General features: G+C 43.8%; 2 protein-coding genes and 1 long non-coding RNA gene across 6 annotated transcripts; 1 reads left to right on the top strand and 2 right to left on the bottom strand.

The window, feature by feature from the left end:
• Positions 1-122671: 122671 nt before the first annotated feature.
• On the bottom strand, positions 122672-412585 carry FTO (FTO alpha-ketoglutarate dependent dioxygenase). Of its 3 annotated transcripts, none has more exons than XM_073659382.1 (9): positions 412435-412585; positions 383212-383289; positions 382236-382815; positions 375710-375844; positions 368155-368234; positions 361256-361399; positions 358272-358391; positions 291421-291545; positions 122672-123278 (listed from the first exon to the last, which is right to left on the bottom strand). In XM_073659382.1, exons 1-9 carry the CDS (start codon positions 412474-412476, stop codon positions 123131-123133), a joined length of 1452 nt encoding a protein of 483 aa, XP_073515483.1. In that variant the 5' UTR covers positions 412477-412585; the 3' UTR covers positions 122672-123130. The 3 variants fall into 3 exon arrangements, with proteins under 3 accessions (XP_073515483.1, XP_073515484.1, XP_073515485.1); XM_073659383.1 differs by lacking the exon at positions 122672-123278 and adding an exon at positions 174266-174320; XM_073659384.1 differs by lacking the exons at positions 122672-123278; positions 291421-291545 and adding an exon at positions 342443-342591.
• A 149-nt stretch (positions 412586-412734) lies between these two features.
• Positions 412735-561618, top strand: RPGRIP1L (RPGRIP1 like). Of its 2 annotated transcripts, none has more exons than XM_073659380.1 (26): positions 412735-412886; positions 429578-429651; positions 429969-430113; positions 438348-438646; positions 440808-440913; positions 443774-443917; positions 459096-459201; positions 471116-471262; positions 477585-477658; positions 493116-493261; positions 494552-494658; positions 498285-498335; positions 507200-507379; positions 509248-509365; positions 512174-512626; positions 512707-512858; positions 514723-515086; positions 517942-518153; positions 521801-521881; positions 522568-522645; positions 527528-527687; positions 529269-529360; positions 550613-550799; positions 551631-551715; positions 556912-557045; positions 561011-561618. In XM_073659380.1, the coding sequence occupies exons 2-26, from the start codon at positions 429585-429587 to the stop codon at positions 561100-561102; spliced, it is 3780 nt and encodes a 1259-aa protein (XP_073515481.1). In that variant the 5' UTR covers positions 412735-412886; positions 429578-429584; the 3' UTR covers positions 561103-561618. The 2 variants fall into 2 exon arrangements, with proteins under 2 accessions (XP_073515481.1, XP_073515482.1); XM_073659381.1 differs by having other exon boundaries at positions 429551-429651.
• LOC141174453 (uncharacterized) lies at positions 501542-506850 on the bottom strand. The gene is made up of 3 exons (XR_012252883.1): positions 506717-506850; positions 502545-502641; positions 501542-501594 (listed from the first exon to the last, which is right to left on the bottom strand). It is a non-coding gene; the product is annotated as an uncharacterized lncRNA (long non-coding RNA).
• Positions 561619-576716: the final 15098 nt, after the last annotated feature.

The raw sequence follows: 576716 nt of genomic DNA, 5'->3' as shown, positions 1-576716 counted from the left end.
TTCATGTAGTGAATCTTACAGTTCTAACTTGCCAACCGTGGTCTGTATGGAATTGTTCAATAAAGGGCCCAAAATTAAGATAACATAGATGGGAGAGGTCTCTATGAATAGGAATTCCTAAGTATTTGATACCCTGTGAGGGCCAGGCAAAGGGAAAGTTGGACTGGATGGAATCCTATATGGATTTGGGGAGGGAGACATCGAGGGCCTCAGACTTCGCTGCATTGATTTTAAAATTTTACCATGTAACAAAGTGATCTATTTCAGCCATAACAGCATGTATGGATATATGTGATTGAGTGATATATACTAGGACATCATCAGCAAATAGAGAGCACTTGTACTCGGTGCCTCCCACCTCAATCCACCTAATATTGGGGTTATGGCGAATTGATGAGAGCAGGTGCTCCGTCACTAGGATGTATAAGAGAGGGGACAGAGGACATCCCTGCCTTGTCCCATTGGTGATTGTGAAAGGTGATGAAAATGTTCTGACGCACCCCCTGGGCCTTGGGACACCCGGAGCCGGACCCTTTTTGGTGGATGCTGGTGGTTGTAGTCTTCGTGGTGGCGACCCGGTTCCGTGGCTCAGGGCGGTCAAACCAGTGGCGGAACTATTTATGTGGTTTTGATGTTTAAATGTCCGACTACGCCACCCGTGGATTGCGGTCAGAGTGAACCGCCGCTACAGGGCAGACCGCTGAGGCTGGTGTTGTGGGTGCAGCAGAGCGTAGCATAACTCCCCACGGGAGGAGTATAGCCTCAGGGCAGTGTATGCGGAGGATGGGGGTGATGGTGCAGGGCAGCAGCAGTAACGACACGGAGTCAGTGATGCAGTTCAGGGCCTTTACTCACAGTTCTTATTATCCAGACCACGTCTGCAGGTAACGGCTGCCCACGTCGTACTGTGCTCACCAGGTGAGGGGCTCAGACAACTCCCAGATAACTTTGGAGCACTTCACAGGACCCCCTTTGTGTGTCCTTTGTCTGGCCTTTCTTACCAACCCTTCTGTCCCGCTGCCTCGGGCCTCCTCTTGGTAAACTTGGCGCCAGTTTCCCTGACCCTATGTGGTGCCTTCCTAGCGGGTGTAGCGAGGGGCTGCGCCACATAAAATGTCAGAGCCTCCGGTTTCTAGCTGAGGGTCGTTTCCTGCCTCCACTAGTTCGGGGACTGGTCTCCCCCTTTGGCCTGACCCCTCCACGCAGGTGGATTCGGGCGTGCGGTGGCGGCTCGCCCGTCCGCACCCCTGGGATCCCTTCATTCCTCGTTCCTGGAGCCTTCTCCGCTCCTCTTCCTTCCTTCTCCCTCTTCCAGGCCTGGGCCTCTGTTACTAGGCCCGCCTCCGGAGCAGAGCTCATGCAGAGCCCCTGCTCCCTGCCACTTCTGCTCAGACTTCTCTGCACTGAACTAAGATGGTGCCCACCTTTTATACTCCCTTCTCAATGCACCCAGGAACTGCTTCCTCCCTGCTCCTGCACTACAGGGTTCCCCTTCCTCAGTGTTCCCTCCCCCCACTCCAGCCAGGGACAGGGACTGTCGTGCCCATCTCAGGGGCATATTGGTCGCCCTGCCCCACGGCAATGTGGTGTAATGCATGCAGGTGTCGGGTCCGGATCCACACTCCATCCTTACCTGAGAGTGAGATATCACACCTCTGGGTGAGGTGCAATACGTCTGTAGCAACCGAGCCCTCAGGGTGCTACAGTTCCATTTATCTTCAGCCTAGGTGACGTATTGCGATACAGGGCCGTGATTTTGGCTATAAAAGGGTCCCCTAGACCCCTACCCCAAGCTTTTTAAGAGAATCATATATGGCGTGCCAGGAGACTCTATGGAATGCTTTCTCAGCATCCAACGAGAGTATCTAATTACAAATTTTTAACTGCATCTAGCCCAGGAAATACTTTGTGCCTAGTAGCAGTGTCTGCTAGTCAGCGGATTATCCCGGCTGTTAAGCAAGCTACATCACCTGTAGTTTAGACACTTAATTTTTTCAAAGGAAATGCTTCGGGACCATGGGATACTCAGTGAAGAGCATCAGGAGGCACCCCAAGGCATAGGGGCTGGGACTGGCAGTAGGATGCCTTGCGGTGGACAGCCGAGCTCGATCCTTATAAAAGCTTTTTAACTGCAGCAGCTTTAGTGGACGCTACTGGAGCTGGAATTACGCGGCTGCTGGCATGAGACTTGCCCTCCAATAGATCCTTGTAAATGGATTTAAAGTGTATTCATTCAAATTAGAGAGACAATTTAAATTAAAAAGCTTAGAGCTGCCTCCACCACAGGGGGGCTCGCTCGACCCACCAGCGGACAGGCACCAGTATTGGGAGAGGGGGGCTGGCCATCAGGGTTCACCGCGGCTCTGGCACAAACCCGGCGACACGGAGGTGGCACGGGCAGGAGCGGACTGGCCGTGTCGGCTTCTCACTTTTTGGATTTTAGAAGGGCATGACATGCCTATATCTGTGTCTCCCCCTCCTTTTACTCCTCCACCTCTTTTATTTTCGCATGACTATATGTACTTGTCACTTTTCCATGTGTTAGTTGTGTCTTCTGAGCAGTTTGTCAGCTTTTGGACACCTTTGAAGGTGTTTTCTATGTGTTTCTATGTGTTTTTGTTTGCCTGCCATTGGTTTTAACGGTGTTCGAAGGTGTTTGACGAACAGTTCGACGAACAGTTCGGCGAACACACGGGTGTTCGACGAACCGAACCGAACTCGAACACTACGGGGGTGGCTCAACACTACTCTTTATACTCATTCCATTAGAAAGGCATTTTATTTCTAAAATAATTCAGCTTGTTGCAGCATGCCCTGGGTCTCCACTCCGGCAACTTGGTCAACAAGTGTAACTCTCCAACATGTCCTTTCTATTTCCAGGCCACGGAAGATCCTGCTTACTCTTATGCAGGACTCTGACCCCCACCCATCACTCTTAACGCTTGTTCCACTCCGTCCTGGAGTCGTGACAGGAATATGTCCAGTCCAATATCCATTAAGTGAACACCGTCGGGCCGTATGAGGCCTGCTTTATCTCCTTCCAGTTGTCGGTGTCGTACTACTACACCGCCTCTGTCTCTTCTAAATTTTGCCATCCGAATATTTATTACCCGCCTTGTCCGTTCGATGGCCGTGATGTCTCGCGCACCTTGCCATACCGCTATCGGCACAATCTCTGACCATACTATAGCTAGTTTTGTGAAAAATTCTCTGAAGCGCTCAGTGTCTAGTTTCATTATTGCCATTAGTTAAGCACTCTTGTGATGACCTAGGTTGTTTCACCCGGCCTGTATAACTAAGATGATCGGACATCTTGCCTCTCTCCCTACCTTGATTACCTCCATTAGTACCTGTGGCCATAGAAGGCCTCTAATACCTCTCCAGTTGAAATATGTGTTATGAAACTCTAATTTCCTCCCACCTGGGCGGACTTTCGCCCTTTTTTCTGCCCAATATATATACGAGTGGCCTATCACCCACACTGTTGGCTTAGCGTCACCTGTAAAAGAAACAAACCACGTTACGATAACAAGTCCGGTCATATGTATCTTGCCAAACACGTGGATCGCCATCTCCCTATCCTCTGAACTTCCGTTTCTGACAGTCCTGCTCTTGCTGCTTCCGTGGCCGCGCCTATGCGGAATGAGTGTGTCCCGTAATCTTTGGGGTGGTTCCCTGCCGATGTTATGCATTTATTAAATATAGCTTGGAACTGGTATCTTGATTATGGCGTTCCATCAATGTGTGATAGGAAGAAATTACTTTTTGATCTGATGGTTAGATATGTTTTTACTATTGTTACCCGACTCAGTGTACCGTTTGTGGGTTGTAGAAGTACCCAAGTGCCCCTGCCCGCTGGAACCGTTTTCGATTTGTGTATGCGTAGACGTATTGCATTATTGGCTATGACTACGTCCTGGTGTAATAAGCCTCCACTGGTGGTAATTTTGGATTGAGGGACTAATTCGCTTATGCATAGCGCCCCGAAGAAGGCGAACACAAATGCAGTAGACAGTAGTGTTGCTTCAAATTGTGAGTGTCACGTTAATGGTGTTAGGGATATGATGTGAGAAATCAGTTTTAGTGACACGGGACGGGACGTCTACACTCCTGACTTGGCTGACCCCTTTTCCACCCTTTTATGGATTGTCTGATGATGAATCTTTGTCACATCTCCCCAATTCAGTAGTTGGAAGTGAAATGCTACTCTGGTCAGACACCGCTGCGCTGATGCCCCTGATATGCCCCTCATCATTAGCTGGTGGAGAAATTCTATGGTGACTTGTGATCTGGCTTGTTCACATTGGTCAACCCGTCTGCCTGCTACTAGTCGTGTCCACTCTTCCCATGACTTACCGTATGCTTGCCACATCGACGGGGCAACTGACGCTCTGATTAATGGCATCAACTATTCGCCACTAGATCCCATAGGGAAGGTGGGCAACTGTTGCCCGATGGGTGGGCATTGTGGAAGAGCTCTGAGAAAATCTGCCAATTGAATTGTTATAAAGCGTTAGCAGCAGCTTTAGACCCCTCAGCATAGTGGCTAGCGCGGACCCATACATTGTGTTTTAGGCACAGGAATGCTAGCCTGTGTAGTAGGCCTAGCACTGGGAGAGACGATGATGCCATCTTATTAATGCAGTGTGCAAGGCTGGTGTTTTTTGTTATGAAGCGTATATTTTTGTAAGCCAGGAGCGCGCCCCATATTTCTATTGCTACCACTATTGGGAAGAAAAATTATTTTCAGGGCTAGATGCAGCTAAAAATTATTATTAATTTAAAAGCTGGAGGAGCTTGGTATAGATGGCCTAATACAATGAGTCCCACACACTGCTAGAAGGCCAAATATTTTTTCAGAGGTAGATGCAGAAAAAAATTATATTCAGTTTGCAACCTGATGGAGGTCAGTATAGAAGGACTAATAGAACAAGTCCCACACACTGCTAGAAGGCCAAATATTTTTTCAGAGCTAGATGCAGATAAAAATTATTTTTAATTTGCAACCTGATGGAGGTCAGTATAGATGGACTAATAGACCAAGTCCCACACACTGCTAGAAGGCCAAATTTTTTTTCAGAGCTAGATGCAGAAAAAAATTATATTCAATTTGCAACCTGATGGAGGTCAGTATGGATGGACTAATAGAACAAGTCCCACACACAGCTAGAAGCCCAAATATTTTTTCAGAGGTAGATGCAGAAAAAAATTATATTCAGTTTGCAACCTGATGGAGGTCAGTATAGATGGACTAATAGAACAAGTCCCACACACTGCTAGAAGGCCAAATATTTTTTCAGAGCTAGATGCAGAAAAATATTATATTGAATTTGCAACCTGATGGAGGTCAGTATAGATGGACTAATAGAACAAGTCCCACACACAGCTAGAAGCCCAAATATTTTTTCAGAGCTAGATGCAGAAAAAAATTATATTCAGTTTGCAACCTGATGGAGGTCAGTATAGATGGACTAATAGAACAAGTCCCACACACTGCTAGAAGGCCAAATATTTTTTCAGAGCTAGATGCAGATAAAAATTATTTTTAATTTGCAACCTGATGGAGGTCAGTATAGATGGACTAATAGAACAAGTCCCACACACTGCTAGAAGGCCAAATATTTTTTCAGAGCTAGATGCAGATAAAAATTATTTTAAATTTGCAACCTGATGGAGGTCAGTATAGATGGACTAATAGAACAAGTCCCACACACTGCTAGAAGGCCAATATTTTTTCAGAGCTAGATGCAGACAAAAAATGATTTTGAATTTGCAACCTGATGGAGGTCAGTATAGATGGACTAATAGAACAAGTCCCACACACAGCTAGAAGCCCAAATATTTTTTCAGAGGTAGATGCAGAAAAAAATTATATTCAGTTTGCAACCTGATGGAGGTCAGTATAGATGGACTAATAGAACAAGTCCCACACACTGCTAGAAGGCCAAATATTTTTTCAGAGCTAGATGCAGAAAAATATTATATTCAGTTTGCAACCTGATGGAGGTCAGTATAGATGGACTAATAGAACAAGTCCCACACACTGCTAGAAGGCCAAATATTTTTTCAGAGGTAGATGCAGATAAAAATTATATTCAGTTTGCAACCTGATGGAGGTCGGTATAGATGGACTAATAGACCAAGTCCCACACACTGCTAGAAGGCCAAATATTTTTTCAGAGCTAGATGCAGATAAAAATTATTTTTAATTTGCAACCTGATGGAGGTCAGTATAGATGGACTAATAGAACAAGTCCCACACACAGCTAGAAGCCCAAATATTTTTTCAGAGGTAGATGCAGAAAAAAATTATATTCAGTTTGCAACCTGATGGAGGTCAGTATAGATGGACTAATAGAACAAGTCCCACACACTGCTAGAAGGCCAAATATTTTTTCAGAGCTAGATGCAGAAAAATATTATATTCAATTTGAAACCTGATGGAAGTCAGTATAGATGGACTAATAGAATAAGTCCCACACACAGCTAGAAGCCCAAATATTTTTTCTGGGGTAGATGCAGAAAAAAATTATATTCAGTTTGCAACCTGATGGAGGTCAGTATAGATGGACTAATAGAACAAGTCACACACACTGCTAGAAGGCCAAATATTTTTTCAGAGCTAGATGCAGAAAAAAAATATTTTTAATTTGCAACCTGATGGAGGTCAGTATAGATGGACTAATAGAACAAGTCCCACACACAGCTAGAAGCCCAAATATTTTTTCAGAGGTAGATGCAGAAAAAAATTATATTCAGTTTGCAACCTGATGGAGGTCAGTATAGATGGACTAATAGAACAAGTCCCACACACTGCTAGAAGGACAAATATTTTTTCAGAGCTAGATGCAGAAAAAATATATATTCAATTTGCAACCTGATGGAGGTCAGTATAGATGGACTAATAGAGTGATGCTATGCCCAAAAGGTTTTACTTCACTAGGTGCAGTAAAAAAATTGGTATTCTATACTCAGGTGGTGTATCTTGCAACACAGATAGGCTACACCACTGGCTAACACACTCTGCAATAGGCCATAAAGGATTAGCTTTGCTAGATTTAGCCAAATGCTGTGAAAAAAACTTGCACAGCACTGGCACAGACCTGCCTGGCAAAAACTGATAGGAACTGATGTAACTTAGTCCTGAAAAGGACTGCAATTACAATTAGTCTTTACTCCCACAATCTATCTATTTAAGAGCACAGACCTGCCTGATAAAAGTCGTAGGAAATGCTGTAACCTAGTCCTTAAAAGGACTGCAATCACAACTATTCCCTACTCCCAAGCTATCTGTAGATTTGTGCGAAAATTGGCTTGAAATTAACAAGGTATAGCGCACACAGCAACAGCGGTGCCGTCTAACACGCAGCTGCAGCAGTGAGAAAATGGTGGCGACGGGGAAAATGGCTGGGTCTTATAGGGCAAGGACATGTGACATACACAGCCAATGACACATGCCCTTGCTTGTGTGAAAAAAAGCACTTCGCTCCGTGTGTGCGCTGCTGATAGGCTGACAGATTGCACCTCCCCACTGTAAATGCGGGAAAGAGAAAAAAAAATGGAGATCTTCATTATTCCTGCAGAGATCCATCCCCTGCCCCTCCCCCCGCCCCGCTGTACACTCAAACTGCGTATTAACATTAATTTTCATCATTACTGAGAAAAAATCACAGACGGAGGAGAAGACCCAGTGCACAATCTGGCCCCAGTGCACCGAAATCTAATTAGCAGAAAACTTCAAATGGTGATTAAAGAAGAATCACAAAGCGGATTTATTCACTAAATGTATCAATTTAATCAGTATTACAGCATCATTACTATGTCTTTAGTTTACATTTAGTTTAAAGAGGTTCTCTATAAAGGAGCATCTGTTGGGGGCTCCTTAGTTGGGGGTCTTCTTGCTAGGAGTCATGTGTACTCTGGTTAACTATGGCCCTGAGACAGTTGTGGGGTATTCTTAGTAGACATTATGTTCATTTTCATACAATCTGTGTCGAGAGATTGGTATCTGGTAAGAGAAAAATAAAAGTCGGTTCAAACTACATCTACATCTACTATATCTTTTTCAGCTAGTGCCCAAAAAACTGTAAAAAAAATTTTTAGAAAAAGTGCCCAGGAAATATGAAAGAAAGAGATTTCGGGTTTAAAAAAAAACTCTGGAGAAAAGCATATCCTAACAGAAAGTTTTGTGTTAAAAAATATAGGACATTATTAGCATGCCCAATCAGACTTAAAACAGTCCTAAGGTGATATAGCCACACAATGGATCTACAAATTTGACTCATTCATATCATGATTTCCAGTTGCAATTTCTCAAATTTAACTCTAAAATAAGTAACATAACATTAAGCAGCACTACTAAGAAACTCAGTCCATTCTCAGATACAATCTGTTTTCACTTCAAGTTTAAAAGTGGTTAGCTAATTCCTATGGAGGGATTACGCTGAAACATCATATGTGTGACATTGCCAGTCAGCTGTCTTATGCACTTAGAAATGCAGTCCAAACTTCTACGGGAAAAGATGTTGTGGCCTATACGGTACTGGAAGAGGTCAGAACCTTGAGTGTTACTCGGCTATAAATAATAGTGGCTTACCTAGTTACTAGACAGATTTTGTTGGACTGCACTCATTTATTTTAAGTTTTGGCTATGCCTTTTGTCTATGTGTTATTAAATTACTCAGTATAAAGAGTATTTTTTAAAACCTCATTTACCCCCTTCAAGAAGACAGATATCCTATTAACATGTATGAGTTATATGTACTTTTCAGAATTAGGTTGGAATAAATCAAAGGTCTTTTTAGTACGGGTCATGAGTGCTTTGATTATTCATGGTCCTGATACAGTTGTTGAGTATTCTTAGTAGGCAATGTGTGTGCTTGGATCCATGAGTGTGTGACAATTGTGGGGTATTCACACTAGGCATCATGGGTGCTTTATTCTCATGGCCCAAAGAAATTTGTGGAGGCTCTGTATTAAGAATGCTAGGTGGTTTGAATATTCTAGGTCCTAATACGATTGTGGAGCCTTCTTAACAGAGATCATGTGTGCTTTGGTTATCCATGACCCTTAATTAGTTGCTTGGGGTCTTCTTACTAGGAGTTGTGTATGCTCTAGTTAACCATGGCCCTGAGATAGCTTTGGAGTATTCTAAGTAGACATTATATTCACTTGGATTCTCCATGACCATGAAACAGTTCTGGAGTATTCGTAGTAGACATTATATTCACTTGGATTCTCCCTGACCATGAAACAGTTGTGGGATATTCTTAGTAGACATTATGTTCACTTGGATTCTCCATGACCATGAGACAGTTGTGGAGTATTCTTAGTAGACGTAATATCTACTAAGAATACCCCACAACTGCGTCATGGTCATGGAGAATCCATTTGGATTCTCCATGACTGTGAGACAGTTTTGGTGTATTCTTACTAGGAATCATGGGTCATTTATTTACCCATGGGCCTGAGACAGAGTAAGAATTGTGAGTGCTTCTATAATGCTAGGTCCTAATACAGTTATGGAGACATCTTGTTAAAGATCATGTGTGCTTTGGTTATGCATGACTGTGAGACAGTTGTTGGGGGTTTTCTAATTAGGAGTTATGTATACTTTGATTAACCAAGGTCGTGAGTCAGTTAGAGGTTTTTTTTACTGTGAATCATAGGTGCTTTGACTATGCATATTTTAAATTAAGTTGAGGGGTCTTCTCTACGTAGAAAGTTATAGGGTCTTCTTCCTCAGAATCATGGTTGATTTTATTATTATTGACCCTGAGATCATTTTGATGTGTTCTTGGAGTCATCATTAATTCTTTAGTTATTTGTGTGCCCTGAGACAGTTTGGGGGTCTTCTTATGGGTACTTTGGTTAAACATGGCCCTTAGATAGTTATAGGGTAATCTTATTAAGCATCATATGTATTTTAGTTAAATGTGGTCCTGAGTCAGTTGTGGGGTCTTGTCACTAGGAATCATAGGTGCTTTGACTATGTATGGTGCTATTTCAGTTAGAGGTCTTAGTAGCAATATTGTGTGATTTAGTTAACCATGGTCCTAAGAAAGTTGGAGGGTCTTCTTACTAAGAATCTTGGGTGTTTTGAATATTCATTAACATTGTTGAAGTGTTTTCTTGGTGGGCATCATTAGTTCTCTAGTTATCCATGGCCCTGAGACAGTTGTGGAGTCTACTTACTAGGTCTTATCTGTGCTTTGGTTAAACCTGTTCCTTACATAGTTGCGGGGTACTCATACTGGTGATCATAAGTGTTTTACCTAACCATGGTTCTGAGACAGTTGTGGGGTAGTCTTAGTAGTTTCCCATTTTTACTCAGTAGTTAGTCCAAACATGGAAAATAGTGTAAAGTTTTTGGGAATGAAGAAGAAATAAAAAGCAGACCTAGAGCAGGTTCATCGGTAGGCAACCAAACTCAAAAATGAAATAGGTGGACTATAGTAAAGAGTTCATGATGAAGACATAGCACTAGAGCTAATATATATGGGATTTATATGTTCTAACATGATTTAATATAATTTTGTTGCAGAGTTAAGGAGGATTTAACAACTGTCCTGACTGCTCTGTTTCCAATAAATACTTGTATTCTGCATGAAATACCAATTCTGGAGAATCTTCTCCTATACCTCTGTGCTGTGCAGGTCCACAGTTTTTCCTCTTAGAAATTTATGAACAAATTGAAAACTGGTTATTAACATGGGTGCTGATTGGTCAGTGTGCTGGGATACACTCATATAACCAGAATGGTGACACCCATTTGTCAATTTATTAATATATTTCAAGTAGAAATAATTGAGGAATGATACAAAGTAGAGATCAAAGAAAAGATGCTCCAGAATTGATATCTAAAGGGAAATACAACTATTTCCAAAAACGGACATGTCGGGAGTGGTGACAGGTCATCTTTAAATTCTCAAGACTTGCTACATTTGATATTTTAGATGCAATTTCTAGATATTTTAGGTTTCGAACTTTGTGCTTCTATTCTGTTTTTATTATGTAACTGGATTGAATGCTTTTGACACAAGATCTTCTTTATAGTAATGTTATCTGACTAGAATAGCCCCACAATCTTCATGTTATTAACTACTTGCTACTACATACAAATATACCCCACCCTCTCCGGCAGTATACATCACAGTGGTTGATTCACCCAAAATCCCATCTTCAAATCCCTTTGAGTGAGTTTAATAAAAATCCATTCTGAATCCCCAATAATGCTCTCAGTGTTATTCTTGGCGGTCCCTAGCCTTTCCATATCCTCCTATAGAAGAAGTCGTGCCATGAAGGAGGGGGCTGGGGGGGAGTGTAGCGATCCCCTTTCTGCTGCTCCTTGAAGTTCTGCCATAAGAGCTGGAGATGATTTGCTAAAACGCTCCAAAGGTATTCAGATTTCTTTTCAAGAAGGAATTCAATTTATGTGCATTTATATTACAGCGTCTGTTGGGAAGAGGACTGTCTAATCGCTGGCACGCTGGAGATTTCCATTTTCTCCTGAGCATGAGGTCATGGCGCTGGAAGTAAACAGTAGGGCTTGAAGTTGATATAATAGCATTAGTTCTGTTCCTTTTCATTGTTTTTTTTTTGTCTTCTGTTTTGAAGTGGGGAGCGTGGCATATGATAGCTGACGCTCCGTCTGAAGATCTACGATGTGGTTTCAAACATTAGAGCCTGCAAATAATAAGTCAGGAATTAATAGGGTTGCAGATGTGTTAAGTGATATAGTATAATAATCTTTATTTGCGGAGTTAATTTTTTTAGTAAAATGACTATGCACGTCAAACAGTTTTTGGATATTTTTTTTTTTGAAGAAATCAAGGCAAATCTAATTTCCAACAGATGAAAAACTGAAATAAGTAAGCTAGAAAAATTCCTGGAATTTAGGCTTCATTCACACATTCGTTGTACACGTCTGTTTTTTTCTAGCTTATATTTTTCCTGAACTCAGAAATGTGTAAAATGCAAATTCTGGGTATGTTAAAGGATACCTCTACTTATACAAACTCCCACAATCCCACCATGATATTTCAAACACAGACTAACCAGATCATTCAAGATGGGGGTTCTTACCAGAATCCAAGCTGGATTGGTAGAACATCCTATTTTACAGGCATTACGATAGATCCACAAAGCCATTGACCCTTCTCCCATGAGACCCATTGTCTCAGGGATAGGTTCTATCACGGAACATTTTAGTGAGTGGCTAGATTCATTGTTATAGGAACTAGCTCAAACAACTTCAGGTTTTCTTATAGATTTCTTACAGATTCACAAGACATTTTAGAACATTTTTCCCAAAAATTATGGTCGAAGGGTTATACCTGGCTAAGCAGTGATGTAATTTCATTATACACGTCAATACCTCATCAAGTTGCTATTAAGGCATTAGAGCTTCATTTGTCTAATATAGCGATTATTTATTTGACTTCCAAATGTATATAGTCCAAGTCACTTATTTTCTTATGACCCATAATTTTTCACTTTTGGCCATGAATTTTATTTGCAGTATAGAGGAGTTTCCATGGAGGCAAAATATTCTCCCACATTAGCAAACTTGGTATTGACACTTTGGGAAATGGAATTTTTTGTACTCCGCCACAAATCCATTTTCCTCTAGCCTGATATGGTATGGCAGATACATAGACGACCACCTCCTTATTTTTTTAAAGGGGTGGGGGCGTGTATCTGTCATACCCAAATTTGTAGGTAACCTCAATAATAATAAAAACAATCTAAAATTCACTTCATCATTTCATTGCACTCAAATTTCATTTTTAGATTTTTAACTTACTGGGACACATGATAATATTATTCTACAGCTACATTTGTCAAAATTAAAACGGAGAACACTATTTTACATGCATATAGTAGTCACCCCAAGCATATTGTTCAATCGATTCCAGCTGGTGAATTTGCTAGAATCAAGAGAAATTGCAATCAAACCACTTGTTTAGATAAGGAACTTGAGGAATCAGTAAAATATTGGCCAACAGGGGTGACCCTACATGGATATTAAATAGAGCCGATAAAATTGCTCAAAAGAAAAAATGCAGTGACCTAATAAAAGGGCTGGTCCAGAGGTGAAAGTACATTTTATCTAAATCCCTATCTATTTGATGCCATAATCTTTTTCTAATATACTTGCTTTAAAAATTCCCAACCATTCAAACTATTATTACTTTTTTCTTTTTACTTCCTGTCTGATGACGATTAATTTGACAGCCCCCAGTGCAAATGCATCCTAGGATACTCAAACAAAGTGTCATCAGAGTAGGGGGCAGAGGCTGCTGTCACTACCACAGCCTCTGCCCCTCCTTGAAATTAAGCGTCATCAGTGACGTCCATTTCAGGGGTGGGGCTAGTCCCTGCACTGTGCAATGTGCACAGTGACAGTGTGCGTTCTCTTGTCGCTTCAGATCTGCAGTAATGAGCCAGCAGCACAGCAATGTTTCAATACCTGGGCTACAACTTTAAGAATAAAAATAGTAATCTAAATCAAAACACCAAACCTGTTTTACCTGTACAATACAGTCCCCAATTTAGGAATGGTAGGAAAATTTTAGAAAACCAGAAAAGGGGTCCTTAAATTAACATGTTTTTGAAGATCCATTAAAAATCCAATGTGGAATAGGGAAAAACAGTCTGTTCAAGGATTAAAATCAAGCATGTGTTTGTTTTTTCATTGGACCACTCGGTCTGAGGAAAAAAATCGGACATGTGCATAGCCCCATAGAATATCCTAGGTACAGTATGAGTGCAATGTGTCAAAACCATGGATGGCACTCGTTGTAGAAAATCGGTAGTGTGCATAAGCCCTTACTCAGCTATAAAATTAGCCATGGATGTCATCAGTCACTATAACAAGCAGGTAGACTGTTTTAAAATAAATCATTTACATGTTTTACTATCATAGGAAAGGTATCCCAGGAATCAGACCCCAAATGGGGGTCCCAAAAATCTCATGTTAATGGACAGGTAGTGCATATGTGTGACTCTATTCACTGTCTATAGTAACAGTGGTCAGGCACGAGAACTTCTGCTCCTAAAGACTCAAGTAGCAGTGGTCGCATTTCATCTCGAGATGTAAAGAATAATGAATTATTGGCATTTTATACTTTCAGAATATTTTTCTAAGTGATTTGATAGTAAAAAATGACAGGTACATTTTTGCCAATGTTCTACATTCTAATAATTTTACTATCCCCAGCACTTTCGAGCTTCTTTCCTCTCCATCTTCCAAGGCTCATAATTTTTTTTATTTTTATTTTTGAGTCAACCTAGTCAAATTAAGACTTTTTTTTTCCAGAATATGTTGTAGATTTGATTGATACCATTCACTTTACCATATAATGTACTGAAAAATGGGAGAAAAAATCCACATGGGATGAAATTGTGAAAAAACACACAATTCCAACATTGTTTTTTGAGTTTTTAATGTGTGGTAAAAATTGCCTGGCGCCATGATTCTCCAGGCTTAAAAAAAAACTCTTAATTTTCATATTGGAAAATAGGAATGATTTAAAAAAAAAAAAAAACATTTTTTAATTACTTTATATATTCAAGTTTGAAAGAAGCACCAAAATGGCATTGATGAGTGCCTTCAAAATCCCCTGTTTGACATAGTAACACTCTGGTATGCCACCCTATGATGGGCACCGGGAGCGCCTGTGTTATAAAACCATTTAAATGATGCCGACAACAGTATTTAAATAGTTACACAATAACAATCAAAGTTAGAGGCAGTTGCCAGCTGTATGACACAGCTGGCACCTTCCTTACATAGAGCGAGCTCAGCTCCTGAGCCTGCTCCATATACAGTACAGACCAAAAGTTTGGACACACCTTCTCATTTAAAGATTTTTCTGTATTTTCATGACTTTGAAAATTGTACATTCACACTGAAGGCATCAAAACTATGAATTAAAACATGTGGAATTATATACTTAACAAAAAAGTGTGAAACAACTGAAAATATGTCTTATATTGTAGGTTCTTCAAAGTAGCCACCTTTTGCTTTGATGACTGCTTTGCACACTCTTGGCATTCTCTTGATGAGCTTCAAGAGGTAGTCACCGGAAATGGTTTTCACTTCACAGGTGTGCCCTGTCAGGTTTAATAAGTGGGATTTCTTGCCTTATAAATGGGGTTGGGACCATCAGTTGTGTTGTGCAGAAATCTGGTGGATACACAGCTGATAGTCCTACTGAATAGACTGTTAGAATTTGTATTATGGCAAGAAAAAAGCAACTAAGTAAAGAAAAATGAGTGGCCATCATTACTTTTAAGAAATGAAGGTCAGTCAGTCCGAAAAATTGGGCAAACTTTGAATGTGTCCCCAAGTGCAGTTGCAAAAACCATCAAGCGCTACAAAGAAACTGGCTCACATGAGGACCACCCCAGGAAAGGAAGACCAAGAGTCACCTCTGCTTCTGAGGATAAGTTTATCCGAGTCACCAGCCTCAGAAATCGCAGGTTAACAGCAGCACAGATTAGAGACCAGGTCAATGCAACACAGAGTTCTAGCAGCAGAGACATCTCTTCAACAACTGTTAAGAGGAGACTTTGTGCAGCAGGCCTTCATAGTAAAATAGCTGCTAGGAAACCACTGCTAAGGACAGGCAACAAGCAGAAAATACTTTTTTGGGCTAAAGAATACAAGGAATGGACATTAGACCAGTGGAAATCTGTGCTTTGGTCTGATGAGTCCAAATTTGATATCTTTGGTTCCAACCACCGTGTCTTTGTGCAACGCAGAGAAGGAGAACGGATGGACTCTACATGCCTGGTTCCCACCGTGAAGCATGGAGGAGGAGGTGTGATGGTGTTGCGGTGCTTTGCTGGTGACACTGTTGGGGATTTATTCAAAATTGAAGGCATACTGAACCAGAATGGCTACCACAGCATCTTGCAGTGGCATGCTATTCCATACGGTTTGCATTTAGTTGGACCATCATTTATTTTTCAACAGGACAATGACCCCAAACACACCTCCAGGCTGTGTAAGGGCTATTTGACCAAGAAGTAGAGTGATGTAGATCACCTGGCCTCCACAGTCTCCAGACCTGAACCCAATTGAGATGGTTTGGGGTGAGCTGGACCGCAGAGTGAAGGCAAAATGGCCAACAAGTGCTAAGCATCTCTGGGAACTCCTTCAAGATTGTTGGAAGACCATTTCCGGTGACTACCTCTTGAAGCTCATCAACAGAATGCCAAGAGTGTGCAAAGCAGTCATCAAAGCAAAAGGTGGCTGTTAGAACTCTCCTGTTGGTTTTTTTCTAGTTTGCTGGTCACATGACCTTTTTTGCCTATTTAATCCGGCTCCGCCCTCCTGGCCTTGCTGGACTTCGCTGTATTTCTACTCTTGAGCTAGCTTGGTGCTCTATTACCTTTCTCTGTTAGTTTTGCTAGGTCTTCTGACCTCTATGTTCTATGTTGTGTGTTTGTCTTTTACTGCTACAATTTCTGCTAGGAGGTGTCCAACTTTATCCCAGTCCCTAGATCTTGCAGGGATCCCTCCCTTGCTCCCTTGCATCTATAGGTCTTCGTACAGACTAGCTGAGGACTTTAGCGGGTCTGATCGCAGGATCAGGTTCCCCATTACATCGTAGGGATCCAGTTTAGTTCTATTGTAGGGACAGATCTCCTGTCTTTCCTTAGTGCTTGCAGCAGATCATAACAGTAAGTCCAGCCTAAAAAAAAAATTTCTCTAAGGAAAGACCTCCAGTTTCGATCATGGTCTCGGTTCAAGATTTGGCTCAACGCTTGCAGGGACTCTCTCTGGAGGTGGCCGAGCTCCAACAACACGTGAGTAGCTGTTCTGGAGCACATTTTGTGGAGCCAAAGGTACGTCTGCCTGATCTATTTTTTGGTGAACAACAAGATTTTTTTTCTTTTAAAAATGCTTGTTTATTGTATTTTCGTTTAAGACCCAGATCCTCTGGTGATGAATCACAGCGCATAGGGTTCATAATGTCACTTTTGCGCAAAGATCCTCAGGGATGGGCCTTTTCTCTCCAACCTAGTGATATGTGCTTTAGATCAGTGGATAGTTTTTTTTCTGCTTTGGGTTTGTTGTACGATGATCCTGATTGTGTCTCATCTGCTGAGTCTGAATTGAGACATCTGAGGCAGGGATCAGGTAATGTGGAAAAATATTGTTCTCACTTCCGTCGGTGGTCTGCCCAGGTGGGGTGGAACGATTCAGCTTTGAAAAGCTTGTTTCTTGCATGGCTAGGTGAAAGGGTTAAGGATTTGCTGATTGCTTATCCCACACCTGGAAACTTGCAGGAGGCGATGCAATTAGCTATACGGGTGGACAGGAGACTGCGTGCAAGGGTTAATGAGAGTAAATCCTCTGCCATGTCAGCTCCGAGTCTTGAGAGGGTCTGTGCTGACAAAGGAGAGCCGATGGAGATTGGGGCGATGGCACCCCGCTCTCAGGAAAAAGACCGCAGGCTTTCCGGAGGTTTGTGCTTCTATTGCGGAAATTCTGGTCATTTCATTAAGAACTGTGTGCTTCGTATGAACAAAGAAAAAAAAATGGTCAGTCATGCACGTATAGCCTGTTTAAATATTAAGGGAGTATTCCTATCTGCTACTACCGCTGCTCAGGAAGAATTAATTGAATTTCGGGTATTTGTGGATTGTGGTTCTACTCTGAATGTGATTGATGGGGGATTCTTGGAAAAACTTAAATTAAAACCTAAACCTTTGTCATCCCCTATTGCTGTGGCTTCTGTTGATGGCTCTCCCTTGAAGAGTGTTACTCACAAGGTCTGTGAATTTCCCCTCACTATTAATGGTATTCATCAAGAGAATTTGGATTTGGTAGTATTAAATAATTTGCCTTCTCCAGTAATTTTGGGGTTGCCCTGGTAAAAATTGCACAATCCTGTACTGGATTGGTCTACAAATGAAATTAAGTCCTGGAGCCCTAAATGTTATGACAAGTGTTGTAACGGACGTATTGCTGCGGTGGAAAAAGGGGAATTACCTGTACCTATTCAGGATTTTTGGAGAGTTTTTTCTGAGGAGGAGTCACAAATTTTGCCTCCCCATAGAGACTATGATTGTACCATTGAATTTGTCCCTGGAGCGACTCTTCCTAAAAGTTGTTTATTTAATCTTACTATTCCTGAGAGAAAGGCTTTGGAGGAATACATACAGACAAGCTTGGCCGCCGGTCACATTAGGCCTTCCAAGTCTCCTGTGGCTGTTGGATTTTTTTTTGTAAAAAAAAAAGATGGCGGTTTACGTCCTTGTCTGGACTTTCGTGAGATTAATAAAATTATTGTACGCAATCCTTACCCACTGCCATTGATTCCTGATTTGTTTAACCAGTTAGTGGGGGCCAAGTGGTTCTCTAAAATTGATCTCCGGGGGGCATACAATTTGTTGCGCATGAAGGAGGGTGATGAATGGAAGACTGCTTTTAACACTCCTGTGGGTCATTTTGAGAATCTGGTTATGCCTTTTGGTCTTACCAATGCTCCAGCAATTTTTCAAAATCTTATTAATGACATCCTTAGACCTTTGATCGGCAAAAATGTGGTTGTGTATTTGGATGACATTCTGATTTATTCGCCTGATCTGGAGTCTCATTGGCGGAGCGTACGTGAGGTTTTACAGTTATTAATGGACAATTCGCTTTTTGCTAAGCTAGAGAAATGTGAGTTCGCTGTACAGAGAATTAGTTTTTTGGGTTACATTATCTCCAGTGAAGGTTTTGAGATGGACCCGGTTAAAGTTCAAGCTGTGTAGGAATGCCCTCGGCCTATTGGTTTGAAATTGATACAGAGGTTTTTGGGTTTTGCCAATTATTACAGAAAATTCATAAAAAAAAATTCTATTATTGTCAAACCGCTGACCGATCTCAACAGGAAAGGTGCTAATGCGGTTCAGTGGACTTCTGAGGCCATTCAAGCTTTTGTGTTTCTAAAGGAGAGGTTCACCTCTGCTCCCATCCTTATGCAGCCTGATGTGACTAAGCCGTTTTTGGTTGAGGTTGATGCTTCTTCTGTGGGGGTCGGTGCGGTGTTGTCTCAGGAAAGCAAGGATGGAGTACATCCCTGTGCCTATTTTTCCAAAAAATTTTCTGAGACTGAACTTAATTACGATATTGGTAATCGGGAATTGCTGGCTATTAAACTCGCACTTGAACACTGGCGTCATCTCTTGGAAGGTGCTGAATTTCCAATTCAGGTTTTCACTGATCATAAAAATCTGATCTATCTTGATGCTGCCAAGCGCTTGAATGCCCGTCAGGCTAGGTGGGCACTTTTTTTCTCGCGGTTTAATTTTTCCGTTACTTACATCCCGGGTACCAAGAATGTTAAAGCGGATGCTTTGTCTCGCAGCTTTTCTCCCATGGTCAGTGCTGAGGAGGAGGAGGAGAGCATTTTACAAGAAGGTGTTGTGATTGCTGCTTTGGACTCCTTTTTGAGGGTGAGATTTTTAAAGCTCAGGAGAATGCCCCATCTAACACTCCCCATGGGAGGTTGTTTGTGCCTAGGACTTTTAGGAGAGATTTGTTTGTTGAGTGTCATGAGTCTCGGTTGGCAGGTCATCCAGGAATTTCTGAGACCAAGAGACTTGTGGGTCTCAGTTTTTGGTGGCCTGGATGGCAGAAGGAAGTCATTAAGTGGGTGCGTCAATGTACTGTGTGTGCTAGATATACAGTACAGACCAAAAGTTTGGACACACCTTCTCATTTAAAGACTTTTCTTTATTTTCATGACTATGAAAATTGTACATTCACACTGAAGGCATCAAAACTATGAATTAACACATGTGGAATTATATAATTAACAAAAAAGTGTGAAACACTGAAAAAATTTCTTATATTCTAGGTTCTTCAAAGTAGCCACCTTTAGCTTTGATGACTGCTTTGCACACTCTTGGCATTCTCTTGATGAGCTTCAAGAGGTAGTCACTGGAAATGGTTTTCACTTCACAGGTGTGCCCTGTCAGGTTTAATAAGTGGGATTTCTTGCCTTATAAATGGGGTCGGGACCATCAGTTGTGTTGTGCAGAAATCTGGTGGATACACAGCTGATAGTCCTACTGAATAGACTGTCAGAATTTGTATTATGGCAAGAAAAAAGCAGCTAAGTAAAGAAAAACTAGTGGCCATCATTACTTTAAAAAATGAAGGTCAGTCAGTGCAAAAAATTTGAAAGTGTCCCCAAGTGCAGTTGCAAAAACCATCAAGCGCTACAAAGAAACTGGCTCACATGAGGACCGCCCCAGGAAAGGAAGACCAAGAGTCACCTCTGCTTCTGAGGATAAGTTTATCCGAGTCACCAGCCTCAGAAATCGCAGGTTAACAGCAGCTCAGATTAGAGACCAGGTCAATGCCACACAGAGTTCTAGCAGCAGACACATCTCTACAACAACTGTTAAGAGGAGACTTTGTGCAGCGGGCCTTCATGGTAAAATAGCTGCTAGGAAACCACTGCTAAGGACAGGCAACAAGCAGAAGAGTCTTGTTTGGGCTAAAGAGCACAAGGAATGGACATTAGACCAGTGGAAATCTGTGCTTTGGTCTGATGAGTCCAAACTTGAGATCTTTGGTTCCAACCACCGTGTCTTTGTGCGACGCAGAAAAGGTGAACGGATGGACTCTACATGCCTGGTTCCCACCGTGAAGCATGGAGGAGGAGGTGTGATGGTGTGGGGGTGCTTTGCTGGTGACACTGTTGGGGATTTATTCAAAATTGAAGGCATACTGAACCAGCATGGCTACCACAGCATCTTGCAGCAGCATGCTATTCCATCCGGTTTGCGTTTAGTTGGACCATCATTTATTTTTCCAACAGGACAATGACCCCAAACACACCTCCAGGCTGTGTAAGGGCTATTTGACCAAGAAGGAGAGTGATGGGGTGCTACGCCAGATGACCTGGCCTCCACAGTCACCAGACCTGAACCCAATCGAGATGGTTTGGGGTGAGCTGGACCGCAGAGTGAAGGCAAAAGGGCCAACAAGTGCTAAGCATCTCTGGGAACTCCTTCAAGATTGTTGAAAGATAATTTCTGGTTACTACCTCTTGAAGCTCGTCAAGAGAATGCCAAGAGTGTGCAAAGCAGTCATCAAAGCAAAAGGCGGCTACTTTGAAGAACCTAGAATATAAGACATATTTTCAGCTGTTTCACACTTTTTTGTTAAGTATATAATTCCACACGTGTTAATTCATAGTTTTGATGCCTTCAGTGTGAATGTACAATTTTCATAGTTATGATAATGCAGAAAAATCTTTAAATGAGAAGGTGTGTTCAAACTTTTGGTCTGTACTGTAAGTCTTCGCATGCTCCTGCTGCAGGGCTGCTTTGCCCTCTGGAGGTTCCTAGTGCACCTTGGACACATCTGGCTATGGACTTTATTACTGACCTTCCCCCCTCTGAAGGTTTCACGGTCATCTGGGTGGTCGTGGACCGTTTTAGCAAGATGTGTCACTTGGTTCCCTTCATCAAACTGCCTTGCGCTAAGACACTCGCTAAGGCCTTTGTCAAGGAAATTGTCAGACTACATGGTGTTCCTACTGACATTGTTTCTGATAGGGGACCTCAGTTCGTGGCTCGTTTTTGGCGTGCCTTTTGTGACAGGTTGGGAATTCATTTGTCGTTTTCATCCGGATATCATCCTGAGTCTAATGGCCAGACAGAAAGAAAGAACCAGGATGTTGAGCAGTTCTTGCGTTGCTTTGTGGCAGACAATCAAGAGGGGTGGTCTGAGTTTCTGCCACTTGCTGAATTTGCTCTTAACAACCATACATCCTCTTCTGCTGGGTGTTCGCCTTTTTTTTGTTGTTCTGGGAGACATCCGTCTTTTGGGTCATTCTCCAAATTGGTATCGGCTGTGCCTGAGGAGGAGAGTTTTTCCGGTGATTTGGAGAGAGTTTGGACGGATGTGTGTGATAATCTTCAGGAGGCAAACAAAAAATCTAAGAGGTACTTTGATAGGAAACGGCAAGAGGTTTCGTTTGCTATTGGTGACATGGTTTGGTTGTCCTCTAAGAATCTGCGATTGAGGATTCCTTCTAAAAAATCGGGTCCCAAGTTTGTAGGGCCCTTTAAGGTGCTTCAGATAGTTAACCAATCTGCTGTTAGGTTGGAGGTTCCTACCTCCTGGAAGATTAATCCGGTGTTTCATGTTTCTCTGTTGAAAAGAGCTGATGTGTCGGTTGGTGACGCCTCTGCCACTGTTCCTCCGGTGGTGGAGGACGGGGAATATGAAATTTCCCGCATCCTAAATTCTAGACGGTATAGAGGGAGTTTGCAGTATCTCGTCGCTTGGAAGGGTTTCGTACCCGAGGATAACTCATGGGTGAGGGCGGATGATGTTTCTGCTTCCAGACTTGTCAGAGCGTGTCACAGGAGGTTTCCTGATAAGCCCGGGCCTAGGGGATCCGGAGGATCCTCTTAGAAGAGGTGGTACTGTTAGAACTCTCCTGTTGGTTTTTTTCTAGCTTGCTGGTCACATGACCTTTTTTGCCTATTTAATCCGACTCCGCCCTCCTGGCCTTGCTGGACTTCATAGTATTTCTACTCTTCAGCTAGCTTGGTGCTCTGTTACCTTTCTCTGTTAGTTTTGCTAGGTCTTCTGACCTCTATGTTCTATGTTGTGTGTTTGTCTTTTACTGCTACAATTTCTGCTAGGAGGTGTCCAACTTTATCCCAGTCCCTAGATCTTGTAGGGATCCCTCCCTTGCATCTATAGGTCTTCGTACAGACTAGCTGAGGACTTTAGCGGGTCTGATCGCAGGATCAGGTTCCCCGTTACATCGTAGGGATCCAGTTTAGTTCTATTGTAGGGACAGATCTCCTGTCTTTCCTTAGTGCTTGTAGCAGATCATAACAGTGGCTACTTTGAAGAACCAAGAATATAATACATATTTTCAGTTGTTTCACACTTTTTTGTTAAGTATATAATTCCACATGTGTTAATTCATAGTTTTGATGCCTTCAGTGTGAATGTACGATTTTCATAGTCATGAAAATACAGAAAAATCTTTAAATGAGGTGTGTCCAAACTTTTGGTCTGTACTGTACCTGCATCCAAGGTGTGATGTACAGGAACATCGTGTGTTGGAAAGAGGTTAAAATGGTTGTCCGCTTCATATTTATTTTAATAAATATGTTTGGGACATGATTTTGTGCAGCTCCTGTTCTCAAATTGGCAGTTAATGGAAGCACATGCTCCTCCATCAAGGGCCATTTTGTGGACAGGAAAGCTGTAAGGAAGGAGGAAGAGAACCTTTAATACTTCTGTGTTAGTAAGTGCTACAAAATCACATACACACATTTAATAAAATAAAATAAAGTGGACAACCCCTTTAACTTTCTCTACATGTTTTGCCTCTATATCGCCAAACTTTTCAGAAAGTGGATTTGGGGTTGTTATGATGGAATGTGTAATATTAACCATTTTAAGGACGGTGCTGTGATAGTCTAACGTCAGCAATGCCAGTTATTTCTTGGCTAGCTGTCCACCATTGAAGATCATAAATGTCAAGATATACAGTTATATGAAAAAGTTTGGGCACCCCTATTAATCTTAAGCTTAATGTTTTTTAAAAATTTGTGTTTTTGCAACAGCTATTTCAGTTTGATATACAGTACAGACCAAAAGTTTGGACACACCTTCTCATTTAAAGATTTTTCTGTATTTTCATGACTATGAAAATTGTACATTCACACTGAAGGCATCAAAACTGTGAATTAACACATGCAGAATTATATACTTAACAAAAAAGTGTGAAACAACTGAAAATATGTCTTATATTCTAGGTTCTTCAAAGTAGCCACCTTTTGCTTTGATGACTGCTTTGCACACTCTTGGCATTCTCTTGATGAGCTTCAAGAGGTAGTCACCGGAAATGGTTTTCACTTCACATGTGTGCCCTGTCAGGTTTAATAAGTGGGATTTTTTGCCCTATAAATGGGGTTGGGACCATCAGTTGTGTTGTGCAGAAGTCTGGTGGATACACAGCTGATAGTCCTACTGAATAGACTGTTAGAATTTGTATTATGGCAAGAAAAAAGCAGCTAAGTAAAGAAAAACGAGTGGCCATCGTTACTTTAAGAAATGAAGGTCATTCAGTGCGAAAAATTGGGAAAACTTTGAAAGTGTCCCCAAGTGCAGTTGCAAAAACCATCAAGCCCTACAAAAAAACTGGCTCACATGAGGAATGCCCCAGGAAAGGAAGACCAAGAGTCACCTCTGCTTCTGAGGATAAGTTTATCCGAGTCAGCAGCCTCAGAAATCGCAGGTTAACAGCAGCTCAGATTAGAGACCAGGTCAATGCCACATAGAGTTCTAGCAGCAGACACATCTCTTCAACAACTGTTAAGAGGAGACTTTGTGCAGCAGGCCTTCATGGTAAAATAGCTGCTAGGAAACCACTGCTAAGGACAGGCAACAAGCAGAAGAGACTTGTTTGGGCTAAAGAACACAAGGAATGGACATTAGACCAGTGGAAATCTGTGCTTTGGTCTGGTGAGTCCAAATTTGAGATCTTTGGTTCCAACCACCGTGTCTTTGTGTGACGCAGAAAAGGTGAACGGATGGACTCTATATGCATGGTTCCCACTGTGAAGCATGGAGGAGGAGGTGTGATGGTGTGGGGGTGCTTTGCTGGTGACACTGTTGGGGATTTATTCAAAATTGAAGGCATACTGAACCAGCATGGCTACCACAGCATCTTGCAGCGGCATGCTATTCCATCCGGTTTGCGTTTAGTTGGACCATCATTTATTTTTCAACAGGACAATGACCATATACACACCTCCAGGCTGTGTAAGGGCTATTTTATCAAGAAGGAGAGTGATGAGGTGCTACGCCAGATGACCTGGCCTCCACAGTCACCAGACCTGAACCCAATCGAGATGGTTTGGGGTGAGCTGGACCGCAGAGTGAAGGCAAAAGGGCCAACAAGTGCTAAGCATCTCTGGGAACTCCTTCAAAATTGTTGGAAGACCATTTCCGGTGACTACCTCTTGAAGCTCATCAAGAGAATGCCAAGAGTGTGCAAAGCAGTCTTCAAAGCAAAAGGTGGCTACTTTGAAGAACCTAGAATATAAGACATATTTTCAGTTGTCTCACACTTTTTTGTTAACCATATAATTCCACATGTGTTAATTCATAGTTTTGATGCCTTCAGTGTGAATGTACATTCGTCATAGTCTTGAAAATACAGAAAATCTTTAAATGAGAAGGTGTGTCCAAACTTTTGGTCTGTACTGTATGTAATTACTGTTGGACACCGTAATGTTTCTGCCTTGAAATGAGGTTTATTGTACTAACAGAAAATGTGCAATCTGCATTCAAACAAAATTTGACAGGTGCATAAGTATGGGCACCCTTATCATTTTCTTGCTTTAAATACTCCTACCTACTTTTTACTGACGTACTAAAGCACTTTTTTTGGTTATGTAACCTCATTGAGCTTTGAACTTCATAGCTAGGTGTATGCAATCATGAGAAAAGCTACTTAAAGTGGCTGACGTGCCCCCTGGGCCTGTGCTGTGCAGCGGCATACCCGGAGCCGGATCACTGGGGGTTGTAGTCCTCCGTGGCGGTGACCCGGTCCGTGCCCAGGGCGGTCAAACCAGTGGCAGTCTATTGGTGTTATAATAAGTGTCCGACTACGCCACCCGTGGATTGCGGTCAGTGGGGACCGCCGCTGCGCTGCCGACCGCTGAGGCTGATGTAGTTTGCGCAGCGGAGTATGGAATAACTCCCCACGGGAGAAGTATTGCCTCAGGGCAGCTAGTGTGGATGATGGGAGTGATGGTGTGAGCATCCCAGTAGTAATGGTGCTGGTGCGGCGATGAAACACAGAGACGTGTGGTGCAGTTCAGGGTCTTTACTGATGGTATAAAGCAGACCCTCCCGGGAGTAATGGTTAGCAGTAGGGGCCTGGTCAGTCTGTGAGCAAGCAGGATCTCCCCTGGCCAGGTGGAGTTGTAGGCTTCCCAGACTATCTGCACTCTTTCCTGGCTACCTTGCTCAATGCGGGTAGAAGTAGCCCACGTCCCTGAGTATACCGTGTGGTGCTCACCCGTATGGCCGGTGACTTGGGGCCTTCCGTTAGCCTCCGCTTCACGATGGCGGTGCTGGTCCCTTGCTTGTGACCGTGCCTCCGGGCTTCTAAGGCCAGAGGACATGGAATCCCCTGCCGGTTGGATTCTGCTGCTGGACCTGGATGTCCTCACAGCCTCGGACTCCGTGTCCGGGTTTAGTGTCTTCAGCCAAGGCGAGCTTTCTAGCTTCCAGCCTCTGGCACTCGCTCCTGCTCCTACAGAGCTCCTGTTGTAACTCTCCCTGTGTCTGGAACTTCACTCCTAATCCCGCCCCAGACCCAGTTTATAAGGGCAGATTCCTCCCCTCCCAGGTCGGGGTGGGCCGTGTTGCATGCTTAGGGCTCCTGACCAGAGAAACCTCCCACTTGTTCTCAGACATAATATTTCTATTACTGTGGTAACCAGACCCCTGGGGTGCCACATTCCCCCCTAGTAAATTTTAGTACTCCGGGACCAAACACATTTTTAAAGAAACATAAATGCGGGGTATAACAATAATACAATAACAAATTTACAAGAAGCTTTAGTTCTTTAAAGGTCACGGCGTGTCCGCAACCGGGTGTCCATATCACCCAAGGTGAAGTTTTAAGCGAAGTAGGGGATCTGTCCAAAGCAAACCCCTTGCGTTGGCCCTGGGCGTGGCTGCAAGGCTGAAGCTAGCTACTTTGGGCCGCAAGTAGGCCACGCCATACAGGTTTTCTCTTCCGCGGCCGTCTTCGCAAGAGGCACAAAGGTGCAACTATCTACAAGAATTGTTCCGGTTATCCAGTGTCCATAACCTGTTAATCCAAAGAAATCTGCAGGTTAACTGAGAAACATAATAACAGGCAACAAACATAAACCATAAACAGTTAAACAGATAAATTCACAGTGCTTTAGTTTAGATTTTCCAGCGAGCGGGCATCTGACCTGTAGTGACTCTAGTGGACCTACGGAGCTCACTAACTGATCCTGCACTACAGGGTGTAGGAGGTGTTATGGGCAAGCTGAGCAGCTGTCTGCGCACTCTTTGGCTCACTAGGGGCACGGCAGGCTCACTACTAGCAGAGGGTTGATTCTCCTGGGCTGCTGGTGTGGACTCTTCTGCCTCCTGGGCCGGCTGCTCTTTCAGCTCTACCTGGTCTTCTGTAGGCACTTGAGGGGCTGGCTGAAGAAAGGTGAGGACGGGCACCACGATAGCGTTGTTTACTTGTGTCCAGGTCCGGGGAAAGTCTCCGAGTACGGTGGTGATCATTTCCTCCTTTTCCTCTACGGGTTGAGGGTCTTCCTGATCTTCTTCTGTGCTTTGCAACTTCTCGGGGCACTTTTTCAGGTGGTCTCTGGAGACAGTGGCTGTGGTCTCTCCTCCATCCTTGCTGATGACGTACACCTTTGGATTATTGTGGCTTGAGGGCAGTATGGTGTACGGGTCCTTTTCCCACTGGTCGTCCAACTTATGGAGCCGCCTTTTTCTTTTTAAGACCTGCTCTCCAGGTACCAGGGGAACAGCGGGAGCATGTTGGTTATAAGTCCTCTCCTGCCTTTCTCTTGATTGACAGAGACTTCGCTCGACGCTCTCCTGTACTTTCCGGTACTGTTGCTGCCGTTCTGTATCCCAGTCTGCTTCTGGTGAGGAGTCCTCGGGAATCAGGACTCCCATATCCAGGTCAACAGGCAGCTTACCAGGTCTTGCTCGCATTAGGTAAGCCGGGGTACAGTTGGTGGAACCTACCGGGATGTGGTTATACAGGTCCACCAGATCGGGCAGTTTCTCAGGCCACAGACTGCGTTCTTCCAGGGGCAATGTTTTTAGCAGATCTATCACCACCTGGTTCATCTTCTCGCAGAGTCCATTGGTTTGGGGGTGATAGGGTGTTGTTCTTATCTTCTTGCAGCCATACAGGTTGCAGAACTCCTGGAAGACCTCCGCTTCGAAGGCTGGTCCTTGGTCCGTCAGCACTTGGTCCGGGTACCCGTGTGGGCGGCAGAAGTGCAGCTGGAAGGCTCTAGCTGCTGTTTGTGCTGTTAAGTCTTTGATGGGGACCACCACTAGGAATCGGCAGTAGTGATCCACGATGATTAGGGCGTAGACATACCCGCTTCTGCTTGGAGCCAGTTTAACATGGTCCAGAGCGACCAGTTCCAGCGGCTGCCTGGTGATGATGGGCTGCAGGGGAGTCCTCTGGCTGGCATGGTCCCTTCTTCTTAGATTGCACGGGCCACAGTCTCTACACCACCTCTCAATGGCTCCTCTCATGCCTATCCAGTAGAACCGTTCACGCAGCAGGAACTCCAGCTTCTTCCATCCGAAGTGCCCTGCCCCATTGTGGTAGGCCTCCAGCACCATAGCTGCGTCCCGTCTCGGTACCACCACCTGCCAGATCAGCTCATGTGTCCGGGAATTGACCATTCTGCGGCACAACTTCTCCTTGTAGAGAAACAGTCTGCTTTTCTCCGTCCACAGTTGCTTGGTCTCTTCCGGAGCGTCTGGGTCCAGGCGGGCGTCAGCCTGGGTCAGCATTTCCTTCACCAGACGGACTGCGGGGTCACTGTCTTGCGTCTCCGCCCAGTTGTAGTGGGGTAAGGGGTTGAACGTAGCGTATCGCTGGCCCCTCACACGGTGGGAATAATGGGTAATCCCATGACGGTGAAACGCAGGGAGTTCGATCTCTTCCAATTCGTCTGGATCCTCCCCTTCGTCCGGTAGGTTTTGCATCCTGGACAGGGCGTCCGCGTTGGTATTGGAGCGTCCTGCCCGGTACTTGATCGTGAACTCAAAATTGGACAGGCGGGCCATCCATCTCTGCTCCAGGGCACCCAGTCTTGCAGTGTCCAGGTATGTCAACGGGTTGTTGTCCGTGTACACGGTGAACCTGGAAGAGGCAAGGTAATGCTTAAAACGTTCGGTTACTGCCCACACCACTGCCAGGAACTCGAGCTTGAACGAGCTGTAATTCTCAGGGTTTCTTTCCGTGGGTCGCAGTTTTCGGCTGGCGTAAGCAATTACCCATTCTCTCCCTTGCTGGATCCGGGACAGTACGGCTCCTAGCCCGATGTTGCTTGCGTCCGCGTGGAGGATAAAGGGCTGGCTGTAATCAGGGTACGCCAGGATTTCATCCCCCGTGAGGGCCATCTTCAGCTGGCGGAAGGACTCCTTTTCCAGCTTTTCCCATTTGAAGGGTGGCTTCTGGTTTTTGGCCTTCCTGGACTGGCCTATCAGGAGGTCCTGCATAGGAGCTGCCTTCTTGGTAAAACCGGGAATGAATCTTCGGTAGTAGCCTACCAACCCGAGGAACTGCCGCACTTCCTTTATGCTGGATGGTCTTGGCCAGTCCTTAATCACGGTGATCTTGTCAGGGTCGGGGGCTACTCCGTCAGCACTCACCACGTGTCCCAGGTACTGTACCTTTGGCTTCAGTAGATGACACTTTGAGGGTTTTACCTTTAGGCCATAGTTTGCCAGGGCTTCAAACACTTCTGCCAGGTGTTCCAAATGGTCCTCATAGGTCTTGGAATAGACGATGACGTCGTCCAGGTATAATAGGACCGTCTCGAAGTTCCGGTGTCCCAGACAGCACTCCATCAACCGTTGGAAGGTTCCTGGTGCATTGCAGAGCCCGAACGGCATACAGTTAAATTCGCTGAGTCCCATCGGGGTGGTGAATGCGGTCTTCTCCCGGTCCGCCTCTGCTACAGGAACCTGCCAGTACCCGCTAGTGAGATCCAAAGTAGAGAAGAAGTTAGCAGATTTTAATGCAGCTAAGGACTCTTCTATCCTTGGTAACGGGTACGCATCTTTGTGTGTGATACGGTTGACCTTCCTGTAGTCTACACACATTCTCATAGTGTTGTCTTTCTTTTTCACTAAGACTAGTGGAGCTGCCCAGGGGCTACAGCTGTCCCTAATTACCCCAGCCTCCTTCATGTCTTTTAGCATCCCTTTGGCGTGCTGGTAGTGTGCAGGGGGTACGGGTCGGTATCTCTCCTTTATGGGAGGATGGTCTCCCGTTGGGATGTGATGTTCTACCCCCTTTACTCGCCCGAAGACTAGCGGGTGTTTACTAAACACTCTCTCGTACTCTTGAACCACCCGATAGACTCCCTGTTTTTGGTGTGAGGGAGTGGAGTCAGTACCCAAATGCAGTTGCTGACACCAGTCCTCCAGTGGTTTCTTAGAGCCGTTACCTTCCTCTGGTTGAGATGGAGGCAAGGGTTCCACGGCCTGTACAGAGTTCTGGTTGATGGTGAACAATTTGGCTAGCGTGGCATACCGGGGCAGGTATAGTTCTCTCTCCTCGATATTGATGATGCGGACGGGCACCCTCCCATGGCGTACATCGACCACCCCCCGTGCTGTCAAAATGGTGGGCCTTCTGTCTGAGTAGATGGGTTCTACCATTGCTTGGTAGTCTCTACCTCTTAGACCAATAGCTGCCCGGCACCAAATCATCATCTCACTTTTTGGGGGCAAGGCAATAGGGAACGGGTCACACATTCTCACGCTACCTATCTCACCACCAGATAGTTCCACCTGTTGCCGTTTCATCAGTGCCCGGATCTCTTTTAGGAGGACACGCTGCTGGCTGGAACTGGCGTTCTTGGCAACCTGTTGCAAAATAAGAATCACCTCTGCAAGACAGTTTTCAATTACGTTAGTACCTAGGGTTATCTTTGGGTGACTCTCGCGACAGTCAATGTCCACAACGATCAGTCCTTGTGCCGGCAGTTCAACTTTACCGACCTTGATGGTCACTTCCTTAAATCCTATCTGTGGCATGGGCTGACCATTGCTGGGGATAATGCTCAGGTCGTCATCTGGGTAGCGGGGTTATGTCCGAGTCATTCCAGTACCGCTTGAAGAGCACGTACGGGATGGTGGTGACTAGTGTTGAGCGATACCTTCCGATATTGGGAAATATCGGATCGGATTGGATCGGACCGATACCGAAAAAGTATCGGATATCGCCGATTCCGATACCGGACACCAATGCAAGTCAATGGGACAGAAATATCGGAATGAAAATAAACCCTTTCTTTCCTTGTAGGTTAATTCTACATGAAGGAAAACAACTAAGAATAATGTAGAATGTATTGGGGGAGGTGGGGGAGACAATAAAGGCATAGAGGTTTAGCCCAATCAAATGGAATAGCAGGAATTAATAATAATAGATATTATCTTTTGCTCTGATTTTTAGTCTTATGCTTAATGTTCTTCCGCTTTTTGTTCTGCAGCTTCTTGTATTTCTGCTTCTTGGTTTTCTGTCTCTTGTTCTTCTGTATCTTGTTGCTTGTCTTCTCTTCTTTGTCCTCTTGGTCAACTTCTTCAGGGTCATCTTCTTGGTCTTCTTCGGGGTGGTCTTCAGGGTCTTCGTCTTCGGGGGTCCTCGTCTTCGGGGTCCTCGTCTTCTTTGGGTTGGTCTTCTGGGTCCTCGTCTTCGGGGTCCTCGTCTTCTTCGGGGTGGTCTTCAGGGTCCTTGTCTTCTTCGGGGTGGTCTTCAGGGTCCTCGTTTTCTTCGGGGTGGTCTTCAGGGTCCTCGTCTTCAGGGTCGTCGTCTTCGGGGTCCTCGTCTTCTTAGGATTGGTCTTCAGGGTCCTCGTCTTCAGGGTCCTCGTCAGGGAGATCTAGAGTGATTACCAAGAACCATTTCAAAAAGCTTGAACTTGGAAATGTAGCAGAAGGTACAAGAAAGCTGAGGAACTACCGAGGACCAGCTGACGGTACTGGAACCCGGATGGGTAGCAGAAGGTACAAGAGCCAATGGAACTGCCGAAGACCAGCTGACGGCACTGGAACTCGGTTACTAAGCAGGAGGTACCTGTGCCAGAAAGCACTACCAAGGACCAGCAGACGTTGGTGGAACTTGGATACCGAGAAGGAGGCACCTAATCCAAAGGCACTGCCGAGAACCAGCTGACGGTACTGGAACCCGGATGGGTAGCAGAAGGTACCCATGTAAAAAAAAGTTCAAGGCCGCGAGCCGGCCGCAGTTACCAAAACCCACAGTCCTACAGGGGGTGCTTGTCCTATTGGCACTATGGAACCAGCCTTCATTGCCAGATCCCGCAGCCCACATAGGAGTCACCTAAACTGCAGGCACCATAGAGTCGGCTAACCCGACCGCAACACGACAGGACAACGCATTGGAGGCAAAGTGACGTTGACACTACCCGGAAACAGCTGGCGTGCTGGAACCAGGCTGGGCAGGAGGGAGTACCCGTGCCAAAGTCACTGCCGAAAACCAGCTGACGGTACTGGAACCCGGATGGGTAGTAGAAGGTACAAGAGCAAATGGAACTACCGAGGACCAGCTGACGGTACTGGAACCCGGATGGGTAGCAGAAGGTACAAGAGCCAATGGAACTGCCGAAGACCAGCTGACGGTACTGGAACTCGGTTACTAAGCAGGAGGTACCTGTGCCAGAAATCACTACCAAGGACCAGCAGACGTTGGTGGAACTTGGATACCGAGAAGGAGGCACCTAATCCAAAGCCACTGCCGAGAACCAGCTGACGGTACTGGAACCCGGATGGGTAGCAGAAGGTACCCATGTAAAAAAAAGTTCAAGGCCGCGAGCCAGCCGCAGTTACCAAAACCCACAGTCCTACAGGGGGTGCTTGTCCTATTGGCACTATGGAACCAGCCTTCATTGCCAGATCCCGCAGCCCACATAGGAGTCACCTAAACTGCAGGCACCATAGAGTCGGCTAACCCGACCGCAACACGACAGGACAACGCATTGGAGGCAAAGTGACGTTGACACTACCCGGAAACAGCTGGCGTGCTGGAACCAGGCTGGGCAGGAGGGAGTACCCGTGCCAAAGTCACTGCCGAGAACCAGCTGACGGTACTGGAACCCGGATGGGTAGTAGAAGGTACAAGAGCAAATGGAACTACCGAGAACCAGCTGACGGTGCTGGAACCCAGGGTAAATACTAAAAACAGAGTGGAGCCAGAGGTGTAATTGGAGCAAGTTTTAAATCCGTAGTACAGTGGATGTGGACAAAGCAGGAGAATTTGCCGGACACACAGCTGGGGATCAGCTGACGTTACTGAACCCCAATAACACTGGAGCAAGCATTGACTGTGCAGACGGCACTTCTGAGCAGCAACTAGCGGTATTGGAGCTCAGGGTAAATACTAAAAACGGAGGAGCCAGAGGTGTATTTGGAGGAGGTTTTAAATCCGTAGTACAGTGGATGTGGACAAAGCAGGAGAATTTGCCGGACACACAGCTGGGGATCAGCTGATGTTACTGAACCCCAATAACACTGGAGCAAGCGTTGACTGTGCAGACGACACTCCTGAGCAGCAACTAGCGGTATTGGAGCCCAGGGTAAATACTAAAAACGGAGGAGCCAGAGGTGTATTTGGAGGAGGTTTTAAATCCGTAGTACAGTGGATGTGGACAAAGCAGGAGAATTTGCCGGACACACAGCTGGGGATCAGCTGACGTTACTGAACCCCAATAACACTGGAGCAAGCATTGACTGTGCAGACGGCACTTCTGAGCAGCAACTAGCGGTATTGAAGCCCAGGGTAAATACTAAAAACGGAGGAGCCAGAGGTGTATTTGGAGGAGGTTTTAAATCCGTAGTACAGTGGATGTGGACAAAGCAGGAGAATTTGCCGGACACACAGCTGGGGATCAGCTGACGTTACTGAACCCCAATAACACTGGAGCAAGCGTTGACTGTGCAGACGGCACTTCTGAGCAGCAACTAGCGGTATTGGAGCCCAGGGTAAATACTAAAAACGGAGGAGCCAGAGGTGTATTTGGAGGAGGTTTTAAATCCGTAGTACAGTGGATGTGGACAAAGCAGGAGAATTTGCCGGACACACAGCTGGGGATCAGCTGACGTTACTGAACCCCAATAACACTGGAGCAAGCGTTGACTGTGCAGACGGCACTTCTGAGCAGCAACTAGCGGTATTGGAGCCCAGGGTAAATACTAAAAACGGAGGAGCCAGAGGTGTATTTGGAGGAGGTTTTAAATCCGTAGTATAGTGGATGTGGACAAAGCAGGAGAATTTGCCGGACATACAGCTGGGGATCAGCTGACGTTACTGAACCCCAATAACACTGGAGCAAGCGTTGACTGTGCAGACGGCACTTCTGAGCAGCAACTAGCGGTATTGGAGCCCAGGGTAAATACTAAAAACGGAGGAGCCAGAGGTGTATTTGGAGGAGGTTTTAAATCCGTAGTACAGTGGATGTGGACAAAGCAGGAGAATTTGCCGGACACACAGCTGGGGATCAGCTGACTTTACTGAACCCCAATAACACGGCAGCAAGTGTTGACTGTGCAGACGGCACTTCCGAGCGCCAACTGGCGGTGTTGGAGCTCAGGGATAATACTGAAAACAGAGGAGCCAGAGGTGTAATTGGAGCAACTTTAAAATCTGTAGCAGTGAGAATGTGGACAGAGCAGGAGAAATTGCCGTCCGCACAGCAGGGGAACAGCTGACGTTAATGAACCCCAATAACACGGCAGCAAGTGTTGACTGTGCAGACGGCACTTCCGAGCGCCAACTGGCGGTGTTGGAGCTCAGGGATAATACTGAAAACAGAGGAGCCAGAGGTGTAATTGGAGCAACTTTAAAATCTGTAGTAGTGAGAATGTGGACAGAGCAGGAGAAATTGCCGTCCGCACAGCAGGGGAACAGCTGACGTTACTGAACCACAATAACACGGCAGCAAGTGTTGACTGTGCAGACGGCACTTCCGAGCGCCAACTGGCGGTGTTGGAGCTCAGGGATAATACTGAAAACAGAGGAGCCAGAGGTGTAATTGGAGCAACTTTAAAATCTGTAGTAGTGAGAATGTGGACAGAGCAGGAGAAATTGCCGTCCGCACAGCAGGGGAACAGCTGACGTTACTGAACCCCAATAACACGGCAGCAAGTGTTGACTGTGCAGACGGCACTTCCGAGCGCCAACTGGCGGTGTTGGAGCTCAGGGATAATACTGAAAACAGAGGAGCCAGAGGTGTAATTGGAGCAACTTTAAAATCTGTAGTAGTGAGAATGTGGACAGAGCAGGAGAAATTGCCGTCCGCACAGCAGGGGAACAGCTGACGTTACTGAACCCCAATAACACGGCAGCAAGTGTTGACTGTGCAGACGGCACTTCCGAGCGCCAACTGGCGGTGTTGGAGCTCAGGGATAATACTGAAAACAGAGGAGCCAGAGGTGTAATTGGAGCAACTTTAAAATCTGTAGTAGTGAGAATGTGGACAGAGCAGGAGAAATTGCCGTCCGCACAGCAGGGGAACAGCTGACGTTACTGAACCCCAATAACACGGCAGCAAGTGTTGACTGTGCAGACGGCACTTCCGAGCGCCAACTGGCGGTGTTGGAGCACAGGGATAATACTGAAAACAGAGGAGCCAGAGGTGTAATTGGATCAACTTTAAAATCTGTAGTAGTGAGAATGTGGACAGAGCAGGAGAAATTGCCGTCCGCACAGCAGGGGAACAGCTGACGTTACTGAACCCCAATAACACGGCAGCAAGTGTTGACTGTGCAGACGGCACTTCCGAGCGCCAACTGGCGGTGTTGGAGCTCAGGGATAATACTGAAAACAGAGGAGCCAGAGGTGTAATTGGAGCAACTTTAAAATCTGTAGTAGTGAGAATGTGGACAGAGCAGGAGAAATTGCCGTCCGCACAGCAGGGGAACAGCTGACGTTACTGAACCCCAATAACACGGCAGCAAGTGTTGACTGTGCAGACGGCACTTCTGAGCGCCAACTGGCGGTGTTGGAGCTCAGGGATTACAGTTCAGGTGGTAGAAACATGAACAGAACAGGAGACCTGGATACTGTTGCCAACCAATTATTTATTCTGGAAGAGGACTGGCAAATTCATAAGAGATCCAGGCCTTGTTCATTTTGAAAAAAAGAAGCAAGACAAAAATATATCTCATACCCTACCATAATTATATATAAATGTAAAGCAAAATTGCATAATAAATATAGGGTACTTAGTGAACTATTTTTGATCAAAAAAAGTATACAAGCCGTCCCACCAGCGGCAAGGTGACCCTAAATTGGGACGGTACCTATACTGCCTATATTAAAAACCTTACTGTATATCAAAGTTGAAGTAATGCATATAAAAGGGTAGACAAATAGGACCGGGTCCCAACTCAGTTCACATTGTCTGGTTTTTTGACTTGTTTGCATTCTGTGCAATTTAAGGGTGTGGCATGCCCTTTGTTGAGCTGATTGGTATATATGTAGCTTACCACGGGCCTAGGTGGTCTGGAGTTGGGACCCGGTCCTATTTGTCTACCCTTTTATATGCATTACTTCAACTTTGATATACAGTAAGGTTTTTAATATAGGCAGTATAGGTACCGTCCCAATTTAGGGTCACCTTGCCGCTGGTGGGACGGCTTGTATACTTTTTTTGATCAAAAATAGTTCACTAAGTACCCTATATTTATTATGCAATTTTGCTTTACATTTATATATAATTATGGTAGGGTATGAGATATATTTTTGTCTTGCTTCTTTTTTGCTAGTGTGAACATGCCTCTGTTTCTTGTATGTCTGCCATCTTAGACCTCAGTTCACATTGTCTGGTTTTTTGACTTGTTTGCATTCTGTGCAATTTAAGGGTGTGGCATGCCCTTTGTTGAGCTGATTGGTATATATGTAGCTTACCACGGGCCTAGGTGGTCTGGAGTTGGGACCCGGTCCTATTTGTCTACCCTTTTATATGCATTACTTCAACTTTGATATACAGTAAGGTTTTTAATATAGGCAGTATAGGTACCGTCCCAATTTAGGGTCACCTTGCCGCTGGTGGGACGGCTTGTATACTTTTTTTGATCAAAAATAGTTCACTAAGTACCCTATATTTATTATGCAATTTTGCTTTACATTTATATATAATTATGGTAGGGTATGAGATATATTTTTGTCTTGCTTCTTTTTTGCTAGTGTGAACATGCCTCTGTTTCTTGTATGTCTGCCATCTTAGACCTCAGTTCACATTGTCTGGTTTTTTGACTTGTTTGCATTCTGTGCAATTTAAGGGTGTGGCATGCCCTTTGTTGAGCTGATTGGTATATATGTAGCTTACCACGGGCCTAGGTGGTCTGGAGTTGGGACCCGGTCCTATTTGTCTACCCTTTTATATGCATTACTTCAACTTTGATATACAGTAAGGTTTTTAATATAGGCAGTATAGGTACCGTCCCAATTTAGGGTCACCTTGCCGCTGGTGGGACGGCTTGTATACTTTTTTTGATCAAAAATAGTTCACTAAGTACCCTATATTTATTATGCAATTTTGCTTTACATTTATATATAATTATGGTAGGGTATGAGATATATTTTTGTCTTGCTTCTTTTTTGCTAGTGTGAACATGCCTCTGTTTCTTGTATATCTGCCATCTTAGACCTCAGTTCACATTGTCTGGTTTTTTGACTTGTTTGCATTCTGTGCAATTTAAGGGTGTGGCATGCCCTTTGTTGAGCTGATTGGTATATATGTAGCTTACCACGGGCCTAGGTGGTCTGGAGTTGGGACCCGGTCCTATTTGTCTACCCTTTTATATGCATTACTTCAACTTTGATATACAGTAAGGTTTTTAATATAGGCAGTATAGGTACCGTCCCAATTTAGGGTCACCTTGCCGCTGGTGGGACGGCTTGTATACTTTTTTTGATCAAAAATAGTTCACTAAGTACCCTATATTTATTATGCAATTTTGCTTTACATTTATATATAATTATGGTAGGGTATGAGATATATTTTTGTCTTGCTTCTTTTTTGCTAGTGTGAACATGCCTCTGTTTCTTGTATGTCTGCCATCTTAGACCTCAGTTCACATTGTCTGGTTTTTTGACTTGTTTGCATTCTGTGCAATTTAAGGGTGTGGCATGCCCTTTGTTGAGCTGATTGGTATATATGTAGCTTACCACGGGCCTAGGTGGTCTGGAGTTGGGACCCGGTCCTATTTGTCTACCCTTTTATATGCATTACTTCAACTTTGATATACAGTAAGGTTTTTAATATAGGCAGTATAGGTACCGTCCCAATTTAGGGTCACCTTGCCGCTGGTGGGACGGCTTGTATACTTTTTTTGATCAAAAATAGTTCACTAAGTACCCTATATTTATTATGCAATTTTGCTTTACATTTATATATAATTATGGTAGGGTATGAGATATATTTTTGTCTTGCTTCTTTTTTGCTAGTGTGAACATGCCTCTGTTTCTTGTATGTCTGCCATCTTAGACCTCAGTTCACATTGTCTGGTTTTTTGACTTGTTTGCATTCTGTGCAATTTAAGGGTGTGGCATGCCCTTTGTTGAGCTGATTGGTATATATGTAGCTTACCACGGGCCTAGGTGGTCTGGAGTTGGGACCCGGTCCTATTTGTCTACCCTTTTATATGCATTACTTCAACTTTGATATACAGTAAGGTTTTTAATATAGGCAGTATAGGTACCGTCCCAATTTAGGGTCACCTTGCCGCTGGTGGGACGGCTTGTATACTTTTTTTTGATCAAAAATAGTTCACTAAGTACCCTATATTTATTATGCAATTTTGCTTTACATTTATATATAATTATGGTAGGGTATGAGATATATTTTTGTCTTGCTTCTTTTTTGCTAGTGTGAACATGCCTCTGTTTCTTGTATGTCTGCCATCTTAGACCTCAGTTTACATTGTCTGGTTTTTTGACTTGTTTGCATTCTGTGCAATTTAAGGGTGTGGCATGCCCTTTGTTGAGCTGATTGGTATATATGTAGCTTACCACGGGCCTAGGTGGTCTGGAGTTGGGACCCGGTCCTATTTGTCTACCCTTTTATATGCATTACTTCAACTTTGATATACAGTAAGGTTTTTAATATAGGCAGTATAGGTACCGTCCCAATTTAGGGTCACCTTGCCGCTGGTGGGACGGCTTGTATACTTTTTTTGATCAAAAATAGTTCACTAAGTACCCTATATTTATTATGCAATTTTGCTTTACATTTATATATAATTATGGTAGGGTATGAGATATATTTTTGTCTTGCTTCTTTTTTGCTAGTGTGAACATGCCTCTGTTTCTTGCATGTCTGCCATCTTAGACCTCAGTTCACATTGTCTGGTTTTTTGACTTGTTTGCATTCTGTGCAATTTAAGGGTGTGGCATGCCCTTTGTTGAGCTGATTGGTATATATGTAGCTTACCACGGGCCTAGGTGGTCTGGAGTTGGGACCCGGTCCTATTTGTCTACCCTTTTATATGCATTACTTCAACTTTGATATACAGTAAGGTTTTTAATATAGGCAGTATAGGTACCGTCCCAATTTAGGGTCACCTTGCCGCTGGTGGGACGGCTTGTATACTTTTTTTGATCAAAAATAGTTCACTAAGTACCCTATATTTATTATGCAATTTTGCTTTACATTTATATATAATTATGGTAGGGTATGAGATATATTTTTGTCTTGCTTCTTTTTTGCTAGTGTGAACATGCCTCTGTTTCTTGTATGTCTGCCATCTTAGACCTCAGTTCACATTGTCTGGTTTTTTGACTTGTTTGCATTCTGTGCAATTTAAGGGTGTGGCATGCCCTTTGTTGAGCTGATTGGTATATATGTAGCTTACCACGGGCCTAGGTGGTCTGGAGTTGGGACCCGGTCCTATTTGTCTACCCTTTTATATGCATTACTTCAACTTTGATATACAGTAAGGTTTTTAATATAGGCAGTATAGGTACCGTCCCAATTTAGGGTCACCTTGCCGCTGGTGGGACGGCTTGTATACTTTTTTTGATCAAAAATAGTTCACTAAGTACCCTATATTTATTATGCAATTTTGCTTTACATTTATATATAATTATGGTAGGGTATGAGATATATTTTTGTCTTGCTTCTTTTTTGCTAGTGTGAACATGCCTCTGTTTCTTGTATGTCTGCCATCTTAGACCTCAGTTCACATTGTCTGGTTTCTTGTTCATTTTGAGAAAAGTAAGCCGGTCAACGTTATCGGAGGATAGTCGCATGCGACGGTCTGTTAGTACACCACCTGCGGCACTAAAGACGCGTTCCGATAATACACTAGCAGCAGGGCAAGCTAGCACCTCCAATGCATACTGACTAAGCTCTGGCCATGTATCCAGCTTACAGACCCAAAACTTGAAGGGAGAAGAGCCGTCTGGGAGTACACTAAGAGGGCAAGACATGTAGTCTGTCACCATCTGACGGAAACGTTGCCTCCTGCTGACTGGAGCCGTCTGTGATGGTGTAGACATTTGTGGCGGCGGGGACACAAAACTTTGCCACATTTCGGCCATACTGGTCTTGCCTTGTGCTGAGGCGCTGCTTCTGCTCCCTCTTTGTGCAGAGCTTCCTCCACTGCCTCGACGCACTGAGCTGCTTTGTAAAGCACTAGCAGCACTGCTCTCGGTTGGAATGGAGAACATGATGGAATGCACCAGTGCGTCTTGGTACTCCCGCATTTTACGCTCCCGGTTCAACGGTGTTATGAGGCTTTGTAAGTTGTCCCGGTAGCGAGGATCTAGGAGGGTGGACACCCAATAATCAGCCGTGTTGAGAATGTGGGCGATGCGGCGGTCGTTTCTCAGGCACTGCAGCATGAAATCAACCATGTGCTGCAGACTGCCAACTGGCCAAGAAACGCTGTCCCCTGCTTGAGGCGTGATCTCTGCCTGCTCTGCATCACCCCACCCCCGCTCTAGATACTGACTACTAGAGCATTGTGTACCTCCCTCCTCTGGACAGATGTCTTCCTCATCCATTGACTCCTCCTCATCCTCCTCACAAAGTGTCCCCTGCCTAGGCCTTTGTGAGGAACCACGTTGCGCAGACTGTAGAGAAGCAGATGGCATTTGTGACTCCTCATCCTCCACCTCTTCCAAAACCTCGTCCCTTAGTGCTTGCAGTGTTTTTTCAAGCAGGCAGATAAGGGGGATAGTCATGCTGACTAGTGCATCATCTGCACTCGCCATGCGCATGGAATAATTGAAGGCACGCAAAACGTGGCAAATGTCCTTCATAGAGGCCCACTCAGTGGTGGTGAAGTGTGAACGGCGCGCACTGCGACTTGTTTGCGCCTGCTGCAGCTGGTACTCCATTACTGCTGCCTGCTGCTCACACAACCTCTCCAACATATGTAACGTGGAATTCCACCTGGTGGGTAGGTCACATATGATGCGATGTTCCGGAAGACGTAATCGGCGCTGCAGAGCTGCAATGCGTGATCTTGCATTGCTGGAACGCCGCAAGTGAGCGCACTCTATGCGGACCTTGTGAAGCAGTGCATCAAGATCCGGATAGTCCCTCAAAAAACTCTGCACGACCAAGTTGAGCACATGTGCCAGACATGGGATGTGAGTGAGGTTGCCTAGGCCCAGAGCTGCCACCAGATTTCGGCCATTGTCACACACTACCATGCCTGGCTGGAGATTCGCTGGCACAAACCACACGTCGCTCTGCTGCTTGATGGCATTCCAGAGCTCCTGCGCTGTGTGGCTTCGATTCCCCAAAGAAATTAATTTTAATACGGCCTGTTGACGTTTGGCCACGGCTGTGCTCATATTGGTCACCATAACAGGTAACCGTTCACGGGTCGATGTGGAGGTAGACCGTGACGGCTCCTGCAGCGCTGATTCAGAGGAACTGGAGTATGAGGAGGAGTCAATGTGTACAGACTGGATTCCTGCAATCCTTGGAGTTGGCAGAACACGTACAGCGCCACTCTCAAGATTTTTACCTGGCTCCACAACATTTACCCAATGGGCAGTGAGGGAAAGGTATCGTCCCTGTCCATGCTTACTGGTCCACGCATCGGTGGTCAGGTGGACCTTGGTACTGACGGCGTTTTGTAGCGCATGTTTAATTTTTCCCTCCACATGATGTTGCAGGGCAGGGACGGCTTGCCTGCTGAAATAAAAGCGGCTGGGCACGTTGTATTGTGGGACTGCCAATGCCATAAAGTTACGGAATGTGTCAGTATCCACCAGCCTGAATGATAGCATTTCAAGGGCCAGTAGTTTAGCAATGCCAGCATTCAGAGCCTGTGCTCGGGGGTGGTTTGCCGAGTATGGGCGCCTTTTCTCCCATGCCTGTGCTAACGATGGCTGTAGACTGGCCTGGGAGTGTGAGGATGACTGGGAAAGTGGTGCTGTGGGTGGAATTACACTGTGTCTCTGTACAACAGTGCCAGAGATTCTTCCATGGCGATCCTGTGAGGAAGCCGAACCAGCTGTGTGTGAGCTGGAGGAAGAGGCTACAACACGAGCTGAAGAGGTGGTAGGTGGCGCTGTAGGTTGGCCTAGGTCTTCAGTGTGTTTTTGTAACTCCACCACGTGCTTGGTCCGCACATGTTTCCACATATTTGTGGTATTGAGGTTGCTGACACTTTTCCCTCTTTTCACCTTCTGATTACACAGCTTGCATTTGACAAAGCAAATGTCATCTGCAACTGTGTCAAAAAAGGACCAGGCACTGCAAGTCTTGGGAGCGCCCGCTTTGGATTTTGGAAGAGCCATGCTCCTAATGGGTGCCGAAGTGGAGGCTACAGGCAACCAAGTCTGCCCCCTCCCTCTCCCTCCTTTTTGGGCCGTTCGGGGAATCTCTTCCTCAGAGCTGCTCCCACCACCTTCCTGTCCCTCACGCCATGATGGGTCAAGGACCTCATCATCAACACCACCCTCTTCAAACAACTGCTTCTCCTGGGTAGTCTCGACAGCACAGTACGCACCAGAAAGTGGCACCTGAGTCTCATCATCAGATGCGTACTAAGGTGTGCTGCTGACCATAGGCACTGGCCCACCCGCCTCTTCAGATTCAGAGAGACAAAACGGTTGCGCATCACTGCATACTACCTCTTCTTCAAATTCTCGAATTCTGCTTGGCTGGCCCCCTCTTTCCAAGCCAAGAGATTCAGAGAACAGAAGTAGAGATGGCTCCTGTCCAGGGCTCTCTGACTGCCTGGGCAATTTGGCAGGTGGTGAAGAGACAGATGGGTGCTCTTCAGTGCTCAGGACCTGAGAGGATCTGGAACTAATTGAAGTCGATGCGTTAGCTGCCATCCATCCGACAACGGATTCAATTTGGTCCTCGCGCAGCAGTGGGGTACGGCTAGCTCCTACAAAGCTGCGCATAAAGGACTGTTCCCTGGTAAAACTGGGGGATGCTGAGTCACTGGTGCCCGCAGCAGGCACAGAATCCCCACGTCCTCTCCCTGCAGGCACAGAATCCTCACATCCTCTCCCTGCAGAAACTCCACGCCCACGACCACATGCCTTACTCCCTGCCTTCTTCATCTTGGTAGACTGATAAAGATAGGCAGAAAAGTACTAAGGGCTTAGTGTGCTTATTCCTGAACAGCTGCTAACAGGTATAAGAAACACTAATTTTATAAAGTGTGGGCTAGACTTTAATATGAGCTAATGTGGCCTACACAACTGTAAAGTGAAGTGTTTGGTGAACTTTATTTAGTTTTTTTTTGTCACAAAAAGACACTGGATGTGCCTAAAGATGTAATAACGATAGTATCACAAACTTTTTGTAGCTATTACAATGTAGGAAGGTAACCTACAATGCAATAGATGAGGCTGCAAAAAATAGGCTAATACTAATCTGGCTGGGGCTGCAGGGCCCAATGCTGCAGAAAGGCTCCTCTAACTACTCCTATATAGTGTGTTTGGAACCAATTTAGCTGAATACGGATGGAACCACCACACTAATAGGAGAAATCAGGAAAAATTATGAATTGGCAAAAAAGGACAATGTATGAGGCAGTGACACACACTGAGTGCACTACAACCAGACGTGGTTGAAGCACACACTACAGGGTGAGCTGCACTCACACACCAGACCTTGCAGACAGCGGTGAACAGTACAGATGCAGAGCACTGTGCACTAGCGCTGCAAGACCAAAAAAATTTCTCTATCTACTCCTATATAGTGTGTTTGGAACCAATTTAGCTGAATACGGATGGAACCACCACACTAATAGGAGATATCAGGAAAAATTATGAATTGGCAAAAAAGGACAATATATGAGGCAGTGACACACACTGAGTGCACTACAACCAGACGTGGTTGAAGCACACACTACAGGGTGAGCTGCACTCACACACAGAGACCTTGCAGACAGCGGTGAACAGTACAGATGCAGAGCACTGTGCACTAGCGCTGCAAGACCAAAAAAATTTCTCTATCTACTCCTATATAGTGTGTTTGGAACCAATTTAGCTGAATACGGATGGAACCACCACACTAATAGGAGATATCAGGAAAAATTGTGAATTGGCAAAAAAGGACAATGTATGAGGCAGTGACACACACTGAGTGCACTACAACCAGACGTGGTTGAAGCACACACTACAGGGTGAGCTGCACTCACACACAGAGACCTTGCAGAAAGCGGTGAACAGCAGAGAACTGTGCACTAGCACTGCAAGGCACAGCGATTTATAAAGTAGCTTGGGTAAAGCAGAATAGACCAAATAGGTAGCTAAAACTGTCCCTCAGAACAACAGCGTCCTATCCCTAACTGAATTCACAGCAGAGTGAGCTCAAAATGGCGGCGGCGGCTTTTATAGTGCATCATGACATCATTTCAGCAGCCAATCACAACCATGCCATTAGTTAAGATGCCTACATGCCTAACAGGATGTGCCCACACTTCTTAGGATCCTCATTGGCTGAATAAAATGAAAATGGCTCATTGCATTATGGGAACTTCCGATTCCGGTATACGATATTGCAAAAGTATCGGAATTAAGTATCGGAATTCCGATACCGCGAATATCGGCCGATACCCGATATTTCAGTATCGGAATGCTCAACACTAGTGGTGACCTGTGACCCGGTGTCTAGTAGGGCACTCATAGGAATGCCATCCAGGACCACAGGCAAGACCGGACGTCCCCCTACGTATTTTTCACGCCAGTTTGATGGGCCTGAGGATCTTAAGCCTGGGGGTTGGCCCTCTACCCCAGGTTGTGCCCGTTTAAATGACAGTACCTTGCCATATGTCCGGGTTGATTGCAGCGGCGGCAGATGGGTCGTCCGTCCTCATTGTATCTGTCGCTGGGTCTTCCTCTGGCCGGTGGGGTCCTCCTCAGTCGGCGCCACGGGACATCCTCCGGTCCGGATGCCAGCTGGATCTTTCCTGGAGAAGAGACCTGTAAAGACTGCACAGTTCTGGTTAGCGCGGCAACGCTCTTAGTCAGCTCTTGGACCTGATGGTGCAGGTCTGTAGCCGGGTCATTGTTCAAAGCCGGCGCATCAGCTCCCACAGGCCCTGCAGACAAGGGCGCCGTCTCCTGGTGATAAGTGATAGCAGGGCGCCTGTGGGTCACAGCGCCACCTGGTGCTGGTTCTCGGAGCACCCGGATGGCTCTGTCCTTGAACTGTGCAAAGTCCAGGTCAGGGTCCTGTAAGGCCATTGCCCGCAACTGGGTTCGGTGGGCATTGCACAGTAGACCCTCAATAAATTGTTCGGTCAACAGCTTGTCTTCATTTCCCACGCTGTCAGGGTCTGCCTGCTTAATGGCTCTCAGGGCCTCTTGTAGGTTTAGAGCATAGTCTCTTATACTTTCATGTGCCCGCTGTTTGCACCCGTAAAATCTTAGTTTTATCTCGGCTGAGGTTCGGGTATCAAATGTGTCTTTCAGCCGGGCTAGTATTTCTCTGACAGTCCTCTTCTTCCCAGGTGACCAGGACTTTACCTCCCTTTGGGCTGCCCCGATTAACTGGGCCACCAGGATGCTTACTTTTTGCTCTTCCGTGAGGGGGTATACCTGGAAGAGGCTATCCAGTCTTTCCCTAAAGTCGCTTAGGGTATGTGACTCCCCTGAGTACTGGGGTAGCCAGGTTGCCCCCGGGATATAGGGCATGGTGAAAGGCATGACCGCAGCAGCGGTTGCGCTGGCGGCCGGTGTGGCAGTGGAGCTCCCCTCGGTGTCCGACATCCTCCTTCCCCCCTAGTGGACCGTGGCCTACCTTGCGATGCTCTTCTTCCATAGGCTGCGGCTCCACAGTCGATCGTCGGGGTCGAGGACCTTGCGTCGCGCTCCTGTGACGTCAGCGTCGCTCTTCCTCCCTTCCAGGACCTTACGCAGCGTCGGAGCGTGGGGCGGAGCTTCATCGCGCGCTTTCGGCGTCCACGCCCCTCTTCTTCCCGCGCGGCGTCCCGAAGATGGCGTCCGATGGCGGGAAGCGGCTGCGGAAGGTGGGAAGACGGCAGAAGATGGCGGGAAACGACCCAAGATGGCGTCCGATGGTGGGAAACGACTCCGGACGGCGGGAAACTTCGCCACAGGTAAGTACAAAAGTCTTTTTCAGGCACGCAGTACCCGGTGGTGGCGGGCACGAAATCCTGCCAACTAAGCCAAAGTTGACGCGCCCCCTGGGCCTGTGCTGTGCAGGGGGATACCCAGAGCCGGATCGCTGGGGGTTGTAGTCCTCCGTGGCGGTGACCCGGTCTGTGCCCAGGGCGGTCAAACCAGTGGCAGTCTATTGGTGTTATAATAAGTGTCCGACTACGCCACCCGTGGATTGCGGTCAGTGGGGACTGCCGCTGCGCTGCCGACCGCTGAGGCTGATGTAGTTTGCGCAGCCGAGCATGGAATAACTCCCCACGGGAGAAGTATTGCCTCAGGGCAGCTAGTGTGGATGATGGGAGTGATGGTGTGAGCATCCCAGTAGTAATGGTGCTGGTGCGGCGATGAAACACAGAGACGTGTGGTGCAGTTCAGGGTCTTTACTGATGGTATAAAGCAGACCCTCCCGGGAGTACTGGTTAGCAGTAGGGGCCTGGTCAGTCTGTGAGCAAGCAGGATCTCCCCTGGCCAGGTGGAGTTGTAGGCCTCCCCGACTATCTGCACTCTTTCCTGGCTACCTTGCTCTATGCGGGTAGAAGTAGCCCACGTCCCTGAGTATACCGTGTGGTGCTCACCCGTATGGCCGGTGACTTGGGGCCTTCCGTTAGACTCCGCTTCACGATGGTGGTGCTGGTCCCTTGCTTGTGACCGTGCCTCCGGGCTTCTAAGGCCAGAGGACATGGAATCCCCTGCCGGTTGGATTCTGCTGCTGGACCTGGATGTCCCCACAGCCTCGGACTCCGTGTCCGGGTTTAGTGTCTTCAGCCAAGGCGAGCTTTCTAGCTTCCAGCCTCTGGCACTCGCTCTTGCTCCTACAGAGCTCCTGTTGTAACTCTCCCTGTGTCTGGAACTTCACTCCTAATCCCGCCCCAGACCCAGTTTATAAGGGCAGATTCCTCCCCTCCCAGGTAGGGGTGGGCCGTGTTGCATGCTTAGGGCTCCTGACCAGAGAAACCTCCCACTTGCTCTCAGACATAATATTTCTATTACTGTGGTAACCAGACCCCTGGGGTGCCACATGGCCACTTGCAAGTTGTTCTCCTGTTTGAATCTCCTCTGAAGAGTGGCATCATGGGCTCCTCAAAACAACTGTCAAATGATCTGAAAACAAAGATTATTCAACATAGTTGTTCAGGGGAAGGATACAAAAAGCTGTCTCAGAGATTTAACCTGTCAGTTTCCACTGTGAGGAACATAGTAAGGAAATGAAAGAACACAGGTACAGTTCTTGTTAAGGCCAGAAGTGGCAGGCCAAGAAAAACATCAGAAAGGCAGAGAAGAAGAATGGTGAGATCAGTCAAGGACAATCCTCAGACCACCTCCAGAGAGCTGCAGCATCAACTTGCTGCAGACGGTGTCACTGTGCATCGGTCAACTATACAACGCACTTTGCACAAGGAGAAGCTGTATGGGAGAGTGATGCGAAAGAAGCTGTTTCTGCAAGCACGCCAGAAACAGAGTTGGCTGAGGTATGCAAAAGCACATTTGGAGAAGCCAATTTCTTTTTGGAAGAAGGTCCTGTGGACTGATGAAACCAAGATTGAGTTGTTTGGTCATACAAAAAGGCGTTATGCATGGCGGCCAAAAAACACAGCATTCCAAGAAAAACACTTGCTACCCACAGTAAAATTTGGTGGAGGTTTCATCATGCTTTGGGGCTGTGTGGCCAATGCCGGCACCGGGAATCTTGTTAAAGTTGAGGGATGCATGGATTCCACTCAGTATCAGCAGATTCTTGACAATAATGTTCAAGAATCAGTGATAAAGTTGAAGTTATGCAGGGGATGGATCTTTCAGCAAGACAATGATCCAAAACACCGCTCCAAATCTACTCAGGCATTCATGCAGAGGAAAAATTACAATGTTCTGGAATGGCCATCCCAGTCCCCAGACCTGAATATCATTGAACATCTATGGGATCATTTGAAGAGGGCTGTCCATGCTCGGCGACCATCAAACTTAACTGAACTGGAATTGTTTTGTAAAGAGGAATGGTCAAAAATACCTTCATCCAGGATCCAGGAACTCATTAAAAGCTACAGGAAGCGACTAGAGGCTGTTATTTTTGCAAAAGGAGGATCTACTAAATATTAATGTCACTTTTCTGGTGAGGTGCCCATACTTATGCACCTGTCAAAGTTTGTTTGAATGCAGATTGCACGTTTTCTGTTAGTACAATAAACCTCATTTCAAGGCAGAAACATTACTGTGTCCAACAGTTATTACATATATCAAACTGAAATAGCTGTTGCAAAAACACCAATTTTTTAAAAAAACATTAAGCTTAAGATTAATAGGGTGCCCAAACTTTTTCATATAACTGTACCTGTGTATACAGCAGCTCCTCAGTCATCCAAACAACAGATAATAATCCCATTCTATCAAATTTACATCTTTTTGGTTTTACTACTTTTTACATGTGTTATTCTTTGCAGCTAGTCTATCTGCTTGGTTACTTACTAATGTAATTTCCAGACATTTCTGTAAATTCAACATTCCTTATTCATGACATAAAGGATTGCCCAATAAATAGTCCATGTTTGATTCAATAAAACTAGCTACTAAGGGGGAAGGTCCGACATACAAAGTAATTTTAATCCTAAATCCCTGTCTATTTAATGCCATAATCAAAATTATTTTCTAATACACTGCAATTAAAAATTCCCTATCCTTCCCTGACTACACTATTTAACTGCTTCTATTTTTTTTACCACTTCCTTTTTTGATGACGCATGGTTTGAGAATCACAGTGCATGCTTGATACTCAAACGAAGCGTCATTAGGGGGCAGAGGCACTGCCTACCCACTCCCGGAAATGAAGCGTTATCAGTGACGCTCGTTTCAGGGGCTGGGCAAGTCCCTGCTCTTTCACTGTGCGATGTGCACAATGACAGTGAACTCTCTGTCACCGGCTCAAATCAGCAGTACTTAGCTAGCAAAAGAGCGCACTTTTAATGTGTGTTCTAAGACTATCCGGTGTACAGTGACCACCGCCGCCCCCACAAGTCACATCACTTGTGGGGGTGGCGCTGGTCTCTGCATGCCGGATAGTCTTAGAACACACACTAACAGTGCACTATGATGTCGGCTCATTACTGCTGATCTGAGCCGGCAACGAAGAGTGCACTGTCATTGTGCACATTGCACAGTGAAAGAGCAGGGACTCGCCCAGCCCCTGAAACGAGTGTCACTCATGATGCTTCGTTTCAGGAAGGGGACAGATAATAATGATAATAATTTTTATTTCTATAGCGTCAACATGTTAAGCAGCACTTTACATTTCTGACCGGACTTGTACAGACAATAAAGACATTACAAAGTAACACTTAATTCAACAGATACCAAGAGGAGCGACGGCCGTCTTGGTATCTGTTGAGTATCCCAGCATGCACTTGGATCCTCAAACGAAGTGTCATCAAAAAGGGAAATAGGGGGAAAAAAAGAGAAGCAGTTAAATAGTGTAGTTAGGGAAGGTTAATGAATTTTTAATTGAAGAGTATTACAAAATAGTTTACATTATGGTATTAAAACGATAGGAATATAGTATGAAAAATATTTTGCATGTCGGACCATCCCTTTAGAGTGGTTCTTCACCCTGGTTCTGAAAAGTGACTGTACATTTCTCATGTATCGTCACTCTATCTGGTGTCCTCTGTTTGCCTCATCTCCTTAGGTAAGCGTTCTGTTCCTCCTGCTCCCAAGATGGCCGCCATAACGACATAAGGGTGGTGCAATGGAAAGTATAAACTATGCATTCCGTGCATTTTTTTGTGCAGTAAGATTGGAATGGCAGAGGAGACATTTTTTAGATTTACCACTGCACTCCACAAGCCGCTACTGCAGCCATCTTGTAAGCAAGAGGAAAGGCACACTCATCTGGATAGAGGAGGCAAAAGGAGGCAGCAGGTAGAGTAACTATGCATAAGTATTGTATAATCACTTTTCATATCCAGGGTGGAGGGTGACTTTAATGTGTCTTAAAATTAAGCAATTGATCCAATAACTATATGTGATAAAAAAAGTTGTATGCTAGGTATGAATATATAACAGATTTATCAAAACGGTCAGTAAAAATGTCCATAGCAACCAATCACAGCAAAGCTTTCATTTTTCCACAGCAGCATATGAAAAGGAAGCTGGGCTGTGATTGGTTGCTTTGGGCCACTGACGCGCCCCCTGGGCCGTGGGGTACTCGGTAGCCGGGCCAGTCGTTGCTAGGGGAGATGTCACAGTGGCGGTGAACCGGTCCGTGACCCAGGGCGGTCAATAAAAGTGGATTTTATAGTAAGGGATTATAGTTTTTATGAAATGTTTGTGATGCCACCTGTGGTATGCGGCTAAAGGGAGCCGCCGCTGCGGAGCAGGTCCTCTGGAGCTGTTGTTAATGCAGCAGAGTTGGTTCAGCTCTCCACAGGTAGAGCTTAGCTCCAGGGCAGAGTAGTGGGGATGTAATAGAGGTTGCTGTTGTGCAGGGTGGTGCAGGGGATGATGGCGCAGTAATAATTCGCAGAGACAGTGGGGTGCAGTCTTCAGGGTTTTACTCACGATTTTTAGACTCCAAGTTACTAGGGCCAGGTAACTCCCCACGCCGTCCTGTGCTTACTCAGGGAGGGGTTCAGCAAACTCCCAGGTACCTCCGGAGGACATAACGGGACCCCGTTCTGTGTGCCTTTTCTGGTCGTCTTCCTGCGCTGGCTCTCACCCTCCTGCCCTGCGCCTCACACCCAGTGTCCCAAGCCAGTGACCGCGGACTTTGTCGGGCGACGTCTTCTCTGTCTCCTGGGTCCTCTATGGCCTCCTTTTTGGTGATTTAGATGTGGCTGCTGGCTGCAGCACCTGAAATGCTGCACCCTCTGGTTATCTAGCTGAGTCTTGAAGAACTCTGCTAGTTTAGGGGCCTGTCCCCTCTCTGCGGCCTGATCCTTCCTTCCAATCCTGGTGGGTTTGGGCGCACGGGTGGCATCTGCACTGCCCATGCCCCTGGGATCCTTTATGTTCTGGAGCCTTCCTTCTGTCCTGGGCCTCTCTCACTACGCCCTCCTTCTGAGCAGAGCTCCTGCAGAGCTCCTGCTCCACACACTCTCTCCTCACTGTTCCCTCAGACTGTTCTCTCTACTCCCAAGATGGCTTCCCCTTTTTATATCCTCCTTCTCAAGTCCTCCACTGATCAGCTTCCTCCACCGACACCCACTACATGGTTCCCCCTCTCTTGGTTCCCCCCACTCAAGCCAGAGACAGGGCTCAGCAGCGCAGCAACGCATCTTGCCCCTCCTGCTGGTCTGGAGTAGTGTAGTGTTGGATGCAGGTGTTTGGGTCCCAGGCAGTACTCCATCCTTACTTGAGAGTGAGATACCACATCTCTGAGTGAGATGCAGTACCTCTGTGGCGACTGAACCTGCAGGGGCACCACACCACAAGCCCATAATTGTTTATTAAGGTTTTGCAGACATATAAATACATGAAATACATATGACCAGTAAGACTCTGTTCTCGCCGCTGTGGCGGCTCTGTTAAAAGTTTGCATTGCAGATTTTGTCAAAATTACTAGACAAAATACTGTATTATGTTCAGCTACATTGTACTCTAACATGCTGGGCTCATGAAGTGCGATGGATTCCATTGTAGTCAGTGAGGTCTACCAAGCGCTGCCAAGCGCTGTTTGTATCCATCATGTCATCCTTTATTGGTGAGGTGTAAGACATCAAGCTGCAGGATCCAGGTCAGCAGCTATGACAGTAATCTGTGGGCGTTGTACAGGAGCCCTTACAACCACTTCTTACCTGAGGGTATTCGCGGCTTTTCTTTTGATTATGTAAGAGGATGCGATGGTACCATTGAAGAGTTCTTGCGTGATGTGATATTAGTGAGGAAAGTCCGCCATCTACTGGTTAGACGGAACCGTGTGGAACCAACTGGCATCAGAAAAGTTTTAGGGGAAATGGTCTCACGTGCGGGACCCGGTCAGGTGTCCTGGTTGACGAAGTTTCTGGATATAATGGTCCTGAGCACCAAACCGCGGGAGGAATTGGAGCCAAGGAGAGGAGCGGTGCAGTTGTGGGGCAGGGATGACACTAAAGCCAGTGTGAAAGGCATCAGCGAAGAGAATGCGCCTGCAGAATACTGGCCGCTCTCAAACGGAATTCAGACAATGCCCAGCGAGATCCAGAGACCTGAGGACCAGATCCACACCTGTCAAGACCCAGAGCCCAGACTGCGCCGATCAAAGCCTGAACCCCCGATCTACGCCAGTCAAGTTTCAGAGACCAGACAATGCCAGACGAGAGATGAAGTCCAGCCCTCTGTCCACTAGGAGACACCTGCCGTCGGTCAAGCACCAATGATCAAAGAGGAGACTTAGACTGAGGGAGAATGCTTGTGGAGAAATGAGGGAGACCCGAGTGAGGTGGGCAATCACTTCCTACACCAACATACAGTACAGGGGTCAGCCTGGGTTAGGACAACAGGTGGGATGGGGATCAGTTGTAGAGAAGGAAGCTCAGCGTTCCTTGACCAACTTTGTTAGGAGGACTTGCGGCCTAGCAGAAATACCAGTTGACCCCCACTGGGGCCTTTGTGCCAAGAAGAGCAGCATATCAGCTCTCCCAGGAACGGGTGTATCAACCCTGGCCAAAGAGACACTAGTATAATCTTTTAAGAGACTTCTCTGATTATTTTGATTGAACTGTAAAACTTATTCTGTGTTTTTCATTATATAACCCATTCTTGTTTGCACTGTTTCCTATTGTTAAACTGCTTCCTCAGTTGCACAAATTCCCACCATACCAGAAGTAATGGTAGTAGTAGTTTTCTTGACTGTTCTGCCTTGTGCAAACCTATGAGTGGCATACGGTCACCTGCTTACAATTAGCCGACCTGGCACATTGACTTAATTTCGGTGTGAAGCAGACGATGTCACACCAGGCCGGCTACTCAAGAGAAGAGATGCGGATGCTTGGAGATAGAAAGTGGGTAACAGCCAGCAATGCTCCAGTCCGACAGCCACAGATTACTGGTAATGAGGCCACTGGACTGGTCCAGTCCAGCAAATCAATTCCCACCTACTTCAGTAACAACTAAGCAGTGCTCTTGTTCCACCTGGGACATTGCCAAAAGGTCTCCAAATACCAACTACCGCATTAGTGTTAACAGCAGATTAATCTCTCTGCAGTCCAGCCGTTCAACAGTGTATACAGCACAGACCAAAAGTTTGGACACACCTTCTCATTTAAAGATTTTTCTGTATTTTCATGACTATGAAAATTGTACATTCACACTGAAGGCATCAAAACTATGAATTAACACATGTGGAATTATATACTTAACAAAAAAGTGTGAAACAACTGAAAATATGTCTTATATTCTAGGTTCTTCAAAGTAGCCACCTTTTGCTTGGATGAATGCTTTGCACACTCTAGGCAATCTCTTGATGAGCTTCAAGAGGTAGTCACCGGAAATGGTCTTCCAACAATCTTGAAGGAGTTCCCAGAGATGCTTAGCACTTGTTGGCCCTTTTGCCTTCACTCTGCGGTCCAGTTCACCCCAAACTATCTCGATTGGGTTCAGGTCTGGTGACTGTGGAGGCCAGGTAATCTGGCGTATCACCCCATCACTCGCCTTCTTGGGCAAATATCCCTTACACAGTCTGGAGGTGTGTTCGGGGTCATTGTCCTGTTGAAAAATAAATGATGGTCCAACTAAACGCAAACTGGATGGAATAGCATGCCGATGTAAGATGCTGTGGTAGCCATGCTGGATCAGTACGCCTTCAATTTTGAATAAATCCCCAACAGTGTCACCAGCAAAGCACCCCCACACCATCACACCTCCTCCTCCATGCTTCACGGTGGGAACCAGGCATGTAGAGTCCATCCGTTCACCTTTTCTGCGTCGCACAAAGACACGGTGGTTGGAACCAAAGATCTCAAATTTGGACTTATCAGACCAAAGCACAGATTTCCACTGGTCTAATGTCCATTCCTTGTGTTCTTTAGCCCAAACAAGTCTCTTTTGCTTGTTGCCTGTCCTTAGCAGTGGTTTCCTAGCAGCTATTTTACCATGAAGGCCTGCTGCACAAAGTCTCCTCTTAACAGTTGTTGAAGAGTTGTGTCTGCTGCTAGAACTTTGTGTGGGATTGACCTGGTCTCTAATCTGAGCTGCTGTTAACCTGCGATTTCTGAGGCTGGTGACTCGGATAAACTTATCCTCAGAAGCAGAGGTGACTCTTGGTCTTCCTTTCCTGGGGTGGTCCTCATGTGAGCCAGTTTCTTTGTAGCGCTTGATGGTTTTTGCAACTGCACTTGGGGACACTTTCAAAGTTTTCCCAGTTTTTCGCACTGACTGACCTTCATTTCTTAAAGTAATGATGGTCACTCGTTTTTCTTTACTTGGCTGCTTTTTTCTTGCCATAATGCAAATTCTAACAGTCTATTCAGTAGGACTATCAGCTGTTTATCCACCAGACTTCTGCACAACACAACTGATGGTCCCAACCCCATTTATAAGGCAAGAAATCCCACTTATTAAACCTGACAGGGCACACCTGTGAAGTGAAAACCATTTCCGGCGACTACCTCTTGAAGAGAATGCCAAGAGTGTGCAAAGCAGTCATCAAAGTAAAAGGTGGCTACTTTGAAGAACCTACAATATAAGACATATTTTCAGTTGTTTCACACTTTTTGTTAAGTATATAATTCCACGTGTGTTAATTCATAGTTTTGATACCTTCAGGGTGAATGTACAATTTTCATAGTCATGAAAATACAGAAAAATCTTTAAATGAGAAGGTGTGTCCAAACTTTTGGTCTGTACTGTATATAGTTTAAAAAACAAACCTTTTAATAGTTTTGGAGAAAACTTGAGGTGCTCAGAGTACCATGGACAATGTGGCCTTTGCTGTTTACAGCACTTTTCCTTTAACATTTTCACCTGTTAGATCCACCCCTACCTCTCAGTTAATTGATTGACAGGGCTGAGCTTTCCAGTGCAGCTATCAGAGGAAGAGTGCTCCAGAGTGCACCGTCCACAGTACTCTGAGCACCTCATCTGCATATGAACATGAAGAATATTTTCTCCTCTTTACAAATCACATAGTTATGGTCAAATGACTGCCTGCTCTCACTGGCAATACCGCAGAATCTTAACAGCATTCGCACCGCCCAATGTCAGGATTCAAAAGTCTGCAGTCACATAGACTGACTGCAGACTTGTATCATAAGACTGGACAACCCCTTTAGAACAAAAAAATATGTTGACTGAAGTCAAATGGTGGAGGTCTGAAATTCAATATCAGAAACATTTATAGCTATTAGTATAGCAATAAAAATTATTCTGATGGAATGTGTAGCTTTATGTTTCTGGGTTCCATTGCAAAATCTTTAGCAGGGCCACACACATCCCATGTGCCACACCTAACATATAATGCTGGCAAGAATGATGGTGTTTCCTTATATGGCTCCCTACTGAGGTTCCTCTGAAACCACAAGATTTCATTGCTGACAATATTCTTAAAACAACCTTGAAGATCTGATACTAAGTTTTCAATACTGTGAGACACAGTGTGCATATGAGCAAGATGAGATAGAGTGAGATGAATGGAATCTAAGAAAACTTTGGGTTTATTTTCAGGCTGTTTAGAAGTTTCTCTTATGACCCTGAATTTCTATGGAATAATAGTTAGGATGTAAAGATGAGTAAATTGATTCGATGCAAATCAAATTGGTGCTGAATGTTAGGAAATTTACTTGTCCTAATGAAGGGGGGGAGGCACAGGGCCGGTAACAATACGCTGTGGGCCAGAACTAAGTTCTCTTCGCCTTGTGTCCCCTCTTCTATAAAGGATTGAGAGTGGAGTTTATTGTGTGATGGAGCATTTTCTTTACTCACTGTTTCATTGTCCATGGGACCAGAACCGGCTTCAAACAAGACAGGAGATCTTAGATGCAGATTAAAGAGTCACTTTTACTGTGCAATTCTTCTATACACGGCTGCAGCATACAGATTATGACATGGTCTTTTGTTAGTGAAGTACCCTTGGTTATGTGCCTTTTCAGTGTTCATTCTCATCCTGTCCTGAGACCCACCATCTTCCTTTTCCTCTGCGACCCAGCTGAAATTCTCCCCATGAAGGGTACAGAGGCCTGCTTCTCAGTATCTCCTGTAGGCTTTAAGCCCATGACTGTGCCTACCTATTGTATGGTTCCCCTAGTGGACAGACCTCCCGCATTCCCAGGGATGGCCTTAGCAAAGCCTGTAAGAGAACCGGCATACAATAACCGCCATAGGGATAAAACACAGCAACACTATCACACAACTTATAAAGTACACAGCACACACATTTAACATCTTATTCAATTCTGTCAACCCATTTGTTGCCATGGCGTGTTCGTCAGCCCCCCCACTCTCCTACACTGACAAATTTGCAATTTAATTTGCGTGAGTCGGAGGGCGTCATGGAATACATGCCACATCACTTGTTTCAGTCACAGCAGGATGATGTTACCTCTGACAGCAACACTGTCAGTTTGAGTCTTTGTTCTGCAAAATCTTCCTCCTCTTCCTTTGCCGTAACAGTTAAAAATTTCAGACTTTCAATTCTGACTATGACATTTGTATCTTTTATGCCTTTAGTCCCATGCCACAGCACTCTGGGGGCTAAGGAAGATATTTCCCAACAACCTCTTTTAGTTGATTTATTTGATGAGATAAACAGTCAGCCTTTGTACTCAGATTACATGGCTCCATAGGAGATTGAAGACAGTATTCAAATGCCTAGTTCTATCAGCCTTAGTAGCAGGGGTATACTAAATCAGGGCAAATCTAGAAGAGGGAACAAGGAAGGGGGGTCAAGGATCTTTTCCCACATTGAGACAACTGTCAGCCGAGTCAGGGATGGTGATGATGTGTGGCGGACAGGACCTGGGAACCAGTATCGGTGTGACAAGGAGGTGATCTCAGCAGAAGTGTAGGGTGGTAGTGTGGGCGATAAAGAACATAGATGATGTCTAGCCAAAATATCTTCAAGGGCAGATCAGTTTCTTCTGCAGTCAGCCCGGGAGCAGATGATGCCGCAACTGAAGTTGGTGGAAGAGGCTCAACAGCACCTGAAAGCTCTGGTCATGGTGAGTTCTACCTGAAGGGATCTCAGATATAGGAAATATTTTCCACAGAGGACTAATCTATTGGCGTAGGTAGGTTCTGTAGTAAGAAAATAACACAAATCAACTAGGAACTTTGGCTCTATGTCTGATGACTGCCATTACTATAGCCCTGAGTAGTGCACCATATATAGAGAGGGCTTCTTACATACATTTCCCTGTGAACTGGGCCTAAGGTACTTACAACTAAACCCCAATGTAAACAAAGTATTTTTAAAGCAAAAAAAAGTGCAGTCTTCATTGGACCCACCAGACCAAATGATTACTAGCCTCCTCCCTTCATCTATAGAGAACATGTAATTTCCATTGGTATTTGCTTCCTAATCTTAGTTGTTTTATATTATATGTAGACCTGTGCAGAAATATTTTCCCAATAGACTCACTTCAATCTGCAGGCAGATACCATATGGATTGAATAAATTCTCACCAAATTGAAAGTACCCTGACTGCTATGAATAGATATGTGTTTTACACTGAGGTCTCTCCAGTCCCCAATGCATGATAAACGGAGTTGAGGGAAGGGGTTAACAAATAAAAAAGCACATTATAATCACCTGTTCTAAGCCCTGATCTGAATCTTTATGCTGCTCCCCAATAATCATGGTGACAATTCATGTCACTGACATCAAAGAATTGTGTCTCCTCACACGAGATCACGTGTGCCAAAGCGTCAGAACAACCAAAGAGACCTATTTGGAGGACGAGGACACATTGGTGGAGGCGGCGTAAGGCGTCAATAGAGTATAATGTGTTTTTTTTATTTCAACACCTTCCCGGCTATCAAGATAATCCAACTCAATGGTGGCCTGTTGGCTGCAATCTTGCTTGATTTGTGCATATCAAATCTTGAAAATTTCAGATTCTCCAGAATCTAAAATTTTTGTGAAATTCATAGCTAATTCGAATTGTTATGGATCATCTATCATCTTTAGACTTTGAACATACAGGACATTTAATCAATAGTGAGTCATCCCATAAGAAGTAGACCCTGGTGGTAATAATAATAGCATAAATCATTGGTTCCAAAGTCATGGGGTTGTCTTCTGCTGAACCTTTGGGCCTCGGAGAAAGGCAAAAAATTGTTCAGAAACAAATGATTTACTCTAATGCTTCTGAGCACAGAGTTGCTACTTTTGTGAAGCTGGTTTCATGCTTGATGTGTTTGCTTTGGACTGACAAGATGGTTACAAGTAAGCCTAAACCACAGCCACAGCCTGCGAGTAGCTGGGGACAAGCAATTTTGAAAATGCACTGAAGTCTGCGTCTATAATTGTTGTGCTTGCATTGTGAATCCTGGTTCCAAAGCACGTAAAAAAACGATGGGAAAACTGCCTGTTATTATGCATATAGTCATCCCGAGGTCTGAGATGCTGGAAACAATTATACCATAATATGAAATGAATCTGACATGATTGACGAGGTTAACCAGAAATGGCCATTGTAGTAATGTTTCTAAGGTCTACTATTGCAGATGGCTTCCAGAGATGGCTGGCATTATTAACTCTCCGTGCTTATTGTGCTTACTTCATCACTCTCGGATACAGTCATTGTTATAAATTAGTTTCTTTCTGGCACTGATACAGTTAATACGCTGTATGCTGATTAGTTTACAAGAATTGGTCCTCCATTCACATTCTTGCATATCAGACATTTTTGGTTTCTACATAGAAAATTCTACAAATCTTATTAACAGCTACTTGAAGTCCAATCATTTTTGCCAATTTTTGCAAAGGGCTTTCTGAGTTGGTATTTGAGGATCCTTGCTGAAAATTTCCCCCAAAGCTACAACCCTCTGCACCCTTTTCAAATCCTACCACACCCCGTTCTGGCCCCTTGAATGTACAATTGGATGCTATAGTATAAGAGGGTGCAACATAAAGGATGAAAATTCCCAACATTGTGCAGCATTTGTGCAAGAAGACTGTAATCTACTGTCCAAACGGGACCCTTTGGAACTGACCTCAAGAGGGAGAGTTTCAGGAGAGTCGAGTTTGGATAGAGCACCAGATCAGGTGACCTTGATGATGCAGAACCCCGGTATAAAAAGCCAGCTCACCAAAACGGGGTGCCAGGCTGTGACATGAAGCATGAACCAGTGGCTTGTGGCTCGCCTGGAACCAAAACCCAGGAAGCGCCAGATGCGCCCCAGAATCCAGACGACACCGGTCAAGGTCCAAAGACTAGACCTGCGCCAAGTAAGTTCAGGAGTCCAAACTACACAGGTCAAGGTCCGAGGACCAGACCCACGCTGGTCAAGACCAATAGCCCAGACGATGGCAGTCAAGAGCCAAGGCCCAGCCTTCATGCCACCGGGTACGAGAGACATCCATCGTTGGTCAAGCACTGAAGATCCTTGAGGAAACTACGCTCACGGGTGGACATCTGCAGTGATGAATGGTAGGCGCAAGTGAGCCGGACCACTGCTTCCAGCACTGACATATGGTACAGATGTTGGCCTGGGTTAGTACTACAGACAGAGCGGGGGCCAGTTGAAGTGACGCGACCCATTAAGCCTTGTTAGACTTTGTAAGGAAGACTTGCAGCCTAGTGGAAAGAACTGGAGACCCAAGCTAGGGCCTGAGGATGAAACAGTATAGTATAGTGGCTCTCATGTTACCGGGATCACCATCCATGTTAGAAAGTTATAAAAATATATAACAAGAGCCCGATCTAGTATTTAGATTGAACCTGAGGATTCATTATATATCTGATATTGTATATTTCATGCTGTAATTACCCCGTTCTGCATTATTCACTGTTGCTATTGACGCACCCCCTAGGACTGTGGGGTACTCGCCACCGGGTCGGTCGGTTCCTTGGGATTGTCACGGGGGCTTGACCCGGTCCGGGGCCCTAGGCGGTCAATAAAAAGGACAGTTTATTTAGGGGAAAAGTTTTGTGATGCCACCAGTGGTATGCAGCTATAGGTGGCCGCCGCTGCTGAAAGAGACCGCTGGGGCTGTTGGTGACGCAGCAGGGATGGATTTGCTCCCCACTGGTAGAGCGGGGCCCCAGGGCTACCGGTACAGTTTATGTAGGGGGGCTGTGGATGTTGGGGTGCAGGACTGAGGGTGCAGATAATGACCAGAAGGTCTCCCCTACTTTTACTTGAGGTTTAATGGAGTAGACCGAGGCACTGGTAACAGAAGGTAATGGAGATCCGGGCAGCCTAGAAGCAATTTGAGATCCACCTCGCCAGGTGGGGTTGTAGGCCTTCCTTCTGCGCTGTCCCCTTTGGCCCTGCTGCCTAAAGCTATGCTGCGGCCCTCTTTCCTGAGCAATCGTTTAATCCTCGCCCGCATGGTAGGCAGCTCGAGCCCCTTTCAAGTGTTGCTCCTTCGTGGCGGCGCCGGACTCTAGTATGCTGCTGAGCTGCAGTCTCCTGCCCTCCGGATTTAGCTGCCGGGACTTCAGTACCCGAACAACCACGGACTCCGGTGTCCGGTTTCTGGCACTTTTCTCTGGGGCGAGCTTGGTCACAGCTCCCATCCCCAGGTTCTCCCTCATCGCTCTCCCGTCTCCAACTGACTTTTCTCACTCCAACCGACTTTTCTAAACCCCGCCTCCAGGCTCCAATTTAAAGGGGAAGCTCCCCTGAAACCGGGTTAGAGCTCCCCATTCTGGTCTGGAGCCAGGAAATGTGTTGGATGCTGGTGTTACCTGATAAGGGGGCCCCTTCTTGCTTCTAGGCATGGCATCACCCCATGTGAGGGAGGCAATGCCAATGTGGCAACCGGACTCCAGGAGGTGCCACATTATAGTTACCGCAATTTCCCGCTACATTAGTGAAATTAACAGCTTCATTGGTTACTTCCACCTTGTCCCTGTCTGCGAGTTGCATCTGGTCACCTGCTTACAATGGCACCATCTAAAGATGGAACACAGTGGCATCATTTGAAGTCCATGAGTCCCATTGCAAAATCTCCTATAGGGCTCCCAACTATTAAGGATACTTAGTAGTATTTGTCTTCTTATATGAACCAACAGGACTTTTGTGTGACTGCATCCCCTGCACCCATTATAGCTAAAGAGGTTGTCCACTACCCTAACTCAGTTACTGTTTTTGCCATTGATGCTTAAGGGTAATGCCCCTAGATAACCACACATATCCTTTTTTTCCAGTTTTGCATTGCTTCATGCCTTTCGGCTTCCTGTTCTCTTCCATCAGCTCTGCTATCACAACCATCACTTCCTCTTCAGAATCATCTACTCCTTTTTTTACTACATTCCCATCATCCTTTGTACTGGGCTGCAAGTCAGAAGTGACCACATCTCCTATTCATAATTATAGATTCATAATTTAAAGGTAATACAGCAGGATGTAAATACATTACACAGGATATACAGCAGGGTGTGTACATATACAGTACAGACCAAAAGTTTGGACACACCTTCTCATTTAAAGATTTTTCTGTATTTTCATGACTATGAAAATTGTACATTCACACTGAAGGCATCAAACCTATGAATTAACACATGTGGAATTATATACTTAACAAAAAAGTGTGAAACAACTGAAAATATGTCTTATATTCTAGGTTCTTCAAAGTAGCCACCTTTTGCTTTGATGACTGCTTTGCACACTCTTGGCATTCTCTTGATGAGCTTCAAGAGGTAGTCACCGGAAATGGTTTTCACTTCACAGGTGTGCCCTGTCAGGTTTAATAAGTGGGATTTCTTGCCTTATAAATGGGGTTGGGACCATCAGTTGTGTTGTGCAGAAATCTGGTGGATACACAGCTAATAGTCCTACTGAATAGACTGTTAGAATTTGTATTATGGCAAGAAAAAAGCAGCTAAGTAAAGAAAAACAAGTGGCCATCATTACTTTAAGAAATTAAGGTCAGTCAGTGTGAAAAATTGGGAAAACTTGGAAAGTGTCCCCAAGTGCAGTTGCAAAAACCATCAAGCGCTACAAAGAAACTGGCTCACATGGGGACCGACCCAGGAAAGGAAGACCAAGAGTCACCTCTGCTTCTGAGGATAAGTTTATCCGAGTCACCAGCCTCAGAAATCGCAGGTTAACAGCAGCTCAGATTAGAGACCAGGTCAATGCCACACATCTCTACAACAACTGTTAAGAGGAGACTTTGTGCAGCAGGCCTTCATGGAAAAATAGCTGCTAGGAAACCACTGCTAAGGACAGGAAACAAGCAGAAGAGACTTGTTTGGGCTAAAGAACACAAGGAATGGACATTAGACCAGTGGAAATCTGTGCTTTGGTCTGATGAGTCCAAATTTGAGATCGCTGGTTCCAACCACCGTGTCTTTGTGCGACGCAGAAAAGGTGAACGGATGGACTCTACATGCCTGGTTCCCACCGTGAAGCATGGAGGAGGAGGTGTGATGGTGCTTTGCTGGTGACACTGTTGGGGATTTATTCAAAATTAAAGGCATACTGAACCAGGATGGCTACCACAGCATCTTGCAGCGGCATGCTATTCCATCCGGTTTGCGTTTAGTTGGGCCATCATTTATTTTTCAACAGGACAATGACCCCAAACACACCTCCAGGCTGTGTAAGGGCTATTTGACCAAGAAGGAGAGTGATGGGGTGCTACGCCAGATGACCTGGCCTTCACAGTCACCAGACCTGAACCCAATCGTGATGATTTGGGGTGAGCTGGACCGCAGAGTGAAGGCAAAAGGGCCAACAAGTGCTAAGCATCTCTGGGAACTCCTTCAAGATTGTTGGAAGACCATTTCCGGTGAAGCTCATCAAGAGAATGCCAAGAGTGTGCAAAGCAGTCATCAAAGCAAAAGGTGGCTACTTTGAAGAACCTAGAATATAAGACATATTTTCAGTTGTTTCACACTTTTTTGTTAAGTATATAATTCCACGTGTGTTAATTCATAGTTTTGATGCCTTCAGTGTGAATGTACAATTTTCATAGTCATGAAAATACAGAAAAATCTTTAAATGAGAAGGTGTGTCCAAACTTTTGGTCTGTACTGTATATATACACCCTGCTGTATACATGCAGATACAATGGAAAGCTGTGTCTGCTGGGAGAGCCGTGTCTGCAGCAGCATGCACAGGAACAATGTATAGTCACTACTCTGAGCATACAGAGCAGCGGTTGTAACCGCATCCCCGGCCCTGACTGACAGTCAACCCCAATGCAGACCCATGCCACCGACGCCCGCCGTTACTGAAAGCAGACAGCTGCCTGCCAGGAGGAACAAAGTTCATTTTTTCCCCTCTCGTTGAGCTAATTGCTGGCAACCATCAGGTCAATAATGCTATTAACCAGCAGATTAACCCCATATATGCAGAGCACCATCATGCAAGCACCATCATGAAGTTGGCCAGATTGCTGGATCCAGCCAGGTACAGGGCTAGCAGCTTTAGAGAGTGGTGCGGTCATGTCGGTGGTTTGGACTGTCAATCTCAAGAAAGCACCGTCCCAGCCCCCAGGCAAACAGGAAGCTTGGAGGCAGAGGGTCGGTGCGCTTCTGAAGACAGAAGATTAGAAAAACCTTTCCACGATCCTGTCATGCAATGTTTCAGTTATAGCTACTGGCCTACAGAATATCTATCTTGAAATGCATTATTTTCACCGGATGATGAATGTCACCAGATAAAAGTATCTTCATTGCTGACCTGTTTGCACCTATGTGAAGTAGATCAAAATGTAGATAATGCTGAATATATGCTGGTTTGTGGAGTGTGCTGATCCATCTGAGTTCAAAATCATGAAGGAAACATGCTCTCCAGATCTTTATACCATTCAAATATTTTGGCCTTGAAAAAGTACATTTCATTTTTGCATTTTTATGTCGAGTCACAGCCGCAACGATTTATCATTCAACACCAGCGCTCATCGAGCACATGAAATGCAAATGCTCGAGGCATATCGTGCTACATAAACAGAAATACTTGAGTACACAGAGCTTCAAACCACAGAAACTACACTCTACTATTACTACTACTACTAAATAGTGGTGCTAGAGTGCCTCCACACACAAAAGAGCACCGTTTCTGAGGAACTTTTGGATCCAGGTTTTTGAGACAAAGCTACTAGGATTAGGAATGATAAATATAAAATAAGCGCTTATATTTCTTCTTCCTACTGCTTCCACCTTAAGCTTTGGCTCAAAAAAATGCTTAAAAAAACTGTGCCTTTTTCTTGCATGTAAAGCCACTCTCAACAATCTGGGTCCTGCTTGGCCTTCATCTATTTTGAGGTCTGCTGACGCATAGATTGGTTTAATACTAGAGATAGGACCGTCCTGATTGGGTCACCTTGTCATGGTGGGATGGCTTTTATGCTTTTTTGATCAAAATAGTGTTAACTAAGTACCCTATGTTATTTACTTGTGCTATTACTATTTATTTAGTTACGTACTAGAAGGTATTTGCTCATCTTGTTTTATTCATAGATTTTAGAGTACAATTATGTTATCCAGAAATGTCTTTCTCACAAAGGGCATACATGGATATTTTTTAGTTGGATTCTGTCTGATTGTAATTGTCATGGTCTCAAACTCGGGACATGTATAATAAATTACCATTGGACACCATATTAAAATTTACTGCAGACCTATTTACCACTGTAAGTGTAAAAGGGAAGTGTCAAAACCATTGGGATATTTCTGGCACGTAGCTGCAGTTGACACTTTCCAGGCGGTACCATAAAATATTACCTGGAAGAAACCTATGATTTATATAAAGGAGAGGAGTGTGGGGTTCATTTATACTGTACGTCTGGCAGGACATTATTACAAACATTATGGTTTATACAGGTATAAAAGAACCCTTCAGTCAAATACAGATCAATTTCCTACTGATTATAATGTGGTATTTCTAACAATGTGGCAATCTGCATGGCTGAAAACAGAGCGCCAAACCACCTGCAATTAGTCACCTAGCAAGTCCTCGTGAAGAGCATAAAAGTCATATGCTTCACTTGTTCTCTTCATGAATCTGAATGTTTTACCCAGCAAATGCCACAAGAAAACCAGACAATCACATATGTGATCATCATATGACCATATGGATCACATTTTAGCCATAGAATGCCCCTCTATACGCCAGACTGGAAAGCCATTGACAAGCAATTCTTCTGACTCTGGTGAACATAGGCCAACAAACTGGTCAAAGATTCCTGTTACGGATTCAGCTGTTGTTGGGTGTCTTGGGAGCCAGACTTGTTGATACCAAACAAAAGCAAAGCCTAGGTGGCCAGCACCCAGGGGCAAAGAAAATATTGAGCCCCCTACTCCAGAAATAATATCCCTTGAGTGGCCTCTTAAAACAAAATACCCCAAGTGCCACTAAAAGCAATTCCCTCTGATGCCCACTTTAGAAAGTGTTAATGCCCCCTTCAAAAGTAATGATGCCCTCTAAGTGCATCCTCTTATACAAATAATGCCACTTTTGTTCCACACACCATTCACCTAATCTAGTCTTCTTCCCAGCTCACATAGTGGGCTGGCACAATGCAGTGACACCATTGCACTGTCTTTGCTGCATCGCTGATGTCTTGTAGGTCGCAAGCCTACAGGATAAAGAGTGGTGGGGCAGCCTATGGCTCCCTACTCACCCGAGATCCACCAGTATCCAACTATCCCAGGGATCTGGCCCAGAGATCCAAGGCAGCCACCTAGAAGTTTGGGGCATGTGCACTGCACCGGACCTTCGGAGCTAGCAATGCCAGATTTTTGGGACGCAAAATTTCAACCAAAAAAAGTCAGTAGTATTTTATATTTAATTTTGCACCCCTAAAAATGTTGTCCCCAGGGCAAACTCTTTGGTGCCTCTGTGTCACTTGCTACACCATTGATCCCTTGTTGAAGAATTTTCCAAGTTAAAAAAAGTTTTACAAATGGCAAGGAAAAGGCTTAGATAAAAAAAAAACAAAAAAAAAAACGTCTACTCTGCTTCCTAACTCTCTGCCAGCCTTTCAGTGATAACATGCCAAACATAAACATGTGATCCTCTCACTGACACAGCAGGGATGGTAATGTGGCACCCCAGGGGTCTGGTCTCCACAATAATAGCAATATTATGTCTGAGAGCAGGTGGGAGGTCTCTTGGTCAGGGATCTTATGCATGCCACACCTCCTGCCCAGTCCTGGGAGGGGAAGAACTTCCCCTATAAAAACCTGGGGCTGAGGCAGGGTGGAGAGAGAGAGAGAGAGAACAAGAGTAGAGAAGAGAAGCAGCATAGGAAGAAACAACAGGAGCTCTGTGGGAGCAGTGCTACAAGGAGTCAGGGGCTGGCAGCTGCAGAGCTCGCCCTGACTGAGAAGTTATCACCGGACCCGGAGTCCGAGGCTGTGGGGACTAATCCTTACCCAGCAGCAGAAACCGACCGGCAGGGGATTGCAGGTCCTCTGGCCCAGAAACCCGAAGGCACGGTCGCACGCGTGGGACCAGCACCGCCATCGTGGAGCGGAAGCCATTAGAAGGCCCCGAGTCACTGGCCATACGGGTGAGCACCACACGGTACACTCAGGGACGTGGGCTACTTTTACCCGCCTCTAGCAAGGTAGCCAGAAGAGTACAGTTAGCTGGGAAGGCCTACAACTCCGCCTGGCCAGGGGAGATCCCATCTGCTCAATGACTGACCAGGCCCCGATCACTAGCAAGTACTCCGGGAGGGTCTATCTTTGTCACCAGTAAAGACCCTGAACTACACGCATCGTCTCTGAGTGGTTCCTGCTACCCCCATCATCCACTTCGGCTGCCCCGAGGCCATACCCCTCCCGTTGGGGATTATACCATCCCCGCTGCACCATCCTTCCACCGGCCTCAGCGGTCTGCCCTGCAGCGGCAGCTCCAAAGCTGCATTCAACGGGTGGCGTAGTCATCCAACATCTACTGCTAATAGACTCGCCACTTAGTTTGACTCCCTGGGCACGGACCGGGTCACCGCCACGAGACTACTACCCCCATCTGATCCGGCTCCGGGTAAGCCCCCGTGCACGCGATGCCGCACGACACAGAAGGCCCAGGGGCGCGTCAACTTTTGGCGTAGTCGGCAGGATTTCGTGCCCGCAACCACCGGGTACTGCGTGCCTGAAAAAGACTGTTCAAACTTACCAGTGGTGAAGATTCCCGCCATCCGGCGCCATCTTTTGCCTTCTTCCCGCCATCCGCGAAGTTTTCCCGCCATCAGGCGCCATCTTCTGCCTTCTTCCCGCCATCCGTGGAGTTTTCCCGCCGTTGGACGCCATCTTGAAGACGCCGCGCGGGAAGAAGAGGGGCGTGGACTCCGAAGGCGCGCGAGAACTGAAGCCCCGCCTCACGTCCGGACGTTGCGTAAGGTCCGGAAGGAGCCCAGCAGACGCCGACGTCACAGGAGCGCGACGGAAGGTCCTCGACCCTGACGATCCACTGCGGAGCCGCGGCCTACGGAAGAGGATCATCGCAAGGTAGGCCACGGTCCACCGGGGGGGAGGAAGATGTCGGATACGGAGGAGAGCTTCACTGCCTCAACCCCCGCCAGCGCCAGCGCTGCTGCAGTCATGCCTTTCACCATGCCCTATATCCCGGGAGCAGCCTGGCTACCCCAATACTCAGGGGAGTCACATACCCTGAATGACTTTAGAGAAAAGCTGGATAGCCTCTTCCAGGTGTACCCCCTCACAGAAGAGCAAAAAGTGAGCATCCTGGTGGCCCAACTAACCGGGGCAGCCCAAAGGGAGGTAAAGTCCTGGCCACCTGGGAGGAGGACTGTCGCAGGGATACTAACCCGGCTGAGGGACACCTTTGATACCCGCACCTCAGCCGAGATTAAGCTTAAATTCTATGGGTGCAAGCAGCGAGCACATGAGAGTATAAGGGACTATGCACTAAACCTACAAGAGGCCCTGAGAGCCATTAAGCAGACTGACCCCGACAGCGTGGGAAACGAGGACAGGCTGTTGACCGAACAATTTATAGAGGGACTATATTGCAATGTCCACCGAACCCAGTTGCGGGCCATAGCCTTACAGGATCCTCATCTGGACTTTGCACAGTTCAAGGACAGAGCCATCCGGGTGCTCCGAGAACCGGCACCGGGTGGCGTTGTGACCCACAGGCGCCCAGCTATCACTTACCACCAGGAGGCGGCGCCCTTGTCGGAAGGGCCTGTGGGGGCTGATGCGCAGGCTTTGAACAATGACCCGGCTCCAGACCTGCACCATCAGGTCCAAGAGCTAGCTAAAAGCGTTGCTGCGCTAACCTGAACTGTGCAGTCTTTACAGGTTTCCACTCCAGGGAAGATCCAGCTGGCACCCGGACCGGAGGACATCCCGTGGCGCCGACCAAGGAGGACCCCACCGGCCAGAGGAAGACCCAGCGACCGATACAACGAGGACGGACAACCCATCTGCCGCCGCTGCAATCAACCCGGACATATGGCAAGGTACTGTCCTTTAAACTGGCACAACCTGGGGTAGAGGGCCAACCCCCAGGAAAAAGATCACCAGGCCCATCGAACTGGCGCGACAGATATGTGGGAGGACGTCCAGTCTTGCCTGTGGTACTGGATGGCATTCCTATGAGTGCCCTACTGGACACCGGGTCACAGGTCACCACCATCCCGTACGTGCTCTTCAAGCAGTACTGGAATGACTCGGATATAACCCGCTACCCTGACGACGACTTGAGTATCATTGCCAGCAATGGTCAACCCGTGCCACAGATCGGATTCAAAGAGGTGACCATTAAAATCGGTAGAGTCGAACTGGCAGCACAGGGACTGATCATTGTGGACATTGACAAGCGCGAGAGTCACCCAAAGATAACTCTAGGAACTAATGTGATTGAAAATTGTCTTGCAGAGGTGATTTTCATTTTACAGCAGGTTGCCAAGAACGCCAGCTCCGGCCAGCAGCGAGTGCTCCAGAAAGAGATCCGGGCACTGATGCGACGGCAACAAGTGGAACTCTCCGGCGGTGAGATTGGTAGCGTAAGAATGTGTGACCCTTTCCCTATTGCCATGCCCCCGAAAAGTGAAATGATGATTTGGTGTCGGGCAGCTATTGGTCTGAGAGGTAGAGATTACCAAGCAATGGTAGAACCAGCCTATTCAGACAGTAGGCCCACCATTTTGACAGCCCGGGGGGTGGTTGATGTACGCCATGGGAGGGTGCCCGTTCGCATAATAAATATCGGGAAGAGGGAAGTGTACCTACCCCGGTATGCCACGCTAGCCAAATTATACACCATCAACCAAAATTCTATACAGTCTGTGGAACCCTTGCCTCCATCTCACCCGGAGGAAGGTAACGGCTCTAAGAAAATAATGGAGGATTGGTGTCAGCAACTACATTTGGGTACTGACTCCACTCCCTCCCATCAGAAACAGGGAGTCTATCGGGTGGTTCAAGAGTACGAGAGAGTGTTTAGTAAACACCCGTTAGACTTCGGGCGAGTCAAGGGGGTGGAACACCACATCCCCACGGGAGACCATCCTCCCATAAAAGAGAGGTATCGACCCGTACCCCCTGCACACTACCAACACGCCAAGGGGATGCTTAGAGACATGAAGGAGGCTGGGGTAATCAAGGATAGCTGTAGCCCCTGGGCAGCCCCACTAGTCTTAGTCAAAAAGAAAGACAACACCATGAGAATGTGTGTAGATTACCGGAAAATCAACCGAATCACACACAAGGATGCGTACCCCTTACCAAGGATAGAGGAGTCTTTGGCTGCTTTAAAATCTGCTAACTTCTTCTCTACCTTGGATCTCACTAGCGGGTACTGGCAGGTTCCTGTAGCAGAGGCGGACCGGGAGAAGACCGCATTCACCACCCCGATGGGACTTAGCGAGTTTACTTGTATGCCGTTCGGACTCTGCAATGCACCAGGAACCTTCCAACGATTAATGGAGTGCTGTCTGGGACACAGAAACTTCGAGACGGTCCTGCTGTACCTGGACGATGTCATCATATATTCCAAGACTTATGAGGACCACCTGAAACACCTGGCGGAAGTGTTCGAAGCCCTGGCAAGTTATGGCCTGAAGGTGAAACCCTCTAAGTGTCACCTCCTGAAGCCAAAGGTGCAGTACCTGGGACACGTGGTGAGTGCTGACGGAGTGGCTCCCGACCCTGATAAGATCACCGCAATTAAGGAATGGCCAAGCCCCTCCAGCGTAAAGGAAGTGAGGCAGTTCCTCGGGTTGGTAGGCTACTACCGAAGGTTTATTCCTGGTTTCACCAGAAAGGCAGCTCCTATGCAGGACCTCCTGATAGGCCAGTCCAGGAAGGCCAAGAACCAGAAGCCACCCTTCAGATGGGAGAAGCTGGAAGAAGAGTCCTTCCGCCAGCTGAAGATGGCCCTCACGGGGGATGAAATCCTGGCATACCCTGATTATAGCCAGCCCTTTATCCTCTACACCGACGCCAGTAACATCGGGCTAGGAGCCGTACTGTCCCAGATTCAGCAGGGGAAAGAACGGGTAATTGCTTACGCCAGCCGAAAACTGCGACCCACCGAAAGAAACCCTGAAAATTACAGCTCATTTAAGCTAGAGTTCCTGGCAGTGGTGTGGGCAGTCACCGAACGCTTTAAGCACTACCTCGCTTCTTCCCGTTTCACCGTGTACACGGATAACAACCCGTTGACACACCTGGACACAGCAAGACTCGGTGCCCTAGAGCAGAGATGGATGGCCCGTTTGTCCAACTATGAGTTTACAATCAAATACCGGGTAGGACGCTCCAATACCAACGCGGACGCCCTGTCCAGGATGCCAAATCTACCGGACGTAGGGGAAGACTCAGAGGGACTGGAAGAAGTTGAACTCCCCGCATTCCACCGTCATGGGACTATCCAGTATTCCCACCGTGTAAGGAGTAAATCCGCTACGTTCAACCCTTTACCTCATTACAACTGGGCGGAGACGCAAGACAGTGACCCTGCCGTCCGACTGGTAAAGGAGATGCTGACTCGGCCAGATGCACGCCTTGACCCAGACGCTCTGGAGGAAGCCAAGCAACTGTGGGCTGAGAAGAGTTGACTGTTCCTTTACAAGGGGAAGTTGTGCCGCAGAATGGTTAACTCCCGGACGCATGAATTAATCTGGCAAGTAGTGGTGCCAACAAGAGACGCAGCTATGGTGATGGAGGCATACCACGACGGAGCTGGGCACTTCGGATGGAAGAAGCTGGAGTTCTTGCTGCGCGGGCGGTTCCATTGGGTGGGCATGAGAGGAACCATCGAGAGGTGGTGCAGAGACTGTGGCCCGTGCAACCTAAGAAGGAAGGACCGTGCCAGCCAGAAGACTCCCCTGCAGTCCATCGTCACCCGGCAGCCGTTGGAACTGGTAGCCTTGGATCATGTAAAACTGACCCCAAGCAGAAGTGGCTACGTCTACGCACTAACCATCGTGGATCACTACTCCCGGTTCTTGGTTGTCGTCCCCGTCAAGGACTTAACAGCTCGAACAGCAGCTAGAGCCTTCCAGCAGCATTTCTGCCGTCCACACGGGTACCCGGACCAAGTGTTGACGGATCAGGGACCTGCCTTTGAAGCGGAGGTCTTCCAAGAATTCTGCACTCTGTATGGCTGCCGGAAGATAAGGACGACACCCTATCATCCGCAAACTAATGGACTTTGTGAGAAAATGAACCAGGTGGTGATAGATCTTCTAAAAACATTGCCCCTGGAAGAACGCAGTCTGTGGCCCGAGAGGTTGCCCGACCTAGTGGACCTATACAACCACATCCCGGTAGGTTCCACTAACTGTACCCCAGCTTACCTGATGAGGGCAAGACCTGGTAAGCTACCTGTTGACCTGGAGATGGGAGTCCTGACACCCGAGGACACTTCACCAGAAGCAGACTGGGACACAGAGAGGCAGCAGCAGTACCGGAAAGTACAGGAGAGCGTGGAGTGTAGTCTCTGTCAAGCTAGGGAAAGACAAGAGAAAACTTACAACCAGTATGCTCCCGCTGTTCCCCTGGTGCCCGGAGAGCAGGTCTTGAAGAGGAAAAGACGGCTCCATAAGTTGGACGACCAGTGGGAGAAGGACCCGTACACCGTACTGCCCTCAAGCCACGACAACCCGAAGGTCTGTACCATCAGCAAAGACGGAGGGGAAACCACAACCATTGTATCCCGGGATCACCTGAAGAAGTGTCCCGAACAGCTACGGAACCCTGAAGAGGAACAAGAAGACCCTCGACCCGTAGAGGAAGGGAAAGATATGGTTAGTACTGTGCTCGGAGACTTCCCTCGGTCCTGGACTCAAGTCAATGGTGCAGTTGTGGTACCCGTCCTCACGTTCCTCCAACCAGAATCCCAAGTACTTACAGAGCAACCGGTAGAGCTGGAAGAACAGCCGGTCCAGGAGGCAGAAGACTCCACACAAGCAGACCAGGAGGATCAACCCTCTGCTTATAGTGAGCCTGCCATACCCCTAGTGAGCCAAAGGGTCCGTAGACGGCTGCCCAGTTTACCCTTGACAGCTCCTATACCCTGTAGCTCAGGACCAGTCAACCAGCTTCGTAGGTCCACTAGGGTCACTAGAGGCCAGCTGCCCGTACGGTGGAGGATCTAAGTGTTTAAGTTATTTTATTAATGTTTATCTGTTATTGTTGCTTGTGTATAATTTTGTGTTTCTAGTTATTTACAGGAGTCTTTGGTGGATTTACCGGGAATCCTTTGTGTATAGTTGGAGCGTAACCCAGGACGGACTAAAGACTGTTAAGGACTCGGGGCAGGACAGACCCCTACCTGGTTACGTCTCCCTGTTTTGGTGAAATGGACACCTTTGTTTTCTTCAAAGACTGCACCCGGTTGCGGACACACCGTGACCATCTTTATGTGTTTCCTTATTGTATTTTATTGTTGTTGTTATACCCTGTTATGTTTTTGTAAAATATGTTTAGTCCCGGAGTACTAAATTTCACTAGGGGGGAATGTGGCACCCCAGGGGTCTGGTCTCCACAATAATAGCAATATTATGTCTGAGAGCAGGTGGGAGGTCTCTTGGTCAGGGATCTTATGCATGCCACACCTCCTGCCCAGTCCTGGGAGGGGAAGAACTTCCCCTATAAAAACCTGGGGCTGAGGCAGGGTGGAGAGAGAGAGAGAGAGAACAAGAGTAGAGAAGAGAAGCAGCATAGGAAGAAACAACAGGAGCTCTGTGGGAGCAGTGCTACAAGGAGTCAGGGGCTGGCACCTGCAGAGCTCGCCCTGACTGAGAAGTTATCACCGGACCCGGAGTCCGAGGCTGTGGGGACTAATCCTTACCCAGCAGCAGAAACCGACCGGCAGGGGATTGCAGGTCCTCTGGCCCAGAAACCCGAAGGCACGGTCGCACGCGTGGGACCAGCACCGCCATCGTGGAGCGGAAGCCATTAGAAGGCCCCGAGTCACCGGCCATACGGGTGAGCACCACACGGTACACTCAGGGACGTGGGCTACTTTTACCCGCCTCTAGCAAGGTAGCCAGAAGAGTACAGTTAGCTGGGAAGGCCTACAACTCCGCCTGGCCAGGGGAGATCCCATCTGCTCAAGGACTGACCAGGCCCCGATCGCTAGCAAGTACTCCGGGAGGGTCTATCTTTGTCACCAGTAAAGACCCTGAAATACACGCATCGTCTCTGAGTGGTTCCTGCTACCCTCATCATCCACTTCGGCTGCCCTGAGGCCATACCCCTCCCGTTGGGGGTTATACCATCCCCGCTGCACCATCCTTCCACCGGCCTCAGCGGTCTGCCCTGCAGCGGCAGCTCCAAAGCTGCATTCAACGGGTGGCGTAGTCATCCAACATCTACTGCTAATAGACTCGCCACTTAGTTTGACTCCCTGGGCACGGACCGGGTCACCGCCACGAGACTACTACCCCCATCTGATCCGGCTCCGGGTAAGCCCCCGTGCACGCGATGCCGCACGACACAGAAGGCCCAGGGGCGCGTCAGTAGCATGGTAGCAGGGATGGTAGTATGGTTGGCAGGAGACCGGTGTGACCAGTGTTCACATGTGCATGGTCAACACATCATCACTGGAGGAGAAGTGAAAGACCAATGGAGACCATAAAAGAAGTATAACTGGGAAGGACCTGTGAGTCATTTTTTTTAGCAAATTTTCTAATTTGTAATATCCTAGAAAACCCCATTTAAAGCTTATTTTTAACTTTTAGGCTATTAAACTGAATTCTATAAAATTGCTAGAAGTTAGGCCATTTTCACAAATCTGTGTTAGCAAGGACTGGCTGCAGGTCTGTTGACCCAAACTCAATACCCTCATATATGACTATGAGGCCTTGAAGTGGGGCCATCGCGAGGCTCTGCTCAACTGGTCAATATGCAGCGTTGCTCTAACATCATTTATAATCCTGAACTTTCTGCTTGTAAATGTAGAGGAATCATGTTTTGCTTTTTAATTTGTCGTTATTATTAATTTACAAAGGCTAAATACGCTTCACTATAAAATACGGCTTGGCTACAGCTTCATTTCCCATAATTCAAGGCCTTCAGCTGTCAGCCATTCATTCCTCTATGATTTAGTTCCTTCGTGAGCCACACTGACATCTGATCCTTCTCTGTTGCCAAGTGGCAATATCCTTAAAAATAACAGAGCAAGATGTTAGTGATACAGCTACAGGGCTGAGAGCAATAAATCTCCATGATTGGGAGCGTGCTCTGTTTGGTTTCTGTTCCTGCCTTCTGCCCCTTAGATCAAACAACTACAAGTAGGTGGATGGAAAAGGAACAGCCAAACCCGTGAGCTGGATCTAGTAGCAGAACGGCCAGCGAAGCAATGGGATCAACAAACAAAAAACCACTGAAATGTCCAAAGAACTTTGCTGTTAAGTAACCTAAAAACGAAACAAGAATTGTGTGATCCTCACGGTGATCTGTGAAGCCTGTAGGACAATTGGTTTGATGCATTTTTCAAACTTTGCAGAATTTTTGGGCCAAACTAGAAAAACAGTGACTTTATCACTTGGGATTAGAGTTGGCGCAAATCAATTCACACCACCCGGTTTATTGGCCACGTCAATAATCTATGGCCACTGGAGAGGAGCCGTGAGAACCACCTCTTATCTAATGTCATCCGCGGCTCTTTGTTTGATTAGCAGCGTGACATGTACATCAAGCCGCAATTATGACGTCATGCCAGACCAGCTAATCAAAAGAAGAGCCACGGATGAGGTAGGAGGCAGTTTTCATGGCTCCTGTCCAGCGGCCACAGATTACTGACGTGGCCAATGGACTGGGTCTTGCAAATTCATTCCCTACGTGAGATACATCCACAAATGACTTCTGCAGCTTTTTGGCAGTAAAATCCGCAAAATTTGGTACAGATTTCCCCACATTGTTAAAGCAAATCTGCAGCGGCATAATTTGAAAGGAATCTTGTGCATTTTAATGCAGAAATGCTGAACAGAAAGGGCAAAATCCACCGTTAAAATCCATGACATGAATTGATATTCTATGGGTGACAAATCCACAGCACTAGTCATTGACCACCGCAGCACTTGGATAAGATTTTGTAAAATCTGATTCATGATGCTGGTAATATAATAGTATGATGCACGTGTAATATACAGATATTCCCCATTCCAATCTATGAAAATCTGTTGCGTATGCTACCCAAAAGGACATACCCTACACAGGTGAAAAGGGAGCACCATGCCACCCTCCGGAAATCTGTTGCGTATATGACTCGCCCCCTGGGCCGTGGGGCACTCGGATCCGGGCAATAGGGGAACGATGGGGGTAGTAGTGGCGACCCGGTCCATGGCTCAGGGTGGTCAGACCAGTGGTAGTCCCTTTATAAGTTTTAAGTGATGTCCGACTACGCCACCCGTGGATTTGCGGTCATTAGGAACCGCCGCTGCAGGGCAGACCGTTGGGGCTGATGGTGGGTGCAGCTGAGGTGGTGTGACTCCCCACGGGAAGAGTGCAGCCCCAGGGCAGTGTAGTGAATGGTGGGAGTGATGGTGGTGAGAGTCCCAGTACCGGTAGTGCTGGAGGCGCAAAGGAGCACACAGACAACAAGTTACAGTCCAGGGTCTTTACTCACAGTTCATTTGTTCCGGGTCACTTCTGTCAGCAGTGACCGCCCGAGCCGTGCTGCGTCCACCAGGTGTGGGGCTCGGTCAACTCCCAGGCAGCTCAGAAGTATGGCTCAGGACCCCCTTCAATCCTTCCTCTGGCCTGCCTTACCAGTGACCCACTTTTGTCCAGCTACCGCGGATCTGCGCGGGTAAACGTGGGCCCCGTTCCCCGCTGTCCTTTATGGTGCCTTCCTAGCAGGTTTGATGAGGTGCTGCACCAATAAATGGTCACAGCCTCCGGTCTTTGGCTGAGGGTTGTTTCTCCTCCACCAACTTGGGATCCGGTACCCTTAATCTGCCTGACCCTTCACCCGGTATTGTCGTGGGTTCTTAGGGTCCCTTCCACCTTCTTGTTCCTGAGCCCCTCTGTTCCTCTGTCTCTTCTTCTCCTCTTTTCTGTTCCTCCTTCTTCTTCTTTCTCGTGGAGCTGGGCTGAGAAGGAACCACAGCTCCCCTTCACCTCCTCTCTCTCTCCACTCTCCTCCTCGGCCTTTCTCTAGGCCCACTCTGGAGTAGAGCTCCTACAGAGCCTCTACTCCCTGTCTTCTCCTCTCTCTGCACAGACTGAACGTCTGACCTAAGATGGTGCCCATCTTTTATACCTCCCTCTAGCCATGAGCCCAGGTGACTAGCAACCAATGGGCTCCTACCTACACTCAGGAACCAACCCCTATCTGCTCCTACATCACTGGGTTTTCCTTCCCCCTCCCCACTCCAGCCAGGGACATGGTCTGTCGTACCTGCATTTCTGTCTAATGGGAGTACCGTTGAGCTGTCCCTCGGAAATGGGGTGAGTGTGCTGTATGAAGCTAACTGAGCCCTGGTCCATACTCCATCCTTACCTGGGAGTGGAATACCACACCTCTGGCAGAGGTGCAATACCCCTGTAGCGGCCGAACCCTCGGGGCGCTACATATACAGCCCAAAAGGACATACCCTACACAGGTGCAAAGGGAGCACCATCCCACCCTACAAAAATCTGTTGCATATGTTACCCAAAAACATATACCCTACACAGGTGAAAAGGGAGCACCATTCCACCCTATGAAAATCTGTTGCGTATGTTACCCAAAAGGACATACCCTACACAGGTGCAAAGGGAGCACTATCCCACCTTACAAAAATCTGTTGAGTATGTTACCCAAAAACATATATTCTACACAGATAAAAAGGGAGCACCATCCCATACTGCGAAAATTTGTTGCATATGCTACCCAAAAGGACATAACCTACACAGGTGAAAAGGGAGCACCATCCCACCCTATGAAAATCTGTTGTGTATGCTACCCGAAAGGACAGTTGTGCTCAAAAGTTTACATACCCCAGCAGAATTTTTGCTTTCTTGGCCTTGTTTCAGAGTATATAATTGATAACAAAAAAACTTTTTCTCCACTCATGGTTATTGGTTGGGTGAAGCCATTTATTGTCAAACTACTGTGTTTTCTATTTTAAAATCTTAATGACAACCAAAAACATCCAAATGACCCTGATCAAAAGTTCACATGCCCTGGTGATTTTGGCCTGATAACATGCACAGAATTTGACACAAATGGGTTTGAATGGTTACTAAAGGTAACATCCTCACCTGTGACCTGTTTGCTTGTAATCAGAGTGTGTGCATAAAAGCTGAGTGAGTTTCTGGGATCCAGACAGACTCTTGCATCTTTCATACAGCTACTGACTTTTGTGGATTGTGAGTCCTGGGGAAAGTAAAAGAATTGTCAACGAATCTACGGGAAAAGGTAGTTGAACTGTACAACACAGGAAAGGGATACAAAAAGATATCCAAGGAATTTATAATGCCAGTCAGCAGCGTTCAAACTGTGATTAACAAATGGAAAATCAGGGGCTCTGTAAAAACCAAACCACGCTCAGGTAGACCAACAAAAATGTTGGCCACAACTGCCAGGAAAATTTTTCGGCATGCAAAGTAAAACCCACGAATAACATCAGCTGAAATTCAGGACTCTCTGAAAACTAGCGGTGTGGCTGTTTCAAGATGCACAATAAGGAGGCACTTGAAGGAAAATGGACTGCATGGTTGAGTCGCCATAAGAAAGCCATTACTGTGCAAATGCCACAAAGCATCCCGCCTACAATAAGCCAAACAGCACAGAGACAAGCCTCAAAACTTCTGGAACAAGGTAATTTGGTGTGATGAGACCAAAATTGAACTTTTTGGCCACAGCCATAAACATTACATTTGGAGAGAGGTCAACAAGGCCTATGATGAAAGGAACACCATTCCTACAGTAAAGCACGGAGGTGGATCGCTGATGTTTTGGGGATGTGTAAGCTACAAAGGCACAGGAAACTTGATAAAAGTTGAAGGAAAGATGAATGCAGCACATTATCAGCAAAAACCAGAGACAACTTTGCACTCATCAGCCCGGAAGCAGCGCATGGGACGTACTTGGACGTTCCAACATGACAACAATCCAAAACACAAGGCCAAGTCGACCTATCATTGGCTACAGCAGAACAAAGTGAAGATTCTGGAGTGGCCATCTCAGTCTCCTGATCTCAATATCATTGAGCCACTCAGGAGATCTCAAGTGCATTGTTCATGCTAAACGGCCCAGGAATTTACAGGAACTGGAGGCTTTTTACCAAGAAAAATCGGCAGCTTTACCATCTGAGAAAATAAAGAACCTCATCCACAACTACCACAAAAGACTTCAAGCTGTCATTGATGTTAGAGGGGGCAATACACGGTATTAAGAACTGGGGTATGTGAACTTTTGATCTGGGTCATTTGGATGTTTTTGGCTGTTATTAAGATTTAAAAAGAGAAAACACAGTACTTTGACAATAAATGGCTTCACCATTTTCAACTATGAGTGGAGAAAAAGTTTTTTGTTATCACTCATATTCTCTGAAACAAGGCCTCCCATCCCATTCTGTGGGAGGGAGCTATAGGTGGACCTCAGTGAGCTTGCCACCACAAAATATAACCATTAAGCCTTCTCTCTACTCACTCTACCACAAAGTAACCACATGGACTGGACCATCTGTCACTGTCTCCACCAAAGCATCTCCAAAGCCAAATGCGGTAATTTTAATTGATTCCATTGCAAAATAACTTTACTCATATTACAAAACATGCAGTATACTAGGAGAACAGTCCGGATTTACTACTTTTATCTCAGAAATTCTGCTCCAAATCTTTTAAAACCTATATATCACAGAGCTCAATAACAATATTCCGACCCCGCTTGTCCAATTGTTTTATCCTCTTCTCATTGTCATCTACTGACTATAATGGGGTCTGTTGGGTTTTCGTTATTTTGTCCATTATTTACATAACGGAGTCCCCAAAGCCTTATCCAAATTCTAGCCTAAGAAAATAATGTCTACATAATTTAATTGCTGCAACTCATGTTACATAGAAAAAAAATCAAAGTAAAACTCTGCATTTTTATGGGCATCAGCACTGTTAGCTATTGGCTAAAGTGGATCTGAAGGTAGTCGAGCAATTAATATGACTCACTACCTACAATATATGGACACAAGTATTGTGCCCCCTCCACATTACACCTACAGGAGCTTTTACGACATCCCATTCTACAACGTAAATCCATAGACATTAATATGGAGTTATCTCCTATGTGCCCACAACATCTTCCACCCTTCTGAGACGAATTTCCAAAATATTTTGGAGGTGTCTGGAAATTTTTGTCCCTTCATCCAAAAAAGTATATTTGGTATTCAGACACTGATGTTGGGGAGATGTCGGGATCATAATCTCTGTTCTTGTTTATCCCAAAGGTATTGGATGGGGTTGAAGTTAGGACTCTGCGGGGCCGGTCATATTTTTCCCACCAAACTCTCCAAATCATTTGTTTATGGACCTTTTTTTGTGCACAGTTATGCTTGAATGGAAAAGAGCCTTTCCCAAACTGTTCCAACAAAGTTGGAAGCTACAATTGTCCAATGTCTTGTATGCTGAAGCATTAAAGAAGTTGTCCACTACTTTGACATTGATGCCCTATCCATATGGATAGGGCATCAATGTATGATCGGCCGGGGTCCCGCATGCGGCACTCCCACCAATCAGCTGTCATTGGTGGCGGCAGCCGCCGGCCGGAAGTCCTTGCCTGCGGTGCTTGGCCGTCCATCTGTAGTGGCCACCGCGGAGTAGTGCACATCCGCCTCCCATTCAATTGAATAGGAGGCGGATGTGAAGTAACAAGCGCCGGCCACAACAACTTGACGGCCAAGCACTGCAGGTAAGGACTTCCAGCCGCCACCAGCTCTGATCATACGGGTAGGGCATCAATGTCAAAGTAGTGGACAACCCCTTTAAGATTTCCCTTCTTTCAAATAACCTCATGGCATTATCCCTTCTGCACTAAACATTACAGCTGGCCTAAGCAGTCAGGTGGGTAACGTTCTCCTGGCATTCACTAAACCCAGACTCGTTCATTAGATGCCAGATCTGTCACTCCACAGAACACGTTTCCACTGCTCCAGCTTTACATCACTCCATCCAACCCTCGGCATTGTGCTTGGAGATGTAAGGCTGCATGCAGCTGCTCGACCATGAAGTTCCCAATATACAGTTTTTGCTCTTATGCAGTTATTGAGTCAGCAGAGTGTTGGTGGCTTTTCTGCCCCCTGATCCTCATCACTTGATGACCCCACTTTGTAACTTTGCGTGGTCTCCACTTTGTGGTTGAGTTGCTGCGATTCCTTCTACTTGTTAATAATATCACTCACAGGTTATGGAAGAAGATTTAGGAGGAAGAAATGTCAAGAACTTACTTGTCATACCGGTGTTTTCTATTACAGGACCGCTCTGGTATGAGTGAGATCTTTACCACCAGCCATTCTTTCATAAATGCTTGTAAAGGCAGACGGCATGGTGGGGGACCGGATGTTATACACCTGTAGCAATGGCCTGAATGAAAAACCCGAATGATTAAGACGCACGTCCCAATACTTTGTCCGTATATTGTATATGTCCTCAATATCAAGAGAATCTCCAATGTTTCTAATTTCTAAATTGCTTTACCACAAGTCCATATTACAGCATATTTGGTCATATTTGCCATCCAAAAGTTCAGAAGAACCGGGTAACAATCCCTTTTGGATCTGTAATAACATATATGTCATATTGGTTATCATCTAGACTTTCCAGAAATATCCATAACCAGGAAATTGTTAAATAGAAGTGTTAGCAAATGTGCATGAAACTTCCAAAATCTGATTCCTCACCCATGGAACTTTGTTAGTTCCACTGCGAAAAAAAACCAAAAATCCCAGAATTGCTCATGCCTTCAGACCCAGACATTGAGAGGCATGTAGATTGGACAGGACCGCTTAAGGAATTGTTGTTTTCTTTTGTTTTTTACGGAACAGGAAACAAAATGTTTTTCATTCCAGCAGGTGACATTCTTGCTATTCCCCATAATAGGGATTCCTTTCTAATCACTGTTACTGGACGACTATCATAGAGATCAAGTTGATCAGATCAATGTTATGTAGGTCACATAATGACACGATGGACGAACTCATTACTGCCAATTAGTGATCAACAACATTCCTGGTCAGATCCTAGAGAAAAATTTTCTTAGCGCAATAAGGAACGCGCCATCTGCAGCCAAGTGTTTCATTTCTGCTTAGACACATGAAAAGTTGTCAGAGTCTATAAAGAATCTGTGTTGTAAAATCCTCTGCTTACGCAGTTTTCTAGGAGTGAGCCCCGGGTGATGTCGACAGCTGACACAATGACTTTTATAATAGCGAAGCATTTAAGGTAGGAGAAATAAAGAAAAGATGTAATGACAAGAGCCCCGAAGGCTCGAGCAACCGAGCACGGACGGCAAAAGCTGCTCGTGTTCTGAAGCAGCTCTCCCCATCTCCTACTGAAAAGAAATGCTGAGGCTACATTTCAGATGCTACAGTCACAGCGAGGATTTTACAAGGAATTTTATTTGGTGTGTAATCTGTGTGTGGTTTGTCCAGCTGTGCAAAGGATTTAGCTGGAGAGACATGAAAAATTATTTACGAGTGGCGTACACGCAGAATGCACTGTTCAAGTGAAGTACGAGCGCACCCTCAGCAGCAACAGTTTTGTATCGGAGGTGTAAAAAAAAGTGTATAATACTGTAAATATTTATACATATCTATAATAATATACTTGTAATAACAGTCATAACATTATATTATGTACTGAAGGTCTCACTAGTGCTTCCAAAACAGCTCTGACCCATCGAGGCATAGGACTGCAGAAGACCTCCAAAGGTGTGATGTGTTGTCTGGTATCAAGATGTTAGCAATCAATCCTTTAAAGGGGCTAACTGGGACTATTTTTTTTTACTATGGTCTAAGAACTAATAGGCAGGTAATTGCTAACTATCTGCCTGTTCTACCTGGCTCTGGCACAGCGTGATCACCGACCACTCTTCCTCTTCCCGGCTGCTCTGTCGAAATGGCGTGACTGCTGACACCATGCTGACTGACAGCCAGCTCAGGGTGCTGACTGTCAGTCAGCATGACATCATCAGTCACACCCTGTTAACAGAACAGAGAGGAAGAAAAGCCTCTGTGCTGTTGATGCTAGCACAGATCGGCACCGGGCAGAACAGGCAGATAGTTAGCAAATACCTGCCTTTAAATACTTGCGGACCTAAAAACACGCACCAAACCAGCACAGACATATATTAAAATAAATTATTGTCTTCATATAATACACCAATCTAAAGCCCCCCATATACAAAAGACTAACATTGGCCACAACCACCAATATCGACAGGTTCAGCCAACACTCTATTGTGTATGGAGGCGCCGGCCTACTGTTTGCCAAGGGAGATGTCGATCAGGTATGGCTGCCGATCGCTTTGTTCTCCTGAAGATAAGCTGCCGGCAGGGATGCCTGGCAGCGACTCTCATAGAGAACACAGGAGCGCTTGGCTGATTGAGCACTCCTGAGTATGGTAGAGATGGCCGAGATGGCTGTCAGCCCAAACAAATGTGGCGCCCCTGAGGGTTCGACCGCCACAGGAATGCTGCACTTCTTCAATGGAGGGTGGTGTTCCTCCTCTGAGGTAAGGCCAGTGTGATGGTAGTGACCTACCCTTTTGCATCCAACACCACATTTCCACCAGAGGGAGCTACTATGCACTAGGTGCTGCTCCCCTGGTTACGGGGAGACTGGGGAACACAAAGTAGTAGGAACCAGTTAGTGGGTGTGGGTGGAGGAACAACTAGATAGTGACACTTTAGATTTCATATTTAATAGAATGCCATCTTTGATCTTGGTCTTTTTCGGTCTTCTGCTGGTTCTTTTCGTTCTAGCCTTTGCTAGTCTGTCGGCTGTCACTGTGCTGTCAAAATACTGTGTGTAATGTGACTTCCCTCCGGGAGCGCAGATCCTGTGTGGGCCTGCACCGGCATGGGACACAGCCCTCGTACCCCGATGTTTGGGACGAGAGGTAGGTTGCAGACGAGGAATGTATCAACCCGGCCGAGGACCAGGATCAAGAAGGCCCGGGAGCTTTAGAGTGTGGCTCCCTAGCAAATGGGTCCCGGGGAGGATGCAGACGGAGCGGAGTACGCCACCTGTCCTCGCCTACCTGATCTATTCAGAGGGATTCCGGCTGCAAGAGGGGTACCGGCCCCCGACACCCGACCTCGTACTCTACGTCCAGGACGGGAAAGCCCGGTTAGGCCCTGAGGATCCCACCGGGCGTCGGATGGAGAGGAATTGCCACCCGACCCCTACACCTGAGAGGAGCTCAGAGGGAGACCCAGCCTATCTACACACGCACAGACGGGAAAGGGTGAAGTCTGTAGTGCAGGAACACTCTGGTGCAGGGTCGCTACCAGACACTGGACTTCCTCGGAGGTAGTCAGACCCCCGTCTCTGGTGGCCGCAGGACTCCGAGGGGAGCAGGGAGTCGCCTTCCCGCTAACATCTCTGAGTAAAGCTTTGGAAGTTCACCCCTATGGCCTCCGGACTGTTCATTACGCGCCATACCATGCGACGTGGTGCCCGTACTCCCCGCGCTACTGCTACCCCCCTTTCTTCCTGTTTGCCTGCCCTGAGGCCTTGCTCCGCCTGTGGGGAGCAGTGAGAACTTTAGCCGCCACAATACCAGGCCTCGGCGGACTGTAGCGGCGCTGGTGGCCCTTCACCAGACACCACAGGTGGCGTAGTCGTTAATCAGCCACTCAACCCGGAATAGCCCACACCATCTCTTTCTAATGTGACGGCCCTGAGCACGGGTCGGGCCTGGGCCACGGCTGCATCCCATCTCTTCAACGCAGGGCCCGACACCGAGTCCCCCAACACCCAGGGTAAAACACGGGCTTTCTGAGTAGAGGCGTCACACAAACAGCTGAAGCTTTATTCGGCCCCTTCAAGTACTAAGGACCCCGAGTGTCCCCTTAAAATAACAATGACCCCAAAAAAAGGAATAATGCCCCAAATGTCCCCTTAAAAATTAATAAGGCCCTATGTTCACTCTTGAAAGTAATAATGGTCCCGGCATGTCCCAATAAAAACTAATAATGTCTCTATTTGAAACAAATAAGTGCCCCACGCAGAACTAGTAATGCGCCTGAGCAGGGGTGTATATAGAAATCATAGGGCCCTATAGAAACAGTCCTAATTGGGCCCCCTCATCCCACAAAAAAATAAGTTCAGTGCATTAGGTAGTTTTGGCAAATAGGTAGTGTCACAGAGCATAACTCCCAACTGGTAAAAACAGGGAGTGGGATACGAAAACAGTAATTGTGGCCCTTAGTGTCTCTGTTGAGTATAGCACTCATTAAAATGCTCCCCAAACTCAGTATGATTCCCCACAGTACTACCACATGCACAGTATAATGGCCTCACAGTGCTCATCAAGTGCTTGGTTTGAACAGTCATTTTGTGCTGACAGACTCCCTTGAAGGAGTCCCTTGCATCTCCACATTAAAGAAGTTAACCCCACAAACAGAATATATCACCTATGCACCTATATGTATTATTGCTGGCAACTAATCATTGTGACCATCACCAGTCCCGTGAACACCGGTCTTGGGTACCCTGTTAGTGGAGCAGTAGAGTACATGCATGACCTCAGCTCCATTTGCTGTCTATGGGAGCAGTGGGATCTAGGACACCAAAAGACCCATAGAAGAGAATTGAACCCTTCAGATGGGGACAAGGAACCCTTGTTTTCAAGATCATGGTCCCTGTTGGCCCCTTTAATCAGCTGATCAACTGGGGTGCCGAAAGTAGGGTTCCCACTGATCTGATCCCAAAGATCGGCCATCAGTTTTGAAGATCTTGAAAATCCCTTTAAGTGGAAATAAACTTGTAATGAAATCAGTAACACAATGTAGAGGCTCAAAACTTTGTTTGCCATCTTACTACACTCCTATAATTTGCAGAATGATAAGTATAAAATCATCCAGTGCAAGTTACGGTCATTATAATGGCAGCAGACATTTCCGGTCTCTAGAGCCCAATTATCTTAGCTATGCAAATTTTTAAAAGCTCAGTCAAAGATATCAATACAACCCTGTTAATTTATCGCCGTGTAAAAGATCCACATTGGCGGAGTGCGGTATTGATTTCTTGTGCCCTTTAAAAACATAGAGACACGAGAGATTAAATGGGACAAGTACAAGAGAAGACACAGCATGGGGAATTGTAAAGGTTTAATATTGGGATTTTCACCATCAAGGACAAGGTAGAGAAAAGAGAGGAGCACGGCCATCTGGAGAAGTCATGTGTGATCGTTGCCTTTGCTGTCAGAGATGTTAATAGGTCCAGTGGACAATGCCTGACAGTAAGGATCCAATGAATATGAGGATGTCATAGATCACCTCAGTCATCTGCTGTAAATCTTATTATCTAAATATACCTTAATATGCAGCCGCGCCCTGTAGCCATATTCAGCCATAGTCAAACATTAGTTGCCACTTTTTCAGATGTAATACATTAAAGTATTCCCATATATATCCCCCAGTAGAAGCTACAAATGTCTGACAAATGTAGGTTCCACCTGTGGTATCTGCACCCATTCCAAGAATGGGACCACATTTTGAACCACCATGAAAATAGACGATTCAATGTTTGGACAAGTGTGCTTTGCTGGTTAAGATTCCTACTTCCGATGGGGGCAGTAGAGTTCCTGTCCTCTTTCTCAGAAAAGCATTGCATACGCTATAAGTCTCTCCACGCCAACTTCACAAGAAGAAAGTCTACCTCTTAGATCATGTCAGAAGCCTCTCATACAGCCAAAACAGTTCTCCTGCTTTGCACTAATGAGGAGCAAACACCCCGAAACACGTGTTTGCAAATGGAGTTTCTAGTTCGGCGTCTTATTCTAAGTCACGTCGCAAGGCTCGTTAAAGGGTTGATCATGACTTTTAGGTTTGCTACTGAAGTGGATATTTATATATTGTTATTTTTTTAAATCCCATAGATTTGCACATGCCCACCCAACTCTTCATTTACAGAGAAGCATTACAGAGCCCTGTTCTCTGGATAGATGGGTGCAATCAATATTGGTTCACCATTACAACCATCAAAGATTAGGCTGCCACATGGGGATATACTATAAATCTGCATAATTAGATATATTTGCCAATTTTAGAATCTTACATTGGATGTCACAGCACTTTCCTAGAAACAGCAAAGCAAGAGTGGCACGATTTCTGGAGAAGAGGAGAATTTTCTTTGTTATCCTGCACTACTATTCAAGTTCCCTCACTTTGCTATGGGCTTTGGTGAGTATCCACGCTAAGGGAACCTATAGACATCTTAAAGCAGTAATACCCAACACACTGCTTTGCCATTAAATGATTTGGCCTTGACCAGTGGCAAGTCAGCGACTAAAGCCCCCGTCTCACATAGCGAGATCGCTAGCGAGATCGCTGCTGTGTCACGGTTTTGGTGACGCAACAGCGACCTCACCAGCGATGTCGCTATGTGTGACACTTTGCAACGATCAGGCCCCTGCTGTGAGGTCGCAGATAGCTGCAAAGTGTCCTGGACCATTTTTTGGTCGTTGCCCTCCTGCTGGTCAGCACACATCGCTGTGTGTGACCAGCGGGAGCAGCGATCAGGCTGGTAACTATGGTAAACATCGGGTTACTAGGGGCACACGCGCTCCTAGTAACCCGTTGTTTATCATGGTTACGAGCCTGCTAAAGTGAGCGGTAACCTCCCGCTCACTGTAGCAGAGTGGTAACCATGATAAACAACGGCTTACTAGGAGCCCGTGTGCCCCTAGTAACCCAATGTTTACCATAGTTACCAGCCTGCTCCTGCTTCAGCAGGCTCGTAACCAGGAGCAGGACATCGTGGAAAGATTCTTTCCACGATGTCGCTGCTCCCCTGATCGTTGGTGAGCCTGCCTGTTTGACAGCTCACCAGCGACCACATAGTGACGCAGCAACGATCCCTGACAGGTCGTATCGTTGTCGGGATCGTTGCAGCGTCGCTAAGTGTGACGGGGCCTTAAAGCTGTGTCCAAAATAAGGGGAAAGGCACAACAAATCGCAAGTCATAAGAACTATGGCTAAAGGGGGTACAAAATAATTACAAAGACATCAGGCCATGACCTCAAAGGAAGAAATATCTCCTGAAGCAAACTACCATTGGTGCTGCTGGAGTATGGTATTGGGCATACTGTATGTCCCACATCCTGGTATATATGTCCCCCATCCTCTGTACATCCTGGTATACTGTATGTCCCCCTTCTGGGCCCTTCCTGGTATACTGCATGTCCCCCATCCTGGCATATATGTTCCCCATCCTGGTATACATGTCCTCCAGTCTGGGCCCTGCCTTGTATACTGTATGTCCCCCATCCTGGTATATATGTCCCCCATCCTAGTATATATGTCCTCCATCATGGGCCCTTCCTGGTATACTGTATATGTCCCCCATCCTGGTATATATGTTCCCCATCCTGGGTCCATCCTGGTATATATGTCCTCCATCCTGGGCCCTGCCTGTTATACTGTATGCCCCCCATCCTGGTATATATGTCCTCCTTCCTGAGCCATTCCTGGTATATATGTCCCCTATCCTGGTATATATGTTCCCCATCATGGGCCCATCCTGGTATATATGTCCCCCATCCTGGGCCCATCCTGGTATATATGTCCTCCATCCTGGGTTCTTCCTGGTATACTATATGTCCCCTTTCCTGGTATATATGTCCTCCATCCTGGGCCCTTCCTGGTATACTGTATGTTCCCAATCCTGGTAATACAGTTGTGCTTAAAAGTATACATACCCCGGCAGAATTTTTTGCTTTCTTGGCCTTGTTTCAGAGAATATGAATGATAACAAAAAAACTTTTTCTCCACTCATGGTTATTGGTTGGGTGAAGCCATTTATTGTCAAACTACTGTGTTTTCTCTTTTTAAATCTTATTGACAACCAAAAACATCCAAATGACCCTGATGAAAAGTTCACATACCCTGGTGATTTTGGCCTGATAACATGCTCAGAATTTGACACAAATGGGTTTGAATGGCTACTAAAGGTAACATCCTCACCTGTGAGCTGTTTGCTTGTAATCAGTGTGTGTGCATAAAAGTTGAGTTTGCACGTCAGCTTCCGGCCTCTGATTGGCCTGTAACATGTATTGTAGTACAGCACCTGGCAGGTCTATTAGCCGCAAAGCATTTCAGCTGAATGTGTGTCCTTGGACACACATCCAGCTGAAGTATGAGCTAGCACCACTGGACCCCCTCCCGCATGGGCCTGGTCACGGTTGTACCTTCTGCGACCGCGATTTTTATGCCCCTGTCTGCCTGACTGCATTGTGCTAGCTTTGTAGGTTGGTAGAGGAGGAATAATGCCACGGCGTTGTCTTTCAGGGATCAGCCTAGGCCCTTTAGTTAGCGTGAAGGAAAATTTTAGATCTTCAGCATACCAAGACATTTTGGACAATTTGTAGCTTCCAACTTTGTGGGAACAGTTTAACGGAGGCGGTTTTCAGTTCCCAATAATGTGCCCCAGTGCACAAAGCGAGTCTATAAAGATGGAGTCTATATTGGGGGAGTTTGGTGTGGAAGAACAAGACTGACGGCACAGAGTACTAACCTCAAACCCATCCAACAACCACGAACTAGAATGGAGATTGTGATCCCGGCCTCTCCCCAACATCAGTGTCTGATCTCACAAATGCTCTTCTGCATGAATGGTAAAAAATTCCCACAGACCCCTACAAAAACTTTTAAAAAGCCTTCCCAGAAGAGTGAAAACTGTTTTATCTGCAGAATGGGGACCAACTCCGTATCAACGGCTATGGATGTAGAGTGGGAAGACATGAAATCTCCTATAAGTGTAATTTGTAGATGGCTGAATACTTTTATCCATAGGGTTTACATTATAAAGTCCACATATAATTATCCATCATCTTTGGTTTGGGGTTGGGCTCGGGGATCCACATAAGCAGGAAAAACCTTTATTATTGATAAATGATCTATGTGAATAAAAAGTCGTCACGCATTTAGTATCGATCACTATAGCGCCATACGGTGTCCCCCCTTACATAATACACCCTTACAGATAAGCATATATGGCTCAAGTCTAGATGTTCACTTTGATATAGTAACAACAGTGCCATAAAGGTAACCATGTAAGACAAGCGGCAATAATGCACCGGGAAAATATAACTGAAAGGCAATTATAAAAATGAAGGTAATTTCAAGCAATGGAAACAGATGGAGGAATAAATTCACACAGGTATTGTCATTTTTTCCATGGCTATAAAGATTTGGAGGATTTATTAGAGATGATTACCGTGAACAATTAATGTCGCCTAAAGCCGGCTGCCATTAATTGATTAAGATCTTAAAAAGGGAAGCCTGAAATCAAAGTGGCAGGCCATTCACACCATGCAGGAAAAGTAGCAGTAATGCCAATATGGGCATCAGACAGCCCTACCCACCAATGTCCACAATGGGCTCAGTTCTGCTTCACTTACATCTAAGAATTATATTGCTGCTTCAATAGTTGGATATCTAGATGATAAGTGGGATGACAAATCGTTAATGGGGCAGAAAAGTGAGTTCACAGGGTTTCCTTACACTGGGTATCCCATCAGAATCAGTAGTTCAACAATACGGGAAAGTCCAATATGGAAGTGAATATTAGCTAAGCTGCACCATCTACAACAGCCACTATACAGCGTATGGTGCTCTGCTGTTCTGGCTCCGTACCAGAGCTGGGAACAGCTGATTGTTGGGTACGCAGGTGTTGGCCCCCCACCTGTCACGCAAGGTGTGGGAAAGACTTAGTGCAACACAAAGGGAAGAGGGAAAGGGAGCCCAGATTCTAGGGAAAGGTGGGGAAGTGGAGACCTCCTCGGTTGATCTAGCGTCACCGGTCTCCCCTAACATCCCTGTATTGGCTCTTCACCAATCGCCGCATGCGTACCTCGCCCTATCTTTTCCTGGCGTTCGGCTCAGGCTAGGGAAGGGAGGAGATGAGAACTAGTTGATCTTCGCTAAACACTATAGACAACAAGGAAGGACAAACAGGGGGAAATAGCTTAGCTTTAGATGACTCCAGACAAATGTGCACACATCCTCAAGTTCAGAGAGGACAAAGTACTGCTCTTGCTAAAGCCTTCACAAGGAGTAATGAATATCGCCGGCATCTCCCTCTAGAACACAACAGGTATTTATACACCCAGGCCAGGGAGTTAATTAGCCAGAGGGAGCTAGCCGCTGGGTCCTAGAGACAGCCTCTAAGAAGATGTCTGTAATGCCAAATGTAGAGATCTCCTGCAACCAACTGCAGGGCGACTGTCTGTCACTTCTGACACACCCGTGACACCACCTATGCGATATTGATGACCTTTCCAATGCAAATGGAAATCCCTGCTCCAGCGTCATCCACTTGCATCCTCTCAGCTAGTACCCCATGTTGCTATCTACAGTAGATATAAAAAGTCTACACACCCCTGTTGAAATGCCAGGTTTTTGCAATGTAAAAAAAATCATACCAAGGAGAATAATTTTCAGAACTTTTTCCATCATAATCAAATCCATTGAAAAATAAACTGAAATCTTTTAGGGTGGAAAAAGAAGAAGAAAGAATTCAAACAATGTAGTTGCATAAATATGCACGCCCTTAAACTAATACTATATTGAAGTCCATTTTGAATTTATGACGGCATTCAGTCTTTTTGGGTAGGAGTCTATCAGGTTGACACATCTAGAATCGACAATCTTGGCCTCTTCTTCCTTGCAGTAGCAAAGAATTTCCGAAAACGGAGGCGAGAAAGTCTTGTGAGGGCCAGAGATTACGTGTTGGTAGATTAATTCAGAGATGTATGGAGGAGACAGATTATGGATGGCCTTGTATGTTATTGTTAGTAGGTTACTGGACTGGTTGGGGAATTGGAACCCACCGAAAGGATTAGCAGAGGCAGATACCAAATGGCGGGTGAGGTGGATTAATTGGGCAGCAAAGTTAAAGGGGTTATCAGGGTTATTTTATTTTTGTACTATGGGCCTAAGAACTGTACTATGGGCTTGTCTGTTGTACCCGGCGCCAATTTCTGCTGGCACGAGCAGTCACAGACCGTTCGTGAGGACGATTCTGTGGCTTCTGCTGATTTTGTGTTGACAGAAAAGCTCTTCCTCTTCCGCTCTGCTCTGTTGACAGGGCAAGGCTGCTGATGTCATGCTGATTGACAGCTGTCTCCCCGCTGTCTAACTGCGGGGAGCCCGAGGTCAATCAGCATGATGTTGGCAGTCACGTCCCATCAACAGAGCAGAGCAGAAGAGAAAGAGCTGCTCTATTGATGTGAAGCAGCAGAATCGCTGGCAGGAACGATCAATGATCACTCTGAGCCAATGTCAGGTAGAACTGGCAGGTAGTTAGCAGCTACCTGCCTTTTAGTTTTCAAGTCCATAGTAAAAAAAATAATAGTCCAGGATAAAACCTTTAAGGATGGACTGTATAGGTGAGTATCCATAGTAAAAAAAAAAAAAATAGTTCTGGATAAACCCTTAAAGGACTGATGTGATGTGCGTGAGTGTTAATTGGGAAGCCACAGAGGAGGATGTTGCAGTAATCAAGGTGGGAGATGATGAGGGCATGCACTAACATCTCTCTGTAGTATGGATCAATCTATCTCATATCTATATATTTCATTATCTAATATCAATGTATTTCATATCTTTCTATGTTATCTATACGTCTATATTATATATTTCTATGGGATCTATCTATCTACACAATACCTTAGCTTATAAAAATTATTTTCCTTTGCCACAAGACTGTTCCACCAAATCCCAGCTTGGGTTTGCCTACAGAACGTAGACCAGACCTTTCTTCTATTTTAATGCCACCTTTATAAAGGGTTAAGCTTCCTATGAGAAATGATTTTCATTATAACTCCCATTTGATCTGCCTGTCAGGGGGAAAGTAGGCTCCATGTCTGACATGCTCTTTTATTGTGTGCGTGTGGCGGCTGATCTCTCCGGCGCTGAACGGGTTAAAAAGCAATAACGTAGATTCATAATGGTGCATATGGATGTGCAAAAGCATCTTAGAAGAGGTAATAACCAGGGCATCAGAAATTTCCCGATTAATATTAAAGAGATGTGTGGGGAAGCATTGTCCTTAATACCATGGAGAGATTTCTGAATTGGGAAGAGTCCTGGCTGAGATCTCTAAGCCACAAAATGAGCGCCATGGATTAGGTTATATTCACACTCAGTATGAGGCGACGATGCTTATGCAAAGCCCGTTATCATCAGGGTGGAATCCAAAAGGTCAGAAGATATTGACACATGTTATGGAGAAAAGACTATTAACCTGTTTGTGACCATACAGCCCTTTGCATATCCTGACATAAGGCTGGCGAAGAAAAGCATAGCCCGCATCAATGGGGTATTGAATGCAGAATAGCTGTCTTCTGCCATATGACTATGAATAGGACCGGTTATTAGTTATTATGGGATGTGTCTGGCTACTATTCAGTCTATTGTTAAAAGTTTTGGTAAGAGATTAAAGACCAGGTTGGCATTTCTTACATGATTTGGGTCATCAACTTTACCTAAATTTGCTTTTTGAGGTCCCTAAAAACTAAAGGATCGTAGGTTGTCTTTGGAGATGGACCGGCCACGGCTCTCCTGACCCAAGGGTGAAGCTGTCACTCTCAGGTCAGGCGACCCACGGCCAGTCCATGCATTAGTCCTCCATGCTCGGACCGACTTGCACGGACATCTGCATGAGCCCTAACCAAGATGACCTGAAAACCTGGAAGTAAATCCACATATTTAAGAATTTTAGATTTGCATATATTTTTATTTTATTTTTTTAGATATGTATCTTTATGCTTTTACTTTTATTTCATTATTATGTATTTACTTTCATTATTTGTTTATTTTTTTTTTTTAATTTCCTTTAGTGCTTATTACTTTTTTTTTAATCCTAAACTTATACAGATGCAGGCTGTGTGTATACTTTTTTATTTATTATATTTTTTTAGATATTAATTTTTATGTATTTGCTTTTATTATTTTATATTTACTTGCATCATTTGTTTATTTTATTTTTTGCATTTTATTTTATTAATTATTACATTTTAATTGCATACTTATACAGATGTAGGCTGTGTGTATACGTCATTATTATAATTTTTAGATATTTTTATGTATTTACTTTTATTATATATTTACTTGTATTATTTGTTTGTTTTTTACATTTTTTTATTACTTATTACTTTTTTTTAATCACATACATATACAGATGTAGGCTGTGTGTATACTTTATAATTTATTATATTGTTTTTAGATATTTATTTTTTATGTATTTGCTTTTATTATTTTATATTTACTTGCATCATTTATTTTATTTTTTGCATTTTATTATTAATTTTTTAATTGCATACTTATACAGATGTAGGCTGTGCGTATACTTTATAATTTATTATATTGTTTTTAGATATTTATTTTTGTGTGTTTACTTTTATTTTATGATTATTCATTTACTTTATCATTTGTTTATTTCATGTTTTTGCATTTTCTTTTATTACTTATTACTTTTTTTTAATTGCATACTTATACAGATGTAGGCTGCGTGTATACTTTTTATTTATTATATATTTTTTAGATATTTATTTTTATGTATTTACTTTTAATTTATTATTATGTATTTACTTGTATCATGTGTATTATTTTCGCATTTTCTTTTGTTACTTATTACTTTTCTTTTAATCACATACGTATACAGATTTTTTTTTGCATTTTCTTTTATTACATATTACTTTTTTCTTTAAACACATACGTATACAGATGGAATATGTGAACAAAGCCTACATTTGGGATCTATTTGTAAGGGATTCAGTTGAAAAAAAAAAAGAAAAACAGAAATGTAAAGCATGAAGGGGTTTGATCTGATATACTGATTGCACTTGGCCATGAAAGTCATTGAGTCTATGGAAATCATCTGACTGCACTCGGATGACATCTGAGTGCAGTCTGATTTCCATGTACTGACAGAATGGACATCATAACAATGGAAAGGCCTTTTGACAAGCTTTTGCGTGCATTTTTAAGAATCTTTTGATGGTTGAAATCTGTAAGGAAAAAAATAAGCAGCGTGTGTAAGAGATTTCAGAAATCTCATTTGTTTTGCTGATGCGTTTTACAATAGCAGCAAAATGAATGAGATTTCTAAAATATCATTCACACATTGTTTTTTTTTCTCAGTTTTTTTACTTCATTCAGTGTTGTATTGCATTTGGGTAACAAAAGCAAAACAAACATTCATTAAAACGACGTAAAAAACAGGGATGTGGAGTCGGTAAACCAAACCTCCCACTCCAACTGACTCTTCAATTTCCCTAACTCCGACTCCCTCATACATGGCTCATGTTTAAGTGATAAATTTACTGTAGTAAAATGGTAACATCAGGCTTTTCATTATTATTATCATACAATAATCAAGCTATTTACTAGCCTTAATGCTGTTTTCCTGTTCACTCTAGCAGTTCTGAGATGAGGGCAATCTTTCCTTCCCAGCTCCTTTTTCCTCTGATCTGTAGAGGAAGAGCCTCATTACTGAGCATGTACATAAAGTGCAGCACAGATTCATCTCAACTAAAGGCCGAGATCCTTAGATCAGGAACAGAACAGACATTTATAGGACATTTCATAACTTTCCCAAATTCTTATGAAAACATTTACAGCGCATCCTGCATTGAGCTACTGTACCCAATTTATTTTAGGAGTTGGAGTTGGTCCATTTTAAACCGACTCCAACTCATTCAAAATGGACACCGACTCCATGACTCGGAAGCACTGATAATAAATCAGATGTTCCACTAAAACAGAGCAGCTCTTCTTTTTCTGCTTTGCTCTGTTGGTGGGGCATGACTGCCGGCGTCATGCTGATTGACAGTCAGCTCCCCGCAGGTACAAAGCTAAACTTTTGAGCCAGGCAATGGAAATTCTATTTACAACTTTGCATTCGGGGGACAAGACAACCCAGTATTAAAGTGAATCTGTCGCCAGATTTTTACAATGCAAACTTCAAAGATGATTAAAGAAATGTGTTAGACCTGATCAGGCTGTTGTACTTGCTTTGATAATCTGTGTAAGAAAGGCTGTACAATCCTCAAATGAAAAATGAGCGTTTTATAAATCTGACTAAAAGCAGGGTTCATAAGATGAGGATTTTAATATTAGGCAGGGGTTGCTTTCACAATACAGTCATTCTGACATAGATTCTACAAATGAGTATACCAGCTTCATCAGGTCTTGGAGATCTATCTAGAAATGTTAAAGTTGGCCAATTCGGATGCCCATCTAGTGTGAATGTGGGACTCCTAACTAGTCCATCCTCCCCAGATGATGTCAGAGGAGGGAAAAAAAGGAAAAGTAGAATTACTACACCTGAACTTCTGACCAAAGGTAAGCTGCACTGAGTCTGTACTTGTTCAGTCGGGTCATGGGAGTTGGCTGATGACAAACCGCTCTTATATTTAAGGTGGATGGGCATCTTTACAGCCCATGTGGTCTTTCTGTGCACCCAAACCACCATGAAGCAGAGCTAGGCTGCACGATCACTATAGAAGAGATCTGTCAATTACAGGAAGAGGCCGGCATAGTCTTCTCTCAAGCTATGATCCCCGGCCATCTCTTCTAACTATATATTTCTCGAAAACACCAGAGTGAAAAATAGACCATGGCTCTGATTCATGGTGCACATGGTCGAATCGTGCAACAGGTTCCCTTTAAACAGTTGCCCTTTAGTGAAGGGCTACACAGCAAAACCTGTTGCGCGACCAAGGTTTGCTCGGTGTCGCTGCTACACAATAGCGCAATACTAGTGAATGGAGTTCTCATTGTGACCCTGTGATCCCCATTGTAAGCCCATTGTGTCAAGTGAATGGGACCCCATTGTGATCCTAAGTAGCGTTGAGCGAATTTGTTCGGCATTTTCAAATTCGGGTTCGGGGTTCCGGCTTGTTCGCGCCAAAAATTCTGTGTGACAGCGTGGCAAATCAGAGGCGGAGCAGATTCTTTGGCGCGAACAAGTCGAAACCCCGAACACGAACCCGAATTTGAAATACCGAACAAATTCGCTCAACACTAATCCTAAGGGTACTGCAACTGTGACAAGCAAGTCGCTAGAAGTTCAACCTCTTTGGATTTTTTGCAACTTGCTCCTTGCAGTCGCAGTACCCCCGAGGCCGCAATGCGATCCCATTCACTTGTATTGCTTTGCGATGCAGCACCGGCACCATTCAAACTTCGGTCGCCTAACAGGTCACCCTGTAGACCCAACCTTATGATATTTCAAACGCTGCCATTCAACTCCATGGATATGAACGGTTTAGGTGCATCCTGTTCTTTGTCCAAAAACTTTGGGGATCGCCCAGTAATAAAAGAAAAGAAAATCTACTGCAGGGAAATGCTTCTGAAGATGACCTTAAAGTCATTTATATTTGAAGCATCTTAAATATACCACTCCTCGATTGCAATCATGCAGAATTAATAAATGCACTGAAATTTTAAAGACGCTCTGCATATATATGATAACAATCTGAGCTTTGCCATCTGAACTCTCCACAGCACAACTGCAATATTCCTCGTCGAGCCGTCCAATTTAGACTTTTCCTGTTCAGCTTTCAATAACTCAGAGTTAAATTGCTTTTAGACAGGGAACACACAACACAATCATTACAAGTGCCGCAAGCACTGCCCTGCTAGACAAAATGCCGCTTTATGATCACCCACCCAATTTTCTTCACGTACGCCAATTATATCTTCGCTTGGTTGTGCACCTGTTACTTTACTTATTGAGCAGTCGCGCTCTTATCGTTGGCTACAAAAAGTAATAAACATATCAGCTGAGATGTCAAGTACCAAGGTCCCCGATGAGCGAGCTCTGGAAGGTCTGAACACAAAAATGGGATATTTTAATGGAAAAATCCTCTGGTTTATAAGTGTTGGATCCCACTGTAACATAAAAATATGAGGATGGATAATAAAACAAAAATAATAAAACAACTAGCTGTCTTTTCATCAACTTTGGGAAGGAACTACTTAGTTCACTTTGTTGAGTTCAGTCCATTACAGCCTCATCATGACAAAAAGTTGTACCATGTGGCAATGAAATCTTGGAATTTTTTATTAAAGATTCTACATTATATCACGAGTTTAGGACCCAATTCACCATTTGCGTTTTTTTTAGTCACTTGTTTTTGCCTTGCGGCATCGATTGCAGTTTTTGTGCCAAATTGTTCAAAATGTCCAAAAATTGTCCAAAATGAATGTCCAAAAATTGGCCAAAATTAAAAACGCTCTTTTTCTGTCTTGTACTTTTTATTTTTGCATTTATTTAGAGAAAAGTCAAATAATATTTTAAAATGTCAAACATTAGTCTTCAACTCCACCAATATAACAATTCAACATAAACATTTCTCTAGCCAGGAATTGGAGTGAGATGCTCCCCAAAAAAATAGACAATTTGAAAAGTCACATTTCATAAATCTGTCTAAATTATCTGAATAAATAAAGTTGTCAAGAAAAAATAAGATGAAAAAGGAAGACAATTTTAAAAAAATTGCGCAAATTGTATAGAGAATAAGGCGCAAATATTAAAGCCACTAAAAAGGAGACATTTACTCCAGAACAGTAGAGAAACAGCAATGATGAATCGAGGACGTACTATTTGTATATAACCTTTATAAAATAAGATTTAGAGTGCATGACATGCAAGGTTCATTTGCAATTATACATTTTTGGTCTCTTGAGAATGAAAACACAAAATGTATCAATGTGTTTTTGTCAGATTTCTGGCATAAAACACTTTGAAAAATTGCACATTTTTTTGCACAACTTGAAGTTGCGCAAACCTTTGCAGCTTTTGGTGGTTTTACGTCAGCCTCGGCCAGATCAACCAAAGTGAAGGGAGAAAGAGCAGGATGGGGTGTGGTGAAACTCGCACAACAAATTCTGCTAATTTTTATGGTCTTTAAAAGGAGGCTTGGCTGATAGGGTAACAATGAGGAGTAGCCTAAATACATGCCCTAGAGGATCCTGTGAGTCACACCCCTTTGTAAAAACCATAATGATTAGTCCTAAATAAAAAAAACTCTATCTCTGGTACCATATAGAAGATTTTGAAAAAGACAAAACATTACACTTGAAGAGCAGTACGAATAGAATAAAAGCAGAAAACACAACTTTTAACCTGGGGACAGGTCCACTTTAAAGGGTGCTTTCAGCCAAATAAAAATATACATAAAAGAGGTGTAAATAGTGAGTTATATAATTTAGTTCAGTTAAGCCTTGTCCACCATTACATAAGGTAAGCCAGCCCCTTTTCTGCCTACACTATGGCTGAGCCAACTCCTTGGTCTGTCTATACTATTAGCATTGACAGAAAAGGAGCTGTTTTAGACATTAAAGGAGCTGTGAAGGCTTGAAGTACAAGTCTGCAGTCACTGTACGTACACTGCACGCTGTCAGGATTCTTCGATACTGGCATTGGGACCAGGAGCCTGACTGCAAGTATACGATTTAATATACACAATTCATGGAAAAAAGGTAGTGTATACACCCTTAACGGGTGTACATTCTAAATTAATATCCCATTTATTACCATACTAGACACTACCATTAATGGACTAAATAGACCCCATCGTCAAATAAGCAAGTATACGATTTGCACACATGTGGTCATGTGCCGACTAGATGTGTGCGGCCTCTTTCAATACAAGTGATTTGAAGTGACGCCAGATCAGTCTAGTCAGAAAGTTTCCGGGCATATGTAAATTGCATACTTGCGGTTACAAGACTGCCCGCTCCCGTTGCCGGCACCAAAGAATCCTCATATCAGGCTTAACCCTTAACGTTTGTTTATGTATATATTGGTTTGGCTGGACAACCCGTGCATTTACATTGAATTAGACTCTTAGAGGGAATCTGTCAGAAAGTGTTTGCTATGTAATCTAAGAGCTGCATGATGTAGGGTCAAAGACCCTGATTCCAGCGATGTGTCACTTACTGGGCTGCTTGGTACAGTTTTGATAGAATCCCTGTTTTCTCTGCTGTAAATGTAGCAATGGTTAAAATGTTGAGTGGTGTATTACCCCGCCCACACAACTGATTGGTAGCTTCATGTCTACATTGTCAGTAAGTCGCCAATCAGTCGTGGGGGCGGGGTTACAGTTTAGCCTGACTGGCCTGCATGTGAGACCTAGTCAGGCAATGATAATCTCCTGCTGATAAAACACTGATTGTATTGAAACTAAAGTGAATAGCTTAATAATTGACACATCCCTGTAATCAAGCTCTCTTGCTCTATATTATGCAGCTCTCAGATTAAACAGCAAAAACCTGCTGACAGAGTCCCTTTAATTTCCCGACTCTAGGCAACACTGGACTCCATACTTGCTGTTGGAGATTTGAGGACTCACAAACCATTAGATTTTGTTTTAGTTTTAAAGCAAATTTTGATGCCGTTTACCGGTAAAAGACAGCAAATGTTAACATATAGTTGAGACAACAACAACAACGGTAGAGCAAGAATAAGAGGGAAAAAAAAGCAGACAAATGTTTAACTTTTGCATGAAGAAACCTCTAAAGAGGTTAAACAAGAAGGAAATTGCTGCAGGTCCTCTCTTAGAACCTTATTCTGTGTATCCCTAAAGGATGACTCTGTCAATTGTACATACAAGGATATGAAAAATTCATTAGACAAATCTTTGTATTGACCTTGAATATATTTGTACTTGTTAATTAAGTCCCCTCTAAGGGACCTTTTCTTTCCAGTGTAAACAAACGCAATCTGTTAGGACTTTATTTGTAGCTTTATTCCTCTAATTAATAAAGTAGCGCGTCCCTCAGTCCCCACTACTTTTCATACAGTCTAATAGGAGACCCCAAAACCAACTCCATTATTATATAGAAATATGATATGGAACAAAATGTTTCTAGATTTAGACAATATATTAATACATTATTTAGGACGCCCAGTCTGCCACCTATACCCCATGCATAACAGAGCTGGCAGTGCAACCTCTGTGCCACGAAGGACCATTGCCAGAGGTATGGGAAGAGTTGGGCTGACAATATTGCCGGCTGTGGAGCTACAGAGATTTATCCAGGATTGCAACCATAGTTGGCCACAGAAGAGCCAAGATAAAAACTGTGAGCAAATTTGTGATTAGCCAATATTGGGAACCAAGGAAAAAAACTGATACAAATGGGTTAACCTGCGCTGCTGTCCAAAGATGAGAAGAAAGGAATCCAAGTAGTGCGCTTTTTTTTTTTTTGTCAACGCGTTTCGAACTTAAAAATATTCAGAAGATGTTGATGTGGTTTCTCCTCATGTAGTTGTTTTAAATTTCGAAACGTGTTGACAAATAAACCGTTTCCAAGTTTAAGAAGTCAGAAGATGTTGATGTGGTTTGTCCTGATGAAGAAGTTTTAAACTTCGAAATGCGTTGACAAATAAACCGCATTACTTGGATTCCTGTCTTCTCATCTTTCGACGGCAGCACAGGACAACCCATTTGTTTCCGTTTTTTCCTTGATTTCTCCTTGTGGGTCTGCAGTAGCCATAAGCCTCTTTAATGGTTGTGTGAACACAACCCGACCAGGTGAGTATGGTTGTGCAATTTTATCTATACAATTTACCCAGACAAGATTTTTGGCAATTCTCTAGTTTTACAATATTGGGAACCAAACACACAACAGTTTGCACCTGTTCACGTTTGCTTCATTCTGTTAGGAGGTTCCGGTCAACTTTTGTTTCTTCGTAGTACACATGGAGGTGGTGACTGCTTCTTTAGTTGGCTGAAATATCCTCCTAGTAGTCAGACTGTTTTTAATTAGTGCTGGAACCTATCTGCCCCATAAATGTGTAGGTTTTTGGTCTGGGAGAGATAAGTCTGATAGAGTTCGGGTCCCATCAGAGAAAGGTACACCTTGTCATGGCTGATGGGCACACACAAACTGGCCAGTCTGTTCATTAAGTACCTTCATTTTATACATATAGTCTATAAAGAAGTAATACGGTTTACACTTCATGTATTAGATATTGGCATACATCTTGGCATGCAGTGTGCTGCTGCACTCTTTGCTATGTACTATATGTCGTGGGAGGTACACTGACCTCAGTTTGAAATGTCTAAGATGGATACAGTAAGGGTGCATTTATATGAATTTCAACACATAGCCTGGAAATACAGAAAATACGGTAAGTTTGCATGTGTATGAGGCAAATGGGTCAGTTCAAATGTAACCTATCAGCTGTCCTAGCCCCCTTAAACTGCCACAATTCCTCTACTAAATGTTATTTCTGCATTCTAGCAACCCCCTTCTTGTGTCATTGCGATATCTACATACTTTGAAAATCTATTTTTTTTCTGTACTCACATTATGTAAATGACTCAAGACTAGAAACCAAAAAAAAAAAAAATAGCCAGCACCTCCGAACACAATAAAGCAAGTGTGAACAAGTACAACAGGTGATATGTCTGAAAAATATACAAACAAAAAAAGTTTCTCCATCTTATTTCTTCTGACAGTTCGCGAAAACCAGACCACACTCGAATGTCATCCAAGTGTAGTCCGACTTTTTTTACAGACCCATTGATGATTTTGATCCGACCCTTAGATCAAAATGTCTCCGCGATTTTACGTAGACCACTCGGGCCACTATAAATCATGGATATGTGAATGACCCCATAGACTATCACATGTGCAAGTGCTATCCATGTAAACCATGTTTGATAAATATTAGGTATGCACCTTCATGAATTAAGAGCATGCCCCCTTATCAAGACGAGCATGAACAACTCCGGTCTTGATGAATATGGCTCATAGAGTTTTTTGAAGTGAATATACAAGGAGCTAAGATTTTGCTGCATGGTCCAGTCCTAGAAAGCAGATCTACTGGGCCCCAACTTCATTACCATGGACATCGTTCTATGTCCCAGGACTGATTCTGTACATAGAGAATGTCTCAAAGAGTAAGAACTAAGCCCACTTAGTTCTTTGAGGTGATCACCCACAATTACAGTGAAAATGGTCTTCTAGATGGGTCTCTAGAAGTCCATAAAGAAAAATTATGCGGAAACTCTTAACAAATTAGGTCCAAAAAAAAAGTATCTTATCTGTCTTAATATTATCTTATTAATGTATAGTTTTTCAAATCGATACCATCCAGAACACTATTTCATACTAACTGGGTCATAGTTCCATCCCATGAGCTTGCTGCTTGGACACTTTCTGTTCCAGTCTCCTGATCAGTGCAGCCAATCGCAGGTGTCAGTGATATTGTGGTCAAAGAAAATGTCACCATCACTTCCTATACCAGGGGAGACAATTGGAGTGGCCAGTGCTGGGATTAGAGTCAATGAGTATACAGTGAAGGAAATAATTATTTGATCCCTTGCTGTTTTTGTAAGTTTGCCCACTGACAAAGACATGAACAGTCTAGAATTTTAAGGGTAGGTTAATTTTAACATTGAGAGATAGAATATCCCCCAAAAAATCAAGAAAATCACATTGTATGAATTAGATAATTTTTTTTTTATTTTGCAGTGAGAAAAAAGTATTTGATTCCTCTGGCAAACAATACTTAATACTTGGTGGCAAAACCCTTGTTGGCAAGCACAGCAGTGAGACATTTTTTGTAGTTGATGATGAGGTTTGCGCACATGTCAGGAGGAGTTTTGGTCCACTCCTCTTTGCAGATCATCTCTAAATCATTAAGATTTTGAGGCTGTCGCTTGGCAACTCGGAGCTTCAACTCCCTCCATAAGTTTTCTATGGGATTAAGGTCTGGAGACTGGCTAGCCCACTCCATGACCTTACTGTTAGAACCTTGCTGTTAGGTTTTTTTTCCTTTGCTGGTCACATGACCTTGTTGGCCTATTTAATCCTGCTCCGCCCTTCTGGCTTTGCTGGACTTCATTGTATATCTACTTTCTAGCTAGCCTGTGCTCTGTATCTAACTCTGTTAGTTTGCTTGGTCTACGGACCTCTATGTTCTATCTATTTTGTTTGTTCGTCTGTCTGCTACTATTTCTGTTAGCAGGTGTCCCATATTCCTCCCAGTCCTTAGTACTTGTAGGGATTCCCTCCTCACATCTATAGGTCTCCGTACAGACTAGATTAGGACTTTAGCAGGTCCATCATGGTGTCGGTTCAGGATTTGGCTAAACACCTGCAGGGACTCTCTCTGGAAGTGGCCGAGCTCCGTCAGCACGTGAGTAACTGTCCTGGAGCATATTTCTTGGAGCCTAAGGTATGTTTGCCGGATTTATTTTTTGGTGAACATCGAGAATTTTTTTCATTTAAAAATGCTTGCTTATTGTATTTTCGTTTGAGACCCAAGTCCTCTGGGGATGAATCCCAGCGCGTAGGGTTCATAATGTCACTTTTGCGCAAAGAGCCTCAGGAGTGGGCCTTTTCTTTGCAACCTAGTGATACATGCTTCAGATCAGTGGATAGTTTTTTTTCTGCTTTAGGACTATTATATGATGATCCTGACCGTGTGGCATCAGCTGAGACTGAGTTGAGACGTTTAAAACAAGGATCAGGTAATGTCGAAAAATATTGTACTCATTTTCGTCGTTGGTCCACTCAAACAGGGTGGAACGATTCTGCTCTGAAAAGTCTATTTCTTGCTGGGCTCAGTGAAAGGGTTAAAGACCTGCTAATTGCTTATCCTACACCTGAGGATTTGCAACAGGCTATGCAATTAGCTATACGGGTGGATAGAAGACTGCGTGCTAGGGTTAATGAGAGCAAATCCTCTGCTATGTCAGTTTCTGGTTATGATAATGTGTGTACTAACAGTGGTGAACCGATGGAGATTGGATCGGTGGCACCTCGCTCTCAAGAAAAAGACCGTCGTTTTTCAGAAGGCTTGTGTTTCTATTGCGGAAAATCTGGTCATTTGATTAAAGGCTGTGAGCTTCGTATGAAGAAAGAAAAAAAAATGGTCAGTCACGCCCGTATTGCCTGTTTAAATTCCAAGGGTATATTTTTAGCTGCTTCCACGATTGCTCAGGAAAAATTAATGGAATTTCGGGTGTTTGTTGATTGCGGGTCTACACTGAATGTAATTGATGGGGGATTCGTGGAAAAACTCAATTTAAAACCTGAACCTTTATCATCCCCCATTGCTGTGGTTTCTGTGGATGGCTCCCCTTTGAAGAATATTACTCTCAAGGTCAGTGAATTTCCTCTCACTATTAATGGTGTTCACCATGAGAAATTGGATTTGGTAGTGTTGAATAACTTGCCTTCTCCAGTAATATTGGGTTTACCCTGGTTAAAATTTCACAATCCTGTACTGGATTGGTCTACCAGTGAAATTAAATCCTGGAGCCATAAATGTTATGACAAGTGTTGTAACGGGCGTATTGCAGCTTTGGATAGGGGAGAATTGCCTGTTCCTATTCAGGATTTTTGGAGAGTTTTTTCTGAGAAGGAATCGCAGGTTTTGCCTCCCCATAGAGACTATGATTGTTCTATTGAATTTGTCCCTGGAGCGACTCTTCCTAAAAGTCGTTTATTTAACCTTACCATTCCTGAGAGGAAGGCTTTGGAGGAATACATACAGACAAGTTTGGCCGCCGGTCACATTAGGCCCTCTAAGTCTCCTGTGGCGGTTGGATTTTTTTTTGTAAAAAAAAAGGACGGCGGTTTACGTCCTTGTCTGGATTTTCGTGAGATTAACAAAATTACTGTACGCAATCCTTACCCACTGCCATTGATTCCTGATCTGTTTAACCAGTTATTGGGGGCCAAGTGGTTCTCTAAAATTGACCTTAAGGGGGCATACAATCTGTTGCGCATGAAGGAGGGTGATGAATGGAAGACTGCTTTTAACACTCCTGTGGGTCATTTTGAGAATCTGGTTATGCCTTTTGGTCTTACTAATGCTCCTGCATTTTTTCAGAATCTGATTAATGACATCCTTAGACCTTTGATCGGTAAAAATGTGGTTGTGTATTTGGATGACATTTTGATTTATTCGCCAGATCTGGAGTCTCATTGGCGGAGCGTGCGTGAGGTATTACAGTTATTAATGGACAATTCGCTTTTTGCTAAGCTGGAGAAATGTGAGTTCGCTATACAGAAAATTAGTTTTTTGGGCTACATTATCTCCAGCAAAGGTTTTGAGATGGATCCGGTTAAGGTTCAGGCTGTGCAGGAATGGCCTAGGCCTATTGGTTTGAAATCGATACAGAGGTTTTTGGGTTTCGCCAATTACTACAGAAAATTCATAAAAAATTTTTCTAGTATTGTCAAACCTCTGACTGATCTCACCAGGAAAGGTGCTGATGCGGTTCAGTGGTCTTCTGAGGCCATTGAAGCTTTTGTGTATCTCAAGGAGAGGTTCACCTCTGCTCCCATCCTTATGCAGCCTGATGTTACTAGGCCGTTTTTGGTTGAGGTTGATGCTTCCTCTGTGGGGGTTGGCGCAGTATTGTCTCAGGATAACGGGGATGGATTACATCCCTGTGCCTTTTTTTCAAAAAAAATTTCGGAGACTGAACTGAATTACGATATTGGTAATCGGGAATTATTGGCTATTAAACTCGCATTTGAACACTGGCGCCACTTCTTGGAAGGTGCGGAATTTCCCGTTCAGGTTCTTACGGATCATAAAAATCTGATATATCTTGATGCTGCCAAGCGCCTGAATGCCCGTCAGGCTAGGTGGGCACTGTTTTTCTCGCGGTTTAATTTCTCCGTTACTTACATCCCTGGTACTAAGAATGTTAAGGCGGATGCCTTGTCTCGCAGTTTTTCTCCCATAGTCGGTGCTGAGAAAGAGGAAAACATTTTACAAGAAGGTGTTGTGATAGCTGCTTTAGACTCCGTTTTGGAAGATGAGATTCTTAAAGCTCAGGAGAATGCCCCATCTAACACTCCTCATGGGAGGTTGTTTGTGCCTGGGACCTTTAGGAGAGATTTGTTTGTTGAGTGTCACGAATCTCGGTTGGCAGGTCATCCCGGAATCTCTGAGACCAAGAGACTGGTGGGTCGCAGTTTTTGGTGGCCTGGATGGCAGAAGGAAGTCATTAAGTGGGTGCGCCAATGTACTATATGTGCTAGATCTAAGTCCTCACATACTCCTGCTGCGGGGTTGCTTTGTCCTTTGGAGGTCCCCAGTGCTCCTTGGACACATTTGGCTATGGACTTTATAACTGACCTTCCCTCCTCTGAGGGTTTTACTGTCATCTGGGTGGTCGTGGACCGTTTTAGCAAGATGTGTCACTTGGTTCCCTTCGTCAAACTGCCCTGCGCTAAAACTCTCGCTAAGGCCTTTGTCAAGGAAATTGTCAGACTTCATGGCGTTCCTACTGACATTGTTTCTGATAGGGGTCCTCAGTTCGTGGCTCGTTTTTGGCGTGCCTTTTGTGACAGGTTGGGAGTTCATTTATCGTTCTCGTCCGGATATCATCCTGAATCTAATGGCCAGACAGAAAGGAAAAACCAGGATGTTGAGCAGTTCTTGCGTTGTTTTGTGGCAGACAATCAAGAGGGGTGGTCTGAGTTTCTGCCACTTGCCGAATTTGCTCTGAACAATCATACATCTTCTTCTGCTGGTTGTTCGCCTTTTTTTTGTTGTTCTGGGAGACATCCGTCGTTTGGGTCGTTCTCCAAGTTGGGATCTGCCGTGCCTGAGGAGGAGAATTTTTCCGGTGATTTGGAAAGAGTTTGGACGGATGTGCGTGGTAATCTTCAGGAGGCCAACAGAAAATCTAAAGACTACTTTGATAGGAAACGACAGGAGGTTTTGTTCGCTGTTGGTGACATGGTTTGGTTGTCCTCTAGGAATCTGCGGTTGAGGATTCCTTCTAAGAAATTGGGTCCCAAGTTTGTTGGGCCCTTTAAGGTGCTTCAGGTTGTCAACCAATCTGCTGTTAGGTTGGAGGTTCCTACCTCCTGGAGAATTAATCCGGTCTTTCATGTCTCTCTGTTAAAAAAAGCTGTTGTGTCGGATGGTGACGCCTCTGCCTCTGTTCCTCCGGTGGTGGAGGACGGGGAATATGAAATTTCTCGCATCCTTGACTCTAGACGGTATAGAGGTAGTTTGCAGTATCTTGTGGCCTGGAAAGGTTTCGGACCCGAGGATAACTCTTGGGTGAGGTCAGATGATGTTTCCGCGTCCAGACTTATCAGAGCGTTTCACAGGAGATTTCCTGATAAGCCTGGTCCTAGGGGATCCGGAGGATCCTCTTAGAAGGGGGGGTACTGTTAGAACCTTGCTGTTAGGTTTTTTTTCCTTTGCTGGTCACATGACCTTGTTGGCCTATTTAATCCTGCTCCGCCCTTCTGGCTTTGCTGGACTTCATTGTATATCTACTTTCTAGCTAGCCTGTGCTCTGTATCTAACTCTGTTAGTTTGCTTGGTCTACGGACCTCTATGTTCTATCTATTTTGTTTGTTCGTCTGTCTGCTACTATTTCTGTTAGGAGGTGTCCCATATTCCTCCCAGTCCTTAGTACTTGTAGGGATTCCTTCCTCACATCTATAGGTCTCCGTACAGACTAGATTAGGACTTTAGCAGGTCTGATCGCAGGATCAGGTTCCCTGTTACATCGTAGGGATTCAGCTGAGTCTTATAGTAGGGACAGATCTCCTCTCTTTCCTTAGCTTTGGTAGCAGATCATAACACTTACTGTGCTTCTTTTTGAGCCACTCCTTTGTTGCCTTGGCTGTATGTTTTGGGTCATTGTCTTGCTGGAAGACCCAGCCACGACCCATCTTCAATGCTCTTACTGAGGGAAACAGGTTGTTAGCCAAAATCTCGCGATACATGACCTCATCCATCTTCCCTTCAGAACGGTGCAGTCGTCATGTTCCCTTTGCAGAAAAGCACCCCCCAAAGTATGTTTCCCCCACCATGCTTCAAGGTTGGGACGATGTTCTTAGGGTTGTACTCATCCTTCTTCTTCCTCCAAACACGGCGAGTTGAGTTAATGCCAAAGAGCTCAATTTTTATCTCATCTGACCACCAGCACCTTCTCCCAATAACTCACAGAATCATCCAGCTGTTCATTGGCAAACTTCAGAGAGGCTTGCACATGTACCTTCTTGAACAGGGGGACCTTGCGGGCACTGCAGGATTTTAACCCCTTTACCCCCCGATGGTGGTTTGCACGTTAATGACAGGGCCAATTTTTACAATTCTGACCACTGCCACTTTATGAGGTAATTACTCTGGAACACTTCAATGGATCCCGCTGATTCTGAGATTGTTTTTCATGAAACATTGTACTTCATGATAATGGTAAAATCTCTTCTATATCACTTGCATTTATTTGTGAAAAAAAACAGAAATTTGGAGAAAATTTTGCAATTTTCAAAATTTTAATTTTTATGCCCTTAAATCAGAGAGATATGTCACACAAAATAGTTAATAAATAACATTTCCCACATGTCTACTTTATATCAGCACAATTTTGGAACCAAATTTTTTTTTTATTAGGGAGCTATAAGGGTTAAAAGATGACCAGCGATTTCTCATTTTTCAAACAAAATTTACAAAACCATTTTTTTAGGGACCACATCACATTTAAAGTCACTTTGAGGGGTCTTTATGACAGAAAATACCCAAAAGTGACACCATTCTAAAAACTGCACCCCTCAAGGTGCTCAAAACCACGTTCAAGAACTTTATTAACCCTTCTGGTGCTTCACAGGAATTTTTGGAATGTGGAAGAAAAAAATTAACATTTAACTTTTTTCACAAAAATGTTACTTTAGACCCAATTTTTTTTATTTTCGCAGGGGTAACAGGAAAAAAAATGGACCCCAAAATTTGTTGTGTAATTTCCCCTGAGAACGCAGATACCCCATACGTGGGGAAAAACACTGTTTGGGCGCACAGCAGAGCTCGGAAGAGAAGGAGCGCCATTTGACTTTTTGAATGCAAAATTTGCTTGAATAATTAGTGGACGCCATGTTGCGTTTGGAGAGCCCCTGATGTGCCTAAACAGTGGAAACCCCCCACAAATGACACCATTTTGAAACTAGACCCCCTGAGGGAACTTATCTAGATGTGTGGTGAGAACCTTGAACCCCCGGGTGCTTCACAGAAGTTTAGAACAATGAGCCGTAAAAATAAAATTTTCACATTTATCCCACATTAATGTTTTTCAGTCTCCAATTTTGCATTTTCATGAAGGTAACAGGAGAAATTGCACCATGCAATTTGTTGTGCAATTCCTTCTGAGCACGCCTATACCCCATATGTGGGGGAAAACCATTGTTTGGGCGCACGGCAGATCTCAGAAGAGAAGCGCCATTTGACTTTTGAATGTAAAATTTGCTTGAATAATTAGCAGACACCATGTTGCGTTTGGAGAGCCCCTGATGTGCCCAAACAGTGGAATCCCCCACAAGTGACACCATTTTGGAAACTAGACCCCTCAGGGAACTTATCTAGATGTGTGGTGAGCATCTTGAAACCCCAGGTGCTTCACAGGAGTTTAGAACATTGAGCCATAAAAATAAAGAAATTGCACCATGCAGTTTGTTTTGCAATTTCTCCTGAGTAAGCAGATACCCCATATGTGGGGGAAAACCACTGTTTGGGCGCACGGCAGGGTTCGGAAGGGAAGGACCACCATTTGACTTTTTGAATGTAAAATTTACTTGAATGCTTAGCGGATGTGCCCCTGATGTGCCTAAACAGTGGAAACCCCCCACAAGTGACACCATTTTGGAAACTAGACCCCTCAGGGAACTTATCTAAATGTGTGGTGAGCACCCTGAACCCCCAAGTGCTTTGCAGAAGTTTATACCATGGAGCCATGAATATAAAAAAATCTAACTTTTTCCACAAGAATAATGTTTCAGCCCCAATTTTTTATTTTCACAAGGGTAAGAGGAGAAAATGGACCCCAAAAACTGTTGTGCAATTTCTCCTGAGTACGCCAATACCCCATATGTGGGGAAAATACAGTGTTTGGGCTTTGGGCGCACGGCAGAGTTCAGAAGGGAAGGAGCATTGTGTGACTTTTTGAACGCAAAATTGGCTAGAATTGAGAGCGGATGCCATGTCGCGTTTGAAGAGCCCCTGATGTGCCTAAACAGTGGAAACCCCCCACAAGTGACCCCATTTTGGAAACTACACCCCTCAATGATTTTATCAAGGGGTATAGTGAACATTTTGAATCCAGAGGTACGACACAGAATTTGATAACATTAGGTCATCATATTGAATAAGTTGTCATTGAGCGCAAGTGCTCGCTACTTGAGTTTGCATCAGGTACTCGGGTATGCACCAACTATCACGGGTGCTCGAGTGACATGCTTGAGTCCCCGCCCACATGTTTCACGGTTATTAGACACCCAAAAAAAAACATGTGGGGATCGCTCGTGCATGGCAGGCAATGAGGTTTTTTTTGGCCACGAAGCATATGGAGCATGTCACTCGAGCACCCGCGATACTCAGTGCATACCCGAGCACCCAATGCAAACTCAAGTAGCGAGCACTTGCGCTCAACACAAGTCGCCATATCGTCATCTTTTTTTTTTTACGTTTTAAATAAATCCCTACCCTAACCCTAGCCCAGCCCTAACCCTAAGACAACCCTAACTCTAACCCTAGAGTTTATTTTTTACGCCGTTCCTCGTGCGGTATAAGTGATTAGACGACTTTATTCTTCGGGTTGGTGCGATTACAGCGATACCAGAATCATATCGGGTTTTTATGATTGACAGCTGTCACACACTAAAAGACGCGTTTTTTTGGAAAATCTAGTTTTTGCATCGCCATATTTTGAGAGCTATAATTTTTCCATATTTTGGCCAACAGAGTCATATGACGGCTTGTTTTTTGCGGGATGACTTGACGTTTTTTATTGGTGCCATTTTCAGGCACTTGACATTTTTTGATCGCTTTCTATTCCGATTTTTGAGAGGCAGAATAAACAAAAAACAGCAATTCCAGAATTTTTTTTATGTTTTTTTTTTTTTTTTATGCTGTTCCGCGCGTGGTAAAATTGATATGGCAGCGTTTTATTCTTCGGGTCAGTACGTTTACAGCGGTCCCACATTTATATAGTTTTTCTATGTTTTGGTGCTTTTACACAATAAAAGCTATTTTATAGAAAAAAATATTTTTTTGCATTGCTTTATTCTGAGAGCTATAACTTTTTTATTTTTTGGCTGATGGAGCTGTATGGCGGCTTGTTTTTTGCGGGACAAGATGATGTTTTCAGTAGTACCATTTTTATTTATATTCGTCTTTTTGATTGCGTGTTATTTCATTTTTTGTTTGGCGGTATGATGATAAAGCATTGTTTTTTGCGTTGTTTTTTTTACCGTGTTCACTAAAGGGGTTAACTAGTGGGACAGTTTTATAGGTCAGGTCGTTCCAGATGCGGTGATACCAAATATGTGTACTTTTATTGTTTTTTTTTTTTATAATATTTATTGATGGGTACATTATATTTTTATTTTTGGTGGATTATTATTATTATTATTTTTTTTATATTTTTACAATTTTTTTTTCCATTTTTTAACACTTTTTGGACTTTTATTCTGTGTCCCACTCTGGGACTTTCACTTTTTTTATTCTGATCGCCTGTATAGCACAGGAATGCAGCACCATTCCTGTGCTATACAGGCTGTCAGTGCTGCACAGGGAGAAGATAGTTTGGTCATGCACTGCGCATGACCAAAGAATCTTCCTGCTGACTGGTGACCCGGGTGTTGTCATGACGACACCCGGGAAGCCACGGCAGACAGCGTTGGAGGCCGGAAGAGGAGGTAAGTATCCCGATCACCTCCTCTTGCCACCGCAATGCTACAATCGCTTGTGTGAGGGCGCGATCGCGTAGGACCTAATAATATGTCATTGGTCCAATCGGCCCAGGTCACCATGACGTACTATTAGGTCATACGTCAGAAAGGGGTTAAACCTTTAAGGTATAATGTGTTACCAATGGTTTTCATAGTGACTATGTTCCCAGCTGCCTTGAGATCATTAACAAGTTCCCCCCGTGTAGTTTTAGGCTGATCTCTCACCTGTCTCATGATCAAGGATATCCCACGAGGTGAGATTTTGCATGGTGCCCCAGATCGATGTCGATTGACAGTCATTTTGTATTTCTTCCATTTTCTTACTGTTGCACCAACAGTTGTCTCCTTCTCATCCATCGTCTTACTCATGGTTTTATAGCCCATTCCAGCTTTGTGCAGGTCTATGATCTTGTCCCTGGCATCCTTAGAAAGCTCTTTGGTCTTGCCCATGTTATAGAGGTTAGAGTCTAAATGATTAATTGAGTCTGTGGACAGGAGTCTTTTATACAGGTGACTATGTAGCTGTCTTTACTGCAGGTAACGAGTTGATTAGAAGCATCTAACTGGTCTGTAGGAGCCAGAACTCATAATGGTTTGTAGGGGATCAAATACTTATTTATTCGTACTCCCATGACAGCACCACGAGAGAGGATCCGCCCATCAAGGACAGGAAACCTACAGGTTAAAAAGGGCGGCACCTCTCTCCCGCCTCAGTTTAGGTTTCCTGTCCTTGATGGGAGACATATCAGGCTTACCTGCAGGATGAAGAAAAAGGTCTCTTGCCCCAGATGGAATAGACAGGGTGCCTGGGGCGGTGAAGTTCCTGCCCTAGTCGGTCCTGAACTTCTGGAGACGCCACGGCAGGGCTCATTGGGGCACCTCCGTGTGCGTTGCGGTCAGCGTGACATCCCATCTTGCGGAGGTGGATGGTCCGCTATGTGTGGGTGGGTCCGTATGCGGGCAACCCCCCCGCTACACTATGCAGGAGATCTGGGCTGCGCTGGCGGGGAACATGACAGGCGCGGCCGTGACGTATTTCCGGTGCGCAGGAGCCTTCCGCCAGAAGTGGGCATGGTTCGCACGCAGCCAGGAAGTATGGGACCGCATGCGAGCGAGTGAGGAGCGGAAGCCTGTTCACCGCTGATGAGGGGCGTCCCGCCAGTGCTGCTGGGAGACAGTGATTAGCCCACCTGGGGAGGGGAGGTTCCTTCCGGGGACCCACCACACCGGTACCATGTATGGCCAGTATGAAAAGGACCTGGCAGCATACAGAGGTGCTTCCCAGCCCATTGTTTTCTTTTGGCAACATGGAAGATTCACAAGAGCAGCTATCACCTCAGCAAGAACAACTGCGTTCCCGGTCTGGGTCCAGTCGGTCGACTAGGAAGTTCACCGCAAAAAGCAGGAAGGAAGGTCCTGTTGTTCGGCGTGATCCTCCGCCAGTTAATAAGGATTCCTCTGCTTCTACGGTACCACATATTCCAGGGGGTAAGTGGAATCTTCGTGAAAGTTCTACTAATTCTTCCTCTATTTCTCTGTCTATAATTTTTTCAGAGCAAGAAATGTTCATTTAAATCAAAACATAAGGAATGTGCCCTATGCAGCAATCCGCTCCCTGATGAATATATTAAAAAATTGTGACAACCTTGTATTGACAAGGTGATGACGGAAGAAACCCCGGGGTTTTCCTTAGGTCTAAAAACTTTAATTAAATTAGAAATAGACAAGGCTTTGCGAGGGAATTCTGAGCCCAGGCATTCTCCTCAGGACCCTCAGCCAGGCTCAGACTCTGATATCTCAGACGTTTCCTCCTCTTCCCTCTCTTCCTCTAATAGCGAGTCTGATAGACAATGTTTTCCTCTGCATGAGGTTGATGCTTTGGTGAAAGCTGTCCAGACTACCATGGGCATTGTGGACACTAGACCAGAAAAATCTTTGGAGGATGTAATTTTTGGGGGATTAGGTCAGAAAAAGAAGAGATGTTTTATCATGAATACTAAAATTAAAGATCTCATTGATAGAGTGGCAAAAGCCAGAGAGGAAGGATAGCATCCCCCCCTCCTTCAAAAGGAGGCATCCGTTTGATGATGCCGCAAGTTCCTCTTGATCAAAGGCACCAAGGCTAGATGTTGCCATTGCTAAAGCATCAAAAAAGTCTTCTCTCCCCTTCGACCACATGGGTGCAGCGGCCTTTCTGGCTGACGCGTCTGCGGACTCGGTTAGACTAGCAGCGAAATCATCAGCTCTATCAAATGCTGCTAGGTGAGCCCTATGGCTTAAATGCTGGCCTGGAGATGTACAAACGAAGTCTAGACTTTGTACAATTCCTTGTGAGGGGGAATATCTTTTCGGCCGAATCAAGGATGAACTTTTGGAAAAAGCTGGAGATCCTAAGAAGGGGTTTCCGTCTGTATCTCTACCCTCTTTTAAGAAATCATTTCAGAAAAAGAAGTTGGTCCGAAGAAGATTTTTTAGAGAACAGGAGAAATTCGAAGAAAGAGGTCGCAAAGGTAGAGGCCTACTCTTTGGTTCTTCTTCCAGAGATGAGCAGAAGCCAAGGGAATCACAATCGGTCCAGGTGGGAGGGAGATTGTCATTGTTTTTCCCGGCTTGGGAACGTATTTCACATAGCAATTGGATTCTAAGCCTAATTAGATTTGGTCTTAAATTTCAATTGAAAGCCCTTCCTTACAGAAGATTCGTGATTATTCCCTCTAGTTCCTCCCCAGAGCGGCAGACTGCCCTTGTATCGGAGATTCAAGACCTAATAAAGAAAAACGTCCTGATTGAGGTTCCAAAAACAGAAGAGGGACACTGATTCTACTCCCCGCTCTTCCTGGTCCCCAAACCAGATGGGTGCTTCAGGACAATCATAAATTTAAGATCCTTAAATAGCCTTCTTAAAATAGATACCTTTAAAATGGAATCATTAAAAACGATAATAAAATTACTTTTCCCCCACTGTTATATGGTAGTCCTGGATCTTAGAGACGCATATTACCATGTTCCCATTCATAAGGATTATCAGAAGTATTTAAGGGTGGCCATTGAAATAAGAGGGGTTGTTAAACACTTCCAGTATACTGCCCTTCCCTTTGGGTTGGCTATAGCCCCGAGAGTTTTTACCAAACTAGTGGCAGAAGTTATGGCCCATATAAGAGAAAAAGACATCTTAATAATCCCTTACCTGGATGATTTCCTGATAATGGGGAACTCATTTGTACAATGCGAAGCCCACCTTCAAGTGACAATTTCGGTCCTAGAAGGCCTAGGTTGGTTTCTAAATCTGGAAAAATCTAGGTTGACCCCACAAAAGGCTCAACAGTTCCTGGGGTCATTTTAGATTCAGAAAGACTGTTATGCCATTTATCAGAAGAAAAGATTGCAAAAATCCAGGGCCTAGTAAAACATTGTATGGATAGACCCTATATGTCACTCCGTAAAGTCATGTCATTATTAGGGACCCTGACCTCAAGTTTTACCGCGGTGCGTTGGTCCAATTTCACTCAAGGGCTCTTCAATGGGATATATTATGTAACGACTCAATTCTAGATGGACATCTAGACCAGGAGTTTACCTTGGCCCCTCGCTCCTTACAATCTCTTCGTTGGTGGTTGGTATACACTAATCTTTCTAGGGGAGTCCCTTGGGAAAGTAAACCTACTGCAGTCTTGACTACGAATGCAAGTGCTACAGGTTGGGGAGCTCATTTTGAAGGTAACTTAATTCAGGGGACCTGGTCAGAGAATGAGGTACAGTTTTGCTCGAATGTTAAGGAACTTTTGGCAGTTGATCATGCGCTCAATGGGTTCCTTGTATATTTGCAGGGCCAGGATGTCCGTATACTCTCGGAAAATCAAATCACAGTAGAATATATAAATCATCAAGGGGAAACCCGTTCAAAAGACTTAATGAGAGTAGCAGACAGACTTCTTCAGAAAGCAGAAGATCATTTTCTCTCCCTTTCTGCTGTACATCTAAGAGGAAAAGAGAACGTCAGCGCAGATTTTCTCAGCCGCAATTCCCTAAGAGAAGGAGAATGGTCCTTGAACCCTCAGATATTCTCCAAGATTGTGGAAATGTGGGGTCTGCCAACAGTGGACTTGTTCACGACAAAATACAATCGGAAGGTGGCAATGTTTTGTTCTCTAAACCCCAGAGAAAGGCCCCTGGCAGTGGACGCCTTCTTGATTCCCTGGGAGTTTCCTTTGGCATATGCATTCCCTCCCATGGTCCTGCTTCCGTCAGTCATAAGGAAAATCAGGGCAGACAAAGCCAGAATGATCCTCATATGCCCATTTTGGCCCAAGAGGCCATGGTTCTCTTGTTTCCGGAGAATGGCAATATGAGACCCCTGGGTTCTTCCGGAGATTCCACACCTTCTCACTCAGGGTCCGGTTTCCCATCCTCCACCCTCAAATCTCCATTTAACAGCATGGAATTTGAAAGGGCACTGTTAACCAGCAAAGGGTTTTCCACAAATGTAGTAAACACTCTCCTATGTAGCAGAAAACCCGTTACTACCCACATCTATGCTAGAACTTGGAGGAGGTTCCTGTCCTTTTCAAAATTCAAACCAGAGGATGGAGTTCCTATTGGGAAGATACTAGAATTTCTACAGCGGGGTTTAGAACAGGGCCTTACCACTAGTACATTGAAAGTACAAGTTTCGGCTTTAGGAGCTTTATTTTCCTTCGATATAGCGGCTAATTATTGGATAGCACGGTTTATAAAAGCCTCTCTTAGGTGTAGACCTATTATTAAAACCAGATCCTCTCCCTGGGATTTAAACCTGGTCTTAAATGCCTTGACTAACCCTCCCTTCGAGCCCCTAGATTCGAGCCCCATAAAATTATTCTTCTTAAGACAGCCCTGTTAGTTGCCCTGACTTCAGCTAGAAGAGTGAGTGACATACAGGCGCTTTCTATATCCCCACCATTTACTCGAATTCTGGATGATAGAATTGTATTAAGGCTTGACCCAGCTTTTCTTCCAAAGGTAGTCTCACGATTTCATAGGACTCAAGAGATAAATCTTCCAACTTTCTGTTTTCCCCCTAAAAATCAGAAAGAGGAGAAACTACACACATTTGATGTTAGGAGGTATGTACTTAAATATCTGGAGGTCTCACAGAGTTTTAGGAAAGATAGTTCCCTATTTATATGCCATCAGGGGGCTAGGAAAGGTTGTAAATCTTCAAAAGCTACAATTGCGAGGTGGATTAGAGAGGCCATCTCCCTCGCCTACTCTTCGGGAGATAAGGAAGTACCGGAGGGGTTGAGGGCACACTCCACCAGAGCAGTGTCAACCTCCTGGGCCGAGAAGACGGGGGTTTCCATCGAAGACATATGTAAGGCTGCCACCTGGTCTTCTCCTTCCACCTTCTATAGGCATTATAGGTTAGATTTGGGAGATTCCTCTGATCTCACCTTTGGGAGAAGGGTGCTTCAGGCTGAGGTCCCTCCCTAATCTCCTTTCGTCTCTGTAATTCTCTCGTGGTGCTGTCATGGGAGTACGAATAAAGCCTTAGTTACTTACCGGTAAAGGGATTATTCGGAGCCCATGACAGCACCCTTATATTCCCTCCCTACACTGGTGTTTTGTTCCCCCGTAGCGTTATTTTCCTTTTTTGCACCCTCGGGGGAAGTTAAAGTCATTGGCTTAAAATGAATTTGTCTTGTTGTAATTAACCTTGGCGGTCCTCTCATGCTCTGTTAACTTAAACTGAGGCGGGAGAGAGGTGCCGCCCTTTTTAACCTGTAGGTTTCCTGTCCTTGATGGGCGGATCCTCTCTCGTGGTGCTGTCATCCCGTTACCGGTAAGTAACTAAGGCTTTCGCACTGCAAAATGCAAAAAAAATGTATCTAACTTATACAATGTGATTTTCTTGATTTTTTGGGGGGGGATATTCTCTCAATGTTAAAATTAACCTACCCTTAAAATCAAAGACTGTTCAGGTCTTTGTCAGTCGGCAAACTTACAAAAACAGCAAGGGATCAAATACTTATTTCCTTCACTGTATCTCATTTTAATGTTTTATAACCATCCCTGCCATTTCAAATTTTTGGGGAAGGTGGGACAACTGCATCAAGTTTTGAGTTTGCAGAGTTGGAAATCAAGAAATGTGATGGGGATATGTAGAGGTCCAAGAACAATAGATAATAGTCAAACTCTTTGACTGGATGAAGTCCCAAACTTACCTATGTCATGAAGAAGAGGAGGGCCAGATTGTAATTCAGCATCAAAAAGATGTCTTAAAAATCCAAATTTATTCAAGGAAATCCATTCAAAAATACATGCGATAAACAGGAAAACCAAAACCATCTTGAAACCTTACGCATTTCGGACTGTAACGTGTCCTTTCTCATAGGTTCTTCTATGTCATGAAGAGTGTACGTTTGGGCTCGATTTAGGAGCAACCCAAAATATGGGTTTGACAGACCATAATTGGTACTCATGTAAATCACAATTCTTTTGTGTGGAAATCTCAGATCTGTCTACTTACATTTATCTCATAGTAGTTGAGATCTTGCTACAACAAATAGGCGCCAAACAGAAAACTAGGACAACTCATGGTGTCAGCACCGTTAGACCTTGGTACAATACTAGAAGCATTGTATTCTTCCAAGTAACGAAGATGAGAGTTGGCATTTGTTAATTTGCACTTTATCTGCCCGCATCCTCCACCATTTTAATTATCTCCCTTAAAGGAAATCTAAATAACAATAATAATAAAAGAGAAGAGAATGTGAGTGGCTGTTTCCTAATTGGAGTGGCATGTCTCTTGTACAAATTGAATATGTGGATAAATGGTCAGTCATTTAGATCCAGCCATGTATAAAATATGTTTGATTCATTGCAATCAGTGTCCATTAGCATAAATGCATGCTGCATCTCTGCAGTTGGTAATGAAGTCCACCTGCTGATTGCTTGTTGGATATGGGACATGTTGCCTTGCTTCCTTTGTGACCCAAGGTTTCCTGTTACAGCTCGCTGCTAATTATTACAGTGTGTCAAACATACTGAATCTCCAAAAAAACAATTCTTCAGATAACTAGTCAAGAGCATTTACGGTGGGGGTTGAGAAATAGTGTGGATAATTGAGGGCATGTATTTGGGGGATGGGGCATTTTGTTTTTTCCATGGTCGGTTGGTGATCATATCTGCATTTACTCTATGATCTACATTGTCATTTGTATATTTGGACATTGCACAATAAAAAGTTATGAACATTTCCAATAAGCGTTGTGTTTTATTGCCTAAACTCTTGCCTCGGTCACTCCCATTTACTCTCGAGTCCTCTTTCATCCTGGTCCAAATCTCCGCAAAAGGGGAAGAAGATCACCGTCAGCCCTAAATTATACCTTAAAGGGGTTGTCCAGTTAAATTGAGTTATCATGTGAATAACTTGCTGATTGGTGGGTCCTACTGTAGGGACCAGCACTGATAGGTAAACTTTTGGTTACAAGATGGCGTGGCAGGTCACATGTCCGACCATTGATCCATTTATTACCTATGGGGCTGCTGGAGAAAACTGAGCGCAGCGCTCAACACCCCATAGGAAATTAGTGGATGGCAGGTTGCACATTCACACTGCATCTTCATTCTTAGGGCAGGTGCCCACGTTCGTCAACTATCACATCCAAGAGAATCGGGTCGATTATGCAAATGACACTCAGATCAGAATGTGAGCCAGTTGTCTCAGATGAGGAGAAGATGGAGAAAAAATCTCTCCATCTTCTCCATTCTATCAGTCCGTGGAATTCAGACTGCAATCAGATGATATCCAAGTGCATTGTGACATTTTCCACAAACTCATAGACTCGCAGTGCTGAGTGTGACCCGAATATCAGATCAAACTTGGGCATACAGCGATCTTTTCCTCAGTCAGTATCTGTCCAAGGAAAAAATTGGAGATGTTCACGGCCCCGTAGAATAACATTGGTCCAAGGGCGATCTGATGTTTTGTTGGATCACATTCGGACCCAAAATACGCTTGTTTGTACCTGCCTTTACAGGTATAAAAGTTCCCCATTCTGAGGTACCCAGCTGTTAGGTGATAACTTGATGATAAGTGAGGTCTATCTTCTTTATAGGTGACAACTTATTTTAACCGGACAACTACTTTAAATGGATTGTCCCCCAAGGTAGATGATAAGCTTCTCAACTCCAAGAGTCCCATCTTCTGATATGCCACCAAAGTCCAGTTGGAGTTGGAAGATAAAAGCTGTAAGAGTTCCAATGGCCAGATCGTATCAATGTGGACTCTCCGTAGACCAACTGGTTTTGCCTCCGAACCACAAAAAAAGGAACAAAGAAAAAATAGCCCATAAAGAAAACTACATCTAAAACTGAATTCTGATTTGTGAAGTTCAATATAACCCATTGCCTAAAGTTCCAGCCTTCATAGATACCATTCAAAGTCCTGAAACTGAACCCAAAAGTCAATGGTTTATGGGTTCAAACTTTATTAACAGTTACATCTGGATCTTTAAAGTATGTGATTATGACCATAAGGGCTCGTGTACGTGACTGATTATATCAGACAAGTGCTATCTGTGGTTTTCATGGATCGCATTTGTACCTATGATATTCTATTGAGCTGTGCACATGTCCGATTTTTTCCTTGAATCGAATGGTAAGAGGAAAAAAATCTGAGACATGTCCGATTTTGAACAAAATCGTCAATGCAAGTCTATCGTTCCGTGAAAACATCGGTCCGATTTTCACGGACTGACAGAATGGAAAGGGTCGAAAAAAAGTTTTTCTCTCCACCTCTAAGAAAAACTGATGCCACTCTGATCAAACTCTGATCAGAATAATCGGACAGTTTTCTCAGATGAAGAGAAAACCTTTGTGTGCACCTATCCTAAGACAGAGACTTGGAGTTTCTCACTAAAAAAATTACTATTCCAATTTGTTTTTTTTGTTTTTTTCTAAATTATCCCAGTGCCAAATTTCTTAATTTCTTACCATTTTTTATGCTACTTAACGACAACACTTTGGGGACCTGGTGGCTATTTGTGTCTTCTCCAGAGATAAACCATTGTCAATTGTGAATCATTAGCCCACCATACACCAACGATAGCATTTTCTTGTTTATGCCTCCCACAAACAACATATTTCTGATAGATTTATTGAGCTTCGGCATGGCATTTCACATCACCTTAAACCTTTCAGTGACAGAGATGCTCCAGGGATCACTGTATAAGCTATAGGCATGCATAGATACCAAATGACTTTGCTGTATCCTCACTTTTTTAGGAGATGTCAGAACACTGCTGAGCCTAAAGGCACATTCATCTGAATGGGCCATAGGGAGCCTTAAGGCTTAGCACTGTTTAGAACATATGCACTAAAAATATCTATTTTAGGTACATCAATTATGTCACAAGTTGTTTACTTAGATACCGAAGTGAGTTTTCTGTCCAAAATTATGGTTTAGTGCATCAGACGTACTTCGTGCCAAGAATTGGAGAGCAAAGAAACCTTCCCCTATAAAAAAAAAAGTTGGGAAAAGTTTTTACTTTTTGTCCTCATTGGATATATAAATATTTGGCTCCTGAAGAGTCTGACATTAGCTTCAAGTTCAAGGAACAGCCATGTGCACGGAGACTGTATGGAGATCTAAGAAGTCCTTATTGCTCTGTAGTATGGAGTCATAGGTGCACATGCCGATGCACATGCCGATTCACGGTGCACATGCTGATTTACGGTGCACATGCCGATGCATGGTGCTCTGTAAGGTACTCCGTTAAGTGAATATTTTTTCCTAGAAGTAATATCCTCAAAATACAGCATTTAATAAAAGGTTTATTTGAAGTCAAAAGCATAAAAAGGTAAAACAGGAAACAGTAAAAGTCTATGCGTACAAGTCCCATATTGCAGAAAACACTTATGTATGTGTTCTTTTTCAGATTTTATACTCATTATGTTTTTTTATTCTTTAATTAAAATGTTCAATGATTGAAATAATATTTTTTTCCGACATTAAAATATTTATGGCTTATCTGTAGGATAGGCTATCAGTGCTTAAGAAGTGAAGGCCTAGTCTGGATGTTGAGCCATTTGTATGGAAGAGCTGATGTGTGTGAGGTTGTGTTGAAGATCTGTTCTTCTGATGGTCAATCAATTCTAGTATCGGAATAAAATCTCATTTCTTGGCTCTAGCTATTATACTATACACCTTAGTGGTTGATAGGCCGATTGAGTGTTCCTCAGAGAAGCAATGCAGAAGATTTCTTCCTCTTCTTTAGTCCGCCTCTATTAGATATTCCAATTTCGTCAAAATTTTGCTGAGATCAAAAGGAAGAGGCATTGAAAAGTCATCGTCTTCCCAATACGGGTAGCAGCGAGGCCTCTGGTCCACAGGCAAAGACTTTGACAAACTGCATCTGCACCTAAAATGGAAGAAATACATACAAGATCAAACACAGTAATATCTATCAATGCTTTATGAACAATGTCCTAAAAAATGCTAATTTTAACCACATAAAAATAAACATCTGTTTTTCATCTCTTCATTAAAGGGGTATTCCCATCTCCAAGATCCTATCACAATATGTAGTAGGTGTAATAATAATCATATTAGCAAATACCTACAATTAGAAATATAGTATAGTTCTTCTGATTCGTTATGTCCCTTACCCAATGTGCAGGGCATTACAGTAGGTTAGGTATACATGGTTATGACCACTCATATAGTGACAGTAAGTTAGCCAGTTGTTAGAGCTACTGCAATGCCCTGCACATGGGGTAAGTGGCATAGCCAATCAGAAGAACTATACTATACTTCTAATTGGAGGTGTTTGCTAATATTAAACCTACTACATATTGGGATAGGACCTTGTAGATGGGAATACAGCTATAAGTTAAGTTCCAATGATGAGTTTTCTACCTATCGTCAGCTTAGGAGCTATTTCTTTATACAGGTAACAGAGTGGATTGTGGCCAAACTTTATATACTTGCTCGTAGGTAGGCTTGACATCACCTGGGGCAAAGATTCAGATGGGCCAATGCAGAGAGGCTTACCCCTTATCCAAGAAATATCTTGATACGGGGTAAGCCTCTCTGCATTGGCCCAGGTCTCATGTCCTTCATTTGCTGATCACGTTATGAACTAATCCAATATTATTCTTTTTCTTACTGACTCACCTAGTTTCCATGTTGAAGAGTCAGGGCTTTTAGTTTACATTCTAACTTCCTGTTTCAGGAAACAACACATGCACATGAGCAGCAACGATCAGACTCAAACCTTAACCTTTGAATTGAAGCATCTAATGAGCGCGTGCAAAGGTCATTGTGAAGAGGAGGGGGGCTATGACATTGCCTATTGTGATTAGCGGATCCCGTATTATCAGCTGTGTATAGACTGTTATCACTGTAATCCTGCCTCTGATGAGTCTGCTGAAAACTTTTCCTGAAAGAACAAAATGTATGAGTTTAAAGCAGCTCCAGTGGGAAAATTTCAGTAATTTTGTTTTTTTATGTGATATGAACCAGTACCAATTATTTTTTTTTAATACATGTAACACAAAAACCTGATTTAAATAATAGGTCATTTTCTGATTTCACATTTAAATTAAACTTTTATTTAGAATATGAGACTGTAATAAAAGCACTGGTGGAGCCGGTACCGATGTATCCTTGACCTGAAGAATTATCAGTTTTGCATTGTTTGAGTTGATCGCCAACCATGTAGAGCGCATGGATAAGCAATGGCATCCGAGAAGTAGCAGTATTAATATCATTGCCTTAATAGAAATAGTGACAAGCTATTAGTTTAATAGAACGGGTTCTCGTTTCCTCTCCATTGCCATCCTTCTTCACTGGCGTCCAGCCCAGTCGCTGTACATCTGTTGTCTTTGTAGAAGATTATCCCGGCTCACTGTTGGCAAGACGGTCACACTATTTAGGGAGTCTGAATAAGTAACGCTATTAATAAAGACAGATTTTGTCCGATTTTACTAATTTTTACAATTTAAAATACTAATAAGGGAAATATTAGGGCAAATGGTTTTCAATTTGTTTTTCCTTTTCCCTTAAATTCCCCCCAAAAAGCATACTTACAATACTCTAGTACCCTCTACTACTGTAATAGGTAAAGAACCATTTCCCTACAATAAACTAATCACCTATTGGGGTTGGCACCTTTGGGGACATTTTGTATTTTTTAGCTAAAAATAATTTTTGTAATTGGGTTTCACTAAAAATTTTGCACTGTTTGCCTTCTATAGCCTAGCTGTTGCACTGCTTGTTGTTGGCTGCAAAATGAGTTTACTGAGAATTCATCAGTGAGCTCATTCGGAGGGGACAGTTTCTAATCCTTTTGTCTTTTTTATGCTTCTCTCAGCTCACAGAACAAATCAAAGTTGAATATGCAAGGAAACAAAGACCCTGGAAAAAGGCAAAAGTTTTAATGAAAACAAATCATTTTTAGGCCGAAATACATGCATATATGTAACAAAGAAAAAAAAGTCCCCAGAGGTGAAAATCCCCTTTAAGACCCTTATGCTGGGACCTCAGCAATCAGCTATATTCTATTGGGAACACAGCAGCCACTACAGGAGAAACTGAGCATTACACAGCTCTCAGAGAAATAAAAAGGCTGTTGGTGTAATGAGGGTCCCCCACAGCGAGAGGTGCTGTTTGCAGATGCCTCACAAAAAGCAACGAAAACAGTAATGGTGCTGAAGGGAATGGATACCAAAACGGATGAGTGTAACGGTATATATTTTCTCGAGAAGGTTCGGGTTGCTCGTGATTTTCCTATCACAATGTCCTACTCCTCTACCCTGTTCCGGTACTCCCGAAGTGTGTCATGGACCATTATACATCATACCACCCTCATGACCACTCTGTGCCACAGAATTCACAGGCTGTCGATGATTAGCTCTCTCTTGGAAGCAAAGAAAACTACCCAAACTACCCGCTAGTGCCTTCTATGGAGGTGGCTACCTTGTAAGTCTATGTATGTACGAACCTTGCAACAAGACAAGAGATATTATCCAAGCCATACACTCATCTGAAGATAGGGACTTGCCTCTTATTGGTGGAGAGAGCAATTTATGACGTACAGGGTGGCTACCAATGCCAATAAGACCCCAAAACTCTCCTTAAAGGTGTTAGACTCATGTTATATCGACAAGATATACCATAAATGGCAGATAGATGTAGGTCAAAGTGGCGAGACCAGAATCTCTCTCATGAATGGAGCCATGTCAGGAATGAAGTGGTGGCAGTGGACAGGCGTCTCTCCATTAATTTCGCGCTTGATTGGCAGCCATACAAATGGACGGAGAGAGGCAAGCGTGCGCGAACATCTTTCCATTCCTGACAGAACGTTAAGGGGACTTCTCAAGATGAATGGTGGTCCAAGCGCTGGGACCGCCATCTGTAGAGCATTTATGGCACATCGTGTCAATATGTCAAAAATGTTCCAGATGGGACAACCTCTTTAAGGAGAGGCAGCCCTCCCCAAAATAAACTGTCTCACTCCAAGAATCATACCTTCAAATGGATCATCAGCTCTGATAGCACTTGTCAAGCAATGTCAAGACATTTTTGAGACATGGTTGTCTCATCATAGGTAATCCCTTTAATATGAAAGCTGCCAGGGTGATCACTAAGACCCAAGACCAAACAGCTGATCGGGGAAAGTGCAGCCAACTATACATGTAATACACTGACAACCCAAATCCACCAGATTTGGCTCTCTGGTCCGACTCATACTGGGGATCTGGCTCAACCTTGACCCAGGTAGATAACCTATTCTTCCATTGCTACTTGAGGCAACCACTCTCTCTATTACATTTTTCTGCCTTGGATCTAAATTAAGGAGAACCTGTTACCAGTTTTGTGCCTTATAACCCATGCCAATCACTTGCAAGATCATGTAAATGGGGTTCCTACAACCCCTTTATACCCTGAGAGGTGCCACTGCTCAGGAACAAGACTTTGAAAACTGTGTAGATGACGTAGGAGACGTCATCCAATTCCATGCAGATAGAAGAGGTGGTGCTTGAATGGACCAGGGCAGCGCTGAGCCCGATCTGGATTCGCCCATCGGACGACACAATTTGCATGCAGTGCAGGACATGAATAAAGCAATTTTTTCAGAGGTATGCAGGGGCACATTATTCTATCCCCAGATATGATGGGATCCAGGGACGATTTGTGAACATCCTTTGCTTCAATTCCAGCTTTCTTTGTTCATTATCTCCTTATTAGTCATGTGATATAAAACGAGGAACATTCCATAAAACATACATCAGGATCCGGAGTACATGGGTCCAAAAAAAAACAAAAACCTTTTGCTTCTTTAATTAAATGTAGAAAAAAAATAATGAATTGTTCCTAATGGTATCTCCCCCTTGGGATTTATAAATGGACTTATAACATGACTTCTGGCTCCTCCTGAGCCGGTGTCATGGTGTTCTTTATGGTCTCCTCGAGGTCTTCTACACTCACATGGTCGTACATAACGCGCCTGCCGCGGAATCACCGTATAACATTCTCATATATCTGCTGCGTTCACCATTCGGCTTGAGATAATAGCATCTGTTAACATGCACTAAGTACTATCACAGAGCACATCACTTCATAAATAATAAGATTAGCCGACCTGAAGGCCCCCGCAGAAAGAGTAATGAGTGTAAATGTTTCTCATTAGTTATTTAAAGCAAGGGGATTAAAGGGACGGGCAGTGGGTAACCGGCGACGGTGCCTTCTGGCGTGAAAGCTCTAACACTTGTACTAGGAGAGATTTGGGGAAAGTGTGACTCTTAACTTCTTCACTGCCAGTCGGCCATCTGATAAATGGTAGACTTCTCATAAATTAATTCCAATGCCCATAAAGACCACAAAAAGCTACAGGAAAATATCACATAGAAATGTAGTAATACAGACCCACCCATGACTGTCATTTTACCTATTTTACGAAATTTGGCAATCTAATCAATTAGATAAAGGATATTTTGTCCTCATTGGCCTTGTGCTATTCAGAAGGGTCTTCTTTGAAGATAGTAGAATAAAAGATGTGGTTTTATACTCAATGGGTTTCTAAGTGCACTCACTTGACTTATGGTTCTTCTGATGAAAAAGCAAATGCACGTGGAAACATGTTGAGAACAAAACTGCATTTTCTATTCTACTAGCTGAAGTGTTCAGACAAGCCTAAGCATCCGACACATGTTTCGCACGTTGCTTCCTCAGGGAGAAAGACTCCCTGATGAAGCAAAGTGCGAAACACACGTCGGGTGCATTCTCAAAGACGGGTGAGGTTCTCTTTATGCCACTGTGCATTTTCACTTTTATTTGTCATCTTCACTTGACTCATTTATGACATCTACTGTTTCCCTTTACTATATTATTAAATACTTACTATTCTTGGACCTATTGTAGTATCAGTTTTCAATACTGTTGACTACTTATATACTCTGTATGCATTTTTGCTTCCTTGTATTTATCAGTAGATGATGTCACTACTCCCTAGTTCGCAGTTCTTTTTATGTCATAACATTTTTTTTTAACCTTTCAATATTGGATTTAAATTAAGATTTTTTTGTAAATACTGTGCCTCGCACTACTTTCATGTAGTGTTTTCTGACATCTCTATCGGCTGAGAAGCCAGCAGACGCCCTATTTTGTGCTTCTTTGTTATTACAGTTTTTATTCAAAATTTGTTTTTTTTTTGTAATTAGATTTTTTTTTTGATTGAAAGTCTTGATAATGGTCCATTTGTGGTGGCATTCTAAAAAAAATTATTGCATTTTCTTAATTTTTCGGCAAAAACATTGAGATACGATTTGTTCTCCCTTGGCCAATAGATCAGTAATATTTCTAGGAGCAAAGAATGGACTTTATTTGTAGGTCAGTGAATAGATATTTTAATTTTTGAAATAAAAGTATTAGTTTATATATAATCGGACTACTTTTTCATGTTCGGTGTGCCATTTCTAGTTCGGGATTTTGTTGTTCTTTTGACATCATTTACTTTATTTAAATGTTTTTTTTTTACCATAAACTACTACCAAAATGCATTATTTGTATGGAACTAATCATAAAGAAAAAAAAATTCTTTATTCCTGTTCATGATCATATAAAACTTGATTACAAACCATACGGCTACCCAGACAAAACAAAATAAGACTGATGCAATAAAGCCATCAAACTGAATGGTAATGCATGCATATCAGACATATCGTAGGGCTGAAATACCCAAACAGCATAATTGGTATGACAAGTAAGCAAGATATAGATGGAAGAGGCAATGTCCTCTAAATATGTAAATGAGCTGTTAAGATCTATGGGCCGGACATACAGTACAGACCAAAAGTTTGGACACACCTTCTCACTTAAAGACTTTTCTGTATTTGATGACTGCTTTGCAGACTCTTGGTATTCTCTTGATGAGCTGCAAGAGGTAGTCACCGGAAATGGTCTTCCAACAAACTTGAAAAGTTCCCAGAGATGCTTAGCACTTGTTGGCTCTTTTGCCTTCACTCTGCAGTCCAGCTCACCCCAAACCATCTCGATTGGGGTCAGGTCTGGTGACTGTGGAGGCCAGGTCATCTGGCGTAGCACCCCATCACTCTCCTTCTTGGTCAAATAGCCCTTACACAGCCTGGGGTGTGTTTGAAGTCATTGTCCTGTTGAAAAATAAATGATGGTCCAACTAAACGCAAACCAGATGGAATAGCATGCCGCTGCAAGATGCTGTGGTAGCCATGCTGGTTCAGTATGCCTTCAATTTTGAATAAATCCCCAACAGTGTCACCAGCAAAGCACCCCCACACCATCACACCTCCTCCACCATGCTTCACGGTGGGAACCAGGCATGTAGAGTCCAACCGTTCACCTTTTTTGCGTCGCACAAAGACATGGTGGTTGGAACCAAAGATTTCAAATTTGGACTCATCAGACCAAAGCACAGATCTCCACTTGTCTAATGTCCATTCCTTGTGTTCTTTAGCCCAAAAAAGTCTCTTCTGCTTGTTGCCTTTCCTTATCAGTGGTTTCCTAGCAGCTATTTTACCGTGAAGGCCTGCTGCACAAAGTCGCCTCTTAACAGTTGTTGAAAAGATGTGTCTGCTGCTAGAACTCTGTGTGGCATTGACCTGGTCTCTAATTTAAGCTGCTGTTAACCTGCGATTTCTGAGGCTGGTGACTCAGATAAACTTATCCTCAGAAGCAGAGGTGACTCTTGGTCTTCCTTTCCTGGGGCAGTCCTCATGCGAGCCAGTTTCTTTGTAGCGCTTGATGGTTTTTGCAACTGCACTTCGGGACACTTTCAAATTTTTCCCAATTTTTCGGACTGACTGACCTTCATTTCTTAAAGTAATGATGACCACTTGTTTTTCTTTACTTAGCTGCTTTTATCTTGCCATAATACAAATTCTAACAGTCTATTCAGTAGGACTATCAGCTGTGTATCCACCAGTCTTCTGCACAACACAACTGATGGTCCCAACCCCATTTATAAGGCAAGAAATCCCACTTATTAAACCTGACAGGGCACACCTGTGAAGTGAAAACCATTTCCGGTGACTACCTCTTGAAGCTCATCAAGAGAATGCCAAGAGTGTGCAAAGCAGTCATCAAAGCAAAAGGTGGCTACTTTGAAGAACCTAGAATACAAGACATATTTTCAGTTGTTTCAAACTTTTTTGTTAAGTATATAATTCCACATGTGTTAATTCACAGTTTTGATGCCTTCAGTGTGAATGTACAATTTTCATAGTCATGAAAATACAGAAAAATCTTTAAATGAGAAGGTGTGTCCAAACTTTTGGTCTGTACTGTAGATCTCCCTGAGAATCTGCCTCCAGAGCTTATTGTAAATGAAAGGTGGAGTTACCAGTGTGAGAGATGAAATGACTGACAGCCTACTCTCCTGATCTACATGTCTCACACTGGTAACTCCTCCTTAAGCTCTGGAGACAGATTCTCGGGGAGATCTATGTCCAGCCCATAGATCTTAACAGCTGTTTTACACATTAAGAAAAATGTGAATTTCTCTGGAGTAAGACATTGGATCACAGATATCACGGTATCATTATATTCAGCTTTCTGTGACCTACATGTTCAATCAGACGGCTTAGGAGGGTTGATTCTACTCCCTTTAAAGTGGATCTGTCACCAGATTTCACAATATGAACTATATACATTACTAATTTAATCTCTTACTTTCTTTAACAATATCATTACAGTTTTCACAGATCGGGTTAATTCATTTTATATTTTGATAGATTGGACTTTTACGGATATGGCCATACCAAATATGTTTATTTTTAAATTTTTTTATTTTTAATGGGACAAAAGGGGTGTCACTCAAATTTTATTTTATTTTTTTTACTTTTTACTTTGTGAATGCAGCAGTTAAAATCAGAGCTTCTCTTATGAAGCACAGCCACAGGCTGGTCTTCATATGGGCACAGTCACGGCAGGCTTGGGGGTCTTCAGCAGACTGCCAGATATCATGGCAACCCGGTGGTGCCCCGCGATCATGTCTTGGGTCACCGGTGGGCCAGTAGAATGGCAACTCCCAGACTATGCGCATTAAATGCTGCTGTCAGAGATTGATGGTGCTATTTAACAGGTTATTAGCAGTGGGCGGAGCTCGGATCCACTTCCTGCTGTTAGAGGCAGATGATGACTGAATAACACAGCTATCATCTGCTGGGAATGAAAGTGGAAACCAAATGTTTTTATATATAAGTAACATAACAGAGCACATTCTCAGCCTCCCTGGTTCGAGGCCGACTCACCACTGCTACTCCGGCAGTGACGTCACATTGGCAGCACACATCACTGCTGCAGCCAATCACTTAGTACGGCAGCTTGTGCTGTCTAGGACAGCAGAATCACTAAGTTCGGTGATTTATTGAACAGTACTGCGAAGCACAGACACCGGAGAAGCAGCGGAGAACCGGCGACGGAACCGGGGAGGAAAAGTACCTGCTCCTGCTTGTTAAGTTACGTAAATAAAAATGTTCCTTAAAGTAGAAAACCACTTTAATGTGATAAATATATTTTTCGCGATCCTTTATGAGTCACGCCAGGAATTTTATAAGTATTGCTGAATTATTAGAAGAGTTTCAATAACTATCAGGATGGCAAAATATTCCTCCAAATCCATGCAAGCGACCACGTAGAGCGCTGCTCCCCAGCATGGGACGTCATCTGTATCTACAGACCCCGGACATAATATTAAGGGGGAAAAAACTACTTTAGCTAAAGTGAGTGTTAATTATAAGCCTGCAAGGGAGTCAATAAAAGGTTAATGCGAAGTCAGAGGATAAATTATCCCCCAGCATTGCCTCACTCCCCATTCTAAATGACCAACATTATACCTCCTGCTTTAATCAATAGATTTTACTGTAATGCTCTGAGCATTGATCTGGAAAATGCCAAGTGTTCTGATGACGTGTTTCTCAGCGCCGCGGCAGAGAAGGGACTGTATAACTCATCCCAATCTTTTTTTTTTTTTTTAATAGAGCGATACTTATGACCAAAAAGGTTAAATTTTAATTGTTGTAGCATTTTGGTGAACATAATGTATATTATGAGTCGGTAAACACAAATTCTGGGAAATAACTATTTAATGAGAAAGGGCAGCCTTTGTAGAGCGCTTCCCATACACTGCAATTAATGATATTCATGCTTCTTTTAGGTTTTTGTGTTATTTCTTTGTTTTATGCATTTGCTGACGGCAAACAGATTTTGAGAATAGTAAGGAAACATTTAAAGGGGTTGTCTATTACTATATTACCTATAAACTAGACCGCATATTTGTCCTTGTCAGAGACATGAAAGTGTCCACACTCCTTCTACTTCATTCAAGTGAATGGTTCTGTCTGGGTTCCTGACAGAATACGTTTTTTGGGGTATTTCAACGGAAACCCCAACGTAGTGCCCGGCGTAGTGTGAACCTAGCTTTTGTTTGTCACACAGGGTTTATGTAAAGCGCACCGCTTGGAGATTCCCAGGCTTCGCTCCCTTCTCCTGGGTCTACTGCCCTCTGTTGTGCTCCACGTCAGGTTCTGAAGGTTGCCCGGCATGGATCCATGATATCATCTTCCTAGACCTATATAAGGTCCACTAACACACACACCCCTGTGTCTTGGGTCTACAGAACTCTATGTTTGGTGTGCACCACCTGTGTTTTACCTGCTTCCACTTCATCCGCCCTGCGGCTCCTGAGATACTGGAGTGCGCCAAGTTCTCGCTACCCAATTGCCTTCCAGCTTGCAACATCAACGCCCGAGGTCCATGTGCCCACCTGGACCTGGGGCTTATAGGATCAACCTCGCCTCGTGAGCCTTGACAACAATGACCTCTCTAGGCACCATAATGGGAGTCACTGATGGTTTTGCTCTACATCTATTCTATCCCAAGTATATATTTAAAGGGTTATTCCCAAGACATTTATGGCTAGACAGATGCAGATTTTCAAGAATGGTCTGGCAGGAATCGAGAAGTAGCCCCAAAAAAATAAAATGGAGAAGTTCCAAAAATTACAGAGCAGTTTTTAGAACTCCCATACAACGAAAAAGGATAGTAGTGCATGCAGAGCCACCTCTTCAATCCTGGATAAGCCATGAAGGTCCCAGTTAGGAATGACCCTTTAAGTTTTTCCAGTTGACATATTTACGTCAGCTTTAATCTAAATTTCCACCTATATATTTGCTTGTTGTAAGCCACCTGAAGGGAACCTTTTTATGCCCCTTTTTTTCCATAGTAGCAGCTGATGAGCTCTACATGGCTGACCATTGACCTTGGTCAGATGGTAGTCACCTGAAACCGGGACACCTGAGCACAGTGCAGAAATGTGTTAGTTCACTGTGTCAATCCTGGAAAATGGTCCTCCCATAGTGATTTGGGTTCAAAAGCAGCATATAAGGTTCCTCTGCTGTCCACCACACAAGGCTGCGTCTTACAATAGGATATACGGTTTCAAAGCAGACTAAAGTTCCTTTGGTAGTAGGTTCCGTACAAAGATTCCATTCTTCCCACAGCTGAACAATACAAACAAACGTTTCTTCGGAGCACGCTGTCTCATTTGTTCTGCTGAGTTGCCCAGCACTTTCATGTGGTCTCAAGGCAGAGACCTTTAGAAAAATCCGATAATGAACATATACCTCTGTATAGGAGACGGTTTATTGACCTACTGGCTGTGGCTACAACTCTGGAACTAAAAATCTTGCTATTTTAGGTATTGGTTCCAACGGAGCAAACACAAGATACTCTTGTAAGCAAATAAAAAAAATCCCTAAATTTTTAGGGGAAAAACATGGGCATCCAAGGACTGGATAGATATAAATATATCAGCCTAGGAGAATAGAGATCTGATCAAAGGCCGAGCACAAGGGTTTGTGCCCTAGTATGGAAGTTACCCCTATTTATAGAATAGGGAATAATCTCCTGATCGCTGGTGGTCCAACTGCTGGGATCCCCACAGATCCAGAGAATAAGGCCATCTAAATGGAATGGAGGTCAAGCATGCGTGTAGCACCCCGAGGACTTGGCTGCTACAGGGGTATTGCACCTCGAACCAGAGGTGTGGTATTCCACTCCCGGGTAAGGATGGAGTGTGGAACTGGGCTCAGTTAGCTGCATGCACTACACTCACCCCATTTCCGGGGGACAGACCAACGGTACTCCCACCAGATAGATGTGCAGGTACGACAGCTTCTGTCCCCGGCTGGAGTGGGGGGGGGGGAGGAACATCCCAGTGGTGTAGGAGCAGAGAGGGGAGGGACTCTGGGCATAGGCAGGAGAACATTGGGTGCTAGTCACCTGGGCTCGGGTGTTAGAAGGGAGTATATAAGGGGGGCACCATCTTGGATCAGTGGTCAGTTCAGAGAGGAGTTCAGCCAGAGAGGGCTGACAGGGAGCTGTGGCTCAGTCTGGGCCCAGCTCCAGAGCCAGGCCTGGAGAGGAGGCCTGAGGCTGAGAGAGAGAGAGAGAGAAAGAAGAAGGAGAAACAGGAACACCAAGAAAGGCCCAGAGACGCAAGAAGAGAGGGAACCCTGAGATCCCACGAGTTAACGGGTGAAGGGTTGGCAGAACAGGGTACCGGATCCCAAACTGGTGGAGGCCAATTATCCTTAGCCAGGAACCGGAGGTCGTGGTCAAGTTTTGGCGCGACCCCTCGCCACATCCACCAGGAAGGCAAACCACGTATAGGATCAGGGAAGCCGGGAAAGGTTTCACCACCAGAAGGCCCGAGGGAGCCGGACAAAGGTGGATCCCTGGTGGGGACGGCCAGTAGGAAGGAGGAGAGGGGAGCTCAGGACCACGCTCTGGAACTGCCTGGGAGTTGGCCGAGTCCCGCACCTGGTGGACGCAGCACGGCTCGGGTGGTCACTCTTGGCCGAAGTGATCTGAACACCAACTGTGAGTAAAGCTTTAAACCTGCACTACAAGTCTCTGCGATTCCTTGTCACCCCACCACTACCACTATCATCATTTCCTGCTTCTCCAGCTGCCCTGAGGCTATACCCCTCCCGTTGGGGGTTATACCATCCACGCTGCACAACCATACCACCGGCCTCAGTGGTCTGTCCTGCAGCGGCGGTTTCATAACCGCATTCAACGGGTGGCGTAGTCGGACACTAATACCATCATAGCAATAACCGCCACTTGGTTTGACCACCCTGGGCACGGACCGGGTCCCCGCCACTCGGAGACTACAACCCCCATCGGATCCGGCTCCGGGTATTCCCCCGCGCACACGTGCGCCGCACTGCAACATGGCCCAGGGGATGAGTCATGCGCACCTCAGCTTCATTCATCCTCTACGAGACTGTCGAAGGTAGTAAAGTACTCGACTATCTCTGGCAGTCTCATGGAGAGTCAACAGAGCAGAGGTGCGAATACTCGAACTCTGCAATTTTCAGAAAGGGTTCTTCAGCTCCTTATTTTCAGGATCGGTGGGGATCCCAGAGTTGGGACCACCAGCGAACAGAAAGTTCAACCTTATTTTATAAATAGGGCATAAGTTCTATACCTCGTACAAACCCCCTATAAACACTGTACAAGTAAATAGTACTTAATATATCCCCTCACATTTGCAAACTGCCTAAAGTAGTGGACTAAAGTAACAAGATTGCAGCTAATCAGATATCCGCAGTGTCCGTGATCAAAATGCTGCTACATTTTAAGGGGTTTTCCATATTCAGAAAAATTGTGTAACAATAATAAAAAAAAACCAAAAACTGTTGTTAATTTACCCTCCACAGGTCCAGTGCTGGGGCTCCACTGCTGCTCTTGGTGTCTGTTGTTGTCCACACAGCGTTGATGTCGTATCAACAGCGCTGCAGCCAATCAGTGTGCGGCGATAAGAACCAGAGCAATCGCCAATTTATCACCTATCCGGCTATTCATGACTGCAACCTCCTCTGGCAAGCAGGACACCGGGAGACAGGGGAGCAGTGTGCTCCTGATTGATCTTCAGAAAACCCTTTGAATGATGGTCATGCAGAAATCCATCAAAATCAGATTTATGCCATGTGTTGGGTAGTAGCCCGACAATGTAATCTAATGTAGGTCACTATGTAGCCCTAGCCTAAGTGCACACATATAAAACTTCTATAATGTGCCAGTTACACAAATAAAGGGGTTGTCCACTACTAGGACAACCCATTCTCACTTTGAATGTTTGACCCCATTAAAATAAAAACACCTATACTCGCCTCCCACTCACGGGAGGTTGTTTCGTCAAGTGAGCCCTGCGCCCAATCAGAGGTGGCGTCACTGTCCCCGAATTCAGATGTATAAGTAATCAAGAGTTAGTGACCGGCCAGCCAAAGCCTTGAGTGCCTCTTGATTTCTTATACGTCTGAAGGCGGGAAAAGTGACACCAGCGATGATTGCGCACAAGGCTCAAGTGACCAACAACCTCAGGACCCCGGGACTGTGAGTGCCGACGCCTTTGGAACGGTGACGGCACAGGAGGGGAGTATAGGTGTTTTTATTTTAAAGGGGGCAAACATTCAGAGTGAGAAGGGGTTGTCCTAGTAGTGGACAACCTCTTTAACGCTCATTCAGACGAGCGTATTATATGGATTTTTGGAGTCTGTGTGAGCCACAGACCGCACCCAACATACCCAATGTAGCTGTACACATGGCTGTGAATAGCAGATAACTCCCACACTTGTCTGCTATACGGATAGCACACGGAGCTACACATGAAGCCAGTCACGTATGCAATTTGCAGACTTGTCTGGTTGAGTTTTAGGACCACTATAAGATCATATATATATATGACACATGATAAATCAAATAATTATTTGGTCACATCTTTGACAAAGAAGAAGAAATATATTTGTCGGATTAATCTCAGGCTTCGGTGCACAAAGTAACGAGTGATTTCTTGAGTTATTAATCGATCGAGATTAATCTCTAAGATAATGGACAGCCTGCGGAGTTCAGCCTTAATGGCAAATCAAAAAAAAAATACAGACATTCAGACCATAACTGCATATAAGAGGCTGGTTAACAAAAGGAACAATAATGTAAAGGGACGCAAGTGATATGCAAACAAGGGGTTAACAAGGAAGGGGTAAAGCCTTAATGGGAATTGACATGTTTGGTGCAATTTGATCATAGTCAGGACTGCATTACTGCCGTCCATGGGGAGCGGCCATGCACGCTCCTTGCACACTTACATGTCTGAGGCAGGAGGACACTTAACACATCAGGGACCCCGTTAGCTTATCAGATCAACTAATCAATACCATTGACAATAGCTCTGTCTAAAAGCATTGCGATTGCCCCAGAGTAGACAGGGTAAAAAAAGCCACTTCACTACAGATTACCTTTGACCGTGATACTACAAGAGACCCCAGAGGCCTGGAGATGCTCCTTCCACCCAACTAGCTTCTTTAACAATAGGGGTCTTCACTGGAGAAAAGCGACCCCGGGAAGTAGAGAGCTTCAGCTAAGGTCCCTCAGGTGCTTACTAGAGAGAATCAGGCCATTTCTCTTTGCCACCTTGACTTTGCTGCATGTTATCGGCCTGGTATAAATCTCAGACGAACGTTGAGCAGAACACGACACAGTGGGATACAAATGGAGTCTTCGTGTAGCTCGTAGACACATGGAGAACTGAGAGTTACCTGCAGGGATCCTTTCCCCTCTGCCTGACACACACCTGGAGACCCCCAAAAGACATCTACGACAAATTTCATCCTGCTGCATTTAACGCTCTAAAAAGCAGCTTGATTGTGCCCAATTCTTGTCAAGATAATTCCAGTAGACAGGAGAATAGAGCGCTGAAATCTGCGGAAACCTCTACAGTCTAAGCCCGGATACAATGTGATAATACAATGAGCATTCTCAGTCGGAAAGAAAATAGATGCACGGCCTTATAAGTTTATCCCATTATTTCACATGTATCCCTAGTGTGTGCAAAGGGTTAATCCAGAAGTCAGTATTTTCCACCTACGAGAAAAACCGACCAATTATTCTGATCCGAGTTTCATCATTTTTTCTCGTATGCGAAAAAAAATGTCTCCCATCTTCTCCTTTCTGACAGTCCGTGAAAATCGGACCACACTCAGGTGACATCCGAGTGCGGTATGATTTTTTTTTCACCGACCCATACACTTGCACAGCCAATTTTGATCACAATCGGACACGTCTCCGATATTTTCCGCAGAACACTCGGTCCGAGGGAAAAATCGTACAAGTGCGATAAGTTATAAGACTTATCCATGAAAACTAGGGAGAGCACTCGTGCGAGAAAATCGGAAGTGTGATCGAGTCCTTACTCTTTCTAAATATATAATGTATATGTATATATTTGCCTCTCCTATGTAAGAGGCGTGGAAGAGGCGCATAGGGTAGTGCAGAGTTTCCAGTGTTACACTGCACTTTGCGCTGGATATTCTCTTCTGAAGACAAACTTGGCAGAACATTGGCAACCAGGGGCGTAACCACCGAGCCTGCGCAGGTGAGGGCCCCTCGACGCCAGTGAAAACTTCAACGCACATTCAGCTGAAATGTATTGTGGCGCAGAGACCCGTTGGGTCAGAGCGTGGCAATACATGATGCCGGCCAATCAGAGGCTGGCAGCTGAAGTCAGCGTGCACGTGACTGGGAGGGGGCGCATGGCAGCGACATCATGCGCTCCCGTCGTTTACACACTGAAATCAGCTGCCGGACTCAGAAGAGGGCATCGTGCGGCAGGGGAGCGGAGGGAAGGGGAGTAGAATTGTTTATCTTTTTCTATACATTAAAGAACAGAGGCAGAATGGTGGACATATACAGTACAGACCAAAAGTTTGGACACACCTTCTCATTTAAAAATTTTTCTGTATTTTCATGACTATGAAAATTGTATATTCACACTGAAGGCATCAAAACTATGAATTAACACATGTGGAATTATATACTTAACAAAAAAGTGTGAAACAACTGAAAATATGTCTTATATTCTAGGTTCTTCAAAGTAGCCACCTTTTGCTTTGATGACTGCTTTGCACACTCCGCTTTACAAACTTTTGGTCTGTACTGTGTGTATATATATATATATATATATATATATATATATATATATATATATATATATATATATATATATATATACCAGGATGGGAGGGCCCCGGGTCCAAATCTTGCACCGGGGCCCATCGGACTTTAGTTACGCCACTGTTGGCAACTATGCTTCACTGTTTGAGTGGCAATAACAATATTCATGCTTCGCGAAGACCTCACTCGCGCAACTCAACTCTATGTGCCCCCAAGATGACACAATGAAATCATGTGCTTTCGAAGGGTCCTCTACGGTAGATACCTATGGGTGTCCTATTAAATACCATTTAGGTTTCTCTAAAAGTCCACAAGGGGCAAAAAACTCAATATACCTATATAGTGGATGTAGTTCCATTTTTGTAATCCAGACCTCCATCTATGGTGCAAATACGGGGAGTTAACTGCATAGTATTTATTTTTATAGCAGTCGTTTTTTTTCTATTATTTTATCCCTGGGGTGACAGGCTTGTCACCTGTTAACACCTGCTCAATTTGGTTTATATCAGCTTCATGGACCATTCTACAGAAAAGTTTTCTAAGCATGGTCTGTGATCTGTGCAGGGGCTAATATGTAGGGAGAAGGAGGAACTGAGATGTGACCCTCACTTATTGTGAATGATGAATCCTGTTTATAAAGAATCTGTCATCAGGTTTTGGCTATGAATTGTGAGAGCAGCATGATGTTGGGGCAGAGAGCCCGATTCCAAAAATATGGTACTTACTGGACTGATTGGTGAAGTTTTGACAAAATCTCTCTTTTCTCTACTGTAGATGTATCAGATGAATGCTGAGCTGTGTATAACCCCGCCCACACCTCTGATTGGCTGCTTCCTGTGTACATCGTCAGCAAGCTGCCAATCTGTGGTGGGAGGGGGGTTACACAGATTAGCTAGACTGCCTGGCACCCAACACCTAGTCCCCTAGTGATAATCTCCTGCTGATAAAACACTGATTGTATTGAAAGTACAGCAAGCTGCCGAGCAAGTGACACATCCCTGAAATCAGGTTCTGTGCCCCTACATTATACTGCTCTCAGATTAAATACCAAAAGCCTGCTGACAGATTCCATTTAAAGCCTTCAACCTCAGAATAGATAGCTGCATATGCAAGGGTGTGGTTACATCGGATAGACCGCTACCTTGTGCCCAAGTCAACTGTCAGAATCCTCAGATAGTCAAACCATCTGCATGACACTTCAATGCTATTGTACTGAATTACTAAGTGTGGAACTTTAGGCTTGCTGGGGTACAATTTCACGGTAGGGGAAGTAAGGGGACACTATTGGAGAATATTACTGTCTAGGAGCCGTAAGGGGGCACTAGTGCAGAATATTGCTGTGTAGGGCAGTAAGGGGGCACTAGTGCAGAATATTACTGTGTAGGGGCAGTAAGGGGGCACCATTACTGTCAGGAGGGCACTAGTGCAGAATATTACTGTGTAGGGGCAGTAAGGGGGCACTAGTGCAGCATACTGCTGTGTAGGGGTAGTAAGGGGGCACCATTACTGTCAGGAGGGCACTAGTGCAGAATATTACTGTGTAGGGGCAGTAAGGGGGCACTAGTGCAGAATATTGCTGTGTAGGGCAGTAAGGGGGCACTAGTGCAGAATATTGCTGTGTAGGGGCAGTAAGGGGGCACCATTACTGTCAGGAGGGCACTAGTGCAGAATATTGCTGTGTAGGGCAGTAAGGGGGCACTAGTGCAGAATATTACTGTGTAGGGGCAGTAAGGGGGCACCATTACTGTCAGGAGGGCACTAGTGCAGAATATTACTGTGTAGGGGCAGTAAGGGGGCACTAGTGCAGCATACTGCTGTGTAGGGGTAGTAAGGGGGCACCATTACTGTCAGGAGGGCACTAGTGCAGAATATTACTGTGTAGGGGCAGTAAGGGGGCACTAGTGCAGAATATTGCTGTGTAGGGCAGTAAGGGGGCACTAGTGCAGAATATTGCTGTGTAGGGGCAGTAAGGGGGCACCATTACTGTCAGGAGGGCACTAGTGCAGAATATTACTGTGTAGGGGCAGTAAGGGGGCACTAGTGCAGCATACTGCTGTGTAGGGGTAGTAAGGGGGCACTAATGGGTGACTTAACATTGTAAGGAGGGCATTAAATGAGGCACTACTACTTTGTGTGGACACACTTGAGACAGTAAAGACACTTGAGAACATAAAAAACAATCGGCTAGAATGAACACAAACAAAAATACATCAAACGAAGGGAACATCGATATGGCTCAGTGGTCAGTGTAAAAAAATGGACAGATCAGTTATTGTAATATGATGATACTGGAATTACCGAAGTGCAGAAAATACTGATCAAAGACAGGTTTGCTGTATTTGCGGAAGGCTGGCAAAGGGGCAGCAGCATGGGAAGTTTGTGAAGAGGTTTAGGAATAATTGCAGCAAACCCTGCAGAGATATGTTGCAGCTGAAAGTTATCGAGAATGGTGGATGAAGAACAATTGAGAAAGGGAACTACAGTCTAAGAATAATTGGCCCCGATTCATCAAAGCAATTTCACCAGAATTCTAGGGTATATTTCTTTGAAAAATCACAACATTTTTGTGTAACTCGAAGTTACGTAAAGATATTGCAACTTTTGGAGTTTTCACACCAGTGTCTTCTAGCTCTGCCAAAATGGGGTGGGACAGAGGGGCATGATGCCACAGATCGCATAATTCATGTTCCTTACACCAGAAATCTTACTCCAGACGCTAACTGGAGTAAGACTTGCAGCAAGGCACATGGAGGCAGAGAGTGTGCAACTTAATGAAGTTGAATGAATGAATGAGGAGCATCTGATTCCAATATGCCCCCTTACCAAGACCGGAAGAAAATTGCCGCCCTTTTTGATTTGGGGCCATTAACTGTAATGGATGGCGTAAGATGCTACAGAGGTTCCCTTTGGGAAAGCTACATCTGCACAATGCAAAACATTTTTTTTTCTTTTTACTATGAGACCCTTGTCAACAGCCCTAACGGGGGGTTATCTGTGACTATTTGATTTTTTTACTATGATCCTAAGAACTGACATACAGGTAGTTGTTAACTACCAGCCAGGTCTACCCGCTGCCGGCTCAGAGCGATCACGGATGCTCCTGTTGGCGATTCTGCTACTTCATGTCAATAGAGCAGCTCTTCCTCTTCCGGGCTACAACTGGCAACATCATGCTGATTAACAGCCGGCTCCCCGCAGTTAGGCAGCGGGGAGCCAGCAGTCAATCAGCATGACATCAGCAATCACGCCCCATCAACAGAGCAGAGAGGAAGAGAAGCCGCTGCTCTGTCGACGTGATATCACCGGAAGACACAGAATAGATGGCAGAAGCGGTCTGTGACCACTCTGTGCCGGCAGAGATCTGCGCTGGGCACAACAGGCAAGTAGGTAGCAACTCACTGCTTATTAGTTCTTAGGCTCACAGTTAAAAAAAAAGTCAAATAGTCCTGATAACCCCTTTAGGAGTGGCAAATGTCAGAGGTATATTTCAGGAAATTCAGTATATCTCCAATAGGGATCTCAAGCGAAGAATGAACAGATCCTAAAATAAATTCCCATCGGAAAACATTGCACTTCTGACTAATGACCATAAAAAAAAATCCATGTGATTCCATTTCTAAAATGGCAATTTTCTTCAAATGAAGAACTGTAAAGACTTCTTTACAAAATAAAAACCAAAGTAATAAGTAAGTAGCGGAATAAGTGATCCTTTATGATGAGACGGTGCACGGTTTCCTGTGCTGAGAGACAGTTGAGGAACAGAGTTTACATGGAGTGAAGAGGAGAGGGACACAAATGTTCAGAAATAAAGCAATCTTCTCTCTGTGGGTTCGTACTCTTTAAATAAGCTCTCTCCAATTGTCAGCTCCGTTAATTGCTCAGTTGATCGGTGGCACAGTTGCAATAATCAAAAGCATGGCACGCTCCATTCCTTAGACAAAATGTAATAAGCAGTTGGTGTCGTGGGATTGATGCTGTCAAGAAGTTTGTTGTTTTCCCTGCGTGTCTTGTTTGTTGCTGGTAATTAGATAGACAAAGTAATTATTGTTCACATTCCTTTGCTCTATTTCTGTCTGCCTCTCTTGGCAATCCTTGGCGGCGTATTAACCCATGTACAGCATGATGCCGAACTATAACAGTAAGCCACTTATAATGAGGCAGAGGATGGATTATGGTAAATTTTTCGTCTACAACAGGAACTGGATGTAAAGGACTCCGGTAATTTTTCACATAAACTAATCTTTTACGATCTCTAAAAATGACACTTTCCTGAAGAACTGCATGGACTAAAATGTCTAAGACTATGTTCACACTAGCGGTATAGTTTATAACCACCATGCATTTCCATTGTACAGTGGATACCAATGGACCCGATAGGTCTCATTGAGTTATGATGGGATCTGTTAAGTTCCATCAAATCTAAAAGAAAAATTCTTAATTTTCAGATGACTGGAAAATTAAGAAAACGACCGACTCCGGACCCATCTTCTATCCCATATTAGGATAGATAATAGTGGTTGGAGACAGAATCGTGGAGAGAGCCTCAATTTTGATTTAGAAACCAGATGAACTATTTGTGTATGGGATGGCATGGGATAATGGTAGATAGACACAGATCATTTTGATGAAACCCCCCAAAAAATGTCTAATTTGAAAGTGCATAGATTTGTAATTGGCGTTAAAGGGGTTTTCTACTACTGAACAAGCCTTTATTAATGGGTCCAGGGAGGTGAAAAAAATAAAACAAAAATTGTTCCTCAAATTCCAGATGTGTCCAGCTCTTCCATAATCAGTGCAGCATCCACATCTGGCGGGGGCGCAACAAGAGCGCTGTAGCCAATCAGTGACGAATGATCAGTTGTCCATTCAGTCAGTCTGTCCGAGATGTCCCAGAAGAAACACTGTTTCCTTCACATGATTAAAACAAACTGTGAACAACATTTCTCTTGACAAACTGTGAACACTGCAACCAACATGTAGTTACTGATTGGCTGTAAAGCTCATGTGACGTGCCCTCCCACCCCCATTCCCGAGTCCTCCAACCCACTGGATGTTGATACCTGCAGACTGGCGAGAAATGTAGTACTGAGAGTGGGCCTGGTCTGGGAGGTATCAATTTATTTTTCTCACCTCCCTGGGCCCATGAATAACGGTTTGTCCAGTAGTAGACAAGCCCTTAAATACCACAAAGGATAAGGTTGTAATAAGTTCTGTCCAAAACACTAGGCCTACACTGTAGTATTGTGGTTTATTACCCAGCTTCTCACTCTTGATGCTGCGGCTGCTTTCCAGTCTCACACCCTAGTGCCACCAAATACGTCCAGTGTCCAGGCTACACTCTTTCACTGGTATGTTTTCCTCCCAGTGCTATTATATGGCGCACCACCTCTCCTTTAAAGTTGTGGGATGCATTGAAGCAACATCAGCATATTCCCTTTAATAACTAGATGCCTGGAACTCCAATGGCTGCTTTCTCCTCAGTAGTTGTCTTGGTCAGTGCCACTGTTACACACCTATCCCAGGTATCTTGGTCTCTGCTCCCTTCACCTCAGTTTGCTGCCCTCTGTTGTGCTCCACATAGGGTTTTGCAGATTCCTTAGTGTGGATCGATAATATCACCTCCCTAGACCTATTTTAGGCCCATTGACACAAACACCTGGGTCTTCGGATTGTGTTTCAAGACTCTTGTTGTGTGTACCCCAGCTCTGGTGAACACCATGCTAACCTGCTTTTTTCCTTGCTGACTTCACTACATCCATCCAGCTGCTCCCTAGATTCCCAAATGTATCCCACATCTTTGCTCCCCATGTGCCATCCTGCACCAATGCCCAGGCTCCGTGTACCCCCCGGACCTGGGCTTAGTGGGTCCACTTCACAAAGAGCTTGGGAGCAGCTCCATCACTGCTTCGTCACAAGTCGTCATCACAAGTCATTGGACTCTCGTCACACTTTACGCATAATCTATATTTTTGTAGACGTTATTTTCTAGTATTTCCTACTAGTGCAATCTACAGTCCACTCACAATGTGTCACTTTCCTATATGGACATGACCCATAAAGGATCAGCATGTTTGTTGGACAAAACATAGAGCTGTATTTCCCGTGAAGTTCCCGAGTCAGCCCCGTACCGAGTCATCCATCATTATACACTAGGGTTGAGGAGAACGGAAAGCTCCTTTGTGTATGTATTTCATTTCCAAGTAACCTGCTCGGTATCGCACAAGAGCATCTGATCTAGAGCTGATGGGCTGCTAAGCTGATGATAAGGGACTTGGTTTGATGCTGTACTTCTTTGCGTCAATATATCAGAACCAGTAAGCCTGTCTAATAGCCTCGCCTGAGGTGAGCAATCGAAATAACAAGCATTCTTCATGTTAAACTCTTCCAAAGGGGATGCAAGAATTTGTCAACTTCTTCATCTATATGCAAAGTATTTCAACTGCGTCAATTCAGACTATTTGCATTGGCATTAATGCTCTGGCTGGGTATAAATAGAGCAAAGTATTGTCATTGCTGGGCAGAGGTAAGAGTCCACCCCTTGTATTAAGTAGGTCAGAACATTCCTGATACATGTGAGAATAGATATCTGTGTTTATATGCATGGCTAAAGCAGCAGCGGGGGGGAGCGCCTTGCATGGAACTGATGCCAGTACCTCATTAAAACGCCAGCCAGTTTGGCAGGAGTTGATATGTTACTTACTGCTCACATCTGTGGTTAACGACTGCACGCTTCTGCTTCCCGATAAAGAGAAAGGCCTCACAGTCAGGGCACTTAATCAATGGGATAATGGAATGAATCGATACAAAAGGCTTTCTTAGGAGGTCTTAATTAAGAAAACACTCACAAATACAAACGACGACTTCAATGTATCGACAGTTGTGCGTAGAGGAGGGAGGCGCGGGAGATGAAACCTATATTAGGAAGTTCTCCCACATTTACACAAATGATTTGAGACACAGAAGGGTTACACTTGAGACAATCAGATACTCCATAAACCCCGCATATAATATGCATGGATAGAAAATCATAATTATGGAATTGTGGGTTCAATTACCACAAGTAAAACGTGTTTATACTGAAGACTCTTCTGTAAAAAGGTCCCTAGAGCAAAATTCTAGCCCCATTCTGAAATCCCCAAACTAATCCACTATTCTAAGCATGAGTCCAATACAAAGAAGTCCAACAAACCAACAAGGATAAATGTGTGAGTGAAACCAGTCTTTCCTACGTCCACATGACTCTTACAGAAGATCTGTCACCGGGTCAAAAGTGACCAGTTCTTGCACCCACTAGTCCCCTGAGTAACCTGTTTTTTTTTTTAAATCCACCTTATAGATCCAGAGATATGGGCCTTTTTTAAGTACCAATTTTTATAGTCCTCAGGGGTGTGGCTCAAGGGGTAATAATGGAGAGCAGTCAAAAGACATGCCCCCGAAGAATTCTGTGAGCCAAAGCCCCTTTGGCAAACACCGTAAAAAGGCCCACATCTCTGGAACTGTATGACAAAATAAAAAAAAATGGCATTCTCTCGGGAGTGTTGCTAATAAAGTTAAACCAAAACTGGTCACTTTTGACCCAGCAACAAGTCCTTGTCAGGATTCCTGCTGTCCTTCTATAGTTTGACCACTAGTGGCTGCTATTGTTCACCTTGATATTACGCTGCAATTTCACCTCTTACCACTGGAGGCTGCTGTTGTGTCCTGCAATTGCCCTTTACTAAGATGGCAGATTCTTAACCTGTGCAATCCATCTTGTTTCCTGTTTGGGCCTACTTAAAGCCACATAGATCCCTCACTCATTGCTTGAGTATTGTGTCTAGCTGTTTAGTCTAGTTCAGTCTCCAGCTCCTTGTTTTGAGAACTATCTTACCCAGACTGTTCCCACTTCTCTACGGATTGTTGCTACAACTCCTACTGCTACTTGCAAGAACTTCTACTACTGCCTGCTGTTTCTTGCTCGTGCTCCTCCGGCCACTGGATTCCAGTAGTGCTACGCCATTTCCTTAACAGTCCACTTCTTTGAGTTGGCCACACACTTTTATCACAACCAAAATACACATAAATGTTGAGCTTGCATTTGGTCTGAATGAAGAGAAGGGAGTAAGTTCCCTCCCAAACATTTCTAAAGGTTGCTTATCCTTAATGAGAGGAAAAGATCAGGCATGTTGAAATCCAACAGCCTGATACTTTTTTGATCGGATTCCCTACACATTAGATGATTGGGCACTCCTGACAAACTTGGCAGTTTCAAACAAAAATAATCCAATGTGATTGGCCAACTGTTCAATGGCCCATCTGAAAGAGACCTAACCATGATATATGGCATTTTTGGAATAAACATATAACTCCCTGGATAAAGTCAGCTGTAAATACTATGGAATGGATGGAGATATTCAGCAGAGGGCCCTGTTTAAAAACAGTATATAGACCTCTAGTATTCAAACAGCTCAGTATAGACAGCCAGACTTATGGTTGACCTGTCACTTCCCATAAATGTTTTTTTTTTTTTACGTGGTGTAAATGGTGTTCTCCTGAATCGGGAATTGGTTATCTTTTGCTTTTGTACGTACCTATCAATACATGAGATATGGCCTCCTCTTTCTTGTAGTCTAGCAATTTAGCCAAGTAGGTGTGGTCTTCAATTCCTCTCTATGGCAGTAGTCTTGACTCTATGGGAGTCTTCTTGACTTTATAGGAGTCTTCTTGACTCTATGGGAGTCTCTTTGACTTTATGGGATTCTTCTTGACTCTATGTGAGTCTCCTTGACTCTATGGGAGTCTTCTTGACTCTATGGGAGTCTTCTTGACGACCATGCCCAGTTGCCTCTTATGCTTATAAAAAATGAGACCTCCAGAATCTAAGTTTCTAACCTGTGATACGTGTATCAAGAGGATGTATGTAATGCGATAGTGCTCCCGCTCTACTCCTGCTGGGCTTTTTATATTTCGCAACGTATATGGTTATAGCCTTGAGGTTACTTCAATGTCATATATTTGCTTAGTGGGTACTTGGTTTGTAAACATTGATCAAGAACATCATACTGAACTGTCCTTTGTTGCTTAATGAAATATGAACATATTTTTGGATCCGCTACTGATAATCTCCAGTATTCACAGCTTTCGGCGTGTCACGCAAGCAGATGCCAATAGGGAAAAGGGATACGAGTGTAATTCTATTCTTCACCAGTCACCGAAAAGCAGAAACAGAAGGAGCTGGTCTGGCAATGCCCATATCAAACAGCGAGAGGGAAAGTTGGAATAATTAATGAACACTCCGGCTGATGGATGCAATTAATTGTGAGCAATCCCTGAGTGAGTTCTCTGCACAAATATGTTAAGTCAATATTAAAGATTCCCCCAAAGCTTCTGCACCAGGCAGTACTTTAAAGAGGCATCCGTCTAATGTCAGAGCAAATATAGCAGCCTGCACTAATCAGCATTCAAGATGGCAGAAACCCAAAGGTAGCTTATATGGGCAGTAGAAGGGGTAATGCTATGAAAACATAAAGATTGGATAGAAAAAAAAAGAATTTTAGCATCACGAAAACCACTAGTGTTTTTAAAATGGGATAGGCAACCTTGACAAAAAGGAGATCTACTAGAATAATATGGAATGAGCTAGTCTATGTTTTGTATCAAATGTACAGGTATAACAATGCCGATAGCCTATCCATCGGATCAGATAGGGGTGGTCTGACTTTCGATATCCCCAACTTTCAGCTTTATGAATGGCCGGGGCATGAATGGAAGTGCTATAGACTATTCAATGTTCTACACTGCACTAAGTACCAGCAAACTGTACATCGCAACGGCAGTGTAGAGTACCGCAGCATTGTCCCATTGAAATGGAAGGTTTTAATAGTATATTTTGATCAAATTATGTCAGTTCACATGCCATGACTTCACTCACATGGTCCCTACACTAACAGCAGGTTTATTTCAACCCTTAGATAGTGTGGAAAGTTTTGCCTCTACAATGAGTCTCTTTCAACCTTGTTGTCCTTTTTTTGCATTCATAGGATCTCTTTCAAGGTGTTGTGCCATACAGGGCTGTGGAGTCGGAGTTGCCAAAAATATACACTGTTCAAAAAAATAAAGGGAACACTGAAATAACACATCCTAGATCTGAATGAATGAAATATTCTCATTGAATACTTTGTTCTGTACAAAGTTGAATGTGCTGACAAAAAAATCACACAAAAATCATCAATGGAAATCAAATTTATTAACCCATGGAGGCCTGGATTTGGAGTCATCCCCAAAATTAAAGTGGAAAAACACACTACAGGCTGATCCAACAAGTCAAAATGAGGCTCAGTATTGTGTGTAGCCTCCACGTGCCTGTATGACCTCCCTACAACGCCTGGGCATGCTCCTGATGAGGCTGAGTATTGTGTGTGGCCTCCACGTGCCTGTATGACCTCCCTACAACGCCTGGGCATGCTCCTGATGAGGTTGCGGATGGTCTCCTGTGGGATCTCCTCCCAGACCTGGACTAAAGCATCCGCCAACTCCTGGACAGTCTGTGGTGCAACGTGACGTTGGTGGATGGAGCGAGACATGATGTCCTAGATGTGCTCAATCGGATTCAGGTCTGGGGAATGGGAGGGCCAGTCCATAGCTTCAATGCCTTCATCTTGCAGGAACTGCTGACACACTCCAGCCACATGAGGTCTGGCACTGTCCTGCATTAGGAGGAACCCAGGGCCAACCGCACCAGCATATGGTCTCACAAGGGGTCTGAGGATCTCATCTCGGTACCTAATGTCAGTCAGGCTACCTCTGATGAACACATGGACGGCTGTGCGGCCCTCCAAAGAAATGCCACCCCACACCATTACTGACCCACTGCCAAACCGGTCATGCTGAAGGATGTTGCAGGCAGCAGATCGCTCTCCACGACGTCTCCAGACTCTGTCACGTCTGTCACATGTGCTCAGTGTGAACCTGCTTTCATCTGTGAAGAGCACAGCGCGCCAGTGACGACTTTGCCAATCCTGGTGTTCTGTGGCAAATGCCAAGCGTCCTGCAAGGTGTTGGGCTGTGAGCACAACCCCCATCTGTGAACGTCGGGCCCTGATACTACCCTCATGGAGTCGGTTTCTAACCGTTTGTGCAGACACATGCACATTTGTGGCCTGCTGGAGGTAATTTTGCAGGGCTCTGGCAGTGCTCCTCCTGTTCCTCCTTGCACAAAGGCGGAGGTAGCGGTCCTGCTGCTGGGTTGTTGCCCTCCTACGGCCCCCTCCACGTCTCCTGGTGTACTGGCCTGTCTCCTGGTAGCGCCTCCAGCCTCTGGACACTACGCTGACAGACACAGTAAACCTTCTTGCCACAGCTTGCATTGATGTGCCATCCTGGATGAGCTGCACTACCTGAGCAACTTCTGTGGGTTGTAGAGTCCGTCTCATGCTACCACGAGTGTGAAAGCACAACCAACATTCAAAAGTGACCAAAACATCAGCCAGAAAGCATTGGTACTGAGATGTGGTCTGTGGTCCCCACCTGCAGAACCACTCCTTTATTGAGGGTGTCTTGATAATTGCCAATAATTTCCATCTATTGTGTATTCCATTTGCACAACAGCATGTGAAATTGATTGTCAATCAGTGTTGCTTCCTAAGTGGACAGTTTGATTTCACAGAAGTTTGATTTACTTGGAGTTATATTCTGTTGTTTAAGTGTTCCCTTTATTTTTTTTCAGCAGTGTATAATACATTGGGTCAGGGGTGGATTAAGAGTAGCCAGGGCCCCGGGCAGTTTAGAAGGTGTGGGGCCCCCCAGGGACCTGATGTATCATGTGACATGTCACATGATATCCTTTGATAGATCATGTGATAGGTCATGTGAGCAACACACAGGTGCTTTGGTGCACATCTATAGATGGAAAAGAAAGATTTTTCCCTTATGTACTGCACCATACACAACATAGCACTATACATAATAGAGCAGGAGTGGGAGATCAATTTTCCCAAGGGGCCACATGAGAGTCTGTGACTGTTGTGGAGGCCGAACCAATAGGCTGAAATGAATTCTGCTCAATATTTATATTAACAAAATAATAATAATTATTTGTTTACATTAATTGTATGACTTAATATTGAGCACAATTAAGTATGCTGACATCTCCCTATATATCTTATGAGCCCCCAGATCGCCCCCAACATACAATATGAGCCCTCACATAGCCCCCTACATACAGTATGAGCCCACACATAATCCCCCTATATACAGTATGGGTCCCTATATACAGTATAAGCCCCACATAGCTCCCTATATACAGTATGAGGACCCAAATCGCCTCCTAGATACAGTATGAGCTCTCATATAGATCCCTATATAAAGTATGAGGCCGCACGTAGCTCCCTAGATTCAGTATGAGGCCGCATGTAGCTCCCTAGATCCAGTATGAGGACGCATGTAGCTCCCTAGATCCAGTATGAGGCCACATATAGCTCCCTAGATCCAGTAAGAGGCCGCATGTATCTCCCTAGATCCAGTATGAGACCGCACGTAGCTCCCTATATACAGTATGAGGCCGTACGTAGCTCCCTAGATACAGTATGAGACCGCACGTAGCTCCCTAGATCCAGTATTAGAACACACATAGCTCCCTAGATCCAGTACACACACGCAGTCATGCACACATGCAGTCAGACACCAGGAGGCACCACACACACAGTCACATATACAAATGCAGACTTGCACATATACAGGTTGCAGAAATGTGCACACACACAAACATATACAGACATATACAGTGCTGGCCAAAAGTATTGGCACCCCTGCAATTCTGTCAGATAATACTCCGTTTCTACCTGAAAACGATTGCAATCACAAATTCTTAGGTATTATTCTCTTCATTTAATTTGTCTTCAATGAAAAAAAGCACAAAAAGAATTGTCCTAAAGCCAAATTGGATATAATTCCACACCAAACCTAAAAAAGGGGGTGGACAAAAGTATTGGCACCCTTTGAAAAATCATGTGATGCTTCTCTAATTCGTGTAATTAACAGCACCTGTAACTTACCTGTGGCACCTAACAGGTGTTGGCAATAACTAAATCACACTTGCAGCCAGTTAACATGGATTAAAGTTGACTCAACCTCTGTCCTGTGTCCTTGTGTGTACCACATTGAGCATGGAGAAAAGAAAGAAGACCAAAGAATTTTCTGAGGACTTGAGAAACCAAATTGTGAGGAAGCATGAGCAATCTCAAGGCTACAAGTCCATCTCCAAAGACCTGAATGTTCCTGTGTCTTCCGTGCGCAGTGTCATCAAGAAGTTTAAAGCCCATGGCACTGTGGCTAACCTCCCTAGATGTGGACGGAAAAGAAAAATTGACGAGAGATTTCAACGCAAGATTGTGCGGATGGTGGATAAAGAACCTCGACTAACATCCAAACAAGTTCAAACTGCCCTGCAGTCCGAGGGTACAACAGTGTCAACCCGTACTATCTGTCGGCGTCTGAATGAAAAGGGACTGTATGGTAGGATACTCAGGAAGTCCCCACTTCTTACCCCGAGACATAAAAAGGCCAGGCTGGAGTTTGCCAAAACTTACCTGAGAAAGCCTAAAACGTTTTGGAAGAATGTTCTCTGGTCAGATGAGACAAAAGTAGAGCTTTTTGGGAAAAAGCATCAACATAGAGTGTACAGGAAAAAAAAGAGGCATTCAAAGAAAAGAACACGGTCCCTACAGTCAAACATGGCAGAGGTTCCCTGATGTTTTGGGGTTGCTTTGCTGCCTCTGGCACTGGACTGCTTGACCGTGTGCATGGCATTATGAAGTCTGAAGACTACCAACAAATTTTGCAGCAAAATGTAGGGCCCAGTGTGAGAAAGCTGGGTCTCCCTCAGAGGTTATGAGTCTTCCAGCAGGACAATGACCCAAAGCACACTTCCAAAAGCACTATAAAATGGTTTGAGAGAAAGCACTGGAGACTTCTAAGGAGGCCAGCAATGAGTCCAGACCTGAATCCCATAGAACACCTGTGGAGAGATCTCTAAATGGCAGTTTGGAGAAGGCACCCTTCAAATATCAGGGACCTGGAGCAGTTTGCCAAAGAAGAATGGTCTACAATTCCAGCAGAGCATTGTAAGAAACTCATTGATGGTTACCGGAAGTGGTTGCTCGCAGTTATTTTGGCTAAAGGTTGTGCAACCAAGTATTAGGCTGAGGGTGCCCATACTTTTGTCCGGCCCTTTTTTGGAGTTTTGTGTGAAATGATCAATGATTTGACTTTTGCTTCATTCTCTTTTGTGTTTTTTCCTTGCAAGCAAATTAAATGAAGATAATAATACCAAAGAATTTGTGATTGCAATCATTTTCAGGAAGAAACTGAGTATTATCTGACAGAATTGCAGGGGTGCCAATACTTTTGGCCAGCACTGTACAAAGACACATACAGACAAACATATTTGAAGACATACAGAAAAAAAATAAAGATACATATCACACATACATAGATAAACACAATCATACATGCATACAGACGCACATTGGGTACATTGGGAAGCAATCATTCACCATCCCATGGCTTGTATCTCGTCCAGCTCCTCTCTGGTGCAGCAGTGCAGGGCGCACTTCAGCAGACACAGCGACACACAGGGCCGTGTCTGCTAGCTGTGACGCGGCCGAGCCAACATACAAGCAAGTTTAAAGGTGCAGTGCTGGCCTGCCGAAGAAGAAGCAGATGGCCCTACACAGCTGCTGAGGGAGCGGCCCCTGCTTGCTGGGATATGTGCGCCGCACAAAACATTATAATGAGTGCAATCTAGCCATGGGCCCCCCTGGAGCCTTGGGTCCCAGGCAGTAGCCCATATTGCCCTCATTATAATTCGCCTATGCATTGGGTACAGTAGTACAATGCAGGATGTGCTGTAAATCTTTTCATAAGAATTTGGGAAAGTTATAAAATGTCCTATAAATGTCTGTTCTGTTTTTTATCTAAGGATCTCAGCTTTTAGTTGAGATGAAACTGTGCTGTACTTTATGTACATGCTCAGTAGTGAGGCAGGGCTCTGGAGTCGGAAGTTAGGGAAATTGAGGATTCGAAGTTGGTGGTTTAGCTTACCGACTCCACAGCCCTGGTTCCATCATTGGAGGCAACGGGCATAGGGCATTCCAGTATTTACTAGGTTGGAGAGTTCAGTATCCATTTTTTGCTTGGACTTTGTCTATCGTAAGACTGACCTCTCTCTATTGGGTCCAGAACCACAAAATAAAATTAGGATAAGAACTAGAGATGAACGATTCTGCCGAAATTAGAATTTGTCATATTCATTCAAATTTGGCTGTGAAATCTGATTCACATAGAATAAGTTTACTACAAATTGAATATCCCAGGATGAGGAAAGAAAAAAAATCTTATTTTCACCTCTTTTCATCCCTCTACCACTAATTACTGGTTCTAAAATTGGTCCCTCTGTCTTTCGCTCTTCTTCCCAAGCCACCATGTGGTTACGTGGGCACGTTGCATGTCATTTACGTTAATGATGTGCATGGCACCCTATGTGTCGCACACGATGTGGGAAAGACTAAGTGAAACACAAAGGGAAGAGGGGGAGAAACCCCAAACACTAGGAAAAGGGGGAGTGGAGACTTCTAGGCAGATCTAATATCACCCTGCCTACCCTACCTTCCCTAAACAGGTTCCACACCTATCGCCAAGCATAAACCCAAGTCCTGGATGTCCCTAGAGCTTGGCACTAGATAGGAAGGGGGAGGGGTGAGCATTGGTCAGGCCCCACTACAAACTAAAAAGACAACAAGGTAGACAAACCAAGGGGATAAACTTAGCTTGAGCAAACACCAGAGGAGTAACCTCAACTGTCCTCCAGGGGCACCAGAGAAGAAACTAGCCTTCTGCTAGTGCTCCAAGCCTGCACAAAAGTACATAGACGAAAAGAAAAGAAAGGGCGCATGTGTAGACTCACAGGGCTATTTATATAATTTAAAAAGTGCCAGTACACTCACCTGTGATGGTTGTGTACGTCTACACAACCAAGATTAAGCTTGTGATTAATGAGGCTCCCCACCTGATGAAGACGGCTTAGACCGTTGAAATGCGTTGTGGCAGTGGTATTGGAGGAAGAATAAAAGTCGGTTGCCATCTATTAAATTGTCCAGTATTCCTTTGGCGCTCCTTGAGACCGCTGCACCATTGTTTACTTGCAAAAGTACATAGAGGTATCACCGGTAATTCCCTGGAGCAAAATGAGTGTTTTTAACTCCCAGGCAAATGTGTGTTAATCAGCAGCAGGAGGGAGGTCGCCGCTGGGCCTAAAGGAAGAAAGATTAAGAAGGCGTCTGCAATATCAAGTGCAGTGACCTTCTACAGCCAGATCCAGGCCAACTGTCTATTACACCTGACACACCCGTGACACTATGTAACAGCGCAGGGCCTAGTGAAGAATGGCAGTGTCAGAAGTCAAGACAGATAAGATAGAAGAGAAGAAGATCTGGAAGCATCCAGGAGTGGTTGGATTTATTGGGTTTTTTAATTAATTTCCGGCACCCTAAGAATCCAGAAAAATGGGGTTCACCAAAATCAAAGCAAATATGATTACTTTAGAATTGATTTGCTCATCTCTAGTAAGAATCAGATAATTAAAAACAGTCTTGAACAAGTAGCTGGAGGGCACGATGGAGTTGGAGGCATTCAAGAGCCCCCAAATGTGCAATGCCAAAAAAACTAAGTCAGCATCTAATAGTAAAATGAAATAAATGGGCAGTAGTTGCAAATAAGCTGTGACAGGAATGCTAAGGCAAAGAAACACAAAATTACTGCAGCATCATGCAGGTGCAAGGACAAATCTAAACAAAAAATTTGCCTTTTTTAAACTGTATATCAACTAAAGGGAAGACATTTTAAAATTAAATATTTATTAAGATATAAAGTTAAAAATATACCAAACAATTGTGCAAAAAAACAAAACAACCCGACCAACAGACTAAACATTGTACACTAATTACCAATCAAACAGAAACCCCCCCCGACCAATAACCTAGGTTATAATCATGGTTCAGCCTCCCATCTACTGTTAGTAGTCATATTGTCCGAGGTCAGCCTATACTCTCCCAGGTATACCAAACAAGTAGTATATTGGTTAGATGATTTTCAGTATGACATACTGTATATCTATAACCATCCACTCAAAGGAAGATGCCTAGTACCCAATTTCAACTATAACCATCCATTAAGATGAAAAATGCTTAATGCCCAAAAAATGCTTAATGTCTGACGTGTTTCGCCGCCAACTGTTGTAGCAGCTCTTCAGGGGCGACACAAGTTAACAAGCCAATATATGGTTATGTATAACACATTACAGATAACAGTTTCTGTTTACTTCACTGAGAAATCAACATATAAGTCTTCTTCCAGTGTCTCTCTTGCTGCAGCTTATATTTTTATAGATTCATCTAGTGCTCCCCATGACCTATAGAGGTTGTTATCCCATCATCATTTATAAACACTCATCAGATCAGAGCCAAATACTCCTTTTGATGATATGGACCTGAGTCTGTCCCACTCCATCCAGGACCCCTCAGGATTGATTTCTCTCCTCCTTTATATTTTATTCCAGGGTATTTTTACACAAGCTCTAACAACCAAGATTTCATCTCTTAGTTATGATTTCCTTTATAACTCAGAGACAGCGCTCCTTTCCAGTAAAACTCTAGATTCTTAATAAATGATATTTCCACACTGAAGGTTTCAGATCCCTTAACCTGGAGACAATGTTCCTGGTTCCTATCTGCAGCTCTTTCTTCCTGGTTCCTATCTGCAGCTCTTTCTTCCTGGTTCCTATCTGCAGCTCTTTCTTCCTGGTTCCTATCTGCAGCTCTTTCTTCCTGGTTCCTATCTGCAGCTCTTTCTTCCTGGTTCCTATCTGCAGCTCTTTCTTCCTGGTTCCTATCTGCAGACCTCTATAGGTCATGGGGAGCACTAGATGAATCTCTAAATATAAGCTGCAGCAAGAGAGACACTGGAAGAAGACTTATATGTTGATTTCTCAGTGGAGTAAACAGAAACTGTTATCTGTAATGTCTTATACATAACCATATATTGTCTTGTTAACTTGTGTTGCCCCTGAAGAGCTGCTACGACAGTTGGTGGCGAAACACGTCGGGCATTAAGCATTTTTTGGGCATTAAGCATTTTTCATCTTAATGGATGGTTATATTTGAAATTGGGTACTAGGCATCCTCCTTTGAGTGGATGGTTATATATATATGTCATACTGAAAATCATCTAACCAATATACTACTTGCTTAGGTATACCTAGGAGAGTATAGGCTGACCTCGGACAATATGACTACTAACAGTAGATGGGAGGCTGAACCATGATTATAAGCTAGGTTATTGGTTGTTTTTTTTTCTGTTTGATTGGTAATTAGTGTACAACGTTTAGTCTGTTAGTCTGTGGGTCGGGTTGTTTTGTCTTTTTGCACAATTGTTTGGTATGTTTTTAACTTTATATCTTAATAAAATATATAATTTTAAAATGTCTTCCCTTTAGTTTATATACTGTGATTGGGTAAGATTAATAACATTTATTGCTGTGAGCCCCTTTTTTTAAACTGCCCTACCGCTATATTTAATATAGCAGTATATTTATAAACCTCATTAAGGCTATGTGCACATATTCAGGATTTGCAGCGGAAAATTCAGCTGCAAATCCTTGGTGTGTTGGCAGGAAAAATGCTGCGGAAAATACACGCTGCGTTTTTATTGCACGATTTTCGCCACTCAATAGTAAGGGGAAATTACACTGAAAAAATACTGCAAGAATTAACATGCTGCAGACTTGAATCTGCTGCAAATCTGCAAAAAAAATAAGCAACGTGTGCGTGGAATTTCAGAAATCTCTGTGGATTTGCTGGTACCGCGTATTTTCCCATACCAAAACAGTGCGGATAAACGTAACAAAAATGCAATGTGTGCACATAGCCTTATAGGTATAGTAAATATAGTAGTAATGCAATTCTAAAAATAATAATGTTTTTAGGATTTTGTTATTGGATCCACTTGGATAATAGCACAGGGCAGGAGTGGCTCCTCACCTTAACCCCTGGGTATCATTGCCTTGGTAATGGCAGCCTGTATTTTACAGGGCAGAGGATAGGCTATTAATTATTGCAGCTACTATGCAGAAATATAGTGCATTTTTTATATGCAAGTTTAATATCTCTTCAGTCTCTATACTTTATATAGTGGTCTATAAGTCACAATTTAGATGCAATTCACACATAAGTAAATTTCATTCACAACAACCCTTTAAATACCTTTAAAGAATATGCATAGCGCTAAGCCTTTACGGTCACATATCCATTCACGATGCTAAACTAAATGCGGAAATCTTCCGAGATTGTGATGCACAGACTGACAGAATGCCATTATGTCCCCGTCTTTAACTTCATGTGTACAAGTCTCCTTCACAGCCCTCCTGCTGCCACATCCTTAGGGCAATAAAGTCAAGGGGTTAATAAGGGTAGACCGGTCTGACACTCATACATCTCGATGGTTTATTGCCCTGGGAGAGGGTAGGAGAAATCAGTGCTTACATGTGCTGCTGCTCCCTGGGTCACCAAAAGCATGTGATCAATGCTGCTCGGATCAATAGTATGAGTTACGGCGGCATCTGTGCCCATGGAGGAGAGGAGCAGGTCAATAGAAGCATGCTGCTCAACTAGTAAACTGGTCCAAAACAATCAATCACTATTTAATATGAACACTAAGGTAATTTATAACAAGCTTAAAGCAGCAGAAGTATATTAAAATAATGCAACCCTACCATGACCTTGTAGACGCTGCACATCCTGCACCCGATAATCCATTCACGTAAATGTTTTATTTCTACATTAATTTGTATTCTTTAGTCTTTGCTTTTTTATTTTTCTGTAAATATACCACTATAAGCTAGACTTGCAGCTTATATTAAGAAAGAACCTAAATCTAGAATGATCCACAATGTCTGAAATGAGGCACAAAGAATAGGGAAGAAAACACTTCCACCTGGATCTACCATTCCCACAAAAGGCGCAATCATATATACACAAATATAATATACAACATGTAGAGTATATGTTAGAACCTAAGATAAAAACAAAATGAGCAAATACCCTGTAGTATGTAAATTAATAAATAGTAATAGTACATGTAAAACTTAGTTAATATTGTTTTGATCAAAAAAGCATAAAAGCCATCCCACCACGACAAGGTGACCCAATCGGGGCGATATATAACTCTTGTAATTCACTTCACTATGTGTCAGCAGACGTCAAAATAGATAAGAGCAGAGCAGGACCTGGGTCCCAACTGTTCAGACTATATAATGTTGGTAGACCATGGCACCTACTCTTGGTGGCAGCGTTTTCTCATTTGAGAATATAGATTGGTTTCCAAAATGGACACCAAAAGAAAGAAATTGACAAAAGATGCTTATGATAAAATTGAAAAGCAAAAACGGGAAACCAGGTGTGAAGAGGAGGTGGAGAGGTAGGGGGTATAAAAAAAGTTGTTTATGAAAAGAAATTCCAGTACCACGCGTCACCCACTAAAATTATGTGTCTTGTATAAATCCATCAAAGCATTGAATGTCAAAGTAGTACCGGAAGCACATGGAGTCCCTGTGGCTTAGTACTTTGGAGAAGAAAACATTCCATGTATCTTCCTCTGTATGGGAAAATGTTTTAAGAAAGACTACCCCCATGATGAAATGTATCGTTAGAGCCATATATAATTTTTTGTGATACGAGATATACAGAAAGCCCCTAGATTTATATAGTCTGGAACTTCTTTAAAGTGGTATGTGTAACATCCCTGGCGGCGTGCTGGCATGGCTTACCACCTCTCGCCATGCAAGACCGCCATCTTACCCATCAATCCAGGCTGAACACTTTGCTCCAGTACCTGCTGTGTCTCTTGTCTGATTGCTTAGGGCGGCGGCGGGGCTACTGCCTGATTCTTATAGTTACTGTGTGCGCACTCCTAATTTCTCCCCAGCCTATTGCTGTGAGTCACTTGATACTTAAACCCCCTCCACCCAGTAGGGGGTGCCTGAGCATCACTTTCATTCAGTGTGTTCTGTGCAACTGAGTTGTCAGGTCCTGTCCTGTATCTTGTCTGTTTACGCCCCTGGGGGCTGTATACCCAGGCCTGTTACCTGCATCTGTGACTTCTAATCTGTCTCCGCCACCCTGAGGGCTGAGTTCCCAGGCTCGTTCCTGTATCTTATTCCTGGTTCAGTTCATGTCTGAACTGTGTCCTAGCCCGTTACCGGTTTCTCTCTATGTCTGAACCTTCCCTTTTCCTGCAGTGTCTGAAGCTGCACCTAACTCCAACTCGTTGTCTCTGAACTTCTGTTTGTGAGTTTTGTGTACACTCGCTACTTCATTGTAAGTACCTTGTGTGTGTGTATCTGGTTCTGCTTGTTCACCGTACCTGCGGTTTTGCTCTGCCCTGCTTGTTCACCGCACCTGCGGTTTTGCTCTGCTCTGCTTGTTCACTGCATCTGCGGTTTCACTCTGCTCTGCTTGTTCACCGCACCTACGGTTTTGCTCTGCTCTGCTTGTCCACCGCACCGGCGGTTTTGCTCTGCTCCACTCTGCTTGTTCACCGTACCGGCGGTTTCGCTCTGCTTGTTCACGGCACCTGCGGTTTCGCTCTGCTCAGCTTGTTCACCGCACCTGCGGTTTCGCTCTGCTCAGCTTGTTCTCCGCACCTGAGGACTTTGCTCTGCTCTGCTTGTCTACCGCACCGGCGGTTTAGCTCTGCTCCACTCTGCTTGTTCACCGCACCGGCGGTTTCGCTCTGCTCAGCTTGTTCACCGCACCTGCGGTTTCGCTCTGCTCAGCTTGTTCACCGCACCTGCGGGATTTGCTCTGCTCTGCTTGTCTACCGCACCTGCGGGATTTGCTCTGCTCTACTTGTCTACCGCATCTGCAGGTTTTGCTCTGCTCGTCTACCGCATCTGCGGGTTTTTCTCTGCTCTGCTTGTCTACCGCATCTGCGGGTTTGCTCTGCTCTGATTGTCTACCGCACCTGCGGGTTTTGCTCTGCTCTGCTTGTCTACAGCACCTGCGGGTTTTGCTCTGCTCGTCTACTGCACCTGCAGGTTTTGCTCTGCTCTGCTTGTCTACCGCATCTGCGGGTTTTGCTCTGCTCTGCTTGTCTACCGCATCTGCGGGTTTTGCTCTGCTCTGCTTGTCTACCGAATCTGCGGCTCCGTTCCTGTGTCCCAGTCTATACTGGTCCCTATCCTGCCTGTGTTCCTACCTGCCAGTACCCGCTTGTCTGCATGCCAGCCATGCCTGCCAGTGTCTACCTGTCTGCATAGCAGCCGTGCCTGCCAATACCCATCTGTCTGCATACCAGCCGTGCTGGCCAGTACCCACCTGTCTGTATGCCAGCTTAACCTGCCTGTTCCTGCATTCCCCGGTGTGGGTCAACAGCTGTGACCAGGGTCTGACCAGGAGTAGCACCTGGTCCCTCTGCTCGGTTCCTCCCTGGTTCAAGGAGTCGACTGAGCCGCCGTGTGACCTTGGTCGGACAGAGTTGATACTTAGTTACGCCCCTCCAGGCACTCCTCGGTTCATGGACCAGTGGGATCACTAACCATGCTCACGCCAGTCAGTCCGGGCGTGTGCGTAACAGTATGTTAGTAATAAGAAGTTATCACTTACCCACAGGTTAGGTGAGGACTCCTAGATCAGTGGAGTTCCTACCACTGAGGTCTACATTAATTGCCAGAAGGAGGCACCTTTGTGGCAATCGATGTAGAAGAAAGTAAAGGGCTTGCTTTTTAGAGAACAAACTGTAGCTTTCATTGGTTCCATCATAGGGTATATATGACTTTTTGGTCAATGTTTATTCTGCTTTTTTTTTTAGTCAGGATGAACAAAAACAGCAAATCTTGCATTCTTTTTCATTTTTATAGTCTTCATCGTCCGGGATAAATAATTAGGTAGTCTAAAAAATAATGTAGTTGTCCTATACTAAGGGGTGTTACAGATACACAAAATATGTGTAATGTAACTGCCCTCTGCAACAGGATGGAACAGATTCTTTCATCATCCGAAAACGGGTCAAGCATGGTTGACCTTCAGTAGGTCAGTCATTGACCTTCAGCATGCCGATGACTGCTCCATTTTTGCAAATTCTACTGAGGAACGTTAAACACCTCACATTTCTGTGCCAGGGCTTACAAGAGTCTAGGATTATCCCTCAACATGGGGGAAAAACAAGATCCATCTACCAAGAGTTAGCCGAGCCCCAGTAATTAACATTGCTGGAGGAGCACTGGAGTTGTTGATCATTTCCCCTACCTCAGTGACCATCTATCTCAAGAGGTAACCATCGAAGAGGAAATGCAGTCTCGCATGAGCAGTGCCAGCATGGATTTCAGAAAACTTTGGAGTTGGCTTTTCGATAATCATGAACTTAGAATAGAAAACCAAGTTAAGGTCATATTTGTCAATTTCCTGTATGGCAGTTAGCCTTGATTTCTTTACCATAGTTACCTTCTTAACAGTTCATCAGAATGGCCCCTGCATTAGCGGACTAACTGTAGGGTCCTTGATAAGGCACATAGGACCAGTATCAAAAATCAAAGTCATGATCCAGATCTTTTGGACAGGCCACTATATCAAAAAGCCTGTTTTATGACTTCCAAATAAGTAAAGACCATAGAAAATGAAGGAAGGCAGACTAATCGGTTCATGACCACCCTCAAGAGCTCCTTCAATAAAGCCAGGTCAGAATATGCTCTTTTGTGACACATGGCTTATCAAATGAATAAGAACAAACGTCTCTTTAATGAGGCAGTGGGAGATCTAATTCCCAAAGGAAACCTCTTGCCCCTACTTCACCATGACTGATGAGACATAGGGAGGCTGTGGAATTAGAACACCAATTCCCAAATAAAACCTCTTGCCCCTACTTCCCCATGTCTGATGAGACAAATGGACGCATGCGGAGATATACAGTGGGTACGGAAAGAGTTCAGACCCCTTTACATTTTTCACTCTTTGTTTCGTTGCAGCCATTTGGTAAATTCTAAAAAGTTCATTTATTTTCTCATTAAGTACACACTGCACCCCATCTTGACTGAAAAAAACCCCCAGAAATGTAGACATTTTTGCAAATTTATTAAAAAAGAAAAACTGAAGTATCACATAATATCTCATAAGTATTCAGACCCTTTGCTCAGACACTCATATTTAAGTCACAGGCTGTCCATTTCATTGTGATCCTCCTTGAGATGGTTCTACTCCTTCATTGGAGTCCAGCTGTGTTTAATTAAACTGATAGGAATTGATTTGGAAAGGCACACACCTGTCTATATAAGACCTCACAGCTCACAGTGCATGTCCGACCAAATGAGAATCATGGGCTCAAAGGAACTACCCAAGGAGCTCAGAGACAGAATTGTGGCAAGGCACAGATCTGGCCAAGGTTACAAAATAATTTCTGCATTACTTAAGGTTCCTAAGAGCACAGTGGCCTCTATAATCCTTAAATGGAAGAAGTTTGGGACCACCAGAAGTCTTTCTAGACCTGGCCGTCCAGCCAAACTGAGCAATCGTGGGAGAAGAGCCTTGGGGAGAGAGGTAGAGAAGAACCCCAAGATCACTGTGGCTGAGCTCCAGAGATACAGTAGGGAGATGGGAGAAAGTTACACAAAGTCAACTATCACTGCAGCCCTCTACCAGTCGGGCCTTTATGGTAGAGTGGCCCGACGGACGCCTCTCCTCAGTGCAAGACATATGAAAGCCCGCATAAAGTTTGCTCAAAAACACATAAAGGACTCCCAGACTATGAGAAATAAGATTCTCTGGTCTGATGAGACGAAGATAGAACTTTTTCGTGATAATTCTAAGCGGTATGTGTGGAGAAAACCAGGCACTGCTCATCACCTGCCCAATACAATCCCAAAAGTGAAACATGGTGGTGGCAGCATCATGCCATGGGGGTGTTTTTCAGCTGCAGGGACAGGACGACTGGTTGCAGTTGAAGGAAACATGAATGCAGCCAAGTACAGAGATATCCTGGATGAAAACCTCTTCCAGAGTGCTCTGGACCTCAAACTTGGCCCAAGGTTCACCTTCCAACAAGACAATGAACTTAAGCACACAGCTAAAATAACAAATGAGTGGCTTCAGAACAACTCTGTGACCATTCTTGACTGGCCCAGCCAGAGCCCTGACCTAAACCCAATTGAGCATCTCTGGAGAGACCTGAAAATCGCTGTCCACCAACGTTCACCATCCAACCTAACGGAACTGGAGAGGATCTGCAAGTTAGAATGGCAGAGGATCCCCAAATCCAGGTGTGAAAAACTTGTTGCATCATTCCCAAGAAGACTCATGGCTGTACTAGCTCAAAAGGGTGCTTATACTCAATACTGAGCAAAGGGTCTGAATACTTATGACCATGTGATATTTCAGTTTTTCTTTTAAAATAAATTTGCAAAAATTTCTACATTTCTGTTTTTTTCAGTCAAGATGGGGTGCAGCGTGTACTTTAGTGAGAAAAAAAAAGAACTTTTTTAGAACTTACCAAATGGCTGCAATGAAACAAAAAGTGAAAAAAAAGTGGTCTGAATACTTTTCCGTACCCACTGTACCCATGAAAACACCAATTCACGAGTGAAACCTCTTGCCCACAATGTCCAAAGCTCGAGGATTGACTCCTCTGTTATCTTAGGACGCACAACCAATCTAACTATGCGGTATACTTGTTTCGAGTGGCATGTCTTAACCCATGAAGCTCCTTTGGAGATGTTAAAATACTTCCCTATTTTCTAAGCTAATACATACAGTAGAAAGTAATGCAGAATATTATTTTTAAAATTACAAGTTCACCATAAATTTTAGTACAGATACTGTACTATCAAAAATACTTAAATGCAATGTACAAAAAAAGAGACTAATGCAATTTTCAATGACTAGCGAGGAATATAAAGGCACATTCCATAGCTCTATGTACATATTAATACATGAGACACAGCACACAAGTAGCTACAAGGGATATTTAACTCTGCTGGAGAACCTTACTTATGTCTGTGGGCATCTGTGCAAAGTGATAGGGACTGGCTGTTAATTTCAAAGACATAAAATTTATGGTAGAGCTGGCGGCTTTAGCAAAACACACGGTTGTGCAGCTGCTATTTAACCCAATCTATGGCTGGAGGACTTTCCACACATGGCGCACTGATGCAGCAAAATCCAATATGTCAAATCAGTGGTTAACGAACATTCCCTGCTACACGTGCTGTCTTTTTATGCGCGTCTGTCTACCATCTCTTGATACAAATGAGAGTGAAAAGCTTTAATTGTTGACGATTTAAGAATGGCTTGAGTCTGTTCTTGCTCCATTTCATAAGTATCTAAAATGTGCAGATGCCTGGAGGACAAACTTGGACATAACTCATGTGGATTGAAAGCGTTTGCGACTGGAAAGTTATAAAAATATATCACGTAATCTCCAAAAAGAAATAAATAATCTTAAAACTAGAGAATGCAACGGCTGATTTAAAGGGCTTGTCCAGGTTTAGGTTAAAAAAAAAAAGTCTACTATTTCGGGAAATAGCGCCACATGTGTCCAAGGGCTGTGTCTGGTATTTCAGACCTTAGTCAATTGACTGGAACTAAAATGAAATACAAAACATAGGCCATGGATAAGACAAGCTCGATGTCATGAAACTAAAAATATAGCAAACCCTTTTTTAACTCTGATCAAACCCTTTGAAGTAGAACTTAAGCGACAAGGAGGTGGTTGGATCCAAAAGAGTTGTCTGTGAGCTGCTGAGATTTGATTGTAAAAGAGAAACAAATGCTCCAGTTTGCAAACTAGTAACTGGTTAAATTAATCATAAATGGGGTCTCGAAGTGGCTCTGTGACACTTCTATGTCCAGATGGGGTTAATATTAGGGTTGGTGTGAATCGATAAGCACAATCAAGACTAATCTCTTGGCGCTGATTGGGAGCCATGAGAACCACCTCTTACCTGACGGCATCCACGGCTCTTCTTTTGGTTAGCCGACCTGGCATGACATCATCATTGCATTGTGCCAGGTCGACTAATCGAAAGAAGAGCCATGTTTGTGGTCAGTTTAGAAGCAGTTCTCACGGTTCCCATCTTATGGCCACGGATCACTGCTGTGGCCGATGGAACAGGTCAAGCAAATCGATTTGCACCAACACTAGCTAATGCCTTTTTTAGAATATTCTCATTTTCCTTGGCAGTAGCCGCCTGGTACCAGTTTAGTTTGCTGCCAATCAAAAAATCCCCTTCAATGTCCATTTTTCCCAGTGTCTTAGCACTGAATATGTAATCATAAATTGCCTTTAAATTCATAGATATACAGAAGGTGTTATACACAGTAATTTGATTCTCCTCTTGCTTGTTCAAAATAGTAAGTTAGCAACTCCAATATGTTTATGGAGCGGTAGGGCAACAGGTAATATGTACAGTGGGGAAAATAAGTATTTGATACACTGCTGATTTTGCAAGTTTTCCCACTAACAAAAGAATGGGGAGGTCAGTAATTTTTATCGTAGATACACTTCACCAGGCTGTGAGAGACAGAATCCAAAAATAAAAAACAGAAAATCACATTGTATGATTTTTAAATAATTAAATTGCATTTTATTGCATGACATAAGTATTTGATCACCCACCAACCAGCAAGAATTCTGGCTCTCACAGACCTGTCAGTTTTTCTTTAAGAAGCCCTCCTACTCTGCACTCATTACCTGTATTAATTGCACCTGTTTGGACTCGTTATCTGTATAAAAGACACCCGTCCACACACTCTATCAATCAGTCTCCAACCTCTCCACCATGGCCAAGACCAAAGAGCTATCTAAAGACACCAGGGACAAAACTGTAGACCCGCACAAGGCTGGGATGGGCTACAGGACAATAGGCAAGCAGCTTGGTGAGAAGGCAACAACTGTTGGCACAATTATTAGAAAATGGAAGAAGCACAAGATGACAGTCAATCTTCCTTGGTCTGGTGCTCCATGTAAGATATCACCTCATGGGGCAAGGATAATTCTTTGAAAGGTCAGGAATAAGCCCAGAACTACACGGGAGGACCTGGTAAATGACCTGAAGAGAGCTGGGACCACAGTATCAAACATTACCGTTAGGAACAAAATACGCCGTCATGGATTAAAATCCTGCAGGGCACACAAGGTCTCCCCTGCTCATGCCAGCACATGTCCAGTTCCGTTTGAAGTTTGCCACTGACCATCTGGATGATCCAGAGGAGGCATGGGAGAAGGTCATGTGGTCAGATGAGAACAGAATAGAACTTTTTGGTATCAACTCCACTCGCCGTGTTTGGAGGAAGAAGAAGGATGAGTACAACCTCAAGAACACCGTCCTGACCAGTAAGAATTGTGGGGGAAACATCATACTTTGGGGGTGCTTTTCTGCAAAGGGTACAGGACAACTGCACCGTATTGAAGAGAGGATCGATGGGGTCATGTATCGTGAGATTTTGGCCAACAATCTCCTTCCCTCAGTAAGAGCATTGAAGATGGGTCTTGGCCGGGTCTTCCAGCATGACAATGATTCGAAACACACAGCCAGGGAAACTAAGGAGTGGCTCCGTAAGAAGCATTTTAAAGTCCTGCAGTGGCCTAGCCAGTCTCCAGACCTGAAGCCAATAGAAAATCTTTGGAGGGAGCTGAAACTCAATGTTTCCCAGCGACAGCCCCGAAACCTGAAAGATCTGGAGAAGATCTGTATGGAGGAGTGGGCTGCACATTCAGCTTAAGTGTATTGCCGGGCAGTGACCCATCGGGTTAATGCAGCGCAATACACGCTGCCGGCCAGTCAGAGGCTGGCAGCTGGCGTCGGCGTGCCAGGCATTGGTGTCGCATGGCAGTGATGTCATGCGACGCAGATGTCTGCTGCCAGTCTCTGCACCTACTAAACATGAGGACGCTTCAAGTCGAGGGAGCAGGGAAAGGTGTGAAAAATGTTTTTTTGTTATGCAGTAGAGAACAGCGACAAAATGGAGGACATATATAGCAGGAAGAGGCCCAGGATGGGGGACATATTAACCAGGAAGGGGGAGGGCCAGGTCCAAATTTTAATAATATATAGTGTATGAAATGTGCAACATATATCTTTTGCCCTTGATATGAATTTGTGTTTGAAGGTTGTCAGGTATCAATCAGAGCTACTTATCTGTCTGAATGAGATGGGAGGGATGTGTCACATTGATGTATAAACTGTATTAGTGTCATTATGATGGAGCTACCGCTACAACGCAAGCACATCGTTGTCCGTCAATTTTATGAAAAAAGGAAACAAAGTAGACATTTTCTATCTTGTTAAAACATAATAAAGAGCGTGTTAATGTGAAATAGCATAAAACCATCAATAACTAAATGTTATACATATTAACCATAAATGGCCTTTTGAAAGAGAGGAACATCGATAATGATTTCTGTCACTGCCATGTAAAACCAGTAAATTTGCCCCTACAAAACTTAAGGGGCAACCTTTGACATGATTCATGCTGTCTGAAAATGGGCAGCATGAATCAGAGACTAGCCTCCTCATTACAAACATATATATACCATCATGTACGAGGTGACAAGTCAAAGTTGTATGCCCCCTCTGACTTCTCCCTGCTCGCTCGCCTAGATTACAAGGTCTCTCCCTATACACATATAGAGTAAGACCTGCCAGTCTAGATGAGTGGGCAGGGAGAAGTCAGTAGGTACATGTCTCTGTGACTGGTCACCTCTTTCCCAGCCCCGTTTTCAATTATTTTTTTCTCTTTGTTCTCCTTAAGCTGAATATCAGATTAATGTCAGCCAACCCCGATAACTTCGCTGGGAACAGAAGACCATTTCATAGTCATGAGGTTATCCATACTCTACTCCAACAGTAGATGTCTCGGGATGAAAACAATCAGGTAATAGAAGTTCAAGATGCCGATCCTTTGGTTTTCAGAGGAAATACCTCTGCCAGTTGCCTACTTCCATTTCGCCAATAAAAGCAATTGTATGAGGTTGTAAAGGAGAGCTGTCAGCCAAACAAACTTGCCTGACACCTTTCTAAAGTGCGCAATGTGTAAGGCCACCCTTGGGAAAAAAGTGTTTTCTTGGTATCCCTAGAGGTCCCTTATTGTGTGCAAGGGTCAAAAACATCAGGCTATCAGAAGATAAGCATGAGAAAGAACGTACACCACGGGCCATCATGATCAACCTTTCTCAGCTATAGATGTTGATCTAAAGGAAGACAACAATCCCATCTTTTAGGCAACTGTATCCAATTTTGAATAAAGCGAAGAGCGCAGAATTAATTCTTAACCGCATTCAAGTCGGATAATTTTCCTTGATCAGTTAAACATCATCCATTCCTAAATACCATGTAAGTCACAAAAATAATGTAGCCATTCTTGAATACTGTGTGTCTACAATTACTACCTCTTATAGTCTGCCATTTCAAGGTGGTTTGACTATTCTCAATGTAGTGGTCGATGAAAAAAAAAGCAATACTTAACTCCACTGTGCTTGCGCAGCTCAGTGCCTCGCTGTGACGTAATCAAGTTGAGCGGAGTTCATACCCAATGAACTCCGTTCACCTCAATGATGTCAGCGCTAGCACCGTGATAACTTTCCCATGGTGCTAGCGCTGACGTCATTGAGGTGAATGGAGTTCATTGGCTCTGAACTCCGCTGACCTTTCTGATGGTACGAGCGTAAAAGAACATTCTCACGCTCGCGCTGACGTCAGTGAGGTGAACGGAGTTCACTGGCTATGAACTCAGCTCAACTTTATTACGTCACTACGAGGCACTGAGCTGCGCAAGAACACGCACCTCAATGTCTTGGCCTCCTGGCATGCTGAATGCTCGAATCATGCCAGTGTTCAGCATGCCAAGTAGATGTAGCAGAGCTAGAGTTGCCTTTGGACAAATAGATTATTATCTTCACGTCGGGGACAGGTGAGGATTATGTTGCTTTATTATTTATTTTACAGGGGACATGGGCTTCAACGGATTGGGCTTAAAGGTGAGTATAAAGGTTTTTGGTAAATTTAGATTCCATAAAGGAGTCTGTGTCATTATTTCAAATAAAGGATTTTATTCTGGGTGTTTGTTTTTTTACAATTTGACAATGGGATTAGCAATGGGGGCGTCTTATAGACACCTCTCCATTACTAATCCTTGGGCTTGATGTCAGCTGCCAATACAAGGCTGACATCAATCCCAAACCTATTACCCCCTTGCCACCACACAAGGGCAAGTGGGAAGAGTGGAGGATAAGAGCCAGAATTGGCACATCTTATGGATACGCCTTTTTTAGGGTGGCTGAGAGCTGATGTAAAAACATCTGGAAGAGGGCCAATATCCATGTCTCCTTCATAGCCTATTAATATCAGCCTGCAGCTGTCTAACTAGCCTTTGCTGGTTACTAATTATAGGGGCCTCACAACATTTTTTTGGGGGGGTCCCACATTTTAATAAACAGTAAAGGCTAAGTATACAGCTGTGAGCTGATATTAATAGCCTGGGAAGCTCCATGGGTATTACCCTCTTGCCAGGCTATAAACATCTGTCCCAGCTGTTGGCTTTCCCTCTGCTGGTTAATAAAATTTTGGGAGATTTCACATCATTTTTTTCAGAAAATAATTTCTTTTGTACTAAAATACATGTATAGTAAGCACGCACACGCAAAGCGCTGATTATATATCTCAATCACATATTTATATCCATCAATATATATGTGATGAAGAATATTTCCTTGGAAAACTGTGTGTAAATGACAGAGAATTCCTCTATGTAAAAGCTCATGTTAAAATCGCATTGCAATCGTCTGAGTGCCGTCCGATTTTTTTTAATCGCACCCATTGACTTGTATTGGCAAGTCTCATTCGATGTACGTGGCAAATAGCAGCATCCTGCAATTTTTTCTTAGTCCGATCTGAACGGAGAAAAAAAAAAAATCGCAGATGAGCAGGGACTCAGATTAACACTGGTCAGAGTGCAATCCGATTTTTTATCGGATTGCACTCGTCCGTTTTTCATGCAGATGAGTATGAGCCCCAACATGCATTTCTGTATTGCACGGTGAACTGTGTTCACAGACAATGATTTCTGAAAGTATTCCTGAGCCCATGCAGTGATTGGAACGACAGAATCATGACTGTTTTTAATGCAGCGATGCCTGAGGGCTTGTAGATCATGAGTATCCAATATTGACCATCAGCCTTTTCGCTTGTGCACATGGATTTCTCCAGAATCTATGATATTTTGAAGATATTATGTATTGTAGATGGTGGGATATTCAGTCTTTGAAATTTTACACTGAGGAACATTTTTCTGCAATTGTTCCACAATTTTTAGACACAATTGTTCAGCTTCGTGAACCTCTGACCATCTTTGCTTCTGAGAGACTCTGCCTCTCTTGACATTTTTTTTTATACAGTCATGTGACTTGATCTCCATCTTTTGTTCATTTATGTCTTGCTTTTACAGCCTTTTGTTAACCCTGTGCCAACTTTTTTGAGATGTCATGCTGCCATCAATATCTAAATCAGTGAATTTTTTTCAAATGAACTGGAAAAATGTCCAACGTTCAACTTCTGATCTGAGACCTATGTTCTGCTTAGAATAACCATGGCTATAAGAGATTTCCAAATAATTGTGTAAAATGTAAAGAAAACAAGAATGCAATGTTCCAACTCTTTTGGAATTGGGGTTGTATATAAACCTATTCATCAGATAATTTCTGAAGTGTTTATAAGAGATTATTTTGCTTTTTAAGGCTCTTATGTTCATTAAACTAAACGAATTTGTAGAATCCGAGGAATACGTTTGCCTTCTGTAAGAAGCAGTATTCAAATATTTAGGGCAAAAACAGCGCCAATAGAATAACTTCAGTTTTAATGTACGTATATTATAAAAATCTGTGCAAGGGCGCTGTAATATTAATATTTTTGTCTTGGACGCAGTATAGTACTGCATAGTCTCTCTATGGGACATTTTCACCTAATTATGATGAATATGATATTTTCTTGGCTTCACGTTTCTGTTTACATTTGTACAATGAATTTGGATGGAGTCTTAAGTCAAGGTTCATAAATTCACTTCTGGACACCAATAGCAAGTGGCATCAAATGCATAATAGACCCAAACCAAAGAGGAGCATTTCCAAAAACACATTCGGTCTTGGTTTATTGTGGAGCGTGGCAACGAGTCAAGCATATAAAATATATGAACTATTGTATAGAATCATTAGGAATTATGCAACTGTAATCAAGTATGATCATCGCCAAGACCAATGGAATGCAGATCCAAAAACAAAGCACCATAACAGGTGCCCCTTGGTTCTGTGTACACATGTGTAACTGGGACATTAACTAGCTAACATGAGGGCCATTTAAAGGATATTTCTAAAAAAAAAATAATTTAAAAAAATTAATCATTGCATTAGCAACAGTTTTTTTTGGCTAGTTTTTAGTATTTTTCACTTGCTTCTTACTCGTCTTTTAATTTGCACCTGTTTCAATTTTATATGTTTTTATCTCTTTGTTTTTTTTTTTTATGTTCACCAATTGAAAATTTTAAAAAGTTCCAAAATTTTGGGGCAATTTGTACAACTGTCTCCCCACTCCGGAGTGATTTTATGTATATGCCTTAATTTTTTGTTTGCCGTATATTTTACAACATTTTAGTGGAACATGCAACTTTTGGCACTAAAAAGGTCACAAAGAAAGAGCATTTTTGATTTTGTTCAAAATTCATGAACCATGTGCGCCATTTTGAAGAATTTGGCGCAACAAAATCATCAATGAATACCACCACAAAAAAAAAAAAATTACTTAAATTCAAATGATGAACCCTATATATATTAAATGAGAAAGTAAAAAACTTTGCACTAAAATGTATGGAATAGTCTGTTATAACACCATTAGGGCATGATCCCAGAGAGTTTTTACTATTGATTTTGAAGAAGAGCTGCTTCAAAATCCTAATCAAAGAGTATTTGAAACATTTTTTGTTTTTGGATTTCGAAGAAGATACAATCCCAAATCCAATTAAAAGAAAACTCCAAACTGATTGAACTGCTGGTTGTTAACTCCATTCATATGGACATCACGCTACTTGACCAAGGCATAATATGCATTATGATGGTACAGCTGTGGACCACAATTGTTTGATACGGCTCATAGTTCTATGTGTTTTGTGGTGATGAAACACAGGAAAATAAAAAACTAATTCAATTTAATACAATTTTTGCTCTTGTAGAACTTAAAGAAAATTGTCCAGTGAAAACTAGGTATCATCTACCCAGAGGATAGATGGTAACTTGTTGCTTGGTGAAAGTCCAACACCTGGGACTCGCACTGATCGCCAGAATGAGACACTTTCACACCCCTCCTCGGTTAGATACTCGACTGCTGCTCCATTCATTCTCTATGGGGCTGCCGAGCGTTGCGCTCAGCTTTTTCGAGCAGCCTCAAAGAGAATTAGAGCGGCGGTCATGCATCCGATCTGCCGCTCTACTTTGTAACATAGATAAAAGTGCCCTGTTTTGCCAATCGGTGCGGGTCCCAGTGTACAGACGACCCTAATCAGTTATACTGGCGATAAGTGATAACTTGTTTCCTCTGTACAACCCCATTAATACATACCGAGCTGAAAAAAAAAGACTTTTAAAAGATGTTTGCCATCTTACAAAGTAAGGATATGCCATTACTTTACAAATGTGAAAGTTTGACATCCGGGACCCCCACCAATCCAGAGAACGAAGGGGATGCACCTTCTCACTTTTCCCTATTCCAGCCACTCAACTATTCAGGGATCTTCAGTTGGTCCAGTACATTTAAATGGCCAGCAATGTAGTTTCCAGGTGGATGGAGCCTCTGTGAAGATAAAAAACAGTGAAGAACACTTCCACCGATCATAAAGTGGAGGCGTATTCTATGCCATTAGTAACACCAATCCTGAGAATGAAGGCGATGCATCTTCTCACTTTTCCCAATTCCTGCCACCTGACTTGGGGAGATCTGCAGATGGTCCTGTTCACTTAAATGGGTTGTCTGGGACATTTACATTGATGGCCTACCCTCATAATAGATCCTCCATATCTGATCGTTTGGGGTGTGAGTATCGGCAGATCAGAAGATCCTTGTGTTGGCCAGAAGTGCTTGGTTGCAGAGCTACACAGCTAGATCAACTACATAGTGACGGCGGCCCAGTACTGCACATTTGCCATTTATTGATTCAAATAGGGTATGGATGTTCAGTACTCAGCTGTAGTCACTATACAGGGAATTGTACAACTGAGTACTTCCGGCAGCCACCAACACCGGGAACAGCTGATCGGCGGAGGTAACGGGTGTTGCCCAAACACCTGTTACGGGTATATCAGAGGTGACAGACAGTCGCCCTGCAGTTGGTTGCAAGAGATCTCTACGTTTGGCATTACAGATATCTTCTTAGATGAGAGGCAGTCTCTAGAACCTAGCGGATATCTCCCTCTGGCTAATTAGCTCCCTGGCTTGAGTGTATAAATACCTGGTGTGTCTGAGAGGGAGGTGCAGGCTATATTCATTTCTACTTGTGAAGGCTTAGCAAGAGCAATACTTCGTCCTCTCTGGAGCTTGAGGCCGAGTTCGCATTTGTCTGGAGTCATCTAAAGCTAAGCATTCTCCCCCTGTTTGTCTACCCTTGTTGTCTATAGAGTTTAGTGGAGATCGACTAGTGCTCATCTCCTCCCATCCCTAGCCTTAGCCCTAAGCCAGGGAAAGACAGGGCGAGGCACACGTGCGGCGATTTCTGAAGAGGCAATATAGGGACGTTAGTGGAGACAGGGTGACACTAGAGCAGTCTAGGAAGTCTCCACTTCCCCCTTTCCCTAGTGTCTGGGCTCCCTTTCCCTCTTCCCTCTCTGTTGCACTAAGTTTTTCCCACACCTGGCGTGACAACACCAAAAAGATATTGCTGACCTATCCTAAGGATAGGGGGTCAATGTAAAAGTCCCAGATGGATGGAACCACCGTGCAAACACAAAACCAGTGAAGAAGACTTCCACCCATCCTAAAGCGATGAGATATCCTATCATTAAGAAAAATGAACGCTTCTACACAAAATGACAAAGAGTTTTGTTGGTAAGGTGATTGGTTGGGTTTTCATCAAAATTTCTGGCATTTTCAACAGCAAGAATAGCGCAGGCGAATAAACTAGAACCTAGAAGAGCCCCTGTCAGTTGCGTCCATTCAAATCCGCGTTGATTTATTGGAGAATGCTTCGGCCGTGGCTTTGTTATGAACAGAAGCCATGCCGTTAGTATTTACAGAATCGAATAAATCTATAAAAAAAAAATCTAGCAATCGTTACAATTAACTTAAGCAATAATTAAAAAAAAAAAAACAGCAACTAATTGCTTCTGAGCAGGGCAGAATGTTCTTAGTTGTGTGTACAAACAGTGCACTTGTGTGTGCACCGAGGCGGCGAGCAAAGACAAACAAATAAACAAAGAAAATAGCCCAATTATGCTCTTAAAAGCTCAAAATGCCGTGTCCTTCCAATCCCTGATGCTCGTTAGCACTTGTAATTAACTTTACAACTGTCAACACCGCCGCCAGCCTGGCTGACAGTGAGAAAAGAGCTGGTGTTACCAACACAGTGGAGGACAAATACGTTGCAGGTGACGAGGATATTTCTGACATCAAAACTAATTATCTCGCAAAGAGCCAAGAGACAGTATGCGGAGAACACACAGCGGAGGGATGGGCCTCATGGAACGGAGTCAGACAAACTTGGCTGCAGGAACCTGCACATGCAGGCAGTTCTGGGTCATTAGCCTCATTCCGCCTGTCCGTATCCCCATGTTTGCAGTCTATGAACATTTGTCATATTAGTTCCTTTTCTAACAAAAGTCAGCAGAACCTATAATTGCTTATTGTTCAAGCGTCGCTTTTCGAAGCGACGCCTCACTTCCGACAGGAGACAATTCTTAAGAGGAATCTACTATAGGAAATTAACATTTATGATAAACCAATTGTCGTACTAAATACATATTTTTTTAAAAATTCATATTTTTATGTTTTGTTTAAAGAGGTTGTCCACTACTTTCACATTGATGGCCTATCCTTAGGACGGGTCATCAATGTCTGATCGGCCGGGGTCCGACACCAGCTGTTATCTGTGTAGGTGGCTGCCGGCTGAAGTACTTGCTTGTCAATCTGGCCGTCTACTTGTAGTGGCCAGGGCTTGTTACTACACATTCGCCTCCGATTGATTTGAATGTGCAGTACCCTGCGGCGGCCACTACAAGTAGACGGCCAGCTCGGCAAGTAAGCACTTCCGGCCGGCCGTAAAAGAAGCAATGAACACTTTGACAGTATATCGCTGCTCCCGTTCCCACTCCATCTTCTGTCCCTGAGTTTGATCGTCAACGCTGCAGGAAGACGTAGAGACCAGTGGGGCACCATTGGAACAAAAATTGCCGGGAATGGTGAGATTAGGTTTTTTTTTCTAACCTGATGGACAACCTCTTATTTGAGCAGCTCACTTGCATTCTTCTCATCACTTTATAGATAGATCCTAACAAGACCTTCCTACATCTGGTTCCTATAAGAACAGTCCAACCAATAATCATCCCGGCATAGTTTTCCATAAGGACCCCGCGTACCGTGCACCATGGGAGAAAAAAAAAAATGGGGTAAGAAGATGTCGTTACAGAAACATATACACAGGATTGGTGGCAGCTGTCAGCAAAGACACGCAGGGAGTTCTTATTAGCCTGTACTCAGCCAGCCAGAAAACCCATTACACGGCCCTAAATAGACTTAATCACGTCTATCAGTGGGGAAACAGGATAATTACAACAAATAACAGAATGCCAAAGATTGTCTATAGAACAAAGGAGACGGGGATCGGGCAGGATTATTTATAGCACTAATACAGTATGTTGGACAAGGTAGTCACATAGCTGCATCACTGTGCCAGTGATGAATACACGTGTCCGCAAGTCAATGACAAATGAATCTAGAACACAGAAACAAAAATTATGGTTTTTAAAACCTCAAACTGGTAATTTACTTTTTTTTTGGGAACCAAAACTATTTTATGTTAAAAAGTAGGCTGCAATAAATACAATTTGATAATATTATAAAATATTGCAGAAATATGTTAAAAAAGGCATATCCTAGCAAATTCCTTCCGGGACTGGTGCCTTGGTGTGCAGGGAAACACTGTAAAGGGGTGTTGGACTGGCTCTACATACTAAATGTACATATATATATATATATATATATATATATATATATATACACTAATGTAATATACTAATATTCTTTATATATATATGTATATACAGTACAGACCAAAAGTTTGGACACACCTCATTTAAAGATTTTTCTGTATTTTCATGACTATGAAAATTGTACATTCACACTGAAGACATCAAAACTATGAATTAACACATGTGGAATTATATACTTAACAAAAAAGTGTGAAACAACTGAAAATATGTCTTATATTCTAGGTTCTTCAAAGTAGCCACCTTTTGCTTTGAAGACTGCTTTGCACACTCTTGGCATTCTCTTGATGATCTTCAAGAGGTAGTCACCGGAAATGGTCTTCCAACAATCTTGAAGTTGTTCCCAGAGATGCTTAGCACTTGTTGGCCCTTTTGCCTTCACTCTGCGGTCCAGCTCACCCCAAACCATCTCGATTGGGTTCAGGTCTGGTGACTGTGGAGGCCAGGTCATCTGGCGTAGCACCCCATCACTCTCCTCCTTGGTCAAATAGCCCTTACACAGCCTGGAGGTGTGTTTGGGGTCATTGTCCTGTTGAAAAATAAATGATGGTCCAACTAAACGCAAACCGGATGGAATAGCATGTCGCTGTAAGATGCTGTGGTAGCCATGCTGGTTCAGTATGCCTTCAATTTTGAATAAATCCCCAACAGTGTCACCAGCAAAGCACCCCCACACCATCACACCTCCTCCTCCATGCTTCACGGTGGGAACCAGGCATGTAGAGTCTATCCGTTCACCTTTTCTGAGTCGCACAAAGACACGGTGGTTAGAACCAAAGATCTCAAATTTGGACTCATCAGACCAAAGCACAGATTTCCACTCGTCTAATGTCCATTCCTTGTGTTCTTTAGCCCAAACAAGTCTCTTCTGCTTGTTGCCTGTCCTTAGCAGTGGTTTCCTAGCAGCTATTTTACCATGAAGGCCTGCTGCACAAAGTCTCCTCTTAACAGTTGTTGAAGAGATGTGTCTGCTGCTAGAACTCTGTGCTGCATTGACCTGGTCTCTAATCTGAGCTGCTGTTAACCTGCGATTTCTGAGGCTGGTGACTCGGATAAACTTATCCTCAGAAGCAGAGGTGACTCTTGGTCTTCCTTTCCTGGGGCGGTCCTCATGTGAGCCAGTTTCTTTGTAGCGCTTGATGGTTTTTGCAACTGCACTTGGGGACACTTTCAAAGTTTGCCCAATTTTTTGGACTGACTGACCTTCATTTCTTAAAGTAATGATGGCCATTCGTTTTTCTTTACTTAGCTGCTTTTTTCTTGCCATAATACAAATTCTAACAGTCTATTCAGTAGGACTATCAGCTGTGTATCCACCTGACTTCAGCACAATACAACTGATGCTCCCAACCCCATTTATAAGGCAAGAAATCCCACTTATTAAACCTGACAGGGCACACCTGTGAAGTGAAAACCATTTCCGGTGACTGCCTCTTGAAGCTCATCAAGAGAATGCCAAGAGTGTGCAAAGCAGTCATCAAAGCAAAAGGTGGCTACTTTGAAGAACCTAGAATATAAGACATATTTTCAGTTGTTTCACACTTTTTTGTTAAGTATATAATTCCACATGTGTTAATTCATAGTTTTGATGCCTTCAGTGTGAATGTACAATTTTCATAGTCATGAAAATACAGAAAAATCTTTAAATGAGAAGGTGTGTCCAAACTTTTGGTCTGTACTGTATATATATATATATATATATATATATATATATATATATATATATACACACTAATATAATATACTAATATTCTTTACATATATATGTATATATATACTTAAATTACCTATATACTAAATATGGCCATACATATTTACTAAAATGGCCCAATGGGAATGGCATGAGAAAGCAAGAGGAATCAGGCATGTTGATTTTAATGTGCCTGACCTTTTGTTACTGATGAAGATAAGCTGCTGTCAGACCTTTCCCGTCTCCCCATTGAAATGAGCTTTTGGTCTGACCTGAAGAAAATGTTACACGAGAAAAAAGTGAAGACATATCATTAGGCTATGCCATCTCTTTCTAATCTGTGGCTGTCCGATTGCTGAGACCCTACTGACTGCCAGGAGCCCCACCAATCCCAATAAAATACCATAAATTCCACTATATTGACAGTTTAGGTTAAAGAAAATTTGTCACCAGGTCTTTGCTCCCTCATCTGAGAGCAGTATAATGTAGAGAAAGAGACCTTGATTCCAATGATGTATCACTTAGTTTACTGGGTGCAGTAGTTGTGACACAGAGATGTAGCAGAGCTCAGAAAGCTGCCCCCACCCACATCACACATTCTGTGCACATTGTATATTATGGACAGTAAGCTGCTAATCAGTGGTGGGGAGTGGGACGTGTTTGGACCAGGAAGCACATGGGAGCTAATCCGGCACTAATCTCCAGCTGATAAAACACTCATTGTAATGAAACAACAGCACACAGCCTAATAAGTGATACATCACTGAAATCAGGCTCTCTGTCCCTACCTCATGCTGCCTTCAGATTACACAGCAAAACCCTGCTGACAGATTCACTCTAAATTCCCACGATTAATTTTCAATGCTTTTTTTTTTTTAAGCAGCGCAAACTGACCTGCGGTGCCGTACTGAAATCCGCAACGTGTCGATTTATCTTGCATGTACGCTGAGTTTTATGTGCAGATTTTTACCATAGATTTGCATTAGATGCAAAAAAAAAAAAAAAAAACGCATGAAATTTCAGTGCATTTTGGCTGCAGAAATGCACCAAGAATACATGTAATCTACCAGTCAGTGTGTTAAAAAAGTTGTTAAAGCCAAATACCAGGAAGTATTAAAAACAAAGCAGCTTTATTTAAAACATGACATGCCAAAAAAAGAGACAAAAGTGCAGACATAAATACAAAGAAGACTAAGATCCGCTGCTAAGCTCCTAATGAGAGTGAATAGAGATACATTTTCCACTTTTACCCTCTAAGGGTATGTGCACACAACATCTTTTCCCACGGTGAAATTTGCCTGAAAAGTGCCCCAAAAAGCGCAAAAGAATGAATCAGTCAAAAACATTTAGTTTTGAAAATTGCCTAGTAATTAATTTTAATATGAAAATTAGTCTGAAAAACTATTGTAGATCTGAAGCCTCCGTCACTCCAGCTCTATTTCGTGCCCAGAGCCTTGTCCTCCTGCTTCACCGACAGCCTCTATGCTCTGTGACTTCAGGCAAACGGGTTGTTCGTAAAATAGGTGGAAAGAGTGCTGGGCAGGGAATAGAGCTGGAGTGACAGAGGCTTCGGATCTACTAATAGCTCTTCAGCCTTATTTGCATTACAGATTTCTCAGTAACGTAGAAATGGAATGGACATGTGAAGGTATTGCTGGACTTGTCTTTGGAAGAGCTGTATGTGCATATAACGTGCAAAAGTGTATTAGAGTATGAAATCATGCTGACAGATTCCCTTTAATGGGTCACCTTAAGCTGACCAGTCAAAACTTCTAAATGGTACACATCTATATGATCACATTTTTGCAATAACATAAAAATATTTGTCAGGAGGACAGCCAACAGGGCAAACTGTATCAAAATTAGCTCTCCTCCTTTATTGAGGCTTGCACCATGACAAAGTATGTATGTACACTGGCCGAGTATTATGAACGAGCCTTCCCAAGAACACTTGTGGTATAGCCCAGACAGAGTTTTTATGTCTTGTGTCAGGGTGCTTATTATCTATTGAAATCATCTTTTTGCTGTAAGCCACTCCCTATTAAACCCCAGCAGCTACTCCTAGCTGCCAGTTATAGTTTTTAGCTAATCTGGTCTGTTGCTTGTCTAATCGTGCTATCCTATATTTTCAGGTGGTTAGTTCCTGACTTCAGCTTGTATTTTGACTCAACGGTATATTGATTTTGTCTGTGACTGTCAGGATTCCTGTTCTCCTTCTACAGTTTGACCACTAGTGGCTGCTATTGTTCACCTTAATAACTGTGCTGCAATTCCACGCCTTACCACTGGAGGCGGCTGCGGTGTTCTGCAATTGCCCTTTACTAAGATGGCAGATTCTAAACATGTGGAATCCATCTTGTTTCCTGTTTCGTCAAGTTCCAGTCTCCAGCTCCTGGACTGTCTTACCCAGACTGTTCTCACCTATCTACATATTGTTTCCTACAAATCCTTTGCTAACTCCAAGAACTTCTACTACCGCTTTCTGTTCCTGCTTGTGCTCCTTCGGCCACTGGATTCCAGCAGTGCTACGCCAGTATCGTATCACTGACTCAATCTTCCTGGCAAAGACCAGGCTTTACTATCCCTCTATCTGCCACCTTACTCCATGGACCAGCAGCCACTCCAGGGTGCCCTAAGTACAGATAATTCTATACGGGTTAATGGGTTTCTCAGTTTTCCCTGAACATGCTAAACAGTGTGGAAGCCTTATTATGAGCAAACATAGCTCCATTAAAAGAATATTCTTCAGAGAATCCCACTGCCTCTGCCTACTTGTCTACTTCCCATAGTACATCCTGGTTTCTTCCCCAGGTAATTTGCCTGTAACGCTGGTGGGTGTGAACCCACTACACCATGGGCCAGGCTCACCCTGGAGGGGCGTAACTAAGTGACTAACGGGTATTCACTATAGCCTCAGATTGTGAGGATAAGCTACCAGGTACTACTTCAGGGCACGGGTATGAGGTACAGGAGGGTGAGACAAAGGCAAAGTCAGACTGTCCGAGGTCAGGGCACAGGTTCATTAAATGTAGCCAAGGTCTGATTGGACAGGTAAACAAACTGGGTCGAAAACAGGAGTGTCAAAATACACACACCCATAAAAGGGACTCTAGCAGACAAACAAGCTAAGCTTGAGAAAGAATAGTCGCCATTTTCACCGATGGCCAATAAATAATTCTTATATTTTTGGACTTTGGAGTGCTGCCTGTATTTTTTGGATCTACATAGACAGATAGATAGATCAACCAGGAGTTAAAGCAAATCACCAAACCACTGGGTCCAATACAAGGAATCCAAAAATAGACATCACTCCAAAAAATCTTTCCAAATATTATTGGACTTTATTAGCTCATATGTGGCGAAGCTTCTGCTGAAAAAAACAATGAACCTTCTTCCTCCAGCCATAAAAAAGCTCAATTTTTGTGCCGCATCATCACCACATATGGTCAAATAAAGTCTGCTATTTTTGGAAATATTTTCGGAAGTGCTGTCTATTTTTGGATTCCAGATAGATGGATAATACAAGTCTAGTATGGTTGGGTCTGGTCCTGAATGAAGCGCGCAATGTTGGAAAGGAAACATATTAACCACTTCTGCAGCTGAACTGCGATGCATGAAACGCCGTCAGAAATAACCTGGCATCTGGTTTCTTTTTTTAACTGCCTTTCTTGTGCCTTGGATCTTAATTTTTTACTCTTGACAGCAGTGTTATTGCAGCCAGACAGTGGCATCTGGCTGCTGAAAACACTCTGTGAACTTTAATTAATTGGGGAGAAATTACATGGTCTTCCAACCGTGTAGTTTCTCATCAGAGCACATTACAGATTTATATGAGATGTTTCTCCACGGTGTCAAGAGTAATTAAAAGAGGGGGACGAAAAATGCCAAACTATCCGTCTTTCCACAGGCGGTGCAGGTTTTCCCCCCTAATATATATGTATTTCTGATGAGCGGGCAGTTTCCGTAATATGTACGTTGCTGCAGAGAGACCTGAACCTCATCAGCTGTGCTACTCCAGCCATTTTCTGGATGTATTCCACTTGTCTTGATTGCGTCTTGCGCGGCATTAGAAATGCATTGATTGTACACTCATTTTGGTGCCACCTGTTTCCCTTTGCCTAGCCCCATTGAAACAACTGAATCATTTGATTTTGTTTATTTAGCATATAAAACAAATGGGAGCCGACGCAGTGAGTAAAAATAGGCGAAAATAAAATAAAAACCTGCCATTACATTGTGTACGCTTTTTAAAAATGTATTCCCATTGGCAACACATATGTTATCAGGATTAAAGACAAATCTCAGAAGTGCGGACCGACATTCATTAAACCCAAAAGATACAGGTCATTTGACTTTCAGGACGCACCATACATTTTTTTTACATCTTTATTGCATTCCAGGGGGCAGAACCTTTTTTTATTTTCATTGATGTAGTGTTTTTCTTTTACTGAGTGTGTTTAAAGGCTATGGATTCAGGAAAAACGATCTTTACATGTTAGTGGTTACCTTTAGTTAAAGGAGTATTCCCATCCTGTACAACTATTCCAAAGAACATGCCATAAATGTATAGGATATCTGAGTACCACCAATGAGACTTGCATCTATCTCTAGAACAGGGCCCCGACGCAGTCCCCTGTAAGTAGAGAAGTTGTCAGAAATACCATATAAATCAGTGGGAATATGGAACAACTCTCCACTGGCCCCATTTTAGATAGATTCAGGTATCCATTATCATTCCTTTATTTATTTCTATGCAGTTTGCAACCTGATAAAGGTTTCAGAATTTTCTCCTGTGGGAGTGTCCCTCTCAGAAATACAGGCTGGATATGAGATCTGTGTTAAATTGGGTACTGCTGTCTCCATTTGCTTTCATGTATCAGCACAGCTCCAATACTGTACTTATTTCCACTCCATGTACTTTCTTCCTTACATAACCTGTTTTTTCTACCCTCCCTGAAGTACTTTCTCCCCTTTCCACTGCAGACCTGTGTACAAACCCTTGGCCTCTTTGCTGCTATTTCTAGCAATGGAAGACAAAAGGGGATCAGCTAGAGCTATCAGAACCAGGAGCAGGATCAGTGACGGATTTGTATCTTTGTTACAGATCACTTAGCTAGAGAAAGAACTTAAGACGCTCTGGTAGAACATTTTTAACGCTTTAAAAAACAAGGATTTTTTCCGCGCTTTAGCTTGAAAGTGCGATTGTTTGGATTGTTTATACTGTGGTATTACAGTATAGTGAAAATCTCCTATTAAGATAAGCCTGTGGCTAAGCTTCATAGGAGTACCAACATAGCGGCATCGGGAGCCTTCATCAGGCCCCCATCTGGATGGAAACCCATCAGTCTCCCACAATTACGCTGCGAAGGCCGATGGAAGCCAACGCGCATGAGCACCGGCAGACGTTCTATTTCACCTGGAAGCAATGCCTGCGCAGGAGCAAGATAGGGGGCGCTGTTTGGATGACGTAGTATGTATCATCCACATGAAGCAGGGCAGGACGACGGTGATCGTATGAGGAGATCATAAAAGGTATTTTTTGGGCTACACAGAGATGGTTGGGGACTTATGTGCAGGTTGCTAGACCGATGAGACAGTGAAGGTGGTGGCCGTAGTTTACATTGATAAAATCTGGTGACAGGTTCCCTTTAAAAGCTGTGGCTGTTCGAGACAGAGTGTGGAGGAATGCAGGAAGGGGTTAATGAAGACTGTTGTGAAAGTCGCTGAACTTTGAATTTAGGAAACAAATGAACAATAAAAAAACATTTGACAATTAATACGAACGACGTCACTTCATTCAAATTTTGATTTTTAGCCATTGTTTCCTTGTTTTGATTATTTGCCGAGCACTGTATGAGTATTTTTTTGGTTACTGAAACCTGATTTTTTTTTTCATATTCAGATTTATTTATTTATTTTTTTTTATTACTGATTGATTTTTTTTTTTTTTAAAAGCTGCACTTGCTTTACTTTGGGGGCATTTTTCTTTACTTAATTGAATGTATTTATGGCTAAAAAACATTTTTAATAGGTTTTCAAAAAAATATTTGGAATCGTTTGGCATCTATCACTGAACGTAACTTGGTGCAGAATGAGTCAAATAAGTTAAGCAAAAAAAAAATCCTAAAAAGGTTTCTAAACCCTTTGCGCTCCCTCCGCTATAAAGGTGATGCCCTGTTCAAATACAGTATGTCTTGTGGTTTAGGTTTGTATATTACAACATTTAGCAATCCAATTATTTGTGATAACGATAAAGTGCAAAAAATCCTCCCCTCACATAGTAACACATAGTAATATGTTGTGATCACTGCTAGACACAGCATGAGAAATTACACTTCAACTCGCTAATAGGCTTGTGCCCTGCTAAAATAACACATCTACATCTACATCCACTTTCTTTCATGTGTCAGCACAACTCCAATACTGTACTTATTTCCAATCCATGTGCCACCTTCCTGATATATAACCTGTTTTCTTTACTCTCCCCGAAATACTTTCTCCCCTCTCCACTGCGGATCAGTGAACAACAATCTGTCCTGATCATGAGGACACACCTTTGATAACTGTAATGTTACAAGTTCTGCAACCTTTGTGTCCATCACATGACCAGGACAGGTTTTTATTCACTTTAACAGAAGAATGAAAGTTTCCACTAAATGACTGGAAACAGAGATCTTGAAAACCCGAAGGAATTGACAAAAAAAAAGTACACGGGAAAATTATCTAATATTTCATTACAAAGAAATGAAGCCATAATTCCTCTTCAGAGAGGCTTTCTCGCATTGGTTTTTCAGGAGAGGGCTACACCCCAGCTTTCAGCTTCCTGCTTGTCGGGGGCCGGTGTACTTCTGATTGACTGACAGCTCAGACCGGAGGCACAGTTGAGCCACTGGCCTGAGTTGTGTGCTCTCTGATGTTACAAGCAGAGTAAGCTTTGACTTTTCAGAATTACAGGAGTGTAGGGGCACTGAAGCCAGATCCAGTGATCCAGACAGCTTCAAAGCAGCACTTACAAGATCAACAGAAAATAGCTTGTAAGTGCTGCACTCTTTGATTAGGTGATCATCAACTGCTGATAGACTGCAGAGGTGACAGATAACCTAGGAAACGAGCAGCAAACTATAAGATAAATCCCTCCGTTCTTCATTATTTATAATAAAAGGAAAATAGCAAAAGTTGTTTGTTCTTACAAGCACTTTGCAATTTTACTCCTTTAAAGGGAACCTGTCACCTGAAAAAACGTTATTAACCTGTAGATATGGAGTTAATCTGAAGGTTAATAGCGTTGTGAACCTACCCGGCGCCGGCACTTAGACCCATGCTGGCGGGAGGAAATTAACTTTATTCCCATCGGCAGCATCCCGGTTTCAGCCATGGGGGCTGTGCCGGCACAGTGACTGCTCTGTGTATAGAGAGCGGCGGCTGTAATTGCGCCCCTTCCAGCACTGACTGACAGCCGGATCTAATGCTGAGCTGCTGTCAGTCAATGCCGGGGCATGGTTACAGCTGCTGCTCTTTATACACAGAGCGGTGATTGAACCAGAGCCGGCGCCCCCCCTTGTGAATGGAACCTGAATGCCGCTGGGGGGAATAAAGTTCATTTTCTCCCGGCAACAGGGGTCTAAGTGCAGGCACAGGGCAGCTTCACGATGATATTAATCTGCAGATTAACCCCATATCTGCAGGTTAATACCGTTTTTTCAGGTGACAGTTTCCCTTTAAGAACTTTAGATTAACGCTTTAAGGACACAAACAGATGAGATATATATGGAGATAATTTGCTTTGGTCTTCTCACTTAACCAAAGATATAAATAGCTGCTATGATAAATCTAACATTTTACAAATACATAAAACTACATTCAGCTGCAAGCCTAAGGGTAGGTTCACACAGCATAATATTTACTCAGATTTCGGCATGTATTAGATAACCCGCCTGACCCCAGGAGCAAGATCTTCCTGCTAGCTTCTCTGTCACACAGGATCTACCAATGTTACCCCTGCTCCAGATAAAAACGAAAAAAGAAGATACAATTCCAGCGAAACCCCTTAAAATGTGTAGTCCATTTTGGACAATCCCTTGTAATTACCTGGTTCCCCCCAACAATATGTTGACCCCATGGAGTCCTGCTGCTGGAAAATTAAGCATTAGGCTTCATTCTACTGTGCATAATTTTTTCTTGTGCAAAAAAATTGCTGATTTCATTAATGTTTTGGATATGCGCAAAATAAGGGAATAATGGATGTTTCACAAGCTTCTTGTAACATCTAGGTCAGTTGCTATTCCCTATTTCCACTTTGGCTGCTTAGCGGCACAACACCAAAGCAGAAGTCCTGTATAATTCCTGGGACTTTTGGTGCTGCTAAGTCAGGGAACAAAGGGGTTAACATCTGGCGGTTTAGATTGCTCCTTTCTGTGAACCCTGGGCTGGACTGTCTTTTATTTAAACTCCTGAACCTCTGACTCCTTCCGCCAGTCAAAAGTTTATCTTTTCTGGTTGTCTTCTGCTTCAGCTCCTGTTTTAAATGCTGGTATTCCTGTTGCCTGACCTTGACTTATTTCCTCACCATTATTTTGCCTTGTGGATTGGTACTTTGACTGTTCTCCTAGTTCTGACGTGGCAACCTGACCACGTCTGCCAGCCTGCACTATCGGCCAGCAGCTGACTCATGTGTAAGTCCGGGATCTCTGTACAGGGATTACATGGTGAGGGTCAGAGCAACCACTGACATCTGAGTCACGGAAAAAACTTGACTCCTACCAGTAAACAGAGTGGTTTGCTCTAGTCTGTCCTTCCGCTATCAAACAGTCAGTTTAAAATGGACAGCACAGAGATGGCATCCGAGTTCTGTCCGATTTTCTTATGGACATGTAGACGAGCATTGGCAAGTTTGTTCTGTGACTCAAATCAAAATGGGACAAGTGTCCATGTTTTTGAGAACAACACTGAGTCTGCCAAATACATGGACATGTGAACAGTCCTATAGATTATAATAAGTATGTGTTCTATCCATGAAAAACACGGATGGAACTCGTACATGAAAAACGATCATCTGAATGATGCTCGACACAGATTCTATCATAATCAATGAACTGATTGTATAATACATGGACATGCTGTGTTTTGATACAATCACTGTTTTCTCTGCTGCATGTCTAGCAGTGCTCAGAATGCCGAGCCCTGTATAATCCAACCCACACCAATGATTGGCTGCCATCTGTGCACACTGGCAGAAAGCAGCCAATCAGAGATGGAGGTGTGGTTAAACAGAGCAGGAGGACTAGGAGGCACGAGATACCTAGTCCTATAGAGATAATCTCCTGCTGATAAAGCATTGATTTTATTGAAACCGCGACACTACAAATTTCAGCCAATAGCAGCAGAACAGGAAGTGATTTCAGAGGGAAAAGTGTCTTTGGGAACTTCTTTTCAGCCCAGTATCATGAAGTCATTTCGTTATTTGTGCTGTGGACAACCTTCTATATAGAGTATGTAGAATCAGTTTTGAGGGACCAGTGTAAAAAAAATTAATGGCACCGGTATTTTACACGACTCTAGTAGATCCATCGTAATGATTATGAAAATTTGCCCAAATTTTCATTTCAAAGGCTGAGCATTTTTTTTTTCGAGCAGACGGAGATACTATGTTAGTAAAAGACGCATCATCCATCACTTTGCCACGAAGACATTCCGAGATTTTGAACGAATCACTTCTTCTGAAAAGGCCATTATCAGTACATCTTGTAAGCATATCTTTAAACACTACTTAACAAGAAAAATATGTCAATACATAATGAAAACTTCTCATTTCTGCTTGCAAAACAGAAACACAGCTGCAAGGTACGCTTTAAATTACCCCCCAAAAGAATGCACAGTATGGAGTCAGATGTGTGTACCGTGCGAGGAGGAGGGAGCAGTAATTTGTAACACTTAGCAGCGTATTTGCTTTATCTCGTCTCCATTCTCATCTCCCTTTCAGCTCCGAGCTATACTAGCGTTTGTTCTCCTTGATTAGATTCTTGATTTGTCAGCAAGTTCCTAATGTCTTTGATGTTTGACTGAAATGACCAAGTGAATTTGTACCTCTGGAAGTTGATAGGTTGAGAAATAAGATCAAGATAATGGTGTATTCAACGTGTAACCATAGAACCGGGTGTTTGTTTGCTCTCCGTATGATTTGGTATTTTTAATCCTCAAGGGACGGTCGGTTTATTCATTAGGAAAAAAAATGGCTGCCGTTTTTGTAGACTTAGCTCAGGTCTTGTTCTCGGAGCACTTTCATGTAATCAAAGTTACTGAACCCAACATAAACACACTTATGAGCTCTTTGGCAAAGACCCAAACTAATTAACACAACTAAGTAGCCAGCTTAAAATTTTACAATTTTCTCCTTCGAAGCTACTTCAGCTTTTATTTGTATTTAGAAAAAAATGTTGCACAACTCCGTAAAACAGCAATTTCTTAATTTATACCCCTCAACATTGGAATTGCACCAAGAAGGAAAAGTCTTCAAATTCTGGAAATCACAGGAGGAATAGACATATTAAGGATACGCAAATGAAAATGTGGAAATTAAATTTTGGAAACAAAACCATCTTAATTTATTTAGTATTGGGTATTGAGCACCACATGGAAAGATCCCCGCACTTACAGTCTTGGCTGCTATCAATCAGGTTATTAATGGTTGTCTGAAAAATGATCTTTGGCGCTGAATGCACTTGAGTAAATCATCAATATCCGCTACTGGCAGCTGTTTTTCAATTGCCGACCAATGATGTCTCCCATGAAGTAAATCTGAGACAAGTACAGAGATGCTGCACATTTAGGCCACGCAGGTTGCTCCGCTCATACTTGACTCCGCATAAATCGAAATGTTTTGATAATTTTGTTTCACCTTTTTTCATTATTTACATACAATACCATGTCCATCGATCATGTGATTTTCATCATTCCATGACTTTTCCTTCATGGTGTTGCAATTTCAATGTTGAGAATTGTATATGACCATCAGCAACTTTCCCCACCAATAAGAAACAATCACCGAAATACCTACACAACCAAGATGGAAGTCAATCAAAACAACAGCAAGTTGTACATTGGGGAAAATGAGTATTTGATCCACTGCCGATTTTGCAAGTTTTCTCACCTACAAAGAATGGAGAGGCGTGTAATGTTTATCGTAGGTACACTTCACCTGTGAGAGACAGAATCTTAAAAAAAAATCCAGAAAATCACATTGTATGATTTTTACATAATTTATTAGCATTTTATTGTGTGAAATAAGTATTTGATACAACAGAAAAACAGAACTTAATATTTGGTACAGAAACCTTTGTTTGCAATTACAGAGATCAGACGTTTCCTGTAGTTCTTGACCAAGTTTGTACACACTGCAGCAGGGATTTTGGCCCACTCCTCCATACAGATCTTCTCCAGATCTTTCAGGTTTCGGGGCTGTCGCTGGGCAACATGGAGTTTCAGCTCCCTCCAAAGATTTTCTGTTAGGTTGAGGTCTGGAGACTGGCAAGTCTACTCCAGGATGTTGAAATGCTTCTTACGGAGCCACTCCTTAGTTGCCCTGGCTGTATGTTTTGGGTCATTGTCATGCTGGAAGACCCAGCCGCAACCCATCTTCAATGCTTTTTTCTGAGGAAAGGAGGTTGTTGGCCAAAATCTCGCAATACATAACCCCATCCATTCTTCCTTCAATACGGTGCAGTCGCCCTGACCCCTTTGCAGAGAAGCACCCCCAAAGTATGATGCTTCCCCCACCATGCTTCAAGGTTGGGATTGTGTTCTTGGGGTTGTACTCATCCTTCTTCCTCCAAACACGGCGAGTGGAGTTGATACCAAAAAGTTCTATTTTGGTCTCATCTGACCACATGACCTTCTCCCATGCCTCCTCTGGATCATCAAGATGGTCATTGGTGAACTTAAAATGGGCCTGGACATGTGCTGGCATGAGTAGGGGAACCTGGCATGCCCTGCAGGATTTTAACCATGATGACGTAGTGTGTTACTAATGGTAATGTTTAAGACTGTGGTCCCAGCTCTCTTCAGGTCCTTGACCAGGTCCTCCAGTGTAGTTCTGGGCTGATTCATGAGCTTTCTCAGAATCATCTGTAGCCCACGAGGCAAGATCTAACATGGAGCCCCAGACCAAGGAAGATTGACAGTCATCTTGTGTTTCTTCCATTTTTTAATAATTCTGCCAACAGTTGTTGCCTTCTCAACAAGCTGCTTGCCTATTGTCCTGCAGCCCATCCCAGTCTTGTGCAGATCTACATTTCTTTCCCTGGTGTTTTTAGACAGCTCTTTGGTCTTGGCCATGGTGGAGAGGTTGGAATGTGATTGATTGAAATTGTGGACAGGTGTATTTTATACAGGTAATGAGTTCAAACAGGTGCAATTAGCACAGGTAATGAGAGCAGAGTAGGACGGCTTCTTAAAGAAAAACTAGCAGGAATTCTTGCTGGCTGGTAGGTGATCAAATACTTATTTCATGCAATAAAATGCAAATTAATTATTTAAATATCATATAATGTCATTTTCTGGATTTTTTTACGATTCTGTCTCTCACAGTTGAAGTGTACCTACGATAAAAATTACAGACCTCTCCATTCTTTGTAGGTGGAAAAACTTGCAAAATCGGCAGTGTATCAAATACTTATTTTCCCCACTGTATATTTGGTCATTGGTGTTTAAATAGGTTGAAACATTAGCAATTAAAAAAAAGAAAAGCTTTTTACTAATCAATACCATATAGATCTATTCATCAATGGTAACACCAAAAGTAAAAGTAGATCACTCTCTTTTCGCTACAGTTCAAAACTATACTGTCCAAAATTGGTATGAGCATTGCCTAATTTATCTCTCTCGAGAAGCTCTTCATTCAATATTCTCTTAGGTTATGCAGAAAATATCTTTCTTGCCTTGGGAATTTTCCATGTTGTGACAAACTGAGTTGAAAAAGGCAAAAAGGGGGTTCTTCCTTGCACCATAACATCTGGTAAGGGCTCAATTCTGTATATAAAGACTATTCAGTTACCTTTGGCACTCATGCAAATAACCTTTTTTTATCCAATAAAACCTACATTTTGCATCAAGTAGGACTCCCAGACGACACCACCTAGACAGCACCCATCTGAAGGTTTTATCACAAGTGATCCGCTTTACCAAACTCTCAGAGTTATAAATCTAGAGCCTCGAATAGGAAGTCCATAAAACTGAGTAATATTTTTCTTACACTATTGGTATTCACTAATGCTAACAAATGCCTTGCTTTTGTTCTCAGTTTTATCTTTTAGTACATTTAGACAGGAGAATGATCTGATTTTTTGAAGTAGACATATTAAAATAGGTGGCACCACGTGTAGAATATCTATAATCTCAAAGTCTAAAAAAAGTCCTAATAAATTTTGGTAATGCCAAGAGATCTCCAAATCAAAAACCTTATTGTCCTACAGTTCCATATGAAGGGGACCTCGGTTATGCTTAATTCCTCAGCCTTATGATTTACTCAACAATAGCAGGGACAAGTTCATTATACAGGTGAATGATGGTTCATGACTTCACTCTACGCCGGTCCTGAACCTAAGGATGCATACAAGAAGAAGCCTGAGACCTCAGCATTACATGACCCCAGGCAAGCATGCTTTGATGGTCGGAGATCAGTTCATCTACTGGCAAAACCTGATTCTTTTTTTTCTTGCCTGAGGATTCAATTTAAAACAAAATAGTTATCACCTTTTCTTCGACAGAAAATTGACCCTTTAACCATTCCAGTCTAAATGTAAATGTTTCGACTGCACCGAAATGCTCTCATTTTATTATAATAGAGATATAGTGCCTACGCTCTACTAGAATAAAGTCTTCTGAAGCTTTCCCAGCCAGGTCAAAACATAGTAGAATAGCACTAATAATAAAATTATACAGGTCAATTGCAATCGAAGCTACTCTTAGCCAAGAAAAAGCCGCGTAATTCTGATGGTCATCGAAGGTTGTAATCGCACTGGTCAGTAGCATTAGTGGTTATGACCAAACTGGTCCTCTAGGATCAAACTATGAAAGGTGAATTAGGGGGATTGAATTTACCTAAACAGGGTGTAGTCTTTCAATTGTCACTCACTATATAGTTATGGTTGTGGAGGAAGAAAAAGTAAAGGGGACGGGCTCATTAGAACAGTGCGAGCCTTGAGGCGGGCTTCTCAAAGACGAGTCACAAAAGTGCCTGCAGCCACTGTCAGCCAACGGTAGCGAGAAATTATAGGATCTGTCTATTCTATGAAAAACATCAAAGTCAGATCTTGATTAGTGAGTCTATGGAAAGATGACAAGATCACAAAGGTGTTGCTGACAGATAAGTATGCAAAGGGACACCGAGTACAATAACATGTTTAGAGGCGTATTTACTAAGCAGCGCCATTCTGTGAAGTCAGATGTGTAAGCTCTGAATGGTACAAATCTATGTTCCAAGCGCCTCACTTCATGTGCATAAATTACCATATGAAGACGGAAGACTTAATAGAACTGAATAATAATAATTAGGCTGCCTCGAAAATGAGAGCAGCCTTGACGACTCCTGTATAACCTACTTTTATATTGCATCTAGCAATTTAAAAATTAAAGTGATAAGACCTAACAATGTGAGTTATAGTTAATTTAGTGACAAAATGTACAATTGGTGGAGAAAGGTTGAACTTGATGGACCTAGGTCTTTTTTCAACCGATGTAACTATAACCTATTTTGCCAAGTACCACCCCTCATCCCAACCCTGCAACTAATGGGCCATGAAGATCTCTTCTCCGTGTATATATTGGTCCACCTATAAATGAATGCTCTATATTTCATTCTATTCTTCCCCGTAGGAAGTTTAAAATTTATTTGCTCTGATATCTAGTGAATGATGCTGGAATATGCATTATTCTACGGTGAAAGTGTCTGCAACTCCGAAGGTTTGCTTTATGGTTAGCAAATGTAAACTGTTAGATGAACATCTTAGGCTCAGCTTAGCTATTTGCATCTTGTTATATGTCATGCCTAAATGCCAATGAGCTCTAGGGGCAAGAAATAAACTTATAAAACACTGAGCCTCCTGGTTTCTTCTGATGGCAAACAGATCCCCTTAAAAAATTACTGTTGGGCAGTCTGTGAGTGGAGAGGTCCACATCACTTTATAGCCCAGGTTTAACAAGGTTAGAAACAAGCGGAAAAGTAACTTGACCCAGCAGCCCTGTCCTAAATGGAATAGTGGTACGTTTGCTCGGCCTCCGTTTTATTCATTGTCAATGGTACTGCCAGAAAAAGCAGAGAACAGCGCTCTTTTTTCTCCAGCGGTCTCATAGACAATGAATGGAGCAAAGGTCGAGCATGTGCACCTTCAATTTATTCGAGAAGGGCTGCAGACCTCCAATCTCAGGGTCTAGGGGTCCCAAGTTATCCCCTATCCATGGCATTGTGCATGCTCAATGCTCATAGTGTTGGGCAGTCTGTTGGAGAAATCCACTTTACTTTATAGGTTTATTAGGTTTTAGAGGGTTAGAAACAGGCAGACAAGCAACCTGATCCGGCAGACCTGTCCTAAACTGAGCGATGGTACGTATGATAGGCTTCCGTTTCATTCATTGTCAATGGGACTACCAGAGAAAGCCGAGTACAGCAATCTAACAGATGATGAATTTAGGTCTAGGTCGAGCAAGTGTACAATCACTTTATTCAAGAAGGGCTGCAGAGCTCCAATCTTGGGATCGATGGTTCTAGTGATCAGCAAGTTATCCCCTTTCCCAAGGATAGGGCTTAACTTGCTTTTATGGGAATAACCCTTTAATCCTTAAGATATCTGACCTGACGATCTTGGCAGGATCCATTGACCATCTAAAATGTATGACACATATCAAGTGAGGAAAAAAAAAGATCTGGCATGTTGAATTTCAAGAAGCCCGATTTGTTGTTTTCTCGAGAGATTAACCACCATGGAGCGTATATGTGTATGTTGAGTTAGAATAGCTGGAATTGGTTGACAGCTTTACTAAGGGAATGTCCGACATTACAATGGTTGATCCAAACTCACAGAAATACAGCATTGGGTGTAAGATGTTCTTTAAGGGCCCATTCAGACTTCCGTGCCAATCGTTCCGAACATGGATCACTAATGCATGGACTCTGCCGACCCAAGTGTGACAGCTTCATGTATTTCTATGAAGATGGCATGCTTGGGTTGGGAGACCGGTGGACAGTCCGTGCATTGTGGTCCGATCTTGGAGAAATTTGTACAGACATCTGAATGAGACCTAACTGTATTTAATAAGATTTGATTTTGATTTCCTTCATGAGACCATTCCAATTCGCCCCCCTTGTCTGCAGAAATATGTTGAAAAACAAAAAGAAAAAAAAAACAGAAAAAAGTGTTCAGACATAAATTAGTAAAGTCATCAAACATGATGTTTATTCCCCTAGCACTGAAGATGTTAATTCTTCCGACACAACCCTAGCCATACCTTGAGTAATAAATCATAAAAGTCCCCAACGGGTCAGTGGTATTTCTAGCTCTTTGATGGCCTTCCCCGGCTCAGGATTAAAAGCCCCAAATGGAGTTATACTCCAAGAAAATCAATATATGATTACTGAAAAGATTTGTATGGATTGGTCTGTTATGCAGCCAGCAAAATAAAATGATATGGAGTTTAAAAAAAAAAAAGAAAAAGAGATGTGCACAATGTATTTATGAACAAAATGCTGTTTCAGTCACTTTAAGATTGGAGCATGGTGATAACAAGTCACCTTCCCGTAATTGAGTTTAGAGGGAGTAAAAAGACAAAAGTGAGGCCTCATCACATTCACACTTTGACCTTGGTTCTGGCCTCACTAATAAAGCAGGAAGTGGACTTGTTATTTCTATGGGGAATCCACAAAGATGTTTAACCGGCTATCCTAATTCAACTTCCAATCCCAAATCAATAGATGATGCACTTTGTGGATACGGTTTAATTTAATCGCGCCTGCCAAACGGAGACTTTATACATACTTACCTTAGATGTATGTAATTATTATGTAATCTAGCCGTAAGAACCTGAGATTCCCCTGAGGAGCCGTGCCTAAGAACTCTAAATCTAACCTAAGAGAAAAAGGAATCCATATCTACTACTAATGAGCTCTAATAGAATGGAAAGAACTGGGACTCGAAAATAGATTTAGGTCTTATTATACATCTGCATGTGAACCCTGCGATCATTCATCGGCCCGAGTAGAAGTTCAACAAAACTGAAGGCGATGCTAATAATCTTTATTTAGTAATTAATGGAAAAAAAGTTGGTCTAACCTAAAATAAATCTAGCCCTGTAGATTGGCTGCATTAGATATTGAAGATGCAGGTTCTACCACCGGTTGGCCTTGGCTCAGTGTTTAGCACTAAATGTCTGGTCCAGAGTTTAACGAGTTTAGCTAAAGATCTCCATATAGTGTGTTAACTTAAAGGGGTCATCTGGGACTTCTTTTTTAGTATGGCTATGGTCTAAGCTTAAAGGCAAGTAGTTACTAACTACCCTGTGATGATCTCTCCCATCTGAAAGTGGTCACGAACAGCTCCTGCCGGTGATTCAGCCGCTTCCTGTGATGTCAAGTTGACATAGCAGTTGCTTTTTTCCCGCTCTTCCCTGAGCTGACTATCAACCAACATGACATCAGCAGTAATGCCCTGTTGACAGAGGGGAGCGGAAGAGAAGGAAGTGCTCTGTTGGTGTGACATCACAGAGTTCTGATCACCCCATTTTAAAAATGATTTAAAAAACGAGCAAGTTCAGAGAAGAGCTACCAGGATGGGGAGTGGACTGCAAACTACAGTGGTGGCCAAAAGTATTAGCACCCCTGCAATTCTGTCAGATAATACTCAGTTTCTTCCTGAAAATGATTGCAATCACAAATTCTTTGGTATTATTATCTTCATTTAATTTGCTTGCAAGGAAAAAACACAAAAGAGAATGAAGCAAAAATCAAATCACTGATCATTTCACACAAAACTCCAAAAATGGGCCAGACAAAAGTATTGGCACCCTCAGCCTAATACTTGGTTGCACAACCTTTAGCCAAAATAACTGCGAATAACCGATTCCGGTAACCATCAATGAGTTTGTTACAATGCTCTGCTGGCGTTGTAGACCATTCTTCTTTGGCAAACTGCTCCAGGTCCCTGATATTTGAAGGGTGCCTTCTCCAAACTGCCATTTTGAGCTCTCTCCAGAGGTGTTCTATGGGATTCAGGTCTGGACTCATTGCTGGCCACCTTAGAAGTCTCCAGTGCTTTCTCTCAAACCACTTTATAGTGCTTTTGGAAGTGTGTTTTGGGTCATTGTCCTGCTGGAAGACCCATGACCTCTGAGGGAGACACAGCTTTCTCACACTGGGCCCTACATTATGCTGCAAAATTTGTTGGTAGTCTTCAGACTTCATAATGCCATGAACACGGTCAAGCAGTCCAGTGCCAGAGGCAGCAAAGCAACCCCAAAACATCAGGGAACCGCCGCCATGTTTGACTGTAGGGACCGTGTTCTTTTCTTTGAATGCCTCTTTTTTTTTCCTGTACACTCTATGTTGATGCATTTTGCCAAAAAGCTCTACTTTTGGCTCATCTGACCAGAGAACATTCTTCCAAAACGTTTTAGGCTTTCTCAGGTAAGTTTTGGCAAACTCCAGCCTGGCTTTTTTATGTCTCGGTGTAAGAAGTGGGGTCTTCCTGGGTATCCTACCATACAGTCACTTTTCATTCAGACGCCGACGGATAGTACGGGTTGACACTGTTGTACCCTCGGACTGCAGGGCAGCTTGAACTTGTTTGGATGTTTGTCGAGGTTCTTTATCCAACATCCGCACAATCTTGAGTTGAAATCTCTCGTCAATTTTTCTTTTCCGTCCACATCTACGGAGGTTAGACACAGTGCCATGGGCTTTAAACTTCTTGATGACAATGCGCACGGAAGACACAGGAACATTCAGGTCTTTGGAGATGGACTTGTAGCCTTGAGATTGCTCATGCTTCCTCACAATTTGGTTTCTCAAGTCCTCAGACAGTTCTTTGGTCTTCTTTCTTTTCTCCATGCTCAATGTGGTACACACAAGGACACAGGACAGAGGTTGAGTCAACTTTAATCCATGTTAAATGGCTGCAAATGTGATTTAGTTATTGCCAACACCTGTTAGGTGCCACAGGTAAGTTACAGGTGCTGTTAATTACACGAATTAGAGAAGCATCACATGATTTTTAAAAGGGTACAAATACTTTTGTCCACCCCCTTTTTTAGGTTTGGTGTGGAATTATATCCAATTTGGCTTTAGGACAATTCTTTTTGTGTTTTTTCATTGAAGACAAATTAAATGAAGATAATAATACCAAAGAATTTGTGATTGCAATCATTTTCAGGAAGAAACTGAGTATTATCTGACAGAATTGCAGGGGTGCCAATACTTTTGGCCACCACTGTATGTCCTACGAGGAACGGGGATAATGTAAAGGATCTGGGAATGTTTCGCTTGCAAAAAAGAAGGCTAAAATGAGACTTAATAGCTGTCTACAAATATCTGAAGGAATGTCAAAGTGTAGACGGATCATCCTTATTCTCATGTACACATTGAAGCATGAGAAGCAATGGAATGAAACTGAAAGGGAGAAGATACAGATTAGATATTAGAAAAAAACTTTTTGACAGTGAGGATGGATCAATGAGTGGAACAGGCGGCCACGAGAGGTGGTGAAGTCTCCTTCAATGGAAGTCTTCAAACAGAGGCTGGACAGACATCTGTCTGAGATGGTTTAGTGAATCCTGCATTGAGCAGGGGGTTGGACATGATGACCCTGGAGGTGTGCTCCAACTCTAACATTCTATGATTCTATGAAGTAGGAGAACCACCAGGAGGAGCGGTCCTTGACAACACAGGTAATTAGTTAGCAACTACCTGCCAATAAGTGCTTAGGGAACAACAAAAAAAAACAGATAACCCCTTTGAGAGTGGGATACATTTAGATACCTGAGGCCAGATTCATCATTGCTTTTGTGACAGTTTTTTGGCGTGAATACCTCTAAATTAGCGACTTTTTGATTTGTGATTAACTCCATCATACGATTTTCGCCTTTTTTAACGTTATCATTTGTTCTCTAATTTTCTGATTTTTATGTCAATGCGGCTCTTCCATATCCATCAAATGCAATTTTTTTGAAAAGTCTCAAAATTTGGCACAACTGTACTTCAGTCGTCCCTGGAGTGATTTGATCTATGCCAGTCAATTTGGTGCAATTTTTGGAACATTTTGCAAAATGTACAACTCCCCCCACCCCCTCTTACACCTCTAAAAAAAAAAGTTACAAAAACAGCTAAAGACAGAAAAAAGACAATTTTGGCTTTGCACAAAATTAGTACATTGCCATTTTGCTGAATTTGGCTCCAAGAGCTTCAGCGAAAACCACAAGTCAAAAAAGAAAAGGGATTTAAAAAGCCCCCAAAAATAATGAACAGGACGCTTTGTCTTTTTCATCCTCCAAAAATGTTCACATTATATTGGATGTTTTTTTTTCCTTTTTGAAAAAAAGGCCCCAGCATGTGAAATTCGGATGCGTATATTTTAATGAATTTGTTTTAAATAAAAAAAATAATAATTTGGTTTGTGTTGATGATTTTTTGAGATCCATAATTTTTTTTTCAATTGAATGAACTTCGTAAGAGTTTGTTCTTTAGGGGGCTGAGCTGTAGTTTTAATGGTACCATTTAGGGGTACATATAACCTTTGATCGCTTTTATTCTGTTTTTACAGGGAGGTGCAAAGAAAAATGGCAATACTTGCTTTTATATATCACTCTTCTTGCAGAATAATGTTATATTATTCTAATAATACCTATTTTATTTTATGAATGGGATTTAATTTTTTTTTCTGTACTAAAACATGTAAAAATACAAAAAATTAGATAACTTAAGAGGTTTGAACCGGTGATCTCTTGATCACAGGTACCATACAAAGCAATGTATTGTAAATTTAGCAAGCTATAGTACTTTTAGGAGTACAAAGATGGCGGCACCAGGAGCCTGCATAAGTCTGCTATGACAGCCCATTTTCACACCGTGTCACATTTCTAACCACGTGGAGGCTGCGATTGACAGCTGCAACTGAGTGGTTAAACTGCAGTAGTGCCAGCAGCTGGCACCAACTGTAGAGCTTTATATGTAAGGACCCAACATAGAACATGTACACATACATCACATGTTAGGAAGAGGTTAAAATATCTTTAGAATGATCTCTGTAGAACTTTGTTGGCATAGATATACAGTAGGTCTCCTTTTTTTATGCCAGTCTAGGCAAGAGTATGTTTGCAAGATTTTTTCAAAAATTTCATGAAATTTATGCGCACGCTGTAAAAAATATATCAGATTTTCAATTGCAGAATTTTTGCATCAAATCTTTTACATAAATATTATTAATAAATAGCATAAAAGAAAAAAAATTATGATAGTTTCAAATAGAGAAAATAACAGAACCCACTTGGTATGGTCCACTAGAAGTCGGGCCAGGGTATTAATAGATAACATACCCAGCAATGCTTGTTAGGCCACATGCAGCCTTATAGTAGGCTTGTTACAAGCTTAAGCAAATATCAAAGTGGAGATGTCGTTAAGCTGCTAAAGATACAACAGTCAGCTGTATTGATACTGGACACGTACTTGTAAATTAAGAAGACATTATGTGAAGTGTTTTAATTAAACTCTGAAGAACCGGTGGGGAACATAGATACGTAAGTAGAAAAGCAAACACTTTAGTCAGTGTGGATAACAAAGAAGACATTATTGATAGACTACAATGAGTACGTTGTCAGATCATATTAAAAATGTCAAAACTTGTGAAACTTGTACGCTACCCCCTTAGGCCGAATTCACACAGTTGTTTTTTTAAGCACAAAACAAGATTGAATACTAAAACAGAGGCAGAAAAAGTAGGAAGCAAGAACCTACAGTACAGCCTTAGTCAATGTGCCTTAGTTTGGGTTTAAGCATTCATCGTTGGGCAATAACTAGAGATGGTGTGAAACTAATCAAAGAACCCAGTCCAGCGTCCAGGTCAGTAATCTCTGACCGCTGGAAGGGAGCCCTGAGAACTGACTCCCATCTTCGCAGTTCTTCTTATGATTAGCCAGCCTAATGCCACTACGATGACTTTTGCGCCAAGCCAGCTAATCAAAGCAAGAGCTGCAGATGCCGGCAGGTAGGAGGTGGTTCTCAGGGCTCCCGTCCAGTGGTCAGAGATTAGCAACGTGGACACTGGACTGGGTTCTGCGAATCAATTGGCACCAACTCTTGGAGTGGCTAAAGCTATGAAGTTAAATGGCACCAAATGAAAGGGTATCCTTAATTGCCATATAAAGGGCCAGCCATAACCTTTCTCCTCTGTACTTCTCTGAACTAATCTCCAGATATATTCCCTTCCGTAATCTCCGGTCCTCCCAAAACCTACTTCTCTTCTCCACACTTATTCGTTCCTCACCCAATCGCCTCCAAGATTTCTCCCGAATATCCCCCATCCTCTGGAATTCTGTGCCTCAACACGTCCGATAGCCTCCACATTTGGATCCTTCAGACGGAACCTGAAAACCCATCTCTTCAAGATAGCTTACAGCCTGCCATGACCTTGCTTGCTGTTACCTCAACAACACCGGATCAACTGCAACCCGTCAACCTACTGTCTCCTTCCCAATTATCCTGTAGAATGTAAGCCCGCAAGTGCAGGGTCCTCTTCCCTCCGTACCAGTCTATCATTGTTAGTTTGTTTACTGTAATTGTTATCAGTATTTGGTATGTAACCCCTTCTTATGTACAGCATCATGGAATCAATGGTACTATATAAATAAATAAAAAATAATAATAATGAAAAAAGGGCTGACTGAAGTCAGAAGATATCAACTGTCTGGCATCACTCTCACTTGGTGGTGGTGATCATAAGGTCACTGAATGAGTTAAATGGGTTTTCCACACTGATATTTTTTTTCAAAACTGGCATAATAACAAAAATGATCCCGTGCAAGTCTCTACTTCCTGGTCCTTCACAACACAAGGGAACCAACCGGTTAGCCAATGACTGGTCACAGTAGTGGCAGAAATCATCCAATATTGGCTATAGCGATCTCATGTCCCAGTGTTGAGAAGTCTTTGCTGGAGCTGGACTGCGCAGACTTGGAATGGGAGTGGCGTGGCATCACTTGCTTCTATTCCTATTCTTTTTAAACTATACCGAGCATTTTTTTAAAAATGTGACATCCCCTTTATGTATACCTTATAATTAGTAAAATTGGGGTTAGTAGAGGTTCTCACAGCTTCAGGAAAAGAAGAGGACTTTGAAGAACTTCAGGCTCAAATTGGAATAAAACAAAAGTCAAGATCATCACTGGCACCTATAAACCCACATTGTTTAATGTTTTGGGCCCCGCCAACAGATGGCACCCACCCTAAAGGCCCCCATATACATTAGACTAATTATGCCTGGTTCAGCCGTCTGTCTAAGGTGTATGGGAGTGACAGCTGACTGATAGTTGTGAGATGTGTCGATTGTGCATGTCTGATTTAGGCCTGATGATCACATTTTTCTCTCGGAGATAAGCTGCTCGCCAACGTGCCAGTCACAGGACTGCTTGGCCAAACAAGCTCTCCTGTGTATGGGAGAGTTGTCTCAGTTGGCTGTCGGCCAAAGCATCATTGCTTTAGATGTTAAGACCCCAAATACAATCTGATCCTGTATGCATCTCGGTAGGAGTGTGAGGTCATAATGCCATTAGTACAGTTCATTTCCGATGCGGGTGTGAATGGGGTTGGATAACCTCATTAACATATTTGCTCCTATAAAATAAAGCAGAACATTGTAAGGGTTTGTACATCAGTACATAGCTCATGAGGGCATACTAGGTGAGGTGGATCCTGTAAACCCAAGGTCCGAATGGGCAGAAGGGCCATGGTGCAGCACAGCAGCCGTGTGTTATACGAGGGAAACAGATAGAATTACACAGACAAACTGAAAGTCTTAAAGGGGTCCTGGAATCCGCAGGCGGACATGTAGAGGCAAACTGAAAGTCTTAAAGGGGCCCTTGAAGCCTCAAACAAGGTGAAGTCCTCCACTGACAGGTAGTAAGGTTACTGGAAACCGCAAACAAGCAGGTGAAGTCCTGAAGACCACTGGCAGGTAGCAAGGTTACTGATAACCGCAGCAAAGTAGGTGAAGTTCTACACTGAAAGGTTGCAAAGTTACTAGAAACCGCCGATGAGTAACAGCTAGGAGATGTCCTGATGACTGTTGACTGCAACTGAACACATACAACTAAAAGAACTACTAGCAAGTCTTAATACAATGCCAAGACCCAGGTGTGTGTCCTGGGAGGTCTTATACAGGACTAAGAAATACAGCACATGCAAGCACGCCGGGCTACTTGCAAAGCCCGACATTGAGCACAAGTCTAATGGACAGGGGAAGGTGCGTAACAGTGTTCTTGGGGCTATAGACGACAAGCTGCAATTATCAAACTTAGAGTTTCATATTTTTCTTTAATTCAGCTATGACCTATCAGCAGTGGGTTATTTTCTTTGTTTTTGGTCAAATAGTAATTCTCCTAGTAAGAACTGTCATAGCTATCCACCCTGGAGACTGTTTTACTGGCAGGTCAAACTCTAGTATCAGATTAGACCTTCACCTGGGGGCAATTTCTAAGCTGATCCAGGCTTAACAAAGGTAAATAAAAAGCAGATCTATATCTATGCTTACCTTTACAAAATATGAAAGTGTTATTAATCCTTTAAAAAATGAAGGAACAACGTAAGAAAGTAGAAAGAGCGCATTGATGTTTAAATTATAGAGATCATATTTTCATTCATTTACAAGGTGGTCATGTAAAGTTGCTTCCATGAACAGCAAAACTCATTTACACTAAACCATTTACTGTGGATAGCAAGTTTAATTATGCAACAACCATTCCAAAAAATGAGGTACTAGCATTGAATCAATGGGGGCCCAAAGGGTTGACAGGTTTTTATACAACCTATAAGGTATTTTAAGTCAAGAGAGGAGAGTCAATCATCTGGTGCCTCCAATAATGTTTCAGGACAGTGAATATTTAGAAATAGCCCAACTTTTCTAAATGAGCTGCATTTCTTTAGACTACAGCCCATCGTGACAAGTGACTAAGATGAGCAGCCGTTTGAATTACATGACGATGCCTTTTTATTACATTCTTGGAGAAACCCTTTAAGAATAAATGCCTGTGTAAAAAAAGCTGTTAAACGACCACTGATAGGTAATTATTCACTGATCGGCGGTTGTTTAATGCTGTACGTTCGGTTGTGTAAACCCACTTTAAATTCCATTCAAAGATTACATCAGAATATTTATATGCTTCCAGAAGTGTGAACCCGTTTGATCAGTACATTCATGATGCCCTTCTAACAACAGGTTTTGGGAAGAGTGGACAACCTTTTATGTGTCCACCATTATCCATGCTTTTTTTCTTAAACTTTTTGTCATGTTGAAAATAATAGATCAAGAGATGACAAAAGGGCAATATGTCGCTAACATGTCTATAGTGTCAACATGTGATCCATATCTTGTAGGATAGACTTCCTTACCCTCTAAAGTGAGAATAGAAGGACCAGATTGTTTAAGTTGTTCCTTTAGTGTTGGGAATCACTGCCCTATAATATACTTGATGTAAGAAAACGTATCCCATATTGTGATAGTTTGGTGGTTTTATATATTGTACATTCTTCTAAAGAGACTTTGAGGTTTTATTCTGGGTGGACTTGTGGAGGTTTCTTTACTCCAGAGACTGCTTGATGTGGCACTTCAAAGCATGCAATATTGTTGGCTGCTTACTAGTGAACTCCTTAGCATTAAACCACTCCTTAACATTGTAATCCAGTGAGTCTACTAATAGGATTTGCTGGAACATCAGACAGCATTAGTCCACTGCTGTCTGAGGAGCGTCTTCAAATTTGGAACACTTAAAATTCTTAAAAAAAAAAAAAAAAAAACAGCATTACAACTTGCAGCAAAGTAAAGTAAGCTGAAAATTATGGATGCTGTGGTCAGCATTTATCTGCTTGCTACTTTGAATAACTGTCTGACAAGGTAAATGACCCTGGCCGACTGGCTGAATCCAAGATGTCATGATGAAATGTTCCTTCAAACAAATTCTAATGCTGACATGTGTCTTGGAATTAAGGAAGGATATAGATTTGTGGTCCAACAGGAACCCTCGGAGTCTCAAAGTCCTTGAAAAAGGAGAAGAGAGGGTAAAGTTAGATCTTGTTTTGGTATTGCTTCAAAAGTTGTGCCAGAGGAAAATATTCCAAAACAGTAACTTTATTCATATTCAGATTATAATCGACCCGAACTGGGTAATGCTTCAGATAAAAAATTTCACATTGAAAAGTTTTGTGGTCTTCAATGTGCACCGTAGGATGACATAGGGCATTGTAGAAGGAATTCCTTTAGCTGTAGAAATGCAATCAATGTATACAAAACACTACATAAGAAATGTAAAGGAATCAACGTTAACTTTTTGAAAGAATAGCAGAACGTTGTCCACGTAACCAGATGTCAAAAGTTTACCATGCCACGGAGGTATAAAGTCAAAAACTTTTTAAACATATTGAGGCAAATTAATGAAGCTAAATTCACCAGAAATCTGGCACAATTTGTGCCCTAAAACTATTTTTCATGACTTGTCATATTTATTACATTTCAGACACTTTTGGTATCTTCTACAATAAGGAGACGAGTCTTCCCTGAAAAGGGATGTGGCTTAATAATAGGATGCATGGCCTAGTGGCAATATCATACACGAAAAAAAATGTGCCAATGGATGGTGTAAACTTAAACAACTATTCTTAAGTTGTTTCTTCAGAAGCTCACAACTCTGTAGTCTTCTTATGTCCTCATTTTTGTCAGGTCGGGCATTCCTTTTTGAGTGACCATTCTGGTGAGTAGCAGGGCTGTAGTATTAGAATTATAAAGTTCTGCTGTAACAAATTCAGCTATCAGTGGTTTGCTCTAAGTCTACAATGTTATCACTATATTTGCAAAGAGAGATAACAGTGCACTTGAACAAGCACACAGCTCAGGACAGTGAGAACTGCGATGAAGGGTACTGGAGTTTGTCATTTTAAATAACTAATAACAGTGGCTTGTCAGGAGCTGAGAGGGAGGAGTAGAGTGGTGAGCAGTTAACTGCTGTATGGAAATCAATAGGCTGGAGAAAGATGGCTGGAATATTAGGAGTTAACCCCTCTCCTGGAATGTAACTACTGTGCACACTAGACCATGGTCTGGGCAGGCACTAGTGGATGAGTTCCATGGAAATCAGCTGTACACTATGAAAGACAAAAGCTTTCATTGCCAGAGAATGAAGCCGAAAAAAAAAAAGCGAGTTAATTACAAACTTGCATATTTTTAATCTACAGTGGCATGTAAAAGTTTAGCCACCCCTGGTCAACATTACTGCTACTGTGAACAGCTATGCAAGTTGAAGATGAAATGATCTCTCAAAGGCCCAAAGTAAAAGAGGACACATTTCCTTTGTATTTTAGGCAAAAAATTGGGGGGTGCGTCTTATAGTCCGAATACTATCTCCCTGTATATACTGTGGCTCTGCGTGGTAGGAGGTCTGGGGGAGCAGCAGCGGGTCACAGGAGGCAGCAACCGACTGCTGCAGCCTGCGCTGTGCCCGATACTAAAGAAAATGAATATTCCCTGCTCCACACTCCCATGGGTTGTAGTGAATATCCATGGTCTTTAATAGCAGGCACACTGACCAGAGCGGCAGCAGGAGCCGTGCTGCGGTACAGTGTGCGCGCTCTCACACTGTGTGAGGGTGCATGGCAGGGACGCCATGCGCGGCTCACACAGTGAGAGTGTCAGCAGCAGAGCGGGACAGCGCTGGAGGAGAGAGGAGGTGAGTATGAGTGTTTGTGGGCAGCAGGATGGGGGCTCAAGGGGTGCCATGCATACCAGGATGGGTGATTAAGGGGTGCCATGCATACCAGGATGGGGGAATCAAGGGGTGCCATGAATACCAGGATGGGGGCTCAAGGGGTGCCATGCCTACCAGGATGGGGGCTCAAGGGGTGCCATGCATACCAGGATGGGGGCTCAAGGGGTGCCAAGCATACCAGGATGGGGGTTCAAGGGGTGCCAAGCATACCAGGATGGGGGCTCAAGGGGTACCATACATACCAGGATGGGGGCTCAAGGGGTACCATACATACCAGGATGGGGGCTCAAGGGGTGCCATACATACCAGGATGGGGGATAAAGGGGTGTCATGCATACCAGGATGGGGGATAAAGGGGTGCCATGCATACCAGGATGGGGGCTCAAGGGGTGCCAAGCATACCAGGATGGGGGCTCAAGGGGTGCCAAGCATACCAGGATGGGGGCTCAAGGGGTGCCAAGCATACCAGGATGGGGGCTCAAGAGGTACCATACATACCAGGATGGGGTCTCAAGGGGTGCCATACATACCAGGATGGGGATCAGGAGGGTGCCATGCATACCATGATTGGGGAATCAAGGGGTGCCATGCATTCCAGGATGAGGATGAGGGGGGCCATACATACCAGGATGTGTGATCAAGGGGTGCCATGCATACCTGGATGGGGGCTCAAGGGGTGCCATGCATACCAGGATGGGTGATCAAGGGGTGCCATGAAAACTAGGATGGGGATCAGGGGGTGCCATGAATACCAGGATGGTAGATCAAAGGGGTGCCATGAATACCAGGATGGAGGATCAAGGGGTGCCATGCATTCCAGGATGGAGATGAGGGCCACGTATACCAAGATGGGATGGGGGCCAAGTATACCAGGAAGGAGGGGCCATACATACCAGGATGGAGGATATTAACAGAATTGGGGGACATTACCCCAATACCAGTGTCAGCAGCAGACTCCCTCCCCTATAACAGGGCATCATGACCACATTTTTTTCTTAAATATTTTTTTTCCTATTTTCCTCCTCTAAAACCTAGGTGCGTCTTATGGTCCGATGCGTCTTATAGTCCGAAAAATATGGTACACAATTTTTTTTTCATTTTAAAACTTATAAAAAGAAAAATGGGAAAATGCAAAAGTTTGGGCAGCCTTGGCAATTTGTGAGCTCAGATAACTTTGACCAAGGTTTCTGACCTTAATTAGCCTGTTGGGGTTATGGATTGTTCACTATCATCATTAGGAAAGGCCAGGTGACACAAATTTCCCAGCTTTATAAAACCCCAGCCTCTTCTAACCTTGTGCCAAAAACAGCAGCCATTGGTTATTCTAAGCAGCTGCCTAGTACTCTGAAAATGGTGGAGGCCCACAAAGCAGGAGAAGGCTATAAGATTGCAAACAGTTTTCAACTGGCCCTTTCCTCAGTTCAAAATGTAATTACGAAATGGCAGTTAACAGGAACAGTGGAGGTCAAAATAAGGTTTGAAAGACCAAGAAAAATTCAAGTGAGAGCTGCTCATAGGATGGTTAGAGAGGCAAATTAGAACCCCCGATTGACTGCAAAAGACCTTCAGAAAGATTTAGCAGACTCTGAAGTTGTGATACATTGTTCTACTGTTCAGAGACAACTTCAGAAATATGGCCTTCATGGAGGAGTCATTTGAAGAAAACCTCTCCTGCATCCTCAATATAAAATTCAGCGTCAGAAGTATGCAAAAGAACATCTAAACAAGTGTGATACATTTTGGAAACAAGTATTCTGGACCGATGAGGTTAAAGTAGAATTCTTTGGCCACAATGATCAAAGGTATGTGTGGTGAAAAAAGGCACAAAATTTCAGTAAAAGAACACCTCGCCAACCATGAAGCAAGGCAGTGGATCAATCATGCTTTGAGGTAGAGGGGAGAATGGATTCAATTAAATTTCAACAAATTCTTGATGCAAACATAACACCATCTGTAAAAAAAAAGCTGAAGGTGAAAAGAGGATAGCTTCTACAAATGGATAATGATCCTAAACACACGTCAAAATCTACAATAGACGACCTCAAAAGGAGCAAGCTGAAGGTTTTACAATGGCTCTCACAGTCCCCTGATCAGAACATCATTGAAAATCTGCGGCTAGACCTCGAAATTACAGTGCATACAAGATGACTCGGAATCTCACAGAACTGGAAGAATTTTCCAAGGACGAATGAATGAAAATCTCTCAAACAAGAATTGAAAGACACTTGTCTGGCTACAAAAAGTATTTACAAGCTGTTATACTTTCAAAAGGGAGAGCTATTAAGTACTAACAATGCAGGGTGCCCAAACTTCTGCATCAGACCATTTTCCTTTTTGTAACTTTTAAAATGTAAAAGATGAAAATATATACATATTTTTTAACCTAAAATGCAAAGGAAATGTGTAATCTTTAACTTTAGGCCTTTTAGAGATCATTTCATCTTCAACTTGTTTAACTGTTCACAACACCAGTAATTTTGACCATGGGTGCCCACACTTTTAGATGCCACTGTAATTAAAGTTTATGAATTGAAAATACCCCTTTAAGACTCGACAATCTAAAAATGTGACAGATCTGGGGAGTTTGGAGTTTAAAAGTTGGATTATAATGCTTTAACTTGGGTTCTGATCATTTCTGACATGATTGTAAGAAATTGGCTTTTTGTTTTAAGTTTCTGTCACCTGCTTTCACTTGGTAGGTTTCATAACTACTTTTCATTTCATTGCTAGGATCAATGTCAGACCCACATTAATCATTGTTGTATGGGTTGTTCTATTGATAGGGCACAAAAAATAAATATTTCGGGAAGGTGCCTTAAAATTAATAAATACAATAACAATTCACAACTTCTGCCCATATTTATGGCCAAAGGAATGTTCTAGAAACATGACATGGAAAAAGTCAAGTCAAGAGCGTGAGCTGCTGTGATAAAGGACTCTTCTCCAGATAATAGCATAGCGTTCACACTGGTTGGACCACCTTAACCACCTCATCCTTAGTCTAATATGTCATTTTCCAAACAATGTACATAGAAGACAAGTCATCTCCAGTGTTGCGGGCGAGAGCCGGTGGTCACGTGACTGCAAGTAAGCGATTTGCATACGTTTCGACAGGCTGCATCTCAAGTCAAAACCATTAGGAGGCAACACACAGATACCTACAGCATGGATATCTCATGACAGATTATCACAAAAGGTTTTTGGTCATTTTGTATGACACATATTGGGAAAACTTAGGCCAAGAGCAAAAATAAAGTTATGTCAGATAACTGAATAACTTGAGAGTAGGCAGTACTAACAGAGGTTTTAAGTCCCTTACAGAATCCTAAATAAAGTCATGTTGAAACTGATCGCTCTGATCATCTACAAGCCTGTAGGAATAACATAAAAAGCAACAAATAGCCTCTTTACAGAGGAAGACAAAAGGGTCTCTAGTGTCACCTACTGAAGAGAAGAAGTCAAAATTGACCCTTTATATCCAAAGTCATGTGACTATGCTCTTGAAAGTCAAACCAAATTCTTCTCCAAAAGGAAAAATTGCCCATTTCCCAAGTTCTTCTCCCTCATTAGTGCAAAATAAAAGACAGGTTGGCTGGGCGAGAGTCCCTAAAGAGTGGGTCCAAGGCACATGTGTCAAACTCTGGCCCGTAGGGTGGGCATATTTCGCCCTTGACACACTTTCAACTATATCGGCATCCTAGATGACCCCAGAAGAAGGCACAGCGCCGAAACGCGCGTAGGGGTGGCGGTACCTGGGCTTTTAGACCTTTGACACCCATATATGTAAGTTTTATTATATTGTGTATATCTTTGTTGCTTAATGGAGGATGTATTTTTCTACATGTAGCCATGCACTGTGCACTCTAGTGGCTCAGTGGAGCCCTTTTGTTGGTTTTTACAGCATTGACCTGGCTATGGTATATGCTGTACATATCCCTATTTACACATGCCTCATTTCAGCAATCCCTTATAATTACTCTGTACTATGTGTTGGGTCAGCCCTGAATATCCATCTTGCTCACTACTTATGTATTTGCGTCACTTTATTAAATAAATATGTCAGTTGTATGTATTATATATAATAAACTTTGTACTTTTATATATTACTATGTTCTTGTACGTCATTTCTTTATATGATTTCTTGTTGTAGACGTTGAACAGATTTGGTTAGTCTGATATGTGACCTTGATGGTCAATTAACTTTGTCTTACTAGATGCGGATATAGTTGAAAGCAATCATTCCCCCTCTGCATCTGACGTCTCAGCATCTCCAAGGTGTGCAGAGGATCTGAAGACACCATGAAGAGACCAGAGCAGAGGGGGAACGGGCAGAGGTGAGTATTTATTTATTTATGTGGGGCCTATTATACTGTTCATCGTTATATTTGACGAAAAGGAAAAACTTCCACAATTGTAGACATTTTTTAATAAATATCAAGGTTGGCCCATGACTTTGTCAAAGCTTTTAATTTTGGTCCTCTGTGTATTTGAGTTTGACAACCCTGGTCTAAGGGATAAAGAGTTTCATTAATAAACTACCAATAGTAAAGAAACATATAGGACAAACAATACTCCCTGACACAAAGTGACAAGGGGCAAGAACCTCAAAACAGCTGTCTGCACATTTTGGCCTCATTTCCTTTTGAAGAAGAATCTGGTTTTGCTTTATACTCTAAGTCATGTGGCAAGGCTCTACAAGGAGTCAATAGTGACATATAGGATTGCTACCTCCACTAGGTAGTACTAGAGACTCTGCTCTCCTCCACTATGAAGAGGCTATTTTCTTATCTTTTTCCCAGGGAGCATTGTTTTATAAGTCTCTCTAAGCCAGCTTGGCAGTCACCTTAAGGAGAAACAATCAATTTGTCGCAACAGGAGTGCCACAAATGGGTATCTGCCCCCACATATACACACCCCAATGTATACACCCACTTATACACACATTTTCTCACAAACCACCATTCTATACACACACAATCTCCTATAGACACCCTCCAATACAAGTATACACCCCCTGTACATACACATACAACTCTAAACACACACACACTTGATATATACACTGCTCAAAAAAATAAAGGGAACACTCAAATAACACATCCTAGATCTGAATGAATGAAATATTCTCATTGAATACTTTGTTCTGTACAAAGTTGAATGTGCTGACAACAAAATCACACAAAAATCATCAATGGAAATCAAATTTATTAACAAATGGAGGCCTGGATTTGGAGTCTCCACCAAAATGAAAGTGGAAAAACACACTACAGGCTGATCCAACTTTGATGTAATGTCCTTAAAACAAGTCAAAATGAGGCTCAGTATTGTGTGGGGCCTCAACGTGGCAGTATGACCTCCCTACAACGCCTGGGCATGCTCCTGATGAGGTTGCGGATGGTCTCCTGTGGGATCTCCTCCCAGACCTGGACTAAAGCATCCGCCAACTCCTGGACAGTCTGTGGTGGATGGAGCGAGACATGATGTCCCAGATGTGCTCAATCGGATTCAGGTCTGGGGAACGGGCGGGCCAGTCCATAGCTTCAATGCCTTCATCGTGCAGGAACTGCTGACACACTCCAGCCACATGAGGTCTGGCATTGTCCTGCATTAGGAGGAACCCAGGGCCAACTGCACCAGCATATGGTCTCACAAGGGGTCTGAGGATCTCATCTCGGTACCGAATGGCAGTCAGGCTACCTCTGGTGAGCACATGGAGGGCTGTGCGGCCCTCCAAAGAAATGCCACCCCACACCATTACTGACCCACTGCCAAACCAGTCATGCTGAAGGATGTTGCAGGCAGCAGATTGCTCTCCACGGCGTCTCCAGACTCAGTCACGTCTGTCACATGTGCTCAGTGTGAACCTGCTTTCATCTGTGAAGAGCACAGGGCGCCAGAGGCGACTTTGCCAATCCTGGTGTTCTGTGGCAAATGCCAAGCGTCCTGCACGGTGTTGGGCTGTGAGCACAATGCCCATCTGTGGACGTCGGGCCCTCATACCACCGTCATGGAGTCAGTTTCTAACCGTTTGTGCAGACAAATGCACATTTGTGGCCTGCTGGAGGTCATTTTGCAGGGCTCTGGCAGTGCTCCTCCCGTTCCTCCTTTCACAAAGGCGGAGGTAGCAGTCCTGCTTCTGGGTTGTTGCCCTCCTACGGCCCCCTCCATGTCTCCTGGTGTACTGGCCTGTCTCCTGGTAGCACCTCAAGCCTGTGGACACTACGCTGACAGACACAGCAAACTTTCTTGCCACAGCTCGCATTGATGTGCCATCCTAGATGAGCTGCACTACCTGAGCAACTTCTGTGGGTTGTAGAGTCCTTCTCATGCTACCACGAGTGTGAAAGCACAACCAACATTCAAAAGTGACCAAAACATCAGCCAGAAAGCATTGGTACTGAGATGTGGTCTGTGGTCCCCACCTGCTCAACCACTCCTTTATTGAGGGTGTCTTGATAATTGCCAATAATTTTCATCTATTGTCTATTCCATGTGCACAACAGCATGTGAAATTGATTGTCAATTAGTGTTGCTTCCTAAGTGGACAGTTTGATTTCACAGTAGTTTGATTTACTTGGAGTTATATTCTGTTGTTTAAGTGTTCCCTTTATTTTTTTGAGCAGTATATATACATATATATATATATATATATATATATATATATATATATATATATATATACACACAGTATATATACACCTCTATACACAAATAAACCCTATACACACCCTATACATACACACATCACTTGTATATATACACATATACAACTATACACATAAACCCCTATAAACACAACCACTATATATATACACATACAATATATACACACATATACCCCCTCACTACACCCTTAAACAACACCCATACACACTATAAGCTGCAAGAAGCACAGAGCATTTTGCTTCAGGAACTAGTCCACTACCTATGTACCAAAAGATGGATGTTCAAAGCCAAAGGTCAACAAAGAAGAAACAAGGTCCTTGACTGTATATTCGGGTTCCAAACACAGAAATCGTTCAGCAAAGCCGTTATAAAACAGCTGTACCAATTTGTCCTTGTCAAGCCACCAACACAGTCAGCAGGACGGTCCCGTGATTCCCAAGACAACTATATAAGTTCACCTCCAGCCCTGAACTGTAAGCAGATGAACGTGTCCTACAGACGATCAGGACGGTGTGAAAATAGAAGATAAGTGTTACAGTAAAGAATTATAGTTTTTATTATTTTTCACGATTTAGGTCATGCTGTACTTAAATTTATAAATTAAAATATAAATTTATATAATAGATAATTTACATATAAGTTATAGAATACTAAAATATAGTATGTTTATTACAATTATTAATGTTAAGTATATTGATATGCTACTTTAGCATAATGTAAAAATATATTTAATATAATACATGCGATATATAAATTAAATAATTATATACAGATACATAAATTAAATTATATATAAATAAAATAATCAATATATAGAATAAAAACTAAATATAAATAGTAAATATATCAAATAATATTTTTATGCTTGTATAATACACAATTAATAATATAGTAGACTAGACTAAAAGATATATTATTTTACTATACCCAAATATTACACAGAGTAAGCAAAAATAATTATATACAAATAAAATATACCAAATAAAATATTTTAAAATAAATATAATACATGAAAAATATTTTTAGTCATTATTTTAATTAGTACACAATATCTTATAAAATATATTCAACTACATAAATTACTTTTATATAAATCTATATAATAATATAAAAACAACTAACAATAATAAGGCCGAATACAACTGCCTCATTCTAAAAACATTATGATTGCAGGAAAGGCAAGAGGAAATAATAATAAAAAACATTATTTCAGTCCTGAGGGGAAACTTGGCCTCTTTTTTCAAGGGGTTAAGGATAAAGAACCACAAGTCATAGAAATAATTTCTTTTGCTCTTAATTATGCATTGCAAACTATGGGCATAGCGTGAATAAAACCTTTAAAGAAGAAAGACTAAAACGGTTACAGTATGTCAAGTGCCCAACTGAGAACAAAAGACGCATATGGCAAATTTTTCACTGAAAATATAGTGTGAATGGAGCTTAACATAATTAATCCATTTAAAAACTGCAGAGGCTCTTATGAGAAAGTAATCTGCAGCAGCTCTTCTTGTTGTGTTATAGAAGTAAGTGTAGTACGGTATTATGTACTGTGTATTGCTGGTTTTCGTTATTGATATCCTTAAACTGTTGCAACTTGGGGGCTATAATATTTTGGGATATTACTGTATAAACATATATACTATGCCATTTTTTCCTACGGACCAATAAAAGGATAAAGCTATGATCAATATACAGTACAGACAAAAAGTTTGGACGCACCTTCTCATTTTAAGATTTTTTTGTATTTTCATGACCATGAAAATTGTACATTCACACTGAAGGCATCAAAACTATGAATTAACACATGTGGAATTATATACTTAAAAAAAAGTGTGAAACAACTGAAAATATGTCTTATATTCTAGGTTCTTCAAAACAGCCTCCTTTTGCTTTGATGACTGCTTTGCACACTCTTGGCATTCTCTTGATGAGCTTCAAGAGGTAGTCATCGGAAATGGTCTTCCAACAATCTTGAAGGCATTCCCAGAGATGCTTAGCACTTGTTGGCCCTTTTGCTTTCACTCTGCGGTCCAGCTCACCCCAAACCATCTCGATTGGGTTCAGGTCTGGTGACTGTGGAGGCCAGGTCATCTGGAGTAGCACCCCATCACTCTCCCTCTTGGTCAAATAGCCCTTACACAGCCTGGAGGTGTGTTTGGGGTCATTGTCCTGTTGAAAAATAAATGATGGTCCAACTAAACGCAAACCGGATGGAATAGCATGCCGCTGCAAGATGCTGTGGTAGCCATGCTGGTTCAGTATGCCTTCAATTTTGAATAAATACCCAACAGTGTCACCAGCAAAGCACCCCCACACCATCACACCTCCTCCTCCATGCTTCACGGTGGGAACAAGGCATGTACACTGTGTGCAGAATTATTAGGCAAGTTGTATTTTAGAGGATTATTTTTATTATTGATCAACAACTATGTTACTCAATCAACCCAAAAGACTCATAAATATCCAAGCTTAATATTTTTGGAAGTTGGAGTGGTGTTTTTATTTTATTTGGCTATCCTAGGAGGATATCTGTTTGTGCAGGTAACTATTACGGTGCCGAATTATTAGGCAACTTAATAAAAACCAAATATAATCCCATCTCACTTGTTTAATTTCACCAGGTAAACCAATATCAGTGCACAAAATTTAGAAATAAACATTTCTGACATGCAAAAACAAAAACCCCCAAAATTAGTGATCAATATAGACACCTTTCTTTATGATGACACTCAACAGCCTTCCATCCATAGATTCTGTCAGTTGCTTGATCTGTTTTCGATCAACATTGCGTGCAGCAGCCACCACAGCCTCCCAGACACTGTTCCGAGAGGTGTACTGTTTTCTCTCCCTGTAGATCTCACATTTTATGAAAGAACACAGGTTCTCTATGGGGTTCAGATCAGGCGAACAAGGGGGCCATGTCATTATTTTTTCTTCTTTTAGACTTTTACTGGCCTGCCACGCTGTGGATTAGTTGGTTGCATGTGATGGAGCATTGTCCTGCATGAAAATCATGCTTTTCTTGAACGATACTGACTTCTTCCTGTACCACTGCTTGAAGAAGTTGTCTTCCAGAAACTGGCAGTAGGTCTGGGAGTTGAGCTTCACTCCATCCTCAACCTAAAAAGGTCCCACAAGCTCACAAGTTCATCTTTGATGATACCAGCCCATACCAGAACCCTACCTCCACCTTGCTGGCGTCTGAGTCGGAGTGGAGCTCTCTGCCCTTTACAGATCCAGCCTCTGGCCCATCCATCATGGCCATCAAGAGTCACTCTCATTTCATCAGTCCATAAAACCTTTGAAAAATCAGTCTTAAGATATTTCTTGGCCCATTCTTGACGTTTTATCTTATGTTTCTTGTTCAAAGGTGGTCGTTTTTCAGCCTTCCTTACCTTGGCCATGTCCCTGAGTATCGCACACCTTGTGCTTTTTGATACTCCAGTAACGTTGCAGCTCTGAAATATGGCAAAACTGGTGGCGAATGGCATCTTGGCAGCTTCACGCTTGATTTTCCTCAATTCATGGGCAGTTATTTTGCGCCTTTTTTGGCCAACAAGCTTCTTGCAACCCTGTTGGCTATTTGCCATGAAACGCTTGATTGTTCAGTGATCACGCTTCAAAAGTTTGGAAATTTCAAGACTGCTGCATCCCTCTGCAAGACATCTCACAATTTTGGACTTTTCAGAGCCCGTCAAATCTCTCTTATGACCCATTTTGCCAAAGGAAAGGAAGTTGCCTAATAATTAGGCACACCTTATATAGGGTGTTGATGTCATTAGTCAACACCCCCCCTCATTACAGAGATGCACATGACCAGATTTATTTAATTGGTAGTTGGCTCTCAAGCCTATGCAGCTTGGAGTAGGACAACATGTATAAAAAGTAACGTGATCAAAATACTCATTTGCCTAATAATTCTGAACACAGTGTAGAGTCCATCCGTTCACCTTTTCTGAGTCGCAGAAAGACAAGGTGGTTGGAACCAAAGATCTCAAATTTGGACTCATCAGACCAAAGCACAGATTTCCACTGGTCTAATGTCCATTCCTTGCGTTCTTTAGCCCAAACAAGTCTCTTCTGCTTGTTTCCTGTCCTTAGCAGTGGTTTCCTAACAGCTATTTTACCATGAAGGCCTGCTGCACAAAGTCTCCTCTTAACAGTTGTTGAAGAGATGTGTCTGCTGCTAGAACTCTGTGTGGCATTGACCTGGTCTCTAATCTGAGCTGCTGTTAACCTGCGATTTCTGAGGCTGGTGTCTCGGATAAACTTATCCTCAGAAGCAGAGATGACTCTTGGTCTTCCTTTCCTGGGGCGGTCCTCATGTGAGCCAGTTTCTTTGTAGCGCTTGATGGTTTTTGCAACTGCACTTGGGGACACTTTCAAAGTTTGCCCAATTTTTTGCACTGACTGACCTTCATTTCTTAAAGTAATGATGGCCACTCATGTTTCTTTACTTAGAATTTGTATTATGGCAAGAACAAAGCAGCTAACAGTCTATTCAGTAGGACTATCAGCTGTGTATCCACCAGACTTCTGCACAACACAACTGATGGTCCCAACCCCATTTATAAGGCAAGAAATCCCACTTATTAAACCTGACAGGGCACACCTGTGAAGTGAAAACCATTTCCGGTGACTACTTCTTGAAGCTCATCAAGAGAATGCGAAGAGTGTGCAAAGCAGTCATCAAAGCAAAAGGTGGCTACTTTGAAGAACCTAGAATATAAGACATATTTTCAGTTGTTTCACACTTTTTTGTTAAGTATATAATTCCACGTGTTAATTCATAGTTTTGATGCCTTCAGTGTGAATGTACAGTTTTCATAGTCATGAAAATACAGAAAAATCTTTAAATGAGAAGATGTGTCCAAACTTTTGGTCTGTACTGTACATCACTGCTGGTAAAACAGGGACATTTAAGTTCTGCCCCCTGGATCCCTCATATCTATGTGAACGCCCATAGACGTTACTTTGGGCTTCAATAAATTTCTCCCTGTTTCAGATTGGGATATGCCCAGAATTGCAAAGATTGTTTCTGAAAATTTGGTTAAGTCACAACAAATTTGGAACTGTTGGCAACTCTGGATCTGTGACGTACCTCGATAGTAGTGATGAGCGCAAGTGCTTGTTACGTGAGTTTGCCTAGGGTGCTCGGGTATGCACTGAGTATCGTGGGTGCTTGAGTGACGTGTTCGAGTCCCTGCAGCCACATGCTCCGCGTCTGCTAGACAGCCACAAAGCATACAGGGACTGCCTGAGAAAGACGAGCAATCATTGCATGTTTTGTGGTCAACAGCCACGAAACATGTGGCTGCGGGGATGTGAACGTCTCATTCGAGCATCACACTATGCAGTGCATACGCTGCGCAGTGCATACCCAAGCATCCACGGCCAACTCGAGTAACGAGCATTTCCATTCATCACTATTCGGTAAGTCACCATCTTCCCCCATAGCCGTTGCCCTGTGCAGTGCTCCACGTCTGGTTTTACAAGTGATCCGGTATGCTCCATGACATCATCTGCCTAGACCTATTTAAGGCCAACTAAAACACACACCTGTGTCTTGGTATTAAGACTCACAGTCAAGTGTAAAGTTTGTTTGCTGTGCTTTTCTTTCATCTTCTGGTTTGCATTTGCCTTGTGACCTTGCATACCTGCTGCCTTTGTTGCTTTGGACTTGCTTGCTTCCTTTCCTCCTGTGGTCTCCAATGTGCCAAGTCCTCGCTCCACGCTCACGTTCATGCCTGCTACACCAATGCCTGGAGACCGTGTGCCATCTGAACACTTAAGAGGATCCACCTCACTAGGTGAGCATAACAGTATCCACTTGCAATGCACAATGTTGCATGTTCCACATGACTCAAAGTCAATGTGACAATGTGAGTTAGAATCTTCTAAAGTCACACATAGACCAATGTCGGCACCCCCAGCTGATATTGACAGGTTTAGCGGACAGAGTGATGTGTATTGGGGTGCTGGACAACTGATAGTTGGCGAAGATGTCGATTATACTGTACATGTCCAATTTCGGACTACCGATCACACTGTTTTCCTGGAGGTAAGCAACCAGCAGAGATGTCTGTTGGCAGCTTTGTCATAGAGAACAGAGGAGCACTCAGACGAATGAGTGACCAAGTGTATGGGAGAGTCGGTTGAGACGACTGTCAGCCTAATGATAGTCCAAAGCATCATTCGGCCGATAGCCATCTAATGTTTCAGTTTCCTACTAACATTCTCCAGCAATCTTGACTGATTACCAACAGGTGTACAATACCATCTTATACTTGCTGCCTAACCGTGTGTCCTGGCTAGCATCTGTTGACAAAAGGCAATCAGCACCTTTTATTCCGGATGTGGAAATGATGAGCGACAACAACAAATCCCTGTAATGACAACACTGATGGACTGAAACAACAGACAGTGTTAAATAATGAGGGCTCACTGGGTGAGGTGGATCCTTTCAGCCCAAGGTCCAGTTGGGAACATGGACCACGGGTGTCGGAGCAGCAGCAGCCTGGTGCATCCTGGAAGCCGCAAGCGGACATGTAGCAAGGGCAAAGTAAACATCCTAATAAAGTCCTGCAAGCCACAAGAGGACAGGAGATGTCCTGGAAGAACCAGGTGGACACAGCAAAGGCAAACTAAAGGTCATAATAAAGTCCTGTGAGCCGTAAGCGAACAAGTAACAAAAGCAAGCTAAAGGTCTTAATAAAGTCTGAGAAGTCACAAGAAGACAGGAGACATCCTGCAAGCCACAAGTTAAGTAGTAGAAAAAAAACTATAAGTCTTAGTAAAGTCCGGGAAGCCACAAGCGGACAGGAGACGCCCTGGAAGCTGCGGGCGAACACGAATCAAAAGCAAACTAAAAGTCTTAATAAAGTTCGGAAAGCCACAAGCGGACAGGAGACGTCCTGGAAGCAGCAGGAGGACATGAAGCAGGGCTACTGGAAGCCACAGACAAATAGGTGAAGTCCTGGAAACCACTGTCAGTGGGGTTACTGGATGCCGCAGACAAACAGGTGAAGTTCATGAAACCACTGAAAGGCATCGGGTTTACTGGAAGCCACAGACAAACAGGTGAAGTCCTGGAGACCACTGATAACTAAAAGAGCTACTAGCAAGTCTTAATATCAAGACCAAGGTGTGTGTCTTGGGAAGCCTTTTATAGGCCTAGGAAATACAACATATGGAAGCACACTGGGCTAGTTGCAAAGCCCGACGTGGAGCACAAGCAAGTCTAGTGGACAGGGGTGAGGGAAGCAAAGCACGGATTTCATATATTGCAAAATACTAAACTAGTAAACTTGAAGAGTTCAAATGGATAGTAGCTTTTTGCACAAAATTTCATATTGAAAAAAGAGGTCATAAATAATATAAACCTTCAAATTATATTAAAACAGTTATCTATGCAGCCCACTCATTGGTCTAGATAGAACAGGCACGGTTTTTAAATGGAAAGGTTGTCTCTAATGGATAAGTGCAGTGTGTAAAAACTGGAGGCGGAAAAACATACAGGATAAAAAATTAAAAGGGATCCTCGTATATCTCTATGTTAATGCTTCTTGAGATTTACTGGTCTAATAAAATTTATCTGAAAGAAGAAAAAAAGAGAAAAATTAAATGATAAACTCCTGGACTGACTCCAAGCTAAAAGAATATATAACATCTAAATAGGACAGCTAAGCTATGACCTCTAGCCGCTCACTGCGAGCTGCAGGAAATCTCAACTCTATTTCATCTGAAAATGCTGAACTGTCTTAAGCTAAACCACAGCACTTTCTGTGGGTTCCTCGGGGAGACGTCCCCAGCGCCGGAAATTAATTGACTTAGAAAAGATCTCTCTGAATTTACCTGCGTGAATAGTGCTGTGAGGCAATTATTAGCACTTTTGTACTTACAATAAAACAATTTTCCACAACCTTGTCTGCTCATCTGAAGGGGGTATTTTTTTTTTTTTCTCGGCTCAGAGGTTTTCAGCTCGTGGTAAGATCCATTACTCAGTTGAGAACTGCTTAATACTGCGATCATATAAATACAACTTCTTATAGACTGGTCGCAAGTGCTATGTTTGAACCAATTTTTTTTATTTGATACAGAGTATTTGCAGAGAGAGATTTAAAGGGGTTGTCCACTACTTAGACAATCACTTCTAAATTGCTAGATTTCCCCTGATACTCACCTCGGGTGCCTGTGCCGTTTTAGGGACTTCAGCACTGGGTCTATGCGTGATGTTGTTACGGCTCGAGAGCCCTGCAGCCAATTAGAGGTTGCTCTCTGACTTCCTCTGAGTTTCGTCCTAAGGAAGTAAGAATGAACCGGCCACTGATCGGCTGCAGGGCTCACATGGCATAACAACGTTACGAAAGACCTTTCATCAATGTCATTGGAACGGCACCGGCACCAGAGGCGAGTATAGGCTGTTTTTATTTTATATGGAGAAATATAGCAATTGAAAAGGAGTTATCAGAGTAGTGGACAACACCATTAAAAATATTTGCCGTAAAAAAACAAAGAATGAATGCTCAGCGATCCCTGGCTGTCTCTGTTCCAACACTGCCCGGAACCTCCGCTGGTCTCTACTTCCTGCTTCTGAAGGGATGCCCCAAAACAAGAACACATTACCTCTGCAGCCAATCACTGACCAGTTGGAACATCATCACTGCAGAAGTAAAGACTATCTGCTGAGATCACTAATCCCTATGTTGGGATGTCATCTCCATAGTGGGAAGAAAAAATTGGCAGGGGAACGGGCACCATCACAATAGAGATACTCGGAATAGGTGAGTTTTTATTTTATTTTTAAACACATTTTAAGCCTTTTGTGAAATTTTACTTATAGACCGAAAAAATATGGTATTCAGCCATTCACTGCTTTCTGTACAAAAAGTCCACACAAGATTCATCAGTGTGTAAACCTGTTGATATTATTTGGTGCTCAATACCCTGGGAAAAGATACTAGAACACCATGTATACAGTGCTCCAATATCTTTTCCCAAGTATCCATTGTCTCTTTGGTTTCATTGAGTACATATAAAATACGGATCCTTTACCAAGATGTCAGCTCAACAGCCAAATTTCAGTACCAAGTGTATATCACACCTATTATAATCTCTAAAAGGGTTGTGTTACAAAGGCAGCCTCAGATCATATATCCTATTAAGGCTTGTAGATGTCTTGGAGAAACCTCTTGATCACCCTATGAGCCAGACTGGAGAAGTCAAAAACAGCGTTAATTGCACAATGACTTTCTATATGCCCCATTAGAATATATGGATGCCATTAAGAAGATCTTCTGAGCGAGATGGTATGGGGTAAAGTTGTGGTATTCAGACCTAGTAACAACTTGACGATTGTTTCACACCTTTCCTTCATCAGAAGTTTTTATAAAAATGCGTTGCCTATGAGACAATCCTTTGTAGAGGGTAGCTAAACATACAAATATTTTTTTTCTTAAGATTCAGTCCCTGTTCAGTCGTGTTGGCTGGGGGGAGCCATAGACTTTTTACTGAGCCCACGCTTGAAGATAAACTGAGCGCTTCTACCCTTTGGTCTGAGCCCTCAAGGGGATCTCAGGGCCAGCACCTCCCCCGATCAACACTACCTTGTCCCCTTCCTAATTTCTTATTCTTTTGCCTGTTTGTCACACTTAACTGTTTCAGAACAAAAAACAAATTTAAATATTAGAAAAGATAACACAAGTAAACACAAAATACAGATTTTAAATGAAGGTCTTTATTATTAAAGGAAAAAGAAATCCAAACCTACAGGGCCCTGTGTGAAAAAGTGATTGCCCCCTAAACCTAATAACTGGTTGGGCCACCCTTAGCAGCAACAACTACAATCATGCGTTTGCAATAACTGGCAATGAGTCTTTTACAATACTCTGGAGGAATTTTGGCCGCTCATCTTTGCAAAATTGTTGTAATTCAGCAACATTGGAGGGATTACGAGCCTGAACCACCTTTTTAAGGTCATGCCACAGCATCTTAATCGGATTAAGGTCAGGACTTTGACTAGGCCACTTCAAATTCTTAATTTTGGTTTTCTTAAGCCATTAAGAGGTGGACTCGCTTGTGTGTTATGGATCAATGTCCTGCTGCATAACCCAAGTGCGCTTCAGCTTGAGGTCATGAACAGATGGCCGGACATTCTCCTTCAGGATTTTTTGGTAGACCGCAAAATTCATGGTTCCATTTACGACAGCAAGTCTTCCTTCCAAGTCCTGAAGCAGCAAAACAGCCCCAGACCATCACACTACCACCACCATATTTTACTGTTGGTATGATGTTCCTTTTCTGAAATGCTGTGTTACTGCTATGCCAGATGTAATGGAGCATGCACCTTCCAAAAAGTTCAACTTTTGTCTTGTCAGTCCACAGAGTATTCTTCCAAAAGTCTTGGCGATCACCAAGAAGTTTTCTGGCAAATCTGAGATGAGCCTTTATGTTCTTTTTTCTCAGCAGTGGTTTTATATTCTGCCATGCATACCATTTTTGCCCAGTCCTTTTTTTTATGGTGGAGTCCTGAACACTGACCTTAACTCAGGTAAGTGAGGCCTGCAGTTCTTTGGATGTTGTGGTGGGGTATTTTGTGACCTGTTGGATGAGTCGTCACTGCGCTCTTGGGGTAATTTTGATCGGCCGGTCACTCCTGGGAAGGTTCATCACTGTTCCATGTTTTCGCCAATGGCGCTCACTGTGGTTCGCTGGAGTCAAAAAGCTTTGGGAATGGCTTTATTACCTTTTCCAGACTGATAGATCTCATTTACTTTGTTTTTCATTTGTTCTTGAATTTCTTTGGATCACAGCATGATGTGTAGCTTTTGAGTATCTTTTGGTCTACTTCACTTTGTCAGGCAGGTCCTATATAAGTGATTTCTTGATTGAGAACAGGTGTGGCAGTAATCAGGCCTGCGTGTGGCTAAGTAAATTGAACTTAGCTTCCCAAAGATGTGATAAACCACAGTTAAAACATAAATTAAGGGGGAGATCACTCTTTCACACAGGGGCCTGTAGGTTTGGATTTCTTTTTCCCTTAATAGTAAAGACCTTCATTTAAAAACTGCATTTTTTGTTTACTTGTGCTATCTTTGTCGAATATTTAAATTTCTTTTGTGATCTGAAACATTTAAGTGTGACAAACATGCAAAAGAATAAGAAATCAGGAAAGGGGCTTAACACTTTTTCACACATACACTGTGTGTGTGTACACAGAGCAAAATATATATATATATATATATACTGTATATATCTCTACACACACATACCCTCACACATATGTATAGTAGAGTTACTTGGCTTCGCACCAGTCTTTTTGGTTTAACTGTTTGTCATTTGTGTGTGTGGTTAATAACTAAATTTGCTACTAATTTGACGTCTCCCACTGTGTCCTGAAGAGATTTAAATTAATATTTGCTTTTCCATTCCGTTTCTTGGCGAATATGTTGAGAATGGTAGATCCTAGAGAACTGAAATCCAGTGTAAAACCTTTCTAAGCACCTGATTTACCAATGTGCCAAATTTGGGACAGATTGGTCCAGTTGTTTGGCCATCAATTAATATTTGCTTTCGTGCTCTGGTTTTTGGGGAATATCTCAAGAATGCTTTTGTCTTCCATTTTTTTTTTTGGCAACTATGTCAATAACGGTAGGTTCTGGAGACCTGAATCCTGTGGTAAAACCATCTGAAGTGTCCGATTTACTTATGAACCAAATTTGTGCCAAATTGGTCCAGTCGTTAGGCCGAGTATTAATATTTTCTTTCATGCTGTTTTTTTGGCGAACATCTCAGGAATACATTCGTATTCCATTTTTTGGGCGACTATGTCAATAACGGTAGATCCAGGACACCCAAATCCTGGGGTAAAAACCATCTGATGTGCCAAATTTGGGACTGATTGGCAGGGTTATGAAGTCGGTAAGCCAAACCTCCGACTCCTCAATTTCCATGACACCAACTCCGACTCAACGACTCCGACTCCCTCATACATGGCTCATGTTTAAGTGATAAATTTACACACAGATTCATCTCCGCTAAAAGTCTAGACCCTCAGATCAGGAATAGGACAGACATTTATAGGACATTTCATAACTTTCCCAAATTCATATGGAAAAATATTCCCCACAAAGTGCATTGAACTACTGTACTCAATTTATTATATATTTTAGGAGTCGGTCCATTTTATACCGACTCCGACTCCACGAGTCCGACTCCACAGCCCTGCTGATTGGTTCTGTCGTTTAGCCATCAATTACCGTAATATTCTCTCTCGTTTTATTTATAATATAATATTTACAATTATTGAAATATTGAATATATGTTGTATAAGGAAACTAATAATGATTGTTGCCTCTAAATATAAAATCTTCCATTTCAAGCTATATCGGTAAATGACAAACGCAAAAATTCACTTTTTTATCGTCAAAGAAAAGCTGTCGTTTGGTCGATTAGCAGTGAAAGGGTTAAGTGAATGACACGATTTGCCCTCAGCAGAGGCAGGATTCTGGGGCCCGGATTAGTTCTGAGCTGGCACTCAATCAAAGGCAGGAGGATTTCGAGAGAAAGGCCCACAGGTGATCCTGCAGGAAGCTTTCTGAGCACTTATCAAAAACATACAAGTTCAAAGCAGCTCAATTTTCATATGTTAAAAGTATCTGGCGAGGGCCCCGGGCTGCTTTCTAGGTAGAGAAATGTGTAAAAGCTGTTTGTACTTGCATATTTAGAAAAGAAAGCTATTGGAAAGCATGCGGTGAAACAGGATTAAGAGCGGCCTGGCCCTTGTTAAACCCAATGTAGGAACAAGATGCAGGATGACAAAACATTGCATATATGTGTGTATAATATATGTGTACACATATACCACCACTACTGTAAAGTATCTTTAAGACAGTTTAATTCCAGTCTCATTTTTTTTTTTTACGAACAAATATTATCACTTATTATAACTATACGGCTTTTATTATCACTTATTATTACTATACAGCTTTTATTATCACTTATTATTACTATACGGCTTTTATTATTACTTATTATTACTATACGGCTTTTATTATCTAATAGTATCTAGCTGTCACCTACGTGAAAAGTAGACAACTGTTCACATTACATTAGAGTCCCCGGTTTGCCATACCCCCAGGGAAGTTCTCAAGGAATTCTATAGGCCCCATTCATGGAGGTGAATACAGAAAAACTGAACTATGGTTTCTATAGAGGTACCAAAAAGCCCTATTCACCTGAACGAAAAATTGGGCAGCATGAATCAGATGGATGTCAGGTTCCCTTTAAATGGATTATGTTCCAAAATTAAGTCCAACAACTTTTTCAAACACTCTTACCATAAAATTCCTATTGATTTCAATGAAAAAGCACTATGCAGTTTATACGCTTCAAAAACCTCGTCCTTAGAAATGAAAACAGCATTGAAAAAAAAAGATTTCCTGTGAAAACTAGGTCAGATTTTTCGACCTACCAAAAAAAACCCGCTGTGTGAACATACCCAACAAATCATCACTATGCGCACTTGTGAAAACAGGAGATGTACTGCTGACAATATACACAATGTATGGGGATTGAAGAATCTTAAAGGGAATCTGACCGCAAGATCCCCTCTAAACTATTTATATGTGCATGTAGCTCCTTCAAAGACAAGTCCAGCAATACCTTTACATGGTCAGTTGATATGAAAATGAGGCTGAAGAGCTATGATGGATCTGAGGCCTCTGTCACTCCAGCTCCATTCCCTGCCCAGTTCCACCTCCTCCTGCTTGACTAAGTCTCTAAAAGTGCCAGCAGTCAAGCATGAGGTGGGGAATAGAGCTGGAATGACGGAGGCTTCAGATCTACCATAGCTCTTCAGCCTCATTCGCATACCAATTAAAACGTTGATTTCTCAGTAACGGAGGAACGGACTGGTCGTGTAGAGGTTTTGCCGGACTCGCCTTTGAAAGAGCTACATGTGCATATAAATAGTTTGGGGAGTGAAATAATGCTAACAGATTCCCTTTAAAAGTGTAAAATCATATTGAAAATATGGTGGAACAATACTAAAGAGTAAAACCATCCAAATCTAATGGCATAAGTTATACCTTAAAGGGGTTGTCCACTACTAGGACAACCCTTTCTTGAACTAAATATTTGGCCCCGATAAAATAAAAAAGCTTATACTCACCTTCCGAGCCGGCGCCATCCCTGCGTTATTGGGGCCAAGAAGGGGTTGTCCTAGTAGTGGACAACCCCTTTAAGATACATACCTAAGCTAAAACATACCTGGCACATGACACATAGGTTTAGTTCCTCCACTCACCTGTGTGTGCATCTACATAGGGCGATGGACATTCGGACGGCAGCACACCCTCGTGCACACGCAGGTATATACATCTGTGTGTGTGTGACTAAACAAAAATGTTTTGCCAGAAACAAAATCTGTCTTTAATCGTCTGCCCCATCTGCATGGCATTATGGGCATGTAAAACAGATGTAACCTCATTACATTTTCATTTAAATTGCTAAGTAACTACTTAAGTAAAAAAGCTAGCATAACATACAAACAAGTTAACTTAATAACCCATCAGAAGAAAGAAAGCAGCTGGACAAGCAGTCCGAGGAGTGGGGAAATATCTGAGCGGTGACTGTAGGATAAGACTCTCTAATGTCACCGCTGTCCAGAGAACTGAAGGGAAATCCCACCAAACACATTCTTGCTTAATATCTACCCATTTTACATGGGGCCCGCTGACTAAACAATGCCCAGCTAGGTCTTTTGTCCTAGGAAACAATTCTTTTTTCAAAAGTTATTGACTTGCTGTAAAGGACAAGAAAAGGGTCTGTAACATACATCTGAATAAATCTCGGGTCCACACCATATGTTTTTTAAGTGACCTCTACGGAGAGGACAACGTCATTGAAAAGCTTAGCACTTGTCCTCGCAGATGTAACAAGAGTAGATAATTGGTCTGGTTAAAATATAACTTCTGCCAAAAACAATAAAAAAAAACCCTCTAAAACATTAATTCAGTTCTTCCCAGGGTTAGGACCAGTTTCTCGCTCTCTGAAATCTCACTTCCCTAAGCCTTGGGATCTGAAGATTCCACCATGGATGGTGCAGGTCTTGTAGAGTGGGTAAGTCTTTACACAGTTCACATCATACCTTCCAGCATTTCTAATCTTTTGTTGAAGTTGTAATGTGAGAGAATTTTTGTTTGTATCATGATCATTTTACTACCGAATAGTTACATGAGAGGTTATAATAATTTACTACTTTACAGATGGTTGTGCTTCATTCTGATGTAGGGTCATATAAGGTCCACCAGGGTCTGTCCACATTGAGCAGGGGCACCACATTGTCTACACTAGCATGCCAAGCTTCTCAAACTGGTAGGGGTACCTTAGGACTGAACTAGGGACTACAGAGCCCACTCCCTAACCTTAAGACCATGGCAATTTTTTAAGTATACATGTTTGTCTGTGATGTCTATTATTTCTGAATAATTTTTAAAGATAATTAATAAACACTATTTTATGGTTTTTTTTCTCTAGCTTTCTAGTTTTGTTTACCTGGAGAGTGACAAGCCAGGCCTGGCATGTCAGGGTGAGGAGACTTATAAGATCATGCATGCTCCTCTGGGAAATTAAATATGCAAATTGACTCTTCAGAGAGGAAGAGGACTTGAACTCTAGTGCCACCTATTGGAAGTAGCAATCCTACAAGTCAATATCGACTTTAACAAGCCTTGCCATATAACTTAAGATAAAAGCCAAATCAAAATCTCAAACTGAAAACCTGTTAGAGGCTGCAAAAGATTTCTTCAGACTAGGGCGTAGGTTCACTTTCTAGCAGGAGAATGACCATACACATCTTGCCAGAGCTACCATGGAATGATTTAAATCAGACCCGCACAACATACAGCCCGTGGCTGCCAAAGGATGTCATATGGCCCGCGGAGCTGTCCGGGAAACGCAGCTTCCTCCTTGCTAAATTCAAATGTATGCGCGTCTTTCAGACATTGGCGCCGGCACTAAGGCATAGAGCAGCACTCTTCAGCCCCGACAAACAGCGGTGTGATGAGGTCAGCAGGCTGCTGAGGTCATCACACTATTGCTGGCGCCAGATCGCAGAGGTCGCAGGGGGCACTGGTAAGCGCTCCAGGAGGAGCCAAAGATAAAATGCTTGTTTTGTGATGTGGGGTGATATTATAGAGAGGGGCAATATGGGGGAGATGTTATGGAGAGGGGTAATGTGGAGATGTTGTGGAAAGGGGCAGTGTGGGGGAGATTTTATGGAGAGGGGCAGTGTGGGAAAGAGATTATTGAGAGGGGCAGTGTGGGGGACATTAATGAGATAGGCAGTGAGTTGGGGACATTACAGAGAGGGGTAGTATGGAGGGAAACATGGAGAAAGGCAGTGTGAGGGGGATATTTTGTACAGAAAGCACAGTGAGGGGTAATTCATTCAGGGTCACAGCATGGGATATATTTATAGAACAGTGCAATGATACTTTTATTTCTAAGGGCACAAATTCGGGATGTGCTGCTTTAGACGCAGAAAAGGGAAGTCTGCAGAGATGTGCTGTGGGTATATAATCTCATCATGAAGTCTGTACTACTTGGAGACAAGAGGGATGGGAACGACTTGAATCAGAGAAGATGTCACCTATAAGGTACCTGGATGTAAATGTTTATTTGAGATACTGACTACGTCTCTTCAGTGCTGTGGTTTCTGTGTGGGCGGCAGTCTGATGATAACCGGTAACAACTCCCAGGATCTCCTTACCATTGCTAAGGACATACTGGGAATTGTAGGTTCAAGCGATACAATTATATATGCAGCTGACCTGACATTACAATTGATCGCTGTACTAAGCTTGGTGATGTATAGATGTACTGACAGTGGTTCTGTGGCTGCATTCATGTACTAATGGTGGTTCTGGGACCACATACATGTGCTGACAGTGGTTCTTGTACACATGTAGATCCATAATGTGCTTCATGGCCATGTTAAAATTAAAAAAATCCTCAAAATTTAGAGATGTGAGATTATGAGGAGGTTTCTGCTGCAAAAACTCAGTTTAAGTTGGTGTGCATTCATACAGATTTTTTTTGGAGGAGAAACTCTCCAAATCCTCCTCAAATACTGTAATCTGTGTTAATAGGCGGACAGAATGACTATTTCCATTAGTTTCCTATAGAGATGATCAGGTGTTCTTCAAAATAGTGAATTAATTCCAGATCCATCCTTCACAGAACCTGGATTTTAGAGGTAGTAGTTGAATAATTAGACAGCTGAGTTACACCAAATCCTGTTGACATCCATTGTAAAACAGTGTACATAAAAAGCAAAAATACGCCAGGACAAGCCAAAATTATGTTAGCATTTTTTTTTTGAACCACAGAACTTGAGGACAAATGAAGTTCTTTAATTAAGAACATTCATCTTGGGGACAAGAACATCAGGTTTTGAGGAAAGAAGAGCCTACTAATATGGGGACAGATGGTATAAGGACCCAAGGGGTTTCATGAGTGACCCAGTGAAAAAAAAAAATGATGTCACAGATTTACGAAGGTTTCAGAGAATGGCACTGAAGTGGAGCCAAGAACAGTTTTGTATTCTAATTTTAGATGAGCTTCATTACCCATATAATGCAGAACAGCCCTTCTCGCTGGGAAAGAAAACCACAAACACAATATTTTTAAACATATTCAAGCAATTTTACAGTGGGATATTTACATTTTATACACATTTTAAGAGCTCAAAAAACATTTAACTTTTTTTTTCCCCGATGCATGAGAAACTCTTAACTATTAAAAACAGAAGGTAAATAAAAATATCTACTTAATGTATGTACATATATTATATCGCAAAAGCTGCAGTTTACAGAACTTATTTTCCAGACCACATTTTGTCTCTATTGTTTTGGCATGCTGAACGAGTGACCAAAAAAACAACTAAAACATGACTATCAAAACTGTTTATTGGTTTGCCAAATATAGTTTAGTTGTTCTTCATTTGTGGAAAAATGTTCTAGTTTGGTTTTAATTATTAGGCTAGACGACACATTTATTATAATCCTAACACCAAGATTACTTTGTAATGGGCTGGGTGGTGGAACCACAGTGCAGTCATCCGAGGAGAGCCCGGAGGCGCGTGACTACGAGCCTCACCAAGTTCGACCTCGGATACACGGCGGCTGACGATATCACGATCCGAGGAGAGACAAGGGAGGCGGGACTAGGTGCTACTCCGGGACCGACCTCGGGTGGATGGCAGTTGACCCCAGAGGGACAGGAGGAAGGAGCGGCCAGGATTGGTAGATTAGCTGGTACTGCTGGTATAGTGACTGGCACGCTGGACACACGTTCAGGAAGAAACAACGGGTGTATAGGCTGGCTGCTGCTGGTGAGCACGACTGATAGACTGACAGGCAGACACGGCTGATAGACAGGCAGGTACACAGGATATGAGCACTAGGACCTGAGAACTAGCAAGCGGTTAGCAACAGACATACAACGTTGCTCAGGCACCTCCCATCAGCTGGAGGTGCCTTAAAAAATAGGTGTCTCCAAGCCATTGGCTGCGGACACTTTAACACAGCACGTGCTGCACCTTTAAGAGGACGGGACAGCATGCGCCCTAAGCACAGTGCCCAGGGATCTGCACGTGGTGTGCGCACCCCGGGCATCAGCAGAACCAGTAAGTGCAGGATGGGGGCCGTGGCGGTGAGTCGGCGTCTTTGACGGTGGAGGGAGGCAGGAGGCAGAAGCGCCGGCATTACATACTTTAGAAACTATGAGGGTTTGCGGAGTTGCTGGTGTGGCGCCCCTGAGAGTTCGACCACCACAAGGATGCTGCACTTCTTTAATGGAGTGTAGTGTTCCTCCTCTGAGGTAAGAACAGCGTGATAGTCGTGACCCAACCTTTGCATCCAACACCACACTTCTCCACCAGAGGGGGCTAGTATGCACTAGATGCTGCTCTCCTGGTTACAGGGAGACTGGGGAACCAAGAGTGAGGGGAACCAGTTAGTGGGTGAGGGTGGAGGACCTACAAGTTAGTTGCACTTTAAATTTCATATTTAATAAAAAGCCATCTTTGGTCTTGGCTCTTTGATTGCCTTCAATCGCTCTTTGACTGTCTCTATGCTGTCAATTGCTGAGTGGACTGTGAGCTCCCACCCTAACGCGGATCCTGTGTGGGCCCGCATCGGATGGAGACACGGCCCTCGTATCCCGGCCTTGGGACGAGGGGTAGGTTGTAGACCAGGAATGTCTCGACCCGGTCAAGGACCAGGACCAGGAAGGCCAGGAGCTTAAGAGTGTGGCTCCATAGCAAATGGATCCCAGGCAGGATGCAGACGGAGCGGTGTACGCCACCTGTCCTCGCCAACCTGATATATTCAGTGGGAGTCCGCTTGCAAGACGGGTACCGGCCCCCGACACCCGACCTTGCTACTCCATGTCCTGGTCGGGAAAGCCCGGTAGGCCCTGAGGATCCCACCGGGTATCGGACGGAGCGGAGCTGCCACCCGTGCCCTTGTTCTGAGAGGAGCTCAGAGGGAGACCCGGCCTATTCGCACACACACGGACAGGAAAGGATCTGGTCTGTAGTTCAGGAACACTCTGGTGTAGGGTCCTGACTGAACGCTGGACTTACTCGGAGATTGTCGGACCCCCGTCCCTGGTGATCGCAGGACTCCGCGGGGAGCAGGGAGTCGCCTTCCTTCTGCCAACTCTAAAGTGAGTAAAGCCTTGGAAGTTCACCCCTATGGCCTCCGGACTGTTCATTCTGTGCTACACCGCACAACGCGGCGCCAGTCTCCCTCTACTACTACCCCCTCCATCCTGTCCCTCTGCCCTGAGGCCTTGCTCCGCCTGTGGAGAGTAGTAATAACTCTGGCCGCCATAACACCATGCCTCAGCGGACTGCGGCGGCGCTGGTGGCCTTCACCAGGTGCCACAGGTGGCGTAGTCGTAAATCAGCCACTCAACCCGGATAAGCCCACACCATCCTTTTTAATGTAACGGTCCTGAGCACGGGTCGGGTCCGGGCCACGGCTGCACCCCATCTCTCCATCACAGGACTCGACTCCGAGTCTCCCATCTCCCAGGGTAAAGAAAATGGCTTTTCGAGTAAGAGGCGTCACACTGGCATGATCAGAGAGGAGAGCCAAGATTTTTGCTGGATTCCATCAAGGGATCTGATGGAACCGCCTCCATGAAAAAAAAAAATTGAAAAGTTTTGTATTGTCTTTCATGCAAGGTTCAATGTGAAGATTCGACATAGATTGCAAGGGTTATATGAGTGGCTCTAAAAATGTAAGGCCAGATGTTGGAAAAAGGGGCAGTTTGACAAGTGATCAAAAACAACAAATGCCTTCCACTAGAAGAAGTAATTTCTGGATTTGCAACATAATTTTTATATTTGTGCTTATTTTAACTCTGTTGGTTGCAAATTCAATAAAATAAAAATAAGAAAAAAAAAACAGTCCAGTATCTAGCACTATTTTTTATGGTAAAATGACAGCCAACATAATGGTAAATACAGTCCATCAGGCGTTATTGGTGCCCTACATGTTACTGTTATTTTTGGTTTTCTGTTCCTAAACAATCCTGATGGGTTTAGAAGACAAATAAAAGAGAAATTGAACGTTATTTGTCATTTTGGAAGATATCTTGACTAGAGATGAGCAAATCGCTCTGTGCAACCCCGGTCCATGGTCCTGGTCAGTACTTTTTAGCTGTGGACAGGAGCAGTGCAAACTTTCTTATCCTCTGGGATCTCATGCTCGGCTAATGGTAAGCCGGGCTGCCGAGAAGTCACTGGCCGGTGAATCAAATGCTGCAGCGGGGAAACCAGAAGCTCAAGAAATTTGTGCAGCTCCTGTACATGGCCAGAGAGCACTGACCTGGACTGTGGTGGTGCGAAGTGCTCCACTCATCTCTAATTTTGACCACTGGTGAGACCTAGGTTGAGGGTTATATTGGAAACATCAGGACCCTCCAATCAAAGAATCTTAAAAAAAAATTGGAAAAAACAAAGCAATGTACAGCACAATTTCTCCAGTAAATAGGATATGTTGGGCACCATTGGTGCTTGTTAGGAGAAAGATTTGACAGTGCCATTAATTTTGGCGTAATGTTAATATGACAGAACACAAAACCAACAATTGTAACATAAATGTGAACCCAGATAGTTTTCGGAGACCAGCAATAAATATTTTTCATTTTTGGCACAAACTTGACTACTGGTAAGGCTACAGTACTAACAGCAAAGTCTGGTTTATGAGAAAAGGTTACCTTACTAGCCATACCATCTTGGAAGCCCTAACAATAAAGAGGATCTGTCACCAGGTCAAAAGTAGAGTTTTTCCTCTTACTTTATTCTCGTTGCTCCCCTTAGTATTACATTTTTATTTTTTCAAATTTTCCCAGAATTATAAGCCTTTTATGGTGTTTAGCAAAGGAGCGTGGCTCAAAAAATAACGCAAAACTGCCTAAATACACGCCCCAGAGGATCCTGTGGGCACCACTCCCATTGTAAAGACCATAAAAATTAGCAGTAGTCAAAGGCCAATATCTCTGGAACCAAATGACGGTTTTAAAAAATAAAACAATAAAAAAAACAGAAAACTCAGGGGAGTAGCAGGATACAACTTAGCCCCAAAACTGGCCATTTATGACCTGGTGGCACGCCCTCTTTATATTTAGAAACCATTGATTATATTACTTAATTTTGAAATATTATAAAAAGAGACTTTAGTTTGGCTTCGTTTAGTAGACCAACAGAACTTATTTGAAGATTGCTAATTGACACATGAACACAATTAACTTATTACTCACTTTTACAAAACTCTTTCTTAAGTGTTCTTTTACAGATAAGAATGAGTCATATATCTATTGTTGGAGGTACTAAAATTGAATAAAGAAAGGGTCAGGGACTGAGATTGTTAATAAGATCCCCATACAGCATGGACATGATCGGCAGCGCATACCCCTTTACATAGGGTGATGTGCTGCTGACAACGATGATTTTTATACCACCATAAACTAATCAATCAACTGATGAACATGCAAGATGGTAATCGACAGCTTCTTTACAAAGGCCAATGATTGGGAACAACCATTGTTAATAATATTTATTTGCCCATTATTGACCCTTGTAAAAAAAGCCTTAGATCCTGAAAACAAGATCCAATCTAATTGATTGAATATGCAGAAACATGTTCACAGTGCTGCCCCCTACTGAGGATCTGGGACTGGTCAGAGCTCAGCAAAGAAGAAATCATAATCCGACATCAAATGGATAATCCAACACTGACAGCATAATTGTGATGAATGATGGACAATTCTGTAATCTCACAGAGTAACTATCGTTTTAATTTTTATTTCATAAATCAATAGTACACATGAAAATAAGAAACTTTGTAATATATCTTATCAGAGAAATCTGCTTCTTTGTCCTCCTGGAATAATCATTAATGCTCGATCCAGGGGTAAAATCTGTAAATTCTGTGTTCAGTAAAAATAGGTTTTACCATTAAGAGATAGATTAAAGTTGGTGCTTATAATATTCTATGGGGAGGGGAGGAGTGAGGATGAAGGAGGAGCTAGAGGCAGACACAGACATTCTGCTTCAACAGTTACAGTTTTCCATAGGCCTTTATGAGCACCAACTGTCCTCTCCTATCTCAGTAATGTCAAAATCTATATTCAGTGAAGACAAATTCTACCCTTGAATTGAATGTTGGCTGATGGTTCCGAAATAATTACAGCAGGTAGATATCTTGAAAAATGGATATCATACACAAAATATATATTAAAAAAAATTATACAATTAAAAACCTTTATAAGCAGAAACTGAAAAAAAAATCTGAAAAGGGTTAAAAACTCTCCATCCATGCAAAAATAATTAGTGATGTGGATCCATTTTCCAGCATACCTTGTACTAAAACCATTTTTGTGCGCTGACACAGAAGGCACAGGATTAATAGTGAACCAAGATGTGTGTAGGTAGGAAGAGCGTTAGTACATATCACAGGCACAAGCCCAAAAGCAGAAGAAAAAAAACCTTGGCACGTGGTCGTCAGGGTCATGTATCACGGCGAAGTGGCAAGCTGAGAATTGGCTGCACCGTGCATGTGTTGCAGATCCAACCCGGTAGGAGGAAAGTGGTGCGTCGCCATAAAAAGGAACGGAGAAACTTGTAAAAAAAATATTCCATCTTTTTTAGATTTAGGAAGACACAGTTTGTTTGTGGCCATCGCGAGAGCGATTATATATCTCGACAGGTCTGCGATTCGAAGCATCTTGTCTGTTTGTAGCAATGTTTGCTTTTCAGTAGGACAAGCTTGAAAACGAGACGTACATCTTAATGTTCCTTCCCTTAAGGAGCATATTAAAAAAATATATATATATATATATTTACGATCAACCAGAATACAGGTTGAGTTCCGACCCTTGTGTGAAAAAGCGAGAGATCGCTGTAAATGATATGTATATGTCGGTGCCGGTAAGATCATCTCGGCGCGGCTCGCCCTCTGCTAAATTAATCCAATTATTCAAATGCCACTGACAGCTGACAGCAGACGCCTCTCTGGGTTGGGCCGAAGTGTTAAAAATTAAAACTGTTTTTATTTCGTTTAGTTTCTCTGCCTTTTTAATGTAAAAGCCGAAGCCCGGACAAAAAGTTGTGGGAGTTGATGGCGGCGGGGCAGTACCCCGCTCTGCTGCTGCCGTCGGACATGCATAATTTACTTTGGAAATTTGAGACCGTCTTAAAATATCTCTAAAATATACATGTAACATATGCTAATTGAGCAGCAGTGTCTTGTAAGCCTGAGTCACTAGGTAATGTGCAAATGTTGCCAAGTGCAATGCGCTGTGTGTAATGGGATTATATATGAAAAGGAAGTGGTGCTGCCCCCCGGCTTCTAGTCCTGAGCTCTGGCCAAACTGACAGGCCTAAATCCCAGCTACATTTAACATGGGCTTCCCGTGGTGAAGACAGGCTGTTCTTAGAGTCTTAATTACATCCCAGCTGACCTGCAGGCCCTGCCAAAAGCAAGCAATCTGGTCTGTAGACAAACCGGAGGAAGATAAAAAAAAAAAAAAGAGGTTTTGTGTTAAGATGGGATCACGGGACAAGTAAAGGAGAAGTGAGATTAAATGATCTAGTGAGAGCTTCTCCAGTCCTTGTGTTGCTCAAGGCGTCTGGAGAAAATTGTGCAGAATAGCCCGGGGAAGAAACTCAAAAAAAAAGAAAGAAAGGCGAAACTTGGGCCAAAGCAAAATGATTCAGATTGAATAAGCAAACAATTTATAGCAAGGATAGGGACAGTAAGAAAACAGACGCGATGGGGGCATCGAAGACACTGACAGAACCAAAAGAGGACTACATGATGTCAAGAAGGAAATGGATAACAACCGAGAAGGCTAAAGATGGACTGCTGATGAAGATTCCAGGAGATGGGATAAAATGTTGTGCGGTTTATTGTCAACGTGTTTCGAAGGCATCCAACTTCTTCATGAGGACAAACCACAAGGTACTTGGAATCTTCATGCGGTTTGTCATCAGCAGAGCAGTTAACCCATCTTTATTCTTTCCAATTGTTATCCGGTTTTTGTGGTTCTGCAGCAGCTGACACTCCACTCACCCTATTGTCCTCCATCGTTGGATAAGAGCCTATTCTGCTTTTATTGTTTCTCCAGCCTTTTCTACAAACAAAGAAATGGAGGCAGAGTGCCCGGCATCCTATTTCTAGATACAATGACATGTAAACGTTTGGGCACCACTGGTCAGAATTACTGTTACTGTGAACAGTCAAGCAAGTTGAAGATGAAATAATCTCTAAAAGGCCTAAAGTTAAAGATGACACAATTCCTTTGTATTTTAGGCAAAAAAAAATAAATTAATTAAAAAAAATATATATATATTTATATATATATAAATAAATATAAATGTATATATACAGTGGGTACGGAAAGTATTCACACCCCTTTACATTTTTCACTCTTTGTTTCATTGCAGCCATTTGGTTAATTCAAAAAAGTTCATTTTTTTCTCATTAAAGTGCACTCTGCACCCCATCTTGACTGAAAAAAACAGAAATGTGGAAATTTTTGCAAATTTATTAAAAAAGAAAAACTGAAATATCACATGGTCGTAAGTATTCAGACCCTTTGCTCAGACATTCATATTTAAGTCACATGATGTCCATTTCCTTGTGATCCTCCTTGAGATGGTTCTACTCCTTCATTGGAGTCTAGCTGTGTTTAATTAAACTGATAGAACTTGATTTGGAAAGGCACACACCTGTCTGTATAAGACCTCACAGCTCATGGTGCATGTCAGACGAAATGAGAATCACGAGCTCAAAGGAACTGCCCAAGGAGCTCAGAGACAGAATTGTGGCAAGGCATAGATCAGGCCAAGGTTACAAAAGAATTTCTGCTTTACTCAAGGTTCCTAAGAGCATAGTGGCCTCCATAATCCTTAAATGGAAGAAGTTTGGGACCACCAGAAGTCTTCCTAGACCTGGCCGTCCAGCCAAACTGAGCAATTGTGGGAGAAGAGCCTTGGTGAGAGAGGTAAAGAAGAACCCCAAGATCACTGTGGCTGAGCTCCAGAGATGCAGTAGGGAGATGGGAGAAAGTTCCACAAAGTCAACTATCACTGCAGCCCTCCACCAGTCAGGCCTTTATGGCAGAGTGGCCCGACAGAAGCCTTTCCTCAGTGGAAGACATATGAAAGCCCCCATAGAGTTTGCTCAAAAACACACGAAGGACTCCCAGACTATGAGAAATAAGATTCTCTGGTCTGATGAGACGAAGATAGAACTTTTTGGTAATAATTCTAAGCGGTATGTGTAGAGAAAACCAGGCACTGCTCATCACCTGCCCAATACAATCCCAACAGTGAAACATGGTGGTGGCAGCATCATGCTAAGGGGGTGTTTTTCAGAAGCAGGAGCAGGATGACTGGTTGCAATTGAAGGAACATGAATGCGGCCAAGTACAGAGATATCCTGGATGAAAACCTCTTCCAGAGTGATCTGGACCTCAGACTTGGCCAAAGGTTCACCTTCCAATAAGACAATGACCCCAAGCACACAGCTAAGATAACAAAGGAGTGGCTTCAGAACAACTCTGTGACCATTCTTGACTGGCCCAGCATGAGCCCTGACCTAAACCCATTGAGCATCTCTGGAGAGACCCGAAAAAGGCTGTCCACCAACGTTCACCATCCAAACTGACAGAACTGGAGAGGATCTGCAAGGAAGAATAGCAGAGGATCCTCAAATCAAGGTGTGAAAAACTTGTTGCATCATTCCCAAGCAGACTCATGGCTGTACTGGCTGAAAAGGGTGCTTCTACTCAATACTGAGCAAAGGGTCTGAATACTTATGACCATGTGATATTTCAGTTTTTCTTTTTTAATAAATTTGCAAAAATTTCTACATTTCTGTTTTTTTCAGTCAAGATGCGGTGCAGAGTGTACTTCAATGAGAAAAAAAATGAACTTTTTAGAATTTACCAAATGGCTGCAATAAAACAAAAAGTGAAAAATTTAAAGGGATCTGAATACTTTCCGTACCCACTGTATGTATATATGTCATCCTTTACATTTTAAAAATTACAAAAGGGAAAAAGGGGCCGATGCAAAAGTTTGGGCACCCTGCATGGTTAGTACCTAGTAGCACCCCCTTTTGAAAGTATCACAGCTTGTAAATGATTTTTGAAACCAGACAAGTATCTTCAATTTTTGTTTGAGGGATTTTCATCCATTCTTCGTTGGAGAATTCTTCCAGTTCTGTGAGATTCCTGGGTCGTTTTGCATGCTCTGCTATTTTGAGGTCTAGCCACAGATTTTCAATGATGTTCAGATCAGGGGACTGTGAGGGCAGTTGTAAAACCTTCAGCTTGCGCCTTTTGAGGTAGTCTATTGAGGATTTTGACATGTGTTTAGGATCATTATCCATTTGTAGAGGCCATCCTCTTTTCAACTTCAGCTTTTTTACAGATGGTGTCATGTTTGCATCAAGAATTTGTTGAAATTTCATTGAATCCATTCTTCCCTCTACCCGTGAAATGTTCCCCGTACCATTGGCTGCAACACAGCCCCAAACCATGATTGATCCACCCCCATGCTTAATGGTTGGTGAGACATTCTTTTCCTGAAATTCTGTGCCCTTTTTTCTCCCCATACACGTTTGATCATTGTGGCCAAACAGTTTTATGTTAACCTCATCGGTCCACAAAACTTTTTTCTAAACTGCATCAGGCTTGTTTAAATGTTCTTTTACACACTTCTAACACTTAATTTTATGGTAAGGACGCAGGTTAAGTGTTCACAATAACATTAATTTTGACCAGGGGTGCCCATACTTTTACATGCTACTGTATTTCCATAAATATCTGAATTTCTTGTCTAATATTGGCTACATGTTTGGTACTAATGTATAATTATAATTCTGCAATAAACAGGAATTTTTAAAAATAGTTTTTTATTTTTGCTTTGGCCGTAGGTCTGCAAAAATAATCACAAAACTGGCCCATGAAAGTACATACATAATATATATAAGTTGCTACCAGTGTTGGTGCAAATCAACTTGCAGGACCCAGTCCATCAGCCACGTTGTTAATCCAGACGGGTGCTCTGATTCTTACTAGATGGCATCCATTCTTACTAGATGGCATCCATGGCACTTCTTTGTTTAGCAGACCTGGTATGATGTCACACCGTAACGATTACGTCAAAAGAAGAGCCACTTATTCTGTCAGGTAAGAGGCAATTATCCGGGCTCCCATCCAGCAGTCACAGATTAATGACGTGGCCAACGGACCCTGTTCTCCGAATCGATTCGCACCAATTCTACTTGCTACCTATAGTAAAAGGCTATAAACAGTATATCCTACTTTGTCTACTATGACCAAAAAGAGGATAGATTTATTTTAGAGGCCCTCATAAATGGTGCAGTCAACCAACAGACAAGCTTGTTTTGCATTCATTGGCTGATCAGCAGTGTGATTACATGCTCCAACAGTCGGGAACGAGAATTCTTATTCATCTGTTCAACTAAAGCAATAAAAGTCTATGTTATCGTCCAAAAATGACCAGTTGGTCGGAATTAAATTGTTCTCATTTGCTAGAAAATTGATCCTGTGTATGTAAAAATCTGTCTACCAATCACAATGATTGTAGCGTCTAAATGGCACCTCAAAGACAAGTATATTGTAGAGAAGCGAAAAGGTTTATTTTAGGATGATCATGAGAGATGAAGATGATGAGAATTGATTCCATCCTAACAAAAATCTGTCACCATAAGCGACCAACTCTGACCCATTTAATTGTCTGCAGAATCTGTCAGTAATCTACAGCACTGACAAAAGTTAAGAGACCACTGCAAAATTTTCAGTTTCTCTGATTTTTCTCTTTACAGGTATATTTTTGAGTAAAATGTACATTGTTGTTTTAGTCTATAAACTACTGACAACATGTCTCCGAAATTCAAAGCTAAAAATTTTGTATTTATTTGTAGCAAATGAGAAATCGTTAAAATACTAAAAAAGAAACAAACAGTGCTTTCAGACCTCAAATTAATCATGTTTTAACTCAGGAATAGTTCAGAAATCAATATTTGGTGGACTAACCATTATTTTTAATCTCAGCTTTCATCCGTCTTTCCATGCTTTCCACCAGTCTTTTCATGCTTTCCAACAGAAAACTGTTCAGTGGTATCTTAATTTTTGCCAGAGCTGTATATGTGTAAAACCAGTAGTATAACTTTGGCAATACAATAATTTTACAATCTAAAATTTAGTATAGCATAAACAATAAATAAATCACATGGCGAGCAGTACATATAACATGTGTTTATGGAAGGCAAAACCTGTTGTGGATCCCAAAAAAGGGATACTTTTTTCACTCATAGTTGAGAAGCCCTTACTTCATGCAAAAAAAGTGTTGGAAAAAAAAAAAAGCACATTAACTGCCAAAATATCAAACGTTAAGCGACTAGGAACCTATTATCCTCCAGAGCTGTCATATTCCAGAACTGCAACCTCCCTGGAGTGCTCAGAAACACAAGGTGTTCAGTGCTCAGAGACACGGCCGAGGTATGGAAAGCTGAATTCCAACCACCACTGAACAAAATACAGAAGTTGCTAACTTCAAGAGTATAACCAAGACTAGTCATTTAAATCGGTTGTACATCTTTGGGGACATTTTTTTTTACTTAATTGCATGCATTTGGAGCTAAGAATAATTGTAGCATTTCGGTTTCAATAAAAATGTATTTTTTTTTTACAGCGTCTTTGTATCACTACAAAAATCAGCTGAGAGGAGCTCAGAAAGAAAGAGAAAATAGTTACCATCTGTCAGACCATCATTGAGGGCTGACTGATGGATTCTTAGTTAACTCATTCAGCAGCCAGCAATTAACAGTGCAACGCAGAGGCTACAAAAAGCAAATGGTGCAAACATTTTAATGAAGCCCACCGGCAAAAACTTATTTTTATTCTTAATTACATGCACGTAAGTGAGAAAAAAAAATGTCCCCGAAGCTGGATAACCCCTGTAAATCTTGGTCTGCAGATGTTGCACGCTAGGGTTTTAGAATGACATTCAAAAATGTTGACAAATCTGTTGGAAAACATAAATAAAACCGAAATCTTTACATGGAACATTAAAAGCAAATTACAGCACAGAGAAGCCGCAATTTCATCACAATTTGTAGCTTTGCAGGGGAACACGAGTCTGTCTTGTAGCCTTCAGCAACAATTTAGAAAGCCAGTAATTCCTTTAAAGAGGACGTCTATTGCGTAGAAAGTAGTTGTTATGCAGGAAGTAAATGACATTACAGAAGGGGAATGTTGTCCAAACAACGTGATTTATTACGGTCGGCTTTTATTGAGTTTGAAAACTATCCAAACTATGAAAAGGAAAAGACAATAACGCAAAATAGATTTTACCTTGTATCTTCGTGTTCCAGCTCAGTAAATAATACGATATGCAAAGCTTTATATTCTAAAGGGGCAAGTACCCCAAAACAGCAACCTGCGGATGGGAGCCTGGTTGGGAAAATACCCCATCTCATGTTGCTGTTATGCAAGGTGTAGGAAAGACTAAGTGCAACACAAAGGGAAGAGGAGAAGGGGGCCCAAACACTAGGGTAAGGGGGGAGTGGAGACCTCCTAGGCTGATCTGATATAACCCTGTCTCCCCTAACGTCCCTATATTGGTTCCTCACCAATCGCCGCACAGGAACCTAAACCCTGTATTTCCCTAGAGCTTGGCCCTGGATAGGGAAGGCGGGGATGAGCACTAGTCAGTCCCCACTAACAACTAAAGACAACAAGGGAGACAAACATGGGGGAAATTAACTTAGCTTGAACTGACTTCAGAGAGATTACACCAAACGTCCTCCTAGGCACCAGAGAGTAAGTAAGCAGACTGCAATAGCTCCAAGCCTTCACAAGGAAACATGTGAATATCACCGGCCCCTCCCTGAAGCAAACAAAGCATTTAAACACCCAGGTCAGGGTGTCCATTAGTCGAAGGGAGGTAGCCGCTGGGTCCTAGAGTGCTACAGATCTAAGAAGGCGTCTGTAATGCCAAACGAAGAGATAGTCTGTAACCAACTACAGGGAGACTGTCTGTCGCACCTGACACACTCGTGACAGTTATAAGTTATAGGGGAGCTATCTCCCATAGGTGGCACAAGCAAGGATATTCCTTCCTGAGAAGCACAAATAGGTTCATCAAAACTGGTGCTTTGATCCGCTAATAAATAAACTCCACAAGACCACTAGAGGCGTCCTTTAATTGTAAGGTGGGCTTATTTTTTCCAGAAAGTACCAAAGATGATGAATCAGATTGAGATCTAGGTCATTTTAAGACCTAGGCTGCCCCCAATTCATTAAAATCGGCATTGTTCATGGCAGTCTTGATGAGAGGGCATGGCGGAGTCATTAAGAGATGCAATGCCACAACTCATCATGTAATCTTACCCCAATGTCACAGGTCGTCATGAATTAAGACAAGTGGGTGTCGAAAAGCCCCGTCTGGTCCATTTTGGCGGAGTTAGTCAAAACTGGTGTGAAAATGACAAAAAGCACTAAATTCTGAACATCTTGTTGCGCAAAAATTTTTCCCCCAAAATTATTTAAGTGTTTTACACCAAAACTGTGGGGTAGAAGTACGGATGATATGTGCTTCCTCTGCGCTGCTGAAGAAGATCCAAAGGAAAATTCCAGGAGACACTGTAAGACTTGATACAGTTTTATTATCAACGCGTTTTGAAGTTATCAGACTTTTTCATCAGGATGACTTTGAAATGCGTTAATAAAACCGCATCAAGTCTGATAGGGTATCCTGGAATTTTCCTTTGGATCTTCATCAGCAGTGCGGAGGAACCACATATTATCCATACTTCGGTCCCTTATGGTTCGTTTCCCTGTGGATTTACCCCAACTCCTTTCTTGTTGTGTGGTACACAACTGTACCAGGTGAGCAATTTCCTTGCTTTCACACCTCATCTTTAATCGGATGAGATCCTATTGCGCTTTTTTGTCCCCCAACAATCTCCTGCACTAAGTTTGTTGCGTAATCACTTTGATGAATCAGGGGCCAAATCTTGATCTTTTTATTGTTTACTTCAAACAATTCCTGAACAATTTTTGCAGTTTTTATAACCAAAGCACTGGAATTTTACAGAAATAAAATTGTTTATTTAATCAGAAATATAGGCAGAAAAACTGCAACGTTTCTCAGTACAACAGGTTTTGTCACGCCAAAATAAAAAAGACAAGTTATACGAGGCTCTTCCCATGGCCCTTCCTTCATAGATATAGAGGGTCCAGTCCACAAAAATGGAGTAAAAGCTTTGAAAAGTTGCACATTTTTTGCACAACGTGGAGTTCTGCAGAAATTTTATGACTTTTCACATTTTCAAACCACTTTGGATCAGCTCCGGTGAAATGGGCAGAGCCAAGGAGGAGCCAGGGTGGGATGACGCGTGGCCATGCTCTCCGTCAAATTCATCCAATTTGCCGGTGTTTTCTAAGCCAGAAATGCTACTCCAGTCCCTGATTGGAGTAGTATTTTTGGCGCAGTGCACGCCACTTATTAGAGGCACCAAATTCTTTAAGTGGCTACTGGTGCCATCTTACATAGTCAATACAGGTTGAAAAAAGACAAATGTCCATCAAGTTCAAATGAGGATTGGGAAATAATAAAGGGAAATGGGAACATGCACAACCACAATGCAAGATCCAGTCAGCCATAAAAGAACTAATCTTTTCCCCCTGATCCCAATTGTCGATCCACTGGACCAAACATTGAGAAAACAACTTTACACATTTACATAAGCATTTGATATTTTCTTCTAAAAAAAATGCATCTGAGCCATTTTAGAAACCATGGACGGTTCCCGCTGTGCCGGCTCTTAAGGTAGACTATTTCACAGATTAATAACTCTCATGGTAAAAAAAAAAACTTGTATCCTCTGGAGATTGAACCTTTCTTTCTTCCGGTGGAGGTGTCTTTTGAGCTTTTGACCATTTTTTCCTAAGATAAGTGATGCACATGTACCTGGCTGTCCACACAATGTAAAAAAAACAACACAACATCTTCTTCCATTGCCATATTATCCATATTATCTCATGTGGCCATTGTTGCGGCTCTCGGCAGCCGATAAAGACCAGCATGGACACTAACTAGTCCACAGCTTTACAGCTCCAAACACAGTGGTGTTTGGCGTCTGACACCTTTATCTTATAGCCAGCAGTAAACTATTAAGCAGATGTAACAGTGGTAGCATCAGATAAGACAGGCTAGCCTATGGCAACTAATGCACGTCAGTGAGTCTTGGTCAGTCATGACTATTCCAACAGTTTGTTGTTTCTTCGACCAATTTGGTAAGTATTAGCAATAGATTCTGAGAAAATTCCATAAAACCTGACGGTTTATAGACGCTCAGATCCAATATTCCTGCTTCCAACTCATCTACTTCAAGAAATGACTGTTCACTTGGATGGAGCTGCTACAAAGGCAAAAAAAATGATGGGGTACATCAAGACTGGCAACATTCTGTCACCTCTGTCTGAGGCCACAAGCTCAAAAAGACTACCTTGGACAGACTTGGCACAAGCCACTCCATCTGGCAGATTCCACAGAAACCCATTAACCCCTGTACAGGGATCTGGTTTTATAATAGGACACTAGATACACAGCACACAGGTAAAACCAGGTAGCACAAACATTGACTGACCGTGGGAACTGAAACTCAGAGGTTTATTTAGTAACAGCTCCACCCAGTGCTGATGGCTACTAAAAACCCAAAAGAACAGTATTAATCCCATAGCTTCTGGACTGGCCAAAGCCACAAGACCCAGGAATAATATAGGATGGATGCTGTTGAGCATCAGCAGGAACATAGGTGAGCCGCCTAGCGGCCAAAGCAGAGGCCGGCAGAGATGTTGCGTATTCACTTATTCCCCAATATATCCCACCCTCTGGCAGGTGCCACTGTTAAAATGAAATCACTTCACGTGATAGTGGTGTTACAGTTCTGGAGAGCTTTATATAATGGATGGAGCTATGTATAACTAAAATAGTGTTCCAAGAACCCTGCAAAGTCACGAACATGTGTGTGCCACCATTAGAGGGCGCTAACTGTATACTATATTAAAGGGGGTTGCCCCCATTCAGAAAACCTTGGTCCCCAAGCGCAGATTATTCTAAAAAAAACCCCTAAACTGCGCTGTACTTACAGTCCCCAGGTCCACCGATGAGTCTCCGCCACTGACGTAACATCGATAGTCAATCACTGAGCTCGGCGGCTCTGCTTAAGTAAACAGCACAAGCCGCCCAGAGCCTCTGAGCTCACTGATTAGCTGCTGAGCTGTTGACATGATGTCATCGTTGCCGCCAATATGCAGCGGCAGAGATTTAGCGCTGAAGTCGGGGACAGAGACTAAAGCTTCGTTGTTTCTTAAACGGGATTTTCTAAAAAGGGACAAAGAGGACTTGAACTCTAGTGCCACCTATTGGAAGTAGCAATCCTACAAGTCAATATCGACCCTTTAATGAGCCTTGAAATATGACTTAGGATAAAAGCCAAACCAGAATCCCAATTTGCAGACATGGTGTTTCGAGGTATTGCCCCCGAAACACTGTCTACAAACTGGGATTCTGGTTTGGCTTTTATCCCAAAGTCATGTAGCAAGGCTCGTTAAAGGGTCGATATTGAATTTTAGGATTGCTACTTCCAATAGGTGGCGATAGAGTTCAAGTCCTCTTCCAGTCTGAAGAGACACTTGGCATAACATCTAACCCAAAAATGGCAAGGGATTTTCCATTCTGGATTACAAAAACAGCGCTCCAACACTTCTTATACGCAAACTCCAGAATGTAGCTGGAGAAAATAATAAAGCTGGATTTATGTCAAACTGTCTGGTTCTGTTTTTGAAGAGAGTTCCTTTAAAAATCAACATTTCTTTGCACATTTCATCCTGCCAGATTGTTGCTTTTTTTATGAAAGCTTAAACCTGTACGGAACTGAATTAGTAATATTTATAATGATAATTCACGGTTAAATTGACATATTTGTGACTTAATAACCATCCTCTAATGTAGTTTTCCCCCCTCCCCCCTGACAGCGGTTTGCAAAATAATAATAATGATACTTTGTTAAATGGAGTCAGGATCCTCCCAGCGCCAATAAATCAACGCGAGCGGTTAGAAAGCAGTTGTGGTATTCTGCAATTTATTAGATGTAATAATAACAGGGCAGGTAATTAGGCTGGGGCGAAAGTTCAGAAGCCGCGCAGTTAGTTAAAAAAACTCAAGTTATGTGTCACAGATTTTATTCACATTAAGCTTGATACATGAAATAAAATGCCACTGTGCTCAATGTTCCCAGAAATGTAGACATCAATCCAACGCAGTGCTTATGAAATTAGCAAATTTCTCACAGTTATTCTAATGATCCTACACACATTAAGATAGTAAGGATCCTTATACTCTGTCCATAAAGAGAGCCCATCGACGATCAGCACTTGTTATGCTACCAGTTAGATGCTTCGATCATCTGAAGATTCACACTGTATGGGGGCATACGATCTTCACTATGATTGTTTGTCCCCATACAGTACTCTCTACAGCACACAACTTGTCCCCATACAGTTCTCTCTACAGCACAAAACTTGTCCCCATACAGTACTCTCTACAGCACACAACTTGTCCCCCATACAGTACTCTCTACAGCACACTTGTCCCCCATACAGTACTCTCTACAGCACACAACTTGTCCCCCATACAGTACTCTCTACAGCACACTTGTCCCCCATACAGTACTCTCTACAGCACACAACTTGTCCCCATACAGTACTTTCTACAGCACATAACTTGTCCTCCATACAGTGCTCTACAGCATACAACTTGTCTCCCATACAGTACTCTGTACAGCACACAACTTGTCCCCCATACAGTACTTTCTACAGCACATAACTTGTCCCCATACCGTATTCTCTACAGCACACAACTAGTTCCTATACAGTACTCTCTACAGCACACAATTTATCCACATACAGTACTCTCTACAGCACACAACTTGTCCCCATACAGTTCTCTCTACAGCACAAAACTTGTCCCCATACAGTACTTTCTACAGCACACAACTTGTCCCCCATACAGTACTCTCTACCGCACATAACTTGTCCCCATACAGTACTTTCTACAGCACATAACTTGTCCTCCATACAGTAATCTCTACAGCACACAACTTGTTCCCCATACAATACTCGCTACAGCACACAACTTGTCCCTATACAGTATTCTTTATAGCACAATTGTCCCCCATACAATATTCTCTACAGCACACAACTTGTCCCCCATACAGTACTTGCTATAGCACACAACTTGTCCCTATACAGTATACTCTACAGCACACAATTTGTCCCCATACAGTACTCTATACAGCACACAACTTGTCCCCATAGAGTACTTTCTACAGCACATAACTTGTCCCCATACAGTATTCTCTACAGCACACAACTTGTCCCCATACAGTACTCTCTACAGCAGACAATTTGTCCCCATACAGTACTCTCTACAGCACACAACTTGTCCCTATACAGTATTCTCTTCAGCACACTTGTCCCCCATAGAGCACACAACTTGTCCCCCATACAGTATTCTCTACAGCACACAACTTGTCCCTATACAGTATTCTTTATAGCACAATTGTCCCCCATACAATATTCTCTACAGCACACAACTTGTCCCCCATACAATACTCTCTACAGCACACAACTTGTCCCTATACAGTATACTCTACAGCACACAACTTGTCCTTATACAGTATTCTCTTCAACACACAACTTGTCCCCCATACAGCACACAACTTGTCTCCATACAGTACTCTCCACAGCATACAACTTGTCCCCATACAGTAATCTCTACAGCACACAACCTGTCCCCATACAGTACTCTCTAGAGCACACAATTTGTCCCCATACAGAACTCTCTACAGCACACAATTTGTCCCCATACAGTACTCTCTACAGCCCACAACTTGTTCCCTTTACAGTACTCTCCTGCACACAACTTGTCTCCATACAGTACTCTCTACAGCACAGAATTTGTCCCCATACAGTACTCTCCACAGCACACAACTTGTCCCTATACAGTATTCTCTTCAGCACACTTGTCCCCCATAGAGCACACAACTTGTCCCCCATACAGTATTCTCTACAGCACACAACTTGTCCCTATACAGTATTCTTTATAGCACAATTGTCCCCCATACAATATTCTCTATAGCACACAACTTGTCCCCCATACAATACTCTCTACAGCACACAACTTGTCCCTATACAGTATACCCTACAGCACACAACTTGTCCTTATACAGTATTCTCTTCAACACACAACTTGTCCCCCATACAGCACACAACTTGTCTCCATACAGTACTCTCCACAGCATACAACTTGTCCCCATACAGTAATCTCTATAGCACACAACCTGTCCCCATACAGTACTCTCTAGAGCACACAATTTGTCCCCATACAGAACTCTCTACAGCACACAATTTGTCCCTATACAGTACTCTCTACAGCCCACAACTTGTTCCCTTTACAGTACTCTCCTGCACACAACTTGTCTCCATACAGTACTCTCTACAGCACAGAATTTGTCCCCATACAGTACTCTCCACAGCATACAACTTGTCCCCATACAGTACTCTGCAGCACACAACCTGTCCCCATACAGTACTCTCTAGAGCACATAACTTGTCCCTATACAGTACTCTCTACAGCACACTTGTTCCGCATATAGCACACAATTTGTTCCCCATACAATACTCTCTACAGCACATAACTTGTCCCCATACAGTACTCTCTACAGCACACAACTTGTCCCTATACAGTACTCTCTACAGCACACTTGTTCCACATATAGCACACAACTTGTCCCCAATACAGTATTCTCTACAGCACACATCTTGTCCCCCATACAGTATTTTCTACAGCACACAACTTGTCCCCCATACAATACTCTCTGCAGCACACAACTTGTCCCTATACTCTACAGCACACAACTTGTCCTTATACAGTATTCTCTGCAACACACAACTTGTCCCCCATAGAGCACACAACTTGTCCCCATACAGTGCTCTCCACAGCACACAACTTGTCCCCATACAGTACTCTCTACAGCACACAACTTCTCCCTATACAGTACTCTCTACAGCACACAACTTGTCCCCATACAGTACTCTCTACAGCACACAACTTGTTCCCCATACAGTACTCTCTACAGCACACTTATTCCCCATACAGTACTCTCCAGCACACTTGTCTTCATACAGTACTCTCTACAGCACAGAACTTGACCCCATACAGTACTTTCTACAGCACACCTGTTCCCCATACAGTACTCTCCAGCGCACAACTTGTCCCCATTCAGTACTCTCTACAGCACATAACTTGTCCCCATACAGTACTCTCTACAGCACACAACTTGTCCCTGTACAGTACTCTCTACAGCACACAACTTGTCCCCATAGAGAAGTCTCTACAGCACACAACTTGTCCCTATACAGTACTCTCTACAGCACACAACTTGTCCCAATACAGTACTCTCTACAGAACACAACTTGTTCCCATACAGTACTCTACAGAACACAACTTGTTCCCATACAGTACTCTCTACAGCACACAACTTGTCCCTATACAGTACTCTCTACAGCACATAACTTGTCCCCATACAGTACTCTCTACAGCACACCCCTTCTTTAGAAGATTAGCTGTGCTGTCCATCATTTTTTGGCCCATATAAAGGTAAGATCAGTAGACGAATAGGAAAAACACTAAATCACCAGTACGTCCTCACAGGGTAAAGAGTGGGAACGATTGTTACTATTAACATAATTTCAGTCGAACAAAGCCTCTAAAAAAAATAACTTTAACGCTGATCTGTCACAATAAAACTGCATACATTATTAAGGGAGTTGTCCACTACTCTTACAAACCCTTCTTAATCACTATGTTTACCCTCAGTAAAACAATAACGCCTATTGTCACCTCCGTTGCATGCTGTTCTAGCAGTGTAGGCGCTGGCTCTCCATGGACTCGCGTGACATCAGGGCCGCTTCACTCTCCCCTCCTAAACATCTGGAGGTAGTGAGGGAGCAGCGGCAGCTATACCTTCCTCCAGATGTCCGATTTGTTCCAAGGAGGAGTCAGTGAAGTGGCCACTGTTTGGCTGCAGGGATTGCATGACAATGTCCTGCGAGTCCTGGGAGACTCAGTGCCAACACTGGTGGAACAGCGCCGGCGCTGGAGATGATGACAGGTGTTGTTATTTTACTGGGGAGAAATACAGTAATTGAGAAGGGGTTGTCCAAGTTGTGGACAACCCCTTTAAATAAATCTCAGACTTGAAGAAGCTTCCGTAATAACATTGATAATCTTTATCAGAATGGCTGTATAATCCTTTTTGAAAATTTAAACTTAGGGCCTGATTCATCAAGACTGGCATAGTTCATGCCGGTGTTGATGAGGAAGTGTGCTGAAAATGTTCCTGATTCATGAAGAGGTGCACGCCTTTTCATGAATCTGGGGCATTTGACAAGTGGTGTACACCTTCGTAAGCTATGCCAGAAATTTCACTCCATTTAGGTATTGGAGTGAAATTTCTGGCGTACAAAACGCCACAGCTCATCATGAATTAGACAAGATGAGGCGTCACGCGCCCACCTCGCTCCCTTTCCCAACCCAGCTCAGCCCATTTGGTTGCGCTGGGAGAAATTGGCGTGAAAATGCCAAAAGTCGCAAACTCGGAGTTGCGCCTGAAGTTTGAGACTTTTCAAAGCTTTACACTAGAATTCTGGTTTGAAATCTTTGATGAATGGGGCCCTCAGTCCCCACCCACACAGCTTGATTGACAGTTCCCCAGTGTACCTCGTCCTTGCTGCTACTGACTCAAACGGCTGGTGTGGAAGGAGACTAAATACACTTGGACTCCTCATACACCTTCACACGCTTTAGTTGGATGCATAAAATGCGTATTTTAGAATTAGCATTATACAGCCATTCTAACATGGGCTTATAAAATAAATACACCAGTCTCATCCGGATGAAGATAGCTTTCTAATATGTAGGTAGTATGTATTACAGCCATATTGCTCATAGTATGTTACCCTTTGGAAGAAACAGCAGAAAGGCCAAATATGTCAAAAATAAAACCCTTAGTATCAAAATGTCTAAGGAACCTTCATCAGATATCCTGTTATATGAAAAAAAAATCCAGATCAGGTATGCACCTGGATAAAATAATGTCTCTGGTGTCCATTGGGTTAATAGGTGAAAGAGATCATCTGTATTCAGAAAGTCTGACTGAAAAAAAGAAGTTGTGAAACTTTTGTCACTTATTAATCGCCAAAGTGTTAATGGAGTAAGAGAATGAGAAGCAGAGGAAGGCTCGATCTGGGCCAAGTCATGTAGTATATCTAGATCAAGCATGATCAGGTCTCTCTCAGTGATCTGCAAATGCACAAATATATATATAAGTAAAATAGCTTTTTAAAGGGGATGTCCCCAATTCACAGGATAAGTGATAACCTGCTCATTGGTGGAGGGTATGAATGTTGGGACCCGCACGGCTCGGAAGAACTGAGAACTTTTATCCCCATTAGAATGGAGCGGCAATGAACATGCTCAGTCTATGCTCATTCCCTTTCCTATGGGGACTGAGTGCTGTGTTCAGCTTTTTCCAGCAGCCCGATAAAGAATAAATGGAGAGATGATTGGGCGTCTGGCCTGCTGCTCCATTTTGTAACAGATTGGTGTTGGTCCCAGTGGTCAGACACCCACCGATCAGTAAGGTAACCAGCGGATAGGTGATGACATGTTTTTACAGGACAACCCCTAAAAGATATTCTATTAAATTAATGTATGAAACAGCACAACTACTGTAACATTAATATCTCTGTGTCTAATAGGTTAGTAATAAAATTACTGATCTCAAGTGGATTAAAGGGAGATTCTGACCCCCCCAAAAATATTGTAATTTTTAATAGGATAGAAAACGAGTGTCTGAAAAGTAGGAGTACTGCGACTTTTGATTAGCTAAAAAAACTGGCCCAGAATAAATTACTGTCTATGGTTGGTGCCAAAGTGAAGGAAGGTGACACTTTTTCTCCTCTTACATCTTGATTTGACAGCTTTTATAACTAAGTAGGGTTTGCAAAATGATAGTGCCACTTTTAGGACCCCCACATACTTCTGATGTCAAGTGAGTAAATCAAGCTGATTGTTATTCCTATCCTTGACATTTCATGGGGTTAATAATTATGTGTCTGGTGGTCTAGTCGTCAACTATGGGTTTCCAGGTCTTTCAATACTTGATTTGAGTCCAAAGAAGACCTGGGGCTGTGATGTTGAAGGGGCATTCACACTGCTAGATAATCGTGAACGAGCAATGTTAAAAATGTGCGTTTCACGATTATCTTGACGTGTAAACAGGTTGATGATCACCCGATGAACTAGCAAAACTGAAAATGATCTTTTGCACAGCATAGATCATCGCACTCGGAGGTGCATCGTACTTTGTAAATATGACTCGCGCTATCGAGAACCACGGCAGCCTGTGCTCAATGAGTGATCTAGTATAGATTGCTCAGTGAGCATGGTTTGCTTTGGTCAACCTGTGTAAACAGGCAGTCAAACGACCACTGACCGGTAAAGTCTTCACGATCAGTGGTCATATTATGCCGCCGATCAGTCCAAGTAAAAGGAGATTTTGGATTTCTCCATCTGTTTCTGCTCTGTTCTCTACGTCATTTTTTTGGGGGGAATGGTTGAGCTGTCATCTAAAGCCGGTTTCACTCATCCAAATACGAACCACAATGTATGGACCAGCCATGGTTCTCCATACCAAAATAAGACCGTTGGGCTGGAGTCTGGAGACGTGTGGCCGGTCCGAACTTGGCGGTCTACACGCAGATTTTGAAACATGGCTGAACGGGCAATGATCGTACCGATCAGGAGCCGGTTTGTCCATACTTTCCAAAACACAAACTAATGAAAGTTTCATATTCTTTTGTTTCCACACTTCAGGTTCTAATGAAGTTTCCCACAAACTAGGGAAAGGCACGAGGGACATGTCAAAATAGAAGTGAGTGCACGCGTTGCCGTTGATGCCTTTCACTAGCAGAGATATCTACTATACAGCGAAGGGGATTCTTGTAGCCCAACATGAAAGAAGACAATGGGGATCAACTTGACAACATGGAAGAAATTAAACCTCCTTATTTTCAAATCTTTAATCCTTTAAACACAGAATACACTGAGGTTTAATAATGAAATCCTTCAGTCGACAAACCGACTTGACACGGAACGCAATTTTACTTCTGAAGGATTTTCTTTGCCGCTGATTGTGTCTTCCCGTCAACGTTGAACAGATTAACTAATATTCAGGAGGAATGGAGATAATTGTTTAGTATTGTCTTTTTTTTTTTTTTTCGCTTCTTTGATATGAGTCAGGAGTGAATGTAGCATTTCAATCACAGGAATGTCTACTGGTTCTGTTACTTGATTTCTGAGCAAGGGCAGACATAGACAGTTTAATTAGCCAGGTCTGTAGAAATGTATCTTACGGACTGGAGGCAATGAACTAGAAATGAGTGGAAAGTTGAATTTGAGACTAAGGGGAAAAAAAAAGAAGATACTTTTGATTGCAGGATTGCTCATTTAGCCTGGCGTCAGGCTGGCTGCAGGTGAGTGGGAGAAGCGGTATGGCAGAGAGGTGAAGTGTAGGGAGAAATCATTTATCTTATATTGGATTCTGCACACTGTCGCTACAGATTGAATGACAGCTTTCTGCTTTGTGTCTGCAGGGGGACCAGGACATCATTGTTTTCCGATCATATTTCCCTTCTCTTTTTACCCCCCGTCTTTGAAACACGCCTCACTTAACATTCTTTGCAGGCTGGGAAATCTAAACAAGTTTATCGAGGTGGTGAGGCGGGAGGGAGGAGAGAGAGAATTAATCAGCCATTTTTTTTTCTTTCTATGTCAAGAGGTCAACTGGGAACACAATTGGTCCATTTGGTTGGATCCGAGGGAGCCCCCCGGCCTCCCGTCGCTGGTAATTGAGTCTGTCCCCTTTTTGGTCAACGTTTCTGATGTTCGTATCCAATGTCCGTTATTAAAGAGAAATTCTTAATGTTATATTACACTGGAAGGAACTAAGGGGAAAGATGCGCCCATCACTCATGGCACCAAAAACATAATGGTTAACCTGTGTTTATGTCCAAGACGTGGTGGAAAATCCCATTATTGGAGGCATTCATCGATACCAAGACAACTCATATTTAACTGACTCCATCATAAAAGTGATAGAAGAGTACAACAAGGATACTTGGGTCTGGAATGAAGGAATTAGGGACATCTTCAGAAAAACCAGCATATCCAAGAGGGAAAAAAAAAGTCAATGGGTTAATAATCAGCTCTGTTCCTTTCTTTTGCACTGCATTGCTGCGTAGAAGTAATATATCCAGTTACGACACATTATTAGGCCAAAGAAGGGGAATGTGGCCAGTCTGATGAAAGATCAAATTCTTTTGTGTATTCAATTGTAACTGAGTAGCATGGGACGCTGAGAACAGTGGCAACGGGAGGAGAAGGAGGGGGCGAGAGAAGAACTGGCGACCCAAAGGTCAAAAAGCTTGTTAGGGTTTCAACTTAGTCAGCAGACGTTCTTGGCTACTGTATAGAAACACAGGAGCATGAACTCAGGTATGGATATTAGTCAATATATCAGCAATGTGGGTTTTTGCTGTTTTTACCTCTATACTTGTAATATTTAATATTGAGGAGCTTTGGCCATGTACACACCCAACACAAAAAACCCATGAGTAACTTTGTAATAGGATGTTGACATTAGCAGATAGTTAATGGCATCCTATATGGAGAATACACTATATAAATACTATATAATACACTATATGTGTATATACTATACAGAATAAACAAATGAACTGCAACCCAAACTAAATATTTGGCAGCAAAGTTTGTAGGATTCCAGCTTGCCGATCTTGCATTTTTTCCTGGCCACAGGTGAATGGACACATGAGCATGTGCGATAATAAAGTAGAAAAAATGATTTCCCACACTCCGTTAGTAGACTTTGAAAAAACTTGTAACTTTATTTGAAGGTTAAAAATAGCATCTATTTAACAGAGAACCAACGCATTTCTATCATAAGCTTTTAATAATTGATCGCCATGATTAAGACCCTATGATCAATACACATTGCTTTTCTGTTGAGCGTCAATTCAACAGAAAACAAGCGTGTTTCGACCACAGGGTCTTAATGCCATGATTAAGACTCTATGGTCTAAATGTGTTAGTTTTCTGTTGAGCATCTATTCAACAGAAAACCAACAAGTTTTCGACCATAAAGTTTTAATCATTGCCATGATTAAGACTAGTGATGAGCGTAAGTGCTCGTTACTCGAGTTTGCTGAGGGTGCTCGGGTATGCACAGAGTATCGTGGGTGCTCGAGTGACATGTTTTAGTCCACCATATTGTCTTAATTAGTGATGAGCGCAAGTGGTCGTTACTCGAGTTTGCCTAGTGTGCTTGGGCATGCACCAGGTGTCGCGGGTGCTCGAGTGACCTATAAGAGTCCTTGTGGCTGCAAGTTTCGCAGTTGTTAGACAGCCGCAAAACATGAAGGGATTGCCCGTTTTTGTCAGGCAATCCCGCATGTTTTGTGGCTGTCTTAACAGTCGTGAAACATGTGGCCACGGGGACTCTTATAGGTCACTCGAGCACCTGCGACACCTGGTGCATGCCCAAGCACACTAGGCAAACTCGAGTAACGAGCACTTGCGCTCATCATTTATTAAGACCCTATGGTCAATATGCATTGATTTTCTGTTGAGCATCCATTCAACAGAAAAACATGTTCCAACTATAGGGTCTTAATGCCATGATTAAGACTCTATGGTTTAATGGTGTTGGTTTTCTGTTGAGCGTTTATTCAACAGAAAACCACCGAGTTTCGACCATAAAAGTTTTAATCATTGACACGATTAAGACCCTATGGTCAATTAGCATTGGTTTTCTGTTGAGCATCCATTCAACAGAAAACCAACGTGTTTTGACCTTAAGGTCTTAATCATTGCCGTGATTAAGATTCTTATGGTCGAAACGGGTTGTTTTTCTGTTGAATAGACATTTTAACATACACGTTTTTTAGAAGTCTACTAATGGAGTGCTGGAAATACGGTTTTCTACTTTTTTGGCAGTTTTTACTTCGTCATGACGCATGTTATTGTCTATGTCATGGCTTCAAGTCCCATATCCGGCAGTTCTAATACACTAAATTCAAATTGAATAGGGTGTAAATCTAAATTAAGCTCAGTAGATCCAATGGGGTTCACAACTGTGGTACAAATTATATAGAAGGTAGATGTTTGGGGATTTTTTTCTATGTTAAATGGATCATTCCAGTATATTTTTAGGGTGTTCCAGGACAAAAATAGTGAATTTAATTTGCCCGGTGATACAGGATGCATGAAATGTTTTCATTTTTGAAGAAGAATCAGATTTCCCTCATGTACGCAACAAAAAATATCACCCATTTAGGACAAATTGAACATGAAGAGGAAATGAGAAAGCAGCCGCAGCCCTAACTTCCTATCGATTTGTCAGAAGGAGGAGACAGTGACGCCAGCGGTGATTGGGCGCCAAACTCACATATCATAATAACCGTATGAGTGCCCCAGGAACGTGAGTACTGACACTGCTGGAACAGCGCCGACACACGAGAAGAGTATAAGCTTTATTATTTTATCGGGGTCAAGCATGGGGAATGAGAAGGGGTTGTCCAAGTAGTGGACAACTTCTTTAATCTCATTCTCCTGCCAGCAAAAAGCAGGAAAATGGCCCAAAGATATGTGTATGCAACACCTTTTAAACTTAGAGGAATCTGCTGAGTTTTTCAAGCAGAAGACGCTTCAGGAAATTTGTTTTTTTTTTCCCAAAGTGTCTTTTGTGACGTTTTTCCTGAGCGTTTTCCCAATGGTTTTGGGCGCTGGTGTTTTATTGGAGGGTTTTTCCATGGTTTTGTGACATCTTTTTTCCAGTCATTTTCCAGTCATTTTTTTTTATTCACTTGTATAATGATGAAACTGTTAGCAGTTTATCAAGCAAAAATGACGTCAAAACGTTCCAAAAGAAGTCCAGGAGTCTTCCAGGCATCTTTTGAGATTTCCCATTGACTTACATTGTAAAACACAGAGCGTCTTCAGATCTGAAATAGCCGGAAGAACAGACCAGTCACTTCCTTTACCCACTAGACGTTTTTAAAAGCCCAAAGTGGTTAAAAGACGTTCAAAAGCCTGAATATATGAACAGCGAGTTGTTTTACATAGAAATGCACGTGTTCTTTCTTTTGCTCTTTTTCTGGCCATTTCCATAGTGGAATCTGCCAGCATTAGACGTTGTGTGAAAATATGTTCATGCTCAGTTTTTTTCCGGTGGTCAAAAATCACGAGTTCTCTATTGGAAATTGCTTCAGGAAACATTCCTTCTTAGGTGAGTTTTGGGTTTCCTGCAGCATTTTCAAAGAGTTTTTCAAGCATTTTTAAAAAGTTTATTTTCCTTAAAGAGTTTTTTTTGCAGCCTAGAACAGATTCTATCAGGCCAAAATTCATACATTTAAGTATAAAAAAAATTGCCTCCACGATGTCCATATCCTTTAGCCCATTGATTTTCAACATGCTTGCACTTTCTAGCAAGATCTTTCTGTTTCCTTGATAAAAAGTGCATCTTAGGCCCCCTTCACACGTCCGTGTAATACTTGTACTGGAAAAAAACAGTACCAGTGGCATCAGCGTGCCATCCATTTTTTTTCGGTATGGCTTAAGAAAAATAAATTTCAAAGCAAATACTTTGCAGTGTTAAACACATACAGCACACGGATGGAACACTGATGATACATGGATGCCATCCATGTGCTGTACATGTTTTACATGGAGCCATAGACTTGTATTGGTCCATACATACACATGGACACGTGTGCAGCACCATAGGTTATAATGGGTACATGTGGCTGTTAGAACTCTCCTGTTTTTTCTATCTTGCTGGTCACATGACCTTGTTTGCCTATTTAATCCTGCTCCGCCCTCCTGGCCTTGCTGGACTTCATTGTAATTTCTACTCTTAAGTTAGCCTGGTGCTTAGTTACCTTTCTCAGTCTGTTTAGCTTGGTCTTCGGACCTTTATGTTCTATGTTGTGTGTTTGTCTTTTACTGCTACAATTTCTGCTAGGAGGTGCCCAACTTTATCCCAGTCCCTAGTTCTTGTAGGGATCCCTCCCTTGCATCTATAGGTCTTCGTACAGACTAGCCGAGGACTTTAGCGGGTCTGATCGCTGGATCAGGCTCCCCGTTACATCGTAGGGATCTAGCTTAGTTCTTTTGTAGGGACAGATCTCCTTTCTTTCCTTAGTGCTTGTAGCAGATCATAACCGTAAGTCCAGCCCAAAAATATCTCTAAGGAAAGACTTCCAGTTTCCATCATGGTGTCGGTTCAGGATTTGGCTCAACGCCTGCAGGGACTCTCTCTGGAGGTGGCCGAGCTCCAACAACACATGAGTAGCTGTTCTGGAGCACATTTTGTGGAGCCAAAGGTACGTTTGCCTGATTTATTCTTTGGTGATCAACAGGAATTTTTTTCCTTTAAAAATGCTTGTTTATTGTATTTTCGTTTGAGACCCAGATCCTCTGGTGATGAATCACAGCGCATAGGGTTCATAACGTCACTTTTGCGCAAAGAACCTCAGGGATGGGCCTTTTCTCTCCAACCTAGTGATTCATGCTTTAGATCAGTGGATATTTTTTTTTCTGCTTTGGGTTTGTTGTATGATGATCCTGATCGTGTCTCATCAGCTGAGACTGAATTAAGACATTTGAGGCAGGGATCAGGTAATGTGGAAAAATATTGTTCTCACTTCTGTCGGTGGTCTGCCCAGGTGGGGTGGAACGATTCAGCTTTGAAAAGTTTGTTTCTTGCGGGGCTAGGTGAAAGGGTTAAGGATTTGCTGATTGCTTATCCCACACCTGGAAACTTGCAGGAGGCTATGCAATTAGCTATACGGGTGGACAGGAGACTGCGTGCAAGGGTTAATGAAAGTAAATCTTCTGCCATGTCAGCTCCGAGTCTTGAGAGGGTCTGTACTGACATTGGAGAGCCAACGGAGATCGGGGCGATGGCACCCCGCTCTCAGGAAAAATACCGCAGATCTTCTGAAGGTTTGTGTTTTTATTGCGGAAAATCTGATCATTTTATTAAGAACTGTGTACTTCGTATGAACAAAGAAAAAAAAAAGGTCAGTTACGCCTGTATTGCCTGTTTAAATTCTAAGGGGGTATTTCTTTCTGCTACTACCACTGCTCAGGAAGAATTAATTGAATTTCGGATATTTGTGGATTGTGGTTCTACTCTGACTGTGATTGATGGGGGATTCTTGGAAAAACTTAAATTAAAACCCAAACCTTTGTCATCCCCTATTGCTGTGGTTTCTGTCAATGGCTCCCCCTTGAAGAGTGTTACTCACAAGGTCTGTGAATTTCCCCTCACTATTAATGGTGTTCATCAAGAAAATTTGGATTTGGTGGTATTAAATAATTTGCCTTCTCCAGTAATTTTGGGGTTACCCTGGTTAAAATTGCACAATCCTGTACTGGATTGGTCTACCAATGAAATTAAGTCCTGGAGTCCTAAGTGTTATGACAAGTGTTGTAACGGACGTATTGCTGCGGTGGAAAAAGGGGAATTACCTGTACCTATTCAGGATTTTTGGAGAGTTTTATCTGAGGAGGAGTCACAAATATTGCCTCCCCATAGAGACTATGATTGTACCATTGAATTTGTCCCTGGAGCGACTCTTCCTAAAAGTCGTTTATTTAATCTTACTATTCCTGAGAGAAAGGCTTTGGAGGAATACATACAGACAAGCTTGGCAGCCGGTCACATTAGGCCTTCCAAGTCTCTTGTGGCTGTTGGATTTTTTTTTGTTAAAAAAAAAGGACGGCGGTTTACGTCCTTGTCTGGACTTTCGTGAGATTAATAAAATTACTGTACGCAATCCTTACCCACTGCCATTGATTCCTGATTTGTTTAACCAGTTAGTGGGGGCCAAGTGGTTCTCTAAAATTGATCTCCGGGGGGCATACAATTTGTTGCGCATGAAGGAGGGTGATGAATGGAAGACTGCTTTTAACACTCCTGTGGGTCATTTTGAGAACCTGGTTATGCCTTTTGGTCTTACCAATGCTCCAGCATTTTTTCAGAATCTTATTAATGACATCCTTAGACCTTTGATCGCCAAAAATGTGGTTGTGTATTTGGATGACATTTTGATTTATTCGCCTGATCTGGAGTCTCATTGGTGGAGCGTACGTGAGGTATTACAGTTATTAATTGACAATTCGCTTTTTGCTAAGCTGGAGAAATGTGAGTTTTCTGTACAGAGAATTAGTTTTTTGGGCTACATTATCTCCAGCGAAGGCTTTGAGATGGACCCTGTGAAGGTTCAGGCGGTTCAGGAATGGCCTAGGCCTATTGGTTTGAAATCGATACAGAGGTTTTTGGGTTTCGCCAATTATTACAGAAAATTCATTAAAAAATTTTCTATTATTGTCAAACCACTGACCGATCTCACCAGGAAAGGTGCTAATGCGGTTCAGTGGACTACTGAGGCCATTGAAGCTTTTGTGTTTCTAAAGGAGAGGTTCAGCTCTGCTCCTATCCTTATGCAGCCTGATGTGACTAAGCCGTTTTTGGTTGAGGTTGATGCTTCTTCGGTGGGGGGTCGGTGCGGTGTTGTCTCAGGAAATCAAGGATGGAGTACATCCCTGTGTTTTTTTTTCAAAAAAATTTTCTGAGACTGAACTTAATTACAATATTGGTAATCAGGAATTGCTGGCTATTAAACTCGCATTTGAACACTGGCGTCATCTCTTGGAAGGTGCTTAATTTCCCATTCAGGTTTTCACTGATCATAAAAATCTGATCTATCTTGATGCTGCCAAGCGCTTGAATGCCCGTCAGGCTAGGTGGGCACTTTTTTTCTCGCGGTTTAATTTTTCCGTTACTTACATCCCGGGTACCAAGAATGTTAAAGCTGATGCTTTGTCTCACAGCTTTTCTCCCATGCTCGGTGCTGAGGAGGAGGGGAGCATTTTACAAGAAGGTGTTGTGATTGCTGCATTGGACTCAGTTTTGGAAGATGAGATTCTTAAAGCACAGGAGAATACACCATCTAACACTCCCCATGGGAGGTTGTTTGTGCCTAGGACCTTTAGGAGAGATTTGTTTGTTGAGTGTCATGACTCATGAGTCTCGGTTGGCAGGTCATCCAGGAATTTCTGAGACCAAGAGACTCGTGGGTCGCAGTTTTTGGTGGCCTGGATGGCAGAAGGAAGTCATTAAGTGGGAGCGTCAATGTACGGTGTGTGCTAGATCTAAGTCTTCACATACTCCTGCAGCGGGGTTGCTTTGCCCTCTGGAGGTTCCTAGTGCACCTTGGACACATCTGGCTATGGACTTTATTACTGACCTTCCCCCCTCTGAGGGCTTCACAGTCATCTGGGTGGTCGTGGACCGTTTTAGCAAGATGTGTCACTTGGTTCCTTTCATCAAACTGCCCTGCGCTAAGACACTCGCTAAGGCCTTTGTCAAGGAAATTGTCAGACTACATGGCGTTCCTACTGACATTGTTTCGGATAGGGGATCTCAGTTCGTGGCTCGTTTTTGGCATGCTTTTTGTGACAGGTTGGGAGTTCATTTGTCGTTTTCATCCGGATATCATCCTAAGTCTAATGGCCAGACAGAAAGGAAGAATCAGGATGTTGAGCAGTTCTTGCGTTGTTTTGTGGCAGACCATCAGGAGGGGTGGTCTGAGTTTTTGCCACTTGCTGAGTTTGCTCTTAACAACAATACATCCTCTTCTGCTGGTTGTTCGCCTTTTTTTTGTTGTTCTGGGAGACATCCGTCTTTTGGGTCATTCTCCAAATTGGTATCGGCTGTGCCTGAGGAGGAGAGTTTTTCCGGTGACTTGGAGAGAGTTTGGACGGATGTGCGTGGTAATCTTCAGGAGGCTAACAAAAAATCTAAGAGGTACTTTGATAGGAAACGGCAAGAGGTTTTGTTTGCTATTGGTGACATGGTTTGGTTGTCCTCTAAGAATCTGCGGTTGAGGATTCCTTCTAAAAAATTGGGTCCCAAGTTTGTAGGGCCCTTTAAGGTGCTTCAGGTAGTTAACCAATCTGCTGTTAGGTTGGAGGTACCTACCTCCTGGAAGATTAATCCGGTGTTTCATGTTTCTCTGTTGAAAAGAGCTTGTGTGTCGGATGGAGACGTCTCTGCCACTGTTCCTCCGGTGGTGGAGGACGGGGAATACGAAATTTCCCGCATCCTAAATTCTAGACGGTATAGAGGGAGTTTGCAGTATCTCGTTGCTTGGAAAGGTTTCGGACCCGAGGATAACTCATGGGTGAGGGCGGATGATGTTTCTGCTTCCAGACTTGTCAGAGCGTTTCACAAGAGGTTTCCTGATAAGCCTGGGCCTAGGGGATCCGGAGGATCCTCATAGAAGAGGGGGTACTGTTAGAACTCTCCTGTTAGGTTTTTTCTATCTTGCTGGTCACATGACCCTGTTTGCCTATTTAATCCTGCTCCGCCCTCCTGGCCTTGCTGGACTTCATTGTAATTTCTACTCTTAAGTTAGCCTGGTGCTTAGTTACCTTTCTCAGTCTGTTTAGCTTGGTCTTCGGACCTTTATGTTCTATGTTGTGTGTTTGTCTTTTACTGCTACAATTTCTGCTAGGAGGTGCCCAACTTTATCCCAGTCCCTAGTTCTTGTAGGGATCCCTCCCTTGCATCTATAGGTCTTCGTACAGACTAGCCGAGGACTTTAGCGGGTCTGATCGCTGGATCAGGTTCCCCGTTACATCTTAGGGATCTAGCTTAGTTCTTTTGTAGGGACAGATCTCCTTTCTTTCCTTAGTGCTTGTAGCAGATCACAACAGTGGCATCTGTGAAAAAATGGATGCACACGTATTGCAAACACGGACATGTACAGTGGGCCTTAGACAAGTTTCACATGTCTGACAGAGTCCAAGTACAGCCTGCAAAGTGCAGAACCGGTCTTGAATCTCCTGATCTGAACTCAATAGCCTAATATATGCCTACTTAGCTGCAGAGTCCAGGTCAGTAGATCCGCGGCCGGTCCATACTCAGACCATGAATGTCAGACTTGTAAAATCGGACTCATAGTTTCAAAGTGTAAGGTAAGTTAAAATATATCATTTTAAAATGCTTTGTGAGAAGCAATCCATGCATATGTCATTAGGGGTGTAAGTATAGGGGTTGAAGGGGTTACAGTTGCACCCAAGCCCTAGAGCATAAAGGCACCCAAAGGGTCCATTTGGATCATGTGAGAAGAACGATACTATTAAAGACCTTGCGTAGCTGGGGGCCATGTTGGAGATTTGCATTGGGGTCCACACACTTCAAGTTTCGCCACTGAATGTCATTAGTAGCATCCAAGCTACAGTTTCTGGTTAACGGCTTTAGGCCTTCTTCACATGTTCGTATAATACCGGAAAAAACGGTACCGGTGTCATCAGTGGTGTGGATCAGTGTGCCATACATTTTTTCCGGTATGGCTTAAGAAAAATCAATTCCAAAGATTCTCCTGTACTTTGCAATGTTAAATACGAACAGCACATGGATGGCACATTGTTGACACCCGTGTGCTGTACATGATTTACAAGGATCCATAGACTTGTATTGGCCCTTGTCATCCATGCTGCAGGTAAAAACGGACATGTGTGCAACACCATAGATTATAATGGGTAAGTGTGGTATCTGTGAAAAAAATGGAAACCACACGTATCTGAAACACGGACATGTGAAGGAGGCCTTAACTTGTTTTTGCAAGTCTCAAAAAGGAGGAAAAGCTTCAGTCTAGGTCTTAACAAATTTTTTTTGCATTGGACAGCAATGATAACAGCACATTAGAGTAGCCTGGTAATATACAGTGTAACATAATCTGACAGCGATTATCCACGGCTGATCCAACGGTCGCATCACAATCTGATAGCTTTAATTAAAAAAGAGACAATGCAGAAGAGAAGGCCCAGCTCTCCATTAGTACAAGACTATAGAGGAATCCCTTCCAAGCAAGGTGATGAGCTATGCCTATGAGCCCAGATAAGAAAATTTTAGAATAGACGCATGGGACAGACTTTATTTAATGGAAAAATACACAAAATAAAAACCCAATAAGTTTTATAATAACTGATTTATTGTGCCCATAATGGTTGAAATGCATCAGACTTAAAGGGGTAGGCCACTATATCTTTTCTTTCAACTGATATAATATGGACATGATTTTGTAGCACTTACTAATATATACAGTACAGACCAAAAGTTTGGACACACCTTCTCATTTAAAGATTTTTCTGTATTTTCATGACTATGAAAATTGTACATTCACACTGAAGGCATCAAAACTATGAATTAACACATGTGGAATTACATACTTAACAAAAAAGTGTGAAACAACTGAAAATATGTCTTATATTCTAGGTTCTTCAAAGTAGCCTCCTTTTGCTTTCATGACTGCTTTGCACACTCTTGGCATTCTCTTGATGAGCTTCAAGAGGTAGTCACCGGATATGGTTTTCACTTCACAGGTGTGCCCTGTCAGGTTTAATAAGTGGGATTTCTTGCCTTATAAATGGGGTTGGGACCATCAGTTGTGTTGTGCAGAAGTCTGGTGAATACACAACTGATAGTCCTACTGAATAGACTGTTAGAATTTGTATTATGGCAAGAAAAAATCAGCTAAGTAAAGAAAAACGAGTGGCCATCATTACTTTAAGAAATGAAGGTCAGTCAGTGCGAAAAATTGGGAAAACTTTGAAAGTGTCCCCAAGTGCAGTTGCAAAAACCATCAAGTGCTACAAAGAAACTGGCTCACATGAGGACCGCCCCAGGAAAGGAAGACCAAGAGTCACCTCTGCTTCTGAGGATAAGTTTATTCGAGTCACCAGCCTCAGAAATCGCAGGTTAACAGCAGCTCAGATTAGAGACCAGGTTAATGCCACACAGAGTTCTAGCAGCAGACAGATCTCTTCAACAACTGTTAAGAGGAGACTTTGTGCAGCAGGCCTTCATGGTAAAATAGCTGCTAGGAAACCACTGCTAAGGACAGGCAACAAGCAGAAGAGACTTGTTTGGGCTAAAGAACACAAGGAATGGACATTAGACCAGTGGAAATCTGTGCTTTGGTCTGATGAGTCCAAATTTGAGATCTTTGGTTCCAACCACCGTGTCTTTGTGCGAGGCAGAAATGGTGAACGGATGGACTCTACATGCCTGGTTCCCACCGTGAAGCATGGAGGAGGAGGTGTGATGGCATGGGGGTGCTTTGCTGGTGACACTGTTGGGGATTTATTCAAAATTGAAGGCATACTGAACCAGCATGGCTACCACAGCATCTTGCAGCGGCATGCTACTCCATCGGGTTTGCGTTTAGTTGGACCATCATTTATTTTTCAACAGGTCAATGACCCCAAACACACCTCCAGGCAGTGTAAGGGCTATTTGGCCAAGAAGGAGAGTGATGGGGTGCTATGCCAGATGACCTGGCCTCCACAATCATCAGACCTGAACCCAATCGAGATGGTTTGGGGTGAGCTGGACCGCAGAGTGAAGGCAAAAGGGCCAACAAGTGCTAAGCATCTCTGGGAACTCCTTCAAGATTGTTGGAAGACCATTTCCGGTGACTACCTCTTGAAGCTCATCAAGAAAATGGCAAGAGTGTGCAAAGCAGTCATCAAAGCAAAAGGTGGCTAATTTGAAGAACCTAGAATATAAGACATATTTTTCAGTTTCACACTTTTTTGTTAAGTATATAATTCCACATGTGTTAATTCATAGTTTTGATGCCTTCAGTGTGAATGTACAATTTTCATAGTCATGAAAATACAGAAAAATCTTTAAATGAGAAGGTGTGTCCAAACTTTTGGTCTGTACTGTAAGTATTACAGGTTCTCCTCCTCCTTCCTTACAGACTTCAAATCTCACTTGTTCACAATATGGTCACTGTCCATCAGACTTGTCCAATTGGAAAACACTGCACATGAGAAAGCTGTCTTTTTACTGGACAGGACGAGTCATATGCTCCTCCCCCAGCAGTCATTTAGTGGACAGGAGAACTGTGCAGTCTGTGAAAAAGGAGCAGGAGAACCAGTAATACTTATATATTAGAAAGTGCCACTGTCACGGGTGTGTCAGAAGTGACAGACAGTCGCCCTGCAGTTGGTTGCAGGAGATCTCTAAGTTTGGCATTATATTCACCTTCTTAGAGGCTTTCTCTCAAGGACCCAGCGGCTACCTCCCTCTGGCTAATTAACACCCTGGCCTGGGTGTATAACTACCTGCTGTCTGCTAGAGGGAGGTGCCAGCAATACTCACTTTTCCCTTTGTGAAGGCTTGGAGCAAGTGCTTTACTTCTTCTTCTCTAGAGCTATGAGGACGGGTGTTCGTCTCTCTGAAGTCGACTAAAAGCTAAAGCTAAGCTATCTTCCCTTGTTTGTTCCCCCTTGTTGTCTTTAGTGGTCAATGGGGATCGACTAGCGTTCATCCCCCTCCCTTCCCTAGCCAGGGAAAGACAGGGAGAGGTTCGCGTGCGGCAACTGGTGAAGAGCCAATACAGAGACGTTAGGGGAGACGGTGATATTAGATCAGCCTAGGAGGTCTCCACCCACCAGTTCCCTATTTCCCTAGAGTCTAGGCTCCTTTTCCCTCTTCTCCTTGTGTTGCACTAAGTCTTTCCCACACCTTGCATGACAGCTACAACATCAAATCCCCAACACATCTGTTGAAAAAATATATATAGTTGCCAACCCCTTTAAAGGAAAGTAAATGTCAGAAAACATGTCTGAAACACTCTTGGTAAAATACAGATAAAGTGTCCAAACTCTAGATTTACTATGTGGGTCAATATTTAAGCGGTCACGATTGAATTAATAATAATCTTTTTATTTATATAGTGCCAACATATTCCACAGCGCTTTACAATTCAGACAATTTCCAGACATTATCGGCACTGTCCCCATTGGGGCTCGCAATCTAGATTCCCTATCAGGATCTCTTTGGAGTGTGGGAGGAAACTGGAGAACCCAGAGGAAACCCACGCAAACACAGGGAGAACATACAAACTCCTTGTAGATGTTGTCTTTGGTGGGATTTGAACCTAGGATCCCAGAGCTGCAAGGCTACTGTGCTAACCACTGAGCCACCGTGCTGCCCTGATTTGGATTATTCTAAGCCTAACCCACCCCTATACATATTAGATGGATTTCGGCCAAGCGATGGTTTGACTGTTACAGTTACTTCTACCATATCTCAAATACAGAGTTGCACTCACTCCTGTTTTCTCTATGAGAGCACGGTCGCCAGACATTTCTTCCAGTGGATCAAAAGGATTGGTGGTCTGATATCGGACATACCAGATCCTTACCTCCCCAATAATTGTCTAGGAGCAATCATACACACTAGACCATCAGCTGAACCAATCTTTGGCTAATGTATAAGGGGACCTTAAGGCCTTATTCAGATGACCATTTTTTTTTTAGAAGTACGATGGATCCGATTGTCATCCATTTTTGGTCCATGTGTCCGGTTTTACCTTCAGTGTGGCATTAGTTTTTCTTGCATACAAAAAAATAAATGGAAATCTGAATAAGGCCTTGAGGTCTCCTTACACATTAGCAGTAAAAAAAAAATGCAAAGCTCTCAGATGACATCTGTTTGTTCCCCCCCACTGAACCAATGAGTTAGATCAGTGACTGGGATCAAACAGAGAAATATCTATTTTTTTTTTTTTTTTGGCTTTTAACAGATGATCGGACACAGACATTTGACCAGCGCCATAGATTAAGATGAGGTCGTGTTCTATATGTGAAAAATACAAAAAGAACATGTGGGTGAAAATTAATATCTAAACAAAATATGTTTGGATGAATGGGGTAAGTGAACAGACAAACCAATATAAATTTTTGGGAAAAAAGTCTTTAACATGGCGAGGCGGTTTCCTAAGATGCCATAAGTCCTTTCGATGGACATGAAAAATAAAAAAGTTGGAAAAAAAAAAAGATAAATACATATTCTGTTTGCTTAAAACCTATTAGGAAATCCAGTACAAACTGCGTGTTTCTCTGCAGACCTACTCATTCCAGAGGGATTACAGTGTCGGAGTCTTTCAGGAACGTCAGTACACTACAATCATTCTTTTTTCTTTTCTCGGTGTTGGAAAACACCAGTCGCCAAATGTTACTGTCAGAGGGCGGTTTAATTACCTTGGCACCCTCGCTACCTCTAATCACCTGTCATTAGCAACAAGGCGGGCATCTGTTTGTGCGTCTGTCAGAAATGCCACCCCGGCTAAAGCCAAGAGGAGAGAGACGTTTCCTGATGACTGAGACAGAGAGAAATCCCAGGTGTGAGAAAAGGTCAGTGCAAATGTGGGATAAGCGAAATGTAGATACACTGTATTAGGGGCTGAGACCCCCAGTGCAATAACCTTTTGTGGGCTAAAATAGCCCCTTACAAATGTATATATCAATAAAAATGTACCAAACTATTTAAAACGGATTTGTTAAGGATGGTAAAAAAAAAAAGATTTTTGGAGAAAATTGTGCCAAATATATTAATAAATATGATGGCTATGGTCCTCGGCCGGCTCTTCAAAATATATTACTTCTGAAATGCTGAGTGATTCAGAAAACAAGATATCCGCCTGCAATTGTGCAGCCAGGCTTCGATTTATGCTACTCATGGTTTGGGCAGCATGAATCCAATCACTGGTTCCCTTTAAATCATCTAAAATGTTGTATTCAGTGTTAGCCGGGCCCTTTAAACCAGAAAATGGTGCACATTTTGGAGAGTTGAGCTCTGCTAGAACCAGCTAATGATGTAAAATCACATTGCAGATACACTGATGTCGATGGCAGAAGATAAATTTGATTAGGCAGGATAGTATACAGAACCAGAGAGTGTACGAAAGCAAAAGGAGAATTCTACACTTAGATTAGCTTGCTGATAACTCAGAGAAGTGGGGGTAGCCAAGAGTACACAAGAGGAGGGAAAGGGCCTGCAGCACTGTGAACGCAAGTGCTTCTGGGAAATGCAAATTTAACTGATAGGATTAGGACCACCCATTGTACTTTGAAAAAAATAATGCGATTCTGGGAATAACACTGATTTCTTGCAGAAGTTTTGGGCCTTCAAAACTATAAACAACACTGCGCAGGTGATGATTTACATACTGGTTACATAAACCAGAAATAAAAGTTTAAATCCACCATGATCTACAATTCTAGGTACTCGAGGAGTGTTCACTTGCTGTGGAGTGCAGCAGCTGGGAGGAGGATCACTGACGAGCTGTCAATCATACTAGGATCCTTCAAAACTGGAAACAACACTACACATGTGATTTGTAGGTGATGATTTACATACCGGTTACATAAGCCAGAAATAAAAGTTTAAATCCACCATAATCTACAATTCTAGGTACTCGAGGAGTGTTCACTTGCTGTGGAGTGCAGCAGCTGGGAGGAGGATCATTGACGAGCTGTCAATCATACTAGGCTCCATCAAATCTGGAAACAACATTACACATCTGATTTTTCTAGGTGATGATTTACATACCGGTTATATAAGCCAGAAATAGAAGTTTAAATCCACCATGATCTACAATTCTAGGTACTCGAGGAGTGTTCACTTGCTGTGGAGTGCAGCAGCTGGGAGGAGGATCATTGACGAGCTGTCAATCATACTAGGCTCCTTCAAAACTGGAAACAACATTACACATGTGATTTGTAGGTGATGATTTACATACCAGTTATATAAGCCAGAAATAGAAGTTTAAATCCACCATGATCTGCAATTCTAGGTACTCGAGGAGTGTACACTTGCTGTGGAATGCAGCAGCCAGGAGGAGGGTCACTGATGAGCTGTCAATAAGACTAGGCAGGTGAAGACTAAGATTAAACTTTCATAAAACGCTTGTGTTTTCAAAGTAAGTACACCAGTCTCATCAGATCTAAAAGATCTATTCACTAATGTGTGCAGTTTTTGAAATTTAATGACAGATCCACATTGATGAAGAACGTGGCAATTTTATACATATACTGTATATGTGTGTGCGTAAAAAAGGATTTGTATGAAATGCAGATCTTGCACAGAACAGTAATAAGATGGCAGCTAATGCCATAATGTAACTGTCCGCCCACAAATGACTAAAGGCGGCAAATTCTCGGGATATCAACCATTCTTTTTTCTTTTACTTTGAAAAATGTTTTCCTTTTTTCCCGCGATCATGTCCAGATGAGTATTATATATGATAACATAAAAGGTTTACACCATGTCCTTCACCTAGGAAAACAGCCCGGTGACTACCTCCATAGATTATTCTTCCCGCTGCCAAGAAGAAGCTGTAATATACTCAGAGCTGACACCGAGCAGAGCACCTCAGATAAGATGTATTTGTCGCTGATAAAGACAGATTGCCCCGGCATTCATTCTCAACGTGGCTACAGCAAATACATCACCGCGCTGCTGGCTCGGGGAGACAAAGGTTTCCATCCGCATCATTTGCTTGGCTATTATGAGCGGGACATTCTCATGATGTATAGCAGTAAAAAATCCAGCACAGCTGTTTACTGGTAAAAGGAGCGCAGCAGAATATGGTGCAGTCTCCCGGAAGGTAATGCGCGGAGACAGCGCTGAAGAAGCTCACCTGCTCCATCTACCATTAAACCGGCCAACCACTGCGTGCCTTATCGAGCTAGAAAACAAATCCTTGATGCATTTCAATTATATACTGACAAATATGACATATGGCCAATTATGTTTTACCGTCATAAACCTTCGAATAAGTCTCGAATAAAAGCATACGCAACGTTAATTGGTTTTATTTGGCATCTCGTTGAGGGCTTTCTCCGTTGGTTCCAATTCATAAAGATGGCCAAATTTGGTGGAGACTCACCAGATGACTTGGGTGGTCATCTGGAGTGGCCTAAAGTGAACGGGCTGCTGCTTCGAAAATGGGCTCCTTTCTTCTTTTTTTTTTTGGTTCCCCGTGTTACATGGATGACAGCAGCAGCTGTACCACCTAAGCGAGATGGATTGAATTTTCATAACCAGCTCCCCAAATTACTTTTTACCTTCAAAGATAATTTATGAGCCGCTTGGGTGCCTTGGAGAGACAATATGCTAGGCTGTAAAATTAACTGTAACTGGCTTGTAGGGTTATAATTAACACCAGGAGGGAGGCAGGGGCATGTGGAGTAATTGATGTTGAAAGCTGGAAAATAAAGGAGGAACGGCAGTGTTGTTAGTAAGCATGGTGCGTCAGAATCGACGTACGGCACAGGAAAGTTAATTTCACATCAGATGTCTACTGATGATTTAGGAATGGCTTAAAGAATGCCAAAACAAGCAGATAATGCCCCTTCAAAACTCGACTTAAAAAGACATTTTTATAAAATCTATATTTCCAAAAGAAAAGCTCTCTCTGAGGTCCCAAACGAAGTTGAGTTGGTCCTAAAGAAGTAATCCGATCTCGAACATTTATGGCATATCCACCAATGAAACCCTGAGGTCCCAAACTAAGTTGGTCCTAAACAAGTAATCTGATCTCGAACATTTATGGCATATTCACCAATGAAACCCTGAGGTCCCAAACTAAGTTGGTCCTAAAGAAGTAATCTGATCTCGAACATTTATGGCATATCCACCAATGAAACCCTGAGGTCCCAAACTAAGTTGGCCCTAAAGAAGTAATCTGATCTTGGACATTTATGGCATATCCACCAATGAAACCCGGATCTCTCTCAAGAACTGGTCCTCAGAAAGTGGAGAGGTGGATGGACATCTCATACAGATGAAAAATTAATCCGACAGTGGCAGAGCTCCGTTCTCGAGATAGATGCAGGTCCCACTGGTGGCACCTTCATCTACAATTAATTTATGTACAGTACAGACCAAAAGTTTGCACACACCTTCTCATTTAAAGATTTTTCTGTATTTTCATGACTATGAAAATTGTACATTCACACTGAAGGCATCAAAACTATGAATTAACACGTGTGGAATTATATACTTAACAAAAAAAGTGTGAAACTACTGAAAATATGTCTTATATTCTAGGTCCTTCAAAGTAGTCACCTTTTGCTTTCATGACTGCTTTGCACACTCTTGATGAGCTTCAAGAGGTAGTCACCGGAAATGGTCTTCCAACAATCTTGAAGGAGTTCCCAGAGATGCTTAGCACTTGTTGGCCCTTTTGCCTTCACTCTGCGGTCCAGCTCACCCCAAACCATCTCGATTGGGTTCAGGTCTGATGATTGTGGAGGCCAGGTCATCTGGCGTAGCACCCCATCACTCTCCTTCTTGGTCAAATAGCCCTTACACAGCCTGGAGGTATGTTTGGGGTCATTGTCCTGTTGAAAAATAAATGATGGTCCAACTAAATGCAAACCGGATGGAATAGCATGCCGCTGCAAGATGCCTGTGGTAGCCATGCTGGTTCAGTATGCCTTCAATTTTGAATAAATACCCAACAGTGTCACCAGCAAAGCACCCCCACACCATCACACCTCCTCCTCCATGCTTCACGGTGGGAACGAGGTATGTAGAGTCCATCCGTTCACCTTTTCTGCGTCGCACAAAGACACGGTGGTTGGACTTTGGAATTTGGACTCATCAGACCAAAGCACAGATTTCCACTGGTCTAATGTCCATTCCTTGTGTTCTTTAGCCCAAACAAGTCTCTTCTGCTTGTTGCCTGTCCTTAGCAGTGGTTTCCTAGCAGCTATTTTACCATGAAGGCCTGCTGCACAAAGTCTCCTCTTAACAGTTGTTGTAGAGATGTGTCTGCTGCTAGAACTCTGTGTGGCATTGACCTGGTCTCTAATCTGAGCTGCTGTTAACCTGCGATTTCTGAGGCTGGTGACTCGGATAAACTTATCCTCAGAAGCAGAGGTGACTCTTGGTCTTCCTTTCCTGGGGCGGTCCTCATGTGAGCCAGTTTCTTTGTACTGCTTGACAGTTTTTGCAACTGCACTTGGGGACACTTTCAAAGTTTGCCCAATTTTTCACACTGACTGACCTTCATTTCTTAAAGTAATGATGGCCACTCGTTTTTCTTTACTTAGAATTTGTATTATGGCAAGAAAAAAGCAGCTAACAGTCTATTCAGTAGGACTATCAGCTGTGTATCCACCTGACTTCTGCACAACTGATGGTCCCAACCCCATTTATAAGGCAAGAAATCCCACTTATTAAACCTGACAGGGCACACCTGTGAAGTGAAAACCATTTCCGGTGACTACCTCTTGAAGCTCATCAAGAGAATGCCAAGAGTGTGCAAAGCATTCATCAAAGCAAAAGGTGGCTACTTTGAATAACCTAGAATATAAGACATATTTTCAGTTGTTTCACACTTTTTTGTTAAGTATATAATTCCACATGCGTTAATTCATAGTTTTGATGCCTTCAGTGTGAATGTACAATTTTCAGTCATGAAAATACAGAAAAATCTTTAAATGAGAAGGTGTGTCCAAACTTTTGGTCTTTACTGTATATGCCATAAGTTTAAGAAATGGGAATATCCTTTTAATTTAATTAACTTGATATTGTGTCTATCTGCAAAACACTTTATTTTTCAATTATGTTGTTTTATGCCTGATAAAATCACATTAAAGGGAATCTGTCAGCAGGTTTTTTGCTATGTAATCTGAAGGCAGCAAGAGGTAGCAGCTGATACACTGAATTCAGGGATGTGTCATTTATTAGGCTGTGTGCTGTTGCTTACTTACGATGAAGGTTTTATTACGAGTACTGGTATGACCCCGCCCCCTTCTGTGATAAGCAGCTCACTGTCTATAAACAATGTACATAGAGAGCCTGGTGTGAGCGGGGAAGCTTTCTGAGCTATGCTTGATGCTACATCTGAGAAATCTGATTGTGTCATAACTGCTTTATCCAGTAAACTAAGTGACACATCACTGGGTCTCTTTTCCTGCTCTCGGATGAACTAGAAAAACCTGGTGACACATTCCCTTTAAAAGGTACTTGCTCGTAAGTGTCTCTCATGTCTAACCTGCTGTCCACAGCCTTTTGTCTAGTATAATCATCTGTCTCTAAGAGCAGAGACACGGAAATGGATTACAGGAAGTGAGACCGCGCGGGTCTTTGTTTTTCTGCTCCTGCTTTCCGGTCTGTCAAAATGAATACAGAATAACAGAGAGACAGGTTTTTAAATCAGGGCAGCCAAAACACTGCAGAATGTCAGGAGCAATTCATTCTAGGAAATGAGGGGAAAGGAAGTTCCAGCTCCTATAGTGCTGAAAGCATGTTGATGAACAGGAACCCTCCACTTGAAACGAGTGGATGGAAAGTTACCGGGACAGTTCCGGAACATATTAGACAGGTGTGTTCACCAAAAGCAGTCTGACCTTATTGTCGGAGAATGCGGACGATGAAACCATGACTTTCTACAGGTGTTAACAGAATATGTTTTATGCCAGACTGCATTTTCGGTCTGTGTGCTATACGCAGAAATAATTGACAGCACATGTTTTTCAGATGTGACATAGGCTTCAGTCAAGATTATCTTAGTAAAGTACAAAATTTATCCCTCTCTCGGGAGCATTGTAGATACACAGGGGAATTACAATTAAAACGGATGGAGAGTGGAGATCCTGATTCCAGGATGTATCACTTGCTGTTTGGTACAATCACTGTTTTATATGCTGTAGATCTGGCAGTGCTGTGAATGCTGAGCTGTGTATATCCCCACCCACATCACTGATTGGCAACTTTCTGTGAACAATGTGCATAGGCAGAAAGATGCTAATCAGTGGTGGGGAAGGGGTTATACACAACAACTTGGACTAGGAGGCACGAGACACCTAGTCCTCTAGTGATAATCTCTTGCTGATAAAACACTGATTTTATTGAAACAGCAAAGCACAGCCTAGTAAGTGACATAACTGGAATCAGGGTCTCTGCACCTACATCATACTGTTCAAATTCCCTTTAACAATGCATTCGAAAGCCACTGCGACCTTCACGATGGAGGGGGCTTAGGTCTGCATCACTCCACGGGTCAGCCAAACAGTAGGTGCCAACCGCTAGATGGATCTCTATCTTTACAAGTCACTGCTCTGAAAACCGCATTGTAACGGGACGTACACCTGAGTCTGTACTACGATAGAGAAGGTAACCAAACATAAGTTTGTTGGGAATTTATCAATCCATTTAAACTGAAAACTGTTGCAAATCAACGCGTTTGACAAAACGGAGCAAACATTTTAAAGTTTGCTCCACACTCTGAAAAGTAAGAAGTAGGAATGGTCTCATTGGAGGTACAAAGGCAAAGAAAAAATAAAACATCAGCTCACTCTGTCCAGGTATCGCTCAATCTATTAAGATCCTTAGTGCCCGAAACGCGTAGGCCTAGTGTGTCTAGTTTTATTTTTTCCCTTTTGATATTTTAATAGTGACTAATAAATAATGTTTTTATAGTCCTTTCAATTGCGGTTGCTGGTTGTCTTCCTGCTTTCTACTGGCACATTGGAGGTAGTCTGGTTGACATGTGCAAGGAAAATTTACATGAAAGACAGAAAAGGGAAACGGTCATAACAGGCTTAGATATAATTGGTGTATGAAAAACTGATCTAAATAATTGTAGACTGTGAAGTTGATGGGCAACTTTTCCAAGCTGCTGTATAGTAAAGTGCAGAAATGATGACCTGCGCTTTGTCGTGATGAAGAAGTTTGAAACGCGTTGACCATTAAATCGCAATCTTGGAATCCTGTCTCATCATCCTTCAGATGGCAGCGCAGGTTTAACCTATTTGTTTCCAGTTTTTACAAAGTATAGAAATAGACACCCTGCTCAATATACTGTAGATCATAGGCAATTGAACAGATTTGCCACATGGGAATCTTAGAGCCAGCTGAAAACCCCTGGGTGAGCCGTAATGGCAGTTGTCACTTCTAAAAACCATTAAGGTGTTGTAGGGACTCACTGTCTCTGGTAGGCATTGGGCCTTAGGTAGCGTTCACACAGGAAATGCAGTTTTAATTGCTTTCCACCGGTTGCATAGCACAAAAATAAACTTAAACAAAAATCCCTAGCATTGTCCAGTCGCTAACTACACAGAACAGACCCTGGCTCCTCATACATGGCTGAGCTAGTCTCCGCTCGGTCACACAAAACAGCTACTGTCCAAACTTGCGGTTCTCTGCATACAGCCCGTGCATACTCTTCTCAGTTTCAAGACACCTCCATTCTGCTCTGCTTCCCCAGCAGACTGACACATTCGCTGGTCACTCACACTCGACTCTGCTCAACATCCAGCAGACGGATACCATCTCAGGAGACTGGTCCACAGTGAAGCTACTTCCTGCTTCTTAGCAAAACTCTACATGTGCATCTAATCAAGACCCTGCAGAGCTGGGATTTAACTCTGTCCTTCCCAGCTATGCTACAGTGTTAACAATTATTACTAAAACAAAAAAAATTGGACCATCCCCTCACAATATTGTCAAGCATGCGGATGGCGCACGTGGATCGTGGACCCACTGCGCCAAGGGGCCGAGCTTACCTAGGAGGGGCGTAGCTAAGCGGCTACCTGGTTTTCACTGGACCTCCTGATGGTGAAGTCAGGCTTGAGCTGCAGGTAGCAGCCAGGTACCACTCCTAGGCAGTCCCCGGTACCGCAGCTGCTGAACCCAAAAGTGAAGGAATGCAGTCACGGTCATGGACTCGGAGTCACAGGCAGGACTGGATTTGGAATCTGATCAGATAGTATGATTCGGAATCACCAGACAGTTGCGGCTCCAGGGTTCAGGTACTGCCGGTGTGGCTCCAGGCACAGCCTATGCGGCTCCAGAGTTCAGGTTCCACCAGAGCGGTTTCAGGGTTCAGGTACCGCCAGAGCGGCGTCAGGTTTCAGGTACTGCCAGAGCAGCTTCAGGTATCCTGAACCTGTTCCCGTACAACTTCAATATTAGGAAGGGGGACCTGGCAACATACAGTTGCACACCCAATAGTTGTAGGGAAACTACAAGAGTTGCTCAGGCATCTCCCAACTGGGGAAGGTGCCTTTTATACTAGATTCCTCCCAGATATTGGCTGGGGGCATTTTCAATGCTGCCCCTTTAAGAACAGGGTAGCCTGCGGGGTGTGCAGAGGAAGGAGAGACAGAAAGCAGGAGATGGGGAGCTCACTGCATGGTCGGGGAGGTCAGTATGTCGGCATCCCTGCATACATGAGGAAGAGGAACCATGCAGGGATGCCGACATTAGTGTTACACTATGATCTCTTTCTATCATCACAAGGTCATCTGAATATTTAAAGTTGGTTTCTTTCATGAATTGGCTGAAATAACAGCGTTTAGTAATAGCATTAAAATAGTTGAAACATGTATTATTTTTAAATTTGGAACATTCCACATACATAAAAATTATATTGTTGCTATATGGAGTTTACACTGTATGTAAAATAATGATGCATTGTATCAAACTCGAAAGAGGATGTATCAGCTACAGGTTATTCACAAGCCATTCAATAAGCTCAGTCAGACACAAGACAATGGAGGCTCCAGTGATTCTGAGTGTTGATGCTGAATTAGGCTTACTGAAAGCCTTGCAAATTACAAAAAAGCCCAGGTGAAAGATTGGAAGAGTCGCCAGGGGTCAGGAGAAGGTGGCAAAGTCAGATGGCAAAGAAGAGGTTGAAGGTCAAAAAAGGAGCAGGTCTGTCTGTCATCATCACCGATGTAAACTACGGATGAGAAATCACATATCCTGAGCTCTTTCTCAATGGTGCTACTATTCCTACTATATCCTTTTATTACATTTCTATGTATTATTTTCAACTCACCCCTTTAACTTGGAGGTGTCTAACGAAAATCAACATGGCGTGTCCTTCATCTAAAGTCAGATTTCCAAGACTAAATGGTTACATCAGGGCACTTAAAGGGCTATTTCCATCTCTGTCTGTCATGGACAAGAAGGGAATACCTGTTTCTAGGTCCCGGCCACTAATAGTGGGGATCCGAAAATAGCTGAGTGCAGCTGCGTAACTCACCAGAAATGAATGGGAGGTATTCCATCAGAGTAACGCCCATTGCTATGATGTTTTTGTAACTCCATTTCATTAATATGGGAGTTATGCAAACAGCGTAGAGTACCCGGGGCTTAGAAGGAATACCCCTATATAAAGGAAAAACTGGAAAAGAGAAGCACTGCTGCAGCCCCTCCATTCTCAGGACTGTTGAGGACCCTAGCGTTATGACCCCCAGCAATCAATAAGTGATAGCATATAGTACCAAGATGGAACTACCCTTTTAAAAGGAATTTGTCGCAACGTTTTTGCCTCTTAATCTGAAAGCAGCATGATGTAGAGACAGAGACCCTGATACCAGTGATGTGTCACTGCTTACTGTAGCTTTGATAAAATCACTGTTTAATCAGAGGACTGCTAAACCAGGAGCCCTGTAGTTCTCCATATTCATGAGCACCATATAAGGGTGCTTTCACATTTCGGTTTGGTGCCCGTTCAGTGGCCCCGTTGGGGCTTACGTCCGAACTCCCTAGGGAGGTATGTGCCAATGAGGTCATAGACTACAATGGTGCCGGCAGAGCGAACGTGCGCTTTGATGTGCATCATTTTCGGAAGTCTACTGGAGACGGACACTCAGACGAAGTAGGCATCATACATCCGAATCCCGCTTTGTGGGGGGTTCGGACGTAAGCCCCGACGGGCCACTGAACGGGTGCCTGAGCGCAATGTCAAAGCACGCTAACCCCGTTCCCACCACTGATTGGTAGCTTTCTGTCTATGCAGAGTGTACACAGAAAGCAGCCAATCAGTGGTGTGGGCAGGGTTATACAGAGCTCAGCATTTAGAGAACTGCTAGATCTGCAGAAGAGACAACAGGGATCTTAATGACAAACAGACCAGTAAGTGATATCACTAGAATCGGGGTCTCTACCCCTACATGATTATGCTCTTCGATGGGGTTTCAAAAACGCAAGGATCTATCCCACGTGTATGGAGTCAGATATGTTATGCCCCGTTTCCTAGCATTGAGGGAAACAAGGATCAGGCAGATTGGATTTCAAAACTTTTGGCAAGTTTTTGTTCCCGGGGTGATAGGCCGATGCCCTTGGTGTCTGGTTAAAAGAGCCGCATTTGATCAGACTAGTTGTTAGAATGTAAAGATGACCAAGTGACTTATACACATAACTTTAACCTCAGGTTAACTACAGAAAGGATGACAAATACCGCACCATACTCTTGAGGCTACCCATGTAAGCCCAAGGCTACAAAAACATTGAGTCGTACACATCCGATCCGTGTGTTGATTCTATGTGCCTCCCCTTTAAACATTCTTAAAACACTTATCTTCTCTCAATCTCCTTTGTTCTTGGCTAAACCTGTCCAGGGCACCTAATCTCTCTTGTCTGCTAAAAAGTCTTTACCCACTTATCATTCTTTCATCAAGTTCTTGTGTTTTCAATACACTGGGACTAAGAAAACATCTTTGTCAAATAAGACGGTTGAGCAGACCAAGCAGTCAACACCGGAATACTTTCAAGATCTGTTTAGATGTATGCCACAAGGGGAAATGCTCCAGTATATATATAAAACGTTCAGATCAATATTTTTACATAGTGACTTAGGACCAGTACTATTGCATAATATACCGATGTATTATAACATAATAACATAATGGAGTTTGAATTTCATCCGACTAGGGTCTTTAATACTCAAAATTAAGATATGTGTTGACAAATAATTTTTACAATTTTTTTTTCTAGGTGCAACTCCTGGAGTAGATATACGTACGTATATATATTATTATAGCGCCATTTATTCTATGGCGCCTTACATGTGAAAGGGGTATACATACAACAATAATTACAATAATCTTGAACAAAACGTGACAGCGACTGGTACAGGAGGAGCAATGACCCTCCCCTGTGAGGGTTAACAATCTACAAGGGATGGGTGAGGATACAGTAGGTGAACGGTATGGTGAGGCGGTGGTTACTGCAGGTTGTAAGCTTGTTGGAAGAGGTGGGTCTTTAGGTTCCTTTTGAAGGTTTCCACGGTAGGTGAGAGTCTGATATGTTGGGGTAGAGAGTTCCAGAGTAGGGGGGATGCACGAGAGAAATCTTGTATGCGATTGTGGGAAGAAGAGATAAGATGGAAGTAGAGAAGGAGATCCTGTGAGGATCGGAGGTTGCGTGCAGGTATGTACAGGGAGACCAGGTCACAGATATATGGAGGAGACAGGTTGTGAATGGCTTTGTTTGCCGTGGTTAGGGTTTTCAACTGGAGTCTCTGGGCAAAGGGAAGCCAGTGAAGGGATTGACAGAGAGTCAATAAGGAGTGCCTCCTTATTGTGCATCTTGAATCAGCCACACCGCTAGTTTTGATAGAGTCCAGAATTTTAGCTGATGTTATGTGTGGGTTTTTCTTTGCATCCCGAACAATTTTCCTGGCAGTTGTGGCTGAAATTTTTGCTGGTCTACCTGATCCTGGTTTGGTTTTTACAGATAACCTGATTTTCCATTTGTTAATCACAGTTTGAACGCTGCTGACTGGCATTATCAATTCCTTGGATATTTTTTTGCATTCCTTTCCTGTGTTATACAGTTCAACTATCTTTTCCCATAGATCCGTTGGCAATTCTTTTGCTTTCCCCATGACTAACAATACAGAAATGTCAGTGGCTGGATGAAAGATGCAAAGTCTGTCTGGATCCCAGAAACTCACTCAGCTTTTAGGCACACACACTGATTACAAGCAAACAGGTAACAGGTGAGGATGTTACCTTTAGTAGCTATTAGTGATGAGCGAGTATGTCTTGTTAACACTTTTGCCGAGAATGCTCTGCCGAGCACCGAGTATTTATAGCGTGCTCGGTGATATGTTTAAATCACTCCCGTGTGCATGATTTGCAACTTTTTCTTTCTTTTTGGGTAAGGCAAAACAAAGCAAAAGGTCCCGCCAACATGCTGTCACAGGCATTTCTGTCTCTGACATAGACGGTCCACCATGAGCTGCCTTTCTCTAGTCCCAACACAACATACCTTGATGAAGTAATGCATCTGCCTGTTATTAGGCCTGTAAGACCCAGATTAGACTATGGTAGAGACCTTTCCCACCCAGGCTCTTTTGGTCACTCCTACATCCCGGACACAAATTCCAGTCAAAATAAAAACCATAAATAAAAACTAGTAACCTATTGTTACTAGTGCACTTTCTCACAGGACATGCGTCACAGGACGACTGGTTGCAATTGAAGGAAACATGAATGCGGCCAAATACAGAGATATCCTGGATGAAAACCTCTTCCACAGTGCTCTGGACCTCAGACTTGGCCGAAGGTTCACCTTCCAACAAGACAATGACCCTAAGCACACAGCTAAAATAACAAAGGAGTGGCTTCAGAACAACTCTGTGACCATTCTTGACTGGCCCAGTCAGAGCCCTGACCTAAACCCAATTGAGCATCTCTGGAGAGACCTGAAAATGGCTGTCCACCAACATTCACCATCCAACCTGACGGAACTGGAGAGGATCTGCAAGGAAGAATGGCAGAGGATCCCCAAATGCAGGTGTGAAAAACTTGTTTCATCATTCCCAAACAGACTCATGGCTGTACTAGCTCAAAAGGGTGCTACTACTCAATACTGAGCAAAGGGTCTGAATACTTATGACCATGTGATATTTCCATTTTTCTTTTTTAATAAATCTGCAAAAATTTCTACATTTCAGTTTTTTTTGCAGTCAAGATGGGGTGCAGAGTGTACTTTAATGAGAAAAAAATGAACTTTTTAGAAGTTACCAAATGTCTGCAATAAAATAAAGAGTGAAAAATTTAAAGGGGTCAGAATACTTTTTGTACCCACTGTACATACAAACATACATACATACACACACATATACAAACATATATACTCAGATTCACTGCTGATTTTGCAAATACTATCATCTACAAAGAATGGAGAGGTCTGTAATTTTTGGGTACACTTCAACTGTGAGAGATAGAATCTTAAAAAAAATCCCAAAAATCACATTGTATGATTTTTAAATAATTAAGTTGCATTTTATTGCATGACATAAGTATTTGCTCACCTACCAACCAGCAAGAACTTTGGCTCTCTAAGGCCTTTTAGTTTTTCTTCAAGAAGCCCTCCTATTCTGCACTCACTACCTGTATTAATTGAACCTATTTGTGCTTGTCACCTGTATAAAAAACACCTGTCCACACACTCAATCACACTCCAACCTCTCCACCATGGCCAAAGAGCTGTCCAAGGACACCAGGGACACAATTGTAGACCTGCACAAGGCTGGGATGGGCTACAGGACAACAAGCAGCTTGGTGAGAAGGCAACAACTGTTGGCACAATTATTGGGACCATAGTATCAAACATTACCATTAGTAACACACTATGCAGTCATGGATTAAAATCCTGCAGGGCATGCACAGTCCCCCTGATCACGCCAACACATGTCCAGGCCCGTTTGAAGTTCGCCAATAACCATCTGGATGATCCAGAGGATGCATGGGAGGCGGTCATGTTGTCAGATGAGACCAAAAAATAACTTTTTGGTATCAAAGCCACTCACTGTGTCTGGAGGAAAAAGAAGGAGGAGTACGACCCCAAGAACACTGCCCCAACCGTGGAGCATGGTGGGGGGAAACATTATACTTTTTGGGTGCTTTTCTGAAAAGGGGACAGGACAACTGCACCGTATTGAAGGGAGGGTGGATGGGGTCATGTATGGCGTGATTTTGGCCAACAACCACCTTCCCTCAGTAACAGCATTGAGGATGGGTCGTGGCTGGGTCTTCCAGCATGACAATGACCCGAAACACACAGCCAGGGCAACTAAGGAGTGGCTCCGTAAGAAGCATTTCAAGGTCCTGGAGAGGCCTAGCCAGTCTCCAGACCTGAACCCAAAAGAAAATGTTAGGAGGGAGCTGAAACTCAATACTGCCTAGCAACAGCCCTGAAACTTGAAAGATCTGGAGAAGATCTGTATGGAGGAGTGGGCCAAAATCCCTGCTGCAGTGTGTGCAAACTTGGTCAAGAACTACAGGAAACATCTGACCTCTAATTGCAAAGAAAGGTTTCTGTACCAAATATTAAATTCTGTTTTTCTATTTTATCAAATACTTACTTCATGCAATGAAATGCAAATTAATGCGATTTTCTAGATTTTTTAAGATTCTGTCTCTCACAGTTGAAGTGTACCTACGATAAAAGTTACAGACCTCTCCATTCTTTGTAGGTGGGAAAACTTGTAAAATCAGCAGTGGATCAAATACTTATTTTCCCTATTGTATGTATGTATGTATATTTCGCAGGGTTTGGTACTCACTCAGCCGTGTTTGAGGTAGGCACAGGAAATGATTTCATAAAGATGTTCAGGCAGGTTTATTCATAAACCGCTCAGCATAAGCAAACAAAAAGACGGCCTTTTCCGGAACAGAGTAAAAATAGAAAATAAACAGTCCATACAGTATAGCGGGTTCGCCCGCTCAGGTCAGTGTCCTCAGCAACACACATGGGAGGTCTCCACACCTCCAGCCACAGACACTGAATAAGACACTTGGTCTCCATTTTATTTACTAAACCACACCCCCGGGGTGGGGATATGTGAGCAGCCATTCCCACCCATCTCATGACTGCTCATAAAACCCGGCCCTGATATGCCCTATTAACCCTCTCAGCACTATATGTGTTGGAGCATGCTTTACCGGGTTTACATCACTAAAGCTACCAACCTCGATGACACAGATCTCCCCTCAAGGACCGGTCCGGCAGCCATCTTACAATATACATATATGGATGGCAGATGTGTTTACATACGCACTCCTGAACATTGAAATTGCAACACCAAGAAAGAAAAGTCGTGGAACTATAGAAATCACAAGATGGATAGACTTGTTAATGATCTGCAAATGATGAAAAAATGGAAAGAAAGTTTTCAAGACATCTCTATCTATTCAGTTTCAAGTATGAGTGTCAAGCACAGAAATCCCTGCACTTACAGCCTTTGCTGCTATCACTCATTATTGGTTATTCATGGTTGTCTGAGGAATGTTCTACCATGTTGAATGCACTTGGCCAAATCATCAAGCGCTGCTGCTGGCAGCTCTCTTTGCAATTGCCGACCAATGATATCCCCAGATGTGCTCAAAGGGAGACAAGTCTGGAGACCCTGCAGACAGTGGTAGAACGTTTAGGCTGTCGAGAACTACGGTTTTTAAGAAAGCTTAAAAATTATTTCACTTGACGAAGGAGTGTTTCATTTACTCGCTGGTGATTGACAGTCTATTTATGTTGCATGATTATCGGTAAATTAGCCATACTAGGATTTTTCAGCCTTTGTTAATGTACCAGAAGTGTTGATTTGTTCAGAGATTGTAGATATTTCCAAGCTATAGTTACTGATCTTTGATAAATATTGTACATAGGGATTAGATCGCCCCTACATCCTTTTCTTTTTCCAAACCACACATATGATATTCTTATTGCCATTTACCAATTCTATGTATTACTTTGGTTGCCCCCGATCTAGCTCAACTATATCCTTCTTTTACCTACATGGCCAAAACTGTATACAATATATCATGCGCAATATATACGGAGCTTTTCAGAATGGTATGTAACAAAAAGTAGTGATCAAGGAATTAAACATTTGTCTGAATTTCATGCACATAATCCAATTGAAAAATATTTAACAGCAAAGCCAATGGAAACACGTTAGGGCTGGTTTCCTTAAAATACAATTTTATATGCATGTTACACAGATATATTTTTTGCATATAAAAGCGGATGATCAACGTTGTTTAAGGACTTACTTAAATTTGCAATTGCCATTATTTTTTGAGCACATTGCTCAAACAACATTTGACCATCCCGATGTTTTAGGTGTCTTTTCTGCAGGTTACAAAGAAGGCCTCAGGAAAGGGTCACATAGTCAGTTGGGCGATATGTCTGTCGGACTAATGTCACCCACCATAAACAAACAGAGCATAATGAGGAAGCGGTGGTCTGCTTCTTTTAACAAGTCTGTTTTGTCCTATTTACTCGACGTATCACAAGTTGTTAAGAGGGTTTTAACATGATGACGTGACATTAGATCCTCCGTGTAGAGTCCAAGCGTTGACCAACCTGATAATGATCTCAGAAACACATCTGCAAGTCAAAGGTGGCAAAATGCCACAAGTCAAGCTGGTATATATTGGGTTGAATTTCTTGTGTTTTAGGCTTTTTCTTTCGAGTCTTTTTTAGCGCCATTTTGCAAGTGTTTTTTTTGCCTTCTGTGTTCTTGCAACACTTTAAGAGTTTTTAAGTCCTATACAGCAGCCAACTGTAAAAATGGCATATGTAGAACAAGCTGTATTTCTGTATTTTAAAAACAAATGACTAAAATGTTAAAAAAGCCTCCATCATCGCCCCCTCCCCCAAAAAAAACCCCCAAACAAATAGATTTATATGTGAATTTCAAAATACACCAGAATTCGAAGAGTCTGTTTACACGGACCGAACTGGCAGCACAATACGACTGCTGATCGGTACCAACTTTACTGATCGATCGTTTAAATGCCTGTTTACATGGGCAGAACAAAGAAACCAATGTCATAGATCGCTCAGTGCGTATAGGCTGCTGTAGTTCTGTTTACACAGAGCAACGCCAAGAACGATGATCTTTTCTGTTGTGCAAAAGATAATTTCACCCGAAGAACAAGGATTTTGCTCGTTCATTAGGTGATCGGCAGCCTGTTTACATCGAAAAATAATCGTGAAACAAGTGTTTATAAGAGTGCTCGTTCACGATTATCTTTCAGTGTCCAATTAGAAAGGCCTTCTTTGTTAACCACTTTCAAGCTCCTTAATACATCAAGTAAAATCATGCTTAAAAACAATTAGGAACAGAAATTACTACAAATGAGGAACTTCAAGAATAAAAAATACATTTGAGCCTTTATCTCTCCCCATTAAAGATGTCAAAAAGTAATCCTCAATATTCCTCTGCACGTTGGAAAGGGCTGTGGTCTCCTTGCAGATCTGTTCCATTTGTTTTGGAAGTGACAAACTTGGAATAATTCTGGAATGATGTATTTGATCTTATATTCACAGTTGGTTGGTCTACAGTGGATACATGTCCTGAAATCGCACTGTTAAATGTAAAGATGGAGGAAATCCTCAGGGAACCGCGATGGGTGGGGGCTCAGATCCCAGAAGCACCTGGCAGCCTGATATTATTCTATTGGAAGCTAAACGCTTGTTCAACAATGATAGAGATACATCATAAAGTGAATACTTATCTTCACTATAAGGTTTGGTTAAGTGTATAATACTCTGCTGAGATTTTATAAAAACTGGTAACTCTGGATCAGGGATTCTTCATTTCTGGGGAATGTTATGCTGTCCAGTTGCGACTGACTTAAGGAATCTACATGTTCGGTCAGTATTTCTCCTGTTCTTTTTCTTCTCATTTTCTTTCTCTTACACCAACTTACCATAGTAGCTGGCATTTGTACTACCGCAATTACAGTTACACATTTTTTTCTTCAATTTAATGCACTAGAAAGCAGAAGTAAGACAGCGCAATAGCCTTTATAAAAAGAAAAAACTTTCAAATAAGTGCCAGACGCTGTACTTACTTGTCACAAACAACAGTATTGCGTTTTTACATTTACTTTTCAATCGTCTTTGAGACGGGGGGAAATCCCCTCGAAAATTCTGTACAATCTAGACATTTAACTGTGACTGTTTACCTCACAAAGTGTGCATGTCATAAACAATTTGTTTAGGCATCTGTTTTACTAGTCAAATTTTACATCCGTACATGCTACACCAATACAGCACCCTGTTACAGGTTCTGGCTTTTTGTTCCTACCTAGCATTTCACTTTTTTTTGTGAATTGGATTGAATTTTGTTGAAAAAATTGAAATACCATACACACCATACCTATAGTGCAGACTTCTGCAACATTTTGCATGTGTACCTACCTAACTTCCCAGCATTTCTTTCTATGTCCGTTTTGGCAAGAATGGAATAATTGGGGATGGAAAGATTGTCAGCAGTTAATTATACTGTTGGCAAATGTATGGTAAAAGAAAAAGTAGCAATGTACAGGGTAGCAAAAAAAAAACAAAAAAAAACAGACCATGGCTATAAATGTTGTAGCCAGTAGCAGAAGCACCACCACCACTGGTGTCAGCCAGTCCGGGCAGTAGTCCTACCAAACACAGGTCACAACTGGTATACTTTGCCTATGGCAAACGTTTTAATGTGGAAGAATATTTAGATTTGAATGTCCTCAGTGGTTGATACCTTTTACTTGCTAATTGAAAAGATGGTAACAAATTGCAAGCTTTCAAGACTACTCAGGCCTGATGAAGAGACCTGAGTAGTCTGGAAAGCTTGCAACTTGTTACCATCTTTTCAGTTAGCCATTAAAAGGTATCAACCACTGAGGACTCTCAAATCTAAATATTTTTTTACTCGCTAACACGATACAAATATATATATTTCCCTTATATTAATGTGGAAGGCAATATGAAATATATGAAACCTCATTTGTCTCAGTTAAAGCAGGATAATGTTACTTCTGACGGTTACAGTCAATTTTAGTTAGTATTCTGCACAAAACAATCTGCCTGATCACAAATTATGAAGTAGGATAATTTTTGGACAGTTTTTTTAATGATAATTTCGAAAATAAACGAAAAGTCTACCAGTGTACTGTTATTAAATTGGATGTTACTAGCAGATTACCATCCGTTTTTATGGTGAGGTCACTTTGACATTACTAAGGCTGTGTTTATGCTAAAAGGAGTCAGCCTTTTTGGCATGTACACCCTTGGGATGTGATTTATGAAATTACTGCTGCATTGGTAAGTAATTGTATGATTTTGAACCTTAGTATGATTATTACAAAAGGCTCATTTTTAAGTATTTAATATGATGACCTAATAATAATAATAAAATAATAATTAATACTTAGAACTAATATTACTAATATTAACATTAATATTGTACTAAAAATTATGCAGTATAACCTATTCAGGGATCGGTGATAAAAGGATGATGGCAGTGGGTCCGACATCTAGGATCCTCGAATCCTGAGAACCAAAGGTTTGAATGGAACAGTGATGCACATGATCGATCACCGCTCGATATACTTTTTTGGAAAGGACAAAAATAGTCTTCCTATCTATCTCACAAAAGTGAATAGAGTGTATGCTATCCTTCACACATGCGATTTTTGGACCTTCATTCTCCGGATTGTGTCGTTCCTAGTGGTTGGACCACAAATGTTTTGAGTTGGTGTGAATTGATTAGCAGAACTTGATCCATTGAGTTCCAGGTCAACTAATCAAAAGAAGAGTTGCGGATCCAGTCTGGTAGGAGGCAGGTCTCAGGGCTCCGGTCAAGCTACAAGACATGGGCCAAATCCTGCGAATCAATTGGCACCAATTCTACTAGTGATGATACCTACGTGGATAGGTGATAAAACATTTTTGGTAAGAAAAAGTCCTTAAAATATATTATCTCCATTTAGAATGTACATGAAGTATATACATTGCAATATAGATTCAATTCCAGAATTATTCTTCATTGTCAATCTCACCTCTTTCTCCATTCAAGCCGCAGGTCTTGGCGCTCGGCTAGTAATGGCGTAATGCACTGGAGTATTTTGTACTTGTCTTCCCCAGTCCAGCAGTCTTTTTCAAGCTCTTTTAGCAATAGGCTGGTCTGCGCAGCAATTAAATAAAGGGGGAAAGAAGGGGAAACACGTAAAATTAATAAAAAGCTCATAGGCAAATGAGGACAGTAAATCAATATATTTTCATTATTACTATTGCATGTTTGCCAGTTAATCAATATGGGAAATGATGACTGAAAATGGTCACCATATATTTGGACTTTAGTCAATATATGCGTCACATAAAACAAGCTATAAAATAGTATGGTTTAACTCATTTGCAACCTAAGCTACTTGCCAAGTGCACAAAATTTGATATAAACTACATATGTTGTATAAAATACTATAAACAGAAATATGCAAACATTTTATACTTCTATACAGAAAGGGGCAAATCGCTGAAATATTAATCAAACAATTCCATTTTGTGTTTAACTCATTTTTTTTTCTTTTTCATCATGGAAATCCATTCCACAACTTTTTTTAATACTTATAATAATAATAGTATAAATAATTGATAACAAATGAGATAATAAAGACCCAAGAAAGGAATTGATTAAATACAACTACAGTGGCTTGGGAAAGTTTTTCCCCCACCCCCTGGCTTTTTACCCATTTTGTTACATTACAACCTGTGCTTAAATATTTTTGTAATCTGATTTCTGTGTGATGCATCAGGACTAAATAGCCTAAGTTGGTGAAGTGAAGTGAGAAAAATTGTAAGGCTCGTGCTGTGTTTGCCAAAAGACATGTGGAAGAGTCCCCAAATGTATGGAAGAATGTGCTGTGATCAGATGAGATCAAAATTTAACTTTTTGGCCGCCACGGTAAAGGCTATGTCTGGCGCCAAACTAACACAGCTCATCACCACAAGAACACCATCCCCACAGTGAAACATGGTGGTGGCAGCATCATGCTGTGGGGCTGTTTTTCAGCAGCAGGGACAGGAAAAGGACATAGAATACTACACTCCCCAGAAAGTGATTAAGTACAGCCCCGTTCCCAAAGTTGGCCAAATACATTACATAACTATTGCCCAAACATCAGGCGGTGTCTTATCTGCTCTCAAGACAAAAGGGATTTAGTGACTGAATTCAAACCACCAGATCCTTAACTCCTCCTCCGGAGAGCTAGGAAAACCCCATACAAATTAGATGGACGATTTTGCCAAAATCAGTGGGTACATCTGACTTTTATCTGATGTGTATAGTGGCCATAAAAGCCCATTTGTACCCAAAGATGATCAAATCAGTCAGATCCAAATGCTAAGGAGCGAGTGTGTCCAAGTCCAATACTTTGATGTAAATCGGTGTAGTGACCAGTGATAACATTAGTCCTGTAAAACATAATTTATGCAAATGAATAAATAATCATTGGTCATCCTGACACAGTGATGATAGCAGAGATGCTAATCTAAATGGACCTTTAGGGTTAGACCACATGTGCTTGATAATAGTGCGGCTATTGGTCACTGCGGTGATGGGTAACGTTCTAGCAAACAAATGAAAACCCCTTAGGCTGAATTTAGACGTCCATACAAAATGGTCCGTGTGGACTGGCCATGGGTTTCGCAACTTGAACTCAACAGCCTCATAGGCACAAATGAGGCTGTTGAGTTATAGTTGGGAGACCCGCAGACAGTGTGTGCATTACAGCCTGTATACTGGTGTCTACAATCTGGCTGGTGTCCACAGTTTGGGACCCAGTCTATTGTCTGCCATTATTCACAGATGTCACCTTTGACACATGGTAAGGTTTTTAACATTAGACCGTGAAGTGTAGGACTTTCCCGAATGGGTTCACCTTGTCGCGGTGGGAAAGCTTTTATACTATTTTCGATCAAAAACATTGTTACTAAGAACCCTATTTTATTTAAAAGCACTTGCTTTTTATATATTTACAGCAGGGTTAATGTTCATTTTGTTTCTTGTAGGTTTTTGTGTATACGGATTGTGTTTCATGGACATCTAAATTCGGCCTTAGAGTGGTAGTGGAGCGGCTTACAAAGCCTGTTGTCCAGCATTTCCTAGACCTCCAGCAGAAAATAGGCCTTTTAGAAAAACATGCACCCCACGTCCCAGTCTACACAGTAAAGCTGAAAGAGTTGTATGCACTAATAATATAGTGCTCAGCGTAGTACCAAGCAGTGAACTTGCCATTATGATGTCCATATAATCTAATAGAGGGGCCCCAGAGAGGAGGAATAAGACAATCCCTTTAAAAGCCGATATATAACTAATTAACATGCAAGATGGATCAGTGTAACATTCTGAACCATTTTTGAAGAATATATTACTTTCTATGAGAAAGAGGAGTAGCATCCATCCTTGTTATATAGATCCATTAAAAAAGAAATAAAAAAATGCAACAAAGATTAAATACGAGCTTGGAGTTTATTTTTTATAAACAAAAGTTTGAGTGAATATAAAGGTATAAGATACATGGACTTGAATTAAATCACAGAAACAAGGAAAGAATATTGAGCCATCGCCGCCAGAAAAACGACAAACTGCCATTAATAGAGCGAGCTATGTGTGCGCAATCAATAACGGCTACAGATTTTGTCAGGGGCACACAAAAATAATATACTGGACGAAGATTTAATATATTGGATAATATAAAGTCATTTTATGATTAGTGATACTGGTTAAATCGGCCAATATTTCATCTTTAGGAGGCATCCGTTGGATGATCGCAGGCTTCCTTTGTGGTTTATTACCGCGAGATAAAGTGCCAGACGTATGTCAAAGTGGAAGAAATGAGTTACAGAAGGAAACCAAAGAACACATCAGACAATGCCTGACAAAAAAGACCTGGTACTCTTCACTTTCTGTGATCTTTATACAAGAACTCTTTCTTTGCTATAGCACATCAAGGCAATTTTGAAAAACAAAAACCTAGAGTTTTCCATTGGAACTTCCCTGTGGAATCCTGAAGAAGAGCAGATCAATAAAAGTAGACCAAGGATCTATTTTACTGTTCGAATATGGTTGGATAGTAGTATAGCTGAGCGCCACTGTAGTGAATGAAATTAGGCTGCAATACCACACACAACCTAAGGACAGGTGTGGTGCTGTTTTTGGAAGAAAGCAGCCATGTTTTTCTAACCCCCTTTTTCTGAGGTTTCTGTTTGAGGATTCCACTTAACGCCTCCAGTACACAACCAGTTTGAGCATCAAAGGCTGGTAGAATGCTTTTGTATTTGCCTTCTCAAACCCTGAAAGTCGTACAATTATTTCATTTTTGTATGGCGTTTTCTTTTTCTTAGACTAACTTATACCGTGTTTGGGAACTAGTTTGGGACACATACCGTTTTCTGTAAGACGCATTATTTAGCAAGAAAAAAAACTTGCTGAAAAGTGTGCCTCTTCTAGTTTAAAGGCAGTTTCCTATATTCGAGGAGAATGCTAACCCTTCCAGATCACTGAGACAACCGCTCGCTCTCCGCCTGCCTCACACTGAGCAGTTTGATTGTTGCACGGCAGGAGAGAAAGTTACCAGGACCAGCACATCACTAAAGCTACAAGTCTTGACTACCTGAAGGGTGTCTCAGGTCATGTGATCAGTTCCATGTCTAGAAAAAACTTCAAATTTTGTAATATATACAGGGTGTTTTGATGACGTAATTGAGCTGAGTGTGTCGTAGCAAAGCTGTGTGTGCTGATATAGCTGACCTGAGTGTGTTATAGATGAGCTGTTGATGTAGCTGAGCAGTGTGTGTGCATATGTGGCAGAGCTCCGTGTATGTGTAGCAAAGGCGTGTTTATGTAGCAGAGCTATGTATGTATGTAGCAGAGTTGTGTGTATGTAGAGGAAATGTCTGTACTGTATGTAACAGCTGTCTGTATATGTTGCAGTGTGCGCTGCAGAGAGTGTACATAGTCTGTGTGCTGTAAAGTTACATGTGCATAATTCACATGCTGTAGAGAAAGACTGAGAATAGTTCTATCACCTCCTTATTCTTACCGTGTGCATTATAATTCGTAATATTGACTGATCTACTTCTTTACACCGCCAGGGAGCTTTTAATTAATAGGAAATATGTTTTTCCTATTTTCTGCTGTCTAAACATGTGCTTTTTTATAATAAGTTGCGTCCTATAGTCCCAAATATACGCTATATGGTAGCACCTATTTTTTTTTATAAATTTATACTATAGGTAAGTATCAGAATAGTAAACACAACACCAACTTAAACAGTAGCTGCACTTTTATTATCATAAATCAACACTAAAAGTGAAGATAAGAAATTTGGTAAAATGCCTTTTTTTCCACTTTTCAGTCACTATTTATCTCTTGAACTCTGAAAAAAATCCCTGAAAAAATCTGTCTACATACAGCGGATAAAATAAGTATTTGATACACTGCCGAATTTGCAAGTTTTACCACTTACAAAGAATGGAGAGGTCTGTAATTTTTATCTTAGGTACACTTCACCTGTGAGAGACAGAATCTAAGAATAAAAAACAGAAAATCACATTGTATGATTTTTTCATAATTAATTTGCATTTTATTGCATGAAACAAGTATTTGATCACCTACCAACCCGCAAGAATTCGGTCTCTCACAGTCCTGTTAGTTTTTTATTTAAGACGCCCTCCTACTCTGCACTCATTACCTGTATTAGGGAAATAGAACTCAGCTTCCCAAAGATGTGATTAACCACAGTTAATGTTTTAAGGTGGGGGCAATCACTTTTTCACACAGGGCCCTGTAGGTTTGGATTTCTTTTTTCCCTAAATAATAAAGACCTTCATTTAAAAACTACATTTTACAACAATTTTGCAAAGATGCGTGGGCCAAAATTCCTCCAGAGCCTTGTAAAAGACTCATTGCCAGTTATTGCAAACGCTTGATTGCAGTTGTTGCTGCTAAGGGTGGCCCAACCAGTTTTTAGGTTTAGGGGGGAATCACTTTTTCACACAGGGCCCTGTAGGTTTGGATTTCTTTTTCCTTTAGTAATAAAGACCTTCATTTAAAAACTGCACTTTGTGGTTACTTCTGTTTTCTTTGTCAAATATTTACATTTGTTTTGTAATCTGAAACATTTAAGCGTGACAAACATGCAAAAGAATAGGAAATCAGGAAGGGAGCAAACACCTTTTTACACCACTGTAGGCGGGAAGGTGCACCCTTGGTGTGGCCAAAGGTGCAATGAACAGTTTGGCTACACCAAGGGTGCACCGAACACCTTTACTCAGTTCTCAGTCATTCTGTGCAGACAGACTCCTTTTAAAGTAGTGTATTAGAAAAACATGGCTGCTTTTTTTTTTTATTCCAAAAATGGCACCATACCAATCCATGGGTGGGGTCTAGCTCTCCTATAGTGAAGTGAAGGGGCTTGAGCTACAAGGCTCTGTACAATCTGCAGACAGGTGTGTCGAGCTATTTTCAAATTAAAGATAATTTCTGGTGTTTAGAGGAAGGTAGGACAAATAGGGATGATCCTCAAAGAGTGGGAAAACCTAGAAGTCCATACAAAGGTAGGTAGCTGGTGCACAGACGGAATGCATCGGAAGTTTGTGGATTGTTCAGATTACTTTAGAAACCTATTATAGGAAATGTTATGAGCCTTGATGACAGGTACTAGTTCTCTGACCGATGCTTCCCCTAAGGGTTGACTGAAGCCTTCACCTACTATCTCCAGCTAATGGAGGTATTCTACAGTCAGGGGCTAGAGGTCAACAGAGTGGATAACAAACACTTCTCTAAGTTGAGCTTTCCATAGCCTTATCAGGCCTCCATGTTATAAGGGCATGTGTGCTATTTCCAATGTTTGTACAATGCCAACACTTTCTTTCCATTGTTTCCTGAGCGAGATGGACTTGCCCCGGTGACCTGATGTTTAAAGACAAGGTTAACAGGGCAAAATCAGAGGTCAACAGGATGTGTACCAAAGAAATTTTATTTTCTTAATAAAGAGGACTTTACTTGTGCAGATGGAAAATATCAGGATTTGTAACGTACAAAAAAATAATAATAGCAGAATAAATGTTCGACATGACTACAAATCCAGAGAGGGTGCGGGAATCAGGATTTATTTCGAAAGAAATTTAGCTTAAAAAAAATAATCAAAAAATTGTCTCAAATTCAAAAATGATTTTAATTAAAAGTGACCACCAGAGACAAAAAAAGCTGGGGTCAGTTCATCAAAAGTTAGGATAGAGAGGAAACTGATTTTTACCGATCAAACATCACGGTTTAATATCTCAAGTCCCAGAAGTAATTCATCCTTATATTGGTTGTGGGAGCCTTGAGATGATTAAAGGAAAAATTCAGGAAAAACTGATATTCTATATTATGCCCAGTGCAGGGCACGAGTTGGCAGTTCACAACGCCAAGAACACCAAAGAGAGGATCTTGGGGCGAAACAAGGATTTTGAACCCCATAGACATAAAATGTAAAAAGTTATACATTGTTGTCTATTTTTTTATTACATTTTTGGGTTTTATTTTTGATGTAACTATTTGATTACCCAATCCAAAGCCCTGACTCTAACTCTACTCCTATCCCAAACTTTAGCTAGAGTTAAAAAAAAGTAGTCAAAAACTGAAAAGTTTATAACAAAGTTGGTGCTTTTTAGTGTTTTGAGACAGTTTCTCTGACAATTTTACAAGTAAGAGTAGAGATAGATAGCTATGGGAGAGCAGAATGCAGCTTTTGTCATTTTAGTTGCTGCCAATGCAGAGCGCAGCAGTCGAGATAAGCGTTGGCTGCCCGGCTGCTGCGCTCTGCATAAACAGCAACACATCATAAAGAGATTTATCTTGCAGAGAGCAGACGTACAGTACAGACCAAAAGTTTGGACACACCTTCTCATTTAAAGGTTTTTCTGTATTTTCATGACTATGAAAATTGTACATTCACACTGAAGGCATCAAAACTATGAATTAACACATGTGGAATTATATACTTAATAAAAAAGTGTGAACAAACTGAAAATGAAGTATTTTTCCCAGAAAATTATTGCAATTACACATGTTTTGTTATACACACTTTTATTTCCTTTGTGTGTATTGGAACACCAGAAAAAAACAGAGGGAAAAGGCAACTTGGATATAATTTCACACATAACCAATAATGGTCCGGACAATATTGTTGGCACCGTCAGCTTAATATTTGGTTGCACACCCTTTGGAATAAATAACTGCAATCAATCGCTTCCTATAACCATCAACAAGCTTCTTACACCTCTCAACTGGAATTTTGGACAACTCTTCTTTTGCAAACTGCTCCAACTGAACAAAAAGAAAATATAATAAATATTGTTTGTTCCTCTTTCTTTATTAAAAAGAAACAGATAAGTTTAAAAAGTTGTCCAGGCTTGGGGATCAATTGTGCAGTCCTTGAATCATCACAGAACAGTGTCAGGATTCTCTGGTGCTGGGTGCTCATGTGACCACAAGTATGTGATTTGCATACTAATGGATACATTCCAACTAGACGTGTCCAATCAAGCTAAATTCATGTAAGGAGTGAGGCCGTGAACATCAAGTCGGCATGTGACTACAAGTAGGCAAATAACATATTTGGGGTGACATGACCGCTTGCTCCTGGCGTCGGAGCATCCTCACAGTGCACAGGATTCCCAAATCTGCAGTTACACAGAGTGACAGCAAGCTTGAACCCTGAGCCTGGACATCCCCTTTAGTCTAAAGTTCTGCCATTATGGGATACATATCACTCTCATGGATCTTTGCAGTCACATACCTCTAGACTTGGGAATCCTCACGGCGTCCACGCTGTGAGGATTGTCGGGAGAGGGAAATTATGCAATTTGCAAACATGCAGTTACATGCCGAATAGACATGCACGGCCTTTCTCAATACAAGTGACTTCAGTGAGGCTGGACAAGTCTAGTCGGAATGTGGCCAGAAATATCCATATCGCATGCTTGTGGTTACATGACCGCTGGCACCAGAGAATCCTGACAGCATGCAGTGTTCACAAGTCTGCAGTCACAAAAAATCACTACAGACTTGACCCCCCGGCCTGGACAACCCCTTTTACTCTAAAGTTTCGCCACTACGGGATTCATATCATTCTCAAACCCCTAAAGATCCATGTAAACATTTCCATTTTATACATGAGATTATGTGTCCTACGCTAGCTTCAAAGTTCCCGAAAAGTTTCCGAAAAGTTCCTGAAAAGTGGGCATTTTGGCTCCTAATGTCCGGATTAGTGAACCATTAGTGCTCCGCGAGCGTAAATCAGGGTAGATATTTCTACACACATACATGGAACTATTCTCATATTTCTCGTAGTAAGTATCACATAAAATAATAGCATTGTAAAGGTGAGGCGGGGATGAGAAGTGTTGTTTATAGAAGCCAGCTGCTTAGACTTTGGCGCCGGGTGTTAATAAACTTGATATTTTATGCTTACGCAGTCTCCTCTCCCTTCTGCTGCCCCCACTGGCACAGGTACAGCTGAAACCTTAAATCCAATGCAAAGATTCTGTAAGTGATTAATTGTTTGAGACACGGCTGACCATATGGAACAGAGAAGGCATCAAGTAATTCATACTTCTGTAAGCGCTGCTTGGCCCCTGTTGCTTTTAATGCACAGGAAGAGTGCTGGCGAAACCTAGACCGGGTGTCTTGCCCCTGACAGCCCATTAAGAAATCTCGAAGCACCTCTCTCAAGTTCTGCTCTTGCCTTCTCAATGGCAGCCCTAATAAAACAGAAGCAAATCTTTCCAGCAAGTCTTAAATCTTTCACGTACAGTACATTAGCAGCGGATTGCTAAAACAAGTGCCCTTTTTTTTGGGGGGGGGGCTTGATAGGAAATTGGGACTTCATTCCCCTTGACTTCTTGCTAAAAACAAGTTGTACGAACCATATCTTGAGCATAGGTGCCTTTTGTATATGTATCAACATACAACCGTTCTCTCCATGGCCTTTTTCTCTGGTCTCAATGCCGGAGAATCTTTTGATTCCTCACCACAATGTAGCAATACAAGACCATTAACCAAGCATTAAAATAGCCCTACCATGTGGATAAAAGCAAAAATTTGGTGTAAAAATTTCTTTTTTCTCTTCAAATCTAATAATTGTCTAGGAAGATGGTCTAATAAAGATGTATTTTTACATACGAAAAAAAAAAAAGATTGGGCATGTTGGTTTTGAACATGCCCTATCTTTTGTTGTTAAGGGAGATATGCTGCTGTCAGATGTGTCTAGAAGTACATTTGTCGATATTAGGAACAAATGCATGCATAGGGATTGAGAGGTGGGAAGAAGGAATAGGTATACACATATAGGTATTGGTTTCCCATAATTGCATATTCCCAGAAAAAGCTCCCATCATATATATTTATCAAATTATACTACACGGTGTACATTATTTGCAACGGGACCAAATGGGTGACGGACGTCACTGTATGGCCTCTGCCATATTAGGGTCCCATTGTTAACAGTGCATACAACGTAGAATAATTTTTTTTCTATTAGATTTCATAGCACAGCAGAGTGGCTTATTACAAACAAAAAAAACCAAAAAACCTGACACACCAAATTGGATGAACATGCAGAAAGGGTAAACACATAGAATGTGTGTTAATAAAGATACTTCTCAACATTGCAAAGGGAGCTGCCAGCAGTGGATCTTGATGATTTGTCCTAGTGTATTCCTCAGGCAACCATTAAAGAGAATCCGTCAGCAGGTTTATATAATTTAGTCTGAGAGGAGCATAATATAATGGCAGAAATTCTGATCCCGGGGATGAGACACTTATTAGGCTATGTGCTGTAGTTTCAATATAATCAGTGTTTTATCACCAGGAGATTATCACTAGTGAACTAGGTGTCGAGTGTAGTCCAGCTAATCTGTTTAACCCTGCCCCCACCTCTGATTGGTAGCTTCCTGTATACACTGTCAGAAACCTCCCAATCAGTGGTGTGGGCGGGGTTATATACAGCTCAGCAGGCTAACCACGGCTACATTTACAGCAGAGAAAACAGGGATTGTATTAAAACTGCACCATAAGTGATACATCACTGGAATAAGGGTCTCTGCCCCTACATCATGTAGCTCTCAGATTACAGAGCAAAAAACCTGCTGACAGATTCCCTTTAATAACCTCATTGATAGCAGCTAAATCGTGTAAGTATTTCCGCATGTGGCCCTCATACTGTCAATTGAGGGGTTTCAAAAAATATTTTTTTCATTTATTCATCATTTGCATATATTAAAATGTCTAGCCATCCTCTGATTTGAATGCCACAACTTTTTCCTCTTGGGAAATTGTTCAGCAGTGTATAGACACATTTTTAGATGAAAACCATTAAAAAAGAAGTCCAATTCATCATTTTTTTTTAAAGTCATCATTTTTTTTCACAAACATTTTACATCACACTAAATTTAAGGTTTTTATAATTATTGGGGGGCCTGATGTGTATTTTTTGTTGTATGAAATTTATTTAATAAAATATATTTTTAATTAATAATCTTTTTTTTTTTTAATATGGTTGCTCCCTCCTATTGTTGGTCACTTCTGATCAAATGGTATAAACAGACATGTTGGAAGATTTCTCTGCTTGTTCCCCTGGCTAGAGTGATGTTCAACTACTCACTGTGATGCTAGTCACTACTCAAGGAGAAGCCACGAGGATGGGTAGCCAAGAGGTCCGAGGTCAAAAGCCAGGAGGGCACGTTATAGACAGAGGTGCGAGACAAAGGCATAGTCAAGAAACAGTCTGAGGTCAATATTCCAAGAAAGTAGCGGATCACAACAAAAAGGGCTAGGCAAATGGATGGTCAAAGGCAAATCCAAGCTCAAGATCATAATACAAGACTAGAAGCACAGAGCAAACACCTCATGAGCAAAGCTACAATATGCAGCAATCAAAGGTAGAGTGCTGACTAAATAGCCAGGTAATTACTCTGTACAAGAGACACATGGATGAAGCCCCGGCTCACCTTGGCCCTGGATCCGCCCCATAATGGAGTGTGGATGCGATTACAACTACCCGCTCTTCTCAGGAGCCCAGCGCAGATAATCATGGTTTCATAGAAGTCCTAAATGACAGATATTTTATGATTTTTTTTTTTCTTAAGGTTTTAAATTGCTTCTCCCAAGAAAAACTTCACTACTTTCCTACATTCTTGGATCCAATCCCAATGAAAAAAAATGTGTGTATACTTAAGAAGCTTTATGAATAAAATCATATATTTATATTTTGCTTAAATAAATACTAAAATAACACATTGAAAAGTGTAAATATAATAAAACTGGGCTTTATTGGGGGGGGTTCACGCAAATGAAAGAAGTTGGGAAAAAAAAGTTTTAAGACGTCAAATTAAACATGAACAGAAACGTGTGACTTGTGACTATAGACTGGCGTGATCTTATAGGATCTTAACAGGTTTATAGGGCAAGTCGACAAGATGTGTCTTGAAAAAAAGTGAGAATAACTTGTAAAGGTCTGAAATGATCATTAAGCAGCTAGAGGATTTGTTGACTTAGGGCTGAAAATCTGAGACCCCTTGGTTTTTTTTTTATGAAAGGTCATCTACAAAACTGCAGAGAAATCTGCAACATAAAGTGACCTCTGCTCCTGATTTCACATCTAAATTTCTGTTGCAGATATCGTTGCAGATTTCACCCGATATAATGTAAAAGTTTAAATTTGTGGAAAATCCATTGAGATTTTGGCCATATTCGACAACAGATGTGTCCAGCAGGAACAAAGTATCATAACGTAACATATGACTCTATTGAATATATCACAAAGCAATTTCACATCCATATCTCACAAAAAAACACAAAACATTTATAGAGAAGTCATAAATGCCTGATGGGGTCTGATCCCATCTCTAGGAATCGGGGGACACCAATCCGTTAGCGATTCCGGTCTCTGTATTCTTCCCCAAACTTGTATCGGAAGTTGGAGTTATGTTATCTGTGCACCGGGACTTACACCCTTCAAGGCATGTCCTGTGGAGAGTTTATATGATCTTCAAGGATTAGTCCACTACTCGGACAACCCCTTCTTAATCCCTGCCCCTCTCCCAAGTAAAAGAAAAACACTTGTAGTCCCCTCTGATGCTGTTCCAGCTGTGCCGGAAGTGACTTTCCCAGGGCTTGTGTGACATGGCTATGTCCGGAGGTAGTAAGAGCTGCAGTTGCCCTCTTACTTCCTCCAGATGTCTTGATTTGTCCAAAGGAGGGAAGAGTACAGCCAGCGCTGACTGGCCGCAGTGATCTCGTGACATAATTTCACATACGCAACGGGAAAGCCAGTGCTGACACTGCTGGAACAGCGTCGGCACTGTTGTTATTTATAAGCATTCTGAAGGGGATGTTCGAATAGTGGACAACCCCTTTAACAGGTTTATAGGGACTCTTTAAAGTTATTCGATAAGCAATAACCAACCCTTACGTTCCTACTATATTGAAATATTCTCTCTTATGTACCTAATGATAAAGATCCACTGACATACACAATCTTGGTTGTGATAATACCGGTGGTCACTGATGGGCCTAGGCCTAAAACCAAGTAGAGGCTGAATCCAAGAGAATAACAAAAGGCTTACAAGTAATAGACTTTTTAGGGGTAAGGGTATTGGTCTTACCTTGTTCTTGTCAATCGGCTCTACAGGGAGCATGGATCCATTCTCCTGCAGTGGACAAGAAAAGCTGAAGGCTTCTTTGCTTTCAACAACAGCATTGGGCAATCTCTTTAATTAATTTAATGGGAATAACCCTTTAATTGGTAACCTTGTCGTGGTTCTTTTAGTACAAAAATGAAAAAATGATGAAGCGACTTTGTAAGACAGTAACCTCACGTAGATCTATTTGCCTTACTTTATATAAAACTTTTAGCACTTCAGACCTATAATGTCACGTAGTGACTAGGGACTGTGAGCACCTGCCTGATCCCTCAAACTAGGGGGCGCCCTAGTCTATCCCTGTCCCCCGGATTATCCCGGAAGGTGGAGATGCTGGGGTCACGTACCTTGCTATGTTCCTAGCTTAACCCTTATCTGTTCCCTTCACAACCAGGGAAGTGTGCGGCGTAGGTGTATAGGATTACACTAACCAGATAGACAAGGATAAATGAAAACTACAATCATACAAATTCACTCACAAAACAACAGAGTGGAACACAGGGGGAAGTTAGGTATGGGAAACCAAACAGGTGAGGATAATTATAAGCACGCAAACCAAACTCCACGCAGTAATCTCCAGAACAACTCTCCAAACGTCAAATCCAAACACAAACTTCTCCTCCAATTCCAGACCAGGTAGAATGAACTATCACTGGCAATTCCCATGTGCCAGTGGCGAGCATACAGTTCAAACCAGAAGTTTCCATACACTATATAAAAAGACACATATGCATGTTTTTCTCAATATCTGACATGAAATCAGAATAAACCTTTCCGGTTTTAGGTCAATTAGGATTACCATAATTTATAATATTTGCCAAATGCCAGAATAATGAGAGAGAGTGAATGTTTTAAGGCATTTTAATTACTTACTTCAAAGTCAAAAATTTACATACACTAAGATTAATTATGCCTTTAAACAATTCTGGACTGCCCATATGATGATGTCATGTGTTTGGTAGCTTCGGATATGTTTTTTGGCAACATCTGAGTTAAATAGAGACACACCTGTGGATGTATTTTAATGCACTCCTGAAACACACTGCTTCTTTGTGTAGCATCATGGGAAAGTTTAAAGAAATCAGCCAAGATATCAGGAAGAGAATTGTGGACTTGCACAAGTCTGGCTCATCCTTGGATACAATTTCAAGATACCTGAAGGTGCCTCGTTCATCTGTACAAACAATTTTACGCAAGTACAAACAAGATGGGAATGTCCAGCCATCATACCGCTCAGGAAGGAGACGGGTTCTTTGTCCCAGAGATGGATGGGCTTTGGTCCGACATGTGCATATAAACCCAAGGACAAAAGCAAAAGACCTTGTGAAGATGATGGCAGAAGCTGGTAAGATTGTGTCAATATCCACAGTAAAACGAGTACTGTATCAATATGGGCTGAATAGCCACTCGGCCAGGAATAATAATAATAATAATAGTTTATTTTTATAGCGCCAACATATTCCGCAGCACTTTACAAATTTTAGGGGGGACTTGTACAGACAATACAGAATAAGCATATCTCATATCGAAAGGAGTGAGGGCCCTGCTCGCGAGCTTACAGTCTATGAGGAAGTGGGGGAGACACAAAAGGTAAAAAGTACATACATTGTATAATGCAGCCTTGATATACTGAATAGGATAAATAATAATACATGGACTGGTCGCCAGCCAGTATGTGTGCAGTCCTGACAGAGGCTTTTATGTGCATGGTTGGTTTGAACCCGAAGTTGAAGAAGATTTTAATATGGGGGAAAGCTGGGATGGACAGAGTGTGTTTAGGTGATACGCCAGTCTAAAGAAATGTGTTTTTAGGGTTCGCTTGAAACTGTGGGTATTGGGAATTAATCGAACTGTCCTGGGTAGTGCATTCCAGAGAATTGGCGCAGCACGCGAGAAATCTTGGAGACGGGAGTGGGAAGTTCGGATTATGGAGGATTTTAGTTTCAAGTCATTTGCAGAACGGAGGGCACGTGTAGGGTGGTAGACTGAGACAAGGGAGGAGATGTAGGGGGGTACTGAAGCATGGAGCGCTTTGTGGGTAAGCGTGATAAGTTTAAAATGAACTCTATATTGAATGGGCAACCAATGCAATGACTGGCACAGGGAAGAGGCATCTGAGTAGCGGTTGGCGAGGAATATGATCCTGGCTGCTGCGTTCAGGACGGATTGGAGAGGGGAGAGTTTAGTAAGAGGGAGACCGATTAGTAGAGCGTTGCAATAGTCAAGACGAGAATGAATAAGAGCTACAGTAAGAGTTTTTGCCGAGTCAAAGGTGAGAAAAGTCCTGATTCTTGAGATGTTTTTGAGGTGTAGATGACATGAACGAGCGAGTGATTTGATGTGAGGAGTGAAAGAAAGATCTGAATCAAAAATGACCCCAAGACAGCGGGCTTGTTGCTGGGGAGTAATGGTGGAGCCACAAACAGAAATGGCAATATCGGGCACAGGTAGGTTAGTGGAGGGAGGAAAGACGAGTAGTTCAGTTTTTGACAGATTCAGTTTTAGGTAGAGGGAGGACATAGTGTTAGACACAGCAGAAAGACAATCACTGGTCTTTTGTAGTAATGCAGGGGTGATGTCCGGAGCAGAGGTGTATAATTTGGTGTCATCAGCATAGAGATGGTACTGAAAACCGAATCTACTGATTGTTTATCCAATAGGAGCGGTGTATAAGGAGAAAAGAAGGGGGCCTAGGACTGATCCTTGAGGAACCCCGACAGTAAGAGGAAGTAGGGAGGAGGAGGAGCCGGCAAAAGACACCGAGAAGGAGCGGTCAGAGAGATAGGAGGAGAACTAGGAGAGAACAGTGTCCTTGAGGCCAATAGTGCGGAGCATAGTGAGGAGGAGCTGGTGATCCACAGTGTCGAATGCTGCAGAGAGATCCAGGAGAATCAGGAAGAAGACATTATTCCAAAAGAAACATAAAAAAGCCAGATTAATGTTTGAAAATGCACACAGGAACAAAGACCTTAATTTTTGGAGACATGTCTTGTGGTCTGATGAAACTAAAATGTAACTTTTTGGGCATAATGGCCATCGTTACGTTTGGAGGAAAAAGGGAGAAGCTTGGAAGCCTAAAAACACCATCCCAACTGTGAAACACGGTGGTGGCAGCATCATGTTGTGGGGTTGTTTTGTTGCAGGAGAAACTGGTGCACTTCACAAAACAGATGGCATCATGAGAAAAGAAGATTATGTTGCAATACTGAAGCAACATCTCAAAACATCAGCCAGGAAGTTAAAGCTTGGGCGGATATGGGTCTTCCAAATGGACAATGACCCGAAGCATACTGCCAAAATAGTAACAAAGTGGCTTAAGGATAACAAAGTCAATGTTTTGGAGTGACCATCACAAAGCCCTGATCTCAATCCGAATGAAAATTTATGGGCAAAGCTGAAAAGGCAGGTGCGAGCAAGATGACCTATAAACCTGGATCAGTTACACCAGTTTTGTCAGGAGGAATGGGCCCAAATTCCAACCAACTATTGTGAGAAGCTTGTGGAAGGATATCTCAAATGTTTGACCCAAGTCATTCAGTTTACGGGCAATGGTACCAAATACTAATGAAATGTATGTAAACTTTTGACTTTGCATTAAGTAATAAAAATGCCTTAAAACATTCTCTCTCATTATTCTGGCATTTGACAAATATTAAAAATGATGGTAATCCTAATTGACCTAAAAAGGAAAAGGTTTATTCTGATTTGATGTCAGATATTGAGAAAAACATTCATATGTGTCTTTTTATATAGTGTATGTAAACTTCTGGTTTCAACTTTATATACCAGAGGGGAGTGACCAACACAGAACAGCTGAGGCAATTCAGGATGGAGAGATCCAGAAGAGCAACTGAACTGATTATTCCTTGCAATGACAGAGCAAAGAAGACTGCACTGTTTAATAGGGTGGGGAAGCAGTTCTAATCAGTGCAGGATTTTGTGTGACCAGACCCTGCAATCTTCTGGCCCCACTCGATCGTGGTATACCCGTGACATATAATTTGTTAACCACTGCATAGGCAACGGAATAATATTCTAGATGCAGAAACCTGCACAAATTAAGAGCCCATCCTGTGAGCTGTATGGCCGCCCTACTGCCAAGTGCACTGCTATGGTAATGTTCGATAGTCAAGGCACAGATAAGGTGGTCTATACACATTTCTTTTTCTTTTACTTGTGTCAAGTCCAAAATGATCAATAATTCCATTGGAGGGTAATTTGTTTGGACGTGTCTGCGGTGCGAGGTTACAACGCCAGAAAAGTGAGTGTCGGAGGCGAGCGGAGTAAAACGGTGAACTTACTTGGCATCCTAAAGTCTGCGGGTGAGTGCAAGGTTAACCTTTTTACCACAAGTAATCTATCCTGTAAACCCCCCCCTCTCCAGGACCCTTAACACCAGGCATTCTGGAGCAGTCACGTCTTACGGACTGAGTTATATGAAGTGAAAATAGAAAATAAGGAAGGGGGAAAAGCTGGAGTGGGAAAACGAAAGATAAATCGGCTAGCAGGAGAAGCCAGATGACAGGACGGTGCCCGGGTTGTGAATATGTTTGGAAACACAGCAAAGGCGAGGAGAGAACATGGCTTTTGTTTGCTGCCCTACAGCCTGTCTTTATCCCAGCGGCTGCCTGCTTCAGCGAACATATGTTTTTTGAACAAGAAGTGGAGCAGAAAGTGCTCTTTGTTATTCATTCTTTTGTGGATCCCTCTTGCCCTTGTCCATGTTTGGGGTCGGGTCTAAACACAACTTTGTAGCAGACACTTAGATTCTGAAGAGCTGACACGGTATCCCATGCATCAGTGGGAAATGACTATCGATGGAGGCGGCCGAGTCAATGGATACAATTATGGTTCACAGCATTTGTGCTTCTTAATTAGTATTTAAAAAAAAAAAAAACTCACAACACAATAGTTATTTAAGATGAGCCAAGTGGTAATAACGAGAGTGAGAAACAGTAAAAGTCTTCTGTGTAATGTTCTGAGAAAACCGCGGTTTGCTCCTTAATTTAGCTAATTTTTACTAAAACAAACCTAATAAATGTACAGCAAGTTCTCATAAAAAAGGCAACAATTTGTCGTCAGACCGTTCAACTAAAATCACATTCAGACATCTATTATTTACATCTAATAAAACTGCTAGAGCTTTATAAAAATGAGTGTTAAGCGTAATTGCTCGTTACTAGAGTTTTCACCGAGTATCGCGGGTGGTCGAGTGACATGTTAGAGTCCCGCGGCGGCATGCTTTGCGGCTGTTAGACAGCAACAAAACATGCGGGGATTGCTTGACAAATACGGGCAATCCCCGCATGTCTTGTGTCCGTCTAACAGTAGCAAAACATGCGGCCACCGGGACTCGAATATGTCACTTGAGCACCTGCGATACTCGGTGCAAACTCTAGTAACGAGCACTTTAGCTCATCATTAATAAAACTCAATCTATCCATATCTCCATTATCTAAGTACACCTGCGCAGGAGCGCGATTGGGGGTCACTATGTGGATGATGTAGGACGCATCATCCACATGAAACTGAGAAGGAGGATGGTGATTCCAACGAGAGACCAGATCAAGACTAGCAACAGCCATTGGGCCGGACTGCGCCGCATGGGCTTATTATAAAAGGTATTTTTTTGTACTATGCAGAGGGGATTGGTGATGGATATAAAGTGTACTAGAATACTGTCAAAGAGGACTTAAAGATGGTGGCCGTACTTTACATAAGGAAAACCTGGTGACCCTTTAAAACTGCATTGCGAGCCTCATGACATGGATTTCCATAGCAGCTGCATACAAGCCTTATGCCATCATGCACAATGCCAAGAGTCGGATGGAAAGCCACCACCACTGGATTCTAGATTAGAGTGGAAATGTGTTCTCTGGAGTGACAATTCACATTTCTTGATCTGGCAATCTGGGTTTAGTGAATGTCAGGAGAACATAACCCACCTGACCGCTATCTGCTTTTGCGCTGTAAAGTTTGGTGCAGGAGGGATAATGCTGTTTTTTTCAGGGGTCGGCCTAGACCCTTATTTCCAGTTTAGGGAAATCTTAAAGGGAATCTGTCAGCAAGTTTTTGCTATGTAAGCTGAAGACAGCATGCTGTAGGGGTTAAAACACAGATTTCAGAGATGCCTCTCTTATCAAGCTGTGTGGTTTGGTCTGCTTGCAATGATTGTTTTAGCACCAGAAGCTTATCAATGGTGGACACAGTAGCCTGTGCCTCCTGGTCCGACTCCTAGTGGGGGCGGGGTTAGCTTTCTCAGCTCTGCTGTATTGCTAAATCTTAAAACTCTGATTGTGTCAGAACGGCTTCACGCAGTAATCTAAGTGATACATCGTTGGATTCAGATTCTCTTTTCCTACATCAAGCTGCATTCAGATGAATCTGCTGAAAGATTCCCTTTAACGCTTCAGCATGCCAAGACAATATAGGTAATTGTTTGCTTCCATCTTTGTGGGAAATGTGCGGTTAAGGCGCTTTTCTGTTTCACTGCACAAAGCAATGTCCAAAAAGACATAGTTGGGGGGAGTTTAGTGAAAAGACAGAACCAGCCACACAGAGCCCAGACTTCAACCCCATCCAACCACTTTGGGATGAACTAGAATGGAGATTGCGAGCCTGACTTCTCCTCAATATCAGTGTACGCGAAGGGGCACCACTCTATATTAACTTTTATGCATTTAGAATAGGAAGTCTTAAAATCTCCTGTAGGTGTAATGTGAAGGTGTTCCAAAATTTTTGCCCAAATAGAGTATCTACCTATATATCTATCTTTCGACATCTCTATCCATGAAACTTTTTCAGCTTTGTGTAGACCAAGTAAAAATAAAACAATTGATGCACCATGAATATTCATTTGGTGACCGAACCATTTGTAACTAAACTGTGTATTGCAGATGAATGCAATACAAAGTGAATGAGCGGCTGGGATACATAGGCGAGCAAATATGGAACCATGGGTACCATCAAATCCAAAAAGATTCCAAAATTATAGAAAGCTATGCTTTACTGTGAAGTGCTTTAGAGAAAACGTGGATTGATAAAGTAGCCGAGCAGAAGAAGCATGTGGAGAAGAGTCCATTGGAGGACTCCCTCCAGCTTCTCACCACCCAACTCTGCGTGATTGACAGGTATCTTCCTATTTGTGCATACAATGAGACTTGTCATCAACCTAACCCAAGTCTGGAGAAGCCAGAAGATGACTTGTCTCCTCTGTACCCGGTTAGGTTTCCAAGCAATGTTACTGTAAAGAGGGAACCTGTCTGGATTTCATACTGTTCGTGGTCTTGACAACATATAATTCGAAAGATAGCTTCCGTTACTGATAGAAAAGTGAATAAATCTCTAAGAGGCCTAGAACCTCCAAGAACATAGCTCAAACTAAAACTTTACCATAAAATATTAATTTCTTTGTTGGACTAGTAACATTCTTTTGCAGTTTCAAAACAGGAAAAAAAAAAGAAGGCGTTGAACTATCAAGATCTGTGGTTTATCCCCCCCAAAAAAACAACAAAAGAAAAGAAATTCGATATGAACACAACTGAAATTTTTTTAAATTTAATTCAACTAACATTATTGAAAAAGGTCAAAAAGCAACAAAATACAGAGGAACAAACCAATGTAAACGGAGAGATGTATATGACCGATTTCAGTTGGTTGAACTAATCCAAAAAACATTAAAAGACGATGGAATGAGACAAAAAATATGCCCTTTTTGTGCCTAGGTGACAATGAGATATCTGGGTTTGTTGATGCCTGTTGCCTACACGGCTTCTGTTCATTGTATAGGAGTGCACATTAGGGAAAACAATGGGAGGACATTTGCATTGTAACCATGTGCAGGGGTTAAGCATGTGACCTCTAAGGCCGCGGTACTTGTGTTGCTCAGAAAAGTTCTTGACAATATAAACAAGAATTACTGCTGTTCCTGAAGAGCGCAGACAATTAAGGACAATGCCCGGCGCTTGTTGAACAGCTGTTGGAGGTTCCTCCTGACCTCAAGAAGTGGTTGCACTTTTGCGTGTTGGGAGTTGGAACATTTCTGGTTCCATTCAATTTTTTTTTTTTTTGAGAAATGTTCCACTTTGTGTTGGTAGTTTATGGCCTCAGTTTATGTCCCGAAGACCATCGTTATAAGGAATCAATGCAAATAAGTCTGATAACATTATGACCAGCTGTTAGTGAATATATCATCCTCCTGACACCATTACAATACACACAAAGAGAAACACCAGAGGTTTCTAGGTTGGAGTAAATTTTTTTTTTTTACCCTTTCTTCTATACATGCATTCATTTTATAGTTATGTCCGCAGTCAAATAGCCGGTAAAATGCTGAACATCTTGAATATGCCTGAAATCCTCCACTATTTTATTTAGAGGGCTCTTATAAATGGATATATCAGCTTAATCCCCTGTTCCTTGACCACTGTTAGACTGTCTTGCAGTCTTATTCCTAATATTAGACCTATTGTCAGAATTTCTGGACTACTGGATGTTCAGCTAGACCAGAACATTACTCAGGACTTTACTTTTAAGATGGTGTGTAATTGAGGTTATTTTCTTCAAGAAGTTTTACTCATTTATACAGTGCCAGCTAGAGATGAGCAAAAAGATTCACACTGCCCTGGTTGTTACACACCTGAACCAGGTCCGGGCTCTCCTCCCTTCACGGCGGTCCGCTGCTCTCTGTTGTGCTCCACATCAGGTTTTGCAAAATGCTCGGCGTATGACATCATCTCCCTAAGCCTTTTAAGGTCCATTACGACACACACACCTGTGTCTTCAGATTGTTATTCAAGAGTTTAGTTTGTTACTCTCCTCCCCCTGTGCAACACTGTTCTGGTTGGTACACACCGGATCTGGGCTTGCCTCCCTTCACATTAGTCCACTGCCTTCTGTTGTGCTCCACGTCGGGCTTTGCAGGTTGCCTGGCGTAATATCATCTCCCTAGGCCTTTTAGGCTGATTAGGACATACATCTGTCTTCAGATTACTATTTAATACTTTAGGTACTCTACTACTCCTGTGCACACAATGTTAATGGCTTCTATCCCTGCTGACTTCGCTGCATCCATCCTGCTGTTCCCTATATTACTGAAGATGTCTTGTCAACGCTCTCCACATGTCGTACTGCAAGCAGCACTGACGCTTAGGGCCGGTGTACCCACCAGGACCTGGGGCTAAGTGGGTTCACTTCACCAGGTGCGCCGTAATACCGGTCAAGAGTCCAGTCCGGTCTTCTGAGGCAGTCAGACCAGGGGAGTCTTCACCTTTGTACCCAGCATCCATTACTAGGTCCTGCACAAGAAGCACCCAAGATGTCAGATGCAGAAGGAAGACTGCATTGGCTTGGCTGCCATTTAGAACCGGAATGGGCGCTAAGCCAAATTTTTCTTCTCAACTCTAGTGCCAACAAATTCTGCATCGCTCTACGGTATTTATCATCAGTCACAATGGTCTCCACATTCTAAATTTCAAATTTACCTTTCAGGATGTTTTTGGTTTCCAGGAAGAAACTGGTTGTACTCAAGGGAAACCTACAAAATCATGGAAGAACATGCAACCTCCATATCAATGTTGACCTTGGTCGGATTAGAACTCACAACCTCAGAGCATCAAAGCAATGGTGCTCACCACCAAGCCCCTGTGCAACCATTCTGTTGTATGTGAGTAACAGAACAGGACTCATGAGTCTCCCTAACTTTAAAACTGTCTACGACTAGTATTGTCGTAAGTGTTGTTGACGATGTAACTCTCACACAGTGAAAAAAACTGTCACTGTGTGAATGGCATAGATAAAATTATTTAGGAACGAAGTAAAGAAAGTAATTTTAAAAATTTAGGGTAGTCAATGAATACCTAAAATGTAGGAATGCCAATACATAATGACCCATGAACATCTTCATTACAATAATCTGGAGAACAAGGGTATAGAGAGTCATTAGGAGAAAATCTGGACTTCTTCCCTTTTTTGGACCAATTTTGGTTTTGGTTTATAACTGTTAAAAGTTAGATTTTTGAAGCATTGATAAGTGGGGATCTAAGAACAGAGACCCTTAGATATCGCTAAAACGAAGAAGCAGAAGAGCTGAGCGCGCCTCTCTGAGGAACACGATCCCATTGAGAACAAATGAAGAGGAGGTACACAGTCTTGACCTCAACTCCACTCAGATGGGCCATTCTCGTGATCGGTGGGGGTCGGAGTGGTCAGAACCTCAGCAATCAGGAGTACTACCCTTTCCGATGGATAGAAGATGAATTAAAATCTTTGTGTAAACCCTTAAAAATGTTCAATTGAATGACTAGGAAGTCCATCTTCAATGTAAGAAGAGAGCAATGCTTAGCTGAGGGGTTCTGCTCCCCTATTTTAACTAGTACTTAGTATTTCAGCACCTTGATTCCCGCAGATTAAAACTCCTGAGACATCTCTATGACATAACAAAAAGTTTTCAAAAAGTACAGTTAAACTTTAAGCAAAATTCGGACCATAATACACCCCCTAGTGAAAGTGGTCTTAGAGTATCCACCAGCTCGAAAAAAAAAAAGAAACAATCATCAACATCAATGATGTAAAAAGGATATAAAAAAAAAAATAAAATAAAAGTTATTTACCGGCTGGTCTGAACAATGAATAATAAAATTATACAAATACAATTGTTTGATAAGGTTGAAGGAGAAATACAAAAAAAAAAAGTTTGAAGCTTTTTCTTTCTAAATCTGCTTATTTTTAACATATTTACACTGATATTCTACTTTTCTTTTTTTTTTTTTTACAAGCTGGATCAGTCTTGGAATACATTCCTTTTCTACATAAAATTTCCTGTTCCTGTTCTGTAAAAAAAAAAAACTCTTTGATTTGAGCAAGCGGCAAGTCAGAAGCTACGTCAGCACCCGAGCACAAGAAAGGATCAGATTGTCCTTGCCATATGGGTTTTTCGAGAGTAGGCCCCAAACAAATGGACAGAAGCAGCGTGCTTTGTGAAAGTGATACTTCCTATAGCAGTGCATGGGAAGCGCCATATAAACAGGACAAAAGGAAAGAGGCATGACCAGCGGGATCTTATAATAAATACCACTGTGAACGTCCTGCTCATCAGAACGGAAGATTAAAAACATGTTTTAATACTTACATTCATCAGCCTTTGATGTGCAAACAGGGGCTGCCCAGACGGAGGAGCGTTCCCTGGGAGAGCTCCAGATTCTGTTTGTCTTTAAGGAAGTTCATTCTTTCTTTTTTTTTGGATTTGTGACTTTTTTTTCCAAAGCCCAGCACTAGAGACTTGTACGTGTCAATCCTAAAAAAGTATAATGTGGCTGTGTCATAATCATCTGGAAGTAAAAATGTTTACCATGGACAGGCTTAGTGCAAGTCTACCAGATCTTAGGGGTTGCTCAGGCCTTCACCCTTTAACACCGGCACAGGAATCTTGACTTAAACAGGGGCCCCTGGGTTGGGACTGCGGAGAAGTCTACTAGTCAATGGTGCAGGTTGGCAGGTATGGTCAGGTCAGAACTGGGAAACCAGTTAATGGGGTTGTCCTGGCTTGGGTTTCAAGTCGGCAGTAATTTTTTGTGACTGCAGACTTGTGACCATTGCATGCTGTCAGGATTCTTTGGTGACCACAAGTATGCGATTTGCATATTTCCGGCCACAATCCGACTAGACTTATCCAGCCTCACTCAAGTCACTTGTATTAAGCAAGGATGTGCCTGTCTAGTCGGCACGTGACCACATGTATGCAAATCGCATACTTGCGGTCATGCACCCTCAAATTCACAGTGAGGGGTATCTTACCATGTTTGGGGGGCATATTTGTTCACATCATACTTTATGGCGGCCATGAGTGGGAACACTAAGGGGCTTCAATAGAAGCAAAATTACTTTGTAAAGGCTGCAAAGTTGTGGAACCCTGACTAATATTAATTTTTTAATTTTTGTGTGTGTGTGTGTGTGTGTGTGTGTGTTTTTTTTTTTGGGGGGGGGTAGGACTTCGGCGCAATGGGGCCCCATGATTTCTATGTGCGCCCCTGGATGATCAAAAAGGTGATGATGAGGGGGCACGCTACTGATTCATGAAGCGATACACGCCTCCTCATAAATCAGGGGCGTCTGACGAGTGGCAACAGCCTCCGAGCGCTACGCCAGAGATCTCACTCCAGTAAGTGACTGGAGTGAGATTTCTGGTGTACAGAACGACACAGCTCGCCATGAATTAGAAGAGCTGTGGCGTCACGCCCCAACTTTGCCCATTTCGGTATAGCCGGGACAAACTGGCATGAAAACACTAAAAGTCACAAAAGTTAGGTGTAGAATTCTGGCGTGAAAGCTTTGATGAATCGGGCCCATAGTGGAACAAAATTTGCAAAAATGGCAAAAAAATCTGCTGCTTTTGCAGAAATAGGTCAGATTTTAACAGTAGATTTGAAAGAGATAACTATAGTGGAAAAACCGCATACATGTGGACTTATCCCTCTAGAGTTTGTCCTATCGCAGGATCACAGATCATCGTCCGTGATTTTTATCAGTCATTTCTTCCATCATAAAGGATTGAAAATTCGATTTTGATTGTTTTTCTTGTGTCTTTTTCTGGATCAATAGTCTATTTCGAAATGCGCATACATTTTTTTTTTCCTTTATTGGAACTTTATAATCGAGTTAAAACTGAGAAAACAAATCGCTTGATTAGTTGATATATTATCTCATTTTATATTTTATTTATACAAGTAGAAAATGTTATAGGGTGGTACATGTCCTACGTCGGTACCGCTGATGTGCCTCGCTTCTTCGGGTAGGACTGGCTCTCGACAGCATGAATGACCTACAACTTTATAAAGGGGTCACTTGTCTATTACAACCATTTAATGCAACTTATCTTTTGCGCAATCAGTACTGATCCAGGTGATATTCCACCAATATCAGAGGATTTTGGTTTTGTTAGGTGGGGAGAAATTCATAAAGTGAGATGCCTGACATGAAAATAGAGATGACAGTCGGAGACCAAAGACAACAAACTAAATGAGTTTATCCACATATGGGTTCAAGATGGGCAGCTGGAAGGTCTGGAGAACGTGATTACCAAGCGCGTGCTACAGAGCCTACCATACTACATATTGTATGTCAAAATTAACTCTTTAATTCCTTTTATTGATGACCTCGTACATGGAACGGAAAGTGTTTGATGATCCCAAAATGATGTAAAATTGTAAAAATTCAGCGTAACAGCTGAAAGACCTCAACAAGGGGGCAATGTGGGCAGCTAAATGTCAGGCGAATTGTTGATAAATGGAAATGTATGCAGTTAGGTCATTATATTTGCTAATATATAATGCCTAAAAATCGGAAAAAGGTCCTAAAGGTTATACTAGCTAGTAGTAAAACAGACCGAGGCTCTCAATGCCAGTCAGGAGGTGCAAAAGGAAATTAAATTTTAGGTTACGTAAAAAGAAATGTAGAAATCTATAAAAAAATAAGACATCTTAACAAATGGATTCACTTTTAAATAAAATACTGAAGATATGTTGCTACGGGTTCAGGGGCATGGATCTATATTGATAAAAAAAGGTAAGAGATCCCAAATAATCGTAAAAGTTCAGATGTGATCTAATTAATAGGTATAATATAAATATATCTAGGGTCCACTGTGTAGATCAGGGACATAAACTATGAAAGGACTCGTTGAGAGCTCACCTAATGAAGTGAATTCTCTAAGCTACAGGTCTTGGAGAGCAGCACGGACCGGATGTGATGATGCAGAGGAGCGTGTTCTGGCAGAAGACATTTAAATCAGCGAGGACGAGGACAGCAGAATATTCAAGACGGCATAGAAACAAGTGGAGCAGGTAGCTCCAGATAAAGCTGAGCCAGGTGTGCAGATACACAAGGAAACAGTAACTGTACAGGAAACAGGTCTCTTCCAGCAGGGATGCAGTTAATCACAGAAATACAGAGAGTCTGATATGTTCCAGCAGGGGAATGGTTAATACCAGTGATGCATGCAAACTGGGATGTTTAGCAAGGAAATTGTTAACTGCAGTGAAATATAGGCAAAATGGAGACTCACTTGAAGAGATGCTTTACCTTGATTGCAAGGGCTAGGTGTGAACAGTTGCAAGAAATTGGTAACTTGCTTGCTGAGAGATAAGTGTTGACAACACCTAGTAAGCTGGACTGAACTTGGAAAAAACATTGGTTACAGCATAATAGTCATGGATAGCTGAGGAGATGACTGGACACCTGGCTGGAGCCGAGGGAATTAGTAGCAAGCTCCTGACAAATTTTAGGTAACTGTTGACAATGCTACTTAGTACCCAATCACCAGGCCTCTGACCCTGCTCTCCTTCCCTTCACATTGACCTTCGCACACACTCATTAGATGCTTCAATACAAAAGATGCTGCTAATGTACACGTGAATTTCCTGAAAGAAAAAGAAGGAGTCTAAAATACTCTTAGTGGCCAACGTGAAAATTGCAAGATTACTTTTTTTAAATACAGGTCTAGGTATAAAAAGTAAAATGAAGGTCAAGAATTTTTTTTTTTTAAATATACATTTTACATAAAAATCCGGTTTAAACATGTGGTCATTTTCTTGGAAACACATTCCCTTTAAACATTGAAAAATTGCAATATTAATGTAGTCAACAAACTGCTGCTGACCGATCTGTTTTATTCATTTTTATCTGATATATATATATTGTTTTGCAATATGGAAGTTGGTCTTCCTAGCTCATTAAAATCTTACTACATATTGCAGTCTTGCTCACTAAACCATGATTAGCCAGGGCATGTGCTAGATATACTGTACATATGTGGATGACCATTTGTTAATCAGTAGTAATATACGGTATAATAGAGGACAACAGTCCTGATTAGCAATTAAAATTAGAAACAAACGATCCTGCTTCTGAACACTGTCCTGGACATTTCCATTATCACACGGTCACCATTCATTTCATGTCAACTTCCCCCAGTTGTTGTTGAGACTATCCCTATAAAAAAACATTTAATGAGCAGTTTATAAATTAAAGGAACTTTGTCACTAGGTTTTTGCTACCCCATCTGAGAACAGAATTATGTAGTGACAAAGACCCTGATTCCAGCGATGTGTCACTTACTTTACTGCAAAGTGTAGTTTTAATAAAATCCCTGTTTTATTTGCTGCAGATCTAGCAGTTCTGAGCTCTGTATATCCTCGCCCACACCACTGATTGGCAGCTTTCTATGCACACTTCTAGAAAGCTGCCAATCAGTGTTGGGGGGCGGGGTTGGTCTATTTAGCAACAGGTTTACTAGTGCTCTAGAGATAATCTCCTGCTGATAAAACAGTGATTTTATAAAAACTATACTAAGTAGCACAGCAAGTGACACATTGCTGGAATCAGCATCTCTTCCCCTACATCATGCTGCTCTCATATTAGGTAGAAAAAACATGGTGACAGATTTCCTTTCAAAGGCTTGTCTTTTCACAAACAATCCATTTATTCTAAAATTGGCTAATATCGGCATGAGAGTGTCCTGGGCAGTAGCCACTACGGGAGAAAGGTAGAATTACACAAGGCTAAAAAACTTGATTTGTTGCAAAGGTTATCCTGAAAAAAATAACATCAATGCACTTGTTTTATATTCTCCAGCAAGTAATGAATTAAAGGGGCGGTCTTATCACAGACACCCCTTTTAAAATGTAGAATTACATGCAGCCAATGAACAGCAGTCCACTCTGGCTCATTGAAGGGAATTGCGACCAGCGGACCCTCCTAACATGTGTTACGCAAGCATGTGACGCATGTGGTTCGTGGACCCATTGTGCCACAGGGCCGGGCTTACCTAGGAGAGACGTGGCTAGGTGGCTACCTAGTCTTTGCTGGAAATCCTGATAGTGGAGTTAGACTTGAGCTGCAGGTAGCCGCCAGGTACCATTCCTAGGCAGTCCCCGGCATTGCAGCTGCTGACCCCAGGGGTCAGGATAACACACATGGACTGGACTCTGAGTAACTGGCAGTACAGAATACGGACTCTGTCAGTACCCATTGTGCCCGAGGATCTAGAACCTGTATAGTCTGAACAGAGTCATAGACACGGCTGGACTCAGATACTGGAACAGGCTCCGACAGCACAGACTCTGGAACACTAACTAGGACAGACACTGGTACAGGTTTAAGTACCGCCGGAATGGTTTCTGGGTTCAGGTACTGCCGGTGCGGCTTCAGGTTTAGGGGTTGTTGGTGCGGTTTCAGATTCAGGGGCCGCAAGATGCCGTTTCAGGTTCAGGGACCGCCAGGTGCGGTTTTAGGTTCAGGTCCTGGCCACACAAGGTCCAGGGGTTCAGATTCAGGCTCTGCCACACAAGGACCAGGGGTTCAGGTTCAGGCCCTAGCCACACAAGGACCAGGGGTTCAGTTTCAGGCTCTGCCACACAAGGACCAGGGGTTCAGGTTTAGGCCCTAGCCATACAAGGACCAGGGGTTCCGGTTCAGGCTCTGCCACACAAGGACCAGGGGTTCAAGTTCAGGCTCTGCCACACAAGGACCGGGGGTTCAGGTTTAGGCCCTAGCCACACAAGGACCAGGGGTTCAGGTTCTGCCACACAAGGACCAGGGGTTCCAGTTCAGGCTCTGCCACACAAGGACCAGGGGTTCAGGTTTAGGCCCTAGCCACACAAGGACCAGGGGTTCAGGTTCAGGCTCTGCTACACAAGGACCAGGGGTTCAGGTTCAGGCTCTGCCATACAAGGACCAGGGGTTCAGGTTCAGGCCCTAGCCACACAAGGACCAGGGGTTCAGGCTCTGCCACACAAGGACCAGGGGTTCAGATTCAGGCCCTAGCCACACAAAGGACCAGGGGTTCAGGTTCAGGCTCTGCCATACAAGGACCAGGGGTTCAGGTTTAGGCCCTAGCCACACAAGGACCAGGGGTTCAGGCTCTGCCACACAAGGACCAGGGGTTCAGGTTCAGGCTCTGCCACACAAGGACCAGGGGTTCAGATTCAGGCCCTAGCCACACAAAGGACCAGGGGTTCAGGTTCAGGCTCTGCCATACAAGGACCAGGGGTTCAGGTTTAGGCCCTAGCCACACAAGGACCAGGGGTTCAGGCTCTGCCACACAAGGACCAGGGGTTCAGATTCAGGCCCTAGCCACACAAAGGACCAGGGGTTCAGGTTCAGGCTCTGCCATACAAGGACCAGGGGTTCAGGTTTAGGCCCTAGCCACACAAGGACCAGGGGTTCAGGCTCTGCCACACAAGGACCAGGGTTCAGATTCAGGCCCTAGCCACACAAAGGACCAGGGGTTCAGGCTCTGCCACACAAGGACCAGGGGTTCAGATTCAGGCCCTAGCCACACAAAGGACCAGGGGTTCAGGTTCAGGCTCTGCCACACAAGGACCAGGGGTTCAGGTTCAGGCCCTAGCCACACAAGGACCAGGGGTTCAGGTTCAGGCTCTGCCACACAAGGACCAGGGGTTCAGGTTCAGGCTCTGCCATACAAGGACCAGGGGTTCAGGTTCAGGCCCTAGCCACACAAGGACCAGGGGTTCAGGCTCTGCCACACAAGGACCAGGGGTTCAGATTCAGGCCCTAGCCACACAAAGGACGAGGGGTTCAGGTTCAGGCTCTGCCACACAAGGACCAGGAGTTCAGGTTTAGGCCCTAGCCACACAAGGACCAGGGGTTCAGGTTCAAACTCTGCCACACAAGGACCAGGGGTTCAGGTTTAGGCCCTAGCCACACAAGGACCAGGGGTTCAGGTTCAGGCTCTGCCACACAAGGACCAGCGTTTCAGGTTCAGTCTCTGCCATACAAGGACCAGGGGTTCAGGTTCAGGCCCTAGCCACACAAGGACCAGGGGTTCAGGCTCTGCCACACAAGGACCAGGGGTTCAGGTTCAGGCTCTGCCACACAAGGACCAGGGGTTCAGGTTCAGGGCCTAGCCATACAAGGACAAGGGGTTCAGGTTCAGGCTCTGCCACACAAGGACCAGGGGTTCAGGTTCAGGATCTAGTCACAAAAGGACCAGGGGTTCATGTTCACGTACTAACTACTCGGGATACTAGGATGGGAGACCTGGCAACATACAGTTGCGCACACACACAATATAGGGAACTACAGGGGTTGCTCAGGTATCTCCCTACTGGGGAGGGTGCCTTTTATGCAAGAGGCCTCCCAGCTATTAGCTGGGGGCATTTCCAAACTACGTGCACTGCCCCTTTAAGAAAAGAGTGCTGCTGGGAAGCCTGTTTAGCGTGCGCAGGAGCAGAATAGGAAGCAGGAGACTGGGAGCTCACCACGCAGCCGGGGCTGTGAGAATGTCAGCGTCTCTGCATGGAGGAAGAAGAGGAATCATGCAGGGGTGACGGCATTAGTGTAACAGCATGCTCAACTTCAAAATGAAAATGTAGTGAAACCTCAGTGTAGAAGGAAAATAGAGACGTTTACTGTCATTCAACTTGTAAATTTTATTTGATCCAGAAGTAAATATTATCCAACGTTTCGACCTATCTAAAGGTCTTCATCAAGTGAACCTCTAGAGAATCCAGCCGAAGGAGTAGGAAAGGAACTATGACTTTTGTAGGTCAAAATGTAAGCTCCGATTTGTATTTTCTCAAATACAGGATCATCAGGGGCGGACATAGCATTGCTGCAACCTGTGCAGCCGTAGAGGGGCTCAAAGGGTAAGGGGTCCACTTTCACCTCTAAAGCAACAAGCAGATTCTTTCACAGACACAAAAACTGGGGTATTATGATAACCTATTGGAGAGCAAAGGGCCCATGTACTGATCTTGCACAGGGACCCTCTTCTTCTGTCTGTGTCCGCCCCTGAGGATCATTGGATCCATTCTAAGTCTGATAAATATTTTTTACACAAGGCGTAATTATGTAGCATATTATCCGGATACAGCTACAAAGTATTCTAAATGCAGCCAACTTGGGCCTTCCAGAAAATGACACCAAAGTTTAACTAAGCTAAAAACAATTTTCTGGTTAACAAATATAACTTCGCAAAGGCGCTGGAATAAAGGAACGATTGACACGAGCTCCGATGTTTCCAGCCTGCCAAACAAACTGCTTCCTTGATACTTGTCAGAAGGATCTAAGCTAACTTCGCAGGATTTCTGTGATCTGTGTTTACAAATGACTGCCTGTTTTTTGGTCAATGGGAGCAACAACAAAAAAAACGACCAGAAGATGTGTATTTTGGATTGACAACATAACGCTACTATGGTTGTTGGACAGCTCTGTAATGACAAGAGTTTCCAAATCAGACCTTTAAAAAGGCATTTTCTGCCAAAACTTTCTGTGTTCAGCATTCTCGTATGTCTTGCGTTGGCTCGATTTCCAATGTAGTCATGTACATTTTTAAGTTTTTTTTTAGAGATCGTCTACAGCCAGATTAAATACAAATATTACTGCCATTGCGTCCCGTTAATCTGGACTGAACGACTTCGTCTTTAAGGTTACATGTCAGGTGCAATGTCCATGATCTTGCAAAGTCGTTCTGGTTTGTAGCCCTGCAGCTTCGGCATGTAATTATTAACAGGATGGTGTTAACAGGGAACTAATGAAGTTAACTTAAGCACTTGAACACACATCTGGAAGCAATGGGACTGCCAGAAGTCATTAACCCATTCCGGACCTATTACCGATGTGTGGGAAAGTGTACACAGTGGATAGAAAAAGTCCATGCACCGTCACCGCCATGCATTAAGGAAATCACTGTAGAACCTTTTTTGTGGCTTTTAGGCTGGGGGTACACAACGACTTGGGTCGTGACATAGACTGTGTGACCAAAGTCTGCTACATCGCGGGTGAGTGAGATTGCATTGCGAAAAGTCAGAACCAGTTGGATTTTTTTTTGCAACTAGCTTGTCATCGTCACAGTATCTTACGGGACCCAATCATATGCATTACGCTGCATGGAACGATCTTTGGCCGCGTGACCAGTGTCGAAGCTAAAGTCACCTAAGAAGCCCCAGCCTTAATGGAAACAGAAGAGGCCCAGTCCAAACTTGACAATATTTTACATTTTTCTGGGCCAGAATACAATCATATGCAACCAACAATACCACGAATAGAAAGGGGTATTCCGATCTACATAAAATATCTTCTATCCACTAGTTAGATTGGAGTTAATCCCACCATTGGGACTTCCACACCACACATATAGAATATTTATGTCCCCTGAACATGCTGCCAGCCAATAAGAGCATGTTCCCTACTAGGGATGAGAGGACCCGGGTTCGTTGAGTTTGACCTAACTTTAGAACTCTACCACAACTTAATTTGCCGGGAACTCTGAACATTAAAATGGACTTTCGGGAGAAGTCTGTGTTCGGAGTTCAGCACCGGTAAGGACACCGAAATTTAAAGTTCAGGTTCGCTCATCTCTATTCCCTACCACTCCATTCAAATACAAGGGCACTGACAGATATAGAGGAGTGCAGCGTTGGACTCCTCTATCTTCATATATTGGGTGCCAAAGACTTAGAATGGTGCAACAAGGCTCATGGGTTACCCCTGTCCAAATTCCCTCTCGGTTCTAGCGGACTTACACCATCTTTGTTTTCCATGGATGACCATTCCTTTGGTTGGTCACTATGCAATACAGCATTTCAAATACATGACTGGCCCTTAGTTTCTCTGGCAAAATCAACTATTTACGATGGGTTGCCAGATACTGGGCCTGAAGCAATATACTGATCACCGCAGCAGCCGCATTCTGAGGGTGTTCGTTTCTGAGTAGAGACGATATGACATCACAAGAACACTGTCGAGGGCAGAATATTATTCCCAACTTGGCACCCTTAGTCTATGCTCACACATCATGGTTTTTTTTGCGTCACAAATCTGCTGCAAAACCTGATCTTCAAGGGCATTTTGTTCAGGATTTTTCTTGCAGTTTTGGTGCTTTTTTGATGTGTTTTTTTTCAGCATTTTTTTCACTGTCCTTCAATCTCTTTTTATGCATGTACATAAAGTTTTGTGAAAAAAAGAACCCCATTCTATTTTGGCATCAAAAATGCTGATACAAATTTTGATGCGTTTTATCAGAGTTTTTTTCACCACCCATCACTTTCTATGGGTGAAAAAACGCTGAAAGAAGTAAGGCTGTGTGCCCACGTAGCGTTTTTCAAGCGTATATGCTGCGGAATTTCCGCAGCGTAAACGCTTGAAAAACGCATGTATATCCGCACCCCATGGTCCCCAATGGCATTCCGCAATGTCAATGCCCATGCTGCGGATTTTTCCGCAGCGTATATGCTGCGGTCAAAAATCCGCAGCATGTTCATTAATTTTGCGGAAGCGCAGCGGAATCAATGTGCGGATGGTACCCAGGTCTGGAGGAGAGGAGACTCTCTTCCAGACCTGGGTACCAAAGAAAAAGGAAAAAAAAGAATAAAATAAAGTTTATACTTATCTTCTGATGTTTTCCCTCCGTCGCGCTGTTGTCTGAAGGACCTGCCACGTCATTGAGTCATGTGACCCACCACATGACTCAATGACGTCACCGCAGGTCCTGCACACAACAGCGTGAGCCGCTCAAGACTCCGGACGGGGCAGAGAATGCATCGGAAGGTGAGTATAAAGTTTATTTTTTTAATTTTTACCATTCTGAACAAGTTGTCAAGCCCTTTTCCAAGTGATGCTTGGAGAAGTGCTTGATAACCCGCATGCGGAAATGCATGCAAAGACACCTCACAAACGCTTCTACCTGCCGGGAAAACCGCATGTAATATCCGCATGCGATTTTCCCGCCAGGGAGAAGCGTAAAAAATATGCTTCAGGTCCGCAACGTGGGCACATAGCCTAACATGCTCTATTTTCCAAAAAAACATGCAAGGCACAAAATCCTGAACAGAAAAAAAAACATGATGTGTGAACAGAGAATTCTGGAATCTCAGACTTTGCTGGTACTGCAAAAGGCAGCTGAAAATCTGCATAAAAAAAGCTGAAAAAAACACTGAAAAAACCATGATGTGTGAACATAGCCTCAAAGGGAATCTGCCAGCAGGATTTCACACAGCAAACTATTTATATGCACCAATCTATATATATAATCGTCTAATTCTGTCTGTTAGTCTGTAACGGAAATCTCGCGCCGCTGATTGGTCGCGCCAGCCGCTCCTCGACCAATCAGCGACAGTGTCCGGCCGCAAATTGGCGCGGGATTTGAACCACGCTTCGCTGATTGGTTGCGGCCGGCCGGGCGCGACCAATCAGCGATATTGGCGCAGCTACTTTAAATTAACCCCCCAATGTATCCCCCCGAGGCCCCTAATGAATTTCGTTAATACCTCATGTTGCCAATACTGCCTGTGCCTGGTGCTATCGCTGACCGCGCACAGGCAGCAAGTGACCACCGGCTGCAGCCGGCTCTTGCTTCCGCTTACGTCATGACTATTTGCGGCTGCAGCCAGGGGTCTTCTGTTCCACGGTGAGTGACGGGTTGTGGGCGGGGTTATCCCCCATCGCGTCACACCCGGCATCCACCGCGCGCCCATTCATTCAGAGAGCGCGCGGTGGATTCCGGGTGTAACGCAAAGGGGGATAACCCCGCCCAAAACCTGTCACTCACCGTGGAACGCGAAACAGGAGACCCCTGGCTGCAGCCGCAAATAGTCGTGACGTTAGCGGAAGCAAGAGCTGGCTACAGCCGGGGGTCACGTGTTGCCTGTGCGCGGTCAGCGATAGCGCCGCGCACAGGCAGTATTGGCAAGGCATTTACGAAATTCATTAGGGGCCCAGGGGGGATAGATTGGGAGGCTAATTTAAAGTAGTGGACAACCCCTTTAAAACTCGCTTAGCTGAAAGGTCGCGCCCGGTCGGCCGCGACCAATCAGCGATATTGGTGCGCAATTTAAACCCCGCTTCGCGGATTGGTCGAGCCCGGTCGGGACCAATCAGAGATATTGGCGCGGAATTTAACCCCCAGTCACAGCGCTACGTAGTTCAGTCGCGTTTACTGAAGACGTTCTGTCAGTCACAGCGAGCTGAACAGATACTTCTTTACTGTACGCTATCACGATTTACGCTTCCTGTCTTCCAATGGGTCGTAAGCGAAAATACACCAATGAGGATAACACAATAAACTACATACATATTCTAGAATACCCGATGGGTTAGAATCGGGCCATCATCTATTAACTCTATGAAAGACAAGTGCAGCAATACCTTAACATGTCCAGTCAATTCTTCTGTAACTGAGAAATCAGTGTTTGAATTGATATGCAAATGTGGCTGAAGAGTTATGGTAGATCTGAAGCCTCTGTCACTCCAGCTCTATTCTCCGCCTCCTCCTGCTTGACTGAGAATTTTTTTTGCCTGATGTCACACAGCATATAGGTTCTCAGTCAAGAAGGAGGCGAACATGGGAGGGTAATACACTGTGTTCAGAATTACTAGGCAAATGAGTATTTTGATCACATGATACTTTTTATACATGTTGTCCTACTCCAAGCTGCATAGGCTTGAGAGCCAACTACCAATTAAGTAAATCTGGTGATGTGCTTCTCTGTAATGAGGAGGGGTGTTGACTAATGACATCAACACCCTATATAAGGTGTGCCTAATTATTAGGCAACTTCCTTTCCTTTGGGAAAATGGGTCAGAAGAGAGATTTGACGGGCTCTGAAAAGTCCAAAATTGTGAGATGTCTTGCAGAGGGATGCAGCAGTCTTGAAATTTCCAAACTTTTGAAGCGTGATCATCGATCAATCAAGCATTTCATGGCAAATAGCCAACAGGGTCGCAAGAAGCTTGTTGGCCCAAAAAGGCGCAAAATAACTGCCCATGAATTGAGGAAAATCAAGCGTGAAGCTGCCAAGATGCCATTCGCCACCAGTTTTGCCATATTTCAGAGCTGCAACGTTACTGGAGTATCAAAAAGCACAAGGTGTGCGATACTCAGGGACATGGCTAAGGTAAGGAAGGCTGAAAAATGACCACCTTTGAACAAGAAACATAAGATAAAACGTCAAGAATGGGCCAAGAAGTATCTTAAGACTGATTTTTCAAAGGTTTTATGGACTGATGAAATGAGAGTGACTCTTGATGGGTCAGATGGATGGGCCAGAGGCTGGATCTGTAAAGGGCAGAGAGCTCCACTCCGACTCAGACGCCAGCAAGGTGGAGGTGAGGTACTGGTATGGGCTGGTATAATCAAAGATGAACTTGTGAACTTGTGGGACCTTTTCGGGTTGAGGATGGACTGAAGCTCAACTCCCAGACCTACTGCCAGTTTCTGGAAGACAACTTCTTCAAGCAGTGGTACAGGAAGAAGTGAGTATCGTTCAAGAAAAGCATGATTTTCATGCAGGACAATGCTCCATCACATGCAACCAACTACTCCACAGCGTGGCTGGCCAGTAAAGGTCTAAAAGAAGAAAAAATAATGACATGGCCCCCTTGTTCGCCTGATCTGAACCCCATAGAGAACCTGTGTTCCATCATAAAATGTGAGATCTACAGGGAGGGAAAACAGTACACCTCTCGGAACAGTGTCTGGGAGGCTGTGGTGGCTGCTGCACGCAATGTTGATCGAAAACAGATCAAGCAACTGACAGAATCTATGGATGGAAGGCTGTTGAGTGTCATCATAAAGAAAGGTGTCTATATTGATCACTATTTTTTTGGTTTTTGTTTTTGCATGTCAGAAATGTTTATTTCTAAATTTTGTGCACGGATATTGGTTTACCTGGTGAAATTAAACAAGTGAGATGGGATTATATTTGTTTTTTATTAAGTTGCCTAATAATTCGGGACAGTAATAGTTACCTGCACAAACAGATATCCTCCTAAGATAGCCAAATCTAAAAAAAACTCACTCCAACTTCCAAAAATATTAACCTTGGATATTTATAAGTCTTTTGGGTTGATTGAGAACATAGTTGTTGATCAATAATAAAAATAATCCTCTAAAATACAACTTGCCTAACAATACTGCACACAGTGTAGAGCTGGATTGACGGAGGCTTCAGATCTATCTGCATATAAATTCAAAGGCTGATTTCTCACTAATGGAGAAACGGACTGGCCATGTAGAGGTATTGCTGAACGCATCTTTAAAGCGCTACATGTACATATAAAATAGTTGGGGGGTGAAAATCTTTCTAAAAGATTCCCTTTAAAAATAATCCATTAATTTCCATCAGAAACTAGTCACCATCTATATGAAATATCAAAATATTCTGCACATTTTAGCTTGAATGGCAGAATTAAAAAAAAACAAAAAACATTGCATACCGAATCTATGTACATATGGAAACTTGTTCATAGTGTGATGAGATGAGGCTCGCAATGTTGACCTTAAAGAGGATGTCTCATCTTATTTAATTTTCGTAAAATAGCAAAGTGCTTGTAAAAACAAACGATTTTGCAATTTATCCCTTATTAAAAATCCTTTCTGTTCTTAAGAACAGGAATATATATGTACAATACATTAAAAATACTGTATTGTACAGTTGGCTGCCAAGGTTACCAGCCACCCCAGAGGCAAACTGTTTGAGATCTGGTCAGCATCAGTGGTCCTGCGCTAGTGGTCCAATGATGCCAGAGGCAAAGATACCTCTGCTAGCAGCATTGGGTAGTGCACAGTTCAAACTGTCAATAATCAGGAGTGCACCGCCACTCAGGAAGCAGGAAACTACAAGGAAGAGGAGCGGTGCGCTTCTGAAGATTGAAAGAGACACAAACCTCAAGAGTTGTACCAAGGCTGCGACTTAGGTCAACATCATCTAAGTCTGTCTGGCATTATATGAAAAGACAGAAGTATTTTCACAAGCGACATCCACTGATGATCTGTGGTTAGTTATCCGAGATGTTTAGAACAACCTCTCTGCCAAGTTGCTTCAAAAACTGTGCGCGAGTGTACATAGAAGAATTAATCTATGCAAAGGGCGGTCACACCAAATACTGTTTTGATTTAAATTTCTCATTTATTCAATCACTTTGCATTTTGTTAATTGATAAAAATAAACGTAACACTGCTATTTTTTATAGCATTCTTACTTTGCCGCATTTTTTTACACCGGCCTAAAACGTTTGCACAATACTGTATATACATAATTTATATAAACACAGATAGAAAGATACATAGATAGATACAGTGGGTACGGAAAGTATTCAGACCCCTTTAAATTTGACATTCTTTGTTTCATTGCAGCCATTTGGTAAATTCTAAAAAGTTCATTTTTTTCTCATTATAGTACACTCTGCACCCCATCTTGACTGCAAAAAAACAGAAATGTAGACATTTTTGCAAATTTATTAAAAAAGAAAAACTGAAATATCACATGGTCATAAGTATTCCGACCCTTTGCTCAGTATTGAGTATAAGCCCCCATTTGAGCTAGTACAGCCATAAGTCTTCTTGGGAATGATGCAATAAGTTTTTCACACCTGGATTTGGGGATCCTCTGCCATTCTTCCTTGTAGATCCTCTCCAGTTCCGTCAGGTTGGATGGTGAACGTTGGTGGACAGCCATTTTCAAGTCTCTCCAGAGATGCTCAATTGTGTTTAGGTCAGGACTCTGACTGGGCCAGTTAAGAATGGTCACAGAGTTATTCTGAAGCCACTCCTTTGTTATTTTAGCTGTGTGCTTAGGGTCATTGTCTTGTTGAAAGGTGAACCTTCGGCCAAGTCCGAGGTCCAGATCACTCTGGAAGAGGTTTTCATCTAGGATATCTCTGTACTTGGCCGCATTCATGTTTCCTTCAATTGCAACCAGTCATCCTGTCCCTGCAGCTGAAAAACACCCCCATAGCATGATGCTGCCCCCACCATGTTTCGCTGTTGGGATTGTATTGGGCAGGTGATGAGCAGTGCCTGGTTTTCTCCACACATACAGCTTACAATTTTTCACCAAAAAGTTCTATCTTCATCTCATCAGACGAGAGAATCTTATTTCTTATAGTCTGGGAGTCCTTCATGTGTTTTTGAGCAAACTGTATGCGGGCTTTCATATGTCATGTCTTGCACTGAGGAGAGGTCTCCGTCGGGTCACTCTGCCATAAAGGCCCGACTGGTGGAGGGCTGCAGTGATACTGTAGTTGACTTTGTGGAACTTTCTCCCATCTCCCTACTGAATCTCTGGAGCTCAGCCACAGTGATCTTGGGGTTCATGTTTACCTCTCTCACCAAGGCTCTTCTCCCACGATTGCTCAGTTTGGCTGGACGGCCAGGTCTAGGAAGACTTCTGGTGGTCCCAAACTTCTTCCATTTAAGGATTATGGAGACCACTGTGCTCTTAGGAACCTTGAGTAATGCAGAAATTCTTTTGTAACCTTGGCCAGATCTGTGCCTTGCCACAATTCTGTCTCTGAGCTCCTTGGGCAGTTCCTTTGAGCTCATGATTCTCATTTGGTCTGACATGCACTGTGAGCTGTGAGGTCTTATATAGACAGGTGTGTGCCTTTCCAAATCAAGTCCTATCAGTTTAATTAAACACAGCTGGACTTCAATGAAGGAGTAGAACCATCTCAAGGAGGATCACAAGGAAATGGACAGCATGTGACTTAAATATGAGTGTCTGAGCAAAGGGTCTGAATACTTATGACCATGTGATATTTCAGTTTTTCTTTTTTAATAAATTTGCAAGCATTTCTACATTTGTTTCATTTCAGTCAAGATGGGGTGCAGAGTGTACTTTGATGAGAAAAAAAATGAACTTTTAAAATTTATGAAATGGCTGCAATGAAACAAAGAGTCAAAAATTTAAAGGGGTCTGAATACTTTCTGTACCCACTGTAGATAGATAGATAGATATAGATAGAGAGATAGACAGATTTCTGGCTAAACCCTCAAAATGAGAAACAAAATATCTTGCCTAACTGCAGGAACCATAATTACCTCTATATTATAATATATTTCCATTGATGATGTGTGAGAAAGGTTTCTTCTGTGATAAATATAGTTTTAATATTAAATAGTTCAGTTTTGACTTTACTAGTAGATAAATATCTATAACTGGAAATATAGCAGCAGATGGAAGTTTTTTGGGCTACAAACATGTCACAGAGTGTTACAAAGGGGCCAATAACTCCCCAGCTTAGATATAAAGGAATTATTGATGCCCTGTACAGTATATTCTCATGCATTTATTATTTTCACACACACAATATATTTTACAAAGTGTCTGGTAATGTTCATGGTAAATGTACAAGTCTCTTGAGAAACAGAGAGAGATCAAAGAAAGATACAGCACAGAAAGAGAACTTATGTTTTCTAAAACACAACAGCCTTCAACTTTGTAGTAGGAAATATAGAAGAAAACAAATAGAAATAAATATTATACATACACACATACAGCGGGTGAAATAAGTAATTAACACATCACCAATTTTCCAAGTAAATATATTTCTAAAAGTGCTATTGACATGAAATTCCCACTGGATGTCAGTAACAACCCATCCAATCCACATAGGCAAAGAAAACAAACAACGGATGTCCATAAATTCACTTACGTGTAATAATGAGAAATGACACAGGTATAATGTATTGAACACGCTTACTGAAATGTATTTATTACTTCATACAAAAACCGTTGGTGGTGATAACAGCTCCAAGATGCCTCCTGTATGGAGAAACTAGTCGCATGCATTGCTCAGGTGTGATTTTGGCCCATTCTTCCACACAAACACTCTTCACATCCTGAAGGTCCTGTCAGCTCCTTCTATGAACGCCGAGCTTTAGTTCCTGCCATATATTTCCTATTGGATTCAGGTCAGGTTATTGGCTGGGCCATTCTAGCAGCTGTATTTTCTTTCTCTGAAAACAATTGAGAGTTTCCTTGGCTGTGTGTTTGGGATCATTGTCTTGCTGAAATGTTTACCTTCGATTCATCTTCATCACCATGGTAGATGGCAGCAGATTTTATCAAGAATATCTCGGTACACTTGTACATTTATTGTTCATTAAATTATATGAAGTTTGCCAGTGCCGTATATTGAAAAACAGCCCCAAACCATGATGTTCCCACCATCAAACTTTACTGTTGGTATGGTGTTTTTGGGGTGATGTGTAGGGTCTTTTAGCCTCCAAACATGGTGTGTATTATGGCATCCAAAAAGTTCAAATTTGGTCTCATCTGACCACACTGTATTCTCCCAGTATTTCACAGGCTTCTCCAAATGGTGTTGAGAAAACTTTAATCACCCTTGAACATGCTTTTTGTTCAGCAATGGAGTCTTGTGTGGTAGACGTGCATACAGGCCATGAAGGTTGAGTACATTACTTATTGTTTTCTTTGAAAGAATTGTGCCTGCTGATTCCAGGTCTTTCTGTAGCTCTCCACAGGTGTTCCTTGGCTCTTGGACAACTCGTGTGGTAATTCTTTTAACTCCTCTGTCTAAAATCTTGGGGATAGCACCTGGTCGTGGCCAGTTTATGGTGAAACTATGTTCTTCTCACTTCTGGATTATGGCCCCAACAGTGCTCACTGGACCCTTCAGTAGTTTAGAAATTCTTCTGTAATCAATGCCATCAGTAAGTTTTGCAATAATAAGGTTGTGAAGGTCTTGAGACAGCTCACTGGTTTATGTGTCATGAGATGTTTGCTTGGCACCTTGGTAATGAGACACATTTTTATAGGCCATCAGTTGAACCAGCTAATAGTATTTTTCACTAAGTGACAGGATTGATTTCTAATTACTGATAGATTTCAGCTGGTGTCATGACTTTCCATGGCTTTTTGCACCTCTCTTTCTTCATGTGTTCAATACTTTTTCCCTGTGTCATTTCCAATCATTATGGTTTGATTTCTTTGCCTGTGTGGATTGGATGGGTTGTTACCGACATCTGGTGAGAATTTCATGTCAATAGCACCACTAGAAATATATTTACTTAGAAAATTGGTGACGTATTCAATACTTATTTTACACGCCGTAGATATATATGTACACATATACACACACATATATACAGGTGCATCTCACTAAATTAGAATATCATCTAAAAGTTAATTTACTTCAGCTCTTCAATACAAAAAGTGAAACTCATATATTATATAGAGTCATTACAAACAGAGTGATCTATTTCAAGTGTTTATTTCTGTTAATGTTGATGATTATGGCTTACAGCCAATGAAAACACAAAAGTCATTATCTCAGTAAGTTAGAATAATTAACAAAAAACACCTGCAAAGGCTTCCCAAGCATTTAAAAGGTCCCTTAGTCTGTTTCAGTAGGCTCCACAATCATGGGGAAGACTGCTGACTTGACAGATGTCCAGAAGGTAGTCATTGAGAGCAAGTAGAGTAAGTAAATGCAAAGTAAATTTTGCATTTCATTTGGAAATCAAGGTCCCAGAGTCTGGAGGAAGAGTGGAGAGGCACATAATCCATGCTGCTTGAGGTCTAGTGTGAAGTTTCCACAATCAGTGATGGTTTGGGGAGCCATGTCATCTGCTGGTGTAGGTCCACTGTGTTTTATCAAGACCAAAGTCAGCGCAGCCGTCTACCAGGAAATTTTAGAGCACTTCATGCTTCCCTCTGCCGACAAGCTTTTTGGAGATGGAAATTTCATTCTCCAGCAGGACTTGGCCTCTGTCCACACTGCCAAAAGTACCAATACCTGTTTACACACAACAGTATCACTGTGCTTGATTGGCCAGCAAACTCGCCTGACCTTAACCCCATAGAGAATCTATAGGGTATTGTCAAGAGGAAGATGAGAGACACCTTTACCCAACAATGCAGACGAGCTGAAGGCTGCTATCAAAGCAACCTGGGCTTCCATAACACCTCAGCAGTGCCACAGGCTGATCGCCTCCATGCCACGCCGCATTGATGCAGTAACTGATGCAAAAGGAGCCCTAACCAAGTATTGAGTGCATTTACTGAACATACATTTCAGTAGGCCAACATTTCAGATTTTAAAAACATTTTTCAAGCTGGTGTCATAAAGTATTCTAATTTACTGAGATAATGACTTTTGTGTTTTCATTGGCTGTAAGCCATAATCATCAACATTAACAGAAATAAACACTTGAAATAGATCACTCTGTTTGTAATGACTATATAATACATGAGTTTCACTTTTTGTATTCAAGAACTGAAATAAATTAACTTTTTGATGATATTTTAATTTAGTGAGATGCACCTGTATATTCAGTTGATCACACACATCATTCTGATCACAGTCATTTAACCCTTAAAGGGATTGTCCGTCCTTAGGGTACACGTTCGTAGTCACTCTGTGTGACTACAGACTTATGAATCCTCACAGCACGCACAATTCACACTGAGGATTCTTTGGCCCCGGCGCCAGCAGCGTGACCACAATGTTATTGTATGTTATGTGCATACATGTGGTCACATGCCAACTAGACATGTGTAGCCTCACTCAATGCAAGTGAAGTGAGTGAGGCCAGACACGTCTAGTCGGAATGTGGCTGGAAGTATGTAACTCGCATACGTGCAGTCATATGACGACCCATTCCCGCTGCTGACACCGGAGAATCCTCACAGCACGTGCGATGTGTGAATTCTTGTATCTCAAGGATGGACAACCCCTTTAAAGCTTTCTGACATTTGCCCCATGGTAAAGTTACACACCTGTATGGGTTCCTATGCTATCTCCACCCTTTTCTGCCCCTATAAAACCAGAGCTGTGGGAAGGTGTATGTAAATGATTGGTTTAGTTTGACCAGTTATCCTGTTCTGACAGTGTCCCTTTAAAGAGGTTGTCCTTCTCTATTCTGTCAAAGTTAAAGTCTGCTGTTATGGAGTACAAAAGGCTGCAGCCAAACAGTGGCCGCTGATTGGCTGCAGAGTTTATGTGACATAACAGTGTCAGGTGGCTGCCGGGACACAGCTCGGCCATCAGTGGGGCGGTGCAGATTTAAGAGGTAAGTATGCATTTTTTGTTGTTGTGTAGGCTGGTGTTACTAAGGAGGGGTTATCCAATTGTGGACTACCCCTTTAAATGCAGCTTGGTCATGTAAGTCATTGCTGGTGATGAGAGTGCAAACTTTTCCTAACTTCTGTCTGTTTGCGCATGGGGATCTGTGCTGCATTGATATTGTATCTCCTGACCTTGTGCCTGCCTAGCCCCTGGCTTAGTGTGCCTGGCAGTTGTAGCCAGGTCCTAGCCCCCGGCTTAGTGTGCCTGGCAGTTGTAGCCAGGTCCTAGCCCCCGGCTTAGTGTGCCTGGCAGTTGTAGCCAGGTCCTAGCCCCAGGCTTAGTGTGCCTGGCAGTTGTACCCAGGTCCTAGCCCCCAGCTTAGTGTGCCTGGCAGTTGTAGCCAGGTCCTAGCCCCCGGCATGCTCCTGTTGGCTATCTCCAGCATACCCAAAGACAATGAATAGAGCAGAGACGTGCATGCTTGACCACCCATCTTTTCACAGGGGGCGCTCACCACCGGGATCACCCAGCAATCAGCAAGTTATCACTTAAAGCACCTTACTGATCCAAATTGTAAAAGAGCATTTTTATCACTGAGGGTTATTCAAGATGTCTGACTAGCAGATACCATTAACCCTACCCTGTATAGCTGTCATTTCTTGAAAAGTTTCAGTTTTAAGGTTGAAAATAGACATAAGTCCATCATGTTCAACTTATAACCTAATTTGTTGATCCACAGAAGGCAAAAACCATGAGGCAGATGCTAATTGCTCCATATTAGGGGAAAAAATCCTTCTTGACTCCAAATACGACAGACTAGTTCTCTGCATCAACGTCCCATCACAGAATCTAGTGCCCATAACCTGTAATATTATATTTTTCAAGAAAGGCATCCAGGCCCTCAAATTTTTTTAGTAAATCAATCACAATTTGTTGCGGCAGAAAGCTCCATAATCTTAATGCTCTTACACTAAAGAATTCATAATCTCACTGCTCTTACAGTAAAGAATCCATAGCCTCATTGCTCGTACAGTAAAGAATCCATAGCCTCACTGCTCTTACAGTAAAGAATCCATAGCCTCACTGCTCTTACAGTAAAGAATCCATAGCCTCACTGCTCGTACAGTAAAGAATCCATAGCCTCACTGCTCGTACAGTAAAGAATCCATAGCCTCACTGCTCTTACAGTAAAGAATCCATAGCCTCACTGCTCTTACAGTAAAGAATCCATAGCCTCACTGCTTGTACAGTATAGAATCCATAGACTCACTGCTTGTACAGTAAAGAATCCATAGACTCACTGCTCGTACAGTAAAGAATCCATAGCCTCATTGCTCGTACAGTAAAGAATCCATAGCCTCATTGCTCGTATAGTAAAGAATCCATAGTCTCACTGCTCTTACAGTAAAGAATCCATAGCCTCACTGCTCGTACAGTAAAGAATCCATAGCCTCACTGCTCGCACAGTAAAGAATCCATAGTCTCACTGCTCGTACAGTAAAGAATCCATAGCCTCACTGCTCGCACAGTAAAGAATCCATAGTCTCACTGCTCGTACAGTAAAGAATCCATAGCCTCACTGCTCGTACAGTAAAGAATCCATAGCCTCACTGCTCGCACAGTAAAGAATCCATAGCCTCACTGCTCGTACAGTAAAGAATCCATAGACTCACTGCTCGTACAGTAAAGAATCCATAGCCTCATTGCTCGTACAGTAAAGAATCCATAGCCTCATTGCTCGTATAGTAAAGAATCCATAGCCTCACTGCTCTTACAGTAAAGAATCCATAGCCTCACTGCTCTTACAGTAAAGAATCCATAGCCTCACTGCTCGTACAGTAAAGAATCCATAGCCTCACTGCTCGCACAGTAAAGAATCCATAGTCTCACTGCTCGTACAGTAAAGAATCCATAGCCTCACTGCTCGCACAGTAAAGAATCCATGGTCTCACTGCTCGTACAGTAAAGAATTGCAGTCTGTGATTATGAATAACTTTCTTTCCATAAGACGTAGAGGATGCCATCTTGTCACCGTTGTGAGCCTAGGTCTAAAAAGATCATTATACAGATCTCTGTAATGTCCCCTCGTATACTTGTAATAACCCCAAGTTTGATACCCTGTCTTGGTATTGCAGTCCACCCATTCCCTTAATAACCTTGATCGCTCTTCTCTGCCCCCGCAATGGTTTAGCTATGTACTTTTTATACACTGGAGCCAAAAATTGTACACAGTATTCTAAGTGTGGCTGCACTAGTGACTTCTATATAGGAAAAACTATGTTCTTATCATGAGCATTTGTGCCTCTTAATGTATCCCATTATTTTTTTTTTTAGCTTTGGCAGCAGCTGCCTGGCACTGGTAACTAAAGTGGAGTTTGATGTTTATCCATACGCCCAAGTCTTTTTCAGTACCAGTTTTACCATTTAGTAGATAACTATACATTTTATTTCCTCTGCCCAAGTGCATATCCCTACATTTATCTACGTTAAACTTCTTTTGCCATTTCTCAGCCCAATTTTCTTGCTTATTTAAAACCCTTTTTACTATCAAACTATCCTCCTCTATGATAATTACACTGCAGAGTTTAGTATCATATACAAATATTGACATTCTACTCTGTATGCTGTACGTCTCTACAATGTCATTAATAAATATGCTAAAATGAAGAGGACCCACTACTCACCCCTGTGCTACTCCACTGTTAACTATGACTCAAACGGAGTGTGTTCTGTTAATGATAACCCTCTGTTTCCTATCAGTGAACCAGTTGCATATTTTGCCCTAGTCCCTTTGTTGTAAAGTGGTATAAAAAACCAAACATTCAGGTTTTGCCAATATTGTTTGGGTTATTGTGTCGTAAAAAATTACTTCATTTTTCAGACTATAAAACGCACTTTTTTCCTCCAACATTTTGGAGGAAAGTGGGGGGTGCGTCTTATAGACCAGATGTGCCTTATAGTCCAGCTGTGGATGGGGGGAGGAGGGAGAGCGCCAGCGGCGGAGGAGCGGGTCACAGAGGCAGAAGCCGGCGGCTATAGCGATCACGTGTGTCCGCTATTAAAGAGAATGAATAGTGAATGTTCCCCGCGCCCATAGTCTCTCATAGTCTATGCACTGAAGCTGGCGCCTTGAGATAGGAGGGACAATGGGCGTGGGGAGCAGTGAATATTCATTCTCTTTAATAGCGGGCACACTGTTAGCCGCAGCCGACGGCTCGTGCAGCTGCCGGGTGATCACGTGCGCCCGCTAATAAAGATAATGAATATTCACTGCTCCCCACTCTCATAGTCCCTCCGACCTCTATGCACTGAAGCTGGTGCCGAGAGGTGGGTGGGACTATGGGAGTGGAGAGCAGTGGATATTTATTCTCTTTAATAGAGGGTACACATATATACCAGGATGGGGGGCCATGTATACCTTGATGGGGACAAATATACCAGGATGGGGGTCACATATATACAGGATGGGGGATATTAGTACATAATTTGGGGGACATTACCCCTTTAAGTGTCAGTGGCAGATACCACCTCCCCATAGCAGTGCGTCATGACCACATTTTTGCTTCAATTTTTTTTTTCTATTTTCCTCCTCTAAAACCTAGGTGCGTCTTATAGTCTGAAAAATACGTTACCTAGAAAAGCAATTCTTCTTCATAGCGATAACCAAACTTGTATTTTTTTTATACTTTAGTGATTTAATAAAGTTGAGAACATTGTAGAAAAAATGTTTTTTTGAGTTATCATTTTCTGAGAATTTTAACTTTTTTATTTTTCCATTGATTGACTTGCATGAGTGCTTGTTTTTTTTTTTTTTTTTTTTTTTTTTTTACAGTCGATCTGTAATTTTAATTAATAACATTTTGGGGTACAATGCTTTTTATTGCTGGCATTTTGACTTTAGGTGATCGCTTGTACACTGTGATCACATCACGCGTGGAGCTGATGACAGCTGGCATTTTGAAGCCATGTAAATGCTGTTGTGATGCTTGACAGTGACTTTTAAGAGTTTTAAGGCACTGATCGCATCAATTCCTCTTGGGTACCAGTTAAATATTATACTGGCATGAGATGGAGGTAACTTGCTAATTGCATTGGGTTCGACCACTGGGATCCTCAATGATCCTGAGTATAGGGCTTCAGAAACCCCAAGAACAGAGCTCTAATGAGCCTCGTATTAAAAGGACTGGAGGTCCCCAAGCTTTACCTCTTCTCCATTCATGGTACACAGGATTTTAATTTTTTTATTTTTCTTAAGGCCTTCGGCTTGATCTCGAACCATGGTGACTTGATGGTTGAACGATCTACCGGCCTAAATAGGTCCACCAGGGTCTTCTCTGACATTATCTCAACTGTTATCTCGCTAGCATCTAGCCATCAGGATGCTGGTCTTCCTCTTCGTCTTGTTCCTTCTATTGTCCGACCATGATGTCCTTCTTCAGTGATTGCAATCTTTGTTTGATGTATCCAAAATAGGCAAGTTGTAGCTTGGTGATCCTTGCTTTGAGTGACATGTCTGGCTTGATTTGTTCCAAAATTGATATATTTGTTCTTCTTGCCATCCATGGTATTGATAACATCCTTCTCCAGCACCACATTACGAAGGCATAGATTCATCTTGTTTCATTATCGTTCAGGTTTCTCATCCGTGTGTTACCACAGAAAAGATAAAACTACAGTACAGACCAAAAGTTTGGACACACCTTCTCATTTAAAGAATTTTCTGTATTTTCATGACTTTGAAAATTGTACATTCACACAGAAGGCATCAAAACTATGAATTAACACATGTGGAATTATATACTTAACAAAAAAGTGTGAAACAACTGAAAATATGTCTTATATTCTAGGTTCTTCAAAGTAGCCACCTTTTGCTTTGATGACTGCTTTGCACACTCTTGGCATTCTCTTGATGAGCTTTTCACTTCACAGGTGTGCCCTTGTCAGGTTTAATAAGTGGAATATCTTGCCTTATAAATGGGATTGGGACCATCAGTTGTGTTGTGCAGAAGTCTGGTGGAAACACAGCTGATAGTCCTACTGAATAGACTGTTAGAATTTGTATTATGGCAAGAAAAAAGCAGCTAAGTAAAGAAAAACGAGTGGCCATCATTACTTTTAAGAAATGAAGGTCAGTCAGTCCGAAAAATTGGGCAAACTTTGAAAGTGTCCCCAAGTGCAGTTGCAAAAACCATCAAGCACTACAAAGAAACTGGCTCACATGAGGACCGCCCCAGGAAAGGAAGACCAAGAGTCACCTCTGCTTCTGAGGATAAGCTTATCTGAGTCACCAGCCTCAGAAATCGCAGGTTAACAGCAGCTCAGATTAGAGACCAGGTCAATGCCACACAGAGTTCTAGCAGCAGACACATCTCTACAACAACTGTTAAGAGGAGACTTTGGGCAGCAGGCCTTCATGGTAAAATAGCTGTAGGAAACCACTGCTAAGGACAGGCAACAAGCAGAAGAGACTTGTTTGGGCTAAAGAACACAAGGAATGGACATTAGACCAGTGGAAATCTGTGCTTTGGTCTGATGAGTCCAAATTTGAGATCTTTGGTTCCAACCACCGTGTCTTTGTGCGACGCAGAAGAGGTGAACGCATGGACTCTACATGCCTGGTTCCCACCGTGAAGCATGGAGGAGGAGGTGTGATGGTGTGGGGGTGCTTTGCTGGTGACACTGTTGGGGATTTATTCAAAATTAAAGGCATATTGAACCAGCATGGCTACCACAGCATCTAGCAGCGGCATGCTATTCCATCCGTTTTGCGTTTAGTTGGACCATCATTTATGACAATGACCCCAAACACACCTCCAGGCTGTGTAAGGGCTATTTGACCAAGAAGGAGAGTGATGGGGTGCTAAGCCAGATGACCTGGCCTCCACAGTCACCAGACCTGAACCCAATCGAGATGGTTTGGGGTGAGCTGGACGACAAAGTGAAGGCAAAAGGGCCAACAAGTGCTAAGCATCTCTGGGAACTCCTTCAAGATTGTTGGAAGACTACCTCTTGAAGCTCATCAAGAGTATGCCAAGAGTGTGCAAAGCAGTCATCAAAGCAAAAGGTGGCTACTTTGAAGAACCTAGAATATAAGACATACTGTATTTTCAGTTGTGTCACGCTTTTTTGTTAAGTATATAATTCCGCATGTGTTAATTCAGTTTTGATGCCTTTAGTGTGAATGTACAATTTTCATAGACATGAAAATACAGAAAAATCTTTAAATGAGGTGTGTCCAAAATTTTGGTCTGTACTGCATGTACGAGCCATGTCTTTGTCGCCAATGAAATGTTCCTCGATTTGAAGACCTTGTCCAGTGACTTCATTGTTGATTTGCCCATAGCTATTCTATTGAACTTCGTCGTTGCTGCATCTTGAGTGATCATCGACTCGAGTAGGTTGAAGTCCTTTACAATTTCCAGTTCCTCAAAGTCCACTCAAATGTGTCCCGGTTGTTCTTGGCAGTAGTCAATATTTTTGTCTTCTTTGAGTTGAGTAGCAGTCTCATGTTGGAGCTTTCTAGCTTGACACTTTGTAATAAGTTCTTCAATCCATCTACACTTCTTGCTATCAATGTTGTATCATCTGCATTTTTAAAATTGTTGATGATTCGTCCAGACATTTTTTTTTCTTCTTTTTCGGCAAGTCCAGCCTTCCTAAAAGCCAAAATATAGCACTCTTACAGCCATTTCTGCCAGTTCTAGGTCACATATAGAATAACTTGAGATTTTGAGAAAACCCCCTTTCATGTTTTGAATGACATTGAAAGGAATTGTTAAAGACTGTAGGATCATAGTCTTAACCATATCCACTAAAGGACCACTTACATGTGTCACTGATCAACCACAAACGTTCATAAGATTGTTGCTCATGTAAACGACTATGTAAAAAAGTCATCGGCGGGATGATTGTATGAACTAGCAGGAAAAAAATTATCGTCTGTATCCAATGTCGGACTGGGATGCCAAGGGCCCACCAGTATACAACTCCACTTTTCAACTACATGCAAATGTAACATTATCCTCAATCACAAATTTATATAACAATGACCCGGGTAGATTGTTAAATGAATAAGATGCCGCCTTTGTCTGTACATAGTGATTCAAGTGTATTGTGCCAAGTACTGCTTATAAAAGTAGGTGGTGGCCCACCGGAGAATTTCCCTGTTCTCCTATCAGCCAGTCCATGTCTGTCTGTATCATATAGACCCATGTATCATCCCCATGCCCAGGGGGTGTGCAACAACATGTAAACTATATGGAGACTGAATGGTCATATTAACAATCTTTCTGTTCCCATACAGTTTGTGTTAGTCTGGGCCATTAATGGATGGTGGGTCGGCTCATGGGTAATTGATTGGCACTTGTTTATAGACAGAAATCTGCTTGTATAAAGGCACCTTTAGTCTGGTATATTTTTTGATACTGTGCCAATAGGATATCTTGCTAAACCCATATTGAATGCAGAACCCCTTAGAGAAAGGTTGCACACGGTGATGGATCTATACAACTCTGGTAAAGGGAACAATCCTAAAAACACATCTAGGTAAAATAAAAACAGTCATTTTTGCACAGCAGACTAAATTGTCCTTTGTCTGTATTGGAAAAGCAGACAGCGCATAAGTGCCTGACATCACTAGAGATAGAAGCTTTTCATCTGCATCTCTACCCAGAAGCCCGTGCTTGAATCGTGCCTTTTAAATGAACACTCTTTGAATTGACTTTATCTTGATCTAAAACCCCGAAAGGCCCACAAATCATGGACTTTTTAAAACAAAATACATACATTTTAATAGGGTTTTTATTCTTTTCGACTGGGAGTGGTAATGTCAACGAGGTAGACTTAGATTTCATGGATTTTTGGGGATGGAAACGAAAAATTACATATATATTTTTTTATCAAAATGTCTTTTAAATGAAAAGGTTTAACATTTACATTACAAGGGGGACTTCTGGCAAAAACACCTCCAGGGACAGGCAGAGAAGAAATAAGCAGGCTGATAAAAGTATCCATAATATCCAGGGTGGAAAAGATGGCTGCAATATAAAAGGGGTTTCCTAGACGAGGTTAATAAATATTTAATAACATAAGGAAAACTACACTCGGTAAACTAACACGGCATTCAGTCACACAAATAAATACGAAAGCTACAGGAACTGATGAAGTTTATAGCGTCTTATACTGTATGTTACAAAGTCCATTAGGATATATCCATGTGCTAGAGCTGAGTAAGCTGAACTGATCGGGCACCATATTCCGAGGGACACCTATTGTGTATATATACATATACATACATACACACACATGAACACATATATATATATATATATATATATATATATATATATATATATATATACACACACACACACACACATATATATGTATATATATATATGTATATATATATATATATATATACACACACACACACACACACATATATATATGTATATATATATATATATATATATATTTATTTATCTAGTTTTTGCAAGTATTCCCACCTACAAAGAATGGAGAGGTCTGTAATTTTTATCATAGGTACAATTCAACTGTGAGAGACAGAATCTAAAACTAAAAACCAGAAAATCACATTGTATGATATTTAAATAATTAAATTGCATTTTATTGCATGCAATTGGTATTTCATCACCTACCACCCAGCAAGAATTCTGGCTCTCACAGACCTGTTAGTTTTTCCTTTAAGAAGCCCTCCTACTCTGCACTCATTACCAGTATTAATTGCACCGGTTTGAACTCGTTACTTGTATAAAAGACACCTGTCTACATACTCAATCACACTCCAACCTCTCCACCAAGACCAAAGAGCTGTCTAAGAACACCAGGGTCAAAATTGTAGACCTGCACAAGGCTGGGATGGGCTACACGACAATATGCAAGCATATTGGTGAGAAGGCAACAACTGTTGGTGCAATTATTAGAAAATGGAAGAAACACAAGATGACTGTCAATCTTTCTCAGTCTGGGGCTCCATGCAAGATCTCGCCTTATGGGGTAAGGATAATTCTGACAGAGGTCAGGAATCAGTCTAGAACTACACGGGAGGACCTGGTCAATGACCTGTAGAGAGCTGGGACCATAGGCTCAAACATTACTGTTAATAACACACCACCCAGTCATGGATTAAAATCCAGCAGGGCATACAAGGTCCCCCTGCTCACGCCAGCACATGTCCAGGCCCATTTGAAGTTTGCCAATGACCATCTGGATGATCCAGAGGAGGCATGGGAGAAGGTCATGTGGTCAGATGAGACCAAAATAGAAATTTTTGGTATCAACTCCACTCACAGTGTTTAAAGGAAGAAGAAGGAGGAGTACAACCCCAAGAACACAGTCCCAACAGTGAAGCATGATGGGGAAAATATCATACTTTGGCAGTGCTTTTCTGCAAAGGGGACAGGACGACTGCACCGAATTGAAGAGAGGATGGATGGGGTCATATATCGCGAGATTTAGACCAACAACATCCTACCCTCAGTAAGAGCATTGAAGGTGGGTCGTGGCTGGGTCTTCTATGACATGACATGGCATGGCATGTCATGACAATGACCCGAAACACACAGCCAGGGCAACTAAGGAGTGGCTCCGTAAGAAGCATTTGAAGGTCCTGGGGTGGCCTAGCCAGTCTCCAGACTTGAACCCAATAGAAAATCTTCGGAGGGAGATGAATCTCAATGTTGCCTAGCGACAGTCCCGAAACCTGAACGATCTGGAGAGATCTGTATGGAGGAGTGGGCCAAAATCCCTGCTGCAGTGTGGAGTGCAAACTTGTTCAAGAACTACAGCAAACATCTGAACTCTGTAATTGCAAACAAAGGTTTCTGTACCAAATATTAAGTTATGTTCTTCTATTGTATCAAATACTTATTTCATGCAATAAAATGCAAATTAATTATGTAAAAATCATACAATGTGATTTTCTGGATTTTATTTTTAGATTCTGTCTCTCCCAGGTGAAGTGCACCTACAGTGGTGGCCAAAAGTATTGCCACCCCTGCAATTCTGTCAGATAATGCTCAGTTTCTTCCTGAAAATGATTGCAATCACAAATTCTTTGGTATTATTATCTTCATTTAATTTGTCTTCAATGAAAAAGCACAAAAAGAATTGTCCTAAAGCCAAATTGGATACAATTCCACACCAAACCTAAAAAAGGGGGTGGACAAAAGTATTGGCACTGTTTGAAAAATCATGTGATGCTTCTCTAATTCGTGTAATTAACAGCACCTGTAACTTACCTGTGGCCCCTAACAGGTGTTGGCAATAACTAAATCACACTTGCAGCCAGTTAACATGGATTAAAGTTGACTCAACCTCTGTCCTGTGTCCTTGTGTGTACCACATTGAGTATGGAGAAAAGAAAGAAGACCAAAGAACTGTCTGAGGACTTGAGAAACCAAATTGTGAGGAAGCATGAGCAATCTCAAGGCTACAAGTCCATCTCCAAAGACCTGAATGTTCCTGTGTCTTCCGTGCGCAGTGTCATCAAGAAGTTTAAAGCCCATGGCACTGTGGCTAACCTCCCTAGATGTGGACGGAAAAGAAAAATTGACGAGAGATTTCAACGCAAGATTGTGCGGATGGTGGATAAAGAACCTCGACTAACATCCAAACAAGTTCAAGCTGCCCTGCAGTCCGAGGGTACAACAGTGTCAACCCGTACTATCCGTCGGCGTCTGAATGAAAAGGGACTGTATGGTAGGATACCCAGGAAGACCCCACTTCTTACCCCGAGACATAAAAAAGCCAGGCTGAAGTTTGCCAAAACTTACCTGAGAAAGCCTAAAACGTTTCGGAAGAATGTTCTCTGGTCAGATGAGACAAAAGTAGAGCTTTTTGGGAAAAAGCATCAACATAGAGTGTACAGGAAAAAAAAGAGGCATTCAAAGAAAAGAACACGGTCCCTACAGTCAAACATGGCAGAGGTTCCCTGATGTTTTGGGGTTGCTTTGCTGCCTCTGGCACTGGACTGCTTGACCGTGTGCATGGCATTTTGAAGTCTGAAGACTACCAACAAATTTTGCAGCATAATGTAGGGCCCAGTGTGAGAAAGCTGGGTCTCGCTCAGAGGTCATGGGTCTTCCAGCAGGACCATGACCCAAAACACACTTCCAAAAGCACTATAAAATGGTTTGAGAGAAAGCACTGGAGACTTCTAAGGTGGTCAGCAATGAGTCCAGACCTGAATCCCATAGAACAACCATGGAGAGATCTCAAAATGGCAATTTGGAGAAGGCACCCTTCAAATATCAGGGACCTGGAGCAGTTTGCCAAAGAAGAATGGTCTACAATTCCAGCAGAGCATTGTAAGAAACTCATTGATGGTTACCGGAAGCGGTTGTTCGCAGTTATTTTGGCTAAAGGTTGTGCAACCAAGTATTAGGCTGAGGGTGCCAATACTTTTGTCTGGCCCATTTTTGGAGTTTTGTGTGAAATGATCAATGATTTGATTTTTGCCTCATTCTCTTTTGTGTTTTTTCCTTGCAAGCAAATTAAATGAAGATAATAATACCAAAGAATTTGTGATTGCAATCATTTTCAGGAAGAAACTGAGTATTATCTGACAGAATTGCAGGGGTGCCAATACTTTTGGCCACCACTGTACAATAAAAATTACAGATCTCTCCATTCTTTGTAAATTTAAGCTGATCATTAGTAAGACAAGTTTGTGGTCAGTTTATTGTCAAGCAACTTTTCTAATAAATAGTGATTGTCCAAAGTGAAGAACCCCCTTTAGTTGCTTATTAAAGCTTGCAAGATATTGTGTGGTCTTATTGCCTAATCTGACAACAGGGTAAAAGTCCATCTTGATTATATACACTATACGCTATTTTTTTTGTCACCTTCCAAATATTCTTTGTACAATATGACTGACTAAACTATGTCAAAGGCTTCCCTATCCGCACCACAGGAGGTGGTCTGCCCCTCTTCACCACAGAGGGGTTTTACACTACTTTGATGACCTCACATTCACTTCAAGAGGAGCCGAGTTGCAGTACCCAGGAGCGGCCACTAACCAGTCAATTGAGCCGCGCTGTTCGAGCTCCATGCACCATTGACATCAGGCTGCTTCTGGACGTGATAACAGATGATCTATCAGGGTTCTCGGTGTTGGGACGTTACAGAATCGGATACTGGTGATCAGTATCATAGTGCATAATCCGTTTAAACAACAGTTTGGACAATTGTTACTCCAGATAATGCATTGTTGGCATTACTGGGCAGAATGTGCACAGGGCTTAAAAGTGTCTCGTCAGTACGTATGCAAATGTTGGGAACGATGGTTAAAGGGGTTGTCCGGCCTTGGGGTACAAGTTTGCAGTCTCTCTATATGATTGCAGATTTGTGAATTCTCACAGCGTGCACCAGGAACGGACAGTAAATGTGACTGCAAGTATGCAATTTGAATACTTCTGGACACATTCCGACTAGACACTTGCATTTGACCATGTCTAGTTGGCACATGACTGAAAATTGCATACTTGTGGTTTACGTTCCTGGCGCTGAAGAATCTTGACATCATGCAGTACATTGTATCCTATGTCTGAACAACCCTTTTAAAATTAGGGGAAGCTACATAGGGCCTAATATTTGCCTTGCAGTGGTGGCTGTAGAGAAAATGCTATATTACATGCAATAATGTAATGAACTCTGGGAGACCATCGCATAGTGACTATGGTATGAAGTAAATTATTTAAAGCCCACCAAACACACCATAGACGGGTTTGTCTGAAAGTCTAATGTGTATGGGGACCCCTAAACAATTGATTGTCTGATTTCGGACTGCAGATCTTTTAGTTTTCCGAGAGATAAGTCTCCTCTAGAGTCTGCCAGCGGCTCTTTCAGGGCTCCCAGAAGCTTGGTCAAGCGAGCGCTCCTCTTTTGAGAAGGATGGCTAAGATAGCAGCCCACCAAACGATTGACCAAATCATTGTCCAGCCGACAGCAATCGGGGGCTTTAGAATGTAAAGTAAACACAAAGAAAGCGCAGTATTACAACAAACCTAGCGAGGAATTATAATCACAGGCTGTCAGGCCACGTTCACAAATTGCAGTTTCACTTTTAATGCTTTCATATGTTTTGAATAACTTGCATTCAACAATAGTGGATCACCATTTCTTAGAACTTTGCATTGTGCCATCCTCCCAGAAATGTATGAATACAATGACATATGGTCATTACCATTCCCATTGTCAATATGACATGTCCTTACAGAGTCGGTTCGACAAAAGAAAAAAAAGAAAATAGACATAACCTCAGACAATACCTTTAATTATATATTGCCCATGTTATGCTCTGTTCACACTAGCAGCGTGGCTTCAACTTGTAACAGATTCATAACAACAATGCTAAATTAGTAATAATTATAGGCTGTCGAGCTTCCGGTATAAAAAACAGCAAGAATATGGCGTGACAATAACAATAATGAAAAGGCCAATGGAAACCAATAAACATTTATAGATAGTATATGGCGGTAAGACTGCAGAGGAATGAAAGGGTTGCAGTCATGGTATGTAGGATGGTCTTATTGGGTAAGGCTTAGTTCTCACCATGTTTCAGTCAATATAGAATGTCCACTCTATGATTAACGGCTTTGGCCAGAAACGCATCAGAATTGATCTACTCTGTTTTTAAATGCATGGATATCCCTACTTTTTTAATATGATGGAATAAAGACAAGAACTTTTTAAGCAATTCAAATTGCATGGATCCTTTTTCTTCCTTTTTCTCTTCCAATGTAAGTAACAGTCTGTCTATAACAATATCGGATTATTACAGTAACCCCAAGACGGAACTCCACTTTAGGCTATGTTCATGACGCACCCCCTTGGCCGTGTGTGCACGTGCGTGGGATACCCGGAGCCGGGTCTCTGGGGGTTGTAGTCTCCGTGGCGGCGACCCGGTCCCGTGGCTCAGGGTGGTCAAACCAGTGGCAGTCTTTATAGGGTTTTTGTGGTTTAATGTCCGACTACGCCACCCGTGGATTGCGGTCAGGGTGTACCGCCGCTGCAAGGCAGTCCGCTGAGGCTGGTGTGGTGTGCGCAGCTAAAGATGGGATAACTCCCCATGGGATGAGTATGGCCTCTGGGCAGGGAATGTAGATGATGGGAGTGATGGTGCACGGGCGTCCCAGTACTAGTAGTGCTGTATGCGGTGAGAAAGCAGGAACGACTCAGAGTCTTTGCAGTGCAGTTCAGGGTCTTTACTGATGATATTAAGGCAGACCCTCCCGGGAGTACTGGCTACCATAAGGGGCCTGGTCAGTCTGTGAGCAAGCAGGAGTTCCCCTGGCCAGGTGGAGTTGTAGGCCTCCCCGTCTATCTGCACTCTTCCTGGCTACCTTGCTGTAAGCGAGTGGAAGTAGCCCACATCCCTGGTGACTTGGGGCCTTCTGATAGCCTCCGCTCCTCGATGGCGGTGCTGGTCCCTTCCTTGTGACTGAGCCTCCGGGCTTCTATGGCCAGAGGACCTGAAATCCCCTGCCGGCTGGTTTCTGCTGCTGGACTTAGAGGTTTCCACAGCCTCGGACTCTGTTGTCCGGTCGTAGTCTCTTCAGCCAGGACGAGCAATATCTGCTTCCAGTCCCTGGCACTCAGCTCCTGCTCCTACAGAGCTCCTAGCTGTTTCTCGCCCTGTGTCTGGAACTTCACTCCAGGCTCTGACTAACTAACCCCGCCCCAGATCCAGTTTATATAGGGCAGGTTCCTCCCCTATCTGGCCTGGGACAGGAGGTGTTGCATGTTTAAGGGCTCCTGACCAGCTAACCTCCCACCTGCTCTCAGAAATAATATTTCTATTACTGTGGTAACCAGACCCCTGGGGTGCCACATTCACACGTGGCATTTTTTCAGGGTTTTTTTTTTTGCAGAAAAGAAGCCGCATTTTACAGTACCAGAAAAAGCTATTAATGTTTAGAAATCTCATGTACACAGAGTCGTGCAACCAGGATCTGATTCATGCTGACCGCTGTTTAGGCAGCATGATTCGACATTGATAAATGTAACGCAATGCACTACAGATGAGTAATCCTATTGCTGCCCAAACATTAAATGGGAGTGTACTCAGGACTATAGAACAGGAGAAGGACTTGGGTATTTTGGGTGTAAATAAGCGAAGCAGCAGTACTCAATGTCAAGCAGCAGCCGCAAAAGCAAACAAGATTTTAGGGTGTATAAAAAGAGAAATAAAATTCCGTGATCCCAACGTATTGTTACCCCTTTATAAATCTCGTAAGGCCACATCTTGAATATGGGTTTTAGTCTTGGGCCCCACATTTTAAAAAAAAGATATTGGGAAGTTACAGTCGGTTTAAAGGCGGGCAACTAGAATATTACATGGGATGGAGGCCTCACGTAAGATGAGAGGATAGAAAAGTTGGGCTTGTTTAGCTTAGAAAAAAAGACGTCTCGGAGGAAATCTCAATTATATTTATAAATACATATGTGGTCAACAAAGGACGAGCACAAACTTTGGATGCAATAAGACCTTAGAAAGGACCAGGGGGCATTGATTACATGTGGAAGAAAGGCGATTCCGGCAGATAAACAGGAAAGGGTTCTTTACAGTTAGACCAGTCAGACTCTGTAATGCCAGACCACACGAGGTAGTAATGGCCGACACTAGAACAGGGCATTGTGGGCTATAATCTAGCAATAGAGGATGTAGAACTGGTGGAGTAAGGCTGTACTTGAAGGACCCAAGTCTTTCTTCAACCTAACTGAAAACAACTGATTGGTCAGGGCACTGGGTGTTGAACACCCACTCATTGGATATTAATGACCCACCCTAATGATAGTCCATCAATATCATAGCAATGAAACACAACTTTAAAGGACGTTTACACCAACAGATTTCAAGTGCCTACTGAAATAAGTTGATCGGTTTTTGCTATGTAATCTGAAAGCAGCATAATGTAGAGACAGATCCTGATTCCAGCGATGTATCACTTACTGGGCTGCTTGCTGCAGTTTTGATAGAATCCCTGTTTTGTCAGCAATAAATCACTAGAGGACTAGTAAACCTGCTGCCATGTAGTCCTCTTGAGCTCAGCATAACCCCACCCCCACCACTGGCAGCTTTCTTACCTATGTACAGTGCTCACAGAAAGCAGCCAATCAGTGGTGTGGGCGCGGTTATACAGAGCTCAGCATTCAAAGAACTAGTAGATCTGCAGCAGAGAAAACTAGGATTTTATCAAAACTTCAGCAACTAGTAAAGTAAGTAATACATGGTTCTCTGACCCTAAATCATGCTTCTCTCAGATGGGGCAGCAAAAATCGTATATATGGGGATAGACTATCACTAATACAATTGTCCGGTCGCCATACACATATTGTGGGCAGCACATCCCCTGTTTACACTGAGCGTTGTGCTGCAGACAATCATTATTTTTTCAGCTGCAGAAAAGATGTGATCTGTTGACAACATTTGCATTTGTTTCGTTCGCTGACTGATCCCTGTCCAATGATCAGGAACACACTTTTTCCCAAATTGTACAAGAGCCCTCTGATATGTGCAGAACTGCATTATTACCCTAAAATAACTGTACCTTATCCATAGGCATAAATGGGCAAATGCATACAAAGAAGAGGTGACACATCAGTGTGACATCGGTGAGGCACATCGGTGAGGCACATCGGTGTGAGACATCGGTGAGGCGCATCGGTGTGAGACATCGGTGAGGCACATCGGTGTGAGGCACATCGGTGAGGCACATCGGTGAGGCACATCGGTGTGAGACATCGGTGAGGCACATCGGTGTGAGACATCGGTGAGGCACATCGGTGTAAGACATCGGTGAGGCACATCGGTGTGAGACATCGGTGAGGCACATCGGTGTGAGACATCGGTGAGGCACATCGGTGAGGCACATCGGTGTGAGACATCGGTGTGAGACATCGGTGTGAGACATCGGTGCGGCACATCGGTGAGGCACATCGTGATCCATTAACCCTATATGTATTGAACATTTTAGTCTATTGCACTTGTCCATACAGCTGTATACAAAAAAGTATACATTGCACAATATATGTTTTTTTTCTATTCTTTGGCTATACGCTCAACCGAGCTTTGATTTCTATGGCTTTATTAGCATATCATCCCCATTAACCCTCTCCATGCCCTCACATAACGCCGCTCCTGGGCTTTTTATTACAGCTGAAAAAGTAAACAAGAGCCGATTATATGATAATAGTCTGCAGCCGCGACTGATTTATTTCCACTTCTGAGAAGCATTTGTAATGCGGTATAGCATTTAATTTCTTTCCCTTTTAACCCGCAATGATTCTTTAATTAATAAAGTCCACACGTATAATAAATATTGCATCTTATTCTTCAATTACATAATTAACCCCTTGCTTTATCCCATATAAAAAGGTCTTTTTGGAATCAAACGATAGGTCCGAGGGTCACTTTATTTCAGGAGATGCCCCCCCGCCCCGAAGCGCTCGGTAAAAGCAATGTTGCTTTATGTTCTATTGATATTGAATTTGTTAACCCCCGCCATTGATTTTCTGTATTATACAATCCAATTGAAAGCAACAGAGATAATTCCCCGCAGTTAATGTTACGCTTTAATGCAGCGCTGTGGATCTAGACGGAAAAAGATAAAGAACGGACCCCCTTTTATAATATACAGAAGGGTGAGGACGCCCTCTGCTGGATCTTCATGTATCAAAACTTTCAAAATATTCATAAAACAAAAAAAAAAGACAAAAATACATAAATAAGTGAACAAATGAATAAAAGAGAAGAAACAATGTAGCGTCTCAATATAAATCATGAAGACATTGCCAGATATCTAAAGTGCAACTAAGGAAGAAAACTATTCAACGGGATTGAAAAAATATTTTAAAAATGTAAAAGGAGTTGTCTAGGACTTTCAATTGCTAACTTTACTTTTTTTTTTTCAGGGGACCCTGAATTGTTTAACCAGGCCCAGTGTGGTACATGTAAATGTGGATGAGTCTAATGCAGTACAAAGCATAATCACAGTAACATAGCCACGGGAGGGTCGCCCACGCACCCAAAAACACCTGCATATATATAGAGTACTTAATCACACATGTGCAACCCAAGGTTCTGTGCTCATGACCTAAACTCACTTACACAGCCACAGGAGTTATACCCAAGAGCCCAACTATACTTCTGGGGGTGCAAGAGCTGCGCCCCTAAGCCCAACTGCATTTCTGTAGCCACAAAAGCTGTGCCAATGAGCCCAACTGCACTTCTGTGGCCAAAGGAGCTGTGCCAGTTATCCCAACTACCCTTCTGTAGCCAAAGGAGCTGTGCCAATGAGCCCAACTGCACTTCTGTAGCCAAAGGAGCTGTGCCCGTGAGCCCAACTGCCCTTCTGTAGCCAAAGGAGCTGTGCCAATGAGCCCAACTGCACTTCTGTAGCCAAAGGAGCTGTGCCAGTGAGCCCAACTGCCCTTCTGTAGCCAAAGGAGCTGTGCCCGTGAGCCCAACTGCACTTGTGGCCAAAGGAGCTGTGCCAGTGAGCCCAACTGCACTTCTGTAGCCAAAGGAGCTGTGCCAATGAGCCCAACTGCACTTCTGTAGCCAAAGGAGCTGTGCCAATGAGCCCAACTGCACTTCTGTAGCCAAAGGAGCTGTGCCCGTGAGCCCAACTGCACTTCTGTATCCAAAGGAGCTGTGCCCGTGAGCCCAACTGCCCTTCTGTAGCCAAAGGAGCTGTGCCAATGAGCCCAACTGCACTTCTGTAGCCAAAGGAGCTGTGCCAGTGAGCCCAACTGCCCTTCTGTAGCCAAAGGAGCTGTGCCCGTGAGCCCAACTGCACTTGTGGCCAAAGGAGCTGTGCCAGTGAGCCCAACTGCACTTCTGTAGCCAAAGGAGCTGTGCCAATGAGCCCAACTGCACTTCTGTAGCCAAAGGAGCTGTGCCAATGAGCCCAACTGCACTTCTGTAGCCAAAGGAGCTGTGCCCGTGAGCCCAACTGCACTTCTGTAGCCAAAGGAGCTGTGCCCGTGAGCCCAACTGCCCTTCTGTAGCCAAAGGAGCTGTGCCAATGAGCCCAACTGCACTTCTGTAGCCAAAGGAGCTGTGCCCGTGAGCCCAACTGCCCTTCTGTAGCCAAAGGAGCTGTGCCAATGAGCCCAACTGCACTTCTGTAGCCAAAGGAGCTGTGCCAGTGAGCCCAACTGCCCTTCTGTAGCCAAAGGAGCTGTGCCCGTGAGCCCAACTGCACTTGTGGCCAAAGGAGCTGTGCCAGTGAGCCCAACTGCACTTCTGTAGCCAAAGGAGCTGTGCCAATGAGCCCAACTGCACTTCTGTAGCCAAAGGAGCTGTGCCAATGAGCCCAACTGCACTTCTGTAGCCAAAGGAGCTGTGCCCGTGAGCCCAACTGCACTTCTGTAGCCAAAGGAGCTGTGCCCGTGAGCCCAACTGCCCTTCTGTAGCCAAAGGAGCTGTGCCAATCAGCCCAACTGCACTTCTGTAGCCAAAGGAGCTGTGCCAGGGAGCCCAACTGCCCTTCTGTAGCCAAAGGAGCTGTGCCCGTGAGCCCAACTGCACTTGTGGCCAAAGGAGCTGTGCCAGTGAGTCCAACTGCACTTCTGTAGCCAAAGGAGCTGTGCCAATGAGCCCAACTGCACTTCTGTAGCCAAAGGAGCTGTGCCCGGGAGCCCAACTGCCCTTCTGTAGCCAAAGGAGCTGTGCCCGTGAGCCCAACTGCACTTGTGGCCAAAGGAGCTGTGCCAGTGAGCCCAACTGCACTTCTGTAGCCAAAGGAGCTGTGCCCGTGAGCCCAACTGCACTTGTGGCCAAAGGAGCTGTGCCAATGAGCCCAACTGCACTTCTGTAGCCAAAGGAGCTGTGCCAATGAGCCCAACTGCACTTCTGTAGCCAAAGGAGCTGTGCCCGGGAGCCCAACTGCCCTTCTGTAGCCAAAGGAGCTGTGCCCGTGAGCCCAACTGCACTTGTGGCCAAAGGAGCTGTGCCAATGAGCCCAACTGCACTTCTGTAGCCAAAGGAGCTGTGCCAATGAGCCCAACTGCACTTCTGTAGCCAAAGGAGCTGTGCCAATGAGCCAAACCGCACTTCTGTAGCCAATGGAGCTGTGCCCGTGAGCCCAACTGCACTTCTGTATCACAAATTCCACCAGTGTTTATACGGATGAAGGAGCTAATGGTTTACGGCTCGAGCATCGTATAGACAAGAAAGCAGATCATTCATGTACTGGCACAATGGTGACAAGTTAATAACTACACCATTTTCTACACTTTGTAGATTTTTAATCACCTTTTACTTTTCATCGGCAATAAAAATATTACAATTCAATCAATATATATATATATATATTAAAAAAAAAGTTTCTAATTGATCTGAACTTAAAAGACACATTATTTGACTCATTTACAAACAAGAAATTACAGAGTAAAAAAATAAAAAAAGTTTGTTTGATCTTAAAATACACATATTTAAACTCATTTACTAATAACAAAATTACAATAAGTAAAAAAAAGTTTCTGTTTGATCTGATCTTAATATACACAGATGCTAACTAATTTAATAATAATAAAAAAAATAAAGTTTTTCTTATCTAGTATTAGCCTAGCTTTGGCTTTAAACAATAGTAAAAAAAAACAAAAAAACAACCTGTTTATATTTAAAAAAATAAATAGAAAAATAGATATAAATTTTAATAAAAAAAATATAAAAAAATGTATATATTTATTAATGCATGGTAACACTATCGCAACCTGCATGGTTTACCTGCTCTGTGTGAAGAATGCTTTGTCGCCACCTACATCCTATAAGGAGGTAATGCATGCATACATATCCAAAGAATAGGCTAGGGCCTCGTTCACATTTGCATATATTTTCGGTATATTTAATCGGGGAGGTTTATTTTTAAGCAGAAATTGTATAAAATAAAACATCAACTTTTATATAATGTTTACGATAAATGCCTATAAAAAACAATAATGAATTGACTTTGTACAGAAGCTCTACTTGTTCTGCGCAGCTTCTTCTCTAGTACACTCCTAGACAGTGCAATTTTTAAAACCTTGTGTAAAATATGTATTTTAAAGGCGTGGTTCACACTTGTATGCAAATATATGATTATTTTTAAATACTATATAAATATTCTGCACTAAACAGAGCCATATCTTCCTCATCCTACAACCCCAAACAGCTATTTTGTATGTCACCCCTTCTTATGTACAGCACCATGGAATCAATGGCGCTATATAAATAAATAAATAATAATGGGAAATGGTTAAATTATGAAAATGAGTTGGGTCAGCCGGATCGTAAGCTCTGTAAGGCCAAGAACTAATGACTAAAAAACAACAAAAAAAAAAAACTTAAGTTCAATTTTAATGAGAAGCAGGATGCTTATATTAATTACTTATATGTTTCACTTATCAAAATCATAAAAAAGTGCATAAAATAAATTGTGCAAATAATAATACAAAAAGGGTATATGCCGACTCTATCCCCCCGCCAAACTAATAAGAAAGCTAAGCTTCATTAATCATCACATCCATCTTCCAGCCAAACTTTAATTAACAGGGATAGACGTGCGAGGAGTCAGAACAGTACAGCAGCGTGGAAGCAGAAATTAGAAGCATCTTCTGTCTTGGCCACAAAGCTATGAACCCGGAGAGGAGTGATTAGCTAAAACTCGGGAAGTTTCTCATAAGAAAGTGATGACTGCCTGAGAATTAGAACACTTTGTTGGAACACCAGGGTAAAAATTATCAAAAATTTCATTTTCACCTGTTTTTAGCTGCCCCATTAATGTAGGGGCAAAGACCCTGATTCTGGCGATATATCACTTACTAAGCCACTTGATATCATTTTGATAAAATCACGGTTTTATTTGCTGCTGAGCTCTGTAAAACCCCGCCCACACCACTGATTGGTTGCTTTCTGTGTACACTCTGCATGGACAGGAAGCAGCCAATCAGTTTTGGGGGCGTGGTTGTACAGAGCTCAGCAGCAAATAAAACCGTGATTTTATCAAAATGACATTAAGTGGCTTAGTAAGTGATATATCGCCAGAATCAGGGTCTACATGGCAGTAGGTTTACAGGATAACCTCCTGCTAATAAAACACTGATTTTATCAAAACCACAGCAAGCAGCCCAGTAAGTGACACATTGCTGGAATCTGGGTCTCTGTCTCTACATTATGCTTCTCTCAGATTAGGTGATAATACACTACCTAATATTGGTCCACATAAATAAGAGACGTAATATATCATGAGCATGAAGCTCACCATATAAAAGACAAAAAACAAAATATATCGAATTTTTTAATTATTATAAGTATCGTTGATCTTACCATGGTCTCCATTTGCCTCCACTCTTCTTCCAGCTTGGTCATTGCTGGCAGCCAATAGCCACTGCATTTGGAGTGACGCTTTCCTTGGAACCAGAATTGCCGGAGCCATTCAAATTCAACCTGGACAGACACAGACATCACTTCTTCAATAAGTTTTATTTCATTCTATGGTCTTTAAAGTAATGTGTCATCAGAAAATCAACTATTGTTTAAATTAAGATTTCATATTAAAGGGTTGTTCTTATCTTGTTGAATGCAGAAGAGAGCACTGCTGCTCTGCCTCCCAGCTTCCTGCTTGCAAGAGGAGCGGTGCGCTCGTGCTGGACTGACAGTTTCCAATACTCTGTACCATCCAGCCAACCCCAGAGCAGCGCTTACCAGCTACATAGAAAAGCGCTTGTAAGCGCTGAGCTGATTGCCTTAAAGATAGGCCACCACAAATCCACTTCATAAGTGACCGGTAACTATGCATCTAGTAGTAAACAATTAAAATTGAAAAATTTCCTTAGTTCCTACTCTTATTTCTACAAGCGCTTTGCAATTTCACCAATTTAACCCTTTCAAGACCTGGCGATTTTTTTCCAATTGTTTTGTTCCTCCCCTTCTTTCAAGAGCCATCATTTTGTTTATTTTTCCGTCTACATTGTTTTACGTGGAACTTGTTGCAGTTTTGAATGACACCATTTATTTTCATCATATAATGTAGCAAAAAACAGGAAAATAATTCCAAGTGGTGTAAAATGGGAAGAAAAAAACCCCGTAATTCTGCCATTATTATAGGGCTCCTTATTCAGTATCATTGAATAACGATTATGGCAAAATGACATTTCTTTTTTCCTGTTTAAAATACAGTTTAAATAATTTTATATTTTGATGAACTTTTACAAATATGACATAAAATAATATGTTTATTATTGTAAAATTTCATTTCTTTATTTTTCAATGGTGAAAAATGGGGTGATTTAAAAACTTTTACACTTTTTTTTATTTTTTAGAAAAACATTTTTATTTTTTCATTTCGATTCCCCATAGGGGACATAAACTTGTGATCGTTTACCGTCTTTTGACACGATGGCCATCCCATAATCATGTACAAAAGTAATGAAAATAAAAATCTACAATCAGAAAATAAAAACATTAGAAAGGAAAGAATTAATAACTATCTGGCTTTCAGTTGGCTTTATGCAACATTAATTCTAGTGTGAGGAGGAGGAATAGAAGAAAAATGGAGGAAAAAGCCCTCTATGGAAAGTGAGGAAGGTAATAATTGAACAACACTATGGAATATGCCAGTGCCATGTACAAGAAATTTACAGCAGAATGATACTGCTCACCAATGGAGATTGTTCATGACGAGAAGAGCTGCAAACAAGTGTAAAAATGTCCTAAGCGTGTTATTTCTGGTACCAATGGAAACATTTATTATCACAAAATACCCATCTTGCCTCAAGCACACATCATACCTTGACCATACCAACCATACCACATACCTTGACCATACCAACCTTACCCCAAACATACCACATACCTTGACAATACCAACCCTACCCAAACCATACCACATACCTTAACCATACCAACCTTACTGCAACCATACCACATACCTTGTCCATACCAACCTTACCTCCATCATACCTTGACCATACCAACATTACTGCAACCATACCACATACCTTGTCCATACCAACCTTACCTCCATCATACCTTGACCATACCAACCTTACTGCAACCATACCATATACCTTGTCCATACCAACATTACCTCCATCATACCTTGACCATACCAACCATACCACATACCTTGACCATACCAACCATACCACATACCTTGACCATACCAACCATACCACATACCTTGACCATACCAACCATACCACATACCTTGACCATACCAACCATACCACATACCTTGACTGTACCAACCATACCACATACCTTGACCGTACCAACCATACTCCATACTTTGACCATACCAACCTTACCCCAAACATACCACATACCTTGACAATACCAACCCTACCCAAACCATACCACATACCTTGACCATACCAACCTTACCTCAACCATACCACATACCTTGACCATACCAACCTTACTGCAACCATACCACATACCTTGTCCATACCAACCTTACCTCCATCATACCTTGGCCATACCAACCTTACTGCAACCATACCATATACCTTGTCCATACCAACCTTACCTCCATCATACCTTGACCATACCAACCTTACTGCAACCATACCACATACCTTGACCATACCAACCTTACTGCAACCATACCATATACCTTGACCATACTCCATACCTTGACTATACCTACCATACCGCAAACATACCACATACCTTGATAATTGCCACCCTACCCAAACCATACCACATACCTTGACCATACCAACCTTACCTCAACCATACCACATACCTCGATTATACCAACCTTACCTCCATCATACCACATACCTTGACCATACCAACCTTACTGCAACCATACCACATACCTTGAAAATACCAACCCTACCCAAACCATACCAGATACCTTGACTATACCAAACTTACCTCAACCATACCACATACCTTGTCGATACCAACCTTACCTCAACCATACCACATACCTTGACCATACCAACCTTACCTCCACCATACCACATCCCTTGACCATAGCGACTTTACTGCAACCGTACCATATACCTTGACCATACCCCAACCATACCACATCCCTTGTCCATAACAACCTTACTGCAACCATACCACATATCTTGACCATACCCCAACTATGCCACATATCTTGACCATACCAACCTTACCCCATCTACACCACCAATGTCGAAACTTGAAGCTCGTGGGTCCCAATGCAAAATCTCCAACAGGGCCCCTGGCTATCATAGGCCTGTAATAGTAGTGGTCTTCTAATGTGTGCCAAAGGGACCGTTTGGACAATTGCAACAACTGCACCTATTCCAGTTGTGCCCCTGTATACCACATACCTCATTGTGGATCTCTTCTGTTTCTTGTAAAACTTTCACCTCTAGAGACCTCAGCTTTGCCTCTCCACACTCAGGGACCACGCACAGGTTCTCCAGAGCCCTTTTACACCTGGACTGTATATAACTGACAATACCGGTGGAGCACTGCAATATGTTGACCAGCAAAAGAACAAAATTAGTATTGATTTCCCAAGCAAAGCCATGGTCCTCTATAAGTGTCTATGACCTAATCCAGCTCTTTCTCAATTATCCTACCCAAACACGTGAATGCTCAACTCTTCCGAGTGTGCATGTGATATCAAATTCATACACTGTACATATAAATTTAGGAAGCGTTATTGCTAGCAGTCATATTGTTATTTACTCTCTAAGGTCCCCCCTAACCTCATAGTCCCATTTAGATCATTAATCCTACATCCCAGCAATGCCCCAGGTAGACCAGACTATAGTTATCAGTGCAAACATCAACTTTTACAGTCGCCCTTTGCATATACAAATTATCTTGTCTAGTCCGGGGAGTGTGGGTGCTACTCTTCAGCGAGAGGTGTGATTGACATCCTTCTCACTTGTCAAGTCACTTCAGAAGTGTACACGTGTCAGACATTCTTCCTCCCTGAGCATGTGCAAGATTCCCTTCCTACTTAAGCATGCACAATGCGCCAATGGAGGTAGTGCGCGGTACACCTGGCTTCATTGCGCACACTCATGGAGCAAGGAAGCCGCCAGCACGCTCCGGGGAGGAGGCAAGCCGCCAGCACGCTCCGGGGAGGAGGCAAGCCGCCAGCACGCTCCGGGGAGGAGGCAAGCCGCCAGCACGCTCCGGGGAGGAGGCAAGCCGCCAGCACGCTCCGGGGAGGAGGCAAGCCGCCAGCACGCTCCGGGGAGGAGGCAAGCCGCCAGCACGCTCCGGGGAGGAGGCAAGCCGCCAGCACGCTCCGGGGAGGAGGCAAGCCGCCAGCACGCTCCGGGGAGGAGGCAAGCCGCCAGCACGCTCCGGGGAGGAGGCAAGCCGCCAGCACGCTCCGGGGAGGAGGCAAGCCGCCAGCACGCTCCGGGGAGGAGGCAAGCCGCCAGCACGCTCCGGGGAGGAGGCAAGCCGCCAGCACGCTCCGGGGAGGAGGCAAGCCGCCAGCACGCTCCGGGGAGGAGGCAAGCCGCCAGCACGCTCCGGGGAGGAGGCAAGCCGCCAGCACGCTCCGGGGAGGAGGCAAGCCGCCAGCACGCTCCGGGGAGGAGGCAAGCCGCCAGCACGCTCCGGGGAGGAGGCAAGCCGCCAGCACGCTCCGGGGAGGAGGCAAGCCGCCAGCACGCTCCGGGGAGGAGGCAAGCCGCCAGCACGCTCCGGGGAGGAGGCAAGCCGCCAGCACGCTCCGGGGAGGAGGCAAGCCGCCAGCACGCTCCGGGGAGGAGGCAAGCCGCCAGCACGCTCCGGGGAGGAGGCAAGCCGCCAGCACGCTCCGGGGAGGAGGCAAGCCGCCAGCACGCTCCGGGGAGGAGGCAAGCCGCCAGCACGCTCCGGGGAGGAGGCAAGCCGCCAGCACGCTCCGGGGAGGAGGCAAGCCGCCAGCACGCTCCGGGGAGGAGGCAAGCCGCCAGCACGCTCCGGGGAGGAGGCAAGCCGCCAGCACGCTCCGGGGAGGAGGCAAGCCGCCAGCACGCTCCGGGGAGGAGGCAAGCCGCCAGCACGCTCCGGGGAGGAGGCAAGCCGCCAGCACGCTCCGGGGAGGAGGCAAGCCGCCAGCACGCTCCGGGGAGGAGGCAAGCCGCCAGCACGCTCCGGGGAGGAGGCAAGCCGCCAGCACGCTCCGGGGAGGAGGCAAGCCGCCAGCACGCTCCGGGGAGGAGGCAAGCCGCCAGCACGCTCCGGGGAGGAGGCAAGCCGCCAGCACGCTCCGGGGAGGAGGCAAGCCGCCAGCACGCTCCGGGGAGGAGGCAAGCCGCCAGCACGCTCCGGGGAGGAGGCAAGCCGCCAGCACGCTCCGGGGAGGAGGCAAGCCGCCAGCACGCTCCGGGGAGGAGGCAAGCCGCCAGCACGCTCCGGGGAGGAGGCAAGCCGCCAGCACGCTCCGGGGAGGAGGCAAGCCGCCAGCACGCTCCGGGGAGGAGGCAAGCCGCCAGCACGCTCCGGGGAGGAGGCAAGCCGCCAGCACGCTCCGGGGAGGAGGCAAGCCGCCAGCACGCTCCGGGGAGGAGGCAAGCCGCCAGCACGCTCCGGGGAGGAGGCAAGCCGCCAGCACGCTCCGGGGAGGAGGCAAGCCGCCAGCACGCTCCGGGGAGGAGGCAAGCCGCCAGCACGCTCCGGGGAGGAGGCAAGCCGCCAGCACGCTCCGGGGAGGAGGCAAGCCGCCAGCACGCTCCGGGGAGGAGGCAAGCCGCCAGCACGCTCCGGGGAGGAGGCAAGCCGCCAGCACGCTCCGGGGAGGAGGCAAGCCGCCAGCACGCTCCGGGGAGGAGGCAAGCCGCCAGCACGCTCCGGGGAGGAGGCAAGCCGCCAGCACGCTCCGGGGAGGAGGCAAGCCGCCAGCACGCTCCGGGGAGGAGGCAAGCCGCCAGCACGCTCCGGGGAGGAGGCAAGCCGCCAGCACGCTCCGGGGAGGAGGCAAGCCGCCAGCACGCTCCGGGGAGGAGGCAAGCCGCCAGCACGCTCCGGGGAGGAGGCAAGCCGCCAGCACGCTCCGGGGAGGAGGCAAGCCGCCAGCACGCTCCGGGGAGGAGGCAAGCCGCCAGCACGCTCCGGGGAGGAGGCAAGCCGCCAGCACGCTCCGGGGAGGAGGCAAGCCGCCAGCACGCTCCGGGGAGGAGGCAAGCCGCCAGCACGCTCCGGGGAGGAGGCAAGCCGCCAGCACGCTCCGGGGAGGAGGCAAGCCGCCAGCACGCTCCGGGGAGGAGGCAAGCCGCCAGCACGCTCCGGGGAGGAGGCAAGCCGCCAGCACGCTCCGGGGAGGAGGCAAGCCGCCAGCACGCTCCGGGGAGGAGGCAAGCCGCCAGCACGCTCCGGGGAGGAGGCAAGCCGCCAGCACGCTCCGGGGAGGAGGCAAGCCGCCAGCACGCTCCGGGGAGGAGGCAAGCCGCCAGCACGCTCCGGGGAGGAGGCAAGCCGCCAGCACGCTCCGGGGAGGAGGCAAGCCGCCAGCACGCTCCGGGGAGGAGGCAAGCCGCCAGCACGCTCCGGGGAGGAGGCAAGCCGCCAGCACGCTCCGGGGAGGAGGCAAGCCGCCAGCACGCTCCGGGGAGGAGGCAAGCCGCCAGCACGCTCCGGGGAGGAGGCAAGCCGCCAGCACGCTCCGGGGAGGAGGCAAGCCGCCAGCACGCTCCGGGGAGGAGGCAAGCCGCCAGCACGCTCCGGGGAGGAGGCAAGCCGCCAGCACGCTCCGGGGAGGAGGCAAGCCGCCAGCACGCTCCGGGGAGGAGGCAAGCCGCCAGCACGCTCCGGGGAGGAGGCAAGCCGCCAGCACGCTCCGGGGAGGAGGCAAGCCGCCAGCACGCTCCGGGGAGGAGGCAAGCCGCCAGCACGCTCCGGGGAGGAGGCAAGCCGCCAGCACGCTCCGGGGAGGAGGCAAGCCGCCAGCACGCTCCGGGGAGGAGGCAAGCCGCCAGCACGCTCCGGGGAGGAGGCAAGCCGCCAGCACGCTCCGGGGAGGAGGCAAGCCGCCAGCACGCTCCGGGGAGGAGGCAAGCCGCCAGCACGCTCCGGGGAGGAGGCAAGCCGCCAGCACGCTCCGGGGAGGAGGCAAGCCGCCAGCACGCTCCGGGGAGGAGGCAAGCCGCCAGCACGCTCCGGGGAGGAGGCAAGCCGCCAGCACGCTCCGGGGAGGAGGCAAGCCGCCAGCACGCTCCGGGGAGGAGGCAAGCCGCCAGCACGCTCCGGGGAGGAGGCAAGCCGCCAGCACGCTCCGGGGAGGAGGCAAGCCGCCAGCACGCTCCGGGGAGGAGGCAAGCCGCCAGCACGCTCCGGGGAGGAGGCAAGCCGCCAGCACGCTCCGGGGAGGAGGCAAGCCGCCAGCACGCTCCGGGGAGGAGGCAAGCCGCCAGCACGCTCCGGGGAGGAGGCAAGCCGCCAGCACGCTCCGGGGAGGAGGCAAGCCGCCAGCACGCTCCGGGGAGGAGGCAAGCCGCCAGCACGCTCCGGGGAGGAGGCAAGCCGCCAGCACGCTCCGGGGAGGAGGCAAGCCGCCAGCACGCTCCGGGGAGGAGGCAAGCCGCCAGCACGCTCCGGGGAGGAGGCAAGCCGCCAGCACGCTCCGGGGAGGAGGCAAGCCGCCAGCACGCTCCGGGGAGGAGGCAAGCCGCCAGCACGCTCCGGGGAGGAGGCAAGCCGCCAGCACGCTCCGGGGAGGAGGCAAGCCGCCAGCACGCTCCGGGGAGGAGGCAAGCCGCCAGCACGCTCCGGGGAGGAGGCAAGCCGCCAGCACGCTCCGGGGAGGAGGCAAGCCGCCAGCACGCTCCGGGGAGGAGGCAAGCCGCCAGCACGCTCCGGGGAGGAGGCAAGCCGCCAGCACGCTCCGGGGAGGAGGCAAGCCGCCAGCACGCTCCGGGGAGGAGGCAAGCCGCCAGCACGCTCCGGGGAGGAGGCAAGCCGCCAGCACGCTCCGGGGAGGAGGCAAGCCGCCAGCACGCTCCGGGGAGGAGGCAAGCCGCCAGCACGCTCCGGGGAGGAGGCAAGCCGCCAGCACGCTCCGGGGAGGAGGCAAGCCGCCAGCACGCTCCGGGGAGGAGGCAAGCCGCCAGCACGCTCCGGGGAGGAGGCAAGCCGCCAGCACGCTCCGGGGAGGAGGCAAGCCGCCAGCACGCTCCGGGGAGGAGGCAAGCCGCCAGCACGCTCCGGGGAGGAGGCAAGCCGCCAGCACGCTCCGGGGAGGAGGCAAGCCGCCAGCACGCTCCGGGGAGGAGGCAAGCCGCCAGCACGCTCCGGGGAGGAGGCAAGCCGCCAGCACGCTCCGGGGAGGAGGCAAGCCGCCAGCACGCTCCGGGGAGGAGGCAAGCCGCCAGCACGCTCCGGGGAGGAGGCAAGCCGCCAGCACGCTCCGGGGAGGAGGCAAGCCGCCAGCACGCTCCGGGGAGGAGGCAAGCCGCCAGCACGCTCCGGGGAGGAGGCAAGCCGCCAGCACGCTCCGGGGAGGAGGCAAGCCGCCAGCACGCTCCGGGGAGGAGGCAAGCCGCCAGCACGCTCCGGGGAGGAGGCAAGCCGCCAGCACGCTCCGGGGAGGAGGCAAGCCGCCAGCACGCTCCGGGGAGGAGGCAAGCCGCCAGCACGCTCCGGGGAGGAGGCAAGCCGCCAGCACGCTCCGGGGAGGAGGCAAGCCGCCAGCACGCTCCGGGGAGGAGGCAAGCCGCCAGCACGCTCCGGGGAGGAGGCAAGCCGCCAGCACGCTCCGGGGAGGAGGCAAGCCGCCAGCACGCTCCGGGGAGGAGGCAAGCCGCCAGCACGCTCCGGGGAGGAGGCAAGCCGCCAGCACGCTCCGGGGAGGAGGCAAGCCGCCAGCACGCTCCGGGGAGGAGGCAAGCCGCCAGCACGCTCCGGGGAGGAGGCAAGCCGCCAGCACGCTCCGGGGAGGAGGCAAGCCGCCAGCACGCTCCGGGGAGGAGGCAAGCCGCCAGCACGCTCCGGGGAGGAGGCAAGCCGCCAGCACGCTCCGGGGAGGAGGCAAGCCGCCAGCACGCTCCGGGGAGGAGGCAAGCCGCCAGCACGCTCCGGGGAGGAGGCAAGCCGCCAGCACGCTCCGGGGAGGAGGCAAGCCGCCAGCACGCTCCGGGGAGGAGGCAAGCCGCCAGCACGCTCCGGGGAGGAGGCAAGCCGCCAGCACGCTCCGGGGAGGAGGCAAGCCGCCAGCACGCTCCGGGGAGGAGGCAAGCCGCCAGCACGCTCCGGGGAGGAGGCAAGCCGCCAGCACGCTCCGGGGAGGAGGCAAGCCGCCAGCACGCTCCGGGGAGGAGGCAAGCCGCCAGCACGCTCCGGGGAGGAGGCAAGCCGCCAGCACGCTCCGGGGAGGAGGCAAGCCGCCAGCACGCTCCGGGGAGGAGGCAAGCCGCCAGCACGCTCAGGGGAGGAGGCAAGCCGCCAGCACGCTCCGGGGAGGAGGCAAGCCTCCAGCACGCTCCGGGGAGGAGGCAAGCCTCCAGCACGCTCCGGGGAGGAGGCAAGCCTCCAGCACGCTCCGGGGAGGAGGCAAGCCTCCAGCACGCTCCGGGGAGGAGGCAAGCCTCCAGCACGCTCCGGGGAGGAGGCAAGCCTCCAGCACGCTCCGGGGAGGAGGCAAGCCTCCAGCACGCTCCGGGGAGGAGGCAAGCCTCCAGCACGCTCCGGGGAGGAGGCAAGCCTCCAGCACGCTCCGGGGAGGAGGCAAGCCTCCAGCACGCTCCGGGGAGGAGGCAAGCCTCCAGCACGCTCCGGGGAGGAGGCAAGCCTCCAGCACGCTCCGGGGAGGAGGCAAGCCTCCAGCACGCTCCGGGGAGGAGGCAAGCCTCCAGCACGCTCCGGGGAGGAGGCAAGCCTCCAGCACGCTCCGGGGAGGAGGCAAGCCTCGCGCACGACCTGGGAGGAGGCAAGTCTTGCTCATGCTCAGGGAGGAGGAAAGTCTGGGCCTTGCTCTGGGAGCAAGTGCTGCTGAAATGACTTTGCAATTGAAGAAGATTTCAATCATGACCTGGGTACATTAAAGCTTATTTTGCCAGATTCCTCTCATTGAAGATATGCCCCTTCCTCAGACTACCCGAGGTGATTTGCAGTATGAGGGCAATAAAAGCAGGAGCATTCTTCAGATGCAGGATTAAATATGTAACTGTACTGACGGCGGATTGTGAGGCTTGGAGGACCTGACAGGTTCCCTTTAAAGAAAACATTATCTCAGAAAATTCTTTTAAGGTCTATCACACAGAACAGTATAATGAAAATAGCATACCTCAGCTACTCTGTGCGTGGAGCTGAACCGCGGCTCGGAGCCAGCAAGTACACAGTGCTGATGAGTGGTGTTGAGGTTATCTATAGAAGGATCAATAGGAAAGCAGAACATGGAAATCAATCATAGACATCTAGTTACAAATCAAGAGTAAACTCATGGTTATGCAACAGTCATGATGCGTGACATGACACAACAACATGAAGAAGTGCCATCACTGACACATAAGATTTAACTTTTTTTTCCTCGCTTTTACAGCAATGCATTCTGACAGTCATGACTTGGCTTTGGACTTCTGCAAAATAAGTTGCATTTTTCCATTGTACTATTGGTGAAATGCTGAAAAAAAGCAACTGTATCATTGTTTTTTTTTGTGTTTTTAAGGCAAAAGCAAAGACAAAGTTAAAAACGACAATTATTGTGTTTTGATTTACTTTTTACAATAAAGGCTAAGTCATCTTATATTTTGATAGATAGGACCTTTAAAGAAAAAACAGTACCAAGTATGCTTATTTTTGTTTTATTGCGTGCGCATGGCCAGTATTTGACGGTGGCATTTCAAAGGTTGCTAGGCAGATGCCGGTCATTTAAAATACAGTCGGCATCTGCAGGGTACGGTGCCCGCTCAGTTCCTCACCCTGTTCCATACACCCGCTCCGACGTAAATTTTTTATATACAGTCAAGATTGAATTAATCCAAAGCAGGCCTCATGTGGCCAGAGTGTGTAGGCAAGTGTAAGGGGGTGGTGCATAGAAGGTGCGTTCAGTCAACATCGCACAGCCCCTGCAAGTGAATACCGCCATCTGCTGGTTGGACTGTACACTGTGTTCCAAATTATTATGCAAATAATATTTTCTCAGATTTTCCCAAATTACCTATATGAATTGCAGTCCTTGTAATTTTCCAGTCAAATAACTATTAGAGTACAATTGAAAGGTTTTTGTACAAACTGCCTATGATAACAGTATATTTTTAAATAAAAAAAAAACTCAAACTGCACTCAAAATGCACGTTCCAAATTATTATGCACAGCAGAGTTTTCAACCTTTTCATTTTAATAAAGAACAAAAAAATGGTCATTTTTGAAATTATAAGCATTAGCAGGTTATTACAAACTGAAATCAAACAGTTTTCAACTCAAAACTTTATTCTAGGTGATGTTACGTTTGCACATAGGACCCCTTGTTCAAAAGGAGCTTCTGAACTCTCTCGTCCATTGAATTTGTCAGGTTTTGGATGGTTTCTGCTTCAATTGTTTTGCATGAGGACAGAATACCCTCCCAGAGCTGTTGCTTAGATGTGAACTGCCTCCCGCCATCATAGACACTCCTTTTGATGATGCTCCAGAGGTTCTCAATGGGGTTGAGGTCAGGGGAGCATGGGGGCCACACCATAAGTTTGTCCCCTTTTATGCCCATAGCAGCCAGAGATGCAGATGTGTTATGTGCAGCATGAGATGGTGCACACTCCGCAGGTCAAGCGACGAAGTCCACACTCCGCAGGTCAAGCACTAATCTTCGGACGAGGAGGAACGCCTGTCGTGCTGAAGAGAAGTTCCAAGTGAATTGGGCGGTTACTTCCAGAGTAGATGTACGGACCAGGGTGTGGGCCAGGGCCATGCTTCAGGGAAAGAAGACGACCAGTGCGACAAGAACACTGTCCACCAAGTGACTCACATATTTAGGACTTGCGGCCTAGCGGGAAAATCCAGTGACCCCTTTTAGGGCAAGTGTAACGATCAGAGGCGCTTAGAGAATACAAAGGGGACGGGCCTAGAATAGAGAGTGGCGCCTGTTAGACTGAGACATTGAGTCTAGGTATTACTCATTAACAGTCACTTAGCTGCTAGATAATAAGGATAGTGTATATAAATAGGACGTCGGATAAAGTATCGCATTTAAGTCTGATATATATATATTACCTCTCTGTGCTAGACAAATAAATAGTGTTGGTTGATTACCACTGCTTCCTCATTGTCAGCACTGTTGCTTCCAAGTAATCTGCTTACACAAGTTCTGCATGACAAAACAAAGGATGTCGTTGACTAGTGGAATAAATTGAATTGAGAGGGCCCCTAAATATCACCATCTTCAATACCATTGGTATTTTCATATGACCCAAAGCTGGGGACCTTTGGGGCTTCTTAAGATCCAGGGCCTGGGTGCGACCTCAACCTCTGTATCCACTCTAGTTTTGCCACTGCCGTTGACTGGTCCTCACGTTCCCCAGGTCTGAATCCAATTGAAATCCTCAGGGGACATTATGCATCAGTACATCTGAAAATGCCCACAATGACGGTTCACTGATGACCTGATCCTCCAGGACATCATCCGCCATCTCACCAGGGTCATGTCAGGATGTTGTTGGGAGTCCATGTAGGCATGTGGGGTGGAGTTATACCCTCTACTTGGTCACATTATGATTTGCCAAATAGGATGCGCCCATAATTTAGGTTTTTTTTTAACCTCGATTTTCGAGGAGATCTTCATGACTTTGGTTTCTCCGTTGACCATCATTTGGTTCTCATCTTGAGTCTTTTCTCTTCGAGAGTCGATGTGTGGTTTGGGTTCTCTTCATTTTTTCATGTCAGGAGAGCCGACCGATTGTCCTTAACCGGCTGCACAGGAGTGACAGTAAAAAAAAACGACACGGCGACCTGTCGATGTGACGCCACGTGGCATCAGAGGTGTCTTGGGTCGCCTTGGCATCTTATTTTATTAATGCCATCAGCTTTTGTTGTAACTATTCACAGACGGACGACCTCCCGGCACAGAATTATAGCTTTGGAAATGCTGTATACACGTTCCCTTCAGCACTCTCTTTAGTGACTGAAATCAGTCCAAGGGCCAAGTGAGGGTAAAGAGGTGAAACCGCGCCGTCAATTTATCTTTACTTTATTTGCTGGCGAGAACCAATCTATCTCCCTGCATATACAAGGCTTTCTGAGAATGGCTGCAGGGCGTTATTTATTCCTGCAAAGTGACTTTTGACACAGGGACAAAATAGGAGAAGCCGTCTTAAAATGAGTGGCCGGGGGCCAAATGTTTGTGAGTTCGTTTAAACGCCAAGTGTTAGATGAAACGTGTTTCCCTGACAACTTGCCTGTCAATCAAACAGCAAAACAGATCAGGACCCGATCGGGACATTTTCCATAGCCGCTTGTATAAATCAAAGAGTTAATAATGTCATATAAGTCGGGAAATTATATCATTATTTTATAATTGACGGCACTAAAATTTCATCGCTCCCCTCCCGGTAAATTTAATATCAAATTAATGGCTGAAGGAATCCTGAAAAACCCTATAAAGGAGGCACACGAGAGATTAATAAGGACAGCTCGATGCTAAAATGGAAGGTTTTTTCATATGTTTAAGGAAATGTAAGAAGAAAACATTGTTTGTTTGGTTTTTTTGCACAATCTGGAGTCCATTTTTTTCCCCTGAAATTTCCCATTCCTGGAATAGGGGGTATGAGGGGGTCTGTTTAAATTTTCAGAAGTAATCTTTCACATGTTGTGCCTCGTATAACAGCTTTAAGTGTATGGCGCTCGGCTGCAATACCAGACACAGCCTATAGAAGAGAGTGGAAGAAAGAATAGAAACAAAACTTTTTTAATCATGGAAAGTAGTATTAAAGGGAAGCAATCATCAAAAAATAAGCCATAGTTAAAAGGGGTCTGAAACTTTTACATTGACGGCCTATGCTTATTTGCGGCAGAGTACTGTACATCCCCCCCTGTTGAGTCGAATAGAGGTTGGATGTGCAGTACCGTCTGTGGCCACTGTACAGTTGATGGCGCTGTGCACTTTCGGCCACTGCCGACACCGGGAGCAGGTGATGAACAGGGGGTGTGGAGCCTTGTGTCGCATCCCCACCAATCAGATATTGATGACCTATCCTAAAGGAAAGGGCCACCAATGTAAAACCCTTTAAATCGGTATTTTGCTTATTTTGTATTTGATATTTGTCAATTTTTATTTTCTTTAAGAAATCTTCCAATTTTTTGAGCTTTTTTAGACTTTAACTTTCTGTCGTTTTAGTTAACAACACAAGTACATTAGATGCAATGTACGGACTCCGACCCCAAATTTTGCATTAAAGCATCTAATGAGCGTGTGCAAAAATCATTGTGAAGGAAGGGAAGCAGGGTCAGGTGTGACATCGACTACTGTGATTATCCTGCCTCTGATAATAATGAGCCTTCTGAAAACTATACCTGAAAGGACAGGATGTAGGAGTCTATGAAAAAAATAACCCTAGTGGTCAGTGTGAAAATTGCATTGCATTTTGTTTCTAATGATATAAAAATAAAATCATTGGCTAATTAAAAAAAAAAAAAATGCAATGCAACACAAAAACCTGATTTAAACGATAGCTAATTTTGTGATGATAGTTTCTTTTTAAAGAGGTCCCACCGTTCCCCTTAGTATTCCGTCTTGTTTTTATTTTTTAAATTCAACATATTAAAAAAATAATAATAATATTTTGATATGATCTTTACAAAATGGGCGTGGCTCACAGGATCCTCTGGGGCAGGTCTTTAGGCACCTCTGAGCCACGCCCCCTCGGTAGCACTAAATAAAATGGCCAATATCTCTAGAACCGTATGGCGGATTTAAAAAAAATAAAAAGTAGAATACTAAGGGGAGCAGCGAGAATAAAATTAGAGCAAAAACTGGCCACTTTTCTCCTAGTGACAAGTCTGGGTTAAGGACAGCAGATATAGGTAAAACGTCAATTTACAGAACAAAGGAACAAAAATTTCTACGAGTGCAACCCTGAATAGAAGTTTGATCCCCTCTATTTCTGCAGAAACTGTCATTAATGTCAATGCCCAGGGACAGAATCTTATCAGAGCCCAAGTCTAATAAATAATAAAAGAACCACTTATTATATCAACATAAAAAATAGCCTGTTCAGTAAAAAAATGGAAATAAAGTCATGAAAGAATTTCCATCGCACAACTTCTTTCAATCCGAGATATTTTCCCTTCATTAAACTGAATTCAGAAAACTATATTTAGATGAGCCTTTTAGAATGAAAATATATATTTTTTTTATGTTTGTTGTTTTTTTTGTTTATATTGCAAAATAAAAAGAAACAAAAAATAAATGAATAAATAAATTATATTGGGATGCAAAGCAAAGAAAGACGAGGAGAGAAGCAAGATAAAGGGAGACATGTTGAGAAGAAAAGACAAAGAGAATTGCAGAACCTGGAGAACATTTACTTTTTCCTATTATTTTTTTTTTAGTTTGCAAAAAAGACGGAGAAACCTACTTCGCTATGATCCTATAGACACTGGTACTGTATATTTTAATGATGGGAGAAATGTAGTTTCCTACATAGTTTCAAACATTGTGTCCCCCATTCATTATTTTATTTATTTCTTTCAAGTCATTTTTTTTGTCTTTCTTTTATCTCGGTCAGATTTTGTGCCAAATTTATCAAAATGTTTTTTTGTTTTTTTGATTTGCCATGCTCATTATATGGTACAACTGACCTGGAAATATGATTCTCCAGGTCAGTACGATATCAAATGTGTACAGTTTTTTTTTTTATTTAAGTGGTGACAAAAAAAACTCGGAAATTTGTAAAAAAAAAAAAATATATATATATTTTTTTTGTGTCGCTATTTTCCGAGACCCGTAACGCTTTCAATTTTTGGTATCTGGGGCTGAGTGGGGGCTTATTTTTTTGCGCCATGAGATGAAGTTTTTTCTGATGCTATTTTGGATTAGATACGATGTTTTGATCACCTCTTATTGCGTTTTATTGCAATATTGCGTAAGCCCCCCCAAAAAACATAATTTTGGTGTTTCGATTTCTTCTCACGTTGCACCGTTTACTGATCAGATTAATTTATTTTATATTTTGATAGATTGGACTTTGATGAACGCAACGATACCAAATATGTGTATTTTTTTTATTTTCTTTATTTTAATGGAGTAAATGATGATGATTTGAACTTTTCTATTTTTTTCATATTTTTTTTAAACTTTTTACTGCATTTAATAGTCCCCTTAGGGGACTTAAAGCTGCGATTGACTGATCGCCTGTGCTACACATAGCAGTGAATCAGCCCTGCTACGTATAGCGAAAATCATGATCTCTTATGAACGTCAGCTTTCACAAGAGAATCATAATGACTGATCGCTTGTGCTACACATAGCAATGCTTCAGCTCTGCTATGTATAGCAAAAATCATCATCTCTTATGAACGTCAGCTAAACGTCGGCTTTCACAGAAGAATCGTAATGACAGGCACAGTAGTCTTCAGCAGACCCCCGGCTGTCAGGACAACACATTGGCACCTCTCGATCACATCACAAGTGGGTAGAATGAGGCCCACCAATCTGGCACGTGTTGATTGCCGCTGTCAGAGATCGACAGCGACATTCCACAGGTCAACATCCGACGGTGAAGTAGCCGCGGCTTTTAGAAGCAGATGATGGCTGAATAATTCAGCCATCATCTGTCGGGAAAGATGCAGGCTTGCAAGGGACCCAACATATGACGTAACTGTACGTCATATGTCGTCAAGGGGTTTGAAAGGTAAAACTCACATGATCTTTCTTTTAAAATATCGCACATTAGTCTTTAACTACACTAAAAAAAACAACAAAAAATATGCTAGTATTTGCCAATTATTACAAAGCCCTAAATGATGAATTAGGCAAAAAATATCCAGAATTGCCCCCCCCCCCAAAAAAAAATAAATAAAAAGAAAGCTGACAAAGAGCTTAAAAAGTAGCAAAACATACTAAATTTTGGAGAAAAACAACAAAAAGGCGCAAAATCAATAATAAATAGGCCCCTGTAACTTCAACTAAGTGAAATACCCCAGTGCATGGCTGAGGATAAGCCGAACACATTATTGAACGCTCGCATTATGAGCCCCGCGTTCACGTCAGCGAGCTAATGCCGGAGACTACCTATTGAATATCAATGCCAGGAAGCAATTTATAAGTTGAGGGTGGGTTTACGGGCCCCTTGCCTTTCCTTGGAATAGATCAGGAGGTTATTAGAGAGTTTTATAAATCAAAATAAACATGAATAAAAGAAAAGTAAGAGAAAAGGCAGCGCTGGAGCCTATAAAAGCTTCATTCCTACCAGGGGGATAGTCCCTATTCTGAAATTCATGGTAAACAGAGGACGATCAATACGGTATTTATTTCAGGCTCTCTCTATTCCGCAAGACATGGAGAACTATAAAATATGAAAAGTTATTGGCCAGGAGACATAATGTAGCTTTGTAGGGCATCTGTCATGTAATCTATATATTCTATCTTGCCTTTAAGGTTCGCAGGTGTAAATAAAACTTGATATTAAAAGCTTGCGGAAAATAGGGAGGGGGGGGGCAAAAAAGTGATTTTAATGAGGGGAAACGTACAGGTGTCAGCAGAGTTTATCCCCTCCGTTTACCGATCCTCTGACCTCAGCAGTAACTTTTTGTCACCATATAAGTGACCCAATGAATCTTACTATAGTACAAGGACATTATAAAAATCCGGAATGCGAAAAAAAAAATGCTAATACACTACTGGGTTTAATTACCGAGCATAAAATAGGAGTCTCCTGGGTTTAACGGTAAGGCAAGACCTGGGGTCTCGATGTCCCACGCTATTTTGAGGCCCACGTGCCACTTTGACACATCCTTAACTTTTTCTTCCCAGTTTTCCGTAGCACAATCTGTAACAAAAGATAAAAAGTAACAAATAGTCATTTGCAAATGGCCATGATACATAAAAAAAAATACTACAGTAAAGCTCCTCCTAGTGATGGGTCTGATCGCCAAGCTCCTCCTAGTGATGGGTCTCATTGCCAAGCTCCTACTAGTGATGGATCTCATCGCCAAGCTCCTCCTAGTGATGGGTCTCATCGCCAAGCTCCTCCTAGTGATGGGTCTCATCGCCAAGCTCCTCCTAGTGATGGGTCTCATTGCCAAGCTCCTACTAGTGATGGATCTCATCGCCAAGCTCCTCCTAGTGATGGGTCTCATCGCCAAGCTCCTCCTAGTGATGGGTCTCATCGCCAAGCTCCTCCTAGTGATGGGTCTCATCGCCAAGCTCCTCCAAGTGATGGGTCTCATCGCTAAGCTCCTCCTAGTGATGGGTCTCATCGCCAAGCTCCTCCTAGTGATGGGTCTCATCGCCAAACTCCTCCTAGTGATGGGTCTCATCGCCAAGCTCCTCCTAGTGATGCGTCTCATCGCCAAGCTCCTCCTAGTGATGGGTCTCATCACCAAGCTCCTCCTAGTGATGGGTCTCATCGCCAAGCTCCTCCTAGTGATGGGTTTCATCGCCAAGCTCCTACGAGTCATGGGTCTCATCGCAAAGCTCCTCCGAGTCATGGGTCTGTTCGCAAAGCTCCTACGAGTCATGGGGCTGTTGGATAAGCTCCTCCTAGTCATGGGTCTGATCGCTAAGCTCCTCCGAGTCATGGGTTTGATCACTAAGCTCCTCCTAGTCAAGGGTCTGATCGCTAAGCTCCTCCTAGTCATGGGTCTGATCGCCAATTTGCAAATAGTCCTTATTAAAATGAACCGTGACAGCTGACAGATGTTGATCCACAGTCAGCATGTATCAGACATTGGCTGTATGATTGCAGCCCGGTATGCTTGACTTTGAAATGCTGCGGAGTTTCAGTGAAAAACATACTTTATAAACCAACGGGGAACAAACCACTCTGGAGACTAATCAGAGAGGTGGGGCCCTGAGGGTTTTTCCACACAAAGGTAAAAACCCATCAGTCATTGGTAGCAGATGGGGAGAAGCCGGCAATGACTAAAGACCTTACTGTATGAAAAGGCATCTGATAGACCAGGGGTCTCAAACTCAGATGGGTATATGGGCCGCACACGGAAAAACATTTAATTTGGGGGGCCGCATTATTTGCAGGACAAAGTGACAGTTATAGGAAGTTTCGCCCCCAGCAATTTGCCCCCAGCAGTTCGCCCCCGCACGGGGGCGAACTGGGGGCGATATGTGCGGGGGTAAAACATCCTGGGGGCCAAATGCTGGGGACAAAATGTGCGGGGGCGAAATGTACCTGGGGGCGAAACATCCAATTCCCCAAAGTGACAGTTTTAGTGATACCATTTTTTTTTCTATACACCTTTTGAACTGGTCCTCATCTTGTAGTAATGCCCCATGCTGGTCCCTATCTTGTAGTAATGTGCCCCATCCAGGTCCCCACATTGTAGGTATATCCCATCCAGGTTCCCATATTGTAGATATGGCCCCATCCAGGTCCCCATATTGCTCCTCCGAGTCATGGATCTTATCGCAAAGCTCCTCCGAGTCATGGGTCTGTTCGCAAAGCTCCTACGAGTCATGGGTCTGTTCGCAAAGCTCCTACAAGTCATGGGGCTGTTCGCAAAGCTCCTACGAGTCATGGGGCTGATCGCTAAGCTCCTCTGAGTCATGGGGCTGTTCACAAAGTTCCTACGAGTCATGGGGCTGTTCGCTAAGCTCCTCCTAGCCATGGGTCTAATCGCTAAGCTCCTCCTAGTCATGGGTCTGATCGCTAAGCTCCTCCTAGTCATGGGTCTGATCGCTAAGCTCCTCCTAGTCATGGGTCTGATCGCTAAGCTCCTCCTAGTCATGGGTCTGATCGCTAAGCTCCTCCTAGTCATGGGTCTGATCGCTAAGCTCCTCCTAGTCATGGGTCTGATCGCTAAGCTCCTCCTAGTCATGGGTCTGATCGCTAAGCTCCTACGAGTCATGGGTCTGATCGCCAAGCTCCTCCTAGTCATGGGTCTGATCGCTAAGCTCCTCCTAATAATCGGTCTCATCGCCAAGCTCCTCCTAGTGATGGGTCTCATTGCCAAGCTCCTCCTAATGATGGGTCTCATCGCTAAGCTCCTCCTAGTGATGGGTTTAATTGCCAAGCTCCTCCTAATGATGGGTCTCATCGCCAAGCTCCTCCTAATGATGGGTCTCATCGCCAAGCTCCTCCTAGTGATGGGTCTCATTGCCAAGCTCCTCCTAATGATGGGTCTCATCGCCAAGCTCCTCCTAGTCATGGGTCTGATCGCCAATTTGCAAATAGTCCTTATTAAAATGAACCGTGACAGCTGACAGATGTTGATCCACGGTCAGCATGTATCAGACATTGGCTGTATGATTGCAGCCCGGTATGCTTGACTCTGAAATGCTGCGGAGTTTCAGTGAAAAATATACTTTATAAATCAACGGGGAACAAACCACTCTGGAGACTAATCAGAGAGGTGGGGCCCTGCTGGCTTTTCCACACAAAGGGAAAAACTAGGGTTGAGCGAGTATGTTATGTCCGAGTATGCTCGGGCCGAGCTCCGAGTATTTACAGCTGCTCGGTGATAAGGTTAAATCACTCCCGTGTGCATGATTTGCATCTGTTTGACAGCTTTATTACATGTGAGGAATGTGTAAGAAATGGACATTCCTCACATGTATTAAAACTGTCAAACAGTCGCAAATCATGCACACGGGAGCGATTCAACCATATCACCGAGTAGCTATAAATACTCGGTGCTCGGCCCGAGCATACTCGGCGAAAGGGTTAATAGAACATACTCGCTCAACACTAGTAAAAACCCATCAGTCATTGGTAGCAGATGGGGAGAAGCCGGCAATGACTAAAGACCTTACTGTATGAAAAGGCATCTGCCAGCTAGACCATATTCCCCCCTATAGGGGGTGAGACACCCATGGCTGGTATCTCAGATTAATATATTTACGCAATAAAGCTATGTTTTTAGGGAATCCTTGAAGCCGGATTTTTCTGCTCCTGATTTGTATTCCTGCTGCATTGCTGCTTTCCTGAGCTTTTGATTCCTTAACGGCTGAGCTGACTCATCTTGTTTTTCTTCTTACCCATGAATCAATAGTACATGTGAAATTAAACAACTTTGTCATATATCTTAATGGTGAAAACTGCTCTCTCCTCCTGGACTGATCTTTCATTCTCAAAACTCTCAATTCAGGGGTAAAAATCAGTCTTCAGTGAATACAGACTTTCACATTACCGAGATAGGAGATGACAGTTGGTGCTCTTAAAGTTCTATGGAGAACCAGCAGTAGATAGTCTGTCTCCGCCTCTAGCTCCAACTCCTCCCCTCTTTGTAAGCACCAGCTGTCATCTCCTAGCTCAGAAATGAGAAAATCTGTCTTCACTGAATACAGATTTACAGATTTAACCAATGAAGTGAGAATGAAAGATTAGTCCAGGAAGAAAAAGGCAGATTTATCTGATAAGATATATTGCAACATTTCTTATTTTAATGTGTGCTATTGATTTATGAAATAAAAAAACAAAATTAAATTTACGCTTTAATAGCCAAAGTTCACAAACCAACAGTTCATTTTGATGATACAAAATGTTTGGGGTCGGTTTGCATGGAAACATATACCGTATGTTTCAGACTATAAGACGCACCTAGGTTTTAGAGGAGGAAAATAGAAAAAAAAATTAAGCAAAAAATGTGGTCATGATGTACTGTTAAGGGGAAGGGGGCCTGCTGCTGACACTGTTATAGGGGAAATGTACCCCAATTCTGTCAATATCCACCATCTTGGTATATATGCCCCCCATCCTGGTATATAAGGCCCTCATCCCCATCCTGATATGCATGGCACCCCAATCTCCCATCCTGGTATGCATGGCACCCCAACCCCCACATCCTGGTATGCATGGCACCCCCTGATCCCCATCCTGGTATGTATGGCACCCCCTGATCCCCATCCTGGTATGTATGGCACCCCCTGATCCCCATCCTGGTATACATGGCACCCCTCATCCCTCTTCCTGGTATGCATGGCACCCCTCATCCCTATCCTGGTATGCATGGCACCCCCTCATCCCTCTTCCTGGTATGCATGGCACCCTTCATCCCTCTTCCTGGTATGCATGGCACCCCTCATCCCTAATCCTGGTATGCATGGTACCCCTCATCCCTCTTCCTGGTATGCATGGCACCCCTCATCCCTAATCCTGGTATGTATTGCACCCTTCATCCCTCATCCTGGTATGTATGGCCCCCCTCATCACTCTTTCTGGTATGCTTGGCACCCCTCCATCCTGTTATGCATGGCCCCCCTCATCACACTGCACACAAAAAATAAACACTCCTACTCACCTACTCTCTGCACCAGCGCTGCGTTCTGCTCTGATGCCGAGACTGATCTCACTGTGTGAGCCGCGCATGGCGTCACTGCCATGCGCTCTCACACTGTGAGATGGTCTGCCGAAATAGTCACTGCTCCCCGAGTCTATGGACGTGGGGAGAAGTGACTATTCACTCACCTTAATAGCGCGCACACTGTAGCCGCAGCGTGGCTCCTGCAGCTGCTCTGCGGTCTCATGTGCCCACTATTAAAGAGCATGAATATTCACTACAACCCACGCCCATGGGAGTGGGTTGCATTGAGTATTCATGGTCTTTAATAGCGGGCAAATGAGACCGCCGAGCAGCTGCAGGAGCTGCGCTGCGGGTACAATGTGCGCACTATTAAGGAAAATGAATATTCACTGCTCTCGATGCCCATGGGCGTGGGGAGCAGTGAATATTCATTTTCTTTAGCTGCAGGCACAGTGTAGGATGCAGCAGCCGGCTCCTGCCTCCTGTGCCCCGCTCCTCCACCGCTACCGCTCCCCCCACTACCCACAGCATATATACATATGCTGTGGGTGGTGGAGGGTGTGGGGGGAGCGCCAGCGGTGGAGGAGGAGCGGGGCCCAGGAGCTGGCTGCTGCATCCTACACTGTATATATACAGTACAGTATACATACATATTAGGACTATTTTTTTGAGGAAAAAAAGTGCGTCTTATAGTCTGAAAAATATGTCAGGTCTATACAGAAACTTTTGACACAAAATACAGGGAGATTTTTAGAGAGGTTGTTTAGCCAATAACTCTCACCAATCTCTACTGTTCCGGGTTCAACACTCTTTGGACTACACCATTCCCTACATCTTAGTTCCTCTCGACACATAATCACCTACCTCAACCGGTGAGTGATCACCTTCTGTGTCAACAGGAACCTAGAACTAGAGACTAGTGACTTAAGAAGATCAGTGAGGATCACGCTCTTAGTTACTATGTTTTAAAAAAAGATACAGCTTCATGAAACCCGAGGCAAAAAACCCAATGAGGCAGATGCTAATTGTCCCATATTAGGGGGAAAATTCCTTCCCGACTCCACTCAATCAGACTAGCTTCCCGCATCAATGTCCCATCACAGAATCTAGTGCCTAAAACTTGTAATATAATATATTTCAAGATTGGCATCGAAGTCCTCCTTGAATCACAACATCATATGCAGAGAATTCCATAGTCTTACTGCTCTTACAGTAAAGAATCTATTCCATTCTGGGATTTAAAAAAAATAAGTAAATAAATCATGGGCTAAACAACTCCTTTAATTAACCCCTTCATATCTCATTTCAGATGTGTCGGAGCAGTATAAACAATGGTTTGTGAAATAAGACAGATTTTACTGTTCAGCTCAATAATTTTAACCTTAAAGGTAATCTTTCAGTACAAATAACCTTCCTAAGTAGTCTATATGGGCATGTAGGTCATAGAAAACTGAATAAAATGACACCTTGATATCTGTAATCTGATATTTTATTCCAGAGAAATCCACATTTTTCTTAATATGTAAATGAGCTGTTAAGATCTATGAACTGGACATAGATCTCCTGGAGAATCTGCTTCCAGGGATTATTTTAAAAGGATGGGGGTGTTACCAGTGTGAGACGTAATGACTGAGTCTGCTATCCTGATCTACATGTCTCACACTGGCAACTCCTCCTTTCATTTATAATAATCTGTTGAAGCAGATTCTTGGGGAAATCTATGTCCGGCCCATAGATCAAATTAAAGTCCGAGATCCTTATCATATTCCTCTGATTCCGGATTTATTCAACCAGGTTGTGGGAGCAAAAGTGTTCTCCAAGTTGGATTTAAGGGGAGCCTATAATGTGGTTAGAATCAGAGAGAGGGATAAATGGAAAATGGCTTTCAATACCCCTGAGGGGCATTTTTTTTACATATTTAGAAAAATGTGAATTTCTTTTGAATAAGATATTGTTTCTGACCTTGATAATTGTAGTTGTAGACCGCAACTGTAGATCCCTCCACAAGGTTCTCATCATGGTGCCAGCTCACCGCCATTTTCCCCATACCAAAATATGGTTCATCTTTAAGGTAGGACATGGTCTGTGGGTCCATATAATTTATCAAAGTCACATTAAAACATCTCACGGCCTCTTGTAAGGCCATCTTCTCAAGTGAGTCACTTGGGGGCTCCGTCCACTCTTTGCTTTTCTCAGATTTCTTCAATTCACCTATCGTCTGAAGATGTAGAAATGTGTTCAAGTCATAAAAGGCTTTGCAGGCGTCAGAAACGTCTTCTGAGCTGTAAGTAATATTGTGCCCGTCTTCTGGCCATGGCACCGCAAACAGCCTTGTATTCAGATACTTGTAGGTGCAGCCGGGCTGGCCGATCAGGATTCGAGACACGGGCGTCAGCAGGTCTTTCCCTTTCAGCTGCACGAGGTCTTGAAACAAGCAGTCACGATGGAGCAATGTAAGAAATGCTTTCTCGACGGCATGATGTAACTCCGCAGGGGTTTGGTCAGCTTCCCGGATGACCAACTTGCCATATTTTGTGCTCCACTGGAATAAAAATATATTTGATTCAGCTTAAAAGGATTGTCCATCAAACAGAGTCCAGTATGGTCTAAAAATAATGTCTAAAAATAAAAGAAACTGTACACTCACCAGCCAATTCCCTACCACTACTCCAGAGCACTGTCTGGGTCATCCACCATCTTCCCAGCTTCTGGACCGCTGCAGCCAGTCACTGGCTGTAATAGCCAATAATTGGCTGTGTTGGTCACATATAAAGAAGCGAGTGATTGGCTGCAGCGAGTGATTGGGAGCAAACTTAGAGATAGGCAGGTAAACCAGGAAGACTATGGAGGAGTGATGGAGGATTTTCCAGTGAGAATGTTCCTTTTTTTTTTTTTTAACAACATGCTGGGCTTTTATCATATGCTAGGTTATACATACCAACTGAAGGAAGCCATCATCGTCTGGTGTAAGGTGTTGTAGTTGTACATCACCAAGTTGCTGAAGAAGCTTTTGTTTCTTAAAAAAAAAATAATAATAATTAAAAAAATATATTTTTCAAGTACCTTCCTTATTATCTTTTGTGCACGTGCCTTCTTTGGAGTTGCTAATATATGCTGCTGGGGGCGGGGGCTCCTTCTCCCTCTGGCAGCTGATGATAGAATCCCTTCTTACTTCACCTGCAGAACAAGTCTTCTTAACTACCTCTGCCATTTCTTGACAAGCAGGTCAGAAAGATAGTTCTATGGATTGCAAAGTGGGGAGTGGAGTCTCACCACACAAAAAAAAAAAGTTTCTCCAAGCAAAGGTAACTTTTTTCTCATAATTGTGTACCTCTGTACATTTTGCTTTCTGACAATAAACACTGTTGCTTTCAGAAAAAAATGAAGAAAAAACACAATAGCTACTTAAAGGGAATTTATCACGAGGTTTTAGCCATCTAATGTGAGAGCAACATAATGTAGAGGCAGAGATGGAGACCCTGATTCCAGTCATGTGTCACTATCTGGACTGTTTAGTGTAGTTTTTATAAAATAATCATTTTATCAGCAGGAGATTATCACTACAGGACTAGGTGTCTTGCTCCTTCTAGTTCAGCCACACCCCCAGAACTGATTGACAGCGGTCTATACTCAGCCAATCAGCGATGTGGGTGGGGTTATACACAGCTCTGCATTCTGGGAACTGGTAGGTCTGCAAACAATGATTTTGTCAAAACTGTGTCAAGCAATACAGTAAGTGATACATTGCTGGAATCAGGATCTTCGCCCCTACCATCATACTGCTCTCAGATGGGGGTTGCAAAAAACTGCTGACAGATTCCCTTCAAACACACACAATGTGTATGTGCTGAAAGATTGCTGGAGCCCTTTCCACACCAGATACACACACAGTATGGTATGGGAGGACCCCGAGTCCCCCTATAGTGGAGTTTAGGTTTTAATGGTAATGTGTGTGGATGATGAAAAAATGTTATTGACAGTTAATATTCTTATACATTCATTTATCTTAGATATAACATTCATCAAAATAAAAATAAAAAATTATACAGCTCTGGAATTATTTCAGGATTCTTCATTAAGACATTTTGAGACCCAGCAACAAAAAGTAAGTAAATCTGACTGAGATTTCTATAGGTTCACACCTTGTAGACTCTTTGCAGCAATATGAAAAGCTCAATCTGATGCTCTCTCTTTCCCTCCCACAGCAGGAAGTCACAGCAGTCTCTGATACATTCTCAGCAATTGTATAACATTCAAACAATGGGTTGTATCACCTTCTTTCTTCAAACACACTTAGCTCTGATACATCCCAGCGCTTTCCGCCTGGTGGGAGAGTGGGACGCACCGGAAAAATAACAATTCAGACCAGGGGGCATGCTCATGCTGCAGGTCCCAAGGGGGGCGTTCTCCCCTGTTACAAGCACTGAGACACTGCAGCCGGCCTCAGCAGCAGTTGCAGCTCTAACCTCGGTGCACGGACATCCGCATGAGCCCTTTACAGTACCCTGCTGTGTATTAAGAAAGATCCCCAAACATCTTGGTGTCTAGCTGACTTATATAAGATAGTTTTTCACCTTCTGAAGGAAAGCTCATTTGCATACCTTTTCCCATGCACCAGTGCATGTGAGTCTTAATACACCGCTTGGATCAGTACCCACATAGCTGTCCTAAGTGCATCTTAGCTGACCAACTAGTATCCTGATCTGCATCTGCCTCGGCTTACATCAAAAAGTTTATCTGAGCAAAAGAGTAAATGTCTCCTCCATAATAACTCAAGAGTGTGAAGACTTATTGACGGCAGGGTCTTTAATGGGTATTGCCCAAATTAAAACATCATCCGCTAACTTGATGATTGCTGGGGGTCTGAATGCCGGGCCCCCCTAGTGATCCTGAGATTGGGGCTCTGCAGCCCAGTCTTGAATGGAGAGGAGGTGTCCATGCCCAACAGAGTACAGGACTCAAATACTTCCGACAGTTCTGTAGACAATGAATGGAGCGGAGGTGTCCAAGCTCAACAGAGTACAGTACTCAGCTACTTCCGACAGTTCTGTAGACAATGAAGGGAGAGGAGGGGTCCAAGCTCAACAGAGTACAGTACTCAGCTACGTCCGACAGTTCTGTAGACAATGAATGGAGCGGAGGTGCGCATGCTCAACAGAGTAGAGTACTCAGCTACTTCCGACAGTTCTGTAGACAATGAATGGAGCAGAGGTGTCCAAGCTCAACAGAGTACAGTACTCAGCTACTTCCGACAGTTCTGTAAACAATGAAGGGAGAGGAGGGGTCCAAGCTCAACAGAGTACAGGACTCAGCTACTTCCGACAGTTGTGTAGACAATGAATGGAGCAGAGGTGTCCAAGCTCAATAGAGTACAGTACTCAGCTACTTCCGACAGTTCTGTAGACAATGAAGGAAGAGGAGGGGTCCAAGCTCAACAGAGTACAGTACTCAGCTACTTCCGACAGTTCTGTAGACAATGAATGGAGTGGAGGTGCGCATGCTCAACAGAGTACAGGACTCAGCTACTTCCGACAGTTGTGTAGACAATGAATGGAGCGGAGGTGTCCAAGCTCAACAGAGTACAGTACTCAGCTACTTCCGACAGTTGTGTAGACAATGAATGGAGCAGAGGTGTCCAAGCTCAACAGAGTACAGTACTCAGCTACTTCCGACAGTGGTGTAGACAATGAATGGAGAGGAGGTGTCCAAGCTCAACAGAGTACAGTACTCAGCTACTTCCAACAGTTCTGTAGACAATGAATTGAGCGGAGGTGCGCATGCCCAACAGAGTACAGTACCCAGCTACTTCCAGCAGTTCCATAGACAATGATTGGAGCAGAGGTGTGCAATGGTCTTCTCCATTCATTATCTACGAGACGGCCAGAGAAAGCAGAGTACAGTACTTGACTATATTTGACAGTTCTATAGACAATGAATGGAATAGAGGTCGGGCATGTGGAGCTCCTCTCCATTCAGCTCATTCTCAGAGTTCCAAAGTCCTGATCTGTTTTCAAGTTTTGTTGACTACCGTGCCTTTAAAGGGTAATTCCCAAAATAAAATATTAGCCCCTATCCATAAGATAGGGGATAACTTGACGAATGCTGTAGGTTGAACCTCTAGGACCCCCCATTGTTCTGAGATCAGGACTCTGGAACTGTGAGAATGAGGCTGTATATGAACAGGAGCTGCGCATGCTCGACCTCCGTTCCATTCATTGTCTATAGGACAGTTGGAAATAACCGAGTGCTGTGCTCTGGCACTCTTATAGAAAATGAATGGAGAAGAACACGCACACCTCCGCTCCAGTCAAGCCCTGTTCTTGGGGTTCCAGATTTCTGATCTTGGAATCGCTGGAGGTCCCAAAGATCGAACCCCAAGCGATCAACAACATATCCCCTGTTCATAAGATAGGAGCTAACGTTATATTTTGGAAATAACCCATTAAAAGGCTCTGAAGTCAATACTTCCCACTCTTGAATTATTATGGAGAAGATATTTACTCTAGTGTGAAGATAAACTTCGGTCATCCATTACCAAACTCATCCAAAGTAACTGTTCACACCAGGCTGCTCCCCTGTAATAAACAACTCGGGAGCGCTGTTCCCACACCATCATGCATATGCGCAGAGTAATTAGCACGTATCATCGAGGCCACTCAAGCACAAGAACATTTAACCTTTTGGGCTCGGAGGAGAAGTAACGTGTTTCCAAGTGCGGTGACCCCGTGCGGTTGGGGAAGTGTTCAGTCACACTTCTGAAATAATGGAAGAATACACGCAGACGAGGAAACGCGGCGCTTCTTTTATTCCCTGCGCTTTACCACCGTTAATATCAATCTAGAAATACCCTTATTTCTTAACTTTTCTTAATCCGTAACATTTATCTCCGATGCATTTAATGCTTACGGTTACTGATATTTAAATACTGTAATCTCTGTAGGACATTGGTAGCTTATTCCAAAGATCATAATTTTTCACTGATTTCCCAGATGCATTATGAATTCCCCGGGCTGGATTTGTATTTTTCAGCTTCACGAAGAGACGTGTTTACATAGACCCTAAACGTAAAGGCTGGAGAGGAGGAAACGGCAATATATAGTAAGATATTTTGCAAGTCCGTGTTTCCGCCTATCCGGCCGCTCGCTCCTTTTCCGCCTATCCGGCCGCTCGCTCCTTTCCCGCCTATCCGGCCGCCCGCACCTTTCCCGCCTATCCGGCCTCCCGCACCTTTCCCGCTTATCCGGCCGCCCGCACCATTCCCGCTTATCCGGCCGCCCGCACCATTCCCGCTTATCCGGCCGCCCGCACCTTTCCCGCTTATCCGACTGTACGCTCTTTTTTCCTCTATGCTGGAGGGAAACTGACGCAACAGCTAATTCGACAGTTTGCTCTGGGATCGTTCACATCATCATACGCATTTCCATTCCGGATCCTTCATGGAAAAAGCAGCATTTTATGTTTTCCAAATTGTTTCCATGTTTTTGCAGTAAAAAGTGGTGAAAAAGGGGATGAAATCGAAGTCAGGTCTGCAGCAGTTGAGACCCTGATAAAGATGACATATGGAAACCCGACGAGCTGGATAACTTTTCCTAAACGGCAATTTCGCTTAGCACTGTAATTTTTGGAGCGGTCTTATTACCCCTTTCCACCGGTGGACTCAGACAGAAGAGACCCCTGTGAAAGAACAATATATGGGGCCAATTGCAGTCCAATAGCTCATCAGCATGCACAATGTTGCTTTGGAGGTGAAAGTGGCCCCCGGTTTGCACCAATGGGATGTTTACCATTGCCCCTTCCATTAGCTCTGACTTCATCATCACAGGGAAAAATTGACAAAGTAAGGGTCCTTGTACAAGTAGGAAAAGTGAGCGCCATGCGGCAATATCACAGGTCTATTGGAGCGTGTTTAAAGGTAAAAGTTGATGCAATGGGTATAAGGACAAATGACCCTTAATGCAATCATTGGATCAGCCGTGTAGTTGGTCAGCACTATGAAGCACTTGATGAAGATACAATCGGCCACCGAACTAATGTTTTGCTCACCCACAAGCTGATTGCTGCCATGTTTACACACGCGCTCATTCGACAAGTTATTAGTGTAAAAGGGTCTTTAAAGAGAGTTGTTTGGCGATAACTTTCTGATCGGTGGGGTTCTGACTGCTGGCACCTGCCCTGATCTGCAGCACGGGGCACTTTTTCCCCGGTTAGGATGGAGTCGCAGTGCCCATGCTCGAATGCAGCTCTTCATTTTCTATCGGGCTGCTGGAAAAAGCCAAGCACAGAATATAGGGAATGAATGGAGCGGCAGTCAAAGCACGAGCACCGCAGCGCCATTCCAACAGATAAAAGTGCTCCGTGCTGGAGATCGGCACAAGTCCTATAAGTCAGACCCCACCGGTCAACAAGCAATTACCTATTCTGAGGACAGGTGATAACTTGTTCTTACCAGACAGCCATGGTTTTGCTATGTGTTGCTTTAGAAATGCAGTTTTGGTAGTGTAATAAAACATGAAAAAACTGCACAGCCCAAAAAAACGCACTGCAAAACTACAGAGCCTATCTTACATCATTGCAGCCTCACCCCAATACTGACATTCACTAGGTTTTTGTTGCCAAATTGAATTTAGTGTGATGTAGGGGAAGAGACCCTGATTCCAGCGATGTATCACTTACTGGGCTGCTTCCTGTGGTTTTGATAATGCATTATCATACACGTTTTTATCTGCTGCATCTCTGCTAGTCCTCTCAGTGATGAGCTCCTGCTCCATATTCATCAGCTCTAGCCATCACCGCCCCCCACCATTGATTGTCAGCTTCTTGTCTCTGTAGGCACAAAGTGGTCAATCAATGGTATGGATGGAGTTATACAGTGTTCATCAAAGAGAGGACTAGCAGAGCTGCAGTAGATAAAACAGTGATTTTATCAAAACTACAGCAAATAGTCCAGGAATTGACACTAGTGGAATGAGGGAATTAGGGATTGGGAAACATAAACCAAGTGACAGATTCCCTTGAAGTCATTTTCTCAATAGTGGCTATAGTGGGTGGTGGGGGTGTCATCGCTCTATGATGCCAACATGTTCTTAAGTGCAGTACAAAATGGTGATTCGCAATAGAACTTAATTTCACTCCTTTAAAAACACACATTTGGGTTTATTTCACCCCAGGGAAAAATCTAATTATCCATTAGAAACCCATTCAAATATGGGGAGAAGATACAAACTCCATGCAAAAATAAATGAAAAAGGTATACTGATTCATACTACACCGACCTGCCAACTATCTAAAGTACATGGGGCTGTCATGACATTTCCCCACGATAGATGTGAAGAAAATAAGGATTGGGCATCTTGAATTTCAACATGCTCAATCCTTAGTTCTCAAGTCACCACTATTGGGCTCTCTCTGCAGGTTACTCTCCTTTTCCCATTACAAACAGATGCCGAGTTGAGTGTGCATGTATGTGGGGGGTGGGGAGAGAGAGATGACAGCCAAATGAGTGGCGTTCACCCACTTATATATTATAAAGTTTGTCTAAATGCATTTCTCTGTCACTAGGTTTTGGCTACCTAATCTGAGAGCGGCATAACGTAAGGGCATAGACCCCGATTCCAGCGATATGTCACTTACTGGGCTGCTTAGTGTCGCTTTTTATAAAATAATAGTTTTATCAGCAGGAGATTATCACTACAGGACAAGGTGTCTGGTGCCTCATAGTCCAGCCACATCCCCACCAATCAGTGGTGTGGGCGGGGTTATACACAGCTCAGCATTTAGAGAACTGCTAGATCTGCAGCAGAGAAAACAGGGATTATATCAAAACTACAGCAAGCAGCCCAGTAAGTGATACATCACCGGAATCGGGGTCTCTGGCCCTATATTATGCTGCTTTCAGATAAGGCAGCTAAAACTTGGATAAAGATTCCATTTAACCCCACTGATGCTGAGAAATGTAAGCAGACTGATGGTGCGCGGTGTGAAATGAGGCACTGCAGTGGCGACGTGGATGTATTAGGTAAGTGGGTTAAAGTCCCCCTTCGCGCTGCTTTATTTATCCCAGAATGTGAAGTTAGTCACGATCCTCTCCACCTTTGGTGTTTGTAAGCACCGCAGTTAGTGGCAGCTCCCTGCTAATTATTACATCAAATCAGCTCCATTAACAGGCCTGTGGCTGTGAGGAGGGCATGTCGCCGGGGCCTTAAACGCCTCTCCGAATGGAAAGGAATACATTAGCCGCTGCCCTTTGCCCAATTAAACAGAAACTTCCCGACGGAGAAAAAGGACAAATAGGTAAATGCAGGAGGTGAGGAATCCTCAGGACTGTAAGGACACCTAGAGGATTCCTGCAGATTGCACCCACAGAGTAGACACCACTGATGGTGCACCTTTAGGACTCGAGGGGGCTCGTTCAGATGGCAGGGAAAAAAAAAAAAGCTGGAGTGTCATCAGTGCACTGGATCAGAGTTTCATCAGCTTTTCTCATATCATAAAAAAAATAACGGGAGGTTTCTCAATCAGTAAAAAATAGATGGCATCCGAGTGATTTTTTTCGGACTTTGGCGCGAATCACTCGGTCCGCAAGAATACACGGCCACGTGACAATAATAGGTACAAGTCCTATCCATGAAAAACACAGTACTAGTATGGGACAAAGTGACGTCTGAATGATCCCTAAAGCTGTGGGCACATGGCCTCTTATACAGGTGGATTTCGCCTTAAAACTGCCGCTAACAGTGAACATAGTTGTGCACGCTCCATCTTAGGTCACTCCTTTTGGCTGCGTCAGGGCTCGGAAACCTTGAAGTGGTTAAAAGAAGTAGCAATCGTTTTGTGTTTTCTCTCTGAAAAATAAAAAGTCGCCGGCTGGGGAGCAACCAGATAAAATGTCGGCTAAGCTGCTTCAGTAAAAAGACCAACAGTGTTTCCTGAAGCGGCTTCACTTAGAAAAACTTGGCGGCTCCAGAGATGTTTCGTGTCCGTACCCTAAGGTTATGTGCCCATGCTGGCCATACCCTCCCAGACTGCCCCTTTAAGGAGAATCTGTCGGCTTTCCGGACTTGTCTGTAAAATTTGCATGTTTTCCATAAACATTGCATTGTTCTATGCCTCTATTGTTCCTCCTGGCAATAAATCGCCATGGGGTATGGTAGCACACACTTGACAGCTCTTTTTTCTTTTATTCCCACTAGTTATGAGCCTGAATGTTTTCGGCGGCCGATTACACATTTCTTTAATAGAATAACTTATTTTTTCTGTTCTCTGTACGACTTAGCACAGGCGACCATGAAAGGTTAACTTGTGGACTTGTTTCAGGTTCACTAAGCGCAGTGTAATGTTTAGACGCTCAGTTACACTGTAATGTCGGCTCCGTGTAATGTTTACAGGAGAATATGGAACTTTTTCAGAAACATTTCAGGTGGAATGTTGGAAGAGGAAATCAAAGTAACACAAGGGGGCGCTATAACCGGTAAGGAAGAGCAATATCTACACACGGGTACTTTCTAGAAAAAAAAAAAAAATGTCGTCCCTGACAAACTGAGCTTTTCTCACCCTCCCCAGGCTCTCCAGCTCTGCTTCTGTCTCAGTGGTTTGGCTGCAGCGGTGACGTCACATTGACAGCTCACATCACCGCTGCAGCTCAGTGGCTCGTGCTGTCAATATCAGCAGGACTGATGAGCTCAGTGACTGGCTGCAGTGAGACACAGGCAATGATGGAGATCTGGCACTGGATCCGTGGAGGGTGAGTACTGTCTGATTTCGCTAACTTACACGACATTTTTTTTTTTAAAGTGGAAAGTCCCTTTAAGTCGTCAATATCATATCAATGGGTGTCCCACACCCAGCACCCATGCAGGTACATAGTGTACAGAGCCTGGACAGCTCTCTGCACTGTTTAGTGGGCGTTCTCAGATGAGCTGCAGTACCCGAGTCCACCACTACACAGTGTATGGCACTGTGGAGTGGCGGTGTACACAGCCGGAGGTGCAAGCGGCTGAGGGGAGGAGGTGCAAGCGGCTGAGGGGAGGAGGTGCAAGCGGCTGAGGGGAGGAGGTGCAAGCGGCTGAGGGGAGGAGGTGCAAGCGGCTGAGGGGAGGAGGTGCAAGCGGCTGAGGGGAGGAGGTGCAAGCGGCTGAGGGGAGGAGGTGCAAGCGGCTGAGGGGAGGAGGTGCAAGCGGCTGACGGGAAGAGGTGCAAGCGGCTGACGGGAAGAGGTGCAAGCGGCTGACGGGAAGAGGTGCAAGCGGCTGACGGGAAGAGGTGCAAGCGGCTGACGGGAAGAGGTGCAAGCGGCTGACGGGAAGAGGTGCAAGCGGCTGACGGGAAGAGGTGCAAGCGGCTGACGGGAAGAGGTGCAAGCGGCTGACGGGAAGAGGTGCAAGCGGCTGACGGGAAGAGGTGCAAGCGGCTGACGGGAAGAGGTGCAAGCGGCTGATGGGTGTCAATCCTCCATCGATATGATATTCTTGACTTATCTCAAACTTTGGAAAAACCCATCAGCCAGTCCAATAAACACATTTGCTAAATTTCTGGAACAAGATTCTTTTAGAATTCCAGATCTTCCGATACTTTGATTCCTTTCCTAAACAATATCTTACAGCAGATTATCCACCGCTGCTGTGCAGCGCACAACATCCAGTGGCAGAACACGGTCCTCGCCATGTGCCGTTTTATAACCAGCCATCACATATCAAGCACACGGGAGCTTTGTATTGCTACAAATGAACGCTACCCCTACCAGACGGAGACTTTAAACATTGGGTTTTACTGACTCAATCGAATCAATTTATTTTCATACTGATTCTCTGTGTGTTTTTGGATCAGGGGAACTCGGCTGAATCAGAGTGACAGCCGCTGAATAATTCATCTTTTTCTCTGCTACAAAACGTCATTACTTCAAGTTAAGACTTCTGTAAGATTCGGTTAGTAGACAGCGCCTGCGATTGGGTATCACTGAGATATTTGATCCAATTCCTTGTAATGTCACGATGCTCGGGAAGACAGCAGACTGAGAAGAGACAGAGGAGTGTGTCAGATGTCTGGGCGGATCAGGAGCGGCAGCTTATTACTGCGCTCGCTCCTCGCGTGTCTGACAACGCCGATCCTTCTCAATCCTTGACAGCGCCTTCAGTCAATTCAACTTATTTTTCTTGGAAGCCAAAACTGGTGAGGATGTTTTACTCCCCGCAGCTCGTGGAACTCGCCAGTTACTGCTTTCATGCGTGGGGACATAAAACAAATAAAGACGCTGTCAGTGGAGAGATATATACGGTATACGTATTAGGTGCTGTACCCGTCCATCTGCCGCACAAATTACTTACAGAGTGACCGGTGGAGATCTGAGAACGCGACCAAGAAAGAAATAATGCACCGCTATCTACCAGACGGAACGACTGCGCGGAGAATAGGGATTATCAGACAGCTGCAGAATAGCACCCTGCTCTTACCCGCTAGCACCGAATATGTTAGGGGGATGTTCCCAGAACTGTGCATCAGCTATGGGGAAATCTCATTCATACGCTGCAAAACCTCGTGGGTGCTGCAGATTTAAAATTCACAGCATGTCAATTTAAATATATTTTCTGATTTTGGAAAATCATTGTCCCCGGGAGCAGTCTGTTTAAAAAAAAAAAAAAAAAGACGACAAGAGCGATAGAGACGACAAGAGCGATAGAGACGACAAGAGCGAAAGAGACGACAAAAGCGAAAGAGACGACAAGAGCGAAAGAGACGACAAGAGCGAAAGAGACGACAAGAGCGAAAGAGACGACAAGAGCGAAAGAGACGACAAGAGCGAAAGAGACGTCAAGAGCGATAGAGACGACAAGAGCGATAGAGACGACAAGAGCGAAAGAGACGACAAGAGCGAAAGAGACGACAAGAGCGAAAGAGACGACAAGAGCGAAAGAGACGACAAGAGCGAAAGAGACGACAAGAGCGAAAGAGACGACAAGAGCGAAAGAGACGACAAGAGCGAAAGAGACGACAAGAGCGAAAGAGACGACAAGAGCGAAAGAGACGACAAGAGCGAAAGAGACGACAAGAGCGAAAGAGACGACAAGAGCGAAAGAGACGACAAGAGCGAAAGAGACGACAAGAGCGAAAGAGACGACAAGAGCGACAAGGACGACAAGAGCGACAAGGACGACAAGAGCGACAAGGACGACAAGAGCGACAAGGACGACAAGAACGACAAGAGCGACAAGGACGACAAGGACGACAAGAGCGACAAGGACGACAAGAGCGACAAGGACGACAAGAGCGACAAGGACGACAAGAGCGACAAGGACGACAAGAGCGACAAGGACGACAAGAGCGACAAGGACGACAAGAGCGACAAGGACGACAAGGACGACAAGAGCGACAAGGACGACAAGAGCAACAAGGACGACAAGAGCAACAAGGACGACAAGAGCGACAAGGACGACAAGAGCGACAAGGACGACAAGAGCGACAAAACCCCCAAAAGAGAAGACAAAACCCCCAAAAGAGACGACAAAACCCCCAAAAGAGACGACAAAACCCCCAAAAGAGACGACAAAACCCCCAAAACAGACGACAAAACCCCCAAAACAGACGACAAAACCCCCCAAAAGAAAAGGACAAAAAAAAAAAGACAAAACAAAGAAGTAAAAAACAAAAAATAAACATATAAATAAAAAAAAGGAGTGCTACACTCACCCCTTCCTGGGTGCATGACTGAGTCTCCTCCGATGCTCTCACTGTCTGTTAATTGTCTGCACTGTTGATGTCACATCGACAGCACTGCAGCCGATCAGCTCAGTAACTTGTGCCATCAACTCAAGCAGAGCTGCTGAGGGCAATGATTGAATGCAGCGATATCTACGCTGCAGACAAGAGCAGACACCGGGAGCAGCGGCAGAGACTCAGCCCTGGAACTGCGTAGGGGGAGTAAAGCTCAGTTCGGTGAGGGACGGGGTCACAGGGGGCTTGCTGAAATCAGAAAACCCCTTTAAGTAGCTGTCTGAGCACATTTCTCCCCTTACAACCTGTGAAAAGTGTAGCTTATCTGCACCCTTCTCACAACATTGCAGCGGTAAATAGTGCACAAATTTCTCTGCAGCATTTCCGCAGAACATACTCTAAGGCTATGTTCACACGCTGCATTTTTTTTTTTTTAAAGCAAATTAAAACTTGCAATTCACAGTACCGGCAAAAGCTGTGAGACTTTACAGACCTCGTGCACACAATTTCTTTTGTTTTCCTGACTAAATTGGAAAACTGCTGCTTTTTTGAAAACTGCAGCATGTCAATTATTTCTGCAATTTTTCACCATAGAAAGCAATGAGGAAGTGCAAAAACACTGCAAAAAATAACTAACTTTATTAAACATGTGCTGAAAATATCCTCATAAAGTCGATAAGACTTGATTAATGAGAGTCACGCACATAAGCAATCACCTCTAATAATGCAGCGCATTTATGTAGCTGGGGAGGCGAAGTTCACACTAATTTGGGACTTTTCCCAAAACCTTAATCTTGCTGCCCTCATCCCCACAATAAGTGAAAACTTTAGGTCTATGTCCTGATTCTGATGCTCTATAAATTTCCATTTGTTCTTTTTGAGTGGATAGCTCTTCAACAGCATTCTTTCAGCATTATAGGTGCTGGAACTAATTTTCCTTCACTTCCCAGAATGCATTGTCCTTGCCATTGTCCAATTTTGCTTCCGTTGTACTCGAAGCCTGAGTGGATGGTCCTTCAACAGCATTCTTCCAGCATTATAGGTGCTGGACCTTCTTTTCCCTCACTTCCCAGAATGCATTGCCCCCGACATTGTCCAATTTTGCCTGCCTTGAACTGAAAGCCCGAGTGGATGGTTCTTCAACAGCATTCTTCCAGCATTATAGGTGCTGGAACTTCTTTTTTTCTCACTTCCCAGAATGCATTGCACCTGTCATTGTTGTCCAATTTTGCTTGCCTTGAACTGGAAGTCTGCTTCTCTATTATTCCTGTATGCAGCTAAACTAAACTGCAGGGTTGGTGATGGGCGCCACTATCAAAATAGAACAAGGGTGCTGCAAAATTTTAATATAAACCATTTACCATAGAAAAGAAACACATTCACATACCTGTACATATAGTCAAAAATATCTGTCATCTTTTATTAAAAACAAAAATCATACTCTCTGTGATATTAATAACAAAATCAGCCGGTACACCCCCCTCCCCAGGTCCAGCGCTGCTGCTCCAATGATTGTACATAGGCTGTCATGTTAACAGCCCTGCAGCCCACCACTGAGCTCAGCCAATAAAAACAGCACGAGCCTCCGATCTCAGTGATCGGCTGCAGCGCTTAACATTATGTCATCACTCAATCATCGGACCCAGGGAGGGGGATGTACTGGCCGATTACATTATTTTTATTACATCAAGCATGATTTTTTTTTTCCAAAAGAGGAAAACCCCTTTAACTAATCAAAGTGCAAACTACTGATGAAATCTGCAATGTGTGAATAAGGTTATACGGACAAATTTGGGAACATGACCCTATAAAATCCTGCACGGACTAATAACGTGGCGCTGTTATCCGAGATGATGCTTTCAGCAGGAAACCCCAAGCGGCTAATACCGGAAGGGCTAAAAGGACTTTGCTTCTTTCAAAGTCTTTGATTCCCGTTTTACAGAACTATTGATTCCTATTTGACAGTACAACCTTGCAATGACTTAATCCCGTTATCTCCAATAGACGACTTTACTTTCTATCCAGGAGCGAAAATATGTCATGTTCCCCCTACACGAGAAGATACAAGCCTCCGAACCGGAGCCCGCACCGCCGGAGCAGCAGTCAGTGAATGTGCCTAGGGCAGCCGGCTTCGCTTGTTCCGCAGATGAGCCATTTACCCTTCACCGGAGGGGAAACTTGGTGGCAAATATCTTGTTTGAGGAGCACAGATGAGAATGATTTGCCCTAAGGAGCCTGGGAGTCATGTTTGCTATAATTAAGCCATGACCCATGTCAAGGCCAGATCACCTCCGTACTCTAATAAATATGTGTGTATATATATATATATATATATATATATATATATATATATATATACATATATACACACACACACATACACACACACACATGTATATATTTTATTTATTACATATACCATACATTATAAATATAAATAATGTGAGTCTGTGTAATATATTGAGATATATATATATATATATTTATATTGAGATTATATATATACACACACAGTACGTTTGGACACACCTTCTCATTTAAAGATTTTTCTGTATTTTCTTGACTATGAAAATTGTACATTCACACTGAAGGCATCAAAACTATGAATTAACACATGTGGAATTATATACTTAACAAAAAAGTGTGAAACAACTGAAAATATGTCTTATATTCTAGGTTCTTCAAAGTAGCCACCTTTTGCTTTGATGACTGCTTTGCACACTCTTGGCATTCTCTTGATGAGCTTCAAGAGGTAGTCACCGGAAATGGTCTTCCAACAATCTTGAAGGAGTTCCCAGAGATGCTTAGCACTTGTTGGCCCTTTTGCCTTCACTCTGCTGTCCAGCTCACCCCAAACCATCTCGATTAGGTTCAGGTCTGGTGACTGTGGAGGCCAGGTCATCTGGCGTAGCACCCCATCACTCTCCTTCTTGGTCAAATAGCCCTTACACAGCCTGGAGGTGTGTTTGGGGTCATTGTCCTGTTGAAAAATAAATGATGGTCCAACTAAACTCAAACCGGATGGAATAGCATGCCGCTGCAAGATGCTGTGGTAGCCATGCTGGTTCAGTATGCTTTCAATTTTGAATAAATCCCCAACAGTGTCACCAGCAAAGCACCCCCACACCATCACACCTCCTCCTCCATGCTTCATGGTGGGAACCAGGCATGTAGGGTCCATCCGTTCACCTTTTCTGAGTCGCACAAAGACACGGTGGTTGGAACCAAAGATCTCAAATTTGGACTCATCAGACCAAAGCACAGATTTCCACTGGTCTAATGTCCATTCCTTGTGTTCTTTAGCCCAAACAAGTCTCTTCTGCTTGTTGCCTGTCCTTAGCAGTGGTTTCCTAGCAGCTATTTTACCATGAAGGCCTGCTGCACAAAGTCTCCTCTTAACAGTTGTTGAAGAGATGTGTCTGCTGCTAGAACTCTGTGTGGCATTGACCGGGTCTCTAATCTGAGCTGCTGTTAACCTGCGATTTCTGAGGCTGCTGACTCGGATAAACTTATCCTCAGAAGCAGAGGTGACTCTTGGTCTTCCTTTCCTGGGGCGGTCCTCATGTGAGCCAGTTTCTTTGTAGCGCTTGATGGTTTTTGCAACTGCACTTGGGGACACTTTCAAAGTTTTCCCAATTTTTCGGACTGACTGACCTTCATTTCTTAAAGTAATGATGGCCACTCGTTTTTCTTTACTTAGCTGCTTTTTTCTTGCCATAATACAAATTCTAACAGTCTATTCAGTAGGACTATCAGCTGTGTATCCACCAGACTTCTGCACAACACAACTGATGGTCCCAACCCCATTTATAAGGCAAGAAATCCCACTTATTAAACCTGACAGGGCACACCTGTGAAGTGAAAACTATTTCCGGTGACTACCTCTTGAAGCTTATCAAGAGAATGCCAAGAGTGTGCAAAGCAGTCATCAAAGCAAAAGGTGGCTACTTTGAAGAACCTACAATATAAGACATATTTTCAGTTGTTTCACACTTTTATAGTATATAATTCCGCATGTGTTAATTCATAGTTTTGATGCCTTCAGTGTGAATGTACAATTTTCAAAGTCATGAAAATACAGAAAAATATTTAAATGAGGTGTGTCCAAACTTTTGGTCTGTACTGTATGTATATATATATTATATATATATATATACACACACGCACATACACACAAATATATATACACACACACACACACACATTTTAAAGCAAACCATAAGAAGTCTTGATTACAGTTTGCAAAAAGCCATGTAGGGGACACAGCGAGGATGTGGAAGAAGGTGCTCTGGTCAGATGAGACCAAAGTAGATCTTTTTGGGCTAAATGTGTGGCAGAAAACTGACACTATGCAGCACCTTGAAAACAGCATCCCCACCGTCAAAAATGGTGGTGGCAGCATCATGCTGTATAAAGGCTTTTCTTCAGCAGGGACAGGGAAGCTGGTCAGAGTTGATGGGAAAATTAATAAAGGATGGATATAGGGCAATCCTGGAGGAAAAAGACTTGACGATGGGGTGGAGGTTCACCTTCCAGCAGGACAACGTCTCAAAACATACAGCCAGAGCTACAATGAATGGATGGTGTGAATGTCCCAGTCACAGTCCAGATCGAAATCCCATTTAGAATCCATGGCAAGAGTCAAAAATTGCTGTTCACAGATGCCTCCATCTAATCTCACTGAGCTGAAGCGAGTTAGCAAAGAATGGGCAAAAATATCATCTCTAGATGTGGAAAACTGGTAGAGACAGACCCCAAAAGACTGTAGCAGTAATTGCAGCAAAAGGTGGTCCTACAAAGTACTGACTCAGGGGGACATAATGCAAAATGCACGTCACAATTTACAGGAGGCTGGACAACACTGTAGCCTGCAGCTTAACCCCATATATGCAGGTTAACAGCGTTTGGGGATATGACAGGTTCCCTTTGAAGAGGACCTGTTACCAGGTCAAAAGCATGTGCTCTTATTTTAGTAAGAGTAATCCCTGTTTCTTTTTTTAAGATACGAGCCTTTTTATTTAGTGACAGTCTTTATGAAGGGGGCGCAGTTCACAGGCTCCTCGGGGGGGGGGGGCGCGGTTCACATGCTCCTCGGGGAGAGGGGGGCGCGGTTCACATGCTCTTCGGGAGAGGGGGGCGCGGTTCACAGGCTCTTCGGGGAGAGGGGGGCGCGGTTCACAGGCTCCTCGGGGAGAGGGGGGCGCGGTTCACAGGCTCCTCGGGGAGAGGGGGGCGCGGTTCACAGGCTCCTCGGGGAGAGGGGGGCGCGCGGTTCACAGGCTCCTCGGGGGGGGGGGGGGACATGGGTCACCGGCTCCTTGAGGGGGAGGGGGGACATGGGTCATAAGCTCCTCGGGGGGAGGGAGGACATGGGTCACAGGATCCTCCGGGGAAGGGGGCGGGACATGGGTCACGGGCTCCTTGGGGGGGGGGCATGTCCTCAGTCTGCTCTTCATTATTATCCTGTGGTCCACGCCCTCTTGCTAAAGATCATAAACATTTGCATCAAATAAAAAGGCCCATATCTCTGGAACCGTATGGCAGATTAAAAAAAAAACAGGCCGCTCCGTTCAACTACTGTATCACAGGCGTGCCAATTTATATAGGCTGAAATACCCCTTTAATAACCATTAGGGAGTCAATGTACCCCATGATGCCATGAAAAAGGACAAAAATAAATATGTAATAGTGTATTATAAGAATATAATATACCATGCAAGATAAATCAGAGTGTAAAACAATCTTTGGAAAAAAAAACTTATGATCAAGAGCTAAAAAATAATTCCAGATTTTCTTCCCCATAATTCAGAGCACAAAGGAGAACAAGTATATAAAAAAGCGAGGTCAACCACAGTACTATGTGATTCCAAAATGTTATTGACAGCGGGCCAAGGAGAAATCACACCGGGGCCTGGATCAATACCTCGTTTCAATGTTACAAGCTCCCGCACATATGAAGTATATACCTTTACCGCTGCAAATAAGAAATAATAATTATTATGGGAGCGGGAGATAAATGGTCGCCTCTAGGTAACAGCTTTGATTAGATGAGGGTAAAGGTGACCAAAATCTACTTCACGAATGCATTAAAGCAGCAATATTATTAGTGTATATTTATGACCCTGTTATTGAGACAAGAGCAGCAGAAAGGGACGTGTCAGCGAGCAGCATATATCTTAGTACGTGGCACTATGTCTCCCACAGTTAAGGAAAAACATGGAATCATAGGCAAAAGAGGCAGATTATGGGGTGCGCTGGCGTCCCCTGCAGGGCACCAGGTCACGTGGTGACATCACAATGGGCACCGATAGGTTCCAGAATTGGTGATGATGTCACAGGTGGAGTTGTTGCAGTGACATCACAATGGTGAAAGTTCCATAAATTACAGCTGCAAAGGGTGCAGGTGAATGACTTGTGGCAAATTTGTGGCCAGTTCCCTTTAAAGGGGTTATCCAGCACCACTCACGTCAGCATCGGAGGTTCCCAATGCCTTTGTGATAAAATGCTTGCCCATATGGTAGGTATCATGCAAGTGTCCACTTCGACACGTGGGCAGGTGTCCTGTTCCTTAGTATTATTTTTTCAGAGTTATATGATGACTTCCGATGCATAAATGAGGGGCACCACATGACTCATTTTAAAGGCGTGGTCCAAAACCAAGGGTTATTTTTATGTAATCACTTTTCTAATTTATTTTATAATTAAAAATTTCTTACTGTTCCCTCTCTATTCTTTTTTTTCCGGTCTACTTTTTCTTTTTTTCAAATGACATTTCATTTGAGAATCTCAAAAAGAGACATCAGGGAAGCCGGGGCTGCACTCACCTCCACAGAGACTGTCCCCACCCTGAAATGAAGCATCACTTTTGTAATCACTTTTCTAATTTACTTTGGTTAAAACTTTCTTACTGTTACCCCTTTACTCTTTTATTCCTGTCTGCTTTTTTTTTTCAGATCACATTTCATTTGAGAATCCACAAATGGGATGTCATCAGGGAAGCCGGTGCTACAGTCACTACCACATAGACTATCCCCACCCTGAAATGAAGCATCATCAGTGAGCAGCAGTGAGAACAGAGATCAGCCCAGCAAACGAAACACATTGTCATCAGTGATGTCTGTTTTGGGGGCTGTGCTAGTCTCTACTCTCCCTACTCGCCTCATTCTCTCCTTTTCACTGACAGTGCGCTCTCTTGCCGGCTCGTCACTTCTCTTCAGAAGACATCAGTGGCGTTCATTTCAGGGGCCGGGCTAGTTCCATCTATACTGAGCATGCGTTGGTTGTCAATTCCGACACATGCTCAGTATGGGCTCCCTGCTCTAAATTCCTTTGAATGCACAGTGACGGTGCGCTCTCTTGTTGACTCATCACTTCTCTTCAGAGCCGGCAAGGGAGCGCACTGTCACTGTGCATTCAAAGAAGCACGGAGCGCATACGGAGCATGTGTCGGAATAGACAACCAACGTATGCTCAGTAGAGAAAGGAAAGAAAAAAAAAAAAAAAAACACAGCGGTTGCATGAGTCCAGCCAAATCTGTTTTAAGTCTGAAATACTGCGGCATTTCAGAGAAAAACATAGTTTAATGGTCGCCGGGGACCGAGCCGCACTGGAGACTAGTCCCCAGCGGCTTCACCTTGCCCTGTCTGATGGAGGAGTCGGGGTTTGGTAAATGCCTGGAGAACATTACCCCCATCTGCATTTTGCTCGCAGTAACGTTTGGTGAAGGAGGCATGAAGCTATGGGGACGTTTTTCAGGAGTCGGCTTCAGCCCCTTAGTTCTAATGAAGGGAAATCTTAAAATTTTGGACAATTGTAACTTCTAATTTTGTGTGAACCGTTTGGGCAAGACCGTTTTCTGTTCCTCATGACTGTGCCCCAGTGGCACACAGCATGGTCCATACAGACATGGTTGGATGAATAAAATGACCGGCCGCAGAGAGCTCAGACCTCAACCCCATCCAACACATTTGGGATATACTAGACCAGAGATTGTGACCCAGACCTCTACCCAACATCAGAGTCTGACCCCAAAAATGCTCTTCTGGATGAAGGGGCAAAAAAATAGAATTAGACTTACCGATAATTCGGTTTCTAATAACCCACCACGACAACACACAGGAGGATGTAACCCCACCCTAATAGGGACAGGAAATACGAAGAGGTTTAAATAGCCCCTCCCACATCCTCCCTCCAGTGTTATTACAAAGGACCACAAGACTATAGATGCTTCAAATTAATTTTTATTTCTACTGATCAAGCTGTCGTAGAAACAATAAGCGAGGGGGAGGGAATTACCCGTGCTGTCGTGGTGGGTTATTAGAAACCGAATTACCGGTAAGTCTAATTCTATTTTCTCTAATAACCCCCAGGACAGCACACAGGAGGTATACCAAAGATATTCTAGGGAGGGACAATAGCCTGAAGGATCTTCCTTCCGAAGGCTAAATCTCCAACAGACATTAGGTCTAGTCTGTAGTGTTTGGAGAAAAGTATGAATTGAGGACCATGTGGCAGCTCTGCAAATCTGTTCGATGGATGTGCTGGCTTTTTCAGCCCAGGAGACATATCACCCTTGTAGAATGGGCCTTGAGCTTTGCTGGAGGAGGTAGATCCTGGATCTGGTAAGCCTCCGTAATCGCCCTCTTAATCCAGTTGGCTATTGTAGATTTTGCTGCTTTCTTTCCTCTGTTTGGACCTTGTGTATGGACAAATTCGTTCTTGTCTTTCCTTCCTTCTTCTGTTTCCTGAAGATAGTGCAGTACTATTCTCCGAACGTCCAGAACGTGGAATTCCATCTCTTTATTGTCTTTTGGGTTGTCACAAAAAGATGGAAGGATTACCTCCTGAGATCTGTGGAAATTTGAGACCACCTTAGGTAGAAATGAAGGGTCAAGTTGGAAAATTAGACGGTCTTCCAGGATTCTCAAGTAGGGTTCGTTGACCGAAAGGGCCTGTAGTTCACACACTCTTCTGGCTGTAGTTATTGCCACCAGGAAAGCAGTTTTCCAGGTCAGCCTGTCTAGTCTTATGGTTGATAAGGGCTCAAAGGGTGGAAGGGTTAACCCTTTCAGAACAATGTTAAGGTCCCAGGGGGGAACCAGGTCCGTTACTCTAGGGTGGATGCGGGTGGCTGCTGTCATAAATCTTCTCACCCACTGATGTTCCGCTAATCTTTGATCAAAGTATGAACTTAACGCCGCTACCTGGACCTTAAGAGTACTAGGTCTGAGACCTTTGTCCAGACCTTCTTGTAAAATCTAGAATCTGAGCCACATCAGCCCTATAAGGGTCTGGGCAAGTGGGTGCACACCACCTTAAGAAGGTTTTCCAGATCTTATGGTAAATGGTGTTCGTTACAGGTTTCCTGCTCTTCTGGAGAGTTTTGATGACTTTCTCTGAGAGGCCTCTTGTTTTTAATATCAGGAATTCAGAAGCCAGGCAGTTAGGTGTAGTCTCTCGGGATCTGGATGGTAAATCGGTCCCTGGAGAAGGAGATCCTTGATGGGAGGAAGGATTAGAGGGTTCTCCACACTCAGACTGGTTAACATTCCGAACCAACTTCTTTTTGGCCAGCGAGGGGCCACTAGGATTACTCTGGTCCCTTCGGTCCTTATCTTCTGTAAGGTTTTTGAAAGGATAGGTAGTGGGGGAAAGGCTTACGCTACTTTGAATTCCCATTTGTAAGCGAATCCAGGGAGAAATATTGAGGTACTTTCGCGTTCTGGTGTCCGGCGAAGAGATCTACCTCTGGATAGCCCCTTTTCTCGACTAACATCTGGAAGACGTCTGGGTTTAGGCTCCACTCTCCTGGATGAATCTTTGTTCTGCTTAAGAAGTCGCCCTGGATACTGACTGAACCTTTGATATGAAGAGCCGACAAGGATAGAAGATGTTCTTCGGCCCAGGAGAATATTCTTGCGGAGATTGCTTTTAAGCTTTCGTATCTTGTGCCCCCTTGATGACGTAGGTGGGCTACCGTGGTGATATTGTCTGAAAATATCTGAATGTGAGATTTCTGGACCAGAGGCTCTGCTGCTCTGAGTTCTCTGAAATTTGATGAGCGTTGGCTCACCTCTTTGGTCCATATACCCTGGAATAGCTCTTGGGAGACCATGGCCCCCCATCCCTTTTCGCTGGCATCCACCTTTATGGTTACCAGCAGATTCTGGATCTATGGTACTCCTCTGTCCAGATATTTTCCGTTCAGCCACCAGAATAGAGAGGTCCTTACTCGTGGTGGTATAGGGATTCTCCTGTTCAGAGACCGTGAGTATCCGTCCCAATTTGTAAGGATGTAGGTCTGTAGTGTTCGGGTATGCGCCTGAGCCCAGGCTACCATCTGAATACAGGATGTCATAGACCTGAGGACAGACATGGCGTCTCTTAATAATACTGATCTTCTGCTCCTTAGGACATTGATTTTTGCTTTTATCATGACCTGTTTTTGTTTGGGCAGGAATGACATCTGGCTGTGGGAATCCAATAGTACTCCTAGAAATGTTTTTGTCATGGAGGGAACCATATCTGATTTTTTATGGTTCACTAACCAGCCCAGAGACGATAGGATCTGAGTTGTCAACTGTAGATGTTCTCGGAGTACTGGTACTGAGGGACCGATTAATAACAGGTCGTCAAGGTACGGTACTATTGAAATGTTCTGACCCCTGATATAAGCCATGACTTCTGCCATGACTTTTGTAAATATTCGCAGGGCTGATAAAATTCCAAATGGGAGAACATTGAATTGATAATGGACTATTTGATCCCCCTGAGCCACTGCGAATCTTAGGAACTCCTGTGAAATGGATGTATGGGGATGTGGTAATATGCATCCTGGAGGTCGATTGTGGCCATGACATGGTCCAGTCCTATCAGGGGGACCGTCGACCTGATGGATTCCATCTTTAATCGTTGGTAGTGGATACACTGATTCAGTGGCCTTAGATTGATTATAACTCGGTGTGAGCCATTTGTTTTTTTTATTAGGAAGAGTCTGGAATAATGTCCTGTGCCTATCTCTCTTGTAGGAACCTGGGATATCACCCCTGAGGACAATAGGTCTGTAAGACCGGATATCAGGGTGGCCTGACGACTCTGAGAGGAGAGCGGTGTTAACCTTATCCTCTCTGGATAGGAGGAGAAATTTATTTTTACTCCGAACTCGACAACCCTCAGGACCCATGGGTCTGAGAAGATTTCTTTCCACTGAGGGAGAAAATTTGAGATGCGGCCCCTGACTGTCCTGACGTCATGGTCTGTTCTGACGTTGGTTTTGGGAGAGAAAAAGATTTTTGCCTCCTCTACCTTTTGGGTAGCTCCATCATCCTGTTTTGCCTTTACCCCTATATTGAGGGCTCTGCTCTTGGGAGGGACGAAAAGGCCTCTTCCTCACATTCCTAGGTTCCGGAAGGGCCTTCTTCTTGTCTGAGGCCTTCTCTAGAAAATCATCTAGGGCTGGCCTGAACATGTATTTCCCCTTAAAGGGGATGGAACACAAGTTCATTTTTGATGCCACATCGCCATTCCAGGATTTCAACTATACGGCCCTTCTTACAGAGTTTGATAGCCCGGATGCTCTTGCTGCCACTCTCACGGATTCTGCAGAGGCGTCTGCTAAAAACCCAGTAGCTTTCTGTAGAAGCGGTAGGGATGCCAAGATATCTTCTCTGGGGGTGCCTGAAACTAGGTGTTCCTCCAGTTGATCTAGCCAACGAGCCATTGATCGAGCTACGCCCGTAGAGACTGCGTTGGTGCTTAATAGTGTTGCCGAGGTCTCCCAGGATTTTCTGAGTAGTCCCTCCTTTTTGCGTTCCAAGGGGTCTTTTAATTGAGAAGAATCTTCAAAGGGCAGTGTGGTTTTCTTTGCTACTCGTGCAATTTGTATAGCCACTCTTGGGACTTCAGATCAGCATTCTGCTGTCTCATTGTCTACAGGAAACCTATCCCTTAACTCTGTAGGGGTATTTAGTCTCTTTTCTGGAGATTCCTACTCCTCTAAGACTAAGTCCCTAATACTCTGGTGTATAGGGAACACCAATTTTTTCCTGGAACGTAGCCCCCCAAACATCTGATCCTGTACCATTTGGGGCACTTTTTCTTCCTCGACCTCCATAGTTCTCTTTACTGCCATGAGGAGTTCCTCCAAGCTATCTGATGGAAAGTAATATCTCTCTCGTTGGGAGTTATCAGGGGTTGGACTTAGTTCACCTTCCTCTGGAAGATCTTCCGAGATATACATCTCCTCTTGAGAGTCTTCCTCCCCTCCCTCTGGCAGGCTTATCTTCCTCTTTTTGGCTGCTGAGGGTGTAGAACCCTGACTAGGTGAGGGCGTAGGGAGAGTGACCGAGGCTAAGGAGGATTTGATCTCCTGACGTACAATCCCCTTTATCTCCACCATTAATGCCCCCATCTCACATAGCGAGATTGCTAGCGAGATTGCTGCTGTGTCACGGTTTTGGTGACGCAACAGCGACCTCACCAGCGATTTCGCTATGTGTGACACTTTGCAACGATCAGGCCCCTGCTGTGAGGTCGCTGATCGCTGCAAAGTGTCCTGGACCATTTTTTGGTCGTTGCTCTCCCGCTGGTCAGCACACATCGCTGTGTGTGACCAGCGGGAGCAGCGATCAGGCTGGTAACCATGATAAACTTTCGGCGCCGCGGTGTGCGCTCCACATCATGGAGCCGGCATCGTTCGTGCATCCAGAGGGGGAGAGGAGGAGGAGATGGACCGGAGGGCTCAGAGAGGCCTCCGGTCAGAAGATCCTGCAGACCTTGCCCGAGAGCGCGGACGGCAGGAGGGGGTCCCGAATCCGGAGGAGACGGGAGCAGCGCCCTGAGGAGGAGAGGTAAAGACCGCTCGATCCTCCGCTGCCCGGCTAGTAGCTTTCCCCCAGTCCCTGTCGCCGGCCCAGCACACCGGGGATGACCTCTTCATCCCTGATAGGGACAGGAAATAACACTAGAGGGAGGATGTGGGAGGGGCTATTTAAACCTCTTCGTATTTCCTGACCATATTAGGGTGGGGTTACATCCTCCTTTGTGCTGTCGTGGGGGATTATTAGAGAAATCCCACATACACCTCCAAAATCTTGTAGAAAGAAGACTGGATGTTGTAAAAAAAAAGCACCAACTTCATATTAATGTCTATGGGTGTTAACTATGGGGCAGGGATGTCAAACTCAAATACACAGAGGGACAAAATGAAAATCTTGGACAAAGTCGCAGTCCAACCAGCATACAGAGTAATGGGCAACCACACAGGCCTCCATACAGAGTAATGGGCCCCACACAGGCCTCCATACAGAGTAATGGTCAACCACACAGGCCTCCATACAGAGTAATGGTCAACCACACAGGCCTCCATACAGAGTAATGGTCAACCACACAGGCCTCCATACAGAGTAATGGGCCCCACATAGGCCTCCATACAGAATAATGGGCCCCACACAGGCCTCCATACAGAGTAATGGTCAACCACACAGGCCTCCATACAGAGTAATGGTCAACCACACAGGCCTCCATACAGAGTAATGGTCAACCACACAGGCCTCCATACAGAGTAATGGTCAACCACACAGGCCTCCATACAGAGTAATGGGCCCCACATAGACCTCCATACAGAATAATGGGCCCCACACAGGCCTCCATACAGAGTAATGGGCCCCACAGACCTCCATACAGAATAATGGGCCCCACACAGGCCTCCATACAGAGTAATGGGCAAACACACAGGCCTTCATACAGAATAATGGGCCCCACACAGGCCTTCATACAGAATAATGGGCCCCACACAGGCCTCCATAAAGAATAATGGGCAACCACACAGGCCTCCATAGAGAATAATGGGCAACCACACAGGCCTCCATAGAGAATAATGGGCAACCACACAGGCCTCCATACAGAATAATGGGCCCCACACAGGCCTTCATACAGAATAATGGGCCCCATACAGGCCTCCATACAGAATAATGGGCCCCACACAGGCCTCCATACAGAATAATGGGCCCCACACAGGCCTCCATACAGAATAATGGGCCCCACACAGGCCTCTATACAGAATAATGGGCCCCACACAGGCCTCTATACAGAATAATGGGCCCCACACAGGCCTCCATACAAAACAATGGGCCCCACACAGGCCTCCACACAGAATAATGGGCCCCACACAGGCCTCCATACAGAATAATGGGCCCCACACAGGCCTCCATACAGAATAATGGGCCCCACACAGGCCTCCATACAGAATAATGGGCCCCACACAGGCCTCCATACAGAATAATGGGCCCCACACAGGCCTCCATACAGAATAATGGGCCCCACACAGGCCTCCATACAGAATAATGGGCCCCACACAGGCCTCCATACAGAATAATGGGCCCCACACAGGCCTCCATACAGAATAATGGGCCCCACACAGGCCTCCATACAGAATAATGGGCTTCACACAGGCCTACATACAGAGTAATGGTCAACCACACTGGCCTCCATACAGAGTAATGGGCCCCACACAGGCCTCCATACAGAATAATGGGCCCCACACAGGCCTTCATACAGAATAATGGGCCCCATACAGGCCTTCATACAGAATAATGGGCCCCATACAGGCCTTCATACAGAATAATGGGCCCCATACAGAATAATGGCCCCCACACAGGCCTCCATACAGAATAATGGGCCCCACACAGGCCTTCATACAGAATAATGGGCCCCACACAGGCCTTCATACAGAATAATGGGCCCCACACAGAATAATGGGCCCCACACAGGCCTCCATACAGAGTAATGGGCCCCACACAGGCCTCCATACAGAATAATGGGCCCCACACAGGCCTCCATACAGAATAATGGGCCCCAAACAGACTAATGGGCCCCACACAGGCCTCCATACAGACTAATGGGCCCCATACAGAATAATGCCCCACACAGGCCTTCATACAGAATAATGGGCCCCATACAGAATAATGGGCCCAACACAGGCTTCCATACAGAATGGGCCCCACACAGGCCTTCATACAGAATAATGGGCCCCATACAGGCCTCCATACAGAATAATGGGCCCCATACAGGCCTCCATACAGAATAATGGGCCCCATACAGGCCTCCATACAGAATAATGGGCCCCACACAGGCCTCCATACAGAGTAATGGGCCCCACACTGGCCTCCATACAGAGTAATGGGCCCCACACTGGCCTCCATACAGAGTAATGGGCCCCACACTGGCCTCCATACAGAGTAATGGGCCCCACACTGGCCTCCATACAGAGTAATGGGCCCCACACAGGCCTCCATACAGAATAATGGGCCCAACATAGGCCTCCATACAGTATAATGGCTCCACATAGTCCTCCATACAGTATAATGGCTCCACATAGTCCTCCATACAGTATAATGGCTCCACATAGTCCTCCATACAGTATAATGGCGCAACATAGTCCTCCATACAGTATAATGGCTCCACATAGTCCTCCATACAGTATAATGGCCCACATAGTCCTCCATACAGTATAATGGCGTAACATAGTCCTCCATACAGTATAATGGCGCAACATAGTCCTCCATACAGTATAATGGCGTAACATAGTCCTCCATACAGTATAATGGCGTAACATAGTCCTCCATACAGTATAATGGCGTAACATAGTCCTCCATACAGTATAATGGCGTAACATAGTCCTCCATACAGTATAATGGCGTAACATAGTCCTCCATACAGTATAATGGCGTAACATAGTCCTCCATACAGTATAATGGCGTAACATAGTCCTCCATACAGTATAATGGCCCCACATAGTCCTCCACACAGTATAATGGCCCCACATAGTCCTCCACACAGAATAATGGGTCCCATGTAGTCCTCCACACAGAATAATGGGCCCCACATAGGCCTCTATACAGTATAATGGGCCCCACATAGGCCTCCATACAGTATAATGGCCCCACATAGGCCTCCATACAGTATAATGGGCTCCACATAGTCCTCCATACAGTATAATGGGCCCCACATAGTCCTCCATACAGTATAATGGCCCCACATAGTCCTCCATACAGTATAATGGCCCCACATAGTCCTCCACACAGAATAATGGCCCCACAAAGGGGTGGTGGTTCTGTTGTCGTGGGCCAGATTTGGGTCATGGGCAAGAGTTTGACATGTATGCTGTAGGGGGAATGTGTGGGTGCCCCAATACTTTTGTCCAAATATTATATTATGAATTTAAAACATAACATTTTTAGAAGGAATGGAGAAATAAAGAAGCAATTCCACCATTGTTAGCGATCACTGTGTGACTTGACAGCTTCATCCTGCGACTCAGCACGTCGACAGCAATCTAACAATATATATTAGCCTGACTAGCACATGACACCGAGTCCTCTAGTGATAATCTGCTGATAAAACACTGGTTGGATTGAAACTACAACACACAGCCCAGTAAGTGACACATCACCATTATCAGGGTCTCAGCCCCTACATCATGCTGATCTCATTACATAGCAAAAACCTGCTGACAGATTCCCTTTAAATGCAGATTTTCTGAAGCATTTATGCTACATGTGAACATGATCTAAAATGCATCTATCACTCGATTGTGCAGCACAAACTGCGCACATTATTAAATCGATCTTAGACCTGATGAGACTTACATATTTACTTTGAAAATCCCTGTTTATAATTGCGGTATAATTTAGATACGAAAATGAGCATTTAATGAGCCCAGCTATAGAATGAGTCGCAGCGTATTCGTTCTCCTCCCATCCGGCCTGACTAAGCTCTGCAGCTTGTACTGAGCAGTGTGAGATCTCAGCAGGAAGGAGGGACACTTAGGAGCTGTCAATCAGGCTATGTGTAAACTTCCTTCACGTGTTATCCCCATCTTCCCAGGACGATACAGTCTGATAGTACATGTAAGGACAGGCACCTTTGCAATTTGCTGCTTATTAAAATTTGCAGCCGTTCTGGAGATATTACCACTTTTCCTTTGCTTACAGCTCGTTGCCTAGGCGATCGACCACCGCTGGCTTGTTAGCGCTGTTCAGATTAGGAGCTTCATACTCGAAACAGCGCTTACAAGCTGAACAGAAGAGCTGGTAAGCAATGCACATGTTCTGCTGTCTAGCAGCGGTGGTCGGTCTCCAAGGCAACATCATATAAAGAAATTAAACGGGTTAATATCTCAATACCTTCTGAAAACGTTAATAGGCCGTAAATTGCACGATTGCTGATATTCACAGGCTCAACCTGACAACACCCACTAGTGAAAATGGGAATATCCCTTTAAATGAACATATAGCCATGCTGACATGGATTTTTTTAATGTCAGTTCACCAGCCTCATCAGGTCTAAGGAATATATTTATTAATGAACGGTTTGCAATGTGAACACTGTCCTTTACTAAGAGATAAATGACAATAAAGGAGTATATATCTATGTATATGTGAGGAATATGACCACACACCTTATCTTCCTTCTCTGTGTCACTCGCTGCCCTGCGCTTCATCTTTCTCTCGGCTAGCTTCCCACATGCCGCTAATCATCTGCGCGCAGGGCATTGTGGGGCGCGTAGTTCCCTTGGCGTTCGTTCTAGAACGTATCAATAAAGAAGAAACTACTATTCCCGGCATGCCGCGCTCACCATCTCCGCGCAGGGCATTGTGGAGCGCGTAGTTCCCTTCAGCGTTAGCTCTAGAAAGTATCCACCGAGAAGAAACTACCATTCCCGGCATGCCGCGCGCCGCCTGCAGCTGTTCCTATTGACAGACAGACTAGACTTCCGAGCGGAAGTGACGTCTGTCACGGCTGTAGCAACTGTTGCTGGGGAGCTGCAGGATGGACGCTGGGCAAAGAGAAAAGGCCTGAGAGGAAAAAAGAAGCCGTAGTTAGTGTCTGTGCCGGGTGCAGCTCTCTGGGGTAGGTGACCAAACATTGCACTAAGGAGAGCTTCCCCTGCTGCTGTGTCTCTGGGCGTTCCAGTATGTCATGGAGGAGAGATTTACCAGGATTATAATGAAATGTTAGCTGCTGCAGCACTACAATTCCCAACATGTGATAGTGAGGGCATGCTGGGAGTTGTAGTACTGCATTAACTGGGGAGCCACAGGTTAGTGACTGATACAATGGTAGTAATCATGAGAGGAGCCTCATCCGTAATCCAGAGGGGAGCGCTGCTCTGGAGGATAGAACGCAGCCATGGATTACGCAACTGATTTCTGGGGTAAAAGTGGTCGTCTCACGTCATAAATCCGTCTCTATATTACACCATTTCATGGCGGAGGGGCAGGGACAGCACGTGCATGGATTATTACATGGGGGGGACAATCGTCCAGTGCGACATGTCCTCTGCGGAGCGTATACCTAGATATGGCCGTCATCAGCAATCAACTGATCGCTGGGGATTAGAGAGGCCGGATCTGCCGCAATCAGCTGATCGCTGGGGATTAGAGAGGCCGGATTTGCCGCAATCATCTGATCGCTGGGGATTAGAGTTGCCAGATCTGCCGCAATCATATGATCGCTGGGGATTAGAGAGGCCGTATCTGCCACAATCAGCTGATCGCTGGGGATTAGAGAGGCCTGGCCTGCCACAATCATCTGATCTCTGGGGATTAGAGAAGCCATATCTGCGACAATTATTTGGTCGCTGGGAATTAGAGAGGCCGGATCTGCCACACTCAGCTGATCACTGGAGATTAGAGAGGCCGGATCTGCCACTATCAGCTGATCTCTGGGGATTAGAGAGGCCTGGTCTGCAACAATCATCTGATCGCTGGGGATTAGAGAAGTCGAATCTGCCACAATTATCTGATCGATGGGGACTAGAGAGGCCGGATCTGCAACAATCCGCTGATCGCTGGGGATTAGAGAAGCTGGATTTGCCACAATCAACTGATCGCTGGGGATTAGAGAGGCAGTATCTGCCACAATCAGTTGATCGCTGGGGATTAAAGAGGCCGGATGTGCCACTATCAGCTGATCGCTGGGAATTAGAGAGGCCGGATCTGCTACTATCAGTTGATCACTTGGGATTAGAGAGGCCGGATCTGCCACAATCAGCTGATCGCTTGGGATTAGAGAGGCCGGATCTGCCACAATCAGCTGATCGCTGGGGATTAGAGAGGCCTGGTCTGCCACAATCATATGATTTTTGGGGATTAGAGTAGTCAGATCTTCCATAATCAGCTGATCGCTGGGGATTAGAGAAGTCAAATCTGCCATAATCATCTGATCGCTGAGGATTAGAGAGGCCGCATCTGCTGCAATCAGGTGATCACTGGGGATTAGAGAAGATGGATCTGACTCAATCAACTGATCGCTGGGGATTAGAGAGGCCGGATCTGCCACAATCAGCTGATTGCTGGGAACTAGAGAGGCTGGATGTGCCATAATCAGCTGATCGCTGGGGATTAGAGCGGCCGAATCTGCCACAATCAGCTGATCGCTGGGGATTAGAGAGGCCTGGTCTGCTACAATCATCTGATCGCTGGGGATTAGAGTAGTCGGATTTGCCACAATCAACTGATCGCTGGGGATTAGAGAATTTGAATCTGCCACAATTGTCTGATCGATGGGGATTAGAGAGGCCTTATCTGCCACAATCAGCTGATCGCTGGGGATTAGAGAGGCCGGATCTGCCACAATCATCTGATCGCTGGGGATTAGAGAAGCTGGATTTGCCACAATGAACTGATCGCTGGGGATTAGAGAGGCCGGATCTGCCACAATCAGTTGATCGCTGGGGATTAGAGTAGTCGGATCTGCCACAATCATCTGATCGCTGGGGATTAGAGAGGCCGGATGTGCCACTATCAGCTGATCGCTGGGAATTAGAGAGGCCGGATCTGCCACTATCAGCTGATCACTTGGGATTAGAGAAGCCGGATCTGCCACAATCAGCTGATCGCTGGGGATTAGAATAGTCGGATTTGCATAATCAGCTGATCGCTGAGGATTAGAGAAGTCGAACCTGCCATAATTATCTGATCGCTCGGGATTAGAGAGGCCGGATCTGCCACAATCCGCTGATCGTTGCGGATTAGAGAAGCTGGATTTGCCACAATCAACTGATCGCTGGAGATTAGAGTGGCCGTATCTGCCACAATCAGCTGATCACTGGGGATTAGAGAGGCCGGATCTGCCACAATCAGCTGATCACTGGGGATTAGAGAGGCCGGATCTGCCACAATCATCTGATCGCTGGGGATTAGAGAAGCCAAATCTGCCACAATCAGATGATAGCTGGGGATTAGAGCGGTCTGATCTACCACAATCAGCTGATAGCTGGGGATTAGAGAGGCCTGGTTTGCCACAGTTATCTGATCGCTGGGGATTAGAGAGGCCGGATCTGTCATAATCAGCAGATCACTGAGGTTTAGAGAGGCCGGATCTGCCACAATCAGCTGATCACTGAGGATTAGAGAAGTCAGATCTACAGCAATCAGCTATTCGCTGGAGATTAGAGAGGCCGGATCTGTCATAAACAGCAGATCACTGAGGTTTAGAGAGGCCGGATCTGCCACAATCAACTGATCGCTGGGGATTAGAGAAGCTGGATCTGCCACAATCAACTGATCACTGGGGATTAGAGAGGCCGGATGTGCCACAATCAGCTGATCGCTGGGATTAGAGATCCCGGATCTTCCACAATCATCTGATCGCTGGGGATTAGAGAAGCCGGATCTGCCACAATCATCTGATCGCTGGGGATTAGAGAGGCCGGATCTGCCACAATCAGCGGATCTCTGGGTATTAGAGAGGCCGGATCTGTCACTATCAGCTGATCGCTGGGAATTAAAGAAGTCAGATCTACAGCAATCAGCTGATCGCTGGGGATTAGAGAGGCCAGATATGCCACAATCAGATGATCGCTGGAGATTAGAGAAGTCAGAACTACAGCAATCAGCTGATCGCTGTGGAGTAGAGAGGCCGGTTCTGCCACAATCAGCTGTTCGCTGAGGATTAGAGAAGTCAGATCTACAGCAATCAGCTGATCGCTAGGGATTAGAGAGGCCGCATCTGTCATAATCAGCCTATCACTGAGGATTAGAGAGGCCGGATCTGCCACAATCAGCTGATCGCTGGGGATTAGAGAGGCCAGATCTGCCACAATCAGCTGATCGCTGGAGATTAGAGAAGTCAGATCTTCAGCAATCAGCTGATCGCTGGGGATTAGAGAGGCCGGATCTGCCACAATCAGCTGATCGCTGGGGATTTGAGAGGCCGTATCTGCCACAATCATCTGATTTCTGGGGATTAGGGAGTCCGTTTCTGCCACAATCAGCTGATCGCTTGGGATTAGAGAGGCCTGGTCTGCCACAATCATATGATCTTTGGGGATTAGAGTAGTCAGATCTTCCATAATCAGCTGATCGCTGGGGATTAGAGAAGTCAAATCTGCCATAATCATCTGATCGCTGGGGATTAGAGAGGCCGCATCTGCTGCAATCAGGTGATCGCTGGGGATTAGAGAAGCTGGATCTGCCACAATCAACTGATCACTGGGGATTAGAGAGGCCGGATGTGCCACAATCATCTGATCGCTGGGGATTAGAGATCCCGGATCTTCCACAATCATCTGATCGCTGAGGATTAGAGAAGCCGGATCTGCCACAATCATCTGATCGCTGGGGATTAGAGAGGCCGGATCTGCCACAATCAGCTGATCTCTGGGTATTAGAGAGGCCGGATCTGTCACTATCAGCTGATCGCTGGGAATTAAAGAAGTCAGATCTACAGCAATCAGCTGATCGCTGGGGATTAGAGAGTCCGGATCTGCCACAATCAGCTGTTCGCTGAGGATTAGAGAAGTCAGATCTACAGCAATCAGCTGATCGCTAGGGATTAGAGAGGCCGCATCTGTCATAATCAGCCTATCACTGAGGATTAGAGAGGCCGGATCTGCCACAATCAGCTGATCGCTGGGGATTAGAGAGGCCAGATCTGCCACAATCAGCTGATCGCTGGAGATTAGAGAAGTCAGATCTTCAGCAATCATCTGATCGCTGGGGATTAGAGAGGCCGGATCTGCCACAATCACCTGATCGCTGGGGATTTGAGAGGCCGGATCTGCCATAATCAGCTGATCGCTGGGGATTAGGGAGTCCGTTTCTGCCACAATCAGCTGATCGCTTGGGATTAGAGAGGCCTGCTCTGCCACAATCATATGATCTTTGGGGATTAGAGTAGTCAAATCTTCCATAATCAGCTGATCGCTGGGGATTAGGGACTCCGTTTCTGCCACAATCAGCTGATCGCTTGGGATTAGAGAGGCCTGGTCTGCCACAATCATATGATCTTTGGGGATTAGAGTAGTCAAATCTTCCATAATCAGCTGATCGCTGGGGATTAGAGAAGTCAAATCTGCCATAATCATCTGATTGCCGCATCTGCTGCAATCAGGTGATCACTGGGGATTAGAGAAGATGGATCTGACTCAATCAACTGATCGCTGGGGATTAGAGAGGCCGGATCTGCCACAATCAGGTGATTGCTGGGCACTAGAGAGGCTGGATGTGCCACAATCATCTGATCGCTGGGGATTAGAGCGTCCGAATCTGCCACAATCAGCTGATCGCTGAGGATTAGAGAGGCCTGGTCTGCTACAGTCATCTGATCGCTGGGGATTAGAGTAGTCGGATTTGCCACGATCAGCTGATCGCTGGGGATTAGAGAATTTGAATCTGCCACAATTGTCTGATCGATGGGGATTAGAGAGGCTGGATCTGCCACAATCCGCTGATCGCTGAGGATTAGAGAAGCTGGATTTGCCACAATCAGCTGATCGCTGGGGATTAGAGAGGCCGGATCTGCCACAATCATCTGATCGCTGGGGATTAGAGAGGCCGGATCTGCCACAATCATCTGATCGCTGGGGATTAGAGTTGCCGGATCTGCCACGATCAGCTGATCGTTGCGGATTAGAGAGGCCGGATCTGCCACAATCAGCTGATCACTGGGGATTAGAGAGGCCGTATCTGCCACAATCAGCTGATCGCTGGGGATTAGAGAGGCCGGATCTGCCGCAATCATCTTCTCGCTGGGGATTAGAGCGGTCGGATCTACCACAATCAGCTGATCGCTGGGGATTAGAGAGGCCTGGTTTGCCACAGTTATCTGATCGCTGGGGATTAGAGAGGTTGGATCTGCCACAATCAGTTGATCGCTGGGGATTATAGAGGCCCGATCTGTCATAATCAGCAGATCACTGAGGTTTAGAGAGGCCGGATCTGCCAGAATCAGATGATCACTGAGGATTAGAGTAGTCAGATCTACAGCAATCAGCTGATCGCTGGGGATTAGAGAGGCCGGATCTGCCACAATCAACTGATCGCTGGGGATTAGAGAAGTCGAATCTGCCACAATTATCTGATCGATGGGGATTAGAGAGGCCGGATGTGCCACAATCAGCTGATCGCTAGGGATTAGAGAGGCCGGATCTGCCACTATCAGCTGATCGCTGGGAATTAGAGAGGCCGGATCTGCCACAATCAGCTGAACTCTGGGTATTAGGCCGGATCTGCCACTATCAGCTGATCGCTGGGGATTAGAGAGGCCGGATCTGCTGCAATCAACTGATAGCTGGGAATTAAAGTAGTCAGATCTACAGCAATCAGCTGATCGCCGGGGATTAGAGAGGCCGGATCTGCCACAATCAGCTGATCACTGAGGATTAGAGAAGTCAGATCTACATCAATCAGCTAATCACTGGGTTTTAGAGAGGCTATATCTGCCATAATCACCTGATCACTGAGGATTAGAGAAGTCAGATCTACATCAATCAGCTAATCACTGGGGATTAGAGAGGCCGGATCTGCCACAATCAACTGATCGCTGGGGATTAGAGAATTCGAATCTGCCACAATTATCTGATCGATGGGGATTAGAGAGGCCGGATGTGCAACAATCAGCTGATCGCTAGGGATTAGAGAGGCCGGATCTGCCACTATCAGCTGATCGCTGGGGATTAGAGAGGCCGGATCTGCCACAATCAGCTGATCTCTGGGTATTAGAGAGGCCTTATCTGCCACTATCAGCTGATCGCTGGGCATTAGAGAGGCCTTATCTGCTGCAATCAACTGATCGTTGGGAACTAAAGAAGTCAGATCTACAGCAATCAGCTGATCGCTGGGGATTAGAGAGGCCGGATCTGCCACAATCAGCTGATCACTGAGGATTAGAGAAGTCAGATCTACATCAATCAGCTAATCGCTGGGTTTTAGAGAGGCCGGATCTGCCACAATCAGCTGATCACTGAGGATTAGAGAAGTCAGATCTACATCAATCAGCTAATCGCTGGGGATTAGAGAGGCCGGATCTGCCACAATCAGCTGATTTCTGGGGATTAAAGAGGCCGGATCTGCCACAATCAGCAGTCACTGAGGATTAGAGAGGCCGGATCTGCTGCAATCAGCTGATCGCTGGGGATTAGAGAGGCTGTATCTGCCACAATCAGTTTATCGCTGGGGATTAGAGAGGCCTGATCTGCCACAATCAGCAATCACAGAGGATTAGAGAGGCTGGATCTGCCACAATCAGCAATCACAGAGGATTAGAGAGGCCAGATGTGCCACAATCAGTTGATCGCTGGGGATTAGAGAAGCCGGATCTGCCACAATCCTCTGATCGCTGGGGATTAGAGAGGCCGGATCTGCCACAATCAGCTGATCTCTGGGTATTAGAGAGACCGGATCTGCCACTATCAGCTGATCGCTGGGGATTAGAGAGACCGGATCTGCCGCAATCAGCTGATCACTAAGGATTAGAGAGGCCGGATCTGCCGCAATCAGCTGTTCGCTGGGGATTAGAGAGGCCGAATCTGCCACAATTATCTGATCGATGCGGATTCGAGATGCCGGATCTGCCACAATCCACTGATCGCTGGGGATTAGAGAAACTGGATTTGCCACAATCAACTGAACGCTGTGGATTAGAGTGGGCGTATCTGCCACAATCTGCTGATGTCACGGGTGTGTCGCCACGAAGATCGTCACGAGTACACAGCCTGACTTCTCGCAGCTGACTTGTTGGTGCTTTGTGTTTTTCGGAAGTGAGGGAGTTAATTCTCTCTCTCTCTGTGCTAGACGAGGTCCAGCCTCGCCCAGCTGCAATCAATACTGCTGTAGTGAGACTCCTTCAAATGCCTGCTGGTCTGTTTGGGAAGTGTCGGTGAAAGCATTTCATTCAGACTAACAGAGCGGATCGTGGTGTTTGGAGTTTCTGAGATAAGTGTATTTGGAGTGTTTTTTCCCTTCCTCGCTTTATCATTTATCTCCTTTCCCGTTGGTGTTCCCTCTGTTGTAGTTGTGTAGTTGTTGTATGCAAGGTGGTTTTGGTTTTTCCCTTGTACTGTCTCGTTCGTCTAAGTACTGTGTGTGGGCATATTATTACTTGTCCCCTTTTGTTGTGATCGGGGTCCTTCTCAGGACTAGATTACTTAGGTGCAGGGATCCTCAGGAGGTAGGGGTTACGCTGGCGGCCTGGACCTCTGTACCTTTAACAGTACCTCCAGGTTGAGGGACTAGTCAGGGCCCCAGCTTAGGGTCATCTTAGGCCCCCTACCTCCAGTATACAGAGACAGCGTGACAGCTGATTGCTGGGGATTAGAGAGGCCGGATCTGCCACAATCATCTTCTCGCTGGGGATTAGAGCGGTCGGATCTACCACAATCAGCTGATCGCTGGGGATTAGAGAGGCCTGGTTTGCCACAGTTATCTGATCGCTGGGGATTAGAGAGGTTGGATCTGCCGCAATCAGTTGATTGCTGGGGATTATAGAGGCCCGATCTGTCATAATCAGCAGATCACTGAGGTTTAGAGTAGTCAGATCTACAGCAATAATCTGATCGCTGGGGATTAGAGAGGCCGGATCTGCCACAATCAGCTGATCACTGAGGATTAGAGAAGTCAGATCTACATCAATCAGCTAATCACTGGGTTTTAGAGAGGCTATATCTGCCATAATCACCTGATCACTGAGGATTAGAGAAGTCAGATCTACATCAATCAGCTAATCACTGGGGATTAGAGAGGCCGGATCTGCCACAATCAACTGATCGCTGGGGATTAGAGAATTCGAATCTGCCACAATTATCTGATCGATGGGGATTAGAGAGGCCGGATGTGCAACAATCAGCTGATCGCTAGGGATTAGAGAGGCCGGATCTGCCACTATCAGCTGATCGCTGGGGATTAGAGAGGCCGGATCTGCCACAATCAGCTGATCTCTGGGTATTAGAGAGGCCTTATCTGCCACTATCAGCTGATCGCTGGGCATTAGAGAGGCCTTATCTGCTGTAATCAACTGATCGTTGGGAACTAAAGAAGTCAGATCTACAGCAATCAGCTGATCGCTGGGGATTAGAGAGGCCGGATCTGCCACAATCAGCTGATCACTGAGGATTAGTGAAGTCAGATCTACATCAATCAGCTAATCGCTGGGTTTTAGAGAGGCCGGATCTGCCACAATCAGCTGATCACTGAGGATTAGAGAAGTCAGATCTACATCAATCAGCTAATCGCTGGGGATTAGAGAGGCCGGATCTGCCACAATCAGCTGATCGCTGGGGATTAGAGAGGCCGGATCTGCCACAATCAGCTGATTTCTGGGGATTAAAGAGGCCGGATCTGCCACAATCAGCAGTCACTGAGGATTAGAGAGGCCGGATCTGCTGCAATCAGCTGATCGCTGGGGATTAGAGAGGCTGTATCTGCCACAATCAGTTTATCGCTGGGGATTAGAGAGGCCTGATCTGCCACAATCAGCAATCACAGAGGATTAGAGAGGCTGGATCTGCCACAATCAGCAATCACAGAGGATTAGAGAGGCCAGATGTGCCACAATCAGCTGATCGCTGGGGATTAGAGAAGCCGGATCTGCCACAATCCTCTGATCGCTTGGGATTAGAGAGGCCGGATCTGCCACAATCAGCTGATCTCTGGGTATTAGAGAGACCGGATCTGCCACTATCAGCTGATCGCTGGGGATTAGAGAGACCGGATCTGCCGCAATCAGCTGATCACTAAGGATTAGAGAGGCCGGATCTGCCGCAATCAGCTGTTCGCTGGGGATTAGAGAGGCCGAATCTGCCACAATTATCTGATCGATGCGGATTCGAGATGCCGGATCTGCCACAATCCGCTGATCGCTGGGGATTAGAGAAACTGGATTTGCCACAATCAACTGAACGCTGTGGATTAGAGTGGGCGTATCTGCCACAATCTGCTGATGTCACGGGTGTGTCACCACGAAGATCGTCACGAGTACACAGCCTGACTTCTCGCAGCTGACTTGTTGGTGCTTTGTGTTTTTCGGCAGTGAGGGATTTAATTCTCTCTCTCTCTGTGCTAGACGAGGTCCAGCCTCGCCCAGCTGCAATCAATACTGCTGTAGTGAGACTCCTTCAAATGCCTGCTGGTCTGTTTGGGAAGTGTCGGTGAAAGCATTTCATTCAGACTAACAGAGCGGATCGTGGTGTTTGGAGTTTCTGAGATAAGTGTATTTGGAGTGTTTTTTCCCTTCCTCGCTTTATCATTTATCTCCTTTCCCGTTGGTGTTCCCTCTGTTGTAGTTGTGTAGTTGTTGTATGCAAGGTGGTTTTGGTTTTTCCCTTGTACTGTCTCGTTCGTCTAAGTACTGTGTGTGGGCATATTATTACTTGTCCCCTTTTGTTGTGATCGGGGTCCTTCTCAGGACTAGATTACTTAGGTGCAGGGATCCTCAGGAGGTAGGGGTTACGCTGGCGGCCTGGACCTCTGTACCTTTAACAGTACCTCCAGGTTGAGGGACTAGTCAGGGCCCCAGCTTAGGGTCAGCTTAGGCCCCCTACCTCCAGTATACAGAGACAGCGTGACAGCTGATTGCTGGGGATTAGAGAGGCCGGATCTGCCACAATCATCTTCTCGCTGGGGATTAGAGCGGTCGGATCTACCACAATCAGCTGATCGCTGGGGATTAGAGAGGCCTGGTTTGCCACAGTTATCTGATCGCTGGGGATTAGAGAGGTTGGATCTGCCGCAATCAGTTGATTGCTGGGGATTATAGAGGCCCGATCTGTCATAATCAGCAGATCACTGAGGTTTAGAGAGGCCGGATCTGCCAAAATCAGCTAATCACTGAGGATTAGAGTAGTCAGATCTACAGCAATAATCTGATCGCTGGGGATTAGAGAGGCCGGATCTGCCACAATCAACTGATCGCTGGGGATTAGAGAAGTCGAATCTGCCACAATTATCTGATCGATGGGGATTAGAGAGGCCGGATGTGCCACAATCAGCTGATCGCTAGGGATTAGAGAGGCCGGATCTGCCACTATCAGCTGATCGCTGGGAATTAGAGAGGCCGGATCTGCCACAATCAGCTGAACTCTGGGTATTAGGCCGGATCTGCCACTATCAGCTGATCGCTGGGGATTAGAGAGGCCGGATCTGCTGCAATCAACTGATAGCTGGGAATTAAAGTAGTCAGATCTACAGCAATCAGCTGATCGCCGGGGATTAGAGAGGCCGGATCTGCCACAATCAACTGATCACTGAGGATTAGAGAAGTCAGATTTACATCAATCAGCTAATCACTGGGTTTTAGAGAGGCTATATCTGCCATAATCACCTGATCACTGAGGATTAGAGAAGTCAGATCTACATCAATCAGCTAATCACTGGGGATTAGAGAAGATGGATCTGACTCAATCAACTGATCGCTTGGGATTAGAGAGGCCGGATCTGCCACAATCAGCTGATTGCTGGGAACTAGAGAGGCTGGATGTGCCACAATCAGCTGATCGCTGGGGATTAGAGCCGCCGAATCTGCCACAATCAGCTGATCGCTGGGGATTAGAGAGGCCTGGTCTGCTACAATCATCTGATCGCTGGGGATTAGAGTAGTCGGATTTGCCACAATCAGCTGATCGCTGGGGATTAGAGAATTTGAATCTGCCACAATTGTCTGATCGATGGGGATTAGAGAGGCCGGATCTGCCACAATCCGCTGATCGCTGAGGATTAGAGAAGCTGGATTTGCCACAATCAATTGATCGCTGGGGATTAGAGAGGCCTTATCTGCCACAATCAGCTGATCGCTGGGGATTAGAGAGGCCGGATCTGCCACAATCATCTGATCGCTGGGGATTAGAGAAGCTGGATTTGCCACAATGAACTGATCGCTGGGGATTAGAGAGGCCGTATCTGCCACAATCAGTTGATCGCTGGGGATTAGAGTAGTCGGATCTGCCACAATCATCTAATCGCTGGGGATTAGAGAGGCCGGATGTGCCACTATCAGCTGATCGCTGGGAATTAGAGAGGCCGGATCTGCCACTATCAGCTGATCACTTGGGATTAGAGAGGCCGGATCTGACACAATCAGCTGATCGCTGGGGATTAGAATAGTCGGATTTGCCATAATCAGCTGATCGCTGAGGATTAGAGAAGTCGAATCTGCCATAATTATCTGATCGCTCGGGATTAGAGAGGCCGGATCTGCCACAATCCGCTGATCGTTGCGGATTAGAGAAACTGGATTTGCCACAATCAACTGATCGCTGGGGATTAGAGTGGCCATATCTGCCACAATCAGCTGATCACTGGGGATTAGAGAGGCCGGATCTGCCACAATCATCTGATCGCTGGGGATTAGAGAAGCCAAATCTGCCACAATCAGATGATAGCTGGGGATTAGAGCGGTCGGATCTACCACAATCCGCTGATCGCTGGGGATTAGAGAGGCCTGGTTTGCCACAGTTATCTGATCGCTGGGGATTAGAGAGGCCGGATCTGTCATTATCAGCAGATCACTGAGGTTTAGAGAGGCCGGATCTGCCACAATCAGCTGATCACTGAGGATTAGAGAAGTCAGATCTACAGCAATCAGCTAATCGCTGGAGATTAGAGAGGCCGGATCTGTCACAATCAGCAGATCACTGAGGTTTAGAGAGGCCGGATCTGCCGCAATCAGCTGATCGCTGGGGATTAGAGAGGCTGTATCTGCCACAATCAGTTTATCGCTGGGGATTAGAGAGGCCTGATCTGCCACAATCAGAAATCACAGAGGATTAGAGAGGCTGGATCTGCCACAATCAGCAATCACTGAGGATTAGAGAGGCCAGATATGCCACAATCAGTTGATCGCTGGGAATTAGAGATCCCGGATCTTCCACAATCATCTGATCGCTGGGGATTAGAGAAGCCGGATCTGCCACAATCCTCTGATCGCTGGGGATTAGAGAGGCCGGATCTGCCACAATCAGCTGATCTCTGGGTATTAGAGAGGCCGGATCTGCCCCTATCAGCTGATCGCTGGGGATTAGAGAGGCCGGATCTGCCGCAATCAGCTGATCGCTGGGGATTAGAGAGGCTGTATCTGCCATAATCAGTTTATCGCTGGGGTTTAGAGAGGCCTGATCTGCCACAATCAGCAATCACAGAGGATTAGAGAGGCCGGATCTGCCACAATCAGCAATCACTGAGGATTAGAGAGGCCGGATCTGCCGCAATCAGCAATCACTGTGGATTAGAGAGGCCGGATCTGCCGCAATCAGCTGATCGCTGGTGATTAGAGAGGCCGTATCTGCCACAATCAGCTGATCGCTGGGGATTAGAGAGGCCTTATCTGCCACAATCAGCTGATCGCTGGGGATTAGAGAGGCCCGATCTGCCACTATCAGCTGATCGCTGGGGATTAGAGAGGCCGTATCTGCCACAATCAGCTGATCGCTGGGGATTAGAGAGGCCTGATCTGCCACAATCAGCAATCACAGAGGATTAGAGAGGCCGGATCTGCCACAATCAGCAATCACTGAGGATTAGAGAGGCCGGATCTGCCGCAATCAGCAATCACTGTGGATTAGAGAGGCCGGATCTGCCACTATCAGCTGATCGCTGGGGATAATAGAGGTCGTATCTGCCCCAATCAGCTGATCGCTGGGGATTAGAGAGGCCGGATCTGCCGCAGTCAGCTGATCGCTGGGAATTAAAGAAGTCAGATCTACAGCAATCAGCTGATCGCTGGGGATTAGAGAGGCCAGAGCTGCTACAATCAGCTGATCGCTGGAGATTAGAGAAGTCAGATCTACAGCAATCAGCTAATCGCTGTGGATTATAGAGGCCGGATCTGCCGCAATCAGCTGATCGCTGGTGATTAGAGAGGCCGTATCTGCCACAATCAGCTGATCGCTGGGGATTAGAGAGGCCTTATCTGCCACAATCAGCTGATCGCTGGGGATTAGAGAGGCCCGATCTGCCACTATCAGCTGATCGCTGGGGATTAGAGAGACCGTATCTGCCACAATCAGCTGATCGTTGGGGATTAGAGAGGCCCGATCTGCCGCAATCAGCTGATCGCTGGAGATTATAGAGGTCGTATCTGCCCCAATCAGCTGATCGCTGGGGATTAGAGAGGCAGTATCTGCCACAATCAGCTGATCGCTGGGGATTAGAGAGGCCGGATCTGCCGCAGTCAGCTGATCGCTGGGAATTAGAGAGGCCAGAGCTGCTACAATCAGCTGATCGCTGGAGATTAGAGAAGTCAGATCTACAGCAATCAGCTGATCGCTGTGGATTATAGAGGCCGTATCTGCCACAATCAGCTGATCGCTGAGGATTAGAGAAGTCAGATCTACAGCAATCAGCTGATCGCTGGGGATTAGAGAGGCCGGATCTGCCACAATCAGCTGATCGCTGGGGATTAGAGAGGCCAGATCTGCCACAATCAGCTGATCGCTGGAGATTAGAGAAGTCAGATCTACAGCAATCAGCTGATCGCTGGGGATTAGAGAGGCCAAATCTGCCACAATCAGCTGATCGCTGGAGATTAGAGAAGTCAGATCTACAGCAATCAACTGATCGCTGGAGATTAGAAAAGTCAGATCTACAGCAATCAGATGATAGCTGGAGATTAGAGAAGTCAGATCTACAGCAATCAGCTGATCGCTGTGGATTATAGAGGCCGGATCTGCCACAATCAGCTGATCGCTGAGGATTAGAGAAGTCAGATCTACAGCAATCAGCTGATCGCTGGGGATTAGAGAGGCCGGATCTGCCACAATCAGCTGATCGCTGGGGATTAGAGAGGCCAGATCTGCCACAATCAGCTGATCGCTGGAGATTAGAGAAGTCAGATCTACAGCAATCAGCTGATCGCTGGGGATTAGAGAGGCCAAATCTGCCACAATCAGCTGATCGCTGGAGATTAGAGAAGTCAGATCTACAGCAATCAACTGATCGCTGGAGATTAGAAAAGTCAGATCTACAGCAATCAGATGATAGCTGGAGATTAGAGAAGTCAGATCTACAGCAATCAGCTGATCGCTGTGGATTATAGAGGCCGGATCTGCCACAATCAGCTGATCGCTGAGGATTAGAGAAGTCAGATCTACAGCAATCAGCTGATCGCTGGGGATTAGAGAGGCCGGATCTGCCGCAATCAGCTGATCGCTGGAGATTAGAGAAGTCAGGTCTACAGCAATCAGCTGATCGCTGGGGATTAGAGAGGCCAAATCTGCCACAATCAGCTGATCGCTGGAGATTAGAGAAGTCAGATCTACAGCAATCAACTGATCGCTGGAGATTAGAAAAGTCAGATCTACAGCAATCAGATGATAGCTGGAGATTAGAGAAGTCAGATCTACAGCAATCAGCTGATCGCTGTGGATTATAGAGGCCGGATCTGCCACAATCAGCTGATCGCTGAGGATTAGAGAAGTCAGATCTACAGCAATCAGCTGATCGCTGGGGATTAGAGAGGCCGGATCTGCCGCAATCAGCTGATCGCTGGGGATTAGAGAGGCCAGATCTGCCACAATCAGCTGATCGCTGGGGATTAGTGAGGCCAGATCTGCCACAATCAGCTGATTGCTGTAGATCTGACTTCTCTAATCTCCAGTGATCAGCTGATTGCTGTAGATCTGACTTATCTAATCTCCAGCGATCAGCTGATCACTGGAGATTAGAGAAGTCAGATCTACGGCAATCAGATGATCGCTGGGGATTAGAGAGGCCGGATCTGCCACAATCAGCTGATCACTGAGGATTAGAGAAGTCAGATCTACATCAATGAGCTAATCGCTGGGAATTAGAGAGGCCGGATCTGCCACAATCAGCTAATCTCTGGGGATTAGAGAGGCCCTTATCTGCCACAATCAGCAATCACTGAGGATTAGAGAGGCCAGATCTGCCACAATCAGCAATCTCTGAAGATTAGAGAGGCCGGATCTGCCGCAATCAGCTGATCGCTGGGGATTAGAGAGGCTGTATCTGCCACAATCAGCTGATCGCTGGGGATTAGAGAGGCCGGATCTGCCACAATTAGAAATCACTGAGGATTAGAGAGGTCGGATCTGCCACAATCAGCAATCACTGAGGATTAGTGAGGCCGGATCTGCCGCAATCAGCAATCACTGAGGATTAGTGAGGCCGGATCTGCCACAATCAGCAATCACTGAGGATTAGAGAGGCCGGATCTGCCACAATCAGCAATCACTGAGGATTTGAGAGGCCGGATCTGCCACAATCAGCAATCACTGAGGATTAGAGAGGCCGGATCTGCCACAATCAGCAATCACTGAGGATCAAAGAGGCCGGATCTGCCGCAATCAGCTGATCACTGAGGATTAGAGAACCCTTATCTGCCACAATCAGCTGATCGCTGGGGATTAGAGAGGCCCGATCTGCTACAATCAGCTGATCACTGGAGATTAGAAAGGTTGTATCTGCCGCAATCAGCAGATCGCTGGGGATTAGAGAGGCCGGATCTGCCACAATCAGCTGATCGCTGGGGATTAGAGAGGCCGGATCTGACACAATCAGCTGATCGCTGGGGATTAGAGAGGCCCGATCTGCCACAATCAGCTGATCGCTGGAGATTAGAGAGGTCGTATCTGCCGCAATCAGCTGATCGCTGAGGATTAGAGAGGATGTATCCGCCACAATCAGCTGATCGCTGGGGATTAGAGAGGCCCGATCTGCCACAATCAGCTGATCACTGGAGATTAGAGAGGTTGTGTCTGCCACAATCAGCTGATCGCTGGGGATTAGAGAGGCCCGATCTGCCACAATCAGCTGATCGCTGGAGATTAGAGAGGTCCTATCTGCCGCAATCAGTTGATCGCTGGGGATTAGAGAGGCAGTATCTGCCACAATCAGATGATCGCTGGGGATTAGAGAGGCCGGATGTGCCACAAACAGCTGATCGCTGGGGATTAGAGAGGCTTGATCTGCCACAATCAGCTGATCGCTGGGGATTAGAGAGGCCGGATCTGCCACAATCAGCTGATCGCTGGGGATTAGAGAGGCCGGATCTGCCACAATCAGCTGATCGCTGGGGATTAGAGAGACCGTATCTGCCACAATTAGCTGATCGCTGGGTATTAGAGAGGCTGGATCTGCCACAATTTATATGAGAGGAATTGTAACTATTTATCATGTTCAGAAAACTTTTTTTTAAAAGAATGTTGTGATGTGGCGGCTTCCGATTCCACTGTACGACAACATAGAGATGATCGTCCGGAAAACTAACTCCGGCACTGAATGTGACTTTCTTCAGACTGGAATAGTCCTTTAAGCGCGCGTCCATTTGTCTGTTTGTGCTAGATGTGCTCTTCATTTCTCATCTGCCAGCTCCACAATGGCCGCCCCCGCTGACGAAACCGCAGCAGATATCCCCGTGAGAGACTTCGGCCCCAGTGTTTCAGGTATTGCAGTGAATTTTTATTTCCATAATTGTTTTTGCATTGATATATTTTTAGGGAAATATTAACCCCAACATTTGCCTTTGGAAAAGTTGAGCACAACGTACAGCTTATTTGTCGGAAATTGGCGAACGTTGTTCTTGGCTTTCTCTGGCAAGTCCTATAGACAATGAATGAGCATGGACTCCTAGTGATCAGCAACTTATCCCTAGTCCTATGGATGTGGGATAACTTGCTATTTTTGGATATCCCTTAAATCCCCCTCCACATATTCATAGCCTGCATTATAACTTTTTGTCTTTTATTTTACTACTTTTCAGAAGCCATTTCTCCCCATAGCGCAAAGGCAAGACAAGCCGTCGCGCGTGTTTCCAGGCAAGAATTGGAAGACCGATACTTACGTATTCACGATGAGAATCTGCTGCTCAAACAGCACACGCACAAGCAAGAGGATAAAATAAAGAGGTCAGCATCGGTTTTTGTTTTTTATTTCTCCCTGGTCTATGGTTCTGTATGTTGCATGTTCCTTTTCGGACCCACCGGTGTTCCCCATCCCTCTACAGGCATTGTCTACATTCATTTAAAGTTAGCACAATGGATTTTAGCAAAAGAAAGGGAAAGAAAAGCAAAACTATTTAGAGTAACTTAGATTCACATTTCGCTAACATTATACTTGTGCTGCATGTGTCACGGGAATACAGCGACAGAGAGGGGACAGAGGATCAGGGCGTCTGGTTTCACGAACTCCTGCACTGGTTAGAAATACTTCACCATCTTATTAAACAGTGCAGTTTTTTTCCTTGCTAGCAGTGCAAGGGTTAATCTGTTCAGTTGAAGCTCCTGGAGCTTTCCTACCTGGAGTGTCTCAGCTGTTCAGCATTGATCACTCCCCTCTACTATATATGCTCGCCTCTGGCACGTCGGAATTGCCAGTGTTAGTTCTTACTGCCTGGTTTGGAGTTGGAGGTGTAGTTCGTGGTTGGAGTAGACGTTTGAAAATTTGTTTAGGTGATTGTTGCTTGGAGTTTGTGTGCGCATCCTCATCCTCTTCTATTTGGTTTCTCCTTCCTTTTAACTCCCCTGTGTTCCACTCTGTTGTTTGCTGAGTGTATTTTTTATTATTGTTAGTTTCATTTATCCCTGTCCATGTTTGCTTGTCTGTCTGGTTAGTGTATTCCTATACACTTCAGCTTCCCACTACCCTGGGTGGGGGAGGGGACAGATAAGGATTGATTTAGGAGAATGCAAGGTATGTAACCTGGCGTCTCCACCTTCAGGAGTAATCTGGGCGACAGGGATAGAGTAGGACGCCCCTCGACCCTAGTTCTTGGGACCTGATTAGCACCCACACTCCCAAGGCACTTCGTGACAGCTTGTGAGCCAATCTCGCAGGCCAGAAGAATCCTACTTGCTTCACATCTAGTTATAGCTAAAAGGTGTACGACTATATATATTTTCATCTCATCAGACATTAATCACTAATTGGTTTCCACTGGCATCCTGATAAGTGTACGAACCAGATAGGCAGCTGCTGTGGGATCTGGGGGACATAGGTTAGCCATATAAACTTCTCCCCCATAATCAGTGTCAGTCCTACTAACAAATAAGTAGAGTACCTACCTTCAAGAACATCAAAGTTGTGGAGGCCACAAGCTGTGGGCCTCATATCCCAGTTATGACATGAACTAGATGCAGTTGTGACCAACCATTGTGATTTTGGATATAGAGCCCCTTTCTGTTTGTATTTTTTTAAGACCCTGAGATTGCACTTAAAAATGAGAGCAGTGCCTCAGACAAAGTGCAGAAGGATATGGTCTGTCGGTGCCTACTCCAAAAGTAGAAAGAAGGGAACTCAATAAACTTTTCTCTGTCCCTCTTGACCATAAGGCAACAGTGAAGGTCAGAAATTTTTGATTTCCTCTCTCTGAAGCTTAGGGAGAGCGGGTCATTCTCCTAACGTCCTCCTGGGCTGTCACCCCAGTAGGGCGGAGAGCTCACAGATTGGCACAGAGGAGAAAAGAAAGGGGTTTGCAGGGGGAAAGTGGACCCTTATGGTCACACACTCCTTCGGGAGTAATCCGTAAGGGAAAAGCACCCCAAAGAGTCCTTGTGATGAGAGCACACGGTGAAATAAGGAATAAGGGTGTGTTTTTTTTCAAGTATGAAAGAGAAGTGCTGTCCAATTGTGCCATGAACCTCCAATGGGGTCCCACACCCAATGAGTTCAAGCATCTCCGATTCACCACTCCTGGGGCACTTCTCACACTATCTGTCCTAATGGCATCGATCCTGAAGGTAAGGGCTACCTACAATCGGGTATATGTACTGTATACTTCCCTAAGCTTCCTCGTCTATGAATGTATCCATTCCAGCTGAGGCAGAGTGTGAGAAGCGCATTCGGATATCCCCAACCCGAACTGATAAGAAGAAATGCTAGACTTGATCGTAGTCAAAATACCAAGAAGCTCTTTCTATGACGAAAGTATATATCTTGTATGGCGTAAGTCCTCGTTTGTCCAGACAAGTGCATTAAATTGGAGAGTGCATGGTCACTTATAAAGTGCATTGCTGCCACTTCTGGACACATCTGGCATTGTGCTTGGCCTTGTTCTGGAATCCAGTAATATTCACATTTTTCTAAATGTGAATGTAGGTTGTGAACCTCTAAGGATGAGATATATACAGTCTGATTTTTAATTAATTTCTCCAGGATTAGTTAGGCTGTCAATTAATACCAGACTGATGTTGGTCTGAATCTCAGCAACCTTATCACTCAGCCCACTAAAGTAGCCCTGGTGCCTGCTGGAGTGCTGTGGCCTATTCATCGTTTACCTGTCACAACTTTGTCATTTTATTAGTGGCATGGCAGCTCAAATCCCATCCATGTAGGATACAGAGCAAAGCCACTAATAAAACTACAGAGCTCTGCCTGGCAGACAACGAAGAGGCCATAGCGCTCCATCATCTGCCTTAGACCCCTTTAATCAGTTTAGAGTCATAGTACCCCAGGATTATAAACAGAATAGATCATCAGTATCAGATTGGTGAGGGTCCGACTCTCGACACCAAGAGTGCTCAGGTGATCGATATAAACACTATCCTGTACATGGAATATAAAGAGCTCCTGCTTCTACCATCTAATACTCATCTTCTTCCATTTGCAACTGTTCAGTGCACCCAATAGCCCCTCCATGGGTCATAGAAAATTACTCTTAGATATTTATCTGCTCCATACTTAAAGGGTATTATCCATGAACAAAGAACATTTTATCTTGGAATAAAAATAAGTTCCACAATTGGATGTGTTAAATAAATGTTCCTGTGCTGAGATACTCTTCTAAATGTGCCCCTGCTATCTACTGTGTAAAAGCTATGTCCGATCATGCAGAGCTGCTCCAGTTCATGGTCAGCATATACTACAGCTCCTAGCCAGGGCAGGAAGCATAAGTCACCTATGATAAGTAAGTATACTGACAAAATAGTAGGGGCATACAGCTGCTATTTTCTCAGGTAAAACATTTCCCTGCCTGTTTTATCACAGCAGCTAGTTTTTCTGTCACGTTTCCAGCCCTTTGAGCTCATCTTTAGATAGTCAGTGGCTGTATGAGTTCCAGTTGTCCCTGAGCTTATATGTCACTGACTTGACTAATAATAAACTCACACTGCAGGAAACGCGGCAGAAACACTTGCTCCTGTGATAAAACAGGCAGGAAGATGTGTTACCTTACACAAACAGCTGCGAGCCCCTGCTGTTTTGTCTGTATACTCACTTATCATATGTGACATGCTTTCCCCATGGCCAAGAGCTATGGTATGTGCCAACCATGAACTGGAGCACCTCTGCATGGTCAGACACAGCAAATAACAGTATATAGCAGTGGAATATTTAATTAAATTTTCTCCAACAAGTAAAGTAGCACTCTGCAGCCCCAAGTATGCAAACATGAAACACATGAAACCTGAATAGCAACACCGCTCAAGCAAATAGAAACAACTGAGAAGTTTTAGCGCATAAATTGGCCAATTCATGTGTACCTGGTAGCCATGATAAGGTGTTTCTCGATACCAGTACCCTACCAATGTGTATCCTCTCTTAGAGACTAAAGTCTGCATGTGTATGGGAAAGTAAGATCCTGCTGCAATTAAATCCGCATGTGGCTTAGAGGTGGAGTGCTCAGTCAGAAGGACTATGCATATAAATGAAAAAAACTGACCGGCACATCCAAAACAGAAAACTGGTGTGTACAGGTGCTTACCAAGAGTAGCCTCTAAGCCACAGACGATTTTAATTGCAGCAGGTTCTTACCTTCCCATGCACATGCTAAGATTTCTCAGTTGTTTCTATTTTCTTGAGTGGTGTTCCTATTCAGGTTTCATATATTTCATGTTTTCATACTTGGCGCTGCAGAGTACTACTTTATTTGTTGGTTGTGTATGGAGATGGCTACTCTTGGTAAGCACCTGTACACACCAGTCTTCTGTTTTGGAGGTGTCAGGTTTTTTTCATTTAATTAAAATATCTCAGCACAGGAACATTATTTTAACACATCCAATTGTGGAAGTTATTATTCCGAGACCTATTCATTAAAATGTACTTTGTCAGACAACCACTTTAAAGGAAACCTGTTATGTTGTACATGTAGTATGATCTGTGGACAGACTGGTACAGAAAAGGAGAAACTGAACAGAATAAAAGATTCTGTATAAATTGTATTTTATTCATTGAATTCCCTGGTATTTGCGTGCATATGAGTTCAGATGACCACTAGTGATTGACAGATATCTTTGCATACAGTCTTACAGGGAAGAATGTCACTGGGAGGACCTCCCACTGGACTCATATGCATACGAAAACCAGGGATTTCAATGAATAATGTGCTGTACTGTTTTACTGAAACTTTTCCTCCAAAAATGTATATCAATCTTATCGGTCTGGCGCTTTTTCAGGTAACACATTTCTCAGCCTGTTTTATCACAGGAGTGAGTATTTCTGCCACATCTTCAGTCCATTGAGCTCGTCTTTAAACAAGTCAGTGACTGTAGGAGGTCCAGTGACTGCTGAGCTTATACATCACTGACTTGATTTATGATAAGCTCACAGGGCAGAAAAAGCAGTTGAAACACTCCTGTGATAAAACAGGCTGGGAAATTGCACCTTTTTGTTTTGCTCTATAGAACATTATTCAAAGTTATCCAATAAAAAAATATATTTTTTAACACGCCAGCTTACACCTCCGACCTACACTTCATAATCAGCGTGAATGCCCCTAACCTGTAATGCACATCTGCCCCGGATACATGATCCCTATTTAGCGTCTTCCATTATTTTGTCTACACATTGCATAGCGGTCGGATCTGTAGCTTCTCCATCGCAGACGTAGAACGTCGCACTCCTTCTTGTTGCAGGAGAGGCCGCGCCGCGTTTATTAGTTTGGAGACCACATGAAATCTGTTCCTCATTTCTCCATAATCTCCGTTTACACTTCACACAAAAGGTGGAAATACCCGAAATCCTTCTAACACTCCTGTTTATGAGCAAGTTCTTTGCGGTCCACAAAACTATTCTGAAATAATAGACCTAGCCCTTTGTGTCCATATAACACAAGCCTGCCCAGTAACACGCGGCTTGTCATGCAAGGTTGGGCATGTAGTAACAATGAAATGACTAGTACATATGGACTAAATATGGCCGAATTTTATTTTGTTTTTTTATTTTTTTTACCACACTTAAATGATAAGCCTTAGGAAACTGTTATTTGTCAGTGCTATAAAGCAGATTGCTACCCAGTGGTTTCAATTATCTTCAAAGGGGCCTTTCACAGGCAGTAATAGTTCTATCAAAATCTGCAAAGTATTATTTCACTCTGTACTGGAGGCTTCAACCATATACTCCCCATTTGCTGACTTTCACATTCCTTTTCATCTTTGTGTTAATTGGAGAATAGGAGTGGTACTAGTTACATATGCCGACTGCAGCATTTTTCACATATAGCCGCAAAATGTCAAATGCTTACCTATACCCGACAAGCTATTGTAAAGCAAATAAACCACAGTCCTGTCAAGAGGTAGAGGATGCCAGGGCTAGAAATGTCAGGAAAATGCTGCAAATTATTCATGTGCCTAATCCTGCTCTGCATGGAGACATTGAAATATAACACATTGTGCTTCCCTTGGGGAAAGATTTGACATTTAGGGTCATTTATTATAAAGTGATTCTCACTTTGCAGTGCCATATTGACCTGAATTGTATGCCTGTCAAGTAGTGACTAGGGACTGTGGGCACCTAACCGATCCCTTGAATTAGGGGACGTCCCTGGCTATCCCTGTCCCCCGGATTACCCCTGAAGGTGGAGATGCCGGGATCACGTACCTTGCTTCTGTCTTAACCCTTATCTATTCCCTCCCCCACCCAGGGAGATGTGAGGCCGAAGTGAATAGGATTACACTAACCAGACAGACAGGGATAAAAGAAAACTACAAGCATACAAATGCACTCAAAAAGCAACAAAGTGGGAAACGGGAGAATTAGGAAGGGGAAACCAAATGAGAGAGGATGAGGATAACCACGCAAACCAACTGTACACAGAAATCTCCTAAAAAAACTCTCTAACGCCTACTCCAAACACTGAACTTCTCCTTCAACACCAAACCAGGAAGTGTAAACTATCACTGGCAACTCCCAAGTGCCAGTGGAGAGCATATATACCAGAGGAGAGTGGCCAACACAGAACAGCTGAGGCAATTCAGGATGGAGAGCTCCAGGAGATCAACTGAACTGATTAACCCTTGCAATAAAAGAGCAAGGAAAGCCTTCACTGTTTAATGGGATGGTGAAGCAGTTCTCATCAGCGCAGGAGTTCGTGTAACCAGACACCTCAATCTTCTGGCCTTCTCTCGTGGTATCACTGTGTACTTACAATTGGTCATTTTTCTTTTCTACCCAGCTAATTCACCTGTCTTCTCCAGTAGGTCTATGATATTGCATGATTAAAATCTGACTAACTGAATCATTCTTAGCTCTATGTAGAAGCAGGAGGTCAATTTTCTCTGTACAAGTCATAAGTCACTGCAAAAGTCAATGGCGGGGGAGAAGGGAGAATCTGGTTCAGGAGTTGAAGAGGGGAATGAAAAATGCAGGGAGAAGAAACTTCCTATTTCTACAAAGAGCAGAGTAAAGAGAAGAATTAGTGGGTAGAAAGGCAAAATGAGCAATTGTAAATGCACAGTGCTGTATAATTTGATGACTGCGATGTATTAAGAGGATAAAAACTTTGATGGGAGGAGGAGTGCTTCTTTAGTGATACAGCCCATATTTCTGTGGCTAGTTGTGAATGATGAATGGTAGAATTACACTGCTAATTTGCCAGAAGAAATAAGGAGGCACGTCGAATAACTGTGAGAAGGGAAACAAAAGATTTTGGCTACAAGTCTGTAGAGAGGAGGATAGTACTGCTTTGCTAATCACCTATGAATAAGGAGCAAGGAACTGACCATAAATAAGATAAAAGTCCAGCTTTTCCCCACCTGCGCGCTGTGCTGAGGCTGTGTAATGAGGAGCTCCTGTATCACTGTCTGTGTACGAGCGGGGAGCAGCCGCAGATTTGTAAGGACGAACCCCATTCCCATAATTCGCCCTGCTTGTCTGTAACTATAGGCAGATCAGTCTTTATAACAGGCCGACGAAGGCAGACGCCTATTTGCTAAATAAGGAACACTTTTTCACCCCAAAAAACATTTTTGATAATTTAAAGAATTTTACACTTTTGATAGTGTCTGTAACATCTAATAAGCATATATTTTTTTAAAAAATGACAGTGAGAATTTAAGGTTTATTTCTGGGTCCGACATTTTTGTTTCTTTATAGAATACTGTTAATTTTCATATTTTTTTCCCATGAAGACTTACCTGTAAGACTTCCATTCCCCAGCGGGATCTCCTCAGTGGGAACCAGTACCCCCTCGAGCTGCGCCAAAGTCATGTCACCTAGTTAACTATTACATTGCCCTGTTATGATGAGGATTAAGTACCTCGAAAATCTGTCTACAAAACTGTTTATCTCTGGTTTAGCTGATGTGCATTTTTTAAGAGTTTTTATGAGTTGGACATTGACTTATACTGTATAATCTGCATAAAAAGTGACTCTGAAATGGAATCTGTCATCACCAAGTTTTTCCTACCCCATCTGAGAGCAGCATGATGTAGAGGCAGAGACCCTGATTCCAGCGACGTGTCACTTACTGTACTGGTTTTCTGCAGTTTTGATAAAATCCCTGTTTTCTCTTCTGCAGATCTAGCAGTGCTCTAAATGCTGAGCTCTGTATAACCCTGCCCACACTACTGATTGGCACCTTTCTGTGTGCACTGTGCATAGGCAGAAAGCTGCCAATCAGTGGTGGGGGCGGGGTTATACAGAGCTCATTGGATATGTAGGACTATCTGGCAGCAGCATTACTAGTCCTCTAGTGATCATCTCCTTCTGATAAAACAGGGATTTTATCAAAACTAAAGCAAGCAGCCCAGAAAGTGACACATAGCTGGAATCAGGGTCTCTGTCTCTATATTATGCTGCCCTCAGATTAGGTGTCAAAAATCTGGTCTCAGGTTTTTTTTCAAAGGCTTGGAGTAGACTATGAGTGAGGTAAATTACAGCTGCTGTATGACTATATACGGTTTCAGAAATTCCTTCTTGTTTTTCTTAGGATGGCAACAAAACTTGTACGACTTGTGCAAGACAAAAAGAAAGCAGTGCAAGGGACAGGAGTCATGAGAAGATCTGGAAAGGACGTAGAGCTGGAGGAGATGATTGAGCAGCTGCAGGAAAAGGTCCGGGAGCTGGAGAAACAGAACGAGGGCTTACAGAACCGCCTCATAGCCACGAAACAGCAGCTGCAGACCCAAGGACATCGACACACACCTTATAATTACATACAGTCTCGTATAAACTCCGGCCTGAAGAAGGTCAGCGACAATGTTCTCATGGAAGAAAATGTTCGCAAAGGTATGAACTGTGATACAGTAACTATGAACCATCCCTTAAAGTGCTAAATAGCCGTCAGAAAATAAAAAGTTTAGTATCATACAAAAGTGTTGAAGTTTAATGTCAAAATGATTAAAGAAGTTGTCCAGTACTTTATATTACCCCCCCAATGTTTCCCCCCGGGGCCCCTAAGACTTTTTGCAAATACCTTACGTTGCTGATAATGCCTGTGAGTGGCGCTATCCTTGGTCGCTCACAGGCATCACGTGACCCCGCGCTGACGTCACGACAAGTGAGTTGCGACTCAGCGCTGGGGTCCCCGCGGTGGCTGCTGGGTTGTGGGCAGGGTTACCCCCCCCCGCGTCATACCCAGCATCCACCGTGTGCTTTCCCAATAAATGGGGAGAGGGAGAGCGCGCGGTGAATGCCGGGTATGACGCGGGGGGATAACCCCACCCACAGCCTAGCATCCACCAGGAAAGCGAGAGACAAAGACCACCGGCTACTGCCAGCACTTGTCGTGACATCAGCGGATGTCAGAGCCGGCTGCAGCCTCGGGTCACGTGATGCTTGCATTATCTGCAACGTAAGGTAATTACAAAAAATCTTAGGGGCCCTGGGGGGATACAGATACATTGGTGGGTAATATATAGTACCGGAGAACCCCTTTAAAGGGAATCTGTCAGTAGGATCAATCCTAAGCCGTCTATATGGGCATATAAGTCATAGGAAGCTGAGTAAAATGCTACCTTGATATCTACGATCTGATGTCTTTTTTTAGAGAAATACATGTTTTTCTTATATGCAAATGAGCTGTTCTCCCGAGTTTATTATATATAAAAGAGGACATTACCAGTGTGAACTTGGCTCTTGGTTATCATAATCACACACAGCTCTGCAGTGAGGTCAGAAGTAACACAGTACAGCAGAAGTGAACTTTTTCTCATTACAAACACATTTGCAGTTGTCCACTACCAGAGCTGTCATCTCTGCTTTACTGCCCCTCTCCCCTCACTTGCTGCCTGCGAGATGGAAGCTGAAACACTGTGAGAGAACTGCTGCAAATGTGTCTGTTGTGTTTGCAATGAGACAAGGTTCAGATTAGCTGTAATGTGTTGGTTGTAATCGGGCACAGCTTGCAGCCAGCTGCAAATGTGTTTGTAATGAAACAAACTTCACTTTAACTGGACTGTGTTCATTCTGGTCTCACTACAGAGCTGTGTCAGTCATTACATGTCTCACACTGGTAACGCCCTCTTTCATTTACAACAAGTTGTGGAGGCAGATTCTCGGGGAGATCTATGTCCGGCCCATAGATCTTAACAGTTAATTTTCATATAAGAAAAACATGGATTTCTCTGGAATAAAACAGATCGCTGATAGAAAGGTATCACTTTATTCAACTTTCTATCATCTGCATGCTCATATAGACACTTTTTTTTTTTAGTGTTGTCCATGGGATCCTCTGGGGTGTGTCTTTAGACTGCTCCGCATTATTACCCTGTGAGCACTCCCCTCTTGTAAAGAGCATACAAATTAGCACTGAATAGAAAGGATAACAACTAGTCACAGGGGTAACAAGATGACAGCGACCGGTGCCTTCAACAAGCCCCCAGATGCTAAAGTAACCCATCAGTGTCTCGCTTAAGGCAGGAGAATCCAGGTAATTAGGGAGAGAGGGTTCCTTTGTCATCCATTAGGCTCCATTGCTACATGTTTGCAGGACATGGCTACCAAGCACCTGTGATGGCTGTATCTATCTATGGAGCTGGGAGAGGGCTTGTTTTATGCATACTGAACTGTAATTTTTATTGATACATATGACATTTATTCCATTTTTTTTGGAGTAGGTGCTTTGATCAAAAAACATTAATTTTAGCATTTTTTTTCTTTATTGTGTTTGGTTAATTTAATCTTATACAGTGTGTTCATAGATCGGACGATACCAAATATGTTTATTTTTAATTCCTTTTCTTTTTTTTTTCGTTTTTCAGATTGGGAAAACAGGGTCCTTTGTTTCTTTTATATTTAAAAAAAAAAAAAAGTATGGTCAGGTGGTGGCTGTATAACTCAGCCGGCACTTTCCCTGTAAGGAGCCGACTCCATAAACCCACACCTGACACTATACCATTACTTACGCATGTTGTTAATAGTAAAAATTTCCTGATTGTTCTTTGTTCAGGAATGCGTGTACAGAATTCAGAAGTTACCCCAAGATCCACCCAAGCACCGCTTCCAAGATACGGACACAGCTTGCTTGAAGAAGCCAGAGCAGAGAGAAGAAATCTGTATGTCTCTTTTATATACATTGGGTTATTTAAAGCAGGGCTGTGGAGTCGGAGTCGTGGAGTTGGAGCCCATTTTGGTGGAGTCGGAGTCGGTATAAAATGAACCGACTCCGACTCCTAAAATATATAATAAATTGAGTACAGTAGTTCAATGCAGTTTGTGGGGAATATTTTTTTATAAGAATTTTGGAAAGTTATGAAATGTCCTATTCCTGATCTGAGGGTCTAGACTTTTAGCTGAGATGAATCTGTGCTACAGTAAATTTATCACTTAAACATGAGCCATGTATGAGGGAGTCGGAGTCATGGAGTTGGAGTCATGGAAATGTCAGAGTTGGAGGTTTGGCTTACTGACTCCACAGCCTTGATTTAAAGGGAACCTGTCACATCCAGAAACTTTATTTACCTGCAGATATCGGGTTAAGCGGCAGGTAAATAGTGGTTAATCCAGGTCAAAACTGGACAGTTTCTGCTCTTATTTTATTCTTTACCAAGTGGGCGTGACTCACAGGATCCTCTGGGGTGTGTCTTTAGGCAGCAACATTACCCTGTGAGCCACTCCCCTTTATTAAAGACCATAAAAATTAGCACTAAATCAAAAAGACCACATCTCTAAAACCATGTGGCGGATTTAAAAAAAAAAGGATTACTCTGGAGCACCAGGAATAAAATAAGAGCAAAAACTGATTATTTATCACCTTGTGGCAGGTCCTCTAAGGTTCCATAAGGTCCATGCTATCTCTGTGCCACAGGCTGGTCGTCTCTTTGGGGTCTCTCATCCACCTTCTCATCCTCTTTCTACCTTATGGTATTCCATTGTGGTTTTTATCCTTACTCTTTTCCATGAATAATCGTAAGCCTGTGCTTATGTCTGACATCATTCACTCGGGTTGAGAGTTGTTCGCTCTCTTGGGTTGGAGAGCGTAGTTCTCCCAACCTACCTGGGAATCTCTGGTCGTAGGTACAGTCTCTGTCCAGATTGCTCTCCCCGAACTGAGAGTCCCTTTCCTGTAGTTCTCTCCCTCTGGTTCCCCTTTATCTCTGGATCACCCAGCTCAGGTCCAGGCTATGTTCTTGTCAGCTGTAGTTTAGTTATACTTCAAGGAGGTCACTGGAAAAAATCTTCTGACTAGTTGGTAGCCACTAAAGGTCCTCTGGACCCTGTGTTCTTCTGCCAACATCTTAAGCTCAGACATGGCTGTAGAGGTCTCCCACTGTGGAGATTTCACTTACTTTTTTCTCATGTTTCCGCTCTTAATACCAAATTATCCGCTAGGTTCCTGGACATTCGAGGAGCTTGACCTTGTCATCTCTTTGGGAAGAGTTCTGTCTCTTCCCTTTCCCCCTCACTGCGATTTCTTTAGCAGAAACTATGAGAACGGCGTTCCAGTGTTTCATACAGCTTCGGACTGGCCTCTTCAAATCTGATATTCCAATGTAGTTCTTCTTCTTCTCTTTCATCTCAACTTTCCTTCAAAGTCCAGCCAGCCCCCTTCTTTACCTCAGCTTCATATTTCTGTGTAGCTGTGGAGACTGGTGTTCTGAATTTCAAGGAGTTTGTTTTTGTAACTTGGTTCACTTAGTTATGTTTATGGCTCTTAAGTTGGCTGGAGCACTAAGGCTTTCATCCCTTAAAATATTTCACTCATATCTTGCTTTTTTACAGCCCAGTTTAAGTTAGTCCTCGGCCTAGACTCTATTATGGGACGGGTTCTACCTATTTCAGTGTTCCTGAGTGTTCACAATCAGAGCTAGAAGGTCTTTGAGGAAGGCTTCTGTTCATCACCCTAAAAAGGTCTTCAGGAACTTTGGCTTCTCATCCTGTTTTGTTTGTTCTTAAAGATGACCTTTCACTGTTTTATTTTTTTTATTTACCTCCTCCAATTGTCGCTGCACTGACTCAGAAAAGTTTTTCTCTTGATTTTTTTTTGTCCCTCCATTCTAAAGTTAAGTCCCCCAGTAATAAAGAGCACTTGATGTGCAAACTTTACTTTTAATCAGCTGGGTGTATACCAAATTAATCTCTGTGGGCATTTGCTTTTTCTCCTCTATGACACTAGCCAATCAAAAGACTGCTGCATCATAGAGGGGAAAAAGTAAACTCCCACATAGAAGTTTTGTGGTATTTGCCCACTTGGCTGAATGCAGAATTTGCAGCATTATTACCGGGCAGCATAAATTTGGAACATAGGGGCACAGAAGAAAAAGAAAAACTGTTCCAGAATCCGCTGAGCTGTGGCAATTGCAGAAGGCCCTCCATTTAAATTAAAGAATTTAGTAGAACATTAAAGGGGTTATCCACTACGAGACAACCCCTGCCTAATTAATTCAGGGCCACATAGAAAATAAAAACAGTGGATACTCACCTCTCGCAGCAGAGCTTTTGCAGTTATGTTGGCTTTGCTGTTCACGTCACGGGACATGATAATGTTGTGTCGGGTGACCACTGCATCCAATCAGCAGCCACTGGTCAGCAGCAGCCTTTATTATTTAGTCTGATCGGCTATAACCTCTACTATTTTGTCTGCTCGTTCATTCTGACAGAATAGTGATGAGCTGCAGCTGATCAGTGTCTGCAGAGTGGCTGCAGTGGTCACATCACAGTGTCATGTCAGCCGCTACGAACAGTAGCGCCGACATTGCTGAAACAGCACTGCTGTGGGAGTCGAGTATCCATCGTTTGATTAATCAGGGTTAGTAGTGGACAACCCTTTTAACCTTAAAGTATCTCTTCTAAATGTCTAAAATGTATAACTCGAGGTTAGAGTTATCTACACTGTTTATAGCTCTCAGAGTCTTCGTATATAATATTTATGATACGTTAAATGCCGATGTTTGAACCTGTCTATTGAATCCACAGGGAGAATGTGGTGGAGTCACAGCGGAGTCAGATAGAGGAGCTGGAGCGCACATCGGAGATTCTCAGGGATGAACTGCACAGGAAAGAGAGGGAATATGAAGAAACGTTCCTGCAGCTGAGAGAGCAGCAAGTGGGCGATCAGAGGTGGGGAACAGTGATGTATATTGTATATGAAGGTATAGCCCCTTCTTGTCGTGTAACTTAAATGTACTATGCAAATTGCCTCTTCAGAAAGAAAGAGGACTGCAACTCTAGTGTTACTTATTGGAGGTAGCAATCCTAAAAATCACTATCGAACCTTTAACGAGTCTTGTCACATGACTTAGGATAAAGGCCAAACCAGAATCTCAGTTTGCAGACACTGTGTTTCTGGGTACTGCCCCTCATCAGTGCAAAGTGTGAGATCTGGCATGGCTAGGTGAGAGGCGCCTGATCGGGATTCAAGGAATAACGTTTCTCTTTGTGGAGATTTTCTCTTCAGAGAGGAAGAGAGCTAGAACTCTATTGCCACCTACAGGAAGTAGCATTCATAAAAGTTAATATCGACCCTTTAACGATCCTTGTCACATGACTTAGGATAAAAGCCAGAACCGGAAACTCAGTTTGCAGACACTGTGTTTCGGGGTACTGCCCCTCGTCTGTGCAAAGTGTAAGTTCTTGTTTGGCTGGGTTAGAGGCGCCAGAACGGTACCCTAAAAGTCAATATTAACCCTTTAACGAGCCTAGGGTCTGCAAATTGAGTTTCTGGTTCTGGCTTTTATCCTAAGTCATGTGACACGGCTCGTTAAAGGGTCGATATTGACTTTTAGGATTTCTACTTCCTATTGGTGGCACTAGAGTTATAGTTCTCTTCCTCTCTGAAGAGACAATTTGCATATTTCCCAGAGGAGGATTGCGGCTTAAAAAGTCTCCTCACCTTGACATGCTTAACATGTCACTCTCCGCAAGGAGAAACGTTACCCCTCGGATCCTTGTGGAGAGTGACATGCGAAGCCTGGCATGCCAATAGGAGGAGACTTTTTGTTAGAACTCTCCTGTTAGGTTTTTTCTATTATGCTGGTCACATGACCGTTTCTGCCTATTTAGTCCTGCTCCGCCCTTCTGGCCTTGCTGGACTTCATTGTAATTTCTACTCTTAAGCTAGCCAGGTGCTTTGTTACCTTACTCAGTCAGTTTAGATAGGTCTTTTGACCTCTATGTTCTATGTTGTTTGTTTGTCTTTTTACTGCTACAATTTCTGCTAGGAGGTGTCAATCTTTCTCCCAGTCCCTAGTTCTTGTAGGGATCCCTCCCTCACATCTATAGGTCTTCGTTCAGACTAGCTGAGGACTTTAGCGGGTCTGATCGCAGGATCAGGTTCCCCGTTACATCGTAGGGATCTAGCTTAGTTCTATTGTAGGGACAGATCTCCTGTCTTTCCTTAGTGCTTGTAGCAGATCCTAACACTTTTAAGCCTTGCCATGCTCCTCTGGGAAATTAAATATGCAAATTGGCTCTTCAGAGAGGAAAAGGGCTAGAACTCTAGTGTCTGGTCAGACACCTCTCACCCATCCAAACCAGATCTCACACTTTGCACTGATGAGGGGCAGCACCCCCGAAACAGTGTCTGCAAACTGAGATTCTGGTTTGGCTTTTATCCTAAGTCATGTGGCAAGGCTCGTTAAAAAGTTGATATTGACTTTTAAGATTGCTACTTCCAGTAGGTGACGCTAAAGTTCAAGTCCTCTTCCCCTCTGAAGAGGCAATTTAATATTTAAATTCCCAGAGGAGCATGCAAGGCTTAAAAGTCTCTTCACACTCCTTACACATCCATGTAAATAAAAATGACAGCCCATCATGCAAAAAATAAAGCCCTCACACAGCTATATTCAAAAAAATAAAAATGTTATGGGTGTCAAAAAAATGTCAGCATAAGCCAGGAATAAACAAAAGCGCAAAAAACAGAAATTGGCGGGAATCGCCATCTTTCAGTTTTTATAATTCTGCTGGCCACAGAACTTTTCTCTCCCAGCATCTCTTTCTTTCTTATTGTCTGTATAGACACTGTCTGATGTAGTAAAAAAAACTGTCCTGCACTGTGATTGCAGCTCTGCAGTGAGACAAAGGCTCTCCATAGATAATGGAATGGAAAAGAACTTGTCATCAGAATATGGTCTATTGTTTAAATTAAGTATTTCTAAGAATTTTTGGTGATTTTTATTTTCATTTACCATATTACTAAAATCTTGCAATTTTCACCCTTGTTTGTGAGGCTTTAGGCTGACAATTCCTGTTCTGTGGCGATCACTTCTTTTCAGTCATCTCATTATCATCACAGACTGGATTTCAATATGATGTACTACGTCTATATAACACAGGATTCATAATGATAACACAGGATTCATAATTGGTAGCTGTGAAGACACGGGGGTCTCCCATGGGCAAAATACTACTTAGGCAACACAGTGTGGCAATAATTTATTGAACCACCAGCAAACAATAACATGTAGAACAGTCCCAGCAAATACCCAAAATGGTGCAAATTACAGAGTCTCATCCTTCCGCTGACTTGCCGGAATTAGAGCAGCTGCGATTTTGGGATTCCAGGGCCGATTACCCCCACCAGTTGCGCCCCTCTTTTGGCAGTCACCCACAGAGAAGAGGTAACGATAAGCTTAGAAAGCTGACCGTCCATTGATGTACGTGGCCAGGAGACCCCAGGGGCCCAACCTGGCTTCACCAAAGATATCCATGGAACCAGGTGACAGGAGGGTCCTAACCTGGCTTCTGCAAGCCTATCCATGTGTTCCAGGTGACCGGGGGTCCCAACCTGGCTACCCCAAACATCTCCATGGGTCTAGGTGACCAGAGGGTCCAAACCTGGCTTCCCAAAATGTATCCATGGGTTCTGTGATAGTCAATGGAGCAGATCTGTCTTCCTCTAGCCAGGACCATGGTCCCTTAAGCTGACATCCTATAGAAAGTAAAATCTGTTTCCCTCTTGATGGAGCCATGTTGTCCTAGCTGTTGTTCTGGCAAGTCACTCTGATTCTTTTTGCAGAACGATAGAAATCCCTTTTTATATTTACATCTGTGGCTTAGGTTATCATCCACAGGTCAGGGAGGAAGGTGGCAGGGCCTCATGCCTCATTGTTTGAGCATTTAATCAATTTGCATAGTTTGTCCTCCATTGCTCTGCAGGTCAGCAAACTAGCTGGCCTGGTACCATATGTAATCAGCATATTAGCAAACATCATTGTTCCATGACCCTGAGTCCCTGTCCTCCAGAAATAACAGACAATAAGTTGCAGTAAATATCAACTCAAGTGTCAACATCCAGGCTTATACAAATAATATTATGTGCTTCTTGACCAACCAAAGAAAGACACATAAATTCTAAAGTCAACATAAAAATAATAGCATATTTCTCCTGGCCTACTGAATTTATGTCTGGATAATTAAAATTAAATGTTATGTCGTCACAGTAACTCACCTTCATCCCCCTTTCTGCACAACGACCTCTGCACAGGCCACAGAGCATGTCTATAACATTCCTTCATAGAAGTCAATGATCATCTCCAGATTACGAGTTTGTATTATCATGTCTCTTTCATGAATCATGTTAACAAAACCTCAGGCAAGGTGTCTGCCCTCACCATCAGGTACTATAGTAAGCAGGTCAGGACCCCCACAATCCTTAAAATGAAGGGTCCATAAGGCTGACTAACCTGGACTAGTAACTGAGCTCTTAATGTGGATCTGTCACAATGCAAACCGCATACAATATTTTTTTTTTAAAAAAACTCTTAAACCTGATAAGGCTGGTGTTCTTACTTTGTGAAAGTTTCCATGCTTAACATTAAAAGGAGGATTTTTTTTTTAAAAAAATCTAATTTTAATTTGAGAATTATACAGCCATTCTAACATGGTTTATTAAAGTAAATACTCCAGCCACATCAGGTTTAAGAAATGTAAATGATAATGAATGCAGTTTGTATTGTGAGATCTGGTGACAGATCCTCTTTAGTGGTGATGATCAGCGCTTCTCCCTTCCGTATCTTGAGCTGGGAGACGCTGCTGACATAGTCTTGCTGTCAGATGTTTTGCAGGTAACGGATGACTGGCAGGTATTGTGTAGATGGTATTCCCATGGCCTGTTAATTAGAGTGGGACGAACGCATAATACCTACCAAGCCTCTGACGGACGCAGCGCCTCTCGGCAGCCACTGTGGGTGTTAACGGCCTGTATAACCCCTTTAATTCTTAGTTTTGGCAAGAAACGCTATTTCCTCTAAATCTTTCTTATTAATTGGGGCCCACAATACATAGGCAAATTAGGTAACAATGATGGTATTTCATAAGTATTATTTCACCCTTCCTGGCTCCAGTATCAGGCTCTGCATTCTCCTTTCTGGTGGGTTTCTCCCTTTGCTGCAGTACGCATCAGGTGCCATCCCTTTGGACTCTTTCTCAGTTCAGGTATTCCACTGAGTTTTGTTGCAACCAGTACCAAGTATGTCTACAGACAAATTCACTTTGCTCAGTCGTTCCAAGGTGTCTTTCCACATACTTGGCTCTATGGCTCTACTGTTCCAAGGTTCCTTTATACATGCTCAGCTTTTGTTGTTCTGAGGCACCAGCCTACATACTCAGCTCTGCTGTTCCCAGGTGCCTGTCTGCATAATTCGCTCTGCTGTTCCAAGGCATAACTCTGCATTGTTCGCTCTACTGTTTCAAGGTGCCTGTCTGCATAGTTTGCTCTGCTGTTCCAAGGTTCCTGTCTGCATAATTCACTCTGCTGTTCCAAGGCGCCTGTCTGCATAGTTTGTGCTGCTGTTCCAAGGCACTTGTCTACATAGTCTGCGCTGCTGTTCCAAGGCACCTGTATGCATACTGTGCTCTGCTGTTCCAAGGCACCTGTCTGCATAGTTTGATCTGCTGTTCCATGGCATCGGTCTGCACAATTCGCTCTGCTGTTCCAAGGCTCCTGTCTACATAGTTTGTGCTTCTGTTCTAAGGCACCTGTCTACCTAGTCTGCGCTGCTGTTCCAAGGCACCTGTCTGCATACTGTGCTCTGCTGTTCCAAGGCACCTGTCTGCATAGTTTGATCTGCTGTTCCATGGCATCGGTCTGCATAATTCGCTCTGCTGTTCCAAGGCTCCTGTCTACATAGTTTGTGCTGCTGTTCCAAGGCGCCTGTCTGCATAGTTCGCTCTGCTGTTCCAAGGCGCCTGTCTGCATAGTTCGCTCTGCTGTTCCAAGGTGCCTGTCTGCATAGTTCGCTCTGCTGTTCCAAGGCGCCTGTCTGCATAATTCACTCTGCTGTTCCAAGGCACCTGTCTGCATAGTTTGATCTGCTGTTCCATAGCATCGGTCTGCACAATTCGCTCTGCTGTTCCAAGGCTCCTGTCTACATAGTTTGTGCTTCTGTTCCAAGGCGCCTGTCTACCTAGTCTGCGCTGCTGTTCCAAGTCACCTGTCTGCATAATTTGCTCTGCTGTTCCAAGGCACCTGTCTGCATAGTTTGATCTGCCGTTCCATAGTATCGGTCTGCATAATTTGCTCTGCTGTTCCAAGGCTCTTGTCTACATAGTTCGTGCTGCTGTTCCAAGGCGCCTGTCTACATAGTCTGCGCTGCTGTTCCAAGGCACCTGTCTGCATAGTTTGATCTTCTGTTCCAAGGCATCTGTCTGCATAGTTCGCTTTGCTGTTCCAACACGCCTGTCAGTATAGTCCTCTCTGCTATTCCAATGCATCTGTCTGCTTAGTTCGCTCTGCTGTTCCAAGGTGCTTGCCTGCATATCCGCCTCTGCCTTTCCATGGCCAAGTTGCTATCCAGCATACTCTGCTCTACCATTCCATGACCAAGGTGCCATCCTGCATTCTCAGCCCTGTCCGTTTCAAGACGAAGATGCCATCCCGCCTTTCCAGCTCTTATTTTCCACATCTCAGGTGCCGTTCAGCCCCCCAGTTTTGCTGTTCCATGTTGCACCATCACCTTCGTTCCGTGCTGCTCATCCAGACCTGTGGCTTGGTGACTAATCCTCCCCGAGTGAGCCACAACACTGACGTTTTCCGCCATTTAATTGGAGTGCTGCTCAGGACTTGAGGTCACATTTTCGTCTCCCCTTTGTCTTCTCGGAGGATTTGCCTAACTTTGCTCTTTTCCTCTTTAGGTTTATCATGCTATGAGCTAATGTATTAAGGTGTATTGGCAGAGGACAGAGGTTTTAGATGAGTTTCTCGCTGGAAATCCAGCGCACATGAAACAAAACCAAAAAATCTCTAGTTTCATTTTGTGGAGCAGTTCAAAGTGGAAACTAAACTGCTTTATTGCAAGAAGAAAAAAAATCCATTTTGATTACTGCGTCCCACGTGCTTACAATGTATAATTGGCCAGTAAGATTTGGCAACAACATGCCCGTTAGCTCTCCAGGCTTTGATGTTGGCCCAAGTTTAGTTATTTTTTCTTCTTATTCTTCATGTTTTGTGACCCTTTACAGGAACACTGTGCTGTGTTTCTTGCATGTGTTCTACATAATGCATCATTAGTAAAGAATCCGGAGTTACAAGTAGCATGTGTATCTTTTCAGTCTTTGATCCAAAATTATTATTAAAATAGAAAGCTTATAAACATCCTTTTTTTTTTTTTGGAAAATGTAAAAAAAAAAAAAAAACCTGCAAGAATAGGAAATAATAGGTGAGAGGAAAGTATATTAATTCATATGCTGTGCAAGCCATAAAAGCCTTTTAAACATATTTTATTGGCGGCTAGTAAAAACATTTATAGAACATTACCTTTTTAAGCTTGCCCAGTTTGCAACGGTTTGAACTTTTTTTTTTTTTTCGGTCCAGATGCTCATTGAGCGTACGTCTTCAAAAGGATTATTGGGACTAATAGGGTAAAAAAAAAACGAATTCCTAGTCCGAATTATGAGAATAAAATGAAGTTCAAGGGAAAAGAATGTGTGACCCGTGTAATAAATTATAAGAAATTCATAGGGACAAATCAGCTCGTTTACACCACTCCTAACCCCCAGTGTCGCATCTGTTATATTAACTACAATGGCCCTTTCTATTATAAAAAGTTGGTGCAAGGCTGAATTGAAGCTATATGCCAGCAAACACTACAAGAAGATAATAAAAGACGCTCTTAAAGGGAATGTGTCAGTAGGATCAACCCTCATAAGCCGTCTATATGGGCATGTAGGTCATAGGAAGCTGAATAAAAGGATACCTTGATATATACAATCTGATGTCTTATTCCTGAGAAATCCATGTTTTTCTTAATATGTAAATGAGCTGTAAGATCTATGGGCGGGAAATAGATCTCCCGGAGAATCTGCCTCCAGAAGCTTATTATAAATGAAAGGGAGAGTTACCAGTGTGATACAAGTAATGACTGACAGTATGCTCTCCTGATCTACATGTCTCACACTGGTAACACTCCCTTTCATTTATAATAAGCTCTGGAGACAGATTCTCGGGGAGATCTATTTTCCGCCCATAGATCTTAACAGCTCATTTACATATTAAGAAAAAAGTGGATTTCTCGTAAACCATTCATCGGATTGCAGATATCAAGGTATCATTTTATTCAACTTTCTATCACCTACATGTCCATATGGACGGCTTAGGAGGGATGATCCTACTGACAGATTCCCTTTAAAAGGTCACTCCTAAACTTGAGCTTAATCCTAAAAAGGCTCTCTAATCTTTTACATTTCACCATACTACTCATTCGGGAAGAATGTGGCGGCCTATCTGTCACCTGCAGCAAAAAATTACCTATTTTTTAAATCAGGTTTTGCATGTATGTTTTAAAAAATGACAATGTTATTTTGGTTTTGTATCACAAACTTTATTTAAAAAATGAAAATGATTAATCTTGCAATTTTCACAGTGGCCACTGGGGATTTTTTAGATTCATACTTCCTGTCCTTTCAGGAGGAGTTTTCAGCAGGCTCCTTATCATCAGAGGCAGGAATGACTGGTAACATCTCTATACACAGCTGATAACACAGGATCCACCATTCACAATAGGCGATGTCACAGCTTCCCTTGTTCCCCTTCCTTCACAATGACTTTTGCACACGCTCATTAGATGCTTCAATATAAAAGATAGGCTCCGAGTCTATTCATTGTGGCTAATGTTTGCTGAAATTCCCAGTGGCCGGTGTGGAAATTGCAAGATTTTTATTTTTTATTATAATACAGATTGTGATATGGACAAGGAAAAAAAATGCCAAAAATTAAAAAAATACATTTAACACAAAATCCTGACTTTAAACAATAGGTCATTTTCTGTTGATAGCCTCCCTTTAGGGCTAGGTTTACATGTTGCATGTTTGGTGCAGATTTTGCAAACATTTCTAAACTAAAATCCGCATAATTTCTGCAAAACTTTTTTTTTTTTTTTTTTTGCATATTTTCTACTCTTATTATTGCATTTGTATGTGCAATTTTGTATTGCAGAAACTGCACCAAAAATGCAAAAAAACTAGGCAGATGAGCATGTCCTCTGTGGATTTTAGGGTTTCCATTGCAAATTGCCTCTTCAGAGAAAAAGAGGACTTGAACTCTATAGCGCCACCTGTTGGAAGCAGCAATCCTCCTACAAGTCACAATTGACCCTTTAACGAGTCGTGCAATATGACTTAGGATAAAAGCCAAATTAGAATCTCAATTTGCAGACACAGTGTTTCGGGGTATTGCCCCTCTTCAGTGCAAAGTATGAGAACTGATTTGGCTAGGTGAGAGGCTCTGGACTGAGGTCTAAGGGGTAACATTTCTCCTTGTGAAGCATGACATACTGGCTCTGGCATGCCAAGATAATTGAAATTAAATAGGTTACATGGTCTAGAATGACAAGTCTGCAGTCACTGTGTGTGACTGCAGACTTGTGAATCTTCTCATATCTCGCACTGTGCGCTGCGAGGACTCGCCGGTGTCTGCCCCGGGAACGGCGGTCGCGTATGCAATATGCATACTCCTGGGCAGAATCCTTCAAGTGGGCGTGGCCTTGCTCAATAAAGCCGGGAGTATGCATATCGCATACATGACCGCCATTCCCGGAGCAGACACTGGAGAGTCCTCGCAGCACACAGTGCATGCACTTTGAGGATTCACAAGTCTGCAGTCTCGCGGTTGGTGAGGGACATGCTAGTAGATTGCTGTTATTGTACATGTCTACATATTATTGTCAAGGGACTCTACTAAGAAGGAGCGACTATTCAAAGCGGTGAATACTATCACGATTACAACCCTCAGATCCATAAAGAAAAACTAAAACTAGATGAAGAAGTAGATGAAGAAGAACACATCAGAGTGAGGTTTTGATGTGAAGGATCTCCAGAGGCGTGCCCCTCAATAAGGAGAAGGGCGATCTATCACTGTTTTTCCTTACACATCGGCACTGTCGACCCTGTTGACTTGAATGGAGTTTAATGGAATCTGTCAGCAGGTTTTTGATATGTAATCTGACATAGGGACAGAGACCCTGATTGCAGTGATGTATCACTTATTTTACTGGGTGCAGCAGTTGTGATAAAATCACAGTTTTCTCTGCTGCTAAGCTGAGTATAACCCCGCCCACACCACTGATTGGCTGCTTTATGTGTGCACTGTGTATTGTCAGACAGCTGCCAATCAGTGGTGGGGGCGTGGCTGGACTAGGAGGCATGAGACACCTAGTCCTGTAGTGATAATCTCCTGCTAATTAAACATTGATTTTATTGAAACAGCAAAATACGGCCCAGTAAGTCATACATCGCTAGAATCAGTCTATCTGCCCCAACATCATGATGCTCTCAGATTACATAGCAAATACCTGTTGACAGATTCCCTTTAGGCCAGCAGCGAGGACTGTGATGGGGCCACTGTGCTAAATGAGCTCTCAAGGGTCTCAGAAGTAAGATCTCCCTGATCAAGTGATGGCATATCCTACCAATATGTCATCTTATTGCTCCTTTCACAGGGAGGACATGTTCTTGAGATCGGCAGAGGTCCCAGTAGCACTGGGAATCAGTGTCGGACTGGATTGGCAAAGGCCCACCAGAAACGGTGATTTTTGGGGTCCACTGTCCAGCTACATGCAAAAATCACCTGACCCTAGTACACAAATTTACTTTTGCTTCTATGTAATATGTTTAATGAATGATTAGATACCTTTTTCTGCAAATTGTTAATCAAGTGTAATAGCACTACTCATTAGCACCCCTTCACAGGGGTGGCCTACCGGAGGTTTCTCCTGTTCGCCGGTGGGCCAGTCCGAGTCTGCCGGGAATAATTTTTTTCCACCATTTTTTTTGTAAAGCAAAACGAATGTGTACATGCTACCTATATGTCCCCTATGAGCACTTTAATTTTATAGATCAATAGATAAAGGGTCTTTGAAAGGTCAAGTACACATGACCATATTTAAAGGGGTTGTCCACTACTGATTTGTGGTCCTGCAGATCAGCTCCTATTGCAGTGCCTGGCAACAGCCACTACACAATATATAAAGCTGTGGTATTCCGCTCCTTATGCTGTTTACTTCCAGTCCCTGCCAGAGGTGGTTGGTGGGGGTGCCAGGTGTCGGACCCCCACTGATCTTACTATAGCGTTTCCAAAAGATAGGCTTAATAAAGATGACTGATTGGATTTTCCCTGCCCTGGTTCTGCCCTTTTACAGCCGGTCTACACTTCTGCTCCCGGGAGCCTGTTGATGACGTTGCGGAGAGCCAGAGGCACCTAGGATGGCGGATGTAGGAGTGTAGACCGGCCGCCACCAAGGACTGAACCAGAACCGCACAAATCCAATTGCTCTTCTCTAGTCATCAATTCTTAAATATTTCACCAGTTTTTACAAGACCCAAACATATCGGAGCTTGTGACGGCCGACATCCAGAGAAGACTGATTGGGATTTACAGAAGATCTCCACACTCTGATGAGCAGCAGAAGACACCGAGCGTTGGGCGATCCATATATATATGGCCGAGCGCAGCACCGCTTCTTCTCATCACAGTCCTAATTTATGGGTGTATCGTGTTCAGGACGTCTGTTATTTCAACATTAGGACACTTTTTTTTTTCTCTCTCTCTTTTTTGGGAATCAACCCAGTCATCCGAGCTTGTTTATCTTCATCGTAAGGACAATGAGGCAGGCGATGCCAAAACACATCCAGCTTTGATTTTTCTTAGAATAAAAAATAAGCATTTCAGGTCTTCAGCTGGATTACAGATGTTGGGGGCTTTTGTAGTTGGTTTTCTGGTTTTTGAAGATTGCCTTGTGACAATGTTTCCAATATGCGCACAAGTGTCGAGGAGTGCAAGTAAAAAAACAGTCTGCCTTATATTGAAAGGTTATCAAAGATTTCTCAAAATGTCGTTTATTATCCATGAAATCTCTTCTGAGACTTCTGCCTGCTTTCCGTTAACGAGGCTTCGCCACCCACAAAGACACATCCGCGTTCCATCGGGTGAACGCGAACAATGCAGAGGTTGGGCCAATGTGTTTCTGTTTGTTATCTTCATTATTGGAGATCCTTCACAGTCACCAGATATTATGTTGGATCCATAATATATTACACAGCAAGACACTTAAAGGGGTATCCTTAGAATTGGAATTATTCCCTGGCCAAAGAATGGGGGATCCCTTCTGATCCTGAGGAGATCCCTTATTGATCCCTGCTGATCAGAGAACAAGTGCCATGGGTGTGTCAGATTTGACAAACAGTCATACTGGATGTGGCTGTAGAAGGTCGCTGCGTTGACCTTGCAAACACCTTCTTGATCTTTTCATCATCCCTCTCCCTTTAGGACCCAGCGGTGATCTCCACCTTCTGCTGCTAATTAACACACCCTTGCTGGATCCTTAAATACACTCAGTTTCTCCAGAGAGGTGATAAAGTAAATTCCTCTGTTCAGGTCTGGAGTTCTAGCAGTCTGTTAGATTCTCCTTGGAGTTCCTTTGTGGATTGTAGTCATGATCACTCTGGTGTCTTCTCAAAGCTAAGTGTATCCTTGTCTGTTTCCCTTGTTTGTTTGTTTTCAGTTGCAGTGGGGGCTGATTAATACTCACCCCTTCCCCTCCCTACCTAGGGCTTAGCTATAGGGTCAGCCAGGGCTCAGGTATCCTGCTCAGTGATAGGTGAGGAACCTATTTAGGGACGATAGGGGAGTCAGGGTGTCATTAGATCTGCTTAGGGGTCTCCACTCTCCCTTTCCCTAGTTACAGGGCTTCCCCCATTTCCCATCGTTGTACGCTGGGTTCTTCCTATACCTAGCATGACAACAAGGCTTTGCAGAATGGAGCTAAAGTGCTGAGGTCATTACGGTAATGTAACAGGTTCACTGTAAACAGGTTCTACAGTAGTGCTATCGGGACAGAAAAGCAGAACTCGGGAAGGAAACCGATCCGTCCTTTGAAGGAGAAGAAACGTGTCGGGAGAACCCTTTGACTATAATGGGGTCTGTTTGGTGACCACTCATACTTGATGTCTTTTTCAGGCGGAATCCGGGGCGGCGCCCATAAAAAAACCTAATGCACAGCAATGTCAAAACGACACTGCTGTGTGCATGGTCAGACTTGTGTCACTTCTTTTAACTTCTTCAGAGTTTGGAAACCCAGACATTCTAATTCTTCGGTGGCTTTCACTGAGAAGCTGCCCCCTCTCTATACTTCATAGTACAGAGGAAAAGATGGCGGGACAGCGACAAAACCGACATGAAGCCTCTGAAGGGAAACGACCGCCGCCTTCTTCCTGAAACGGATTTGCCTGGGAAAACTCCATGGCTGCAACGGTGCCTAAAAAGATACAAGTTCTATCCGTGAATGTTGTATTTTTTTAAAGGGGTTGTCCGGACATATAGTATTATAGTATAGTATTGATGACATATCCTCGGGATAAGTCATCAGTATCAAAATTGGTGTGTGTCTGACACCCGGCAGCCACACTGAACTGATCAGCTATTCTCAGCACTCACAGAGGCCGGATGTAAACAGTGAACGGAGCCGGAATACCACAGTGCTGGTCACTGCTTAGTGGCCACTGCTGGAACTGCAGCTCAGCCCCTATTCCCTTCAGTCTAAGTTGAGCTGCAGTACCTGAGTCCGGCCACTACAGAGCGTACGGAGCTGTTTGGTTACATCCGGCTGCTGCTGAGAACAGCTGATTGGTGACTGTGCCGGGTGCCGGATCCTCACTAGTCTGATAGTGATTTCCTATCATGCAACCCCTTTAATAAGTAAACTTTTAATTTAATTGCCTTTATGAGTTTTTCTGATGAAGATGTGGCACTCAGATTTGTCGGTGTGGCCACTTCCACCCTTTGGGCCTCAATCAGATGTCGGTGGTTCTCGTATGAGTGCTATTTGTGGTTTTCATGGACAGCGCTCGTACCTATAAAGCGATTTAAATGTCCATGATTTTTCGTGGGCCAAGCGATTCACAGAAAATCACGGAGATGTCTGATTTTGATCCGAGCATTGGGTCAAGTCTAGTAGGATGACATCTCACTGTCACATAGGAGAACGTGATATAGATATAGATATATTTTTTCTCCCTGGATGAGAAAAACTGATGACACTCGGACCAACTCTGATCAAAATAGTCGGTCTGGTTTTTTTGCACGTGGAAAATCCGGATGTGTGAATGAGACCTTAGTCCTGCTGTTGGTGTACTCTTCGTGGTTGGATGGTCCGGTCATTACATACACAGATCCATTCTCCCTGATGTGAGCAGCGGGTTCGTAAGTCACTAACCTGTAACTCAATCTCCAGCGCTTTCATCTTGGTAAGAGAAGCAGGGTGCTGACTTGTGCTGTGCGCAATGTTGTGTCTGATGGGGATTGTTATGGTGAGCCCCATCTGTTCGCAGTTTAGGGCTTCTTCTTATGACCTGAACTAGATGAACAATCTTAATCATTTCTAAAGGTGAGAAGGAAATTACACTATATATTACAACATTGATGCTCTGTGTGGTTCTTATTAAAGGAGAACTCACGTCAAAACAGAAAATCGAATACCACATTACTCTGCGTGTTCCTTAAAGGGAACCTGTCCCATTGTACGTGCAGTCTGATCTGTGTACAGCACGGTATGGAGACGGAGACGCTGGGCAGAGTGATGTATGGGATTGTGGGAATAGATTCAGTAGAACTTGTATTTTATTCATTGAATTTCCTGGTGTCTATATCTATATTAGTCCAGTGGGCGGTCCTACTATGTAAATCACTGAATAGGACCGCCCACTGGACTCATGCAAACAAACACTAAGGATTTCAGTCAATAAAGTGCAAGTTTTACTAAAACTTTTCTCGTAAAAACGTCTAATATTTTGAACAGCTCCTCTAGCTCTATATCATCCTGACCACAGAGACCATTTTCAGCACGACAGGTCCCCTTTAAAGGGAGTGTGACACGTCCGCGTGCTCTTCGTTTTTTTCTTGGCTGGATCCATACACACACGTTTTAAAAACGGATCCGTGTTTCCCGTCCATATGTCTTGTATAGCGACTGCTCAGGTGGCCGACCACTATTCTCGTATTCCACCATATGTATTCCACAAGTGTTTTCTATGGGGGGAGTGGAGTTCGCCGCTATCAGACCCCTCTAGCTGCTGCCTATCTCCCAGGGAGATGAGGATCCGCTAACATGTCTGATCCCTTTACTCCCCAACATCATCTGCCAGAGAGAGTCAGGACACATTGGATAGTCCTACTGTTTTACCCAAAAATAATGTGCTGGCATCAGCATCCTGCAGGGGCATCATATGACCGCTGCAGCTAATCAGCCGCCACTGATCAACCACTCCGCCCAAGCTGGCAACTTCCACTCACATTGAAGGTGGAGGTTACTTACAGCCGATCAGTGGATGCTGATGATATGTGACGCCCCCCATCAGATGTTGATGCCAGGAAGCCGTCGGGGGGGATACATTACTGAATGCGAAGGTGAGTATTTTATTTTTTATTTTATTTAATACCCCAGCCTGGGCTACTTATAAAATATATAGTATTTCTATTTTTTCCCCTTTGCCTTTCTTCTCTATCTTCCACCATGAACCACATCAATTATCTCTTTATTCAATCTTGCATGTGTTTATCACTGGTATAAACAAGTCCTAATTACAGTAATCACCAGTCATTCTGCAGACAATCTGTCGCCTTTCTTACAAGACATCACAGTGTACATGACATTAGCAAACGAGGCCTCATTACCTCGATGAAGCACAGTAAGTGCTACCTATGCGCATTGCTGCTCTACTCTCATTTTCTGTCTGATTTTCCCTTTTTATGTGCTCCATCGTTCACCTTTATGACACTTCTTTGTGTTTTGTTTTTTTTCCCTTATCACAGGAAAACAATCAAGGAGAATGTAGTCACGATTAAACTCCAGAAACAGCTAGCCGACAAGGACAGGGCTCTTACCGAGATGGAGAGCAAGTTCCATCTGCTTCAAGAGGTAAGTTTCTCCATAAAGGGGTATTCCCATCACCAAGATCTTATCCCAATATGTAGTAGGTGTAATAATAATATTATCAAATACTTCCAATTAGAAATTTAGTATAGTTCTTCTGATAACCTCTGTCGCTTACCCCATGTGCATAGCTTCGGTATCCATAGTTACGACTACTAGCAACTAACTGTAACTATATGGGTGGTTGTAACCATGGATACCTAAGCTACTTTAATGCCCTGCACATGGGGAAAGCAACGTACATGATCAGCAGAACTATACTACATTTCTAATTGTATGTATTTGCTAATATTATTATTACACCTACGACATATTGGGATGGGAATACCCCTTTAAATTAGGAACTGAAATGATATTGATGACCTGACCCCCACCGATCAGCTGTTATTAGCTTGGGAACTTACTAAGCCCCTTCCATATTTTTGATAAAAAAAGAGAAAAATCCTAAGTAAAAAACTTTAACAATAATACATTGTTTGTTTAGATTGTTCAATACATTATATGATCCCCCCTCCCCCCTCCCCCCCAAAAAAAGTAGCTTTAAAAAACACAGTCCATCCTGATCTGGATGAAATTGTAGGGGAAGAGACCCTGATTCCAGCGATGTGCCACTTACTAGGCTGTGTGTTGTTGTTTCAATACAATTGTTGTTTTATCAGCAGGAGATTATCACTACAGGACAACTGACCTTGTGACTCCTGGTCCAACCACAATCCCAGAACTGATTTACCAGCTTTCTTTCACTATACGATGCAAACATAACTGCTGTACCCAGTGAACTAAGTGACACATCGCTGGAATCAGGCTCTCTGTCCCTTCATTGTACTGCTGACAGGCTACATAGCAAAAAGCTGCTGACAGATTCCCTTTACAGGCTTATTCCCATGGGATACGGAATAAATTGCTGATCGCCGGGGGTCTGAATACTGTGACCTTCAGCAATCCCGAACTCATGGCGAATTGAGCTTAGGTGCTCATGGTGGCCTCCACCCCATTTATTGTCTATGGTATTACCAGCGTTCTGACAGCCAGCAATCAGCAAGCCCGACCACTATCAGTCAGCATGTGCAAGGATCATTGTCAAGAGAGAGGGAGCAGAGGGAGCTGTAATATGGTACCTGTGATTGTAATCCGGACTGTAATGATAATGAGACTTCTGAAAAGTCTTATCTAAAACACCCCTAGTGGTCAATGTGAAAATTGCAAGATTTCTGATTTATTTATTTTAATACAAAATGTGATATAAAAAAAACAATCAAATAAAACAAAGTTGTAGGACAAATACATTTAAAAAAACAAACCTGATTCAAACAATAGGCCATTTTCTGACACAGTCCCTTTAAGGCCTGAACTAGGCTTCCTTCCTAATAGGTTAGACCTCATTTCAAAGAAAGTGAACGTCCTCGGGTCACTGACTTTTGATTTATTGAATAATGTTTTTTTTTTTCTTGTTCAGATTTTTTGCTTAACTTTTTGCCAGATCTTGGTAAGAGACCCTCTTTATACAGATGCATGACCCTTCTTTATGCTTTTTACATATACACATATGTGTTTCTATACATTATTTTTAGACTATTAATATTTATGTCTCCTACTTTTGATCTTTGTTGCTGGATTTACATTTATACTGCTCTACGCCGGGCTCTGTTCACGGAGAGGCATTTATTCATTAGATCTCTCGTACGCGCGGCCTTATCCAGAAGTGTGGAGAATTAGATGGTCGTTCCTCCTTTTCATGTTCATGAGAGTCTTTTTAAAGCCATTCAAGCAAATGGAGAGACATTTTACTATTCATAAATGTGTGCCAAAGGCTTATGCGCCCGTTTCAAGCATTGTGCTACGATTTTTCTCAAAGGTGGTTCATTTACAAATCCGCTTTCCCTTACCATTGGCTTATATAATTCCTCTGCCTTGGGCTTGTGTCCTCAGTTATCCCATTGTAGAGAGATGACATTGGCCTATCTTCTCGCTTCCTGCTCTTCATTGATCTCTGGTGGGTGATGAAATTATCTCATCTGCTCATTAGCATGGGTGGTACATCTCTCGGGTATTTCTGGCACTCCCATAAACAATTAATGGAGTTGTGGTGTCACACTCCATTCATATTGGTCACTCCAGAGCCCTCTTTTTGGGATTGGTGGGGGGGTTCCAGTGGTGAGACCCTCAACTATTAGCAAATCATTATCTTTCCACAAGCATCTGATTATTATGACTGAGCCCTAAGACTCACACAGGGATTAACAAACCAGGGCAGATGTTAAACCTGCACACCACAGTTTTGTATACAGACTAGGCAATCCCTAACCTGACCCTGATTTTTCCCTGCTTGACCGCAGAGTTTGGCACCGTAAAATAACTCAATGGCACCCCTACTCAACGTCGGCTGACCCCGAGTGTCCTTAACTGCACCCTCAACTATACACCAAGTGTAATCCAAAATCACAGCAACAGAATGGAGTGCACATGGACAGAACGTGAGATACTGGGCTAAAGACAGGTTCACACAATTATAAATGAAAGAAGGAAGGAAAAGAAAGGTTCCCAAAAAGACCTTCAGTCTACATGAAAACCCCCAGACCCTGAATGTAATAAAATGGGAAGATTGCAGAGAAGGGGAAAACGCAAACAAACAGCAGGAGAAGCAATATAGAAAACCACAGCAAGATAATCCTTGACTGGGGAGCTGGGACTCCAAACATCCATCTAACTTGGAATTTTGCCATCAAAGACTGCATGTGCCAGGAGAGTATAAATATTCCCTCCCAAGATGTGATAGGACATACCAAAACAAGGAAGTGAAAACACTTGCACAGAAGCAACACAGCAAAATAAAGCAAAGATAAGAGCATTATCAGCAGTTGGACAAAGACAACACAGGCTGTGGTCAAACAAAAAGGGAAACCGACCCACAGCCAGAGATCACCAGAACGAGTCCCGGAGTCGAGCCATGGCACTGATCTTTTGGTATGTTTACATGGGTCAATGATCTAGAGCTAAAGGCCCCATATATATTAGACTAGTCGAACCTCATATATCAGAGATTTCGGTTAGCTGTCTATTTTGTATGGGGCCCTCCTGATTGCAGGAAATAAGGATTTGGCTTGTCCGATCTCGGTGAGATAAGCCACCAGAGTAGTCTGACAGCGGATCTTTCGTAGAGAACGCAGGAGAGCTCTGAGAGGTTGAGCGCTCCTGTGTGTGGAGGAGTCGGGAGATATCTGCCAGCCACACAATTGGCTAAATCATCTATTGTGCATGGGGGGGCTTAACATTCTTCTGAATACCCAATTATCTGCCCGTTTAAAGAGGTCTTAAGGATCTGTTCACACTGGAATCAGAGTCCTTTTATAAAATGAGTTGCTGTTCCAAACGGCTAAACAACGTAACCCGATGGGCCCCACCAAAAGTCAGTAGGATCTGTCAGGCTCTAGCGGTATCCTTCATACTCATCTGTAGTTGTGGCTTCTCTTGTGAACTACTGCTAGCGTATTACAATAGCAGAAAACTAGATGGGCTTTTAGCAAATCTCATCCACACACTGCAGGAAAAACCCATGTGGAATCTGTGTGGAAATTGTCTTGCATTGCAGACGTAAAATCAGTAACACGTCCATATGTGCTGGGAATCCTCAAACCGAATCATACTCTGCAGTGCATGGGCTAAAATTTGCTGCAAATCAGCAATTTTTTCCACTGAACTTATGTCCTGTATGGACGTACCCTAAAAAATGGACCTGTTACCAGATAGGAATCTTTAGGTAAAGGCTTCTATTGATGGCATCACATCTTCTTTTTAATGTAGGATGGTAAGAAATTGGAAAAGTGGAGATAGTATTGTGACATAAGACAGAGTGTATGCCCTGCTTCTTGCAGGCTTTACACCAGGTGGTGTGGATGTCCTCCAGCCTATGGTTACCATTACAGGGCGGATACACAGTGTACTTCACAGTAGTGTACCTCCTTGCAGATGCGATTTCTTCACTGGTCATCTTACACTACCGGTGCAGTGGAATGGTGGTGACTCCACTATGGTTAGAGGCCACCGAAGGGGTGATCCTACAAGCATCTGAAGACATCAGAGAGGTAAATGTCATTTCAAAAATAACCCCACCGTAGTCTATTATAGTTTTCTAGGAGATCCCTCATGTTACATGGGGGTGTTTGATCCTCCTTTTTATTCTCATTGGGCCACTCTCTCCCCAAGGGTATCTCTCCTCAGCTGGCTGCCTGGGTCTCCTCCTTGCTGCTGGTTTTCAGCCAACTTTGTTTTTATGAGCAGCCTTGTGCACTGTTTTTCAGAGACATTTTGGCTGTTGAGGGCCCCTCTGGATCTCCCTAGTTGGCTCCAAGGTTTTATTTATTGCTTTTGACCCTCATTGGCCAACTACCATAGCAGGGGTGCCACTCAAAAGATGTCGTAGGGTGGGCTTTTCTTATCCTATCAGCACTTTTCCCAACAATTTTTTGGGGAGTGGTCTTTTTTCTGTGTTTTCTTTTCTTTGGCTCAGGGCTCTTGCCTCATTCTGCAGTGCCTACTACTGCATCAGATAGCATCAGGAAGCTTTTGCGAATGAGTCAGATCTTTGATCTAAACCATAGGTAACCTTGCCAGTCTCTCCCAATCAATGGAGCATTTGCAGATCTACTTCTTCCCACAGTATTCTTCCCACAGATCCTTCTCAACATCCCTGGAACATTCCTGGAATAGGGCCACAGTAGATAAAACCAATCTTTTGGTGAAGGCCCCATCCAGAGAGGAGAATCTGTCCAGTCTCCAAAATCACCTTGGATTCCCTGGAACTCTTTGGGTGGATCCTCAACTGACAGAAGTCATATCTAACCCTGTGACAGCACCCAGATTTTCTGGGCATTACCTTAGACACCGGGGTGGGGTGGGTCTTCTCCCAGACAAGCTGTCTGTTATTTGGCTGGAGTGTCTCATTTGCCAACAGAGAATTGATGCTCCCTCCATTTTTCCACGAGGATCCTAGGCAGGATGGTTTCCATCTTAAACGATGTACATTATGCCTACCCATTCACTAGAAATGTCCATTCTGTTTCTGGAAAAAGTTAGTAGACTCCTCGGATCGTCACATCCATCTCCCTGTTCAGGACTGCGGAGACCTCCTTTAGTGGTTGACAGCCTCTTCAGCACTTTGCGGCTGGTTCTTCCATTCCCTCCATTGGCAGGTGGTGACGATAGTCAGTGGTGTTTAATTTTAATTGGAATCTGGGTTCCAGATCAACAACCTTCTGGAACTGAAGGACTTTTTCTGTGCTTCTCCCACTAGTCCCCAAAATTGGGCCATGGCCTTTCAGACAAAAAAAACTGGATCTCTCCTCTCAGAAGTCTTCGTCCATACCTTTCCTGTGACCATCCCCGACGTGGACCACTTTGGATCCTGTCTCAATCACAAGGTCCAACATATGTTGTCAGGTCTCAAGACCGAGGGCCGTTGCAGGGTATGCTCTGGTCATAACTTAAAGTTCTCTCTGCTTTATCACTACCTCCTCCTCTTCCCTTTCTGCACTGTGTTGTCAATTAGGTAAAGGCAGAAAGCATTTTGGTGATCCTAAGAGCTCTGGACTGGCCTCACGGGGCATGGTACTTTTCCCTCATGTAGTTAGTCACAGATGCTCCATGGGCAATCATTGTCCTGACTTTTGTTTGCAATATCTGCTTTTCCTTTCCACTTTGCCTCTGTTGCGTTTAATGACATGGCTATGAAGCCAAGGTTTTGAGTTCCGAGGGTCTTTCTGACTGATTTATTAAGACCATGCTGAAGTCTCATAAGCCTCAATTTGTCTAGGCTTATCACTGTACTTAGATGTCGGTTTCTCTGGTGCGAACAGCAGGGTTTTCATCCTTTGGTTTTCTCCATTCTTAGGATTTTTTTCCTTTCTTCAGTTCAGTTTGAACTTAGACCTCAGCTTTGCCTCCTTGAAGGGACAGTTTACTACCATCTACAGCCTTTTTTAGCACACCTTGACTTATTGCAAGCAAGCTAAAGGGGTTGTTTGGCAAAATGAAAATTTTTCCATTTGTCTTAGTATATTAAAAAAATTACAAAGTGATACTTGCCTCCCAGCATTTTCCTAATACGCTGCAGGAGTCACCGGACCACAGCGATCAAACACCGCTGCAGTCCTTCTGCTTAAAGACAGTGTGACCTGCGCTGAATCAAGGTAAGTTCTGGAAGACAACTATTGCTTTGTTATTTTTTAATATACCTAGCCACCGAGAAAATTTTAATTTTGCCCGGACAACCCATTTAAGACCTTCATTCAGGGGGTGACCCATTGTGTCTCTTTTTACAAGCATCCAGTGGAAACTTTGGACCTCAACCTTACATAGTTACACAGGTTGAAAAAAGACCTCGGTCCATCAAATTCAACCCATTCTGTCTGTTTCTCAGGAGTCTTTCTTTGAGCCTATTTGCAGCATTTTCCCAAAGTTTCTGTTCTTGAAGGTGGCTTTTGGGTGGCGATTGTAACATACCTGGCGGCGTCCTTGCATAGTGGTCCATCTCCCACTGTGCAAGAGCGCGCACTTGATCTCCTGTCCAGAATATCTCTCTGGCTTCCCTCCATGCTGTCTGTTTGTGTCTGTTTCTGCTGCTTAAGGGCGGCGCCCGATCACTTCCTGCTTTTTGTACCTGCTGTGGGTCACACCCCTTGTGCGTCCTCAGCCTATTGCTCTCTGTCACCTGGTATATAGCTCAACTGCTCCAATCATTCCCTGCCTGAGCATAGTGTTTCATTCAGTGTGTGCTTACACTCTGAAGGTGCCAGGTCCCGTTCTGTGTTCTCTTGTCTGCCTATCCTGGAGGCTGTATTTCCAGGCCTGTCTGAACACGCTCCTAGCCTGTTCCTCCTGCCTTCTAGGGGCCGATTACCTAGACCCGCTCCTGTATCTTGTCTGTCCTGTCTGAACACGCTCCTAGCCTGTTCCTCCCGCCTTCTAGGGGCCGATTACCTAGACCCGCTCCTGTATCTTGTCTGTCCTGTCTGAACACGCTCCTTGCCTGTTCGTCCTGCCTCTCTGGGGGCCGTATTCCCAGACCCGCTCCTGTATTCCGCTGCAGTGTCGGTCTCCTCCGTACACTCAGTTCCAGTCAGAACTCTCTCCTATCCTTTACCTGTTTTGCCTCTATGTCCGTTCCCTTCCTTTTTCTGCAGAGTCTGAACTCGTACCTAACTCCTGCTTGTTGTCTCTGTACTCCCGTTTGTGAGTTTGTGGTCCACTCGCTACTTCACTGCAAGTACCCTGTGGGTATCTGGCTCTGCCTTTCCCTTCCTGTCTGTTCCGTGTGAACAGAGCCCTGTCCCCCCTGCTCAGCCTTGCCTGCTCTGACTCCTTTGCTCACCGCTCCGGCGGTTCTAGCCTGCTCTTACTCCTTTGCTCACCGCTCCGGCGGTTCTAGCCTGCTCTGACTCCTTTGCTCACCGCTCCGGCGGTTCTAGCCTGCTCTGACTCCTTTGCTCACCGCTCCGGCGGTTCTAGCCTGCTCTGACTCTTTTGCTCACCGCTCTGGCGTTTCTAGCCTGCTCTGACTCCTTTGCTCACCGCTCCGGCGGTTCTAGCCTGCTCTGACTCCTTTGCTCACCGCTCCGGCGGTTCTAGCCTGCTCTGACTCCTTTGCTCACCTTTCCGGCGGTTCTAGCCTGCTCTGACTCCTTTGCTCACCGCTCCGGCGGTTGTAGCCTGCTCTAACTCCTTTGCTCACCGCTCCGGCGGTTCTAGCCTGCTCTGACTCCTTGCTTACCGCTCCGGCGGTTCTAGCCTGCTCTGACTCCTTTGCTCGCTGCTCCGGCAGCCTTGCTCCGCTCTGACCCTTTTGCTCACTGCTCCGGCAGTCTTGCTCCACTCTTGCTCACCGCTCCAGGCGGTCTCGTCCTGCTTTACTCTTGCTCACTGCTCCGGCAGTCTCGCTCAGCTCTGACCCTTTGCTCACCGCTCCTGGCGGCCTTGTCCTGCTCTACTCTTGCTCACCGCTCCAGGCGGTCTTGTCCTGCCCTGTTCTCGCTCACCTCTCTGGGCGGCCTCACTCTGCTGTGTTTGTCCGCCACATCTGTGGTTCTGTTCCAGAGTCCCAGTGTGTACTGGGTCCTATCCCGCCAGTGTCCCTACCTGCTAGTGCCTCCCTGTCTGCACTCTAGCTGTGCTTGCCTGTACCCCTCTGCCTGTATTGTTCCTGAGTCCCAGTGTGTACTGGGTCCTATCCCGCCAGTGTTCCTACCTGCTAGTGCCTCCCTGTCTGCACTCTAGCTGTGCTTGCCTGTACCCCCCTGCCTGCATACCCGCCTGCCTGCATACCAGTCGTGCCTGCCTATACCCACCAGTCAGTGCGCCAGCCTAACCAGTCTGTTCCTGTGTTCCCCTGTGTGGGTCAACAGCCGTGTCCGGGGTCTGTCCTGGAGTAGCACCTGGTCCCTCTGCTCGGTTCCTCCTTGGTGCACTGGCGTCGTATGCCGTCGTGCGACCCTGGTCGGATCGGGTGAATACCTAGTTACGCCCCTCCAGGCAATCACTCTCCGGCACGGTCCAGTGGAATCACTCGCACACGCCGCTCAGCCTGGGCGTGTGCATTACAGCGATCAGCTTCCCTCACACGATATCTGAGCTTCCTGCACTCTTCTTCAGGGCTCCTTTCCTTGTTCTCCATGAGAGCAACTTGGTTTTATGCCCCATGCCATTCTTTCTTCCATAGGTGGTTTTGGCCTACCACATCAATGACAACATCATTCTCCACTGCTTTTGCCCATCTTCCATAAATCCCTAGGGACATTTTCTTCACTGTCAGAATATGGTCAGAGCCGTTAGGTGTTCCGATTTCGGTATTCTGATTCTGTCTTCATAATCCTTGTTCGGCCGTGAAAGGGCCTGTTGGCCTCCAAGGCAACCATTTCCAAGTGGATGAGGTTGACAGGTTTTTAAGCCTATAAGCCCGTAGGTACATCTCCACCTTTTCAGTTTACGCTCATTCCACAATGGTAGTCTGGGCCTTCTGGGCTTCCAGTCATCAGACCTCTATTTCTCAGGTCTACAAGGCTACCACCTTGGTCTCTGTTCACACCTTTATCAAGGTTCACTCAATGACTTCTGCTAGTGCTAGCTTGCGACATAAGGTATTACAGGCCACGGTTTGTTAGGTGGTCCACATGGTAAGCTGTTGTTAAACCCACCCACTGGGACTGCCCTAGGATGTCCCATGGTCCTGTGTTCTCCAATTAATAAAAAATATATTTTTGTAATTACTGTACAGTCCCTTTCTCATTGAAAACATTAGGGAACACAGCTCCAAGGCTGTTCCTTTGTTCTCCTCTCCTGGGTTCTTCCAGTTATTGTTGCCTGTTGGCATTTTTTTCTTCCCCGGTTCAGGTCCCGCTTGTTACAGAATCATCCTTTTTTAGGGGGTTGCTCTCCTACTGCTTTTGGCACTCACATGGGCTCCTAGTACCAGAGCGTATGTACGAGGGGCGATCCAAAAGTAATGATAATCGGTTATTTCTATTGCACACAGAAATTAAAATAAAATGTTTTCTTCTCTCTTAGGTACCCACTAGTCCAGGAAAAAAAAAATCACTTAAATAGGCCACGATTCCCCGGAGCTACATGCATTTGAATAGGAACTGCCGAGGAGTGAACATCAAAATGGAAAAAAATTAGCTCAGAGCCGTCATCAAATACCTCTGCTTGAAAAAAATGACTACCAAAGACATACACAGCGACTTGGTGGAAACATTGGGGGCTCTTCTCCTCCATATTCCACAGTTGCACGCTGGGCCAAGGAATTTAAGCTGGGAAGAACATCGACGGAAGATGAACATCATAAAGGACGCCCATCCACGTCCCTCAATGAAGAAAACGTGAAAAAAGTTGAAGAAGTTGTATTGGCCGTTCGAAGAGTGACTATCAGGCATGTAGCTGAGGTCACAGGGATCTCATATGGCAGTATTCAAAGAATCCTTGCAAAAGAATTGCATATGAGAAAGGTCTCGGCGCGTTGGGTGCCAAAAATGTTAACCGACGAGCAAAAGAAGAAACGAGTTGACATTTCAATAGCAAATCTCGAAAAGTTCCAAGCAGACAGGGAGAATTTTTTTGTCACATTTTTTGACCATGGACGAGACCTGGATCCACCACTTTGATCCCGAAACGAAACAACAATCGATGACATGGAAACGAGCCAACGAACCGACGCCGAAGAAATTCAAAGTGTCAAGCTCAGCATGGAAGGTTATGGTGTCCGGTTTTTGGGACGCTGAAGGAATTATTATGGTGGACTATTTGGAGAAGGGAGCCACTATTACGGGCTCCTACTACGCAGAACAAATAAGAAGATTGCGGGAGGCTATCAAGGAGAAAAGGCGCGGCAAACTGCGGGCTGGAGTGCTGTTTCACCAAGATAACGCGCCGGCTCACAAAGCTGCAGTTGCCATGTCTACCATTCAAGAAGCGGGCTTTGAACTGGTGGAACACCCCCCCTATTCGCCAGATCTAGCCCCCAGTGACTTCTTTCTCTTTCCTCGGCTCAAGGAACACCTCCGGGGCAAGAAATTTGACAACAATAGCGACGTGATAACCTCTGTTGGGGATTTTTTTGAGGGTCAAGATCAAGAATTTTTTTCGAAGGGAATTCTAAGTTTAGAAAAGAGATGGACTAAATGTATAGACTTGTTAGGAGACTATGTAGAAAAATACATTTTTTTTGACTATATTCATTGTGTTTAGTATTGATTATCATTACTTTTGGATCGCCCCTCGTATATTCACAATCTTGTGTTTCCCAATTAATTCAAAGAAAAAAGGGATTTTTATTGTAAGTAAATAAATGGCAGCTTCAGAGTGAGAAAGGACAGGAACTTTAGTCCCACCTATTAGATGTAGCAATCCTAAAAGTCAATATCGACCCTTTAACGTGCCTCGCCCATGACTTAGGATTGAAAGCCAAACTGGAAACTCCATTTGCTGACATGTGTTTTTGGGTGTTTTACCCCTCATTAGTACAAAGCTAATGATATGGCTGGGTGAGAGGCTTCTGACCGGAAATCTAAAGGGTAAAGTTTCTCCTTGTGGAGAGTGCCAAGTCAGTGTAGGGAGACTTATAGGCCATGAAATATTCCTCTTGGAATTTAAATATGCAAATAGCTTCTTCATAGTGAAAGAGAACAGAATCTCTAGTGTATGCAAATGGAGTTTATTGTTTGACTTCTAATCTTGAGTTAAATTGCAAGGATCGTTAAAGGGGTGATATTGACTTTTAGGATTGCTACATCCAATAAGTGGCACTAGATTCTGTCCTCTTTCTCTCTGAAGATGATATTTGCATATTTAATTTCCCAAGGGAGCATTGTATGGCCTATAAGTCTCCTTATACCAAGATATCCTCTTTGGTGTGTATATATGCAGGTTAACACTGCTACTATGACACAACATGTACATGTCCATCACTCCACTCACCTTCATATGATGGCTACAATACCCTTCCTCCAACAGTGCCATAGCTGTTGCATTACACATTGTAATAATGGCAGAGAAGACCCTGGTGGACCAGTCTAGGCTTGCTTGAGATCCATCTTCCTACAGAGCGTTCATCCATCAAGTCGCCATTGTTCGAGATCGAGCTGAAGGCCTTTAATAATAATCATAATAATAAAAGGAAGATAGATGACCAGGTTGATTGTAAATGCAGCTATCTAGTTAGGAAAGTAAGAAGGTGATGGGCTTCAACCTCGCTAAATATCTGCTTTCTTCAGGAGAATAATGGTTGAAGCTCACAGACTTTAGACTCGCCTTTCGTCTTCTCACATATACCAGTATCTGTGAGAACATCTGATTTTTCCATGTGTTGTTGTAGATCCAGATCTCATTGCTTTCTTACATTGCTATCCACCAGAATTTAAAAACCGTGAAGATGAGTCAAGAAGCCTTTGTGATGGAAGTGGAGAACCTCAATGGTCAGCTAAAAGAAGAACGCCTGAAGAACTTCCACCTGGAGAAGCAAATGCAGTCAAACACCTTCTCCCAGCGCAGGGTCGAAGAGGTCGGTATCAATGCTTTGATATAGTGGACTCACGAAGTATATATTATAGTATGCATAGTGTCGGGCTGCGTCCGTAGGTTTCGACACATTTATATTTTATATACTTGATTCTGTAAAATAATCCATATGAGTTTCCTGTTGGTCATGGCATGTCACCACCATATGCCATACCTTGGGTTCTTCTGTTTAAAGAACTGATTTCTATACGCCGTATGAGTTGATCGAGCATGGTCCAGAGTTTGTGATCCTCACTTTGTCAGAGTGGAAAGCGTATCTCACTATTTATTAACCCTTTCACGACCTTGGGATTTTCCATTTTTGCGCTTTCATTTTTTGCTCCCCTTCTTCCCAGAGCCATAACTTTTTTTATTTTTTCGTCAATATGGCCATGTGAGGGCTTGTTTTTTGTGGGATGAGTTGTACTTTTGAACGACATCATTGATTTTACCATATCCTGTACTGGAAAATAGGAAAACAATTCCAAGTGCTGTGAAATTGCAAAAAAAAAGTGCAATTCCACAATTGTTTTTTGAGTCTTTTATTTACCACGTTCACTGAATGCTAAAACTGACCTGCCATTATTATTCTCTAGGTCATTACGAGTTCGTAGACACCAAACATGTATAGGTTCTTTTTTTACTTAAAAAAAAAAAATGGTGCCATTTTCCGAGACCCGTAGCGTCTCCATTTTTTGAGATCTTGGGGCTTATTTTTTGTGCGTCGAGCTGACTTTTTTAGTGATACCATTTTGGGGTAGATGAGATGTTTTGATCTCTCGTTATTGTATTTGAATGTAATGTTACAGCAACCAAAAAAAAGTAATTCTGGCGTTTTTTTTTTCTCATTATGCCATTTACCGAATGGATTAATCCTTTTTATATATTGATAGATCGGGCAATTCTGAAGGCGACAATACTAAATATGTGTATTTTTTGTTTATTTTTAATTGTTTTATTTTGAAAGGGGGGTGATTTGAACTATATTTTTTAAAACATTTTTTTTTTACTTTTCACTGTGTTCAATAGTCTCCATGGGAGACTAGAAGCTGCGATCATCAGATCACTTGTGTTACAGAAGTGCTCATCTGCTATGAACGCCGACTGCTCGGCTATGACAACCACAGGGGTCTCCTGCAGACCCTGGGTTGTCATGCCAACCCATCGGTGACCCGTGATCATGTGACTTGCGCGCCGATGGGCAGGTCTTATGACGCGCTTCCGGCGCGTGCATGTTAAATGCCGCTGTCGGAGTTTGACAGCGGCATTTAACATGTTAACAGCCGGAGGTGGATCGCGATTCCACCCGCGGCTGTTAGTGGCACATGACAGCTGATCAGATCAGGTGTCATGTGCCCGAAAAGGTGCGGGCTCATCATTAGTGCCCGTACCAAAGAGCGGAAGGCGACCTTGGACTTATCTATATATCCAAGGTTGTAAAGGGGTTAAAAGAGTAACCGCCGTTTTACGTGTTTTTTTTCATAAATCCATAGTACATACGAAAATAAGAAACTTTGTAGTATAAGTTGTGAGATAAATCCACTTCTTCTTTTTCCTGGACTGATGTTTCATTCTCAGTTTACGGGTAAAATGTGTCTTCCGTGAATACAGACTTTCCCATTACAGAGATAGGAGATGACAGTTGGTGCTCATAAAGTTCTATGGAAAAATGTAAGTTCAGGAGAACTTGCAGCAGAATGCCTGTTTCCTCCTCTAGCTCCTCCCCATAGAACTTTTATGAGCACCAAATACCATCTCCTAACTCGGTAATCTGAACATCTATCTTCTTTTTCTAATTTTACCCATGAATTTAGAGTGAAAGATCAATCAAGGAGGGCAGAGATAGGAAGTGAGAATTGGTGCTTTTAAAATTCTATGGAGGAATGAGGCGCTAGAGGCACACACAGACATTCTGCTGCAAGTTCTTCTGAAACGACAGTTACATTTCTCCATTGAACTTTACGAGCACTAATTGCCTTCTCCTATCTCAGTAATGGGAAAAATCTGTCTTCATTGAAAATAGATTTTACCTCTGAATTGAGAATTTTGAGAATTGTTCTGTCCTGATCAGTCTGTGTAGTCGGGCCAGTAAACTAGCACCGATTGCCTTGTATTTAATTGATCGGTGCTCGTTAATGGGCCCAAATCAGCCCATTTAAAGGGACCTTGAAAAGACCTTACATATTACAAAATTTTACCTCTGGTGGCGCTGCAGGGAAATTGGAGACTTACCGGTGGATTTTCCCACAGATTGGAGCTGATCATTATGGGGCCCAGCAGGAGGACACTTAGGCCCCGATTCATCATTGCTTTTGCATCTGTTTATTGTCTAGTTTTGTGTGTTTTGCACCCAATTCATTTTTGTATTTGCTCCTTTCTTGAAGTCCATTATATTCGCCTGTTTCTTTTTTATTTCGTTTTTGTTTTCGGCTTTGTGATTCCAAATGATTTCGGCTGATTCTTTTTATTTGACTTTTTAAAAAAATCGCAAAATTTGACACAACTTAAATCCACCCCACACCCCACCCTATCTCCCCGGAGTGATTTTCTGCACGTCAAGCAAAAAGTTCTATTTTTTTGCAATTTTTTTGACCAGAAGTCGCAAAAATGATGAGTAACAGGAAGAAAAGACCATTTTTGACTTTGTGTGAAATTCATGAACCGCGTGCTTCAACTTCGATGAATTTGGCGTAGCAAACATTAGTGAATTCAAGAGAAAGAAATAAAAGTAACTACAAAAACCCCCACAAATTATGAACCGGGGGCCTTGCTGATCAGTTTATTGTAAAGGGACCCTTCTAACATGAATGGATTATCTGAAGCGGAGAACCCCTTTAAGTGCAGCAGCATATCAGTGCGCCCGGCTGGCCCACTTTGGTGTGGAGTGCAGTACATATCCATTTACAGTTCAGCGGGTAGCAGGGAAAAAGCTGAAATGGAATCTGTCAGCAGGTGTTGCTATGTAATCTTACAGCAGCATGATGCCGGGGGAAAGAGACCCTGATTCCAGTGATGTATCACTTAGTTTACTGTGTGCCACAGTTATGATACAATTTTCTGCAGATCTAGCAGAGGTCACATGTTGAGCCCTGTACAACCCCGCCCACCCACACCACTGATTGGCTGCTTTAGCTGTACCCTGTATATTGTCAACAAGCTGCCAATCACTAATAGGGGCGTGGTTGGACTAGCAGGCACAAAACACATAGTCCTGAAATGATAATCTGGTCTGTGTATAACCCCGCCCACACCACTGATTGGCAGTTTGCTGACAGTGTACACAGAAAGCAGCCAATCACTGATAGGGGCATGGTTGGACTAGCAGGCACAAGACACTTAGTCCTGGAGTGGTAATCTGGTCTGTGTATAACCCCGCCCACGCCACTGATTGGCTGCTTTCTCTGTACACTGTCAGCAAACTGCCAATCATTGGTGTGGGTGTGGTTGGACAAGGAGGCACGAGATACACAGTCCTGGAGTGATAATCTGGTCTGTGCATAACCCCGCCCACACCACTGATTGGCTGCTTTCTGTGTACACTGTCAGCAAACTGCCAATCAGTGGTGTGGGCGTGGTTGGACTAGGATGCACGAGACACATAGTCTTGTAGAGAAAATCACTGATTGTATCAAAAATAAAACACTGATTGTATTGCAACAGCAAAACAACGCAGCCCAGTAAGTGATACATCCCTGGAATCAGGGTCTCTGCTTCTCCCAGACTACATAGCAAAATCCTGCTGACAGATTCCCTTTAACTTCTGGACAGATCTTGTTGTTATTGTATATATATTGGTATATGCTCTTTAAATGATCCTTTAGAATAAAGTCACGGTGTGACCTAATTCTGTCCCGCATTATACGTTTTTATACATTTTTTTCTGTCCTTTGTCGATTCTTTTAATGCTGATTTTTTTTTTTTCACTTAGCGAGGTTTAGTTACAGCACATTTCTAGAGCTAGACAAGGAAATCGGGATTATGCATGCCATATCCATTTAATAATTCAGCCACTCTGCATTTCAGTGCGTGTCACAGTTCAGTGAAATGAAATCGTATAAAAGAAGACATCTTTGTTCTGTCTAGAAGCTAAGCCGGGCTTTTTTTTTCTCTCTCTGCCAGTGGTTCTCTTTGGCATGTTTTAAAGAGCTTGTAATTGAAATTTTGCATTAAAACAGATGAGTTGATTCAAGTGTGGCAGAGGTTTTACAATCCTCATCTCCTGTCATCACTGTCATTAGAGGGGTTTTTCTTTTTAAGTTTATTTCTTCTCCTATTCATCCCTTTTCTGCGGGAAGCGATCTTACCACGTGTTTTCACAAAATTCATATTTATGAACGTCAATTAATAAGGTGGATGGTATATGTGCCTTGCTGATGGTAATGTAAAATGTGAATTATTTACTAAACCATGACTTTTTCTGCCATTTTTTCCTCTGTATTACTTATTGGTATGTGTCCTAATTGAATACCTAGCCTATATGTGATGGCTGCTATAATCTATTATCTGCTCTAATTTTACTTACAAAATTTATTAAAGGGGCTTGTAGAAGAATAGACAAGCCTAGATGATTTATTCAGTAAACAGCGCCACTTTTTTTCATAGTATGTGTCTGGAATTGCAGCTTAGAGACATCAACAAGCAACATAAGAATGTGTGAAGGATTAAAGGGGTATTTCCATCTCTAAAAACATATCCCAATATGTAGTAGGTGTAATAATAATAATAATATTACCAAATAGTTCCAATTAGAAATGTTGTATAGTTTTTCTGATTCTCTATGTCGCTTACCCCATGTGCAGGGCATTGCAGTAGCTTAGCTGTCCATGGTTACGACCACTGATATAGTGACAGTTAGTTAGTTGGCTGTTAGTGGTCGTTACCATGAATAGCTAAGCTACTGCATTGCCCTACACATGAGGTTCTATTGATTCGCTATATCACTTACCCCATGTGCAGGGCATTGCAGTAGCTTAGCTATCCATGGTTACGACCACTGATATAGTGACAGTTAGTTAGTTGGCTGTTAGTGGTCGTTACCATGAATAGCTAAGCTACTGCAATGCCCTACACATGAGGTTCTACTGATTCGCTATATCACTTACCCCATGTGCAGGGCATTGCAGTAGCTTAGCTATCCATGGTTACGACCACTGATATAGTGACAGTTAGTTAGTTGGCTGTTAGTGGTCGTTACCATGAATAGCTATGCTACTGCAATGCCCTACACATGAGGTTCTACTGATTCGCTATATCACTTACCCCATGTGCAGGGCATTGCAGTAGCTTAGCTATCCATGGTTACGACCACTGATATAGTGACAGTTAGTTAGTTGGCTGCTAGTGGTCGTTACCATGAATAGCTAAGCTACTGCAATGGCCTACACACGAGGTTCTACTGATTCGCTATGTCACTTACCCCATGTGCAGGGCACATGGTTACGACCACCCGTATAGTGACAGTTAACTGTTAGTGGTCATAACCATGGATAACAGCTAACTGTCACTATCTGAGTGGTCATAACCATGGATACCTAAGCTACTGCAATGCCCTGCACATGGGGTAAGGGACATGGCGGATAAGAAGAACTATACTCCATATCTAATTGGAGGTATTTGGTAATATTATTACACCTACTACATATTGGGATAAGATCTCGGAGATGGGAATACCCCTTTACAGTAAGCACAAAATGAATAAAAAATATACCTTTTATTAAATAGGAGTTAAAAAAAATGTAAATAGCCCACATTATAGGCACAAAAGCAGGTTGAGCCAGCAAAGATGCCCATACAATATGGATTCATGGAATAAACCCCATACAAATGTAAAAAAAAAATGCACAAGGAATACAATGAATAAATTAAAATAATGAATAAGGAAAAAATGATGCAATTTTGAAAATGAATTGTATCTGAAAAGTTTGTTTTTCCAAGCTCGTTTATTACACATAATGGATTTACTATTATATTAAAACCCCTTCCAAGGGAACTTGTCATTTGACTCATGCTGTCCGAACCAACCAGAGCAGCTGCCTTTTAGAGAAAGCTTGCCGGGAACCATAGGGAGAGATGTGACTAGTCCAGTGTACCCCCCTGGCTGGCTTTTCCCCACCCCACTCCAGGTGATTGACAGGTCTCTCCAACTTGTGTACATAGGGAGCGAGCTGTCAATCACCTGGAGGCCGGGAAAAGTGACTGTGCAGTCCAGGCAGCATGATTCTACTGTCCAGTTCCCTTTAAAACTTTTTTAGGAGACAAGCCTAGCTATTACTACTGCAGATCTTTTTCAACTACTTTGTATAAAAGCTTCTAATTTTCTACTTTAGCTACTTGATCGAATCAGTGACTTGGAGAAGGAACGAGATCTCTTAAAGGAAAACTCTGACAAACTGTTTAACAGGTACGAAACTTGACATAAATTGTATATAATGTCCCATGCTATATGTTTCACGTTTCTTTGAAATTCTTAAAGGGGATTTATGACCTGGAAACCTTAAAGGGAACCATTCACCATGAAAATCAGTCCAGTCTGCAGGCACCATGTTATAGAGCAGGGGAGTTGAGGAACCTGTCACCATGAAAACCAGTCCAGTCTGCAGACATCATGTTATAGAGCAATGGGAGTTGAGGAACCTGTCACCATGAAAACCAGTCCAGTCTGCAGACATCATTTTATAGAGCAAGAGAAGTTGGGGAACCAGTCACCATGAAAACCAGTCCAGTCTGCAGACATCATATTATAGAGCAAGGGAAGTTGAGGAACCTGTCACCATGAAAACCTGTCCAGTCTGCAGACATCATGTTATAGAGCAAGGGAAGTTGAGGAACCTGTCACCATGAAAACCAGTCCAGTCTGCAGACATCATGTTATAGAGCAAGGGAAGTTGAGGAACCTGTCACCATGAAAACCAGTCCAGTCTGCAGACATCATGTTATAGAGCAAGGGAAGTTGAGGAACCTGTCACCATGAAAACCAGTCCAGTCTGCAGACATCATGTTATAGAGCAAGGGAAGTTGAACCTGTCACCATGAAAACCAGTCCAGTCTTCAGACATCATGTTATAGAGCAAGGGAAGTCGAGGAACCCATCACCATGAATACCAGTCCAGTCTGCAGACATCATGTTATAGAGCAGGGGAGTTGAGGAACCTGTCACCATGAAAACCAGTCCAGTCTGCAGACATCATTTTATAGAGCAAGGGAAGTTGGGGAACCAGTCACCATTAAAACCAGTCCAATCTGCAGGCACCATGTTATAGACCAGAGAGAGTCGAGTACACTGATATATAGTTTTGTCAGAAAAGATACAGTATAACTTGTGTTTTAATCATTTAAATTTCTGCTCTTTCTGAGATTTTCGGTCCAGTAGGCGGTCCTTTCAGATTACTTTGTATAAGTGTACATTTAGAGATAGCTGTCAATCGCTGATAGGACTGCCCACTGGACAAAAAGTCAGGAGAGCAGAGGTTTAAATGAATAAGCTATACTGAATCTTTTCTCACAGACCCATATATCAATCTACTTGCCTCTCTCTGGTCTATAACATGATGCCTGAAGATTCCCCAATATATATTTAAAATAATCTAAAAAAACTGCTGTCAAATTTAGTGATAATGATTCTGGTCATTTAAGAAAGAAGAAGGCTGAAATCAGGGTTCTCTGTGCGAGGCATCCTGCTTCTCAGCTGTGAGATACCACTGTGTGTGGCAAGACTGGAAGTGTGCAGCATGTAAACACAGGGGAGATGCTGTTACCGTCATACAGAAGGGTGGTGCGATATCTTCTTTCTGAACGGAATTAGGTAAAAAGAGATGTAAGATGGATTTCTCTGTGGGCTAGAGCAGCAGGAGATGACTAGACACAGTAATCACAATCTTCTCACAGCTTCCCTTTAGTCATCTGATTTCTTTTACATAATAACCCTTTACAAGCAGCTATGTCCTCCACTTGCAGATTAATCCTTCCAGCTGCATTGTACACAGGAACCTCTTCTTATTACATAGGTGATAAGTAATATTCAATTTGAGGTAAAGTTTAGGTTCCTGGATGTAGATAAGCTACATTTATGCCTGATTTGCGTTTCGCTGATTTACTTTTGATGCACTTTACCTTTCAGATGATGTATATAGATTCTGATCCCCCTTTAAAAGTTGGAACATCGTAGAGAAGAAAATATCACCAGATTTTGCACTAACTCTAGTAAAGTAAAAGTGAAAGTAAAACATGCCCTTTAAAGGGAATCTGTCAGCAAGTTTTTGCTATTTCATCTGAGAGAAGCATGATGTAGAGGCAGAAACCCTGATTCCAGGGTTGTGTCACTTATTAGGTTGTGTGCTGTAGTTTCAATACAATCAGTGTTTTATCAGCAGCAGATTATCATTGCCTTACTAGGTCTCACAGGCTAACCTGTTTAGCTCCGCCCCACCACTGATTGGCAGATTGCTGACAAATCAGAGTACACAGGAAGCTGCCAATCAGTTGTGTGGGTGGGTTTATGTAGCAAAACAGGGATTCTACGAAAACTGCACTAAGCAGCCTAGTAAGTGACACATTGCTGGAATCAGGGTCTCTGTCCCTACATTATGCTGCTCTCAGAATACGTAGAGAAAAAAATCTAAATTTGCTCACCGATTCCCTTTAATACCGAGAGAAATCAACTGATTTTCTAATGACATGTATTTCAGAAAAGTCTTATAAGTTCATCTACTTTTACTTTTTAATGTTTGTAAACTCATGTTTTGCTTCCCATACACATGCACGCTCTGTGCAGTTGAGTGTGCATGAGGTCCGAATTGGGGGAGGAGAATAACCTGCTGCAAGATCTGCCTCTGGAACCTCCCTAGTCTAAAAAATGGAGGTGTCACAGTGCTGTGTGTCCTTCATTTTTGTTTTTCCTGCACCACAGTTCTCCCAGTAGGAGAATTTACCAAAGAGTTAACTAGTTGGTAAACTCAGAGTATTAAGATTTAGGCATCTGTCCATAAAGTGCTGCAAATCTTATTAAATCATTATTCTTTATTAGGTGGCATATCTCTTTTGTGTTGTAAATCATTTTGAAAATTGCATTTTCTGCTTGAGCTGAGCCCGTCCTGAATTAATTTTCTTCTTATTGGAGGTAGGTTTTCGATTAGGTAAAAGGAAGAGAGGGATTTCCAAACCTCTAGACGAGCTTTGGGTATTCCTTTTTTTCTTCGTTTTTTTTTTTCTCAGCTGGGTTTCTCTGCACCGTTAGGTTTTTTTATTCATTAATCCTAGTTGTCGGAGGCAAATGGTGCATTGTAAAGTATGTACTTTCTGAGTCATTTCTGCTCAGACAGACATTGTAGACAGGATAAAAATACTCTTTAATTAACCTACCGCCTCAATGTGCAGAATATGAAATGGACTCCGTAATCCTGCCAGCATGCCCTGGGGAAAATACTCTGCTGCTTGAGGTTTGAGCGATGGAAAGACTTCTGTAGTATGCATATGTATGTGTGTGCGTGTATATATAACATGTGTCTCTATAACGTGTGTCTATCTATCTATCTATATATATATGTATACAGTACAGACCAAAAGTTTGGATACACCTTCTCATTTAAAGATTTTTCTGTATTTTCATGACTATGAAAATTGTACATTCACACTGAAGGCATCAAAACTATGAATTAGCACATGTGGAATTATATACTTAACAAAAAAGTGTGAAACAACTGAAAATATGTCTTATATTCTAGGTTCTTCAAAGTAGCCACCTTTTGCTTTGATGACTGCTTTGCACACTCTTGGCATTCTCTTGATGAGCTTCAAGAGGTAGTCACCGGAAATGGCTTTCACTTCACAGGTGTGCCCTGTCAGGTTTAATAAGTGGGATTTCTTGCCTTATAAATGGGGTTGGGACCATCAGTTGTGTTGTGCAGAAGTCAGATGAATACACAGCTGATAGTCCTACTGAATAGACTGTTAGAATTTGTATTATGGCAAGAAAAAAGCAGCTAAGTAAAGAAAAACGAGTAGCCATCATTACTTTAAGAAATGAAGGTCAGTCAGTCCAAAAAATTGGGTAAACTTTGAAAGTGTCCCCAAGTGCAGTTACAAAAACCATCAAGCGCTACAAAAAAACTGGCTCACATGAGGACCTCCCCAGGAAAGGAAGACCAAGAGTCACCTCTGCTTCTGAGGATAAGTTTATCTGAGTCACCAGCCTCAGAAATCGCAGGTTAACAGCAGCTCAGATTAGAGACCAGGTCAATGCCACACAGAGTTCTAGCAGCAGACACATCTCTACAACAACTGTTAAGAGGAGACTTTGTGCAGCAGGCCTTCATGGTAAAATAGCTGCTATGAAACCACTGCTATGGACCGGCAACAAGCAGAAGAGACTTGTTTGGGCTAAAGAACACAAGGAATGGACATTAGACCAGTGGAAATCTGTGCTTTGGTCTGAGGAGTCCAAATTTGAGATCTTTGGTTCCAACCACCGTGTCTTTGTGCAACGCAGAAAAGGTGAACGGATGGACTCTACATGCCTGGTTCCCACCATGAAGCATGGAGGAGGAGGTGTGATGGTGTGGGGGTGCTTTGCTGGTGACACTGTTGGGGATTTATTCAAAACTGAAGGCATACTGAACCAGCATGGCTACCACAGCATCTTGCAGCGGCATGCTATTCCATCCGGTTTACGTTTAGTTGGACCATCATTTATTTTTCAACAGGACAATGACCCCAAACACCTCCAGGCTGTGTAAGGGCTATTTGACCGCTATATATAGAGAGAGAGTGTGTGTATACATATATGTTTATTTATTTATATATATATAAATTGTATTATATATATATAATTGTATTTATAAAAAAAGTATTGCCACCCCTGCAATTCTGTCAGATAATACTCTGTTTCTTCCTGAAAATGATTGCAATCACAATTTCTTTGGTATTATTATCTTCATTTAATTTGCTTGCAAGGAAAAAACACAAAAGAGAATGAAGCAAAAATCAAATCATTGATCATTTTACACAAAACTCCAAAAATGGGCCAGACAAAAGTATTGGCACCCTCAGCCTAATACTTGGTTGCACAACCTTTAGCCAAAATAACTGCGAACAACCGCTTCCAGTAACCATCAATGAGTTTCTTACAATGCTCTGCTGGAATTGTAGACCATTCTTCTTTGGCAAACTGCTCCAGGTCCCTGATATTTGAAGGGTGCCTTCTCCAAACTGCCATTTTGAGATCTCTCCACAGGTGTTCTATGGAATTCAGGTCTGGACTCATTGCTGGCTACCTTAGAAGTCTCCAGTGCTTTCTCTCAAACCATTTTATAGTGCTTTTGGAAGTGTGTTTTGGGTCATTGTCCTGCTGGAAAACCCATGGTCTCTGAGGGTGACCCAGCTTTCTCACACTGGGCCCTACATTATGCTGCAAAATTTGTTGGTAGTCTTCAGACTTCATAATGCCATGCACACGGTCAAGCAGTCCAGTGCCAGAGGCAGCAAAGCAACCCCAAAACATCAGGGAACCTCCGCCATGTTTGACTGTAGGGACCGTGTTCTTTTCTTTGAATGCCTCATTTTTTTTCCTGTACACTCTATGTTGATGCTTTTTGCCAAAAAGCTCTACTTTTGTCTCATCTGACCAGAGAGCATTCTTCCAAAACGTTTTAGGCTTTCTCAGGTAAGTTTTGGCAAACTCCAGCCTGGCTTTTTTATGTCTCTTTTCCGTCCACATCTAGGGAGGTTAGCCACAGTGCCATGGGCTTTAAACTTCTTGATGACACTGCGCACGGAAGACACAGGAACATTCAGGTCTTTGGAGATGGACTTGTAGCCTTGAGATTGCTCATGCTTCCTCACAATTTGGTTTCTCAAGTCCTCAGACAGTTCTTTGGTCTTCTTTCTTTTCTCCATGCTCAATGTGGTACACACAAGGACACAGGACAGAGGTTGAGTCAACTTTAATCCATGTTAACTGGCTGCAAGTGTGATTTAGTTATTGCCAACACCTGTTAGGTGCCACAGGTAAGTTACAGGTGCTGTTAATTACACGAATTAGAGAAGCATCACATGATTTTTAAAAGGGTACAAATACTTTTGTCCACCCCCTTTTTTAGGTTTGGTGTGGAATTATATCCAATTTGGCTTTAGGACAATTCTTTTTGTGTTTTTTCATTGAAGACAAATTAAATGAAGATAATAATACCAAAGAATTTGTGATTGCAATCATTTTCAGGAAGAAACTGAGTATTATCTGACAGAGTTGCAGGGGTGCCAATACTTTTGGCCACCACTCATATATATATATATATATATATATATATATATATATATATATATATATATATATATATATATATAGTGCAGACCAAAAGTTTGGACACACCTTCTCATTTAAAGATTTTTCTGTATTTTCATGACTTTGAAAGTTGTACATTCACACTGAAGGCATCAAAACTATGAATTAACACATGTGGAATTATATACTTAACAAAAAAGTGTGAAACAACTGAAAATATGTCTTATATTCTAGGTTCTTCAAAGTAGCCACCTTTTACTTTGATGACTGCTTTGCACACTCTTGGCATTCTCTTGATGAGCTTCAAGAGGTAATCACCGGAAATGGTTTTCACTTCACAGGTGTGCCCTGTCAGGCTTAATAAGTGGGATTTCTTTGCTTATAAATGGGGTTGGGACCATCAGTTGTGTTGTGCAGAAGTCAGGTGTATACACAGCTGATAGTCCTACTGAATAGACTGTTAGAATTTGTATTATGGCAAGAAAAAAGCAGCTAAGTAAAGAAAAACGAGTGGCCATCATTACTTTAAGAAATGAAGGTCAGTCAGTCCGAAAAATTGGGCAAACTTTGAAAGTGTCCCCAAGTGCAGTTGCAAAAACTATCAAGCGCTACAAAGAAACTGGCTCACATGAGGACCACCCCAGGAAAGGAAGACCAAGAATCACCTCTGCTTCTGAGGATAAGTTTATCCTAGTCACCAGCCTCAGAAATTGCAGGTTAACAGCAGCTCAGATTAGAGACCAGGTCAATGCCACACAGTGTTCTAGCAGCAGACACATCTCTACAACAACTGTTAAGAGGAGACTTTGTGCAACAGGCCTTCATGGTAAAATAGCTGCTAGGAAACCACTGCTAAGGACAGGCAACAAGCAGAAGAGACTTGTTTGGGCTAAAGAATACAAGGAATGGACATTAGACCAGTGGAAATCTGTGCTTTGGTCTGATGAGTCCAAATTTGAGATCTTTGGTTCCGGCCACCGTGTCTTTGTGCGACGCAGAAAAGGTGAACGGATGGACTCTACATGCCTGGTTCCCACCGTGAAGCATAGGGAGGAGGTGTGATGGTGTGGGGGTGCTTTGCTGGTGACACTGTTGGGGATTTATTCAAAATTGAAGGCATACTGAACCAGCATGGCTACCACAGCATCTTGCAGCGGCATGCTATTCCATCCGGTTTGCGTTTATTTGGACCATCATTTATTTTCCAACAGGACAATGACCCCAAACACACCTCCAGGCTGTGTAAGGGCTATCTGACCAAGAGGGAGAGTGATGGGGTGCTACGCCAGATGACCTGGCCTCCACAGTCACCAGACCTGAACCCAATCGAGATGGTTTGGGGTGAGCTGGACCGCAGAGTGAAGGCAAAAGGGCCAACAAGTGCTAAGCATCTCTGGGAACTCCTTCAAGATTGTTGGAAGACCATTTCCGGTGACTACCTCTTGAAACTCATCATATATATATATATATATATATATATATATATATATATATATATATATATATATATATATATATATATATATATATATATATATATATATATATATATACAGTACCGACCAAAAGTTTGGACACACCTTCTCATTTAAAGATTTTTCTGTATTTTCATGACTATGAAAATTGTACATTCACACTGAAGGCATCAAAACTATGAATTAACACAAGTGGAATTATATACTGAACAAAAAAGTGTGAAACAACTGAAAATATGTCTTATATTCTAGGTTCTTCAAAGTTGCCACCTTTTGCTTTGATGACTGCTTTGCACACTCTTGGCATTCTCTTGATGAGCTTCAAGAGGTAGTCACCGGAAATGGTCTTCCAACAATCTTGAAGTTGTTCCCAGAGATGCTTAGCACTTGTTGGCCCTTTTGCCTTCACTCTGCGGTCCAGCTCACCCCAAACCATCTCGATTGGGTTCAGGTCATCTGGTGTAGCACCCCATCACTCTCCTTCTTGGTTAAATAGCTCTTACACAGTTGGAGGTGTGTTTGGGGTCATTGTCCTGTTGAAAAATAAATGATGGTCCAACTAAACGCAAACTGGATGGAATAGCATGCTGCTGCAAGATGCTGTGGTAGCCATGCTGGTTCAGTAAGCCTTCAATTTTGAATAAATCCCCAACAGTGTCACCAGCAAAGCATCCGCACACCATCACACCTCCTCCTCCATGCTTCACGGTGGGAACCAGGCATGTAGAGTCCATTCGTTCACCTTTTCTGCGTCGCACAAAGACAAAATGGTTGGAACCAAAGATCTCAAATTTGGACTCATCAGACCAAAGCAGATTTCCACTGGTCTAATGTCCATTCCTTGTGTTCTTTAGCCCAAACAAGTCTCTTCTGCTTCTTGCCTGTCCTTAGCAGTGGTTTACTAGCAGCTATTTTACCATGAAGGCCTGCTGCACAAAGTCTCCTCTTAACAGTTGTTGTAGAGATGTGTCTGCTGCTAGAACTCTGTGTGGCATTGACCTGGTCTCTAATCTGAGCTGCTGTTAACCTGCGATTTATGAGGCTGGTGACTCGGATAAACTTATCCTCAGAAGCAGAGGTGACTCTTGGTCTTCCTTTCCTGGGGCGGTCCTCATGTCAGCCAGTTTCTTTGTAGCTCTTGATGGTATTTGCAACTGCACTTGGGGACACTTTCAAAGTTTGCCCAATTTTTCGCATTGACTGACCTTCATTTCTTAAAGTAATGATGGCCATTCGTTTTTCTTTACTTAGCTGCTTTTTTCTTGCCATAATACAAATTCTAACAGTCTATTCAGTAGGACTATCAGCTGTGTATCCACCTGACTTCTGCACAAAACAACTGATGGTCCCAACCCCATTTATAAGGCAAGAAATCCCACTTATTAAACCTGACAGGACACACCTATGAAGTGAAGACCATTTCCGGTGACTACCTCTTGAAGCTCATCAAGAGAATGCCAAGAGTGTGCAAAGCAGTCATCAAAGCAAAAGGTGGCTACTTTGAAGAACCAAGAATATAAGACATATTTTCAGTTGTTTCACACTTTTTTGTTAAGTATATAATTCCACATGTGTTAATTCATAGTTTTGATGCCTTCAGTGTGAATGTACAATTTTCAAAGTCATGAAAATACAGAAAAATCTTTAAATGAGAAGGTGTGTCCAAACTTTTGGTCTGTACTGTGTATATATATATATATATATATATATATATATATATATATATATATATATATATATATATTATAGGACTACCAGGTAGAGTAGGCTTAAAACCTAGCTCTCCAGGCTTTGATTAGAACACCTTGCTAGCTCTACAAATAAACAGGCTAGGTGTTCATCTAAGTCAGCTTGCTGGGGAGGCTGAGCAGACAGGATGTGTCTTGGAACTAAAGAGAGAGACGGGCCAGAATCCGTGTCTGAGAAGAGTCTCCACAGGCCGTGTGCAGAGAACCGCAAGTATCACTGGTTGCTATGGCCAATAGCTGTTTTGTATGACCGAGCTGCGGCTAGCTCAGTTGTGTATGAGTAGCCAGGATTTGTTCTGTTTAGTTGGCTCCTGGACAAGGCTAGGGATTTAGGTTTATGAGTTTGTTTTGGTGCTGTGCAACCTGTGGAAAACAATAAAAACTGCACGTGTTTGGACCTGATTACTTTGCCCGTGTGAATGCTACCTAATGCCTGCCAGAGAGAATGAATCCCTACAATATACACAGCGGATGAAATAAGTATTGAACATCTGTGGTTTGATTTTTTTTGCCTGTGTGGATTGAATGGGTTGTTATCGACATCTTGTGAGAATTTCATGTCAATGGCACCTTTACAAATTTATTTACTTAGAAAATTGGTGACGTGTTCAATACTTATTTCACCCGCTGTATATATATGTGTGTTATTTCATTTACTAAGTTTACATTATGTTATTTATTTCCCTGTATTCTTTATTATTTTTCACTCCTTTATTAGATTTTTTTTTGTACTTTTTGTACAGTTTTTGTTTGGGCGGATATTTAACAAGATGTGTCATAGCTAAAACCAAAGCCCAAAGGGCAACATGAAATAGGTGGGTATAACCTAGCTACAAACCAAAAAGAACAAATAATCCCTTAAAAAATAACTTTTAATTTTTATAGCTAAAAGTGTTTCAGTTAGTATACCAGAAGACACAACCCATTAAAAACAGGTATCAATGTAATGGTGTAGCAGGTATGAGGATGAGTATAGAGTACAAAAGTACAGGCAGGCTGACCCTAAGTATCCCTAATCAACTGATGGCCTACCTAACAGCGGGCGATTAATACCCTAGTGGTGCCCCCGCTCCACGTTGGCTTTTCCTCTTATTAATTTTTTTAGATACATGTATGACTGTTTAGGGGATAGTAGGGTGAAGGAGGGAAAGCCGATGTGGAGCGGGGGCACCAAATCGCACCGCTAGGGTGTTAATCTCCCGCTGTTAAATAGGCCATCAGTTGATTAGGGATACTTGGAGTCAGCCTGCCTGTACTTTTGTACTCTATACCCATCCTCATACCTGCTACACCATTACATTGATACCTGTTTTTAATGGGTTGTGTCTTCTGGTATACTAACTGAAACACTTTTAGCTATATATATTAAAAGTTATTTTTAATGGGTTATTTGTTCTTTGTGGTTTGTAGCAAGACGTGTCATAGCACATACTGAATCTTTGGCACAGAGCTTGGTGGTTTTACTACTAAATGGCACAGAGCTTGGTGGTTTTACTACTAAATGGCACAGAGCTTGGTGGTTTTACTACTAAATGGCACAGAGCGTGGAGCTTTTAATACTACACAGAGCTTGGTGCTTTTACTACTAAATGGTGCAGAGCTTTTTAGTTTTACTACTAATTGGCACAGAGCTTGGTGGTTTTACTACTAAATGGCGCAGAGCTTGGTGGTTTTACTACTAAATGGCGCAGAGTTTGGTAGTTTTACTACTAATTGGCACAGAGCTTGGTGGTTTTACTACTAAATGGCGCAGAGCTTGGTGCTTTTACTACTAAATGGCGCAGAGCTTGGTGCTTTTACTACTAAATGGCACAGAGCGTGGAGCTTTTAATACTACACAGAGCTTGGTGGTTTTACTACTAAATGGCGTAGAGCTTGGTAGTTTTACTACTAATTGGCACAGAGCTTGGTGGTTTTACTACTAAATGGCACAGAGCTTGGTGCTTTTACTACTAAATGGCGCAGAGCTTGGTGGCTTTTACTACTAAATGGCACAGAGCGTTGAGCTTTTAATACTACACAGAGCTTGGTGGTTTTACTACTAAATGGCGCAAAGCTTGGTAGTTTTACTACTAATTGGCACAGAGCTTTGTGGTTTTACTACTAATTGGAGCAGAGCTTGGAGCTTTTACTACTAAATGGCACAGAGCTTGGTGGTTTCAATACTAAATGGCGCAGAGCTTGGTGCTTTTACTACTAAATGCCGCAGATCTTGGTGGTTTCAATACTAAATGGCACAGAGCTTGGAGCTTTTACTTCTAAATGGCGCAGAGCTTGGTGGTTTTACTACTAATTGGCGCAGAGCTTGGAGCTTTTACTACTAATTTGCACAGAGCTTGGTGGTTTCAATACTAAATGGCACAGAGCTTGGTGCTTTTACTATTAAATGGCGCAGAGCTTGGTGGTTTCAATACTAAATGGCACAGAGCTTGGAGCTTTTACTACTAAATGGCACAGAGCTTGGTGGTTTCAATACTAAATGGCACAGAGCTTGGTGCTTTTACTATTAAATGGCGCAGAGCTTGGTGGTTTCAATACTAAATGGCACAGAGCTTGGAGCTTTTACTACTAAATGGCACAGAGCTTGGTGGTTTCAATACTAAATGGCGCAGAGCTTGGAGCTTTTACTACTAAATGGCGCAGAGCTTGGTGCTTTTACTACTAAATGGCACAGAGCTTAGCGCTTTTTCTACTAAATGGCACAGAGCTTGGCGCTTTTTCTACTAATTGGCACAGAGCTTGGTGCTTTTACTACTAAATGGCACAGAGCTTGGTGGTTTCAATACTAAATGGCACAGAGCTTGGCACTTTTTCTACTAATTGGCACAGAGCTTGGTGCTTTTACTACTAAATGGCACAGAGCTTGGCATTTTTACTACTAAATGGCACAGAGATTGGTGCTTTTACTACTAAATGGCACAGAGCTTGGCATTTTTACTACTAAATGGCACAGAGCTTGGTGCTTTTACTACTAATTGGCACAGAGCTTGGTGCTTTTACTACTAAATGGCGCAGAGCTTGGTGCTTTTACTACTAAATGGCACAGAGCTTGGTGCTTTTACTACTAAATGGCACAGAGCTTGGTGCTTTTACTGCTAAATGGCACAGAGCTTGGCATTTTTACTACTAAATGGCACAGAGCTTGGAGCTTTTACTACTAAATGGCACAGAGCTTGGCATTTTTACTACTAAATGGCACAGAGCTTGAAGCTTTTACTACTAAATGGCACTGAGCTTGGCATTTTTACTACTAAATGGCACACAGCTTGGTGGTTTTACTACAAAATGGCACAGAGCTTGGAGCTTTTACTACTAAATGGCACAGAGCTTGGCATTTTTACTACTAAATGGCACAGAGCTTGGTGCTTTTACTATTAAATGACACAGAGCTTGGCATTTTTACTACTAATTGGCATAGAGCTTAGCATTTTTATTACTAAATGGCACAGAGCTTGGCGCTTTCACTACTAAATGGCACAGAGCTTGGCGCTTTTACTACTAAATGGCACAGAGTTTGGTGGTTTCACTACTAAATGGCACAGAGCTTGGTGGTTTCATTACTAAATGGCTCAGAGTTCTGTGGTTTCACTACTAAATGGCACAGAGCTTGGTGGTTTCACTATTAAATGGCGCAGAGCTTGGCGCTTTTACTACTAAATGGTACAGAGCTTGGCGCTTTCACTGCTAAATGGCACAGAGCTTGGCGCTTTCACTACTAAATGGCACAGAGCTTGGTGGTTTCACTATTTAATGGCCAAGAACTTAGTGTTTTTACAAGTAAATGGCTCAGAGTTGGAGTTTTGGAGATGTACGTTCACTTTACTTGGGTCTCTTGAGCCATGAAAAGCTCCAGATTCTGGCCACAACTCACTTACTCTTTCAGGCTATGGCCGAACTCATCACTGCCAGCAACAACTATTCCCACTTCTCACGCCAGTCCTCCTCTCTTTGCCCCGAGCCACACACCAAACTTCCTCCAATAGCACCAGAGAGGAGGCTAGCCAACTGCTATAGCTCCAAGCCTTCACTGGGGAAAATGAGAATATCACCGGTGACTCCCTGAAGCAGACTGAGAGTTTATAAACACCCAGACCAGGGTGTGTCAATCAGAGCAGGAGTGAGGTTGCCGCTGGGTCCAAAAGTGAGAAGAATTAAGAAGGCGTCTGCAATGCCAAACGCAGTGACCTTCTGCAACCAGATGCAGAGCGACTGTCTGTTACACCTGACACACTCGTGACAAGTACTTTATTCATGTAAAGCTGTCAATCAGTGGGGTGGGTGGGGTTATCCTGGACCTCATGAATACCGAGGACTCCACAGCTCCCGCATCTTGATGACTCCTGCCAAAACTAAAAGACACGCACATGTACCGGGACACTGCACAGAAACTTGGTTTTTAACATGACTGTACTTCCATGATTCTATATATTCTGACACGATTCGTCCTTTAATATGTTCTAGTAATGTTTTCTATTGTTGTTTCTCCTCTACTAACCCATCATTTCAGTGCCCTTTGGCCCAGCACTAGTTTTTGGTCAAAGCTGGGTGGCGATGTAAGACCCTAGTGCGTAGTTTAAGGGTCTGTGGTCATGTCAGCGACTGGAATTTGGATTCTCATGCATCATACATCTCATTTCCTACTGCAGTCCCACAAAATGCACAAGCCGTGCCAACTTTTTTTTTTCTTCACTCAACATAGTTGGGACTGTAAATTGAGGCCATTCCCATGCTCATCCCACAAAGTCTTTCATCTTTTCTAACCGCAGGCTACGCAAAGGCGCCTTTGGTTTAAGAAGCAGCATAGCAAAATATGTTTTCCTAATTCCTTAAACATTTGGACAAGTGATCTCTGTGCCACTTACCCTCTCCCTTCCAAGCACTATTCTTTAAGGAAACCAGTGCTACGCCTATAGTTTTCTACTCGTACTTCTTTTTTTTTCCTGAGAAATTCTTCTGATGTTGTCATCGTAGATTAATGTTAAACACATTTACTAGTAAAAGATCAGGTGTCTTCGGAAGTAATAGCTTCCAGAGGTCAGCGTTACCACTGTCTATTCGAAGTGCTGATTTTAGGACTACCTGTCCGCAGGGCTGTGGAGTTAGAGTCGGTGTCCATTTTGGTGGAGTCGGAGTCGGTATAAAATGGACCGACTCCGACTCCTAAAATATATAATAAATGGGGTAAAGTAGGTCAATGCAGTTTGTGGGGAATATTTTTTTTATAAGAATTTGGGAAAGTTATGAAATGTCCTATTCCTGATCTAAGGGTCTAGACTTGTAGCTGAGATGAATCTGTGCTACAGTAAATTTATCACTTAAACATGAGCCATGTATTAGGGAGTTGGAGTCGGAGTTGGAGTCATGGAAATTGAGGAGTTGGAGGTTTGGCTTACCGACTCCACAGCCCTGCCTGTCCGTACATACAATGCCCCCCCAACGTACGTTGACATCTTTGCCAGCCTTTTTTTCATTTGACAGTAAAAAGTGGAAAGGAGAGAAGTAAGAGAAGCGGAAGAGTCATGGGTGAATGGTTGGGGATCGGCTTGGGGGTAAATATGGGAAAGGTCCACAGTTCATCATAACCATAGATCCTGGTAATGGTCTCGATTTACCCTAAGTTTTAGGACTGGACAGAGAGAAAGGACCTCACCTTCATAGGACTATGAGAGTCTGTGTGTAGAACCTTTTCATGGTTACATAGAGGATAAAGTTTAAAAAAAGGTCACTGGTCCACAAAGTCCAACCTATAGACATAACATGTATGGCTATATAGGAATTGCTCCATATTAGGGGAAAACTTTCTAGAATTTCAGAATAAATCAGTTGATTAATGTCCTATCTCCAAGTACCCGTAGTTTGAATTACTTTAGTTTTTCTTCTGATTTTCGGCAGAAGGGTAAAGTTCCCCAGCCTTTGGGCTTCATACTTGCTGGGTGGAGATGTGCTCCTGCTTGATTGACAGTTCAGACTAGCGGCATTGTGCACCACCGGCTTGAACTGTGCGCTTCCTGATGCTGTACCATCCCACTCCAGCGATCCAGCTATCTATTGTTTCGGAAAAATCGGAGAATGTAGCTGTTTCTGAAATATGCTATCCTTAGCCGAGGATTTTCCTTTAGTGGATTCCCGTTATCAGCAGAGCGTCGTGTCTGTGGAGCTCACGCGAGCTACAGCACCAGGAACAGACAAATTCACATGTACAATCATTGCTGTGTCGGAACAATGGAGGGCTTGTCCTTCTGATCAATGACTATCACTAAATCAGATATTCTGAAATACTGCTGTTTTTTAGGCTTTTCCAGTTTTTGAGGAGTATCGCATGTTGATTTCACATTAGTAACTCGCCTTTTTTTTCCTCAGTGCTTTCGAAGTGAGCAACAGTCAAGAACAGCAGCGGAAGTTGAGGGAGCAGCAACTGAAGCTCCAGATTGCACAGCTGGAGGCCGCTCTTAAGTCCGACCTCTCCGATAAAAACGAGATTCTTGATAGAATGAGACGAGAACGAGGTACGTATGCTATTTTGGCTTTGTACTCTCATGGCCGAAAGTGTTGGCACCCTTGAAATTGTTCCAAAAAATTAAAGAAGTTGTCCACTACTTTTCCATTGATGCCCTATCTGTAGGTTAGGGCAACAATGTTTGATTGGCCAGGGTTCCGCACCCGGCACTCCCGCCGATCAGCTGTCTTCAGTGCTCATGGTGACGGGACGGCGGCCGCAAGTACGCAATTGCGGTGCTTACCGTCTAGCTGTAGTGGCCGCCGGGGGTACTACACTTCCGCCTTCCATTGAATCGAATAGGAGGCTGATGTGCAGTACCCCGTGGCGGCCACAACAACTAGACGGCTAACCACCGCAAGTAAGCACATCCAACCGCCAGCACCGATAACAGCTGATCGGCGGGGTTGCAGGACCCTGGCCAATCAAATATTGATGCCCTATACTTTGGAGCATGTCCTGCTCTTTCAAAGTCACTTGTGCCAACTAACAGGTGTGGGCAATATGAAAATCACACCTGAAACCGGATACAAAGGGGAGACGTTGACTCATTCTCTGAATTGTGTGTCTGTATGTGTCACACTAAGCATGGAGAACAGAAAGAGGAGAAGAGAACTGTCTGAGGACTTGAGAACCAAAATTGTTGAACAATATAAACAATCTAAAGGTTACAAGTCCATCTCCAGAGTAACCAAATATTAAGCTGAGGGTGCTAACAATTTTATTTGACCCATTTTTGGGGTTTTGTGTGAAATTATGTCCAATTTGCCATTTTTCTCTTGGTTTTTTTTGTGTTGTTCCAATACACACAAAGGAAATAAATGTGTATAGCAAAATTAAGTGCAATAATTTTCTGGGAGAAATACAATTTCAAGGGTGCAAACACTTTCGGTTATGACTGTATGTTGTGTGCGTACATTTACATATTGATCCCTTTTGCATCACGTTGTACAGCGTCATATTAGATGATGGCGCTATATTACTCAGATCTATAATTTTAGATTTTGCAGGAAAATTATGAGGATCTGTCTACTGCCTTTGTTTACTACACTGTACTGTCAGGCTTCTGATCGCTTCTCTTTTCCCCGGCACTTTTTCATATTACATTACGGCTTCCCGACAGTTGACAAGTAGAGGAAGTTCTCGTCGTGTTCCACTCATGCTGTAGCTTATATGTCACTCTCATTTTCGGAAATTAGTAAAAATCAAGTTAGTTTATACAGAGCATGTCATTTTAATTACATTTCTATAGCGGAGTAAATTTTATAACCCAGTAGCGTGATGCTGCTTCTTATTTCAGAACAAGCCGAGAAACTCGACGAAGAGAACAGAAAACTCCAGCTGCGATGTCTAGAACAGAGGCATCAGCTTGATGAATTTCAGAACAGGCTGAAGTTTTTCACAAAGGTATAAATATGAAATACACAAATATGATTAAAAGGGTTGTCTCATAAATTACTTTTATCACATAATCACTGGAAAGATGATAAATCTTCCACGGATCCAAGGAGCAAGGGGCCAAAAATCCAGTATGAATGGATTGGTAGAGAGTAGTACCCCATTCACTTAATGAATGTTAGCTATGTAGTAATACAGTGCAAAAAATTGGTCTGCACTCAAATAAAACAAAGTAGACGAGGTGTTGGGGGAGTAGATATTAACCTAATAAGTCCTGATAGAAATAGGGTATTTAGCCTTTTTAAACCTACGAAATAAATAAATAATTAAAAAAATTACGTGGGGTCCCCCCTATTTTTCACAACCAGCCAAGGTAAAGCAGACAGATGCGGGCTTATATTATCAAGCTGGGAATGTCCCAGGTTATTGGGTCCTTCCCAGCCTAAAAATAGCAGACCAAAGCCCCCCAGAATTGGCGCATCACATGAGATGCGCTAATTCTGGCGTTTGCCCTGGAGTGGTGGCAATCGGGGAAATGGTTTATGGGGTGATGTCAGCTGTGTAATGTCCACTAGCATCAAGCCCAGGGGGTAGTAATGGAGAGGTGTCTATCAGACACCCCCATTACTAATCCAGTAATCAAAAATAAAAACACTCACACACAGAAAAAATAGTTTAGTTTTAAAAAAAAACTCTCCTACACCTCATTCACAAGTTTAATAAATAAAAAAAAAGCCATGAAGATCCAACGTAGTCCACCAAATCCGAAGTAGTCCAAAAATGGGAACCTGAGAGACATAAACAGAGAGAGGTAAAGAAATAAAAACAAGAAACACTCCCCCATTCACCAATTTAGTATTAAAAAGAAATCCCCGCAGCTCCAACATAATCCATCGAGATCCCACGACGTCCAGCGATTCTGTACAGCAACCTATGGAACGTCTCACGAGCTATGACATCAGTAACCCAAGTAGCGTCAATAGTTTTTTTGTTCTGATGAAGAAGTCTGTAGTACTTCGAAATGCGTTGACTGTATAAACAAAACAACGCAAATACTTTGTGTCTGGTTTTGGATCTATTATATGGGATACCAGCAGCGCAGGTTTATCCACAAATCCTACTTATCTGAGAGTAATGTAGCCGACAGAGGCAGGTCTAGGAGGAGCACAGAGTAATGTAGAAGGCAGAAAACAGGTCTAGGAGGAGCACAGGGTAATATAGAAGGCAGAGAACAGGTCTAAGAGGAGGAGCACAGAGTAATGTGGAAGAAAGGGAACAGATCTAGGAGGTGGCGCACAGAGTATTGTAGAAGGAAGAGGACAGGTGTAGAAGGAGGGTCTCAGAGTAATGTGGAAGGCAGAGAACAGGTCTAAGAGGAGGGGCACAGAGTAATACAGAAGGCAGAGAACAGGTCTAGGAAGTGGCGCACAGAGTAATGTAGAAGGAAGAGGACAGGTGTAGAAGGAGGGGCACAGAGTAATGTGGAACGAAGAGGCCAGGTCTAAAAGGAGGGGCACAGAGTAATGTAGAAGGCAGAAAACAGGTCTAAGAGGAGGAGCACAGAGTGATGTAGAAGACAGAGAACAGGTCTAAGAGGAGGAGCACAGAGTAATGTAGAAGGCAGAAAAAAGGTCTAAGAGGAGGAGCACAGAGTAATGTAGAAGTTAGAGAACAGGTCTAAGAGGAGGGGCACAGAGTAATGTGGAAGAAGGAGGACAGGTCTAGGAGGTGGCGCACAGAGTAATGTAGAAAGAAGAGGACAGGTCTAGGAGGTGGCGCACAGATTAATGTAGAAGGAAGAGGACAGGTCTAGGAGGTGGCGCACAGATTAATGTAGAAGGAAGAGGACAAGGTCTAAGAGGAGGGGCACAGAGTAATGTAGAAGGCAGAGAACAGGTCTAAGAGAAGGGGCACAGAGTAATGTAGAAGGAAGAGGACAGGTCTAGGAGGAGGAGCACAGAGTAATGTGGAAGGAAGAGAACAGGTCTAGGAGGTGGCACACCAAGTAATGTAGAAGGAAGACGATAGGTATAGAAGGAGGGGCAGAGAGTAATGTGGAAGGAAGAGGCCTGGTCTAAGAGGAGGGGCACAGAGTAATGTATAAGGAAGAGGACAGGTCTAGAAGGATGGGCACTGAGTTATATAGAAGGAAGAGGCCAGGCCTAAGAAAAGGTGCACAGAGTAATGTAGAAGGCAAAGAACAGGTCTAGGAGGTGGCGCACAGAGTAATGTAGAAGGAAGAGGACAGGTCTAAGGGAAGGTGCACAGAGTAATGTAGAAGGCAGAGAATAGGTCTAAGAGGAGGGGCACAGAGTAATCTGGAAGGAAGAGGACAGGTCTAGGAGGTGGCGCACAGAGTAATGTAGAAGGAAGAGGACAGGTCTAAGAGAAGGTGCACAGAGTAATGTAGAAGGCAGAGAGCAGGTCTAAGAGGAGGGGCACAGAGTAATGTGGAAGGAAGAGGACAGGTCTAGAAGGAGGGGCACAGAGTAATGTGGAAGGAAGAGGACAGGTCTAGAAGGAGGAGCACAGAGTAATGTGGAAGGAAGAGGACAGGTCTAGAAGGAGGAGCACAGAGTAATGTGGAAGGAAGAGGACAGGTCTAGGAGGAGAATCAGAGTAATGTAGCAGGCAGAGGACAGGTCTAGGATAAGGAGCACAGAGTAATGTCTGTTAGCTTTGGCAGTTAGCAAATCGTTAGTGACTTTGGTTAGGGCAGTTTCAGTGGAGTGGTGAGGACAGAAGCCGGATTGTAGGTTTTTGAAGAGCGAGTTGGATGAGAGGTTGAAGGAAAGTTCAATGTGGACACGCTGTTCAAGAAGGAGAATTATGGCAAATAGCTGCATGTAAAGTTTGGGTCAAGGGATGGCTTCTTCAGGATGAGTGTGACTATTCGCATGTTTGAAAGAGCAAGGGAAGACACCAGAGGTTAATGATAAGCTGAACAAATGGGTTAGGGCTGGGATAGTGAGTGATAACCACATCTCATGGGCACTTGATGTTGCAAGAAAACAGCTGTTTGATCCTCAAAACTGATTGGAGTGGCTGTGCGTTTTTGGGGTGAAGCATATGCCCACCCATTATCGGTTGCCGGACGCAGCGATTTTCAGCCACGCCATAGTCGCTCCGCTTGGCCCTATCCTAACAGCTCTGCCTGCAGAGCTCACAGCTTGGAGACATCGGTGGTCGTGACCTCAATGCCACCGTCTGTGTCGACAATTTATTTTTCCCTTATATAAAAGTGGAGACAGAAGCACAGATCACTTCAGATTAACAACTGCTTTACTTTTCACTTGACTTAAGAAAATCTGTTTGACAAGGACTTCATTAATGCCATGTTCCCGGCCTGTAAGGACATCTTGTAGAAAACAACATCCCCCTGTTACTTGCATCCATCAGACGTGTGAAAACAGCCCAGAGCAATTGCTGAGAACCTGCGCTGACAATACCAAACAAAAAAAGTCTATGTTAAATTAAAATTTTAATATCTGGCCTGTGGTTGTACGGACAGAAGATGACGTCTGGTGGCTTTCATTATTTAGAGCCACTCTGCGCACATCTTGGTGCTGGCTGGAGACGCACATCAGAGTTACTTCTGCTCATCTGACCGGCTTTCTTTCTGTTTCTTCTCACAGGAGAGCGATGTGGACGTGAACGAACTCAGCGAAGCCTTGATGCTGATAAAGGTAGTTCCCTCTCTTACCTGGATCAGACAACGTCCTGTTGATTTGCACGAGCGGCACATGTAACGTCCGTTCATATTCCTCATGCATACACTTAGAGGCCTTGCATTTTTCATTATGACATCAAAAGTGGATTAACGACATGGCCTGCTTTCAGTTTTGCAAAAGCCACTTTGTCCAATGTATTCCTCCTCCTCTCGCTTCTCTTTGCAGGTCTGATAAACGGCCTGTCCTGTACAGAGAGGTCACAGCCTCCATGTAGAAAGCAGGAGTATAGCCTGGTTCCTGTACAGTATACATAGTGCGCCAGTAATGTAAACTGGAGCCACCTTCATCCAATTTCCTAAGGAGCTCTCAGTACAATACATATAGTGCTGGAAGAAATCCACACAAACAAGGAGAAAGCATAGAGAACGCTGTGCACTGTAGGTGCTGCCCTGTCAGATTCAAATCCAGGACCCCAATGCTTCCAAGTAACAGTACAAATCCCTGAGCCGCTGTGCTGCCACGTACTACAACATTAGCCTCAGCACTCTACATGTTGCAGGCTTAAAGGGATTGTCCGGGTCTTTTACAATAATGGTCTATTTTATATCTGATCGGTGCGGATGCGACTCCCGGCACCCTTGCCGGTCAGCTGTTCCTAGTGCTGGCACCAGGCGGAAATGCTCAGTTGCAGACTGCACAGCTCTGTCCACTACATATACAACCCCTATTTAAATCAATAGGGGGAGGATGTTCAGTACCCGGCCGCGCCCACTATAAATTTGACGGAGCTTTACACCTATGCAACTGAGCACTTCTTCCTGGCATCGGGAACACCTGATTGGCGGGAGTGCCGGATGTCGCACCACCACCATTCAGATATTGATGACCCATCCTGTAGATGGGCCATCAATGTAAAAGTCCCGGACAACCCCTTTAAAGAGGACCTAGTCAAAAGTGAAAAAAGCAGCATATGTACAGTACAGACCAAAAGTTTGGACACACCTTCTCATTTAAAGATTTTTCTGTATTTTCATGACCATGAAAATTGTACATTCACACTGAAGGCATCAAAACTATGAATTAACACATGTGGAAATATATACTTAACAAAAAAGTGTGAAACAACTGAAAATATGTCTTATATTCTAGGTTCTTCAAAGTAGCCACCTTTTGCTTTGATGACTGCTTTGCACACTCTTGGCATTCTCTTGATGAGCTTCAAGAGGTAGTCACCGGAAATGGTTTTCACTTCACAGGTGTGCCCTGTCAGGTTTAATAAGTGGGATTTCTTGCCTTATAAATGGGGTTGGGACCATCAGTTGTGTTGTGCAGAAGTCTGGTGGATACACAGCTGATAGTCCTACTGAATAGACTGTTAGAATTTGTATTATGGCAAGAAAAAAGCAGCTAAATAAAGAAAAACGAGTGGCCATCATTACTTTAAGAAATGAAGGTCAGATAGTCCAAAAAATTGGGCAAACTTCTCTTCAACAACTGTTAAAAGGAGACTTTGTGCAGCAGGCCTTCATGGTAAAATAGCTGCTAGGAAACCACTGCTAAGGACAGGCAACAAGCAGAAGAGACTTGTTTGGGCTAAAGAACACAAGGAATGGACATTAGACCAGTGGAAATCTGTGCTTTGGTCTGATGAGTCCAAATTTGAGATCTTTGGTTCCAACCACCGTGTCTTTGTGCGACGCAGAAAAGGTGAACGGATGGACTCTACATGCCTGGTTCCCACAGTGAAGCATGGAGGAGGAGGTGTGATGGTGTGGGGGTGCTGTGCTGGTGACACTGTTGGGGATTTATTCAAAATTGAAGGCATACTGAACCAGCATGGCTACCACAGCATCTTGCAGCGGCATGCTATTCCATCCAGTTTGCGTTTAGTTGGACCATCATTTATTTTTCAACAGGGCAATGACCCCAAACACACCTCCAGGCTGTGTAAGGGCTATTTGACCAAGAAGGTGAGTGATGGGGTGCTACGCCAGATGACCTGGCCTCCACAGTCACCAGACCTGAACCCAATCGAGATGGTTTGGGGTGAGCTGGACCGCAGAGTGAAGGCAAAAGGGCCAACAAGTGCTAAGCATCTCTGGGAACTCCTTCAAGATTGTTGGAAGACCATTTCCGGTGACTGCCCCTTGAAGCTCATTAAGAGAATGCCAAAAGCAGTCATCAAAGCAAAAGGTGGCTACTTTGAAGATCCTAGAATATAAGACATATTTTCAGTTGTTTCACACTTTTTTGTTAAGTATATAATTCCACATGTGTTAATTCATAGTTTTGATGCCTTCAGTGTGAATGTACAATTTTCATAGTCATGAAAATACAGAAAAATCTTTAAATGAGAAGGTGTGTCCAAACTTTCGGTCTATACTGTATATGTTTGTATATTGGCCACACAGCATATGTGTGCACCTGTACATTCATTTAATACTACAGGTATACAGGCCCTATTTTTGGGGGATTTTCTTTTGCTTATTTGTAGTATACATTGGGGGCGTGGCCACTTCCATGGCTCAGCACCCTTATCAACCCATCTTTCCCAGACAAGATGTTAATTGCTAGCTACTGCCTGGTTTCCTTTCACTTCCCAGTTCAGATGACTTTGCGCATGGAGAGGTAGGACATCAGTGATAGGGACCATCCATATCTAGGTGCACCTTGACGTGGTCAAAAAAAATGTTGACTAAGTAACCTACGGTTTTAATGTTTACAGCAATAGTGGAGTTCATATATTCATTAATCACAATGTGCTGACGCATCGTGTATATATACCAGGTCAAGAGTGGACAGTTTTTGCTCTTACTCAGGTGTACGGCGGGAATAAAATATTTTGGAGGTTTTTTTTAACCCACCATTTGGTTCAAGAGATATGGGCCTTTTTATTTGGTAATAATTTTTATGGTCTTTTCCAATGGAGGCATGGCTTACAGAGTAGTGATGCAGAGCAGCCTAAAGACACGCCCCAGAGGATCCTGTGATACACGCCCCCTTATAAAGACTATATAAATTATCACTAAGTAAAAAAAGCCAAAATGTCTAAAAACATATATAATAATACAAAAAAATCTGAATAATCAAGCAACAGAAATCAAATAAGTTGGTGACAGGTTCTCTTTAAATGGTCACTGTCCTGTCAACTAATTTTGCATTAAAAAAATAAAACAAGAAAATAGAAGAAACTTTGCAAGATAATTATCAGAGAAATGTTCTTCTTCTTCCACTTATGTGCCACTTCTTCTGCCTCCTGAAGTCATCACTCACTCTAAAAAACAGTTCAAATAAGTTTTGGTTATAACAAAACAGACAGCCATTAAGGGAGCAGATTACAGCTGCTTATGGAGATGGACGAGGGAGGAGTAGAGTGAAAAGGAGCAGCACAGAAACAGATAGGCCAATACTGCTGCTCTTTTTTAGTGTTTATCTCACCCCATTGTTGGATTCACAGCTACACTGCTTAGTACTGCTGTGTAATGTTCTCTATGGAAACTGGAGAGCAGGAATCCCTCATGTCTGTGTATGTGTCAGAATTCCAGTTGTCCTACTACAGGTGGATCACTAGTTTGACCACCCCTTACCACTGGAGGCTTCTGGTGTGTTCTGCAATTGCCCTTTACTAAGATGGCAGATTCTGAAACTGTGGGATCCATCTTGTTTCCTGCTTGGGCCTACTTAAAGCCGCATGGATCTCTCACTCATTGCTTGAGTATTGTGTCTAGCTGTTAGCCTTGTTTCCAGTCTCCAAGTTCCTTAACATTCTCACCTATCTATGGATTGTTTCCTACAACACCTTTTGCTAACTACAAGAACTTCTACTACCGCTTGCTGTTCTGCTCGTGCTCCTTCGGCCACTGGTTTCCAGCAGTACTACTCCAGTATCTTAACAGTGTGCTGAGAGTAGATTGGAGACATCATAGCAGCAAGTCTCCACCCACCAGCTCAGAGACAATTCACAATTATAGCCTTCAGTGGGAAAAATTGGTGAAAAATAGTTTACAGCAGTTTTCATGGTAAATGTATTTCTAAACATTTTTATCAGGTTTTTCTTTTTAGTGTTCCGCATAACTATCTGTATTTGAAAAAAAACAAATCAGAAATCTTGCACTTTTCCTATTTTTTATACTTCCTGTTCTGCACATCAGTCTCATTGTCCTAATAGGCCAGACTACAATGAAAGTTAAACCTTCTATGCATAGTAGATAACACAGGATTTACCATTCACAATAGGTGATGTCACATCTCGCCTCTTCCCCCTCCTTTCACAATGGCCTTTGTCCAGATCAGAGCATGCTCAGATTTCAAGCTTTGTAGGCTTCAATACAGAAGATAAAGTTTGAGTCAGTCTCTTGCTGTCCATGTTCATGTGCACAGCAGGACGTAGAAGCCTAATACTAGGCCTAGTGGACAGTGTGAAAATTGTAAGATGTGTGTGTGTGTGTATATACAGTACAAGCCAAAAGTTTGGACACACCTTCTTATTTAAAGATTTTTCTGTATTTTTTCTGTATTTTCATGACTATGAAAATTGTACATTCACACTGAAGGCATCAAAACTATGAATTAACACATGTGGAATTATATACTTAACAAAAAAGTGTGAAACTACTGAAAATATGTCTTATATTCTAGGTTCTTCAAAGTAGCCACCTTTTGCTTTGATGACTGCTTTGCACACTCTTGGCATTCTCTTGATGAGCTTCAAGAGGTAGTCACCGGAAATGGTCTTCCAACAATCTTGAAGGAGTTCCCAGAGATGCTTAGCACTTGTTGGCCCTTTTGCCTTCACTCTGCAGTCCAGCTCTCCCCAAACCATCTCGATTGGGTTCAGGTCTGGTGACTGTGCAGGCCAGGTCATCTGGCGTACCACCCCATCACTCTCCTTCTTGGTCAAATAGCCCTTACACAGCCTGGAAGTGTGCTTGGGGTCATTGTCCTGTTGAAAAATAAATGATGGTCCGACTAAACGCAAGCCGGATGGAATAGCATGCCGCTGCAAGATGCTGTGGTAGCCATGCTGGTTCAGTATGCCTTCAATTTTGAATAAATCCCCAACAGTGACACCAGCAAAGCACCCCCACACCATCACACCTCCTCCTCCATCCGTTCACCTTTTCTGCGTCGCACAAAGACACGGTGGTTGGAACCAAAGATCTCAAATTTGGACTCATCAGACCAAAGCACAGATTTCCACTGGTCTAATGTCCATTCCTTGTGTTCTTTAGCCCAAACAAGTCTCTTCTGCTTGTTGCCTGTCCTTAGCAGTGGTTTCCTAGCAGCTATTTTACCATGAAGGCCTGCTGCACAAAGTCTCCTCTTAACAGTTGTTGAAGAGATGTGTCTGCTGCTAGAACTTTGTGTGGCATTGACCTGGTCTCTAATCTGAGCTGCTGTTATCCTGCGATTTCTGAGGCTCGTGACTCGGATAAACTTATCCTCAGAAGCAGAGGTGACTCTTGGTCTTCCTTTCCTGGGGAGGTCCTCATGTTAGCCAGTTTCTTTGTAGCGCTTAATGGTTTTTGTAACTGCACTTGGGGTCACTTTCAAAGTTTGCCTAATTTTTCGCACTGACTAACCTTTACTTCTTAAAGTAATGATGGCCACTCGTTTTTCTTTACTTAGAATTTGTATTATGGCAAGAAAAAAGCAGCTAACAGTCTATTCAGTAGGACTATCAGCTGTGTATCCACCAGACTTCTGCACAACACAACTGATGGTCCCAACCCTATTTATAAGGCAAGAAATCCCACTTATTAAACCTGACAGGGCACACCTGTGAAGTGAAGACCATTTCCGGTGACTACCTCTTGAAGCTCATCAAGAGAATGCCAAGAGTGTGCAAAGCAGTCATCAAAGCAAAAGGTGGCTACTTTGAAGAACCTAGAATATAAGACATATTTTCAGTTGTTTCAGACTTTTTCGTTAAGTATATAATTCCACATGTGTTAATTCATAGTTTTGATGCCTTCAGTGTGAATGTACAATTTTCATAGTCATGAAAATACAGAAAAATCTTTAAATGAGAAGGTGTGTCCAACTTTTGGTCTGTACTGTATATATAATATATTACACTTTTCAAAAAAATAAAGGGAACACTCAAATAGCACATCCTATGTGACCAGCATGACCGGTTTGGCAGTGGGTCAGTAATGGTGTGGGGTGGCATTTCTTTGGAGGGCCGTACAGCCCTCCATGTGCTCGCCAGAGGTAGCCTGACTGCCATTAGGTACCGAGATGAGATCCTCAGACCCCTTGTGAGACCATATGCTGGTGCGGTTGGCCCTGGGTTCCTCCTAATGCAGGACAATGCCAGACCTCATGTGGCTGGAGTGTGTCAGCAGTTCCTGCAAGATGAAGGCATTGAAGCTATGGACTAGCCCGCCCGTTCCCCAAACCTGAATCCGATTGAGCACATCTGGAACATCATGTCTCGCTCCATCCACCAATGTCACGTTGCACCACAGAGTGTCCAGGAGTTGGCGGATGCTTTAGTCCAGGTCTGGGAGGAGATCCCACAGGAGACCATCCGCAACCTCATCAGGAGCATGACCAAGTGTTGTAGGTAGGTCATACAGGCACGTGGAGGCCACACATAATACTGAGCCTCATTTTGACTTGTTTTAAGGACATTTCATCAAAGTTGGATCAGCCTGTAGTGTGTTTTTCCACCTTAATTTTGGGGTTGACTCCAAATCCAGGCCTCCATTGATTAATAAATTTGATTTCCATTGATGATTTCTGTGTGATTTTGTTGTCAGCACATTCAACTTTGTACAGAACAAAGTATTCAATGAGAATATTTCATTCATTCAGATCTAGGATGTGTTATTTGAGTGTTCCCTTTATTTTTTTGAGCAGTGTATATATTCTTATATAGATGGTGATCTGAAATGCACACTCTGTCTGGTTTCCCCGGTATTGCTGGTGGTGTGAGCTTTCACATGATTGCACCTATGCGATATGCATACATGCAGCCAAGCGCCAACTAATCTCATCTGGCTTCTTTCAGTAGAAGCACATTGAGAGAAGCTAAACACGTCTAGTCGGCACGTGATCATGCGTCTCCAAACACCTACGTGCATTGATGTGACCATTCGCTCGCATCACCAATACCAGGGAATCGAGACCACATGCTTGCGGTCACTATTGACTCCAGACTTTACTGTCAAACCTAGACAACCCTTTTAAGTGCTCTGCGGGTGACAAATCACGCAATGCTTAATTTGCACATAGCAAAAAATCACGGATTTCTCCGGATTTGGGTAATGGATAGCATATATAAACGTACCCATGCATTTATCTCTCACTCCCCATAGCAAAAAAAAAACAAAAGAAATTAACTGGAATATAAGTTGTTATGCATGCAACATGTAGGTGCATGTTCACACTGGCCACTAAACAGACAAAGCCTAAGATAAAAACAAAATGAGCAAATACCTTGTAGTAAGTAAAAATCCCACACCGCGACAAGGTGACCCCACTCATTATGGTCCTAACCTCTAGTATTAAAATGGATTTCTCCGGACTCGGGTAATGGATAGCGGATATTATGATACCGATGCAATTATCTTTCACTGCTCATATCAAAAAAACAAAATAAATGAACTGGAATATAAGCTGTTATGCATGCAACGTGTAGGAGCATGTTCACACTGGCCACTTAACAGCCTATGTTAAAAATAAAGTGAGAAAATACCCTGTAGTAAGTAAATAAATAGCAATAGTACATGAAAATAACTTGGGTTACTTAGTTAACAACATTGTTTTGAGAAAACAAAAGTAAAAAGCCACCCCACCATGACAAGGTGATCCCATTCGGTACGGTCCTAGAGTATTAAAATGGATTTCTCCGGATTCGGGTAATGGATGGCAGATATAAAGGTATCGATGGTTTTATCTGTCACTGCCCATAGCAAAAACTAAAAGAAATTAACTGGAATATAAATTGGTATGCATGCAACTTGTAGGCACATGTTCACACTGGCCACTAAACAAGCAAAATGAGCAAATACCCTGCAATAAATAAATAAATACATGGCAATAGTGCATGAAAATAACATGGGATACTTTAGTTAACGTTGTTTTGATAAAGAAAACGTAAAAGCCATCCCACCACGTCAAGGTGACCAAACTCGGGGCGGTCCTAACCTCTAGTATTTAAATAGATTTCTTCTGTTTTGGGTAATGCATAGCGGATATAAATGTACAGATGCCCATAGAAAAGGTTGATTTTGCTGACACATTACCTATATGTGTGGTATACAGGGTTATACATCTAGAATCAGTACTTCAGGGCTCACCTACAGATATCAGAGATAACGTTATTTGTTTGCGTTCCTATACACCACAGCGGGGGAAAGACCTCACAAGAACGGCACTTTGTGACTCACAGATTATCTGTTCCATGTCTTTGTGATGCCTGTGGTATGCAGGTCCTGCGTCTCCTGCGGAGCTTTGCTCATCAGCTATGGATCTCCCTGTAATCGGCATGTGCACTTTGTCTCCATAATTGCTTGTGGCTTGTGATGCATGTGGCTCAGACCTAATTTTGGCACCATAACAATTACAAACAGACCGGACCAATAGCGCAGGCCAACAAATACTCATAATAAAGTCATAATTACTTGGCATTAGCAGTGGCTTTGTTAATCATCAACATCTTTGCTTCTTTGGGTATTATTAAATGCTACATTTTCCAGAATCACAAGACGGTTCTCCAAGGTCCTTTACCCCCCCTTCCCACCACCCCTACATGCACAATGTTAGAAAATGACCAGGACACGACAAATACGTATTTTATTAAAGGCCTTCAATACTTCCATGTATAAGGTAGGATTATGTTAGCCTTAGTAAAACAATATCATCTTCCTCAGGCACGCAAGCAACAGAAGAACGGAGATCTAATGTTTTTGGAAAAGGTGGAGGATGATGTCAATAAGGACCTTGAAAAATCATTAAGAAACCTTCAGGCAAACCATGCCGAAACTGTCCAGGAGCTGGAGAAGACCAGAAACATGTTGATAATGCAACATAAAATCAACAAGGATTATCAGGTAATCCCGTCCTGGCCTCTATAATCAGTGTAGTGTGACCGAGGGCCATAATATCACATTGTATCAGCCCCAAGGGCCTCAAAAACACCTAGGGGCCCATTCATTAGGACTGGCATAGAGGATGCTCACACTACGCCAATCTTAATGAATGTAACCATACAATCACTCTAATCCTATTTCTTCATTTTTTATTTTTTTTACAATGAGATTTTCTAACTTTGGCTCCCCCTGTTTAGCTGGGAGGCGGGGGTTTCTATACACTGTGTGCAGAATTATTAGGCAAGTTGTATTTTAGAGGATTATTTTTATTATTGATCAACCACTATGTTCTCAATCAACCCAAAAGACTCATAAATATCCAAGCCTAATATTTTTGGAAGTTGGAGTGGGTTTTTTTTAGATTTGGCTATCTTAGGAGGATATCTGTTTGTGCAGGTAACTATTACTGTGCAGAATTATTAGGCAACTTAATAAAAACCAAATATAATCCCATCTCACTTGTTTATTTTCACCAGGTAAACCAATATCAGTGCACAAAATTTAGAAATAAACATTTCTGGAATGCAAAAACCAAAACCAAAAAAATTAGTGATGATTATAGCCCCCTTTCTTTATGATGACACTCAACAGCCTTCCATCCATAGATTCTGTCAGTTGCTTGATCTGTTTTTCATCAACATTGCGTGCAGCAGTCACCACAGCCTCCCAGACACTGTTCCGAGAGGTGTACTGTTTTCCCTCCCTGTAGATCTCACATTTTATGATGGACCACAGGTTCTCTATGGGGTTCAGATTAGGTGAACAAGGGGGCCATGTCATTATTTTTTCTTCTTTTAGACCTTTACTGGCCAGCCATGCTGTGGAGTAGTTGGATGGATGTGATGGAGCATTGTCCTGCATGAAAATCATGTTTTTCTTGAACGATACCGACTTTTTCCTGTACCACTGCTTGAAGAAGTTGTCTTCCAGAAACTGGCAGTAGGTCTGGGAGTTGAGCTTCACTCCATCCTCAACCCGAAAAGGTCCCACAAGTTCATCTTTGATGATACCAGCCCATACCAGTACCCCACCTCCACCTTGCTGGCATCTGAGTCGGAGTGGAGCTCTCTGCCCTTTACTGATCCAGCCTCTGGCCCATCCATCTGGCCCATCAAGAGTCACTCATTTCATCAGTCCATAAAACCTTTGAAAAATCAGTCTTAAGATATTTCTTGGCCCATTCTTGACGTTTTATCTTATGTTTCTTGTTCAAAGGTGGTCGTTTTTCAGCCTTCCTTACCTTGGCCATGTCCCTGAGTATCGCACACCTTGTGCTTTTTGATACTCCAGTAACATTGCAGCTCTGAAATATGGTAAAACTGGTGGCGAATGGCATCTTGGCAGCTTCACGCTTGATTTTCCTCAATTCATGGGCAGTTATTTTGCGCCTTTTTTGGCCAACACGCTTCTTGCGACCCTGTTGACTATTTGCCATGAAACGCTTGATTGTTCTGTGATCACGCTTCAAAACTTTGGAAATTTCAAGACTGCTGCATCCCTCTGCAAGACATCTCACAATTTTGGACTTTTCAGAGCCCGTCAAATCTCTCTTCTGACCCATTTTGCCAAAGGAAAGAAAGTTGCCTAATAAATAAGCACTCCTTATATAGGGTGTTGATGTCATTAGACAACACCCCTCCTCATTACAGAGATGCACATCACCAGATTTACTTAATTGGTAGTTGGCTGTCAAGCCTATGCAGCTTGGAGTAGGACAACATGTATAAAAAGTATCATGTGAGCAAAATACTCATTTGCCTAATAATTCTGCACACAGTGTAAAGCACTAATAGACAGGTTGGAGTACATAACTTTCTCATTTCTCTTAGGCTGAAGTGGAAACGGTGACACAGAAGTTGGAGGACATGAGCCGAGATTACGAAATAAAGTTGGAGCAGTACGCTCACCTTCTCGATGTCAGAGCAGCACGGATCCGCAAACTAGAAGGTAAAAATAATTGGGTGATGAAACGTTCCTGTCATCTCTGGAACAAAGTAATGGTCGCGGTTCATCTCTGATCACCTGGTACAAAATAAATCAGTGTATGGCTTCATAGAAAGCGTCTGCAGAAAGATGGAAAAAGGGGGAGAGAGCTTAAACCCTTAACGACAAGTGCCAAGCACTTTCCTGGAGTGGGTGTATGAAGCCGGCTCAGGAGATGAGCTCGCACCATACCTGGCAGATGATGGCTGTGTTATTCAGTTATCATCTACCTCTAACAGCTGCAAGTGGAGCTCAGCTTTGCCCACTACTTCTAAATACTGCTGTTAATTTCTGACTGGGACATTTACAGCGCTCGGCCTGGGGTCACGCAGTTCCATGCAACTATTGGCACCCCTGCAACATGATCGCAGGGTGCTGATGGGTTGTTACAGTAGACGAGAGTCTACTGCAGACCCCCGTATCTCCCCCGTATATGGCTGGTGGTCATGGGAGACCAACATTTTTACTATGTATGTATAACGTGTGATCAGACGATCGTACGTTCAAGTCCCTTAAGGGGCCAAAAAAAATTATTTAAAATTATATATATATACTAAAAATTTGAATCTCCTCCTTTTCCCGCATTAAAGGAATAAAACAAATACACAAACTTGGTCACCATCCGTAAAAGTCCAATCTATCAAAATATACAATTAATTAACCCAATCAGTAAAAACTGTTGAGAAACAAAGCAAAACGCCAGAATTGCAGTTATTCTTTTGTCGCAACTCCACCAATAAAATGCAATAAGAAACAATGAAAAGGTTGTATCTACCCCAAAATGGTATGAATAAAATCATCACCTCGCAACTCAAAAAATAACATCACCAGAGCATTACCTAGCCACCATCTTACTTTATTGTAGGCATCACCAAGCCACCGCTGTGCTTCACTGTAGGTATCACTGGGCCACTGCTATGCTTCACTGTAGCCATCACTGAGCCACAGTCTTGCTTCACTGTGGGCATCACATAGCCACCATCATGCTTCACTGTAGATGTTCCTGAGCCACCACCATGCTTAACTGTAGGCATCACCTACCCGCCACTGCTATGCGTCACTGTAGGCATCACCGAGCCACCTTCATTGTTCACTGTAGGCAGGATGTTTTTTTCTGTATTTGCTTCATTTTTCCACCTTAAAACATACCACTAATCCATTCAGTTTTGTTTCATTAAGCCACAGAAGAGAATCCCAGAACTTTTGTGGTTTACGTATATAGTTCTGAGCATATTGGAGCACATTTTCTTGTGCTTTTTGGTCCGTAGAGGTGATGTCCAGGTTGTGTACCCAGTGTTCCTTTTATGACCTCTGTTTCCAGCTGTATTTCTGGAGTCATTAATGGCTTTACTATCTTTTTGGATTTTTTTCCTTGTTTGTGTAAATCAATGATATCTAACTTTTTGGACCACCTTCTTCACTTACCCATATTTCTAACATGCAACTAAACATCATAGTGAATAAAGCCCCTGTCAGTCCAGGAATTTTAAGTGTTTTATCTCAAGCACACCTGATAAAACGAAGGAAGCCCTTGATGATTACACCAGGGGGCCGATCCGCTGCCCTCACCAGTCTTAATGATCGGACTCACCGGAGTATGGTGTACCTAATTTATTAGTAGGCGCATACCACTTAATGAATTTGGCACTTCTATTAGCTGGCGTGTGCCTCCAGAAATGTACTCTAGTCGGGGAATGGAGTACTTGTCTGGAGTAAGTTATGTCATTAAAGTAGCATAACATTTCATGAATTTGACAGATGGGTGTATTCTGTCTATGCTATGCTCATATTGACCTGGTATAAACGACAAATGTCACTATTTTTGCGTAACTTCCAAGTTAGGTATTTTATGCCAGAAATCTGGTCTAAGCACCTTACTAGGTGAAGTGACCCTCAATTATTACCGGATTTATAAATGTTCCCTCTTTATGAGGGTCTCTGTTTAGGGGGTTGATTAATTACAAGACTGCAGTATTCATTTAAAGGGGTTGTGCCACCATAATGAATACTTTTAACCGAGCCGAAAATGTGGAAATAAATGGTTTTATGATTTACATTTATTAAAAATTATGCTGCATTCAATAAATACCAAGCTTTTATCTTCTGAAGTATGCTCACTAGTGCCCCCTGGCGTTATTCCATCACATCCTCGTAGTGGGCGATCAGCTGGTCGAGTTTGCACAGTTCCTGTCATCATAAGAGGTCCCCCCAGCTCCCCACCCCCAGTGTGCACAAAGTAATCTCCCTCACTCAAATCTGACAGTGCATGGAGCAGATTCCTATATTATTCTTTATGGTGGCACAACCCCTTTAAGGGGTTTTCCACCTTTGGGGACAATTTTTTTTTGGTCTTCATGTATTTGGGGCTAAAAATGACTTTTGCATTAAAAATTGTGCATCATTTTTTTTTTGTAGCTGCTGTTTTGTACTGCCTATTGCTGGCTGCAGAATGAGTTACCTGAGAATCCATCAGTGAGATCGTTCTGACAGTCTTAAGGGATAGTTTGCAGATCTTTTTATTTGCCTCTCAGCTGATTGATGGCCACAGACCACATCACCGTTTAATGTGTAAGGAAGCAAAGAGCCTGTAAAAGCCAAATTTTTACTTGAAACCCAATTGCAAAAATAATTTTTAGCCCCAAATGCATGCATTTAAGTAAAAAAAAATGGCCCCAAAGATGAATGACCGAAGTGACATTTTGTGTAGAAATCACAGAAGTCGCTTTTCACCTTACATCAATAGCAATCAGTATCTTGTGACTTTTTTTCCAGCCCAATTGAAGGATATTGTGTACGGTACAAAGCAGTACAAGTTCACCCCGGACATAACGCCAGATGATGATGTGGAAGAATTTGATGAATCCTTGCACTTACAAAGGGGTGAAAATCTCCTAGAGATCCATATATCCAAGGCGGTGTTCTCTCCAGCGGCGATCAACAGCTTTGGGGACCGAGAGCCCGCCACCTTCTGCACATACGCGTTTTATGACTTTGCTCTTCAGACGACTCCCGTCGTAAGGGGTTTGCAACCATCCTACGAGTTCAGATCTCAATATCTGGTGCGAGTCGATGACTTTTTCCTCCAGTTCCTGCAGAAGAACACTGTCCCACTGGAGGTTCACTTGGCCATTGGCACCGATTATAAGACGGTCGCTGCGTGTCAGCTGAGATTCCATGATGTCCTAGAGAAGACCGGGAGCCTATACTCCAGCGCTGTGTTGGTTGGTAAGAACAGAAGATTTATGTAGCTTGAACGATGGTCACCAGTTGGATGTGACCTTGATGTTCTCCTTTTTTTATTTCAGGAGCTAACAATGACATTAATAACTACGGCACAGTGGAGTATTGGGTGAGGCTTAAAGTTCCCATGGAGCAAGCAATTCGGCTCTACAAGGAGCGCGCTAAGGCTCTTGGCTATATCACATCAAACCTTAAGGATCCTCTTCAGAATGATCAGGTCATTACTCTTCTCTTAGGGCTCTTTCAGATGTCCATGATCATCTGTCCATCTTGATTCGCAATGCATGGACTGGCCGCACAATCCCCGGCCCAAAGCTGTCACGTTCCACTCTGGAGGCTTGCGGCCAGTCTGTTCATTGCGATCCAAGATAACGGATGTCTGAAAGAGCTCTTACGCCTTCTTTTTAGTAACCACTACTATTTTGTTAGGGCAAATGCAGACATGGAGAATTTTCTCCAGATTTTGCTTCGTCTGCGGCAGCGTACAGTACACGTGAACAGGGTTTTGAAAACACCTACAACATGGCACTTAAATAATAAAGGAACACAGATTTTCATTGTGCTGCGGAAATGAATACGGATGAAATTCACTTTCTATCTGCAGCAAAATAAGCAAATAAAACATACATTTCATCGTGCAATCGCCATAGTTTTGCTGCGAGACCCTCAGCAGAAACATTTTGACCAGTTCCGTTATGACAGTAGGGCAAATAAAAATGGTTGTTCTGATAGGGCAACTTTATATATTTGTAGAGCGCTATTAAGTCTCCTCAAAGAGAAGACTGAGAGGAGACTTAATAGCTGTCTACAAATATCTCAAGAGCTGTCACACTGTAGAGGGATCATCTTTATTCTCATTTGCACAAAGAAAGACTAGAAGCAATGGGATGAAACTGAATGGGAGAAGATACAGATTAGATATTAGAAAAAACTTTTTGACAGTGAGGATGATCAATGAGTGGAACAGGCTGCCACGAGAGGTGGTGAGTTCTCCTTCAATGGAGGTTTTCAAACAGAGGCTGGACAGACATCTGTCTGAGATGGTTTAGTGAATCCTGCATTGAGCAGGGGGTTGGACACAATGACCCTGGAGGACCCTTCCAATTCTAACATTCAATGATAATGCATGCAAGGAATCGATCTGGTAATCAAAATGTGAAAATAATCTTTGGAAGTTGGCCAACATATTCTGCTTGACTTACCATGGACGGAGCCGCGAGGTCCGGAGCACTGTCCCTCTGACAGTCCTACCGGCTAGCTTCACCACTGCTGCATTGATTGACAGCGACGGCTTCAGTTGAATCAGTTTGCGTGAGAAAGGCTAATCTGCACACGTGCCGATATTGTGACGAATGAGATGTCAGCAGAGGCAGCGGTGGCCCAAGTGAAGGCAGCGCTGTCAATTAATGTAGGTGGGGCGAAGTTAGACAGCAAAACAGTCGGAGGGGGGCGTCTCAGATTATGCAGCCCGGTCTACCTAAGAAGGTTTTCTCCAAAACTAGCCAACACATTTTTAAAGGCATTATCCAGCTCTTTAAACTATTAATATTAAAGAGGTTGGCTGCTACTTTTTTTTTTTTTTTTTATTGATGCCCTATCCTTACAATCAGTGGGGGAGTGATCAGATATTGATGGCTTATTGTAAGGATAGCGCATCGATCAGCTGGTACCGGCACCAGCTGGAAGTTCTCTTCCAGCAGCTCCGTCAAAACTATATTGGCTGAAGATCCACCACCACCGACCACTATAGAAATGATGGCATATCATCCCAGAACTTCCAGCTTCTACTGCTGCTGGTAACTGCTGATCAGGGCATCAATAAAAAGATCTAAGGATAGGGCATCCATAAAAAAAATAGTGGTCAACCCCTTTAAATTGTTGACCATCTGCACCCTTTCTTGTACTTGTCTGCGCCATTTTTTATTTGAGCAACTCAAGATCTCGCAGCATCTTTCCATTCACCATCACTTTTAACAGTTCGGATAACCCCTTTAAACTAGCGACATGGTTCTGTGCTGTTACTAAATCGCTAATATAGTTTTTTCTTTAATCATAGCATATTGTTACTCTTGTCCCCACAGGCATCAACTGTGAGAAAAAAGGAGCACTTGGGCCTAAAGGAGGACAACGTGAATGAGCTCTTCATCACCATAAACAGTTGCTGCAATTTGCAGCCCGGGGAGCTTTCTCACCAGCCCAGCCCTTATGTCGCCTACACCTTTTTCCACTTCAGTGACCACTACACTCCCATCGTCACAAGCAGCAATAATCCTCACTTTGAAGATCACAAGTGCTTTCCAGTCCCGATGACGGCTGCTCTGGACCGATATCTGAAGTCTGATTCCCTGGTTCTGTATGTTTTTGATGATGAGGAAATGAGCGGAGCGTACCTGGGTAAAGCCAGGGTTCCTCTCATCCCGCTGGCTCATGATAAATGCGTTTCAGGTACGAAAGTGTTATTTGACTTAGAAAATCCATTTTCCAGCACCCTATTAGGGGATTGTTGGTTAGGCCTTGTTCAGACGTTAGTGATTTTTCTGGTACGTGGAAAGACGGACGAATTTCCATCAGTGTACGGGATCATATTTTCATCACGGTTTGGTCCGCTTGGACTGGCCCACAGGAGAACAGGAGAATTCTCCAGTGGGCCCCCAACCTATTATATGAGCAGTACTTGGCACAATACACTCCATTCACTATGTACAGTGAAAGGCAGCATCTTATTCATTTAACAATCGACCAAGTTCATTGTTATATAAATTTGTGATAGAGGATAAAGTCACATTTACATGTAGCTGAAAAGTTGGTTAATGGTGGGCCCTCGGCACCCCAGGCCGACACTGGACCGTCTGTGTCTCAGTTTTTACTATTAAAGTTTCATAGTTTTTTCCTGAATGTAATGAAAAACTGATGGTGAAAAATAGACAGCATTAGGATGTAACTTGGATACCATCAGTGAGCTGTCCCAGTTTTTCACTGACCCAAGAACATGTCTCTATCTAATTTTACAGACTTTTTTGAGAAAACAGACGGAGACGTGTACATACTCATAGACTGTGGGTACATGTTCTATCCGTGAACAACACAGGCAGACCACGGACAAATGAATGTGGCCTTAAAGGGGTTCTTGGCATAGGCTATCAATATCAGATCGGCTGGGATCCTCTTCAGAGCTCCTTTTACTTTCACGTTGTCTATTTATGGTGGCTGCCAACTTAAAAGGCATTATTGTTTTTTCCAAATCTCTTAAAGGGGTTGTCCAACTTATACAGAAAGCTTCCTACTAGCCGTGACTGCTAGAATAACGAAACCATATATACTATATACCCTCCCTCCGTTCCAGCACTGCATTCCCGCCGCTCTAAACCATTGTACTATTACTTTGGCACGGCCCTACACCGCCGGTGATGTCTACAGCCAAGCACTGGGCTCAACAGTTTTATTATTATTATTTATTATTATAGAGCCATTTATTCCATGGCGCTTTACATGTGAAAAAGGGGGTATACATAGCAAAAACAATTACAATAATCTTGAACACAATGTGACGGCGACTGGTACAGGAGAGGAGAGGACTCTGCCCGCGAGGGCTCACAGTCTACAAGGGATGGGTGAGGATACAGTAGGTGAGGGTAGAGCTTCTCGTGCAGCAGTATGGTGGAGTGGTGGTTACTGCAGGTTGTAGGCTTGTTGGACGAGGTGGGTCTTCAGGCTCTTTTTGAAGGTTTCCATGGTCGGTGAGAGTCTGATATGTTGGGGTGGAGAGTTCCAGAGTAGGGGGATGCACGGGAGAAATCTTGTATGCGATTATGGGAAGAGGAGATAAGATGGGAGTAGAGAAGGAGATCTTGTGAGGATCGGAGGTTGAGTGCAGGTAAGTACCGGGAGACTAGGTCACAGATGTATGGAAGAGACAGGTTGTGGATGGCTTTGTTTGCCATGGTTAGGGTTTTGATCTGGAGTCTCTGGGCAATGGAGAGCCAGTGAAGGGATTGACAGAGAGGAGAGGCTGGGGAATAGCGGGGGGACAGGTGGATTAGTCTGGCAGCAGAGTTTAGGATAGATTGGAAGGGCGCGAGAGTGTTAGAGGGCAGGCCACAGAGCAGGAGGTTGCAGTAGTCGAGGCGGGAGATGATGAGGGCGTGCACTAGTGTTTTTGCAGATTCGTGGTTGAGGAATGTGCGGATCTGGGAGATATTTTTGAGTTGGAGTCGGCAGGAAGTGGAAAGAGCTTGGATATGTGGTTTAAAGGAGAGGTTAGAGTACAGGGTTACCCCGAGGCAGCGAGCTTCCAGGGACTGGGGAGAGTGGACAGCCATTGACTATGATGGATGGGTCAGTTGGGGGGGTTGAGTGAGATGGTGGAAAGATGATGAATTCTGTTTTATCCATGTTAAGTTTTAAAAATCTAGCAGAGAAAAAGGATGAAATGGCGGGCAGACATTGTGAGATTTTGGTTAGTAGGGAAGAGATATCGGGTCCGGAGAGGTAGATCTGTGTGTCGTCAGTATACAAGCAATACCACTGAGGCCAGTGATCGGCTGCGGCGTCACATGTGTTATAGGACTTGTGACGTCTGTGGCCAAAGTGAACCATACACTGGTGGGGACGCAGCGTTTTAATGGAGGGAGAGTATATATGGCTTCATTATTCTAACAGTACTGCTGTTAGTAAGCAGCCTTTTTTATAACTTGGACAACCCCTTTAAGGTGGACAATGCTGCAAAACTAAGCACTGCCTTCTAAGTAGGAGGAGCCCTATAACATTGAAAAGTTTGCAGTGCTCCCATGAGTGCCACCGTCCCTTTAAATAACTCATCTGCGAGGGTACAGAGGGTCAGAGCCCCCGATCTGATATTGATGGCCTGTTCTAATAAAAGGTCATGAATATTGGGCCTGAAAAACCTCGTTAATAGTAAAGAATTCATCTAACTAATAAACCACAACACAAGGCAGGAGGACCCGGCCTGTATGTGCGTTGTACAAGCCCATAGTTTACATTGGGAATTGTGTAATACTTAATTTCCCCTGCGGAGGCGCTGCAGGGAAATGACATACTAAGTCTAAGCTCTTCCTCTGATTACAGCCAATCACTGTCAATCCCAGCACTGGAATACCATGTGACAAGCTGATTGTCAATCAACTGTTTTAAGAAGAAAAAAATTGACCCTTTAAATTGTGATTTATTTTTTTTTATTGTATCTATTTCATATATAGTATTGATATTATTATGGCAATAACATAAATTTTGTCAAGACTGTGTGACAAATATTCTTCTTTCTTTGGCTTTTTCTCTCACAGGTACATTTCAGCTTACAGATATTAAGGGGAATGAAAAAGGAACGATTAAGGTGACTTTGAAGTGGAAATCCACATACCTGCCTCCAAGTGAGACTATTCTCACAGGACCATTGGTTGATGAGCTGCCAAAGGAAAAACCAGTTCCAGTACGCTTACTTTCAGATGAAGAAGTACCGGCACCGAAGCTCAAAGCCTTAGAGCCTGTCCCTGTTGTGAGTACTCTTGAACATAATTCTTATTAAAGGGAATCTGTCAGCAGGTTTTTGCTATGTAATCTCTGAGAGCAGCATAGTGTAGAGGCAGAGACCCTGATTCCAGCGAAGTGTCACTTATTGGGCTGTGTGTTGCTATTTCAATAAAATCAGTGTTTTATCAGCAGGAGATTATCACTACAGGACTAGGTGTCTGCTGCCTCTTAGTCCAACCACGCCCATACCAGTGATTGACAGTTTGCTGACAGTGTACACAGAAAGCAGCCAATCAGTGGTGTGGGCGGGGTTATACACAGCTCAGCATTCCGAGCTCTTCTCAGAGAAAACAGGGATTTCAATACAACTGCTGCACCCAGTAAAATAAGTGACACATCGCTGGAATCAGGGTCTCTGTCTCTACATCATGCTGCTCTCAGATGAGAAAAAACTGGTGACAAGTGACCTTGATTGGAATAAAGGGAATCTGACAGGGGATTCATTCAGGTCTATCCATCAGCAGGCATTAGAGGCCGGCTTCACTCTTACATCCGTGTATGTTTTACTTTGAAAAGCTGCAGACTTTCGGAGAAAAACTTAGAAAAGGCACGTGTCTTGAATGACTAGTCAGAGGCCGTCCCCCTCCCTACAGTGACATGTATAGGGTAAGACCTGTCAGTATAGGGGAGCGGTTCAGGAAGACGCCGCTGGGGACCCACCTAAGACAAGACAAGCCATCTGAGATGTATAGTCTCCTGCCGCATCCTTTCTCTGCAATGCTGCATTGTTTCAGCAGTAACACAGCTGGTGTCTTATTCCTGCAGCGTAAATCTCCAGCCAGAATCCCTTTAAGTTGTCAACTTTGGAGCAAGTTTATAGTTTGCATCTTACACAGAGAGAGTTCAGTACTTTACCTGTTCTTGCATTTTTTCCACTGTGTAGCTTAAGCTCAACTCACTAAAGACATGAAAGTGAAGCAATGTGAGGCTGTGTAGCGTGGAGTGATGACATATAGGTATAAGGATAGGACCTCCTGTGACCCCGTTAGTAAGATCCACAACCCCTTCAATCAGCTGCTGAGAATCGGACCCTCACCGATCTGATATTCAGGATAACCCCTCAGTGGAGTAGTCCTGGGGAATCCATGTAAAGGGGTTGTCCAGGCTTAGAAAAACATGGATACATATTTCCAGAAACAGCGCCTCACCTTTCCACACGCGGGGCTGAACCGTCCGAGGCCATCTGGGGTTTGGTTTCTTCCGCTGACGTCTCGTCGATGGAGCGGCGACTTCTCTTCCATTCTGATTTGTTGATGTGGTGTAACTGATGACATCATGCTGATTGACAGCTGGCTCCCTGCTGCCTAACTGCAGGGAGCCTGTTGTCAATCAGCATAACATTGGCAGTCACGCCCTGTTGACAGAGCAGCGCTGAAGATGTAAAGATCAGAAAGCAACGATGGGTCACTTGTGTGATGCAGATTCCTCATGAAATTTGCACCAAACTTTACATTGAACTCAAAAACCACACGTTGGAAAAAAACACCCAGCTGAGAGTATGCAAAGTGTGTCAATAATGAAATACTACTTTGTATCCTCACCCAGTCAAATCAGTTCTCATACTTTGCACTGACGAGGGGCAATAACCCCGAAACACCGTGTCTGCAAATTGAGATTCTGATTTGGCTTTTATTCTAAGTCATATTACACAACTCGTTAGAGTTAGTACTGACTTGTAGGATCGTTACTTCCAACAGGTGGCGCTGTCCTCTTCCTCTCTCAATAGGCAATTTGCATACTTAGTATCCAGCACTAAATAGGGTAAAAATGAGACCCCTGATTCTGTGTAATCTTCTGTTATCATCCGTGTAAGATCAAGTCTTCAAACACAGACAAGCGGAGGCATTTAACACATGACCAAAGCAACAAAACCCAAGTTTGGGGTTTTCTTACATCTATTTCAGTGAAAACAGTAAAAGAGTTTTATTACGGGACAGCGGTTGACACAGGCCTTTCTGAAAATGGAATGACTTAAGGCAAAATGGAGATGTTAACCATGTCGGCCGTTCTTCTACAGAGCGGCACATGTGGTCCTGCGAGGCACTGAACGCGGGGATTAAACAGTTAGTGTCTACAAGTGGAACTCATAAAACCCCGGTCTGGGGAGCGGATCACATGTGTCCTACACATTGTGCTGACTGTCACAACTCTCACTTCCAAAATATTTGTAAGCCAACACATTTTTTATGTGGCAACTGCAGTCACACCCGAAATAATTCTAACAGGCTGATAAAGAACATCGCCTCTACCCAGAAAGCAGATGACTCTGATTACCGTTCTTCATACGCAGGCACATTCACGTCTTGTGCTCATATTGTGCCTGAAATGGGGATATTCAACTGGGAGGGGGGGTGCGTAAAAAAATATCTCATCCCTGAACATGGCATTGCACTTAATACTATGAGACCTCACAACCTGTCACGGGTGTGTCAGATGTGACAGACAGTCGCCCTGCAGTTGATTGCAGAAGATCCCTTTTTTTGGCATTACAAACACCTTCTTAGATCTGTCTCATTTTAGGACCCAGCGGCTACTTCCCTCCTGCTAATTGGTCTGGGTGCTTAAATACTTTCTGTTTGCTACAGGGAGGGGCCAGTGATATTCACATGTTCCCTTGTGAAGGCTTGGAGCTATTAGAGTGTGTCTACTTCCTCTCTGGTGCCTAGGAGGACGTTTGGTGTAATCTCTCTGAAGTCAGGTCAAGCTAAGTTACTTTCCCTCGTATTTTTCTCCCTTGTTGTCTTTAGTTGTTAGTGGGGACTGACTAGTGCTCTTCCCTATCCAGGGCCAAGCTCTAGGGAAATACAGAGTTTAGGTTCCTGTGCGTCGATTGGTGAGGAACCAATATAGCGATGATAGGGGAGTCAAGGTGATATTAGATCAGCCTAGGAGATCTCCTCTCCCCCTTTCCCTAGTGTCTGGGCTCCCCCTTCCCCTCTTCCCTTCGTGGTGCACTTAGTCTTTTCACACCTTGCGTGGCACAACCTTTCGACTCAGTGGACCTTGATTCTTTAGATCAGACATGGACAAATATTCGATATTTTAGGCGGGCTCAAACTGCAATCGGGGAAGTGTGAGCCTTGGCTTTAGATGTCACATGAGGTTGTGCCCCCTTGGAGACAGAACCGATCTCCCTTTGGTAAAATATGGCTATATAAATTGACATTGGGCAACGATGGTCCAGCAGTCCGCCATTACTTCACCTTGGCAAATTCACGCATAGTCTCAGAAGACCACCCTACTTCCTCCTATGTCTTCGATCTTCACAATACCTTTGACTACTCCCTTCCAGTCACAGCCACAGTCCCCCCTAAATCTACCCTGCCTCAGTTTCTCACCCCCTTCTCACTAGTCATGGACTCCATACATTCGCCAAGACTGACTATCTAGTGATCACAGGCACCATCGACAACGCTGGGACATTCTGAGACCTGTGTTATGACATAGGGGCACCGCATCTTCTTGATAACAGCCAATGATCTGACCTTAGAAGATAAACTTTATCAGACATTATGCACGTCTGTGTTAGTCGCTAAATCAGATTATAAATGACCCGAATGATTTCTCAAATATGATACAAAAGTCACATTTTTCTTATTATGTACATTTCAGGCACCAAAGCCGAAGCCAAGGACTCGGAAATCTGCCGCAGACAAGAAAGTCTCATTCATTGAAGCCAATATGGAAACCCTGGTAAGAAACGCTACGGTATTACTGGGATTGCTTAAAATATGTGCCAGCTCGCCAAAAATGTACATTGGGATATGTGCACACATTGAGTATTTGCTGCAGATTTTTCTGCATCAAAAACCATATCGGCTAGACAGTTTAGCCACTGGGAACCTCAGTGATCACTGGATTGGGGTCCCATGTTCCCTGTGCTTGCCTTCCGCTAGTCCGTGGCCAGGAGATGTTCAGTGGATCACTAGTCATGTATGTGCCCTGCCGCTCCACACTAAATCCAGTGTAACGATGAACATGGCCGAGTGCACTGCATTTCAGTTTATTCAGTAATAATAATAATCTTTTCATTTATGTAGCGCCAACATATTCCGCAGCGCTTTACAATTCAGATAGTATTTGCAGTCATACTATTTTAATTGTGTAGCACAGTTGTTCTATGCCCTGAAGGGAGTGTTTACTAGAAAGTTAGATTTTATGTCACCTACACTTTCTGCCAGCCCACCTGTGTGACGGGAGTGGAGAAAACTTCTGAAATTCATATATGGATTGAGATTCTTATGCTGCCATAAGAATTACCATTATAATCCGACTACGGCTTTGACTGTAGTCGGATTATATCATCATATCAATAGTAATTACATTAGCTGGTCACGGATTTTTCAGTAAATGCATTGAATCATATTTTGTGATTTCAGAATCCAGTCAATCAAACCACTGATGAAGAAAAGACAACAATGAACACAAAACCAATGACCGTTTTCAACATTTCAGAGGTACGTCTGGTGTATTTTCTTTATTAATAGACATGTGACTCTGTAGTCATTAAATATGCAAATAGCCTTTTCAGAGAGGAAGAGGACATGAATTCTAGCACCACCTATTGCACAACCCTTTAACAAGCCTTTCCTCTTAACAAGCCAAACCAGAAACTCCATTTTCTGACACATGTTTCTGGGCGTTTGCCCTTTATCAGTGCAAAGCAAGAGATTTGATTTGGATGTATGAAAGGCCTTTGGGGTTTAAGTGGAATGTTTCTCCTTGTGGAGAGTCTCAAGCCTGCGTAAGGAGACTTGCAGGCCATGCAATGTTCCTCTGGGAATTTAAATATTCAATTAGCCTCTTTAGAAAGGAAGAGGACTTGAATTCTGGCGCCACCTATTGGAAGTAGCCATCCTAAAAGTCAATATGGATCCTTTAATGAGCCTTGCCACATGAGGTAATATGAGAGGCCAAACCAGAAACTCCATTTGCAGACACCTGCTTTGAGGTGTTTGCCTCTCCTCTGTGCAAAGTAGTTTCTCCACAAGAAGAAATGTGTCCCATTTCACTCCCAGCCAAAGGCCTCTCATACTGCCAAATCGGATCTCCTGCTTTGCACTGATGAGAGGCAAACATCGAGAAGCATGTGTCTGCAACTGTTTCTGGTTTGGTTTGTTATCCTAAGTCATTTTGGCTAGGCTCGGTAAAGGGTCGATATTGATTTTTAGGATTGCTACTTTTAATATGAGGTGCTAGAGTTCAAGTCCTATTCCTCTCTGAAGAGACTTTTTGCATGTATAAATTCCTCAAGGAGCATTGCATGGCCTTTAACTCTCCCTACTCCCATTTGGGCCTCTACAGACGGAGAAATGTGCCCCTTTAGACTGTAGTAATTTTTCTTTTCTTAATCTTCTCAATTTTATGTACTAATACAAGAACAAGACTGAAATCTCACCTATCGGTGATAATCCCTGCGGTTGGACCACCACCAGTCTCTGAAGTTAAGGCCCCGTCACACTTAGCGACGCTGCAACGATCCCGACAACGATACGACCTGTCAGGGATCGTTGCTGCGTCGCTATGTGGTCGCTGGTGAGCTGTCAAACAGGCAGGCTCACCAACGATCAGGGGAGCAGCGACATCGTGGAAAGAATCTTTCCACGATGTCCTGCTCCTGATTACCAGTCTGCTGAAGCAGGAGCAGGCTGGTAACCATGATAAACATCGGGTTACTAGGGGCACACACGCACCTAGTAACCCGCTGTTATCATGGTTACCACTCTGCTACGGTGAGCGGGAGGTTAACGCTCACTTTAGCAGGCTCGTAACCATGATAAACAGCGGGTTACTAAGTGCGCGTGTGCCCCTAGTAACCCGATGTTTATCATGGTTACCAGCCTGATCGCTGCTCCCGCTGGTCACACACAGCGATGTGTGCTGACCAGCGGGAGGGCAAAGACCAAAAAATGGTCCAGGACATTCTGCCTGATCGTGGCAAAGTGTCACACGTAGCGACATCGCTGGTGAGGTCGCTGTTGTGTCACCAAAACCCGTGACGCAGCAGCGATCTCGCTAGCGATCTCTCTATGTGAAACGGGGGCTTTATCGCCGGTCTTGTGGATAGTAGATAACTTCTTATCACTGGACAATCCCTTTAACGTGCTTCAACACTAAACCAGCAGCAGATGCTGAGGGCAGACCCTTTATATAGACTACTCGCCCTGTTCTTGCAATGCCCCTAGTGTAAATTTTCATTTGCACCATATGCGACGACCTGCTTACGATTGCGCTCACGTATCTGACTGTGATTGCAGTGTTGACCACCTACCTAGTGTGTGAGTTTTTACACCTTGAGACTACCGCGTTCAGCCCGATCGTGCACAGTATTGATGCATCCGACAGGCACATCTATACATCTTTTGCCTATGTACATATTCTTTTCTGTTCTTTGTATCATCTTTCTTTTTGGTGAGCGGAGTCATTTTTTTTTTTGCACTTTGTTTTTGTACATGAAATCCCCATCGTTAAATGTCAGTGACTTGCTAAACACATAGCCCATAATGGAGCGCTGCTGAAAAAGCCAGAAACTGATAAATACATCTGTAACGTTCCACTTGCTAAACATTATTCTTTACGGGAAAATGCGTCTATTAGTTTTCTTCAGCGTGATGATTGTTAAACAGCCCTGAGTGCACGGTGTCGCTGCTCTGCTTCATACCTGCTCTTTATCCTTCACTTGTCAGGAGTATGACTAGTCCATTTATCTTCTGACAACCTGTAGGTGAACCTACCAGAGGCAATCTACTTATCACTCCCATTCCTCTAGTTTTGTCACAGGGTAATTCAAGTGTCTAACTAGTAGATTTATTAGAAATAGCAGAAAAAGTTACAATTGCCGTTATACCAGCGTCATATATATTGTCGTATTGTGTATTTCCCACGACAGAGGACAGGTAAGAGGCAGGACTGTTATATGTCAGGACGTCTATTCAGTGGAATTAAAAGGGAATCGGTCACCAGGTTTTTGCCACCTAATCTGAAAGAGGCATAATGTAGAGAAAGAGACCCTGATTCTAGCGATGTTTCACTTACTGGGCTGCTAGCTGTAGTTTGGCTAAAATCCCTGTTTTATCAGCAGGACCCGTAAACCTGCTGCCAGGTAGTCCTCCTCTGTATAATCTCGTCCCCACCACTGATAGGCAGCTTCCTGTGTACAAACTGCCAATCAGAGGTGTGGGTGGGGTTATACACAGCTGCAGCAGATAAAACAGGGATTTTATCAAAATGACAGCAAGCAGCCCAGTAAGTAGCACACACTGGAATCAGGGTCTCTGCCCCTACACCATGCTGATCTCAGATGGGGTAGCAAAAACCTGGTGACAGATTCCCTTTTAAGCAACTTACCAATAAAGCTGTCGCTTGCCTATCTGATGGCCATGTGTTCAACATTCACCGTTGTAGCTAGGTTTTCTTTCATCCGGGGTAAAAATTAATTTTGCCTCTCTAGTCCAATTTTTCCATACTCTAAAAAATTTAAAATTAAATAATACAGAATGTCTATTCGTGACCCCTTCCTGACACCGAGCCCCATGGACACATACCCTGTCTGATCCCCCGAGCTGCTCTCCTGGTAGTGATACTTTCATGAAGTTTCAATTAAGATACATTTAGGCACAAATGTAAATGAATAATGATAAAGAATATTCAAAACTAATCTGTCACCAGTCTTCACGATACAAACTTCATATATTATATAGATCTCTTAGATCTAGTAAGAAAACTGTATTTACTGTGAAAAAATCCATTTTAGCATGGCTGTAGATCTTTTATGAAGTTTTTTTTCTCAGTCTAATTGACTGACTGCACCTCAATGTCCCTCATCCCTGCTGAGATCTCACACTACTCAGTACAAGCTGTACTCGAGAGTCAGGCCAGGATGGCAGAGAATGAGCTCTCCCATTCTATAGCTGGAAATGCTCATCTAAAGAATAATATGTGGATATGGTATGTAAACTGAGCAGAGTGGCTATATCAGACCAAAAATAAGATTGCACAAAATGTGTATTATAAGAATATGATTGGTGCCAATAGCTCACTTAAATAGATCAGAATATAATCTACCAAAATATAATCACATGGGCAGTGTTTGCCATAATGTCCATTACCTGGTGGAATAGGGAGGTGAACCAACTAGATGACCCGACGCGCGTTTCATCAACCTTCTTCAGGGAGCGCCTGGTTTTACAAACGTAAGTACGCCAGCTTTATCAAGTGTAAGAGATCTATTTGCTAATTTATAGAGTTTGTATTATTCCATCTGGTGACTAAGTACAGTCTTAAACCCTATATATTAATGAGATTAGCATATACACCAGTTCCATAATATAATGGTGTTGTTTTAATTTACCGAGATTTTATTAATCTGTTATACTGTTAGCGGTAGTCTGTAAAAAGGGCATACACTCATTTTATTCCCTTTTTTTATTCATCCTATTGCAGTAGCCTGCTATAATAATGCTACATGATAAATTAAAGTAAAAACTTTACAGTGATCCTTTTCTTTTCTCTAACTCAGCAGGGAGGAAGTAAAGGACTGCAGTAATTCAAGTCTCTTCCTCCTGTCTTCCATGAAACGAATGTTTGCAGTTTGCATGAAAATCATTATTAATTGTAGTTTAGAGATGTTATGATAAGTACCTTAGTGGATAAATTAAGATGTTTTTAAGTGACTACTGTCTGGAGTAAGTACCTTAGACCTCAATGCTTGGCCTGATTGTGGACCGCGATGCATGAATCGGCCACAGGTTTCCTGACCTAAACCTGACAGCATTATATATAACTATAATGCTGTCAAGTTTGGTCAGAAGACATGTGGCCGATTCATGCATCGCGATCCGTATTTGGACCGTGATACCCGGTCATCTGAATTCACCCTTAAAGGGAATCTGTCACCAGCTTTGTGCTCTCTAAACTGAAAGGGACATAATTTATGGGCAAAGACCCTGATTTTAACGTTGTGTCACTTACTGGTCTGCGTGGTGTAGTTTTGATAAAATTACAGTTTTATCAGCATGAAATTATCGCTAGAGGACTACTTGGCCTGCTGCCAGGTAGTCCAGCCACGCCCCCACCACTGATTGGCAGAAAGCTGCCAATCAGTGGTGTGGGCGGGGTTATACACAGCTCCGCATTCATACAACGGTCAGATCTGCAGCCGATAAAACAGGTTTTAATCAAAACTTCTGCACCCAGCAAGCTAAGTCACACATTGCTGGAATCAGGCTCTCTGCCCCTACATCATGCTGCTGTCAGATGGGGTGGCAGATTCCCTTTAAGCAGAAATGTACCTTGTAGAGTACTGACTAGTGTTATGTTACCTGATTTGTCTTATTGTAGGCAACACATGATAAATCTGCTGAAGAGGAGAATATTAGAGAGCAATTAAAGGAATCTGTTTATAAGGAGGAAGAGGTATCTCCACCTTCACACCGACAATACCAAGATCCAAGCTTTGACACATCAGAAGATGAAATAACTGAAGATTTGGAGGCAGGAGGTGGTATTCATCAACATAAATCTAAATGGTCACTTTATATTTCTGTACTAATGTTTAAATACCCATAAAAGAGGGTAATCCAACTTGTGAAAAAAAATGCAAAAAGTATTGTAAATGTTATAAAGCAAAAAAGGGCATCTTCTCCCCCCACAGATCCAGTGATGATGCTCCGGCAGTCTTCCCAGTCTTTAGTTTTCTCATTTTTTACATTTATGACAGGATATACCATAAATGTACAGTATAACAGATACGGGTCCCACCAATGGGACCCTCATCTGTCTAGAAAAGGGGCCTTGACACATGCTGTTGTCAGTGGAGAAGTGATCACCAGACTAATGAGTTCTGACCACCCCTCCACTGATAGCGGACATGCCATAAGTCTACAAAATACTAATACCTTTTTAATATGAGGTTGCTCACGGCCTCCACTAGTTGACTCCTATAGAAGCCTCTATTCTGTCCTCTTGATATTGAAAAAGGGTTCTTTTACGTTGTATCATTCAGCTCTGAAATCATCAGGGTTGGGCACGGACCTTCACCAGTAGTTTCAGACTTGCCATCATCAGGTCAGTCAAGATCTTCCACTTAGAACCTGACAAACCATATGGTTCGGACTTGGTCATTCTGAAGCCTCAGAGGACCTTCCACACAACAATGGTACAACATAGTCCAGATTAATCCATCAAGTTGCATTCTATACATTAATGTAGGAATCGGAGGGATTTTAGATCTCTATGTAGACAAAGTTCATGTGTAGCTTCTCAGCAACGGGAAACCCATATGGGAAGGTCGAAGTTGTTCCCAGAGGCAACTGATAATGAGTGGGCAGATACATTGTTTTCAAGTATAATTCAAGCAAACAATCTATTACCTAAATAGGTTGTCCATTACCATACATACACTACCCTCCCGCACCGGCGTCGGGAAACCCGGGACGTGCGTCACATTGTTATGCCATGTAAGCCCTGCAGCCAATCAGCAGCCACTATTACTTCCTTCAGATGAGCCTCAGACACGTCATAGAAGTGAGAGTGCAGCAGCCCAATAGCAGCCGCTCATTGATTGCAGGGCTGACATGGCGTAACAATGTTACGAGAGCCCCGATTTACCCGGCGCTGGAATGGTGTTGCTGCGGGACATAAGTATATTCTAGTTTTATTTTAAAAGGGGAACTACATATTTGAAAAAGGGGCTGTAATTTGCATATGACACAGTTGTTGAAGGGGTTTACAGGCTTCAGCTACGTTTCTCTAGTCACAGGATTGCCAGATCGAGCAGTCAGTCCTGACAGCCAGTATTTGATTTCCATACTAGTGGTCACGCGCTGATGAGATTCTCATCCGCTTCTTTCAGTAGAATAATCTGCACTCTCTCTATGAGATCTGGAGCCTTGAAAACCTCTTTAAAGGGTATGCTTTATTACAGATACTATACCTTTGTGGGGGTTTGGGTCGTCACAATTGATGACAGGTTCTCTTTAAATTATATGCAGGGGAACGGAAAAGTCATAATTGGACCAATTATTGGTAAAAGTGAATAAAACAGAGTTCATTTTTTAATCATTTCATTTATTTTGTACAGATCCCGATGGGCGACAAACGAGAGATGGAAACGAATCTACAGAAAGTGACAGCGATGATTGCGTCATCCCAGCAGCGCAGGAAGTGAAGCCGGTGAGGAGCGATTTATGAAATCATGTATTTGTAGTATGTCTTCAGAAATGAAATATTGTGAAAATACCCAGCAAAACGCAGAATTTTGTGTACAGAATGATTTTTTTTGTAGTGTCGGATGTTAATGATGCCATGTAGCATGTAAGTGTGGCCATATTATAAGATATAGTTACTTGGATAATGCGGAATTAGGAGCTGGATGCCTACAGGTCTAGGGCGCAGTGCGAGGCTGCGCACTGTGCAGCATGTCAGAGGCAGCATGCAGACTCCTGCTCGCCGCAGGGGGATGCTCCGGCTCGCTGCCTGGGAAGACTCCAGCTCCCTGTAGGGGAAGGCTCGCCACAGGGTACAGGGGAAGGCTCCAACTCACCTCAGGGGAAGGCTCCGGCTCGCCTGCAGGGGAAGGCTCTGGCTCGCCTGCAGGGGAAGGCTCCGGCTCGCCTGCAGGGGAAGGCTCCGACTCGCCTGCAGGGGAAGGCTCCGACTCGCCTGCAGGGGAAGGCTCCGGCTCGCCACAGGGTACAGGGGAAGACTCCGACTCGCCTGCAGGGGAAGGCTCCGGCTCGCCACAGGGTACAGGGGAAGGCTCCGGCTCGGCGACAGGGAAAGGCTCCAGCTCGGCTACAGGGGAAGACCCCGGCTCGCTACAGGAAGAGGTTGGGTTTACATACAGCAGCAGAATACACAAAGCTTTCCAAATTTGTTACACAGTCCATTCTTGATATTCGTCTATTCATAAATAATGCAATAAATTAAGTATGGTAAGCCGTAGTTAGGATGGTACTACCTGTCAGAGGAGGTGCCTGAAGCTGGATGTGACTGTGTGGTGGGAGCACCTGTTGCAAGGATATCGAATAGGGGTGAGGTTGGACCTCCTGAATGTAAGTATACTGCCTCATGGTGATTTCTGTGTGAAATCTCTGGCGGTCATTATAAGGGCTCATGCAGACAACCGTAGTTTCGGTCTGAGTGCGATCCGTCAAAACATCTGATCACACTCAGACCAATGTTATTCAATGAGGCCGTGCACATACCCGATTTTTTTCCCTAGAACCGAGTGGTCCGAGGAACAAAATAGCAGCATTTGCCTCAAATAATCTGATGGCACTCGGTGATCCAGCTCTATGGGTCAGTGGAAAACAGACCGCACTTGAATGTCATCTGGGCTCTTTCAGAATTTACGGACAGGCTGAAGGGAAAGGTTGGAGAACCTTTTTTTTTTTTTTTTTTTTTTTTAATTCTCCATATGCGTGAAAAACTTATCCCACTCTGATCAAACTCTGATCAGAGTGTGATTAGCATATTAGCATCATCGGACCATTTTTCTCTGATGGTGGAACATACGGTCGTCTGCATCGGCCCTACTAGTAATGGGAGCTCTGGGTGTTTCTCTTTTGGGGGCAGGGGGAGGCGGTAGCTGGATGTCTCTGCTCTGAGGGCTCTGGATGTGCCTTGCGACCCTGTCCTATAGGTAAATGTGGCTTTCAAGGAAAGAAAGGTATACCACTGTCCACAATGTAACATTAACCTGTCCACTACCACGGACCACCAAGAAATTGTAACTTTAGGGCACGATTTATCATTTGCGGGGGAGGGGGGTTTAAGTCTTGGTTTTTTTTTTACTTCCAATTTTTCACTGACCCTTTTGGGGACCAAATCCATGAAAATGGCTCACACGATTCATGAATTTTGCACAAAGCCCAAAATCGTCTTGTTTTACGACTTTCTATCAAGAAAGGGCACAGAAGTCGCAAAAAAAGTGCCCTATTAACCGGCATACATGTTATCACTGCAGGGCAGGGGGACTGGGGTAGAGTTGCGGCAAATTTTTGCAACTTTTTTTTTTTTTTTTTAAAAAGTTGCATTTCATAAAGCTGTCTAAAAACATCCGGAAAAGCCACATTTTAGTTAAAATGAGAAAACTAACAAAATCGCAAAAAACAACGTGAAAAAAGGCGCAAATTATTTGATCAGTTTGTCGCAAATCAAAAAGTTACTAATTGAAAGATACTCACACCAAAAACTGGCAGAAATGCAATAATGACTCGGGCCCCTAATCTTTTCATTAGAGTAGAAGAAGTGCTGATTTTTAATAGTAGAGATATGAACGTGCGCTGTAAGGATGGCGGCTTCATAATATGAATGTAAGGTAAGATATCTTTTTAATAAAATTCTTGCCGCTGAGCGATTGATATTTTACTGATGAACTTTACCTAACTCACAGAGTGGAGATCACTTAATTAAAATCTTAAGGAGAAGTTCTGTCTTTCATTTAGATCCTCAGCACAGGACTATAATTGTAGCATTGTAACGGGTCTGGGAGGCGGAACCTCTGAGCTACTATACAAGGGGGCGGTCCTTGTAAGGGAGCGGGTGGCAATCAGGGATGACGGGCAGGCAGTCACAGCAGGTGACCGGGACAGTCTCTGAGTGGACAGGCTGGAGGTCACGGCAAGTGACCGGGGCAGTCTCTGGAAGAACGGGCAGGAGGTCACGGCAAGTGACCGGGGCAGTCTCTGGAAGAACGGGCAGGGAGTTACGGCAAGTGACCGGGGCAGTCTCTGGGTAAAGGGTAGGTACGACCTGTGATGGCAGAGCCTCCGGGTAGGCTAGCAGGCAGATGGTAGATGTGTGCTCCCAGGTGAGCAAGCGAGAGTCTCTGGAATGGTAGGTGGTCACAGCACGTGACGGCGAAGCCTCCAGGTAGGCTAGCAGGCAGGTAACAGGTGGGCGCTCCCAGGTGAGCGGGCAGGAGTCTCTGGAAAGGCAGATGGTCACAGCACGTGACGGCGGAGCCTCCAGGTAGGCTAGCAGGCAGGTAACAGGTGTGCGCTCCCAGGTGAGCGGGCAGGAGTCTCTGAAAAGGCAGATGGTCACAGCACGTGACGGCGGAGCCTCCAGGTAGGCTAGCAGGCAGGTAACAGGTGTGCGCTCCCAGGTGAGCGGGCAAGCTGGTCCATAGACAGACTGACAGGAGTTGGAAGGCAGACCGTCGGACCTCAGGCTAGCAGGCAGGTGACTGGATATCAGGCAGGACAAAGGCAGCAAGCTGGCAGGAATCTGGCAGGTAACTGGCAACGGGACCTGAGGGCTGAAGCACAGGTGAGACACAGGTGCAAACAACATTGCTCGGGCACCTCCATTTTGGAGGAGGTGCCCTTTATATGGGAGGTCCTCCGGCAATTGGCCGGGGACTCCTTAGGACGGCGCGCGCGGTCCCTTTAAGAGAGGGGGAGCGCGCGCGCCCTAAGCACACTGCCGGGGAAGGAGCGCGCGCCGGAAGCAGCGGGGAGAGCAGCGCTGGAGGACGCCGCGCCAGGAGCGGGGAGGTGAGAGGGACGGCGTCTCTGCCTAGAACGGGGCAGAGATGCCGATGCTACAGTACCCCCCCCCCTTTAGGCCCCCTCTTTTTTAGGCCAGAAAGAAATTTTTCAAGGAGAAGCGGGGCGTTGATGTTCTCCCTGGGTTCCCAAGTTCTCTCCTCAGGACCAAACCCCTTCCAATCTACCAGAAAAAAGGTTTTTCCTCTTACCCTCTTGGAGGCCAGAATACTCTACCTCAAAGATGTCATCAGCGGAAACCGGAGCAGGAGGGGCACCTGGATTTTTGGAAAAAGAGTTAAAGACAACGGGTTTGAGGAGAGATACGTGGAAGGAGTTGGGGATCCGTAGGGTGGCCGGGAGTTTTAATTTGTAGGCCACAGGGTTAATTTGCCTGAGGACTTCGAAGGGGCCGATGAATCGAGGACCCAACTTGTAGGAGGGTATTTTGAGCCACACATGTTTGGATGAGAGCCAAACCTTGTCTCCCGGACGGAATTGGGGCGGATCCAGACGTCTCTTATCAGCATATCTCTTCATCCGCTCAGAGGAGAGAAGAAGAGCGGACCTGGTGCTCTCCCAAATAGTAGAAAATTCGCTGACAAGAGACTCCGCAGCAGGGTTGTCCACAGAAACGGAGACAGGAAGTGGAATCCGGGGATGTTGGCCACCAACTATAAAGAACGGGGATTTGGAAGAGGACTCGCTCTCATGGTTGTTATAAGAGAACTCGGCCCACGGTAGAAGATCCACCCAGTCCGAGTGGTGAGCATCCACGAAGTGCCGGAGGTAGCTGGACAAGATCTGATTGATCCGCTCCACTTGACCATTGGACTGAGGGTGGTAAGCGGAGGAGAAATCCAGGGTAATGTCCAGCAGCTTACAAGTGGCTCTCCAGAAACGAGAGGTGAACTGAACCCCACGATCCGACACGATGTGGAGGGGCTGACCATGGAGACGGAAGATGTGGCGGATAAAGTCTTTAGCCAACTCGGGTGCAGACGGAAGACCAGGCAGGGGAATGAAGTGGGCCATCTTAGAAAAACGGTCAGCGACAACCCAAATGACGGTACAACCGGCAGAAACTGGAAGGTCGGTGATAAAGTCCATAGCGATGTGTTGCCAAGGAGCAGCAGGTACGGGAAGGGGCAGGAGATGGCCGGCAGGTAGATGTCGGGGAACTTTGTTACGAGCACAGGATGAACAGGCCGCGACGAAGTCTACCACGTCCTTACGTAGGGTAGGCCACCAGTAATGCCGGGCAATAAGTTGAAAGGTCTTTTTTTGGCCAGCATGGCTAGCTAGTTTAGAAGAATGTCCCCAGCGAAGAACCCTCTCCCGATCTGGCACAGCTATGAACGTCTTACCGGGTGGAAGACGAGTTAGATCCAAGGGAGCCACATTCATCACCTTGGAGAAGTCGATGATGTGCGTAGGTTCCTCCTCTTGATCGGAGGACAGGAAAGACCGAGACAAGGCATCAGCTTTGACGTTCTTGTCCGCCGGACGGAAATGAAGAGTGAAGTCGAAGCGGGCAAAAAACAACGACCACCGGGCCTGGCGAGGATTGAGCCTCTGGGCATTTTGGAGATATGCCAGGTTTTTGTGATCCGTGTAGATAATTACCGGGTAGAGAGCCCCTTCAAGCAGATAGCGCCACTCTCCTAGTGCCAATTTGATGGCTAGCAATTCCCGGTCTCCAATGGAGTAGTTGCGCTCCGACGAGGAGAAGATTTTGGAGAAGAAGCCGCACGTTACCATTCTCCCGGTAGAAAACTTCTGGGTGAGCACCGCTCCGGCTCCGGAGGAGGAAGCATCAACCTCCAGGTAGAATTGTTTATTACAGTCCGGACGGTGCAGGACGGGAGCAGAGGCGAAGGCTTTCTTTAGGGAAAGGAAGGCCTCCTCGGCTTCAGGCGACCATATCCTGGGGTTAGCCCCCTTACGGGTAAGTGCAGATATGGGAGCAGTCCGAGACGAGAAGTGTGGGATGAAAAGACGATAATAATTAGCGAAGCCCAGGAATCGCTGTATCGCCTTCAAACCTTCAGGACGAGGCCATTTTAGAACGGAAGAGAGCTTCTCGGGATCCATTTGCAGACCTGTTTGGGAGATGACATAGCCCAAGAACGGAAGGGAGGTCTGATCGAAGAGGCACTTCTCGTATTTGGCGTAAAGGTGGTTCTGCCGAAGCCTAAGCAGGACCTGACGAACATCCCTCCGGTGTGTGGGGAGATCCGGAGAGAAGACCAAGATATCGTCCAGGTATACCACTACGCAGGAGTACAGGAGGTCACGGAAGATGTCATTGACTAGTTCCTGAAAGACCGCGGGAGCATTACAGAGACCGAAGGGCATCACAAGGTACTCGTAGTGACCGTCCCGGGTATTGAATGCCGTCTTCCACTCGTCTCCTTGACGGATACGGACCAGATTATACGCTCCTCGAAGATCCAGCTTGGAGAAGATCCTGGCGCCCTTGAGCCGGTCAAACAATTCGGAGATGAGTGGCAGGGGATATTTGTTTTTTACCGTAATGAGATTGAGTCCTCTGTAGTCAATACAGGGACGTAGCGAGCCGTCTTTCTTTTTGACAAAGAAGAATCCGGCTCCAGCCGGGGAGGTAGATTTTCGGATAAATCCCCTAGCCAGATTCTCTTCAATGTACTCAGACATGGCTCGGGTCTCGGCTGCAGATAACGGGTAGATACGCCCACGGGGAGGAGTGGTGCCAGGTACCAGGTCGATCGGGCAATCGTATGGCCTATGGGGCGGCAACGTCTCAGCTTCCTTCTTACCGAAGACGTCCGCATAGGGCCAGTAGGGAGCCGGGAGACCAGGTAAATTAGCTGGAGTAGGCTGAGGGCGAAGTGGACGGACCGGAACCAGGCAGGTCCTATGGCAGTCAGGACCCCATCGGAGTACTTCACCGGACCGCCAGTTCAATACGGGTTCATGTGTCTGGAGCCAAGGTAGACCTAGCAACAAGGAGTGAGAAAGTCCGGACAGCACATGGAATGAGATCTCCTCAGAGTGCAGCATTCCCACCTGTAGGGTTATAGGTTCGGTGACGAGCAGGATGGTCTCCGAGAGAAGTCTTCCATCCACGGAAGCAACTGACAATGGCTCCGCCAGGGACTTAGTGGGAATATGGTATCTCTCTACCAGAGACTGGGCGATGAGGTTTCCAGCAGCTCCAGAATCCAGATGGGCGAGTTCGAAGAGACGGTTTTCTCCCCAAGCAATAGAGACCGGTAAGGTCAGAGACGGAGAGGACTTACTTTTGTCTAGGACGACCTCTCCGAGTGGTCCTAGACACTGGCGTTTCCCGGCTTTTCCGGGCAGGAACGGATGAAGTGCTTCTTACTGCCACAATAGAAACAGCTTCCCTCGGCTCGGCGAGATTCTTGGCGAGAACCGACCATCTTGGTCTGGTCGACCTGCATAGGCTCGGGAGTGACGGGTTGCTGAAAAGTAGGAGCTAGGCGTGGAAACCTCCTCTCACGGGTGACCTCTTTGGCACGCTCCTGGAACCGCAGGTCAATCCGGGTGGCAAGAGCTATCAGGTCATCGAGGGTGGTAGGAATGTCCCGACCGGCAAGTTCATCTTTAATACGGCCGGACAGACCCTCCCAGAAGACTGAAACCAGAGCGTCATTATCCCAGGCCAGCTCCGAGGCAAGGGTACGGAACCGTATGGCATATTGGCCCACGGTGAGGCTTCCCTGACGGAGGCGTAGCAGTGACGATGCGGATGAGGTCTTCCGTCCGGGTTCGTCGAAGACTTTCCGGAAGGCCGTGAGAAAGGCAGGCAAGTTGGACACCAGGGGGTCTCCTCTCTCCCATAGAGGATTTAGCCAGGCCAGAGCCTCTCCGGTGAGATGGGACATGATGAAGGCAATTTTGGCCCGGTCGGAGTTAAACTGGTGGGACAGGAGTTCAAAGTGCAGGGTGCACTGATTTATGAAGCCCCGAGCCTGAGCGGAGTCGCCTCCGAAGCGAGGAGGTGCAGAAAGCCGGGGTCCGGGGTAGGATACCATAGTGTTGGTGGACAGCGGAGCTGTCGGATTGCGAATCATGGCGCTGGCGGAGGTTGCTGGCGGAGCAGTCAGAGTGTCCAGGCGAGAATTGACTTTCCGCAGGTGACCCAGGATGGACTCCTGTTGGGACCTCTGGCGGGACAGTTCATGACACAGGTCCGAGAGCGAGGGAGCTTGGGTGCCACCGGGTTCCATGGCCCGAGCAAACTGTAACGGGTCTGGGAGGCGGAACCTCTGAGCTACTATACAAGGGGGCGGTCCTTGTAAGAGAGCGGGTGGCAATCAGGGATGACGGACAGGCAGTCACAGCAGGTGACCGGGACAGTCTCTGAGTGGACGGGCTGGAGGTCACGGCAAGTGACCGGGGCAGTCTCTGGAAGAACGGGCAGGAGGTCACGGCAAGTGACCGGGGCAGTCTCTGGAAGAACGGGCAGGGAGTTACGGCAAGTGACCGGGGCAGTCTCCGGGTAAAGGGTAGGTACGACCTGTGATGGCAGAGCCTCCGGGTAGGCTAGCAGGCAGATGGTAGATGTGTGCTCCCAGGTGAGCAAGCGAGAGTCTCTGGAATGGTAGGTGGTCACAGCACGTGACGGCAAAGCCTCCAGGTAGGCTAGCAGGCAGGTAACAGGTGGGCGCTCCCAGGTGAGCGGGCAGGAGTCTCTGGAAAGGCAGATGGTCACAGCACGTGACGGCGGAGCCTCCAGGTAGGCTAGCAGGCAGGTAACAGGTGTGCGCTCCCAGGTGAGCGGGCAGGAGTCTCTGAAAAGGCAGATGGTCACAGCACGTGACGGCGGAGCCTCCAGGTAGGCTAGCAGGCAGGTAACAGGTGTGCGCTCCCAGGTGAGCGGGCAAGCTGGTCCATAGACAGACTGACAGGAGTTGGAAGGCAGACCGTCGGACCTCAGGCTAGCAGGCAGGTGACTGGATATCAGGCAGGACAAAGGCAGCAAGCTGGCAGGAATCTGGCAGGTAACTGGCAGGTAACTGGCAACGGGACCTGAGGGCTGAAGCACAGGTGAGACACAGGTGCAAACAACATTGCTCGGGCACCTCCATTTTGGAGGAGGTGCCCTTTATATGGGAGGTCCTCCGCGCACACTGCCGGGGAAGGAGCGCGCGCCGGAAGCAGCGGGGAGAGCAGCGCTGGAGGACGCCGCGCCAGGAGCGGGGAGGTGAGAGGGACGGCGTCTCTGCCTAGAACGGGGCAGAGACGCCGATGCTACAAGCATCACATGAACACATCGGGGGCACAATTATTATGACCCATTCATGAATCTCCTGCCCCTAATTTTTTCGACATATACAAATGTGTCACAAAGAGCAGAATTTTCCAACACTTTTATGCCATAGCACCATCATATGGCTTTGGAGTGTGGGAGGAGACTGGAGAACCCGGAGGAAACCCACACAAAAACGGGGAGAACATACAAACTCCTTGCAGATGTTGTCATTGGTGGGACTTGAACTACCGACCACAGCAGTGCAAGGCAACAGTTCTATCCACTGAGCCACCGTGCTACCTTATAACAACCGATCTGCATCGGACCCCACATAACTAATATTTACCTATCAGTTGGATCAGTGTCTAGTGATTGGACAACCCCTTTAAGGCTGCAAGCACACATAGCTTGTACTGTATTCAGCTGTGGATTTGCAAATGTCCTAAGTAGATGAGAGTTTTAAAATTCCATTTACAAATGGCAGGCTTTTTTTTATATATGTAAATAGACATCCGATGCAGATCTTAAAATCCACAACGTTGTGCAGAATTCAATGCAGATTCTGGAGTACTAGCCGCAACTTTGTGGCGAAATCCACTCCATGTGCGTGACGCTGTCACACTAGGCGAGGGGAGGACCAAGTGTACAACGATGGGAAAAGGGGGGAAGGCAAACAGCTATGGAAAGGGAGAGTGGAGACCCTTAGGCAGATCTTACAAAACCATGACTCCCCTACCGTCCCTAAATAGGTTCCACACCTATCGCCAAGCAGGATTCCTAATCCCTAACTGTCCCTAAAACTAGGCCCTAGGTAGGGAGGGGAAGGGATGAGCATTAGTCAGCCCCACTGCAACTAAAGACAAACAAGGAAAACAGACAAGGGGATACATTAGCTTGAGAAGACAACAATAATCCACCAAGAAACTCCAAGAAGAAACTAGCCAACTGCAAGTACTCCAGGCCTGAGCAGGGGAAAATAGTTCTATCACCGGCGACTCTCTGGAGACACAGAGTTTTTATATATCAAGCAAGGGTGTGTCAATTAGCAGAAGTAGGTGGAGATCACTTCTGGGTCCTAGCGAGAGTAGGATACCACTACACTCCAGAGATGAAAGGATCAAGAAGGTGTCTGCAAAGTTCAGAGACCTTCTACAGCCGGATCCAGAACGACTGTCTGTCAAACCTGATACACCCCTGACAGACGCCTAATGAGTGCAGATTTGTTTTTATTCAATTTAATAGTAGCTGTGTAAACTCTTCTCATTTTTAGTCTTATCACATCAAATCATAATTGAGCTTAGATGGGTGTTCAGGAGTGGCTAGAGACTGAGATGACACTGAAATGCATTGAGCAGCTTGCATTGTATTGCAATACATGCAAGCTGCAGCAGCCAAATAAATCCACTCCGTGTGCATTTAGCTTAATGAATGCAGATTTATTTTTATTATATTTTATAGTAACTTTGTAAATTCTTCTCATTTCTGATCTTATCACATGAAATCATAATTGAGCTTAGAGGTGCATTCAGGAGTTTTTAGAAACTGAGTTGACACTGAAAGGCATTGAGCAGCTTGCCTTGTATTGCAATACATGCAAGCTTCAAAAGCCAAATGGCACAATTTTTATTATTAAAACCAATTTCTAGGTTTTTTTTTCACATAATGCATACAATGCAATAAAAAAAGAAGCATTTCATACTTAATGTAAATTATATCTCTATATATAAATTAGAAATTAATGTTTAAAAGTGAATATATTGGTTTGATGCACATGGAAGCATCTGTAGTGGTTTCTGGAGCTTAAGTAATGAAATAACAAGATTTTCCATTATCACATCAAAAAATCTTGGGATTCCCTCTATTTTTTCCAGGCGATTTGCAGACAGGATGCAGAAGAAGTTGTATAAATAACCTTAAATTAACCAGAATTTCATGGTTGCATGTTTTTATTTCCTGATGTGACCCTTATGAAGTCAAGCATTTTTGTGCCTATAATTTAGAGTTTAGTGAAAAAGAACCTGTCCAGGCGTATGGCGCAGCAATCGCAATACTCTCCATCACACCATCATGCTGAGACGTATAGTGAGCATGTTCCCAGGACGGCAACTCCTCCACCCTTTACTCCCCACATCCACAAAAACCTTGGAGGCATGTTAATTACAGGGACGAACAGGGGAGTAGCTGCTGAGTGCTTGCTGTTAGACAATGCTTTATGAATTTTTCATGCATTTGAATACTAAAGAGTGAATGCATAATCTGCTGATTAAAAGAATATTCCCAACTGGCAGTAATTGTATTTCCAGACCTTCCACTGTACAACATTGTAATTCTCTCTTGTAAGGACGTTACATGTAATCATGTAATCTCCTGGTTTGTACACTTCTTTGTATAGATCGCTTCTGCTCTCCAGGACCCCTCCCTCTGCATATTTTCTTCCCTATTATTTTCATGAAATTAAAAATAATAATATTTAAAAAAAACATAACTATGTAGGTGGGACAGTGCTATGAACTACTCAGGGTGCCCTGAACACCTGTGCTTGTTTAGATTGGTTATTTGCAGTTTCCCTTTAGAGTGAATCCGTCAGCACAAAATGATTGCTCAAACCAAGTATATGCGCTTAGTGCACCCTTGGGGTGACCAAACATTTAAGTGCACCTTCCCATCTACTTGGTTTCCATCTCTCTGTGCACTTCTCTGGCTCTATAAAGCCAGAGGTTTCAATCAAAAAAGAGGAGGGTGGAAATAGAGGGAAAACAAGTAGTTGGGAAGGTGCACTTAAATGTTTGGCCACGCTAAGGGTGCACTGAATGCCTGTGCTTGTTTAGATCAGTTATTTGCAGTTTCCCTTTAGAGTGAATCTGTCAGCACAAGATGATTGTTCAAACCAAGCACATGCGCTTAGTGCACCCTTTGTGTGACCGAACATTTAAGTGTACCTTCCCATCTACTTGGTTTTCCTCTCTGTGCACTTCTCTGGCTCTATAAAGCCAGAGGTTTCAATAAAAAAAGAGGAGGGTGGAAATAGAGGGAAAACAAGTAGTTGGGAAGGTGCACTTAAATGTCTGGCCACGCTAAGGGTGCACTGAATGCCTGTGCTTGGTTAGAACAGTTATTTGCATTTTCCCTTTAGAGTGAATCCATCAGCACATAATGATGGTTCAAACCAAGCACATGCGCTTAGTGCACCCTTTGTGTGGCCAAACATTTAAGTGCACCTTCCCACCTGTTTTTCATCTCTCTGTGCACTCCTCTGTGTCACGAGCCCACCCCTCAGTGTGTCTGGGATGCAGCTACTGGCAGCTCAGTCGTCCAGTCTGGTGCAGGGGCATGCTGAGTTGTCAATGTTTTGCTTGACAGCTCGGCCGTCCAATCTGAGACTGGGAGGTACTGGGCTGCCTTCAGCTGTGCCATGTCCAATGTGCTTGCCCAGCTACTTAGCTGGGCAGTCACTCCCAGATCTTTGCCAGATGTAGAATGTTTGTGTGGTTTGTCTCTATGTGCTTTGTGCTTTCCTTGTGGATCTTTTGTTGCCTGGCCTTGGACCTCGTTCTGACCATCAGTTTTGCCTAGCCCCTTTGCTCTGATCCATTATCCTCCTGGTATTCTGACCTCGGACAGTTACCTGACTACACCTTTGTCTCTTCCCTTTGTTTATGATATACCCTCCTTGCTCTTTACCTCGGACTTCTTGATAACCCTGACTCACAGCTTGTCCGTGAGAAGTGACTAGAAAGCCAGTGATGTCAATCAAAGAAGAGGAGGGGTGGAGACAGAGGGAAAACAAGTAGTTGGGAAGGTGAACTTAAATGTTTGGCCACACCAAGGGTGCACCGATCGTCTGGGCTTTGTTTGAATAGGCATTTGCCGTTGACATACTCCCTTTAAGGTGTTAACATCCTTTTTAAAAATCAAACTAACGAACTGACTACTGATTGCTGTCCTCTTTTTCAACCCTCTGATTGTCAGCAGTTACCAACAAAGTAAGTCGTGCCCTGCAGCCGCCACATGGACATGTGAGATCTGCCAGAACTGGCACATGCACAGAGCGGTCTCTACCGGGTGTGTGACCAGCCATGTATTGTGCACATACCCTCCTAGTAGGACATATGGATAGATTTTATTGTGGTGAGACAAACCAGTCCAGAATCTAGAATATCTTATCTATCAAGGTAAATGGCCGAACGAATCGCCTCAACATGATTCCGATTTCCACTGTTTTTACCATTATCACTGATCACGGCAGAGAAGAATGTGCAGAGATCTCCGCGGCTGGAATTTGTGTGCCGCGATCCTGTAAAAGCGGCTGCTCTAATTGTATTATATCCATGATCACTTCTAATCTATCTCGAGTGGAAGCTTCTAAAGTCGAAAATTCCATTCAGATCCTCGCTTCTTTAAACACTTGACAAATTCATTTGGAAAGGGGACATCAGGGTCCCAGTTGAGTTTGTCAGGTTGATTTAAAACCATTTTGTTCATAAAATACTCCTATAATTCTGCCGTGCCATAACAAGCCGGCTCAGCATCATTAAATTTTGAAATACTTGAACTGTTTTAAATATTTATGAGTCTTTTAAAATACGAGAGAGGAAAAATTCATCAAGATAAAGCCGCGTTTTTCACTCTAATTATACCAGATATATGTAACTCTCGGAATAATGACATTTATCCGACACTTGGGAGTTTAGGGGAATGCATTGTGCTCCTCACCGCAGTTCATTGGATATGTGAGTGTATTTCATTTGCTCTGCACGTAGCAAGAATAAGAATTTCATTGACGCACCGATGGAAACTCTATATGGGGGGAATTTGTTTAGGCGTGTAAATAGTAGTTTATGACATTGTCATGTAACGTCCAACTCTAAATCTACTGATCTGCCTCCTCGTAGAGGTCATTTGAACAGTATGGCGTAATACAGACAGGATACAGCAATGATTTAATGGACATGGACAACACTTTTGTGATATTGCGCAGACCTGCTGCGGAGAGACTAAAATAGAAATTGGTATTTTGGTTATGACACAGGATTGTTCATATATGCTAGATCAGTGGGGTTCAACTTCTCGGATTTCCAACGATTTCCAGAATAGGGGTCCCATGTCTGCAGATGAAATAAAGTGGCGGTCACACATGCAGGTGTGAGGCTAGTCACTACTCATGGACAAGCCACAAGGCTGGGTAGTCAAGGTCAAAAGCCAGGAGGGTACGTCTTAGACAGAGTGGTCAGACAAAAACAGTCAGTGCACAGTCCAGGGTCAGAATTCCAAGAAGGTAGTAGATCACAACTAAAGGGCTAGGCAAACGGATGGTCAAGGCAAATCCAAGGTCAAGCAACAAAGATCAGAATACAAGACTAGAAGCACAGAGCAAACACTTCTTGAGCAAAGCTACAATTGGCAGCAATTAAAGGCGGAGAGCTGGTTAAGTAGCCAGGTAATTAGTCCGAACAGGAGACACATGGATGAAGTCCCGGCACACCCTGGTCCTGATTGAACGGCTAAACTGTCGGTCACTGACACTGACAACTCAGCACATCCCTGCATCGGATTGGACGGCTAAGCTGTCAATCACCATACCGACAGCTCAGCATGCCCCGGTCCTAGATTGGACGGCAGAACTGTTATTCACTGTGAACAGACACCCTGATAGGAGGAATCGTGACAGCAGAATGCCATTCCACTCATCGGCTCAAATTTATTAAAAACTTTGACAAATCTGCCGCATTTTAAGACTGCCAAGTCTAAGAGATCGATGCTGCTAGACTAGACAGTCTAAAAATACACCAGCTTTATCGAAGTTTACACTATTAGTTGGCATTTTGGCACATTTTTTTGGAGCTCATCCAAACCTCTCTGCAAGGCATAGAAAGTGTCTCTAACTCATAATAAATATGGAGCAGATCAGGAAAGACACTTTGTTGGCCCGAATCGCGCCTGAATTCTCACGCAATCTGTGGAAGATAGCCGATTGCTTTACTCATAATTTCCCTTCAGACCCGTAGACCCCAATTCATCAAAGCTTTTACGCCAGAATTCTGCCATAAAAGCTTTGAAAACTTGTGGCAAGGCGCACGCCACTTGGGGGCATCGCCTCATTTAAGCGGCATACTCCTCTTTATGAACCAAGCTTCCCCTCATCAAGACCAGTTTGAAATGACTGTATGGCTATCACCTGCTTCAAATTTTGCCACTGCCCTGGAAGGCAATTTTTTTTTGTTTCTTTGGGACCTCATTGGGGAATAGGGCATGCTAAATGGATTTAAATGTCCCGTTGGGTCCTCTATCCTTAATGATATTTTTGCAGTGGTAGTGGAGTGGTAAGGGGACATTCAAGCAGGTCACTTGCAGTGAAAGACGAGCTTGCGTCTGTTTTAAGGTCAAGGCACTGGGCATTAGAAGAAACTACTTGAAAAGTCTAGCAAGTTACGTATGGCACAGAGATGACAATAAACCCCTGATAATATGGTTTCCTATTGTGTAAAGAGACCAAAGGGGGCGCCGATAGAGAAGGTAGCTCAGAGTAAGTGAAGGATGTGGACAGCACACGGATTGCATTGGATTTTCGCAAACCCACAGTGTTTTGATACATAACTTGGATCAAAAATGGACATATCATCTTGGTCTTTTTTTTAGCGGACACATGGACCACCCAAAAAAAAACATGGACACGTGAACAGCCCAATAGTTTATGATGAATACGTGTTCTAGCCGTGAAAAATAGAGATGGATCTCGTACATGAAAAACGGATGACTACATAGGGCATCATTCAAGAAAGGAGATGCAGAAGTGACCAGATGATAGAAGTTTAAGCATTGACTTCCTAATAATAGGGGTAGTCAAAAGTCTCAAAAAGGGAAAGTTGGGAATTGGCAAGAAGGAAGACTCCTGATGGCTCGTGCACATGACCGATTTTCTCAGACGAATGTGTGTGTGGTCTTCATGGATAGCCCTCCTATCTCCGATATTCTATGGGGTTATGCACGTCTGATTTTTTTCTCCTCGGACCAAGTGGTCTGCAAAAAAAATGAGAGACTTGTTCGCTTTTGATCAGAGTGTCGGAGCAAAATCACAATGTAAGTCTATGGGTCCGTGAAAAAATCATCCGAGTTTGGTCCCATTTTCACGGACTCACAGAATGGAGATGGTCGAGAAACTTTTTTTTTTTTCTCTCCACGTCCAAGAAAGCGGAAGCCACTGTGATCAAAGTCTGATCAGAATAATGAGACCCTTTTTCTCGGATGCGGAGAAATCAGTCGTGTCACCCTATACCGAGAGTGAGGGCAAAATGGTTGATTGAATGAGATCACATAGATCAGAACAGTATATCTTCTTTTTTTTCCATAATGTTTTATAGTTTTTATTTTTTTTTTAGATATTTTATTTTTTATTATCCAAATATTTACAGGAAGAAAAAAAAAATCAATTCTTATTAAATTGGTATAAATTGCGATTATTATATTAAACACTCCACACATGCTCCCTCTTCATTTGTGTTAGTCTATATTTAATAAGGACACCCCCTCCCATATCTACATATAATGTACGTGTGAATATGAGCTGCTGGCAGCAGACGGGGGGCGCCGCGCGCTCTTTCATCAGCCTCGGCTTCAAATTTGAATATGAAAAGCACATTGCAGTCAGAGTGTCACCTTAATGGCATTTGGCAGTCATTTGATTTATTAGGTTTTAGAGTAATAAAATAATAAAAAAAAAGAAAACCTTTTAAATATTTCATCAAACTATGCTAATCGCGGTAATATTGCCAGCTGAAGGCTTGTACCTGTATGCATAACGACAGAAAAATGTGGTTGCCCTAGTAAAATTTCCATGAACCTAGTGAATAATGAAAGAACCTTATTGAAATATTCAGATTTGGGGGGTTTAGGTAACGTGTGTTAGGGTACAAGATGAAAGGAAATGTCTCATTTATAGGAGAGGAGAAGCCTGCACACATCAAATATTCAGTCAGCTTGACAGCTGTGAAAATTGTCGTTTTAAATGGGTACTCCGTCTAAGTCCATATAGGAGAAACATTTCCAAATAAATATTCACCAAGCCGCCTTCCATTGTAATAGTCGAAATCTGCAAAGTGTCACAAGCGAGATTGTATATGAGGCAAACAAGTTTGATTCCTAGCGGTTCATTTTTTTTTTTATCAACTCACTTTTAATTAAATTTCCCACTTCAAGGTTTTCATTTTTTTCTTCCTGCTGGAAAATTTTAGAATAGGCGAGGGATGTTTACAAAGCCATATTGCAAGGACATTTTACTTTAAAGTGAGCGTGAACTTCTAGAGTTCAATCCTTTTGTTACTTTTATTATGTTCTTTGGTATATGTAGTATATATGAACTGGGGACTGTAAGGAAAAAAATGTCCCTGGTATAAAGTAGTGGAGGGATTAGGACAGATTCTGTGTTGGTGTAGGCTAAGGGTTAAAAGGGTTGTCCAGGCTTGAGAGTGAAGTCTGCAGTCACTCTATGTGAGCACGGTCAGGATTCTCTGGTGCTGGCACTGGACACATGACCTCAAGTATGCCATTTGCATACATCCGGTCATGTGCCAACTAGACTTCATGTGCTGATTAGACTAATGAGAATGTGGCGGGAATATGCAAATCGAATACTTGCAGTCACATGACAGCCCACTCCCAGCATCGGAGAATCCTGACAGCGCGCACTGTAAGGATTCACAAACCTGCAGTCACATGGAGTGAGTGGCTTGAAAGTGAGTGTAGCTTAGCACCCATGAAAATCTTCCTAAAGTTAGCCATACACATTAGATGGCTGTTAGCCACACGTGGTTCAGCTTATATCTCGGCCAACACTTATCCCTCCCGACTTCTTCATACGGAGTGGCTGAGCGCTCCTTTGTTCTCTATGAGAGAGAGTCGCTGCCACACATCTCTGATGACAAGAGGATTGGCAGTCCGAAATTAGACACACCGGATCCTTATTTCCCCTGACAGTCATCTGTCGGGAAAAGAGTTGGGAGCCCACATACACAGTAGACTGTCGGTCAAGCCCTCTGATATTGGTGGGTTTGGCCAATTTTAGTCTAACATGTATGCGATCCTTACGACTCCCTCAGATCATTAATCCCCAGAGATCAGGGGTTAGAATTGTAGTAATACATGGTAGTCATTTAGATGAATGTCCTTCCTTGTACTTCTCCGTATGGAACATCATATTTGCAGGAGCCGGTAGTGTGATCTTCTAGAGGAGGTCCATGCATTTTTTTTTGTGTGTGTATGGGGGCCTTACGACTCCCTCTAGAACATTAATCCCCAGAGATCAGGGGTTATAATTGTAGTAATACATGGTAGTCAACAGGTGAATGTCCGTCCATGTACTTCACCGTATGGACCATCATATTTGCAGGAGCCAGTAGTGTGATCTTCTAGAGGAGGTCCATGTTTATGGGGGCCTTACGACTCCCTCTAGAACATTAATCCCCAGAGATCGGGGTTAGAATTGTAGTAATACATGGTAGTCATTCAGATGAATATCCATCCTTGTACTTCACCGTATGGAACATCATATTTGCAGGAGCCGGTAGTGTGATCTTCTAGAGGAGGTCCATGCATTTTTATTTTTTTTTGTGTATGGGGGCCTTACGACTCCCTCTAGAACATCAATCCCCAGAGATCGGGGTTAGAATTGTAGTAATACATGGTAGTCATTCAGATGAATGTCCATCCTTGTACTTCACCGTATGAACCATCATATTTGCAGGAGCTGGTAGTGTGATCTTCTAGAGGAGGTCCATGCATTTTTATTTTTTTTTGTGTATGGGGGCCTTGCGACTCCCTCTAGAACATTAATCCCCAGAGATCGGGGTTAGAATTGTAGTAATACATGGTAGTCATTCAGATGAATGTCCATCCTTGTACTTCACCATATGGATCATCATATTTCAAGAAACCAGTAGTGTGATCTTCTAGAGGAGGTCCATGTTTATGGGGGCCTTACGACTCCCTCTAGAACATTAATCCCCAGAGATCGGGGTTAGAATTGTAGTAATACATGGTAGTCATTCAGATGAATATCCATCCTTGTACTTCACCGTATGGAACATCATATTTGCAGGAGCCGGTAGTGTGATCTTCTAGAGGAGGTCCATGCATTTTTATTTTTTTTTGTGTATGGGGGCCTTACGACTCCCTCTAGAACATCAATCCCCAGAGATCGGGGTTAGAATTGTAGTAATACATGGTAGTCATTCAGATGAATGTCCATCCTTGTACTTCACCATATGGATCATCATATTTCAAGAAACCAGTAGTGTGATCTTCTAGGTCCATGCATTTTTAATTTTTTTTTTAGTTTTTTTTTTTAACCCTCTTCATCTATATATTTTCTCCGTTGAAGAATTTATTTGCACAGTCTTCTGCTCAGTGCTCAAGGTCCTCCGGTATTTACATTTTTACTGTGAATTTCTGAAAGGTACTTGGCAGCCCTCTGATCATTACACACCAGGAAAGGCTGCTCTGTTTAAAACTATAAACCCACAAAAAAGTATCCTTGACAGCATATCCATTTGCTCTGTAATTTTTCTAGCTTCTTGTGTAATCTGATATTCTCTGCAAATAAATGATCACGCGCTCGGATTCAGCCATACCATCTCTCTACATTACCTCGGGCTCAGGACAGCAGCGAGGGAGGCGTTGCGAGTTCCATTTACATTATATGTCGGAGCTAAATATAATTCTACTGAAACATTTATGAAATTCTCCACGAAGTTCTATATATCAGAGTTTTAAGACAATATCCATAAGACTCAAGATTTGCTTCCGCACTGAAAGTGACCGGCCAAGATGATTCTTGAACAATCAACGCAACTTGGATGTTGGGAGAAAATCAACTACTTTCCTTCGAGTTGTCATAAATCATTCCCCAAGATCTTTCATGTCTGATTTCATCCTCTTATCTGCAGTTTTGTTCATTTGTCTGGAAAAATAAGCATTAAAGCCCCCATCCACATGTGTCGTACTGTACGTTGTTGCACATTGGTGGTGCGGGATCAGTCATGTCTGAACACGGCTTTACATTACTGCATGGAGTATTACTCACATGCCCCTATTTAGTCTCTCCTACTCATCTGTCTATACTGTAATTCTGGCTTGATGATCTGAAAGGCCAGAATCAACCAAGCTACATTTAATAACTCAAAATTTGAAAAACATGGCTGCTTTCTTTCAAAAACAGCACCTGGCTACAGATTGTGTGTCGTATGGCAACTCGACTTCATTAGGCTATGTTCACACTTTGCGTTTTTACTGGGGGTTTTTTATGCAAATTTATGCAAGTTAAAAGTTGCATTTTACTGTACCAGCAAAAGCTATGAGATTTCAGAAATTTCATGCACACAGTTTTTTTTTCCTGACTGAATTGGAAAACTGCTGTGTTTTTTAAAACTACAGCATGTCCCTTCTTTCAGCGCTTTTGCAACATTGTTTGACCCATAGAACACAACAAGTAAGTGCAAAAATGCAGGTATCAGGTTTGTTGTGTTTTTAGTGAAAAAAGCAGGTACAGCAGTATGTGAAACCCATTTTTTTTTGTGAGTTTCCCAAGTTTAAACCATAATGTCTTGGTTTCCTCACCTAGGAATGGGAGTTAGCATTAGTACAGTTTAATTAAATTAGTGATGTGTGCAAAGTAAAGATTGGCCGACTAAGGTGTGAAATTGAACAATACTTGACTAACTCAAGGGCCAACCAAAGTGTGAAAGTAAACCGTGTCCTACATACTCAATGTTCTGCCAATATCTTAGGGAAACTATTCCTGACCAATTCATGAATTCATATGAACTTTTTTGTTCAGAATAGTCTATTTTTTCAGACATAAAAATCTTTTTACACTAAATAATTTGATCAAATTGCCCTTTTTCAAAGAATGGTTTTATGGTTTCACATATGTCTTCAATTGGTGACCTGTGTTCATGCTTCTGTGGTGGAAGGAAAGCTGAACTTTTTCTAAGCAGTTTCTTTACTGCCAAGAGAGCAGGTTTTGCCTGCAGAAAAAAAACGCAACGTGTGAACATAGCGGGACTGAGCTGGAATATCACACAAACTAGCTGTAGACAGGTGTGGTGCTGTTTTTGGGAAAAAAAACAGTAATGCTTTTCTAACCCTGGACCTGCCACCAGGTGAAAAGTGGCCAGTTGTTGCCATTATTTTCTTCATTCTTCTCCCCCTGAGTATTCCATTCCTTTTTTCTTTTTTAAAAGCTGCCATACGGTTCCAGAGATATGGGCTTTTTTTGTGCTAATTTTTAAGTTCTTTACATGGAGGTGTGGCTTACAGGGTAACTGCACTGAGCAGCCTAAAGACACACCCCAGAGGATCCTGTGAGCCACACACTAAATAAAAAGGCCGATATCTCTGGAATCATATGGCGGATTTAAGAAAAAATAGGCATGCTCGAGAACAGTGGGAATAAAATAACAAAAACTGTCCACTGTTGGAACTGATTCGGTCACCTTGTCGTGGTGGAATGGCTTTTATGCTTTTTTGATCGAAATAGTGTCAGCTAAGTACTTTATATTATTTACGTGTACTACTACTATAGAAAATAAAAACTAAAGATAGTTCTTTGTTCTATTTATATACAGGCCTGAAATATAGATGGGGTATAATGATTTTCTTCTTCTTTTATTCGCTTATTAGTTCTCAGAGAGAATCCGCATTGAGATCATATCCCTGAGTCTGGATATTAAGTCTGAAGTTGCACAGAATGAATCCGTAAAAAAATTATTTGTGGAATATAAATTGTGCAGTCTGCCAGCTGAAGAGACCCCAGTTTCCCTTCCGAAACCCACCAGTGGGAAAAAGATCCACTACAATTACACCAGTGGTAAGCGACGATGGAATGATTGCCTTTACTGGACACCGCTATTCCATGTAGTCAACTATAATTTCAAGGGTTAGGAACAAAGATAACATTTACAGCTCGTGTACATTACGTTTTTTTGGATCAGACTTGCCCGATAAACCAAACATGAGTAAATAAAAGGATGCCATACTTGCACAAACCATTTTAATGCATACACATCCATTGCATTTGGTCTTGTAAATTGTCATGACTTGCACTATATTTATTATGTTTTTTGAGTGCATTTTTTCTGTGCATTGTAATATAAGGGAGCCTGGTCTAAGGGAATTAGTCACCAGATTTTTGCTCCCCCATGTGAGAATAGCAGGATATAGGGGCAGAGACCCTGATTCCAGGGATGTATCACTTACCTTACTCAGCGCTGCAGTTCTGATTAAAAACTATTATCTGCTGCAGATCTAGCAGTTATCTGAATGCCAATCCCTGTATAACCCCTCCCACACCATTGATTGGCTGCTTTTGTACACTGTGCATAGGCAGAAACATTACACAGACACATACAGAACATTACTTGTGTATGTAATGTTACTTTCATGCCTTATCTATTGTATTAACTTACCTACTAATGATATTGAGAAGACTCTGCTCATTTGTCCAAATCTATACAGCAAAGCTCAATAGTGAGATGCAGAAAACAGAAGCACTGATCTATTTTTTCCTTTCTAGTAGCCAGATGTTTTTGGTATTTTATTTTATTGATAGATTTATTTTATTGTCAATGTCATTATTATCCCAAAAGCTCTGGGATGTCTTTTAGAAGTCCTTAACCTGTTTTGTTTTAAATCCTTCTAGTGATTCATCTGGATAAGTCAAATAATCTATCAAATCGAGAGTCTGTAAGATCTGTCTTAAAAGATCCCAACTCCAGCAATGCAAGGTATCAACCTTTTATGTTAAATAACTCCAATAATACACCTCTGCTGAATAGGGTTTTATTAAAAATGGTAAACCTACAACCTCTACGTATCACATTACGGAGCAGAATGAGTTAACAGTGAATCCATCAGTGAGCTTGTCTGACTGCAGGGTCTGTAACCTTTAGCTGCACTTCTGAACCAACTTCTAAGTTGATTTATAACTGGTTTTAACTCTGATGTGGTCTTAAGTCAGTTTAGAAAACTGTTCATGAGATGAGAAATAAGGGTTACAGACCCTGCTGTCAGACCAAGTTCCATGGGAAGCATGTATCAGACGCTGGCTGTATGATTTCATCCACGTTTGTTTGACTCTGCAATGCTGCGGCTTTTCAGAGAAAAACATACTTTAAAAACCACCGGGGACCGAGCTGCATGGGACACTAGTCTGACATGCAGATCCCTTCTCCCCACCCGCTGCCTTGGAGTGATAGGTCTCTCTTTGCACGCGCATGTAGGGAGAGACCTGTCAGTCAGGTGCCACGCTGGATCCCTGGAGGCTTCTCTCCTCAGGCTACCCTTGAGTGAAGATCTATACCTTTGTGTGTTTATAGGGAGAGACCTGGCAGCCGCTTGTCCGACTAGTCTCCCGTGCAGCTGGGTCTCCAGCCACCAGGATTCCGGATTTCCGACTAACCTCCAGAGCACTTGACTGTCAGGTCTCTCCCTACATGCATGCGCAAGGAGAGACCTATCACTCCAGAGCAACGGGTGGGGAGAAGGGATCTGCCTGTATGACTAGTCTCCTGTGCAACTCGGTCTTCAGGTCTCTCCCTATAGACACACATAGAGACAGATCCTCACTCATAGGGTAGCTGGAGGAGAGAAGGGTCCAGGGATCCACCTGTCCAACTAACCTCAAGCGCAGCACTTGACTGACAGGTCTCTCCCTACATGCATGCGCAAGGAGAGACCTATCACTCCAGGGCAGCGGGTGGGGAGAAGGGATCTGCCTGTATGACTAGTCTCCTGTGCAACTCGGTCTTCAGGTCTCTCCCTATAGACACACATAGAGACAGATCCTCACTCATAGGGTAGCTGGAGGAGAGAAGGGTCCAGGGATCCACCTGTCCAACTAACCTCAAGCGCAGCACTTGACTGACAGGTCTCTCCCTACATGCATGCGCAAGGAGAGACCTATCACTCCAGGGCAGCGGGCGGAGAAATGCTGCCGGGGACCTGCCTTTCCAGCTAGTCTCCCGTGCAGCTTGGTCCCCAGGTCTCTCTCTTTAGACACACATTGGGACAGATCCTCACTCAAGGGTAGCTGGAGGAGAGAAGCCTCCAGGGATCCGCCTGTCTGACTAACCTCCAGCTCAGCACCTGACTGACAGGTCTCTCCCTACATATGTGCGCAAGGAGAAACCTATCACTCCATGGCAGCGGGCGGACAGAAGCTGCCGGGACCCGCCTGTCTGACTAGTGTCCTATGCAGTTGGCTTTTATCTATGTTTTTCTCTGAAACTTGGCGTCAAACATACCTGGCTAAAATCATGTAGCCAATATTGGTTACCCATGGACTGGGCAGCATGTATGCACTGTCAAGTTCTCTAGCTTATTCTCTATTATGCTATGAACAGTGATGCATAAAGGCTGTAGAAACCAAACTGGCCCAAACTTTATAGAAACCGATTTTTAGCCAGAAATATATACATTTACCTAAAAAAAATAAATAAATAAAAATGCTCTTATGTGTCCATATCCTCTAATCTCCCACTTGGAGACTTGATAATTGAGTGGCCATCATTGTACATCATGGGGAAAATGGGACATTAATTGGGTCACATTGGAATCCAGGTCAAGTTGTTGTAATGAGTCCTAGTACTGAAAAGTAAAAAAAAAAAAGGGGGGGTCTGTTTTTTCCCAAGAAGGAGCGCCACTCCTGTTCATAGGTTGTGTCTGGTACTGCAGCTTATTCCAAGGGAAAAAGAGCGAAGATGCAATACTAGATGTTGGTCATGGAGCTGAAGACTACTTCTTGGCCAGCAGTACATATTGGCCACGGACCGGGGTAATGTCATTTACGCACCCGCATCTAATGCCACTACTAATTATCTGATTCATGGTGATAATATTGTTTGTTGGCCACCGTTAGGGAAGAAAAGCATATTAAGATTTATCCAAATGTGACAGAAATTAGAAGGTTTTCGAAGAGTAGTTTTTCTTTTTCTTACTTTACTCAGACGGAGCCAAGATCCACTTTTAATATAATCAAATGAGGTTTATTCCGAACCTTAAACCAGTTATCTTTACAAGCAGATCATGGCTTGATCTGTGCTGCCAAGAAACATCAAAATCCGCCATGTCTTGCATTCTGGTCGCGGAGCCAGCCCAAAATGGAGTTTGACTCTTACACAAACCACAAATTCAAAGCATCTTGCGCATTGCTCTGCAATTAAGCATTTTAGAGGAGGACTAAAGCTCGGCCACGAAGTCTGGATGTCGAAATCCAGCTTAAAGAACACATACATCTTTCTCCGTCTTAAAAGCCCTTCTTAAATTTCATAAGCTACCAAGGGTGTGTGTTTTCCACATTTTACAGAGGAAGCAGCATTTTACTGTGGTTAGTTTTGATCCAGAGTCAGGTCACAGAAGGGTTTGTGGGACAGATTCCCTATTAATCACTTTGTCAAAAAAATAAATAAATAACACTTTTCTTAAGAAATAATAAGAAAAAATAAAAAAATATTGGGACTGTAATAACCCCTTCGTGTAGTAAAACCGGGTACTGTTAGGTGACTATGGAGAATTTAGTCATTTATAGGAATGTGCCCGGTTATCGTAGTTACATCGTTTCAACTAATTTCACTTTTCTTAAAAAGAACAGGGAATTTTTTTTTCCATCTTTTGCAATTTGTAGGGCGCAATGTGCTGTAAAAATCCACAGCAGCATTTCACCTTTTTTTTATCCAAAACTGCAAGTCTGTTGTATAGATAAAATGTTGAAAATACAACATTCTGGCTACCTACATCCGGCAGCTTCAGGGGTTTCTCACCATTTCATGAATGCCCGTCACAGTGCCACCAAAAAGTATACCTTTTAAAGATCGAGCATTAGATTAGATTACAAACACAAGTACTAGATGATACAGTTTGGGGATCTGGATTATAATTGTCATGATACTGTTGTCCGACAACCCGGGACCAGGGGCTCCGATCTGTCCCTAACACTAGAGGTGCCCTAGCTATCCCTTTTCCTCGGGTTACTTCAGATGGTGAAGATGCTGGGGCCACGTACCTAGCTGTTCTCCTGAATAAGCCTTTATCTATCCCCTCCCCCACCCAGAGAAGTGGAGAGGAATAGTGTGTGTAAATACACCAGACAAACAAAGAAAGGCATACAGGGATAAAATACAATGGTGATAAAATAAAATATGTACTCACAGACAACAGTGGGAAACACCGAAGGGATAAGGATAGTAAACAAAAATAGAAGAGGATGGGACTATGCACACAACCAAAACACCAAGCAACAGTCACAGAACAACTTTCAGGGTATGTGCGCACAATCAGTATTTGGTTGCAGAAATTTCTGCACGTTTTTCTGCGTTTTTTCTGCATTTTTGCCTGTGGATTGTCCATGCGTTTTTTTCCAATACATTGTATTGGAAAAATGCAGACAAATCTGCACAAAGAATGGACATGCTGCTTATTTAAACACACATGAAATCCTGTCAGGAGAATTCATGATCATGTGCACAGATCTTCCAAATTCTCATAGAAAATGCTGGGATAAGGTTTGCAATGCGTTTTTGGGGCCAATTCCACGTGGATTTACCGCATCAAAAATGCATAAAAACTCACCGTATGCACTATGCACATACTCTCAGACACCTCTACGGAACACCGAATCCTCCACTCCTCCCCAGGCAATACAAGACTTGACACTGGCAATACAGATTGCCAGAGCAGAGACTATATAGGAGAGGAGAGTGGCTGATACTGCACAGCTGAGAACTTGCAAGAAGGAAATTATAGAGACTCAAAACTGAACAGATTAACCCCTGCACTGCTGAAAGAAACTAGCACCATTTAATAAGTGGGAGAGGTGCTTCTACTCAATGCAGGAGTACGTGAACTCAGACACTGCGATCTTCTGACTCCTCTCTGTTGCGGTAAGTCATGAACCAGCAACTTGAGGCATGGTGTTGTGTTGGCAAACAGCTCTTGGGATAATTTCATTTTCCCTTGTGAGGCTTCTTCTTGGTGTTGCCCACGTAGTCTCCAGACCAATCTCCAACTATCGTTGCGTACAAGACAAAAGTGGAACTCGTCGCATAAGAGGACAGACTTCTACTGCTGTCTTGCTCTGCACCCTTTCAGAGGAGTGGCTTGAAACTCCGGTAGCTTGATGTCTGCCTCATAGCCCAATGTCGTGCAAACACCTTCTGATGGTTTGTGAACAGACTGTTTGACGCCTTAGGATTGGGATGTGAAGTCTAATTTCACTTGCAGAACACAATGGATCACTACGTGCTATCCATCTAATCTAACAAGACCACTTAGGCAATGCCATGAAGAGGCCATCACGAGGGAATTTGACACCGTGCCTACTCCCGGGATGATTATGGTGTGGTGGCAAAATGTACGGTAGCTGGAACCCTCTAGTCTTCGTTCCTGGAACACTAACAGCTCAGCTTTACATTGATTTGCTCATGGAACCAGTGTTACGGCCATTTCTCCAAAGTATCCCAGGAGCTGTTTTCAACACAACAACACCAGACCGCATGTTTCTCGTGGCCAAATTGTGCTACTATGGCCTGCAGCATCTCCAGACTTGTCTCCCATTGAGCATATCTGGGACGTCATTGGTCAGCAATTGCAAAGGGAGCTGCCAGCAGCGGATCTTGAGGATTTGCCCAAGAACATTAGTCAGACAACCATTAATAATCTCACTAATAGCAACAAATGCTGTAAGTATGTTGATTTCTGCACATTGCTCATACATAATACTGAATAAATTGAGAAGTTTTGAACATTTTGTTTCCATCTTGTCATCATTTGCATATTTTAGTAACCTGATATGTCTATCCATCCTGTGATTTCCATAATTCCACGACTTTGCAATTTCAGTGTTGAGAAGTGTAGTAAAAGGAAAATGTTCACGTTCAGATCTGATGTATTGTCTATTCTTACGATTCTTGTTTTCTATCCGTCAGCATTAAATTTACGGTGGTTAGTGACCCACCCGAAGATGAGCAGGACCTGGAGTGTGACGACATAGGCTTTAGTAATGTCAGCTTGAGAGATATATTACATACGGGTCAAGACATCATCAATAGGGACCTTGAAAGTAAGTATCTTCTTCATGTTTTTACCTGAATATCCTGAGTATAAATCACGATAATGTATTAAAGTCATCAAATTTTAATGCCGGCAACATCCAACTGCAGATAACTAGCCGGGACGCAGTAGTAACCAGAGCCTGCGACATGTGGAAGTAATTTGCTTTCTACTTGAAGATAAAAATGCTTTAATGTTTTCTTAAGCTTCTCTTCCCAACTTTCTCGTCAGTTTAAGTCTAATCTTCGGTTGGGTTCTGAAATTGAGTTTGACAACCTATGTGCTCACTTTCAGGATATTTCTTTCCCAACTGATTATGGAGCTGTATAGCAGCTCTGTAGTTCAGCAGGTTAAACAGAGTTAACAACAAATGCCTGTTTTTGTAGGTTAAAACCTGCCTCCCCGAGCTGCCTCCGTAGAGTAGTCACCAAAATCTCCCATAGATCTCCACTTTAAAATTAGAGGAAGTATTGGTTCTCCTTAAAGGGAATCAACAGGTTTTTGCCACCTAATCTGAGGGCAGCATAATATAGAGACCGAGACCTTGATTCCAGTGATGTGTCATGCATTGGGCTACTTGCTGTAGTTTTGATCATTTCTTGCTCATAAAATCAGTTTTATCACTAGATGACTAGGAAACCTGCTGCCATGTAGTCTTCCATGTCCATGAGCTCTGTATAACCCTGCCCCCATCACTGATTGGCAGCTGTACACAGGAAGCAGCCAATCAGTGATGGGGGCGGGGTTATACAGAGCTCAGCATTTAGAGAGCTGCTAGCTCTGCAGCATATAAAACAGTGATTATATCAAAACTGCAGCAAGCAGCCCAGTAAGTGACGCATCGCTGGAATCACGGTCTAAGCCCCTACATTATGCTGCACTTAGATGGGGGAGAAAAAACCTGGTGACAGATTCCCTTTAAGGAGACCAACTGAGTCAACAGAGCAAAATAACTCTTGTTGGATGAAAAGAAACTGTCGCAGGTACTATGTAGGAGAGGTAGCTAGCTTCCCTATAAGTCAATGTCCGACCTTTGACAAGCCTTGTAACATGATCAGGAACAAAAGCCAAAATGACTTTCCAGCATGGCATTGATCCCTGGTCGTGCTGCAAGACTTGTTAAAGAGTCGGAGAATTACTTATAGGGTAGCGAGCTCTCCTAGCAATATTTACGACATAGTTTATTTTTTTCTACGAGCGAGCTAATTTGCAAACGGAAAAATTGTCGATTTTGTTTCGGTCTCTTAGAATCAGACATATAGAGTCACTGCTAAGTAGGGCCGGAAATATTCCAGGATAATTGTAGAAATGGAATCTTTGCTGTTAAGTTCTAGATTTCACACTCTGTAGAGGTTACAAGAATAGATATTATTCAGGTAATAAATACAGAGGGAACTTTTTCTTATTTCCCATGAATAACCATGCTTCTTTGACAACTGCAAAATTTGCCATACACCTTAGGTTTGATAGAGGAGAAAGCTTCTTGTGTAGGCTGGTAATCAGTGCTGTGTATGAAAGGGGATTGGCTGACTTTTCATTTCAATAGCTAAGCCATCCCCTTTCTTAGATCGCGATGGGGCTGGCTTAGTTATTGAAATAAGCCAGTCAGCCAGCCCCCTTCACTCGCATCACTAGTCACATGCTGACAGTCTGCCTAATGCAGAAGTAGATCTGACAGGACACTGGATTGGCGCTGACAGTGGGACATGAGTGATAAAAGTATTTTACTAAGTTTAAATGTGTATTCACATTTTAAAAACTTCTACGCACTTTCTATCAAGCTCTGTAACCCCTTAATACTCATCTCCTAAAGTACAAATCACAATCAGACAGTGAGTCCTGACAACCACCAGCCACAGAAAATGTATAAAGAGTTAAATTATCCTATTCTGTTCGTCTTGTCTTAACACAAACATGACCCCAGCCTCCCCCACTGTGGGAGAAATGATTGATTGGAGAATGTATACAATACTTTAAAGGGAATCCGTCAGAAGGTTTTTGCTATGTAATATGAGAGCAGTATGATGTAGGGGCAGATAGCCTGATTCCAGTGATGTGTCACTTACTAGGCTGTGTGTTTAGTCAATAAAACCAGTGTTTTATCAGCAGGAGATTATCAGTACAGGACTAGGTGTCTTGTGCCTCCTAGTCCTCCTGCTCTGTGTAACCCCGCCCCAGCACTGATTGGCTGCTTTTTGTGTACACTGGATATTTAAAGAAAGCAGCAAATCACTGGTGTGGGCGGGTTTATACAAAGATCCGCATTCTGAGCACTGCTAGATCTGCAGCAAACAAAACAGGGATTATATCAAAATGACAGCAAACAGACCAGTAAGTGACACATGACTGGATACATGACCTTAGCTTCCACATCATGCTGCTTTTAGATTACATAGTGAAAATTTGGTGACAGATTCCCTTTAAAAATGCTCAGAATGGTATATAAAAAAAATATTCACAGTCATTAATATTTGCAGCTCAGTCCCCGGCAGTAATAGTTTATATGTAGGACAACCCAGTTATGGTTTTTAAATGTTCAGTTTACTAGAGGGGCTTTCTGGTGTACCTAAATCTACTGGAGAGGTAATAATTGTTTGATCGGTGTAGGGTCCCACCGCTTGGACTTTAAGGCCTAGTTTAAATGTCACCGATATTTCTCGTACATGCAAAAAATAACATACCAATTGTCATCAGTGTGTTGGATCAGATTTTCATCAGTGTTTCATCAGTGCACACAGTAATTTTCTTTTATGCAAATAAAAATTGCAAAACTTCTATCTATTGCAGTGTTAATCACGGACAGCACACAAATGATATGTTCATGGTCACGTGAACAGTCCAATAGACTATACTGGGTTTGTGTTCTCTCCACGAAAAACACCGATAGAGCACATACATGAATCACGGACAATCAAATGAGGACCAAGGGCTCCTTCACATATTCAGTATTTTTCGCTGGAGAAACCTCAATCAGTTCATTTTTATTCCATCTGAGAAAAACTTGATAAAACTCTGATTGTAAACACTGACACACAGATCAAACAATGCTGAAACTCGGACCATTATTTTTGAGATAATAAAAATCACTGGATGTGTGAAGGAGCCCTAACCTGCTTTTTTTCCTAGCAAGACCGCAGTCAGGAAAAGTTGACTGAAGCGGCTTGTTGCCCATGAGCCATGCACATCCATTCTGGCTCTATTTCACTAAAGATGTTAAGATAGCTTTGGTCAGCTGTGCCATGGGCTTTGTACACAGCAACAGGGAAGTTGTGCAACTAGTTGCATTCATGTATTCAACTCCCATTGGCTGTGGTCTTGCAGCTAGTGAATATCTAGTGAAGGATAGGGGGGTCGAAGTCAACCCCATGGCGGGACCCACAACAATTTGACCTATCCAGTCGATCAGGGATAATTTCTGTAGACCAGAATAAAGTAAAAGTAACTTATTATAACATCTGATCTTTACAGATATTAGCTACTATTCTGCCATTCATTAACTTGTATTTTTGCTGCTTCAGGACAAGGATATATTGTCTAAGGGTTTTGATTGGTGGCCAGCATCAGAAAAGACATAGCGAGCAACCACTGCGGAATCTATTTTTTTTTTTATTGCGTGTCTTTTGCCAAAGGCAAGAAGCCCCTTTTCATGCTCTCCCAAGCCATCTGTCTTTCATATCTGCACAATAAACAGGCAAACGTCACATGGCTTATTCTGAAAGTGTTCCATGATGGAATCCACAGCAGCCAGTACAGGAAACCATGCCAAGCTATGAGGGTTACGTTATAACAAGCCACTTTTTTTTATTATTATTATTGATAATTGGCGTAATCATTGATAATGCATGTTTGGATGACACAGTGGTTTAGCATGATGGTCCATTATAGATAACTGGTCTCATGTGCCTTTCAGACGAAAAAGCCCCCAGTGAGATTGTGTTCTTGTTAACTATTTTTTTTTTCTTTTTCCTGATCCAGTTTATGATTCAGTGTCTGGAGAGAATATAATTGGTAAGATGACCGTGACAGTGGAAGCTGCAGAGGCACTTCGCTCATTGATGCTGGATTAAAGGCAGGGGCTTTGTATGGGATAGGGATTGCCGAACTTTGTTGCTTCCTTCAGATTTGTTCCAGTTTTGATCCTAAAAAGCAGCTTTTAATATGTTGATAATAATGTGAATTTAATAGAGAAATCCAGACCACATATCGCTTACCCGAACCCACGTTTTTCACTTTAATAATCGCATTCTTGTTGTTTTCAATCAAGCGAAAAAAAGTCACATAAATATTTAACAGTTTCTAAAAGAGGTTCTCCGCATGAAGTTCTTGGCAAAGGTTTATATAGCAAGAATGTGTGCTAAAATGCTAACATTTGGTGTTATGTACGAAATTATACATTGAGATAATTTTATTTTATTCTAGTTTGCCTGGCAGAACTATATACGATTGGAAAAAAATAAGATCATGGGATTTCTTTGACTATTTACATCAGTTTATGGGGCCTTTTTGATATGATTGTAAAGATGTTTTTATATATTTCATATTTATGATGATTAAAAATATTAAAATATGTATATTTTATATTAGCTACGTGTCAGGGTATTCTTTTTTACAATGATTTGCATTCAGACAGTACCATCGAATGTCGGATGTGAGCCATCAGGAAGGCACTTTGCCTACTGTTATTTCGATGGGAGAACACAACACACTTGCACAATTAAGGTCACTTTTTTACTGACAAAATGTCAGGCTCCTTCAAGAGTGATCACATCCTGCTCCTGAGAACAGAAAGTTATATGCAGATGGGTAACTACAGGTGCAGAGATCAGTACAGATCATGAATGCCTTCCACCTTTTATCTCTAACCTCCTCCTTCGGCCTTTCACCGCTTACTAACTCTCCTACTCACAAAGAGGGAAATACGTTGGACCTGATCTTCTGGCTCTGCTCAGTGAATGATTTTACTAACTCCCCTCTCCCGCTCTCTGACCACAACCTTCTGTCATTCTCCGTCAGTAACTGTTGCTCCACTAAGGACACCCCCACTTACCACACTTATATGTGCCATTAACACCCAGAAACTTGTCAAGAAATTGCAGTTATCATTGGCCCCGATCTCCTCCATCTCATGTTCTGACTCTGCACTGAAACATTATAATGATGCATTGCAGAGTGCCCTGGATGAAGCTGCACCTCCCACACATAGTACAACTCGGCACAGACGGCGTCAACCCTGGCACACACTACAAACACTTTTTCTACAGCAGTGCTCCAGGTGTGCTGAACTTCTGTGGAGAAAATCTAATCTGGCAGAAGATTTCATCCATTATAAGTTTATGTTTAAAACATACAACTCCGCTCTTCACCTCTCCAAACAAACTTATTTCAATACCCTCATCACCGCACTTTCCATAAATCCTAAACACCTCTTTGAAACTTTTCATTCCCTCCTCCAACCAAGAGTGAAAGCCCCAACTACCAACCTCAGCGCTGACAATCTGGCTAATTATTTCAAAGAAAAAATTGACCATATCAGACAGGAAACTTTCTCCCAATCCCCTAATACTATGCACGGTCCTCCCTCTCCCATTGCATCTAGCTCACTCTCTGTCTTTGAACTAGTCACGGAAGAAGAAGTGCTCAGGCTCCTTGCATCTTCTCGCCCTACTACCTGCACCAGTGATCCTATTCCCTCACATCTCCTTCAGTTCTTTTTCTCCGGCTGTCACCACTCACTTAGCTAAAATATTTAATCTCTCTCTCTCATCCAGTGTCTTTCCCCCCTCGTCTAAACTCTCCAGCATACATCCATTAATTAAAAAGCCATCCCTCGACCAAAACTGTGCTGCTAACTACAGACCTGTGTCTAATTTTCCCTTCATCTCTAAACTCCTGGAACGCTTGGTCTACGCCCATCTAATCTTTCTCTCAGATAACTTTATTTTTGACCCTCTACAATCTGGTTTCCGCTCTTTACACTCCACTGAAACTGCCCTCCCTAAAGTCTCTAATGATCTACTAACAACTAAATCTAATAGTCACTACTCCCTGCTGATTCTCCTGGATCTCTCTGCAGCATTCCACAGTGTGGATCACCAGCTACTCCTCACGATGCTCCGCTCTATCGGGCTCAAGGACACTGTTCTATCCTGGTTCTCCTACCTATCTGACCGCTCCTTCACTGTATCTTTTGCCGGCTCCTCTTCCTCCCCTTTTCCCCTTACTGTCGGGGTTCCTCAACGATCGGTCCTAGGCCCCCTCCTCTTCTTATACACCATTGCTATTGGACAAACAATTAGTAGATTCGGTTTTTAGTACCATCTCTATCCTGATGACACCCAATTATACACAGTCTCCTAACCTCATCCCTGAAATATTACATAACACCAGTGATTGTCTTTCCACCATCAATAACAATATGTCCTCCCTCTATCTGAAACTGAACCCATCAAAAACTGAACTTCCTGTGTTTCCACCCTCCACGAACCTACCTATGCCCGATATTGCCATCTCCGTGTGTGGCTCCACCCAGCAACAAGCCCGCTGTCTTGAGGTTATACTTGAATCAGATTTCCTTCTCTCCCCAGATCCAATCACTCACCCCCTCATGTCATCTACACCTCAAAAACATTTCTAGAATTCAACCTTTTCTTACCTTTGACTCTGCAAAAACTCTTACTGTCGCTCTGATTCATTCTCGTCTGGACTACTGCAACTCTCTACTAATCGGTGTCCCTCTTACTAAACTTTCCCCTCTCCAATCTGTCCTAAATGTAACAGCCAGAATCATTTTCCTTGCCAACCGCTACACCGATGCCTCCATCCTGTGCCAGCCGTTGCATTGGTTACCCATCTGCTATAGAGTTCAATGTAAACTCATCACCCTCACCCACAAAGCACTCCATGCTTCAGCACCGCCCTACGTCTCCTCTCTCGTCTCAGTCTACCACCCTACCCATGCCCTCCGTTCTGCTAATGACCTAAGATTAACATCCTCAATAATCCGGACCTGCCACTCCCATCTCCAATACTTCTGACGTGCTGCGCCAATTCTTTGGAATGCAGTACCCAGGACTCTTCGATTAATCCCCAATACCCACAGTTTTAAGCGTGCCCTAAAAACGCATTTCTTTAGACTTGCCTATCACCTCACCTATCTAACTATCCCCACCCCCCCATACAAAACTTCCTTCCAAATCAGGTCCCTCGTATCTTCTGTTCACACACCCCATCACTTAGTAGACTACTGTGTCTGTAATTGTTCAAATACTGGTTGGTGACTGGTTCATTTAGCATTAAGTGATTACATTGATGGTTTACTGTACAATACAAGCAATTGTTACCATCCACCTTTCATGTCTCCCCTATTTCCTCATAGATTGTAAGCTTGCGAGCAGGGTCCTCACTCCTCCTGGTATCTGTTGATTTATGTGATTATTGTTAATCTATAATGTCTTTTATTGTCTCTACAAATCCCCTCTAAAATGTAAAGTGCTGCGGAATATGGTGGCACTATAGAAATAAAAAATTATTATTATTATTATTATTAATGCTAGAAGGAACCTGTCATCAAGATTGTGGTTCCAAAAACCACCCGCATGCTTCAGGGCTCCTAATACCTTTCGAGATGCCCAGTGTTCAAATTTCAGCTTTTATAAAGAAGGGATTGAACTTCTAAAACCGCGATGTACCAGTTTTACAAGTCATCTAGGTGGTACTGCCATGGGGTCTAGTCATGGTCTTCCAGCTCTTTGCATACGCACTCCAGCTAGATTGGCGTCTTTCTTGGGACAGTTGACACCATGCGAGACATCAGTCAATACAGACCCTGATCAGTACCCAGGGCAGCACTGCCCAGGTGGATGACTAGTGAGTGTGATGTTCTGTGGTTTTCATAAATGATATTTTTCCCCCTTGTTGTAAATTCTGTAACTTTTCCTCTGCAACATCAATATTTATGAGCCTTGTAACATTTAGTATGGTAAAGTACTTCCACCATAGACTATGATGGCATTTGTCATGGATATACTATAACAATATGACCGTTGCGGTTTCGACCTCTGGTCGCTTTATTTTTTTTTTGGCTTTCCTCTTGTGCTCTTAGCCTCTCTCTAGGCAAAGGCTTTCAACACCGCCTCATTTAAGTGAACTGAAGACTGGAAGCCTGCTGTTCTAATACTGAAGAATCCTCAGAGCGTTGCAACCCCTTTATTTTGTTCAGGGGTTGAACCTTAAGTATAAGCATTCATGTGCTTGGAAGACTTATTTTAAGGCTGCATTCACATTTTGCATTTTACAATAAACATTTCTTGGATTTAGGTGGAATACTGATCCCCGTAAAGCAACAGATTAGTAGAAAATTTTCATATTTAAATCGGTTTCCCATCTGAGTCTTAAGTTGGGCAAACACATTACATAGCTGTCTCCCGATTCGTCGGTCAGCTATCTGTCCCGGCTCTTCTTTAGAAAACACATGAGACACCTCTGGCAATGACTTATCTCCCCAAAAAAAAGGTCAGACACTGAAATTCCAACTGCCTAATCCTTCTCCCCCCTCCTCTCTGTTGGGGAGCGGTCAACCAGGGCATTGTGGTCTGTATATGGACTATGAAATACTGCTGTCTGAGCCCGTCCTTTAGGGCATGGTCACACACACTTTTTTTTTCAATCCATGTGCATCCTGACCAATGTTAAAGGGGCTGTCTGGTTTTCTGATAAAACTATGCAGTCGTCCTTTGTGACTGCAGATTTATGAATCCTGACAGTGTGCGGTGCACGTGCTGTTATGATTCAATAAGTATGCAGTTTGCATACATGCAGTCATGTGAAGACTAGACGTGCCTTGCTTCTCACAATTCACTTGGATTGAGAGAAACTAGGCATGTCTAGTCGGAATGTGGCCATAAATATGCAAATTGCAAAGTATGCATATCAAAGTATGCAAATGCTCACTGGAGAATCCTGACCGTGTGGGCACCACATGCTGTCAGGGTTCAGAAGTCTACAGTCACATAGAGTGACTGCAGAGTTTTATCAGAAGACTGGCGAACCCCTTTAATCAATGTGTTAGTTCACACCAATGATTATCCACACTGATACTAGCATATGCTAATCTAATCTGTTTTTCGGGTGAGACTCTTATAGATTTCAATAGGTACTAAAAAAAATAATAGGTGCAATGTGGACACCAATCACCGACATAGGAAACTGTATTTGACCTTGGATAATTTTTTAATTATTGATGTATAAAAACGATTGAAGACAATACTACAGTTGACAATTAGGATAAAAAAATGGTCCTTTTGCTTGTGGATGAGAAATGGATGGTTTATCATGCGCTCATGTGAACATAGCCTTAGGAGACTGAAAAGAAAAAAAAAAGCCTGAAACCCTCGGGAAGCAGAAGCAGGTTACATCATATTTAATATATGTCAAACACCTACTAAAATGTTTACGATGCTTAGTTATAATTATACAGTTGGTGACACGTAGAGCCGAACATACTGACATGAAGAGGATAGTCAGTAAAAGCCCAATTCGTTATTAACAGAAATAACATGCAGAAAAAAGTCATTTGCAAACATGTGCCCCGGCTGTAGTGCTTCTTAGCATTTTGCCTCAGGCCTAATGCAAATTATCTTTGTATTGAAGGCGATCCTGTGAGCTGTCACTGGCTAATCTGGGTGTAATCTCATGGTGATTCAGAACCATTAGTTATCCGTCTACTTAGAGCCATGAGCCTCAACACTACCATAGAAGACTCTCAGAAGCAAATTCTTAGGATCCTTCCAACTGACTTCTAACACCACGTTCAGTATTTGGCCAGTTTTTACATCAGTATTTGTAAGCGAAAAACCAGGAGGGGAACAATCAGAGGAAAAGTATAATAGAAACACGTCACCACTTCTGTATTTATCACCAACTACTGGTTTTGGCTTACAAATACTGATGGAAAATACAGACCAAATACTGAAAGTGGGCCTAAGGGCTCTTTCACACGTCAGTGTCTTCAGTATGTGTGGTGTCAGTTTCCACACCTACTGGAGACACTGACACATGTAGCCCATTCAAATGAATGGGTTTGTGCACATGTCATTGTGTTTTCACAGACCGCGTGTCCATGTCTGTGGGCAAAACATGCTGACCTATCTGTGTTTTGCAGGCTGCAGAACATCTAATACGTACACACTGATGACATCCGTGTGTAAAGTACTAGCGCCTGGGAATCAGTGGTACAGTTAGTGCTGTTCCCGGGTGCTGAAGGAATCTCTTATAATTGTCCCTTGCTTGTGCTGCAATCAGCGCTAGCAGGGGACAATGTTGAGAGTAGTATTCTACTGCCGCTGTCTCCAAAAACTGTAAAAAAATAAAATCATTATACTCACCTGGCTTGAGGTGACCGCACACGCTGAGGAGCAGGGGAGAATGACTTGCTGCAGCGAGCGGGCCCCTAAACTGCGCTGAGCTCAGTGAGTTCAGGGGCCCACTCGCTACAGCAAGTCATTCTCCCCTGCTCCTCATCGCGTGCGGTCGCCTCAAGCCAGGTGAGTATAATGATTTGATTTTATTCTTATTTTTACACTAGGAGACAGCGGGAGCAGAATTCAACTCTCAACATTGTCCCTTGCTTGTGCTGATCGCAGCTCAAGCATGGGACAATGATGAATGATGCCCCCAGCACCCGGTGCTTCAGAACAGGGCTAACTGTACAGCTGATTCCCAGGCGTCAGTACATGTGATCCTGATGTGGCACACGGTTGCCACACATATGCCACACAGGTACACATTGACACACGGACAAAATACAGAAGTGGTGACGTTTTTCTAATATACTTTTACTCTGATTGTTCCACACCTGGTTTTGGCTTACAAATACTGAGATAAAATACTGACCAAATATTGAACGTGTGTCTTGGCCTTAAAAAGATGCTCAAAAGACTGAATATATAAACAGCAAGTCATTCTTACATAGAAATGCATGTGTTCTTTTGAGCATTTTCTGGTAGCTTTTTCAGACAAGTTTCGGAATAGACGTCATGTGCACATACTCTGTAGTACAGGGGTAGAGAACCCCAGGCCTGCAGGCCGTTTATGGCCCTCGATGACCTCTTATCCGGCCCCTGGATAGATTCCCGGGGACCCCAGTGCTTGGGCGGGCAGCTGTATTTTTCCGGCTGTTAATTTCTTCTTGTTCTGTGAGTATGCGCACGCAGTGTTCACTGAGGAGTGTGCAATGAAAGCTTACGTACTGACACCAGTGCCAGCGTCAAGATGTACTTTGTGAGCAGAGTTACTGCACGATTTGTACGGCCCCGAAGGATGGTATAAATATGTAACTGGTCCTTAGCAGAAAAAAAGATTCCCCACCCCTGCTGTAGCACGAGACACATTTGATGCAGCTTTACTGTAGAGGAACAAGTATCCTTAACAGTTTTCTCTAGATTGGTGCCTGAATTGACTGATATCCCAGTTCATGTTACTAGTTAAAGGGTAGGACCAGTGTCAAGCTGAAGAACATTAGGCCCATCAGAGGACTTGATTCTGAGGGCCCCTCCATTCGTGTATACAAAACCAATAGATTATCAAAGTGGTTTATAATAAATGTTAAAAATCAGACTACCTGCAGCCACCACTAGAGGGCGATAACGAGCTTACTTGGACACTGTCTATATGCACTAAGTGCCATGGAACAGGATTTTTTTCCCATTTTATTATGTTTTTTTTTTTTTTCCAATCAAAGACACATTTATGATATCCATTACTGCTTACCTTTTCCTATTACATACAGGGTGCATAATAATAAACTGTTTCTAAGAATTTGCACCCCAAGTCTAATCCAGTTTTGGATTGTTTTTGTACTTTATGAAGCTTTAAGAATGAACAGAATTCCCTTAAGATTCCGGCACAAAACACTTCTTCTTCTGAACCGTCGTTACATCCGCAGCTATTTGTTTACACATTTTTTTCAATTTCATATATTTCTTCTTTTTTTTTTCAGTTCTAATCTCTTTCGAAAACGAACCAGGTTTTTGCCATGCATTTGTATTCACTCATAAGCATATGTAAAGTATTCAGGGAGATAAGTCATTTATTAAAATCAACCTAATTTGCCATGATATATTAAATCTCTGCTTGAGTGGCCACAAACCATTTCATTTAGAGAATTAGTAGCTTGCCTCATTGTGCGATTTAAGCAGTGGAAAATGACTTCTTTGCTCGTGTTTGTGAACATCCAAAGCCGACTAATGGCATAAAGATGGAATTCATTACAGTTCAGTAGTGACAGCAAGTTGCTTTAAGGATGAATAGCATATATGAATTTCAGTTATTCACACAGCGGAAAAAAAAGAAAAAAAAAAAGACTGTGCTTCCATCAGCCTAAATGCTCTTATATGCCTCTTATCACAAATTAAGTCAAGCCCAGTAAAATGAATCAGGCATTTGATTAACAGTTTTGATATGCTAATAGATTGCTCAGCTACATATGCCAACGAGGAGCATCCACTACACATAGGAGAATACTTTGCAGAGATCAGACATGTTTTAATTATGGGACACATTTACCATTATGAGATTAACATTGGCTCACCCATGAAATACCCGAGTCCTTTGCTTTGAAGAAAAATGATATTTAGCAACGGTGCATTTAAAAAGCGCATTTTTAAACTAAAAGTATGTTCTTAATGAAAATCATTATGCGAGGGGGATGTCAGGTTTAGAAAACTTCCACTGTTCTACATATTTTCAAAAGTTGTCAGGTTCCGTTATGACATGAGCCATTTCTTGATGATTTCGAGCTCTTGAATTCAAGTCTGACAATGAAAATGTTTAGTTGGCTCCTGTTTCTATGATATCAAAAGAGTTTTCCTTTTACTGCCACATATAATTAATGCATAAAAGTTTCAGTACTTTGGAACATTAATATTTTGATGCCAATTGTCTGATATTTAGCAGAAACTTAGCAGCAATTCAAGTAACTAAAACATGTCTGAACACTATTGCAAAATTGCACTACAAAATTTGCTCCTCATTTAGTGACAGTTCTTTTTTGCTTGTCTTTTGTACTCCTGCATCGGATCAGCTCTTACAATTGTCCAACAGTAATCTGAAAGCATGGATGGATTCCATTTTCATATATATCTTTTCTCCATAGCCGCAATATCTTGGTGAAATCTCTCACCGTGCTCATCGTTCCAGTTCGGTGGAAAAAAAAATCTAGATGCTTGTGTAAGAAATTAATCTTTAAGGACATATTACAGCCAAGATTCTTATATGTTTTGAGGAGATTTTCTAACTCTTCATAGTTATCTGCTCTTGAGTTTCCCAAAAAATTAGTTACCATTAATGCGAATGCTATCCATGCAGCCTTTTCCTTGCCCTACAAAAAAAACGGAGAAAGTCCTCATCTTGAAGAAGCTTACGAATCTTAGGTCCAATACAGACTCCTTCCTTTACCTTTGCTTCACTCAACCATGACAATTTATCAATGAGATACTTTAATGCTTTTGCATGTTTATCCATTGCCTTTACAAAGTTTTCATTAGGCCCAACTTAAGATTTTGTTACCACCATTGTTTCTCATGTGGGTCAAAAAGTGCTGGTTGCAGGACAGTTTTACTCCCTGGCTGAAGAGAATGTCGGAGAGGCCAGTCTATGGAATAGTCGTGCAAGAGAATATCACTATAATAAAAGTCAGCAATATTTTGTGTATCCACCCTGGAGACCAAGTAAGAGGGCAGCCACCTTTAAATCACCACAGAGGGGCTACAAATGTTTGTCACAAATCAGGCACCTCAACAGCCATTTCATGTCATAGGTTTCTTTCATCTGGACTGCATAACCAACTGGAATTGAAGATAGTGCATTGCCATTATGCAGCAAGGCTTGTTTTGGACGAATCGATTAAGGGCCTTCATTCCTCTGGATTATGACTTATCTTCAGAGCTTCCATTAAACTGTTGATGTTGTGGCATGCCACAAGATCGCCCTCCGTGAAGAAGTTTTGGATAAGATCTTCATCATGGTTGTGGAACAAAGAAACCCGAACATTTACCACTAGTAGATTCCACTGCTGTAGCGGGGAACCTAATAGCTCAGGCTTACTCTTGGGCAGATCCAAAGCTCTAACAAGATCGTTCAGTTCACTTTGTGTTATAAGGTGTGGTTCAGTTGAGGTTGCTGACAAAGTCTGGGTCGTGAGGAAGATGCTTCATGACACCAAGCGCCCTCTTCTTTCTTACTTGACTCGACTGAAAATGTTTCTGGTGTTTTTGGAACTAGCAGTTCTTCTGTATGTGGTACTGGGCGTATAGCAGATGGAATGTTTGAATACTGAACTGTCCACTTCTTCCTTGAAACTCCTTTCCTAATGAGGGGCACCATGCTGAAATAGCAATTGGTAGTGTGATTGGTTGGCTCTCTCCAGGTCATTGGGACTGAAAAAGGCAAAGATTGACTCTTCCCATGCAAACCACTGGATAAGATGTGATGCACATCTATTGCAGCATTTATTTGGAGCCCAACTCTTGTCTTGATCCCCTATTCTGCAGCCAAATTACAGGTTGTAGGCTTTCCTTATTATGGTAGTCAAGTTTTGCCTTTTTAACACAAATGTATCCAAAACTATCCACTTTGTTAATGGAAGAACGAGATATATCTGAATGTTTGAGTGTAGGCTCAATAGACTAAATAGGTGATGTAATGGACGAGCTACTAACAATACAATAATATTGAGTAGTGATGAGTGAGCACTAAAATGCTCGTTCGAGTTGAGCAAATTGAAATGCTCAAGCCCAATGAGTAACGAGCCCAAAGTAAGTCTACGGGGAACTCAAGCATTTTTCCCTGCGCACAGGGCCTAAAAATTGCCCAAATCGATGGGAGCAGTGCTCAAATGACATGGGGACAGCATGGGGAAGACCCCTGGAAGCATTTCTGACTTCCAGGTCACTGCTGTCAACAATGTTGTCAGAGGTATTAAGCCACTTTTACAGACTCACAATAAAACATACAAAAACTAAACCAAAATGGATTTTCCTGGGAAATGTGTTAAGGAACATCCTTTCCAGGGTAATGACTTGTATATAAGGCAAAATAAATATACAAAAACAAAAATGCTCCTCAACACCTTGGGCTATTTTCACACGTAGCGTTTTTGATGCATTTTTGCACTTTTGCATTGCTTTCAACCAAGACAAATGCATTCTCCAGGAAATGTCATTTTAACATTTTACAACCTTATCTGGCCATGTGGTATGTGACATCATCAGACACATCCTGTTTCATTTATGATGGAGGGACTCTGAAAGTCACAAAGCCTATTTTTATAGGGCCATCAGATGGCCCTACTATTCTTAAAGGGTCAGCAGTCGGCCCTCGCTACTGCTAGAGAGCCATCAGCCGGCTATGCTTTGTTGTTCCCATTATTAACGAGTGGGTTCTCCTATACTGTTATTGCGTATGCAGTGACTGCAAGGGCTGCCAAAAATTTGGACGAAACCCAATACCCCTTTGAAGAGACATAGAGGAGGGTCTCATTAAAAAAAATGTTCCCATATAAAGGAGCGGGTCTCCTTTAGTGGTAATGCCCATGATGTGACTGCAAGGGCTGCCAATATTTGGGAAAAACCCCACTAACAATTTAAAGACACATAGAGCTGGGCCACAATAACGAGTATGACGTGTTCCCATTAGAAAGGAGAAGGTCGGCTATTCAGTTATAGGGTATGCAGTGAGTGCAACGGCTGCCAAAATTTAGGAAAACCCCACTAACAATTTAAAGACACAGAGGTGTGCCTCAGTAACAACATATTCCCATTAGAAAGAAGAGCGTCTCCCATACTGTTTGCCTATGCAGTGAAGCAACGGCTGCCAAAAATTTGGAGGAACTCCAATGTCCCTTGCAATAGACATAGATATGTTGATATGGTATATATGGTGGTGATATGGTGGTGGAGGATGCAGAGAAGGAGGAGGACAAGAGCAAACAGACAAAATCAGGAAGCATATATGACTCGCCCCCTGGGCCGTGGGGCACCCGGAACCGGGCCTCTATGCGATGCTGGGGGTAGTAGTGGCAACCCGATCCCGTGGCTCAGGGTGGTCAGACCAAATTGTGTGGCAGTCTATTTATCAGTGTTTTGACTGTCCGACTACGCCACCAGTGGATTGCGGTCAGGGATGACCGCCGCTGCAAGGCAGACCGCTGAGGCTGGTGTTGGTGTGCAGCACAGGGATAGGATAACTCCCCACGGGAAGAGTGTAGCCTCAGGGCAATGTAGGTGGATGCTGTCCGTGATGGTGCAGGCGCAGCATAAATCACACAGAGTCCAATGGTGCAGTTCAGGCCTTTTACTCACAGTTGATATCCAAGTCACTTCTGTCAGCAAGGACTGCCCGAGCCGTGCTGCGCTCACCAGGTGAGGGGCTCGATCAACCTCCAGGTAATTTAGAAGCGCTTCACAGGACCCCCTTTATTTGTCCTTTCTCTGACCTCTCATACCCCACCAGTGACCTCACTTCTGTCCGGCTGCCTCGGGCCTTCTCTGGTAAAACTTGGCGCCAGTTTCCCTGACCCTATGTGGTGCCTTCCTAGCGGGTGTAGCAAGGGGTCGCACCAATAAATGATCATGACCTCCGGTTCTTGGCTGAGGGATGATTTACCTCCACCAACTTGGGAATCCGGTACCCTTCCATGGCCTGACCCTTCACCCGATATAACGCGGGCTTGCAACTGTTGCTGTCCGTTCTGCTCTCTTAGGGTCCCTTCTGCCTTCTTGTTTCTGGAGCCTTTCTACTCCTCTGTCTCTCCTCTTTCCTTCCTTCTCCTTCTCCTCTTCTCCTCTCTGGCCCTGGCCTTCTCTCCAGGCCTGCCTCGTGGAGCTGAGCTCAGGCTGAGCCTCGGCTCCCTGTCAGCTCTCACTCCTTTCTGCTCTGCTTCACTGAACTGACTCAACTTCTAAGATGGCTCCCACCTTTTATCTGCCTCACTGTGTCTGAGCTCAGGTGACCTGCACCCAATGAGCTCCTTCCTATGCTCCAGAAACTGTCCCCTACTGCTCCTACATCACTGGGTTCTCTCCCCCCTCCCCACTCCAGCCAGGGACATGGTCAGTTGTGCCTGCATAAATGGGAGCACCGTCGAGCTGTCCCCTGGAAATGGGGTGAGTGTGTGTATGCAGCTAACTGAGCCCTGGTCCACACTCCATCCTTACCTGGGAGTGGAATATCACACCTCTGGTTGAGGTGCAATACCCCTGTGGCAACCGAACCCTCGGGGTGCCACATATACCCATGTCTCGGTGTGAAGACAGAGGTGCATAGGAATAGAGTTAGACCTCCCAAAAAAAGACACTGCATTTGAGTTTATGTTACGCTGCTATCATTCGCTGGTGTTGAGAAGCCTGGCCCAATCCAGTCCTTGTTCATTTTTATAAGAGTCAGTCTGTCAGCATATTCAGTTGACGGGCGGATGCGCCTATCGGTTATAAATCCACCAGCGGCATTAAAAACCCGGTCTGACGAAATGCTAGCGGCAGGACAGGCCAAAACCTCCAAGGTGTAGAGAGCCAGTTCACACCACGTGCCTAGCTTGGATACCCAATAATTATAAAGCACAGAGGAATTACGGAGGACGTTGGTATGGTCGGCAAGGTACTCCCTCAGCATCTTCTGAAACTTTCCCTCCTTGGGAGAGTACCCCGTGCATCAGCGCTTGTGTGATGGGAGGGTCTGAGAAAACTGTCCCAGAGCTCTGCTGGATTGCATTTGTGTCTCTCTCGTCTGTACTCCTTGGCTGTCCAACGAACTGTGACCTCTGCCGCCAGCGTTTTCAGATGGGCATTTTTTTAATAATTCCGCAACAAGGGCTTTCTCATACTGCCCCATTTTATTAGGCCTGTCTTGCGCAGGAATAAAAGACAGAAAGTTATCCTTGTAGTGTGGGTCTAGAAGTGTCAACAACCAATAATGACTGTCACCCAAAATTTGGACAACGCAAAGGTCACGGGAAAGGCAGCATAACAAACTCAGCCATGTGTGCCAGACTTCAAAGAAGCAAGACTTCCATGTCCTCACCAAGAGGACAACTGACCATGCTCTCCTCTTCATCCTACTCTTCCTCCCTGTTCTGAGGCCATCCACGCTGAACAGACGGTATGACAGTTGCGCAGGTAGTACCATTTATAGCACAGAAAATTAGCTCCTGTTCTTCCTCCTCCTCTTCCTCATTGTCACCCTATCCACGTTGGGATGAGATGAGGCTTTGCTGTGTGTAATCACCCTGTATGGTTCCTTGCTCCATCTCATCGTGCTCCACCTGCAATGCATCCTCTTTGATTGTGAGCAGAGAGCATTTCAGAAGACAGAAAAGTGGGATGGTGATGCTAATTATGGCGTCATCGTTGCTCACCATCTTGGTGGAATCCTCAAAGTTTTGGAGGATGGTACATATGTCTGACATCCATGTCCACTCCTGAGGTCTTATGTGTGGAGTCTGAACTGAATACCGACAACCTTGTTGATGCTGGTACTCAACAACTGCCCTCTTCTGCTCACAAATCCTTCCCAACATCTGCAATGTAGAGTTCCAACGCGTGGGGACATCGCAGATCAGTCAGTGAGCTGGAAGCTGCAAATGCTGCTGAAGCACAGTAAGGGCGGCGGAAGCTGTAGCTGACTTTCTAAAATAGGCACACAGGTGGTGTACTTTGACAAGCAGATCCAGGTAGGTTTTGAGAAACTGCTGAACCATGAGGTTAAGCACATGGGCCAGGCATGGTACGTGTGTGAGCTCGCCTCAGAGTCGCCACCAGGTTCCTGCCATTGTCACACACGACCAAGCCTGGCTGTAGGGTCAGCAGTGTCATCCACAGATCTGCCTGCTCTTTCAGAGCTGTCCACAACTCTTCAGTGTTGTGCGGTTTGTCACCTAAGCATATTAGCTTCAGCGTAGCCTGTTGCCGCTTGGCCGAGGCAGTGCTGCAGTGCTTCCAGCTTGTGACTGATGTGGTCATTTCGGAGATGGAGGCTGAAAGGGAGGAGGAGGTGGTGCAGGAGCTGTAGAATGTGGGGGCAACCCTGATTGACCCAGGGCCGCAATCCTCGGAGTCAGGAGGACGTGTTCCGTCCCAAGGTCTGACTGGGTCCCGGCTTCCACTATATTAACCCAGTGTGCCGTCAGTGAAATGTACCTACCCTGCCCACTAGCACTTGTCCACGTGTCCGTGGTTAGGTGGACTTTCCCAGTAACTGCATTGTTGAGGGCACGTGTAATGTTGTGGGACATGTGCTCGTGTAATGCGGGGACGGCACACCTGGAGAAATAGTGGTGGCTGGGGACCAAGTACCGAGGGACAGCCGCTGCCATCAGGTTGCATAAAGCTTGGTCTCCACGAGCCTAAAAGTCAACATTTCGAGCAAAAGCATTAGTGAAATGTGTAAATTTGGTGGTGTGGCTGGTGGGGCGTTGGCAGCTTATGTGCGCTTGCGTTCCAAGGACTGGGGTAGGGAAAACTGAACACTGCACTGGGACAAGGACGTGGACGTGCTTCCTGATGGTGCTAGTTGAGACTATTCAACAACAGATGTAGGGCGGGAGGCATCTTGGCATGTGCCATGGACAGGGGATTGGCGTGCACACACAACAGCTGAAGAAGCAGTGGTGCCACCCGCAGAAAGTGTTGCT

This window comes from Phyllobates terribilis, unplaced genomic scaffold (genome assembly GCF_046119375.1).
Source record: "Phyllobates terribilis strain yellow unplaced genomic scaffold, ASM4611937v1 Scaffold_13__5_contigs__length_258822181, whole genome shotgun sequence".
In the NCBI taxonomy this organism is placed as follows: domain Eukaryota; kingdom Metazoa; phylum Chordata; class Amphibia; order Anura; family Dendrobatidae; genus Phyllobates; species Phyllobates terribilis.
The sequence above is the reverse complement of the archived record's forward strand: the minus strand, read 5'-3'. Positions and strand labels throughout refer to the sequence as shown.

What these genes read in the sequence shown, in the direction of transcription:
- RPGRIP1L (XM_073659380.1), top strand. Translation starts at nt 429,585, where the DNA reads ATGGCCGCCCCCGCTGACGAAACCGCAGCAGATATCCCCGTGAGAGAC. An exon ending in GGCTGAAGTTTTTCACAAAG is followed by an intron (nt 494,659 to 498,284) that starts GTATAAATATGA and finishes TTCTTCTCACAG; the next exon opens with GAGAGCGATGTGGACGTGAA. An exon ending in AAGCCAATATGGAAACCCTG is followed by an intron (nt 521,882 to 522,567) that starts GTAAGAAACGCT and finishes TTGTGATTTCAG; the next exon opens with AATCCAGTCAATCAAACCAC.
- FTO (XM_073659382.1), bottom strand. Translation starts at nt 412,476, where the DNA reads ATGAAGCGCAGGGCAGCGAGTGACACAGAGAAGGAAGATAAG. An exon ending in GGAGGCAAATGGAGACCATG is followed by an intron (nt 291,546 to 358,271) that starts GTAAGATCAACG and finishes ATTGCTGCGCAG; the next exon opens with ACCAGCCTATTGCTAAAAGA. An exon ending in CGGCTTGAATGGAGAAAGAG is followed by an intron (nt 123,279 to 291,420) that starts GTGAGATTGACA and finishes CTTCCATTTTAG; the next exon opens with GTGCAGATGCAGTTTGTCAA.